The sequence below is a fragment of the Eupeodes corollae genome, chromosome 2 (assembly GCF_945859685.1).
Source record: "Eupeodes corollae chromosome 2, idEupCoro1.1, whole genome shotgun sequence".
Classification (NCBI taxonomy): domain Eukaryota; kingdom Metazoa; phylum Arthropoda; class Insecta; order Diptera; family Syrphidae; genus Eupeodes; species Eupeodes corollae.
This window is the reverse complement of record NC_079148.1, coordinates 154,857,204-155,433,919: the sequence shown is the minus strand read 5'-3', so window position 1 is coordinate 155,433,919 and position 576,716 is coordinate 154,857,204. Positions and strand designations below refer to the sequence as shown.

The 576,716-nt window shown below is 32.8% G+C and overlaps 13 protein-coding genes across 24 annotated transcripts in view; 3 read left to right on the top strand and 10 right to left on the bottom strand.

Moving 5' to 3' along the window:
* The window catches only part of LOC129947601 (protein lin-28 homolog), a 13,001-nt gene extending 5,945 nt beyond the window's left edge, over positions 1-7,056 (bottom strand). Inside the window, exon 1 of the mRNA XM_056058231.1 lies at positions 6,396-7,056. Coding sequence (XP_055914206.1) covers positions 6,396-6,537 — 142 coding nt within the window. The 5' untranslated portion in view covers positions 6,538-7,056. The remainder of the gene's footprint in view (positions 1-6,395) is intronic.
* A 23,536-nt stretch (positions 7,057-30,592) lies between these two features.
* On the bottom strand, positions 30,593-65,146 carry LOC129944282 (uncharacterized). Of its 2 annotated transcripts, XM_056053620.1 has the most exons (6): positions 64,574-65,146; positions 36,906-37,343; positions 36,726-36,842; positions 36,492-36,530; positions 33,918-36,336; positions 30,593-33,801 (listed from the first exon to the last, which is right to left on the bottom strand). In XM_056053620.1, exons 2-6 carry the CDS (start codon positions 37,164-37,166, stop codon positions 33,107-33,109), a joined length of 3,531 nt encoding a protein of 1,176 aa, XP_055909595.1. In that variant the 5' UTR covers positions 37,167-37,343; positions 64,574-65,146; the 3' UTR covers positions 30,593-33,106. The 2 variants fall into 2 exon arrangements, with proteins under 2 accessions (XP_055909595.1, XP_055909596.1); XM_056053621.1 differs by lacking the exon at positions 36,492-36,530.
* Positions 65,147-161,001: 95,855 nt separating this feature from the next.
* On the bottom strand, positions 161,002-176,302 carry LOC129947317 (dual specificity protein phosphatase 18-like). Its single transcript, XM_056057837.1, has 2 exons — positions 175,855-176,302; positions 161,002-161,892 (listed from the first exon to the last, which is right to left on the bottom strand). The coding sequence occupies exons 1-2, from the start codon at positions 176,004-176,006 to the stop codon at positions 161,316-161,318; spliced, it is 729 nt and encodes a 242-aa protein (XP_055913812.1). The 5' UTR covers positions 176,007-176,302; the 3' UTR covers positions 161,002-161,315.
* A 16,109-nt stretch (positions 176,303-192,411) lies between these two features.
* Positions 192,412-201,176, bottom strand: LOC129946137 (sialin). Of its 5 annotated transcripts, none has more exons than XM_056056198.1 (7): positions 200,728-201,176; positions 196,891-197,005; positions 194,110-194,410; positions 193,509-194,049; positions 193,027-193,303; positions 192,848-192,968; positions 192,412-192,784 (listed from the first exon to the last, which is right to left on the bottom strand). In XM_056056198.1, the coding sequence occupies exons 2-7, from the start codon at positions 196,953-196,955 to the stop codon at positions 192,572-192,574; spliced, it is 1,518 nt and encodes a 505-aa protein (XP_055912173.1). In that variant the 5' UTR covers positions 196,956-197,005; positions 200,728-201,176; the 3' UTR covers positions 192,412-192,571. The 5 variants fall into 5 exon arrangements, with proteins under 5 accessions (XP_055912173.1, XP_055912170.1, XP_055912172.1 ...); XM_056056195.1 differs by having other exon boundaries at positions 194,110-194,413; positions 200,728-201,173; XM_056056197.1 differs by lacking the exon at positions 200,728-201,176 and adding an exon at positions 199,189-199,218 and having other exon boundaries at positions 194,110-194,413.
* A 1,044-nt stretch (positions 201,177-202,220) lies between these two features.
* LOC129948462 (dynein regulatory complex subunit 2) lies at positions 202,221-204,035 on the top strand. Its single transcript, XM_056059472.1, has 5 exons — positions 202,221-202,474; positions 202,546-202,798; positions 202,858-203,480; positions 203,549-203,743; positions 203,822-204,035. The coding sequence occupies exons 1-5, from the start codon at positions 202,334-202,336 to the stop codon at positions 204,017-204,019; spliced, it is 1,410 nt and encodes a 469-aa protein (XP_055915447.1). The 5' UTR covers positions 202,221-202,333; the 3' UTR covers positions 204,020-204,035.
* On the bottom strand, positions 204,029-206,105 carry LOC129948463 (uncharacterized). The gene is made up of 3 exons (XM_056059473.1): positions 205,787-206,105; positions 204,392-204,590; positions 204,029-204,327 (listed from the first exon to the last, which is right to left on the bottom strand). Exons 1-3 carry the CDS (start codon positions 206,030-206,032, stop codon positions 204,056-204,058), a joined length of 717 nt encoding a protein of 238 aa, XP_055915448.1. The 5' UTR covers positions 206,033-206,105; the 3' UTR covers positions 204,029-204,055.
* A 7,563-nt stretch (positions 206,106-213,668) lies between these two features.
* On the top strand, positions 213,669-421,530 carry LOC129944101 (uncharacterized). Of its 3 annotated transcripts, XM_056053291.1 has the most exons (10): positions 213,671-214,490; positions 253,213-253,247; positions 323,486-323,528; positions 339,924-340,495; positions 384,158-384,353; positions 416,300-416,558; positions 416,625-416,827; positions 416,890-417,114; positions 417,875-418,026; positions 418,093-421,530. In XM_056053291.1, exons 4-10 carry the CDS (start codon positions 340,361-340,363, stop codon positions 419,980-419,982), a joined length of 3,060 nt encoding a protein of 1,019 aa, XP_055909266.1. In that variant the 5' UTR covers positions 213,671-214,490; positions 253,213-253,247; positions 323,486-323,528; positions 339,924-340,360; the 3' UTR covers positions 419,983-421,530. The 3 variants fall into 3 exon arrangements, with proteins under 3 accessions (XP_055909264.1, XP_055909266.1, XP_055909265.1); XM_056053289.1 differs by having other exon boundaries at positions 213,669-214,490; positions 417,875-421,530; XM_056053290.1 differs by lacking the exons at positions 213,671-214,490; positions 253,213-253,247 and adding an exon at positions 254,577-254,595 and having other exon boundaries at positions 417,875-421,530.
* Positions 289,021-290,838, bottom strand: LOC129944102 (uncharacterized). Its single transcript, XM_056053292.1, has one exon. The coding sequence runs from the start codon at positions 290,774-290,776 to the stop codon at positions 289,082-289,084; it is 1,695 nt and encodes a 564-aa protein (XP_055909267.1). The 5' UTR covers positions 290,777-290,838; the 3' UTR covers positions 289,021-289,081.
* LOC129944104 (uncharacterized) lies at positions 291,123-293,372 on the bottom strand. The gene has a single exon (XM_056053293.1). It carries the CDS (start codon positions 293,357-293,359, stop codon positions 291,680-291,682), a length of 1,680 nt encoding a protein of 559 aa, XP_055909268.1. The 5' UTR covers positions 293,360-293,372; the 3' UTR covers positions 291,123-291,679.
* Positions 421,531-423,401: 1,871 nt separating the features above from the next.
* On the top strand, positions 423,402-425,535 carry LOC129947799 (uracil phosphoribosyltransferase homolog). 3 transcript variants are annotated; one of them, XM_056058497.1, is made up of 4 exons: positions 423,402-423,860; positions 423,938-424,298; positions 424,367-424,538; positions 424,966-425,535. In XM_056058497.1, the coding sequence occupies exons 1-4, from the start codon at positions 423,745-423,747 to the stop codon at positions 424,986-424,988; spliced, it is 672 nt and encodes a 223-aa protein (XP_055914472.1). In that variant the 5' UTR covers positions 423,402-423,744; the 3' UTR covers positions 424,989-425,535. The 3 variants fall into 3 exon arrangements, with proteins under 3 accessions (XP_055914472.1, XP_055914473.1, XP_055914474.1); XM_056058498.1 differs by lacking the exon at positions 424,966-425,535 and adding an exon at positions 424,628-424,949 and having other exon boundaries at positions 423,404-423,860; XM_056058499.1 differs by lacking the exon at positions 424,966-425,535 and having other exon boundaries at positions 423,414-423,860; positions 424,367-424,949.
* Positions 425,536-426,344: 809 nt separating this feature from the next.
* Positions 426,345-427,445, bottom strand: LOC129947725 (uncharacterized protein C13G5.2-like). Of its 3 annotated transcripts, none has more exons than XM_056058386.1 (4): positions 427,355-427,445; positions 426,903-427,299; positions 426,665-426,848; positions 426,345-426,576 (listed from the first exon to the last, which is right to left on the bottom strand). In XM_056058386.1, exons 2-4 carry the CDS (start codon positions 427,182-427,184, stop codon positions 426,413-426,415), a joined length of 630 nt encoding a protein of 209 aa, XP_055914361.1. In that variant the 5' UTR covers positions 427,185-427,299; positions 427,355-427,445; the 3' UTR covers positions 426,345-426,412. The 3 variants fall into 3 exon arrangements, with proteins under 3 accessions (XP_055914361.1, XP_055914363.1, XP_055914362.1); XM_056058388.1 differs by having other exon boundaries at positions 426,903-427,296; XM_056058387.1 differs by having other exon boundaries at positions 426,903-427,274.
* A 3,643-nt stretch (positions 427,446-431,088) lies between these two features.
* On the bottom strand, positions 431,089-432,206 carry LOC129945821 (mitotic spindle assembly checkpoint protein MAD2A). Its single transcript, XM_056055751.1, has 3 exons — positions 431,981-432,206; positions 431,765-431,911; positions 431,089-431,710 (listed from the first exon to the last, which is right to left on the bottom strand). Exons 1-3 carry the CDS (start codon positions 432,054-432,056, stop codon positions 431,310-431,312), a joined length of 624 nt encoding a protein of 207 aa, XP_055911726.1. The 5' UTR covers positions 432,057-432,206; the 3' UTR covers positions 431,089-431,309.
* A 784-nt stretch (positions 432,207-432,990) lies between these two features.
* LOC129944712 (protein vein) lies at positions 432,991-524,785 on the bottom strand. Its single transcript, XM_056054348.1, has 6 exons — positions 520,791-524,785; positions 450,739-450,910; positions 446,176-446,300; positions 444,165-444,285; positions 438,973-439,034; positions 432,991-434,609 (listed from the first exon to the last, which is right to left on the bottom strand). Exons 1-6 carry the CDS (start codon positions 522,340-522,342, stop codon positions 434,416-434,418), a joined length of 2,226 nt encoding a protein of 741 aa, XP_055910323.1. The 5' UTR covers positions 522,343-524,785; the 3' UTR covers positions 432,991-434,415.
* Between the last annotated feature and the right edge of the window lie 51,931 nt (positions 524,786-576,716).

Genomic DNA, 576,716 nt, shown 5'->3' with positions numbered 1-576,716 from the left:
CTCGTACACATTTTTCTTACCAGCACAAGATGATGAATGTTTTTGTGGTCTTGCTTGATTATACAAATATATCCCCTAAATCCAATAAGAACCAACCCCAAACTACATTTTCTTTGGTACATTGTCTTGTCTTTTTCTTTACCACCATGTAACATTACAAAAGTGGTCTTGTAAACGACCTTAATCAAGCAGAAACGAAAAACCGGATCAAAAAAAAAAACTCAAAACAAAAAAATTTTTCCAAAAAGGTATAAGAAAAGATTCTCATCAAGGTTTTGATGATAGGCAAGTTGAGAGTTGAAAGTTGAGAGGAGTATAATGTGTGCTTTCTTTTTGTCATTAACAACTCAAGTGTAACATTATTATTATGACTATGGGCAACTATGGGCAATGTTTTGAATTTGTCTTTCATTTCAAAACTACATCGCATTTTAATTATCTCTAAAATAATATACATAGAAAGATTCCCTTTGGAATATTTCACGCCGCATTATATTTCAATATTTTCCCATACTGAACAACAAAACACAAAATAATTGTAAATCGAACTAAATTAAGTACGCATAAATACATAGATTGGGTTTTTATTTTTCTGTTGGGAACCCCAATTAACTATAGCATAGCGCATTTTTATACGAGTATTCAATGAAATTTGAGAAGAACAAGTTTTGTTCCCTTTTTTTCGTTGTTGTGGCGTCATTGACCCAATGGAACTTTACAAAGTATTAGGAACACTATAAGAGACAGAGATGGTACATAAAACTTACTTGTAGATAAAATAGTAAACGCATTCGACTTAAAAGTGAGTTTTAGAGCTTGAAAAGTAAAATGAAATTAAAAAGTGTTTCATCAGGAACTTTAAAAAAAATTTATTTAAAAAAATTTTCAAATTCGGGGAAAATAAAATTGGAAATCAGAAAACTTAATTTGTGTTTGGGTTATGAATATGCTAATAATGATTGAACACAGTGCGACCAATTAGGAAAGAAGGTTAGGATTAGAAAGAAGAAACCGATGCACATTGGTTTTGAATGTCTGCACATTGTAATGAGTGGGAAATATTGAGTCAGGTAAAGCATTCCACATTCATGTAGTGCGGCTTAAGAAAGAATCTCTGTACCAACAGTACGTCCAAAATTGGGCTGCAGGGTAAACTGATGGGCCTTCCTAGCAGTACGGATATTAAATTGTTTAAAGGGAGAAATGCAACTGACTATTTCGATAGAGCATCGTTTGTAAAAATAACGATAAAACAATGATAGGCATGAGACCTTAAGGCGGTGTTCAAGAGAAGCAAATGTCTCTCTTTTTTTAATTCTATCCAGAAGACTCAAGTACGTTATTGGGGCTCCAGCCCAAATATGGGAGATTATAGCGAGATCAGAAGGGGTAAAAACTTCTTGCATCGACGCTTGCTATAAGCTTACTACTTTCTGAAAATTCTGAAGTGTAAAAAAAACCTAAACATTTTTGACGATATCAAATATGTGATCACTCCAAAACAAGGGGTTTGTGATGCACATACCTAGGACTGATAGTTCTTCAATCGATGCAAGTACCACCCATGGATAGTGGCATTTGGGGAGGGTTACGCTTTTGTGACAGTAGACAGCATTGAGTTTTCAAAGCATTATTCTACACTGTTTTTGATTCCCCATTGGACAATGCTGTCAAGGTCAGAATTCAATGAGCTTAACATACGCTGCCGTTAGTAGTCCATATCCGAAGAAGAAGGATGAGAATATAAAAACGAATATGTCATCAGGGAAACAATTTAGTGGTTTAGAAGTTTCAGACAAAACATCATTTATGAATATAAGGAAGAGATTCGGAGATAAAACGGAGCCCTGGGGCACACCAGCGTTTATTTTGTGGATATTAGATTTGTACCCGTCCAATACTACTTGAATGAAAGGTCTGAAAGATAATTTCTAACATAACAAAGAAGAGATTCACCAATAAAAAAAAAACATGCATTTTCGATAAAAGAGCTTGATGCCAAATACTATCAAATGCCTTTGAAATATCAAGTGCAATAATCTTACTTTCTCCAAAACGATGTAAAGTCACTTTGGGAATGTCAGTGAAATTTTTAAAAATATTGCTACTGCTCTATTTTTGAAGCCTAAAACAAAAGAAATGTATATTATAAAATGTGTCTCTCTTTAACCATCGCTGTTCACTAAATAAAACAATCATATACTACACATGTTTTCTTAGATCAACATTTGAATTGATATAGAAAACCTCTTTTTTCGGAGACTTCATACCCAAGTGTTATCTTCGTTCACATGTCAGCTAAAAAATTTTATGAATGGGAATCGGAATTTACAATGATTTGTAGGAGTATTATTGTATTTTTTTTTTCATTTATTTTTTTCAAACCCAAAGAAAGTACACGCAACAAGACAACGCATTTTTATCTATATCTATATATGGTCTTTGAGTATGATTTAACTATTGAAGTAGTTGTTGTTGTTTTTATCTTTTTCTTCTGTTTTTGGGTATAGGTATACCTTCCTTCTATTATCTTTTCGTCTCGGTAATTTGAAAGATATCTTTGAAATTTGACAAACTTTACCGTTATATTATCTGAATTTGTTTTTATTCTCTTCCTAGTTATAATAAAGGTTTTGTTTTTTTTTTTTGAGACTTGTATCTCACAATTTTTAGAGTTCATGGTTTTTTATTTGAGAGATTAAAGTCTTGAAAATTGTAATAAACTTATTGTTTTTTCTTGTGAATATTTTATTTTGATGAAACATATGAAAAAATGAAGCTTTAAGTATGTATTTAAAATATGTTCTACCTCAAAATGATAGAAGAATGTCCAAAACCCTCCTTAAATTTGAGTTTGTTTGCAATTTGTGCTACCGATTATTTTGAATTTTGAAAATCAAGAATTTCTTTTTAACAGTATATTTATTTATTTTATTCGTCTTTCAAGTTACAATACTTTATGGAGACTACATTAAAATCAAACATTATATTTACAAATTAACAGTGGTAAAAACATGGTGTTATAACAAATTCAATACATCTTTCTTAATATCTAATCTATTTTTATTAAAATCAATTACAAACTCAAATTCGTTAAAAGCAATACAAGAAGCACGTATTGGATTATGTTTCGCATAATTTGTGATATGAAAAGGAACATGTAGAGAATTACCATTTCTAGGACGCAAATTCCGAGATTGAACATACAAAAAGGGATACAAAAAGAGTTTTTAAAGTATAAGGATCTTCGAATGACCTAGAAGTTCTTGAAACAAATCATAACACAGCGTTAGATTTTGAAATGACACTATCAATTCATATTGGAGTCAAAACTCACACCAAGATTCTTTTGATTTGTTAACCTCACTAAGAACTGATTCTCAATTTTGAAATCAAAACATATCGGATCATGATGAAACAACACTTGGTAGGTAATATTATCAATATCCAATTGAATTTTACTAGCATCTGATGAAGAACTTACAGAACTAATAATCTTGAGATCATCAGCATATAAAAGACATCTAAAACTTTTAATACAATTCGGTAAATCATTTTAAATAAAATGAAAAGTAGTGGACCAAGATGACTACCTTGTGGTACACCGGAAAAATTTTGTATTTCATTGGAAAGAACATCACCAATTACAACATATTGTCGTCGTCCAACCAAAAAACTTCTGATCCATTTTAGGAGATTCAAGTGGAAGCCAAGCAATTCAAGTTTTTTCAAGAGAATATTACGTTGTACCCGATCAAACACCTTGGAAAAATCGGTGTAGATTACATCCACTTGAGTAAGATTTTCTAAACAAACAAGACAGTCATTTATAGAACTAACACTCATAAGGTCATGCTGATGCAGGGAAATATGGTTTTGAACCAAACTATAAAGTTTAATTTTAACAATTGCTTCAAATAATTTGGGAATCAGCTGAAGCTTAGCAATAGGTCTATAATTTATCGATCCAGATTTACGTGAGTTATCAGAGAATGTTTCCGTGTATCTAAAAATAATCCTTGTTTCAAAGACAAATTAAAAATAAAGTGGGTTTTTAAGGTTATATTTACAAAATTTCAAAACTAAAGGTGGAATATTGTCAGGTGCATCAGAGAAACTGTTATCAAGCGACAATAAAGCATTTAGTACACCAACTTTCGATAAAGAAGGGTCACCAACATTAATGTTAGAATTGAAACTAAGTGTTTCAATATAATCTGAACTCAAATCAGAAAAGTTCGATTTTAAAAATAAAGCAAAGTTATATCTGCTAAATATTCAGAAAAAATACCATTGTAAGAAATACTGAACTTTTAATAGTATCTTGTAAAGACTTAAATTTGTTACAATGCGGTGGTAAATTTTTGTTGAAAGGATAAAAAAAAAACACTAATTGAGTCTTTCAGTTTTACTAGGACTTTTGGAGTAGTTAATGTTTTTGTTTTGATTGACTACTTCTTTAACTTTTCGATCCCTCCTTCAAATTTTCTCCATTTTTTTTGTCAATCTTAGTATTGTAATGACTTTAATCAATAAAGAATCAAAGCGGTCAGTTTTAAGGAAATAAAAGCACGGTTATTGTTTTTTGTTCAAAAATATTTTTCTTCAGATAAGTATCTAAGAGGCAAATGTAATTTTGACCTTTGCAGTTTAATTTTTGTGTCATAAAAAGTCGGCAAAATTCTACATTTGATAGTTTTTTTCTTTATATTTAACGACTTGAGTATTTAGATCATAATATTTGTATATACATTTTTTAATAATTATTGCATTTTTAATTATTATTAAAGTGCGTTTTTTTTATGGTTTATATTTTCAAAAATATTTTTTTTTTAAAAATTCAAGGCCATATTTCTAATGGCCTTCAATTGATAAGTGTCCTGCTTGGAGTTTAAGACTTTTTTTTTATAAGATTCTTTCAATTTTGAGGAAGTTGTAACCCAAATTGACTTTAAATTTTTACTGAATAATCTACGTTGACAAGGGATACAAATTGACGATGTTGAATTAAAACAAACGATCATTTTAGAGGTAGTGAAAAAGATTTGTTTGTATAAAGACATCATATTTTATATCGAACAGGAAACACTTTCATTTCAACAATATTTATTTAAGTTATCAGTTCGACCCATCTTCTTTTTTTGGGCAGAAGTCGTTTCTACACAAATTTCTGTGACAATTTGACAAATTTTGGAGTTAACACTTAATATACTATAAATATATTACGAAAAGTTCATGACCATTCTTTGCGTACTTTTCTATCAAAAAATGTCCACATAAATTTCCTCCTAGTATATTTCCTTAACCAAGTATTACTCACAGTTCTTAGTACTTTGTTTTCATTTGATATCGTTATAATGAATAAAAGCATCACTACCTTCACTATTTGCGGTTCATCTATTTTTAAGAATTAACCGGATCTTTTCAGTATTCGTAATATTGGGATGATTTGAAAGGTTGTAAGGAGCAGAAAAATAAAGATATTGCGACATTATATAAAAAGTCCCATGCGAAGAATTTTACTTAGGATTTACGAACTTAAATGCAAAAAACAATTACATCACTTTATCCTTCTTCAACATACACCCTCCCCCCAACATTTTTCGCTAGGTTTTAGGAAATATTAGAGACTTAAAAATAAAAACCTCTACAAACATAAAGCTTTATCAGAATTTTTTCGAAGAATTCTATATTCAATCCTCCTGGACTAATATTCGATGAGCATACTTTTTAAAAACACATTTTTGTAACATAATTATAAACTTTGTAAAAAATAAACAATAAATAGAAAGTAACACAAATCTATGGAAAATATTTATACATTTGTTTGTCATACACAAATTGAGACTTAAAATAAACTTTCAAGTCTGAAATAGTCAATCCCATTATTTGAAAACTGTTTTATTAATTTTAAATAAACCTTACTTACTTCTTAACATGTCTACTATTTTTGAAGAGTTGAGATTCATAATATTTTTGAATAATAATATTTAAAAAAAATGCTTTTTTCACTATTGTTTCAAAAAATTTAAATAATAAGATATTTACGAGAAAATTATTTCATTCACCATTCACGAAAAAAAGTTGAAATCACATTGAAGTCAAGTTTCGCCATTTTAATTTACCAACCGCTAGTTGTAATGATTCGTGAGGGAGGGTGGTTTCTTCCCAAAAGTTAGCACAATCAGATATTTTCAGAAAAATAAGGGTAGGTCGTAGAAAAACAAACTAAAAAAACAACAACACCCAATAAAAAACACTGATTTTGCAAAAACCTACACTCGAAGAATGCATCTACGCATTTGAATTTGATTGGTTCATATAGAATCTGATCAAAGACTTCACATAAAAGATTAATTATTAAATTAATCTTCTTCGAATGAAAAAGAAATCACCTTTTATATTGCTATCCTTAAATAATGCATCAATTTCGTCCACATCCTCTCTGTAACTCCTGTCACGTTGTTGTGACGATCCACCATCATCATCTCCAGGTACTTGTTTATCACCTGTGTTACTTGAACTTGGTGATGACATATTAAACAACTTTACTTGAATATTTTTTCGTTTTCTTATTTCTACTTTGTTTCCTTTTCGTAGTCCCTTTGGGATGTTTATCTTCTTCTTCTTCTTCTTGATATAAAATTTGTCAACAAGACGACATTATCCTTTTGTCTATTTTTCTAACATTTTTTTCTTTCACAATCCGGACACAAAACACACTTTTCCTTTATGGAATTTTATGGAAGGTATCAAAAACGCACTTTGTCTAGTTTTTGAAATTGACAAAATAATAAAGGAAAAAACTGAAACAGAAACAAAATATTGAATCCTTATTCGAAATGCGCGTAACAACACAACAACTGCTCTGTACTGTACTGAATTACAACACTGACACACATCCACTGCTCGGCGTTTGCAATGATCAGGCCCTAGAATCTATCAATGCCATCGGCCATCGGCACTGCGGAGCGGATAGACGAGCGAGAACTACGACCGACCTGCCCTTTGTTTTGAAATATGCGGTTCTCCGGATGTGAGAGTTTTCGATATGAAAGTGTATTACTGAAGGTCCTAGTAGCAGTATCTGGTAGATATTGGTATACCTATGAGGGTTCGTTCGAGTCTCGAGTTGATACGCTCTCACAGTTCTTTTGACTATTTTCTAGCATTTTTGTCTATGTCTTTTCTGCTTCGTAGATATTAGATAGCCATCAAGGATAGGAAAGCAAAGAAACAAAACGAAAACGAACAACGTTAGAAAAACAAACTTCGATCGTCTTCTCTTTTCGACTCTACTAGTGTTTAAGATAGCGTGGTTCGAGAAGTAGACCCTATGAAGAAGGTTGTTTTCTTGTTTTTTGTTTTTCTTCGTCTCTTGTCAAACGCACGTATAGCCCTTATCTAATGAACCCTTTCTTCGGCTGTGCCACTCTCATGTCACACATTTTCATTTTCTTCTAATGCGTTTCACAAAGCAAAAGAAGAAAAGAAAATAGAAGTTAGACTCTACCATGACCTGAAATGAAAATATTGAAGCAGTATACGACTTGGATCAAAGAAAAATGCGTAGCATTTTGGAAAATTCTTCGAATTCCATGTGTGTGTTTTTTTTATTTTTGTGTTTTCTTATTCTTCATTGCATCTTCTTTTTTCGGCTTCGACTTGCCACTGAAATGCAGACGGATTGCATCAGGTTTTCAATTTATTTAACTATCAACTCTGGGCTAGTCGACTGTGGGAAATGTGTAAACAGTTTTTTTTTTTACTGAGTTGACAAATTTTCCACTACATTTCTTCTATCTTCGAGCAAGTGTTAGACACAATAATGCGTAGTTTGTTTTGGACGTTGTTGTTGTTTGTGTTTTGCATTTGAAAAAAAATTTGAACACAAAATAGTTGGTATTGATGACGAAAAGATATCGCTTTGAAACCATAAACAAATTTATTGATAAGATGAATTTTTACTTTCGTTATTGTTTTTTTTTTTCAAGGAAATGGTTTAATGTCTTTGAGGTTATGATAAATTTGTTTTAAAATTTTTAATATCTGCAAAAGAAAGAAAAATTTGAAGAGAAGATATTGTGGTTATAGTTTACTTTTCAACCCTCTTAATGAAATAGGTCAATTTTGTCGAATTGATCGAATGTCGAATCTGGCCTTTAAATTTCACATCTGGACATTTAAGAATCACATAAGCTTTTAAGGCTTAATTAAAACAACGTTTCCTTTAACAATAAATTGTATTATGATTTTGCATACTACAAATCTTTGTCTTCTAGACACTTTTTAAATCATTTTATTATCGCTCTTAGTTTTCGTAATCTTTCATTAGTTATGAGATGGGTTTTTGGTCATCATTGAACTTTTTATAAAGTTTTGAAAAATCTTGAATGTAGGTACTTACTTACTTACATGCTTGAAATACTTCAACATCCTTTAAAAATAATTCCGATTTAAGTGCTGATTCCAAATCCAAACTCCGATTTAAGCTATAAGTGCTCACACTCAGAAATACAGGTTTTCAACATTGTGTTTGTATATGTTTTTTTTTCAATACCTTTCAAAAAATTCATACTAAGATCATCAATTTTATTTATACCGTTTTGGATTTTTCTGCAAAGAACCGTTTAAGAACTAATGGTCCAGCATTCTTTTAAGGTTTATATATTGCAGGTGCAGTGTTACTAATAATTCAATTTTTTTTTTAAAATAAGTAAAAGATTGTAAATTTGGAAAATCATTACTTATTTTATTGCAAAAAAAAAACAAGTAGCCTCAAAAAACCTGCTACAAGATTTTTTCGAATTATAAAAGCTTGTATCTCAAAGACCTTATGTAATACATTTATTAACTTCCCATAGAAAGTTATTGTAATGTGTCAGGTTTATCAAATCGAAAATTTTGAAATTTCTCGCCGTTTTAAGGTCCCTAGAGTCGAAATAAAATATTGTTAGAAAGATGTCTGTGCGTGCATGTGTACGTACGTTCGTTCGTCCGTACGTCTGTAGGTTCGCTACGAGTTTTTCGTTGTCCATAGCTCAAGAACCAGAAGAGATATCGACTTCAAATAAATTTTGTTATACAGACAAAAAAGCAGAAAAATGCGATTTTTTAAGAGCTTGATAACTTTAAAAAAAAAAAAAACGCATACAATTTGCAAAATCTCATCGATTCTTTATTTGAAACGTTAGATTGGTCCATGAAATTTACTTTTTGAAGATAATTTCATTTAAATGTTGACCGCGGCTGCGTCTTAGGTGGTCCATTCGGAAAGTCCAATTTTGGGTAACTTTTTCGAGCATTTCGGCCGGAATAGCCCGAATTTCTTCGGAAATGTTGTCTTCCAAAGCTGGAATAGTTGCTGGCTTATTTGTGTAGACTTTAGACTTGACCCACAAAAAATAGTCTAAAGGCGTCAAATCGCATGATATTGGTGGCCAACCATTCATCCTTGAGATGAATTGTTCTTCGAAGTTTTCCCTCAAAATGGCCATAGAATCGCGAGATGTGTGGCATGTAGCGCCATCTTGTTGAAACCATATGTCAACCAAGTTCAGTTCTTCCATTTTTGGCAACAAAAAGTTTGTTAGCATTGAACGATAGCGATCGCCATTCACCGTAACGTTGCGTCCAACAGCATCTTTAAAAAATACGGTCCAATGATTCCACCAGCGTACAAACCACACCAAACAGTGCATTTTTCGGGATGCATGGGCAGTTCTTGAACGGCTTCTGGTTGCTCTTCACTCCAAATGCGGCAATTTTGCATATTTACGTAGCTATTCAACCAGAAATGATCCTCATCGCTGAACAAAATTTGTCGATAAAAAAGCGGAAATACATTTCGAACCGAACACTGATTTTGGTAATAAAATTCAATGATTTGCAAGCGTTGCTCGTTAGTAAGTCCATTCATGATGAAATGTCAAAGCATACTGAGCATCTTTCTCTTTGACACCATGTCTGAAATCCCGCGTGATCTGTCAAATACTAATGCATGAAAATCCTAACCTCAAAAAAATCACCCTTTATATTGTAATGTGATACCAAACAAATATTAAAAAAAAACAATTAACAGTTTTTTTTATAAATTAAAAAAAAATTGTCACCTCGAAGATTTTGTGAATACATAATGTTTTTATCTCCAAAACAATTTTGTACAACGAAAAATAACGTTTTTAACTTCTGCTAAAATTTTGTGAAAAATCGAATTCATAGTTTTTTTTATAAAAAATACAAACCTAAAAAAAGCAATACTAAAACTTGGTAAAAATTAACTTTCGACTCAAAAAGCTTTTCAAAAATTAAAAATATTGTCTTCAAACTTTTTTATTTCACAGAAACTATTGTTTTCGATATTCAGTATTTTTTTTTAAAACACAACGGTTCATTTTTTCATTTAAAAATAAAATCTAGAAAAAATAGTACGCAAATTTGGTAAAATTTATTGTTCGGTTCTTGATATCTTGTAAAATTACTAAAATTGGTAAGCATTTGTTTTCGACTAAAAATCTATTTAACAAAACTAGATTTTCAAACTTACTATTTCTTGATATGAAAAATAATGTTGGTAAATTTAATAACTGACAACTTTTTTAACCCAACACGGAAACCCTTCCAAATTTTAAGCAAAACAAATCCACAGACGGGATATGAAGTTATCAGTGTGGGTCGCATACCAGACTCTTTTTTTGTAGACGGATTTAAACTAAAGTAACCTAAAACCTTAACAAAGTACATGCTGTCGTCCAGAAATGACTCACAACACCGAGACGTCTCGGTCAAAACGTCACAATCGACAGACATAACTTTAAGATAGTTAAGGACTTTGTCTAACTAGGCTCCGCTATTAACGCAGAAAATAACACCAGCACTAAGATCAAACGAAGAATAACTCTTGCTAACCGCTGTTTCTTTGGGCTAAGAATGTAATTGAGATACCAAAGTATCGCGCTATATAAGACCCTCATCATCCCGTGATGCTATACGGTGCAGAAGCATGGACTATGACAAAAGCGGATTAAAGCACCTAAAGTCGTTTTGAGAGAAAAGTTCTTCGTGTGATCTACGGTCCCGTATGCATAGAAATGGAGTGGAGGAGATTATTGAACGTCGAGCTGTACGGGCTGTACAGTGACGTACACTTAGTCAGAAGGATAGAAGTCCAACAACTAAGATGGATGGGTCACGTAGAGCGCATGGAAAACAATGCTCCGGCCCGGAAAGTCTTCGAATCCACACCAACAAGACAGCGCAGTAGAAAAAGACCGCGGATCAGGTGGCACCACAAGTGAAAAGCGACCTCACCCAACTTGGGGCGTGCAACTGTAGACATCTAGCTAGGGACCGAGCTAGATTCAGAAGTTTGTTGGGTGAGGACTTAGTTCACACAGGACTGTAGCGCCACCTTAAGTAAGTAGGTAAACCAAATGCCTTAGAAAAAGTATAAGTTAAAGTTTGAAGTCAATATGTTCCTTTGTTTTCGAGATATTTACGTCAAAAACAATTATTTACAAATAAATAAATAAATTAAATGGCGCAACAGTCCGTAAAGAACCAGGATCTATTGACTTAAAACTCTCAACCATTCTTGTGTGCTGGTAATTGCAGGGATGGAGGAGATCTATAGTTTATATGCCGAATCCGAACGGCTTATTTGACAAAGTACTTTTTCATGACAAAAATTACCCTTGGAGAATGTGTCAATTCCTCGCAAGAGGCAGTACCCGTAAATAAAAACTTTAGTTGGCACAAACAGGGATCGAACCCAATACCTCTCATAATTTTTTACTAGTCTTAGTTATTTTTGTACATTTTCGATTTTGCATACAAAAAATAACTTGAAGTCAACAAAAATACTCTGCATATGATAAAATAAGTTTGATTTCAATATCTGTTTGTATTCCCGAGGTATTTTGGTCGAGAGACATTTTTTACCAATTCATAGCAGCATTTTTGAATATTGTTATGTCTTATAATACAAAATTTTAATTGGATTTTTCTAAGAAAATATCTTTATGTTAACAACAATATTTGGCCTTCGTTTATTTTTGAGATATTCGAGTTGAAAATCAATTGTTACCAATTTACTGTGAGCTGTATTTGTCCAAAAAAATGTACAAAATGTCAAAAACAATGTTAAGATAAAATTAACTTAAAGATAATATCTTCAATTTTTGGTAAGATATTCAAGTCAAAAATCAATTTTTACCAGCTTTTAGTAGTATTTTGTTAAAGTTTTTATTTTTCATAAATTAATACAATATCAAGTTTTTTTTAAACAAAAATCAAAGCTACTTCAATTTCTGTCGGTTTTTAAGAACTTAATAATATTCAGCACATAAAGACTATTCAAGCTTAAGCCAAAAATAAATAAATTTAGAAATTGGTCTTAAAATACTTTCAAAACTATTAAAATTCGAATAAAATGAGCAACTTTTGTACTAAATTCAAAAAAAGTATATATTGAAGGTTGTTCCAAATAATTTATACTTTTAAAAATGATACGAAAAATGTCATTTTTAAGACTAAAAGGAATTCTTAAATTGGTTTAAAAATTAAAATAATGGAAATCGTTTGAACGTTAAAGAAGACAAAAAAAATCGCTTTAATTTTTAGAAACAAACTTAAGATTTTAAGTGAGAAGTTACAGTAAAACACTGCAACCTTTTACTTTCGATTTGCACCGAAACTCGGAAATCCCTTAATGTCAGTGTCCAATATTAAATGTCAATGTCGTCGTTACACATTCCATTCAATGCAAATTGCCACTTGAATTGTCACAAATAAAGGAGACGTCAATCAAATGTCCAAAATTCGGACAATTATCATGGGTTGGTTGTTTGACAGGCATACAATTAGGGCCACATGCAAATTAAATATTTTTCGCTTTTGTTAAACAACTATCAGTTTTTTTTTTGGTACTATTTTTCTTGAGAGGATTATCTCACAGTTGCGTAGATACTCTATGAATGTATCGAAATATAGGACGAAAAAAAATCCCCCCCTCTATCCTATAATATACAGAAATTCTGCATACAGTATCAATCCATCAATGAATAAAAAGTGAGAGGATTTTCTTTTTATCGATAGAGGTCATCGCAGCTGGACAGCACATGCGGGGTTTTAAATCCAAAAAAAAAAAATAACAAAAAGACATAAATTGGCACGAGCTCCCTCGCGCAACCATCGATTTTTCGGAGGATTATTTTTATCCGTATCAACAAAGATTTTGCTATTCACAAAAATAGAGGCCTATATCTATTTATAGTATGTGCATACAAAATAAAAATACCCAAACAATGTGAACTCGGACTGCACCATATTCTGTTATAAGTACAACATCCGGCTTTGTTCAACAAAAAATTGTTCAATGAAAATGAAAATGAAAGGAAGCTAGTTATCGATTGTGAACGAAGATACTATGTCCTCTATGATGAAGATTCTTCTAGCACTCTCCTTTTTTTTGTCTATGGGATGACCTCTCTGATCCTTCTAAATTGATGCATTTTCTGAAGTTATACACGGTCCTTGGCAACATGCGGTCGTGTGATATTATGAGGCTTGATGATGCTGGGCAAGCTGGTGCCCTAAGCATACTAAACAGGAGTGTGTCTTATTAATGTCTATCTTAAAAGTAAAATAATTAAGATTGAAAAACATAGTTAACAGGTTTTTTAAAATTTGTCACTTGCAGACTTACAGATTTCATTTAACTGCGCCTTCAAAAAAGCTAAAAATATTATATTTTTACAATTCCACCGGAACTTAAGAGTGGAAATTTGGTTTAAGAAACAAAAATTAAATGAATACAATCGTGAAATTTGTTGCTTATTAAACTGCTCTAAAAAAAAGGTATTTAATTAATTTCTAGTGAGTGCATAGATGCTATTTACCTATGGCTGTGATGATGATTTTTAGGTAATTAACAAAGTAAATTTTTGCTTTTCTGTTATTTTCTGACCAAATTTAGGATAACTCAAAATTTTGCTACGACCGAAATACTTTTTATTTTTTCGAAACAACCCTTTAAATTAAGTTAACATTTTTGACTTATTGAAATAATTGCACGTTTCGTTATAACATGGTTATATGATGGTTAGTGCGTTCGATTGTCGCCGATTCTCTTCAGCATTTACAGCAGCGATCTGATAGGTAGCCTAAGACCTCTTTCACACGAGACGGTTTCGTCCGTACTGTTGAAATCCGTACGGTTTTTATCCGTGAGACATTGATAGTAAACTAATAAAATTAACATGCTCAAAAGCAGGACAATAACTTTTAGCATGGGAAGTTTTACTACCACTAGATCGGTGAATCGAGGCATCCCCCAAGGTGGAGTCCTCTCGCCTCTTTTATTTAACATGGTAGTAAACAACCTACTTACATCATTGGAAGCAGAGGGTTTCAGGGTGATTGCCTACGCTGAGGACGTTGCAATATCTGTATCTGGGAAGCACCCCCAACTTCTCTCGGAACTCCTACAAAATGCTTTAAATAGGCTAACAAAATGGGCTAAGTAATGTGGCTTGGACGTCAATCCACATAAAACAGAATTAGAACTCTTTTCGAGAAGACATAAAATTCCTCAGGTTAGCCTACCCAAGATTAAAGGAATACCATTAAGCTTTTCCGACCAAGCTAAATATTTAGACCTCATTTAAGACAAAAAATAAATTGGAAGGCAAATATTGATGAAAGAGTAGAAAAGGCTACTTTAGCGCTTTTTACTTGTAAAAAGGCCATAGTATCAAAATGGGGCTTCTCCCTAAAAATAACCCACTGGCTATACACTTCGGTAATCAGACCGATACTCACTTATGAAGCTGTCGTATGGTGGACCGCACTGGACAAGATGATAAATGTAAATAAGCTCATTAAAGTCCAGCGGTCAGCAGGTATGTGCGTCACAGGAGCACTTCGCTCAACACCAACCGTAGCACTGGAAGTGCTTTTAAACCTAACACCTCTCGACGTCTTCTCCAAAATGGTGGCAGCCAACTCATGAGTGAGGCTTAGGGCCACCTCTCAATGGAACAGTAACAATACTGGACATACTACTATTCTAGACAGTTTCAGATCTATTTCAGATCGCTTAGACTTTACCAACCCAAAAATTGTATTCGGTAAAAGCTTCCATGTGTCCATCCCTTCAAGATCCTCCTGGGAAGAAGAGAGACCCCTGGAAGACGATGCGGTACACTTCTATACAGACGGTTCAAAGACTGTGTTGAAAGTGGTATCTATTCGGAACAACTGAATATTAGGCTATCCTATAGACTTCTAAATCAATGTAGTGTATTCCAAGTAGAAGTAATGGCGATTAAAGAAGCACTATCCTGGCTCAAAGAAAACGTTATATCTTGCAAGGATATACGAATCCTGTCGGTGTCGATGAGCTCGCCAAAACGGAACACTTCTGCCTAATGTTAGACAAAAACATAACATAGGAACACCACTTGCTACATGCAATCTCAATCAACAAATGCTAGATGGTCACAGAGTACCACCTGTCAGCAACCAAGCAAATATGGCCAAGGATAGACATAAAACTGTCAAAAGGCTTGATATCCCTGAAAAGACAAAGTATAAGTTCTTCAATTGGAGTAATAACAGGAAACTGCCGAATAGGAAGACATGCTCTGAGGATAGGGGTCTACACAAATGACTTTTGTAGAAGTTGGATGGACGAGGAGGAAGAGGAAACACTGCAACACCTTCTATGTACATATCCAGCACTCTCCATTAGAAGGAACAACTTTCTCGGTAATCTTCTTCGATAATACCAGTGAACTTGCAACGATTGACACAAAACGTCTCTCTAACTTTATTAAAAGTACAAAATGGTTTGTTTAAGTTCATTACTCTCCCATGAGTAACCTCATAAGTGGTATCACAATGGACCCTTGAGGTCTACGTGCGTCAATGGCATCTGGACAGCCACTCCAACCTAACCTAACCTAATAAAATTAGGTTAAGCTTTCACACTGGACGGAGACGTTTTTTTTCGTACGGACGATTTAAAACAGCCATCTCTACGACTGAAATATATAGCGACTGTGCCGTCGCCGTCTTGTCAGTGGCGTACGTGACTACGCGAACGCATTCACAAAAGACGATTTTTATTCGTCTACCGTCCATTTTTGTAGTCACTTGTGCTAAAGAAAAATATCTTAAATATAATTAAGCGCAGACGATTCACGGAGAAAATACGTTACGTGTGAAAACTAAGTCCGTACGGAAAAAATCGTACGGATTTTAACCGTCCGGAAAAAAATCGTACGGATTTTAACCGTACGGAAAAAAATCGTCCGGATTTTAAACGTAGGGACGAAATCGTCTTGTGTGAAAGAGGTCTAAAAAAGGCATTTGCGTACAGAACGTAATTGAAACGTAATTTCGACAAGATTCAGCGATATTGCGATGAATGGAAATTTAAAACAAATGTGAAGAAGTTCTGTTCCGGACTCATTTGGCTAGGGCGACAAGGGATACGTGCAAGAGTTGGCGCTAGACGGTCATCGTTCATCTTCACGGGCAGCCATTAGCGAGCAAAAGTGTAATGAAGTATCTCGGTATCTGGTTAGATCAGTATTTATATTTCGACAGACATATCAATGCTGCTCTGACCAGGGCCAGTGGAGACATTCTGACGAAACGACTGTTTTACAGCAGTCAGCTTGGCCCCAGAGTGAAGGTAATTTTGCTACATAGCCCTCATCCGGCTGATGATCGTTAAGGTTTTTCCTTTAGGTGTTCAAGCGGCAGTGTTTACGACGCTGTACCGGTTTTTATCGAACAGCCGAAACTTCTTACGTTCAATATTATTCCAACAAGTTCCTATACAACGGGGCTCGAATCAACAGAATTGATAATTTCGTGATAAACTCGTTAGAGGTCACATTGCAACAGCTATGTCTTCGACCAACAATTTAATTTTCGGGGCGTTCTATCCCAATGAAGAGTATCTTGAGAGTGCACGCTTGAGCGGCTTCATTCCTTTCCTTAGACAAATGTGGTCTGATACAGGATAGATTGGTAGTTCCTCTGATCTACCACGTGAGTTGAAGAACCTTGGATAGGCGACTCCTGTACAATCGGGACGTCATGGCACAAAGCGCAGCAGAGTTCCTTCGGTTTCGTAGGGCTGTTTCCGAACGGGATTGAATTGATAGGGTGAAACAGGAGAACCAGTTTTAGTAGCTTTAATTAGCACTTAATAGTGGGTAGTTGGGATGTTTTTTGAAGCCTTCACCGGCTTACATACTTGTTATATAGTTTTAGGGCGAGGAATTGACAAATTCTCCAAGAGTAATTCTTGAAAAGTGCTTTCTCAAATTAGCCGTTGAGATTCGGCTTAAAACTGTAGGTCCCCTCCATCTCTGACAACAGTACTCGCATACAGGAATGGTTGAGAGTTGTAAGTCTCTAGGCCCTATTACTCAAAGGACTGTTGCACCACCTATTTTATTAATTTATTATCATAGAATATTTTCAAGTGTAGAGTTTCTAAAAATAGTGTACAATACCTTATTTTTAAAAACTCTTTATTTTAAAATGATGTAATTGGTCTAAAAATCAAAATCGCTTTGATAATGCAAAAAAAGTGCTTACTATTTGAGCCTCCAAACTATTTACAACATTTTGATACAAGGAATTTATTGTCCTACCGAGTTTTGATAAAACAATAACGAATATTTTTCGTACAGACTCTTGTAATACAGAATTTTTACATACAGTATTTAAAATACAGTAAACTTTTTATTTATAAGAACATTTTTATTGATAATTTTTAATATTTCAGGTTAATAATTATCAAAATAGCGTAAAGATAAGAATTTACTTTAGTTTAATTAACTCCTGATTATAGGAATTGAAATGACAAAAAAGATCTAAAGGTTAAGCATTTTTAAAAGGCTTCGAAATACAAAAAACTTTCGTATATTTAACTCTTTTTTTTTTCTTACAGACGTACTGTTTCTCTAAGTCTTTTATTTTAATACTCTTTCAACAACCAAATTTATACAAATTGTTGCAACAAAGGAAATATACCATTTACATTCCATATCAATGTCGTCAAATGATTGGTTGATCTTTCCCATTGGTTGGTTAAAAAACCATCCTCTTCTAAAAAAAACACTAAAAAACTTCCCTAAAACATCACTAAAAAACACCACCCCTCATCGATTTCCCTACTATTTCGTTTAAATATCGACGAGTCACAAAAATGTATTTCTCATAAATTTAACACAAAAGAATTCAATTCTTTGACTCAACCCCTGTTTCAATTTCGTTCTAGTTTTGCCTCGTGCTACCCTTCAAAATCATACAAAAACGCACCCCAACATTATTTGCAATGACCACACTAAACCACACCACCACCGTTTTGCTCTATTTTTTTTTCGTTAACATGAGTTATAGAATTCTATTCAAATTCAAACAAACAAAATCCTCAAATTTCAACCAACAAAAGGGAAAGTTTTTCTACAAAAATAAAATATAATATATAATAACCAAAAACTAAGCATTATTTTCACTAAAACCTAAAACTACACATAACTGGACGTCTGTGAATTGTTATAAGAATGTATAGGGTGCATTTGTTATGCGTGAAAGTGAGAACTGAGAACCAACCCCTGTGAGACAAGCAATTCGTGTCAGAGCATCTTGCACGAAATTTGATTGATTTATATGTGGGTTGATTTTGCAAATCTGACAAATGGTAATAGATGACTTAAAATACAAAAACTAAAAACCAATTTTGGTTTTGGTATGACAGAAACAATATCATTTTTTTTTCAAAAATTAAAATTTGATCTAAACTAGACATGGAGATGGAGAACCTTAGGAGCAAAACATTTGAATATAAAAGCTAAGGGTACAAGCATCGATTTGAGATTGTATGACCATAAAGTCAGACAGTATTTTCTTATTAAAGAAATTTATTTTAAAAATGAGAAAAACATCAAAATATTTATGAAATTATTAGAAATTGTCATAGCATAGCTTAGACACAAACCGGAATCTGAATTCGCCCCGGAAGACATCACTATCTTCTATAGAAACCTTTTTCTTCTCTTAAGCGCCATCTAGTTATTCGTAGTTAATTCAAGACCAGCAAGGATGAGATAAGGAAAATAAAGAGTTTTCCAGTTTTAAAATTGAATAAAACAAGTTGTAAAGTACACGAGTTATCAGTAGGGATTAATGTTCATTTGAGTTTGAGAGTGATATAAATGACATAATGTGTGAAATATAACTTCGTTAAAATAACAGTCACGGATTCGCTAATGGAACACATTCGAAAGGTCCTGTTTTTGATAAATTAGGCTCATAAATCAGGCTGAATATAACCGATGGTTTGCGGCATATTATATAGACCTGCGACCTAAGTGTTGAAATTGAAAATTAAATATACGTGTTTTGTTCGCTTTTAATAGTTTGCTATGTAACTTGAATTATTAACAAAACAAGTAATGGACCGATGGAGCTGCTACACGCAGGAGGCACGGAACAATTTAAGTCAATTTAATTGATCTCAGAGGGTGACCGGTGGTGGAAAATCTCCTGAGGAACCTTCTGAGATTGATTATAAAATTGCTGAACAAAATTGCCATTCCGCTCTAGATTTTATCGAAGATACGAGTACCTTAGAATTTGATTGTGATGCAATATGGCTTAATGATTAAGATGACAAGTAGAATATTTTTTCGATATTATTTGCCTTTTAAAGAATTTTTTTGTATTCCAGAGAAAACATACCATCCCCATCAAATCCACCAGAACCTGAAACGAAAAACAGCCCTCCTCTTCACACCTAAAACTATTTATATGTTAAACCCAAAAAAAAAGAGGCTGAGATGCGACCCACACTGATAACTTCCCATCCCGTCTGTCGATTTGTCTTGCTTAAAAGTTTGTCTATATGTACTCGTATCAATTATTACCAAATTTGTGTACTATTTTTTGTAGATTTTATTTTTTATGAAAAAACGGACTGTTGGATTTGTATATAAAATTACTGAATATTGAAAACAATATTTTCTGTGAAATAAAATAAGTTTGAAGCCAATATTTTTAATTTTTGAAAAGCTATTTGAGCCGAAGGTAAATTTTTTCCAAGTTTTAGTATTGTTTTTTTAGGGTTTTATTTTTTTTTTTTTAAACTGCCAATTCGAATTTTTTAAAAAATATACCAAATGTTGAAAACATTATTTCTTATATTTCATTTAAATCATTTTTTACCAACTTTTGTCCATTTTGTTTTCGGTTTTTAATTTTTTGTAAAAAAACTGTCAATTCGATTTTTCTCAAAATTTTACTGAATGTTGAAAACAATATTTCATATAAGATAAAATAAGATTGAAGCCCAAATTTCAAGTTTTTAAAAAGATATTTGAATCGATTTTCAATTTTTACCAATTTTGAGTAATGTTTTTTTTTTTAGATTTTTATTTTTTATAAAAAAAACTGTCAATTGGATTTTTTTCAAAATTTTATCAGATGTCAAAAACATTATTCTTTGTTGCACAAAATTGTTTTGGAGATGAAATCATATTTAAGTCTTAAGATTTTGGAGGTGACAATTTTTTTTTTTCAGTTTTTTTTCGATTTATAAAAAACCGTTAAATGGAATTTTTCAAAAAAAATATATTTGTTTGGTATCACATTACAGTTTATTACATAAAATTTAATTCAAGTCTCTAGCGTTTTTGGTTCGTAAGATGTTTAGGGTTAACCAAAATTTTCACCTTTTTTCAAACTGCTATGGTAAAAAAAACACCCACGCAATTGTCTTGAGAGCCCTTTCGGCATCTTTTTGCCTTATTATCTGTATAACAAAATTTATTTGAAGTTGATATCTCTTCTGGTTCTTGAGCTATGTAGGACGAAAAAACGTCGCGAACGTACGGACGTACAAACGTACGTACACACGCACACACAGACATCTTTCTAAAAATCTTTTATTTCGACTCTAGGGACCTTGAAACGTCGAGAAATGTCAAAATTTTCAATTTGACAAATCGGACCCATTACAATAACTTCCTAGGGGAAGTTAAAAAGCGCGCAAATGTCTGACTTTGGGAACATCTGAAGATCCCGGGTACCAACATCTTTCTGGTAAGATCCTGCAGCAAGATATCTCAACCCCGTCAATAAAATTAGCTCACTTGAAATTGCACCAACTCTGTTGGTAGCCGAGGCGATGTCTTCACGCAAAAGATCAACAATGAATCTGGCAGTTGTCTTATCAAATCTTGAATTTATTTGTCTAAAAAAAAAACATTTGCCTGTAGTGCCGATAAAATTCTGCATCGTCACATTTTGAGAATGGTTCAATTTGGTTTTTATAAACTTTTTTCTTCCATGCTTCGGCCACATCTTCCATGATATTTAAATCTTCTATTATTTTAATCGTCCGAATCCATTTCAAAACTTAATTTTCATCAAATATTTTTGTTTATGTTTGCAAATTTTTCTTACGCCAATTCAATGCTGTCTTGTTGACATAGAATGTAGTAGATATTGTAATAGAAGGCTATTTAGTAAAAGACGTGTTTATTTTGGTTATTTGTATAAAAAAGTAGCCACAATATATTTTTGTTTTATTCTTTTGGAAATGTGTTCCCAATTTCATTCACTTTGATATTGTAATAAGATCTTTGTTCAATTCTTTTAAATACTGTATGGGTTTCAGTCATTCTACCTCAAGTTCTTCTGCATTAACATCTCTATGGTATTTTTTTTGAAAACTGTTCGTGAGAATTTTGCAACTCCACTGAAGTCAAATATTGCAATCGACAAAATAAGCCAAACAATGCATTCATTTCTTGATAGCAATTGGATCGTATTTTTAATCGGAAAGTAATAGTGTTAATAATTGAAAAAAGTTGATATTTTAAGCTGGACGGAGGGTGCAGGACCATCAAAATATATTGCATTTTTAATTTAGCATCCGGATTCTGAATTTTGGCACACGCTTCAAATTTATCAAAATTCTCCTTTAAATCATAGTGAACAAAGCAAATTGACAGCAACGTCAATCGTTATTGTTTCATTTTGAAAGCTCTTGCTAGTTTTAATATTGTGTTCCTAATTGGTGTTAAAATGAGGAACTCCAATTTTGACCTTTTCTTGGCGCTTCGCTTTTTGTTCGAGAACTTGCTTTGGTTCTCTAGAGATAGATGTCAAGGCTTCAGTAATTTGCTTATAACCATGATGGAGCGCGTTGACTGTATAAGCTCGTGCAGACCATCATGTCTTAGAAAGGCTTTTAAGAACGCTATGTTCTATGAACAAAATTTGTATATTTGTTGAACCACTTTAAAGAAACTTGTTGCCTCCTGCACACAACCAGCTGCATGAAGGCCTACTAAGTTAGGACTAACTTAGGTACTAAGGTAGCAGATTCGCACTTCTCCTTTAATCTTGCTTGCAAACTAGAATATTCTCCCGACATATTAGACGCATTATCAAAGCTTTGTCCTCTTCAACCCTCTTTTAAAATATTATGATTTCAGAAATGTCAAGATTGTATCAGCCAAATATTCAGAATTATGCTCTTGAATAGGTATACATTTTAATAACCTTTCGGTTGGAACACAATTTTTAACATACCGAATTGCAAAAGTCAACTAGTCGATATAAGAAGGGCGGGTGTACTGTCAACACTTAGGGAAAAATATTTTACTGATCCAATTTCACCTAAAATTTGCATTAGGACTTGTTTTCCCATTATATCAACGAATTCGTTTCAAATATTTGCAGATAAAGAGGCGGTTTATACCTTTCTTGAGTTCCTTTTTAAATGATCTATGATGAATGAATCAAATTCACCTAAAAGTTCCAGGCATCCCAAAGAATGTCCAATTGAAACAAAATTGTTCTATCCGACTCATCGTGGAACAACTCATCATTTCGGAACTCATCATGTGTTTGTTTATGGAGTGAGTTGAAAAGTCAACATGTGTGCAGAACGAAAGCAGAGCTGTTAAAATAATGTTGATAGCGTGAGCAGGTGTATGATTAAAGATTCATGTTGCCAGAGGTTTAAGATGTTAAGGAGGAAAAGTTCAACGGAACGGAGAGTAAAATGAAACTTGTTTTTCTGTTACTGTCTACTAACCTTATTTTGTTTTCTATATAATTCTTGTATAGGTTCATTAATTTTGACTTGGTTGATTTGGGGGCCAAATAATTGCGGGGTCCTGGGCCCTGGCCCACCGGGCACATGCCTATAGACTCCACTGAGTGTGTAGGCAATTCAAGTCAACAGTAACCTAACTTAAAGTACCTAACAACAAAAAAGGAGCTAGCACAGTAGCGCTTTCTTAAGATCTTATTTAAAATATATTAAGTTCTTCAGGTTTTTAAAGAACGTTATTTCGATATCTGATTATATCCATAGTCGTTTGAGATTTGAACACAGTTTTGTCTAATGGATTATTCTAATTCAGAGTAATCGAGTTTTTCTGAAATCTGCTTCAGTTTTAAAGATATTATTGGTTTAATTTGTTGTCAACATTTAAGTTTATAAAGTTTAAAGGGAAGCTCGTCTTTTTGACACAAAAACAAAAGCTTTAAGCACTTAAGTTTAAAATTTCCTTAAAAACACATAATTTTTGTAAGAGTAATAAATTATTTATTTTTCTTTCATCATTGAATATTTTTTGTTGTTAATCATAAATATGCAAAATAAAAACACAAAAAATTGTCCATCAAATTATTTTCATGCGCATTTAAGTACATTGTTTTTTTTTGTATTATTTTAATGTGATTTATGTATATTTTGTTTTTAAAATTATTTTGTTAATTTTTGAAGAGAAAAGTAAAACAAAACAACAAAATGCACATTTAATTTTTGAACAACATATTTAACTTACTCAAAATTTTGTTATTAATAATTTGTTGTTATTTTTCTTTAAGAATAAATAAAGTAATATAAAAAATAAATTACATTTATTTTAAGATTTATTATATTTAATAATATGTTTTTTTTTTTATTTTAAATTTAATTTATCACTGTTTAGGGTTGGAAAAGGGGGATTATCCATACATACATTACATTATACATACACAATATTGAAGTGAAATATATATATTTATATTAAACAAATAATCAATTTATTAATGCATCATCTCATAATAAATATAAATATTATAAACAAAACTCAAATTGAGTATTATATTAAACAATAAATATAATCGCACCGTAAGTTCCAGAGTAATAGAGATTTTGTTTTGTTTTATTTATTTATATTGTTTTTATTTGTATTCTTTAAAATATTTATATAAATAGTAGCTTAAATTTAAGAAGTTTGATTTTTAAGTACAGGTAATTAAATTCATTTATTATTCATATTGTTTTTTTTGTTTTGTTTAAAAATTTCCAATTGGGAATTAATATTTGTTTTTTATTTTTATTTATAAAATTTCAATTATATTTCGATATATAATATAATATAATTAAATTTAAAGAAGTTTTAAATTTAATTGGATTTACTTCTAATTCATAATTTTATAATTTTTTGGAATTGGTTTTAGAAGTACGTATTTTTGTGTTTTTATTTGTTTTACTTTCGTTTTGTTTTATAACAAATAAAAAATCCAATTTAATTTGTTCTTATTTTTTTCAATAATATTATGAATTTATAACTTACAATCTAAAAAGCAGTCATTTATTTCTCCTTAATAGTTATTAGTTTTTCAATTTACATGTTTGTGTGTGGTGTGGTGAATATATGAATATTTTAATATATTGTTTAGGATAAACATTTAAATTACAATAAAACAATAATAATAATTTTATTGAAGAAGTTTTAATCATTTTTGTATATTTTGTTACAACTATATGAAATAATTTCAAACAAAAATTGAAGAAAGAAAATGTTTGTTAATCAATTTAAAAACGTACTTCAACTACTTCGGCTCAGCTAAGAGCGAAACGGAACTTCTTAAACTTTAATTAAATTAATTAATTTAAAAATTTAGTAAAAATAAAAACAATAAAATAATTTGTTTTAAAACAGATTAACACAAACAATTTTCAAAAGTTTTTAAATGAATCCATTAAAACTTAATGAACGCTTTTTCTTTAAAATATGTATGTTGTCAAGAAGGGCTGAAATAAATAATAGGCTGATTTTCAAGAAAAAAAGGGTTTGTTCGTCAAAATAATTGGATGAATTATTTAAATTAATTTGATTTCAATAGATTTTATCACAGTATTATATTTTTTTAAATATAATAGCTCTTGGAAAGCCATTAACACAAGAAGAGCGAGGGCGTGCGGCTGTGTATAGGGAGCACGGGAAAATGACAAGGCAAATCGGAGCTATTCTTGAAAGAAGTAAAACCGTTATAGCAAACTACTTAAATCTGCGAGAAAATTACGGAGTTAAGCGAAGTACAGGTAGGAAACCAAAATGTACACCTCGAGATACTCGTAAAATTAGACGTCTCGCTGTTAATAAATCGATAAGTCCATCTCAAATTGTAAGCATTTTGGATCTTAATGTGTCAGCAAGGCTAGTGCAACAAATATTACCCTTGAATACTTTAAAAGAATCCAGAAACCAAAACTTACATCGCGTCACAGGGCGAACAGATTGTGTTTTGCCGAGAAGTATCAACTTGGGACGAAGAATGGTGTTAAGTGTTTTTTTCTGACAAGAAAAAATTTAATTTAGATAGCCCAGACGGCTTGCAGAAATATTGGCATGATAAGAAAGCTGAAAGGCAGCAGAGGCATGCTCGCAATTTTTGAGGGGACATGTTAATGGTTTGGGACCTTGGAAAGTCACCTTATTGCTTCATTTATACAAAAATGAACAGCCAAAAGTATACACAGTTCTTAGAATATAGTGTAGTAAATCTTGGCGATGAAATATTTGGTACAGAATATACTTTTCAACAGGATAACGTGGCTATCCAAGTATCCAAGTTTACCAAAGAATTTACTAAAGCCCGAAATATCCCATTATTAGACTAGCCAGCGTGCAGTCCGGATTTAAATCCCATTGAGAACTTTTGGACAATCTTATCAAGGAACGTATTTAAAAATGGACGCCAATTTGAAACCGTTGAAGACCATCAAAGAAGAATGGGCAAAAATCGACATTAATCATATATGATCCTTGATCAATTCAATGCCAAGACGTATTTAAGATGTTATTAACGGCAAGGGATCAAGCACCAAGTATTAAATGTTGATTTGACAAGATACTTGTTCACAAATAAGTCCAAATGAAATTTGTCCTTATCATTATTTCTTTCTGATTAAATTTAAAAAACAAATTAAAACTATTGAAAAAGCTTTAATTTAAAAAAGACAAAAGAAACTGTATATTTTGTTACTAATTTAATAAAAGTAAAATTTGTTTTTTTTTTTTGAAATCTTATATTAAATATGAAAATTAACAAAGTTCGTCTTGTCCTTATCATTTTTACGTACAGTGCATACGATAAAACCTTACATTAGGCTTTTTGAGGCTATATGTAAATAAATAAACCAGGGCCTTGTGACTTACAACTTTCAACCAATCCTGTGTGCGAGTACTGTTGTCAGGAATGGAAGGGACCTAAAATTTTAGGCCGAATCCGAACGGCTAATTTGAGAAATCACTTTTTCATGACAAGAATTACTCTTAAAGGATTTGTCAATTCCTCGCAAGAGGCAGTACCCGCGAAAATTATTTTTTTCTTAAATTAAGGTGGCACAGGCGGGGATTGAACCCAAGACCCCTTGCATGACAGTCCAACGCACTAACCATCATGCCACGGGTACTTATTTTAATTATTTTTCAAAAAATCTTAATTGTTATAAGTCTTAACCCGCCATACGTTAACCTTAACCTTAAAAGGACGTTGAAGCATTTACGCTTAAACTGTTCTTAACAGAAAAAAAAAACTTAAAATGGCATTAAAGCAATTTCTGGTCTTAAATCAATTTTTTGGAATATATTGAAAAAATATTAAAATAGAGTTGAAAGCGAGTTTTTCAGTTTGGGCACATATAACTATAATCATAGTTTGGATTCAGAATCTGTTATAAAAATTGACACTTAAACAAATTATGTATACAAAATCGTAAAGGAATTACTTTCAAGGCTTTTCAAATCTTCAGATGAAGAGCCACAATGGATTTTAAATTCAATACAAAATTACGAAAACTAAATGAGAGACTAAAATGATTTTAAATGTATTTAGAAGATGAGGATTTTTACTTTGTAAAGTCATCATACAATTTCTTGTTAAGGGATTAGTTGTGTTTTAAATTATCCTTAAAAATGACTGTTCTTAAGATATTCGAGTCAAAATTAATTTTCAACCACTTTAATGTATTATGTATTTTTTTTTTTGAAAGTCTGTCAATTTAATTTTCTAAAAACAACTAGAAATTTCGAAAAAAAAATAATGTTTTGCTCGTAAATTTATGATATCATTTATCTAATTACCATAGGAAGTTATTGTAATGGGTCCGATTTTTCAAATTGAAATTTTTGACATTTCTCGTCGTTTCAAGGTCCTTAGAGTAGTAATAAAAGATTTTCAGAAGGATTTCTGTGCGTGCGTGTGTACGCACGTCCGTACGTCTATACGTTCGCAAAATTGTTTTCGTTGTCCATAGCTCAAGAACCAGAAGAGATATCAACTTCAAATAAATTTTGTTATACAGACAAAAAAGCAAAAAAATGCAGAGAGGGCTCTCAAGTAAATTGCGTTTGTGGTTTTTTTACCATAGCATTTTTAAAAAAGGGGCTGGGATGCGACCCACACTGATAGCTTCCCATCCCATCTGTCGATTTGTCTTGCTTAAAAGTTTGTCTATATGTACTCGTATCAATTTTTACCAAATTTGCGTACTATTTTTGTAGATTTTATTTTTTATGAAAAAACGGACTGTTGGATTTTTATATAAAAATTACTGAATATCAAAACCAATATTTTTTGAAAGACAAAATAAGTTCGAAGCCAATATTACAAATTTTTGAAAAGATATTTGAGTCGAAAATCAATTTTTACCAACTTTTATACATTTTTTTTTAGGTTTTTATTCATTGTAAAAAAAACTGTCAATTCGATTTTTCTCAATATTGTATTAGATGTCAAAAACATTATTCTTCGTTGCACAAAATTGTTTTGGAGATCAAATCATATTTTAGTCAAAAATTTTGGGGGTGACAAATTTTTTTTCAGATTTTTTGATTTATACAAAAAAACCGTTAAATGGATTTTTTTCAAAAAATATATTTCTTTGATATCACGTTACAATATATTATATTAAATTTAATTCAAGGCTCTAGCGTTTTCGGTTAGATATTTAGGGTTAACCAAAATTTTAATCTTTTTTTCAAACTGCTATGGTAAAAAAAAACACCCACACAATTTTCTTGCGAGCTCTTTCCGCATCTTTCTGCCTTATTATCTGTATAACAAAATTTATTTAAAATCGATATCTCTTCTGGTTCTTGAGCTATGGGCGACGAAAAAAAACGTCGTCAACGTACGGACATACGAACGTACGTACAGGCGCACACACAAACATCTTTCTAAAAATCTTCTATTTTGACTCTAGGAACCTTGAAACTTCGAGAAATGTCAAAATTTTCAATTTGACAAATCGGACCCATTACAATAAGTTAAAAAGGTGGGCATTTTGTTTAACAATTTTGTACAACGAAAAATAACGTTTTTAACTTCTGGTAAAATTTTGTGAAAAATCGAATTGACAGTTTTTTTTACAAAAAATAAAACCTAAAAAAACATTACTCAAAGTTGGTAAGAATTGATTTCCGATTCAAATATCTTTTTAAACTTCTTTTATCTTTTAAAAAATATCGTCTTCAACATTCAGAAAAAAATTTTGAGATAAATCAAATTGACAATTTGTTTACAAAAAATAAAACTTAAAAGAAAATTTAACATAAGTTGGTAAAAATTGATTATCGATTTAAATATCTTTTCAAAACTTTTGAGATATTGGCTTTCAACTTCTTTTATCTTTTAAAAAATATTGTTGTTAACACTCAGTAAAATTTTGAGGAACATCTATTTTTTTACAAAAATAAATACCTAACAGAAAAAACAATACTGAAACTTGGTAAAAATTTACTTACGACTCAAAAAGCTTTTAAATATTAAAAAATATTGGTTTCAAACTTGTTTTATTTCACAAAAAAATATAGTTTTCGATATTCACTAGTTTTTTTTTTGTAAAAATCCAACAGTCCGTTTTTTTCATAAAAATATAAAATCTATAAAAAATAGTACGTAAAAATTGATGTTCGGTTCTTGGTATATTTTAAATTAATTTCATTCATCTAATTTGTAAAAATTTAAGAAATTGGGTAAAAATAAATGTTCGACTAAAAATCGATTTAACGAACCTAGATTCTTAAACTAAACTATTACTTTCTATAAACAATATTGTTGGTAATTTTAAAACTTGTAAGAATAATTCAACTAGCAACAACAAAAACAAGAAAACCTAGAAAGGTTTTCAAGCAAGACAAATCGACAAGATGGGAAGTTATCAGTGTGGGTCGAATCCCAGCCTCTTTTTTCATAATACATACAGAATTGAATTTTATTTCTTTCCTCATTTTTCATGTACATATGTTAAAAAAGTTTAGAAGTTAATATTTCAATACCAGTGCAAAGTTTAAAAAAAAATTGAATTCCCGCAAATAAAAAATCAAATCTTAATTAAGCAAAATATTGTTCTGCAAAAGTATTTTCAACCTTAGAAGTCAAAAAAGGACAAAAAAAATCCAGTAAATGCGATATTCTAAATTATTATTAAGGATACAAATCATAATAGAATAGCAGGCTTGTAAAATGTATGCAATCTTTTGGAAGTGCAATATTTTGGACTTCAATATAAAGATTGCATTCATTGAATTCACCTAAAGACTATCACTTCGAATTTTGCAATTACCAATCATTTCACCTTAAAAAGAATGCAATCATTTTGTCTCCAAATAGTTAACTGCAAACAATTGATTGGAATCATTGGTGCATTTTTAGCATTCACTTGAAGTCTCTGCGTTCTTTTCAAGTCTTTGCATTCACTAAAGGTCTTTGCACTCTTAATAAATAATGTAACACTTTTTAAATCTTTGACTGACTCCGAAAATTGATATGTTACTTGTTAAATTTCGCTTAAGAACGCAAGGACTCCAAGAATAATGCAAATACTTCAAGAAGAATGCAAATACTTCAAGAAGAATACAAAGACTTCAAGTCAATGAAGAACATGCATCAAGTATCAAATGATTGCAATCAATTGATAAGAGAACAAATTATTACAGTCTTTTAATGTGAAATAATTGGTGATTGCAAAATTTTAAGTCTCAACCTTGAGGAACGATCAATGAATCCAATCATTTAATTGAATTCAATTAATGATTTATAATGATTGCATACCCAAAAGATTGCGTTCTCTCACAGAACAAGTCAAATAGTTTGTCCTCAACTGAAAAACTGCATTTAAGAATAAGAAAGTGCATCAAACCCAAATCCTCTGATCAACTCAATTAAATAAAAAATCAAAGCAAAACCAAATAAATATAAAAAAAAACAAATGAAATTAATTTAATATAATTTTTATTTTCGTCTTCTTCATTTTCTTTCTTCTTTTGCATTTTTAATTCTCATCTTAAAAAACTAATTCTTTTACTAAAACTTAAAAAAATAATTATATGTTTTTAGGCCATTTAAAAATAATAATAAAATGTAAAACTTAAATTACAAAATTATATAATAGTAAAAATAAATACACAAAATTTTAATTGAATTGAAATTTTGTTTATGAATATTAATACTATTATAATAGAATATACATGCACATTCACATTTATACATAAAACATTTATTGATATTGCATGTGTGTTTTTGTTTTTGTGTTTATTTTTAATTCATTATTAAATCTCCAACTATATAATTTTTTCTTATTCATTTATTTGTTTATAAATATTGATAATTAGGTATGTACGTAACTAATCAGCCTCATAAATAAGCTTAAAATTTAATTATTGTTAATTTTTTTTGTTATTTTTTCAATTTCATAATTTTTTTTCTCTATTTTTATTAATTTGTCTTTATGTAAAAAAATAAAAATTGTATTAATTCATTTTTGTTTAGGTTGTTTAAATATGTATAGTTAATTTTTTTTTTCGTATAGTTGTTTTTTTTTACAATTTTAATCAATTTCTTTTTAGAATTATTTACATAAAGAGAATCTAGTTCATGAAATGAATTTTGACTTCAAAGAAATAACAAATAAAATTTATCGGTGGGATTAACTTTTTTTTTCTTTATAAATTAAAGCATAAATAATTTAGTTCGAATTAAGGAAAAACAAAAATAATAATAATCAATTGGAATAGTTTTAATCCACAACCGATATTGTTTTTTTTTTAAATTAGAACAAATTAAAAAAAAAGAGGTTTAGAAAACGTAGTTCCGGTTAAACAATTGCCAATTACTGATTTAAATATTGTTAATGAATGATTGTGATATATACTCTTTTTGTTGTAATTTTTAAATGTGTTTGGTTTTTGTATATTTATAGTAATGGTCGTTAAGGGGTTTTTCCTTATTTAAAAATGTACAATAATAAAATTCTTAATTTAGGTTTCTGTTGATTTTTAGACTTAGGCTAATATTTTGTTTTATTTTTCTTTTGTTGTATTTGTTAATATGTAGAAAAATTGTTTATTACCTGCTTTATTTGGCCACTGTACGTTAACAATAAATTTTTTGTTTTAAATTGTAAGTTTTGTTGTATAATGTTGATCATTTTATTTTTATTTGTTAATTTGTATGTTTTTTGTTGATTATTGAAAATGTTGTATTTTGTTTTTTGTGTGTGTGGATATTGCTGTATCAATTCACATGCATGATGATTACTATTTTATTATTATTTAACTATTTTTTTATTTTTTGGAAAAAAGAAAAAGATTCTAACTGCATTTTTAATTATTATTTTTGTTTTTTTTTTTTCATTTTAAAGATAAAAACGCATAAATTTAATGTTTACTAATACGTCGTACAAATAGAAACAGGTCAAAAGCACCGATCTTCAGCTAAGTTTTTGTTTTGTATTTAAATGTTAATTGTAAGCCTAGTATAATTAATTTTATGTTTTTTTTGTTTTGTTTTATGTACAATTGCATTTTACATACATATATATCGTGTTTTGTTTTGAATTAAATTTAAAATTAATAAATATAGCTTTTTAGAGATATCATATAATAGGAATATTACAAGTCAATATATAAATTCTTGAAAATTGTATTTTTCTCTTTTTTGTTTATAGATAATTTTCTTCTCTTATACGTTTGGATTAAAAAAATGATAAATAAATTTGATAAAAAAAAACACGGAAAGTAATATTATGTACAGGGATATCAATAAATGTTTTTTTTACAATAATTTTGTAGGTTTAAAATTTATTTTTAAACAATTTTATTTAATTTTCTTTTGAAAACAAATGTAATAAATGTGAACAAAATAAGGCAACTTTTTCGTCTTAATTATTGGGACTTTTTAAATTTTTTGTTAAGGTACATTTTGCTAAAATGTTGGTTTTAAGATTTAGATAATAATACTTTGCTTTCTTGTTATTTTTTTCTAAGAATAAAAGTGAACACAAGGAGAGGTTTGTTTTTTGTTTTGTTGAGGGAGAAAAAAAGGGTATGAAATAAATTTTTGAGTAAAAGCTACAAATAATAAGGGTTTGCCAATTTTTAATGAGATCGAAATTTTGATTATAAGATCAAGGATTTTTATATATTTTTTTGTTTTTTAATTTGTGCTACACTTTCACTCAACTAATCTCAATTAAATACACAAAAAAAACTCAATTGTTTTGAATGCTCATCATACACATCTGTCAATCAATTTATTTATAAACCTATGAATGTACTTTTTGTTTAAATGTCTATTATTTACAACTTAAAAACTACGTATGTTAAGGGATGTTTTGTTTTGTTTCTTTTGTATTTATGCATGTTCCTCAAGCCCTACTTTCATTGCATCATTTTCTGCTCAATCACTTAAGAAACATTAGAAATGCTTAGAATCATTGTTTATAAACATTTTATGTACACTCGATGATCATTGGTTGATTGGATTCGATCACGGTTGGCCGAGATTCTTGCGACTGTGAGTGCGGATGTGAGTGCTGGTGCTGGTGGCTTGTTGCTACCACATATTGGTCACTGGGATTCGTTGTGGCATTATTGGTTTGTACGACGTGTGTCATGATATTTGGACCCTTTTGCATGGAAGCCTTGATGGCTTGATGTTGCTGTTGCTGTTGATGTTGGGGATGGGGCTGTTGTTGTTGTTGTTGGTGATGTTGCAGGTGTATGTGATGTTGATGCTGTTGGTGGTGCTGATGTGAATGATTGTGTTGCTGCAGATGGGCTGCTGTTGTCAGCAACATTGTTGCAGGAGGTAAGAGCTGTTGCTGCGGTGGTGATTGTTGATGGTGAGCATTGGGATTGGTGAGCATCACTACCTGCTGCTGTTGCTGAATTGTCAGATGTTGCTGGGAATGTTGCTGGTGGTGGAGGGGCTGATGCTGGTTTTGTTGGGCTGAGGGGGATGAGATTTGGTGATGTACCTGCTGGTGGTGGTTGCTTGATGGTGATTGTGCGTGAATTGTGATCAGTCGTGGCGGTGAGTGATGCCCGATGTGCCTCAGGTGTGGATGAGTGTGGGCATGGATTTGTTGCTGGAGTTCATATGCCTCACGAGAATCAGGTTCAGGGAGGTCTTTATCACTTGGTCCTAAGAAAAAAAATAAGTGAAAATTATTGCTTTCGTCTTATAGGGGAATATTTTGGGATATTTTAAATATTGTAGTTAAGAAATAAAATAAAAATGAAAAACAAAAAAACACATACCTAAACATTCTGAAGTAGCTGCTGCCGCCATTGCCAGCTCTTCTTCCAGATTATTTGGCTTACAACTGGTCGTCTTCCAGTGTGTCCTCAAGCCCGATGCACTTATGTACTTCTTATCACATCCCTGGCATACGTACGGCCTGTCGTTTGTATGCAAACGTTTGTGTAATTTTAAATGCACGAACTGGGTAAATTTCTGTGGACACAAATCACATGCGTATGGTTTTTGTCCACTGTGCAGTCTTAAGTGTGTCTTTAAGTTCGATGTTGATGAAAATCGTTTCTTGCAAATGTCACACTGATGTGGTTTCTCGCCCGTATGCACTAGATGGTGCTTTTGGAGGTGTGCCAGCTGGGTGAATGACTTCGTGCAGACATTGCACTTAAATGGTCGTTCACCTGAATGTGTGCGAAGATGGACTTTGAGATTGGAAAGTTGGCCGAAAGTTTTGCAGCAAACATTGCATTCGTAGTGCATTTTTCCGTCTTTCTTTTTGAGCGGGTACGGCAGTGATCGGTAGCCACGAGATCCCAAGGAGTTTGGACTCAAAGGGCTTCCACTACGAGGGCACGAGTTTCCGTCCGGGCTTAAGCTACTGGGTGGAGATATGCGGAGGGGAGACAGTCTTTGAAGAGGAGCGAGTGGTTGCATGTGGGGATGGGTGAGCATTTGAGTGCTGTTCTGGAGAAGATGCAGATTTGGTGTGGAGCCACCATGCATACTCCGATCGAATGGACTGTTGCTGTGTGGTGGCGAGTACGTTGAAGTTGGGGCATGCGATATAACATTGGTTCCGTTCGAGGTGGTATAGGTGGAGTAAGTGTTGTATGGTGGTGTCTGGTGGCCGTCTTGATAGGTTTGCGTCGTGGAGTACACGATATTTGGTGGTTGGGGACTTTCACTCTTCAGACCACTTCTCGACGATGAAGACATAACAATATCTGTGTCGTGGATGTGCTGCGGAGGCTGTGCAAGATTCGAGCTAGAATCCGGACTCACGGCATTTCCGTAGCGATGGGATTTTTTGTACGAGTAAGCCATCTCAGTTGGTGAAGTGGGCGGTGGTGTTGCATTGGGCTGTCGACGTGATGATTGGTCAATACTGCTACAACTCGTGGCGGCAGTTCTGTTGCCCGTTAGAATATTCTCCAGAATACTTGAGCTTGGTGGGGTGAATCGCATGTAGGCCTGTGGAGGCGGCGATGAAGTCTCAGCCTCGTAGTAGGGCTTGTTTAGAGGAACAATAGTGTGCGGCTCTTGGGTGCCTTCCAGCACAATCACTGTACTTGTGGCCGGTGTCGATGTGGTTGTCGAGGCTTGCACCCTCTTTACAAGCTCTTCATCCATTGGGGCAGTTGTGAGTGTGGTCAAGACCATTTCTTCATCTGCTGACGATGTCGTTGTTGTCACTCCGGTGACAGTGCTGTCCTTATCAAATTCAGTCTTAATGCATTTGTTGTTTTTGAACTCATACTTAAGGGGCAACTTCACTTTGAACTTGCGGTACTCGTTCTTATCACAATCGTTGAGTTTTTGTGTGATTACAGTCTCTTTGGGTTCGATGGCTTTCTTCGAGCAATCCAACACGTAGTTGTGCTCGCTTTCCTCGCTGTCGCTAGAATCTTCAGGCGGTGTAAGTCCATCCTCGTGATACTCATTGCTGTGATAGCCCTCATCCGATCTCACCGAACGCACTGACCCATCATTCGGAATGAGTAGTTGGTGCTCGTATGGGACTTCACTTTTGTGAGAGATCGGCGATTGGACGTCTTTGTCCTTTCCACTTCCATAATCACTAACCGATGGCGAACGATCACGCACAATTACTTGAATACGGTTCTGATCTGGCTCGGGCTTTAAATGCAGCACACTCTGATGGCTATTGGTGTGTCGGAGATGTGGTTGCTGCTGCTGCTGTTGCTGTAGCTGCTGTTGCTGGGTATTGGTTTGCTGATTATGGTTATGGTGTGAACTGTTTGCAGTCGAAGTGATCGGTGGTGATGGACTCGGCGTGAGGGAGCTTCGTCTCGACGGAATATGTAAGCCCATTACGTAGGTTATGTGGTTGTAGGCAACCTCTGGGGGAATTTCCGGGGCCTGCATACAAGTGTAAGTTTTCTTTGTCGCTATCGCCGTTGAATCCTCTGGTTCCTCCTCCTTACTCTGGCAAATGGTGTAAGTTACTCGCTCAGGGTCAACATCATAGCCCAACCGTTTGGCAAAATCCTTGCAATACCACACCATGAGCTCCTCATTGGGCATAATATCGCGAATGGTGTAGAAATAGATGTTATCCTGATGCTGGCAAGCTACCAAATTCATAACCGAAAGGCTATAAGCTGAGGCAACATAACGCATCCAGTTCGATTGTGATCGATCCGAACCGTCAAGGTAGTAGAAATCGTCATCTTTAAAGATCTGTGGATTATAAATGTAGACTTTGAGTATTTTAAGTCGAAAAATAGAAAGCGTAAAAGCATACAAGCAGAGGAGTTAAATTTTTAGTTCTTAGTTTTTTTCTTTTTAATTTTTAGAGACAAATCTACAGCAAAGAAAAATATTAATAAATATACCTTGATGTTTCCATAGGTAACATGACACTGTCCCTGCACCTGGAGTATTTACATGAAATGGAAGATTTGTTTAATGGAAGAAGCGCACACCAATGAGTTTTGTTATTTTTTGTTTGTTTTTGTTTAATGAAGGAAAGGAAGTTGCATTAAATAAGTAACCAGCTTTAAGTTTAATAATTTAATATGTACATTGTACACTGGTACAGCTTAACTAAGAAAATAAAACGGACTTACCCGCCAGAAATATCTTGCGGCATTCTTATCGTTGGGATAGTTTGGAGTTGGAACGCCATCAAATGGCCCAAATCTTGTACCACGTGGTATAACACCGGTGCTCCATACTCCTTCAGTCTAAAAATAAATATAAATTTTTTATCATATATGGTATGGAGAAAAAAAATTTTAAAGCCTTACCTTAACATTTGGCGTTGATAACACCATCGATGGCCTTAAGGTCAAACTCCTTGGCAGAGTTTTGTCCGCCCTATTTGGTACACCTCGTTCACATTGTCCATCAGGCACAATATAAACCGCCAACCGCTCAAAATCTTCCTCCTTCATGCGCGTCACATCGTAATCCTGCGAGCCGTCCGGCGAGGGGCTTCGGCTACTGCTAGGTGGACATATTGTGGTTGTTAGTTGTTGCGCTGATGTGGTGTCCATTATATTGTTCATATTTTTCTATTGTTTATTTTAAACTAAACTATTTTTTGTTGGTTTTTCTATCGCTGTTGGTTATTGGTAAGATGGTTGGATTGTGTGGTAGATAAGAGCATTTGCACGAGTGTCCTGTTTTTGTTTTGTATTTATGAAATTTCAAACTGTAGGACAGCATTCATTTTGTAAAATATTCTGAAAATAAAATAAAATACAAACAAAATAAGTACAAATTTCGTTCGTTCGATATTTAAGATTATGCAATGAGTTTTGACTGAAAAAAGCAGCACACTACGCAAGTTCGGCGTTAAAAGTCAAAGGCGAAGGTAAAATCATCGAAGACAACACAAAAAAAAAATGCGAAATAAGAATGTCACCCTCTTTATTTATATATAAAGTATATCATATAGGTATGTTTGTATATTTAGAGAAAGCAAAAAGTTGGACCGCACTATTGACACACATAATTACATTAAGCCAAGGTTAGGTATATCCGCCACCTGCTTGCCACATATTCTTCTTATAAAACCTGAGGTTAGAAAAGAATTCACTTTTACTTTAGGCACAAGGTTTATTATAGCAACCAACCCCTTCCGCATTTCGACCGAAAAATCGCCGACAAATCAAAGCACTAATGCTCTACCCCAACTGCTCTATAATAGTTCTGAATATTCAATAAGTACATAGAATTTTTCTTACATACATAAATATATACTTTCTATTTGTTGCCATTTTTAATTTTCTTGATTGCTTCGTACATATTTACACACTTTTACACTTTTCTTCAGAAATAAAAAATTAACAAAAAAAAAACGTCCAGCTTTTGGATTTTATTTGCATGTATTTAATTTCTGTTGTTTTTGTTGTTGTTTCTGTGAGTGTGTGAGTAAATATTTCAATGGCGTCGTGTAGTTCAAGACTACAACTTAAACGACGTCGACTCGGTCAGACGCCCTCAATGGAGGTCTCGTTCATGGATTTGGTTTTGAATCTATAAGCTACAAAACTTCCCCCTATACCGCATACATACATAAACCGATACCGACGAACCTCCGACAATCTTCGGCGCGCGCTTAAATTATAGAAAAAAAAAAATAAATCCAGCCGCCTTGAGCCAAATAAAAAGAGTACAAAAAATCCGGCATTTTTTGATATCTCAATTTTTATTTTAAAAAATTCACTTTTCCTAGATTTTTACCTTAATTTTTGATTTTAGTTTCATTCTTTTTCTTTCGATAAAAAATCACTCCAAAAAATGTTACTCATACGCCACCGATATCCATAATTTTTTTTTTATTTTCGCAAATTTAACAACTATTTTTTAAATTTACTTATTCTTTATTTTATCAACAATTTATTCCTATCGAGCAAGATGATTTTTTGTATATTCTTTTATTTAATTCTTAACGCTCTTTAGCACACTCGTCGACAACGACAACCCTTTCTGATGCATTCTGAGATGCACTGTGTGATCGGTGGCAACCGATTTTCCAACTTACATACCGCCCAAGTTTGAGGACCCAAAACATTCTCTCTCTCGCCAAGCAAATAAGAAACAATTGTATCAAATAAAATAAGTTTACAAAAAAAAAGATACAAAATACCATACCTAACTTCAACACTGACATCGAATTTCCACTACTGACCCAAATCTACAAACGCCGCCGTGCCGTGCCGTGCTGTTGCAGCGCGCACAGAGAGCGCAGTAGAGGAAGCCGAGCCAGCAGTAGAAAATCGAAAACAGTTTCTAACATTGTGCAATAATATTTCCTCAAATACATGCTCAGTTTTCATAAAATTCATTTTCACTTGCAATTGCAATTATATGCAATATGCGAAGAAAATAAGCTTTTTGCGAAAAATAAAAGTTCCCTTCTATACGTCTACCCTTGCTGCCTTGTTAGTGTATCTATCCCGGTTCGGTGGCAATTTTGAAGAGCGCAAAAAGCTTTCCAGATTCACTCACTAAGACACTCACCGGAGTGCCTAGAATATTAAGCGTTTTATAACTGAGAGCAGACAATTGTAAAAATATTGTGCAAGGTAAACACCAACACATCCGCAAAGGCACACGGAAGAGACTCCTTAGAACTTTTCTGCACACTATATAAGCTTCATCCCTCCATGCTGCTGACTATTATCATCAAAGTTTGTGGGGTAGATGCAATAGAGGGGGTTGGTTGGGGGTGGCTTTTTGATGATGATGTGTTTGGTGGTGGTGGTGTTGCTTTCACATGTAGTGCTCACATTTAAAATTGAAATCGAAATTTTTTCCACTTTCACCCCCATTTGACTGCCTTTGCATTTGGACTCCCTCTTACCAACCCCCTCAATCTCTCTTCCTCATTCCCATCTTCCATCCCGCGCCACCGCCAATCCGTCCTTCGACGTTGGTCTATCTTCTTTTTAACTCTCGGCAGTGTGTGAGTTCTATTTTTGTGCATTTTGTGAGAGTTTTGTAGACGAGACAGAACCTTTAACGACTACGATAACGACGACGGGTATTTTAGGGGTAGAAGAGATGAAGCGGTGTGTATTTAGCGAGGGGGTAGTGATTTTGTTTTTGCTTAACCTTAAAATCAATTTCAAAATGGTCGATATGAGAAGAAACGCGGGCACCTTTTAGCTTCCGTATCTGTGCATTGTGCATTGTATAGTAGATGTATACCTATTTATATATTCGATTTGGTCTTAAAATATCAGAGCTATAAGTGTTTTGTCCTTGAAGTGTGTAATTTTGTTTTTAAGGAAATTACAAATAAATATCTAAATAGGATACAAAGTTTTTCAAAATAAAAAAAAGAAACAAAAGAAAGCAACGCAATAAAATCGTACTTTATACCTTAGGACCCTCTCAAGCTTCGATTCATAAAAATGTCGATGAATTGGTTTTATTTTTTGAAGAGACAGCTTTTAAAGGATGAAAATAGATACGAAAAACTTTGAATTTTAAATCAGAGAAGAAAATGATAGGTAATTAAGACATCCAACTCAAAAATCAGAGAAAAATGTTGCACATACGCCCCCGACACCTTTTTTATTTATTAATTTATTATAATGTCCGGACTAAATTTATATTTTAAAATCTTGAATGTAAACAACTGAAAAAAACAATTTTAATTAAATTTCAAGCTAAAGTTAAATACAAATATTGAAAAGTCCAAAAATTAGAATTCAAATAAAATTATTCTTTAAAAATAATAACTAGGGAGAAAAGTAAATGAATTTTTTTTTAAACGTTCTATTTTAAATAGAGTTCGTTTTAACGGCTTATATTTTATATGTTTCGTTAAAACCTTAAGTCTATCAAATTTGAACCTATTCTGAACCATTTTGAGCGTCTTTATTTTGTTTAAATTAAATAAAGTTTAATAAATGAAAACAAACTCAGTCACACGAAAATTAGGAAGTATATAAATAGGCCTTGGCATTCATGTAAATTTGTAAGCCTTCGAAACACCCTTGAAATGACCCCTATACATCAGTTAATACTTACTTTAAAAATGTTTAAAAAAAGTCCTTTATTTTTGATAAATAAAGACGTTGCATAGCACTCAACTTTTTCAATAGGAAGCTCTTGTAAAAAAAATTAAAAAATAGTAGTTATCGAAAATTCAAAACAAGAGAAGAATTAGAACGACACTTAAATCACACACATTACTAGGTTAAAGCTTAAAGTTAAAAATTGCAATTTCATTTGCAAATTAATGTGTGTTTTTGTTTTTCTCGAAAACCCCGAATAACTTTCGATTTTTTGAAAATGTATAAATTAAAAAAGAAAATTTTCTTTTCGTCAAGTTAAATAGTGAAAACGGTGGCAGCAGCAAGAAGAACAAAACAAAAAAAAAACAACAGCTCTATAATACATCTGACACCACTCTTACTTCGTTAGAATATACTCGCATAGTTCGCATAAAAATGCCACCTATTTGCTGGGGCGTTGCAGCAACAAAAGCACTCTTAACAACAACAAAAAAATGAATAAATATACAAACTAAATAAATACAAAAAATATTCATATACTTTATGTATGTACGTTAAATTTATAATTTACCTAAAGCAAAAGCTAAAATGTGTGTGTGAAGTAGGAAGTGTATTATTCTTCAAGGATATTTCATGTTTGATTAGACAGTGCAGTTTTGTTGGTATGTGCAACATGTTGCCAGAAATAAATAAGACTTTTTTGTTGATATTTCAATTTGCCACACAGAAAATGTTTGCAATCAGGAAAAGAAGATAGAATTTTAGTTATTTCTTCAATTAATACCGGGGGCATGCCCCGTAGCTCCCCTTTTTGCCCCATTTGATGTCTTTGATGGTTCTTAATATTACATAAGTCAAAAACTCAGACAGAGACGCATACTTAAGTTGATCGAGATCGACATATAAATCTAAGGTCGCTTAAGCCTCAACAACAACCCTTAGCTTAGAAAATGAAATTTTATTTTGAAACATAAGGAAGTGTTTTTAATTTCACATTTATTCGTGTTTTTCTTTCTTTATTTTCTAATTTCTTTAAGTGACTGCACACTGCGCTGTAGAGATGTTCACATTTTGTGGCTTTGACGAGTTGCAAAACTATTTTATTATACGCATCACATGTTGGTTGCATATATTATAGAATAATTATATTGTTGTATATATGGGAAGCTTATCAAAAGAAAAATACGGGTGGTGTGTGGCAGAATTGTGGTTAAATGTTGTATTTAATTAAAAATTGTGTGCACTTGGACTTGGCACGCATTCTATTTTATTTTGTTATTTTTAGAATAAACGTTTCTATAGTTTTGTTTGTTTTGTAATTATATTTTTAAATTATGTAGCAGATGATTCTTTTGATTTTAGTTTTATTTTTAAAACTGTATTAAGATGTCTTTTTTCAATGATACATTTTATTTCCGGGTTCTACGAGGGAAAAAACATGAATGAGTTTTTGAAACTTTTTGTTTTTTGGTAAATTTTGGGTTCATTTTATTAGATTAGCAAATAATATGCCTAGAGATTCTTTTCTTAACTGCACATCAAGAATGTGGAATGCCTTACACCACGTTTTTTTCCCTACTATGTTCATATGAGAAACTTCAACCATGTCTCTTCTCAAATCCTTTTATTTGTTCGTCTCAAGAACTTTGTTTTAATATGTTTAGAGTGGAAATATGTTAAATTTTTAGGGTATTAAATCATCTATAAATCTACACTTTGTATTTTTGTAAGTAACAAATAAACTCAAAAATTACTGGACCGATTTTAATAATTCTTTTTTCATTAGAAACCTACATTATCACTGAGTAACAAATGCTATATTTAGTACTAGCAGCCCGTCCCGGCTTTGCACGGGTAGACATAAATAAGAACAACTCTAATATTCTCCACACTGCTTCAGATGTACTTATGTACCAGCCGTGCAAATAATGTTTGTCCCATAGACAAACATTTTCTATAGTTTGTATGTAGTACTTTCTGAAGTAAGATCTTCTGAAAATTAACACGTTTTGTTGCCACCTACAAATACCGCAGAAAACGTAGTACAGAGATAAGCATACTATTTTTTTTTCTAATGGAGTCATTCATGGTTATTTAAATAGCATGCTTATAAATAGGTTAAATATCTGTACGTATTTATGTCTACCCGTGCGAAGCCGGGAGGGGGCGCTAGTTATATATACAAAAGAAGATGAACATAAATATATGATATGGTTATGAAATCCTCTCAAAAATATCGAAAATCAAAAGGATCTTGCAGAACAATCCTCAGAGTAAAGAAATGAGAATCTTTCATCAAGAGCTTATTTCATACAATAGTAAAATAAGCTTAAATACTTAGGTCTTATCAATACCCGGAAAAATAAAAACAAACAATAAATAAATGCGATTATTTACATCTGCTTAATTTAATTAATTTCACCTACGCATCATGCAATGTGAGAAATCATTGAACAAAAAACATAATAAAACTATACGGAAAAGAAAATGTTTTATAGTTAATAATAATATTTGATTAGAATATCATCATAACCTTGAATATTCTTTTTTTTTTAGCTGCATCAAATGCAATTACAACTATATACACATTTGAACCAACTTAAATTGGTATTAATGTGAACAAAATAAACACTTTAAACAATTTATTTAATTATTATATACATATATACAAATATGACTGATTAAATATCTACAAAACGAGTGAAATTTAATATTTGTTTTTCTATTTTTATGGTTGACAATAAAAGTTAGTCAAACCAATAAAAATAAAAAGTTTTTTGTTGTTGTTGCTGTGTAACTGATAAGGGAGATGTTTGTATGTGTGTGAATATTTTATACTCTTGGAATCAAGTTTGTGTTTAGAATGCATCGAATGTTGCATATTGCACTTAAGAATATAATGATAGGAAAAGTATTGAGTTTCTGTATAGTTAAGTTTTCATAATTACTTCCCTTCTCTATCTTTCTCTCTGTCTAGCTCAAATCACAAATAAACCCCCTATAATAGCACTTCTACTGATAAGGGGATGGGGGAAATAAATTTCTAATGTCGTCACATATATTAAAATTGAAACAACTCATAAAAAGAAACAGTAGATTCCGCTTAAATACGTTGAGAAGCATACACACTTTAAACTTTGCAGTTTACACTTTATAGATAATCGAGAATTTAATGTAAAAATTAACATAAATCCTGGTGTAGAAACTCACTAAGTTCTTTCACCGAAGAGTTGTAATTTTAGTGTAAAATGTTTTCTAATTGGAACTAGATAGGCGAAGACAAGTTACGGGAGTAAAATTTACCCACGGGTGTAAAATTTACCTACGTGGATGAAATTTACTTACATTGGTAAAATTTAACCACGGAATTGAAATTTACTGACTGAATTAAAAAAAACCATTTACCATTACCGTGAGTAAAATGTACTCACGGTAAAGTAAAAAGAATTAAAGTTATTACTTGATTACAAGTACTATTCAATAAGTGGATTTGACTGTAAAATAATAAATGATATATTTGCTGATACTAAAAAAAGAGAACCTTCAAATATTATTATGATATATTATTTTCTGACTAATTTCAATTCCTCTTCCCTGTTGATGTACAATGTTCATTTGTAGTATTTTATTTTTTTATTGAATGCGTTTTCTGTGGCTGCTTCTAAGCTGTTTTCACTAGATTTGTTTTTTATTTTTTTATTTACATTTAAAAATATAAACGTACATTATGCATACTACAGTATAATTGCTTGGCATGCATTTGAGAATCTAGTGAGGAGAGAGCCAAGAAGACTACGACGACACGACGCAATAAGTAAGTAAAGAATATATATTGTAAAATGCACATTTTCTAATCGACAAAACACTAAGCAAATTAACGTCAAACGATTAAGTGATGATGATGTCCTTGAACTGATAAAATTAAGTTCAACAAAAGAATTTTAATAAACTTTATTTCTGTAAAATAGTGTAGTATAATAATACGAAGAAGTCTGAAAAGTGATGGAAGGAATAGGAAACATATACTTTGATTCATTTTGAGTGACAAATGAAATAGAAATTTTTAGGCTTTTCTTTTCATTTGTTTTGAAAGTTTAAAACATTTAGTTTTGAAAACCGTCAAACTAGCTATTTTCTTCTAAATTTAATAGCTTATTTTTGCAATCATTTATGACGATAAATCAATTGACTTTATTTGAGTCTCTCTTATTTTGAAATATTGTCTACTGCCCCAAAATCAACAGCTGAGATGATATCAGAAATTAGTAATTTTTAAATTATTTGTTCTTCAAAAGGAGATGGTAATAGTTTGCTCTATCTTGAATTGAATCCCAATCGGAAAATCTTACGATAACCGAAAAAAACTATTGCTGAATACGCTCGTAGGAGAAAATCTCATACAATTTTCGGGATTAGTAAAAGTTTCCGATTATAATAGATTTCGTAAAAGGCTTGAGTATTTTTATTTTATTAACTTCCCATAGGAAGTTATTGGAATGGGTCCGATTTGTCAAATTGAAAATTTTGACGTTTCAAGGTCCTAAGAGTCGAAATAAAAGATTGTGCGTGCGTGTGTACGTACGTTCGTACGTCCGTACGTTCGCAACGTTTTTTTCGTTGTCCATAGCTCAAGAACCAGAAGAGATATCGATTTCAAATAAATTTTGTTATACAGATAATAACGCAGAGAGATGCAGAAAGGGCTCTCAAGAAAATTGCGTGGGTGGTTTTTTTACCATAGCAGTTTGAAAAAAATTTGAAAATTATGGTTAACCCTAAATATCTTACGAACCAAAAACGCTAGAGACTTGAATTAATTTTTATATAATATAGTGTAACGTGGTATCAATGAAGTATATTTTTTGAAAAAAATCCATTTAACGGTTTTTTTATAAATCAAAAAAAAAACTGAAAAAAAAATTGTCACCTCCAAAATTTTACGACTAAAATATGATTTCATCTCCAAAACAATTTTGAGCAATGAAAAATAATGTTTTTGACATCTGATAAAATTTTGAGAAAAATCAAATTGACAGTTTTTTTTATAAAAAATAAAAACCTAAAAAAAAATTAATAAAAGTTGTTAAAAATTGATTTTGGACTCAAATATCTTTTTAAACCTTTGAGATATTAACTTGAATTTACTTTTGTCTTTCAAAAAATATTGTTGTCAACATTCAGTAAAATTTTGAAAAAATCGAATTGATAATTTTTGTACAAAAAATTAAAAACGGAAAAATAAAATTAACAAAAGTTGGTAAAAAATTATTTTCGACTCAAATATCTTTTCAAAAATTTGAGATAATAGCTTCTTACTAATTTTTACTTATAAGAAATATTGTTTTTGACATTCAAAAAAATTTTGAAAAAAATCGAATTGACAGTTTTTTACAAAAAATAAAACTCTTAAAAAACAATACTAAAACTTGGTAAAAATTAACTTTCGACTCGAATAGCTTTTCAAAAATTAAAAATATTGGCTTCAAACTTATTTTATTTCACAGAAAACATTGTTTTCGATATTCAGTTACTTTTATATAAAAATCCAGTCCGTTTTTTCATAAATAATAAAATCTACAAAAAATAGTACGCAAATTTGGTAAAATTGATACGAGTACATATAGACAAACTTTTAAGCAAGACAAATCGACAGACGGGATGGGAAGTTATCAGTGTAGGTCGCATCCCAGCCTCTTTTTTGAAATATTTTCTACTGCCCCAAAATCAACAGCTGTGATGATATCAGAAAACAGTATTTTTAAAATTATTTTTTCTTCAAAAAGGAGACGGTAATAGTTCGTTCGGTATCATGGAATCCATCATAATCGGAAAATCTTACGATAACCGAAAAAAACTATTACCGAATACGTTCGTAGTGGAAAATCTCATACAATTTTTCGGGATTCGGTAAAGTTTCCGATTGCAATAGAATTCGTAAAAGGCCTGAGAATTTTTATTTTATTTTACATTCCAATAAATAGTATATATTTATTTAATTGTGTCTGTAATACAAAAATATAGGTGGGCGATCTATGTACTGAAAAGTCAATACCTAAGAATAATTTATTTCCACGATCTTTGCTATCATCTTTGCTTATTAATTAAAGATCATTACGAACGTGTATTTCCATCTATCATCAATTAACTATAAAAAAATGTATGAAATGTGCTTTTATAAATGATTTACAATATCAGTTGAAGGACAATAGGTTAATTTTAATAATATAATTTGATTTTATTATTGAAGTTATCCAACGCAATTATTATTTTCTGTTTGAAAATTTGAGATTGAAGAAATAAGAGAAAAAAAAGCTAAAAATATAAATATGACTTAAAAACAAATTTTAAAACAGACTTTAACAAAAAATTCCCTGACAAAGTTCTAAAATCAATTTAACCCTCGATCTGTTAATTGTCGGTTTGTCTTTAAAATTCACTTTTAAAAATTTTCAAAACTCGAGCTTTTCTTTCCTAATTATACTTTTCTTAGAATTTGGTGTACATTTTTTATTGAGTTTTAAGGACTTTAATCTCGTTTTAAAATTTGATGACTTGAAATTTAATAAAACAATATCATAAGATCGTTGAATAATTTCTTAATAGTAAGTCGAGATCTAGGGTTATGATTTACTCTCAAATTTGGATGTCTAAAATTCAAAATTCTAATTTCTGAAATAAGACAAGTTTTGGAGGCTAGAACTTTGTCAGGAAATTGCTGCATTTTCTTACTCATATTTAAAACCCATTGTTCCCACCCTTCACTTGGGGGTTGAGTCTGGTTATCTAAGTCTGAAAATGTCCACTACATTTAACTCAGTATATACATATACAATTCCGTCAGATTTCCATGAGTCTAAAACTTCAGAGGTTGTCTGTCATAAATTTGAAGGTAACTTGAATTTGGAGACGGATAAATGCATACTACCCTAACAATTTGCATTAAATGAAAAAATACAAACAAAACTAAAGACCAGTCAAGGCCAATATTCACTCACCCCATCATGAACATTGCACATTGCAATAAACAAAATATATTAAAAAAAAAACAGCAGAAATATCATCAAAAAGCAACAACTATTCATCCGTAAAGATAAAACTTTCATTTCTATTTTGCATATTTTGTAAGCTTTTTTATTTAAAAGTTTTTTTTTTTTGTGATTGAGAGATATCATAGATAGATATAAAATGTGTTAAGAGAGTGAAATGTGTGTTGGTTGGATCTCGCCCTTGAGGGAGAGAAGTTTTTCAAAAAATAAAAACATAACAACAACAAAAATAATATGGAAACCCTCTATGCACTTTTTTCCAAAGAGGAAAAGAGAGCCGTGGAAAAAGCTTTGCCACACGCGTGCAACAAGACTAATTAAAAAACAAAAAAAAGAAATACAAAAATGCATCTGCTTTACGATAGGAAGTATCTATATGAGGGTTATTTAGAATTTAAATTGTTGTTTATTGCAATCGATGCGATATAATGATGGTCGAGGGTAAAAAGGTGAAGAAGGTGGTGCAGCAAAGCTAAGGGATGATGAGGGGCTGAAGCCCAAGCAACCGACGACGCCTCGAACCAAAAGTCAGACGGGCTTTATTGTGTGGCAAATGTGTGTTAACTATGCCCATGTGTGTCATGAATGCAAATAAAGATTCACTGCCGGTTGGTACTCGTATATTGCGTGCAAAGTGATAAACATTGAACATGCACACAATGAGTTGAGATATTTATTCAGTTCGTGTACTGTAATAATTCAAATGCGATTTATGAAGATACAAACTGATTTATTTGTTTATATTATTTTTAAAATTTAAAGTCTCAGACAAATTAAAATTATGAACATTTTCTTAAACAACTGTTTTCTTATTTTTAAATAGGGTTTTTTTTTCAAAATATTATGTTTTGAAATGGTAAAGTCGTACTAGAATTTTTGAAAATTGGTTCCCATAGTTTAAATCTAGGTGTACTTGACTATAAAGCTGAAGAGTTTTGTTTGCTTGTTTGTTTGTTTGAACGCACTTATCTCAGAAACTACTGGTCCGATTTGAAAATTTCTGTCAGTGTTACATAGCCCAGCAGGAATGTAGAATGTGTCAAAATCTAAACTCAGAGCTCTGGGGATGTCCATCAGTTCAATTTCAGATGTACTGTCAAGTATAAAGATTTTGTTTTTTAAGCAGCACATCAAGAATGTGAATGAATGTGTGTTATAATGTGTTTTTACACATGTTTTTTTAAGGGTGGAAATAACCTCTTGAATAAGTCTTAATTTTTTAAAAAGGTGATATCAGGTTAGGTTAAAATGGCCATGATGGAAACGGACACACTTATGCCAGTTTAATGGTCCATTCTTATACCACATGAATCTTGAGGATTCCTCCTAAGCTCAATGGAACCAGTTTGAGTCCCTTACGAAACGCGACAGGCTGATTATGCTGATATGCCTTAGATCGTTTAGATCGTCAAAGAAAAATTCTCCTAGGTAATTCTTGGTTTTGAGCTAGCGCAGGGCAGGTACGGGGAAGGTGAAGAACTGTTCCCTCCTCTTCCTCGTCCTGTTGATACCATGGTTATTTTAATTAGGAATTGATTTTCCTTGTTCGGATAAGGGATTGGTTTGGGTTGAGTCCATTTTGGACTAATTCAGTCAGTCACCGATTTATTTGGATAGGTTTTTGACCAAAATAATACACTCACTGTATGAAAATAGTGCTTAAAAATGCTAAAGGTCTATAATTTCAAAAGGGCATTAATATATTGCAATTTACCAAATAGTTTTTATAGCATTTTTTAAATGTATTCATTATGAAGGGAAATAGTTTTAAAAATTATGATTCGTATTCTCATTTGTTTTTTAAATAATATCCATTTCCATTAAAACGAATATTTACATACATTTTGGTGTACACTTCCACGTCTATTATAAAACGACAATAAAAACAATACAAAAAAATATCGCTTTCGCTTATAACGATTATAATATTTTTTTCCAGCTGTGACCTTGAATATTTTATTTTATTTTGTTCACATATTGTTTTATTTTCTATTTGAATTTAAACAAACCAACTATGGGGGGGTTGGAAAATGGAGAATCTGCCTCACATGTCGGGGAATAATACAGACCTAAAACAATACAATAAATAATTAAAAACAAAACTTTTACAACCAACTGGACGACAGTAACAACATCAACTATAAAATTACTGTGGGGTGGGATTGTGATTTGATGATATACTCAAACCTATAAGTATGCCTGTCATGCATGCAGGAATTAAGTTTCATGTGAGAGGAGCGCATATTTTTCAATACAATAAATTCTGTTAAGAGGGATGGGAAACTGGTGGTGAGGGTGGGGGAGAAGGGGATGTTAAGGTGTTGTGATCAGTGATGCTGGTGGATTATTACCTAACATGTCGGAATATAGTAACGTGACCAGTGCAGTTCAGTTGTGAAACTCAATATACAGATGTTAGACTATGGCATTTTATTAGCATCATTTAAATATCGCTCTCTCTTTATCTCTTCATCCCCTTATCGTCATCTCTCAATTTGATAACCAAAATTCAAATCGAAATATTTATAAATAAAACCTCACACCTTTTCAATAAGTTACTATTGGTAAAGTGCATATAAATACATAGATACATATATCTAGAGTATGGTTGATGATTGTGAGGATAATGATGATGACATACGCCTGAGCAGGTTTCGTTGCACTTTAACCTTGAATTGTGTGGCGCATGTCTAAGAGCAGCTACCTACATTGTCATCACTTCTGCTTGTCAATGTGTGTTGCAGTGGCAAAAGACGACTCGACTGTTGCAACAGAGAGTCATGAGCATAGCAGAGTGTATTGAAAATGATCGTATCCCTGTGTTAGTTTTGGTGTGCGGAAGTTTCCCTTTTGTGGAACGGGTGACGAAGGTGAGGGTTGCAAGTTTATTAGGTAGATATTGCAACAAAAATAAAAGACAAAGAAAAAACAAAAATCAGACAGTACAAAAAAAAACAACACAATAAACGAACCTTAAAGGGGAGGAAGGATAAAAGCTCTCAAAACGTATCCGTGTTTGTGTATTTTTCACCCACGCATACCGCACATCACACAAACTAAGTATAAAATAGTTTCCATTGTTTTAGAAAATTTTGTGGACATCCGAAGAAGAAAATGTATACGAACGACTTCATGAGGGGTTGATTTGGAATTTTCTCTTTCTGCGGCGCATAATGCGCTTTCATCATTACTTTCGCTTCTTAGCCGAATCCGGCTGTGGTAGAACCGGCCAGCCGGTGAGGGTAGTTTTGGTTTGGTTTGGTAAGTTCTCAGTCAAGACGCAAATTATTCTATATTCGATAACTTGAAAGAGCCATGAGGGTTTTTAACGTATGTTTAAAGGTATATACCGTCGTTGTTGAGAATGGGTTATTTGGGGTCAGTTTCGATGCAAACTTCAATGTGCCTGGATGTTCTAAGAGGGTATGATAAATTCACATTACTGAGCTTTTGATAAAATTTGAGCTTTTCATAGATTTAATGGTTATATTTATAGCTTAATGTAGACAAATCTTTTAAAAATTTTATCATTGTAGTTTTGAAATAAGAAACCATGGGCAAAATAATATAATTTCCAACTTTGTATGACAACAAATCTTTCAAAGTTCAAAACGTTCCTAATCAAAAAAATTTTAAAAAATTAGATGATTTCAGTTTACCTTTTATTTGTTTAAACAAATAGAGATAACAATTCAACTAAACAAATATAAAAAGTCAACAAAATTGCGCAGTGAAAGTCATTATAATTTTTAATGAAATTAGGTATATTCCCTACATGGGTTCAGTCAGTCAGGTCTTATCAGCCCTTGTGTCGTTTAGCAAATGTGATGATGAGGGCTGATAAGGGTTATATATATTTTTTAATTGTATTGATTATGACATCAGTTGTAAGTAAATAATGCACTTTTTCAAGGCTATACTATAAATTTTGTTTGTTTTTTTATTTATATGATTTTTATTTTGTTTGTTTTCAAAGCTTATTTCAAATAAAAAGAGCTTTTTTCCATTTGAAAGTAGGTGTAGAGAACACATATGTGTCTAATGTAATGTGATTTGACGGTATTTTAAATTGTCGTTTTTGTTGTATCTTTTTTTGGAAAAGCTTTCAAGTCAAACGATAGATATTGAAAGTGTATCGAAACTAAAAGCTTGACAAATTTGTATATTGTTGTTTTTAAAAATAACTACGAGTTCAATGCACTGTGATTTTGCTATTTTTGTTCTATTGTAGTTTTAAAATTTGTAAACTATACACCTTAAAGTAGCAAATTAAAAATAATTCAAATGATCTATTTTTGAAGAGTTTTCAAAACCCCAAAGAATAGAAAGAAGGTATCTATTTTAATAAAAATGAAAGGTTGACGTAGCTACCAGAAAAACACAAAAAATGTTCACTTACAAAAACACTACAAGAAAAAATTCTTAACGAATAAAAACCTTTAGTTTTTGGGGTGTAAAAACCATTTTACTGGAAACAAGCAAGCATCAAAATTGGTCAATCCAAATTACTATTTTAAGTCAAGAAAAACAAAATATTTTGATATAAAAGTGCCTGTTGGCACTTCAAAACATTACCATACTAAAATTATATCTGATTGAAGATGTAAATTTAATTTAAATGACATTTTTAAAATTATTAAAAATTTTAAACTATAGTTGTCAAGTTGTATCCAAATATCTTAAAATATGACGAAAACCTTATTAGGGATACAAAGAACCATTTTGGCCAGTTGTAAACATAAATATGTGGATTGAGTTGAATAAACATCCTTTCGGAATTTTTAAAACTCTTAAAGCAAAAAAAACTTCCAATATTTGATCATAGTTATAACCTTAAGAACTTTCAAATAGGACTCCCCTCTCTTTGCCAACAAATCTCATAAATAACTAGGAACGAAACGTTAAAACAGCTAAAAAATTAATTCCAATTCAAGACAAAAATTGTTAAGAAAACGTCGAAGTTGTTCGACTCAAGTCTGGAAAAGGTCATTAACCTCCAACAATAATCCCCTCTGTTAAGCATGCCTAAAAATATGTTGTCATTCATAAGAAACCCAAGAACTATTCATTAACCCCAAAAACATATAAAAACACCTGCATTTTCTAATCCCCCTTTTTATTATTTCCCTGCGAATTCACAAAAAAAAATTGAAAATAATTCACGAACAAAAACAAAAATTGAAAAAAAACCAAACACTTTCAACTCACTTCAGCGTAGCATAGGTCAGTATCCACCCCAAAACAATATTTAAAAAAAATGTGAAAAAGTCACACGTCATTATACCTACACCACAACCCTTTTTGCTATGCCATTTCTTCTTTGAATGTATTTTATATTCATCCAGTTGGATTTCAAAACTCATTCATTATAATATTTAAATTCCCAAAAACAAAATACAAAAAAAAAATACTGTTTCAAAGTAAGGAGAATAAAAAAACGCCCACTTATGCAATAAATATAATAATTTACATAATTTACTTGCACAGGGTATTATAAGAGGCGCATAAATAAATCACCACATAAGAAAGAAACGTTTCCAATTATTTGCGTCGCGGCGTCTACTCCATCCCTGATAGTTAGCAAAAATTTCACAAACAACACAAGACAAAAAAAAAAAAACAAGCCCAGACACAATGGAAACAATTTTGGGGTAGGCCATGATTATGGATGACGACGATGATGATGTTGGCCTAAAGATATACCTCCAAACAAAAAAGAATCCAAACGATGACGACGATGACGACAGCGACAACGAGAACGACGACGACAACGATAACTACGACAAACGGAAAGCCTCGGCCATTGAACTTTTAGGTCGGCTGGTTATAAAACTGACTGCCTGACTGATTGTCTACCATTCGCACACATTAGCACAAAAATATGGTCCTTAATAGTCTGCTAAACCCTTTTTTGCCTCTTCTTATGCTTCTGACTCTGACTCTGATCCTGCCTGTCCTGTGGCTGGAGGATTTCCATGTCGATGTCGGTGTCAGTGTGTGTGGTTCTTTTTCTGCCTTGTGCCTTCTGCTTCTACAATCTACACAGCTGAGTTTTGCTGTTGGTAATGTTGCTGTTGTGCCTTCAAGCTACTGTGCCTACGCCTTGCTTCAATTCAGTCAGACAGGGCGGCTTAACTAACTACGAGTATATGCACGAGAGAATCGAATCGGGAATAGGTATAGAAAAATGGTCGAACAACTTCGCCGTCGTCGTACCGTCATCTCCACACCATACTACAAAACACCGAGTCTGCCGCTCCCGTTCTATCCCGTCATCCTCATCGCCATTGCCTTTAGTCGCAGTCGTCGCGGGTCGTTCACAGAAAGGCCAAAGCCCTTTGCAGAACAAGAGAAATTTCACTTTTCATTTTTTGTACGTTCCCTCTAGCCCGAACGACCCCCTTTCCAACCCTTCACCCAAGCCCGAGCCGCCTAACATAAATCCTGCAAGAAATCCATCCCCATTCAAAGTTTGTATTTGTGAGCGAGTGGTGAGTATTTTACACAAAATACACTATAAAGGGTGGCACCCTTCGGGTGTATTGGTGTTTTGCCAGAGCCGAGGTTAATGAACTCTGTGCATCGGCAAGGATGTGTACAGATTCGATTCTATCTATCATGGGCGAGAGCACGCATGATAAAACTTTAGCAAAATTCTTAACATAAAAATATACATAAACTTTTTCTATTTCTTTCCATAGGTTAGAATTTTTAATTTTAGTTTAAATTAATTAAAAACAAACAAAAAACTCACTAACCAATAATATTTTTTTGGGGTTTTTAACACTAAACAAAACTCACTTCAAACGCGATTTGAAAAAATTCACAGTCCTGAATAAATTGCGAAAGTACGATAGATATTTTACTAACTTTTTCCTTATTAACAGCATGTTTTTTTTTGTTTGTTTAAACTTATATTTATTATAAAATTATGGGTTTTTGTTGGTTATTCAGTCTTTTCGTTTTCGAAGTTGTATAAATAGTTTATTTTTTTTTTTGTATTAAGAGATGAAAAATTATATTTATTTAAATTTATAAAAGCTACAGAGCAAAATAGGAAGCGCAGTCGACGCCATGACCTGCCTTACACGATACCATCCCGGGATAGGACTAAAACCGATAAAGCAGCAGAAACAGAAAAGGACAGGGCACTCGGTACTCGGCACGGCACACGAACAAGGAATATGATTCGTTATGCACTGAGTACTGTTACTGCTACTGCACTCATACAAAAATGCGATATACTCGTGCATCGATATAGGGAGAGGGTTGTAGTGTATTTGTGTGGCGACGAACGACGACGACGACGTCGACGTCAACGATGATGACGATGAATAAGAATATATTGCAAAAGCTCTTTTTTCGGCTCAACGTTGTGTGTTTGCAAGGATTATTTTAAAAAATTGTTTTTGTTTTAAATTGTTGATTTTTGTTGTTGCTGTTTTATGCCCTAACGAAACGAGTCCTTGTACGGAGAGAAATTACACTCATATGTGCAGAGTTGTGGGATTTCACATGCGACCGTTCAGTTTGTTGTTGTCTTGTTCTTCGTCCTCGTCCTTTTTGTCGTTGTCGTACTCTTCTTCGTCCTCGTTGTCTTTATCGTCCTTATCTTCAGCATTGTCCTTCGTATTTGTTGTTGATTTTGGTTTGTGTCTGCAATATAATATGAACGGAACGAGCGAGGTCAACAACCGGATAAAAAAGAAGAACTATAGCCCTACAACAACAACAAACACAATAAAACAACAACAACAACATAATGTGTAGGTATAGAGCATAAAAATTGCAATCGAAAGCGCCATCGCAAATGTTGTTCCTTTTTTACAAAAAAAAAAAGGCAGGCCTGATGCATGTAGGAGAGCTCCCTGTTATAGCGTTGTTATTGTTTTTGGTGGATTTTGTTGTTGTTGCATTTACGAAACGGCTGAGCTAGTGACTAGAAATATAAAATTAAAAAGCCCCCATCACCACCGGAGCCGGAGGGCGTCACGGTCGGTCGGTCGGTCGTTCGGTGGTTTGTTCTGCGAAACGAAGTACGAATACGAGTACGAGAATTTCTCCCTTTCCCTACCGTGATGTTGATGTCGATGTCGTTGAGTATGTTGACAATGAATCTCTGGTGTAAGTAGAGTGGGGTGGGCAAGGACGATGCTGATTCTGAGTCTTTTTTTTCTGTTTCTCTCCTGCCTCAACATGAGCTTCAACTTCAACCCTTATGCACAATCGCCATGACCACAGACAAGAGAAAACGAAATGTGCAAAAGTTTTTCGCCCTTTTTTTCATCTCCGCCGCCGTCAAGCTTCTGGCGGAGGGTGGCATGACGGAAGGAATACAAATTATTTTACTGAATAAGGGTGCATGGTGGAGGGCTGCCTCGTTCCACATTGATGCAGAGAGAGGGTATAATACCACAGTAGAAAGTTTTGTTTTTGTGCTTCATTTGTAGGATGTAGATGCAGACAGAGGGAAAGGGTGTGTAGTTTGTTGGTCGGAATTGGTGTAGCAGTGCACGTAAATCACTTTAATTGCTGAGACGTGGAGATGGTGTATGAATAGAAAGGGGAGCTTTTTGCATTTCATCATCAGTCACAACCCCAGCCAGCCTTCTAGCCAAATCGTCAGCCAGCCAGCAACCCTGCCACCCAGCTATAAAGTGTACAACTTGTTGGTAGGAAAGCGAATGAACGTCCTTGGGTGTGAATGACCCTTTATGCTGGGCGATGATGGGTTTAACTATAAAAGTTTTCTCTACTTGTGTTTGTGTTGGTATCTTTATTTTTCTGGTTGTGTGTGGGTTTTCTGAAGAAGTGGCGAGAATGTTGCCAGCATTTTGTTGGGTGCGTTGCACTTTTGTAATTCGGTAGACAGGAAAAATGTATGTTTTTTTTTTGTAGGTTTTCTCGTTGTTTTTTAAAGAGGGGTTGGGAGGAGACGGAAAATTTGTTTGTTTCTTAGCTTGTTTCTTGTTTTAAAGGTTTGAATTCATTCTTTTATAAAGCAACGTATACCTACCAACACAAGGTAGGTATGCCTAGACCTACCCTACCCACAACCAAGGTTTAGAATATTTTGAAACATTTTTACTCTCGCTTCTACCGCTGACAAAAATTAAGTGATATATTGATTTTTTTTGTAGGTGGAAACATTGAAGAAGGTGTTTGCTAAAAAAGAACTAATTAAGTTTTAAAAGTTTTTTATTTAAGGGCTAAGGAGAAGTTTAAAGAAATATAAATAGAATTTTGCCAAAAGTGACGCATTTCAAAATTGAAAATTTTCCAAATTCTTTAGAAAATTGTTAATAACAAATTAACTTTAAATTTATTATTAAAAATCCTACTAACGTCGATGAAACATGTATTTTTAAAGAATTTTTGCTAATTTCAATTTTATTCTATTCAAACGCGTTTGAAGTTTTGAATACTACAAAATCAGAAGTAATTTTAAAATATTTTTAATAATAAAATTAATTCTCCAATGTTTTTCAAAGCCATAATCATTTTTAAAAATATTGTCCAGGCCCAAGGGGACCATTCTAAACTGAAAAAGGACAGCGACTTTTCAAATAGTCTAGGATGCCCTTAAAGCATTGGAAAGTAAGAAAGTGAGACACCTTAGTAAAGTTTGTAAACATATTGTTTAAACAATGCGTCCATTTTTTACTTTATTACTTATCAAAATGTTTATAAACATCAATATTTTCTTGCTCAATTTACTACTCATCAACATCAACATGTTTATAAACATCAAATAATCAAGTTTACTCAAAAAGAAAAACATTTTTTTTTAGACAAATGTCCACACACATGCATTAAACGGGCCTCATAAGTGGTTTATACCTATACCTTGATTCTAGGAGTGGAAACATTAAAAATTCAACGCACGTTCTTAACATATTTTCGATTAATCCGTTACTTCTTTGAAATACACACATCAAAGTACCTACAACACAACATTTTTCGGCCCGCATGTGAAAAGAGCTTTTGCATTGAAAACATCTATTATTAAATTTTGTTCCCACTCGTGTTGAAGTCATAGTCAATTATGTGTGTTCCTGTTCAGTCACCCAATGCAGCCAAGTGATGGCCAAAAACAATAAAGCCATTTTACCAATTGAAGTACAGTGAAGTGCAGTGCAGTGTAGCGCAGCGAACCTCACACAAAAACCCTGACATTCGACAATGAGATTCAAGATTGTACCTATATTGAATGACACCGTCATTGGTGTCAGATATGGCTTTTTATGTATGTATGTATGTGTTTTGTTTCTCTTTTGTGCTCATTGATGTCGCTCTTGTCGCCATCGTTCGGTCATTCGGTTCGGTTGGTCAAAGACTTTGTTTCCGCGTGTTCATCGACGATGGCACCAGATTGGTATGGTCACCCCTGAAGATGTGCATACAATTGCGCGTTGCATTCAACACTTGTCGTGTGGTATAGAAGCAGCAGCGCTTGAGTAGGTCGGTCATTCACCTTTTCTTCGTTTGAATACAAAATTGAGTGAGATTTCCATCATCATAAGTCCAATCGAATGATTGAGTTTTTTTTGTATTCAATATTTACTCATTTCACTCTTATCACTTGAGGAACGATCTTTTAATTAAAAATTCCACTCACACTCACTTCAATAGGTTTCTGCGTTTCATACACATTGCATACCAGCATTATTTACCGTTAAAATAACACAAAAGAGGGACACAACACAACAACACAGAAAAAGAATATTAAAAAAAAGAACAAGGAACTTGTGAGCTGTGTTAAAAGGCAATCCGAAAGGTCTTAATGACATACAACGCAACGTTATGCAAATAAAATTTATTACACACATGACAATGTTCCTTCTTTTTCTTTGCGTTGTTGCACTGCACCGTTTGGTTGCAATTCTTTTTTCTTCTTTCTTTATGTCATTCCTTGTCAACACAAAGTGGGTAAAAGGAAACATAGACAAAATTAAAATAAGAAGAAAAAAATAAAAAAGAATAGAATTGATGACACAATATTGATTCGGTCATCATCATCAACGTTATTGTTTGATATCGTCGGTGATTTGATCTTTTAAAAGATTTGTTCGATTCTATTTTTTGATTACAATAGAAAATGAGCACATACAAAAAAAAGAATATACGTGAAAAAAAACAACACAAAATATTGGATAAGGGTATTAAAAATATAGAAGAACAGGTATTGTTGTTATAATACCTATGAGGTCATTGCACCTCGGTCTTTAGAGCCTCTTTAACGAGAGTGAGCGAGGAATGAAATAAAAACATGATTTTGTTGAATATAAAGTAAGAGACCATTGCTATAAACCTGTGAAATGATAAATGGTTATTTGATTTGTTTTTTGAAGATTTGAAGGGGAATCGAATTTCATTATGTTGAATTAACGGCATCAAATTGATCTTAAGGTCGAGTGTTTTGTTCGATATTGTTGAGATTATTTAAAAAGAAATGATCTTGCCTTTGAAGTCTGTAATGGTTTTGGATAGTTTTCAAATAATGAAACACAGTTGAAGAGGAGTTAAAATACTATAAACAGATTAAGTGCTAATCTTTCTGCGTGGGTAAAGACTTTTTATAACGAGAGCTTTAGAATTCTGCAGATTTGCTAAAGTGTGATTATTGAGTGTCTTACCTGGTTTGGGACAAGATATTGCATTTCTTTTATCTTGAAAAGATTCGATGTTATAAAGGCCGCAATTTGGCTATATTTTGACACTTGACAAGTTTTTTTTTGTAAAAATGGCACCAGTTTGAAGTTATGCTGAAAATATTCCTTACTGTTTTATTCCTCAAACAGATGATCTCAATTTGCCTCTTATAGACTAAGGAGCGTATTACTACCCCTTAAGGTGTTTAAACAATTTACGACTTGTATTGGATAGGATTTAGGAACTTTTTGAGCGTTTGAATATCAGAATAGAAGCGAAAAACAGAGTTGTATGAAGAATTTCACATTCTTGATGTGCGGCTGAAAAAGGAATCTCAATACTCAATGAATAGAGTACCTAAAGTAATAACGAGATTTATTAAACGTAATTTCTCTCAATAAACAAATTCCAATAGAATGATCTAAGAAAAAAACTCGTCTGTTAATAATTTTTATCAAAAAAATAAATTCCAAACCAATTCATCAAGTTTTTCACAAATTTATTTCCTTAAATGTGAATTTAACTCATTTATGAACCATTGCCTCATCATCACAGCAGTAAAATACCCAAAATGAAGAAGCTAAAGAACAAACGAAAAGTTCATTGCTACAGTTCAAGGTTAAGAGTATCACAATTGAAGAGTTGGAGAAAAACGGGTAAAACGAAGAATGATACCTGTCATACAAACACACTCAAAAATGTATTGACTCAAAACACAGAAAAAATTGTATCCATAAAGTTTACAAACAAACATTAAATTCTCTTCGATTATTACCATCAGGGTATTCTTTGGATCATCATCCAAGCTATCCCGTCATCTGCCTATAGAAAATAATTATGTAAGCCTCCAAGAATGTTTTGAATCAACGCCTTCTTTTGTTTTTTTGTTTGTATTATTTTAACGCAGAACAGATCAATTAGTTTTAAAAATCAAAGAACAACAAACGAAATTTAAAATTTATTCAAATTTCTATAAAACGTCTTTGTTTAGAAACATGAATTATGTGCCCAAAAGTTTGATGGATTGGCTTACATTATATGAACTCTTCTTTAATGTTTGTTGTGCGTTTTATGGTGTGGTGTGATTTTGTTGTGTACAAAAGTCGATAGAATATAACTTGTTGTTCAAGGTGGGATAAAAGGGTTTTTATTTTTTAAAGGAAACTTCCAAAACAAGACGAATAAGAAAACAAGAGTGAAACAGACAGTTTTTATAATCCACATACTATATTATATAGAAGATACAAACAAACTTCAAAAAAGGCAAAGGGAAGAAGAGAACGAACAATCGAATAACACGCGCGCGCATATTCTATAGTTGAACGCCCTTTTCACGGCAAGTGATTCCTTATTCCAAGTTTCAACTTCTTGGGCATAGATGTTTGTTGTTGTAATTGTTTGGTCTTGATTGTTGTATATACATACTTATAACTCAGCTGAGTTGAGCTGAGCTAAGCTGAGACCTGTGCGAGAGCAAGAGCCTTTTTAGAACTGGTTTCCCTTCATTCCAACTTCGACGAAGACTACGACGACGGTATACGAGTATGTTTATAAGAATAAACCAGCCTGGCGCGCATCTCTCTAACTCTAACAACCATCAAACTTATAACTGCTGGGGCTGGCTGTTGTCTTAAAGCAGACTCAACCTCTGCTGGCATGGCAAGGCATTAGCCTGGCTTGTTCTTCTTCTTGTTCTTGTTCTTGTGCGCGCCATCACCATCACCATGATCATCATCATGATCATTTCAGTTGGGAAGAAATTCAAACGAAAATGAAACCATTTCATGGCAAAGGCTAATGCACTTTTAAGATGGGGTTCTTGGGCCGGGCTTGGGCTTATACACGAGAGTACTATACTTAGCCCACAGGATTGTCGTATATGTTAGAAAAGCGACCAAGAGAGACGTTCATTGAACTTTCAATCAAGGCGACTGCAACGATGACGATGATGATGACGACGAAGACAACGACTAAGACGATGACGATGGACGCACCTGGATGACTTTTTGCGCTCTGTTCTTTGAGAGAGTATTTGTGTTTGGGATTTTCTAGTCCGGCATATTTCTTAAGAGCTGAGCTGGTCAATGACTATCCTTGCGCCATCACCATCGTCGCCATCGCCATAGCCATCTCCAACCACACTCAAACAGCAACCAGATAAAGAAGAGTGCAAGTGAATTTCTATATACGTATTGTGTTTTTGGCTGATGCACGAAGGGGTTATGATTGCTGGGTTGATATTCCTCGCGTCATATAGTTTAAGCCTGTTTCAGGTTGTTTCAGGGCGATGCGATGGTACAATTAAACGCTTCTTATGGTTGAGCAATTTTCAATCTCTAAGAAGTACTGATGGTGTTTTGTGTTTGTTATTTATTAATTTGCCCCGTGCTCTCAGTGGTCTTAAGGCAAATGACCTTAGAATATTATTGTGGACATTGTAAGATACTTGTTGATTTAAAATAACTCCGGTGAGAGCACGCCTCTCAGAAGTGAAGTGGCAATTTATAACAAAAAAAGAAACCTAATCGCCATTTTTTCATTTGGCTTCTTACCATCAAGATACATTGACCCCTGCCTTGAAAAAACGACATGAAAGGATCAGGCTCGTCTGGAAGAAGAGTATCTATATGGGCGACTTAGATATTACTAAGTGATATGATGGGATATTTTTTTTGAATGTGCTCTTTCCTCTGAAAAGGTTCTACCAAGATGCTTTGTGATAAAAATTGATAATGGTCTAATAGAAAATTATTTTGATCCGCATCATGATACGATTCTATTGGTTCTTGACCAGGAGGCAACAAACTCGCCCCCCAAGAGTGTGGTAGTGGCAGTAAAATTTTCATTTTCATTTCAAGGTGTTTTTTGTACTAGATTTTGCAGAGGAGACCATAGAAGAAGGAATAGACGCAAAGATTGTGTTCGTTTTTTCTTTTGTATGTATACCTTATAAAAAGTTCGTTATTTTGTATGCTATAAAATGCTTCTTTTATGGTCGAAAGGCGTTTATTGCGATCATCATTATCATCTTTGTATGGCAACTGGTCAACAACCTTGTCATATATATCTTGTTTATTTATTCTATTCTGCGAGTATGTATGTTTAAATGTATCTCCCTGGGGAGATAGTGAAATTAATTGTTGGCAGTTGGATTATAATGAATTTGATGTGGCTGATAGTTTGCAGCTCCATCAGAATATAATTTGCTTAATCATTTTGCCTTTGAGCTTTTTTTCTTTTTTTGGCCAAGCCAGTTAGGTAAGATGATTTTAATTGGATTGAGTAATCACCACATAACTATTTCCATACATTATGAAAGATTTCTTAAATAGAGATGATGTGATGGTGGTCTATTCTTTAATTTTATTTTATGTTTTTTTCTTAAATTTTGCCACAATTAAGTGATTAAAAAAATATGTTTTCCAGAAAGAAAAAGATGGAGATCAAGACATTAAACAACGATCTTTGATACCGAAATATTTCATTTGATATTTTATTGAAATTTAAATAAAGCCACAAAAGTTCTAAGATCAGCTCTTTTGTTTTAAATAATGATTTGAATAAAATTTAAAGTAGATTTCTAGATATCAAGATAATTAATTGTGTTTCGGGAAAAGAAATAAAGATAGAAATGAGTATTGAAAATATTACAATTATTAGACTAAAAAGCTGTGACAGTCAAGAAAATGCCGTCGGGAGTTTGAAAATTCTTAAAACACAAACTTTTTGAATAGAAATTCTTCCTTAAAATAAGGAAAATTTGTTAACATTTTATAGTATCTAGCTAATTTTTACGGAAATTAAACGAAAACTAACACTTTGTAACTAATTACCTATTTACAATTTTAGAACAGCCTAAGCACTATAAATTGTACAAAGTATTAAATTATATCTAAAAACGAACCCTCTCACGATATTTTATCTTCCATTATGTAACTGCAATTAAAAATGACTACCACAATTAAACTCAAAAACAACCCAGCAACATAACATTATCATCGCAAAAAACAAGCTTATTTGCTACAAAGTAAGAACAAAACAATAATAATTATTCTAAATTACGTAATGTAGTGTGCTTTGTGGTGATCTCGGTTTTAAATAACCTTGATGATTTTTTTTTTGTTCACACCTCATCCCACCCCACTCTCGTAATAAATAAATAAAAATAAATACTATACGTCTACTTTTTGATTTATTAATTTTTGTGTTAAAAATCAAAAGTTTCCAAAAATAAAAAACCTATGTCATTGACACATCAAAGATTCATACTAATTTCGTTCAATTGCCAATACATTAATCACACAACAAAAAAAAAAGAATAATTACATTTTTTTCCATAAACGACGTAGAACTTTAACTATATTCATAAATTATATTCAGCCTTGATATTGAAATTGAATTCCGAGCTTAGAGTGACGTAAACGTTGTGAGAGTTAAACAAAAAAAAACTCAAAGTGACTCAACCAAAAAGGTGCTGTGAGAGAGAAGTCATCAAAAGTCAAAGTCAAGGACTTTATACAAAATAAAAGCTTTTGATTAACAAAACAATTCAAACAATAACAATAAATAAAATAAGGTGTAATGTCTATCTATCCATGTACAACCAAATGCTTATAAATTCAATTTTAAACTATTGACAAGTGGTGATGGTAAACTTAAAAGAAAAAAAAACTATTTCGAGCTTTTAACAACTATCAGAACGTTAAGATTTCGTTGGAATATCATGCCTAACAGGTGCCTATGTTAAGTAATATAATGTTGAAATTGATGCGCAATTTCTGTAATTTATTATATCTCTGTTAGCAGGGTTTAAATTTATGCATCCGAGAATTTTATAAGAGCTTTGGAATGATCCTTTAATTTTATTTCAAGGTGAAACCTTATCATGATTTTTTCATTGCACGAAATGCATTTGTGCAAATAATTAAAATTTAGAATAATTAAAACTTAATCTATTCTGATTCTTCCTATAAAATGTCAACAAGAAAAAAAGTTTGCCGCTCAACTCTTTTGTTTGGAATTTATAATTTCCTTAAAATCAATGTAAAATACAAAAAAATTCATTTTCTTCCTCTTTTAAAATAAATATACAATATACTTTAATTATATTGTACTATAGTAAAAAAAAAATAAAAATAAGTATCACTCCTTTTTCCAGTCCAAACAAATATATGAAAAACAAAAATAAAAGTTTGCACCTCAACTCTTTCGTTTCAAGTTAGTTTATACCCTCTCTTGACTTACCTTTTGCAGACATTGTGGTGGCGTTTTCAATTCTTATGTAATCCTTTTTCAGTTAATCCAATCATTTTGTAAAGTTCCATTAACAGTTAATCCTTTATCTGATAGCTGATGCGATACTGCTCCGGTGATTTTTTATAATTCACTTAAGAACTTTTATTATCACTTAATTTTCTAATTCATGGGTATTTTATTTTTGAATTATATTTGTCTCACTTCTCATAATTATTTTGTAATACACAGTTCACTCAAAAATATTTCAAAATTGACCGGGTGGTTCTATATTGGTGGGCTTAGTACCTCTTTTTTTTTCTTTGAATATAAATAAACAGTATCTTATGCTTTAGATATCCAAATCCGTGTCCTTAATTTTATCCAGTCTTAAAATGTATTCTTTTCCGATTAGAAGTATTCTCCGCGTGTGTTTTCAATTTTAGTCAACAACAAATAATTTCGTCCAAAATAAGGCAAAGTTTAAAATATTAAAAAAATAAAATTCAATTGGTGGTCATATAAAATATTTATAAGCGAAAAATTGTTAGAATTTTATTCCGTCTATGTCGTGTTGTTGCTTACGGAAAACTGATTCACGGATGATTCTCAATTCCCAGTCCAGACTCATTGCTGTCGATTCGAGCGTATCATATCATCCAAAACCTCAAGCAGAAGAGTCAAAAGAATATTTTCAATATATGTGCGTTTTAACACGCACACATACACAACTTAAGTTAGAACCAGAAATAATAAGAGACTTTTTCTGAATTCACCTTCATCAGTTCTTCGTTTGTATATACAAAAGAATGAAAAGAGAAACAGGTAAAAATGACGATTACACTCAAATACCAACAAACAAAATGTTCTTATTCTAATGTAAGACGGAAGCAAAAATAAAGAGAGCATCTACCTGTTCGTTTAATGTTATGATGATAATGTTGATGTTGATGAATTTACCTGTTGATTAAATTTCATATAAATAAGAGAATCCAAGCATATATTAATGCTTCTCTTGACACTTTGTCTAGAAGCAAGGAATTAGTAGATCTTATCTATATACCAGTGTGGGTATATGTCGCGCAAAATTTTATATCAAATGAATGTTGAAATGAAAACTATTAGAACTCTTTTCTTTTTCTTTCTTTCTTTCTTTCTTTCTTTTATTTTTTTAGTTTTGAAAGAGAAAAATTGAATAACGGTAGTTTTGCAAAAACTCTCTAAGTGTGAGTTGTAAAAACTCAAATACTCGTACCATTGCAAAACCGAAAGAAGATAGTAATTATTGTATTCTTGATAAACCATTGTCTCTGAGGAGATACTCAAGAAATTTCAATCCTTATTGCAACTTTTTAAAGATGCATTCAAAGCATAAGAATTGTAATTGTGTTCATAAGTTTTCTTAAATTCTTAAATTCACCACCGTTTCATCCACTGATGAAAAAAACAAACAAAATCAAAAGAATACAAGAAATAAAAAACAAAAGTAACAACAAAATCAAAGAGAGATATATGAGCAAGATTTTATTTGGTAGGTCAATGACTTTATGAAGAAAAAAAGAACGGCGAGCGCGCAAAGAGTTGGATGGCTTATATTGAGCTGATGGTGGTGCATAATGGCGCTCACAGCTCAACATCAACTCAGATATGGGTTCAATGGCTTCTTTTCTTGTATATATCTGCTTTTCCCAAAAAACATACAGAACAATATTTTGGATTCACTCAGTTTGTTGACTTCTTGTGCTTTTGTTAGTTAATGGTTAAGTTGAATATTTTATAGTGACACTATTAATTAAAATTAAGAATAGGATAATTTATTGAATTCGATTAGGCTTTGTTAGTTAAATCATCTAACAAGGAGACAAATTGCTTTTTAATTTTAATGAAATTTAGAATGATTGAGGGGTGGCTGAAAGTTAAGGAATTTTTATTTCGGAATTTATTCATGGAAAAGTTGTTTTTTTGTTACTTTTTTTTAGTTTAAAAATCTAAACTTATACAAGTAAGGAAACATATTTAAGGTCATATGAGCAACTCGTTTATAGTCTGGTTTACAATATCATAGAATTTACTTTTCAAGTATGATTTCCAACATATGACTTGAAGTTACAGAGTTCAATGGATAAGTCTAATTGTTCACAATTTTTTGCAATAAATCTGGCTTATGAATGTTTGAATATTGATTTAGAATGCTTCAAAGTTGTTGGTTTAATAGGTTTGATATAACGCTTGCCATAAGAACAGATGATGGCACCAAATGGTGATTGTAGTTTCTCAAAAATTAAAAGCTCAGTATTTTTTTTAGCCTTAAATTGAGATTTTTTGAATGTTGTTTTTAACTCACTGGGATATAGAAAATCAAAAAGTGGTTCTTATTGATATTTTTCTTTTTTGACAGGGGGAAATCTTCAAAAGACACTTGGCAGTATTCGAAACCAAGTAGTGTGAAACTTTTAACCACTAAAACCTCCCCTTCATCAGGACCAATCTTGAAGGATCGACTTCCGATTTTTCTTTCTTAACTTTGTTCAATCACTTTGGGGGGAGTTTAAACTTTTAATACTATCCCATGTTTTTTTTAGACCATAAGCTCTTGAGGCTTGGTTCTTCTTCATCTCCGAACATGGTTTCTTATATTCAAGAGGGACTCCATTTCAGAATTAGTATGACTTTGCAGTCTCTGGTTGTGCGATACAGCGAATTTTTAACAACTTCTGTAACCATTTCTATTTGTAAGTTACGATGTAGATCGGTATTTTTTATGTACCAAGGTGCATTAACTATTCCACGAAGGACTTTGTTCCAAACAGGCTTTCGTACCTGATTATACAGCATTATTTTGTTTTGGATTGATAAATCAGAGTTGTTACCAAGTAACCAGTACATTTTTCTATATTTCAAGTTTAGTTCTTCTCTTTTCTTTTTGATGTGCTCTTTCCACTTCAGCTTTGCATCCGAAGTCATTCCAAGGTGTTTGGCCGTATTGGCGTAAGGTACAGCTTGATTATTAATGATTATTGGAATATTGTGAAGATTTTGTTTCATTGAGTTTGATACGCCATTTTTCGGTCCAAGCTATCAGTGTCGACAGCATTTTGTAGTTTTACTGCTGCCTTAGAGACACATTTGTCGGGTACCAAAATTGCGGTATCATCTGAAAAAAAAGCCATTATGGTGTGATTACCAACTGGAATATCCCTTGTGTATAGTAAATACAGGGTGGGACCTAGGACACTTCCTTGTGGTACACCGGCTTCTATTTTTTCAATTCCGAGTATTCTTGATCGTACCTTACTCTAAACAACCGGTCTGAGATGTACGACTTTAACATTTAAAAGAACTGAGTGGGAAGATCCCTTTGCAGTTTGTACTCAAGTCCCTCATGCTAAACCTTGTCAAAAGCTTGAGCAACATCTAAGAAAATAGCTGAACATACTTGTTTTTCTTCTAATGTTTTTTCTACTACATCCGATATTCTATGAAGTTGGTCTATCGTGGAATGTTTATTTCTAAAGCCAAAAGGATGGTTTGGGATTAACCTTCTTTCTTCCATGATTTTACTAAGTCTCTTCAGAAGCAGTTTTTCAAAAACTTTCGCCATAATTGGTATAATCGATATTGGTCTGTAAGCCGTCACTTCTGTTCAGCAATTTTCCAATGGTGTAGGACATACCGGTGCTTAAGGCATGCATTTATTATATATTGGAGTTTTATGAAGGCTTTAAATGGCATTTCTTTCATAACCTGAGCAGTAATTAGATCGTAACCTCTTGATTTTTTATTTGGTAGTTGATGTTAGCACATACTATTTATTTCTTTAAGTCTTACAATTGGTATTTCACTTTCATCTATCTTATCAACAAACCTTAAGCTATTTTGAGCCGTGTTTGATTAGTATGGCTTAAAAACGTTCAGCGAAAAGGTTAGCTTTTTCTTTCGGGTTACCGATCCATTTCCCATCTTGAGTTTTTAAGGTCGAGTTTTGTAACTGCGGTCTTTTCAGGCAGTTGGCTTAGCGAAAAATCGGTTGAAGCATCAGTCGTTAAATTCCTAAGGAATGTATTAAGTGAATCATTTTTGAATTTGTAAATTTGTTTTTTAAGATTGTTAAACGTTGTTTAATCATCTGAAAATCTAGTATTTTGGCATTTTCTTCGAGCTCTTCTTTTCTCTATTATCAACTCTCTTTTCTCTTAAGGATATTTTATTTCATTCTATCTTTTATTAGAAAATGTTGGAGTACTTTCTTCAGCCGCCTGTTGCATATCAGCAATAAATTGTTCCACTTAATGGTCAATTTGCTGGATTGTATCCATTGGAGATCTTAAATTTATAAAACTTAACTTATTGTCAAGCTTTGGACTACTTTTTTCGAGTACTTCCGATTCACTTAGTGATAGAATCACTGGAGTATAATCTAATGACTGATCATAATTACCTTCTACACCAATGTGATTTCGTTTGATTCCTTTAGCTACGAAAAAGTCAATAACGTCTGGTATTTTGTTAGTTAGAATAGAATTTGCAATTTTATGTATGGCCTGCTTGGAAAAGTCTTTTGCCTTTTGTTGATATAAGTCTTAAGCCCCAATGGGTGTGTTCCGCATTGAAATCTCCACCAACAATAAAGTGATACCCAAGAAGATTAAAAAGATCTGTATAGTTATCTTCTGTCGGGAAGCGCCTTCGTGGGCCATTCGAGAAATGAGTTTCGGACACCAGGCAAATATCGATATGTTCTAGATCTAAAAAGATTTTTAATTCGGATGAATGGTGTATAAGACCGTTTGAATTCCATGTAGTGATTTTAAGTATTCTTTCCATCATTGTTTTTTAAGAGCCACTTTTTTGCTTAGCTGTTTGACATTCAAATCCTGTTTATCAATTCTTTGAAGAATAAGTTGTAGCATTTCTGTAATGGAAGTCTCTTCATTCTTCCGCACATTTTTAACAATCTTTGAATAGGCTTTATTTTCATCGCTTTTACTTTGAACAGTCTTTGGGTTTGTCTCTAGCAGATGTATTTTTGCTTCTGAACTCTTGGGATTTTTTGGCAACTGTGCAGCCTCTATAGCTTGCCGGGTGATTACCCTGGCAGTTCACACATTTTGTTTTCTGATCTTTGCTCTCTTATTGCTTATTGATTTTTATTATTTTACATTTAACGAAGTTTTAAACCTACTTTATTCTCTTTAAGATAACATAAGTGGGACAATGTAGATATTTTTCATAAAATAATACAACGTTTTAATAAGCTTCAACTTCTAAAATGAAGTCTATGGAACTGGAAAAGAATGATAAATTCTTGTAAAAACTAGTCTCTACGAAATTTTTGGTATAACCTAGAGTCGTAGGTTGGGCTGAGAAGAAGACGATACCGAGACGATACTTAGTTATACGAGACTGAGACCGATACCAAAACGACTGAAATTTTTAATCGATTTAGTCGATCTTTTTGGAAAAAAAAACAAAAATGCATTTGGTTCGATTTGTAAAATGAAATTTTTGAACTTATTTGAGACAAAATTAAATATGTGTTTGTCAAATTATTCCATATCAGGATAACAAACACTTTCAAATTCCATTAAAGGATGACTTCAATCGATGTCCAAGAATAGTTTACTGTATGTCTTCTAAGCCATTACCTGTCAAAAGTAATTTTCGACTTACCTCATTAACGGAGTTTACATTTAAAAATAGACATAGACAATAATAGTTTACTGCATGTCTACTAAGCCATTACCTGTCAAAAGTAATTTTCGACTCATTGACGGAGTTTACATTTAAGAATAGACATAGACAAAGCAAACGAGACTAAGTTAAACAAGGCTGAGATTGAGATCGAGACTAGATCGAGGCAAGATCGCGACGAGACCGAAACCGAGATCAGGATGAGACTCAGTTATACAAGAACGAAACCAATACCGATTTTGACAAAGATGAAAGTAGCGAACGTTTTTTTTTAATGTGGTGTTGAAAATACTTCTATGTATTTTTGACAATATCTTCAGATTACAGAAATGACATTCAATGCTTCTCTTTTTCAACTTTTCAATGTCAGGCGCCTCCAAAGTGTCGGAAATACACTTTTTCAATTTTGTAATGAAACTATTGGGCGAACATTTCTGTTTCACCAAACGTACCCAAGTATAACAAAAACTCCTGCAAAAATGTGGCCAAAGTGCAAAATTGAAGTTTTCAAATGTAAGTTTCTGTATTTAATTTTTCTAAAAATTGCATTTCTTTAATTAGTGAACTGACTATAAGAATGCCATCAGAATATATTTTCTCGATTTTAGTAAGTTCTTTTCCATCAAAATATTTACACCCAAACTTCTTTCCAAGAACATCAAACATCCATCTTGATAGGAATGCAGGGCGAATTAAGTAGGAGGAAATATGTACATTTTAAAACAGTTAAAATATTTTTTTCAAATTATCTTAAAATCCCCCACTCCTATATTAGAAAAGTTAACCCATATTATTCTATTAATAAATTAATAATCACTTGTCAATGAATCATTGAACCACAACCATTAAACAACTTAACGAGGAAAAAAGAACCCAGAAGAAAGTTTTTTAAGCAAACAAACAAACAACAAATAACAATCTCGAACAATACCTACGTCCAAATACAATTAGCAAATGCAAAATAACCCGTTGTGTCAGTAGCAGCTTAAAGAGCTAAGCACTTTGCTGCTGCCTTATAGCAATTTCGACATCCATCAAAATGAGTTCAATGGTAATGAGTGTATCGCTATAAACACTTGTACAAACAACATGTCTTCCTGTTGCTGCCAATGATGGCCGATCGATGGTTCTGGTTCTGCTGCGAAGTCTTCTAAGAACCAAATCAGAAGATGAAGACACACAAGAAGAAAGAATTTCTACTCTTGGAAGCCATCTATTTATCCAAACCCAAAGCCAACACTCTCACTGGAGCAAATAACGCCCCAAGGGACACCCCACTCAATTTTTCGCTGACAGTTAGTTTTGAGTTGAACTATCAACCCACACACAAAATATTGAAGACAAATTATTCTGATGTGCGTTCAATTGAAGAATTATATTTTTACTTCGACGAGCTGTCAATCAAATTGCGCCGTTTAAGGTGAGCATTCGAAAGTTATTTCGCGTTTTGGCCATTCAACTCACCTATATTGTGAATATGCCCGCCATTTCCAACGACGACAAAAGACGAAAGACAAACGTTAGCGAAGACGTCACATCCGTTGGCTTCCGCTTCGGTCGCTTGTATCGTTGGTATGTTGTTGTCTTTATCGATGGCCGATGTCACCCTGTGGATAATTTAACCACACCGCTGCTGTTGCACTCAGCGCTGTCCATCATTTGGGATTAAGTTGATTTTATAAGCTGCCGAAGTGCCTGAAAAGTGTGTGCGCAGTCATAACTGGATATGAAATAAACATACATAATAATTTCATTCATAGACGCATGCATTGAAGAAATAGTGCGTAACGCATATTAAGGAGCTAATTGCATTGCATTGAGTCGCCCACTATCATATCGCCACAACAATAAACGGACGCCCTTTGCCGTTCAACTATGACTACGACGACGGCTTCATTTACGTGACACACGAAGATGTGTTACGTCGGTCGTCGGATCGGGCTTGGCTGACACGCATAAATTTAGTTTACCGTTTTTTTTAAAATATGAAACAAATAAAAAAAAACTTTAACTACTTGCACTTACCTAGTGGTGTTTTATTGCAATTGAATAAAATGTATGTCTATGCATCGTCAAGTGTTGCATTGGAGTAGAAAAATGTATACAAGGCACAAAAATAAAGTATGACTGAATACTTTTTATAGAAAAATTAATTTAAAGTTAACATTAGAAGAAATAATGCAACGAAATTACTTATTCTTTGCCAGAATAGGAAGTGGAGTATATTATATTTTTTGTCTTTATACAAAGTCATCAGAAATTTTTCTACCAATATGATGTTGAATTTGCTAACTGAGGAATTGATGTTTTGACTTAACACAAGTATCAGTTAAATAAAAAAAGTATTGATTTAACTTCATAATTAATTAACTTCATAAAAAAATAATGAAAAACGTTTCGAAACAATCAAAAATGTTTCGAAATAATCAAAACCGTTTCACTGTTTTTGATTTATGAGCCCTTGATGTAAGTAAAGAAAAAAAACGTGTTATTAATATTTACTTTTGTCCTCCTTTAAGGGGATATGTTAAACCTATGGTGTACTCCAGGGCGTATACGCACTTTTTTAATTTCTACTCAGATGAGGTTCTGCATCACACTTAATGCATGAAAGCTTATAAAAAACCTATGTAAGGCTTTATAGTATTTCATAATAAAAAAAAACTTGATAATAATTTCAATTTACTGATACCATTCTTAAGTCAAAACATCGATTCCTCGTTTAGCAAGTTTTTCATCAAATTTACAAAAAATTATTCCTGTAGAAATGTTATACTCTCATTTTACAATTGTGTATCATACTTGCAACACCTCCTTGGCAACAATCTATGATGATATGCATCATTATGCTACTTACCAAAAGATTGCATATGCGGAAGATCTGAGGAAAACGTCCCCGTCGTCGTCAGGTAAAATTCCACAACAAAAAAGAAGCTGCCTACTGACTGTTTCTGACTGACAGCTAAGCAAACGAACAAGGTAGTCAACAAGCGAATATACAAATGCTCAGCAGCCGATCCGACACTGAAAGGTTATTTGCGGATATTGAACTAGTTACCTAGTGCTAGCAGAGAGCGCGTAATAACCACACAAAGTCGAGGTTCGAGGAGCCACGAAACAACAACAAAATGAACAACACAAAAATGCTGATTCCAAGACAGCGACGTCAAGTTAACAAAAATACCATCGTCATCGTCATCGTCTTGGCCTTAAAGATTGGCTATACCAGAGAGCCATCAGAGCTCTACGATTGAGTGGGCTTTTTGCAAAGGCTGCAAAAAGATGGTCTTCGAGAGCGACTCTTGAGTATAGTAAAGTTTTGTTTGGTATGTTCGTTTTGGAAACAAATCAATTTTACTATCCCCCAAGAAAATCTACTTCAATTTTTCATTGCTGTTTGGCCCCCAAGTTGAATATCTATACTCGAGGCCAGAAATTACTATGATTACGTATATTTTGTGATGAATGCCATCATCATGGCTGCATCGACTCTATATTCGACGCCACTATAGTCCACGACCATCACACTGTTGGCCATCATCGTCACCGTGACTTCGGCCTCTATATACCTACCTTTAGGTATATCCACTTAGTAGGATACTTCTTTGGTGGAGGAACAATTTCCACGAATTGAAACAAAAATATATTTACAATGTTTTTCTTTTTTTTTGGTTTTTCAATTTCTCTTGATGGCGATGCCATTCAAAATCACTTTTGCAACAAAATAGAAAAATAAAAGTTAAACAAAACAAATTGGCAAACAGCATTCTTAGAACAACGACTCGTGCAGAATTTCAATTAGAACAAATGCGCGAGGTGAGCTCTATGTGCCATTTCGTTTTTTTTTTTTTTTGATTTTTTGCGACAAAACAACAAAAAGATCATCCAAACTGTGTTATTAGGGCTTTCTGGGGAAAAAAATAATCATAATTTTATTTGCATTATAACTGGACAAATGCGACTTGCGAATGCGATATCTCTGACCTTTATCTCAAGCGCAAGTTATTTGGTTATAGTTTATAGTTATCTTGTGGGTTATTTGGAATAAAATGGTAAAATATTTTGAAAATGTTCTTACAACAGTTTAATAAAAAGTAGCTTGGTAAATATTCGAGGAACTTTGCTAATTTCTAAATGAAGATTTTTAAGCAGACATCCATCAAAAACTTTACATTAGATTTACATTTTTATAAACTGTGACTAACATTTCCGTATGCATTCGTTTTAAAGATTTACTAACATTTTGCAAGTGAAAAATGCACTCGATCTCATTAAATGCTGACAGGGACCAGTTCGACCATTTTGTAGAATAAGGTTCAATATTTTTGAAGAATTAATGAATAATAGACAAAATAAACAATTTTGTAATGTTGTACAATTGGTTTCGAAAAAAAAATATTGACGTGAAATTTAAAACATTCTTTTGTTAATGCCTTAAAATTTATTGGTAAGTACCACCAACCAGTAACCATTCAAAATTGTTCTTTTTATGGTTTTGTTAATTAAATTAATTTTTAATTTAATCAAAATCAGTACACTAAAAAGTCTTAATAATGACATTTTGTAAAAAAAAAGAAACCTTGTCAATGTTTACTTTGGACTTTTAAATCTTCTGGCAACTTACCATTGCATTATACGTTTATGATTTAGTGCCAAATGTTCCCAAGTCTGTTTTTTTTTTGAACTTGACACGGTGCTTCACGATGACCAAATTCTAACCATTTTTGTGTATTCTCTAATTCTTGGAAATGTCAAAAGATAACAACTTCTAGTAGCGGCCTTTTCTTAATGAAACCTCCTATTGGAAAAACATATCAAGACCCATTAAACACAAGAATTCTTTGTACAAATTGGTATATCTCAATTGAATTGTAATAAATCAAAAGTCAAATTAGTTTTAAACCGAAGACTCACTTTTATAAAGGACTATGCACGCTTTTATAACCAATTTATATTATACTGACTTAATTATTTTCAGTCAATATGACACATATTACTTTGTTAGTATGGCTGCAATTAACAGCAAAAATTTTGACAAAATTTGAAAAGAAATAACTTTATTATAAAAAAATCTGATCAAGTCCACTACCTTAAAAGAACTACTTAGCTCTTATTTGAAATGAATTTTTTGATTTGAATTTATGGATTTCATTGTCATTTCTAAAAGCAATAAACAATAAATTATGTTACAATTGAACATAAAGGGTGTTTTTTTAAGACGCGTGGTTTTCAAGAAGAATTAAATCGCATAAATATTTCACGTCAAAAGATCGAGCTATCTATTGTCGGAAGAAAAAATTATGTTTTTTTTTGGAAAAACAAATTTATTTTGCTATTTAAATATTTTTTGATTTTGTTTACTTCACTTTATCTTTTGAAATAAAGTGTTTCTACCCGCAAACTATTTAAAATTTGTTATGTATTACAGACAACTTGTCAACATCGAATATTAGTAATGTGTTGTCCGACGATATTAACAAAATTTGCAATAACTTTCCGACGTTTTTTTAAATCAAATTTAATCGATCTCAAATTAGAATATACCAGCACAATAAATTCAGACAGTGGTTGATCTTGGTAATTTGCAGTTTTCTATAAACAATGTCTTACAATTACTTTTATCGCTTGAAAATACTTTTTCTATTTCACCAGACAATATTCCATCAATTCTTTTAAGAACTTATGATAATATACTTGCTACTCCACTTTTTATATTATTTAACCTTTCCTTAAGTCATGGTGAGTTCTTAGATGAATGGAAATGCTCTAAAATATCTCCGTTTCATAAATCAGGTATTAAAAGTTCGGTTGAAAATTACAGACTAATTACAAAACTACGGTTAATTCCTAAGGTCTTCGAAGCTGTAATAAAAAACAAATTGTGAAATCTTATTCAGAAAGATATTTCAGTTTACCAAACTTTCCAATGTTTGTTTATCAGAGATAGAAATGCGTTCTGAAGTCGACGCTATTTAAATTGTTTTTTCATAGGCCTTTGATCGAGTTCAACATAGTATTCTCTAAAACTTAGATATATATGGATATAACTCTCAGCTCCTAATGATAAAGATTTATTTACTACGTACAAAACAGATGTTGAAAATTTCGGGTGTTCACCTTGGACCACTTCTTTTCATAATTTGTGTTAACAAATTACCATTATATCTTACTTTTTATAAATGCCTACTATTTGTAGACAATTTGAAAAAATTAACTTTCTTTAATTGATTTAAATAATTTTATTAAATGGTTTAATATCAATGGGCTATATTTTAACAATACGAAATGTAATATTGTGACATGTCGAAAACGACATTTTAAAATGATTTGATTACCATACAGATCTAGGCGTGATCTTCGATTCTAAGATGAATCTTCAAATCGCATAGAAAATGCGATCTCAAAAGCAAACTCTATACCAGGGTTTGTTATTCGAAATTCAAAAGATTTCAAAGACCCCTATACATTGAAAGCTCTTAGAATAGCATTTAGAATATTGTACTGTAATATGAAGCCCCTTTACGGGGGCGTATAGCATCTCAAGAACTAATGGAACGATTTCAAAATTCTTCTCTTTCTGTGCAAGCTCTTGACAATGATCAAATTGATGATGATTTTTTATGATCAAAAACGTATTTTTCTTTTGATTTTTAATAAAATACTAATTTTGTGTTTACAAAACTCGGTATTTCAGAAAGTCGAAAAACATTTTTATTTATAAGCTCTTTATTTTGTGCTTATACCAAAAATATTATCATTATAGACAAAATTTAAAATGATTTTCGAAAAAATAGGTTAATCTAGATTTTTTGACGAATTAAATGGCATTTAAATTTTTGAGAAAAACTTATTTTGCAAGTACATTTTTAAATCTTAAAATATAGGAAATATTTTTAAACAGACTTTTTGGAAAAATTATCAAGTTTTAGCGACCCAGTCGTGCGTGTCATTTCTTTCATTATTGGTTTTCTGTTGCATACAAAAAATCTTAAAAAAATAAACAAATCTACTTTTGAAGTGAATTTGCTTTGGATGCTTTAGAACTGAGATTCAAACACGAATTTCAATAACACAAATGTCCCAAAAAAATCAAGTGACACTTTTGTTAAATTAATAGTGAAATAATAAACCTTTTATATCTACTGATATAAAAGTTTTTAAACATATAATTTGTGAGTACTACAAAACTTTTCTTCTCAACTTATTTGTTTACTTATGTCACTATGTACTTAAATGCAACTATTTCCTTAATTTCAAGAACCAAACCTTTTTGTCTCTACAATTTTTAAGTTTTGTTGACGCCTTTATAAGATCAAAATACGAGTAAGCAGATTAATAACGATAGTGATAAGAGTCTAAATTTCTGAACATTGCAATGACAGGGAAAGATAGAGCGTGGCACACCAGCGTTTATTTTATGAGTTTCAGGCTTGAATCCATCTAAAACAACTTGTATTGAACGGTTCGAAAGAAAATTTTTAATAAAACAAAGAAGAGATTCGTCAATACCAAAAGCACGCATTTTCAATAAAAGAGCAAGATGCCAGACTTTATCAAATGCTTTTGAAATATCACGTGCAATAATCTTACTTTCTTTAAAACGATGTAAAGATTTGTTCCACTGTTCAGTGAGATCAGCGTTTCCATGACCTTAGAAAGAAGTGACTTTAGTGCTATCGGTCGGTAATTTGTGGGAGAAGAAGATTCGCCATTTTTTGGGATTGGCTGAACAAATGCAGTTTTCCAACTACTAGGAACGGGCCCAGAAAAATAGGATAGATGGAAAAGCTTACGCAGTGGTTTTGCTAGCGTGGAAGAACACCTATTCAGAATAATATCGGGGATACCATCTGAGCCAGCGGATTTATGAATGTTGAGATCTTTAAGAACTCTCGCCACAGTTCGAGTACGAAAAAAAAATTGGTCACATAGAATCATCTATTCATTCAAGAACTGGGGGAGTCATGACACTATCTGGTAAGGTGGAATTTTTGGCGAACAGCCTTGCAAATAAGTTGGCTTTATCAATAGAGCTAACTAAAGGAGTGTCATTGACAACAAGCGTAGGAACCGAGGAAGAGGAAGAATTCCTCATGTTTTTTACAAATGACCAACAATTCTTACTGCCTTAGGGACATTGCAGTATTTTTCCGGTTTTCCTCAGTTGGGTTGGCTTTAAAACACCGGAAGCTCACCTCTTTCTCCTTGATAACCTCTTTGCAGCTCGAATCAAACCATGATTTAACCTTGGGTTTAATACTTTTAACCCTATTCGGGATAAACGTTTCCATTACCAGATGAATCATACTAGAAATTATTGAGACCGTCCCAGTTGGCTTTCTCGTACTGCCAAACGGTTCTCTTTGGAGCTCTTAGCAGATATTAGCAGATATGACACTGTGGGCCGATATGCCTAGAGGCGTCAATACACTGATTGTGTACTTATCAGGATCAGAAGTGAGAAACAATTCAAGTGTATTTTCTGCTCGGCCGTTAACATCTGATATGCGAGTAGGCTCATTTATAAGCTGAGTAAGATGGTTAAACTCAGCAAAAATCTCAGCACACATTCCTTCGGGCGTTGTCTTTCCCGAATGGCGAAATGTGTTTTGTTTTAGGAAAAAAGAAACGTTTCAAAACAATTTCCTGCATTTCTGCGCGAAATGCACCAAAAAACCTCTAAGCTAGAGGGTTAGAAAACGGTTGGAATCTTGGAATGCTTTCATATGAGTCATATGAGAGACCATACCTTGCTGGACAACAGTGTTCTAAATAGATTGATAACTAAAGGTGGCATTTTAGCAATTATTAAATTTTGTTAGCATCCTTTACAAAACATTAAAGAACATTTTTTAAGCGGTGAGTAAAAACTCATCTAAATGTGTGATGAAAAGTCTGGATCCAACCTTAACACACGAATAAATACATAAATATAAAAAAGTAATTTGCATGTAATTTTATTTATTTGAAAATTTTCTGTTTAGGGCATTCATTAAGACCAAATTTTAGCATTTTTGTTGTAAATAATTCTTGATATTGATTATTAACTACATCAATCTTTTTATTTTTCCAGCTACTCAATAATATCGAAGTGAATAAAACTCTGAAGTCCATATGTTTTTAAGAACTGAAAACTGATGAAACTTTTTTAAGATGAAATTACTTTAAGAAATCAAACAACTTAAATTCGACAATCTATCGTGGTAAGTTTGATATCTTATATTTTTAATTTAAATAAGTATTTCTTTTAGATAAAGTATTGGTAGTCTATGCATTTGTCCTAAATATCTGGACACTTCCCGGTCGGGATCCTATAATGAATCCCTCCTCTTCTTGTCGCCTCAAATCACTTCTAACTCTATCTCTGGTACCATATAATTTTTCCAACTCAAGCTGACCTCCATAATTTACATAATCCATAGCATTTGTCGACATTAAATTAAAAAGAAAAAGAAATGATTTATCTATCTACCACCCATACCATAAGATAGACTATGCCAAACAAAAGAGTTCAAAAGCAACAAACTTGTTTATAGAGTATAGACATTTGTTTGCTCATAAAAGCAGCAATTTTTTCGCAGTCTCATTTTGTTTATGGCAAAAGTTTAAATGGACAAAAAAATGATTTTATTCATTGATTAGATAACAGTTAAGTTTTCGAATAACCTATTTATAGAATATATACATTATTTTATTGTGCATCTATTCATATATTCGTATATATTATACAAAAATGAGTTCTTTTTCCATTGAGATCATTGAACTTGAATAGAGGCGAATGCTAATAAATCGCTTTTAATTTCTTATAATCGTATTACTCGCGCATACAAGTTGTATCGAATTGATTTGTATTCAATTTGATTCGTTTCTATTTTATTTTGTACACTGTTGGTTTGATAGAAGAAAATAATAGAAGTGCCAATAATGTTGATGATGATGATGTTGGTGGCAAAATAAAGTCGAGGAAACAGAAGTGACAAACCATCAACATCAACTTGACGAAGGTGAAATTTATTAACAATTTTATTTTTTCTTCTTTCTCTATTTATTTTTCTTTCTTTTTAAGCTGAAGTTGTGCTTCTTTATATTTTCTAGCTGTTTGCTTCTAACTTCGTCTATTACTGTCATTTTGCCAGTTATTTTTCATTTCTATAATTTCTAGAATTTTAGTATATAGCTATTACCAAGTCTTTCTCTTCTTATTAACCAACTGAGTTGGTTTTGGTTTTGGTCTTGGTAAAGTTGGTAAAATGCTCTTGAAAGAGTGGTTTTCTTCTTCGTCTTGCCGCTTCGTCGTTGTCTTCTTTGATTCTTCTGCATTTGGGGCCAACTTCTGGTATTCTGTAAGTTCGACTGTCTGAATGCTGGTGTGTATATAGCTTGTTATTCGATTCTGAAATTAGGTTAGGAGCGTTGAACTCTGATGGTTATAATAAACTTGAAATGGTATTATATTGCTGATGGAAAAGATAGACTAAGTCTTAAGTAGTTATTTCTGATGGTAAGGGTAGATTTGGAACTTTTAAAACATCAATAATAAAAGTATTTTAAAGAAAAATATATTTTTGTGCAAAATTGTTAAATAAAAACGATGACCATTAAAAATGAAATTGAAGTTTCCGCAGCGGTCAATGGCTTAACATACATTGCACCGCTCTTTTCTTTATGATGATCTCTTTATGTTGTATGTGTAGCTGGGTACTTACTCTTTGGTTGACAATATTATTAACTGCTCACTTACACTGACTGAAGATGACGATGGACTTGGGTAGACCGGCACGCCGAGGCGGTGGTGGGTGGCGCACTGCAACGACAACGACGGTCTCAACAGGTTGTTAAAAATTGTAGTATGAGTGTTGTAACACTCACACTAACAGCGGTGGTGTAATCAAATCGATCCAAAGCAACCAACCGCACATTCTCTTCCGGCAACCACTTGGTCGACATTCATCATCAATGAATGGGCTATGGCTATCGTTAGCTGCTATTGCTGGTGCTGTTGGTGTTCCTGCTGCTGGGGTTGGTAGACCGGCACTACTTTGTCTGATGCTTGATGCTCTTGGACTTGGTGTGCTTCGCGACCAAGAACTTGAAACAATAGCTTATTACTTGTTGTCGCCCCCATCATCGCAGTTTCATGATTAGGTATTGTTGGAGTCGTGCAGTGATGCTGAACTATTTTGTTTTGTATTTATATTAAATGTCGAGGATAGTATTTTGTAGGTGCTTGAAATGTAATTAAATATATAAATTTTGACATGCATAGTTGCATCAAATGGAATTACATAATAATTACTAGTAACTGAAAGGAATTAAAATTTTGTGTTGAAATAAATCATGGTTAATGTGCTTTTTAAATTCTAAAAATATATTTGGATTACATTTTAGTGAATTTAAAAACTGTTATTGATATTTTATGCTACAAATTCCGAGGTCAAGTCTTGAATTTAAAAAAAAATTAAATTGACAAAACTTAGAGGTAGAGCACATTAATGGTTCTAAAATAACCTTTTAGTATTTTTTTTGAAAATGTTTCAAAAATGTTTAGTGTTTTGATCTTAAGGGCATATCGTTGAACTAAAAATGTTTTATTTCACTTGCGAGCTTAAAAATTGTCAATATTTACTTTCCTAACGTTATGCTAGGAATACCACAAGTTAATGATTGGAGAGGTTATATGCCCCTATTTATTCTGTTTCTTGCTTAATGGACCTTCAACATCAATCTGTTAAAAAATGGACCCCGAAAAGTATGGGTTTCTGAAAAAAATATTCAGGAACAATTTTGAATAGAAAATATAAATCGTATAGCGTTTTCTATATCCTATGAATTGAAATAAAGAGATTATTTTTTGAAGATAAGGCAAATTTTTATCTAAGGAACTCCGAAAAGTACAAAGGTAGTCAATAAATTGAAGCTTAAGTGTTTTTTTTCTAGAGGTTTATTCATGATGTGTGGTGTTTTGTGTAGGTTTTTTTTATTTTTGGCAAAACGAAACCATCTATAGGGTTTTTCTAACAATGTTTTCAAGAAGTGAAAACAAGAAGGTTTTTAAGATAAAATAAGTTTGAAGTAGATGTTGATGATATTTGTTTCCAAGATATTTGAGTCAAAAATTATTGTTTCCCAATTTTAAGTGGGTATTTTTTTAAAGTTCTAAACTTTTGTAAGAAAACTGTCGTTTCGATTTAGTAACAAAATTTCCTAGATATGAAAAACGTTTGATAAATACATTTTGGGGGGTGAAAATAATTGGATGGTTTTTTAATTTCCCAAAGGAAGTTATTGTAATGGGTCTGATTTGTCAAATTGAAAATTTTAACATTTCTTGACGTTTCAAGGTCCCTAGAGTCGAAATAAAAGACTTTTAGAAAGATGTCTGTGCGTGCGTGTCTACGTCAAAAGAGATATCTACATCAAATAAATTTTTTTGTACAGACAATAAGGCAGAAAGATTCATTAAGGGCTTTCAAGAAAATTTTGTGAGGTTTTTTTTTACCATAGCAGTTTAAAATGAGGTGAACATTTTGGTTAACCCTAAATATCTTACGAACCAAAAATGCTAGAGACTTGAATTTAATTTTAAAAAATATATTGTAATTTTATACCAAACAAGTATATTTTTTGAAAAACATCCAATTAAATTTTTTTGTAAATCGAAAAAAACTGAAAAAATATCCCACCTCGAAAATTTTACGAATACAAAATGATTTTATCTCCAAAAGAATTTTGTGCAACGAAAAATAACGTTTTTAACTAACTTAAGGTAGCGCTACAGTCCTGTGTAAACTAGGGCCTCACCCAACAAACTTCTCTATCTAGCTCGGTCTCTAGCTATAGATGTCTCCAGTTTCACGCTCCAAGCTGGGTAAGGTCACCTTTCACTCGTGTGCACCACCTTATCCGCAGTCTCCCTCTACTGCGCTGTCCTGTATGTGTGGATTCGATGACTTTCCGGGCCGGAGCATTGGTTTCCATGCGCTCTACGTGACCCAGCCATCTTAGTCGTTGGACTTTTACTCTTCTGGCTAAGTCTACGTCGCTGCGTTTACAGCAGAGCCTAGTTAGACGAAGTCCTTGACTACCTCAAAGTTACGTCTGTCGATGGTTACGTTTTCACCATGACGTCGGTGTTTTATGTCCCATCTTGACGACATCATGTACTTTGTTTTGCCCTCATTTGCCCTGTCTCAATACTCACAAACGTCCCATTGACATCACGCCGAGTTCTTCCGATTATGTCAATGTCATCAGCATATGCTAGTAATTGGACAGACTTTTGAAAGATAGTGCCTCTAGTGTTGACGTGTGAGCTCTGCACTATTCTTTCAAGCACGATGCTACAAAAATCACATGACAGCGCATCACCTTGTCTAAAACCTTTTTTGTCATCGAAAGGTTCTGTTATTTTTTTTTTCGAATCTTTATGGAGCAGCGTGAATTATCCATGGTCGTCCTGCACAAACGGACAAGGCAAGGGATGGCAAAACTAGACATGGTTCCATACAGCTCGTCCCTGTAGATACTGTCATATGCGGCCTTGAAATCGATGAAAAAATGGTGGGTGTCGATTTGGTGTTCTTGCGTTTTTTCCAGGATCTGCCGTAAAGTAAATATTTGATCAACTGTGGACTTTCCTGGTCTAATACCACACTGATAAGGACCTATCAGGTTGTTGACGACGGGCATTAAACGTTCACATATTACGGCAGAGAAGATTTTATAGGCGATGTTAAGTAGACTGCTTACCCTATAGTTGGTATAGTTTAGAGGGTCTTCTCATTTCAGGATCATGCAAACAATATTAAGGTTTCATTCATTGGGCATGCTTTCTTCCGACCATATCTTATAGATTAGTTGGTGCATGCTCCTAACCAACTTATCTCCAGCTGCTTTAAAGAGCTCTGCATTCAAGCCATTTGCTTCAGCGGCTTTGTTAGACTCCAGCTTAGATATGGCAATCTTTACTTCGTCTAAGTCGGGAGGACGGAATTGTTGGCTTTCGTCGTCTATGTTGAATGGATCATCCTGCCTGACAGGGGAATTCAGTTTGTCGTCGTTGGAATACAGTCTGTTTTTAACATCTGCTATAATTTTGATAAAAATCGAATTGAGAGTTTTTTTTTATCAAAAATAAAAACATATAAAAAACATTACTCAAACTTGGTAAAAATTGGATTTCGCCTTAAATATCTTTTTAAAAATTTAAGATTATGGCTTCCAACTAAGTTTAACTTATAAGAAATATTGTTTTCAACATTCTTAAAATTTTTGAGAAAAATTGAATTGACAGTTTTGTTACAAAATAAATAAAAACCTAAACAAAAAAAATTAATAAAAGTTGGTAAAAATTGGTTTTCGACTCAAACGTCTTTTCAAAAATTAAAAACATTTTTTTCGACATTCAGTGAATTTTTAATAAAAATCCAACAGTCAGTTTTTTTCATACAAAATAAACTCTACAAAAAACAGTACGAACATTTGGTAAAAATGATGTTCGGTTCTCGATATAACGTGAACAATTATTGATTTACGTCATTCATCTAATTTGTATTTGTTTAAATACATTTTTTTTAGAAATGCTATTGAAATTCGTAAAAATTGGTTAATGACTAAAAAATCTCGTTAATAAAAATGGATTTTTAAATCAAACGATGTACAGTTATTATTTTTTTATTTTTTTTAGAATAATTCAATTGATACATTTTTTAACCTCTTTTTGTTGAATTGTTAAGAAATTGACGTTGACTTTAGTCCTATCAATTTAGTGTGTCGTCATAATTTACAATATGGAATTTGAAAAAATCTGACAGCGGTTTGTATTTATGAGAAATTGAGTAGGTACTGACCAAATTACGTACTTTTTTTAAGTTTGTATTGAAAGTCCATTTAGCAAATTTTGATGTTATTTTCTCAAATACAAAATTTATTTATATTCGATGCCTTTCTTGGTTCTTGAGATATAGTTGACGAAAGGAGGTATCCTGGACGTACAGATACATAAACGTACTGCAAATACAGATATATCTTTAAAAATATAGATTCTAGGGAGTTTGATAAACGTTAAAATGTTCAGTTTACAAAATGTAACCGATTGCAATATTTTAATACGGGATGCTCTTAATAAATCTTCAATCCAAAAAAATTCAATCATATTTTAATAATTCAAAATGCAGTTTCCTCTCCCATTCATTTTTATTTCTATATTCATTTCCTTATTTCGAAAGACTTTCCAAACCATTCAAATGACAATTTATTGAATGGTCCAAAATTGTTGGCCATATGTTATGACCCTCCAAAAAGATACTTTTCATAAATTTTATTTCTTAATTTCTAAAAATGATCTTCAAAACTAAAAACTATCTATTTGAAGAGGAACCACTCTCAAAAAAACTATTTCTTCACGACTTTGTCGGTTGAATCGTTTCCTGTTGCCGCTGATTTTAATGCTGTCGCTGCCGCTACCCTTTCACACCATTACGTAGTCCTTTTAACGGTATCCACACCATATGCCGTATTCCACAATGACGACTTCAAATCTTCATTTCTTTGTAGTAATATTCTAATCCTTTTCCCAGACTCTTCTTACGCCTTTTCCCGTTTTGTATACACCAGATCTTCCAATAGAACGTGTGATAGCTAAACAAGGAAGCGATCAATTGAGAGAATCTAAGATGAAGTAAGAAAACAGACAATAATAAAAAAAAGGATAAAACTCCTTTCACCTGACTTCCATACCTGCTGATGATGAGAGCTACCTGTGAACTAATGATTGAATAACGTGATTAAGGATCAAATGAATTTCAAAAAAACTTAAAAAATTATGAACATCAATCAGACAACGATGAGACTAGATGAGGGGGATAAAGTTGTATAACAAGGATGTAAGTGGATTCACAGTTGATTTGTATTTCTCATGGATTCTTTAGCTGTTTTGAATCCTTTCTTATTATTTTTTCCTGTTTAATACCGCGGAAAGGGTTCCATATGCTGTTGCTACTGAACTGATGCTCCTGTATATTTTGAAATTTGAATTTCTCGAAAATTATACTCTTTGTGTATTGCGACAATCTTATGAGAGGATATAAAAAAAAAAACGAGAAATAGAAAGGAAAGGATCTAACGGTTGTGAGAGACAGATTTTAATAATTACCTTATTACATTCAAATATACCAGACTTATTGCATAAAGGTATAGGAACCTATTTGTTAGTTTTAATGTTGGAGGGTATATTTTTGATTAGAATCACAGCTGTGAGTGAAGGAAGAAATTATTATTTTTGTGATCGAAAAAGAAAGAAAGGCTTTATGAAACATATGTGCGGATGCGAGTAAAGAAAGGATTCAAACGGGATCTTGTACCTAGTATACCATATTGTTTAATTTTTTTCCGATCGAATGTATGCATCTTATTAACTGACATCTAACTTATGACATCAAAAAAGAACCGTTTCGTTGTTCGATAGCATTTTTTCTGAAATAGGACCTGAAAAATATACCAGATGGAGGAGGATGGAATCGAATTTGGTCCAGTTTCTTCTAAAACTCGTGTCTATACAATTTTTGGGTTTGAAACTTTGAAAATTAATTCACTTTTAACGATATTTTTACTGTAATTTATTTAAAAAATGATAACTTCCCGATCGTCGAAAAATTGAGCATGAATATTTTTGAAAGAAATCATCTTTTGTTTTACATACCTTAAAAATGTTGTTTTTTTTTCAGGAACAGAGATCACGGTAAATATGAAATCGAACATCTGCCAAAAACACTTTTCTAAGCCACATAAGACTTTTATTTGAGCTTGTAATATCAATCAATCAAAATTATTCCTTAACCTACATCTGGTTTTTGTATCTTGTTGTTTTTCTTATCCTTTTGAAGGATCATTAAAACTCAATTACACAAATTGACATATTGAACCTTGTCTTGTGCCACACCTCTCATTCATCTCAAAAGAAGAGTTAAACAAATTCTTGTAGTCAATTTTGCCCATGTTTCTACATAAACGATACTAAATTTTTTAGAAAGTGTCCAATATGTGTTTCTAGCTAATTTTACAAATCCTTAGAAAAGACATTTTCAAAACAAAAGAACGAAAATACAATTTCTGTTATGATGAAAATGAAAACATCATTTATCATTCTTTGTATGTACATCACACAATCTCGAATAAGATTTGCGAATTTACGGAATGTCCTTTTTTGAAATTTCTCTTTTTTTGTGTGCAAAAATGTTGTTCTTAGAAAAATATCAACAGGCACGCACGATGCCAAAATTTTGGATGATGAATGGCTCTAAAAAATATGTAAGTACACATAACAAAAAAAAACAACAACGACAACCTTTTTCAATGCATAAATTAACCGCAAGACAGGTATAACAAACCCCTAAAAAGGACGAAAGTCAAGGACCGAGTTTGCTGATTTTTTTTTTGTAAGTCTTGTCGTCTTCGGGTGGTATTTTTACAGTTGTAAAAATGTTTGACAAAGATTTTTATGATTTATTATAACTTCGGTGAAAAGTAAAAAAAAAAAAACTATGACCTCCAGTTTATGTTGCATACCATATAATTAGGACTATAACGGAATCGAAATGAAACCAAGGATAAGGATATGCTTTCTTAGCAATTATTTCTTGCATCATAGCAGAGCAGCATCAGCGTTATGTTTTATTGCACCGTGTTTAATTTTTTATGAGTTATAAGTATTTATGTCTTCGCTCAAAAAAAGGAAGGAAGAAAAAGAACAAAAAAGAAAATACATCTGTATAATCTGCAAAATCTAACGGCATTACATCTCAACATTACGCAACACTTTTAACAATGACGCCTTTAACGTTGACCCATATCCTTGAGCGCTCTAAGAACTGCGAGTATCTGCAATAGCATCTGGATTGTGTAACTTCATCTTAAAATTATCCTTTCCGCGTTACTCTTATTATTTTGGCACCCAATCTTATAATATGATCATTTGATAGTCGCATTTAAGGATCATGTTACGCAACTCGAAAGGAAAAGAATAAGGTAAAGATTGAATACAAAACTGAAATGGTATAAGGTAAAGGGCGTAATGAAGATCCATCTCGCGGATCTCCCTCAAGTAGTAAATGAAAAGGTGCGTCTAGTGTAGATCTGTGTCTGTATCCTGTAACAGAGATTAAGATCTAAGGATTGCAGTTTGCAGTTAAAAAAGGTACGCATAACTGTTTCGTTCGCGATGAAGATGAAGATGAGAAACAACGACGACGACGATGATGACGTTTGGGCGTTATTTTATTGTTAGACGAAAAAATCTGTATCCCTGTCGCAGGATTTCGTGGATTTCTCACCTTTGTCAGATGAGGGAGATTATACTGTGAATCACTGTAAGAGGGATGTTTTATAGCGTAAGTAGCAATTTTGGATGTAATTTGCTGCGGTTTACTGTTAGTGGCAGAAAAAGTGCATATTATGCGGGAGTTTATTTTTTACCTATTTTAATGTATCATTTGAGAAGTTCTTTGTTCAAGAATGTGTTTTGTTTAGTAAAAAATTATATGGGTGCATGTGGATTTCCTGTTAACGGATTTTTCTTTATTCAGTCGCCTTTTTTATGAAGGCTCATATTTGAATTACATTTTTCATAAGCAACTTTGTAAAACTTCGCTTGTGTGTCCTTTACAATTATTATTTTTTTAAATGAACCAAACTGTCAAAGAAAGATGAGAGCGTCTTAGGATGCTTCGAGAGAAAAATTCTTCGGGTGAGTTTTGGTGCCGTATGCATAGATGGAGAATGGAGGAGAAGATATAACGACGAACTGTACGGATTGTACAGCGACACTGACCTACTTAACAGAATTAAAGTCCAACGGCTTAGATGGCTAGGTCATGTGGAGCGGATGGACATCAACGCTCCAGCCCGGAAGGTCTTCGAATCCAATCCCGAGGGACGGCGCAGTAGAGGAAGACTGCGACTCAGGTGGCGCACCCAGGTGGGAGAGGACCTTAACCAACTTGTCGTGCGAAACTGGACACAGCTAGCTAGGGACCGAGCTGGCTGAAGACGCTTGTTGGTTGAGGCCCAGGTCCGCCCCGGACTGTAGCGCCACCTTAAGTAAGTAAGTAAGTAAACTGTTATTAGTGAACTTTAAAAATTTACAATCAATAATTGAATTTTTAGCTGATTTTTTTCCATTTTTTCGGGACGTTAAATTTAACTAGGGTGGAATTTTTGTAAAGAAAATTGTCAATGATGTTGAAATTATCGAGATGCCTGGAATTAAAATATTTTTTCTTTTTCTATTCCAGTCATGATTAAAGCTTTTATAATATTTCGTCCTAGGTAAGTAATCTGTAGCCGTGTAACTTTTGTGCGTCAAACCTGCATTAACAGGACTGGAACACTAACTTTCAATCTCAACTTGTTAGAAAGCAGCCCTGAGAATTCCAAAGAATTAAGAAACTCTATGTGGTATGATGTTACTTGCTCCGTGTCCAAAGCGTTGTCTTCTGAGAAATACTCGACGATATCTCCCTCCACGTCCGACATAATTTGTGCGTTTATCTGGCTAACTATCCCATTAGTTGAAGCTAAAAATGCCCTCTCACACAACCACTCCCAATTGCCAATATTTAAATGCAGGTTTGGGTAGATATTACTTTTTAAGTCATCCGTGCTAAGGACAATTTGAAAGAATTCATGAATCAACTAAATCGAGCCATTACAGTCTGTTGGCATACAATCGTCTCCGATTTTCAAAAGAGCAGTGGCATATTGTCCAGCTTGAGAATCATTGTGTAGGTGTACTCGCATATTCGTAGTCAGACAGAACTTTTTTACATGTACCCATAACACAGGTGCTTTCAAACAGGCCTTTATTTCATCTGCCGGTGTACCTCTAGTAATTACCGGCAGGGTCTGTCTAAAGTCGATAGCTAAGAGAAGCACCATTCCTTCCATAATAACCCGGTTGTTCTTGATATCTTTCAGTATACGATCTTGTGCTTGAACTGATTCTTTGTGGGATATTGTACTTTCATCCCAAACCAAAAATGTACACTGCTGCAACATTCTTCCACGCTTACTACTTTTGCTTATATGACATACCTACTGGTGTTTCCTCATGAGCTAAGTTCAACGGCAGTTTCAGAACAGAGTGCGCTGTCTGTCCACCACTAAGCGGAGTAGCTGCTATTCCTGAGAAAGCTACTGCTAAAGCAAATCCATTGTTTTCCCGAATTTAAGCTAACAATAGATTCAAAAGAAAAGTTCCTAAAAATAGAAAACTACCTTCTTCGCTGGAAACTTTGTGTATAACTGTGTCAAAATCTATTTTTTGTTCAGAATTTTAGAATGGAGCACCCTCTGTTGTTCTCTGCTCTAGAGCGACAGTATCATAATTTAATTCTTGAACTAAATCACTGCTCACTTCCCCAATTCTCTGTGGTCTAGTCATCCCAAATTCAAACAGACCTTTTTTGTGGAACTTGGTGGGAGCCAAAGTTTGCGTCTAACGTTGAGGGCTTGAGGCACGTGAGGCTCGAAGGCCACGTTAATATACGTGTATTATAAGTTTAACATGTTCGAGAACATATTTCATAAAGGATGAGAATGCGTTGTTTTTCCGTAATACCCATGGAAATGCGTTGTTTTCCCTAGGTAAAAAATAACTCATGTCCTTTTTTAAGTCTCAAACTATCTCCTTACCATATTTCACTTAAATTTTTTTAGTAGTTTAGGCGTAAAAGCGATCGGCCCACCTAAATTTTCCCAAGGGAATGCGTTATTTTCCCTTGGTAAAAACTAGTCTATGTTCTTTCTCGGGTATCAAAATATCTCCAAGCCAAATTTCATGCAAATTGGTTCAGTAGTTTAGGCGTGATTGAGTAACAGACAGACATACAGAGTTACTTTCGCATTTATAATATCATAGTATGGATATAGAACTTTAAGTTGGCAACAATATTTAACTTGCAGCTGATATATTATAAGTTCGCTTTGGTGTTTCATGAATAGACTGATGCCGCCCTAATAACACTTCCAAATTTTGGAAAATTTAATTGAAGGAAATTTTTGAAAACAGCAAAGTTTCACATTACGGATCTGTGGATTGGCCTCCAAGACCGTGCGATTCAATGCCTCAACTATTTACCATGTGAATATGAAGGTGATAGTGTTAGCCTATAATAATCAAAATCACTTAGACGACAGTGTTATTGACTTGACACGATTAAAAATGTAGAAAAAGTATTCGAAAATGCGACCTTAAGTTTAGACTACTATCTGAGTCAGCTGAAGAGGTTGTTTACCAGAAATAATATTTGAATTTTAATCCCAGAAGATTACATTAAAGATAAAGTAAATTTCATGGTAATCTTAAAAGTCACCTTTGTTTTATTGCATTTCAAAGTACTATTTCTTTTAAAAACCCAAATTTTGAAATCGGTAGCTTCATGGGTCTGTGAAATATTCGGGAACAACCAAAGTTGACTAATACTTCAAAAACAATTCAAATTAAACAAAAACACCTGCTTCATGTTTTTAAAACTGCTCTCTTTGTTTTTTAATTCCAATATCTGTTAACAACATTTTTGAAATCAAGTTCTTTATCTTTCTTGATTTTTTAAAATATGGCCGAGGAAAAACTAAAATACAAGCTTTGAAATATGTCAAAAATGTTCAATTTAACAATTGGAACAGATTACAACAACTTCCAATGTAAAGTTATCAAAAAGTTCCAAATTAAATAATTTTAGCTGTGAAACCAAAAATGCTATAGACCAAAGCTCATTTAAAATAGAATGGCTGAGATTCATTCATTCATTGACCCCAACTCATCTGTTTAGGTTGAACTTTAACGACACAATAGAATCAAAAACCGTTACGCACCAGCCAGCGTCGCACATACCACTCTGATGCTCTACAGCTCTGCAGCGAAACATAGACAAGACATTTAATTAAATCAACACTCTCATGATCGAGTTCAAAAACCCCAAAATGCTATAAATTTCACTAGACCCAAAAAAACAATGAAAATCAAGTTGATGACGAAGCTTCAATTCATATTACGGCTCTTATGTATGTATATTCAAGAGCAGTCTGAAGCTGAACCTGAAAATTCTAAGCTAGACTTCTCTAACCAATATTTCGGTTAAATTTTGTTGCGTCACGAATTTTTTTTTTCCATTTTCAAAAATCTTAAATCAAAGTTACTCTCCCTCTCTCTTCGTGAAATTACAACACAACGCCAACACCGAAAAAAAAGAGAGTTTAAAAATTTTGATTTTATTTTCGACACAAAAATTCTCTTTCTTTAATTTTTACCTGTATTCGTTTTTGGGAAAGAAGATACAAAAAATTAATTCAAAATTTTAAACTCGAATCACTCTTTTTTTTTTGAAATGTTGTTCGTTTTCTTTCATTTTTGGGAAGCCATGCCCCAAACTGATTCACTCTTTGGGAAAGTTATTTCGGGCTTGACGCATTCTCTGCGCGAGCTAAAAGAGGAAACCATGAAGATATTTTGGAACATTGGAACTGCCGGCCGAAAAAGCAGTTTAACAGTTATACAATTTCGCTTGTGAGTAGTATGAACACTTTTAATTTTGTTACCTGGTATAGTATCTAGGGTCACTCAACTCTCCGGTCGATGGCCTGAGTCCGGTTAAATATTCGAAGCACATTGGTCAGTGTTGATGATGACGATGATATTAATGACACAGGTGATTTTGTTAGTGTGTGTGTGTGTTTTTTTTCGGTGAAGGGAACTCTGATTTTTTGAGATTTAAAAAATGCATTATGATGTTTGAGAATGACCACTTGGTGTTTTGTCATCGCATCATCACTTGATATTGACCTAAGCATCACAAATCTCAAGCGTGATTGGTGTACCGGATTAATACAAAATGCCATTGAATGTGACGGGTGACGTGAGCTTTGACTTGAAGTGAGATGGAAAACTGAAAGTAGTTAGGTTAGGTACGTTCTTGTTTTATTCAACTTCTGGGATAGGATTATTGACCTTTCATGAAGTGCACTTCATATGGGACAAGCCCTCGCGGTAAGAGAATTTTTGATTTATTTATAAGAATCTTACGTCATTTGAAGATATTTTTATGATTCAGAAAAGTTAATATTTTTAAAACGATTTGAAATAAGTTCGATGGCTATAAATAGATAGATTTTTGAACACAACAATCGAGGCGTGCTTGGGGATTTTAAAAATAACTTTATTTAGTGATACTTGGGAATGGTTTTGAAAGCAGTAAAATATAAAATATTTCCACATAAAATAGTGCACGGTCGAGTCTTTTTAATGTTTTAATTTCTTTAAGAAGAACTTTTAAGTTTTGTTGTTTTAGCTATGCGAGAACTATAGATGGTTGTTATAAATGGTTTGACAGCTGAGAACTTCAAACTCTAATTACATTTTTCTTCAGGAATTCATCATAAATTTACAAAACAACAATGCTTGGAAATTGTGGAATTTTAATTTAAATTCAAAATCTGTTTGCGAAATTCATGGAGCCCTTCGTCAATCCTTCGAATATTAAGTGATTAGATTTCAATAATCAAACACTTAACGAATTACCATAAAATTTCATTGAAATTGATTGTTTGGTTCCATAATTTCTTTCGAAATTAGGAAGAAGCTAAGGGGCTACATTCCAACAAGACGACATTGAAGCTGTTGGCTACCGCAAATTTTGTAGGAAAAATGCATTTTATAAAACTGGAAAATTAGGAAAAATGCCATGGAGTTGCAGAGGTCGATGGAATATCCATGTCAATAGTTTACATATGCGTTCATAGAGCTTGTACTACTGCTATCAGTTCATTTTTCGGTAAAGTAAAATTAAATTGCTTTCCCATAAGATTAATTTGTGCATCATGTGTCAAAGAATAGGACAAAGTTGACCAATATTTTACTAAAACTGTTGGAAATCATATTTCAATCTTAATCCCAGTTGAACGACCAGTTCAAAAACTAGTGATCTCCAATATTTTGTCTAAGTCGATGCAAAGCATACAAAATAATTTTTATAATTTTACCACAAATACCAAATTGAACTGCCTTAGAGTTGACAAAAGTGATGAAATATCTAACTCAACAGTTTTAATATGCGTTTATAGAGCTTGTAACACTGTTATTAGTTCGTTTTTCGAAAATTTTGTATGTAAACTAAGGTCTTTATCGATGAGGAGCCCTCAAAAAATTTATAACTAGATTGTTGTTCCATTAAATAGTTCTTTATCGATGAGGAGCCCTCAAAAAATTTAGAACTAAATTGTTGTTCCATTTCCTTAATTTTTACATCATGTGTTAAAGAAAAGAAAGACTTTCATCTTTTTATCTCAATAATTTCAGCACAAATTTGTACTAAAATTGTTATAAGTCACATGTTTATATTAATCCCGGTTGAACGACCAATTTAAAAACTACTGATCTATAGTATTTTGTTTGTTCAATTTTGTCGGCCTTTATCACAAGTTTGTCAAATAAGAACTGAATTACAAATTTGTTCAAGCAGAAAGTAAATGATCTTTTTCGATAACTTTGGATTTATGCGTGTTAATTTACGTTTGTATAAATTCATATTATAAATTGTTTTGGAAATTTGTTAATTAATATTTTTAGGAAAATAGATTTAAAAAAAAAAGAAAAAGGTGGAAAATCTTCGTCGATAATTCAAAGCATGGTCACCGAGAAACGGATCCGTTCATTACACCAAACATTTGTTCTCTAGAGAGGGAACTATGCTAAAAATAGAGCCTTCGAATTTCTTGTAATATCGGACAAATAGTTATGAAATGGTAAATATCGTCACGCTCATTTCTGTTACAATAATTGCAAAGGAGAGGTCGATCTGACCTATGCGGAATATAATTTAAGTTCAATATTTCAACCCTTGCTCTGAAAATTGTACCTTTAGCTGTCGCAGAAAGTCTATTATTGAAATAATTTAACACATTAGTATTTAAAGAGTGGCTTAAATTTTTATATATTTCCCTTGTTGACGACGATGATGCTCTATTTAAATGTTGAAGATTTACATTTTCATCAACTTTTTTACGATAACATTCGAAAAGATATCTTGCCAGTTATCTTTGTTAAACTCAATCAGTTCAAGAGAAACATTATGCAATCGGGTAAGTTGAGTCCATTCCTTAAATAGTGGTGCTTCTGTTTGCAAAAAAAACCTTCATGCTAGGTGTCTAAAGATTCGAACTTGGTTTACTCATTACTCTTGTTAGAAAATCGACATGCAATTTCAAATTGTTAATATAAATCGGCGCAATTCCAGACTCAACATGAATTGCATAGAATGGAGTCGAATTAGGTAATCGAAATAATCTTTTGAAAATGAGACGTTGTATCAACTCAAATTCTTCAAAATAGGTGTGACCAAAAACTTGAATACCGTAACCAAGCAAATGTCAATGGTTGCTTGGAAAACTCGGTATTTAGATCCTAAGTCTATGTTTTTGTTTGAGAAAAAAGCTGGTCACATTATGTTGAGAGCTACTTTAGCTGCTTTACTCTTACGCTGATCATGTTTATTGAAGCTACCTTTAGCAGACATCAACACTCCCAGATATTTAAATTCCTGTACTATTTCAATAGGTTGGTTGTTAAGGAACCACCTTTCTTCTCTCAACCTTCTACAACTCCGTGCCTCAATTACCATTATCTTTGTTTTCTCTGAGTTAATTTTAAGGTTTCAGATATTGTAGTACTTTTGGACCCTTTTGAATTGTAGGTGGAGAGAAGATGGGTTATTCGCTAGCATAACCAAGTCATCCACGTAAAGAAGCACTTTTATACGAATATCAGAAAAACAAACTCCACCGGGTAAATTATCTGAAATATCATCAATATAGAGGGCAAATAAGATTGGGCTGAGGATACATCATTGGTTAACACCTTCAGTCGTTTGAAACCAATTTGAAACCTCAGCCCCATCACAAACTGTAGCATAAGTCCTACATACAAATTTTTCGTAAATATTAAAAAATGTTCTAGATATACCAAGTGAGGCCATTTTGTAAATGAGAGCTTGCGATTGACGGTATCAAATGCAGCATTTGAGTCGATAAAACAAATATACAAATTCTTTTCTTTTGGATAAATTTGTTAACAATACTTGATGAAGCAAAACCAGCTTTAAACATACTTAAGCGATTGTTTGACTCTACCCAATTGGTAAGTCTTTTGTATGGGATTCTAGCAAATACTTTTCTAATGAAATTTAAAATTGAAATTCCTCTGTAATTCTCAGGTAAGCTAGCATCATTTTTCTTAAATATTGAAAATATAACAGCTTTATTAAAGTTCGTGGGAATGTAAGCGGAATCGTATAAGCTGTTGTAAAAGGAAGAAGATATTGCTTGTATTTTAAAGATACAAATTGTATTATAGAGAAATACGACACGTGTTCAAATAATATTTTATATATATTATACCCTTTAGATTTTATGAAATACAACGTTTTTCTAACATTGCTTCAACATCAAATTTGCTTAAAAGAAAGCATCAAGAAGTAGTGTCGAAAACACATTTGCCTTCTGCGCTATATTTTAGAATTTATGTGAGTGAATAAAAGGATTCATATTCACATTGGGAAAAACTTCGTCATACTTGTTTTACCTAAACCCTAATTTTAACCCTTTCTCTTTTCAAACTGAACAAATTATTGCAGTATGTTACTTTCTAATAATTCCTTAATTTGAACTTTCCTTTTATTTTTCAACGAAAATCCTTACATGTTTGTTTCGTTGGTATCAATGTTTGATTTAACTTTTTAGATAAAATCAGCCTAAAATTTAAACCAAACACAAAATTATACCAGATTAAATGGTGATATTAAAATATGGCACACGATTTAGAAGATTAGGGATTGCCGCAAAGGATTCAAAAAATCTGCTTTTAACCCAAAAATTCATTCTTATTATCTTAAAATCAGTAGAACCTCTAATAACTTTATCCTGCTTCCCTTGAATATAAAAACAATAAAGACCTAAATATGAGTTTGTCCTTGCTCTCGAAAGCAAATTATCCTTTTTAAATTTGGTGACCAAAATTGGAACACTTTCCAATCCTATTTTACAATCAGCAATAAAGTTAAGTAGCAAAAATATATGTACTATAAAACGAAAGAGTTTTAGTTTTATGACAGGATAATATAAAGCAAAAAGGTGTACCATCCCTTAGATATACAATTTATTGTTTATAACCAGGTAGCATGATAGACATCATAAGAAAGGGTTAAAACAAGAGTCATAATATGATTCGTTGTACAAAAGGTATAACATGGAATTTTTATTAACTACTGTCACTTGTCAATGGACGCTCTGAATGCACAAAGCCAATTTGCACGAGGACAGTAAAATAAATATTCAAATTTACTATTTTTGCCTGAATAGTGTCTACCTCTTTATATTTTTGAAATTCCTTAGAATTTCTTTTGTCTTTAATTTCGGAAATGCATATTCATAAAAGATAAATGATGTTAAGAAATGGTTTCTTTTGTCTTTTCCTTCAAACACAATGCAGAATTTTGAAATATGTTTGTTTTTCTTTGAAGAATGTGTATAAGGGAGTGTTTAGGGACTTAGATGCGCTTCCTTAGGAAAGGGTATGGATTTTTAAAAATTGTTATTTTAATATCCATGGTGGGCTTAAAATGTTGTATTTATGAAATAAGCAACTGTTATTTTAGGCATTTGATTTTATTTTTTTTCGGAAACCTCACCCAAATGCATGATTTTCAAAAATTGGAATTTCCGTAAAATATGAACACATCACCAAAGATTGTGAATCGTGCATCCTTAAAGATGCTAAATGTTGTTCTCTTTTATTATTTCAGTGGTTGTTTTTGAAAATATTTGTATCTTGGAGTGTTTGAAAATAAAAACAGAGGCTAAGGAGGGTCAAACAAGAATCCCTATGTTATCAACTATAAGGTAAACCTTTTAGAATCTGGCAAAGATTAGAATGTTAGGTTTTTCACTTTCAATCAATGTTGATAGAAAAGTTCAAGTTTTATCTGTCTTCCAAAATAGAGTAAATTCAAATTCAAGAAATTCTTGGGGTATTTGATTTAAATTTTAATATTGTAAATATCGTCAAACTTTCAGTATCCCAAATTAATTAATTAGAAATTATAACAAATTCGTGTGAATTATTTTTTAAAAGTAATTCATTGATGCAATTGTTGTCCTTAAACCTTGTATTTTGTTAAAAGTTAGTGATTTTCGATTAGGATTTTCACACAATTTATATCTATTTTTCAATTTTTAAATACAAAATTAAAATGAAAGGAAACTACTATTTATTATTCCTTGAATCTTGAGTCATGTATTTTCTCACTCTCTTTTATTTAAAACTTTTTTTTTTAAACTTCTCAACCAAATAAAAAAAACACTCTCTTCAGAGTCAATAACCCTAAAAGCTAAGAATATTTTAACTAACTTGCTACTATATTATTCTTGATCGTGTGCAATCTTTTCATTTATGTATTCTTTCTTTTCCGGACTTTCCCGAAAACAAAAAAACCAAAAAAGAAAGATTAAATTTTTGTTTTTGTTTTGGTCTTAACCAAAAGTTCATTGGCACGCACTATAGGTCTATGGCCCTCTGCTCTATACCAAGTTCGTTTTGAAAGCAAAGAAGTCATCAACCTTTTTTTTTCTTATAACATCTACATCATCTTCAAGAAGCTTATTTTAATTTAAGAACCAAAATTGGTAGGTATACATATCATTACTAAAACAATTAGTTTCCCTAGATTTTGTTTTTTATTGTTGGTGAGTTTTGTATAGTTTTGTTTTTTAAGGTTTATTTTTTCCTGAGTTTATTGACTGGGATTTTGTTTTTCTTTATTTTGGTAAAATTAATGTGATAATTATGAAAAATGAGAGGACTATAAATTATTAAGAAAAAAGAAGAGAAAAGTGATCACAAGAAGCATGAAAACAATACACTATGAATAAAATTCTGGTGAAAAGATTTATAGTCAAAACGAAATACTACTTATTTTGGAAGAATCTTCCCAATTTCAAATGTTGGGGTTTTGTTTTCCGGTGGAGTGAAATAAGTTACGTCAGTCATGTATAGTTTTATATTTAATTTATGTACATTTCTAAGTCTTTTAAGAAAGTAAGTAGAAGAAAAATGGTAGAAAATTCTCCGAATGCAGTCACTAAGTCCACACTTAATTTACCAAAATGTTTAAATAAAGTTGTGGTTAAACTCTAGCTTAGGATAAGTCGTTGTTATTATTTTCCTTACTTGGAGCCAATTCGATTGAAGATCTTTTGAGTTTTTGAGTCTTTGAAGACATTTGAGAGGAAATAAACAAGTGAAGTTAAGTTTTATATCATTTTTTGAAAAAGCCACTTCGGTATAAGAAAAGAGGTATACTTTTTAGTACGAAAATAAGTTAAGTGATTAAAAGAATTCAAGTGACTGTTTTAGAAAGACAGCAATGAAATTACTCACTATTTTTAAAATTAAGTCAAATAACTTTAAAATTTCATATTTTTCGATTATTTAATAATTAAAGTTGTTTTAGAAGTCTTAAAAATAAATCTTTATCAATTAAAAAAATACCGAAATTCGACCATAAAGCCGCTATTTTTGTTATTAAAAAAAGAATTATTTCAAAGGGAGGTATAAGCAAATTTATTCGATGAACTTGCCCACGCTTGTAAAAAATTTCTTAAACAATTCTTTAAGCCACCCTAACAAGACAACCGCTTATTGTGGCATTTTCAGAAGTGTTTGCAAAAGTCGAATTTTACTCGATGATCCATGATGAAAATAGTTAATAGTCGAAAGAGGAGAGGTCTGAAAAATAAGAGGAATGAGGTAGCACTTCCCAGTTGAGTGTCTCCAAATAGTTTTCAACCATTTTTGACATAAAAATGGTACGTCGTTGTTCGGACGACTTTATTGATAAATCCATCGCTTTTGATCAGTTAGGGCTAGCAATGGTGTTTGTTCGCAACATTGTCAACCTTAATGGGCCACAACTGCTGTCTTACAACGAAACGAATACTTGTTCCCCGCTTCTGCTAAAGCAGTGAATTCACAAAGATTAAGATTAATTGGCTTCATGTTATAAAATTGTTTAAACAGTTCAACCGTAATACTCGCGCTTTTAGAAATGCTCGTCAATATACCCTCGAGCACAAATTCGGTCGTACTGTCATGTACAGAGATTCGTTCTTTAGCCGTACTACGAGGATGTGAAATGCCTTACAACACTCTGTTTTTCCCATTCATTGCAATATTCAGGAATTCAAAACCAATGTTCACCAACAACTCCTTTCAACCCTTTCTCCTCTTCCTAGTGTGAGAACTGTGTCTTTACATAATAAGGGTAGTAATATCATCCTTAAGTGTGAGCTTATTATAAAGCACTGCTTGATTTCAATGGTAGGTCATTGCACTAATTTTTCAATATTATATTTTGTACTTAAGCTGTGTGCTAAGATATCTAATAACCCCTACAAATTTGAGTTAGGAATTAGTGTTATTAAATCTAACCCTTAACTTAGGATTGGTTTTGAAAATTAGTACTTTACTTATAACATGACTTTAAAATTAATGTACCTCTTAAGGTTTTTGAGATACAACCTTTTAAAATTGGAAAAATAACCTTTTATTAGGCTTTTCTGAGGCTGTAAAAATTCAAGAAGTGTTTTTGTTTTGTCAATAATTAAAGAATTGGGTGGCGCAACAGTCCATTAAAAACAAAGGTCTAGTGACTTAAAAGTCTCAACCATTCCCTTGTGCGAGGACAGTTGTCAGGGATGGAGGAGACCACTACAGTTTAAAGCCGAATTCGAACGACTAATTCAAGAAAGCACTTTTTTGTGACGAGAATTACTGTTGGAGCATTTGTCAATTCCTCGTAAGGAGCAGTACAAGTGAAAAAATTTAGATGGCATTGGCAGGGATCGAACCCAACACCTCTGGCATGACAGTCAAACGAATTTTTTTTAAATTCATTTTTATTAATTTCAAGACAAAAATTCATAAAACTAGCCTAGTTAACCATAACTTAAAAAAAACTTACTGGTCCTTCTAAGTAAAACAAAAATACTTGATTTTTATGCCTTTCGTCCCTAGAACAATTTTCTGTAATTTATTTTATTTAACTCTAAGCAAATCTAACTATCTAACATTTTTTGTTTTTCATTTTTATTTTTTTATTTTTTTTATGATTTTTGTATGCAACCATTCCTATTAAGAAGAACCAAGTCTTATGAGCTAATGGTCTAAAAAAAACATGAGAAAGTATTAAAAGTTTAAACTTCCCCCAAAGTGATTGTACAAAGTTAAGAAAGAAAAATCGGAAGTGAAGAGGTGGTTTTAGTGGTTAAGAGACCCACACTACTTGGTGTAGAATACTGCCAAGTGTCTTTTGAAGATTTCCTCCTTTCAAAAAAAAAAAAAACATTCCTATTCTACTTAAAACTAAACCCTAAAACTATAAACAAGTATGTAAGCCGGCCAAGGCTTAAAACCTAATCCCGACTACCCACTATCAAGTGCCGATTGAAGCCACCAAAACTTAAGTTCTACTGCTTCACCCTATCAGTTCGGTGCCGTTTGGACACAGCCCTACTGAACGTGCCATAACGTCCTGATTGTACACGAGTCTCCTTTCACCGGTTCGTCGTCTGACGTGGTTAATTAGCGGATCCGCCAATCTATCCTCTATCACACCGCATCAATCTTAAAAGAAATGCATCTGGTGGAATGAAGCCGCTCAAGCTTGCACTCTCAAAATACTCGTCGTTCGGATAGAATGCCACAAATAACTCTTACAATGTGACCTCCAACGAGTGTTAACACGAAATTGTCAATTCTGTTGATTCGAGCCCCGTTGTAGAGGACCTATGCCACTGCCGCTCCAACACCCGAAACTTGTCCATCTATGGAAAGTGTCAACGTTGAACCACACAAGATAACCATAAACGATAATCGGCCAGATTAGAGCCATGTCACAAATAACCTCCACTCTGGGGTCAAGCCGACTGCTGTAAGACATCCGTTTCGTCAGAGCGAAGGCTCTTTTGGCCCTGGTCAGATCAGCATTTATATGTCTTCCGAAGTATAAGCAAATAGTTCAACGCACTAACAATCATGCCACAGGTACTATAAACATCAATAAAATACGTAGTGATTTTCCAAATCATCCGTTTAAAAAATGTAATTATTTATTTTTCAAAAAATCGAAATCATACAATAATATTAAAAAACGTCGAAGTAAGTATTCTTAACAGAAAAACGGTATAAACGCAATTTTTGATGCAGTCTTTAGGATTTTCAATATATTGAACAAATTATATAAATAGTGTTGAAAATGGTTACTTCAGATTTTGAGCAAAAATAGCTGCGCACTCGGAATCAGGCCTAAGAATTAACTCTAAAACGAATTATTCGAAATAATAAGTTAATTACATTTAAGATTTTTCAAAACTTCAGACGCATTCATTCAAGGCCCATAAGTTATCTCATAACTTATGAGATTTAACACGAAAACTAAGTGAGATACTAAAATGATTTAAAAGGCATCTCGATGATATAGATTGTACGACCATACACTTTGTTAATAGTTGATACTTTGTGTTTTAACTTAGCCTTGTTTAATTTTTGGTTGTCTTAAGCACTTTCAAAATACCATATTTTTAAAACATGATGTAGTAGGAAAATTTAAAGGCACACTAGAGATAAAACGCAATTTTGTCGACAAGTCTAAAGTTAGTCATTTTTACTTTTAATTCGTCACACTAACTTGACCAATTTTAATTCAATTAATACATTTTTTTCAGTTATGTAATTTGTTTCAAATAACTTATCAATCGGGAATACCCAATTTGTTTACGTCAGTAAGAAGCTTTAACTTCGAATAGAAAGTATTTAAGTAGAAAAATTTGCGTTATGACTAACTCATTCATTGTTTTGTTTTTATTTTTAAAGGCATTCTTATTTGTTGATCCCAAATAAACAAAATTTTGTTTACTAGTTCAGAGCTGTTAGTTTTCTTGAATTTTATCAATTAATATACTATTTTTATAAATTTTATTAATACACCTACATCTAACCTATGCAAATATTTCTACTGAATTTTCTATAAATAGTCTTTTCTTTGCATAACTCTCAATGTCAATTCTGAACTCGGTGCGGTGCGTGGTGCCATTAACCTTTACAAAAACTTAAATCTCTTAAAAAGGCATAAATTATTTAAATATACTCTCTCTCTAAGAACCGTACAAAAATAAAAAAATTTAGTTAAAAGCAAAAACCCATCAGAGTATCATCCCATCCAAACATCAGTCTTCCAGTTCGTTGAGGAAATATATGTATGTTGACTAAAGCTTATACTGACGGTATAGTAACTCTTTTATTGTCATCTCTTTCCATTTTCTTCAAAAATTTAAAATTTAAAAAGAAATAGTTTAAAATCTTCCAAGAGTAAAATCTTGGAGTTCAGTGAACTTGGTTTTGGTGCGAAACATAAAAATGACAACTTGTAAGAAAAATAAACAACAACAACAAAATAAGTACAAGAGGAATAACCAAAAGAACATCCACACATATCGTGAGTTTAAGTTGACCGCCCGCCTGCCATATCGCCACCGCCTCTGCCACCGCCACTTTAATGTAACAGTCACTGGAATTGTCATGTAGTCGAGCTGAATACTAATTAATGATGACGATGATATCTCTGTGGTTCGAGTGGATTGGAAGTGGACTTGAAGTGTTAAGTTAAATAAATAGGTCACAAGCTCAGAACGTACCCACTACATAATGTATAAGCAAACACACGGATTATGTTTTTGTGTCTTATTTTTTTTGTATATAATATTTATATACGTTCTTAAAATATGTGTTTACCATACGATTGTTCTGGAAGACGTGAAATTGTAAAACCCCGCAATCAAATTTGAGTCATCGAAATTACTATACCCACAAAATTTAGTTTAACGAAGAATTGAATGCAACGTCATAAATATCTTTGAATTAAATAAAAAGCGCCATTTATTTTTCTTCATATTTTGTTGTTTAAACTATGGCAACCATTTAGTAAAATTGTTAAGTTATTTTATTAAAGAGTTATTATAATGATTCTGCCAGCTTTAGACGATTTAACCTTTTACGATCAATAAACATTTTACTTGAGTTAAAATTTTTAGACGTATGAATTGATAAAATTTCAAAATTCTTCAGATTCTTTTTTTTGACGAACTGTCAATGTTGAGGTGGACAATTTTTAATAGAAGATATTGAGCCATTTGGCAGTTTTTAAAATTTTTTTTTTTTAAATATTCTAACTAGAGGAATATTAAACCCTGAAAATATACGGCAGTGAAAATTAAAACTCTTAACTCATGATAACTACAAACTATGTGAGCTTAGATTTTTGAAGATACTAAAGTTCTATCGAGTTTTCCTTTATATCAGATTTCTATGATTTAAAAAAACGAATTCAAATTTAGATAAGAAAATCAATTTAAAAAGGACTTCAATTAGTTTAATGACATAAGTTTACAATTATTCTGAGAAAATTATATACAAATTTAATTATTTAAAATAAGTTATGAAATATTTAAGAATTGAAATGTTTAAAAGACTCAACAAAAAAGTAATACCACAGGTCAACATTACATTTGTGTCTGATATGTGACTGTGCACAGTTTTGATAGGTGTTTATTAAATACTCGTATGAGGGAAAACCCTCTGTTTAAAAAAACCCGTGTTTTTTAACATTCTATAAATAGTAAAGTAGAAATTTCCCAAAAAAAAAAACATCGGCAGTAGCCAGATTTTTGTATTTAACAATTGGTACAACTGAAAGAAGATCTGTCAGAATAATAATGAAAAAAAAAACACACAAATAAAAGAAATGTTTGTGAAAATCAAAAGTTAAAATCAACTTCAGCAACAAAAAACAACGTAAAACTAATAAAACGGAAAATTTTCAAGAAGAAATAGTAACAAAACATGGAGAAATTGAGGTTTTACAAAAATAGTTCATTTAACAATTGTAGCTTTGATATAAAATAAAAACTTCAAGAAGGGGGTTTGTTCGTAGACTACTGCATTAACATGTGGTATTGAAGCGAGCTTGAAGCTCGTCATTTTTGAAAGTGCTGTCAAACTTAATCATTTTTAAAGCTTCTTGTGCGGTGGAAACACCAAAAAGATTTATTAAATCTAAACTGAAATAAACCTTTAGTGAAAACATAGCAATACTTAATAATCTTTTCTTTTCTTGCAAAATAAGCCCAGTTAGTCCATTTTCATTAACAATACTAAATATTATCAACAGTAACAGATTGATTTTTTTCGGCAATGGAAAACACATTATTCCTAACGCACAACTACTCAACGAACACTTCCATCAAAACACGAATGCAATATCAATCGTACCAACTTTTGAGAACGAAATCACATAAGATCCATTCGAGACTCGTATAAATGTCAAAAACCGATCCGTAGTAAGATTCTACTTTAATAACTTTTATCGGTAGTATTCATACTACGGTTATTGTTTTTGTTATTTGTGCGAGATCCTATTAACTATTGATAGATTTTAAAAAATAATTACTATCTAACTCTGTGTATCTACATATCTTTTTATGTAGCAAAAATTCTGAACTTTTTTGACAAAATTGTAGAGCTAAAATTTGTCAAAATTGTTGTCTTAAAAGTTTTTTTTTTATTACGGACCTCACTCTATAAAGGTGTTTTTATATACAAAATATACAAAATAATTAAATTGTTCTATTGAAATTTCAAAGCCAGTATTGCTGCTGTCAATACCACAAAGGCAAAATTTAGGGAGGTTTTTCAATTATGTCGTTTGGAGTTTTAGGTCTTTTGTAAAAAAAAGTTATTTGGAACTTTTCTAAAAAAATGACAACTAGTTAACAATACAATACAATACATGTTTTTTCCCGACATTTTTTTTACACACAACTTATTGAAATTTCTTGTTAATTTCCCATAGGAAACTATTGAAATGGGTCCGATTTGTCAAATTGAAAATTTTGACATTTCTCGATGTTTCAAAGTCCCTAGAGTCAAAATAAAAGATTTTTAGAAAGATGTCTGTGCGTGTTTGTATACGTACGTTCGTACGTCCGTAGCTCAAGAACCAGAAGAGATATCGATTTCAAATAAATAAAGGGCTCTCAAGAAAATTGTATGGGTGGTTTTTTTACCATAGCAGTTTGAAAAAAGGTAAAAATTTTGGTTAACGCTAAATATCTTACGAATCAAAAACGTTAGCGACTTGAATTAAATTTTATATAATATATTGTAACGTGATATCAAAGCAGTATATTTTTTGAAAAAATCCATTTAACGGTTTTTTTATAAATCAAAAAAACTGAAAAAAAAGTTTCACCTCCAAAATTTTACGACTAAAATATGATTTCATCTTCAAAACAATTTTGTGCAACGAAAAATAATGTTTTTGACATCTGCTAAAATTTTGAGAAAAATTGAATTGACAGTTTTCTTATATAAAATAAAAATCTGAAAAGAACATTACTCAAAGCTGGTAAAAATTGAATATCAATTCAAATACCTTTTCAAAAACTTGAAATTTAGGCTTCAAGCTTATTTTATCTTATAAGAAATATTGTTTTCAACATTCTGAAAAATGTTGAGAAAATTTGAACAGACAGTTTTTTTACACAAAATAAAAACCTTTAAAAAATCTTAATAAAAGTTGGTAAAAAATGATTTTCCACTTAAATATCTTTTCAAAACTTTGAGATATTTTCTTTAATTTACTTTTATCTTTCAAATAATATTGTTCTCAACATCCAGTAAATTAAAAAAAAAAAATTGAATTGACAATTTTCTTACAAAAAATTAAAAACCGAAAAAAAATTAACAGAATTTGGTAAAAAATGATTTTCGACTGAAATATCTTTTCAAAAATTTGAGATACAAGCTTCAACTTAATTTTATCTAATAAGAAATATTGTTTTCAGCATTGAATACAATTTTTAAAAAAAATCGAATATCCAGTTTTTTTACAAAAAATAAAACCCTAAAATAATGTATAAAAGTTGGTAAAAATTAATTTTTGACTCAAATATCTTTTCAAAACTTTGAAATATTATCTTCAAACTAATTTAATCTTATAAATAATTATTTTCAACATTCGATAAAATTTTGAAAAAAATCGAATTGCCAGTTTTTTTTACAAAAAATAAAGTACATAATACATAAAGTTCTTTTCTCGAATTTCTAATTTAAATGATTCTTTTCTTCTTCAAAATGATCTAAATTCATTTGTTGATTGGTGCAAGTCAAATGATCTGTTGTTAAATGTTGACAAGTGTGCTTGTATGGCCTACAATAGAACTTTGTTAAATATTATTCCAAACTATTCATTAAATAATTTTCCGTTACAAGTTGTTCAAAAGTTCAAAGACTTGGGCGTTGTATTTGATTTTAAATTGAAATTTAACTTACATATTAATTATATTGTATCCAAAGCAAATTCTTTACTTGGATTCATCAAAAGAAACTCATTGGAATTTAAGGACCCTTACACCATTAAATCTTTATACTGCAGTATTGTGCGTCCTGATCTTGAATATAATTGTGTTTTTTGGAGCTCTACAACTGATTTTAATAAAAAGAGAATTGAAAATGTTCAAAAAAAATTTCTCAGATTTGCTCTTCGAAATATTTTTGAAAACAATATAGAAGGTTTCCATCATTCTTATAATTCGAAATGTCTATTACTTGTAATACAAACTCTTGATTCGAGAAGAAAAATGTATAGTGTCATGTTTATTCGTGATATTTTTACTTCAACCATTGATTGTGAGAGTTTGCTTAACTGCTTGCATCTGTATGCTCCTTCAATTTCCTTAAGAGCCAGACCGCTTTTGTCAATTGATTCCCAACAACGTGAACCGATTTCCGCATGTTGCAATTTATTTAATATGTTTTATTCTAGTTTGGATATATCAATGTCCAGAAACTTATTTAAAAGTCGATTGTTAACTTTAATTAATTAAATTTTTTTTTCCAATTTTTAATTTTATATATAATATGTAATATTATGTATTTATAAACTGTATTGTATTATACATGTACTTAAATTGAAATCTGTTGAATGTAAATTCGTAGATTGGTTACTTAAATAAACAATAAAACAATATCTAAAAAAAAAAAACAATAGTAAAATTGGTAAAAATTTACTTTCGATTCAAACAGCTTTAAAAATATTTGCTTTAAACTAATTTTATTTCACAGAAAATATTGTTTTCGATATTAATAATTTTTATATAAAAATCCAACAGTTTGTTTTTTCATAAAAAATAAAATCTACAAAAATAGTACGCAAATTTGGTAAAAATTGATACGCGTACAATAGTACATATAGACAAACTTTTTTAAGCAAAACAAATTGACAGACGCGATGGGAAGTTATCAGTGTGGGTCGCATCCCAGCCTCTTTTTTTTTTTTAGGATTAAATTAGTTCGAAGTAAATTCTTTTGTCGTTTCGAAGATATGTGAAATCAATTTTTACCAACTTTTAAAGGTGTTTTCTAGGTTTTTATTTTTTGTGAGAAACTTTTAATTTGATTCTTCTCAAAATTTTGCCAGATGTCCAAAATGTTATTCATTCAAATATACAAATATTTTGAACATATTATAATTTTTTGTTCGCAAAATCTTCAACCCAATTTTGTACTTTTTTTTGTCTTTCTGAAAACCCCCCTGATTTAGATTCTAGAAACCTTGCAGATAAATGTCAAAATATTTAATTCGACAAAGTGGACCGAATAGATTAATTAGGAAAATTAAAAATTAACTAAAAAAATTTCAATATTTTGATTTATTTCTATTAAAAGCCAAAAAAATGCTACTAAAAACATAAAAATCCTAAACTTTGATTTATTGTTGGTATATTTTAGACATTTAAAATTATAACTTGAATATCTATAAAGGATTTTATTTCCCTGTTTTAAAACTTAAAACTTGCATAAAGTCTTAAAAACTAAATAAAATTGTTTTCTACTGCTGCGAGTATTTAGTACCTTATTAATTTATTGATAAATAGGTACATGATTTAAAAATTAAAATTTTTAGTTGTGAGAAAGAATGCATAATTTGTCAGTACCTTTCTTTGCCATTTCTTTTTTCTTTAATTTGTTTGTTTACATTCTTTCTCTCAACAACAAAAATAACGAATCAATTCTTGCGAAAAAAAACACAACAAACTTACTAAAAAGGTCAAAGCACTCCAGAAAAGAACTTACCCAACCCGCTTGAACGCTATAGGGACTGTTCTGGTCTGTTCTGCAAAAAGAGAATGAGAAAAATACCTCCAAAAGAAACTTTCACCAAATTATCTTTTGTTGCAAAAAGAACGAAAATAACAACAATTAACATTAAAAATGAAAAGAAAAAAACTAAGAAAACAACAACGAAGAATACAATAATTGTTTAAGAAACCTTCAGAAGCTTCAAAAAGTCATAATTTTGCACAGTGCTGATGTATATTTTAATTGGCCAAGCAAACAAGCAAAGCTATAAGAAGAGTAAAAACAAATTCAAGTTCAAGCCACAATGCGTCTTCTATAGAACTCAGATCTCAGAGTTCATCGACCGTGCGGACATAAAAAGATCATAATTCTATTTTTCAGCAAACAAATTTATGGATGGAAAACCCCCCTTTTAAATTTCGATTGCGCGAAATTTGAGGTAGGCACAGGAGCATGAGGACATGGACACAATAAATATGTCTCTAGAGTTATTCCCAACCTACAAGAAGGCAAAGAACAATTTCCAGGAAGTGGAAATACTCGTAAAAGATAGAGCAGGGAGCAGGGACACCAGCCGCCACCCACACGGAAGTCAATGTTGCGATGCAAGGAAATATGAACCCCAGTGGGCGCGGAAAATTGTGGGAGGTGAATTTTACCTTTCGATATAAATGAAATGATGAATAAACAACAACAAAAATATGGAAAACAGAAGAATGTAGAAATAGAATCACAAAACTCCAGAACAACGACGACGAATGGTGACGGTAGTGGCGGCGGCAGCAACCAACAGCGCAGCACTCGAAGAGAACCATCCAGAACTCTCGTAAGTCTTAACAAAACATACTGATAACGAAAAACGAAGAACATGAAAGACAAAGTGGATGACGAAGAAGAAGAGAGATGGTTCATCGAACCTTCGGCGGGAATCTAGGCTAAATGTTCCTGAGTTGCAATGAAAACGAAAAGTACCGCAAGTTTACCGCTATACACGTTCAGAACCTTCGTTCGATCTTTGACTCCCCGCAAATGTATTTTACACAGCACACACTTACCAACAACGATTTGTTCTCTTCGTCGTCTTTTGCTTCTTAGCCAGGCCTGGCCAAGTTGAAGTCAGGCCAACTCAGAACTTATTCAATGTGGGTTTTTTTTCTTACTTGAAGAGCTTGTATAAGAATAACTAAGAACTATAAGAAGTGTCTTCTGAGGCTCGTTTCATTTACACGACGAACTTGCAACTTGCGACCAGGCGCATTACCTTACCTTATTTTATCGATCGATCGTGGTTTGGAGATTTATATTCTAGCAACGAATCGGAGTGTTGGTTATATGCCCGACTCTATCAGTATGGTAAGTCGGTTTCGGTTTAGTCTTTGGTTACATGGGTCTTGCAAGAGGCTCTTAAAGTCTTTAAGCAGAGCAACCTGAAAATGACCCCAAGACTATTTATTTTACTTTTGGTAATGTTTTCGTAGCTATACATATATAGGATTTGAAATGAAAACAAATCGAGGATCACGATCTTTGATCTTAAAGTTATTTTTATTTTAAATACCTCTTTAAGGGTCTAATTAATGATTTATTGTGTTCTGGCTCAATCACCTATTCATGTCAGTGAACACAGGATTTCTAAGTAAAGTTAATGTGGTGTTGTATAATATTTTCCTTCCACTTAAGTTAAACTCTGATACCAAGATTTGGGAAGGAAAACACATCAAATATTTTGTTTTCATTTTAAGCTCTTTTTTAGCTGGACTTCACGAATTCTATCGTTTTTTCAAAAACAATTCTGTAGGAAAATATTCAGTTGTTTTCTACCAGTTTCAAAAAATTTACCAGTTAGTTTCTGTGCTTTTAGAAATGCACATCTGACCTGAGCCCAATTCGGGAAGTACTGTAAAGTAGAGAGAGTTTTTTAAGTCGTACTACACGAATGTGAAATGCCGTAATCAACTCAACTTTCTTTCTCACTCGACTTTCTGCACTAGTTCTTCGTTTGACAGTTTGACAGTATATTTATATACAGATTTAAATTTTTATGCAGACACATAGCTTAAGGACCTTCTTACATAAATGTAAGCATAAAGACATATCAAGAAGTATAGTTTTTTAAATCTTATGCATGATCATTGATCATTATAAATTATTATTTGAAAAAAGTAAAACAGATTTTGTTTTAAAATTTGAAATGTGTCCACAGCAAAGGAACATTCCAGGAAACATTCCTTAAAATCTTTTTTGAAATGTTTTTTAAACAAATTGGAAACATTTAAAAAAAATATGAAAAAATGCTTTTGCTTCATTTCAAAAACGTTTCTGGTTAGTATTTTTAGTGTGAACGAGTTGCAAAAACATTTCTGAAATGTTCTTTGTCTATGTTTTTTAAAAATTTTTTTCTGGCTCATCTGGTTCATAATTTATGTTTTTAAAAATTTGAGACAAAACACATACACATACAAAAGCAATCGCACTTTAAACTGTAGTCGTTTAAACTTAAAAAGCACATCACTCGGAATCATTGGGATGCGCGGTATAAGAACATCTTCTCCTTTATACTTTCCTTTGAGTATAGTTGCTTCTATCACGCCGATTAGTAATTTTTTTTATCGCTAACCGTGTACCGTTGCAATGGTGGTGGAGCGTTACACGATAGAACAACGTGTCTTCCTTATTAAAGAATATTTTAAAAATATTGAAAGCTTGGCGGCTGCAGTTCGAAAATGTCATACAAAATATGGTCGGATTAGTGTTTTAACTTCGTCAATTGTGAAGAGATTAATTGAAAAATTCATGGAGACTGGGTACGTTGGAGACGCCAAACACACTGGTCGTTCAAAAACAAGCCGTTCAAATGTGAATGTCGAAGCAGTGCGTGAGAGTGTTGCTGACAATCCAGGAACCTCAATTCGACGTCGTGGATAAGAATTGCAAATTTCAAGAACCTCTCTACAGCGTATACTCACCAAAGATCTGTGTCTTCATGCTTACAAAATTCAACTAACACAACAATTGAAGCCTAATGACCATGGACAGAGAAGAGAGTTCGTTGAATTGATTATTGAACATCAACAAATGGACCCTGATTTTTCGAGCAAAATCATCCTAAGCGATGAAGCACATTTACATCTTGATGGCTTTGTCAATCGCCAAAATTGCCACATTTGGGGTTCGGAAAACCCACCTGTGATTGTCGAAAAACAAATGCATCCACAACGCGTGACTGTATGGTGTGGATTTTGGGCTGGAGGCATAATTGCGCCATATTTTTTTTGAAAATGATGCTGGTCAAGCAGTGACTGTTACTGGTGCTCAATATCGCGACATGATTACACAGTTCTTTCTGATAAAATTGGATGATTTTGATGTGTCCAATATGTGGTTTCAGCAAGACGGTGCCACATGTCATACAGCCCGTGAAATAATTCACTTACTGCATGAGACATTTCCAGGTCGTGTACTCTCTCGTTTCGGTGATCAAAATTGGCCTCCTAGATCGTGTGATGTAACACCATTAGACTTCTTTTTCAGCCAATATAGCCCGTTCGCTCAACCAATCATGGTTTCTGTTATTTTGAGAAACATCTGGAAACACCTTCTGAATAAGTTCCACTTTTGATTGCGTTAACTGACGAAAACTTTCAGGAAAGTTAATGCAGCCAATCAACATGTCTATAGGAAATTTGCCATTACCAATGTCAATGAATTGTTTAGAGAATATGTTTCCAGATTGATCATTTTGCAACTCGACACGCATATTCTTACTTAAATGAAGTACTTTGACATGTTTCCACAAATTGGAGGACTTTAGACATGCATTAATTTCATCAGCTGGCGTTGATCGTAAGATCAGTGGCAAAGTTTGAAGAAAATCTCCTGAAGTCATGAAGTCATTGCATCACCAAATCTGTTATTATTGCTCCGTAGATCTTTTAAGGTTCTTTCTAAAGCCTCCAAAGATTTTTAATATGCCATCGTGCTTTCATTTAAAAACACCAATTTTCCATTGTAAAATTCTTCGAAATGTTGCAGGTTGAAGTTTCAGTGCTTTGCATATTCAATTGCAATTTTAGTGGTGAATGGGCGGTTCAAGTGGCAAGTACAATTTTATATTGTGAACGAATTGTTGCTAATATTAATGAAATCAATTGTTATAGTGTTGGATATGTGTCAAAAAGTGTATGGAATCTGTTCCTATTTCTGAAACCAATGAGTACAATGGCTCTGGTGGTGGATCCAATGGTGTCATTTTGACTTTACCATTTGCGCAACACAATCAATTAGCTTCGATTTTGTATTTCAATGCCTTACAGTGTGAGAAAACCGAGTTCATAACAACACATTGGTAGTTACTGTAGTCAATTGACACATAGTAACTGGAAGCAGCTTGATTCAAACTTGATTGATCATTAGAATGTCGCGCTCGCTTCTTTCAAGTTCAATTTGGTCTTCCCGTGCAGTACAATTAGATCGGTAATTAGCTTATTTTGTAGCAGTTTGTGTTGTTCTACCTAAATTGCTTCGTCTTATAGGAGACATATCAAATATAATTTACTTTTTTACTAAACACTTACTTAACAAACAGTAACACACTGCACAAAACACGATATACGGATTTATTTCAGCCGTTTATCAGTTGACAAAAGCAAACTCAGTAGATAAGGTAACAGAAGATCTAAGAAAAACAAAAGCAAATCTGCATCAAAACTTTTTCCTTCTTTTTTTTCTCGCCGTAAAAACCATCCTTGAACTTAAACGAACATTTTAAAAAAAGAATTGGCCACATTGGTTCAGGCATTGTTGAGTTATGCGGTAACCAACACATTTTGCGATTCATTTTTATATATAAGAAGATAACTTACGCACTTAAATAATATTTCAAAAAGATGTCTTTAGTCTGAAACAAACCTTAAGAACCTAAATTCATTCAGCTTTCTTTCAAAAGTATAAAGTTTACTTCCATTCCAAGTGTCAACAATCAATTGATGAGCTTTGAACTTCTTATAATAAAACCACTTTTATTTGATAATAAATTATGATAATTTTTCCTATATTCACAACAGTCTGGAAAGTTTTTAGCTATCAAAACTCTTGTCAATTGATTAGGAAAATATTAAATATTGTCAGTTGTCAATTATCAATTTCATACGAAAAAATATGAAGAATCAAAACAAAGCAATTGAAAAAATACCTTCATAAGATCATTGTCTCTTTTCTTCTCCATGAAGAAATATATAGAAACAATGTTGTAAATACATGTCTCCAATAAAAACCAACTTTATACATTGTTTTCTAAGTAGGACTTATCAGACTATAGGCTAGCTATTCAACGAAAACCAAATAAACACACTCCTTCTTTATTCTGAACTCTCAAATTCTCACTCTGACGTTTCGAGCATATCTATACAATAATAAAAAAAGCAACAAAAACAAATTGAGTTCAACGTCAAGTGGAAAATTTAATTTTCTTTTACGCAGAAGTTGCAATTTTCTTTTGCAACTATACCGTTCCTCCGTTGTCTATCGTCCCTTTCTATCGAATATGCGAAAATTTCTTCTATTTTATTCTACCAACTTAACACTCACACTCGTTCACTTTGACTATATAACCTAACACAAACACATGCACACATGCTCGCTCATCACAGCCGCCGGGCCGCCGCAGCGCAGTCAGAATTCTAAGAAATTCATAAAGAAATGCATTGCAGTTGCAGTGCACAACTTGTTCCGCTTTCCAATGCATTTTGCAATTTCTTTTCAAACCTCTCTTCTGCTGTGCATCATTTTTTGGTTTAGGATTCAGGCTTAAAGTTCGTCCAAAAGCTTTGTTACTTTCTGGAAGATTTTGGCCTGAAAATAAAAACAAACAAAAAACTAGCAAATTATTAAATATATTTACATTCGGGAATATTCTGGACCTCCTCGTCTTAAACTTGTTCACCATCAGATCACCAAAACCTGCCCACACAAATAACAAAAATCTGATCAGAAGTTATTGGCGATCTGCACAAGATCGTTTTGATCGGCTGCCATCCCATAACTACCTCTCGAGCAACCAAAGTGGCTACAACTTCAAAAGCAGCAACAACAACGTTGACGACAACGACGAGCGACGACGACGACGACTACGACGACGTCAACGTTTCCTCCAGTTAACCTCCATTGAGGTTGAGATCGTTGTACTGTTGCGTTTTCTATTACGAAACTTGGCCTGAATGTGGGCCAATGACCGAGCTTGAAACGCAAGCGCAAAAGTCATGGCTGAAGCCGAACCCGAAGCAGCGCGCCGCAATCAAGAAAACATGTTTTATGATCGTTGGCCGCACTCCACGATCGAACGAAAAGCTTAAAGTCGACGACGACTGCAAAGACTGCGACGACGACAACAAAAACAGCAACAAAGACGACTTTACGTCTTAACTTGATGTGATGGTGGGTTGGTGGCAAAAAGTGGAAAGTTGCCGCACCGGTGAAATGGTTATTGTCGCTTGCTTGTGCTGATTGGAAGTGTGATTTTTGTATAGCTCACGATCTTTTTTTCTAACTTTGTACTACCAAAGTCACCAATATCAACAACAACTGCGATTCGCAAATTCTATTTATCTATGTTGGGAAGATAGGAGAAGTGTTTTGTTTGTTTGATTATTTTCTTGGTAAGAAAATGGAATGAGGAAATCAAAACGGTTAAAGAAGCCATTTAAGCAGATGTATTGAAATTGAAAATATTAGCGGTTGTAATATTTATGGTCTACAAAACAAATATTTAATCGATAGAATTTCTTACTAAGTTGGAATTTTTAAACTCGCAAAGTTAAAAATCTCCTAATATTGGACATACCTATATTTTAAAAACTTTAAATTTTCTGTTTTCAAATCTTCTGAAAATAGTTAATATTGGAACCAATAAATTTCAGTTATATAACATTTCGAAAAAATAGAATAATGATCACTAAATTCATTGAAATAATTTTAATTTTAAATTTTTTGTTGAAAATACATATTTCAAATGAAAAATGATCGAACTTTTCAAATGTAGTTGAAAGACTTTAACAGACCTGCTCTTTTTAACGTGACTCTCATTCTAGATTCTTCTTAAGAAGGGCAACTCAATTTTATAATTTATATTATTTAGAAAAAAATCTACTTAAAATTTCGATCTCACTTCCCATCCCTTCGAAAAACTGTAGCGTAATAAATATCACGTGAAATATGCACAACTTATTTTGACTGTCGTGCTAATGCAAAATCATGTCAATTTTACAAAATAAAAATAATGACATTTGACAGAACTTAGAATTGAAATTTGTGACATTTATAGGAAATCAGTAGATGGACCTGATATTAAAAGAGGGGTTTGCAATTTTAACTTGAAAACTTTTATTTTTTGAATAAAACGCAAACCATTGGAGATATTTTGAAAAGGGTCCGCAATCTAACGTTTTTTTTTCTTGTTTAACTAGTGCTTATTTCGTGAATGGTAACACTTAGCTCATGTCCGATTTGACAGATAATTAGTTTCATTCATCCCCTGAAAGAATATGGTTGTGTATACGTTGGGAACAACGCTTATAGAAGATGCCGATTTTGCCAAAAAAATCATCTTTTCATTCTCATCTTGGCGGGTATGTAAACAATCATAATTGTCGCATTTAGGGCACAGAGAACCCGCACGCATTCATTGGAAAGCCGGTACACCCAAAACGAGAAACTGGTGTGGATTTTTGGTACAGACACATAATTGGGACATTTTTCTTCGAAAACGAACGAATGGCCTTTATCGGGTTATGATGAACGAATTTTTGTTTAAAAAAAATGAAGAGGAGGATATTGGCAACATTTGGTTTCAACAGGACAGCGCTACGTGCCAAAGCTACACTTGATTTTTTATAGCATTTTCAAAAAAAAAAGAAGTAATATGGACGACTCTATACTTAATATCGCCTTGAAGTACAATCAAAACATTTATACGTATGAATGAAACTTGACTTTATTCATAAGGTCACAGCGACCAAGATTGGAGCGACATTGGTAGATTCGTTCGAATTATTAACTTTCCATTGGAAGTTATTGTAATAGGTCCTAATTCTCAAATTGAAAATTTTGTCTTTTCTCGACGTTTTTAAGTCCCTAAGGTCGAAATAGAAGATTTTTAGAAAGATGTGCATGCGTGTGTACGTACGTTCGTACGTCCGTACGTCCGTGACGTTTTTTTTCGCCATAGCTCAAGAACCAGAAGAGATATCGATTTCAAATAAATTTTGTCATTAAGGTAATAAGGCAGAAAGATGCAGAAAGGGCTCTCAAGAAAATTACGTGGGTGTTTTTTTTTACCATAGCAGTTTGAAAAATAGGTGAACATTTTGGTTAACCCTAAATATCTTAGGAACCATTTTTTTATAATATATTGTAAGGTGATATCAAAGAAGTAGATTTTTTGAAAAAAAAATCCATTAAACGGTTTTTTTATAAATCAAAATAACTAAAAAAAAATTTATTTCATCTCAAAAACAATTTTGTGCGACGAAAAATAATGTTTTTGACATCTGACACAGTTTAGAGAAAAACAGAATTGACAGTTTTTTTTAGAAAAAATAAAACCGAAAAAAGGTAACAAAAGTTGGTAAAAAATGATTTTTGACTCAAATATCTTTTCAAACATTTGGAATAATAGCTTGCAACTAATTTTTACTTATGAGAAATATTGTTTTCAACATTAGGACACATTTTGAGAAAAATCGAATTGATAGTTTTTTTTACAAAAAATAAAACTCTAAAAAAAACAATACTAAAACTTATTAAAAATTTACTTTCGACTCAAATAGATTTTTTAAAATAAAAAATATTGGCTTCAAACTTATTTTCTTTCACAGAAAATATTGTTTTCAATATTCAGTAATTTTTATATAAAAATCCAACAGTCCGTTTTTTCATAAAAAATAAAATCTACAAAGCAATACAAATCGACAGACGGGATGGGAAGTTATCAGTGGGGGTCGCATCCCACCCTCTTATTTTTCAATGAATTAACTACTCTTTTTCTTGAAGATACACGCTTATTAAATTGATTGTAAGGCTTGCTGTGTGGCTTCTACCCCCATTCATAATTTTGCACAAATCAATATTTTCTAGTTCGAAATAACAAAAAATCGATGATCAATGATAACGCTGGCCATTCGAAGCAACGTTACGATCGTTATCGTCGACGAAAAAATAGGAGCTTGTCGCTGGCATCAAACCGCACAAAGCAGTTATATTTTGTGCGTTTTTACGAAACCATATAGGCAGATAAATAAAGCGTGATTTTTTTTCTTCTTTCTTCAGTTTGGTCTATAATTTAACCATGAATCTTCTAACAAACTTACAGCGCTTGAAAATTATTGAGTTTTCATTGTTGGACATTAAACCACCAACACGCTTGGGTAGAGTGTGAACTTAAGAAAATATCGTAGATGTATTGGCCAGTGTTGATGATGACCATCAATTATCAATTCGTCGCCGTTCGCAGCAATTGGGCCACTGTTACTCAACAACGTGGAAGGATTGCGGAAGCATTTAGGTGTAAAGCCTTTCAAAATACAGCTGGTGCAAGAATTGAAGCCGAACGAACTACTGCAATGTAAAATTTTTGGTGAATGGGTTCTTGGAAAGTTGGCTGAAGATCTACTTTTTTACCGAAAAATTGTGGCAAGCTACGAAGCTCATTTTTGGCTCAATGGGTACGTAAGCAGAATTGTTGATTTTGAAGTGAGTATCCGCCAGAAGCATTGCAAGAGCTACCATACCAAAAAGTCATAGTTTGGTAGGGTTTATGGGCTGTTTGCATCATTGAACCGTTCTAACTGTGAATGGTGAATGCAAGAACGTGACTTGCACGACATGTGGTTTCAACAAGACGGTGACACATGCCACAGCGAGTTCGGTAAACATTTTATTTCACGTTCTGGACCTTTAGACTACTTTTTGTAGGGCTATGTTAAAGACCATGTTTAAACAGACAAACCCGCTTCAATTGACGCATTGGAATACAAAATTGAAGCATTTATCCTTGATATACCGGCCGAAATGTTAGAAAGAGTGTGAACTATTTGAGCAGCAGTCAATGGCAGCATTTGCATGTAATAATCTTCAAATATTAAATTATATGGACCGTACTATCGATTGAAATAGAGATTTCACCATTTTTTTAGAATTGTATGTATTTTTTTGAAAAACTTTTCTATGGCTTTTAAAAATCAACCTTTAATTAATGATATGGTTTCTTTGCCTCAAAAATTTAATCTGGACGGCAGCAATATTTCCAACACTTCGACCGACCTCATAAAGTCTCACTAACAATGCAACATCATACATCACATCATTAGACTTAAATTTGTGCCCTTAACAAAATCTTCTCAACTAAACCGAGAATAACGGCGGAAAATTCGAATAAATGCTGTTAAAGTTGTGGTCACCAACTAAGAATTTCGGTAGAAATTTATTTACAATTTTCAGACGTTGCTCGTCCGTTAACCGTTATATACTAAAAATGTAGAGCTTACTAAAGATATTTTGACAAAGATATTTTGACGATTAGTAAAATGTTCTGTTCACAACTTAAAATCAAAGTTGTCATGTCAAATATTGAAAACCCCGATATTTACATTTTCCGAGGTTGCAAAGCCGTCATTTTGAAATAAACTGCTTTTCTGCCATCTTGATTTAATTTGTAGTCTTCTAAAAAAAAAATCCCCCGTATATGATGTAACACTTACTAAATCTTGCTCCAAAAACCTTTTCCTTATAAATTTGTAACCAATCGGTTCTATATCATCATATCCACTCTATTTGCCATTATCTACGAATACGTAAAGCAAATCAATTTAACTCATGTTATCTAATGTCCCCCAGTGAAACACTCAACTTGAACTTACCCCAAATGCAGTTTCCGTTGTCGTCGGTTTCATCAAGATCAAGTTTTCTATTAGAAACATGCTTTGCTTAAGCTTTTTTTCATATTTTCCAACCTCTAACCACAACCTCAAAAAATATTTAAAATTGCATTGCATTTATTAAAAAAGCCTCAAAACGTGTGTGCAGTGCATAATGCAATACACACAGACCTACAAAAAACCCCTCCAATTTTTCAAAGCCTATTAAACTTTTACTCAAAAGCTTTCGTTTCCACCACAGAAAAAAAGAAAGAGGAAAAACTAGAGCGCAACTGCATTTATAATAATAATTGTCAACTGCACTGCACTAATGCAACGCGAATGCCTCCGCTCCATCATCATCGTAGTAGTTGTAGTCGTGTCGGCCAAAGTCAGGGCTTTTCTGTATGGGGCCAAAGTCAAGGCGCACGGTAATGAAATAAAAACGCTCTTCTAAGCGACGAATGATCATGCAATAGGCAAACGATAAACGAAACGACGACGCAAAGACCTTCACACACATAACCGCACTGAATGCAATTTTATTTCCTGGTTTTTCATTGTATGGGTGGTTGTAAGACAACAAAAATTAAGAGAGAATGCATTTTGCAGCGAACTTGTGCAATTTTTCTCTTTCGATTCGATTGATTGAGTAAATTACTGCAAAAAGTTAATTTCTGCATAAAGAGCGCAGAAATTCTTGCCTTAAGAGTACTTGAAATTTTTTAAAGAGTCGATCAAAATTGAAAATTATGCCGATTGCAGGAGGTCAATGGACTTCTTAAGTGGTTTTCGTCTTCCGCAATTCGTTTTTTTGTTGTTGGTGTTGTGTTTTTGCAACAAGTTCGCTTGTGTTTGTGTTAAGCATTTTGCTTAAGGTATTTGACATAAATGCAACTCTCTCTTTTGAGGCGAGTTGCTTTGATGCATTTTATTTGCAGTTAAATAGCATGATGATGGGATTGCGATGGCTGAGCGTTGAAGTTGAAGATGAAGCTGAAGCTGATGGCAATATACATAACTATGGTCGTTTTCAGTTTGGATCTTTATGTAGAATGTAGGTAGGTATAATGACGTTTTTAGCTTAATGTGTAAAGCAATGTGCTGCGAATTATGTTGTTTTGAATTTGTTTAGACGTATAGTTGAATGTTATTTTAGATTACGAAACATTTATGGTTTTGAATGAGGAACAATTTGTAGGTTCTGGTTTGAGGACTTACCAATTGGTTCGAGGGCGAGCTATTTATGTGGGTGGTAAATTGTTGATGGATTAATTTGCATTGAAATCGTTTTGACGAAGGCATTTTTTCTATACAAGAAAATAGGAGTGTTGATTATATTCTTTTAAAACGTTTTTTTAATTCTTTTAAAAGTTATTTAAATTCTTACCAAGAATGCGTTGAAGGGGAAACAATTTTTAAGGAAATTGATGAGTACATTAAACGAATTTTTCTTGATTAAAGCAACTTTAAAAAAAGAGGCTAGGATGCGACTCCTAATTCAATGGATAACTTTGAAAATAGTAACTCTGTTTGCAGCAATAGTTAAAATTGTCACTTAACTAAATATAAAACCTACCCAATGAGTAATTGAAGTTTCGTTGCTTTTGTCGAGATGTTTGGTACGTTAAATCAACTTAATATATCTTTTTTTTTATTCTCAACTGATATTTTTGTTTTAATTTTATTTAAAGTTAACAAAAATATTATGTACACGATGAAATAAGTTCGTGGAGTCAAAAATTGGCATTTTTAAATTTTTTAGTTATTAGTTTTTAATAAAAAAAATACAGTCATTTTATTTAAACAGTTTAAGATTAAATAAGCTCCAAGTCAAATTACAGTAGATGCATTTTATAAACTTCCCATAGGAAGGTATTGTAATGGGTCCGATTTGTCGAATTGAAAATTTTAAAATTCTCGACGTTTCAAGGTCTCAACTGTTGAAACAAAACATTTTTAGGAAGATGCCTGTGCATGCGTGTGTACGTACGTTCGCGACGTTTTTCGTCGTCCATAGCTCAAAAACCAGTAGAGATATCAACCTTTGCTTTACGTATCAAATTTTTTTATACAGATAATATTGCTGAAAGATTCAGAAAGAGCTCTCAAAAAAATTGCGTGGTTTTTTTACCATAGCAGTTTAAAAAAAGCTAGAACCAATAACGCTAGAGAACTGAATTAAATTGTTTTTATAATATATTGTAACATGGTACCAAATAATTATATTTTTGGATAAATATCCAATTAACGTTTTATTTATAAAAAAAAAGTGAAACAAAAATTGACAAAAAAACGATTTCATCTCCAAAACAATTTTGTGCAACGAAGAATAACGTTTTCACCAACTGGTAAAATTTTGAGTCAAATATAATAGACAGTTTTTTTTTATAAAAAATAAAAACCTTAAAAAACATCACCCAAAGTTGGTAAAAATTGAATTTCAATTCAAGTACCTTTTCAAAAACTTGAGATTATGGCTTTAAACTTCTTTTATATTATAAGAAATATTGTTTTCAACATTCGGTTAAGTTTTGACGAAAAGCGAATTGACAGTTTTTATAAAAAAAAAAATTAAAAACTTATAAGAAAATTTATAACAAAACTTGGTAAAAATTGATTTTCGACACATCTTTTCAAAAATTTGAGAATATGGCTTCCAACTAATTTTAACTTATAAGAAATATTGTTTTCTACATTTGAACAAATTTTGAGAAAAATCGAATTAACAGATTTCTTACACAAAATAAAAATCTAAAAAAAATATAATAAAAGTTGTTAAAAATATACTTTCGATTCAAATAGCTTTTCAAAAATTAAAAATATTGTATTCAAACTTTTTTAATTTCACAGAAAATATTGTTTTCAGTAGTTTTTTTATAAATATACCACAATCCGTTTATTTCATAAAAAATAAAATCTGCAAAAAAATTTTAGTAAAAATTGATGTTCCGTTCTTGATATCTCTCAAATTAATTTCATTCATCCAGCAATTTGGATTTTGGATTGAAATTGGTAAAAATTTGATTTGATTTTCAAACTAAACTGTTCCTTTATATGAAAAATATTGTTGGTAATTTTAAAATTTTTAAGAAAAATTTAACTGACAACTTTTTCAACCAAACACGAAAACCTAAAACTTTTAAGCAAGACAAATCGACAGACGGGATGAAATGTTATCAGTGTGGTTCGCGTCCCAGCTTCTTTTTTTCCACAAGTTGCCAAAAACGTTATTAACTTCCCATAGGAAGTTATTGTAATGGGTAAGATTTGTCGAATTGAAATTTTTGACATTTCTCGACGTTTCAAGGTCCCAACAGTCGAAATAAAAAATGTTTTAAAAAGATGTCTGTGACTGCGTGTGTACGTACGTTCGTACATCCTTACGTTAGCGACGGTTTTTTTGTCGTGCATAGCTCAAGAACCAGAAGAGATATCGACTTCAAATAACTTTTGTTATACAGAAAATATTGCAGAAAAATACAGAAAATACTTTCAAGAAAATTGCGTGGGTTGTTTTTTTACCAAAGCAGTTTTAAAAAAAGTGAACATTTTGGATAACCCTAAATATCTCACGAACCAATGACGCTAGAGACTTGAATTAAATTTTACAAAAAAATTTAGTATTGTACCGTAATACCAAACCAGTATATTTTGGAAACAGTCTAATTAACGGTTATTTTTTATAAATCAAAAAACTGAAGAATAAAATGTGATAGCGAAAATTCTACGAATACAAAATGAATTTATCTATTAAACAATTTTGTGCAACGAAAAATAACGTTTTTAACATTTTAAGAAAAATTGAATTGATAGTTTTTTTTATAAAAAATAAAAACACAAAAAAACATTAATCAAAGTTGTCAAAAATTGAATTTAGACTCGAATATCTTTTCAAAACTTTGAGATTATGGCTTCGAACTTATTCAAAACTAATAAAAAATATTGTTTTCAACATTATGCAATATTTTGAGAAAAATCGAATGGACACTTTTTTTTACATAAAATAAAAACCTAAACAAAAATTAATAAAACTTGGTACAAATTGATTATCGACTCAAATATCTTTTTAAAAATTTAACATTATGGCTTCCACCTAATTTTCAATTTTAAGACATATTGTTTTCTACATTTGGACAATTTTTGATTAATGACTCAACATCTCTTCAAAACTTTGAGATATTGGCTTTGAACTGCTTTTATCTTTCAAGAAATATTGTTTTCAACATTCAATACAATTTTGAGAAAAATCGAATCGACAGATTTAAAAAAAAAAAAAATAGAAACCTAAAAAAGAAACAATACTAAAACTTGGGAAAAATTTACTTTCGGCTCAAATAGCTTTTCAATAATTGAAAATATTGTATTCAAACTTTTATTTATTTCACAGAAAATATTGTTATCAATATTCAGTAGTTTTTTTTATAAATATCTATCAATCCGTTTTTTTCGTAAAAAAAATGAAATCTTCAAAAAATAGTCCGCAAATTTGGTAAAAAGTGATGTTCGGTTCTTGATATTATTCCTCAAATTAGTTTCATTCATCCAATTTGCTATTGAAGTTGGTTAAAATTTGTTTTCGACTAAAAATCTAGATTTTCAAACTAAACTATTTCTTTATATGAAAAATATTGTTGGTAATTTTAAAATTTTTAAGGGTAATTAAAGTGACAATTTTTTTAACCCAACACGAAAACCTACAAACTTTCAAGCAAGGCAAATCGACAGCAGGATAAGAAGATATCAGAAATTGGCAAATATTTTTCGTCCATTTTTGTAGATATTCTTTAATTAATGCCAATTGGGCATGAGTTAATATGTATAGTATTTAATTTTAACTGAAGTCAAAAGCGTTATTAGTTCGTGAGATATTTGGGCTCAACCAAATTGTTCACTTCTTTTTTTTTAATGTGTAAAGTAAAAATACTTACCACTGAATGCTTTTCACTTAACATAAGAAGTTTTTATACACATTCCGATTTGTCGAATATAAAATTTAGACTTTTTCTCTACTACTCACTAAAACATAGATACATAAAAGGTTTTAAGGTATACGTTCGTTAGTTAGTACGTTAATTCGTCCGTACCTTTTTACTAAGCTTATATTTCAAGAACCGTCTAAGATATTGACTTAAAATAATACCACCAACAGGAGCAAAATTAAACTGCCATAGCAATTTAATAAAAATATAACATTTTTGCTGACCATAAATATTTCGCGAACCAATAACTCTAGCGACTTTTATTAAACTTTATATTATATAATGTGACGTGATGATTAACAGTATAATATTGAAATTAAAAAGAAAAACATTACTAAAAGTTGTCAAAAATTTTAGATAGTGGCTTTAAACTAATTTCCTATTAAAGAAAAACATTTTTTTTACATTTAGTAAAATTTTTACAAAATTCCAACAATCACTTCTTAAAAAAATCCAATCGATATTTTACATTATAAAAATTAAAACTTAAAAAAAAAACACTACAAAGATTTTTTTAAATTAGTTTTTGACTAAAAATCTCCAGAACAAATACAGGTATTGAAATAAAACTTATTTTATCATATTAATTTTAAACTTACTTTTATTTTGTTTAACTTTTGGTAAATTTGACAGAAAGTTATTACTGTGGGTCACACCCAGCCTCTTCTTGAATTTTTTTCCTAAAGTTTTATTTATTTTAAAAGAATCCACAGTAAAATAAATTGTTCCTTCTATTATAAAAGAAATATTTATTTTCCAAAAATTAATTTTATTTTAAAATGTCAACGTCTTAAGCTTTCGAAAAATGTTTTCTGTGCAAGACATTTTTTTTACATAAATTTAAAAATTTTATTAAAACATAATAATAGTTTTTAATTTACAATGAAAAGAAATTATTCAAACTCAGTAGAAAAGGGGAAAATAAATCTTTTTTTTAATTTTTCAAAATAGCAATTTACACCTACAAGGTGTGGAAACAAATCAGCAAAACAATACAAATTTCATGTCATTGTTCCCAATATTTCGGCTTATTTTTACAAAATTAGGTTGAAATCAATTTTGTTTGTCCCACGATTTCCCTTTGCATTGCTCCATTTATGGTTGAGCAGTCACCAATTATGACCTCTCCAGCTGGTCTAGTTGATGATAGTTAAAGGTACCAACTTAGTTGGGTATTGGTACCAACCTATTTCATGACGATTTTTGTTTTTTTTAGAAGATCTCGCAGGTCTATTCGAATGCGCTAGCTGCTCGTTAGCACTTTTATAGCATCCTTCCATCAAATAATTTCTTACATTGGGTTAGACTCCGCAGCAAAGACTCTCCAAAAATGAAGTGCTGTGGAATTGTATTGTAGATGCAACAATTTCCCGGAAAACCCACGGTGAAAATCCACAATTACCCCAAGAACCCTAGGGACCTCAAGACCAGCATCGATATATAATATAATAAGTGTATACATAGTTAGAATACATCCAAAATATAATAATATAATGATAGGAGACATACGCTGAGCTCTGCTCAGTTGAGCCAATTATAAACGGTTCTTCAGACTTCACCTACATTATTTTCTATCGCACGAAAAACAGTTACGCCACAAAACTTAAATATACACAAAACCACCGGGCGCCTTCTTAGACCAATGCGGCGGCGGATTGGAGGCAATACAATGTGTGTCGGTTGAGGGATAAGGGGGGTTTCACAGAAGAAAGGGGCAAAGCATCAGTATAGGCTGCAGAATTCCAAATGCAGTTATGTGCATGGAAAACGCTTGTAAGTCACCTTTGCTTCAAGTCTCTTTTCACACGGCCGCACAATGCTTCTATTTCTTTTTCGACCCTCTCACTTCCATCTCCCTCTCTCTCTCTATCTCAGTCTACTTCTATTGCTGCCCATCTAATTCATATCAAAGACACTTTACGGTACTTTGAGCATATAATGTGCTAAAATTTCCCCGCTCATCGCCTGCGCGCACAATGCTTTTCTTCTATACTATTCTGCACAGAGATCGCCTTTCTTTTTCGCTTTTCCAGGAAAAAATAGCGCACACTACTCCTCGTGCATAACAAAAACTCCGTTCAACGGGTTTTCATTGAAATCGTCTTTCCAATGCTGCACTGCACTTCGCTGCACCGCACCACCCACCGCTCCATTCTCAGCCACCCCTTCTGCGAGAAAGCACACTAATGACGAAGAAGAAATTCTTTCTCCTGTCGTTATCATCGTCATTATCATCTTGTGAAAGAAGGAAAGAAAGAAAGACCACGAAGAAATGCAAAAAGTCCACGAAGAACCAGCAGTATACTGCAATGCAGCAAGCAGCAGAAGTTGCGAATGTAAGTTACTTGCGGTCATTGGCTTTGCTGTATGCCACTAGTTGCCTGTTGCCAATTTCCAGAGTGCTGTGTTCTCTGTTGCCAATGCAACATTTTGCTTTTTAACAAAACTTATCTTCAACTTCAACAACTAAGAGTTGCAGTCGCTGCTTAAGCGCTAAGCTCAAGCGCATATAACATCAGATGCATTTTCTAAGGTGATCCGAGGCCATTGGTCTGGTTTTGCGCAGTCATTCGTTGCTGAAGTTCTGTTGCTTCTTCTTCTTCTTATGCTTCTTCATTTTCTTTGTACATATATTCCTTTGATAGAGGCTTAGTGCAAGTATAGATTATGGCTGCATGCTAAAGAAATGATTTCTTTGTTAAGAGTTTAAGACTCTCTTATAGCGAGCGATCAATCACTTTTGCAGCAAAAATAAAAATTTTGCTGGCGAATGTTGTCTCATACTAGTTTTCTAATGGCTGCTTTTTCGTAGAATTTGATTGATTAGTCCAACGGGTTTTAAAACGCATTCATATACATATTTACTAGGTACAGACAAAGATGGCGGAAATTGCAACAACCTAGCGAAGAGAGGGAAGGGTAGTCGTTTATTTGTTCGTAATATAATTTTATTTAATGGTCTTGAAGTTAAGTTAAAGAACAGAAAATTTAAATTCTACCAAAAGTAGTAACCTAACCTACTAAAAGATATTCAAGACTTAAAAGTTCCGTATAGACACTTAATTTTATACATTTAAACAAACATTAAAATTTAATGGTGCAACATTTTTATAACTTAAGAAAATTTTAGAACCTTGCTAATATTGTTGACATTTTACTAAAAGTTAACTCACAAAAGGTCTGCTCAAACTTTTAAATAGTAATAATTACTTTTTCTAAATACGTTGTGATTTTTGAGTTCTTGACATTTATTACAAATTTTCTTTTGCGAATTCTCTTTTTGAGTTATGAAGAATGCATAATTTTTTTTAATACTATAAAGAACCACGATGGAGGATTGGTTCATTTGGCACATTTTCATTAAGTGTTTTTTCGCCAATAGTGATTCTTACACGGTTACAGTTTGAGACCTTCGTCAACTATTAAACAGATGCTGCTCTTCTCATTACTGGTGTAAGGAAATTCCTTTAGTGTTTCAAGAGAAGCCTCTTCAATAACCGAAGCGTCATCGGACCTTATTTTTATAGAAAGGTGTTAAATTAATTCGTGATGTCAGAATTTTTTTGAAAGAGAAGGACGAAAATGGGTTTCGCAAGATCAGTGCAACGTGTCGGACTTCAGCCGAAAACATGGATTGTTAAAGCAAAATGTTTGGTAACCCACTTACTTTGCGTATCACGGAAATCGTATGGCCATTACGGTAACTTTTCTTTATCCATGTCCGACTTTTGAAGTCCAAAAGTATTTGAATCTAAGCCGCAAATCTAAGCCCGAAAGACTTCAAATAAATCTAAATTTGATTTAAAAAAAAAATTGCTTCTGCTTATTTTCACCGCTTCAGGAATTGTTTCCTTAACTCAATAAGAGATGGCGCTATAATTTTTTTTTTTAATTCTTTCCGTTTTTTGACGTACTTTGTAGTTTTCAAACCTTTCCGTTTCTCTGACGGATTTTGTAGTTTTCAAACGGATACAATATTAGAATAGCTCATAAATTGCTAAATAATTGAAAATAAGTTACCAGTGAAAATGGTTAGACCTTAGCAATAGGCTGCTTAAATTCAACAGCCAATAACTTTTGAAAAAATGGATCTATAGGCATTTTATTTAAAGTTGGAATTTACTTTTTGGGTGATCTAGCAGAGGTTGTATGATTTCTTAGATCTCTAAAATCTCGACATAATAAATTGTTCTGTTGTTCTTTTTTTATGTTTAAACAATTTGTGTCTTTTTTTTAGCGATTTGATAATTTCTTCCAATTTTGAAAAGATTTTTCAAAAATATTTACTAGGTTAGGTTAAAGTGGCTGTCCAAGATGAAAACGGACACACTTAGGCCAGTTTAATGATACCACATGAATCTTGAGGCTTCCTCCTCCTTAGCTCAATGGAACCTGTTTGAGTTCTTTACGAAACGCGAGAGGCTGATTATGCGGATATAATTAAGATCGTTTAGATCGTTAAAGAAGAATTCTCCTAGGTAATTCCGTCGTTTTGAGCCAGAGAAGGGCATGTTCAGCTAAGATGAAGGATTGTTTCCTCCTCTTCCTCGAAGCTTATATGCGATCTGCTTGGAGATAGCAAGCACCTTAAACGTTTTAAATCCAGTGTTGGCCAGATGTTTTGTGTGACCTAATACGAGGTAATGTTGTTCCACCTGGTGCCTACCCTCCTCACAGCGTCTTGTATTAGCAACAGTTTACAAGTAGCAATTGGTATGCCAATATGTGCCAAACGTGGTAGGATGGGCTGCACTGTACCGTTCCTGGTGAGTTCATGTGCCTTCTAGTTACCTGGAATGTCTCTATGGCCCGGCAACCAGCAAAGGTGAATATTAAACTGTTTTTCCATCTCCATTAGAGATGATCGATAGTTAAAGACTGTTATAGAGTTTGTAGAGACAGAGTCCAGAGGTCTTATAGCGGCCTGACTATCTGAGAAAATACGGATATCAGATGTTGATATCACGTTTTCTTTCAGCCAGGACAAGACTGTTTTTATCGCCAAAAGTTCAACCTGGAACACGCTACAAAGATTGGGAAGGCGGAATGATCGACTAAGTTTCAGTCGTTTAGAGTACGCACCTCCCCTTCTTTTGTTTTTGGACCATCTGTATAAAAATGGATTTACCCATCTTCCAGGAAGGTCTTATCCTCAAAGAAAGATCTGGGAGGTATAGAAATCTCGAAATTTTTGTCGAATTGCAGTTGGAGGATGGTGTAGTCTGTGTGCTTTGGAATGGATTCTAAATGCCTAAGAATTACGGAGTGGCCAATGTTGTTGTTGATTGCGACCAAACTTTGAGGCATATAGCAGAGCTTGCAGCTATTTGTTTGCTTAATATGTCAAGAGGTGTTAGAGGTAGTATAAGGTGTCCAGTGCCGCAGATGGGGTGTTTCGACACGATCCGCTTATAGGCAAGTTGGACGTTGGACTTTATTTAATTTATCTCTGTTTAAACATTTCTCTAAAGCAGACCACCATACTGCAACACCGTACATTAAAATCGTTCTGATTACCGATGTGTATAGCCAATGCTTGATTCTGGGTTGTAAACTCCATTTATTACCAATAGCTTTTTTGCAAGAAAAGAGATCTACAGTAGCTTTTTTTACTCTTTCCTGTACGTTACGTTTCCAATTTAGTTTTTTATCTAAGACAAGACCCAGGTATTTGGCCTCGTCTGAGAATTTTAATTGGAGTCCACACCGATCAGCCCAAAGTATTAGTCTGTCAAAGGCATTTTGTTCTTTTAAGGTGTTCTTTTAAGGTGTTAAGATGCTTACCTGAAACTGCTATAGCGAAGTCGTCCGCATAGCCTATCACTCTGAAACCCTCTGCATCCAGACTAGTTAGGGTTTTATTTACTACTAGGTTCCAGAGGAGAGGGGATAGAACACAGCCTTGCAGTGTCCCTCTATTAACGAATCGTCTGCTAGAAGAGTTGCCCAGTTTTGCATTAAATGAATTAAGTCCCGAAGCGAACTCTCTATATTTAGAGATGTTAAGGCAGATGTGATTACAGATGTGTCCACGTTGTTCAAGGCAACTTCAATGTCAAGGAAAGCAACCATAGTGAACTCTTTATGGTGATAGGAATATTCGACAGTGCGTACTAAGGTGTGTAACGCTGTTTTCAAAATATTTTTTTTATTCAAATATCATGACAATCTTTGGATATATTTTTAATGTTTGTATTTTCAAATTGCTTTAAATTTAATTGTTCTTTTTATTTTGAACTTATTGAGTTATAATTTTTCAAAATTTAATAGAAGATTTTCTTATTTTGTTAGAATTCTAGGAGTTGAATGAATGATACTTATAATATTTTGAAACAAGTTTTTTGAAAAATTGGAATTTACTCACAAGAACATAGAATTGGCTTCAAACGGCCAATCAAAAAGTTACACTGATTCTCTTTAAAGATTCAAACCAATGATAGTTAAAACTATGCCCTAAGATATCAGTAAAATTTAAGACTTGATGTAGAACCCTTAAATAAAAAAATGAATTAAGTCTTTTATTTCTAAAAATTTATTTCAATTTATTTGTAGAAGATTAACAATCAATAACTTGAAAACATTTTTTATTTTCTTATTCACAAACATTTTTTTGTTGACTTAAAAAGCCGTTGTTTTAAAAAAAAAAAAACCAAATCTATACAATTCTAATAAAAAATCTCAAAAACTAGAACCAGTATTGAAATTACCAATCCAACTGCCAAACAAATCCAAGCAAACTGCAAATCATTTATGGTCAGTGAAATTCTCTCTACATCATCAACATCTGTGTAGATTTCATCTCCAAGATTCATCGTACGTGCCTGGTAAAACACATCTGAGTCCCACTTCTCCATCAATCCCGTCTGTGCTATTTCAATGATGAAATCATCCAGAATTTCCTTATATATAGAATGATTTGGTAGCAGAAATCCAGTTGGAAAGCTGTTGAGGAACTCCTTAGCCTGCCGAAATAAACTCTTTCTGAATAACGATTGAAAGCCGATATAAAATTTACATCGATCTTCTTCAACGACAAAAGTTAAGCTTGTTTCACGCATAGAAATAAATCGAGGGACTATCTGTGAAAGCTCAGTTGGTAGGATTATCTTTTCCAATTCTTCTGGATGATTTTTATTTTTTAAGCTTTCCCAATGTGAAGCTAAAGTCATGACGGTAATATTTTTATCCACCAGATCTTGGATAGAATCATATTGTTTGATTTAAATGTAAACTGTCAGAAACGATTGAAAAAATGATGAAAACAGTTTTCCAATTATTATAAATGCGAACAATAGAACTGCAAAGTTAAAACGGTAGCTGGAAGTTATTGGTCTTTCAGTGGGAAGATTGAGTAACATTAAGTAGACATCACTAAAACAAGACCAAATATTTATTTCTGCCATATTTAGAAGTCGAAGAATGATTTTGACAGATGTGAGAAGAACAACTGAAATTCCAATACAAAGCCATGAGGTTGGTGTAAATGGTTTCAGAAAGTAATCTTTTGGAGACACAAAGCCATTACGAGGTACCATTAGAACCAAATTTTCAATTTTGACTGGATAACTAATGTCAAGGTCGTTTTGTGGAATAAACGTATGCATACTTATATTAATTTCGTTACTTAAAGTCTTATTTATTCCTTCCTTAATGAAATGTTTCCATCCGTAGGGAGGTGATTCTTTTAAGGTTGCATTATGCCTCTTCAAGAAATGCACAAATAATTGACCATATCGTCCACCAATACGTTTTTCCCCATTTCCAATTGTATACGAAAAAGTTCTTGGAAATTCTTTTCTTATAATCGTCCGAAACGGATAGCCATTTAGATCTCTCAAAGCATCAGGAAGATATTGGTTGTTTTCAAAAATGTGTTGAATTGGATTTTCGGCAAAAGGAAGATATGCATAGGATTCTGTGTTTCCAACTATTCCAAAGATTCTCGTAAACTTGCGTTTGAAAAAGAAGACGAAATATTCAATTAAAACATCGAGAGTTTTGGTTAAGATCACTACAAACTTTCTAACTTTAAGTTTGGAGATAACTCTCTTTAAAATTTTCATATGATTGCTGTTTTTGTCAGGAACTTGAAAAACAATTAAAGCATTGTTAAACTGTCTAGGTTCTTCGTTGGAATCAGTGTTAAAAATTGAAAGTGGTATAAATATTTCTGTTTTCATAAAATCGATCAAAAGTTCTCCCTCAATTCCGATGAAATAAACATTTTCTGCATCACTTTTATAATAAATTTGGAGAATGAGTTCCCGAACTTTATTTCCATTTATAAGACACTTTGTGCAAGTGAGTATTATTAATATAATTATATTTAAATTTTTCATTTTGTGTTGTGTGCTACTAAATTGAAATTTACAACCGGACTGCAAATTTGTAAGTTTTTTACAATTGAGTTCGAAGTGTCGAAAAACTGTTTTAAAGTTTATCTTGATGAAAGTAAATGGTAATTTTTTAAAATCAATCAGTAAAATAAGTAAGTCCTTAAGTTTTCTGAATAGAGAGGCATTAAAATAAAATATGTGCATGTTTTGTTGGGTTCAGAAGTAAACTTAATTTATTAATTTTTTAAATCATGGAAATGGTCATAAAATAGAGATCGGATTAATGAAATTAAATTAAATTAAAATTTGTTTATTTTAGTTTCCAGAAAAACTATACATTGATTCGAAAATTGTGTTCATAAATCTGAATTTGGGGCCGAGCTTAATTTAGGCGTTCTTTACATTATACTTCAAAAAAGCTACTGTAGCTCTCTTTTCTTGCCAAAAATCTATTGATAATAAATGGGGCTTACAACCCAGAATCAAGCATTGGCTATACACATCGGGAATCAGAGCAATTTTAGTGTACGGTGTTGCAGTATGGTGGATCGCTTTATAGAGAAAGATATAAACCGGGATAAATTAAATGAAGTCCAACGTTCAGCTTGCCTAACCGGATCGCTTCGCACGACCCCATCTGCGGCACTGGACACCTTACTCTACCTAACACCTTTTGTTATATTAAGCTCTGCGAAGCTCAAAACTTTATAGAAGGGGACTTACAACAACATTGGCCAATCCGTAATTCTTAGGTATTCAGAATCAATTCCAAAGCACAAAGACTGCAATTCGACAGAAAATTCGAGAATTCTGGGAGGATAGAACATTCTTGGAAGATGGGTCAATCCATTTTTATACAGATGGTTCAAAAAAAAGAAGGTGCGTACTATAAACGACTGAAACAAATTCTTCCATTTCGCCTTCCCAATCATTGTAGCGTGTTCCAGGCGGAACTTTTGGCGATAAAAGAAATCTTGTCCTTACTTAAAGAAAACGTGATATCAACATCTGATATTTTCTCAGGCGGCTATAAGACCTCTGGAATCTGTCTCTACAAAATCTATAACAGTCTTTAACTATCGATGGCACAACAGTTTAATATTGACCTTTGCTTAGTGCCGGGCCATAGAGACATTCCAGGTAACTGGAAAGCAGATGAACTCACCAGGAACGGTACAGTGCAGCCCATACTACCACGTTTGGCACGTACTGGCATACCAATTGCTACTTGTTAACTGTTGATAATGCTAGACGCTGTGAGGAGGGCAGGCACCAGGTGAAACAACTTCACCACTTATCTGCTCACAAAAAACATCTTTCCAACACTGGATTTAAAACGTTCAAGGTGCTTGCTATCTCTAAGCAGATCGCATATAAGCTCGATAATAGGTGTTTTAACCGGACACTGTCTAACATTAAAGCACGCCACGCATCTAGGCGTATTCTCAAATATCTTTTGCAGAAGCTGTATGGACGAGGAAGAGGAGGAAATAGTTCTTCATCTTCTCTGTACATGCCCTGCTTTGGCTCAAAAACTCAAGAATTACCTAGGAGTATTCTTCTTTAACGATCTAAACGATCTACTTGAGCTGGCCATCAAGATCGTGTGATTTGACCCCTAAAAAATATTTTTTCGGGCTTTGCAAATAATCCGGTCTATGCAATTACCCCGTAAACTACACCGGCAATCAAAGACAATATGATATCGGTCAAGTTTAGCCTGATTTGTGCTCTAAAGTCACGAAACTTGGCCTTTTTAATACGCTCCAGCCAAACTGTGATTCAAGCGTTAAGTAATGTTGACGAATTTCCAAACTTTACTGTCAAAACATATACAACATCAAAACTTCTCATAAAGCAAAAAAAACGTCCTTTAAAAACAATAAACAAAATTTACAATTCGTGCAAAAGCTTGAATTCGCTGTTAGCCTAAGAAATAAATGTGGTAGTAACCTCCAGGAAACAAACCTTAAGATAACAACCTTTTTCCAATTTGCGTCCACCCAGAAATAAATTTAAAAAAAATCGAAATCAACAATTAGCATCAATTACTCTCACATATTCATCGATCAATTTGTCTTCTCAAAATCGGGGACAATGACCGCCAGGCAAGTGAACGAGTTTGAGCTTTGGTTACACTTATACTCTCTATTATATGCGAGCATCGAAAACAAAAATCAAAAATTGAATCTGAAAAAAATCTCACACGCACTTCGAGGCATCCATATAATCTTCCGGGCAGGCAATACACCTGATGATGACTCCAGAAAAGAACCGTCATCATCATAAAAGTAAGATACTTTTGCCTCCGAGCGTAATCCGACCGTACCCAAAAGCGACGAAGACGACTACGACTACGACGACGACGTCGAAGACCGTCTTGAGTCTCACTCTCGATCGATGGCATGAAGCATGAATGGCCATTGCACTGTGCACAGAAACTGACTCAGGTAATCTCGCTGATCATCCTCCTCCACCGCCACTATTCTTCCTCCTGCGCGAGACAGCCATTCAATATAATGAAACGACGACCTACAGAAAAAGGAGAAATTAATTGCTTCTTAGCGCAAAAAAATAATATAATGTAAGTACGGCACTAACATAGATAAGGCCGCGGGCGGCAGTGGCGGTTGCAGTGACGAAGACGTCGCTCGTCGTTGTTGTTTGAGACGTGACGTGGATGTTTGTGCAAAAAAGAAGAAAAGTAGATCCACAGCGGCGATAGAAATCGAGATCACATTTGCTTTACGCGAAACTTAAACATCAGCCTTAGCCTCATATACCTATCTATCGGCAATGAAGTCGAAAATATTTGACAAACAAGTAGCTTCGATAATAGTTTCCATCCATCACTCATTAAATTATAAGAACCTACATGATCATAGCGAATCTTTTAACTAAAAGCCCTAAATCTCACTCTGTGGTCGACTTAAGGTCCAAATCAGGTAAGGTCTGTTTCGGATTATGGATTTAGAAGGTAAATGAAGGAAGAATCAGGGCGCTTGTGGGAGGAAGATCACTTCTTTTCTTGACGTTTGGTGCCAAAGCTGTTATACTCCGACTTCGATGGATTAATAAAGAGATTTTGATGAATGACAGGAGTGTTTGTTTATGGTGACAAGACGCAGACGTTATATAGAAGCAAACATTTCGCTTTCGATGTTTCATCGGAAAATTGGTACACGAATTGATGTTGAAGAAAGTCTCAACTTGCGAGCACTTGCGATTGCCACTTCTGCTTCCATTCGCAGTCACACATTCAGCTTATAAGTTTGAATTATTTATCTTATACATATTTTGCTACAGAGAGTGAGTTTTATCTTTTATGTCAGCCAACAGCCAACCAAACTAACTTAGCTAAAGCAACGAAAGGCTTTTTAAATATGGAACAAAAATATTTTCGAAATCATATTCTCACTTTTTATTTGTGTTTTTTTTTTTTGTTGTTGTTGTATTATTTTACTTCGATGCAATGGCGGACGATAGTGATGGTGATGTGATAAAGTGAGTCATGTAACATATTAGCAATGGACTGATGGTAATTTTTATATCGAAAGGACGAGTATAATACGAGGTCCGAAATGAGATGACTCAGAATCAGAGATATTAAGTTGACGTTTATTATTATTTTTAGTGGGTACTTTAAATAATTCAGTGCAGTGGTTGTTGGCAAAAAAAATTACAACCAGGAAGTTAAAGAATATTGATTAAGAAATAACTGATAATTTTTAAGGAACAAACAGAACAGTGGAGTCATTAGCAGTCTTTAGACATTGAGTTACCAAATGAATCTCATTTTAAGGACGGTTAAAATAAATTATAAGTTCATTTTATCAAAATTACAATTTTATGGCATAGTAAAAAATTCATCTAGTTTCCAAAAAATTACAGAAATTTAGAACCCCACCAACGTTACTTCCCAGTTTTAGAAATGATTCGACGCATAGCTATTACTCAGAAAGAAGTTTTTGATAACAATTCGATAGCTTATTTCTTGGATGCCTCATTTAATGGCGAATGAAAAGATTGACTTGACTATATTTCCCACATTTATAAAGTAAATTTTGAAGCCAAAATCCACAAATATCACAGGTCCTTACAATTTCTCCAACGGTGCAAAAATTTTCATCAGGCTCACATATTTTGGCAGGTTATCCTAAAACATGCTTAAGTATTTTAAATATTATCCAAAAAAGAGCTTAGAAAATGAGGTGATAGAATTATAAACGAAACATTTACATAACTCGAACATCAGCCGCAATGTTTCATGCCATTTGTTGTTTTAATAAGACATTTTTAGAAACAATGTTCTGACGAATTAGCCAGTTGTATTCCCCCTCAAAGAATTCAGCGGTAATACTCGCACTTCCAGGAATGCTCATCAGTTTGCCGTTGAGCTCAATTTCGGACATGTAGAGGTACGTTTTTCAAACACTAATCGAGATGTGAAATGCTTTACCAAAATCTGTTTTTCCCTCGCATTTTAATATTCAAAATTTCAAGACTAATGTGCACCAGTATCTCCTCTTAAATCCTTCCATATTTTTCTAACATTCGCAGTGTGTTTAAACTTTAAATATATTAAGGATATTTATAAGCCCTTGAGTGCCTGTTCAAGGTTTGATAAGTCCTGGTACAATTTTAGAATATACCTATAAAATTCACTAAAAAGTTTTCAAAAATCGAATCGTGCTTTTTGGGTGCTTTTTGGCTACTTTAGAAGATTCGACTGTTTTAGGTCCACAGTCTGTGACATTTCTGATTAATATGCTTTGGCAGTGCATCATGAATCGTTTGACACTAGAAAAACAGTTCGAAATTGTCGAAATGTACTTTGAAGTATATAACTCCCTTGAAGAAGTTCAAGGAGTTATATACTTCGTCCGAAATACTCGTATGTTATTTATAGATGAAACTCTTTTTTGACTAATAAGCACGATTGCAGTTTATCTACCGATAACAATCCTTGTCATAAACGGATTAGCGGTCTCTTAAAATTGTCTGTTTCGTGCTGTTTAACTTGAGCGAAATGATCGGTCCTTATTCGAAACAAGTATAATGAATAAAACTGACTGATTTTGATAATCAATCAAATTATTACCGAACACTTTTTTTCTTCTAGCATAAAACAGTGAAACGTGACTTAACCATAAATTTATTATAAAATCAATTTGGTGACAACTTTATTTTCATTTCATGATACGATTTTTGCACAAAATGCCTGTGAATTAAATTAAGGGCCATTGTGCTTCAAACTACAATATTCTAGGACTGACCAATCTTCTCAAAACAGGGTAACGTTAAAATGTAAGATATTAAGAAAATTTACACTAAGTTTGAAGGCTTTACAGCTTTAAGATGGTACACCAAAAGCTTACTTCAGTTTAAGTCTGCTTGAAAAAAACTACGAACCACAATATTCAATTTATTCAAACAAACTTGAATTACCCCACAAATCGTGGCTCACAGTTCCTGTGAATTTATTTTTCCGAACTCAAAGAAAAATTAAAATAAATCGATTGGAAAATCCTGATTCTTGACAATCCTAAGAATTCCATTTTGACATAAGTTCCAATAGGAAATAGATCTCTGGCATAACCCAAATGTCATCTGTCCATGTCCAGTCCATATGCATACAATTGTCAAACAACTTTCCCTCACCAGTATTTTTCAAAGTTAGGCCCTCTTATGAGAAGAGGACACCCCATCTACAAAATACTCGTAATAAGTTTTTATTTATTTTTGTTTTTATATATTTTCTGTGCCAAATGCGTGCCGATTATAAACGTCAATGTAGACGTCAAATGTCAATGTCTCAATCTTTTTGTCATTGACAATAGCACATTGCCTATGCAACTTTTTTCAAAGGAAAAGACTTAAACTCCAGAATTTTAAACAAACAAGTTGTACAGTATTGTGTGTACTATGAGTCGTATAGTCGTATTTGTCATTTCTTCTTCTTTCCTTTGTAGTTGTTTTTGTTTTGGTTTTTGTTGTTGTTTTGGTTGTTGTTGTTCACTTTAAAGTTCTTTTGAAGCTCCTTCTCGTCATCGTCATTAATAGTTAACAGCAAAAATTGTGAAAGTCATAGGAGGCACTAATCCTGCGCACCTGTAACCTTACCTTAGTTATACCTATGAATGTTATTGCTTCAAGAACACAGTCATGAATTCTAATTCTAGGTAAATTGAGGAACGTTTAACAACAACTGACTGACGATGACGGTAAATTATAAAGAAACTTACGACCGACGACGATGAGAAGACTAGGTGTCTTTGTTGACGTAGGTTAGGTATAAAATTTGTGTCTGCGTGTTCAGCAGTGTTGCCACTTTATACAAATTAGTCAAACTTGTTTTCCATATGATTTTTCTCAAAATTTTACCTGATATCAAAAACGATATTCTTCGTTGAACAAAATTGTTTACGAGATAAAACCATTTTTAGTTCGTAAAATTTTCGAGATGACTCATTTTTATTTTCAGTTTTTTTTTTTTTTTGATTTATAAATAGACCGTTGGTTTTTTTGCTTACGTTATTAAGTCATGAGATATTTAGGGTAAGCCACAATGTCCAACTTTCTTTAAACTGATAAGGTAAAAAAAAACACCCGCGCAATTTTCTTGAGAGCCCTTTCCACATATTTCTGTACTATTTATGTGTATAACAAAATTTATGTTGAGTCGATATCTCCTCTGGTTCTTGAGCTATGGACAACGGAAAAAACCTTGTATACGTACGGACTTACGAACGTACGTACACACGCACGCACAGCCATCTTTCCAAAAATCTTTTATTTCTACTCTAGGGACCTTGAAACGCCGAGAAATGTCAAAATTTTCAATTCAACAAAACGGACGCATTACAATTACTTCCTGTGGGAAGTTAAATATTATTTCAGCCCTTTTGAAGACGTCAACATACAAGTTCAAAGCAAAAACTAATCATAAAATATTATTAGTGTCAAGTTAATATAGTTAATCTCATAAAATGTTGCATTCCAAGTTTTTCTTTATTTCAGAACAAATTTGGTACGCAAAAACAGGATATAGTGAGCCAACTTTATATATACATATGTTAGAAATATGCTGTGATAGTCTTTGTTTTACAATCAAACGTAAAGAATTAAACAATTTTGTTATACCTTATTTTATCAAAACTTTAACGCACGCAGTGGAAGCTATAAAAAGTCACAAAAAAATCCGATTTGTGAACATTTTCTATTGTTGCTTTGTTTTTATTAGTTTTAGCGTGATGTTATATAGTCTTAGTCACCCTAAAGCTTCGCAAGGAGATGAGGTTGGTCAGATTCCTTCTCCATTTTGGAAACGAAGTTAACTCGACACTTCCTTAGCAATTCATATAAAAAACAATGCACCGGATGAAGAATTAAAAGGACTTCACAGTCAGATGATCGCTGAAAAAAGCCGATCGTATTTTCTATACAGACGGTTCGTTTAAGGATCTTAACTTCCTTATGCAGTAGTGGAATCAGAATCAAATAAAAGTTCAAAAATAATCTGCCAAGGACTTCTTCCCGATAACTCTGGAAGTTATATTTCACAACTTACTGCAATTTTGAAATGCTTATCTTTTACCAAGGATCTATCTGGAAAATAATAATAAAAAAAACTCTAGCTTACTTAACGGCTTTAAAAGTGATTTCAATAAATGCCAATACTTAGAAAACATGAGAAGTCTCTTATAATCTTCCAAAGATACTTGGTTGACTTAGGTACCTGGACATGTAGGTATCAAGGGCAACCAAGGTGCTGTCACCACAGCTAAGGAAACTTTCAACTTACCATTAACAACTGAAGTACCAAAATCATCCCATTTAATTAAAAAAATATAAGAAGCACAATTAGAGAAACGGGTAGCCACTTTGTGAGAAAGAAGTCAAACTTTCTTGCCAATGTATAAAAATCACCACAAGCGCACTCCCTATAGTAAAAACCTTACAAGACAAAACTGCATTAAATTTCTCAGTATCAAGCTGGGAAGAACACTTTTCACCAGTAGGCATTATTACAGCAGGGAAACTATAGAGAAATGCAATTTTTGTAACGTCAAATTGTCAGTATGGCATTGTCTAATTACATGTTCTGCATCAACAATATTTACAGACGCCAACGGTTCTTCAAGCAGAGAACAACAACTTGGGGAACTACTAGATCCTGCCAACCCTGAATCTTTAAGATATATTAAATTAGCAACAACACCTCATCATGAACTAAAAAACGACTTCAAATGGCATAGTCGCCCTGAATTCTTCCTAAGTAAATAATTTATAAATTAATTTGTAATTGTTTAGAATAAATAAATAAATAAATAAGTTATATTACACAGAAAAAATTGTTTAATCGGACCTGTAGTTCCTGAAACGAATGCGTTCAAACAAGCAAACAAGCAAACTTTTCAAATTTATAATATTAGTATAGATCTCAAAATAAAGAATAAGCTGATTTGAAATATCAATTAATAAATTGAAACAAATTAAAGTGGTAACACTTCTTTCGAATGGCAGTGTGGGTCTTAATACTGTGGCATAATAAAAAGAACGCCCAAGCTCTTATAATTCTGCAGATTCGATGGAGTTAAGAAAAATGCATTGTAAAATCGCATTAAGTTCTAATACATACAATTGATATTTTTGTAATATATGCCCAAGTAAACTTAAATTTAAAACATAAACAATGTTTACAATATTCACATTAGAATTGTCAATGAAAAAAAAAACAGAAATAAGTATTTAGCACATTTAATATTAAATTTAAGACATTATGCTTCACATTTCTTAAACATAAATAAAAATATAAGTAGTAAAACGTATACAAATATTAATTTCAAAAAAATTGTTACTTTCAGAAAAAATGGAATACAAATGAAAACTGTACACTTTTCTACTGTAGGTAGTTGTCAGTTGATAGTTGATAAATATCAGTTTTTTGTCAGTAACTTTATTTATTAAGGATTTTTATAATCTTGTATTGATAATTTCAAGTTTTACTGTTATTAAAAGCTGTCTTAAAAATTATTAACTATTATTAACACCCTCATCATATTTCTATTTAAATTATAAACTATCAATTAAAAGAGTACTCATTGGCAGAGTGCAATTGTTAACTCAAAAACCAGACCTTATTTGTGGGAATTCTTTCGTTTTATTGCCACTATTAAGCTTGTATATCTATTTACTGTGAATGTGCTAACAAATGACCCCTGCTACCAATCACAGGACACATTGTCAAGGATAAATTGCATTTTAAAGCCATACAACAAATAGAATGTCATTGCTGTTTGTGATTTGACCGCACATACATATGCCTCCTATTCAAGTTCATGTTCAATGTTCATGTTCTAGCAACAACCGAACGACGACAACGACTACGATCATAGCTAACTATTATATCTACCCTACGTCTTGTCGTGTACTTCAAAAAAAGACCACATACTCAACATACAACTTAACCACCAATGCATAACCTAACCTGGAAGAAGCTTCAGCTCCAAAGGTACATTATAATCGAATGCATCGAGGAAAGTTGCAAAGCAAATAAAAAGAAAAGAAAGAACCAACAAATAAGAAGGAAAAAATAAATCTCTGGCTATAAAGCAAACGAACTGGCTAAAACCAGGAAGACATTCGCCGCTGCATAACATAACATCTTACTATACCATCCACAAAAGTGTGCCAATAAACTCTGACGACCGAGTGAACGGAGGAGCGCGTTCGTTTCGCGTTAAGAGTGAAAAAACCCCTTTGCCAGAAGAATCAAGTCCAAAACATTGTATGCCCATGCAGCCACAGTGCAATCGAAGAAGTTCTTCAGTTTTTCTTTGTTGATTTGTAATTAATGTAATTTAAGAAATGGAATTAACATCTTAATAAGAAATTACATATCTTATACATTAAATTAACAGAAATTTGATACACTGAGTTAAGCTTAAAATAAGTTCCCATGTTATTTCTTTAATTTCTTTAAAAGGGTTATAAGTTCATAAAAATAGTTTAACTACTTTCGAAAGGGGCATCAAAAAAATTAAAATCATAAAAATTTAATTTGTTCTAAATTGCATACATTTAATGTTAAACTTCAATTCATAAAATATTGAAAATATTAAATATGTTCATATATATTTTCACAGTTACTTCTAAATTGCTAGATTTTCTGGGGAAAAATAAAAAAATATACAGGGCGTATACTTACTATTTACAATTTTTAAAGATTTTTAGAAAGATGTCTGTGCGTACGTTCGTTCCGTCGTCAATAGCTCAAGAACCAGAAGAGATATTGACTTCAAATAAATTTTGTTATGCAGATAATAATGCAGAAAGATGCAGATTTGGCTGTTAAGAAAACTGCGTGTGTAGTTCTTTACCATAGCTGGACTTCAATTCTTGAAAGACTTTGAGAGTGTGAATAGAAAAAAAAATGTTGGTGATTTCGGACCTTGACCGAGTTAAATAAAAAAAAGGATTGAGACAAATATAAAAATTGTGTATTGTCGTGATAATAAAAAACAAGAAGGAAAAATTAAATTACAAAAAGGAAAAAAAAGAAAAAAAAGATAAAGTTAGGGATCGTAGAGGAAAAACTTGAACAGAAAAATATAAGTAGAAATTTAATTTTGGTGTTAATCGTTTTAATTCTTTTGTTTCACTCTCAAATTTTATTTGTGGGAATTAAGACCTTAACGGTCCATTGTCCATACAATTTTCACCTACTTTCGAAAAGATCCTGAGTTTTTATCCTGCTTTGGAAAGGTTTTTCGTGCTTATTGAAATAAATAAATTCGTCGCAAAAGATAGCCATTTTGTTCTTTTTTCTGTTTTCTTTTATATTAGTTTTACTGTTTCGAAAGTGGTTCTTTGCATTGTATCTTTTTTTTATGTCAGGAACAAAAAATAAATTACTGGCGCCCTTTTTCTTACGAAACGTAAGAACGCCCCTGTGGCAATTCCTAATTAAGGCAAAATTTTCGTTATCAACGTGATGTTACATCCTCACGCAACTTAATCAATCGATTCATCGATAATCGCTAATTGCTGAACACACCCCTCACTGAGCTCGTCGTGGTGGCAGCACTTAATTGCTGCTTGTTGCAATTTTTTGCCTCGTCGCCTATTCGCAGCTATTGTTTGACAGTTCGGCATAATTTACACATTTGTATTTCATGTATTTCGCGTGTTTAAATTGATTAAGTGGTTTTCTTTTGTCTGTTTTCATTTTTTTTTTAATTTCGTTTTAATTTTTTTTAAATATAAACATAATTCTCGGTGATAAATAAAAAAAAATAAAAAAATACAAGAAATATTTTTTTCAACATTCTGTAAAATTTTAAGAAAAATCGCATCGATAGTTTTTCTTACAAAAATTAAAACTTAAAAGAAAATTTAACAAAAGTTGGTAAAAATTTACTTTGAAATTATGGCTTCCAAGTAATTTTAACTTATAAGAAATATTGTTTTCAACATTCCGAAAAATTTTGAGAAAAATATAATTTACAGTTTTTTTTACAAAAAATTAAAATCTAACAAAAAAAGTTAATAAAACTTGGTAATAATTAACTTTCGACTCAAATATATTTTCCAAAATATTGTCTTAAAACTTTTTTTATTTCACAGAAAATATTGTTTTCGATATTCAGAAGTTTTTTTTCATAAAAAACAGTCCGTTTTTTCATAAAAATATAAAATAAAATCTACAAAAAATAGTACTCAAATTTGGTAAAAATTGATGTTCGGTTCTTGATGTCTCTTAAATTAATTTCGTTCATCCAATTTGTAAAAATTTAAGAAATGCTACTAAAATTGGTAAGAAATTCTTTTCGACTAAAAATTTATTTAACAAAACTAGATTTTCAAACTAAACCATTTGTTCATGTGAAAAGTATTGTTGGTAATTTTAAAATTTTTAAGAATTATTTAACTAACATCTTTTTTAACCCAAAACGAAAAACTAAATTTTTTTAAGCAAGACAAATCGACAGATGAGTGTTGAAGTTATCAGTGTGGGTAGCATCCCAACCTCTTTTTTTTGTTTTGGTAGGTTTTCAAGTTTTGGGAAAAGAGTTGTCATTTGGATTATTCTAAAAAAAATAGATAAAAGTTCTTGAAAGTGCTTATTTCACACAAGATAATGAATCAATACATACCTCACGGCAACAAAAGCCTTGATTTATTGGCACAATAATTTAACAAAGTGATGCTTTAGCACTTTAATTGGCTAGAAATGCACTATTTTATTATATTTTCAATAAAGTTGTTTCAGTAAATAGGTCTGATGACAAATATTTTCAAACTTCGAAAAAAACTGCTGTTTTCCAAGAAAACTTTGTTTTTGCGGTTTTTCCAAGTTTGATGTGCTCAGGTTTATTATTATTAAATTATCAATTTTTTTCATTTGTATTGCACAAAATAAAATAAAAATCTTTCAGTTCGTATTTTTATTTATTATTTTCCCCAAATATGAAAAATATTTACCAAAAAAAAATGCTTACTTTTTTTAAATTTGAATTTCTACCACATTTTTTCAGTCGCCTTACTTTATCCCTTCAAAAAAATTGATTGTTCAATATTTCTTCTATTTTTCTGACAATTTGAGGAAAAACAATATAATTCAGATACCCAAAATTATAAAATCCATTCACCTTCAACTTTTTCCTGGCAAAAGATTCAATATTTTGTGTTCACCTAGGAACTGATGAACAGGGGCAGCCATTTCTTCTATTTACATCTCTACGAACTGCGACATATTCTATCGCATTTAATTCACCTGTTGACCTAATTCAAGTGCGTCACTCCCGGAATGAAAAACAACTAAAACAACAACAAACCAAAAAATAGAATAAATAAAATTCATGGAATGTGCATCAGATGCAAACACAAACTAATGATTTTGCACGCTACAATATTCTGTGGCGCTTATCCATCACAAAAATGCAAAATTTTAGCCGCATTTGAATCTTTTTCCCATTTTGTTTTCTGTTTTTCCTGCCCCAACACACACCAAACGAATATGTAATGGTTGCATTTGGTAAACTAAAAATTATTTGTGCCTATTGTATGGTTGCAGTTGCATAGCCTAATCTCGTAAATTACCCCACAATGTTGCCAAAAACACCCACAGACCTCTTGTATTTAGAAGATCTTCAACTGCTTAAAGTTCTAACCATGTTCTAACCGTCATCAACTAAGAACCACCACCTTTTTCTTACATTTTTATTTTTCACTGACTCGCCGGGAACATGGAACATTATCTACCGTTATCTCACATTCCCCCCGTTACACCATACCTCCCTCAACCGTTCTGTAGCGTTGCAGATCCATGCATCTAAAGTTAACTGTTTTTCCAGGTGAAAAATCTGTGGACAAGAAAATAAGTAAAATGAGAGAAAATCACACCGCGCGATCACTGATCAGCAAAATGACGATGAGGCAGGGGGTGGATAGCGACGTTTGGTACATATGGCTTGAGAGATGGAGTGACATGCAACGTGAAAAAGACTTTCCTACATGTCGGTCGACCAATGACGCTAACGACAACGACATCAACGACGGACGAAGAAATGGTCGGTGTGGCGCAGCGGCGGCGTGGCGGCAGCGGTGCTCGCAGTGACGGAGCTATTGCAGTAAAGTCAAGAATATATATGGGCGAAAAGTGGGTGAATGTACAGTAAACAGTGTTTGGGTTTTCCATTTCCTCATTTCTCCGTTAACTGCGGCAATTCTTTTTGCAGAAAATGCAGCGAAAACTGCATCAACATCAACAAACTCTCCTGTTGGATGTGGAATCAGTGAGCGTCAGCGTTGCCAAATGGTTAAGATTAAGTGTGTTGGAATTTTTGATTGAGTACCTAAGTTTTTTTGCAGAAATGATGCTTCAATTTTGTACAAGTTCCTTATAAGCACCATTTTCTCTCTTGCAAAGGATTTGAAAGACCTTCGATCACATTTTGTGTAAATAGCGTGAAAACTCCTGAAAATTTGGTGACTTGTTAATATTTTTAGTTTTCAAAATATCTTATTTTTTAATTCTTTATTTTAGGAGCATTTAAAATGTAAGTTCCTTAAAGTCGTGAAAAGTGCAACTTTTCAATAAATCTTCTTCAGAAAATAGTCTCGTTTGTGGCAATACTATGCATTTTCTTGTTGTTGTTTTTTTTTAAAGTTCTTTATGCTCGCGCGTGCTATTCACCGTTCTCTGTTGCATAACTTTCATCATCAACATTAATAAGATCGACGACGCGGACGGCGACGATGCTAGAGCGGAGAAGATCATGAGCGGTATGTATGGTAGTGGTAGTTGACTGCCAGTATTGATCTTGATGATGGTATTGGCCTGGCCTGGTAGGCTACAGAGTTCATTCGCCTTTTGCACTCCATTCTCTTCTTGATAATGATGATGATGGTGGAGTCTTTTCAACTCTGGTTCATGTTATACTCACAGTTGGATTAAAGCCTTTCTTTTTCTTTTTCTTCTTTTATTTTTATTCTTTTGTTCTATAATTCTGTGGTTGGTTTTTGGTTCTATGTTCTGAGAAGATAGATTTGATAGTAACGATGTTGATGATGGTAAACATTTCTTTGTTCGATTTTATGTTCAATTTAAGTCTCAATTGTTTGTGGTTATAAAATGCAGAGTTTTGAAGTTAAACAAAGTCTATAACTTTTTTGTCTAATATTTAGAAAAAAAAAATTAAAAGATATTATCTGACATGTTTTTTTAATAGTATCTAGTAAATAAAATTCTTATAAGCTTCCTTCAAGAAGTTATCGTAACCGCTCCGATTTTTTTAATCCCTAAAATATAAATCAAATGTTTTTAAAATTAAGTAAAATCTTTTTGGAAGTCTGTCTCATTGTTAGTTTTTTTATAAAAAATAAAAATCTTAAAAAAAATACTACACAAAATTGGAAAATACTGATGTTAGGTTCAATACCTCGAGAATAAATTAATGTATTGACTTCAACATAATTTCAGCTTTTTTAATGTTTTGTAACGTACGATAACGTTCTTAAAAAATCGAATCGGAATTTATTTTTAAAATGAATACAAATTTTTAAAAATGTCTGATCACATTTATCAAAAAATTGATTTACAACTAAAATATCTCTTTTTGTTATATAACTCCTAAACCTTTCGACCGCAGTGGCTTAAAAACTGAGAAATGTATCAGGATCAGACTGATTTTTTGAACTAAAACAAATATATACGGTGAATGTCTTAAGAAGGGTTCAAAAGCTTACAAACCTTTTTTTCAACGATATTAATTTTTTCTTAATAGCTTGATAATTTAAAGTTTCTTCAATTCGGAAGAAATATTAACATAGTTTGACATTCTGCCAAACCATAGACAACAACTATCGAAATTTCTTTGAATCTTATTTATAAGTCTTGAAGATTTTATCCTAGACTCTAGAATCTCATGAGTCCAAAAAACACAATGCAAAAACATGGAAAATCAATAAAAACTCATACAAAATGTTAAGCTTGCAAGTAAGGTGACCGAAATATCAGTGTTGCTTTAATAGTTTCAGCGAAGATAGAATAATTGTAAATATAAAATTCTGTAAAAATATCCTTCTTAAAGCCTAGTACGCTGCTGATGCGAAACGAAATTTTTCGGTGGTCTCCAAGTGTAGAGCGAAATTAAAACGAAAACCACAACGGAAAAATATTTGTGTAGAGTTCTGTCAGCTGTGGAAAACAAAAAACAAAAACACCGAAAGTCACGAGTAAACAATTTTCAATTTTGATTTGTAAACAATTTTTTCCAATAAATAAATTAAACGTCAAAATTTCGCAAGCAATTAATATACCGGGCAATTAAATTGAGAACGAAAAGAGTGGAGAATTGTACTAAAAAATCTAGTACAGCTATCCACTAAAATGACACATTTCGTTGTTCAGCAGCGTACTGAAAAACGAAAAGCACAGCGAAATTTTTCGTTTATGATTTCGTCATGTCATTTTTGTATGGGAAATTTCGTTTCGCATCAGCAGCGTACTAGGCTTAAATCCGAAAAAATTGACAGGTTGAATTTTAAATAAAAGATTAACCATTAATACACCTGGGCGCATAGATAATTATGTGTTTGTTTATTGTTTCACAAAAGTGTACCATATTTTTTCAGTAAAACCGAAACAGACAATTAAGATGTCGAAAAACCTCTTAGAATTGACACAACATTATTAAATTATCCTATGAATAAAGTCATTATACTTTTTCTTAAACACTTTTTGCTAAAAATCTCTAGATCTTTATGCTAGAAAAACCTTGAACAATTATGTAAATTACAAAAGCTGTGTCAAATGTCAAATGTTATCGGATTGCATACAACTATCACAACAGTAATCGAAATCTTCTTACTCACCATCGTCAGTAAGATCAACATTTCGAAGAACATATTAATGACAATACCATCGTCATAGTGGTTCCATCGTCACCACCATACCAAGAGTTGAATGAACTTCTTTTATGCCATCGTCATCGAGCAAAATGATTATTCGCCAATTTATTGAATGTAAGTACCTACGCCCGCTGCAAAGTTGTCGTTCTGTTGTCGTCGTTGGTCCGATTGAAACTTTCGAATTCCCAATTAATTTCAAGGAATGAGTGTGGCTGTTCTTGTACTTCTTTTGAGCTCCACCAATTCGAAGCTAAGAAAAAGACCATCGCTACCCGGTTCCAATTCCAAAGAAACAAATAAACATAAAACCTTTTTCTCCATGGTTAATGGTGATATAACATATTAAGCAAGAGAGCTTTAACCTTTGCTGCCATCCGAAAAGAATAAAAGAAAAGAGAATCCAATCATTGTTCTCTTTAATCCAAATATTTACTCACTCACACATTAAAAAAAAAAGAATTTGGGGATTTTTGGCAGGTTTCAGGTGTCCAATTTGCTCTTAATAGGTTAAAAAAGTGAAATGCTCTCTGTCGATCAGCAGAGAATTGTATTTTACATGCTGCCGGCAGCGGCCATACCATTTTTGGAAGTCAATCACCTTTCATTTCATACTCGGATACAAAGAGTTTCATTTTCCATCATCGCGCGCATAATGGAGTTGGAGTTGTAGATGAAGATGAAAGAAAGAGGAGTGCGTTAAAATTGAGTATATACATAGTTTTGGGGCACTATAGAGCCACAGAGTCAAGCAGCCTTGAGATTCATTTACACAGATACATAATTCAGAGGCAAGCACTGGGTCAATGATCGCGCAGAGGTATTTGCACCTTCTTTCAGTATCTTATTTTTTCGGCTTTGATGGTTTGATAAAATAGAATTCTTATTTATTGTGTACACCTAACTATACGCTTTACAATTTTGAACCGATCCATCATAATTTCTGACAGAATACATGTGTTTTTTGTTGTAAGAATCTAAAGAAATAAGTCGGAAAGATTAGATTATGTTGAACTAGACGAAATAATGGGTTTATGTGGTCATCATAGGTGAGGTGGTTCTCAAATCAAACACTTGAACGAAAATTACTAGTATTTGATTGGAATTTAATTGCTTGTTTAGGACTTGAAGGATAATTGGTGAATTGGGGGCCTCTATTAATTATACGTATCCAACAATAATAGGTTTACAATTCTAAAAGGCATTTGATGCTTTACATAGCACCAGTAAAGCATTGATGTAGGCAAGACCTAAATAGCTAAAGTTGTTACTAAAAGCCACATACTCATAATTCAAAAATAAAGATTGAATATCAATATTGGATAGTCCAATAATTCGATATCTACCAGACTTATATACATCCAAAGCTTGAGTATAACTCCCATGTCAAGAATCGTGCCCCTGCAACATACTTAAGACTTTTTGACAGTATTGGTTGTTGAGCATTTAAATTGATTGTTGATAATGTCTTAATTTGCTCATTTACGTCGCTTAGATATCGTCGTAAAGCTTCTTTAATCACCCTTTTTACCGCCGATATTTTAATTGTGTATGCTCTAGAATAATAGTTTCCCTTAAGCAGTTCAATTTCAATACTCGTGCTTCTAAGAATGTTTGTCAGCATATCCTCGAGTTCAACTTCGATCGCACTGTCAAGTACAGAAATACGTCTTTTAGCCATACTAAATATTGAATTGATTACTAAATTCAATCTTTTCCAGTCATTGCAATATTCAGGGAATTCATAACGAATTTTCTGAGACTCCTATTGGCTTCTCATCCAGACGCATTTAAGAAGGATGAGAGTAAGGGAAGCTGCAAGTATGATCAGATCATACTTGAATGTTATTATAAGAAATCCAGTATTTTGGAAAACCCATTTTAAATAATTTTCAGTTTTTGAAACTTGGAATTGGAGTTGAAAAACGTTTTTAAGAATACTAAATGTGATAGATGTTCTTGAGAGATTGGGACAGTCTTTAACCTTCTACCAGAAATCTACTCACACAAATAGTATGTTTATGAAAATTGGTTAAAATTTTTGAGTCCAAGAGGAGTTACACTCAAGAATTATAGATTCAAAAACGAGATTACTTTCAGAATAATCTTATACAACGAAGATTTTGTCCTTGGTAACATTTTCAAAAAAAATGTATGTAGCTTAAGAAACTGACAAACTTTTTAAAACTTGATACAAATTGATTTTCAGCTCAATCCTTACAAAAAAAAAAAAAGTAACGAGTATTAATTTGAAACTCATTACAGTTTATACAATATATTTATAAAGGGCTATTTAATTTTTGTATGAAGATTAAAAAGGGGGTTTTAAAAAAAGACATTGATAAAGACCGAACTTAAAGAACAAACAATATGGAAGATGAAAACTCACTTATTCAGACCTCAAAAATTAAATTGAAGTTTTTTTAAATAAAATATATATGTAAAAGCGCAATTATTCGGAAGGTAGATATTAAAGATCTGCTAAGCCTTCAAATCTTCCGAATATGAGGTTGGCTGTTGTGCTTTGTTAATTTTTATTATGAACTTTGCGTTACTTATACACTAAATTTGTTGACGGTTTTTTGACACCTTATTTTTTTTTTTAACTCGACGTGATGATTTCGGAAAGTGATAATAGTGAAAAATGCGTGTAAGACTTGGAAGAGTGTCAAAGTTTTTAGTTTTACTTTCTTAGATCATGAAATCTTATAGAACAGTTTTTTGATACATCACATCGTGGATGGACGAATTCATCACTGTTGAAACCAGCACCGAAAATATATATATTTTTGATTGCTTTAATGTTGGTATTCAAGTTAAGTTGCTGGATATCGGATAAAAGCCGCTAATTTATACTAAAATATTTAATATAAAAAGTACAACATGTTGCTGGTTTCCAATTATGTATTTTATGAACTTAAACAACAAAAGGCTCCTAAATGATTGAATTTAATGTTTAATAAATCAAATGAAATAATTTAGTTTTAAAATCTAGTTTTGTTAAATAGATTTTTAGTCGAAAACAAATTTATACCAATTTAAGTAGCATTTATTAAATTTTAGTTAACGTTGACAACAATAGTTTTTAAAAGATAAAATAAGTTTAAAGCCAATATTTCAAAGTTTTGAGTCGAAATCAATTTGTAGCAAGTTTTATTAATTTTTGTTTACGTTTTATTTTTTTTTTTAAATTGTCAATTCGATTTTTGTCAAAATATTTTCTAATGTTGAAAACAATATTTTTTATAAGTTAAAATGAGGTCGAAGCCATAATCTTAAATTTTAAAAAAGATATTTGTGTCGAAAATCAACTTTTACCAACTTTTGTTAAATTTTCTTTAGTTTTTATTTTTTGTAAGAAAACTGTCAATTCGATTTTTCTCAAAATGTTAATGAATCTTGACCACAATATTTCTAAGATAAAATAAGTCTAAAGTCATAATATCAAGTTTTTGAAAAGATATTTCAATCGAAATTCAATTTTTACTAACTTTGAATAATGTTTCTTCATGTTTTTATTTTTATTTCAAAAACTGTCAATTGGATTTTTCTCAAAATTTTACCAAATGTCAAAAACGTTATTTTTCGTTTAAATTGGTTTGGAGATGAAATTATTTTTTATTTGTAAAATTTTGGAGGAGGCTCATTTTTTTCAGATTTTTTTGATTTATAAATAAAAACCGTTAATTGCATTTTTTCCAAAAATATACTGGTTTGGTATCAAGTTAAAATATATAATATAAAATTTAATTCAAGTCTCTAGCGTTTTTAGTTCGTGAGATATTTAAGGTTAACCAAAATGTTCACCTTTTTAAACTGCTATGGTAAAAAAACCACCTACGCTATTTTCTTGAAAACCCTTTCTGCATCTTTCTGTATTATTATCCGTATAACAAAATTTATTTGAACTCGATATCTCTTCTGGTTCTTGAGCTATGAACGACGAAAAAACCGTTGTACACACGCGCGCACAGACATCTTTCTAAAAATCTTTTATTTAGACTCTAGGGACCTTGAAACATTGATAAATGTCAAAATTTTCAATTCGACAAATCGAACCCATTACAATAACTCCCTATGGAAAGTTGAAAATAAGGTCAAGTCTGTTTGATTTCATCATTTACAAGTCAACGTTTTTGTAATAATTGATCTTGATAGTTTGTTAAAACATTTTTAGGTAACCGAGTCTTATAAACAGGAATCCTGCCAAAAATTGTTCTTGGCAAGGAGATACCAGTGCCATTTTTTTTTTAAGTTTTTAAATATTATAATAGGAGACAAAAACAGAGTTGGATAAATCATCCCTATTCTTTATGTGTGGTTAAATTAGAACCCCCATACTTCACATTATTTCGGAAACAGAGGTCAAGAGTAAACTGATGACTATTCCTAGAAGTGCGAGTTTTTAACCTAAATTTGTTTAGTTGAGGGGGGAGGGTTTGGTAATGCAGTTGACTTATTAGAAGGAATATTTTAAAACCAGCGATAAAACAACAAAAGACATGAAACATTGATGTTCGAGCTATGTAAAAGTTTTTATTTTCGTTCTATCACTTATAATTTTTAAAGATCTTTTTAAGATTCTGTCCAAAAGACTTGAACTTGGCATCTGCCCAAATATAAGAGGGTTTGTAAATTATATCCAAATAAAAATGGGTGCAAAATTTCTTGCTTAATTTGTCTTGTCAAATAATGCGGAAAAAAGCATGACGAACGTAAAGAGTATTTTGAAAGTTTTTACTTTGGACACACATTTTGAAATTTCGTCTTGTTCTTAAAAAATGCTTTGAAAATCATAAAAATGTGCTAATATCAATATTTATTTTTTAACGGACAAGTTGGAAAGGTATAATGTTATAGGACATCATAATGCGTCGCCTCCAAAATGCCCAATTTAAAAAAAAAAAAAAACAAAATAGTGAAACAACATTTAAAAACCTATTTCATAGCAATTTGTGTTTAATTTTTTTCTTTCATAAAGAAAACAAAATGATTGCTTCAGAGCTTCTAAACTTCTCACATATGAATTACCCTGTCAAATACAACTCAATTCTGTTCATTTAGAAATATCTGAAATCTCTAACAAGTCATACATCATCTATACCCATTTTGATGTTCTAATTGATTTTCAAATAATATTTTATACCTTTATTGCGTTCTGTTTGTGCGTTCCTTTCGAACTAGACCATAAATCAAACAAAACAAAAAGTGACTGTGAAATATTATAACAAAACCATAATAGAAAAGGTTCAATGAACATTTTTTCATTATTCAAGGTTAAAAATCCAAAAAATTAAAAAAAAGCTTCGGCAATCTTCACAAAACTTTGCCAAAAGAATCTTTCACAAAACTAAACAAAAAAATTCACTTATTATGGACATAGTTATAAATTACATCATCACGCACAACACCGCCAAAATCAAACAAAGTTCGACTGATGATGGCGTGTCTATTATTAAAAGAACAATTATAATTTATTGATTGTATATGAAATTGATGAGCTTTAGAATCAAATGATACGTTCTAAACTCTAGCTCTTCCCTTAAAGTTTAGAAAAAACTTTACCCATATGAACATGTTAGCAGGCGAGTGTTTTTTTAGCCATCCTAGTAAAGTCCATGTTGGGAATTCTAAAAGTCGATACCCCCATTAGCGATAGCGAGTCATGATGGTTGGCTCGTAGCTATTTCAAGGGGTAACATCATCTAATTGCTGCTTGCGCGTGGTCATGGTCATCGCCCCTTCCCTTTTTTATCAGAATAAAAAAAAAATCTTCCTTTCTTTAAATTCTGCTGGTGATGATATCCAAGCCCAACTATAGCAAGCTTGCTTTTCGTCATATCTCGAATGTAATGAAGAGTGATTTAGTAGTATAGATATTCTATTCGTGTTAAAACTCTCGTTCTCAGTTTAGCTTTTAATATAGAAACCCCTAAAATATTCTATTCTAGCAAAGAGTTGCTGGTGCTTGGGCTGGAGGAGGCCATTGGCCTTTTCCCAAGAATTAGCATAATGGAAATTAAGTTTTTTACTTTTTTTTATTTTCGTTGAGTAAGCGTAGCGTGAATTTAGAAAAAGTGATGATAATGGTAATAGGTTTGGTATGAAGGCTTTTGCGATGAGAGTGAATTTGAATTTTTCGCTTAAATAGATGTTTTGAGTGGGTCAATGTCCGGTGTTATAGTTTGTATATACTTTTTTTTCTTTTTTTGATAGTTAGGTATGTGAATTATGATATCTACATTTTAGTGGTAATTTACATAAGTATTATGTGCGGGTGTTAAGACCATCAGAAATCTTAGCTAAAAATAAAAATTTGAATTTCTTTTGTGATATGTCGTCGACCTAACTAAATTTTTATTTTAATGATTTGGAATAACGAAATTCCAAAAATGTATAAAACGATAAAGCATTAAAATAGATTTGTTGGTTTCTCGTATTTTATAAACCTTTAAATAAAGATTTCCTGATGTTCCTCAATACTCCCTTTTCCCAACTTATCGTGTCACTCTCAGAAGAAAATCATAGGTTTGGGTGAAAATACTGTGTGGGTACGAGTATATTTATAATTGAGTTTGTTACAATCTGTGTTATTAAATTGTGTATGATAAAAATACTGTATTGTAGAAATATTAGAGGACAAAATTCTGTACTTAAAAACAAATTGTTAATGGACCAGTTCTGTATTTTAAGATTCTGTAAATAGGCTTTAAAAGAGACCTATTAACAGCATTTTGAAGAACAGAATTTTTTGAAAACAACATTTTTTTTAATAAGATGTCATACAAAATTTTCAGGGACTATGCTTTCTGATCCTTAAAAGTTATTAGTGTCTAAGTGTTAAGTTACTCTTTTTCATGATTTTTTAAGGATACAGTATTTTATAATAAGAATTTTAAGTAATGGAATTATGACATAAACAGTGGTTCCTAAGACAACAATATTGGAACCACACACAATCTCACAAAGTTTTGAAAAACGTTAATTCGACAAGCTCATAAACATTTTAAAAATTCTTGTTTTAAGTTACGAGACATCTTAAAATAAATTATTCCAAAAATTATTCTTTTTTGGATCCTAATAACTTGAAAGCTACATAATACATATAGTCTAAAAAGTCACCGTAAACCAGTATTCTTTTTGTTGATTCTGGGATTTATTATAACAATATAATACAAAAAACACAAAATCACAATTTCTTAATCTTAGGTAAAAAGGTGAAGGTGGAAAAAACTTTTTTTCAGTGTTATTATTTTTTCAAAAAAAAATTAAAATTAGGCTGCTGTACGGAGACTTTTTGGATTATGTGTATCTCATCGGATAACAATTGTCGACAAAAACTGTTTTAATTTCTGCCTCACAAAGAAAGCAATAGTTTTTTAAAGTATGAATATGTCTAGTAGTCGAATCGTGCCTTTAAATTTTTGCATCACATCAAGTTTCCAAATATGTCATTCTAAAAATGATAAGGACAACCAAACCCGAGTTTTTAAAGCTAAGTCAAGACACAACATACAGTTGTGTTCATAAAAATAGCAGTGCTAGTCACATTTTATTAGTTTGTCAATTATTTAAATAACGAAAATTCGTATACAAAAAATTATCATGTTATTTGATCTAACGGTCTTCCGTTTTCATATTAGAGACTTTTAGCTTAAAGTTATACTCTACTTGTCTTTCAAACTCTCTGGATATAGAGTGTTCATAAAAATAGCAGTGGTTTTGATTTTACAATTAAAAAGTGTTAAAAATTCAATTTTTTTTATTTTTCTGTAAGTAAATGTTTTAATATGTAAAGTTTTAAGTATTTGTAACATATTAGCATATAGAAAATTAATAAATAATAGCTCAATAGTAAACAATGGGAAAAACCTACTAAAATATTCAAGACATCCAAGGCTGCTCAGCAAAAATAGTCAGTAACGACTTAAAATGGCAAAATAAACCGAAAACGCTAGGCCCAAAAATGATGACTATTGAAAGAACTGAGAGAAAATCCTCCATAAGCTCTAGGAAAATAAGAAATGGATTTCAACTGCTTGTTTACGCTGTCACCATACGAAGACGTCTTTTATAAGCAAAGTTACCAGCCCGAAATACACGCAAGGCACCATTCTTGACGAAAAGGTATGTGGTAAATAGAATGGAGTTTGTTAAAGCGCATAGAAATTGGGCAAAGGAGAAATGGAGGAAAGTTCTGTGAAGCAATGAAAGCAAAGTCGTCCTTTTTGGATCCAAGGGTCGTCGAGAATATGTGAAAAGACCCTAAAATGCAGCATACTATCCACAATACACTATAAAAACAGTGAATCATGGTGGAGGAAAAATTATGATATGGGCTTGCTTTTGATATTACGGGGTCGGGCCTATTTATCCCATGGGGGTATAAGGGATGCAACCGAGTATGTGAAAGTTCTCGATGAGGTTATTTTTTCCTATTCTGAAGAGGAAATGCCGTTGGTTTGGGTATAGCAACAAGTCTATGACCCAAAGCATACGTCAAAAAAGGCAAAGCCATGGTTTGCGCAGAAGAAGTTATCCGTTATGGAGTGGCCCGCTCAATCTCCCGACCTTAACCCCATCGCAGATTTGTGTGGGGATTTTTTATAAAAACTTTGGACGTCATTCTTCTTAGAGTCAATTTTAAGTACCTACTTATTCCGGAAATGGGCTCAAACCAAAAATACCCATTTCTAAAATTATTTTTATATTTGTATTAATATATTCCACATCCTTGATGCTATAACCTACGTCTTCTAATTTATAATACGTCCACAAATTGTGTTTATATCGTGTTGAAATTTTCTGTTAAGAACAGTTTTACCGTAAATTTTTCACAGCGTTCCTTTAAGATTGATGTGTAGCAGATGAAGACTTGCAACTAATAAGGATTTTTTCGAAAAATAAGTAAGATACCTTTTACTGAAAAAAAAAACACTTTACAAATGTACATATCCTCAAAACGCCTAATACAAGAAATGCCAACCGCAGGAACAGTGGGTTAGAGTGATGTATCGCTATAAATGACGATAAAAAAACATGTGTTGCAATTTGCGACGATTATTTATGGCTTGCTAAAAATGCGATACAAAATTTACCAGACGTTAAAAAAACATCTTACATTTTATGCAATTCAAAAATACTCATTCTTTGACCTGAACATTCTTCGGTTATCAAAAGATATTAAAAACAAGCTAGAATATTTCGAAAAATAAGTCAATTTGGTTGTCTTTACCTTTTTGGAATCTTTTGAAAAAAATCTATTACTATTTAAAATTGTTCAACCAAACTGAAGGAATTTAAGTGAAGAGCTTAGTGATTCAGATTTGATTATCAAAAATGCAATTATCAGTCTTAGCTGTGTCCACCCATGGTATTGAAAACCACTTTTGTATGCTCCCAGTGCACATTGGTCTTAAAGAAAAAAAAACGAGTTGGGAAAAGCATTACCATTCTTGATGTGCGGTTGAAAAAAATCTCCTTGCTTGACGAAATATAAGAGTTAAAATATTATGGCAAAGGTGTTCATTCTATGAACAACTTCAATTTTCATGGTTTATTAATGCAATAATAATTTGCTGACGAAAATATCTGGAAAATTTTTGAAAAATTGTTAAATGTTCAGGGTAATAAGCCACAACAACTAATTACAATTATTAACACGTTTTGGTATAACCTAAGTTATTTGAAATATTAGTCTTTTCGATTTTCGTTAAATTATTCTGATTTCACAATAATTATAATTTTGTTCTAGAAGAAAGCACCAAAGGTTATTTTAATTGAATTATTTAAAATGTATTACCCTAAAAAGTATGTAATTATGTGTATCCATTTTCACAATCGTTTAGAGCCTAATTGTATGCAATATTTTTAATGATCTTCAACCAAATACATGAGCCAAAATTAGACAAAAACCATTACCACCGGAAATGGAGGAAAATTAATAGGTGACAAGATTGGCTGCTGTTTTGTTATTGAAAAATATGAACATTTACAGTCAAGTCTCGATTTAATGAACTGATTGATCTTAAAGATATGCCAACAAAAATATTAAAAATCATTTTTGGCAAACATAACTCAGGCCAACAAGGTCATTTGTGTGACTATCATGAAACTTTATATGGCCTTCTAATGGCTATCTTTATAACTTTTTGACTTGATATGGCTTATAAATATGTTTTGTTTTTATATAAATTTGAAACTCAACAAAATGAATTTTTAGAAAATCTATCAGAACGCACACTTTTTGGTTATTACGACCTAAAAAAGGCAGCAAAATAGCACTTATTCACATACTTCAAAAAACATTTTTTGTAAATGATATACTCGGCATTATATTATCAAGAGTTATTATATTAATTTTATGTTGCCTAAGCGCAATATAATTTCTTTCACTCATACATATTTGCTATATTTTTTTGAAAATTTGTTGAATAGTCAGGTAATGGAACTTATTCTTTGTTCATTTTTTAAACATCACGTTTTTTTATAACATAACCCTAAAAAAATTCTTGATGTGTTTGTTTTGTTGCGTCCAATAGCTTAGATGTTTCCAAAAAATAATTTCCAAAGTCCAGAACATCAATAAAATTAAAATTTTAAAATCAGTGACATAACAACTCTGAAACGTTAATTTTAATTTGTTCTTGAAGTTAAAGACTTCATTTTGGACACTTCAAAAAAATTAGTTAATACAATCTTTTAATAATACAATCTTTTAACGCTCTTGAACAAAATTATATCAATATTCCAAAAACTGAATAAATTGAAACAACTTGAATCCTTAATATTTTAATAAAAACAAAAATTTAAATTTCATTATATTTTATTTTTTTTATTCTCTAATTTAGTCGAAAAAATATATTTTTAAATAAATTTATTACTAACATTATCAAATAATTATTTTCTAATGGAAATATATAAATATTCATCACATTGATACACATCATGCACAAAACTTCATGCTGCATCTTTTTTACTTAATCCAATCATTCATTTTTACCAAACATTGAACTACGAGCTAAGGGAATTTAATTTAGAGATCCTAGGGGTTTTTGTTTTTTTTTCTGTCAAATTTCCTTACTTAAAAAAACCTTAAATATAAAAAATGTCCTAAATTCTAAAACCCTAACGCCTTTTAAATGTACGATGTCTTTGATAGAATTCCTCCATAGCTCTGTACTCAGGCTCATAAACATCAGGAACCTCACGATCCAATGATTCAACGTAAATCATTTTCACCGAACAACTGCCTCGAAGCTCCTCTTCGTATTGCCTCAATTGTTGGAAGAATCCACTGTTTGGTCGGATTTGTGGACGGATGGCCTTGACGTGATAATATGCTTCCCGAAGTGTCATTCCTCGATGTTTCATAAGATATGCCAGGCAAAGAGATGCTGACCGACTCACACCAGCCACACAGTGAACCACTGATTTCCCACCTAACTGATGGACTTCTTCGATCATATCAGCAACTTCGTCAAAATGACACTTGAGGTCAATTTCTGGTCTATCCAAGGCATTTATGCGGAGATACATGGGCTTGGTATCGGACAGAGGTGTATCAGGCAGTTCAGGAGCTACATTGACAATGAATTTTATATCGAGTTTGTCCAGAATGTTTGGTAAGGCTACTCCAGCTCCGCAGAGATACAGGGTTGGCAGTAGTTCGGATATTCCAGGAAATGGCGTCTGCTGAATTTGTCTGTAAAAAAACAAAAAAAAATTTAAAAGGATTTGATTTATGTTGTGCAAAAAAGTGTTAAATTTTCCATTTTTTCTACGTTCTATATTTTTTTGCCTGGGCGCCATTCTCAAAATAACACATTATTTGTTAAAATTTGTTTTGAAAAAGAAATTGCCATCATGTGATGATTTAAAAAATATCTAAATTTGTCATAAACGTTTCAACCACCTGAGTTCTCATAAAATTACCCACAACCATTCCTACACTTCCTACGCACATTTTTAGTTCAAGAAAACAAAAATCCAAACCAAAATTTAGTTTAAGAAAACAACTAAAACCAAGACAAATATGATGTCACTCATGAAAACAAAGCAGTTTGTCATTCTGACAGAAAAAAAAACTTTGTTTTTATTTTTGAAAAAATAAAATACTGAAATCAAGTTAATCACGTATTCGTTTTTTGATTGGACGTCCGAAAACATAACCAAATCAGTGGCGTATTTTATGCAGTCACTGATTTTTGTGTTTTTTCATTTTCTAATTATAGGTGAAGATTGAAGATTAAAAATAAATACATACATAATTTTGGTTTATTAATAGAGAAATTAAATTTGTTAATACATAATCGCATCTTGTGGTTAAGTTCTTTGCTCGTGTATAGAAAACGAAGCACATTGACATTGAACGCAGCCAAGAGTTCAAATTTTTGACAATTATACTTTTAATGCTTTTAAACGATATATTTTTTCGTAGATTTATGGCTCATTAAAATTAAAGAAATAAATTATACAATTTAATTTGTTTTGTATTTACCTCGTTTTAAAAATAATTTTAATTTAATAGGTAAAAGAAAATTCCAAAATAGAAATGTCATCCTTTCAAAGAATGCGCTTTTCTTTTTTGAACTGAATTTTAAAAGTGAATACATTTTATTGATTTCATTAGGTGTTTATTAAGATGATGCCATCTTGTCGTTTTTGAAAATGTCCTTCCATTTATTTTTCACAAGTATATTTTAATATATTTTCTTTGTTTTATTTTTGGAACAGATGCGAGGTAGTCGATGGAAATATTCATGATACGGCGCCACTGTGGCGCAAAGGTGATAATTTGGACCATGTTTTGAATTATTTTCGGCATTTTGACAAGGAAAATTCTGGTTGTCTCATGATTTAAAAAAACAGCTTTAATGCATTTCTTTAGCCTTATTAAATGTAGTGTATTCAAACCCTTTAACGGTTTTTTGTGTTAACTTTAAGGAAATACTAGATCTTAGTTAAGGTTTCCACTAATTTCTGCACCAATTTTTAACACATTAGAGTTCTAATGTATGTAAATATCAGTTGTGTGACACATTTTAATTAATTTTAGGCCACTAAACTCGAGGCAAACAGATTGTCTTAAAATTAATACAAATTAGAAAGCCTGTGGTGAAGTGGTTTAGAATGTTCAAATCATTATTAGGAGTTTTTCTAATAAGTCCGTTTTATAAAGTTAAACAATTTTGACATTTATCGTTATTTTAAAGTGTGTAAATCTTGATCTTTGGGTTCTAGAGATATGTCTATAAGTGTCTGAATGTCTCTTTGTCAAGTTTATCTCAAGAACCAGAAAAGATGACAACATCGAGATTTCATAATTAAAAATAAAAGCTTTAAATACGGATAAATATTGATTTTTTACTTAAATATTTAAAAAAAGTAACTGTATTGAAACATAATAAACCTAAGACGAAATATTATTGATAGCGTTTTATCAATTTTTTAGAAAAACAGAACAGACAGTTTTTTACTTTACATTAAAACATCTTGTACTCCAGATTTTTATCAAACAAGACATTTCGACGATAGAAAAAACAAAAAAGGTGGACCCGGGGGTTTCGTTTGTCTATTCCACCCCTACAGCCTAAAAAATTGTGTAATTTCGATTAGGTTCAAAACTTGAAAATTAAGGATATTGTTAAGCGTTGTTTAACATTTCTTCAAGCTATTTTTTGCGAATTTTTTCATAAATGGCCTGGGAGATTTTTATGAAATTTTCTTTGACCTTTTTTTTCCTAACCTGGCTTTTTCTTTCTCCCATGGAACCGTTATTTCATTTTGAAATTCTCTAAGAAACAAATGACATGATTTGAATATTTTTCTCTGGTAAAGGTTTTATTTTGTCTTGATCTTAAAAACCTGCAATTTTTAAGTACATTTAATTAGTAAGCCTATTTTTTTAATTATCATTACAAGTAATGAAAATGTAGAATATATCAATTACAATTACGTGAAATGAAAAAATGGTAAATTGTTTACTAAATGAAATTGAAAATAATTATGGAGAGAAATAAAAGACACGTCTTAATTCTCGTGAATGATTATTTCGACACCATAATTATTTTCATTGGTCCTTCGAGCCGGATTAAATTTTGAAGTTCTTAAAAAAACTCATCAAGCATTCTGTAATATAATTCTTCCACTTCTTCATTGTTGTATTTTGAGAGCTTGTTGGTATAGACATTTTCCATCTCTTCAAATAAGATTTCTAGATATCTTATTTTGGCTGAATCCACTGCTCTCAGTCCTTGAAGATTGTCGATATCTCTTTTAAGGATATTTTTTGTGATTAGCATCTTATTTTTTATGGAGCTTTTAAAACTTTTTTAAAAGTTCCTCGCATTTAGCGTTTCTCATCGGTACGTCCGACAAGTTGTCGGATGTATGATGGACCTTATCCGAAATTTTCATAAAGTGATTTCCATGGTGTTTTTTTAAAGACCTTTTGAAGTTTTTTCGTTGGAGGTGTTTTTCTTTCGGTCGCCAAGTTAACCTAGCTGTGCCTCTACTCACAACTTGTTCATCACTTTTTTTTATTTTATAATTTGAAGGCACTCAAGGGGTTATTAGTACCCTTTATATGTTTATATTTAAACACAGTGCGAGCATTAGGAAAATAGGGAAGGATTTAAAAAGGAGATACCGGTGCACATTGGTCTTAAAGTTCTGAACATCAAAATGGAAGGGAAAAACAGAGTTGGCTAAAGCATTCCACATTAAGAAAGAATCTCTATACTTGACAGTACGCCCGAAATTGAGCTCAAGGGTAAACTGATGAGCATTCCTGGAAGTGCGAGTATTACGGCTGAATCGTTTAAGGGGTGGTGGATAAAACAACAAAAGGCATGAAACATTGCCGCGGTGTTCTAGTGATGTTAATGTTTCAATTTCATCATTTTTAAAGCCCTTTTTGTATTCTATCCAAGAGATTTAAACTTGTTTTGGGGGCACCTGCCCAGATATTCGAATTATATTCAAGCTTTGGACGGATGAACGCTTTGTAAATTACAGCCAGATCAGAAGGGGTGAAAAATTTCTTGCACCGTCGGAGAAATCCTAAGCACCTGGCAGCATTTTTGGCAATATGAAATATATGATCGTTCCATTAAAGGTGATCTGTGATACACATACCAAGTACTGACAGTTCATTAGTTTCTTAGATGCAAGTGTCACTCATAGATAGAGGCATCGGGGGTATGTTACGCTTTAACGACAGGAGACAGCATTGAGTTTTCGAAGCATTAAATTCTACACGGTTCTTGATTTCCCATTGTATAATGCTGTCAAGATCAGAATTTAATGAGCTTATCATACGCTGCCGTTTAAATTCCACATCCGAAGGACAAGGATGTGAATCTATAAACGAGTATGAGAAGCTGAGGGTACTGTCGTCGGCGAAACAGGTTAATTGATTAGTAATGGCAGACATAAGATCATTTATGAATATAAGAAAGAGTGTCGGAGACAAAACGGAGCCCTGGGGAACACCAGCATTTATTTTATGAATTTCAGACTTGTAACCATCCAATACAACTTGTATTGAACGGTTAGAAAGGTAATTTCTAATCCAACGAAGAAGAGATTCATCAATACCAAAAGCACGCATTTTCGATAAGAGAGCTTGGAGCCAAACCCTATCAAATGCTTTTGAAATATCAAGTGCAATAATCTTACTTTCTCCAAAACGATGTAAAGATTTTTTCCACTGTTCGGTGAGATGAACCATGAGATTACCAGTGGACCTATTGCTACGAAAACCATACTGTCGGTCATTAAGAAATGCTATTTTCCATCCGCTCGGAAAGAGACCTGTAGAGTAGGAAAGATGGAAATGTTTACGCAGTGGTTTTGCCAGCGATGAAGAACACCTCTTCAGAACAATTGGGGAGATACTATCCGGGCCAGTGGATTTGTGTATGTCAAGGTCTTTCAGTACTCTTGCAACTGCACGAGTGCGAAAGAAGATTCATTCCATTGAATCATTTACGCTCTCAAGAACAGGAGGATTCATGACACTTTCCAGTAGCGTTGAATTAACAGCAAACTGTGCTGCAAGCAAATTGGCTTTATCAATCGAGCTTACATAGGGAGTGTCATTGTGGACGAGCGTTGGAACCGAGGATGACGTGGTGTTTCGTACGTTTTTTACAAATGACCAGATATTTTTACAACCTTTGGGACATTGTAGTATTTTTTGCCTTAATTTCTGATCATGCAAAAATTTGGTTTGACGAATATGACCATTACATGTCTTTCTAGCTTGTTTGAACTTATTCCGGTTTTCCTCAGTCTAGTTGGCTTTGTAACAACGGAAACTTACATCTCTGATCCTAATAACCTCTTTACAGCTCGAATCAAACCATGAGTTCTCTTTGGGTTTGATAGATTTTACCCTGTTCGGAAAAAAATTTCTTATTCCGCAAAGAATTAAATTTGTAACCATATCTGCGCTGGAATCCACTTCACTATCAAGGAAGAATAGTGACCAGTTAAAGTTCCTGAAGAATTCATTGAGACCGTCCCAGTTGGCTTTCTGAACATACCTTCTCTCTGGTGTTGACTGACCAGAATAACGAAGCCACTTACAGCTCTTTTTAACTATGCTCCGAATTTATTCGAAGATTTCTGAATTTATATAAATTCACAGCAAAGTTTTGTTTTTCTAACATTGTTAAGCCACGTTTTCACTTGTCAGTATTTTAGCTCTGACAACACTATTAATCAATTATTGGCTTGTTTCTAAGTTTCTTACCACTGCACTGGTGGGGGAAAACTCAAAAACAATTAATTACCAATTTGAATCTTTTCAAAGAAAAATTGAGTGAATTAACTTTTTTTTTTTAATTTTAATGTCATTTACATTTTTAAAGAGAGGTGAAAGGAAATTCTAAATATTGACTATAAAATTATGTTACTACATACAAAGTTCTGTTATTAAAATTTAGTATGATTTGAAAACTCAATTTCAAAATAAATTCCAGGCATTTACAACAAGCAAGAAAATGCCTATCCACATATATTTTTTGCACGGAAGAAAATTTGTATATCATATTGAAGAATTTTCAAAAATGTCCTAACACATCATGAGTGCTATAAATATAAAAATAAAGGGGACCGATACAAATATTTATTCCAAGTTTTCATCCAGATGTCCAGGAATCTCTTTTAACTTATTACTCATTTTTCGTTTGTGTTTATAAATTCTTCTTAGGTGACTAACGCAGCACGATAAACAACACCGTGCCACTCAACATGACGCAAGAGGCAACAATTCCAATTTCCAAATATCCCCACTTTCCCCATGTTTTATTGTTCCCGACTCGAGTATCAAAAGAATTTCCAGCTTCTCAGTCCATATAAATATCTAAAAAAAATCTATTCATCCATCTGAGTAAGAATTTTCAATTCATAAATATTTATAAATCTTTCGATACACTCTTCCCATTTTCAAATACATTTTCATTTTTTGAATTTGCAAAAAAAATATATTCCAAAAAAAAACTATTTTCTAAATTGAATGCACTTTCAAAGAGATTTTCACATTTTCCAAATGAAATATCTATAAGCATCACATCTATCTCAGATGAGTGACAATTATTTCTTAGTGGGCAATAATAAAATTTAAGCTCCGTCATATCTTCACTTTATGATGTTGAAATTTATTTTCTTATTCTAAATAAATTTGATTTCTACCACGACGAGTCGACGGTGTTACCGCTTTAAATATGGATGAGGAAGATTTTGGTATGTACGATGATTTTTGAATTTATTTGTAAGGAAGGAGGTGGTGTATTTTATAATAATATAGTAAAGAATTTGATGGCAATGATCCAAGTTAATCATCATCACTTTCGCTAGACCGAAGAACCATAATTCCTCAGTACAGGAAAATACAACAACTACAACAAAAATGACATGGAAATAAATCTCATTGGAGCGGGACACTCATCGCATAAGAACGACCAACTTAGAAAACTACGACGACACGAACGACGACGACGAGAGACGCATGGTAAAAATTGTATACAATTTTTGATGTTTTATAAAAGCATTTCAAATTTATTCTAACATTCTAACACCGAGAAATGAAATATTAACGTAAACAAAAAATATAGTTTATTATTAAACTTTGAATATTTAAGATTTTTAAATTTAAGTGAGATCTTCTGCGGTTCCGCTTATTATGGTTTTATATGATGAGGAGACGATGAGAGATTATGCGTTTTATTGCTCCATTATTGCCTAGGGGAGGACAATGGGGGTTGTTTTTTCTTAATTTATTGAAATTTTTATCAAAAAATATATTTATGTAGACTTTTGAAGGATTTCTTGAAGAACTGAAAAAAATACATATGAAATTCTGACAGTTGAAAAATGCTACTATTTCAAAAAAATACTTAATTTGTCTACAAATTTCAAACTTTATTATTTATTTTCCTCAGTGTTTTCAAAAATATCACCTTACCACATCGATGTTTCAAAAATATTGACAATTGGCTTAAATCATGTCATTTTTCGAAGCAACCATTATAAATTATTCATCACTTGATCAAATGCCATTTAGCATTCTTAAAACAAAAATTAAATAACAAAAATTAAAACAAATGCCAAAATGTCAAGTTTTTCGATACTTGAGTTTTTGGTGAAATCAAAACAATTTTTTTTTGAAAAAAAGAAACAATTATTTTCATGACCATCACTTGCCAAAGAATAATAAATAATTATTATTTTGTCTGAATGTTAAGTCCAAGGAGAAAGTGGCAAAATCCTTGAGTGACAATAACAAGAATTTGACATTTTGAAATTGATTGATGATCAAAAAACACGCTTTCAAAAATATAAAAAAAATCATCAACAGTCAGCACTTATTAAGCAATATTTATGAATGGCTTGTTTCACCTTTGTTTCTTTGATTTCGATAAAGACGGAGATGTATTGTAGCCTTGAGTATTTTCAAAAATAAAAAAAAAAAATATTTCAACACAATTTGTTGTTAAATTTTTTGAAAAATTCTTTTCATATTTTTACTCAGGTATGTGTATGGAAATAATTTTTTTTTTGTGAACACAAAAGATTTTTCCGCCATCTCACGAGTGTCCTTGAATAAATAAATTGTTAACACTCAAAAATAGTATTTTGAAAAACAAAATTTTACGTGTGTTTTGCATTTCCCGAATTGTGTTTTTCATCACTTTTACGGAACAAAATTAAACATTTGGTATTTAAATTTACATTTTGTCTGCTAATGTCTAAAGAAATGTTTTCTTTGATGCACAATAAGGTAGATATTAATAAATAATAAACTTAAAAGACTGCCAAAAGCAATTAACAAATAAAAACAGGTATTTGAAATGCATTTGGTGTCTTGTTTTTGTTCTTGAAATAAAATTAATCTATATTTGGATAGACACTTGTATACATCTTTCATGTTTGAAATTAAACAATATGCTTGTTTTTAAATGTAAATAATTTTAATTAAAACGTTTTGTTTTTTGGATCAAAATTTATCTTTTCAAATGAGACAACGTTTTTTAGACGATATGAAGATGATATGAATTTCATAATTATTTAAATCCTATTTTAAGTCGTATATATTTGTATATTAAAAAAGATAATAAATACGTGTTTGCTGCATAATATTTTATATTTATATTTAGTAAATAAAATAATAAACACAATGGTATCAAATTTTTAACATGTGTCAAATCTATTTCATTAATTTTTTAAAATTTTGTTTAATTTTCATATTTTATTGAAATGTATAGTTTTAATAATAATTTAAATTTAAAAGAATGATTTATCTTTACCTAACTTTTAAAAACAATAAGATTCTGAAAAAATGTTTAAAAATTGAAATAAATTTTAAAACTGAAAAGAAAAATTTCAACAAGTGAATAATGATATTTACAAAAAATTTTCTAAAACATTCATTATACTAAAAAATATGAGATTGATTTATTTAATTCTATTAAAACATTAATTAAAAAGTTCTAAATTTATTATACTCTTCTCATCAGTTTTTGAATTTTAAAAATAAACATAAAATAAATAGTTTAAAAAGAAATATGAACCATAACAAATTCATAAGGAAGAAAACATAAATTCACTTTTTATTTATTTCCCAGGTTAATATCCACATAATTCCTATTGCGAAATTTCCTTATTGTTTTATTTACTTTTTTTTGAAAATTTGTTGACCTCATAAATATTTTTTTTATTCGTCAAACCTTGGAAGTAGATAATATTCTAGTCCGCCCCCTAAAAATTATTTGCGTTTTTATGTTTTTTTTTTAAGTATGAATCGACTTCAGGACTTCACATCAAACAAAATAAGTCACCTTCAAAAAATTAATAATTACGTCGTAGTAAAACAAAGTAAAATATTTAAAAACAAAAATTAATTTATGTTTTTTTCCTTTGTTTTTGTTTTTCTCATTTTTTTTTTTAATTTTCAAAAATGTAAAAAATTCTCAAGGAACAATAAATTGAAATTTTTTGATTAATTTCTTAATTTATTTTTGTTAAAGTTTTGTTTACATTACAAAATAAGAGAAGAGAAGTTATTTTTAGAATTTTCAAACGTCTGGCGCCAAAAACAGCAAAAACTATATGAAACATTAAGAAATCATTTTTTTCTTTTTCTCATTTGAAAATATCAACAACTTAAATTTGACGTAGAAACGTACAAAAATGTTTTTCGAACGTTTTCCGTTTGGCATTAGGAACAAAAGGAAGGAAAAACACGAAAACAAAAATTTCATTCAAGAAAACGTAAAAATAATTAAATTTGTTTATTCAACAAAATTCCTTAGATGGACTTTTGAGTATGAAAAGATTGATAGTAAGGTTGGAAAATGGAAATATGGTATAACAATGTTTTTGAATTCTTAAAAGGTGTTGCAATTCCAATATGAATAAATTGAACATGAATTTAGTGTTGTTTTTGTTGGCCTATTAAAAATGTAGGTCTTTAATACTCCTCCAAGTGGGTGGGTGGGTGCAGGCTCAAGGCACCCTCTTCAAATAGACTTTTAAATGGAAATTCACAAAAAATAAACAACCAAAAAGTTTTTATTAGTTGAGGTTTGTCATTTGTGATGCAATTCACGGGGCAGAATTCTTAGACGCCTGCTGTGCCTGTTTTGCCTGTGCCTCCCTCAACGCCAACGCAACGTCTAGGAATGCAAGCTATGCCCACAGCAAAGTATGGTTGCCGGGCTGATGCGATTTTTATTTTATTATGAGTCAACATTTTTCTGATTCTGATGTTTAAAATAATTTAATTTGTTTTTCTTTCCAAGAAATTTCAATTTTCTTGGTTACCTGAGAATTTTGTTAGTTATACCCAATAATTAACAAATAATTGAAAAATTGGAACTGGTTTTAGTAGAAATTAAGAACAACTTTTATAGAGCCCCTGAAACCGTAGAAACCTTATAACTGCCAACTATACCTACCTCAATCAAGCCGCATTTTTGTTTTTGAAATACTATACCCGGGACACAGTTTATCAAACAATACCTATTCAATTTCACACTCAGTGACGTGACACTTAACCAACCCCATTAAATTAAAAAAAACTAGTATTGATGCCAATTTATTATTGTATCTTTTAAAAACAGTCTATACTGCTTAACTGATACGCCAACAAAATCTTTGATATTAAATGTTTAAAAACAATGGCACAATATGTTTAAAATTGAAGTTTTTTGTTGTAAAGATTTCGTCATTTTCAAAGTCAAACATTTACTAGTAAAATCTAGTTATTTTAATTATTCGTTTGTTTTTTAAAAAACTAAAACTTTTGGTAATTAATTCGAACTTTCATTTCAAATACAAGCAATTTGTATTTAACCTTTTTTCCATTACAATTACACATATTTGTAATTGTAAAATTGAAAATAAATAAATTGGGTGGTTCAACAGTCCGTTGTAAGCCAGGGCTTAGTGACTTACAACTCGCAACCATTCCTGCGTGCGAGTACTTGTTGTCAGGAATGGAAGAGACCCACAATTTTAGGGCGTATTCGAACGGCTTATTTGAGAAAGCACTTTTTCATGACAAGAATTACTCTTGAAGGAATTGTCAATTCCTCGCAAGAGGCAGTACCAGCGAAAATTAATTTTTTAAATTAAGGTGGCATAGGCAGGGATTGAACCCAAGATCCCTTGCATGACAACGCACTAGCCATCATGTCACGGGTACTACCAAAAATTGTAAAATTATACTATTCAATTAATTGTAATTGTACAAATATACATTTCAATTACGTATTATTCGACTTGAAAAAATGCACTTAATAACTACATGTTTTTGAGTATTTTAATGTATGTTTTTTTAGTTATTGAGGTCTAAGTATTTTTAAATAACAATCAAAGTAATTGATGTCTCAATTATTTTATGAAATATAAGCAACACACACATTAAAGAACTAAGCATTTCAAGAAATTGTTTAAAAATCGCGTGAATTATAAGATAACATTGAATTACATTTTTGTGTATTGATAACAGGAAAGGGTTTTTTGATATTACTTTTATTTTCTATTATGTTAATCTAATTAAATTTCAAGTTATGGACGATTAAAACACGTGATCAAAAATTTAAATTCTTCAATTATTTTTTAAAGTATCTTATATAAATAGGAAAAGTATTTGGAGATTGTGAATTTCCAATTTGAGTTTTTTTTTAAACTTTCTTTTCCCAACTCTTTTAGAAATGATGGATCTGAATACGACCAAACAGCGATAGCTCAGAAATAAACAAGGCAAACCCAAAACTGGTTAAGAAACTAAGAATTTAAAATGCCGAAAATTTTCAAAAGTCATGTGGATTTAAAAAAATAGTAATAAAGATATTCAAACGTAAAATAGATATTTCTAGTTAATCTTTTAAAATTTGAACAAAATGTAAGTAAAGTAAATTTTGTTGATTATAAGTTAAACATTTGAAAAAAAAAATACTAAAGAGGGTTTTACTGTAGTATCTAATTTTATATTAACCTCAATTTGGATTCCAATTTCAATACAATATGTGCATTGTTTTTCTTTTGAAATTTCATCACCCTAAGCAATATAATGTTGTGGTCAGTAATTATAGAAAAGTCATCACATGGCTATAGGCTTTATGTTCTAACATTAGTTTATTTAACCCACTACTCTATCTATATTATGTCATCCTCATTTCAAATGCTTTAATTAACTAAAGACAAACTAATTTAAAACTTTATTGAAAATTGAATTAAAAATAAACAAACAAACAAAAAAAAAGAAATAAAATTAAATATACCACAAGTTTGAATATATGTATATTCGCGTGCCTGGCGCCATTCACCTGGGTTTGACATTATATATTGACGTAAGGAATAACCTTGAAATATCATATCTAACCACTATGTACATTCTTAACCTAGATAACTTATAATATAAATAAGTCTATTCGAAAGAGTTCATATCATATTAACTGCAATTGTATAGCTCTTGTGTTTTTTTTAGAATAATGTTCTTAAAATCGATTAACTGAGTTGTAAATATCTTGAAATAAAAACTAATAGCACACATAAAAAAAGATTAAACTAAGGCAGGGCTTGAAATGTCCAGTCCGGTAGTTTTAATGTGATTCTCTTGGTCAAATGAGAATTGGAGTAGTAGGAGTGTTATTTACATAATTGTTACTATTTGTGGTCGGTAATTTTAGGGTTGCAAAAGTTTTATGAATAAGTTGTTGTTTTTTGTCAGGAAAAGAAAATAAATTAGTTCTGGAGGTGTGCCAACACAATTTATTTTAACCTTTGCCCAAAAAAAAAAGAAGTTATAGGATAAAACAGACAAAGAAAAGATGAGTAAAGGGTGTTTTCTTAGATGCATGAGAAGTTTGACAGTTGAGAATGTCAAACTATGTTGACACTAGGGTTTATTAAGGTTTTTAAATTCATTATTAAGAGTCATAAAAATACTTCAAATTGTTTAAATTAACTTTGAAAAACTCAGCTAAACATCACACAAAATCAGTTTGGTGACATTATTTCAAAAACTAAGCCACCTTTGTTCGTACTCTTTTACGCCATAGGGAAAGATTTTTGGAAACATCAGTAAAACATTGAATTGACCGACATTCCAGAAAATAAATGTGCTGATACTATCTATTAGGTTATAATAATTTAAAATTCATTCCAACAATATTTGTGACTTGTAAGGGATGTTTTTTTTTTAGGTTTGGAACTTAAAGTTAGCAACACTTTTTTAATAGGCTGCCATTTTGCCAGCTGTCAAATGATATAGTTTTAGTTAAGTTTGGAATTTTATAAATATAGATTGACGCCTAAACAACGTTTTAAAAGTTTGTTAATTTATTTTGAAAATCAAGGTTCTATGTTTCCAATTTTTTTAGCGATGAAGCTTAACTTTGGCCTAATAAATACGTCAATTAACAAGGTTTGACGTGTTTGGAGTGATGATAATCCTCAAGTGTCTATTAAAGTGCCTTTACATTCATTTGGTGTGCTTTATTAGTTGTTGGAATAATTGGTCCGTACTTCTTTAAAACCGATGTTGTCCAGAACGTTAAAATCAATACATGATTACTAACTTTTTCTTTCACCAATTGAACAACCATGATGTCAAAGATCGTTTTCAACAAGATGATTGCCGCGCAATACTCACAAAGCAGTTCATTTATTGAAGGAAACGTTTGGTAAAAATGCAAAGATTCAAAGTTTACGGACCTGTAAATTGACCTTTAAGATCGTCCAATTAAACACAGCTTGATTATATTCTTTGAGGATATTTGTAGTGGCTATTCTACATCGATAGGGCCGTAACGATTGACCACTTGGAGGAAAGCATTCCACGAGTTATTTTCATAAGACCGTCACATGGCAGAAGATCATCTTTCCAAGAAAGTAAATTTCGGTTCAATTTAAATTATCATACTTTTATTAATTGCAAAGTTCAATACTTCTAAAAAACACCCTTCTATTACTTTAAACACTTTTCGAGCTCTTAATAAAACACCCACAATATCTTTGTATATGTACAGTATAGATAGCAACAATAAATCTATCTATCAAAAGTTTAATTTACTTTTCAACGAATTTCTTATCAGCACAAGATTGATTTTGGGCAATTCAAGATAAACCTAGAGAAACGTTTAAATAGTGATTTTGTATTGGAGAAATGAGCTATTAGCAATTATAGAAAGCTTTTAAACAACAATTTTACTGTGAAAATTATCATCATCATGATTATTTTACTTCTGTAGGTGTTCTGATAGCAGATATTTTTCTTAAATCCAATTATATTTGCCTAAGTTTGTTTTTTACAACTGACTGAATAGTCTAATTTTTTACATTTATTGTATGTCATTGTACTTTGATTAATTCTTCACCCCGTTTAGCAAATTTAAATAATAAAATAACTATCGATTTATATGTAAGCCAAATCACTATCAAAATTTAGCTTTGATACTTAGATGTTTTTAAACTTTCGTCATTTCGAAGATACAACATTCAAAAATCATATAATTATTTAAACGTGTTTTTTCTCCAACTTCAATTTTATATTTAATCCTTCAACTATTAAACATCTTGCACTTCCATTGTTATTTACAATTATAAATTACAGAATAAAATAATTGTAATCTTAAAGATTAATGATAATTACCTTTGAATACAATCCTTCTTCTCGACATCATGATTTCCTCCTAATATATCTTGAATTTCTGTAGATTTTCCTTTTTCCGGATTTTCACCTACGCAAATTTCTTCCGAAAGATTACCGCCACCACCAACACCGCCACTGACTAGCACTTTCATGTTTTCTTTTCTTTTTTAATATATTTTTGCTATAAATTTATTTCAAAAAGTTCTAAAATAAGATTTTTGTGTAAATTCTTTGAATTCCAAATCTTCGCACTAATTTTCTTCTTTTTTTGTTGTATTTTTGTTTTGTTTATTTCTCGTTGAAAATTTGAAAAATTGTTGTTTTTACCGAATTTAAATTTAAAAAATAAAATTTGTATCATTCGACTTTTCAGCTTAGCGTCTACCTTTCGACTGAAACAAGAGGCTAACGTTGTGTAGCTTGCAACCAACCATCCATCGGTCAATTTGATATTGCTTAGCGCCAAGATACATAAAAGACTCTGGTGAGGAACAAACAACAAAAAAGTAGGTACACGATGTTCAACAACAACAAAAAAGTGAGTGTTTCTTTTCCATTTTCCGATGTCGATCCAATGGATTCAAATTGAAAAACAGAGTAAAAAAGATACAAAACTGAGATTTTTCTTGTGTTTTTTTTGGAACACACCGGTAGCGGTGTGTCGTGGGGGTTGCGCCATATGAATTTTAAGAATTCCAATAAATAGAAGGAAAAGTGTTAGGAAGGGCTGATGGTGGATGGTGGGGTTGTTGGGGTGATTATTTTTGTTTTCTTTATTTTGTGGTATTGAATGTGGGAAAGTGGAATAAACAGGTGGATGTCAACTTAAAACGATACTTTTTAACATTCCATTAAAAAAATCAATTTATTTCATGTGGTTTCTTGCATACAATGTAGTTATATTTCAATTTCATAATAGTCTGTAATTTTAAAATATTGAAAACATTCCAAACAATGATGAGTTTTTTTTTAATGACAACCTTGGGAAAATGCGGCATCGATATTACATATGTTTTTAGATGAAGAAAATTGTTTTTTCGGGTGTTTTCCTTGTTTTTTTAAATGATTTTAGCAGTTATTTTCCAAAGTCAGAATAAAGTTTGGTAACAACCATAATAAAATTCCAGAAAAATTATATATTAACATCAAACAAAGGTTCATTACAAGCATAGTTTACCCTATGTTCCTTTTCTCGGAGTAAGCAACGTTCTCTTATTTGACGCGAGGGAGCATACAAATCTATTAACGATAAAAGGAAAGGACATTTGATATTATGCGACAAAATGTAACTTATAAACATTACTGAAAACATTACAGAAAACATTTTCCTTCTATTTTCAAGTGACTGAGTTCCAAGAAGTTTACATCTAGTCGATTACGACGGGATTTTGATGTTCCAACATAATTTCTGAATTATAAACCTTGTACATTTTTTTTGGATCATTTCAATTCTATTTGAATAAATATTGTAGTAAGGATTCCAAATCACACAACAGTATTCTAAATTTGATCTAACATAGGAGTTAAATAGAGTTAAATAGAGATTTAAGAACAAAAGGATCCTTGAAGTCTTTTGAATTACGTTTAATAAAACCTAGCATTTAATTGGATTTTGCTATAATATATTCTATATGCTTGCTAAAGTTTAGTTTTGAATCAAACACTACACCAAGGTCCTTTTTCTCCAAAACTCTTTCAAGAACAAAGTTATTAACTTTGTAATCAAAAGAAATTTTCGAAAATTTGTCGACAAAATGAAAAAATTTGACATTTATTAACGTTCAAGAATAATTGGTTAGTTGTACACCATTCTGTTAACTTTTGGAGATCATTTTGCAAAAGAATACAATCATTTAAAGAATGTATGCGTCTGAAAAACTTTAAATCATCTGCAAATAAAAGTGTACTAGAATTTAAAAAGATATCAGCTAGGTCGTTGAAGAATATTAAAAAAAGAAGGGGACCAAAATGGCTTCCTTGCGGGACACCCGAGGTAACAATAATTTGACTAGAGAGCAATTGATCAATACAATCGAATTGTACACGAGCCCTTAGATATGACTCCAACCATTTCAACATATTTATGGAAAAACAAATTGTTTCAGCTTTTCAATCAAAATAGTGTGACTAACTCTATCAAAAGCCTTCGCAAATTCAGTATAGATAACATCAATTTGGTAGCCTTCTTTGAGTTTATTTAAAACGAAATTGGAAAAGATAGAAAGATTAGTGGTAGTGGATCTTCCTGCAATAAAGCCATGTTGAAAAGGTGAAATATGCTCCTTAAGGAGAAATGTCCACTTTTCACATATAATTTTCTCCAAGAGTTTCGGTATACTTGATAATTTACAAATAGGACGGTAGTTATTTACTTCCTGTTTAGGACCATTTTTATGCATTGGAGAAAGAAATGATTTTGTCCACACTGAAAGAAATTCACCTTTCCCAAGAGAGGCATTGAAAATGAAATAAAGGGGCTTAGATGAAGCAAGTGAACATTTCTTCTAAATAATTGGTGGAATTTCATCAGGGCCTTGCTTGCAATCGTTATTTAAATTCAAAAGACCTTCTTTGATTTTCGAAATATTAATTTCTAATTGTCCTATGTCAACCTTAGAACTATGATTAGATAATTCAGCTATTTTTAATGGATCTGAACTAGATTAACCGATAACCCGAAATTTTTTTGAGTTGAGGCAAATTGTAGCTCGTCAAAATCTGCACAAAAAGATCAGGACACAACTGTGGAAAATATTAGCGTGTATCGAAAAATCGAATAAAATCATATGAATGAAAATTGTTTTTTGATTGTATTATGCCTGGAAAAATATTTTCATTAGAAAACCAATTTCAGCACTGTCTAGATTTGTTTCTTTTTTTCCTGGACTAAAATTATGATAAAGAAACTTCCTTCCAAAACATGTTCCTGACTCTGATTTGATTTATGATTTGTTTTTTGAACACTATTTGGCCTTATTAACTTTACAAAGGAAGTTATTATATTGGTTCCGATTTGTCAAATTAAACATTTTGACATTGCTCGGCGTTTCAAGGTCCCTAGCTCAAGAACCAAAGAAAACAGATAATGTTGCAGAAAGGGCTACTAAGAAAATTGCTTGGTGGTTTTTTTACCATAACAGTTTAAAGAAAAGGTAAACAATTTGGTTAACCCTAAATATTTCACGAACCAATAACGCTAGAGACTTGAATTAAATTTTATATTATATATTGTAACGTTATACTAAACAAATATATTTTTGGAAAAATACAATTGACGGTTTTTTAAGAATCAAAAATACTGGAAAAAAAATGTTGTGCAACGAAGAATAATGTTTTTAAAAAAATCGAATTGACAGTTTAAAAAAAAAAAAAAAAGCTACAAAAAACAAAAAACATAACTCAACAAATTAAATTACGACTCAAATATCTTTTCAATAACTTAAGAATTTGGATTTTTACTTATTTTATCTTATGAGAAATATTGTTTTCAAAATTCGGAAACATTTTGAGAAAAATCAAATCGAAAGTTTTTTTACAAAAAAAAAATACCTAAAACAACTTTCAAAACTTAACGTAATAAGCTTTAAACTATTTTTATTTTTTTTAATATTGTTGTCAAAATTCAGTATCATTTTGAGAAAAATAGAATTGAAAACTTTTTAACAAGAAATAAATACCTACAAAAAATTAATAAAAGTTATTAGAAATGGATATTCGACTCAAATATCTTTTCAAAAATTTAAGATAAAGACTTCAAATTAATTTTATCTTATAAAAAACATTGTTTTGTCTCGTGGATAATAAAAAACATTGGCTTCTAATTATCTTCATTTATACAATTTGTATTTGTTTATATTAAAAATAACACTTTTAGAATAGCTATTAACATTGGTAAACATTGTTTTTCAAATACAAATCTCGTTAGCCAAAATAGTTTTTTAAATCAAACTCTTTTACCTTTTTTTTTTAACAAAACACGAAAACCTACAAACCTTTTAAGCAAGACAAATCGACAAATGGGATATGAAGTTGTAGTGTGGGTAGCATCCTAGCCTCTCTTTTTAAATATATGATGATATGCAGAATCTATTTGTTCAGGCTCAGAGTTCTGAGAATTAAAAACAGAAGTTGAGATTGATCATTTAATCAAACAAAATCATTAGTCAAACAAAAATCCCGAAACGCATTACTTTCTTGACGTTGCCTTGTTTTGTTAAGGTCTAAACTTGGGTTGCGGAACAGCTATGAACGATTTTATAATTTCCTGTTGACTCAGCTAGAGTAAGAATACTTTATAAAAATTCAGTCATTGTAATTTCTGAGACTACCAATTTACAGTCTCAACATTGAAGGAGCTTTAGTTTATTTGAATAAGATACACTTTTTTTCTCAAATGAAATAGCGTTCTAGCGTTCCATACGATTCAAAATAATGCGATTTGAGGCTGAGATTTTGCTAACCACCCAATTTACTAATTTGTATAATAATTAAAATTAAAATTTCTCGAAAACCACCACAGTGTTACGTTTAAATTCCAAAATAGGAGAGAAAACACATTCGTGATGTTCGGCTGAAAAAAAAATCTATAGTCAATTCCATTGGTCAATTGATGAGTATTCCTAAAAGTTCCAGTGTTCCAGAAAAAAGCAAAATGAGAGCGAAAACAAATTCCTGGTGTGCGGGTTACGGAAGATTTTTTTTTGAGTTAAATGCAACTTTTATATTTCGACAGAAAATTGCTTATAAAAACATCGTCAAAACTACGAAAGACATAAGACAGTGCGTTGATGCTCCAGAAATGTACAGTTAATTAAATTCTAACCCATTGATCTCTTTTTTACAAGGTCTAAACAGAAAATAATGTTGAAATTTTTCACTCTAGATCAAAAATTATGTACTTGACCAATAATGTCTAACCAATGCCCCCAAATATAAAACACATTTCTGACCCACTTTCCAATTCAAATTTACTCCCATTTTTCTATTTTTTTTTTGTTGAGATTATATTAATTTTCAAAACTAAATCCAAATATATCTTCTTGTTTGTACAAAATTGTGTCTGATGTATGTGTTGCATAAAATAAGCTTCAATAATCCTAACTAGCTAATTGCTCATAATTGTAATTTATATATGCGGAGTTCTTGTGAAACTGTTTGGCGCCAAAAACATCTGCGCTTTTCTATTAGACTAAACGAGAATGTAGTCTATAATTCTGGAAATATACTACAACATATTATTCAAACGGAACTATATACATATTTATGAGTTTTTGAAATTCTTTGATGCATCATTAGAAAACATTACGGAGCTAAAATTTGTGAAAAGATTTTCCTTGGATGTAGGTTTGTATGAAAAATGTTTACATAAATTAAATTTATGACACTAAGTATGTACTAAGAGGCTTGTTTAAATGGTTTTAATGATCTTAGAAAATATTTTCTAATTATTGAATTAAGAAGATAAAGTATTTATTAACATTAATAGAGTGATTTTTAATTGAGATCAAATTTAAAGATTCGTAGCGATGGGAAAAAACGTAAAATGGATAATGTGATGATGACTAGTAGAAACTGAAAACTTTAATTCTTTTGTTTTTGTAGCGAAAATTTAGTTTTTAGTTCCAGCAGTCTCATTTTGAATTTCCAGACTATATTTAATTAAAAATATAAGTAATATTTTAAAGTTCTTACTTAAAAGAAAACATGTGTAATGGTTCAAAATTCAAAAATTTTTAACAATCTTTTAAAAAAAAATCGCAGAATCAACTATTTAATGATTTTCAAAATATTAATCTATTCAATGTAGAAATATTTCAAAATCATTAAATTATTATGACAAACGATGCATCTAAGCAAACACACCTTTAAAGTGACGGATCTGGAAAAAAAAACAAAGCGAACAAACCTTAACCTCGGGAACAGGCCTAATATTTTAAAATTTCAGAACTTTCGGTATTTTTTTAAAATACACTCAGTTGAAAATCATTATTGGCTGAAGGGAAGTTTCGGTACTACTATAATAAAACGGATTGAATTTACAAAAATATCAAACAACTTACTGTTTATAACTTATAGCCTAAAATATTTTTCAAAATATTTCAAAATGTATTAGCTTTTTTTACTCCAAAAATTTTAAATCTTTTCTTATGATAATAAAATACTGTTCCTTTTTGTAAAAAAAAACTGTTTAACTGAACACATCTATGAAGTGAGAGTTCGTAAAAAAACCTACATCTGGAGAACAGATTTAATAATCTTCAGTGTCAGAAACTCAAAAATCACAATTACTTGAAAAATAACTAAAAAGATGTGTTTTTGTAAAACTTTCAGAGATTGTAAAATTCTAAAATTGAAAAATTAAAACAAATCACAAAAAAGTCATCGCAAAAATATTTAACTTCACTGTGATGAAATTGACAGGTTTTCAACATTTTTTGATATTTTTAGAAAAACGTGCCCACCTTTGAACACGAGTAAAAACGAACAAACAATTTTGTTTGTCTTGTTTTTCAAAAAAAAAAGTACATATTTACTTTGCGTTAAGTTCGCGGACCAGACAGAGCTATCAATAGAAACTAATTATTTTGTTTAACAATTTTTCGGTTTAAAATTCCTTTGCACAAAGTAATTATTTATTTTTGAAATAGACCAAAAAACGACGACGCAAGTAGGTGTTTAGCATAAAATAAATATTTACAAATTATGTTTGCGCTGTTTTTTGTTTTTTTTTTCTTTTAAGCAAATATAGGCGCTTGGAATTTAAAGAATTCCTAAAAAAGTTCCCTGGGAATCAGCTATATTTAGGTTATTTTACAGAACTGTTTCAGTTTACCTATTTCAAAAACCCTACTTATCATCATCTTATTTCAAATAGATGGCGCCTTGTTGATTTGTCACTTTTGCAATATCGCAGAGCCAATGCCCCAGACAACAATCTATAAAACTCCGGATAGTTTGCCAGATTCCAAAGCCATCCTGCCACATTCGTTATTAATTTCATTGCACGAAATTAATCAGAAAATGCATTAGAGTAGAACAACAGACGAGCGACGCACGATGCGATACAGCAGAATTCCGAAGCATGGAATTCACTTTTGAGATGGGGACGACGCACGATGAAAACGCACAAAGCCACCGACCGGGACGCCAAGGTACTTTGCTGTGCTGCTGCTGTTGATGGCCTCTATTTCTGGACACATTCATATGTTGTGTGTGTTGCAAACACTTTTATTTCTTTCTTCAACCAAAAACAGTCGAATATTCCTTGAGGCACCATCACATCTCACTCAAGACCTCTCGGATCGTATATAGAATCTTTTATATGAATGGCACACTGCAGACTTTCACCGCCCCTATACAATTTTGATAATAAACACAGTCCACAACTTGAATATGGAAAGGAGGTGGTTGAAGTGGGGTAAGGAGAATTCTCAATGAGGTTTATTGGCTCATAAATTTCGGGCAACTTCCTCGGTATTAAATTCCTTACCAAGTGAATCTTTTTTCTTCTTTTTTGTGACGACGTTTTTGAGTTAATGATACTTTATATCTTAATGGGCATTGGACAAGACTCTTACAAAGTCTCATGCTAATTTCAGATCAAAACTATTTCATTCCATTTCTATCTCCCTCCAGCTACCCCTCTTCTACAGATGCTGATGCCGAAAAATTAGGAATTTTCCCACTTTTATTAAGGAATTTTTGTGTTGTAACTTTTTGGCCAGTTGCCCAATATGAAAAATTCACACAAAAATCGAGATTAATTGCACATTTTTGGAATTCTTGAAAGTCATGTTGGAAATGGTCGATTGCGGGTGAATGGAGGGAAAAAGGTGAATATTTTGCGTTCTATAATGACGACGACGACGCACGGTGGGAAGGTAGATTGCTTTGTCGGCTGCAGGCCGAATGTTTATTTTCTTAAAAAACAAACAGCACAAAAATAAAACTGAGTCGAATTTTACACCAAAACGCTGAACAAATTAGTGAAAAATTCCTTCGGTCCGATAGCAATACTTGAAGCATTTGGTTCTTGTAAATTTATGAATTTATCATCGTGTCTGTTTCTTTCTGTAAGTAATTCTTGTAAAAACAAAAAAGGATAATCGGGTTGAGGGGCCTTTGGTATTTGAGATGGATGGAAGATTAGAAATCTGATTAAATTTATGTTGAAAGTGTTTAAGATTCTGAACAGAAATAATATTTATTTTCAATACATCAAACATATAAAAATTAGTACAATTTGATAACGGTAAAATAAACTAACCATTGAAAAACAAAGTATTAAATCTCAACTTTCAATACCCCCACTAGATTTTTATACCAATGAGAGTACAACAATTGTTATGTTTTGTAGCAGGGAGTACTTTGGATAGGCATCTTTTCAGTTTTCAAATATTCTACTTTTAATTTATTATATTCTATAAGATCTCGAATGAAATGATGCCCTATATGGATGTGCTTTGGACGTGCGTGATAAACGTTGTTTTTAGATATGTTTATTGCACTCTTCTTATCGCATTGCAATATTAGTTCTTGATTCCAATTAATTAGTTCTCGTAATAAAGATTGAAGTCAAAGTAATTCTTGAGATGTTGTGGCTAGGGCCTTATACTTAGACTCTGTGATGGAGAGAGCGACAGTAGGTTGTTTCTTTGCATGCCAAGAAATAGGTCCTAATTGGTATTTAAAGAGATAACCTGTAGTTGATTTTCTGTCATCTGAGTCACTAGCCCAGTCAGCATCCGAAAATCATTCTAAACATCCTTCAATTTCTCGAGTGTATTCTAGCTTGTAATTTATTGCTCCTTTTATATAGCGGAAAGTCTTCGAATCCGCACCCACAGGACAGCGCAGTAGAGGAAGACCGCGGATCAGGTGGCGCGCACAAGTGGAAGGTGACCTCACCCAACTTGGAGCGCGAAACTGGAGACATCTAGCTAGGGACCGAGCTAGATGGAGAAGTTTGTTGGGTGAGGCCCTAGTTCACACAGGACTGTAGCGCCACCTTAAGTAAGTAAGTATATAGCGGAAAAGTCGTTTAACAGCTATCCAATGAGATTTTGAAGGATCATTATTAAATCTTGATAAAGGCAACACTGCAAAGGATCTTTTGCTGCACATAAATAGCTTCTTTATATGGAACGGTTTTCATGTAATCAGTTTCGTGTTTGCTTTGTTGATGTGTTTCTTTTATAAGCTTTTGGTTGATATCTAAGGGTGTTAATACCGGATTACAATCCTTCATGTTAAATCTTTTGAGAATATTCTTTTAGTATGTCCGTTGGTCTATCCATAACTTTCCCTTTTCTCGATCGCGAGTTATTTGCATAACAAGCACAAATTTAGCTTCTCCAAAATATTTCATCTCGAATGAGTTAAAAAAAATTTCTTTGATAATTCTTTTTTCATCTTTGTTATTTGTAATAAACAGTATGTAGTCTACGTAAATAGCGAAGAAAGTTTTATCTGTGCTGTTTGTCTTGTAATAAATACTCGGATCGGTTTTTGATGGTTTAAGTCCAATTTTCTTTAAAGTTTCATCCAATTTCTTATTCCAAACTCTGCTAGCTTGTTTAAGACCGTACAGTGATTTCTTGAGTACTAATACTATATTTTGAACATTATCAAAACCTTCAGGGAGATTCAAGTAAATTTCTTCGTTAAGTTCACTTTGCAGGAAAGCTGCAACAACATCCATTTGATCGATATCCAAATCATATCGTACAGCCAAGCTTAAAAGTACCCTTATGGACGTGTACCTTACGACGGGAGAAAATATTTCTTGATAATCGATCCCTTGATGTTGCGAATACCCCTTTACGACCAATCTAGCTTTATTTTTTCCAACATTACCACTTGCATCTTTTTTGTCTTAAATGTCCATTTGAAATATGGTAAAGAAACTATTTCAAAAGTGCCATTTTTAAAAAGAGCTGTATATTCATCGTTCATTGCTTTTTTCCAATCAGACATGTGTTCGCTCTTCATTGCCTCATCGACTGTCTTTGGATCTTCATCATCGTTGCTGGCCTCGTACGATAGATAACCGTATCTTTCAGGTTGATTTCTTATTCTGGTAGATTATCTTATTCCTCTCTCAGATGTGATTCCTTCTGAAGATTCTTCAACAATGAAATCTTATTTCGATTGGTATTTAATTGTTTGAATTCACTGATGGAATTTCGTCTTCATTCCCCACTGCATCATATCCTGTAAAAATAGCGCAATAAAATGTATCGTTTCTTTTACCATCTTTTGGAAAAATTTGCTCATGGAAAACTGCGTCTCGACTTATTATGACTTCTTTTTTCTTAACGTCATAGATCCGATAAAAATTACTTCTTTTCCTTTGGCATCGAGTTTCTTCCGCTTTTCTTTAGGAATGTGAATAACTGCTTGACAACCAAAACGTTAAGAACCTGCAGATTCACTCTTCTTCCACTCCAGAGTTCTTCAGGTGTTTTTTCTTTTGTACCTTTGCATGGTGTTCTGTTCGTTAAATAAACTGCCGTGTTTGCAGTTTCAGCACAAAAACGTTTGTGTAAACCAGACTCGATGCGAAGACAACGCTCTTTTTCGATTATGGTTCTATTCATTCTTTCTGATAACCCACTTTGTTGTGGAGAAAATGGAACCGTTGTTTGATGTTGAATGTCTGCATCTGCTAGAATCTTCTTCATCTAAAAAATTGCAATATTCCTTTCCATTGTCGCTTTTAATGGCCTTTATTTTGTTACCAGTCTGATTTTCTACAAAATTTTTGACCTCAAGGAACTTTTCCTCTACCTCATTCTTGCTTTTAATGAAAAACGCAAAGACTTTTCTTGAAAAATCATCAATGAATAGAAGCATGCACTCTGAACCTCCAATTGATTTTTGTTCAATCGGACCACAAAGATCTGTGTGTACTAGTTCTAATATTGATTCTGCTCCAGTACCAATTGAGTTAAACCATTTTGCCATTTTACGTTTGATACATGTGATGCAATTGAGTTTTGAACTATAGCAATCAATATTCTGCACCACTTTCGCAATCATAGCTTGTGTGGTTTCAATACTTGAATGTCCAACACGCTTGTGCCAAAGTTCAAAGTGTGAAGCTACATTTTTTGTAACATATGGGTTGGGTTGTCTGTTGAGTCGGAACCTCTTTGGTCTTTCACTAAACATCCATTCTTGGAAAAAATCATTGTAAAATCCTTCTGAACAATTTTCGAGACAGATAAAAGATTAATGCATAAGTCAGGAACGTGAAGGACTTCTAAAAATTCAACCTCACTTTCTTTGAATTTTCCAATAGATAACTTCATATCGACTTTGGACTTGCATTTTTGATTTATTTGCAACAGAGTTAAGATTTTCCATCTTACATGTGAGCTGACGCTACCGAGTAGAAATACCATTCTTCTTTGTCAAGAGCCGTGACAGAAAAACATCCTAACATCGCATTCTTCTTTTCTTAATGGTTCTTATTCTTTTTTGGACATTTAGCAGCAATATGGCCAAATTCGTTGCATTTGTAACATTAAGGACCCTTAAAGTTCTTATTCCCAAAGTTTTTCTTGTTCTTGCCAACACAAGCAGTATCTTGACTTGCATCAAAATTAACGTCTTGAAGAAGTTTGGTTTAATACTGTCTCCTGTAATAAGAATCCCAAAGCTTTGGATTCCCATTATCATTGGCTTGTATTCTTCGGGAGAACCAGCTAAAAGCATTGATCCTATCAATTTTTCATCTAGGTTAAGTATTTAAAACATCGTTAACGTACGCATCTACGGTAGAAAAATCTTTCAATTTTGTAGAACAAAACTTTTGGATGAGCCCAACTCTCCTCACAAGACCAGAATCTTGAAAAATTTTCTGAAGAGAATTCCAAATCTCCTTAACGCTTTTGCTATGTCTTATATGGGGATAAATGGATCTTTCAACAAGCAATATAAGCTCCAATTTTACTTTTAAGAGCTTCGTTGCATCCTTCTCCGTCTCACTACCATCAGAAACAGCATTTGGATATAAGCATCAACGGAAAATTTCCAGTCTTCGAAGTTTTCGCTTCCCCGAAGCTTTTCAATACTGAATTTAATTTCAGACATCTTTTCTCAATACATTTATTTATTATTTTGTATTTAGAACGTGATAAGGCCCATAACCTGATGTTTTAAGATTCTGAACAGTAATAATATTTATTTTCAATACATCAAACATATAAAAATTAGTACAATTCGATAATGATAAAATAAACTAAGTATTTAAAAACAAAGTATCCAATCTCACTTTCAACAAAAATCAATAGTAATTTCAGCAAGACTTTATTAACATTATATTTCAGTCCGACCCAAGTTTTAACTAATTTAAAGAAGTATTTTGTGCAGTTTGCTACTTTTGTGAAAAAAAGAGTTGGAAAATTAATGTGTTACTAATTTTAACAAAAGTTATGAAATTTTAATTTTTGTAGATTTTATTTTGTTGCTATTATTTTTCTAAAGGTATCATTATTTGGTTGTTTTTTAAATTTCTCAGTTGACAAATTATTTTCTCCATAATTTCAACTCTGGATCAGAGAAAACTACGAAACGAACTATAGTAGATTCGAGTAATCAATTCAAAACTTTGACATTCCTCGATATTTTAAGATTCCTAGAATCTAAATCTATTGTTTTTAGAGAGGTATTACCATTCCATTGTAGAGGTACCTAATTTCGCCTGTTAGGGACTGTGCATCATCGTTTCACTCGTACATCGCTGCTGTAAGTAAAACTGTTGCCGAACACAAAAATGTGTGCTAGAATGATTCCTCGTAGTTGTCAGTAATTAGGACTTAAGGCTCATCATGGCGTGTTTTGTATTTGGATCTACCACTACATCCATTTTAAGTCCAGCTCACACAACAATTGAAGCCAGCTAACCATTCAAAACGTCGTCGTAGATACGTCAAATGGGTGATTGAACAACAGGCGGTGGACGGCAATTTTTCGAACAATTTTCTTCAGTGAGTAAGCACGTTTCTCGCTCGGTGGGTTTTTCAATTAACAAAATTTTCGTATTTTTGATTCTGAGATTCAGCAAGTAATTATGCAAAGGTCACTTCATCCACAAAAAATCACTGTTTATTGCGTTCTTGGTCCGGAGGTGTGATTTGATATTAATTCCTTGAAAACGACGGTAGAACGACTGTCATCGTCAATTCGGAGCAGTATGCTTATAATACAACCGACGTTTTCTTTCCTGCTATTGAAGAATACGACTTGGAGAATATGTGGTTCCAACAGACAGTGCCACATGACACACAGCTCGAGCGAACGTGGCTTTATTACAAGAAACATTTTCTGGAGGCTTCACGAAATATCGTGTAACTTTCGTCAAGTTATGGCTGAAATACCACCCCATACGTATCAAAAAGTGGTCGAAAATTACCTAAAAAGAATCTATGCTTGCAAATATTCGCATAATTTCAACATTTTAACGTTACTAATAAAAAGGAAATATCATGAAAACAAATATTTTACTTACTTACTTACTTACTCTCTAAAAGGGTTCCATTTATACTCTAGCAACCTTAGAAATGTCTAAATTGTCATTTAGACCAAATACAATAACTTTAAATATACTATACAAAAGTTTTGAATTAAATTTGAAAAATATTTTTGCAGTTAATGTAACACTCAAAAACCCACCGCAAAGAAAAATGAGTCATTACACTTTGTTGTTCCTTCTTCCAATCTCTTAGCGCAGATGCGTCAAACAAAGCTAATATATAAAACAAATATACATATCTTCGTCTTGACTCTTTAACGCATTCTAAGCCAATTGCATTCTATGACTACGACTACATTGTTTTTGAGGTACATATCTAAATATAAATAACAAAAACCACCTGTATAAACACACATTAAAAATATATTTTTACATTTTTATTTTATTTAAGAGCGCACTTTAGTTTCACTGCCAAAAATCACACAACCATATGCCAAACTATTTTTACGGCTTCTTTGTTTAAATTCCCATTACCCAATTACTTTATTTTACATCTAAATTATATTTTATTGAGGTTTTGTTCGATTCAATTTGATTGTTGAAGGACAACGCCGCCGAAGAATAAAATCCCAAAATAAAGTTAATCGATTTTAAATTATCTTAAAATGTTTAATAGACTTGTATAATGTTTAAGATACTAAATTCTTCAATGTAAAATATTGGGAAACCAACATTTTGGCGAGACGATTAGGTTTTTATAGAAATAGATTGGTTTGGATTTTGTAGATATTTGTAAATTGTCATGTAAACCATTAAAAATTTAAGATGCAATATATTTTTATATTAAATCTCTCAGAATAGATCATTGAACTTTTCGATAAAAATAGTAAATAAACAATTTTAAAATAATGTTAAATATTTTATGGAAGGTGATACACAATTTTATTTTATTTAATTTCTGTTGTATCCGTCTCTGATGTGAGAGAAAAACACCTCAGAAATTATGATGACAATTTAATCGGGCTATTTTTTTTGTGTTTGTGGTGTTCTTGATTATTATTTTAAAAAATAGGTCAAATCGATGAAGACTTGGGCTGGCTGAATGGAATGCGAAAATTGAAAATTTAACATCACAACGAATATTGCGACGAACTATTTGAGGAAATTTTTGATTCTGTTTATTTTTATAAAAGTCATTTAAAACAAAAAAAGCTAAAAGTTTTAAAAACAGATACTATGCGGAACTAAATGAAGCTGTTTTTGAATTTTGATTGTGTTTTTGTTAAAAATAAAACAGCATTGATGAGTCACAAGAAAAAGTGTAAAATAGTGTGTCGATATGATACTGTTTTTTTTCTGAAGAAGAAAAATAAAGAAAGTTTTCTTAGAGTTTGACTTCAAAATCAATATATATATCTCTCTAGTTTTTTAAGACTAAACCTTTTAAAACTAGAAACGAAATCTTAGGCTTCTTAAATTAGGATACGTTGATTCATAAAGTAGTTCTTTTTTAAACAAAATTTTGTGATGATTTTCAAAATTTATAATCCATAGACTCAATATTAACTTTAAAACGCATTTTTAACAACTATGGAAGCATAATATTTAAGTATTTCAAAAATTCATAATTCGTCTTATATTTAAAGAGAATATCCGAATACTTAGTCAAATGCTTAAAAATTTGACCTGTATCTAAAAGACAAGGACTTTTATGTTGCAAATGATTTTAGTTTAGAAAAATGTTGTATTTTACTGCAGTCCTTAAAACACTATTTTATCTTTTTGAATTTTAAAGGAGGTATATTTAAATAATCTAACCTTATAGAAAAGCCATACTATTCAAATTGAGAACAACTAAATACCTTAATGAAATGTGTAATGAAAAAACCAGTGTTGGTTAAATTATGTCCTTAAAATGAGTATAACCGGTTGCTGTATTTTACTTTATAAATAAATGTTTAATGTAACTTGAATGTATTTTTTTATATTTATCTGTTAAACCGTCAATTTAAAGGATTTTGCGAAGGAAATTATTATTTAATTTTTTTAAACACATATGAGCAATACTAAACAAAATAACCAACATTAAAAAAATATTATTTACAATCTTCTTAAATTCTTACAATGCAACAGAATTTTTAATTTAAAATAATTTTAAAGGAAGATTTCTTGACACTTCTAATTTTAAAGCAGATTCACAAATGCATACAAAGACTTGCCCTACAAATCTTTAAATTTACAATTTGTTGAAAATCTTAACTTTAACTATAATAGAAATATAATAATACTGGGAAAATAATATGTAATATGACTTATCGAAAAAACGAACCATTCCTTTTGATAAACTGGTTTCCCGGTATGTAGAAGAGATGGTTTGTGTATTTGAACCAACTTATCGAATACACGAACCATTACTTTTGATAAACTGGTTTCCCGGTATTTCTATTTGTTGGGATGAGTTCTTTTTTAAGCTTTAAGCGGTCTTAAAATTAGCTAAAAAAGGGATGAACAGAATGAAATGTTTTTTTTTTTTGGTATAAGCCCATACTTAACGAACACCTCAAATCGGAAAAAAATATTTGTATCAAGAAATATGCACTGGTTATCGAAGATGATGGGTTCCTATTGCATTTTTAAAGGAGTCGGAATGCGGTATGTATTTTAGCACTGTCTGCTAACTTTATAAAAAGCAACAAAAACTGAGAATCACTTTAGAAAGTTTGACTCACATAGTTAATATTGCACTTTGAAACAATATTTTCTTGCGTGTATTCTATACATTTAAGAGCTACACAAAAACTACGTACACAAATTAAACTTGTAGCCTTTCAACACATTTGTTTTGTTAATTTTATCATTGTAAAAAAATTCAATACAATACATAACCTTGGCATATTTTAATGGCATTTTGATGGATTTTTATCACCACCTTTGAAAAAATCTGTGTGCAATTTTAGCATTTTCATATTTCACAATCCGTATGGCTTCACATTTTTTCAAGAAAAAAAAGCTGTTTATTCAGATGGAACATTGAATCCATTTCAAGATTTGCAAATTATTGTATTGTATGGGGCGAAATATATATTTTATTTTTTTATTATTTGTATTGCACTTTTGGGCTTAAATAAACTTTTAACAACATAACATACTCGTATAAGGAATTAAATGTGAATTATCATTAATCTAACCTATCACAAAGGAATTTTTAATACATCTACATAAATAATATTGGCAAGTTTATTATTCTTTTAATTCTACAGCCTCGTTTGTATAACCACCAACTACCGGTTGTTCTGCCCTTAGAACTGCTCTAGCTTCAGCTTCAGCTGCAAGCTGTTCGGGAGTTTTGGCCCAATCTTGAAGTTCTCCAGAGGCAAATAACCAATAAATAACACAGCCTACGCAGTATATTCCTGCAGATATGAAGAAAACTATACGCCATTCATCAGTGCTCTAAAACAATGAAAAAAACATTTAGAAATATTTGGAGGCCTCTCGAAATATAGAAAATCAAACCTGTTCCTGAACTATATATCCTGTAAGCAGGGGACTAACAATTCCTGGAATTGTAGCTATAGTGTTTCCGATTCCCATCAAAACACTGGCGTGTTGTGGAGCAATATCCAAGTGATTAACTCTGAAATAAGAAAACAAAATTGATAAACAGCCTAATCGTTCGAATTCGAAGAACTTACGCAAATCCAGACCAAGCAAAAGCTCCTAGTCCAACAGCTATGGTTATATAGACAACACTCCACAAAGGATCCGGGAAGTAGGCTGTCAAAATCATAAAGACGGTTTGTGCAAGGAAAGCACCACAATTGAAGTAGCGACGAACTTGAGTTGTAGTCAGATAGCCTTTGACTTGCACCCAGTCTGCGAGGTATCCTGAAACACCGAGCAAAATGCCCATAGCCAGATATGGAACAGCAGAGAGGAATCCAGTCTTATCCAAATTGAAATTAAGAGCATCTAAGAAAGCAAAAATATAGTAAATTATTATAAACTAAAAAACTCTATCACTACATTAGTAAAATTAAAAAAAAAGGTCAATATGGCGTATGTGTAACATTTTTTTGTTAGATTTGTCTTTCGTGTGCTTTCAATAAATGGAATTTCTTTTGCTTTTTTATACCTAGTGTTGACATATTTTAAATAAACTACAAGCCTAACTCACCCCTTAAGAAAGTCGGTAACTGAGTTAACAACGTGTAGAATCCCCAATTCTCTGAAAAATGCGAAGCTATTATAGCGTACACTGGTGGCGATTTGAAAATCTCTTTCCAAGGATGTTTGACGTTAGTTCGACCAACAGTTCCAAGTTTCTTCTCAATAAACTCTCTTTCCTCCATCGAGCAGTGTGGATCCTTTTCGGGACCTTCTTTGACAATTATCACCCACAAAACAAACCAAATGCACCCAATCGTCCCGAAAATATAGAACACACTCTCCCAACCGTATTTTGTGGCAAATATACCAGACAGTGGCATTGCAACAACGGTGCCAGCATAATTGCCAGCAAAGGCTATTGAAGCCATTCGAGATCTTTCCAAAGGTGGTGACCAACGGGACCAAACTGCATGGATGCATGGGAACGTTACACCCTCAAAGATTCCTTCAACGATTCTCACAGCAAGGAACATCCCAAGACTGTGTGACGCAGCTAAAGGTGTGAGCAATGTCAAAATCGCTGTGCTTCCAATGCCAATTCCAAATACCTGATTTTGAAAAGAATCATTTTTAGATTTTTCTTCAAGGATTGTAAAACTTATTCTTACTAGATTTCCTCCAATGCGTCCTCCAATCAAACCACCCAAAAACTGTGTCAGAATGTATCCATAGAAGAATGAACTTAGTATCAAACCCTTCTGTTTTGAATCCCAAGGAAAATCTTGTTCATAGTAAATCGAACCATCTTCAGCGGTCATCGTTCGATTTTCTGTCATGGCTACAATCGCAACACTCAAATTCACACGCAACGAGTAGACATTGAAGAATCCAAAAAATGCCATCAGGACAACGATGTAACGACGTTTCCTCCAAAACTTCCATGTTAACGGTTCAGTTTCCTCAATGTTGCTGCTGTAATTAAATGCAAGGCAAAAAATAAAAATAATAATAAAAATGAAAACAAGAAAAACTCATTTATGTAAATTAAGAAATCGATTGAAAGCGAATGTAATCATAATGGATTGTTTTGAATAAGTCCCAAGCTCTCAAGGTCTAGCCAGGCTAGGTAGTGTGCCGGTGAACTGTCGTCGTCGTCGTACCGTTCGATTGCAAAGCAGCAAAGACTCTCACTTTTGTTTAAGATCAATGAGCTGAACGCTATTTTGATACGGAAACAGGTTATTTATCTTTTTTCAGGTATTTGCTTGGAAAAAGGTGTCGTGTAAACAAGAAAGAAAAAATGCATGTGGAACAAAAAAATAAAAGACTGAATTATAAAATGTATGGTGAATTTCGAACAACTTTTTCATTCTATGTTTTATCCCAGGGTTAGAAATACTTGCAAGTTGTAGGAGTGGTATATAGCAGAAACAAGTAAGGTAATAGCTAGTGAGTTTTTGTTTCTGCACGTGGTGGTAGAATGGTTAGCAAAAGCTCGAAGACTGATAATTTTTGTAACCAGGGTTGGATTAAGTATAATAGAAGTTTCAAGGTATTTTAAAATTGAACCATCATCATAGAAACCTGTAGAATCTTTTGCAGGAGATCAAAGTAAAGAAATTGGGAAATATTCTAAAGACATTTTTTTTAATGAATCTTTGCGTATAAACTTACTAAACTTAAAATCAATAAATAAACTTTAAAAAATTTCCAAACCCATAAAGCCCCTAATTTTCTGACATTTCAAATCGATAGTTCCGTTCCATATTTATATTTGTTTGGTTAAAAATAAAAAAATTGGGTGGCGCAACAGTCTGCTTTGAGAACTTGGGCCTATTGACTGACAACTCTCAACCATTCCTGTGTGCGAGTACTGTTGTCAGGAATGGAAGGACCTACAGTTTTAAGCCGAATCCGAACGGCAAATTTGAGAAAGCACTTTTCATGACAAGGATTACTCTTGGAGAATTTGTCAATTCCTCGCAAGAGGCAGTACCCGTGAAAAAAACATTGAGTTTCATAGGCAGGGATCGAACCCACGACCTCTTACATGACAGTCCAACGCACTAACCATCATGCCACGGGTTGTTTGGTTAGGAGGTCAATATCCCAAAAATCGAAACCCGAAAACACAAAACCCTAAAAACCTATTAATTAAATAAAATGTGACCTCTTAAGTTCTATCATGTTAATTTAATAGTTCCGTTCCCTCGACTAATGTTAAAGTCCCTACATCCAAAATCCAGTACATACAAAATCCCGAAAGCCCAAAATCTCGAAATCTTATAAACCTGAAAATCCACAAACCAGAAAAGCAAGAATCCCAAAAATCTCGAATTCGTTTCCCGAAATAAATCCTCTTAAGGAAATCTTCTATTTTATTTACTAGATTTTGGATTTTCGGACTTTTTGATATTCGGAATTATAGTTGTTCTGAATTCAAAATTTCAGGAATATGTCCTTGTGCCTTATTTTATTTATTTAAAATATAGTCCGGTATTAAAAAAAAATTGTTATTACATATTTATATTTGACAGGTGATAAAATATAAATTATAAAAATTGCTTACTAGGCCCATTCAAGACAAATTCTACCCTGAAAAAAAGTATGAATCAAAGCTTATTCCTTCCTATAACTAAATATACTACAAAAAAAACTGGAAACTTGTTAAATTGTTGAGATACATTTTGTTCTTTAAATTACTTAAGCCTGTTAATGCAACACAAAAGAACAATCAAGTCAAGGTTTCTTTATATGGAAATAAAACAAAATATTGAATAGTGAAATTAAAATACTCATTCGAAGGCAAAGATTTTAAAATATACTCGTAAATCTTTAATAATAAGTTTTTTAAAAATTTTGAAAAAAGAATAGTATTTTTGGAACCGGAACCTTGAGTCATTCGACTAAAACTTATTTAATTTTTATTGTATTTTTTTTGGCTTTATCAAAAGAAAAATATAAGATTGATCTACTGACGTAATGTTTATTAAAAATCGACGAAAATTTTATTTGATACCTAAATAAAACTTCAAAATAACAATGAAATCAGTTTACTAAAGGTTAGACATGTGTTTCCTATCTGATTTTGTTTATGAAGTTTTAAAATGAAAATTTTGTAATCGACTAAACATTATTCTTAGTAAGACTAAGTCATAATTGTTATTAAAATAAATTTCCAACAAACAAAGAGTCTTTCCTTAAGAACTTGTATGACATTATTTTGAATTGTTTACTATATAAGTTCCCATGGAACAATAGATAATTAAGAAAACACTTCTCTACAAAACTAAAATTCCTCCCTTTAGGGTTCCTTAAATCAAGAAAAGTCTTATGTCTACGATCAGAGTAAAATATTAGTTCTTAAAATGCATTTTTGAAGATCTAGAAGAAGGACTTAATAAGGACATTTTAGTTTTAAAAATAAACATAGATAAATAAGTACTCACCTGTCAATAGCTTTCGACTCGAACTGACGGCCACTCTGTTTTTCTTTGTCATACACTACTGTCATCTTGATTAATGTTGGCTTTCAGTCAAATAATTTGCACGTCAAAACATTCCCTAAAAAAATAAATAATATTCAGTGCTTTCAAAAAAAACGTTTCAGAATTTAACTTTATTCAAATTTAAGTCGAATAAAAACGTGGACAAATTTCATAAGATGGGATTAAGGGACCATTTTTAGAGAATTTTGAAAGCTGTTATTTATCTGACTTTAATTATTTGATTATTTTTAACAATCAATCAAAATGTGGAACTCTGGAAACAAATTTTCCAATGATTTCAATTCTACTTTATCTTTGAAAATAAGGTTTGATAAAGGGTAATCTTTAAAAACACGTATTTCGAAGTAAAAACAACCAATTAAGTTTGTATGATTAAAAATTCATTAAAAATAAACTAGACTCTTTTGATTTTAATAAATAAATACGAATATTCACATGAATCTTAAAAAGGAAATTGAAATACCCCAACCCCCCCTCTTCTAACACAGTTCTGACTTTCAATTTTAGTATATGTTACTATAGTTATCAGAGTCAAATAAAGATAAATACCAAAATAGCTTAGTATTTACGCTCATCTTTCATGTTTATCAAATTAAATTTATAAACTTATACGAGCCCTTTATTGTTATACTACAATATTAAATGTTTCGAACGAAAATTCAAGTTCAACATTTAATTTGATAAATAATATTAGTAAATGGAATAGAATAGAAGTACTCACAATAAGTTTTGTTTAACGAGTTCTCTGTCAATAGTTTTGTGTGTTTATTTTTTACATTGACAATAGAATTGAAAACAAAATTAGTATCCACATGCAAACATCCAATAAAGATGCAAATTTAATCTCTTTTAAACTGCGATTATATTTATCGTAATTCATGAAAATAATTGCTTTTATGCTGTAGAGGAAATTGTTTTGATGAAGAAATTATTTTAATTGCAAAAGACGTATTTGATTCAAAAACAAAAAAAGCAAGAACTTTTAAAAAATATGTTCTTGGAGCTAATTTTGTAATCAAAACACGTTCATGGAGAGTTCAAATACCTTATGAATGTATGATAAAGTCTATGATTCAGGCGAAACTTTTCTCCCAAAACCAATTTGAATTTCTTACTAACAAGTGGACAAAAGATATTTGTCAAAACTTCAGTATTACGTAACACTGGGGAGATCATCAAAAAGATTTCTCATTTATTTTGAACGTTATCATCCGGGAAAATGTAATTAAATTAAATGAATTCCAATTTAGCTCCCAACATCTCAGTGATGATGAAACCAACAACCTTGTAAGCCAATCAATAAGTTCTATAAACACACAAATTGTTAAACATATTGTTTCCAATCTTTAATCAAAGAAGTCTGTTGGACTAGACAAAATCAAAAACGAATTTATTAAAATGCTACCCAAGGCTGGGCTTGTATTTTTGGTCTTTTTGGTCAATGCATGTTTAAAAACACAATATTTTCCCAAGCTTTGAAAAATAGCTAAGGTTATACCTATTTCAAAGCCTGGTTGAGTAGTCTCAGCAAAATTTTGCAAAAGAATTTAAAAGAAAAAATATTAGAAATTTCTGATCAATTGAACATTATTCCTAATGAACAATTTGAGTTTAGAAAATTTCACAGTACTTCTCACCAAGTATTTCGAGTATGCCAATATGTGAAAAAAAATCGTTTGCTTGGCAAATCAACTGGTCTCATTTTACTAGACATAGAAAAAGCTTTTGATACTGTGTGGCACGATGGAATGGTCCATAAACTAGTTTGCTTAGGCTTGTTACCATGTTGAACATGGTGTTCCACAAGGATCTGTAAGGCCATTTCTTTACAATATCTATACATCCGACATTCCCAAGCTTCCTGAATGACAATTAGCTATTTTTGCTGATGATACTGGTATTTTTTCATCGCATGAATTTGTTTCCATTTATTTCAGACAAATTTGTATAATATTAAAAAACTATGTTAAGGCACACTTTACCTGAACACTTTTATTTCATATTGAAGGTTTTTTTTTGTACTTTTCTCCAAATATTTATATCATCATACAATTCTTAATTTTAATAATATAAATACTGATTCAGTAGAAAGATGTAATGTATCTATCTTATATCAAATCTCTGTATATGTAAACTGTGCGACAGCCTAGCAAATGTAATTCAAATACGAAAATAAAAAATCTATCTATCCAATTCCAATTTAGCGGAACGACAACTTTATATATTTATGGTACTTACTTTTAATTACTTAAAAAGAATTTCACAAGTCTTAAAAATTAAAAAAAAACTTCTCAACAATACTGTTTTGAAAGTTTTGCATCCTAAAAAATAAATCAATGTCAAGCTAAGATTGATACCTTTAGTCAAGTGTTTTCCAACTAGAGGTTTTATTTTGAATATCTCATTATTTGAGCATCTGTGACTTTTGAAATTATCGGCTTTTAACGTTTTGCCATTAAAAACTAGGTCAATACTTAAAATGAAACAATAAAAGCCACAATAACGTATTGAAAGAGCTAAAATTCACTTCCCAAATAGTTAATACTTTGCGGTCAAAGCTTTCAAAAGTAATGTACTCTTTGATCGCCGTTGAAGCATTTTTTCGGCTAACAAGGTCTGCCAGCAAGTGAACTGAAGAAGTTCATGGAATAGAACCCAGGCTTATCTATTTTTGATCAATTTTTGGAAAAAGACAGTGTTTTGTATAAAGACTAAGACTTTTACGGGGAATGGATTTCGCTAAGAAGCTATGATTAGTGATTCGAAGATATTGACATGAAAAACGTTTATTATCAACAAAACGATAATTCTTGCACAAAAATTATCCAATAACAATTTTAGCAGAGAATTTTTCTGATCGTGTTATTTTTCAAAGATGTGAACACAATTGAACTCCGAAATCTTGTCATTTAACACCTTTAGACTTTTATTGAGCCACATGAAAGAGCTATACCACAATTGATTTAAACCCATTGGAAACCATGAAATATCGTGAAGTTATCGTGATAATTCAGCTGCAAATCTGAGAATTAAATAGAGAAAAGATTGAAGATTGCAACTATAGCCTGATTGCTGCCATTTTGCTGATATCATTTTCCATTGTCAAAATGGTTTTTTCTCTTACTGATATTAAGAACATTGTATCAATTCCAAAAACGCACTTTATGTTGAAATAATTTTTAACGTCCTTATTTCTTTTCTGTGTTCCATTAAACTTTGATTGAAGTGAATCATCAAGAAAATTGACTGAAACGTTTACACTAGTATTCTTTCTTATTAAAAAAACGAAACTATTAATTTTTTAGTAAATTTTTTGTAAAAACTTCCACAACTATGCATATTCACATACGATCAGTACGTCAATCATTAATTTTACTATCTAGGCTGATGAGATCACAAAGTACAAATTTTTTAAAACATTTTTTTTAAGAGGCAACGCAAAAACGTGAACACTAGTTTTTATTAGTAATAATGTCACATGTCAAACATTTGTGTTTTTTTATTTTCATTTAAGTGTGAAAAATCAGCAAAGTGGTGTGTGGTAGCCGGTTTTCACGGACAGAAAGACATTTTACCAAGAGTTATGAAGTGTTAACCTACGTTAAGGTCTTTATTTCTGCACTTAGTCTTATATTTTTAATTTTTAATGGACTATAAAATCCTTTAAGGACAGTGACCCAAAACTCACAGTGACATAAAACAAGAATGTACCACGACAACAGTTTCATTTCATCAGAAACAAATTTTCATTTAAAAACAAGAAATAAATTATAAAACCTTTTTTGTATAGAAACAATATTTTATCCAAAAACCAGTTGTGGTTTTTTCTCTGCTGGCAGAATTCGTATTAATCCAAACTTTTAACGAATATTTTTATATTTTCAATTAACAAATTTGGTTAATCTTTTGTTTTGTTTTGCAAAATTTCTTTTTTATTTTTTTCTTAAGAGAAGATATGAAGTATTGATTGCACTTTCACTTCGAACACACAAGAAAAATAACCATAAGACTCAGTAGTTAACCAACATTCACTTTATAAAAGACGTGTTTCTAATGAGACTTGCGACTTTCCATTGTGATAACTTTGCGAAGCGCGATTACAACTGTGCGACGCACTTATCAAGACTCAACTGAGCTCCAGGTGAGCTGAGAAGTGAGATTTCGGTATAGCCGTAGCCGTAGTCGTATAGCCGTAGGTAAGACAGTCCGGGTTTCATTATAGCCCACCTAAAGTCTGACAGTGAGAATATTGAAAACGAACAAGTTGGGGGAGAAAATAACTGTTTATATGCCATACACAGACATGCACTAAAAAAACAGTAAACAAGTTACTGATTTTATTGGAATAGCTTCCAAAAAGCCTCATTCTCATTTAAGCGAACAAAGCCTGCGTGTTCATAATATGATAGGCTTCTATGAGTCTTTAGACATTCTTAACTTATTAAAGGGGGTGATTTCGTCGTCTTTGGGACAGTAGGGTAGGTATACTATAAAATGTTATCTTGCCATAATAATAACAAATCGTAAAACGTGTTCTTGCTTTGAGGTTTCTTAATAAGTTCATCGAGATTAAAGTCTATGGCTTGAGAGAGAAAAAATATTATTCGAATTGAGTTATTGTCAATCGGGAAAAGTAAACGATCTACAAGAAACGAGGTTAATATATTGGGTTGTCAAAAATGTGTGTTAATTAACTTAATTTTTAACTAAATATTAAGATTGTGGCAAGAGGTTTCTTTCTTAGTATGTACTCTTATGATTATCTTCGCTTATTTATAGGACCTATAGTGCCTTGAGATTTTTTTGGTAAGTGATGTATTAATGTACGTTAACTTTATGTGCATAATTATATTGTTTTTGAGATAACTATTATATCAGTTTGTTTATCAAAATAAAAAAATTATTGATGCAATAAAAACGTTCGTCAGATAAAAGACCACACATTTTTTGGAATTAGCAAAAGAAAAAAATGTTAAAAACATGATAAATTTTGACTATTTTGCATCATATAACTTATGTCAATCAAACCTCTCACAGCTTATATTTAAAGCTGTTAATGTTGAAAGAGATATTTTTACCCTTTAATTATTTCCTCGTAGACTTCTGTAAAAATTGAAATACTGCATTCAAAAATATGGCACATTATTTCATCCTTTTAAGTGAAGGTGCGTGCAAGCTTTGATTAAAGACGAGGTTATGAGTGAAGTATGTAATACTTAAGGTCAATTAAAATGTTGTAATAACAACAACTGTGTTAAAAAGGTTTTATAAAATAAACATTTTTATTGACAGACAGATTTAATTTTTCTCTCAGAATATATTTCAAGAATTTATGTGACTTCTTATATTTCTATAATCAAATTTTCGAACAATATTTTTGATCATGGGTGATAACGTGGATGAACCAACTACCGTCACAGAAGCTGCTACCACTAAAAAGAAGAAAAAACCCAAGATGAGTAAAGAAGAAAAAAAACGCCTTAGGCTTCTAGCAGCTGTGAATCTTAAAAAACGTTTAATGAAAGTTGGTTTTTTAAAAGTTCATACCCGAAAATTTTGAATTTGGTTATTTGTTGGGTTGGGTTATTTTTTCAGGAACAACTTATTCGAGAATTAGAGATGACAAAAAAGTCCATGAAACTTGTAAAAATTGAGTGGGAGAAAATATGCAGTGATATAAAAGTCGAAGAGTTTCGTGAAGAAATCAAAAAATTGAGTGCAAAAACCGAACAAATTTTAGAAAAGAAAGATGAAAAAATTGAAATGTTGATCAAAAATATCGATGAAACACAGGAAATGCATTTGAGGAGTTTTAGTCAGCATCTAGACCAACTTGAGTATTTGACAGGTAAGTTCAATCATTAACCTTCAAAATAATTTGTCCATAAGTATGCAATTCTATTAAAGACACCCATCAAACACTTCGTGAAACAGCAGCAGAACTCTACAACCATCAAGCTTCAGACTTAATTCAAGAATTCTTTGACGAACTTAGTATCATGCAAGAAGTTCCAAAGAAAATCAAACTAAACAATGAAAATATCATACACAATAAAAACAATATATGGAAAAAAAGACTAAAGGAAAACCATGAACTCTTTATTGAACGAAAATTTGAAGAAACATCCGTTGAAATAGAAAATCGTTATATTATTCGTGATGGAATTGTAAAAAAGATGAATCTTTTGCACAAACAATTATTGAATTTTATGAAAGAACTACAAGGCAATTTGACAGATGTTCGAAAAACAGAAAATTACTTAAATTTTATGCAAAGACAGAGAAATTATGTCGTTCAAACGGACAAACTTAACGAAATGGAACGTGTATGTCTAAAAACAATTGCACAATTACGTCAGGAACTATTGCATATCGAATCAGAATTAAATCGAAAAATGTGTGAATTAAAAGCGGAGCGCGATCATTGTTTAAAACTTAAATCGAATATCAAGGCTTCCATTGAAAGTGACAGGAAGTTGATATATGGAAAGATGCTTAAATCTTCCAATGAGTGTTATAAACTGAAAAAGGTAGAAAAAGACCAATAAATCAGCATTTTTTTAACTATACCAAAAGATGTAAATAATACAATTTTTAGAAACTTAAAGAATTTGTTAAGCAAGGAGAACTTTTATTAAGTTTGGCAGCTTGTTGTCGAAAATATCAGACAGAAAAGGAAAAAGTTATTCCATTTCAAGCATCTAACGAAGACTTAGTAACAACCCAAGAACTTGAACAAGAAAGGCAGAAAATGAATGTGGACATTGCCAAGCTCTTGGATGTATCAGAGGAGGTATCTTCATGTTATTTTACTTAAAATATTAAAGATTTTGAAGCAGAAGGTCTGCATATACATATTCTTCTTTTGCAGGAACTTTCCGGAAAAATTAATATGTTCACAAATTTCTGGCGTCGTTGTTCAGATGTCAAATTCCATAATCTGCTTTTGGAGAAAGAGAAACTCAAACTTACTGAAGAAAATGAAAAATATCGTAATATCATTCGTTCCATGAATAAATCTGAAAATGTTGAAGATATTTTAGAAGCTCTCAAAGTAAAACAATTATAAATTCACAAGATTTTTGTTTTACTTATTTTTTAATCACTATACAAAGTTCCAAACATCAAAAGAAACAATTTTGTAAAATGAAACTGACCAATCTCCAGGAACTCTTGGAGTATAATTTCGGAAAAATCTCATATAAATCTCAGAAAATATAACTCTGTGTTTAGCGGGTATTACATCTGGTGGAACATTCATTTGTCTTTCAAGTTGATCAAGAGTTCTACTAATAACTTGACGCTCTTCGGAGTTTTGAAAATCCTTTGTGTTTCGCATTCCCACAAATAACATATCAATAAAACAATTTTTATTGTCTTAAATGTAAAAAAAAAACAGTAACAAAAATCTGAAAACTTCTCAAAGATTTTATAAACTTACTTCCTTTTTTGAAGAAGACAACGTGTACAGGAACTGCTCGATGAATGTCTTCAAATCTGAAGTGCAGAAGTTTAATGCGAGCATCGTTTTTGGAAAAATTCATATCATTTGTAATTTGCTCATATCCAATGGGTGTTGTAAAATGTCCGATACTAAGTTGGTCTTGCTTACGAATGAAGTCTGTCATTACAGATGCTGCCTATAATTATTGAAAAATGGAAATTCAAAATTTACAGAATACGTTAAACATTTGTTTAAAAATACAAGCAACACAAACTATTGCATAGTTGTAGGGCGACACTTCCGTCATTATACCAATTACAGGTAAAGCTTCGAGCTTATAGCTTTCTGGTATACATATTATGAAAGCTTTTCCTTTACATCAAAGACTTAAACCCAAATACTTTCCCATCTTAAGAGACTTCAAAACGGTACAACCTACTTAACAGAACTGGAAAACAATGAAAACCATACAAATAACTTTTAAGAATTCTGAAAATTGAAGTTGGACGGAAATATTGCTGATTAAAAAATAAAATCAAAAAATCTTAAATTTTGTCTTCTAATACAAAACTTTTGTATTCAAAAGTTGTGGCAGTTTAATCACAGAAATGTGAAGTTTTACTCATGAAGTTTTGATGGAAACAGCGTTCCTTAAGCTTATCCTGGTATTAAGTTAAAAATGTTTAGATAATTTTGAAAAATCGGACATTTTTGGAGAGATTAACACCTTGTAGTAATCGTAAGTAGGGAAATATAACACTTGGCGAAAAGGTTTTGTTATTGTTAAAATGGCTTTAATTCAAATCCGACTTAATTACGCCAGGTTTTTGAGATATTACATTTCAAAAATCTGAAAAAACATATGTAGTAAAGGTGTTTTCAGGCTATCTATATTCATGTTTTTTTTTCATTGAAGTTCTTGATAGTTTTCCAAATTTCTATCTTCAATATTCAAATAAAATATTTATTGTATTAAAAATCTTCATAACTCGTTAAATTTGACAAATTAACATACAAATTAATGTTATTAACGGGTATTTTCAAAATTTCATAAAATAGTTAAGACCTAACTTTCGGTTTCAAAATAAGCTCTACAGACTTACTGCAAGACTCATTCTCAAAAAAAAACAGAGCGCGTTAAATTCAAGATATCTCAAAACTTCATATAAAGTGAAATAAAAACCCATAAAAAATCAGAATTTGAGCGACATGTTGAATTTTAACTTAAAAGCACCGAACATTTTTTAAGGATGGTATTTTCATCTCAAAATATAATTATGTTTGCATCAAAATATCTAAGGTAATGAGAATATGGTGGAACGTGATCTTAGTATTGGAATTTCAAAATTTCTTAAAACTTTTTACCTGAAAGTAGTAAACGCTTATACCAACCTGTTTGGTTCCTTTGCAAAACTCATTTAAATCGAATTCTCGATCCCACAGAAGACGCATTCGAGCAAGTTGAAATCGCGTCCAAAGAAACGTCAACGGATTATGCACATAAAAAATCTTGGGAATGGTTTTTGAAAAATTTCCACCTCCATTTTGACCTTTCACACAAAATTTTTTGGACAGAACAAAGGATTTTTGTAATAATTTTCGAGTTAAACAATAATTTTGATACTTTACTGCCAACATTACTAATTTAATTTTTTTATGTATTGTTTATATATTTTTTATATGTCAAAATGGTGTAGAAATTTAAAAGGATAACGCCTTAATAAATTTAAAAATACACAAGGTAATCGAGCGTGTAGGAGTATTCAGCCGTACCGTAGTTGGTTTTCAATTCTGATGCGAAGCGATGAACAAAGCAATGGAACACTCTGACTCCATCTATACTCGTCGTCGTTGTGGAACCTTTAAGAACAAGTTAACTGTTGCCCACATTCTGGAGGGTCCAAGTTCTTCTCCTTATTTGAGTTCCTTTATTTGTTGTTTTTTTTTTAAATGTGCCTTTTTTGTTCTGATCACTGCTTTTGTTACCTTTATGTGGCTTAGTTCCTTTTTTAAGCATCTTTTTGTTTGTGTTTTGTGGACGCATCAGAAGTAATGTCCGTTCGGTCTTTCGTTGGCGGCAGTGGCGGCGGCGCAAACACAGACAGACGATTCCCTTGATTATTCCACCAAATTAGAAAACTTGTGTTGTGGTTCAAGCATTCCACATCGTTCGCTTGAATGAATGTTCAATATTCCCTCGGAGCCCATCGCCATCGTCATCAGAGTTCTGGGACCGGGGCTGGGAGACTGAATCTTCTTTGCGCCGAGGATGAAAAAAGATCTCTGAGCTAAGAACACGACATCGAACTTTCCTCCTCCTGCAGCTAAACAAAGATCCATCCATTTGTATGAAAATCGCTAAAGTTCGATGGGGCATGGTTTCGGATGTCCCGGATGACGACGATGATGATGATGCTGAAGCTAAAGCTGATGATGGTAGGTTTTAGGTGTGCTATGGCCGACGGCGATTTTTGTGATCGCACCGTTCGCGTTTGCTCTATTCTCATCTCTTCCTTTTTTTTCAGTACGAATATATTCGGATTTCGGATCACTTCGAATTTATTGGGAGAATTGGTCCTTCTAGATCCCATAGGGCAAGGAGTCAGAGAAGGGAGAGATCAGCAAGCGATCTGCGGATCCTGTGAATCTGCTATGAAGGAATTTTGCGCGTCGATGTCTGTCTGGGACTTTTAATGCATCGATGGATTTTTGTCGTGGTTCTTGGTTGTTACTTGTTACAGTCGTTCTGGCTGTATGTAGGTACATCATCGTATATCGACGCGAGTTGTGTTTTGTAGGTCTCGCAGTTCTCAGGTTCAGGAATCTTTTTGTTTATCGCGCGCCCGCCGCCGCCGCCGCAAGGGTTCTTGGGTTCTGATGTGCATTCTATTTTTGTAACTTTGATGTAGGAATATAGGAGTACTCTGATCCAGAGCCAGGCAATTTGACATGGTAAAAAATAAAATATCTGGTGTGTGTGGTCTTTGGTCTTCGAAGGCTTTAGGCGACATTTTACAGTGCAAGTCGTTGTGTAGTTTCATATATTGAATGCATTTTGTCATGTAAATTTTAAAAGAGAAACAAAAAAGGAAAACTAAAAAAAAAACTTCACTTAACATTCGCAAGGTGTTATGCGGCATTGAGATCTCTTATCAAAGGAGACTCACTCTTTCGACAAGTACAGCCGAGTAGGTTTAGCTTCAGCGATTGGCATTATTCAAGATTCTCTGTCCATATCGATTAAAACGTGATATGGGGCATAATTTTTATTCTTATGTAGGTACCAGCCCGGCATAAAAGTAGGTAACTTTAGTTCATCATGATGTAAGAGTTTGATAGACATTTCAAAAGTTTGAGAGGTTTCATAAAAACATTAAACATGATGACAAAAAAAAAGCAATCAAAAGTGCATTCAAAATAAATATACCATTCTCGTTTTATGCAATACGCTAAGATTGCACGTATTTTTATATTTTTAAAAAACAACTGAAAAACTGCCTGACATAAAATATTCTTTTCAACTTTTTACATGGTAATACAATGTTTAAAGTGCGTTCAAGAAAACACTCATGTCTTACGAAGACCGCAAGAAATAGCAAAAAGTAGGGGATATAGCTTCCAAATATTGTACAACTGAAATAGCTTACTTTAACTTAAGCTAATGTGTCATACTGTGTCTTATGAGTCTAAAGCTGTTTTAAACTTAAACTTGTCTTGATAATATACATATGTATATCTTTAATCGACAGATACTGTTTTGGTTAATAAAATATTAATGCAATATTTTACCATTTTCCAAAGTCTTAAGGTGTCTAAAATCTAAATCCTGTACGTTCGGGATGCCTTTTTTGTCGTTCATATCACAAGAATCATGAGAGATATTACATTCAATTAAATTTTGTATTCCAGATTCTTAGTTAATAAGAAAACTTTAGAACTAAAGATTTAATTTTTTTGTTTATTTTGCAAAAAGATAAGTTAAGTGGTCTTTAAAAAAAGACTAACGCAAATCTGCTCAAAAGTTTAGTTTTTAGTTTGAACTCTATCGAACCAATGATAAGGTCTTAGGGACGAGAACATACACACTGATAGATGGAATCGCCCGAAACTTTCATTTTAGAGTCATGTGATGATTAATTCAAATGTTTAAAAAAAAAATTAAAGTTTATTTTCAGAACAAGTAAAGACATCGACTTAAAGCTTCCCTTGGAACGAGTAAGACAAAAGAAGACTACCGACAAAATAAAACAATTTAGTTATGAGTGTTGAGAATAAATATTAATAACAAATTATTATAGACAATTTAAAACATTAAGTTTTAAAGCTAAATTTAGAAAAAATAACAAACATCTTTTTACATTTTAAGTACTTACTTTCCAAAAAGGTTTTAATATTTTACTTTATTGTCTAACATTTTTCACCAATGACTTCAATAGTAAAAAAGGGGATGGGATGCAACTCACACTAATAACTCTCCATAAGTACAAGTCTGTCGATTTTAAGAAAATATAAGATAAACTAGTTATAAGTCAATAGCTTTCACATAATACAATACAAAAATATCTTTAAAGCTTACAATTATTTTTGATGTAATGTCAATTTTTCCGCAAAATTTCCAAGGTGACAATTTTTTTTTATTTATAATTAGCGTACATTTAAAGGGTCTTTTATACCTTTAATATGCCAAAGACACAGTTTGAGCATTAGGAAAAGAAGGAAGGGTTGGATAGGAGGTGTACATTGATTTTGAATTTCTGAACAAAGATAGTACGGCTAAAAAATTAATCTCTGTACTTCATAATACGGCCGAAGTTGGGCTTAAGGGTAAACTGATGGGCATTCCTAGAAGCGCTGGTATTACGGTTAAATTGTTTAAGGGGAAAAATGCAACTGGCTATTTCACTAGAGCACAGTCCGTTAAAACAACGGTAAAAAAGCGTGAGACAAGAAACTTTACCACGATGTTCGAGTTCGATTGATGTAATCGAGTTGATGATGTTCATGTCACCAATCAATTTCAATGTTCTTCTTTGTATACAGTCCAAGAGGCTTAAATAAATTACTGGAGCACCAGCCCAGAGATGAGAGTTGTATTCAAGTTTTTTATGCATTCGTCTCAAAAAACCTAAACTTGGTGACATCGCGTATGTGAACGCTTCACACAAGGTGGCTGCTTATGCATATTCCAAGGATGTCTAGATTTTCGGTTCTTTTGATGCAAGTGCCACTCGGAGTTTAATGAGCTAATGATATTTTGTAGTTACAGTTCCACATCCGTAGAGAAGGGTTGTGAGTCTGGAAACGAATATGAAAAGCTAAGAGTGCAACCGTCAGCGAAACAATGTATTGGATTAGAGGTAGCAGATCACATGAGGAATAGAGTTGGAGACAAAACGGTGCCCTGGGGCACATCAGCATTTATTTTATGGGTTTCAGACTTGAATCCGTCCAAAACAACTTGAATTGAGCGGTTCGAAAGAAAATTTCTAATAAAACAAAGAAGAGATTCGTCAATACCAAAAGCACGCATTTTCGATAAAAGAGTAAGATGCCAGACTTTATCAAATGCTTTTGAAATGTAAAGATTTGTTCCACTGTTCGGTGAGATGAACCATAAGATTACCAGTGGACCTATTGCTACGAAAGCCGTAGCGCCGGTCATTAAGAAGCTTCGAAAACGTTCCATGACCTTAGAAAGAAAAGACGTTAGTGCTATCGCTTGATAATTTGCAGGGGAAGAAGATTCGCTTTTTTTGGGATTGTCTGAACAAATGCAGTTTTTCATCTACTCACATCGAGCCCAGAAGAATAGAATAGTTGGAAAAGCTTTGATATATATAGAAACCGTTAATTGAATTTTAATATAATTCATTGCAATTTTTTAATAGTCCTTTCTGTTTTTTTTGGTAAAGTCGATATCTCTCACAATTTTTGAAATATGGCCCACGGAAAACGGTTCCCGAAATTATAGATGTTCAGATACACACACAGACATCTCTCTAAAAACTGATTAGTGATTAATATTCTAGCTACCTTGAAAAATGTCAATTCGACAAAGTTAAAACTAAATATGCACAAGATGAAGGTAATTCTATAGATTTCTGCATCACACTAAATTCCAAAAAACTGCTTGTTTCTTTCTTCCACAAAAGGTACATTTTTATTTCATTACTCTCATTTCCATTTAGTAGTGCTTTAAAAGTTAAACGATATGTAAAGGATGAGAATCTCACTCAGGATACTTTTATTATTGAATTAAGCCCTCTTAAACTCCTTAATTTAAATTCCATTAAACATATAAGCATAACAACAATTTCCAATCATCATAGTCAAAAGAGGATAATTTCAAAATATCATCTTTTGCATGGTACTTTATGTAAGTAAGTACCTATGAAGTACTTTGTCTATATGAATCTTTTATCTGGAAAGCTGTTTGCATTTGCAGACGGAAAATTGAAATTCTCTCATTCAACATTATGATAAATTGGTTAATATTTTGAGAGAGAGAGAGAGAGAATTGTCTACTCTTTCTCTTTTCCATGAAAATTTCCAATGATGGAAAAGCGGATTTATGCTTTCTTCGCAAATCGCAACAACTTACCACCGGAGCACCATCACCAACCACCAATTCCAAATCCAAGTCCATCTCCAACATCATCCAGAAAGAAAATAGAAAAACAAACAAACGTGCAGAACCCGAAACGTTCTTTACGCAAACAAATCACATGGACCATAAGAACAACAACAAAAAAAAAGGTCAAAACGACTCCGACTCCGACTCCGATTCCGACTCCCGTCACAATTCATATAAAAGCAAAAACAAAACCAGTGAAAAAGGCAACAAGAAAAACGTTCCCCAACTCCCAACAAAACTGAAATCCCGATTTCAGAGTTCTGATAAATTGGCCAAAGTGGCTGTTATGTGGTGGCGGCACTATTTACTGCACATGTTTCACAGAACAAACCTGGTCTCCACATCCACGGTCCAGCATCAACAGCACCACCAGGAACAGAAGTTCTTCGTTCTTCGCTCGTTTGGCTTAATAGAACGGTCTTCGTTGTCGTCGTCGTAGTCGGTTAGAACGTTTATGGACTCGGAGGTGTATGGAAAGTGAGGGAACCGCACAAAAATGCAGATCGGAACGGGTTTTTGGCGAAGATCAAGTTCTCTCTAACTGATGCCATGGCAGGAGGGGGATACGTCGCGGTTGGCGGTGGCGAGAACGACAAACGAGTAGAATACCCATACTTCCCCAAACAGCAAGTCAAAGTGGTTTTTGGTTTTAGTTTTGGTTTAGGTGTTTTGGGATATCGAACTTAGATTCATGCTGCGCATGCACAGCACACTCGTGGGGTACTATGGTTCACCCCAAAGTGCTGGACAATGGATGCTGGACAGATACTTTGTCTTTCTTTGGATTGAAATTGTTCTATGGCGAGGAAACGCAAAGCGGGACCACGACAAAGGCAGTCGTTGTTTGGGCACGATTCATTATTCCTGAATGGTTGAATCAACTTTAAGTCGCAGGAAAAGGTATTACATAAATGCTGCGAAATCCCAAAAAATTCGCGCATGAAAGGAAGAACTGGAAAGAACTGGTTGACTGGTCAGGTCGGGGGATGGGATGCCCCAGCCAAGCCAGCCGCTGCAGCTCAGGTTCGTGGTCCATCTTTATCCACTTTATACTATAAACCATACGTATATGTACATGCTCGGAAGGAGATTAATGTGCGAAAAATTATTGGAAATGAGCGGCGCGGCGCGCAACACGAATCGCGGATAATGTGTCTTCTCTTTGTGATGGTTTTTGGTAACATATTTTAGTTTCTTCTTTTTTTATTCTTGAATTAAATTTATATTTTATTCGTATACTTGTGCATTTACTGAAGCGTCATCATCGTCTTTATAAACCTTCAGCATCCAAAAAGAGATATGAGTTAATTTTAGCATCTCCTGCACACATTTATGAATGTCTTTCTTTCATGTGCAAGTGTGGTTGACGTCTGTCACTTGAAATTATTAAATAATTTGAAACAAAGGCGGTCTAGAGAAAAAAAAATGAATTAATGTTATATGATACTTTTGATGTTAAATGGACAAGAACGGTCCATTGGTATTGTTTTTTTTTCTCTTGTGGTCGTTGAGGTTCTTTAACCTAAAAGCCGTATTTTTTCATAACCAACTTACTTTTGAATCTGAAAATTGTATTCACATGCTTTGCAGTCGTAATTAAAATTGAACTCGAGGATTATGCAGGTCTAACTTGAAATGACAATTAAAAAAAATAATTTTTATTATAATCTGGCAGGTTTATGTAAACCTTTTAACAAGCTCCATAAACTAGCAACATTTACCTTTAAAAAATGAATAAAAATAAATAAAAAGTTTGACGATAACAATGTTTGTTACTTGGCAAACAGAAGTAAAAATCTACAAAATCAAGACATGAAAACACTTTTTCTTCGTATTCCAAGAGTGATCTTATCTTCCTATCGTTATCTTTTGATTGCCTTGTTTATTTGACTTTTCCGTGACTTAAACAACAATGTTTACTATGATTTTTTTGGCTTTTCAACCAATTTTAATAAATGGCGCCCAACGCCAGACTCTAGAACTATTTTGCTTACAGTGTCTAAATTTTCTCAGCATTCTGTTGATGACAGCTTTAAAAAGTAATTTATATTTAACATTTTTCTTAACTCGTCATACATACAAATCTGCATACCTCTTTGCACCCCCTCCACGTCTGCAACGAGTTTTCCTTTACAAGAGAACCAAGAGTTTTAAATTTAATCTCTAAATAAATACTATATTTCCATTTCCAAAAATTCCAGCTGATTTTCGCACTAAGACTCACCTGGATTCCAATCAGCTGCTTTGCTGCAACATCACACCACAACAAGGCAAGTCCACCACACACCATACTTCATAAAACTACAATGGACCGGCAAAATATTCATGTGCAGTGCATACATTACACACCGTACGGTGAATCATTTCCAGCATCATTTCCAATGAGCGCAGCAGTCTTATTTTTATTTACACTTTGCTCTCCAAACTCCACCCCCGCAATACCCAAACAACCCACCACAACAACAACACAACTCACCCTGGCCTGGTAGACGCATTGCAGAACTGCAAAGTAAACTCACGTCACGACACTGCCACAGCACTCACGAGTAATTTTCCAATTTTCCATTCCATGAATGAATGGAACGAATCGTGTTGGTTTGGTAGTGTGTACTGTGTTGACTGTCGGCAGAGTGGTGTAGCCGTGTAGCACAAGCATAGACTCAAGACTGTCTGTGGTTTGCTTGCACATTGACATTACTCCAACGTCCAACTCCAGTGACTCTCGCAGTCTAATTGGAAATGTTCAGTTTACTTTTGGCTTTCAATCGGTATAGTAGAGCCGCGTCGTGGATAGCTGTATTTTTCCCAATTTGGGTTGTGGTTATTTTGTTTTCTTAAAAAAATTTATTCAAGTGTGTGCTCTGTTTTGATTTTTGAAAAATACGAGTATATAAAAATATTAACCTCGTTGCGGTGTGTCCGGTGTTATTCCTACTTGAGTGGGGGTTGACACTTCACCAAGTAAATAAATACGTCAACACTCTCAAACCCGCATTTTTGCTTAGATAAAATATTTCGGGGGTGATTTTCCGTCTAAATTTTTGAATAATATTAGCCCAAAATAGATATTTTTTCTCAATCTCAATCTTAAAAAAAGATATCAACCTGTTTCGTGAAAATAAAGGAAGAGAATATAAAAATAAAATTATAAATTAAAAAAAGAAAAGTGAAACCATTTTTTTATGACTTCACTGTGAATGTGTCCCCACGAATAAAAATAGTGTGTCACAATTACGATTCCCTGTATTTTGATAAAAAATAATTATTCAAATAATTTGTGTTAAACTTACTAATTTTATTGTCTTCTTTTTGTTTTCTGTTCGTGTTAGAAAATTTAATGCGAAACATTTTCAACTTGTTTTGCACAAATTACAAATTAACGGAATTTATGTCAACTTGAAGTTTTTTAAACTCCAGCACTCGCACTCGTCTTATAGTGACTGGGCGACTTATTGAAAAAAAGTAAGTCTGTTTTCCTTTAAAACCAGTTGGGAATTTTATTTTTCATTTTTATTGTTGTTGTTTTGGTTTATTTTGATGTAAATATTAAAAAAGGAAAATAAGTAATGCATGAAATATACTTGTTTTACTGCAGTCAGAAAAACACACTGTCATCAGCGAATTTTTGCGGAGAACATATACAAAATGACAGTTGTAAGTTGACGTATGTAGGTAGTAATACGGTAAATAATGTATGTTTGGTTCAATGAAAATATGTAGAAGGACACGAGAGGCTTAAAGATTGACCTCTAAGTAAAAAGAATAAAAAGATATTGGAAAATTTAATAAGAATCTTTAGGGTTTTGGGAAAAGATAAGCAAAAACAAATGTATCACTTATCTGCGGTACAATCCGCTTAAGTTGTCTCATATTTATCTGTTGCTCTTGTCAGTCTTTTTGCTCAACAATCTTTGTTTGCTTTGTTTGTTATTGCTTTTAAATATTTTTTAACCTAAGTGACATACCACGCCCTCTTACGAGTTTTGTTTAACCCTAGAAAGATAATCTACGTCTGCGGGACGTATGGCGCGGGGAAAAATTGTTATATCTTTTCAATTATAAGCCGTATTACACTTGTTTTTTATGTTTGCTCAGGACTAGGTCAGAGCTTGCATGGTGCATCTTAAAATTCACGCTGAAGATGCATTAGGGCCAGTAATGACTATGTAATACGTCTGGGAGACGTATGATTATCTTTTATGAAACTTTTGTGCACTGAACAAAAGTATATGGGGAAAAAACTTTTTTTCTCAAAAATTACTAAAAATATTTTTTATAGTTAGCTTACCCCTCAATGAACTAATTTACCAAATATTAAGACTCAAAGTCAACTCAAAGGTTTCTTTAAAAAATAAATAATTTTGTTCGTTCTGTTTTCAAAGGTGGTTCAGATTTTTTATAAATTTTGATCAAATTTTACTTCTTTTGTACTTAATTATTGATTCATTTTACTTAAAATAACCCAAATAAAATTAACTAAAATACAAAATAATGATGAAAAATCAATGCTCATCTTTAAACGCGCTTAATAAGTGCCATATACGTCTCTGAGACGTATGATTATCTTTCACGCACTAAAAAATATGATTATCTTTCTAGGGTTAAAAAAAAAGTAAATGAATAAGCTTTTACATTTGTGCATAGATTTTGGCTTGAGAATTATGAAAATTGTAACCAAAATGCGTTTATGGTCTTAAAAATCCACTTCAACCGACCGGAATCTATTTTCAATGGTCTTAGTCGGGTAGCTATTTCAACACTTGCAGATATTTTAATTTACAAATATTAATAAATGGCAAACAAATAGTGTGACTGCAAATTTTTAAAATACGACATGTTTCCATGAACGTCCTGATTTTCTAGAAATACATAGTTTTTATTTTCAGACGTACTTTCACGTATAGGGATTCTTTATTTAAGGTACACGCCAAGAATGTGGAAAATATGTGTTAATTCGTATTATTGTGTTCAAAATGCGCAAAATATAAAAAACACATCAACCAAAAAATACTATCAGTAAAATTTGAGTAAGCTGAACTCATACGCACTTTAAAGTAATAGGAATTCTTTTCCTTCCAGCCTAGTTACTTGTCTCCAGTCTCCTATTTCAAGAGTTCTTAAGCTCTAAAGCTTACAACTAATTTACCATTGTATATCATTTATATTTTTACTGCATAATTAATTTACATCAGCAAATTTTTCTATGATTTTCTTTGCTTTTCAAATAATTTTACTAAATGGCGCCCAACGCCAGACTCTTTAAAAAAGAGTTATTTCCAATACCGAAATATCTCATTGTTGATGTGCATTTTGCAAAAAACTTTTATAAAAATTAAACATAGTGAGAGGATTTATTAGGAGTTCACAGAGCTCAGTATTATCTTTCACATTCTTGATGTGCGGTTGAAAAAGAATATAACGCAATTGTCTAATGTGTGTACTTTAGAATGATATTTTGGAATATTAAATTGTGAATATATTGAATCGCAGTAAATTGTTTTGAGATTTCATACAATTTTTCAATTCAGGAATACAGGAAGTCAGTATTTTTTGCAAGATTACTAAAATTTTGCACTTACTCAAAGTTATCATTTTGAACAATATTCACATATTTTTATATGAAATCAGAGGAAAAAATTGGTGATCTCAGTAAGCTCAAACATTTTTATGAGAGTCCCGAGAAGTAAAAGCCCTTAAATTAACGGTTGTCAATATACTTCCTTATATATGTCAAAAACTTCAACACTGCCGTATAAATCATATTCTACCCTATCCCAGAATGAATAAGAAATTTTACAAAAAATAAAACTAGGTACTCAAAGAAATAAAAAATAAATAAATTAAACAGGTTGGTTATTATTATTACTTATTATTATTTGTATTTTTTTTGTTGTTGTTGTTGTTTTTACTTCTTGTGCTTTTGCTGTCGACAAGCGAAGAGGAGGAACGTCGTCGCGACGTAAGTACAGCAGCACGAAACTCACCTGTTTAATAAAGAAAACTCACCGTTGTTGCACCGGAATCAAATACATGATGCTGGGATGACGGACACGGACAACAGACAACAGACAACAGACACATGTGTACATACGCAATTCACAAACACAAACATATCTGTTGTCAAGAAAAATAAAAAGAATTAACTAAAAAGAAAGAAAATACGGTGTGATTTTTTTGTTCCAACGCATCGCCCTCGGGAAAAATAAACCTGAAATACGAGTGTACTCAGCTCATCTCTCACCAGGCTTACACCACACTTCGTCTTCTTCTTCCGACTTCGACTTCGAACCCGACTCCCAATCTGAATCTGAATCCGAGTACCGCAGTCCGTAGGTTAAGATGAGTTCCCTGGTTTCTTCACTCCTCCGTTGCAAAGAACGCACTTCGCAAACAGAAAGCAGCACTATCATCGTCTTCGTCGTCGTCGTTGTCGTCATTACAACTCAAGGCATCATCCACCATCACGACACACACCGCACCGGCTCGGCCGCGCAAACGTACTAAAAATCTACAAGATTTTTCTTATTTGTTTCTTCGTTTGTTTGTTTGTTTGTTTAGAGAGATGCATCTAGTATCTGTATCTTTTAGGTAGACCTTGTCAACTTTACGTTTCAACGTCGTCATCATCGTCATCGACATCAACGACATCGTCTTCGTCGACGTCAACGTAGCATGGAAACTAGGTAAGTGTTACACACTAAAACCCTAGACCACCACGACCAACCATATCTGGCGTACTGACTGACTGACTGACAGACAGAAAGATAGAGATACACAGAGACAATAATATAGATTCCCATCCCGTCAGTCGTCATCTTCAATGGATACAAGATGGGATACAAAAATTGGACAAGATGATGAAGACGATCATCGTTGCCTCAGATCAGATCGGAAGTCAATAGTTTGTTGGTTCTAGATACTCGCACATGTATCTGTCTTCAGAGCTGTGTCAATAAAAATGATAACTAGATAGAATGACAGACTGATGGCGGGATGGTGGTTTAATATACCAAAGCCAATGATGATGATTATATGATGAGATGAGATTATATGCTTCTCATTGTGCCATCTCTTCTATAGGTGATGGGATCGGGATTGGGATCGGGATGTGATGTTTTGACTTTGCCTTTGCCAGTGCCTTTGCGTGCATGATCTAGGTGCCATCAGTTGAGCTTCTTCAGGAGGGCACACCACAACTCCTCAGTATTGAATTTGATTGGATATTGCAGAGCGAAATACACATCATCATCATCATCAATATTAAGATGCATAACATAACATCAGAGCTGAGACCATCATAAGGGAGCAAAGTGCAATAATTCTTATGATGGATTTATTTGCATGTTCCATGTGATTCATTAGGAGACGGAAGTACTTAGAGCCATTTTTGCTGTGATGGAGTCATGAATTCTAGACCAGAACAGATCAGAGAGCTATGTGTTAGTTGGAGATGGAGATGGAAATGTAGACGACGACGAGCTAAATGGACGTAATTAGGGGAAATATTTCAAAAGTTATACCAATTCATTATTTTTTTCTACATTTTTAAATTTGTTTGTGGCAAAATAAGTTTTTAATGGCTTGTTTTTGTTTTTGCTTTTTTAAGAGTGCGGGTGATACTGCGCAAAAGATGATGTTATGATGCTGGAGTGAGTGATTAATAGGGCTTTAGTGTGGCACGATCATTTCCGAGAGTACCTATAGTACCATATAACATCTTCTTTGATATTTATACAATTTAATCTTATTTGATTTATTGGAACACAGTTTGGATAAACTTATAATTTAGCTTAGGTGTTTTTAATTAATAAGACTTACTATAGGCTTAATGCTTATACAAGTATTACGTTTTTAGTTGGACCTTGTATTTTTAGATAGATAAATGCTTCCGGAAAGTCTCGATGATAGTAGATACAATAATCGTATACGAAAAATTACCTGAGCTGATTTTAACATCAAATTCAATATGATTCAACAATGTAAACGAGTCTTATTGGAGGAAATCAGAAATAAAGCTTACCCAATGATATTTTGAAGGGCTTTTCAGTTGAAGAATAAGCCTAATAACAAAAAAAAAATTCTATTTAAAACACCGGTAAATCATACATAATTTGTTACTAACAACTAAACTTACGGGACAATATTGTGTGGTTTAAAAAACATTAATAATATCACAAAAGCCTGCTTGAGGTTGTATATAACAGTTTAATAGTTATCAATTTTCAAAATATTAACTTTATCAAAATTAGTATTGCTAACTAGTAATCAACTTATTCCTTTTATTTAAAAACGGTGCAACTGAAGACGCCTTAACAATGGCAGTCCGTCAAAAAAAAAAAAAAAAAACAATCCGTTGTCTTACTCACTTCCTTAAGGTGGCGCTACAGTCCTGTGTGAACTAGGGCCTCACCCAACAACCTTCTCCATCTAGCTCGGTCCCTAGATAGATGTGTCCAGTTTCGCGCTCCAAGTTTGGTGAGGTCAGTTTCCACGTGTGTGCGCCAACTGATCCGCGGTCTTTCTCTACTGCGCTGTCCTGTGGGTGTGGATCCGGAGACTTTCCAGGTCGTAGCATTGGATAGACTTTTGAACGACGTGTGAGCTATACACTATTCTTTCAAGAACGATGTTAAACAAATCGCATGACAGCGCATCACCTTGTCTAAAACCTTTTTTGACATCAAAAGGTTCTATTAAGTTGTTTTCAATCTTTATGGAGCAGCGTGAATACCCCATGGTCTTCCTGTACAAACGAACGATGTTGGCAGGGATGCTAAAACTAGACATGGCTCTATACAGCTCGTCCCTGTAGATGCTGTCATATGCGGCCTTGAATCGATGAAAAGATGGTGGGTGTCGATTTGGTGTTCTTGCGTTTTTTCCAGGATCTGCCGTAATGTAAAGATTTGATCGACTGTGGTCGATCTGGTCTAAAACCACACTGATAAGGACCTATCAGGTTGACGATGGGCTTTAGACGTTCACATATTACGGCAGAGAAGATTTTATAGGCGACGTTAAGTAGACTGATTCCTCTTCAGAATCGGCCAAACAATATCAATCCGTAATCTATTGATTTTAGAAGCTCAAAAGACAGTAGAATTGTTTGTGATGTAAAAGTTATTTTTTAGGGGTATAGAACTTTGAAATGGAATAAAATAAAGATGAGTTTTCAAAACTGGCGCCAACATAGTATAATAAATCCAATTTTCAGTGACATTTGTAGGCGTATATTCAAGGCGTATATTCAATTGATGTACGAAAAAGTGGCCTCCAATTTGTACATTTGGGGCTGTATGTCTTTGATAGGTTCACGAACTCCATCTTTTAAGTTTTAAAAAGATTTTGGAAAGTTGACATACAACTTTTTATAACATGGCTTTAAAGAAAAGTCCAGAAATTAACAAATCACAAAATTTTGGTAACTAATTGTGATTGCCTTCTCGTAAAAAACATGGTCAAAAAACTTTTCTTTTCCAATTTCAGTTTGCTCTTCAATCACTTATCGTCCTTTTTTAACTACGTTTCTATTTTTCAAATGACAAAAGATATACGCTTTAAAAGAGACAGATGCTCAAATAGTTGGTTATTGAAAATGAAACCTCTTATTGGAAACACCAACAAATTTTAACATCACAAGTCATGTATGTACGGATTTCCTAAACTTTTAAGCTCAAACTATTATTATCACATTAACATGAATCAGAATTCTTAAACCTTACTTTAATTATTTATACAAATTCTGTCCAAAATTAAAAATTTTCATATTCATTGATTTATTCAAAGAATACAAACAAAAATATTGAACTTTTCTACTGATTCTTTCATCTTCAAATAACCAAACAACCATGAAAAAGGAATATTTTTCAAGTTTTGTTTGAAGTACAGATGTCCTATCCGTCCTTCTCACGGTCCCCATTGCATTTCAATTCTATTCAAAAATATTTCTGGATCCATAAGTAGGTAAGGTAGATAGATACAATATGAGGTATGGATCTATGGTATACCTATGTTTGCAACTCTGTTTAAAATGTGTTTCCTTTGATAGATATTTTTGTTTGAGGAAGGATTTTCCTGATGAGCAAACATTTTCAATGCCGCAACATGTCTGTCAAAAAACACCATCGTGAGCAAATTTGTGTTTGTGTTCCAAAGTAAATAAACGAGGTCCTTCCTCGTGTACGTGGTCGTCGTTGGACGTCCAGCATCCACTCTTGTAGAATATTATGATAGAAGTTATTTTTTTTTTTTTCATACCTTCTCGAGGAGGGAAATTAATTTGAAATCTACTAATATTCTAAAAATATATTTTACTAAAGTATACGTTGCATGTTTCCTTAACCGCCCTTGACACACACCCCACAAACTTAAATCAAACTAAAGCACCTTTACGTATATCGTTGTCATCTCCTTGAATGGAATCGTTCAACAGTAATGTTAACGTCCAGCATAGTCATCAACTTATTTGCCATCTGAATTAGAGGGGTGTGAGGTGTACTTTTTTGCAGTTCCAACCCTTATTTCTTCAAGTCGATAAATAATTCGCTATGCTATGCCCCTTATGCCCTAGACATCATCGCTGTCGTCTTCATCTTTGAACATGAGTGAACTCAATTTTAGTTTCTAGTTTTTCTTAAAAAAAAAAACACCACGCATAGACATCATCTCATATTTCCCCTTAGGTTTTTCTATTCTACGACTTTTACGCTCTTACGACACACACGGTAGAAAACTACACTTAAATTGATGACCTATGTGCGCATTTTATGTCATAATTAGGTTGATTTAGCTTTCATCAAAAACACATACATTGATCTACTTTTATTTTCAGACATCCTGTCACCTCCAAATCGAGACATAAAGACTTTATACAGCTTCGAAAAAAAAGACGGAATTCTTCAATTAGATTCCATTCAAGCACGAGTGAGTAAGGTTTTTTTTCGTCCGTTCGTCTTCGTCAGCTTCAGCTTCAGCGTCGGCGTCGTTATATTGTGCCCCACCTGATGCTGATGTTTTGTCTGCATTGCAATTAAGAACAGCAAAAAAATAGAATACAGAAATTCTGAAGACCTCCCTGTCTATGGAATGAGTGAAAAACCGCCGACATCGTTATCATCTTTTGCTGTCATGTCATTTCCTATGTACACCTCGACGACTTTTCCTATAGTTCGTCTGATAGTTGTTTTTGTTTGGATAAGAGGAAAAATGATGATAGAAAATTTAATTTTATTTGAAATGTTCTACCTTCGGGCTTTGAGAAAGTTTCTATCATGATGGTAAAAGTCAAAATGTCTGGGTTGGAGCTTTTTTGTTATTGTAGTTGGTCTTCTTTAAAAAGGGTTTGCCACACATTTGCATATACACGGAAGACGACACTTATATTAAGTAAAAGTATATATTCAGAACATTTTTCAGTCATGAATATTCATTTGAGTTCAAAATGCCAATTATTGGAAATTTAACAGAATAAAATCTTTAGTGATCCAATTAGCTTTATGTCGCTTTCAACATGAGTTTTGGAAATAAAAGTAAATTTGATACATTTCCAATTAACTTGCTTTTACACAAGACTGATTTTTGTTCGGAATATGTTGACCAATCGGTTATATATTAAGATAAGATAAAACAATTTACCTTATTTTTGAAAAACAAAACTTTACAACGTACCAAAAATTTGAATTATTAAAAAGTTTTAGCCAAACCATTTCAGAAATTGATTTAAACGGTAGAAGAGTAAAGTCTAATAATCCAAAATTTTCGCTAACTTATTTAAAAAATTGAGGCTTATACTATAGCAAAATATTGGCAGTATTTTAATAGAACCTGACACTCAAAACAAAAAAAACTGGTACCGGTGGCCAAATTTCCCGCTAAATTTATCCAGAAAAAGCGGATTTAGATTCTTTAAAATTTGCCATAAAATTCTCTTAAATTTTTCGAAAAATTCCTAGTAAAATACACCAGATTTCTGGTAAAACATTTAGGAAGATTTTTTTCCTGGTAAAAATTATACCGGGAATAAACACAGTATTTTGGTAGAACATACCAACAATCTTTTTTTCCTGGTAAAATGTTTCCCAGTATTCCTGGTACCAGAATTCTGGTAAAATATACCAGGAATATTTTTTTCCTGGTAAAAATTTAGCAGAATTCTAGTAGAATATACCAAGATTTTGTTTTTCCTGGTAAAAATGCACCAGAATTCTGGTAGAATAACCAAGATTTTTTTTTACTCAAAATATAGCTAAATTCTGGTAGAATATTATGCTCTTCCCGCCATATTATGGTAAGCGCCTTATGAAATTAAGCATATATTTAATTGCGTTCTTCGTACTAAAAAAAACGCATGAGATATAGGTAATATTCCTATAAGAAAACATTCACACCAACATCGCCCCCAATATGTCCAAGAAAAAAAGGAACACAAATTTTTTCTAAGCTAAATTATCGGAAGCGCCATGTAGTTTCCTATTATTTGCGGAATGGGCTTGATAGGTATACTGTACTAAAATTTGATGGTAAAACGTTCTAGAAGACTGGTTTATATCTACGGGGAAAATATATACTAGACATTAAAATTCCTAGTTTTATTTACCAGAAAAAAAGGATAATTCTTAAACTCAAAGAATTTTTGGTATTATGTACTAGAAGATTGGGTTTTCTACCAGAAAAGAAATTTCCTGGTTCTATTTAGCAAATTCCAGATAATATTCATTTTACCAGAAACAAGGAAGCACGCTGATAACATTAACCAGAAAATTTTTTTGTACAAATTTTACCAGAGAAACCAGATTTCTCGTAAATAAAACCAGATTTCTTTTTACCAGGAAATTTGGAGTTTTTACCACGAAATCTGGAGTATTTTACATTTTTTCTACCAGAAAATCTGGTTAAACAAATTTTCTCCTGATACTTCTAAGATTCCACCAGATTTCTGGATTTTTCATGAAATCTGGAGTTATTTACCACGAAATCTGGAATATTATATCAGTTTTTCTGGTATTTTTTACCAGATTTTGCCTACCAGGAAAATTTTGTTGCTATTTTTACTGAGTTTTTTAGGGAACAGAGAAATCCTCAAAAAATAATAAATTTCATTCTTGAAATGTTCTTCCTAAACTAGCTGTGTAGTTTTGGCATACAATTATATTTTCCTATTATTTTTACCACCAAGCGGAATTGACATAAAATGATGTAACGTCAAAATGATTTTTGCGGATTGAGTTCAATTAATAAATTCACAGTCGGTTTGTTTTGAAGTGACACATTTTGACATTCAATCATTTTGTCTCGATCCTACTCATTTTTTCACTTTCTTGTGCTTTTTAAACTTCACTTTCTTGTGCTCTTTAAACTTAACTATTATGAGACGTCAAAACAAATCACCATCGTGAACACCTTCATTGACACTATGTCAATCGTAAAAGTCAATTATAGTGTGTAACATCATAGCGACCGATTTAATATTTTATAAATGACAATTTTGCTATCATGGTTGTAAACATTTATTTTCTTAGAGATATTTTTCTTATCATTCTTTCAATCGCAAATGAAAGGTGTACTGTCAACAACTTCGAGGAAGATTCAAGCAATTATTGGAACAATGTGAAATTGTTTATAATTGGCTTTGAACAAAAAACATACAATAAAATAATACCTGAGATCACAACTTTTATTATTGCTCTACAAATAAGGAAAACCCACCTATATATACAATATACAATACAATAAAGTTGTAAAAGCTTAATCATCAAAGAGAAACATAATAATTTTCCTAATAATTAAACCATTGTAGGTAATTGTAAAAGTTTCACTTATTTTATATTGTACTCTGTTTATGATCGCAAAAATAAAAAAAAAACTAGATCTTTTTTTTCACAATAACCATAGCGGATTAAAAAATTAACAATATTGTGTGTCTTCTTCAAATGGAAGTTCCCATGAAATTTTTTTGTTCACTATCACCCATTGCCATAAACAGAAAGTAAATAATTTAGCTTCCGTTTCTTGCATTAATTCAAGACTCGTACAGCAACAAATAAAAAGAAGGTGTATCTTACTTGTTTTGATGATAAAAGTGTGAGATACAAAACTTTTTAAATAATTACTATTGCAAACTACTTTTACTTGCTCTAATTTTTGTTTTTATTATTGGAAGGTATTGTTTGTATATAAACTTTTACTTTGGAGTGCTCAAAACATAAAAATTAATCATTTGCATATTTTTAAATTGGTTTAAAGAAATGTATGGGAATGACGTTTTCATGCTGCAAAAGATGAATAATTCAAGTCACAAGAGATTGTTATTTTTGTATTGATTTAATTTAATTTTATTTTTAGCCAAATATCAATCATCAATAAAATATTCAGTTCTTAAAATATGGGTTTTTAAAATACAAGCTATTGTTAAGGCCCTAATCAGTTTTACTAACTAATAATTCACTTAAAAATGGTCAATATGAACAAAATAATGATACCTTAATCTGGGGAACATCACTATCAATAATTAGAAAAGTCAAAAGTAAGTCATCAGTATTAAGAAAATTATTAAAAGTTAAAGCAGAAATTTGTGATTTAAACTTTTGTAAAATTCCAAGACATTGCTAAATTTAAAAATTTGTCTGTGTTTTAAGCTGAGTAGCCTACGAAAATGTATAGGTTTTGAATGATACTGAATTGTTAACCGTTTTGGGAGAAACATTTAAATTTTGTTCGATAAATTATTGGGAACATTTTTGATATTGTGAAAGTTTAACTTAATTCATTTAAAAAATAGATTTTGTAGTATCAGGTGTTTTTAAGGAGCCTTATAAATTATACGGGAATGCATTTTTTATTATTTTAATCTAGTAAATTGTCTTGTGGAATGTGGGTAAGTGCGTAATAATGTCATGCTAGAAGTATTGAGTTCTATCGTTTTTGTCACGGGTACTGCCTCTTGGGAAGAACTGATAAATGCTCCAAGACTCATTCTTGACATGAAATAGTGATTTCTCGTTCGGATTCGGCTTAAAACTGTAGGTCCCCACTATCCCCGACAACACTTCTCGCACACAGGAATTATTGAGTGTTGAAATTCACTATTTTCTAGTTCTCAAGGGACTCTTGCTCCACCTAATTTATTTATTTTTAGCTCTTGAACTGAACTTTAAATTCCCTTAAACATTTTTTGTATATTTATATGTATCTAATAAAATTCTTAGTTTTATTGATTGTTTTTTTTAAGGACCTTGGAAACTTTAAAAAAATGTACAAAACAGAAATTTTGTTATTGTGATTTTTTTTTATTATTATTACTGATATACCCAATTTTTCTCCTCTTATTGGGATACATTTGAATGTATAAATTTTAAAATTTTGTAATTACAATTTAGCAGCCCTGCTGTGTTATATTTTCAACATGTCTTGCGACAAGGTATATTTTTAGATACATGAAAACATTCTCAGATTACTCATCTGCATAAATCTGGATCTAAGGGATCTGTGGAAAATTATAGACCTATTGCTAAACTAGTTTATTCCAAAAGTATTTGAAGCAATTGTTAAAAATAAACTGTATAATTTAGTTAAAAATCATATTTCTCAACATCAGCATGGCTTTATGAGTGCAACGACAGCAAACAATTTATCAATATTTACGAATTATTGTCTTTTTTGTTTAGAAAATCGCTTGCAATTCGACGATATTCTTTTGAAAAAACTTGAGCTGACTCTTCTCTCCTTGACTGGATTAAAAGTTATTTGGTTGGACGTAGTCAATATGTTCAAATTGGTGATGTTTTATCAAATAAAATGATACACTTTTCAGGTGCTCCTCAAGGCAGCCGCCTTGGGCCACTTCTTTTTATTCTTTTTATTAATGATTTGCTAAATTATATTTCCTATGCAAAGAATCTCTTATATGCCGATGATCTCAAGATTTTTAGCTGTGTAAAATCTCCATTAGATGCCAGTAAAATTCAAACTGATATTGACTGCATTGTTAACTGGTGTGCATGGTTTATATTTCAATATTAAAAAATGCAGGGTTGTTACATTTTTTAAGATACTAGATCCATTAAGTTTCAATTAAAAAATTAATAATCATCTATTACAAAGGTTAGCAAGACAAAAAGATCTTGGAGTTATCTTTGACCATAAAATGAGTTATTTGCTTCATATTGACCACATTTTTTCTAGAGCTAACGCGATGTTGGGTTTTATATCTAGAAGTTCTAAGTCTTTTAAAGATCCATATACTCTAAAAACTCTTTATTTATCCCTTGTCGGACCTTTGCTGGAGTATTGTTGCATTATATGGAATCCCTTTACTCAATCAAGTATCCTTAGGATTGAAAAAGGTCAGAAAAGATTTACCAAATTCGCCTTACGTAAGGTTTTTCGAAACTCAGATATTCCATCTTATGAGACCAGGTGTAAAAATGTTTAATATTTACGTACCTTCTCGTAGTTTGCGACCTAGAGATGGACATTTTTTAAATGTTCCTTTTCATAGTACAAATTATGCCAAACACAACCCAATTACTGATTGCTGTATTGCTTTTAATGAATTTGATTTTTTAATTGATTTTAATAATAGTAGGTTAGATATTAACAGAAATGTATTAAATTTATTATAAACTGTATTATTTTAAGTTAATTATATTGAACTCATATGTAATAAATTCATATTATTACTTGATTTAAATGTAGTCTCTATAAAGTCATGTTACTTGAAAGACGAAAATAAATAAATATATAGCGACAGCTTGTATATTGGTTTCCAATACTTAAAGAATTACTGGTTTGAAGGCATAAGGCTTTAATTTGGCAACGCTATTTTAACTTGAGGCTATTTTGTCACTTGTAAAATGATTTATTTTTAGTTTGGTTTAGCGTTTTAACATTAACAAAGCTTCTAAATTGAACAAATTTAGAAATACGTATGACACACTCAAATGTTACGTTTCTTAGTCTTGAAATTCACTTTTGATTCAATGGATATGTCAATTATCTAAAATGCCGTTTTTGAAATGATGATAATTCTTAAGTGTATTTTGAGCCACAAGCCATAAGATTCCCAAAAACTGAGTGTTTTTTGGGCTTTTTGGGTTGGTGGAATAATTGGTAAGTATTACAGTTACAGTCACCGCTACAGAGTAGTAGTTACTCATTTTTTCGTTAATCAATAGAACAGCCATGATATGCAGAAGCTTTGTTTCCAACATGCCAAAATGTATACCTATAGTGAAGCAAACGTTTCGTAACCTCTTTCAGTTTTACCTCATGGAACCTTGTATTATCCTCCAAGATCGTGTGATTTAGCACAACTTAACTATTTTTTTTTGAAGGAATATGCAAAGCCGCTAGTAGTCTAAGTCGATTTGTCCGAAACGATTAAATAATTGGAGGACAACATTTTCACGTTATTTTCAGTCAATATAAGTCATTTTCAAATGTTAGAAAATGTCATCGAAAATTGGACGGGATTAAACTACAAACAGGCCAGCCTTGAAATCATAATAAAATCATATTTAGACTATAATATATCAGAAATTTATCTTTCGAAAGTAAATTGCATGTTAATTTAAAAAAAAGTCAATCTATTTAAAAGTCCTATACCTCTCACCCTTTAAAATTTAAATTGAAGGCTTCAAATCATTGGTATTTGAACATTGATTTCTCATCAAGAATTTAATTTAAGGAACATGTTTTTCCAATTTTTAAGGTTAAGCTTAAGCTTTATAAACAAAAACATATTTTAAATTTCATGTAAACTCTTCTTCAATTAATTTAAAATTTGTATCCGGAATCAAATCCAAACAAATCAAAAGATATTAAAACGTCACATTCAAGTCCATATTATCCAAACTTTATTTTTATTACTCATCGTTTGTACTTTTTGCAGTCACCTTAATGTCATATGGATTTCAGATTTACATAATTTTATGATGATATCGTCATTATCAATATACGAAGGTACTTAAAACAATATTACATGGTATTTTTTTTAAAACTCTTTCCGACTTCACGCTGCTTCCGCCAGCAGACATTTTTCAGGTAGACAAAAATTTTGCCAAAATGGACAGACAATCAAAATTTAAAACAAAAATGAAGAAAGAAGAGCCAAAGAAACATGAATTAAAATGCTATAAGAAAAAATAAGTTAATTATACACAACTGCAATTGAGGTTTCTGGTTTTATTATTAAAATAAAAAAAATATTAAGTAATTTTAGTCAAGGCATTAAAAATAAGATACACAACACATAAGTTGACATGGAATGAGAATCTGTGGAGTGTGGACTCCATCATCAGAGTAAAGTTAAATTACGTAAGCAAAGAAATAAAAACAAAATATAAACATTGCATGTAATGACCATGATGGTAATAACTAATTAACTTGGCTTTTTTCTTTTTTTTTATTTTATATAGAAATGCTTTCAATTTAATGAGAAGATAAATAAAACGATAAACGATTGTTTTTGAAAGGGGCGAGAATTCCGTTGCCAAATTTAATTTTAAATTATTTCCAATTTTAATAAAATTTTATAAATACATGAAACTTAATTCCGTGATCATTTTTGATAAAATTACTTCATATATGATAAATTTGGAAAAACGTTAATTAATAAAGAAGATGTGTTAATCATTGTTTATATAAATGGTTTTTTTTTAACACCACCAATCCCATTTCTTGGTTATTTGAAAGCAATTATTTGAAGAACAAAGATCTAAGCACGATTACCAAACAATTGTCGGTAATTTAAAATTTTGGACTTGACCTTGTACTTGTGTAATTTCCGTGTTGTTAATTTGTGTTACTTAAGTAAGTTTATTCTAAGAAACTCTAAAAAGAATTATATTTACATTTTCAGCTTTTTTTTTAATGTTTAACTTTGTGGTGCGGTATTAAAAACCACTTAGACCATGAGATGCTATATACTAATTATATTTACGTGTACTTGCAAAGTCAATTTTTTAATGGATTTTAAAATGTGCGTACACAAAACTAACACACAAAAAAACACACATTGACTTTTAAACTTGACCAAGCTTCTAGGACGGATATAGACATAGGGTGGTTCGAAATAAGTTAAGTAAAGTAAACAGTTTCATGTTTGTCTTCTATGGCCTATAATTCTTTATCTTTAGGAAACAAACAAATGTTTATTGTCTTAAGATCAGGGTTCCTTTGACGAACGGATTTAGCTTACATTTTTTTTTAAATTCTGTATTCGTAAATTTGTTACATTTACGACTGGGTTTTCGACTCTGTTCATACAAATATGTACTTTTTTTTGTATTTACATAGACGATTATAAGCTTAAGCTTATTTTCATAAGCTTTTAAAAATGTATAACTTTAAGTTTTGGGCAAATATCACTACCTTGTGTGTTAAGAACTTAAAAGGCTATGTCGTCATTTATTTTGTTGGCTCATTTTTGAAGGTTAAACAACAAAATCAAAAAACTATACTTAGCAAAAAAAAAAGTACTATTTTTGTGTCACTATCCTAAAGTAATGAGATTACTTATTGTTATCTTAAAATACCATGTTTTTCTTCTACAAACTCTCTTTCAAAAAATAAAAAAAAAGAAAACATTATCTACCTCAAAAACGTTTTAGAAAAAGTTTTTTTTTTATTTTCAAAACAGTCCACTACTCCTAACTGTGTTATTTTAATATTTATTGTTAAACTTACTTGTCGTGTTTTCGACATTCTGTTCCAAAAATAAACCAATTACCGGGCGTTTAAGTTCTTGAAAAATCGTTTAAAAGACACGGTGGCGTATGAAAAGCATGTTTTTGTTAAATATAGGAAATAAAAGAATTGTTTATAAGAAATTAATTTTTCATTGTTTACAGTTCTGGCTTTTTGGCAGTTATACTTTTAAGGAATTACACATCACTTATCTGCATTCAAATTTATTTAGAATAGGTCACATTTACTTAGGAATAAAAGCTCAAACAAACACAAAGATGAACAAAGTTTCTGCCAATTATAAGAAAAAAAGTATTAATTTACAATTAAATATTTTTTGGGACAAATATGTAATTTCTTGAGTCAATTTAAGTCAAAAGCTTAAGAGCTCTGTCTATCAATGGGTTTGTCAAAGAATATCGGTTTGTCTTTCTGCATTAAGATATGTAGCACAGTCTTAAAACAAACGGAGGTAGAATTGACGTTTTTGCAAAACACTTGCCTTTGGTAATTTTGTTACTACTTGTTTGGTCATTTTAATGATTAGATAAGATTAAACATTTTATTTCTTAAAATCCAAATAAATACAATAAGAAAGAAAAGAAATAAGTGACAGAAATATTTTTATAAAAAATAGAGTTATTGCCACTCTAAAAAAAAATTTACATTTATTAATTAAAATGGGTGGGGTGTCCCTTAAAAGAAAATTTAAAAAAGAAAGTTAAAATATTATAAATTTATGTAATGCATACAGAAATTAAATTAAATTGAAGTTAAACATTTCAAGAAAATATCAGGTAGATCCATTCACAAAAAATTCAATACTTTCATTATCAAGACTTAGGAGCCAATATTTAACTTGTTTAATAAATAACAAATGAGAAGTTTTCATCCTGATAGAATGGGGGAGTCTATTAAATATTCGACATGAGGAAACATTATAAAAATTTCTAAATGCAGTTGTTCGATAAACCGGTAAAGAAACTTGGTTTACAACATTTCTACGTAAAATATAATTATCAATTATTCAAAATTAAGATTACCTGATCTCTTAAAGAAAATTTTAAGAACTTTAAAACAATACATATGTCTCACTGAAAGAATTTTCAAATCAATTGTGGAAAACTAAGGTACAGGCGAGGCTTACCACATATTTTCTTCAAAACACTTTTTTGCAAAACTAATGAAGGTTGTATTTTATTATAATATGAACCTCCCCAACAAGAAATTCCATATTCTAGTTTCGAATGAAAAATGCCCTACTAAATTTTAAGTAGCAGTTTCGAAGAGCAAACTTTACGCAAAAATGGCACTCTTAGAGGGTGCACCGAAAATGTTGTCTAAGATTCTCTGTGTGGCTATAAAAACTAATTCTAGAATCAATTATTAATCCCAAATACTTGAATTCATTAACTATTTCTAATTTAAAGCGTTGATCACTACAGCTCATGGAATCCGTAAATGTTATGAAAGTAACCATAGGATTACAGGTGCAGCTAAAAAGCTTGAATTTTGGACACTCAGTAGCATGGAAAAAGAGATCAGCATCAACAATCTTTTGGCCAGATAAACTGAAAGATATTATCTTGGTTTTAGAACTAATTATCAATTTGTGCTCTGCAAACCAGATTCTTAACAAGCTGAAATCCCAATTTATAACCGATATAAGATTCAGGCAACTATCTGTACCATACGAAAAAACAATATCATCTGCAAAGGCTGTCAGAGAACCCTTAAAAGGCAAACCAAATGAAGAATTAATGTATACCAAAAAAAGTATTGGTCCTAAAACCGAACCTTGTGGAACTCCCAAATCGAATGTCTTTATATCGCTCCCAGTACCATCAAATTTCACTTTTTGGGCTCTTAAATTTAAATGAGATCTTAACAAATACTTAAAAATACAAATACTTTAAAAGCTTACAATCAAGGTATTTTTGATACCCTTATAATCTCAGGACACAGTGTGAGCATTATGAAAGGGAGAGAGTGTTTGAAAGGAGGTATGGGTGCACAATTTTATTGAATTTCTCAAAATTATAATGACTGGGAAAGCCAGAGTGTGTTGACAGTACGACCGAAATTGGTCTCGAGTATGTTTGAATTTCTCGAATGGAGAAAACCCCGTTAAAATTACGGTAAAAAGGGGTAAGAAAAGAAACTTAACGATAGTGTTCAATCGGCATATATGATTCAACGATGATATCGAATAGACTTAAGTAAGGGGCTTACATCCCGAGCTCAGAAATGGGAATTATACTCAAGCTTTTTACGTTTATAACTCCTTTAGATAACAGTGAGATCAGAAGGGGTAATGAACTTCAAGGATTGACTTAAGAAACTCAAACATCTTGCAGAGTTTTTAACGATATTGCCAAAGAAGTGATTGGAGATATACATACATTTAAAAAATTTCGACGTGTTCAGTCTGCTTGATGAAAGTGCCACTCTAGAATGTTTTAGAAATATAAGGCAGCACTAAGTTTTCGATTTTTGATTCACCATTTAACAATAAGGATAGAAATTAATGAGTTTACCATATTGTTAAAGATTCACTGCCGAAGAGTAGGGTTGTGAGTTTATTAACGAATATAAAAGGCTGAAGCTATCGGAGATAGAATATAGCCCTGTGGCACACCAGCATGTATTTTGTGTTTCTCAGATTTGATTTTATCCAATACTACTTGTATTTAACAGTCTAAAAGGAAGTTTCTAATCTATAAAAAGAGGCTTCGTCAAAAGTCGAGTTTTCACCATTCTTTGATAAGTCTTCTAAACTTTGCAAATAACTTGAATTTGTTGTTGTTGACTTTTATAAGCTTTAATAAGCAGTCATTATAGTATTTTGACACTTAATGTAATTAAGCTGACGACAGCCGTATACCTTTCGTATTTCTACTAAAGTCTTACAGTTTTACACTCGGATGATTAATTCATCCTATTTTGCATATTGTATATGACAATGAAGAAATTGTTGGCTGTTGTAAAAAGTCTTAACAAGGATTTCATATGTCGTCTGATAATAACTGATTATATTTTTACAAAAAATTATAAGTTTGAAGCAGTTTTAAGATATTTGGACAATTTGTTTAGTGAAATATTCGACAGTATTGTAAGAACTGACAATCCTTTAAAAATTCTTCTCTTCGAAAGCATACAAGTAAGCTACAAAGTTTAAGTTACTTTCGATAACAAACCAATTTAAAATTGATACTTAAATTTCTGTTTCTCGATAACATCGTTAAACGACAATATTCTTGGCAACTTATTATAAATACCTCGTCATATTTTTTTTTAGTTTGCCTTCCAATCGTCAAATGTCTTGCTGATAAATTGGCCCTTAAAAATTAACCAAAATTGCCATCTGATTATTTTGGATCTTTTTTTTATCCATAACTATTTCAAAAATTATTTTCAGCCCAGCCCAATCCATTTTTAAATCTATAATCATAAAAAAAGGTTAAAACAAATAACAATTTACCAATTACAGTTAACTGGTAGTTAATAACAGGTTCCAAATAATTGGAAATATATAAATACGAGAAAGAAACAAACCTCCCAGGAGATTCAAAAGTGCTCCAATTATTTTTTTTCTTTTTGTATTTCCATTTTTAATCAAAGTTTATTCTTGATTAGTTTGAGTTTAGCAACAACAAAAAAGAAATGTTTTAATCAAAATTAAGTGCATTTAATTTTATACCCTGTGATGGAATTTTGTATTAATTTTTTTTCTCTGGACTTTTTGTTGATTTTTTATACGTCGTTGTCGTTAGCAACTTTATTTGATTTTCAGTTGATGACGATTTGTATTTTCTGTCACTCACTATAAATATCGCGCTTGAATAAACTTAGCAATATTGCAAGTTGCATAATAAAAGAAAAACAGTGAATTATCGCTGACCGATACAAAAATAACAATCTCTATGATACTGTTCAGCTCAGTTCAATAGGCGAAGTGGGAAAATGGTGTCAATGCAGCTGGGTAAATATTTTTGCAGCAAATTATCTGTCGACCGACGCACCGACGCTACGACGAAGACACGACGCCAACTACGTATTATAACAGTTTGTTGCAATAAAAAATGTTGATTCTAACGGTTGAAGGGATATAAGTACGTATGATGTTTTATTGGTAAAAGTGCATGGCTAATGAGTTTGCGTTTCTGTATTAAACGAGATACAAAAGACCAGAGGCTATAATAACGTCTTTATACACGTACATATGTTGATACATCAAGTGCTGTTACGTCAATAGTCATTATCATTAAGACTTGTCCTGGTTAATGACTTTTGTACCTGTAGCATTGCTAAAAGGTAGTTTACATAATAATATTGTTTGATTAATAATGTAAGTTTAATATCTCTTCTCGTGAATGTTGTCGCTCTTTCAGTAATGTTCGTCATAAAAATTGACATAAAACAAATTTTTGCAGCAGTTCACCACAAATTAGGCAATCTTCAAAACAAGAACTTGATTTTTGCATCTGCATAAATACAATTTTATGTTTCAAAGACTTAACTTCTGCAATAAATGACGAATGTAATAACTTTGAATAAATGTTAATATTTGTAAGGTTTGCTCCGTGAATTTAAAATCATACCAATTCAAGCCATAAAATTCATATTTTAAACAAGTTTCTGCCTCAAATGTCATTGAAAACATTTTTTTAAAGAAATACAAAACTTTCAAGAAAATATCTCGCTGCACAGCCCACACAGCTCGTCGGTACATCTTCTCCTCCACTCCCCTTCGATGCATACGGGACCGTAGATCACACGAACAACTTTTCTCTCGAAACGACCCAAGCTGCTTTTATCCGCTTTTGTCATAGTCTATGCTTCTGCACCGTTCAGCAGGTCGGGGATGATGAGGGTCTTATATAGCGACACTTTGATGCTTCGATAAAGGACTTTGTTACTCAATTGCTTTCTTAGCTCAAGGAAACAGCGGTTAGCAAGAGTTATTATTCGTTTGCTCTCAGCACTGGTTTTGTTTTCTGCATTTACAGCGGAGCCTAGGTATACGAAGTCCTTGACTACCTCAAAGTTACGTCTGTCTATGGTGACGTTCGACCAAGACGTCGGTGTTGTTGGTCCTTTCTTGACAACAGCTTATACTTTGTTTTGCCCCCATTAACCTTTAAACCCATTTTTGCTGCCTCTGCCTCAATACTCACAAAAGTCCAAGTTCAAAAAAGTGAATTCGCCTTGATCGTCTTGCACAAACTGAAGAGTTTGGCAGGGATGCCAAAACTAAACGTGGCTCTATATAGCTCGTCCCTGTAGACGATGTCATATGCGGACTTGAAATCGATGAAAGATAGTGGGTGTCGATTTGGTGTTCTTAGCATTTTTCCAGGATCTAATGTAATGTGAATATTTGATCGACTGTGGACTTTCCAGGACCTATCAGGTTGTTGACGATGGGCTTTAAACGTTCACATATTACGGCAGAGAAGATTTTGTAAATGATGTTAAGTAGACTGATTCCTCCATAGTTGATGCAGTTAAGAGGATCTCCTTTTTTCAGGATTGGGCAAACAATACTGAGGTTCCATTCATCGGACATGCTTTCTTCCGACCATATTTTTAAGATAAGTTGGTGCGTCCTCCTACTCAACTTATCTCCTGCTTCTTTAAAGAGATCGGCATTCAAGCCATCCGCTCCAGCGGCTTTGTTAGACTTCAGCTTAGATATGGCAATCTTTACTTCGTCTAAGTCGGAAGGACGGGATTGTTGGCTTTCGTTGTCTATGTTGAATGGATCATCCTGCCTGACAGCGGAATTCGGTTTGTCATCGCCGTTATACAGTCTGCAATAGTGGTCCTTCCATATACTCAGCATTGACTGCGATGCAACTATGATGTTTCCACTTTCGTCTTTGCAGCCTTCGGTTTCAGGTTAATGTACTTGAGAATTTCGTTTCACATGTTCATAGAACTTCCGAACTTCATTCCTGCTTTTAAACCTCTCAATATCTTCGACCGCACGCTTCTCATGCTCTCTCTTTTTCCTTCTAAAAAGTCGGTGTTCCTTTCGCCTCTTCTACGCATGAGCAGCTCTAGTCCTTTTATGCACAAGAGTTTTAGAAAACGCTATAACTCCTAATGCTTAATTGTAATGGTCTTCAAGCTTTGAATATTAAAATGCGAGTAAAAAACAGAGTCAGCTTAGACATTTTAAGTTCTTGATGTGCGGCTAAAAACAGAATCTCCATACCAAAAATGTTGGTGTAAATATTCAATCGAAGGCTTTTTTTGAGGTTGAATATTTGCTGCTAAATTAATGTCACCAAATCATAATTAAAAACTTCTTAAAAAGATGTAACCACATATGCGTGAAAAGCTCTGATCTTAACATCACCGACTAAAAAATGCCCCATTTCACACAACAAACTGGGATACATTTCAAGCTATTGAACCGCAACAAAATTCAAAATCAAAAGCCACATTAATATCGCAAAAGAATTCTACTTATTTTCAAAATCAACTTCAATTTATGGTTTTCATTAAAAAATATTCCAGAAACCATCATTTATACCTACTTTTTTCATTATTCTTCTATTCTTCCACTACAATGGTTATTTTTTTAATTTATTTCCATCCTTATCACAGAATCAAAGAATAAGGAATCCATTTCATGTGCAATTAATTACTTTCTTTTCTCAACTTGAAGTGATGATTATTTTCTTTATTGTTTATATTTTATGTGACAGAAGAGAAATATTAAAAAATATGTATTTTTTAAAGAATTTCTGTATAAATTAATGGTGCTACATAGGTTTATCTTTAGAAAGATGATTTGTGTACTTCATATAGAGTCAGAGCACTACTGCTCTCATTTACGTCAAGCAGTCAATGGAAAATGTGATGCCTTTCTAGGTAGGTAGGTAGGTAGGTAGGTTTACTATAGAAAACATGTCACCTACCAACCCTCTTTACACCCCCTTTTGAATCTTGACTATAAAAATACAAAAAAAAACACAGATCATGTTGCCTCCTTTATGTACATATGCTCCAGTTGCAACCTCGCGTCACCACACCATATAAACTCAAAGTACCTACTACACTACACATACTATACCTACTATGAAAAAGCAAAGTAAAACTTAACGAACCATAAGCTTAAAGTGGCAGTCGACAGTGGCAGTGGCATGACATGACATCAAAGCATATTACAGAGCCAGCATAGAACGAACACACTTTGTTGCAAGCTTCCAAAGTTGAAATGAATTACACTTAATGCTTGTTACATTTTTTGTTTTGTTGTTGTTGTTTTGCTGTGACTTGCCTTGCAAAAGACGACGACGACGACTACGACGACAACGGAGTTGACGGATGAACGACGACGAGAACGTAGCTTCTTCCAGTTTATTGACTCATATGTTGAGTGTTGCTAGAACAACCGCCTCCTGATGATGCCCTTTTTCTTTTTAATATACCAAAACTAATTTCACATTGATTTTGATTAAGTTGAAGTCCGGACTTTTGCCGCGTGCCGGAAGTCTGGGCAGCAAAGAACACACACACAGAAAGATATAAAATAAAAGTGAAAACGAAGTTATTTGGAAATTTTCAAAAAACGGAGAAAATTTGAAGATCTTGTTGAAAAGATGAAGAAGAAATTCCAATAAATTAAATTTAAGAGCTAAATTTATATTCTACTTGGTCCAATTTCTACAAAATGACTATGGGCCTAGAGAGAGGTCATAAAACCATAGTTACATCGCCACCGCCATCCACCACCACCAACAATTAAAACATAATTTGTATCTTCAGTGATCAAGCTATAAGATCTCACTCTCTTACAGAGCAGAGATATAGATACCAGGCCATCAGCAGCAACGCCAGCTCCACCGTCATCGCCACCGCCGCCGCCGTGCCGCCGGAGGTGACGGAGATGTGGTGGCTGGACTTCTGAATCTTTGCTTAAAAAAGCGTGAAAGGCGAACAACCTGTCATTATCTTCCACCGCCATCCACCATCACCTCCACCGCTATCATGACTTTTTATTTGTGCGGTCTTGACTTGAAGCTTATGTAATTATTCTCAGTTCGATTTAGTTATGCCACGGAAGCGAAGCCGAAGTAAACCTTCACTAAAATTAAACGCAAAAACCGTCTTAGCTGTTGTTGTTTTAGTCCCGGAAAATATGGCAAGTGCATTTATCGTCGTCGTCGTAGGTTGGTTACACGAGTATAATATCTAGGGCTTGACTTTGGGAGACACTTTGTTGCAAGTCACTCGCCCGGTACTGCATTACTGGTGACGCGACGTAGTCATCTTAATAGAGTCATGGTCATTATCTAAAATAATTTAAATAATTTTCTCTGTTTTTTTAGTTAAAACTGACATGTCTTCAAAAAGGTTGGGTTTTGGGGTTAATGTCTGGCGATTATGATCTGCACGGTCTCAAAAAAAATAAAGGTGCTGGACGTGAAAGAATGAGAAGTTTGTCTCGGTTTGATGTACTCTTTAAATGGAATCTTAGCGCATCGCTTAAAAAATTTAGGCCAATAGCCCAAGAAGAATTATCATAACTGTTTTTCAAAAAAATGTCATTCAATCATTTAACGGGACAACACTTTTCGTGGGCTTGAAGGGGAATATTTTAATGACTGTTTAATTGTTTAAGACAATGTTCAAAGGTTCCTCAATGAACAACATTTTCTAAAATCATGAATCATGAATCACTTATCACAAAACAAACAAATTCTTCTATAGGCCTTGCTTTGTTAAGTCTTGAACGTTCACAGCTCTTGCACTTCAAAAATAATATATGGCGTCAAACTTAGTTAGTCTTTGTTAACGACCTTTGAAAGGTGTGTTTCATTACTTTCCAAATGAGTAGAGATAATAAATTTTTAAGGTTTATTGTTAATATTTTATGTACTGTGAAAATTGCATTTGAAACTATTCAAATAATAAACGCGTACCTATTTCGAATCTTATTTCAACACCTTTTGTGTCTTAATGTGTGTAAGTAACCTCGTTATCAAGGATAGAATAAGAAATGCATATAACAAATATATTTTCAACTAAGTAAAATTAAATTTTTATTGCCTAATTCATTCTTTAACATCATTTTTAAAAACTATCACAACACCTAATTCAACAATAGCAACATTATTTAAACTCATACATTTTAATTTTGCTTAATAAATTTTGGCAAGGCCTCTTCAGTCATTCATAGTTTTAGCACAAAACATTTTGGACTTGAATTTATTGATGAAATTACTTATTTAATATATTTTTGAAATAATAATTTTTCCCAGAAGAAAAATACAATTTGCTTTTTACCGAACTGTCAATTAAAAAATTGTCACATTTTGACTTTCGACAGTTGAAAACTTTGCCATTACTAAAAATAGAATAATAAAAACTTCATTAACAAATTAAAAAAAAATTCACTCACAAAATAGTGGACATTTGGAAGTCACATTCATTAAAACTAAAGGACTTTAGAGTTGTCATGAAGCACCTTCTCGGTAGGCGATATACGCACTAATTGATTTACAAATTTGAGCTTATCATACAAAGTTAGTCTATAGAACAATTGAGAATATTGATACTGTAGCCCGAACAGTGTTAACGAAAATCTGGTTTTGCCTATTATTCACTGGTCTTTAAAACTTTCCGGAAACGCAATACACTCTATTTTACCTAAAGACTTTAGTTTCAATACGTTTAAAGTTCAGTTAACACAAGAACTCATTGCCATCTGGATGGAAATTGTTAAAAAAAATTCTTCAGTGAAGACGCCATTTTTCAAACTATTAACCAAAATTAGTTATATTATCAACTTGTGAGTGTTTTATTAGAATTTTGGTCTTACTTAGGTTCCACTTTTAGCTATCATTGAAAATGTTTGAATGGAAATTTCACTGATCGATTGGACAAAATTCTATTGTACAATTTTTTTCGTGAATTTGTTTTTATGTTATTTTTTCTGTCAAAAAACGGAACCGAATTGTTGCACTGATAAGTGTTTAAATGTTGCACAACTATAATGTCAGATTTAAGCTGGAACACATTTTTTAGCTACAAGGTGTTAGAAATTTTAAATTATTGCTCAAACCAAAAACTCGAATGATTGAAGAAGAAGCCTTAATAGTTCTTCTAAATATTAAAATAGAATCCGTGAAGTTATCACAGGACAAACAGACATGAATTGGTCATGGAAAGTTTCTTTAAAAGGGAAATTTTTAAAAATCATATCTAAAACTCAAAATTTCAAGTTTAAATTTTTGGCATAAACGCCACGGAAATACCTGCTCACTCCTTGCCATTTTAAAAAATTTAGTACGTGCAAGACGCAACCTAAATTACTCGTTGATCTTGTTAAGAATCAGTTCGGTTAACTCATAATCGGCTTTCTCCACGACTTGTTCCAAAAAAATAATAAGAAACGATCACTTGGAAATATTACATATAGATACATCGTTTACATATTTTTACGAACATTTGTATGTACATAAAAAAACCAAAGAAACATTTCAAATCTAGGTTATCAAGACAACTTGGGCACAGGAATAACCCACGATGCAAAGTAATTTGTTAACATCCAAGTGAAGTTTGCCGCAACAGCACTAAATCAACGCAACCATCTCGTGGGTAATATGTTTTATCTGCAAAACTTCAAAAAATAAGAAGAATAAAAACAACAACACACATTTCCGCACTTGTTCATTATTCGCATCTTGTCCATGATGTAGCATTTACACTACATACATATAAAAGACTCCATCAACACTCATACTAACTACGAGGGTATAAGCCAACAATAAGTTGCATTCTTATGCCTGCCAAAAGTTTAGTTTTATTATATTTTTTTCATTTTCAATTTAAATTTGCATTTTGCGGAATAAAGATTGTTATCAACATCGCATACAAAAATTGTATAAGATGGTGAATGCGTTTTCGTGTATCTGATCTCAAAACAAACTCTGGATATGGATCCAAGAATACAAAACAACAAGAAAAAAAGAAGTTGGATGCAATTTAGCGTAAATTGGAGTACTGAAGGGTTTCGTCCAACTTAACCTGCAACAAAAATAACCATCAACAATAATGAAATAAACATGTGCATGCGAATGCATTGTGCAACATTTTTTCATCTTAAAAGTCCATAAGGAAGTTCGGATATAATCTTTGAAAAGATTTGTTTCTCAATTTCTTATGGTTGTGACTTTATTTGGGTCAGTCTCTGTCAGATCAATTGATTTATTGTATGAATTTGCCTTATTGTTGACCCTTTTTTTGTTGTTTCGAGTGCGATTGAAATACAAGAAGGAATTACTTAATGTTGACAACAATTTGAGGTTAATTGAAGTGTATCGTTGTCTTTTTATGGGATAAAGTTCAATGGTTTGTTTTATTTTATAGTTGGAATGGGATCTACGATGCTGGCTTGAAAGTATTGCGATACATATCATCCTTATTTCGGAGCAAACCAAGATTTGATATAAATTATATTCAAGTTGTTCAAATAAAATAGATAGAACCACTCAACCTAGGCGACATAGATCAACAGTTCCGCCTGCCCGACCTCGAAGAAGTGAAGATGGCTTTATCGAAACTGAAGTCAAACAAAGATGCTGGAGCTGACGGCTTCGCTACTGAACTATTCAAAGGAGCAGACGATGACTTGGTAGGGAGCATGCACCAACTAATCTGCAAAATATGGTCGGAAGAAAGCATGCCCGATGAGTGGAATCTCAGCACAGTGTGCCCGATACATAAGAAAGGAGACCCTCTAAACTGCGCCAACTGCAGAGGCATCAGTCTCCTTAACATTGCGTATAAGATCCTCTCTTCCGTATTATGTGAACGTCTGAAGCCATTCGTCAACAACCTGATTGGTCCTTATCAGTGTGGCTCTAGACCAGAAAAATCCACTTTCGACCAAATATTTACACTACGGCAGATCTTGGAAAAAACCCAGGAGCTTCAAATCGATACCCACCATCTCTTTATCGATTTTAAAGCCGCGTATGACAGCACCTATAGGGAAGAGCTCTACCGAGCAATTTCTAGTTTTGGCATCCCTGTCAAACTTATCCGTTTGTGCAGAATGACGATGGAAAATGCACGCTGCTCTATCAAGGTCGCAAAAGATCTTACCGATTCATTTGATGTCAAAAAAGGTCTTAGAAAAGAATTGTCCAAAACTCAACCGTAAACACTAAAGGCAAAATCTTCCAAAGGTCCATCCATTTTCTCGAACAGGCAGATGATATTGACATAATTAGAAGATCAAAACGTGATGTCAATGGAGCGTTTTTGAGCATTGCGACGGAAGCGAAGAAGATGGGTTTAGTGGTCAGTGAAGGCTAGACCAAGTACATTGAACAACGATGGCTTGGATAAAAAGTCACCATAGACAGCTATAACTTCAAGGTAGTTAAGAACTTTGTCTACCTAGGTACCGATATAAACACAGACAACGACACCAGCGCTGAAATCAAACGAATAATAAATCTTGCAAGTCGCTGCTTCTTTGGACTAAGAAGGCAATTGAGTAGTAAAGTCCTCTCTCGAGCATCTAAAATCACCATCTATAAAAAATTCTTTATCCCGGTATGCATTTATGGTGCTGAAGCCTGAACCCTGTCAAAGAAAGATGAGAGCGTCTTAGGATGCTTCGATAGAAAAATTCTACGGGTTATTTTTGGTCCCGTATGCATAGATGGAGAATGGAGGAGAAGATATAACGAGGAACTGTACGGGTTGTACAGCGAAACTGACCTAATTAACAGAATTTAAGTCCAACGGCTTAGATTAAGAGCGAATGGACATCAACGCTCCAGCCCGGAAAGTTTTCGAATACAATCCCGAGGTACGGCTCAGTAGAGGAAGACTGCGACTCAGGTGGCGCACCCAGGTGGGAGAGGACCTCAACCAACTTAGCGTGCAAAACTGAAGACAGCTAACAAGGGAACGAGCTGGCTGGAGACGCATGTTGGTTGAGGCCCAGGTCTACCCCAACTGTAGCGCCATCTTAAGTAAGTAAGTAAGTTCAAATAAAGTTCTTCTGAGGAAGTTCTTTTTCTTTTGATACTAAAATGGAATTTAAAAAAGGTAGTAATATTACAAAATTTCAGTATCATCAGTTTTGTTATGGGTTGAATTTTTAAAGCTTATGATATTGAGAACTATAAATAATAACACAAGACAAAAGTATTGCTATTGGCAATAAAATGGCCGAATTTCTCTATAAACTTCAAGATAAGATTTTTTCCAAAGTAAATTTCCACGTTTTAAAACCTTCGATGATAAATTTTCAAATCTTGCTGAACAGAAACGTCGAACTATAGACTTCACTTATTATGCAGTTCAAAGAACCCTAAGGAAGCATTTCACGCTTCCAAATTTCTAAATAATAAGAAAAATGTTGTCATGTGAGCAAAACTTGCCTGAACTTGAGCTGAAGTGAATAGCTCGAAAAATCATTTTTAAAATGTTCTGTACATTTGTCCAGGATTTAAAATAATGATGGCTTTGATCTATGGTATATTTTTATATACATATTTTATTTTTCCTTAAAAGCCACACCTTCTTCTTTATTATAAACTTCTTTAATTTGTTTCTAAGTACCACCAAACACAAGTTGTCATGTTGTGAAAGTTTAAAACAAAAGTGTGTAACAGATTTGAAACATATGTTTGCTCATCGCTCCATAAGGCACTCAAACCAACGCCAAATAGAGTAAAAATATTGTAAAATCAAAAAGTATCAAAAGCGATATACGACATCCGTTCTATCTAGAACATCATGTATCAAGTGTTTCATATTTCACATCATGAAACTTGATCTTAGAATCAAACTTTAAGCATGGAAACGCCAGCAACCATCAGTGAACAAACACAAACTACAAAAGTGTAACATGCAACTATACATTAAAGCTGATCTTCAAAAGGCTTAGGCTTAGACTTATGGATCGGTTCGGAGCATATAGAAACCCTCATTCATCAACAAGTTATATACAAATATACGTGTATCTAGATACACCTGTGTTTTGTGAGGCTTAAGCCCTCTGATTCAATACGACACCATGTGAACCTTTCCTATTACAACTCACATCACTCAGGGTGTTGACATCTTTTGTGTAGATTGCGGACATTAAGACCTTGGAACAGACGAACTACGTTAATTTTTGAATGATTAGCGCGAAATTAAATATCACCCAAGTTTGACCGTTAGGTAAGCCGAGGTGTCAGAGTACCTCACACCCATTATACCGCACCCTACTACACATAGGGGCTTCTCATAATTAGCCCGCTGCTGTAGCGCTACTCTAGGAGCAACTTTTTAATTTCTGAAAACATAAAGTCGAGGGAAAAAATGACTGCGCAACCGATATGACACTTCATATACTAATTGGAGCGCATCGGGTTCTGGAGGGTTTGAGACGTGTGCGAGTTGGTATCTGCTGAAACAAGAGCGTTATGTGTACAAAGTCGGGAAAATATTTTTTTCTTCCTCCTTCACCTCCACCTTCATCACCACTGGCACCACATCATCAGCTTTTATATTGCTTAAGGTGTTGAAATTTTAGGACCCCAATCTGGAAGTCATGGAGTATTAAAAAAGGTATTTGCGGCCTACGCGAATTTTTTGCTTCACTTTGACGGCTCAACCGGCGATGTGTGGTATTCGTGTTTCGAGCTGGGGCCAGAGATATAGGTACATTGGTTTTTTCATATGCAAATTTGTGTCCAATTGGGTCTTTTCATTTTGCACAACAATATACTTTATGCAACTTAAGCTGGGGGAATTCAAGTGGCTTTTCTGCTGATACAAGATATGTGCGGCTGGCTGGATAGATTGGATATGCGCTATGCACCTCAACCCCAAGTAACTTTATTTGAGCGAGTGTAGGAAGGAACGGGTTCTCTTTTTCGAAGCAAAATTCCTCCGGTTCGCAAAAATACGGGCCGTGCTGAAAGGGAAAAGAATAAGTCAATCCACATAATGCAAGTGGCTTGACGTGGCTTGGCGTGGTGCGGTGGCTTGTTGTCTTATCTCTGAAGGCCTGCAAATGGTTGTGGAGACTTAAGAAAAAATACAATATATTGAAAATATTAGAGCGAGGAAAAACATAATTTCAATCGATCTGGCAAAGTGCGCAGGTACAATTTCGAAAGAATTATTCTATTGCAAAAATGCAACTACTGAAGTTTTGAAGTTGGTCAATGATGTGGAATGGTATGTTGCATATAGAGTTGTGCAGTAGTTGCAGTGGCAAATTTATTATATTTGTTTGAATAATTCATTCATTGTTGAACTGAAAATTGTTGACCAAGTGAGACAAATGAGATTGGTCTCTGTTGGGCAGAATGATTGAATAATTTTATTGGCAACATGAAAGAAACACAAACAAAAAACGGGTTAAACATTTTTATGCGAGATCAAAGATCAGATATTTTGAGAAATTGAAAGTGATTTTTAAGTTCTTTTTTTTGTATGTGTCTTTGCTCTGAAGCCCACTTGAATTGTTAAATGTTGTTCTTGACCGAATAGACTAGTTTTACATCTGGCGTTTCAAGGTGTTGTGTTTTGATATTGCAGAATTTGAAGTCTTAAAAGATTTTGTGGATTTTATTGTTTAAGGATCTTGCTCAGTGCAAGCGTTACGTGAAAAGGTAAGGCTGTAAGATTGAAAGGTTTGAATATTAAAAGTTGAAAGAAAAAACAAGTTCGGTAAGGAAAACTACATTCTTGAGGTACGTCTGAATAAAGAATCTCAATGCCTGAAACAAAATCGAAATCTAGGGTTAATTCATTGGTATTTCTGAAAATGCAAGTATTAAATTTGGATTTTTTAAGGAAGGAAGTGAAATTGGATATTTCAAAAAACATAGTTAGGTAAAATTTCGGTAAGACAGCGAAAGATATGAATCATTGGGGCAGTACAGTTCTTTAGACTATCATTTTCAAAGCTCTCTTTCGGATTCTGGCCAACAGACTTAAAATTTGCTGTTGAAATTCCACATCTGAAGGACAAGGGTGTTATTATATAAACGAACACGAAAAGCAGAGGTTACTGTCATTAGCGAAACAATTCAATGGATTAGAAGTTGCAGACTAGAGGTCGTTTATGAAAAAGAGTTGGAGATAAAGCGGAGCCCTGAGGAACACCAGATTTAATTCAGTTCCTTGAAACCATCCAATACGCGGTTAGAAGGGTTTGAAAGGTACTTTAATTTCAACGGAGACGATGAGATAATTTTCTGAGTTAACTCATTTTCAAGACAACATTTGCATGTAAACTTCTGTGTCTTATGATTTGTTTATTTTGGTCAAGCTCTGTTTCATTAAAGAATAGCTTAGTGAAATCATGTTCTAATTCGAGAAATATCAGGAAAATATTCCATTTAAGGTTTCTTAATAAGAAGTCAATTGGTAGTCTTTATGTCTGAATTCTCTAGACAGTCAAACTATATCAATTATTGTGATATAACTTTAGTAGATATCAAGTTTTTACCCAACGTTATTGTGTCTCATAAGAAGTGTTAAAATTACGTTAAACTTAATTGCTACTTATTTTAAAATATACGTACCACAACGCGAACTTAATCAAAAACACTCTAAATGAACCCGGATGTGCAACAAAAACCCAAAACCAATACGACTCGGTTTTAATGAAACACGTCATAGACATAGATCACAATATGTAATACCCCCCTATACGTTCGGGTATATTTCAACCCTCTTTTTCACTTATACTCATAGCAAATACGACAACTCACATCAATTCAGTTGTCTATATTATAAACTCTATAACGGGGAAAACATTCTGACTTATCCATCGATCACTGATCGTAATGTTTTCACTTCTGTCTCACCAACAACAACAACAACAAAAACCTATTTGACGTAACCTAAGCTTTCTGTAGAAGTAAAAAACGAACTTAAATAAAAAAGTAGATAGATATTTATCAACGCAAACACTCTACACTCATCCCGATCTTGCAACAAACCTATTAACTATAAATACACAGTTCTTCTCTCTTATGCGACTACAACGCCATCTCATCTTCTATATCTTCGGTTTTCCAATGAGGGTCTTTAAAATGTGATGTGATGTGCAGTGGTTGTGTTTCAATCCTCCATTCAGTGGTGCTGTGGTGGTTAGCTCCTGGCTGGTAATGCCTAGGAACCGCAGACTAGCTTACGTATACCTACGAGACGACGACGCACAGTTTTCATACATTTGACGTTTGTCAATACTTCTGCCCGATTACGGTGACATTTCTTTTCCGCTTTCTCCTTCAACCAACTACGACGCATGGTTTCATTGCATACCTCCTCTTCAAGTCATCATCATTGAGTTGATTTTATTCTTTTGTTGGACTTTTTGTTCGGGAAAATGCATTTCCTTGTCTTGATGGCTATAAGACGCGCGTTAACTCAAACTCAACGCGTCTATGTCCGTCTCCAGTTCCAGTCTACATCTCCACTCACTACATCTAGTCTGCGCCTCCAAACTTCAATACCTTCTGTTTTAAGCTGGCTTTTGCTTTCATTGTAGGTACAAGGTAGGTACTACACTCGCGTAGTAGTCGTCGTCGTCGTAGCGTTGTTGGTCTTCCTGCAGCTTATACCACCAAGTAATTTCTTGAAACGTGTAGGTTTTCCTATTGGCACGCAATTTGTCCGTTATGTGTACACTTACCGTGTCACTGAAGTGGCTATAGCACTTAAGAACTCGATCGCCATGCCTTTGTAGACTTTTAATCATTTCGTAGGTACACAAGACTCTTACACAGTCCAGTGCTGTATCTGCGTGATGTCCGCGTTAGGTATAGGTACACACAACACAGGTGCCTTAAATTCGTCGTATACAATTGACTACACAGGGACACAAGAAGAGATAGGAAGGGTAGTAATATATTTAATGCAGCAGAGACCAGAGATGTTGCAACGCAGTCAAATAGAGTGTCAGTGACATGGTTCGAATTTCAGATCTGATGATGTGTACCTTCCTCAAAACCTATAGCAGGTATACGTCTATATCGATCAGAAGGGGGTAGGAAGGTTGGTTGAATTTGATACGAATGGCTGCCGTTACGTTACAGAATTTTTATGTTTAACATTATGTGCAACGGTAATAAGTTCACGTTAAAGTATGACATTAATTTATTTTTTTATTGCGTTAAGTAAGCGTGGGAGAGATTTTATAAATTGTTGCTAACTTCTACTTTAATGACTTTCTGAGATTTTATATGCACACCGTTTATTAGCACGCTAAAAGTAAGTTGAAAAAAAAGAAGAAACTTGAACACCTGGCCATAATACCTCAACGCTCAATTATTTTTCAAAAAAGATCTTAACACACAAACAAAATGCAAAAAATATAAAAAGTACCTGTCTCAATATTTTAAGCATATTTTTTGTCAAGTCGCTAAAAGACTGACAGCTATATTAAGTGTGTCAAAGTATAAATTGATAATTGATAAGTTTCAAAGCCTAATTAACATCCTAGATGTTAATTGCCAATAGCATAGATAGTAGAAAATATTCCAGACAAGACTTTGAACAAAAATTTTTTAGAAGACCAAATTGTCAAGTATCTTATAAAAATTGACACTCGGGTAAAAGCTGTTAAAAAATAAAAGGAGAGATAATGAAAAGTTTTTCTAAAAACTTTCAAATAAAAATTTTTGAAGTACAGATTTAAATATTTATCAAATATCAATTGAAATTAGACACTCTCAAAAAAGCAGTGAATCAAATAGAATCAAGAACTCAAAATATACAAAAAATATTCGGAGCTCGCTAGAAATTCTTTTTGGATTGAATTGGATAAAAAACATTTCAGCCAGAAATGTTGGTGTTTTAAATGAAGAAGATCGACAAATTAGTCGAAAAAGTCAAAAATAAGAAAGTTCTTCAGAATTTTTTTTCAAAGAAACATTTACAGAATTTTTGGTATTTTTTAGAAAAAAAAATCTTCTTTAATGTCTTCTTGTGAATGTTTTATAAAATTAGTCACAAATTTTGACATTTTAAAGAATAAAACCCAAAGAGTTTAGTAAAAAAAAATATAAAATAAGAAAAATTGTTTTTTTTTTTTCCAGAAACATTTTTAAAAGTTGTTTGATTTTTTTTTACTTTTGCAAAAAGTCTTATAGCACAATTGTCGAGGGTTTGTTTGAGGTTCAAAAACTATTTAAAGTTGAAAAATTACCGATAGTCCACAATTCAAATTTTCAGTAGTAAAACATTGTTTAGTTTTTTGAGAAAGAAAAGAGCAAATGAAGCTTCATCTATGAGACTAAATTATCATTGACGATGAATTTCCGTCATTAATAAACTTCCAATATTTATGACGCATAAGTGGCAAAAAAGAAAAAGACACACTGTATAATTAGCAAACATTATTTTTGCATCTCGATTACAAATTGCTTTGAAAATTACTAACCAAAGGTATCATAAAGTTCAGAAAGTCTTGTTGAAAAATTATGTAACATTTTCCACCTTAATTTCCAACAATCCATTCCAATTTGATGAGTACCTTAAAGTTTCTTTAAAAAAATAATGAATGTACTTAGGACGAAGAGTCTCCTCTTCTGTTTTTTTTTTTGAGATTTGTATATTTTTATTTCACCGCACAATATATACTTTCACTTTCATCGTTCGTTTCATAAATTAGGATCTTGTCTATTCGAAGTAATTTATTTGTTTATTGTTTAATATAATAGCGAACGTCGAATGAGACACTTTAACTTGGCATTTAAAATGCATATCGACGTGAGACGTCGTCGTCAAAGACTCCAACTCTCGAAGCAATATGTCGTGTGGACTGTCGTCAGCTTTGAATGTTACTTTGTTGCACGTTAAACATCATTTCCCATGGGTACTAAAAGGAGTCACTGTTAATGCTTCATTTGTCAGGACTGCGGTACATTTAAGGATTTATTGAGTTATTCCACTTAAAGTCTTTTGAATAAATCTCTTTCGGCTTTGATGGTCGCCAACACATCTTTCAAAACTTCTTCAACTCGTCGTCGTTAATCTGATCGAGTTGACAATGCCCCGCAATATCACGGATGTCAAGATTACAATTTAACAAATTACTGACGTGTTCTCTCTTCCATTGAAAAAGTAAACCATCCAGGAGTGACTTTAATAAATGACCTGTTAATCGTGTAGGTGGTCGAATTGTTGACTTGTTTGGACTTAATCTTCAAGACCGGTACTAATTTGAAATTCTTTTTTGTTAAACATTCTTTGGTCTGATTAATTTGATTTGTCACATTATAACAATCAATTTACCAGTAAAGAGTATGTTTCAAAAACAAAATCAAACAGACACCTAACGCCCCCTTTCATTTATATTCCAGTAAACCAATAATTAGGTTAATTGGATTAAACGGTTTGTAGTATGTTATTTCTACCGCACCACCCCTAAAGATTATTTAGTCTTGCACATACCTACGAGTTTAAAAACGAAACATATTGACGATTAAATGTTGGACTAGCTTAAAGTTTATGCTCAAATGCTTGCATGCAAACGGTTTATATGGATTATTGCATGTGTGGAATATTGTTTTTACATCGATTTTATTTAATTTATAGCTATTATGTTTTTGCTTCCATTTCAGCTTGAAATAGGTATAATGCCAATCGGATTTGTTTTTATAGGGTTCCATTCAATTGTTGGTTCATATACATAATGTCATGTGATCTTTTTAAGCTACAAGTTTTTGTTGATATGAAAAAAGGTGTAAAAGGTTGAAAATTTGCATGTGTTGTAAGTGTTTCGAACTGAATATTTTTTTCCGACTCTAGGAAACTCAGGAAATAAAACAAAATATTAGAACGTTGGATATTTGTCAAACTTCAATTATTGTCAAATACTGCCTTATCTCTCGTAACCTATTTGTTAACTTTTGGTAACATTTTTCAACTTTTCACTTATTTTAGCTGAATTTTTTAAACTTGTTTTAATCTCAGTTTGAACTTCCAGATTAAATTCTAGCTTTTTAGACTTTTCAAGGACCATTGATATTTACAGAATCATTCTTTCATTACTTTAGCAGAACTAATTCCCTAAAAATGATGTAGGTCAAAAATAAGTAAAGTTTATGAAACTAAAATGGAATTTGCTTTTATTTAAAATCTTAAATGTAAAAAAAAAATTACATTTAAAAAAAGTTTCCAAAATGCCCAAAAATGAATAACTTAGCCTCCCAATTATGAGCTGGCCACAAGACAAGAAGAATACTCGGAAAAGAGACTTAGACAAGATTTAATATTTTGGGGCAGAAATAAATCAATGTTTTCATCGGTATGTTAAAACTGCTGATAAAGTTATTTTTAGGAATATTATAAACTTTTGCAGATTTAAGTCTTATTTTAAGAAAGTTCGAATAACGTCTGAATGAGATGGATGGTTCGTTATCCACATTAAAGCCATAAACTTTAACATAAATCATTTTCCTCCAAATTTAACAACAGTGTTATTATTCCAACGCGTTACTTAGCTTATTCAATCATTCACATTTTGTCAGACTTAATTGTTCTGATTAGTCTTGAAATAGGGTTTTCTATAACTTAAATATGCCAAAGATTCAGTGTGGGCATTAGGAAAAGAGAGAGGGGTTAAGAAGGAGATGTTGGTTTACATTGATTTGAATTCTTGAATATTCTACATTCGTGTTGTACAACTAAAGAACGAATCTCTGTGCTTTATAGCTGACCGCATTGGTGGATTGATGAACCTTTTCTAGAAGCTCGAGAATTACGGTTAAGTTTTGTAAGGAAGGAATGCAATTAGCATTAGAGAACGAACCTTTAAAATAACGTTAGTAAAGGTTAGGACAAGAAAAATTTGCTAAGATTATCGGGTAACTTAATTGAGTTAATGATGTCATTGTCACTAATCATTTTCAAGCTCTTCTTTGAACACTATCCAACAGTCTTGTGTAAGTTTGTTACTGACTTAAGAATATTTGCTTATTGACGAAGCCAATCAAACAAAAATTAGCTCCAATAATTTAAATGGTAAAATTGATTTTTTGCTTTATACTAAGCCAACAATTCTTTTGTTTTTTCATTCTAAATTTCCATAATTTGAAAGCTTTTTTAAAGGGTTAAACGATTCATGATTACTTGCCAAACCTTACAGAAACAGAAATGATAAAACAGTTTGACCGTTAAATCATAGACTTGTTTTGTATCAGCTTAATAAAACACGTTAAGCTATATAACAAAACCAAGATGTGAGACTATATAAATCATACAATTCAGGAGTAAATACATTAGCCCAATAAGATACCAAAACTAGCTAAATACGTTCCTCTTTAAAAGTCTGTGAATCCGAAAAATTGTGTTTTTACTTCAGTTTAAAGTCTTGTGATTAACCATTGCATGATTAATTATTATCTAAGTAGTCAAGCTTCATATATTTAACGTTTTTTCATTAACACATACAAATTGCCAACAAATTAAGAAAATGGTTAATATCAATATAATTTTCTTCTTCTCGTTTCAGATAAAAGTCGTGTGGATCCTAAACATCAAAGAAAGGTAAGTGTGATGTCTTGTCTACCTCTTACATATAAAAGCTCTTTAAAATCCTAGATTCCTCTTGTAAAAATGTCTTATTTTGTATACATCTTCTTTGAAAATCCTCGCAGAACTTATTGAAACATGCGTGCACTTGAATCTTCTTCTTAAGTACTCGCACTGTAAAACATAAAACGCACCCATAAAATAATAAAAAGCAGAACTGACTCCACCTCCTTTGGAGATCTTCAAAAGGGTAATCATCAGCTTCTCGCAGTTCATTGTCTGAAATAATGCGAAAGTTATTTCTTTTTTCATTCCTCTCAGTTTTGATGCTTATAAGAACAATCATCACTCTCAAATATAAAAAACATCATTCAATTTTGAAATAACACTTTGCACGCCACCGTACCGCCCATTAAAAAGAAGAGAATACGAACTTTTAACACAGAAATCGGAATTAACGACTATACGTGGATTTTTTAAACTGAAAGAGGGAGACTCCTCTGAATCTGTCCATCCGAAGTGTTGAAGTCGCGTCGTTGTCATCATCGTCACCACACTGCTGCTGTCGTCGTTGTTGTCAACGCCACTGCAGATATAAAGACTCCTTTATTTTACTCCTATATCCCGGTTTTCATCCAGATTCAGTAGGGACAAGGAGAGTCACCTTTTTTGCCGTATTTGCTTTATGCGGTTTTAGCGGTTTGGAGTTTATTCTTTTTTCTGCCACCATAAAACGGTAGCTATTTCTTTTTGTCTTCTTTTAAAGCCTTAAACTAACCCAACCAACTCAAGAGACAGAGAGGGGTTAGGGATAAAGAAAGGTGGTGGAGGTTTGCGGCAAAGTGAAATTACGTCTTGTGGTCGATTAAACGAGGCGAGCTTCTTGTAGCAGATATTATTAAAATTCCGCAAATACGCCGAATGACTAAGAAACAATAGCAACAAAAATAAAAGAAAAACATAATCCAATTGGTATATCTTACAAATTGTCTAACAGCAGATCAAACAAATGAAAAAGATACTCACCATTTTTAAGGCATAGATAGATATAGATAGGTTGGGTGTATAGGTATCTTTTTTGTCTACCTATCTAATTAGTATTATGGGTGGTTGTGAGTCTTTTTGGTTGTCGTGTTATTGTTGGTAAGAGAGACACACACAAAAAACAATCTTAACAATTTGGTTCAAAAAATAGTTCAACTGTGCTCCATTCTCCATTCCATAGATAGCGCAGTTAGTTAAGGCATCAGCAATTTCACACTCATTAGCTTGATGTAACCTCTATTCCATTCCAGCTTCATTCAGCAGTCGAGTCGTGGCTAATTTGTTGCGGTAGGCTGTCTTAAAGCAGTTAAAGTGGAAGGTACGTGGAAAAAGGTTTGCAGACTTAGCGATAGTTGCTGATTTTTTCTGTTACATAAAAATTCTGTCGTAAGTGATGGAAATCTTGATCTTTTTGTTTTATTTTTGATTTATGATATTTTTTTGATACGTAGATAAAAAAAGTATCGTGCACAAAATTGTATTTCTGTGTTGCAGATTATGAAGAAGCTTTTAAAGTTAAATAATTCATTTTGTAATTTGATCAAACTTTTTTATTGCCGATTAAATTTTTAGAAAATTTGAGAAATAAATATTTAAAACCACTTAGTGTATTCATTTGCTTTTTTAAACAACTTTAAGGTTTATTATAGAAAAGAATATCGCTTATTATATAAAATCTGATAACCGAAATAAGTTTAGAGTGTGAGATTACTTTTTGAGGATTAAATTCACTCTTCTTACACTAAGCTCAGAAGTTTGGTTTGAGCTCACTGGCGTAAAATTAAAGAAAAAATACAAATTTAGGGGACTAAATATTTTTAAATAGTTTTAAACATTCCCAGATTTTTCGAATTGGATCTGTTGAAATGTCTTAGCGTTTCAAGGTCCCTAAAATCGAAATCATAAGTTTTTAGGGAGAAGTAGGTTCTAAATACCTTTTTTCTTTTCCAATATCTCAACAATAAGCAAAGATATCAAGATGTGCACAATTTGTCTTGAGTAAATCAGTTTATTAGTTTTTTAATGTTTTCAATTTAAAAAAAGTGATGAATTTGGTTGAAAATACAAATCGCTAGAACCAATTTTACAATAAATGTAAATATATTGTGCCCTGATACCAAATTGGTATAAATTCGTAAAAAATCAACTTAGTGTTGTTTTATAAATAACATTCAATTTAGAAAAATGAATTGGTCACCTTTAATATAAAGTTTTTGTCATATGTTAATTTTTTTTATTAAAATCGATGTAAATTTCTAAAAAAAATACTAGATTAAGTTTGTAAAAATTGATTTATATAATTGAAGGGCTTCAAGTTTTTAACATACATTATACATTTCTACAAAAAATTTAATTGAAAGTGTATTTTAAAAAATATAAATATAAACAATTATAACTTTCGTATAGAAATAGTTATTGAAATAAAAGTATATTCAAAATATTATTATTAATTTTTAATCGCAATATTTTTTTAAAGATAAATCCAATTGAGTTAAAATAAACCTACAAAATCAAGTAAAAACTAATGAAAAAGGGTTTCGACTGAAGTATCTTGAGAACAAAGAAAGATATTAACTATAACCTTTTCTATCATAAACTAAACGTTTGAAGACATTTAGAAATACGTATATGGCTCTTTCAAAGAAATTCAAATGAATTGCTTCAAAAAATCAAAAACATTTGAATCGACTCTTTAGAGGAACAAAGACGACATAGTCGTTTAAAAGCGTTGGTGTGATGGTTAGTGCGTAGTGCTGTCATCATCTAGAGATTTAAGTTTCAATTCCTGTCTGTACCACCTTATGTTTTTGTTTCACGTGTGCTGTCTTCAGGGGGAGGGGGGTATTGGCTAATCTTCAATGGTTAAATCTTGTCAAGAAAAGTGCTTTCTCAATTTTGCCACTCGGATTCGATATTGAGAAATGTAGGTCCCCTCCATCGCTGAAATGACTCGAACTGAGTTCTCCGTTGCGCCATCTTATTAACTTCTCATAGGAAGTAATTGTAATGGTTTCAATTTGTCAAATTGAACATTTTGACATTTTTAGACGTTTCAAGGTCCCTAGAGTCGAAATAAATGACTTTTAGAAAGATGTCTGTGCATCCGTGCGTGTGTACGTACAATCGGCCTTTTTTTGCCGTTCATAGCTCAAGAACCAGAGGAGATAAAGACTTCAAATAAATTGTGTTACAAAGAAAATAAGACAGAAAGATGCAGAAAGGGCTTTCAAGAAAATTCCGTGGGTGTTTTATTTACCATAGCAGTTTAAGAACATTTTGGTTAACCATAAATATCTTACGAATCAAAAACGCTTGAGACTTGAATTAAATTTTATATAATATATTGTAATGTGATACTAAAATACATATTTTTCGAAACAAATTAAGGGTTTTCTATAAATCAAAAAAAATGAAAAAAAAAATCTGTCACCTCGAAAACTTTACGAATACAAAATGATTTTATCTCCAAAACAATTTTGTGCAACGAAAAATAACGTTTTTAACATTTTGAGAAAAATGGAATTGACAGTTTTTTATTTATACAAAATTAAAACCTGAAACAAACATTACTCAAAGTTGGTAAGAATTTGAATATCTATTCAAAAATTTGAGATTATGGTTTTAATTAATTTTAACTTATAAGAAATACTGTTTTCAACATTCACAAACATTTTGAGATAAATCGAATTGATAGTTTTCTTACACAAAATAAAATTTAACAAAAGTTGGTAAAAATTGCTTTTCGGCTCAACTCTCTTTACAAAACTTTAAGATATCGGCTTTAAACTACTTTTTTCTTTTAAAAAATATTGTCATCAACATTCAGTAATATTTAAAACAAATATAATTGACAGTTTTTTACAAAAAAAAAAAAAAAACAATAATAAAAGTTAGTTAAAAATTACTTTCGACTCAAAAATCTTTTCAAAAATTAAAAATATTGTCTTCGAACTTTTTTATTTAACAGAAAATATTGTTTTCGATATTCAGTAGGTTTTTTTTATAAAAACGTAACAGTCCGTTTTTTTCATAACAAAAAAAACTACAATAAATAATATGCAAATTTGGTAAAAATTGATGTTCGGTTCTTGATACCTCTAAAATTAATTTCATTCATCCAATTTGTAAGAAATTAAGAAATGCTACTAACATTGGAAAAAATTTGTTTTCGACTAAAACTCTATTTAGCAAAACTAGATTTTCAAACTAAACTATTTCTTTATATGAAAAATATTGTCGGTAATTTTAAAATTTTTAAGAATAATTTAACTGGCAACTTTTTGAACCCAACACGAAAAGCTACAAACTTTTAAAAAAGACAAAAATGGACAGACAGGATGGGAACTTATCAGTGTGGGTCGCATTCCAGCCTCTTTTTTATTATTTTTAACAATACAACTTACTTAAAATGCATTTAAACATTTTTCTTAACCGTTAAAAAAGTTTTGCCGTTTACACTTAAGATTTGAATTGACCAGTTCTATGAGGCTTACACTAATGTGGTTCATAAAACATTGTATTAAATTAATTTTTTTTTTGTCATTCTTATAAAGTAAAACTTAGTTTTTGTTTTTATTTAGCAACAAAATAAACATACACTTCATTCAAGTTATTTATAAATAAGTCAATCACAAGATACTTACGCACATTGATAATTCCTATGTTTTTTCTTCTCATATTTCAATCCAATCATATTTAAATTATTTCAACATTTATGATTTATTCCTACCCTAAACACATAATCCCCCTCAATTACAAAATAAGTGCACTTCAAGTAAATGAGCTACCACACAAAAGATCTAATAAATTAAATCTATAATATTATGAACTTCTCAATCCTCAGCAAAGATTATATGAAAATTTATGAGATCTCAAAGACTTTTCATATAAATTAATTTATGATTTTAATTCAAAAAAGAGATTCGTAGTAATTTAATGAAACCGTATTATTAGTTTCATGACAATTGAACACTTTCAAGGATAAACAGAGGAAACTTTTTGATAGTTTACGTTTTTTTGTCAAAATATTTCCAAAAACTTCATTGACTACAGATTGCGGAAACTATCAGATCTGTTTAAGATTTACACAAAATTCATTCTGTAGTGTAAACAAAAATCAAAAAAGTAAGTATACGCCACAGAACACACTTTTAAAACTAAACTGCCAATTGAGAAAAAAAACAACATTCCTTATGTATTTTTGAGCTACGTTTAAAAACATCAAATTGAAATGAATTTCCTACTTTTTGTAAAAATAAATAAACAGTGAAATGGCAGAATGAGTATTTAAGTTGCCAATGATAATAAATTATTATGCAGTAAGAAAACTGAGAGAATAATATACTTTTTCGCCCCCATGATGTCTCGCTCGCTATCGCATAACTAATTTCATATCACTCCCTCATTAAATGTCTTCACTTTTCCACTATACATACACTCAGGTTATTGAAAGTTCCATATGCAAAAACCTAAATGTTCAACCTCTATTATAACTCTTCTTGTCAAATCGTCGTCAAACACACATCGCATCGACTGTGCTCTACTTTTTTTCAAAAAACATTTGCATATGACCTATTTAACCCTTTATCGGTTGTTATACCTTACAGTGTAGTGAATCCAATGTTTTTGTTTCCCAAGCACCTAAACGTGTTAGTCTTCCGTTGAAAATTGTTCGTTTTTAGAATAAAAGTGCATTACGAAAAATTTAACTGCTTCGATAGGCAAAACAACGTTCGTGTATATTGAATTACTGCATCACTGTCACTGTCATTCATGTCATATCAAAGCATAGAACTGTGTCAGTATGACAACTCAAAATTAAAATAAAATAAACCACAAACACAAAATTCAAACTGAGTTTGAACTAAAAAACAGAGTTCAATTTTTCACTGTAGGTTGATACCTTTAGAACTTTGCTTTGATTTAAGTTTGTTTACAAGTGAAACTGATGAGGTAAGAATAAACACAACAACATGTACTCAAAAAGGTAAACTTCATTCTAACATAGATTCCGAGACGTATTGACAATGAAATTAGAAACAGTTTATGGTTCCTTGAGCTGCCTTAACATTGGCTATGGTTAAGTTATGTTTTCCAAATGTGTTTTAATACGAATCCAAATCAAATCGAGTTGAATCAAAACAATGACTAACTATCAGATTGACACAACAGAATATGATTAAATTGGTTTCCTTGTCTTCCTTCCTGAAACTCCAAAGATGGCATATGCTTGATGTCAAACATACGCAATATAGGAAGTAGTTATAGAAATTCATCATATTTTTAAGTTAAGTTAAGTGGGAAGGTAGGTCTATTCACAATGCAACAGAATCTGCTGATGTACACCTGTTGATTTGGTTTTTCAATAAAAAGAAGAAATAAATTGCAAGAATACAAAAGTTTACACAAATCATCTTCGTACTGGTCTTTTTATATTACGAACGTACACAGTGGCAACGGGTTCAAGTACTTTGTGCTTCATGTAAATTCTAAACATGTTCATGTGCAACCAGCTGGGCTTATGGTTGCCAAGGTTTCTTGGTTTTTTTACACAATAGAAATGCACAGAATTTCTAGAACTTTTAAGAGAACAGTGTCCTCTTTAGTCAAGAAACATTTTTCTAACGCAGGAACACAGAATCAAATTAGTCAAACTTAATTGTTAAAACTCTTATTTCAAAACTAATAAAGGTTGAATTCGATAAATTTGTATGGTTTGACAGTTGTAAATTGTATTGACAGTTCTGTTAAGTAAGTTTTGACAATGAATCCTAAATCATTTAACACAAGAAGAACAACGCTTCCAAGTTGTCAAAAGTGTTCATAAAGCCTTTCGTCCAATTTTTGATATTTGATGATAAAGGCCATTGCTGTTTAAATGGTTGCGTCAATATTCAAAATTACAGTATACATCGAGAAGATAAACGTCAAGCTATTGAAGAGTCACAATTGCATCCATTAAAATTACTTCTTTGATGTGATTTACACTCTACTGTTGGTATCATCGGTTCTTATTTCTTTTAAATTCTTTTGAAAAATTCTCAAGAACCATGGCAACTCTGTATTTATTGTTTATTGAACGCACGCGTGTCATGGTTGGCGTCGTTGTCGTCCTCGTCTTCTTTACTGTCGTCGTTGTTGTTCCTAGTTCCCAGCAACTTTATTTTTATGATCATCCTCCTCACCATAAACACGGCTTCATCGTCATCGACACTGTTTGTGCTTCAGAGTGTCACTGCTGCTGCATTGCAATGCAAGCCAAATGCAATCTGAATGTAAATCGAATGCACATCACACAAGGTACAATCAAATTGCATAATTGAATTTGGAAGAGGGTGTTGAAAAATTCATCACTCCAACAATTACATTGGTCGGATCAGAGAGGTATATGGGAAGAGGAGAACCCACTGCTTCGACGAGACTCCAGGTTTTCATTTTCGTTTTCCATTTCGATTAGCATCGACTTTGATTGCTGTTTGAATCTCAATCAATTGATTGATTCAAATTCGTATTTGTATTTAGATTCCAATTCGGATTCTATATTTATACCATTTTCAAACCTATGAGTGACTACGAGTGGATGTGATGATGAGGATGATAGGTGGGAAATTAATTACTTTGTCGGTGTTGCTTCTACCTTTGACTGCTGTTGGTGCTTATTGCCTGGTTTATTGCGATGCAATTAGATGATGGCGTCTATGCAGTCTTCACTTATTCGTGTTACCTACGCAGGAAATGATATCATCAATTGGGATGAAATTGGCCTGCCTTTGTGTTCTTTCGACTTGATATGGAGTTAAATGTGTAACGAATTTGCATATTTGAAGAGCTTCTCACTTTTTAGATGATATTTCCAAATATTGGTTGGAATTATTTTTCAAATATTAACATTTGACATTAGTGGGAGAGTTTTAACGATAAAGGGTTATTAGATAGTTCGAAATAAAGAAATTAAGACATAGCTTAGGCATATTTATTTGAAGTCATATGAAAAACAACACCGTAATAAACTTTTACCCAAAAAACAATTTTTTTGATAAATTTCGAAAACATTTACATTTCTTGCAGATTATGTAGAATTATTTATTGTATGCAAAAACTAAATTAATAGTTTAACAATCAATCAGGATCAAAAAACAAACGAAAATTTGACTTCTTCGACATGTTTGAATTTTCGATTAGTTATCATTGTGAAGTGAAAACAAAAGTACACATTTTTCCTTTATCCATTATTTCTTTCATATTGGATTTTAAAATAAAAATTTCAAGCAATCAAGCAATACCCTAATTTTTCCTATCGAAGAAAATTGTTGGAAAATTTAAAGTTTCTGCCAAAATTTAAGGCACGATATTAGCATCATTAATTAGTTAATTTGAATAACCAATTGCTGTACATCTACAATACTTTTGTTTGGCATGCTATTAATTCATAAGTGAAATCTCAGTTTGATTAAACACTAAATTTACAAATTAAATTTAAAATAGAAGATCGTGATGTTAATTAGTGAAATAATCAGTTGCTTGATATTTCGAAATAGCAAATTTGCAAGAAGAAAATAGCTTTGATTTAGCTTCACTGATACAACTCGCGACAAATAAACAAATCCTACAAGATTAATCCTTGAGCCATTGAAATAGAAATGAAAATGCTTGGAATCACTCACAAACAGTTATGGTCAAGAATTTTAAGTCGCCATAGGCCCTGGAAAATGGGTAATATCGAAATTTATCAACTTTTAAATTTCGTTCCACAAACCTAAAGTTTCTAAATAAAATCACATTAAATTATTTTTTACTTAGGTTTAAGGACAAAATATAAGAATTGGTTCCATTTATTTCCCTTTAAAAATTGCATTCTAAAGTCCATAGCTCTTTGTTAACCTCCGACATTGTTTTCAACACAAAACCACTAAGGAAGGAATCATCAATTATGTAATTTTGAACAATAAAAGTCCTTTCCTTTTATTTCCTTTCTTTCTTATGCAATTCTCAAATTTACTTATAAACTGTAGGAAAATGGATTAATGAAGAAAGAAGATAAAGAGTCATCATTGTGAATAGATTCCCTTTGGGGGTTCTTTTGTCTTATCTTTCCTTCTTCAAGCAGAAGGATTTCAGTAAGTTTTGATATTATATATTGTTTTTTATTTCAAATGAAATGAAATAAGGGCTAACAAACAAAATAATGATTGGTCAGGTTTTTGAAAAGTAATGAGGTTTTGAAACTATGCTTTAAAAGGTAGATCAACATTTAATCTTCATTCCTTCCAAAACATACAAAGATATGATTGCAAAGTCCTTTAAATATACTAAAAAACCTGCATTTTCACTAACTAAAAACAAAAAGAAAATGAATACATCCTTTTCTTGACGTATCCCTGATGGACTACAGCAAGCTTGTGAGTTGCATAAATTCCATTGAATTCCTCGCATGGTTAGGTTAGGTTAAAAAAAGAAGAAAAAACAACATTTTTTACCCAACCACTACCGACATCGTCATCGTCGTTGTTGGCTGTTGAAGCCCTTTTTCCCGGTTTTGTTATCATCAGATCGAGGAATACATTTAAAGGGAATTTAGGTTAATTGAAGTCATTCATCGATCAATATTATGGATTATTACTACGGACTGCATTAATGGCATGGTTTCGAGTTTCATAACACTTTGCTTTAAGGGTTTACCTAAGGACCTACATCAGTCAATGCAATTAACTTCCCGAAAATTCACATGAAAACATGCCTTTATATAAAAGCTCCTTCCTTAAGGATTCAATTATAATTTTGATTCTGACCCAATTATATAATGTACAGTACACATAGGTGAAGGTGACGTCTTAAGTGATGTACAATGCGCACAATTAGGTCATTATTTTAGTTTAAATATAGTCTTTTGGAAAGTGCTTTATACATATACATGCAATCTATAAATAATTATTATTTGATTTGTTGCTTTTGTATTATATTAAAACTTCTCCTCCTTGAGACACTTTTAAAAGTTTTCTGTTTTCTTCCGTTTCGTTTATTTTCGAGCCTCAAGTTGTCTGCTGCAGGTAGTTGGAAAAAAAGATAGCATCATAGATTTATATAAACTTATTATAATAAAATGAAGACATTGAACACATGATGGCCTTAGGCCAAACGTGCTTTTAAATCTTAGCCTAGCTAAGCTATGTGTCTCTTTGGGGAGATGTATAAGGAATTTTTTTAGTAAGAGAAAAAAAAATTATTTTATTTTCGTGACAGCCACAGCAGCTCTAGAAACGTTATTGACAAATCTATTATAGCCAGAGGCTGACTGCATCGATATAATTAAAATTTCCAAGGCGATAGAGAAAATTTGATATTTATTCCATGATCTCAATTTTACAAGTGAAATTTTCGCTCTCAATTTCAATTAAATGCACAATTATGACACAAAATGTAGATGAAATGTTTTTTCTTTGAAAAATGTCAAAACAACTTCGAGAAAAAATAACACAAAAATATCAATCTTGCGAAAAAAAGAACTACAAGGAAACTGGAGACAGTTGAATTATGTTCGAAACTTAAAAATTCTCTTAAGTTCCTATATTAACTTCGGCTGTTCTTTATCTCCGCTTAGTGAATTTTGCATTTATTTGAAATCATCTACAGAGTGAACTAAAATTTTGAACAAAACTGAAATGAATGTTTTTAGTTTATGTATTACAACTATAATGACTTTATACGTGGAAGGTATCAAGTGATTTTTTATAAATTCAGTCGTTTCGAACTTCGATATTGGTCAACAAAATTGAATATTTTTTTCAATCTCACAAACAAAGCAAAACTTTTTGAAGAATAACGTTAACCTGAATTCGAATTACACCTTAAAATTTGTATATCACATCAGGTTTTAAATATATGCCGCTTAAAAAAATTCTAATAATAAATTGTATGATCATTTTGCAAAGTACAAATCTTGGACTTCTTTTTAGATATAGTTTCAAAAACGATATATAGAAATCAAAAACGATAGATATCAACTGATATTTGATAAATATTGGAAATCTGTTAAAAAAAAAAACTTGATTTTAATAATTAAACAACTTTGAACTGATAAATCAAAATTTTCTTGATATTCTTAATATTAAAGAAGGGTTCCATAAAATGATTGTTTTAACAAAAGGCTTCTTTATCTTGTTTATATAATAAAATAGAAAGAAGAACACTAAAAACGAGTATTAAACAATTGATAACTAACTATCACTTTAACTGAACCATCATCACTTAAATCAGCTAATTTCTGAAATATTTTACTTTGATCTTCATCAATTTCCAATTGATAAATGAAATTGATACTTGCAACAAAACTGATAGTCATTTGATCACACGGTTTTTTATCATTTTCATAGATTAAATTAGAAACCCCAACAGTGGAAACGACTAGTGAAAAATGATTGACAATCAACATTCAGTTTAGTTAATTCGACCTCTGGATCATTATCAACTATCAAAGCTATCATCCCTTAATTTCTCCAATATTTCACTTTGAACTTTACCAACTATCAGTTGATAAATAAAATTGATTCTTGCAAGAAAACTGATATTCTCGCAATGCTTTTTTCTTTTTCGTGGTGGTATTTGAGTTCGGTTGCTAAGCAACTATTAATTGATAAATCTTCTTTCGAGTGATATAGGAGTGCTTCCATATTTGCATGAATATTGGAAAATTATGGACATTCCTCAATTTGTTTCAATACAAATCCAGCCATGTTTTTGTATGTTTGCCTCAGAACCAATGACATTATCCATCACGACTTTGTGTACACCTAAAACCATTTTCCCATGAAGTTCTAGAGTTATACAGAAAAAAAGCTCAATATTACTCTGTCTCATAAATCTTAACCTCTCTTGGGATTATAAAAGATATTCCAAAACGATAATTCTAAAAAATTCACATGTAATTAGACATCATAGAGGTAGGCAAGAAGGCAGGCAAAACCATTCACATTCATTCAATTTCAAAACTTCACAACTTCAACTTCAACTCGAGAAAGAACAAGAGGTTCTTTTTGCAGAAAACAGATTCACAAAGATTATACAAAAGTCATAAAGGTAAAAAGAAATAAAACTTCTATCTAGTTACTTGCAGAAATGCAGAGGTCTAAGTTTGCTCAATAAATCAGTCTTCTTCTTGCTGCAGCAGTTATTGCATGTGTGTCAACAATAAATTAAATAAATTGAAGGTATTGTGAAATAGCAGGTTGCATTGCATTGATTTACAACAACAACAGAAAGCATCATAGTTCATTCAAATCCATGGGAAACTATATTAAGATTCATTCGAGTTGGTATTTTTTGAAGTACCCCAATCCCAATCCCAAGCCTTATAGCTCATGTCACATCTTAAATAAGACATATTTTTGTTTCTAAATTAATTTTGTCATCATCTCAAAAGGGCTTAAGTGCCAAATGACCCAAAAACTACAAAATAAACAAAACGTATTTTTTTCTGATGCACCCGCTTATTAGTGTCAAGTCACAAAAAGAGGCACAACCAAAACAATCCAGACACCAAAATAAGTCGCTTGACATTTTGGCCTTCTTTTTGAAATCTCAAAGAACAAAAAAAGTTGTATTCTTTTTCGTCTCTTTTCAAGATATCACACATAAGTTCGTTGAAATGTGCACTTTGTTCGGTGGTTCTGGTTCTGGTTCAGATTTCGGAATTGTTGCTGCCACATCCGGAGCTTGACACCATCATCACCATTGCATCGTCTAAAAATATTTTCAAATAGATACGAGAAGGGCAATGAAATTCAAATACCCAGAGGTACAATATTAATTGGGGTATATCTTCAGCTTCTTCTTTGGCTTCTGCTTCAAATTCCGATGTGGGTGGTTGGTGAGGAACTCGACATTCTAAATGCATGGCTAATAAGTTGCAAGTTCTATTCTCGGATTCCGATACTGATTCCGAGGAGAATCTTAATTTATTGGTGACATGGCTGCAGCTAGAAGAGATTTGTAAATCGGTGCAACGATGATTTATTCGCTAACATTTTATGAGAGTTCGAGACTCTGAAGTGGTTCTTAGCCATAAGACTGGCGGCCTCGACATCGACTACAGCCTCGTCATCATTGCATCTTAAAGTATCATAGGCCAGGGGCAGGGGAACCAGAGCAGAGACGCGACGACTTCTATTAAGTGCAAGAGTGAATGGTAAGCCATTAAACAATTTGGAACGCGCGGTTTTTAAATATCAAAATTGGTGCTGCTGATGGCGTTAAGGTCGTAAAATTTGTAATGGAAACGGATCTGGATGGAAATTAATAAAGACATCTTTTTCGACACGCAGTTGTTGTTATATTATGAGGTTTCTTTAATTAATGGTGAATTCGTTAGCCTCTTCTAAAAGGCTATTGACTATTAAGATCCAGGGGAGTTTTTTTTTGTTTTTTAATTCCTCTTATCGTATTCGAAGAATGGAAGTCGTGTTCTGGAATTTCTTTCTCGTTTAGTTTTTACAAGTTGCGCAATTCTGATGTTTTTTTTCATTTAAAAACTATATATTTTTGTTTTTGAAAAATATGTGTAATGTCTGGCAGATATTTGTTTTTAGATTGAAGACGACGCCAGACATTCTTTTGATTATGAGTGGAAATAGATGAACATATTTTATTTTTTTGGACACTTTGTGAGGTGAAATTAATTTCAAAGTGCGTTGATGAAGTTGAGTAAGGGGAAAATTTAGAGAACTTTAAAAAAATATACGAGTTTTTTGCAATTCTTAAAAGATTTATGAACAATGTATTGAGTAAAAAATGTTTTAACAGGAAGTTTTTGTGATTTAGAACTTAGCCAAATGATGAATTTGACAAAATTGTGTAATTTTTTGAAAAATTGTGTTAATGACTGACAGCTTTTTTTTGTTTGTTTTTGTTGGTTAAGTGGTGGAGACATTTTTGAATTGTTGAGTAAATTACAGCAGAGGGCTTGTGTCACATAATATAGAATAATAATATGAATTGTTGTTTTTTTGAAAAATGCGAAATAAAAATTTATTTTATTATAGACATAAACAAGCTTTTAAGATTTTAACATACCTTTTGTTTATGTGAAATCGTATTTTAATTTTTTTTAATAATTTATATAAATGAATTTTACGAAAAGAATTTGACCGAATTTACAGGTCATTAAAAATGTAATAAAAACAAATGAAAAGAATTCACAATTTTCGTTATTTTCAACATAAGTGTGGCATTTATAGTACCGTTTTGTTTTTTTTTTTTGAAAAAAAAAATTGTCGAATGCATTTTTCTTAATGTTAACAAAAATATTTTGTAAAATCTGAAATGATTTTGAAGTTTAAACCTTCATTTCTTCTTAAAAAATTTGAGTCGTAAATCAAATTTCAAAAAGAGGCTGTTTTTTCTAAAACTTTAACAAAATATTAATGACATTATTTTGTTGAAGATAAAATAAATTTTAAGTCAATATAATTCTCTGTGTTTGTAATACTTTTGTCGAAACTAATTTTTACCAATTTTTAGATTTGCAGGGTTTCATGTTTTATAAAAAAGGTGTCAAATGATTTTTCCTAAAGAAAATAGCATATGATAAAATACGTTTTGGTCCATTATCTGTTTTAGTTACCGAGATTTTTAGTCGAAGACCAATTTTTACCAATTTTAGTAACATTATTCGAAAGCCTTAATTTCCTTATAATCTTTTCTCCACTGTCTTTTGGATTCTTTTAAAAATTAGTTTCAAAATAATATCTTTAGTTTTTGAAAATATTTGCGTCGAAAATGAATTTTTACTAACTTTTAGTTATTATTTTTTATTTTTTGTAAAAAAAAAACATTTCGATTTTTCTCAAAATTCTATTGGATGTGAAAAACACCAAATATTTTTTTTCTTCCACTTCCTTCGACTTCTCTAACATCGTAATGTCATGTTTGATTCAAATCTCGAGTTCGAATTTTTAACGAATTCAAAACTTGCCAAATAGTTCATATGTATATGACGCAAGTAAAGAACCACCCAGTCAAATTTTTTTAAGTCTTTTAGGCATTTTCTTAAGTTATTTAAGCTTCAAAATTTCGAGAAATGTCAAAATGTTCAATTCGAAAAATTAGACCGATTTTAATAAAATTTTCAATAAAAAAAAAACAATGTTGAAAAATATAATGCAATTGAATCTTGTAATTTCCGTAAGCCTTCTTCCTGAACTTCTTCAATAAATACCTTAAAATGGAAAATTAAGAACTTCGCAAACAGATTTATGTATTTCAAAGTAATTTTCCATTAATTGGAAAGCATTGTTCTGGTGTTAAACGACTTTGATAAACCCGCAAACCTTACTTAACAGCTGTCAAATTATAGTTAACAACCATCTCAACTTCTCATGCAGATAAAAAAACAATCTGTAATTTCGTTATATTTTCAAAATATCGATCCCTTTCTTCCAATTTATCGTAAGTGCCAAAATGAATTAGATATATCGTAAACGACAAATCAAAAGCTTACTGTTGGTCTTTCAAACCACTTATATCCTAAGTATTGGAAATTATTAAATATGCTTAAACTAGTCTTCTAGGCTTCATTAGTTACTAGCAAACTTTAAAAATTGAGTTTTCTTTTTTATTGAAAAAGGCTCAATATTAAGACTTGAATCAAAGTGCGATCAAATCAGTGAATTTTTTGTTTCCTAAAAGAAAAAAAAGATTAACAAGACTATTTCTTTCCTTATTTCTAGAGACATTTCTAGTCTATTCATACTTTATAAATACCAGTCTTAAAATCTTACGCAATGAAAAGTGCCATATAACTTCAAAAGTTCAAAATCTTTTGCACTCTCGAAAGCTAAGACATTCGAGATCTTTATAACATAAAATAAATGAGTTAACATTTTTGTATTTATTATAAATATTAATTTTCTTAGAATTCAATTGAATTTTTGTTGACAAACGCCTTCGGAGGTTTACTTACCAATTCAACCTCCAATATAATGATATCATTCATAAAAATTCCCTTCTCAATTGAACGCGAAACCAAATTCAATGAAATTCTGTACATGTACCTAAATCTTTGTGGGCAACTCCATACTCCCCCAGGTGTCTGCTAGATTGTCCCCCTTTTGTGATTTTTTTTGATTTGATTGCTTTGCTGCATCGAGATCGAGACCTCAACGACACTGACCACAATATCCACGAACAACTTTCAATTGAATTCATTAATAAATCATTTCACCTGATTTATTTGCCAGTCTAGTTACGATTTTTTTCATTTTTGCGGATTTTATATATTTTTTCTTTTGGCTTCTTTTTATCGCACAATCCAACTTCCTTTCGATATCGATAAGAGGAATGTGCCATGGACAGACGTCGTCGTTGTCGTCGTCGTTGGACAGTAGCTACTTTTAAGCCTTCCAACTTCCAAGACCGGTAGATAGATAGATACCTACTCATATTGGACACTTGGACGACAGTCCACCACAGTTTTGAAGAAAAAATAAAACAAGAAGAAATAGAAGAAACATGCCAATTGTCGCCTAGGAGTCTCTTATTGCTACCTGCCCGGCCACAGTCACAGTGGCAGTGGCACTGCTGCTGCTCTGATTGCATGACAATTCTTCTCACCTTGTTCAAAACGTTTTCATTTCTTTTCATTTTTAAGTGTCCGTCCGAGTTTATCTGCACAAATCACTTATAAATTGAATTCAAAAAGCAAAAAACGACATCATCTTAATTAATTCGAACGAGAAAATTATTTACAATCGAAAAACGAATTGTGATTTCTAATTAAGTGCAACAACAAAACCAACAACAAACAAAATGAGACTGAAGAAATGAAAAGACTCGCATAGTGTAGGTAACATCAAACAGAAAACTGATAAAGTAATTTTCAATTTCCTTTTGTTGGATGAAATTGCCACTTTTATAGTTGTTACCAATTTAACTTTATTTAGTCTAACTAACTAAATGCCGACAAAAATAATTTACTCGTATCTCTTGGATTGGATTTAGAAATTTGTTCGAAATGACAATTCACCAGAGTGCCACTTGCTTTTACGGTGGATTGGGGAAACGAGTGTGAGACTGTTGATAGAAATCACTCTTTCTGACGAATTTTATGGGTTTTCCATGAAAATCTGGTCTTAAAGGCTAACATCTCAAGTTTATAGTGCAAAATTGGTTTGGACTTTTCTGTTTTTTTTAGAAATAGTCAAGAAGATTCCTAAATTCTCAGAAGATCATTATTTGCTAGAACAATCGTTCTCTACGACTTTTGAGTTCTTTTTGTTCAAGGCCTTTATAGAGTTATTCGTCCAATACTACATAATTATGTAATATTCCAACTTCACACTTAACTAAGTTCTATGTTGTATTTAAACAGTCAAAACAACCAAAATATTTCCACATGGGTGTTTAACAGTTTATTGAAAATGTAAATTTAAGCTTATTTTTTCATCATTTAACACCCCAAGCATAAAATAAACGTACAATGTGTTATGAGTAATACTAGAAAACTTTTACATAAACAAAATATACATAATAATATGTGAACAACCCTTTGGCCTTCGTTTTTAAGCCACGTGTGAAGACTATACACAAAAATTAAACGAAGGTGAAATAATAATAACAGAGTAGGGTAAAATAATAATAGCCGGGGCGTTCGAAACAGCATTTCCGGAATATTTGCAAGCGACCTAGTGCAAAATTTTATCTGATTTTAAGAAAATTTATTCAAATAAAATAATACAATACTATTTAAAAAAAAAAAGAACCATAAATGGGGTTAAAGTTAAAGAAGTATTTATGAAGTATAACGTGTCCGGTATCCAGTGTTGCCAATAGTATAGAATTATGCGCTTTTTAGGCATTTTTTTTCGGCCAACAAGTTTTTGAGGTCAATAAATCTGTGATTCGGATTTCTAATGTTATAATTTTAACAATTTTAACTTACATTAATTCAAAGAATTGTTGGCTATTTTTAATATTTTTGATAACTAAGTGAAGAGTTTTTATTCAAAGTCAGTTTGACTTTAAAATTGAACAAAGCAAGCATAAATCAGGCTAAATTTGACCTATGGCATCGCTTATTTTGTCTTTGAAGGCCGCTGTTATTTTCGGCTTATTCGCATAGGCTTGTGACTTTAGAAAGGCCCAAAAAAAAAAGTCAAAAAGGTTACTTAACACGGCGCAAGATACCAATGCTATAGTATTCGCCGTTGACGGTGGTGGAAAGCATCATTTTTGAAGAAGTTCGGACCGATGACGACATCTGACAAAACCTACACCTAACTTTATTTGGATGCATTGGTACCTCGTGAAACTCGCTAGGATTGGAGTCGTCCAATTTTGAAATTTTGATTATTTTAGTAAGCATTCATCCAAAAATGAGCCTCATTGCTAACGATGATTTTTCGACCAAAATAAAGATCAATTTCCAAATTTTCAAAATTCAATCATCGAGCACACGACTCTGCGTGTAAGGTTGTTTTGTCGCAGCTTTTATTACAAATGAATTTTGTTTGGATGTAGACTCAAATCACGACTATGTTGTGATCTTCAACATGCTAATTTTTTGGAAAAGATGAGGAACGGATTCTTCTGCTTACTTTCACGAACAGAGCTGATTTTTTGGCAGATCTTGCGTTTCATTAACCTGCGGGTGTTGGCTGATTGTTCACTGAGCCAGTAGACTCGAATCTGTCCACTAAACGGTGAGTAGTCTCCTTGATGATTTTTTTTAGTGGTTAAAAGAAAAAGATACTTTGACGAAAAAAAACTATATGGTCGCCATGAGCTGTCAACATCAATATTGGGAAACACTTGAGAACTTGAAAAATTTTTTAAACTTAAAATAAATCACTTCACAAATCACTAAAAAACACCATTTAGAAACGCAAATTTAACCTCTGTCTATTTAGGCTTAAGCTCGGTAGACAAACAAAAAATATCAAATACAAATCTATCATTCCCTAAAACCAAAAGTTATTTTTGTCTCTGCACGAATTACTCAAAATTTCAACTCTGTCTGTCTGAACCCTGCAGTGCCGGCCGGCGGCGGGTGAAGTTAAAACAAAAGCACCTTTCATCTCTGATCTTCTCTTTTTCCTTGCTAATAGTTTATCATCTTTTTTTCCAAATCAAAATACACCAAGTCTTTCGTTTAAAAAATATAGTAGAAAAAACTGAATTATGTCACTACTTTCATCATTACCGGAAACGTGCCATAACTTCACTTTATTTACAAACACCACGTAAAGAGTCTCTGAATGAAAATTAGCATCTGAAAACCTCCAACTCTCCATCAACTTCTATTTTAACTTCAGCTTTAGCTGCTAAATATCTAAAAACACTACCGAGTATGACTCCATTCGGTTGGAACACTTAACGTCTATCTCTTAGCGTCAGCGTCTTAGCAGAGCGACGTTCAATGAAGCTTCTTCTTCTTTTTCTTTACACACAAGAAACCGCAAAAACCGTTTATTTTCATCTTTTCTAGCTGTTTACAATTTCATTAATAGCTCGAGTGCGGTGCGGGCCTCTTTAGCACATTTATTGTACTACTTCGAAAAAATGATTAAAAATAAAACAAAAAGTGTGTTTTCTCGTTTTGTATTTTATTTGTTTTTATTTTTCTGTGGTGTTGTTTTTTTGTTTAATTTTTTGTTATTGTTATTTATTTTGCGGCTCAACCAGAGATCATGACGAAATGATCAAACCACATAAGGCAGATTGTTTTCGCGGTTACCCCGCATTGCATTGCAGCAGTAGAAGCACCAGAAGCTCCACCGGAATGAGGACGAGAAGTAGCAGATCTCTTAGGGGGCAATGCGCCCCTCCTAATCAAATAATCGCACCAAAGTGATTGACTCCATATTAACTAGGGTTGTTTACCTAGATTGTAGATGCTCTGGCGTCTATACGGAAACTGGAATTTGTATCTGCTATTCTTCTATCATGCTTATAATGACGTACTCGTAGAAAGTAAAACTCAATTTTAATTGTGTATCTTTGAATCTTTGAGTAAATGTATCTGTAAGATTAAACAAAACTTAAACATGTTGCGTGGATGGGTCGTAGATAGATACTCTTCGAACATTTTGCTGAAGTGGGTTACTAAGACATATTTTCATATGAAGGCCCGTTTGCGTCAAGACATCGAAATTTCAACAGCTGAATTTTTGTGTATCTCCAACTTTTTATACACTACCTCGCAGTTTCGATTCTCACTCGAGAAGGAAGATCAATAGTTTTAAAACTTTTTTTAAGAATGTGGGTTCAGTGGATTATTGAGATAAATCTTTGACCCGCAGAAAGATATCATTCGGTTGGATTTTAATTAAAAGCAGGGTTATGCATCACGCAAATGAAATTATACACTCATTAGATGCGATTAGTTGGTGTTGCAAGTTCTTTTTCTTTTATGGACTGGACATAGACAGATACCAGCTGAAGCATGATGTTAACTAGAAATCGATTTACAATTGTTGATTTACACACAAGAGAGAAGTTACAATAAAATATTATATCTCGAGGCATAGAATGAAAAGAATTGAAATGAAGTTTGAATAGCAATAAAAAGTAAATTAGAGCAAGATCTTTGTTTAAGGTATGACAAAAGTGCTGATGCTTTGTAGAATGACCTTGATTGGGATTTAATTTACTATATGCACTTCTTTGTAATATGACTAAGTTGGTAAGACTTGTGATACCCATACAAAGGATATATAAATAAGATTCTATGTATATTGGAAAAATCGAAAGCTGAATTTCCCAAAAAGTAAATTGAGTTCACGACTAATTAACCAATAATAAGAGTGAAGTTGTAATTTGAAAAAAAAAACATAGAATTTCTTAAGTTTTTTTGATACTAATCAACATTTTTCTTAGTTTTTGGGGGACTGACAATTTTATGGCAAAAACTGATTGGCTAAGATCTATTCTATTTGATGATTTGATAATTCAAAGAGGCGGTTGTTACCATTCGATGTTAGGAAACATTTATTTCGGAAAGACTGCATTCCGACAATATGTTTTTTTATTTAATACTTTTTTAACTTTTTTTATCAACCTACACCCAACCCCACTCTCTTCTAAATTGTATTACTTGTTGATGTTGTAAAGATTTTGGTCTTATTTATATCTAAGCTTACGAGCTTAATAACTTCTACCTTGACTTTTGTTACTTGATGGCGAATATTAATTTGACAAAAAATAAACCTATAAAAAGTTACTGTTGAACGAGTTATACAACTAATAACAATTAAAACAATAACTTAATTTAACGTTAAGTAATAGAAAAATCCATTTGACTTCAGATGCTCTGACCTTTTAGTTAATAGGCCTGTTCACCAGATTTAGGCTTTTTTGGTTTGGATTTTTGTTTGTCACGAACTGTCACTGTTCAGACATGTTCAGTTGCTACGGTTTTGATAAGAGTTTAGCGGTTCATATGAATACAATTGTATTTTTGTCAAAGTTTAATTTTTCAGAGACAGGGACAGGGACCTACATACATTTAAATTAAATGAACTGATTGATAACTAGTAAATTGCTTAGTATTGGATGTTTTTGTAGCTGCATCAGAAGTTTCTATGGTTATAAACACGTCTGTGCAATAGGGTTTTCCAATTTATCACGAACCCTTAAACATCAGAACAAGACTTTGAAATTGTGTCCATTCATCTTACTTACTTACTTAAGGTGGCGTTACAGTCCTGTGTGAACTAGGGCCTCGTCCAACAAACTCCTCCATCTAGATCGGCCCCTAAATAGATGTCTCCGGTTTCACTTCTACTTGTGCGGGCCAAATGATTTGCGGTCTTTCTCCACTGCACTGTCCTGTGGGTGTGATGCGAAGGCTTTCCTTGCGGAGCATTGGTTTCCATGCACTCTACGTGACCCAGCCATCTTAGTCGTTGGACTTTTACCCTTCTAGCTAAGTCTACGTCGCTGTAGAGTCCGTACAGTTCATCATCGTTCCATCTTCTCCTCCAATAACCTTTGATGTACATGGGACCGTAGATCGCACGAAGAACTTTTCTCTCGAAACGACCCGCTTTTCAACCGCTTTTGTCATAGTCCATGCTTCTGCACCGTATAACAGGATGTGGATGATAAGGGTCTTATATAGCTACACTTTCCATTCTATTCATCTATCGAAACCAATTTTCAAGCCATTAAGACATCATCAGTATCATCACTCTTTTTGTCTTGACAAATGATAAAAGAGCTACCGATACGGTGAAACGTCAGCGTTATCAAAAATTATGCTCACTAACTTTTTGTTGCGTTGTGTTACGAAAGTTCTCAAGCTCTTAAAAAAGAAAACGATATTATAAAAATTGATGCTTCAGAACTTGATAAATCCTTGAAAGTTTAAGCAATCCTAAAATCTTTCGTAAATATTTAATGAGAAAATGGAAATTTTATGTGTTATGTCAAACAACGTTTATCATCTTAACGTATTGCTCAATGCAAATTGAAGTAGTATAATCAAAAATAGTGATACAGAAAATGTATCGTTACTTTCAATTTCCCCTGTTAAAAGGTAAGGAACCTTCGATAGTAGTCAATAAGATATCATTTCTTTGTCTTTCTATATTAATTAAAGTTCGCCTTGAATTAAAGCTTGTTCGACCTAAAAACAAAAAAAAAAGACGAAAGACAAAACACATTTTTGTATTTCTGTATTTCTAGTATAACAAATTGGAGACACACTTCTTATATTGTTTTGTCTCAAATACCTGCTATGCAATTCATGATGTCGAAAGAATTTATATTTATTTAACAAGAACCAACATTACAAGAGCGATTATGATTTTCCTATTGGCCCAATTTCTTTGATATTCCGATACCGATGCCGAAACCAGGTCGTGTTCATTTTGTTAGCAAGTTAAGGTATACCTATAGTATAGTTCAACAATAATCTTGTTTTGACTTATAGATAGGCACCTAAAAGTTTGTAGAAACAACATAAACAGATACTTGTGATAGGTAATGCTCAAGAAGAACAAATATTTATTATTCATTGCTTCATTTTATATTTCTTCGTCTTCTAAAAGGTATCACAACAGTTTGCTATAAACAAGTCGTAAAAAAAAGTAAGCCGATTCGATGGGATGTGGATCGAAGGCATCGTATACAGAAATGAAAATATATCTCGGTACTTGAGATTTAAGTCTTGAACGAATAAAAAGCTTACGAAATAAAAAGACTGTGATGTGCTTACCTACCCCACTTTTTTTTATTTCGATACGGATGTGAGTCAAACAACTGTCAGAGGAACGTCACGATATGTCATAAATTAACGCGCTACATCGCTGAAATATGTTTTGTTTTTTTTTTCTCTGTTTAATTTGTATAAATAATTTTTGATTAATATTAATTAATCAGCAGCAATTACTTTGCAGTGGAAAAAAGAACCTTTGTTATGAATCTTTCTCACTATAAAAGTATAAGACGTCGACGTCGTCGGCGGGCTACGCTGCTGAGAGCAATGAACTACAGCGATAACAATGATGATGATTCGTCTTCCATGTATACCATCACTTGTCTTGAGAATTCGTCATTGCCAGACAATCTGTAAGGAAAAGAATAAATTATTCGCACGCGATGTTGGTTTTCAATTTATCTGTCTTCGTGGTGTTTTTTCTTTTTTTTAAGTTTAGGTAAATTGTAGTTTTGTTTCTGTCTTCAAGGCGATCAATATCTCGCTTGAAGTGCTTCCAATGTTTTTCTTTTAAATCGACCGGCAACTAAACCCAAAGCGACGTCGAAGACGATGACGGTCATCCAAAAGTCGAAGAACTTAACAAAAGCTCGATTGTGTCTCGTGTGACAGTAAACACGCCTTTTTCGAAACCAAATAAACACTCAGGTGACACTCTCATTACCTAGACCTAATATTACTCACATACAGTTTCAATATACCTTCAAGACTTTGTTAGTTTAGCCTCTTTATGCTGTTGCTATATTATAGTGTTGTAGTTTAATTCAAGGTGAGGTCGAACAACGAACAACGATGTCAACGATTCCAAACTGGGTTGTCAGTTGTTTTTGAAATGGCTGGGGCTATTTTTAAAATAAGAAAAACTATTGTTGTCTTCTACACAAAACGAAACAAAATAAATATCCAATTTTAGACAGCAGCTTCCGTTTAACAACTTATTGTAATTTAGGCGTAGAATTATTATCGGACGATAATTACAGGCATTTATAAGATATTGCCAAAAAAAGTGAAATCCAAATTGCAAGAGTTCGCTTTCAACTTGAGATTTTTGTTTATAATAATAATAAATTCTTTTTAATGAAATTAAGCTTCTCAGGTGGGTTGATGTTGCTTTGATTGATTAGTCTGCAAGGCCTGAAGACATAGTTAGATTGTTTTTTTTTTCTTTTGTTGTTTTTTGAAGAGAAAGCCAAAAATTAGACTGTCCATCTTACTTATATTTATCGCATGTCTGAAATACTATACTATACTTTCGACACGCACAAAAGCTTGGATGTTTTATAAGAATAATGTAAATCATAGAAATGGGTGTTTTTTGTTTCTTTATTGCCAATTTTATAGTTTATAAAAATTTGTTCATTATAAGCTTTTTATTTGTCGAAAGGATTAGAAAATTGGCAATGATGTACCTATGTAACTCCCTAATTTATGAGTAGTGAAAGTGATAGTTGGGAGGTGGAGATGAGTAATTGGTTGGGAAAAGAAATGATATACCTGCTACCTTAATTATGAACAATTTTGCACCAACTTTAATGCGATAAATGCTTGGATTCCATCCGCCTTAATTATTTAATTGATTTAATATTCAATTCAAGTGAAGAAATTTATAGGTATTTTATTTTCTTACATCATTTCTGAATCATGATAAGTAATGATCAATTATGGTCTTAAGATAATTGTATTTCTTGAATTATAAAACGGAATTCGAATTTTTGAATTTCTGAGCTGAAATTTAAGTACAGGTATTTTGCTTCTTTAATTTCAAGTTGGTGGTGAATATAATTCGTTGTGCGTTTGAAGTGCTTAAAGCCTGCAAGATAGCGAGATTATACATATGCAAAATGTTTAAAGTAACTTATTCTCACAATACTTGAAATTTTTTTATTTCAAATCCTGAGTTAAGGATTTTCAAAAACACACCGAGAAAAATGCAACCTAGGTAGTGAGAGTTTTAATAGCCCTCAAAGAGGTTGAACATTACTTGCTTTCTGTTTTAGATTAATTCTTAAAGAATATGTTCATTTCCAAAATTGTACAAAAGTTTGTCACACAAAACTTTGTGAATTAGACCTCGTTTTTGTGTTCCAATTGATGAAATAGATAATAGGAACATATCTATACAAAATTTAATTAAGACATTTGTATTTCTTTCATGTCTTCAGCTTTCATTTTTCATGCAAATAATAGAAATGAAGACATTCACTCTAAAAACATTTACCTACCTGTCTCACCTGCTGCTAAACTAATCACTTTCCATACATTAAACGAGAGCAATTGAAATGAATTTAAATTTGTCACATTCACCACCGTCCGGTCCGTCCGTCCCTCGTGCACTAAAGTAAAAAATAAGAAAAATATCTAAAAGAACAACAACATGCCCCATAGTTGGTTCGGAATTATCTATGGACTAGATCTAGTCCAATTTTAATTGCAATTGAAGACAACTAGCTAACAACTGCTCTCAATCTCAAGTCGTCGAAGTTGTCGCCACCACAACATTCCGTTCGCACACCACCCACATATCGCTTGGACGCCGGCCGCCGCACCGTGGTCTCCTCCGGACTACCAACAAGAAAAAAAAAATAACGCCACCACAAGAATTTATGTGTCGCGTATCTCGGTTGGCGCCCACATTCGCACGCTATAGATATATAAAATACACCTTGGAACGCATCGTCAATGATTCAGTTCCCTCCCGTATCTATCTTCCACTTAGAGCGCAGCCCCTGTTTTGTTTTTATTTTATTTTTTTCAAGAACCAAGCGGAAACATTTCGACAAAAATGCAATAAATTAGATCCGCCACCACCATCCTAAAAATCCAACTGCTATGATGGTCGATAGCGGGCGGCGGCGGCGGCGGCCTGCGATGCAGTGGTATTTGAAGAAGGAGGTGGAGGAAAGTACATGTCCAAAGATGCAGGTCTCACGATCCGTTCATGATAACTCCACTCTAACTATTGTGGAACTAGATACTTTGACTTCAACCTTATTCCATGTTCCATGTTATTAGGCAAGGTGCAGAGTTGCATGCAGCATAACCAACTGAACCAACTATTGTACTTATACCTCCTTGCGAATCGAATTGCATGGAAATTGCTGCAAGTACTCTACGTTCGTTCTTCGTAATAAAGTGATCAGACATTATTTGGCTCAGAATCCACTTGTCGGATTTGGTTCGTTGGTCCGTCCGTCTGTCTGTTTGGTTTTTGGTTTTGGTTTTTCTGATGAAGTTCTGGAGTAGGAGTCTACCAATTCAAATCAGCTTTATAAAATGAGGGGGAAGACTAAGGAAACAAAGACGAGCCATTAATTTGCTTCTGCAAACGTAGATTCGACCTTTTCGATGATAACTATAGTCTGTCTTTCTGTCAGTAGTTGGTTTGGTCGTTCCACAGTCGGGATAAGTGGTCTAAATGTGAAATGTTATAGGTAATAGGTGGATTTTTATTGCACAAATATATTTGATTAAGTTCGGAATTGGCTTGGAATAAGTTTGGATTTCCCACACAAATATTTTTGGGTGGAGATTTACTATAAATGAGCTACGCAAAACCTAAGTATTCAACATTTGATCTATTTCGCTATTATTTAATTGCTTAAAAGCTTGAACTTATTTTAAATTTAATGTATTGTAATTTGAGATTAACTTATAGAAAATGTAATACAATTTGTTTAAATGAACATTTAAGCACAACACTGACTTTAATAGATATTTAGGAGCTATCAATTTCAAATGTCTGGCATTTCATAATCAAAAATACACATTTTTCAACTATTCATTCAAGAAATATGAAAGAATTGAAAAAAAAAGAACTTACTGTCCCGAAAATACATTGTAATGGTTTTGGATACTTGAATTTATGCATCAAATGTATCAGTTTTGGGAACTTGGAATTTAATGGAGTATTATTCAAAAAGTTGTAAAAATGAATGTATTTTTGTGACAGTTTTAGTTTTGAGTAAGAGATCATTAATTTGTGAAGAACTACAGAAATCTTAAAAAAGCAAACATTTTAAACCCAATTCTTTAAAAATTCTACTGGCAGAAAGTTCTGAACAATTTATTAAAATGTTAAAGTGATTCTAGAGATTAACTGATTTGATTTTTCTAATTTAGTAGCATTTTAAAATTTACTTTGATTTTGTTTTGATAATTTTCTGGTACTTAAAGAATTATTAGTTTATAAGAAAAAAAGAAGAATTAAAAAGGTTTTGCCGATGCAAATCAATTTCAAAATGAAAGGGGAAGACAGAGTTGGCTAAAGCATTCTACATGACTCTCTATGCTTTAAAGTATTTCCAAAATTGATTTCAAGGGTAAACTGGAAGTGCGGTTCTTACGTCTAAATTGTTTGAAATTTTACAGAGTATTGTTTGTACAAATTTCACGGAATAAAAAGGTATTGGTAAATGTTCTATCGCTAATCGTTTTCAAAGCCCACACTGTAGTAAAAATTCTAAGCACCTGCCCAAATATTGGAGTTTAAGTTCAAGTTTTTTTTTTCTTTAACTGTTGGAAAAATCTTAAGCACCTATAGCAGAATTTTTGGGTACCTCGAATATGTGATAATTCCATAAACGGTGATAAGTGATACACATAAGCACACCCATTTTAAAATGTTCGGAACTTAGTCGTAGATTCCCTTCAAATATAATTCCAAAAATAATTCCAAATTGAAAACCCAATTACGCTGTCGTTAATTTGTAGTAAATAAATAACGAGCAACACAAATTTACAAATTCACAACAATAACTAATTTTCTAAAATTTTAAAGTGTTTGTGCAAAATTGATGGACACTTTAAAATCGTCATTCAAAATTTATAAAATACCATTACAAAATTAAGAATAACTTGATCTAAGACTCAAGTTATAAAAAAGATAAATTTCTCATGTCATTTTAAAAAAATATTTTAAGATGCATGTTCCTAAATATAAATTGTTAATTATTTGATCCAATAACTATTTTTATTTTCATTATGTTACCTCATGTTGATTTTAATTTTTGTCTCTGTTTATTTCTCTTTCCAGGTAAATTTATTTACAAAAAAAAAAAAAAAGGACGTAAGTAGAAAAATCATTTTCAGACAAAATACATGCATACGAAAATGTATGTATAAATAATTAAATATCAATGAGGTAAAAAAAAAATATATGAGACACTGGCTGGCTGGTTTGGTCAACGTGACGCCTTTTTTTCATAAGATATATTAATATTGTATCTTTAGGATTCTGTCAGTTATGTGTCATATAAAATTATATTATAAATCTGTATCTCGCCATGGGTTGCATTTATTAGCTTCTGAGTCTGACACAATTCTGTCATGACGTTATATTGTGCAATAAAGGTGACACATTTAACTCAGCTTTCAACAACAGCACTAATTTATATTTATTTAAAAAGAATACTAATAATTTTTGGAAAACAAATTTGATTTAATTTGAATTTGTTGGCAAAATTCAGATATTGAGTTCTTGGTGTTGAATAAATAATTGCAACGAACTTACATTTGCTGTTATTTGTTTTTTGTGCTGAAATACACATGAAGATTCACACTTCAAGAAACATTAGAAGTTTTATTTTAAATTAGACTTTTTAATATTTTAAAGAATATTTTTGCTACAAATCTTTTTGGAATTATGCTGATTTAATATTAAATTTTATTGAATTCAGGTCAGGAAACAGATCTTAGCTACTGATTTCAATTTGGCTTACGTAACCTTTTTAACAATAAGTGGATTTTATGATAAAAAAAATTGATTCATCATAAGCTTTTTATATTCAAGCTAAATTAAATGATTCAAAACTGTGTAATCTTTTAAAAACCATACCTTTAAAAATTGAACTAGTATTCGCAAAACTTAGAAATTGTTTGAAAGTTCTCCATCGATGAAATTTGTTTATGAACGAAGGACTTTATCCAATCCCATTTTCAAACTTAAAATAAATGACTGTTAGAATTTAATGCTGCAAAGTGGTAATTTTCACACGCAAACTTAAAAATTAATCTTTTAATAACTTTCTACTAAGGAATAAAGGAACGGTGGAACTTCTCAGTTCAATAAAAGTGTTTCCGTCTTTACACAATCTTACTTTGTTTTTTTTTTTTTTGTTGTATTATTTGCTTTTTTAAAAAGCACCTCATGTTGATAGCTTTGCGTGTTTAGAAAATGAAGCAGTAATTTCAATATTCTTAGGATCCGTCTAGACGTCATTTAGTACAATAAAAGAAACACGTCAAACTGCATGTGGGCAGCATAAACAGAAACAAAAGATTTACCAACAAGGACCATCGACCCTGGGATCTGAGCCATGAGAAAGATGATATCACTTCGTGTAAGGTTTCGGTTTCACCATGACCAGAGACAAACATCATATATACAAAGTCGCGAAATTTAATTGAACAAGCTAAGATTGTTTATTTTTCGGATTCTTCTCACCCAAAAGAAACGCCGCCACTGCCGCCACCTCGCACGCTGATCTGCGGATTAATTTCGCTTTTTTTGTTGTTGACTTGATGTTAGTCCCGTCGCGTCGTCATTGAGAGTCGTGGAAGAGATAATAAGTTGCACTCTCTTGAAGTTGAAATTCCATTAAATGTTTTTTTTTTTTTTAGTGAGGTATCTTGCTGAGAAGGTTTCACATTGATCTTTTTTTTAAGTTTTTATCTCATGTATTTCGTCTTAGGAATCCTTTCAATGGCTTGAGGGATCCATTAAATTCAAGGTGATATATGCTTAAATAGAGAAGAAAACTTGACCAAGGGGTCAATATTCATAATTCACACGGAATTTCTTTTGTTGAAATTTGAAGTTCTCAAAAAAAACAAAGCGTGATTTGTTTGACCGTCATCATTTCAAACCCATACAAAAAATGAATTATAAAATAACCAAATTATCAATCAAGGCCAAAGGCAGAAAGTCAAACAAAAATTAAGAAAGGGGATTAAACGGATTAAAATATGCGATAGTCAATAAAGTAACCCAACAAACCCAACACGAGATATGAGGTAATATAAAAATTAAGAAGGTGTCTATGTTTTTTTAGGTCCATTGTTTAAGCTATGAGAGTCAACCTAAGCTTCATACCTCATTTGTAAGCCTCATTTGTCGATAGGTTTATTTATTTTTTAAGGTGAATTGAAGAAGGCACAAATCCAATGATTAGAGTTGCACGTCTGATCGTTTTCAGTGTCGCTGAGTTGAAGCCGCAATGTAGATTTCTTTACCTTGTGCTTGTTGTCGATCATGTTCGACTTTTACTGTATGCGATGTCAGTACTCTTGGAACCTACTCAATGATTTATTTTTTCTAATTATGGATGAATTGTTTAATAGGAAAAACTTTGGCAAAAACCTTTATTTTTGGTTTAATTGAATATGAAGCTTCAAGTTTGTTTGTTTTAGTTGATTTTGGCAATATATTTATTTGGTTAGTTTCATAGAAACATTCATCCCTTGAAAGAAAAAAAACAACAAAAAGAATATACTCTTATTAATTCAAATGCCGTCTTACAATTTTTTGAACACAAATGTTAAAAAACCCAATTTATAAAACGCAACATACTTCTTTAAAATAAATTGTATGATGATTTTAAATGACTCAAACTTTCATCTTCATTTATCAAAATATAATTCTCCATTGTATTAATTTTTAAAGACAAAGTTAAAAATTGAAATAGGTTTTGAGTCCTTCTTTGTAATTTTATAAATCAAGTTTTGAAAAAAATATGGTGTATAAAAACTCTTTCAACGTGATGTAGTTGTAACATAATGCCTAAAAAAAAGTAATAGTAATAAGTCATCAGTAAGAACAAAAAGAATTTAAGCGAAAATTAAATTTAATGAAATCACGTTCGGCGCCATTTTGTTATCTACATACTTACTGATCATAGTCTAGTTTTTCTTCTCATTAGTTATGAAATGACACTTGAGTCTTCATTTAAATCTATTTAAAAATTTGAGAAACGTTTATGATAAAATTTTCGGTATTGGTTTTGAATCCAAGCTTCAAATTAACTAATCAGCTAGAGTTTTTAAAAATATACACATTTTCATTTTAATTTTTCAATAAATGTATTTCTTAAACTTGTTTAGCCAAGAGATTTGTTATAAACACACAAATATTCTGTCAAAGCGTTTTGCTTTTCCGGTCAGTTAAAAACCTTTAGAGCACAAATAGTTGTGTGTTACTTTATGTGTTATTTATCTTCAGGCTATTAATTTATGAAGGTTTTTTTTTGAAAAACTTATAAAATAATATCTGAACTGAATATTGAAGAAAAGGATCATAAATTTTGGAAAATTATCACGAAATTTAATTGGAAAAACAAACTGCCTCAAAAAGCTTTATATGTACTTTCTTTGTTGCAAATTTTTAAAGTGTTTTTTTTTTTAAACCTGACGTAATATAAGTTGGATTCAGCCTAAACCCATCAAACCCTTCGAAAAAGCGATTATTGAAATACTATATTGGGTTGAGGGATATCATTCAAATCGCAATATTCGCCAAGAGTCACTATTTTAGCAAGCTGTCATTATTTTTTAACCAAGGTCACTGATCCGATGTATTGCCGTATAATTGATGAGTTACTGAGCTGCATAGCTAAAATATCGATCTAAAGGCTTTCGAAGTAACTGATCAGCAAGTACAAAGACATTGTGGCCTCTGTCACCAGATCTTATACGTTACGATTTCTTTCATGGGGATACCTTAAAGCAGAGCCTTACAATAACAATCCCTGGATAACTTAGGCTTTGTAGAAAAATATTCGCCATGAAATTCAAAGCATTCTCTAGAGCTTTGCGTTAGCGTTATCATAAATGTAAAAGTTCGACTGCAAGAGTGCTTTAAAATTAACGATCATCATTTAAAAAACATCGTTTTTAAAGAACAAAATCCTCATTCTTCAATCAAATATGATCTACCTAGAGTTCTCTTTTATTAAATTTTAAAGTTGAAAATATTCCGTTGCACAACTTTTTCAATTTAAAGGAAATGGAATCGCAATACTTTTTTCAAACACAAATAAAATTAGACTCATTTTGTTCTTTACGAAATATGTCAGTAAATCTCCAATTTTCTGAGATTTCTATCTTAATCAAAAACAATCAATATTTTTAATTTCTACAAAATTATTTACTTCCAAATTGTGAGTCAGTTTCAAATATAAAATCATCGATGAAGTCGTAAATAATGTTCATTCATAAAAAAACTTATCAAACAAGTTATATGTACCTCAAACTCTCAACAGGTTAGCTTTTTTTATGCATTAGAAAAAAGTCTTTCCAGCCATTATAATTATTGTAATTACTCAGTCTGATGTCCAAGTTGATAGTTAAGTAGGTAGGTAGACGTTTTATTGAAAATTATTTATCTATTATATTTTTAAACAAGTCACTTTACCTATATAATGAGTTCGCACCGGCTTCGACATAAGCACCGCACCACCACTGACCGGTACAAACCTCTGAAACGTTTTGTGTGACTATTGTGATGATGACGGTGTGATTGACTTGAAGACAAAAGTTATAACTAATAGAAAAGACCTCATTATTTTGTTCAGTAAATCTTACCTAGGTATTATTTTTGAATTATTTTCTTTATGCAATTTTTGTTTAAGTCTTCTAACTCAAACGACTCGGACAACAGACCCCCCTATACCTGTATGAACCTCAACAAAATTTCTCTCAAGACATTCCCACGATGATTTTTGTACTATTATTAGTTGTTGTTGTTGTTTTTTTTTAAGTGACCGAGCTTTATTTGTTGTCGTCTGAGGCACGGCTTTATGATGTCTCTTAAAAAGCTAATAACAATCATTTGGTTGCTGACCGCTTTGTCATACTAATAACTTAATAACAGTAATATTGTTTATTATTAGTGTAACTATACTTATTTACTTTTCTAGGACGTCTATAGAGACTGCAGCAGTCTACATATGCTATATCCATAACTTAAATGTTGAAATATGCATCTAGAAAAGTTTAAGATATTAATGTTAATTTTTGAAATTGTTTCTTAAATAACCTCAAAGAATTTGGCAATTTCCACAATTCAGAAGGTGTTTTGAAGTTAAATGTCAACACGCTTTGTCATTCTTAACTGTCAAATCGCAGACAACAACCATCTAAACTTTGATTTAGCAAAACTTACTTTTGGCTCTTGTTTTTAAACTTTATATTTTTTCTTAAAAACATGATCTTGATTCTTAAACACAAAATCCAAAATAAAAATATCTCAAAAACCACCTTCAATGACATTTTATACTTTGTATATCATCAAATCTCAGACATCATATCCCGAAACCACAAAATATGGCCACTTTAGCTCATTCACCTTAAAATTCCAGAATTGCATCCAAAAATAGACATCAAAAGTTGTAAATAACTCTTTATATCGAGTTTTATGTATTTAGATGGATATTATACAATTGTTTATTTGTGTGTAAGAACGCCCCTCTTTGGCTAGGCCATCAGACGATAAGTCGCTTTTAATTAGCCTCATATGATCTATTAATTATGAACACGCAACATCATTCAATGTTGAATTTATATGCCTGTGAAACAAAACTCTTATAGGGTGTTCAATAAATAAAAATAATGCTATAATGCTTAAAAACAAAATACGCAACCTGTTGCTTAAAACGTATTAGGAAACAGCTTTAATAAATATCGACTAAACATCAAGAATTAATGGATTTTATAAAGACAGATTTCGAAAGGAGGTTAAATGTTTAGTTCGAATTCTGGTTTCCACACATTTACACGACTTGTAAGGAATTTTGACGTTTCCACTGAACTGTCGAATGTATTTGAATCCATTTCCTATCTTTAAATTTAAATTTGTTCAACTGGATACATTCAGTTTAAGCTTCTCCCATTCCAACTCTTATGCGGAGATTTTTATTGAAATTTCTACTCCAATCGATTTCTTTGAGTAACTCGATTCTAGCCACCCTGTATGCAATTCCTTTATATCGTTTAAAAAGTTAAACTAGGCTTCTGTCAAACCGCTACTGATGAGCTGCTGGCTGGTGCAGCGGGTGAAGATTGACCATTCGTTTTTACGATTCGATCGTACACCTATGGTCTCCCTCATTACTTTGTGTCGTGTCGTATGTCGTTAAAGCCAAAATGGACCCAACCAAAGCCTCTTGTTCCACAGAAGAGACGTAGAGCTCTTGAAGCTTGTTATTTAGTTTGGTTACATTTTCTTAAAAGTAGCGTAGCTGCATAGTTGTGGGTATTTCTGTTATTCTATTCGCATTCGCATTTTGCGATGTGATTATGATGCTATTTCACACTCGGTTTCACGGATTGAATTTTGCGCCAGCACATCTCAGCTCAGCGATGTCAACCGCAAGGAAAGTGAAATTTATAGTTGGCTTAGCCATATTAAGCAGGGAACTCTATGTTCACTGTATACAAAGTACCAAGTAGCTTTCGTTATCACTTCTAGGTCACACACTTCCATGGAAAAATAACATCATAGCTGGTTTTCAGGAACCGTGAACATATTGGAATTTGTGATTCGCGGTGTTGGAAAAGTCTAAAGACTAAAACTATATAAAATCGGTGATGTTTTGATTGTTCACCATGAATACAATATTGTGACTGAAAGAGTGAAGTCTCAAGTCTCTTTGAAGCTGATGATAATGATGGAAATGGTGTCTCTATACTCAATAAGATGGTTGTTTTGTGGTGCCTTGGGAATTTTAACCAATATGGTTTTATAATAATGTCTTTCTCGAGTCTTCATTCGTCTACTTCATAGTCATATGTGAATAGAAGTAAAGAAAGTTGTTTAAATATCACCGAGGAGATAAATACTGTCAGTCCTCAAGTCGAGAGTAATTAGTTATAGTAGGCTATGTCGATGTGATTGCCTACTCAAATCATTGATTAACCGACTTTAAACAAGTTCACAGAAATAAGTTGATAAGTTGTCTTCTCAACACAACATGGGTGTTGATAAAATAAAAAAAAATATTAAAAATTGAGAAATTATTGAAGCTCAAAGATAAATATGTTATTTTTATTATAAAAAGCGATCCACTAAATTTATATTACGGAATATGTCAGTGTTGATTGTATGATTCCGTAATTTTTGAGAACACTATAAACTCAGTTCTTCGAAAATATCAGAAGCAGTGTCTAACGTTACTAGAAGCGATAAGTCTTCTACTTCCAGTCAATTTTCTTGTTCTGTTGTTGAAATAATTCTGAAACTCTGTTAACTGTATTTCTTCTCATACCGGGAAATCTTTACTTCTGAGAAAAATGTCGTGTTTGGCTCCTTAAGAAATGTAAAACAATTTTAAAACATAGGAATTAACTTCTAAAAGTTTTTCAAAATAAAAACTAATAAATTTCTTCGAAAATAAATCCATTTTGAAACAACATATTCCAAACAAAAATGACAAAACGAAATATTTTTTTATATTTATTAAATATATTTTTTTTTATTTGATGAAACAACATTTTAAAATTAAAAAGAAATGCTTTTGTAAATAAAACACCATTTCTAACGCACTTCGTTTAATTTTTTGAAAATACTTCCACCCGACTACATCAAACTCAAAAACAACTAATTATTTTATTTTCCAGCAGTTCTTTGACGATAAAACCACAAAAATTCACCAATAAAAATCAATGTTGATATTGACAATCCAATTGTCAAACTAATCCAAGCAAATTGCAAAGTATGCACTGTCAATTTAATATTTCCAAAACCAGTTTTATTGTTTTTGTCTTTTCTCATTCGAAAACCAGCGGCGCTTGTTTGAAAAATTATATCCGAATCCCATTTTTTAGTTAGACCAGTTTGTTTGATTTCAATTATAAAATTATTTAAAATTTCCTTAAACGGAGAATGAAAGGGAAGCAAATATCCAGTGTAATCGACTTTTAAGTATTCACGAGCAATTCGAAATAAACACTTTTCATAAAATGAATGAAAAGCTATAAAAAATTGACATCTGTCTTCTTCCGAAATAAAGGCATAGCTGGTGTTTCGCATAGAGTTCATCTGAGTAACGAATTCCAAATGAGGAGTTGGCCTGATGATTTTTCTTAACTCCTCGGGGAAAGAATTATTCTGAATGATGTTCCATCTAAAACTTGACACCATTACGAGAATATTGTTCTTTGCTAGGTCTTTAATAGTATCGAACTGTTTGATTTTTATGAAAACTGTCAAAAATGATTGAAAATAAGTATCATAAAATATTCCAATGATAAATGCAAATAACAACACAAAACAGTAAAAACGATAGTTTGAAGAAGGTGTTGGTGCAGGCAAATTCAACAGCATTAAATAAATTACACAAAAACTCGACCAAACGTCTACCCTTGAACTTGATAGTGAATCAAGGGTGATCTTAACAATTATCATCAAGATAACTGATAGACAAATGCACAACCACACCCCAGCTGTAAAAGGCCTCCAGAAGTATTGATTCGGTGAAAGAAGGCCATTGTAGGGAACCATTATAACTAGCTTGTTCAATGTAACCGGATAACTAAAGTCCAGGTTTTTTTGCTGAAAATATGGGTTTGTGCTTATATCTATCTCCTGATTTATTGTGGCATTTACCATAGCTTCTATATTGGGATTTCTCGAATTACCAATACATATTTCCTTAAATGTTGCGTTGTGCCTCCTCAAGAATTGCAGAAATATTTGACCAAACCGTCCACCAATGCTTTCTTGTCCATTACTACTTGGATACCAAAAACTTCTTGGTGATTCAAACTGGATTGTTGTTCGAACAACAAATCCATTAAGATCCTTCAACGCATCCGGAAGATTATCTTCTTCGGAAAGTTCTTGCACTTGATTATCAGCAAACGGTAGAAATGCATAAGATGAGCTGTTCGAAAGCATTCCAAAGATTCTTGTGAAGTTTCTTTCAGCAAAAAAATAAAAGTATTCATTCAAACTATTAAAGGTACTGGCAGATATTAAAACAAACTTCCGTACTAGAAGGCTGTGAATTAAGTTGTTTAACATTTTCCAATAAGCATGGTTATTCTCAGGAACAAGAAAAACAATAAACGCATTGTTACACTGTCTAAAGTTTCCACTGAAACTATCGTCAAAAAACGATATTGGTATGTCGACTTCAGTTTTCACAAAGTCAGATAAAAAATCTTCATCTGTTCCAATGAAAAACACATCCGCTGAATCAGTCCTTTTATAGATCTTCACAATAAATTCTCGAAGTTTAGTGTTTTTAGCAAGGGCTGTCAATAAGAGCCAAACTACTAGCACGAATGGGGACCGAAACATTTTTTCTGTCTGATAAAATAGAAGAGCAAAGCAAGACTGCCAATTTATTTATCGCATGCATTTTTATGAAATTTCCATTAATATACGGTTTGAATAAAGTATTGATTTTTAAATAACTTGATGTTTTTATTTTTTAAAATACCTCAAACAAATATTAAATACGTGCAAACAGGTTATTATAGCTTTTAAATTATATAAAAACAAAATTAAAAACATCTTTTTGAAAAAAAAAATGGCTGGTAGTCAAACCATTTATTTAGCTAAAATTAATTCAAAGCATAAAGTAAAAGCTAGACATTAAGAAACTATTGGAATTAATCGATAAATATATAATATATAATTCTTGTATTATTTTATTTTTGAATAACACCGCTTTATGTTTTTTTATTGAACCGCTTCCAGCTTTATCGTCTTAAATTCGTATTATGCTATTTAAAGTGATAAAGCATCTTGTTTCACTCCCTTATATTCCAAAATATCAATTAGAAACATTATTAGCTGGATAGAAATCTTGTAAACATTAAACTTCTTCTTACCGCTCGTCCAAAAAGTATTTATTCTGGTGGATGTAGGAATTTAAGTCTCTGTGGTTTTGTCAAAGATTTGCTGAACAATTTATTAATCATTTCAATTGACTTTCATAAGCTTATTGAACTTATGGATTATAATTAAAAACCGATGGTCTTATAATTTAACATAAGAAAATTTTTCAGCAAAATTCGTACAAAAACAATCGAACCCGTTTTTTAATAAACGACATTAAGTTTATACTTTTGGTTTAATACTGAGTATTACTTCTGCATATGATTGCTCATGCATTTCTGTATACACTAGCTAATGTCTTCTTACAAACGTACAATTGAAAGTTCAATAAAAAATGTGAGTTAATATTTATCGCTTTCGTCAAATATTACGTCGATAGACAGCAAATTCACCAAAAAACACAAGTGTAGAAATCGTCAATCCAACTGTTAAACTATTCCAAGCAAATTCCAAATGATGCACTGTCAATGGAACATTACGATCTTCTTTGTTTTTATCAATTTTCGTTTTAAAACCCACTGCTTTTTTTGTTTGCCAAATTGCATCCGAATCCCATTTTTGAGTTAGACCAGTTTGTTTGATTTCAATTATAAAATTATTTAAAATTTCCTTGAAGGGGAAATTAAAGGGAAGCAAATATCCAGTGTGAACGATTGATAAAGTTTCACGAGCAATTCGAAATGAGTTTTGTTTATGAGGTTCTTGAAAAGCTATCAAAATGTTACATATGTCTTCTTCCGTGACAAAGGCATAGTTCGTGTTTTGCATAGAGATAATCTTAGAAAGAAATTCTGGCGGTGAAATCGGTCTGATGATTTTTATTAACTCTTCTGGGATAGAATTATTCTTAATGTTGTTCCATCTAAAACTTGACACCATTACGAGAATATTGTTCTTTGCCAGGTCTTGAATAGTATCGAACTGTTTGATTTTTATGAAAACTGTCAAAAATGATTGAAAATAAGTATCATAAAATATTCCAATGATAAATGCAAATAACAACACAAAACAGTAAAAACGATAGTTTGAAGAAGGTGTTGGTGCAGGCAAATTCAACAGCATTAAATAAATTACACAAAAACTCGACCAAACGTCTACCCTTGAACTTGATAGTGAATCAAGGATGATCTTAGCAATTATCATCAAGATAACCGATAGCCAAATACACAACCACACTCCAGCTGTAAAAGGCCTCCAGAAGTATTGATTCGGTGGAAGGAAGCCATTGTATGGGACCAATAAAACTAACCTGTTCAATGTAACCGGATAACTAAAGTCCAGGTTTTTTTGTTGGAAATATGGGTTTGTGCTTAAATCTATCTCCTGGTTTATTGTGGCATTTACCACAGCTTCTATATTGAGACTTCTTGAATTACCAATACATATTTCCTTAAATGTTCCATTATGTCTCTTCAAGAATTGCAGAAATATTTGACCAAACCGTCCACCAATACTTTCTTGTCCATTACTACTTGGATACCAAAAACTTCTTGGTGATTCAAACTGGATTGTTGTTCGAAGAACGAATCCATTAAGATCCTTCAACGCATCCGGCAGATTATCTTCTTCGGAAAGTTCTTGCACTTGATTATCAGCAAACGGTAGAAATGCATAAGATGAGCTGTTCGAAAGCATTCCAAAGATTCTTGTGAAGTTTCTTTCAGCAAAAAAATAAAAGTATTCATTCAAACTATTAAAGGTACTGGCGATTATTAAAGCAAACTTCCGTACTGGAAGGCTGTGAATTAAGTTGTTTAACATTTTCCAATAAGCATCGTTATTCTCTGGAACAAGAAAAACAATAAACGCATTGTTACACTGTCTAAAGTTTCCACTGAAACTATCGTCAAAAAACGATATTGGTATGTTGACTTCAATTTTCACAAAGTCTGATAAGAAATCTTCATGTGTTCCAATAAAAAACACATCCGCTGAATCAGTCCTTTTATAGATCTTCACGATAAATTCTCGAAGTTTAGTGTTTTTAGCAAGGACTGTCAATAAGAGCCAAACTACTAGCACGAATGGGGACCGAAACATTTTTTCTGTCTGATAAAATAGAAGAGCAAAGCAAGACTGCCAATTTATTTATCGCATGCATTTTTATGAAATTTCCATTAATATGCATTTTAAATAAAGTATTGATTTTTAAATAATGTTTTTATTTATATAAGTACTTCAAACAAATATAAATACGTGCAAGTAGGTAATTATAGCTTTTAAATTATATAAAAACAAAATTGAAACTGCTTTTTGAAAAAAGTGGCTTTTAGTCAAACCATTTATTAAGCTAAAATTAGTTCAAAGCATAAAGTAAAAGGTGTATCACCCGTAGCATGATGGTTAGTGCGTTGGACTGTCATGCCAAAAGTCTTATATTCGTTCCCTGCCAGTGAAACCTAAAGTTTTTATTAACTGGTACTGCCTCTTGCAAGGAATTGACAAATGCTCCAAGAGTAATACTTGACATGAAAACTGCTTTCTCAAATTAGCCGTTCGGATTCGGCTTACGAAGGAAGTGAAATAAGATATCGAAATTACCTTTCCATTAATTCTCCAACTACCTAGATTGCCAAAAGCTTAGTGGTTTAAAAACATTGATATTTATTTTCAAGCACAGCAGGTTTTACCCAAAATTTTAATATTGACTTTAGCATTTGACTTTATAAGAAATTCGCGTGATCACGTGTTCTTACTTTGCTCATTTTACACTCTAAAAGAGGCCCCACCTTCTAAATCAGGATACAAATTTCATTATTTGCTTTGCGAATTAAATTTCAATTAAGTCATAATAAAAATATTCATTAACAAATTTATAAACATAAAAGCACACTAACAAGTGATAATTTCTTAAAATAGCAAAACACTACAATATTAAGAGTGCTCATGAATTAAGAGGAGACGTTTTGTCATTAAGAGGTTCTTCACATGAGCATTATTTAAGCTCCAATGTTGGATCATTTTAAGAAAAGAATCAAAATCAAATTAGATTTCAATATTCATATCCGGGATGAAAACTTAAGAATAAAAATAAAACAAAAAAAAAATTAAAAATTAAATGATGGAACCTCAAGGGCATAAAAGATTGGGCTTGAAAACTGTAAGAAGAAGAGAGAACTTTTGCAAGTTAAAATACCAAAATTAACTTAATCGAGATTAAATTTTGGTTTTGTTTTTGACGTAAAGTGATTTTAAATTACCGCAGTTACCACTTTTGGGTTACGAGTACGTTTTTGAGGAAAACGATTTGAGTAGTGACTAATTTTTATATTTTTAAAAGATAATTTTGAAGTTTAATCTTGTGTTTTGTTTTTGAGCAAATCATATTCATCAGAAAGTGACCTTGTGTCAAATAATGATACGTTTTGTTTAAACAAAAGAGCTAAAAATACATAGCTTCATTAAATAAAGAACAATACACAACAGCTGTTTGCTTGTTTTTCTTTTTTTCTGTTCTAATTTATGAATCCGGATTAACTTAAACAGCCTTAAATTATCAATGGGTATCTTCATATCTTCAAGCCCACACGCAACTATCTTGAATAACAATCATTTTCTTTGATAGTAATTTATTGCGGAAATGCCCTGTCTTGCTGCTGGTTCAAGAAAAGACCATTTTCTACAAATTGACACAATTTCTTCCAATGAAAGTGAAAAGAATAGAAGATTTTTCTTTCATTTGATTAAGAAGTTAAAATTTGAATTTGAAGAGAATCTTATGTGGGATGCAGCCTAAATCTTTTGATGGTTCTAAATGTAAATGTTCAACCACCCGCAAAAGAAACAACTTTAGATTTTTTTTTTAATTCTGCAATTTGGACTTTTTCCTAGGGCCTCTGATAAAAATGCATTGCTTTGTTATTTTAAATTCATTCGATATTCTATAGAAACGTCTAACAAAAGAATGCACATTTGAATGAATGTTTTTGATATGCAAATTGTGCGGTATCTGCGCAGTGAACCATGATGACGTCTCCTTTTATGATATTTAAATTTATTGGTGAAGTTTTAATAAAACCATACGTAAATGAAAAAGAATATTACGTGGGTTTGATTAGACATATATTTTTGGATTATCAATTGAAAGAAAAAAAAAAAGAAAGAGAGTAGAAGATCCAAAATGGGTTAGCCAAAAATTATTGAGGTTATACTTTTATTTTCAATTAAAGAGAAAAGTTCTAAATTTAAAACCTATGATAGATATGATATAATTTTACCTTAGTACGAAGCAGTAAGTTGCACAAATGAATATTTATAGGATCAGATCAATTCTATGAAAAAGAATCTCTCATTTTCGCCTTTGAAATGTTGTTTTAACTAATTATCAGACACTTGCTCGATCTTATAATTCGTCAAATCAGTCAGTTCTATGACTACTGCTATCAATGGTCATATAAAAGCCAAATATCTCTAAATTAAAAATTGACTGTTTACATAGTTTTCAACTTTTGTCAACAATCTAACAATTTCAGGATCTAAAATAATAAATCGATTTTTCGTGGATTTTTTAAAATACCCCTTTTCAACATAATTCTTATATTTTTTCAATTTATTACCAAAACTTAGTGTTGTACAGATCTGTTAAAAAAATAAACATTCAAACCATTTTCCGTTTTCTGTTGAAAACTATTTTATATATGATTAAGCACCCGTAGTTTAGTACCCGAAGCATGATGGTTAGTGCGTTGGACTGTCATGCCGGAGGTCTTGGATTCGATCCCTGCCTATAGTTTAGTAAAGTTTCTTTCACGGGTACTGCCTCTTGCGAGGAAACATTTTTAGAAAGATATTTGTGCGTACGTCCGTATGTTTGTGATCTCAAAAATGATTTTATGCAACAAAAAATAACATTTTTAACACCTGGTAAAATTTTGAGAAAAATAAAAACCTTAAAACAACATTACTCAAAGTTGGTCAAAATTGCATTTTGACTCTTTTAAAAAATATTGTTTTCAATGTTCAGTAAAATTTTTGCGAAAAATCCAATTGACAGTCACAGAAAATAAAATCATAAAAAAAAATAATACTCAAATAGCTTTTCAAAAATTTAAAATATTGTCTTTAAATTTTTTTTATTTCACAGAACATTATTCTTTTGATATTCAGCTGTTTTTTATTGTTAAATCCAACAGTCCGTTGTTCATAAAAAAATAACATCTACAAAAAATAGTACGCAAATTTATAAAAAATTGATTTTCGGTAGTTGATATCTCTCAATTATATTCATTCATCCAATTTGTAAATATTTAAAAAATGCTACTAAAATTGGTAAAAATGTTCTACTAATTGGAAACATAGTTTTTTTTTCAATTTTAGAAAGTATAGTGCTTACTTGACAGTCATGAGTTTCTGACATTTAAATTTAAGGATCCTTTGTGTGTTTGATTTGTCAATGTCAATTTTTCTCCGATTCAGTGTGAATATTGTAGCATTTTACTAATTTTGAAAAGTTTAAAATCTGCAAAGAGGTTTTATATTATTTAATGTTAAGTTAAGATTGTTAAAAATTGTACACCATTGGTTCTAAAAGAAATATAAAATACTTTAAAACTGAAATAAATAATTTGACAGCACTTTTACTGTTCGCATCACAAAATCAGTTTATCATGAGTTGATTTATTTCATGTTGCAATTTCATGCTATGAACTTCCGTATCCAAAATAATTGTTGAACTTGACATTCACGGTTTATCAATTATTCAAAACTTTAAACAAAAGATGTAGAGTACAAAAAATCTAAATTTAAAATAAATGAATTCACGCGACAATGCATTTATTTACTTGTGTGTCATGCTGAGCCGTATAGCGAAAATGCCTTAGACTAGAAAAGTTCTCACGACTTTTTATATACATACATGGTAACGACTCCACTCAGGGATGACGAATAAAAAATGGAAAAACTGGCCATGACACTGGCAACTATAATAATTATTCAATAAACCACACAACAATAGCAACTCTTATTGAATAAAGTCGTATTTTGTATACAATTTATTTAAAGTCACAATAATTTTTCAAATGTGTCAACTAGGTAACATTTTTATAGGCATATTTATACAAACAAATTATTACAATCAATTCTATGATAATGGTTTGAAAATTAAAATCATAACACATACAGTTCCCGAGAGGTGCTCATAAAAACAACTTAAGTTAGTGTCCAGAGACCAAAAGGCACTCCACACACCAGAAGTGGGTAATAAAAACCAACTTTTTACGACCCTTGGCTTCCAAAAGGGGAACAATAAAAAGATTCGAAAATAATACAAAGTGATAGGTGCCTTTTGTGTTGTTGTTGAAGTTTGGAAAATATGTAGTTTTTTAACGAGTCTTTGTTTTTGCATTGGATTTTGAGTTCAAGGATCTCTTGTTTAGAGCCTTACTATGGAAATAATTCGACTTGCCCTTGAGACTTGGTTTGCAATTTATGTACTCCAAGTATCATTACATAAAGATATTGTTATGGTAACTTGTTGACTAAGGCGTGTGAAGTATTTTTATCATTTTATTATATCAAAGAACCAGAAGAGCAGAAATATAAAAACAATAATCGAGCAATCATCAGAGCCATAAAGTGTATTATGGCTCCCATTTAAACATCACTCACTATAAAATTTATCATACGAGGAAATCCAACGAATTTTAAAATCTAATAAAATTCTTTTTTTTTTACAACAATAACTTTAACGCTTGAGGGGAATTTCGTTGCACTTGCAAGCTTGAAAACTACTCTGCTGCGTGATAGTTTTCGCATATCTCATTCTTTTACATTGAATAACTTTTATTAGATTAATTAACACTTTCGTTACGCTTGCAGTTCGTTTTGTTAAGTTTGTTGTTAGCGCGAGTCTAGAAACTCGTATAGTACTCGTAGTATAAAAGTTGCGTAATCACATTCGTTTTCATTTTTTCACTTTGATGATTCTTATGAGTTTTTAAAAAAGAAAAACCATAGCCACCAGTCAAAAAACCCTACAGAGATTATAAATTTTCCAAGAAATTTTGTTGGTGTTTCAAGAGAAGAGCACGAGTAGATTACCGGAAGTAGTTTTGTTATGTTATTTTTTTGGTGCAAGTGGTGAAAATAATGAAAAAATAAAAATAAAAACATAACTTTAAAGTGAATATATTAGTGTTTAAATTTTGGAGGAAAATAACATCCAAAGTGGAAATACCCCCTTTTTGCAAAAGTCAATTTTTATTTCTACTGACACCATTTTTAGAACTGTTGTTTACGACTATATCATGTCACGTTGTAATAATTGTTAAATAGTTAGTTAGTTCGAAAAATCCAAGGACCGAATATCGAACAGATGTGATCTTAATTCCAATTTTCTTAAAAAATGGCAGAATTTTTGTGATTAGCCTTTTTGCAACGTTAAATAAGAAAAACAACACGTCTGTTCTTAAACCTAAGTCTAATAGTTTTGCTAGCATATATTTCAAATAATTTTAGAACAAACAGAAATTGATTGAAGAGTAAGCTTGAGGTAGCACACTCCCCTCAAGAAATGTGCCTTAACGTCCTTAATGTGATTTAAAGTGCTTCGTTTATTTTATTTAAGCGCTAAGACAACGTTACGGCCCAAATGTGTGACCGAGTCATCGGAAACTAGATCAATCGAATTTACCGCTGCAAACGTGCCACAGTAGGAACGAAGTCAAGTTCCATTCAAAAATATTTTGATTGTATCTCAAATCGAAAGTAAAGTTTGACTAATATCTCAAATGCTTTTTATTTTATTAAAAAAAAAAGTTATCAAGTCCTTATTAGAAAACCTGATACTACCAAAAACGCCACACTTAAATTGTTAACCATCCCAAGAATCTTGAAAAAAGCTTTTTGTAATTGCTCAAATGAAATTTTCGCTTATTGGAAATAAATTGACATTTAAAGGGCTCCAAACGGCAGCCTCCTTTTTGATTGTTCTTTTTACTCTAAGGGACTAACAAAAAATGATCAATGAAGCCATAATTTAGGCCCAGTGACTTGTGAGATTTTTAGTTTTAAAAATATCTGGACAATTACAAAAAAAATTAAATTCTTTCTCAATTTTTGTTCAGAAGCTCTTAATACTAGAAATTCAATGCTTCCATTTTTCACCATTTTTAAGAAATTAGAAAACATTCCCAAAATGTTTCCATTTTCTTTGTTTCGGATTGCTTCGTGTTGTGAAAAACAAAACCTGCTACAGGGATGTAAGTTCCAAAATAATACTAGTTTGTGATATTTTTGTAATTTCGCAAAATTCTGACATGAAAATAAGTTTTTAATTTTTATAATTTAAGCAAATCGCTCACGAAAAAAATAAGTCTAATTCTCCTAAGTGAGAGTTTTCAAAATGAAATTGTATTTTTGGTTTATTGTTTGATCTTATTCCTTAAGTATCGGATGCATTTCTCAATTAATTTTTCCCATAGAAAGAAATAGTTAGATAAGTCTACGACTTCCCAAGTATTATAATGAATAGCAACATAAAAGACCCCAAATGTTTTACTACCGTTTTTAAGTCAATATATCAACCATTATCTTAATCAACTCAAAACAATCTTAATGATTTGTTATCAAATTAAATTAGCATTTTATTTACTTACCACCCATCATGATCAATAAATTTTATAAATCAACTCTAATTTAAATTTGTTGTTATAGCAACGCACAACTTTATGTGTGGTATAAGTCATATAAAAGAAAAAAAAATAAATGTCTCAGGTATCATAATAAAATTATATAAAATGCATTAAGTCAAATTGACAGCACTTTCTCCCTTTATAATCATTTGTATACTTAAAAATCAAAACAGAAAAAAAGACACACAAATAAAAACTATCTCAAGGGTCATTCAAACAAATGGCCACAAGTTTTAAATATCTAAGTTTGTTGCTTGAACTTCTAGAGCGAGGCTATCAAAACTCACTTTCTTCGAGGGCTACATTACGTTTACGTACCATTGCACCAAATTATTTTTTTTTTAATTTTCAAGACTTCAAGACTTCCCATGGGGTCTCATTTCGAATGTCCACACACAATACAAAAATACTGCTCCACAAATCTACATGCATCCATCCACTTAAAATGTGCCTTTGATTATTTATCTAATAGCTATTTAAAGAGCTTAGGCATTATTTACATCGGCAGTCATTTATTTGGAGGGCATTACTGCATCTCAACGGTTTCGGCGTTCGGCCACTTTGTGGCCAAATTGAAATTGAAAGTAAAGTTAAGGTCGCTATTGTTTCATGGAGTCCAACAACCAAACCTCCAAACATACAAAAAAAGAAGTGGACAGTGCCCAGATGAAGTATTGCCTACGCTGTACGACTCGACGAACGGCCAGAGCCTGAAGGTTTAATCTCGGAAAAGGTTCGAAACGGAAGGGGAGAGGAATGGAGCCGGAGCTTTGAAAAGCCGCTGTTCAGCTCTGTCAGTGTTATGGTCGTCGCACGTAGCGTCGCGTCGTGTCGTCGTCGCATAGTCGCATTAAAAACAAAGCAAATAAACTGCGCTGTTGCTGTTGCGTTGTCTTTTCTGTGGACTTAAGTGCGTTTGCGAGAAAGTTGCATGCGGTGGTATTATTCGGCAATTACTATGATGATTATAATTTATCTAGATACAAAGGTAACTTGTCGCTGAGGCCTCTTAATGTCCTCATACACTTCACATACACGCTGGGCATTCACTGAACAGTAAAAAACAAAGCAAACAACGCGCAAAAGCATATGAGCTTATAGCTACTATGTATATCCGGAAGATGGCGCAAATGAAATTGATTGCAATGTATATAAGAGAGAGAGATTTCAAGTTAATTATTGGTATTAATATTTTTTCAAGGTGCTAAGATATGATGATTTAAACCAGCAGCACTGGCAGCTAAAGGCATACCATAAGATTTGCAGGTACAGTACCATCATGCCAGCATGTTCCTCAGATGACAGCTCATAAATAAGCGATTACATACTCTTGGCATGGAGATGGGGAATGACCACGTTTTTGAGCCTCTCGTTAATCCTCTTAATGAGAATCTTTCGAAAGTATTTCATAGCTGAATAAATAATTTTGAAAGTTTTCCCTTACCGTGCGAGATGACCAACGGTCAACTTCAAAATTGATATCTTTGTTTTAAAATTTTGTTTTATTGAAAGTAAAAATTTGAAAAAACTTAATTTCAATGGGCCCTAAAATTGAAAGTGAAGATACGACTTAGTGTGTCTGGAGCTTAAACTGTGTTATAACTTTTGGTTATTCCTTTAGATTGATTCTTTAATCCAATATTTAAATGTGACCCACCTTAAAACGACTGTTTCAAATTTTAAAGGGTTTAATAAATTGATTAACTAATCTGTTTCGTAAAGTTGTTAGCAGCTATGAACTTTTGCTTAGTCAAGCCTCATAAATAACAATAGGAACAAAATTTGTTAATTGCTATTGAAGTTGAGTATCGTGGAAACTTTATTAGGAATGAACATCTTTAAATTTAGATGGAATGTGGATGATTTTACTTAAGTCGCAGATAACACGAGTGAAACTTAAAACATGGTCACATGCAATTTTCGGAGAAGATTGGTAGTAGGAATGCCAACAAATTTTTGTAAGACACACGATATTTTGTATTAGAAATTGGGGCAACATCTTAATATTTGTTGCGTTTTCTAAAAAGGTTTAAAGATGTGTCTCCCATAGAACCATATTTGGGGGAATGAATGGTTACTTTTCGCAACTATTTTCAACATTGATGTCAACTACAAGTAATTTGTAACTGAACTAATTGAACATTCTAATTACTTGTAATTGTAATTGAAAAAATGCTTTTACGAATTACTTGTTATTGGAAATTGTAATGAGTTTATTCAATTACGTGATGGCTAAAGTTTGTATTTCTTGATTTCTTTATGGGTACATTTTTTTTCAAAACAATAATTAAGGATCTTAGAAAAAGTTCGTCAATGTTAGAAAATGCTAGTGTATCAGCAATTCTAGAAATGGTTAAATCTTCATACATTTACTGGAAATTGGCTCTTCTGAAATCAAAATTATATAAGCAATCAAAGGAATTACTGTGATCAGTGAGGTGATTACTTAAGTCAAAAAAAATGTCCAAAGGGGGTTGATATTTATCAATATTACTAATTCCTGATCTAGATTCAGAACAACAGTAATAAAAGCATCAGAAGAAAAGACTAAATCGAGAATTCGATTTTTTGAGTTTTTAATACAGCATGTTTGCTGTAAGTCAGTAAGAAAGACTTTATCGAGAGGAGATAGTTCCATTTGTAAAGAAGAAGGAGAGGCTTCAAGGCAGGAGTTGTCTTCGGATAGAATCCAGTCAATGTGTGGTAAATTAAAATCACCTAGAAGTAAAATATAGTCTAATGATAAGGAAAGATCGTTATAAACAGACTCCAAACTTTTTGGAGGAATTTAAATGTTAACTTAAGTTTAAAATTTAACTTTAAAATATGAACATTTCATTGCTTGTCTAAGAATCTAAATTGCGCACAACTTAACAACGCTGGAATTTACTATAAGCTGCTGTTTATAGCGAGGAGGCCGCTTTTTGCACTAAAATTGTTGCAACCGTTTGTCCATTTTTCCTTTTATTTATTAGCAATAAAAAAAACTACGTATTGTTGCCAAGACTTAGTGTAAGAACTACATTCTTGAACAACCCTGTCAATAAATTATTAATTATTCAACTGCCTCTGCCGACAGAGATTTTATTGGAGTACTTTCATGTTTTCAATTTTATGGCATTGACTTAAAAAACAATTTCCTGTTCTCAAAAAATAAAAACAAACAAAGTTGTTAGCAAATTGAATATTAATTAATTTTTGACTGCATAATCTCCCCATATCCCAAGAGATGTAAGCTTTTCAATAATAAATATTTTTCTGTGGGTTAAACTTTGTATTGTTCTTTCTCTTTAAAATCCAATTAAACTCACATTTTAGAAAACCCCACATTAAGTCTAAACACTTAATCATCATACACACATCAAGAACAACCCATAAACAATACTTTGGCAAAGCAAAAATTAAATTACCTTCCCACAGTCATTTTTCATATCTCCACCTGAATATCGGTCAATTAACGAAGTTAATAGCTTTGTAAGGCTAACAAGCATTGAATGCTTATACCAACTCCAACCTCAACCAACCTCACATCGAATAAGGCTAACAAAACCGCATGCAATTGCAGCAACATAAAAACATCAAAAACAAAATCACTGCATTAACTAGAAAATATGATCTCATACCTAACTCCATTATAATACTAAAAATTTGCCAGCTTATGGTGTGTATACAGTTATTCGGCCTTGTAGGTCGAGTGCAGTGGAATTACACTCTGTCCAGGTTCAACTCCATCGCCATCGATCGGAGTTTGAGTGTGACGTTCCTCATTTATTCCACTATAATCCAGTAGCAATAAAGCAATGATAGGTACACACGGTACACGTTACACGTTACACGGTACAACATAGCGACTCTCGTGCTGGTCATTTTAATTTTCAATTAACCACAACTTACCACCTACAGGTGTGAGCTGAGCCTTATACAGAATTTGTCCGTAAAGCACCACCACACCATCTACCATATTAACTCCGTAAACACCCGCACTCAAGCGTCGCTCGCTTGTTGTTGAACGTCGAGCTTGTTTATTTGCTTGAGTTCACAGCCACAGCCGCTGTCGTTACCGCTGACGATGCCGCTGGGCGGTTTTATTATTGAACTGCCATTAGTTTTATTTGGCAGAGATTTTTTATGCTGTGGTCGGTTTTTGTTTGCTTCTTGCTTCGACACCCAACCCAGTTCCATTCCAGTCTGGGCGACCAAAAAAATAAATAATGAGTGCGGCAAAAAGCCTCTGAAGAAGGTGGCAATTTTCCGGTTGGCCGGCGCGGACTTATGGCTGGAGTGTGGCCAATTCGGCTCCGAATTGTGGTGAGCATTACAAACATTGCCAGAAGCGGTATTTCCAAAGGAAGAAGAACATAAAAATCCATAGATTTCATGAGCTTAGCACTTTTCAATATCAAGATTCCAATTTGTTTTGTTCTGACGATGTTTTTGAAAATCTCTTGAACCATGACCTTTGGTTTGTATTTTCGGTCGTCGGTCATGGCTGAAACTTAATACTCGATTCGGTGTCGTGTTCAGTTGCCAAACTTCCTCTCCCAGTGCCAAAACAAAAAGTTTCATAATCCGCAGTTGTTGGCACTCAAAAAGCTCGCATATCAAATAACCAAACGAAACAAAACGAACAATTGCCATCAAAGAACAGCCCCCGCATCTTCTCGGATGTGATTGGATTACAAAATTACCTGTGATTATTGACAGCCCCGGCGGATTTGATGGCGAGACGAAGCCAAAAGTGATTGCAGTTATTATGTACACAAAAAGGTACTTACAATCAAATAAATGTAAACAGAACCTAAAATTATCATCGTTGTCGTCGTCGGCAATGAGGTGCTGTTCGATGTATGATGTTTGATGTCGATATGGACGTGCGTGGGTGGTATAAGGCAATGATTGTTAATTTATAAGAAAACAAAAAGTAGGTCAGGTGGGCAACGCACGAATGTGGGCCAATTATTCGAAGGAGGAATTCAAGTGCGCGGTGCTTTGGAGGTTCGTTCGTCTCTTCGGAATGCGTCAATCCAGCCAACGAGCCACCCTCGCTTTAAGTGAAAGTGGATGGCGCACAATTGGTATAACCTTGAAAGTTTAGTAAAATATACCTTCTTTGTTTTTACTTGTGTTTATTGTATTTTGTTTTTTTAGGGAGAGTGGGTGTGTTATAAGTTTTAAAAGTTTCAAGGTAGGTGTTATGTAGGTAATGATGAGTTCTGTCTTTGATTGGATTATAAACTAACACGAGCAATTTAACATCAAAACGTTTGAAAAGTTCAAAAACACCAGGTTTAGTTATACTTCACCATTTTTATATTTTGCAAAAAGACTTAAGCTTATGGAGAATTAGGTCACATGGAGTGAATTAATTTGAGCAATATTTAACATTCATGCAATTTTAAATTTTAGTCAGTCTTTGGCAATAGCTTTGAAATTTGATTTTAAAGTCTAAGATTCAATATATATTTAAAATTTGAAGGATCCTAACCATTTCACAAACCGTTTTATTTCTTAAATATGCATCAATGTATTAAAGCCATTTTAAACTTTGAAACCTTAACTAATAACGAACAATTTGTTTTAAAAAGAATACAATCTCTTATGAATTAAATATAAAGATTGCATTCATTGAATTCATCTTAAAATTGTGACTTTGAAAATGCCAATCGTTGACTTTAAAAAAAATGTAATCAATCAATTGAAATCAATTGCCACTTCACGCATTCTTCACTCAAGTAAAATTTCATTACACTTCTAAAATTTTGATAATAATTTCTTTATTACGAATATTGTATGGGTCACTCTAAAATCTTTTCATAAATTGTCGTTGTGTATGTAAATATTTGAATAGGTTGTCAGGAATTTTTAAATTATGATAATAAAGTAAAGGGTTTTGAAATTATACTCCAGAAAACTAAAATGCACCACTGGGTCGCACGAACTTGCTCCTGTATGCATAGATTCTGTTTAAAAAAGTACCACCCTTGGTAAATAAGTTTGTCTTCAAATATTTACTAAATGCCATTTGATTTGTCAAAAAAACATCAATTTTTCAATTTGTTTGTTTTCAAAATCGTTAGACCGGTTTTATTTAAATTAAGTTTTTTAAAATATTTTTGTTATGAAGTTGTTAAGTGATTGAATAGAAATTTAGTCTGGACGAATTATCATCAAATATATTATTGGGTTAACATGACTCCCTTTTTTGGCTCTTATACGGAACTAATTTTAAGAAATAATTGACACCTTATTTATTAAAATTAGTTCCAATTTTCCGTAGACTATGCGAAATGCATTTTATTGAATATTAATTTATAATTTGTTGAAAAAAACTTAACTTTTTATTATAATTAAAATACGAAATACTCTTAAAATGGTTTGTGTATTTGAATGAACTTATCGAATACACACTATTTTTTGTCGGTAAGCTAGTTTCATCCCAAGACACAACTCGTCCTAGGACAACTCATCCCGGAAATGAAAAATACTTGCAAACATACTTAACGAAAACTACTGTTTATGTATTCAACTAGTTCGTTCAAAGCCTTTTCCCTTGGATAAGTTTATTTTAATTTCATATTAGAAGAACCAGGATGCAAAACAAATTATCTGAAGATAAGAAAGAGGCAAAACATGTATGTTTAAATTTTAAAGCGATCGCCTATTATTTGTGTACTTAGGTAGTTGAAAAAGTGATACTAATAGAAAATATATATTTGCTTCCTGGCACATTTCTTTAACTTGTACTAAGTATTTATTCTCTTATATAGGCGAAGGCATGTAAAATATGTGCAAAGCAACCTTATTCTTAGAGAATAATATTTAAAAATCATGTATACAAAGTTACCAATGGAATACTTCTTGAAAGACACAGACACAAAATAGATTGTTTATTAAACATATAATATTCGTTTATCCCATGTAGTGGAGCTACACGGCCATCGTTGGTACTTACAATAGTTATGCATTATAAATGCATTAATTCGGATAAAAGATAGGAATGTAATCAAAATTTTGTAAAAATTATGCGCTCTTTCGGGCTCATTCATAGTGAGATGGGAGCGGCCTACAATAATGCCAGAAAAAAAGTTGTCCTTCAAAAATTTAAATGTCATTTTATAAATCAAAAAATTCTTGATTTTTCAATTTTTTGCAAATCGTTAGAGCGATTTTTTTTAAATTAATTTTGTATATATACATTTTTTAAACATTTTTGTGGCTAAGCTATTGGGTCATTTCACACCATGCTGCAACAGGTGATAACGAACAATTCCCTCCTGACTTAAAAAGCTCAAACACTCCTAAGTCCGCTTTGTATAGTGAAACAGAGAGAAGCTATGATTTTATGTAAATTATCAAAGGCTTGCTAAGAACAGTTGTCAGATCTTGATTGACTTGTAATACGATCGATAGATTTGTTCGCTAAAAGTCTTACAACTTGTTATCTGATCCAGATTGTTATCTGATTTGATTTCCCAATCGCTTAAAAGATTTACTATGCGTGAATGACAATTAAAAATTGTCAGCAATCACTGTTTAAGACATCTAACAACCTCTTTTCTTCTTATAAAGACTTTTTTTCTAACATTATTGAAAAAATTGTTAGTTTACACGATTATAAAAGTTTTGGGTCAATTTTTGTATTGACAGTTTTGACAATCGCCAGAACTTATATAGCTTTAATTTTGAATGGTTGAAAGTTCCCAGGCTTAGAATGAATCAACTTTTCTCTCATAGAAGTTCTTAGCAACTATTAGCATACAATTTTCTGCATCTGTGCAAAACTCTAAATCTTAACCAATAAAATTTGTCCTAATGTTTGACTTCCTAAAGTGCTTAAGCTTCTGTAAGCGCATATTACTAACACGTTTATTTATTTTATTTCAAACTTGAATGTTAATAGTTTGTAGTTCACGTTTTTATACAACTTAAAGTTAAATTAAAATAATCTGACCGGTCTTACAACAATAAGGAAGCATTATTCCGCATTTAATCTAGAAAAGCTTAAACAAAACATTATTTATGCTAATAGCATTATTTCAAAGGAACCGTAGATAAAGAAACAAGACAGAGATACGGACATTGTTTGCCTTTTATAAGTTTGTTATAAATCAAAACTAACCGACAATTGAGTCTTGAGTGACTTTTGGTATTCGTGAGGACAGTTAAGTGCACTTGTCGTCGTTGGTCGTCCACTACTGTAGCTCGTACAACTTTATCTGCACTTGTCTCATACTTTTTGTCTTCAACTACTGCACGATTTTTATTTTGCATTTTTACATTTTATTTATTTTTAGATGAGAATTTGTATTGTTTATAAAAATGAGAATGAAAGTAAGTCAAGACGCAATTATGCAATCCAATGCCATGACAACAAGTACCTAGTAAATAGTAGAGATCGTGATTTTGGTGTCGAAAGAATAAGAAGAATTTACTTTTAATGTCACTAAAGTGGTGGTTTAAGTGACATTTGACCAAGTTAACTTAATAATAAACTGTCAGAATTAACAAGTGGTTATAAATGAAATGTTATTGTTTGTTTAATGAACCATGAGATCAGCAATTAACTTTTTTCTTAGAAGAAACAAACTGAATTATATGACTTGAAGGACGTGGGACGAACGTCGTCATACAAATCGTATTAAGTACTTGGACAAAAAATTGACATCATGCTTCATTTATAAATATTGATTGATTTGTATTCTTTAATAATTTTAGACTTATGATATCATGATTGTCTTTAAGCTAGTGGGCTTAAGGTTGATTTTTGCCACTTGTGTTTGGCAAGGTTGTTGGTATCCCACAAATGAGCAAGAATTATAACACTAATTACCTTTGACGTTATTCAAAAGTCAATATGTCTTTGAAAACAATTTTTAGAAATTAAAGATACTTGACAAAAATATTTAAGCTTAACGAAATTCGTGTTTTTTAATCCCGTAAAATTGGGATTTCACCTGGAAATTTCTAAATTTTGATTTTCTAAAATGCATATTTTTGATCTTCTATAAGTTACGACGCAGACACGATATTTAAAAAGACTTTTTTAAACAATGTTTAGAAAGAGAAAAATAAGGTTTACACGAGTTTCCAACTTACTTTCTCTAATCAGAGGTTAAACCCTTTTATGATTCATTTTACTGGACTATTGTGGCATGTGTGGGAGGCTCATAAAGACTGGACACATTTATAGTCCCACTTTTGTTTTCACTTTTGAAGTGTTTACATTATAAAAACGCATAGGTGCAGCTTCAAAAGCCTTCTGTAAACTATAGGTGGTCTACTATATGAGGTTCAATAGAATCTTTTGATCTTCTTTTTTTTAAATGACCAGGTTTATAGTTCTTATTAAAATAAAAAGGGTGTTTCAAAAGACATTTAAATCACTTTTACTATAAAAAAAATTCATGTGGGCAATTTTACAACCAACAAATTCCAAGTTGAACTTTAAAATTCTTATACCTTTGTAAATAAGCTCCTGAGTAAATATTTTATATGCGAAAGCCATATTTTATGAATAGATCCATAATAATAAAGAATGAAGACCTCAACCAACCAAACAGAATGTAGTTGGTATGAAGTTCGCACCATGAATCATTTTCATTCATTAAATTCATCTTCATCTTTTCCACAACCACGCACACGCATAGTAAAGCCATAAATATTTGTAGAACATATCTTCAAACAACACACACATCGAGCACAAAAGCTAAAGCCCCGGCCCGATTATGGAGGTCATGATACCTACCATCATCTCTCTGAAGATATCAATGGTCACAATCATACAATACACAACATTCAAGAGACCATAGGTAAGGAACAAAGCAGATTCCAGGTCTCAAAGAATCTAATGGAGCCATCAAAAAAGCCACACACTGAGGAACATAATAATATGTACATAGTTAGATATAAAAGTCACTATAATAGATACGCAGTCAGCCATTCGATGATGTGTTCTGGAAAGTGTTTACTTTCGCTGCATGTTTGTTCCTGGATATAAATGTCTTTGATTAATATTCAACTCTTTTTTCCACAAAGATTTGTTAGATTTTCGTGGGTTACTGGTTTTCTACACACTGAATTGCTGCTACTTTCTGCCTGCCGTATGCTGCCTTCTGCTTTTGTTGTTGAAAAGAAGAAGAAACCCGATTCAAATGAGCACACATCAGTCAGTCAGTCAGTCAGTTTATTTGATGCAGATCACGAGAACTCAAAACAGCAGGTGGAAAGTTGGTTTTAAGTTTCATTCATCATCATTTGGGGGAGCTCATTAGTAAAACTTCAAATAATAAAGATACATTTTTTAGATACAAACGAGGAATATCTATTCAAAATGAACAAAAAGATATATTATTCTATTGATTCGGACCTTATGACGATGTGTTAAAAGATATGTTAACCTTTTGTTATAGCAACGCCTTTATCGACAAGATTTTTTTAATAAATGAATACTGTGTACTTATTTGAAGTTATTATTCATTATGTGGTTAAATTTAAATTTAATTATGTAGATTTTGGCGATGACTATGCAAGAGTTTAACTCTAGACTCGCTCATATTGATCTTTTTTTTGTTAATCAAATTCTAGATTGGAAAAGTGGACCAATTTCAATACAAACATTCTTTAGGTTAAACATTAGCTAAAATTATCGATAATTAATACAAAACTGTTGATTAATACTTTTAAAAAAATTTATTTTTAAAAAATGCTTCTAAAAACACATTCTTTGCTTATATTTATATCATTTTCAATAATTGAAAATATGAATCGAAAATTTTCCTTTCTTGTATTTGACTTCTTCGGAGGAGTTTTTATTAAGTATTGATAAATCAAAATTCAATGATTTTTAGAAAACTTTTAGAAATATTTCAATTTATTTTGTTTTCAAGAGAGACTGAAAGAAGCTTGTTGTTAGGATCAGACCATTGTAGCCCTCTTAAGGCAAAACGTTTGAAGGTTCGTTGGATACTCAAGAGAAGAGCAAACTACAACGTGTTATATAGAGCAAACATTTGTGACACGGGATCCTGCAATTCTTTAAAACTACGTTTATCAAATCCTTACATAGCTGGGTTTACTCACGATCGAATAAATAAATTCCGTGACATCAAGATTAGAATTGATAGCAAATCTAACAGCAAGTACGTTTTTTAGAGAATCTCATTGCCTGATAATCAATCTTTCTTAATATACGTTTACAGTAGAGCAAATCCGTTTAGAGAATGTATACTTTTAAAGATTTTCATATCATCCACATACATTATGATGTTACTGTTACTGTACATCGTTAATAACTAAGATAAAGAGTAGTGGTTCTAAAGGACAACCCTGTTGAACTTCTGATTTGTCGATGAATGACTTCTAATTTTAAATTAATATGACCTTTTTTGAAAGTATGTAAACAGAAATATATTTTGCGGAAGCGTTAGGGAACAAAATCAATTGCTCCAAATTCAATGTGAACATATCATGAGAAAGTTAGTCAAAAGCTTAAAAATAATCAGTGTAAATAAATTACGAAAGAATTATTGGGTATTGGAGGAATTATGTAGAAATGCAAGAACATTAATAATTGTTCATCATTTTCGCACAGAACAGTGTTGTTGATAACATAAAATGGCCTTGCACTTGAAATTCTAACTATCAAAAACAACTTGTTCAAAAGGTTTGGGAACACACGATAGTTTAAAGAGTTTTAAGTAACTTATGTCAGAGATTTATACCATGCAGACAAATTCTTTTTAAGAGATTTCGTACGCTATCCAAAAATAAATTATTAGATCATAATGTTCTGAGATATAAAAATTCTATGGAATCATTATAAAACATTATTTTCCATTCAAGTTTTATTGAACTACTAATCCCATTTTGAAATCAAATAAATATCACCATTAGGCTTTTTCAGGTCAGGAAAACCCCATATCCCATAATATGTGAGGTAATCATTAATAATTCTAATCTTGTTAATAATTATAAAAGCCGGATACACACTAAGCTATTAATCCCTTTAACGGATACGACAAGTCAAGTGTTATCATAATTCTATAAATCTTCAATAAAGAATAAGTAACAGAAATAAAGAATAAAGATTTTTGCTATTTATAAAAACTGATATAAATTATTTCTTTTCATTTTTTCTTTTTTGATTCCATCTGCTTCGAGAGGGTTTAACGATAAAAGAGGATTTAATTATCTCGACAATGACATTAAGAACACTTTATGAAAATAAATATCATTTTTAAGATTAATTTATTGATTTATATTTTTCTGTTTTTCACCCACGATGGTGGTGCCTCTGGTGCTAGCAGAAATAATAAAATCAATCACAAAACAATAAACTTAAACGAATAAAGAACTTATGAACACACAACCAATGTAATCAAAAGTGTTTTACAGGTGAATAAACAATGAAAAGTTTACATTGTGTACCTGTAAAATTATTACCGTGCCGTATGAATACAAATAATATAATTAATCAATTTGTAGTCCGATAGCTTAATGCAGTTTAAATTTAGATTAGTGAACTTAAACACTAGCCATTCAATGGTTAAGTGGTTATTTATGCTGCTCATACTTTGTTGTAATAATGTGCAATTAATAGCAAACAGTATTGCCCGGTTAAATACTTATTCAATTACTTCAAGCTTAAAAATTAAAACTAAGACTTCATTGTTAAAAATTAACAGCATTCATCTTAAGTATTTCTAATAATAAAAATTATCAGTAAACGTAAAATTTCACGACAATCACATCTGACAATTTCTAATGTCACGTCATAGGACAACGGCCGAAAATGACGATTCTCGTAAGACTGTCACACAAAATTGTAAGTTCACACGATGTTAGCAAATTTTTGACAATTTTCCTATTGAAAAGTCTGACAATCATCTGTACTTAACTTTAATGTATTCTACGATCTCAAAACATTGAATCAAAATCGAATAAACGGACAACATTTAGAAGCCTCCCCTTTTAACCGGGAACTACTGTTTTATACTTCTTACACTATGGAAATTATGGGTATGAACATCGGATAAATGTAATGCCATAAATGGGTAATTTATGGATACTTAATTATAATTGATTTACCTCACTTAGACTGAAATGAGTAATAGTGGATTGAACATTGAACAGTGAGGGCATCCCTCATAACGATTTGTATCTCTTAAAGTTGGTGTCCTTGATTACTTTACATTTGTTTAAATGTAAATGTTTTTTTGCTGCGTAATCAAATGTTAAGTAAATTTGTCTATAAAATCATTTAGTTTAAGAAAAAAGAAACCTGTTTGAAGCTACAAACGTTTAAACATTGAAAGAATAATAAATAAAATGCAAATTTTTCTAGTGAGTTAGTTCAAATGTGATCAGTCTCATTTCTAGGCTGATTATTTTTCTTTTTAAAAGATGTTGAGAAAAAAATAAGATCAAACGTTCACACGCTTAGAACGTTAATTTGTTTTTATAATTAACGGTGAATCAGATATAATCTTGTTTTGCATTTAATGGCCTTTTAGATAAAATTGTTGTTAAATCAAAAATGGCATGTTTTATAGCAAAGGCAATAAAACAACTAAAGAGTAGTTTTGGATTTCAAAATTAAGTCACTTTTTAAATTTATAACATAGACATTACATCATATGTTGTTTTGTTCTTAAAAAAATAAGTGTTTGATTTATAAAAACTTACTCACTTATTTGGATTTATTCAATATTTAAAAGGAGCGATTACCAAATCTTATAAAACAATGCTTTGCAATAAAAGGTTTTATTGACGATGATGGTTGTGGCATCATAACCTTTTTTCAAAATTTCCATAACCAATTCCCCAACTAGTTAATGTTTAATTTTTGCTCAAAGCATTTGTTTTGGAATGCAGTTATTTAGTTCCTATTAATAAAAAAAAAACCTATAACATTTGAATTTTTGATCCGTCTTTGAACCTATTGAAATTTTAAAAATAATTGTACAGTTTTGATCATCAAATTCTTGAAAAAATTTTTAAACAAAATATTGATTCAAAAACTAGCTTTCTATTGGAAGAAGATTATTTGAGGAAATAAAATGTAAACAAGATTTAATAACAATCTTTTCTGCAATTTTTGAGACAATTCGAATTTTGGATTTTTGACCGAAATATTTGTATCAAAAAAATAAGATCAACTCGAATGTGCTTAAAACCTGTATTTATGAGTTTGAAATCAATTTCCCCTAAAGCCTACATCATTGGTTCGGCTTGACGGAATAGCAGGAGCCATTTTTTTCGACTTTGTTATTTCATGTTTGGTTACAACCTCAAGTTCGTTATTTTGCTCGAATTTAATACTTCTTTAAGGGGCCAGTTATAGCTATCATTTAAATCAATCCGGGCATTTTATAAAAGTACATATCTCTGATTGTTTCGTTTTTCTTAGAAATTAATATTATATACTGATCGATACTTTCGCTTAAACTATATTTTTCTATTTTCCTGACGGTAATTAGTTTTCCTGAATTGCTGATATTTTGTACAAAAGTGAAACAAATCGTTCCACTAATTTGTGATTTCACAATATTCCAATGGCGGATTTCGGTTGAATATCAATCAGGACATTTATTTCAATGATAGAAATTTTCAATAATCGCTATAAACGACTTGTCGAAGCAACTGTAAAGATTGATTTTAATGATAAAAACCAATGATAGCTTTAACTAACCCCTAAGTCGCAAGCAGAAGAGTCTGGAAGATATTTGTGGACAATCGTCTTCTTCGAAAAGTAATAAGGTCAATTTTGTGTTGAAAAATTGAGATTCTTTCGTTGCTTAAATGACACTTAAAAATTTTTTAATTCTTGTTAATGATAAACATCGTCCTCCACATCAAAAGCTTCCAATTCTATCAATTAGAATCATTAATCATAGCTCGAAAAGTTGCATAAGCCTTATTTCCGAATAAGTAAGATTAAAACAGTGAGAATAACATGATGTAGAGGCATTTGTTTAAAACAAAACATCAGCTTTTAAACTTGAAATTTAAAAATGGCTGTCATAACCATGAAGGGTATTTTTCGATAAAAATTTGGATTTCAAGGACCCATTCGGCATGACGGTGCTAGTTATTGACTTCTACAGTTCTTCATCTGTAAAAACGAGAAAAATTAAGTCAAGTCTTTTTAAAACATACGATACACAATTTCATGTTTTTCCAACTATTGCTTGCCGAGTTTCTTCTTTACGACAAGATGCACGATCCAAAAGTTGCTTTACCATTACTTTTACAAATTAAGTCTTTAATATGTTATAACTGTAATGAAATTAAGCAATTGCAATGCCTTCTTTAAGCATTTATCATTCCATTTTAAGTAATTATGTAGTTTTTACATGTCAAACGTCAAAAGGCGAAAGCTTTAAAGTTAAAGCTGAGACCAAATGGATAAACATTTCAATTGAAACCTTTTATTTGCCTTTATTCTATTCGAAGATAATTTTGTCTCAAATAAAATAATGTCTGTAAAATATAAGAAAATATCTTACCGTTTCTTAAAGTGTTGCGGATAACAGATACTCTATAACAAATAGAAGACTAATGAACTGCTACTAATTAAAAATCAAAAAAATAAATTAAAACAATTTCCATAAACTTATTTTGGAAAATATTCACAAAGATATGTCTCAATAATTCACTTTCATTTATTTAAGTTGTGACCTAAGTTCAAAGAAAATCAAAAAAACTTCTTTCGTTTTTATTCCAATTAATCCCATAAAATTCACAATAATTTAAAAGATTAAAATAAGTATGAAAATATTTAACTTTTACTTCTCACTCTCACGAAATGTCAAACAAGTTAGATCTTAAAATTTATTTCAAAATTGATCTATTGTTTTTTTTTTGGGTGATGGAACTTTATTGTTATGTCAATTTTACATTCAGAGGGAATCTCTTTCGTTATAACGTCTTGTTACAATTAATTTGACATTAACATAACTGTATAATTAAATATGGGAACACTCAAACTTTTTCGCACAAGATTGCTGCTACTCTATAATAATAATAGTAAGCTGCTCCCATTTATATTCATGTATAGCCCACCTAAATCATATTATTTCCCACGACCTATGAAAACTCATGCGGTATGTTTAGTCTTCAGTCTAAAGATCAACAAACCAAAGACTTGAAGCTTTTAACTTAAAACAAAAAAAGTGGGAGTTGTCTGGTAACACACTTATTCGCCATTCAATATGGACCTAGGTCTTGTAGCTAAATTAGAATCTCAGCTATAACGGATGGACGCTACCAACGGACGGCTATGAATCACCTGTAAATATGTTAATATAATTTACATCTATGAACACATCTACTCATTATCTAAGTGAATAACTTTTTAAGATTTCCATTGGGATTTGGAAAAGCGTGAGCTTGCTATTTATAGAGCAGCAACAAGCCAATTCAAGTCCTCCTCCTTCTCCCTCGACTTCTCTTCTCTTAGTGATAGCTAAAAAACTAATTCCAAAAGCCAGTTCAAGCTCCTATTAGGGGTGATCAATTTGAAATGTCATTCACTGACGTTTAAATAATGTTATACTCGTACTGCGAGTGGTGGCGCGACGACCAACCGACGGCCATGTTGGATAGAATGGACGTTAGTGCGCTCTTTATGGAAATGTTTTGTGGTTGCGCAAATATTCTGTTTTGAGTTTTTGTTTTTTTAATTTGGCAATACCTGTGCATTTAATAGTGAGTGCTGATGTTGAGTATAATAAATCTCTTGAGATATTTTGCAATTAAATTGTATCGTAATTGTTAACTAATTTATAGCTGTCAGTATAGGAGTTTGAAACATTGGAAAATTCACTTCATTTCAATTCTTTACAATGTTTTTTCTTCTGAAAGTTAATTTTCATAATGTTAACCCTTTTTTTAATAAATTCCAATTTATTTTGATAACTTCCATTTCTTATTCAATGAACAGAATCATTTTACTCAAATGTATCGCAATAAAATGGTGTTTTTGTTGCGATTTATTTTAAGTGTTTACTTTCGTTTTGAGTACTGTGAGTATGATTACCTCATGACACAACCAAAAATGTCGCGTGCTGTTTTTTTATTTTTATTCAGTTACAAAACTGAAGGTTGTTTGTTATATCGACACTTTTACTCCCACTTTTTCTCTTGCTACTTCGGTTTTTCGTGATCGATCATCATTCCTTAGATGGTAATGTCATTCGATCGATCGATTGTTTTTTTGATATTCAATGATGATGATAAACGCGATCCAAGTCGATATACTCGTCTATATACGTAAGTATGAATTGAAGTAGCAAATCATGTCAATTAAAACAGAAACAGAAGTGACAATTGATATATCGAACAGTTCCGGGTGTGTCAGTCAATTAGTTGGATTACAAAATGGGGTTTAGATGATGCTGATGATGATGACGAGAGAAGACGAATCGAAGGATGCTAATTTCTGCTTATACAAATGCGGAAGAAACACTTGGGATATTTTTGTAAACATGGGACTATAACCTAATGCCTCATATTTTGTGCAAATTAGCAGCCTATTTGTTTATGAACGAATGTCGTTTGCTTATTAGATGACTCACTGTTACTTTATTGAGTTCAATCAAAGCTAGATGCATAGAAAAAGTAAGTTGAAAAGAGATTTCGAGTATCTTAGAAATTTGTTCAAAATCTCAGGAAAATTATTAATAATTAAGCTTTATTTTATTTTAATTGATATCTTAATCAAGATTTTAGAAAAGCTCATTATTCGAAATCTGGTATTGATGTTAATCTAATAATATGGGCGAAATAGTGTTATTTAGGGATTTACAAATGTAATTGAACTGATATTTTTTTGAAACTATGTTAATTCATAAAGTAGTTTTTTTTCCCATAAATTTCATGAGGTTTTTTCAATCTTTTATTGATGTCGGCAACATTCAGTTTAAATATTGAAATTATTTTAAATAGTTTTCAAAAATCATCATACATTTTTAAATTTCAACTGTAACTCAAAAAACTCACAAAAACTATAAACCATAATGCTTAAACTATTTTTAATTTTTAAAAATCGCAAAACTATTTAAAAGTTATTTTAGTTTTTGTAATAATCTGTGTCTAGAAGCCTTTTTTAGAACTTTAAAACAAAGTTTTTGAAGTACCTTATTGTAAAAACATAAAAATAATGATTAACACCATATTTTTGAAAATTTGAGCAGATAGCCAAAATCAAAGTCCATTTTCGTAATAAGCAATAGAAATAAAATTTCAAAAAAGAATTTTTCAAAACTATGAGTTTTAAATTCAAAATTTCTTAAATTTTTAATAAGGGACACATAAACTAATGAGAATTTTAAGAAACTCAGTAAAATAAAATATATTGTTAAGTGATGTGTTGCGTTTTAACTTAGACAGTTAGACTGTTTTTGGTTGTCTTTAACATTTGTATAATGCCATATTTTAAAAACCTGATGTGATATAAAAATTTGAAGTTGATTTTCAAATTCAGGACAACTCAATTATTTGAAAAACTATTGTTTTGCTTGGTATAAAGAAATTGTTCAGAGTATTTTGAGCATTTTAAAATAAAACATTTTTCAAAAGAAAGTAAAATTTTAAGGATACTACATTTTTTTTGGTGAAGAGTTTTAGAATATATTTTACTGAAATGGAGGAAAACTGTTTTTATGCATCATTTCGGTATATTTTGAAATTTAGAATTTAAGAAAAAGCACCACTATGACCGAAAGATATCGAAGAGTTTTTTTAGCATTTTAAAGCTTAAAATATCAACAACATTTTGAAAAACGTCACATACGAACGGATGGTTGATATGAGCTAATTTTAATTTTTTTAAATGTTTGACTTAAAAAATGGGTAGGGCTTCGAAAACCAAAATCCCGAAATAAAAAAATCCCCAAAAATTATAGAAAATGAAAAGTTTGGGCAAATTTTGATCATCAATTTTGTATCACAAAACTACGAATCAACCTTTTAATGAAAGTCTCAATTTGTATAATACTGAAAGAAACAAAGTTTTGAATATATAATTTAGATGCATTTAGTTTCTTAAAAGTGGAGAATGTTTACTTCAAGGAAATATTCTATTATTTTCGGGATTTTAGTCTTTCTGGAATATGGGTTTAGTGATCTTGAAATTTGAAAGTGAAGGTTTAAAAATCGTGCTGGAGCATAGAAAATTTTGGATACTGTTAAATTTGTTGTGAGAAAAAGAGTTAAGTATTGCGATTACAGTCAGTAAATTGCAAGATAGAAGTTGAATTACTCTAAAATGTGTTGCTCTACTGTTTTCAATGCATTTAAATAAATCACATTAAACTTTGAAATTTCCGTTTTTTAGAATTTATTTGAAAGCGTTAAATTAGGGCTAGGCAAAATTTACCGGGCCTGCTAGTATGATATAGAAATTAGATTTATTTTGAACTTAAGTTAAAAACATTTTTTTTTATTTTCAGATGTAATATTTGTGTGGTTGTGAAATACGCTTGTTCCCTGTTCCCTGTTATACAATTGTAACGAATACATAAAATAATTAATTCCATATCTGTTCTTATTTCCTTCAGTACACTGCACTCTTTTTTACCTTAGTTTGAAATTAATTGAATAAAAATAATGACAATATACTACTGCCAATAACACCACCCCAACAAAATCATATATGGCGCTCCTTACGCGCCACCATTTCAGACATAAAGTCAACTTTCTAATCAGTCTAAAGGTTCCGTCGTCGTCTTTTCCATTGCCATTACCACCGCCACTGTTACCGCTGCCGTAGCGTCGCTTCGCTAAACCGCCACTAAATTTACAATTGTCTATTTTAGCCTACCTCCATACAGACACCGCCACGCCACCACCACCGCTACCGTCACTTACATGCTATATGCTGCTTAAAAGAATGGAGTGTTGTTACTTACAACAGCTAACCGTGCAACTATAGGCACCTTTTGACAAGGTGTAAAAATGCTCGCGCACATCCCGTCCATATTTATGTTCGCAGTTCGATGATTAATGAACCTTTAAAGTGCCAAATATGTCTCGCAAACATCATGTTCGCCAACTAACAAACCATTGTATCCGTTCGGATCGGATGTTGGGCTGGTTTTTAGATGAAATGGCAAAAAGGCTCGCAATTCAACAACAACAATAACAACAACAACAACAAAAAGAAAAACAATAATAATGAAAAAACAACTTAAACAACAACAACAAATAATAGTTATAGTATCTTATGCCAGAGGAGGAGGTATCTTCCCAGGAGATCACCACTGTTGTTTCAGTTTCTGTTTCTGTTTGTTTTGTGGTTGGCTTTAGCTTTAGCTTTGGCTTTGAAGTTGTTGTTTGTTGGTAAGGTAGGTCTATAGGTCTATATATTGTCATCTCTCGGTATGGCCAGCGGCGGCGCGGTGGTGGAGTTGGATCCCAAAGTGCAGTTTCGATCGAAAGTGCGCTGTGCCACTCTTCGCCATTTACGGTCTTACAAGCCGCTTAAGAGAAAAACTTTCTTCCATTGCGCTGCCTTTTCTTAAAACAGCCATACCTCGTCCTCATCTCGAGCCTCACTGCCACAGCAACCCATCGCATATAGAGAGGAGTAACTCCTCAAAGACTGCCACAGCCATAACCATATCTAAAGCCAATTGAATTAGGTTGGCTTGCATGTGCGAGATATGCCCAATAGATAGACTTACTTTTGTTTACAGATACAACTGCTTGCATGTAAGTGCTTTGCAGTGGCTAAACGAGATTTCTGGCATTTTCTATAAATATGCTCCTCAAATCTTCATCCTCATCCTCATCGTCGTTGTCTTCTTCGTTGTTGCTGCTCGTTGAGTCTTCGTTGATACTCCGATTCCGAGCTCCAAGCTCCGATGCCCCAAAGTGGTTCTAATGGTTTTGTTTTTCTACAATATTTTAGCAAAAATAGTAAAATAGATAGATATTTATTTTGTGTATAGCCATAGCCATAGTCAAGCCAAGGGTCTTGATGTGGAACTCTTGTAAGTTAAGTATCTGAGTCTGAGATTGCTGCAAGGAAAGTGGGTTGTGTTGTTGTGGTATTTTGTTGATGATGTTCGCGATGTCAAAGTTCAACATGTTTTGTGTAGGTGGTTGGTGGTTATTTTTAGTGTCGCTTTTTTTGTTGTTACATAGATTTGCAGTGGCTCAACGAAGCAGGAACCTCAAAAAAAAAACAAAGTACTTGGGTCTGTTTAAAGTTTGGTTAGATTGTTAATAGTACCAAAAGGCACTATGTACCTATAATGCTCCCGAATGGACTCCGATGGCAGAAATGTCACACCACAGCGAGCGACTACAACGAACACAACGGGCGCTAGATATTTTGTGTGGCGAAATGATTTATTGCGAAAAGTTTTCTGTCACGAAAAGAAAATATATAATAAAAGTCAACCTCATTTTTGTCAACTGTTTTTGTGTTTTGTTGTTGTTTTTAGAAATTCAGAAAATTTTCTATTATTTTTTAGTTGGTTATGTTGATCTCCGACTTGAAAGGGATATGCATTTGAGATAAAAGATGGACATTTTTCAATAATCTGTTAGTATTTCTAAGAACTAGCTGAGTTATTTGACTATTAGAAAAGGTGTAAGGAAGGATTTTATGCTTAGACTTCTCACAATGGAAAAAAATCAAGTTAAAACAAAATATTATGTGAATATAAAGAACAAGGCTAAACAGTAACTGTTTGTGAAAAAAGAACGGACCTATTAATTTTAAATTTCATAAATTCAGAAGTATGGACTTAGTTAAGTTTTAGAAAAATTACTGTTGAGAACTAGGTCCTAGTGACTTACAACTCTCAACCATTCCTATATGCGAGTTATGTTGCCAGGAATGGAGGGGACCTACAGTTTTATCCAAATCCAAATCCGGTGAACGGTGAAAGCACTTTTCATTACAAGAATTACTCTTGGAGGACTTGTCAATTCTTTGTCAAAGGCCAAGGCAGGTACTGAACCCAAGACGTCTGGCATGACAGTCCTACGGACTTACCATCACACCTCGAGTACTACAGGACTTAATCAATTATTAAATTCTAAAGTAAACATTTTCTGAGTTTAGCTGTAACGTTCTTTTTTAACATTTTACTTACTCCTTTAAAATCTTAGGTTAGATTAGGTTACATTGGCTGAGTAGTACACATTTAAGCCAGTTTAATGGCCCATTGTGATACCACATGAATCTTGAGGCTATTTTCAAAGCTCAATAAAACCATTTTGAGTCTCTTACAAAACGTGTGAGGCTGATTATGTTAATATGATTGAAATCGTTTGGATCGTTATAGAAGAATTCTCCTAGGTAACTTTTTCGTTTTTGAGCTAGAGCAGGGCATGTACAGAGGAGGTGAAGAACTGTTTCCAACTCTTCTTTATCCATATAGTTCATATGTCCTACAATTTCCTAAAATCTCTCTATGGCAAAGCACTTAGGAAAGGTGAATTTTAAACTGTTATGCCATCTCAACTAGAGATGATCGACAATTATGGACTGTTAAAGAGCTTGTTAAGACAGAGATTTCATAGAGGCCTGGTTATCTGAGAAAATACGAATATCAGACGTTGATATAACGTTTTCTTTAACCCAGGACAAGACTTCTTTTATCGCCAAAAGTTACGCCTGGAACACGCTACAATGGTTGGGAAGGAGGAATAAAAGACTTAATTCCAGTCGTTCAGCGAACACACCTCCACCAACTCTTTCTTTTGTTTTTGATCCATCTTTAAAGTCTTGCGCCAGTATTTTTTTAATTTAATTACATACTAAAAGTTATGTAATATTTTAATAAATTTTAATATTAGACACAAATAACAACTTATAAGTTGGGATTTCCCATATCTTGTCATCATTAAATCTACAAAGCTAACCTGCTAATTTTTATTTTAGTTGTGTTTTTTTTATTTTTTTGTAATCACATCGCTGAGCACAAGGTAGCATCAAATCTATCCGTCATTACCCCTGTGATATATGTTTAGCTGCTGCTATTACTGAAGACTTAACTACATATATGATCTAAAAGTTAACTTTTTCGCAGTATTATACTTCATAATAGATATGATGAAAATGCATATAGCAAAAATTCATCAACAAAAAAAAAAAATAGTAAACAAAACTTGACATATTATTGTTCGAAATCCTTCTACCGGAACATTCACATGTCCAGAGTCCAGACATACTCGTACTTTACTCTTCGTATATATTTTGTATGATGATGCTAACTTTTTATAAAATGATGCTAATGTTATAATGAATATATGAAACCATATATAATATAGATACATGTTGAAAAGAAGACTATATTGTGTGTGTTTTTTAATGGATGAGAGCAGAAAACATTCATATATGTATCGCAACTTTATGTACTATAGAGATTATTTATGATTAAGTTTTTGCATTGAAATTTAAAATATGCTTTTAAATGAATTAAATTCTCAATTTTTTGTTGTTTTTATCACTTAATACTTCATTTTTGCAACAAAAACATAAACATATAAATAACAAAATTGAAATCTTCTATAATTTCAGATTAGAACTGAATCTTTGGAAAGCCAACGCGATGTGAAAAATGGTAAGTGTACATATTTTTATTGATTTATAATAAGTACAATTTCTACTTAGGTATTGGTAAATAAAATAAAACTAAAACCAAGTTTTAAACGCAAGTGGTACGAAATATATACAGTGTTTCAAAATTTGGTGTTTAAAAAATTGTGTACGATTGATATTATGTATGAAACTACTTGCGCATGATGTGGTATTTTAATGTCAAATTCTTATTTAAAAATAATAAAGCCTCAAACATTTTGTTTTCAGATAGTTCCGTTTTTTAAAGTATCCAATATTTTATGTAGTACCCGTGGCATAATGGATAGGGCGTTTGAATATCATGCCATAGGTCTTGGGCTCGATCCCTGCCTATGCTATCTTAAGTTTTTTTTCACGGGTACTGACTCTTGCGATAAATTGACAAATTCTCCAAGAGTAATTCTTGTCATGAAAAGTGCTTTCTTAAATAAGCCGTTCGGATTCGGCTTAAAACTGTAAGTCCCCACTATCCCTGGCAACAGTACTCGCACACTGAAATGGTTGAGAGTTGTAAGTCACTATGTTCTCAACGGACTGTGCGCCACCCAATAAATTTATTTAGTTTTATTTTATAAAGCTCAGACAAATAATAAAGCAAAATATAGTAAAAAGTTAGAAATTTGTTACGAATATAAAAATAAGCTGCATCACATGCAGGTCTAGTTATACACAATTTAAATGAATGGTTAGAAAAAATAACATATTCAAGATTTTTTAAATTCTACGTTCTTCCAAAAATATTACTTTGAAAATTCTGTAATTTGAAATTCCGTTAGTAAACGGAAGAGAAGAATCGTTTAGGGAAGACAAATTACATTATAAAAAAGATATTCCAATATTTATATTCATAAATTTGCTGATTTTGTCAATTTTTTCTTGCAACTAACCCAGGTTTTCGACCTTAAGCTGTGATAGCAACATTATCAAAAATTTTGTATGGTTAGGCGATTTTTTTTTACCATCAGTACTCTTTTCTTATTTTCCAATACGGTTTTCTAAATGTTTCTTTTCTAAAATTTTAACAATTAAATTTTAATAATAATAAATTCTCCACTTTCACTCAATAAGGTTATTAAAAATTGTGTCATTCTTAGTAGAAATGCTTGAAGTTTGTAATAAAATTGTTTTATTTACCTTGAATTTGTCGGTAAAAAAGCAAAGAGCACCACAAAAAGAAACATGAACACTATTCATAAAAGAAGGGTTTTTTCAAATCCCACAGAAAAGTCCTAAGTTTTCTTACCGCTATATTGACAACATTAAATTTGGATCGAAAAAACTTATATAAAGAGCAAATATTACTTGACATTGGTTTTCTTCATTGAAACAAATAATTTATAAGGATCATTGAAAATTTCTTTCATTAAATAAAATGTATTTTTGAAAAAAAACCTGTCATTCGAATTTTATATCTTAAATTTAAATAAAAATTGGTCAAACGGATCAATTCGATTTTGATAAATAAAATTGCCAATAAAAATTCGTCAACAAAAAAGAAAAATTCATTTTAAGAAAGAAAAAAAAAACAAATTGTGCAATATTACACAATATTTTCAATATTTGAATTTCAAAAAATGTTCCTTATATGATTTCCAATCGATCAGTATATAGTTTGTAATTTAAATCAAAAGGAAACACAGTAAAACATCAATTAAAACATTTTTCCGTATTTATTTCAATGATAGTTATTAATTGGAAAAAAATTTATTTTTTCTGCAGAAAAAGTTTTCTAAACCCTGATATTTTACCACCTTTTTTCTCCAAATCTATCAATTGTACGAACAAAAACAATATTATCTTTTTTTTTTTTAAAAAAACTTTAGTTTTAGAGTAATTTAAAAACAAATTTTATGACCCCCTTTTGCACCACATTTAATTTTTTGTTTCGGCTCAAGATAAGAACACTTTTGAAAGAATGTTGAGAACGTACAAATAAAACCCTCCACTAAAATTCAACTTTGTCTGAATTTTTCCGACGTGAATATCAAATTTGTTAGTATTATTTAGCGATCAAGTCACCAAGAATTATTACTACTGGATTTAAGGACAGTTTTCCTTCTAATCAAATGACAAAGTTCAAAATCAAAATGGGGTGGCGCAACAGTCCGTTGTGAACCAGGGCCTAGTGGCTTACAACTCTCAACCATTCCTGTGTGCGAGTACTGTTGTCAGGAATGGAAGGGACCTACAATTTTAGGCCGAATCCGAACGGCTAGTTTTTGAGAAAGCACTTTTTCATGACAAGAATTACTCTTGAAGGATTTGTCAATTCCTCGCAAGAGGCAGTACCCGCGAAAATTAATTTTTTAAAATTAAGGTGGCACAGGCAGGGATTGAACCCAAGACCCCTTGCATGACAGTCCAACGCACTAACCATCATGCCACGGGTACTAAAAATGACAAAGTTACTGTACTAAAAATTTGGACTTCAGAATTTTGGTATTACAATATTTTGTAAGTGTTTTGACTTTTCGACCAAAGTTAGACTTTTTTTACTGAAGTCATAAATCAATATTAGTACAATGAACTCAAAAACTCTAGATTTTTTTCATTGAAGTTTTTAATGTGAAAAATATGACAAAATTTAATAATAACTATCACACCTTCTGCTCAATATTATTGCAATTTATTCACGGAATGTGGTGAGTTAATCAAACTTCATCTTAAAACCTTCACAAAAAAAATTTGCACCAATAATTACTTGTGATGCATTATTTCATTATGAAGCTGTTTACAATAAAACCCGCTTTAGGATAAGATGGGGTACATTTGATTTTATGATGTGTAAACTTTAAAAAGAAAATCTTGGATAGCAAACGAAGCTATCTTAACTCTACTTTGAATAACAAGTGCTTATGATATTTCTAAATTGTTGGTGGAATTTTTGACCACCGGCATATGTAAAAAGTTAGTGAATTACAATTTAATTATTTTTTATTATAAGATAATATTATGGAACTACTTAAAATGTAATATTTTGAAGACCTTTCGGTCGGGTTTCTCAACGCAAGAACATATATTCCTCTGACAAGTATTGCCAGGGGATCGATTAAGCAGAAAAAAAAATTATATGCTTGTTTGTGGATTTTAAAGCAGCCTTTGATTAGGTAAATATAAATGCCCTGATGTACAAATTGTCATTCTTATGAATTTCACGTACATTCTTAATGTTTTATTTGAACTTTCTTGCCTCATCTACTGCATCAGTGTGGGACGGAACTAAATCCCCGAATGGTTTTCAACAACATCAGGTGTCCCCCAATTGTGTTTATTAAGCATTTGTGATGTACTTCTGGGTGGAATACTCTTTGCCGGTATACAAATTATGCAATATCTGTAGAGTCTGGTATAACACCTCTATACATTACAAACCTTAAAAACAACTCAGACTACATATTGAAAGTTAAGCAGAGGGATGAAAGAAGCCTTCACGAATCCTTTATGACAAGGCTTATGCAAACAAATGCCTCCCCGTTTAAGAAATGGAACCAGATAACTTATTCAAATTTCAGTAATCTACTCTTTTTGGCATCCAATTTGAATCAATGGAACACCATGTTCAATGATCTTACCGCCAGAACTGATGATCTTCAGTGAATATCTTTCAAGAAGTTTAAAGACATTATTAAGAAATTTGTATAGAAACCTGAACCACCAAATAACATCACAAGCTAATTATTTCAGTAACGAGTTTTCTTCTGGGGCTATTTATTACATATTTAGAGCCCGAGTGGAAATACTGAATCTTAACTCTATGTCGCATCGAACTTATCTTCCACAAATCTGTAACCGGAGAACCAGAAGACATCACACACTTCTTTGCATCGTGTCCTCTACTCTAAGAGTTTCGACGGCAGTATTTCGAACTGAGTTTTCTCCCCCCAACTCGGTTCTATGAAATCCTTAATGGAGACTTTAGACGTTCAACTGTCTATAGATACTGCAAACATGCTCTAAATTACCGCAATAGTTTTTCATAACTATACAACCAGTTATTGCAACTGAAGGTTCAAACAAAGTTTCCTAATTACTATTTTATGTTTCAAATCATGTAAAAATTGATATATTTTTGTATTTTAAAATCATCTCAAAATTTTTGAGTTGATACTTGATGCTTTAACAAACTATTATTTCTGTTTTTTATATAATTAGTTGAACTTGTGCTTATTATTTTAGTTTTAGGTCCCAAATGTGCCACAGTTTCCCCTAAAATTATGAAGTCTGATAATAAAGCACAATTAAATTAAATTGTCTCCATTTTAAAGTTGTTATGTAAAATATTTGTGTCTATTTGAGCCAACTATTTTCCAAGTACCTAAACCATAACCATCCGCAACCACAAACATACCAAAAAAAAAACAATAAAACTAAAATTTCCTTATATACACTTTTCTCATCATGTTTCGTACAAATTGGTCCCCTTAATTGCTTGTCTGCACTTTCAAAAAACATTTCATTCACAATCGATGTGACATGCAATAAGATTGCACCAAATGAAGGTGCAACAATGCCTTTAAATGTCACAGCAAGCCAGGCAGAGTGAAAACCCATATGAAAACATTCCACAAATGCCATTGTTTGACTCCTTTTTCAAACTACAGTCAGGCACAATGTTCATTTTTATTTGGATATGAAAAGAAATCACAACATAAAAGTATCATTACAAGCGAATCAAAAAAAAAAACAGAAAACTAAGAAAAGGTCGGACTTTTACATCAAAATCGGTCTAACAATAACCTCCTCTCTTTTCTGACACCGGGAGAGGGTGTACAAAACAAACAACAACAACATCACCATTTCTGTTTTCAGGTGAGCTGTTTGTGGTTCAGCAATAAAAGTGATGGTAATAAAGCCCACCTACCCCTCATCAGACCCCACCATTTTTTTCACTTTTGTTCAAATCACCTTTGATGAGGTGCAATTAAAATTTGTTTCCACCTTCACTCGGCTCTTCATGGAAATTCAAGAAAACAATGGCAAAACAATGGAGCGCGTTCGAAAATCGAAAAACTCCAAAAAGTTACTTTGTTTCGAGCTCAAGACAACCACAAAAACAAACGATGACGCCAAAATTATGAGCCTCCGAAGCAATGTGCAGTGCAGCACCTTCAGCAACAGGTGGGATGAAAAACATTGTGGCATTGCAAATCTCGAAAGGTTCCTCCGGTTACGATGATACACCGACGACGAAGACGACGAGCTATGAAGATGGTAGAGTGATGTGGGAAGATGTTTTCGACCCCACCCTCGTTTTGTTAAACTTAATTTTTTTGTTTCGTTTGGTGTTCATCTGGATTTCTTCTGCCTTTGCAGATGAAGAGGATGCTAATGCACCAGAAGATGAAGACTTTCAAGGCTACACCTTAACAGAGTGCAGCAGTCTTGGGATGCTGCTGCTGAAGCTAATGCTACTGCCTCGGCTGAGCTGCAGTTGATGATGATGTTTTGGAACTGCGCTACGAGCACCCGATGTTATAATATGGAAGTTGGCTGTTATATGTTGAGCTTGAGACTTCATTTCACTCTTTTGTGAATGACTTAATTATATACATTGGGATGAGGAGTTGTTTAATAAATAATTTACTGCTGCTGGTTAAATGTGTCTTGGCAAATGTGATTGAATGTAAAATTAATGGATTTTGCTGTGAGAACTGACAGCAAGATGAGGTGTAAATTATGTTCACTCTTGTGATGGAAGGCAAATGAGTTTTGTGGTTGTACATACAAAATTGTACAATGACTTTTGGATAAAGACTTTAAAATTTTTTTAAAAGTTTGTTGTTTACATTATTAACGTGCAATTTAGTTTTGTGTCTTATTTTTGGAAGCATTTAAATTGTTAAATGGTTAACTTGTAACTTTTAGGGAACTGTTTTTATGGTAACATTTTGAATTAATGATATGGGTCCTCGAAATAGAAATACATAAATATGCTTACAAATATGAGACATAAGACTTAAAGATAAGACCCAATATATTAGTTTAAAAATGTTGGACTGTTTTTGTCATTTTTAGATTTAAAAATTTTGTTATACTCTTAAAATATAAAAGTTCTTCTCCATCCAAATCAGAACCTTTTATCCGAGTCTTTTAGCCTTGAACAATTATTCATATCTTTTTCTTATAAAAGTTTTCCACTGATAAAATACGAGATAACCATATTTAAATCCAAGTTTGACATGAACAATAATTGCTAAAATGGCATTCACAATATCTTTCAGTTAAAACAACAAAATAGAGTGACCCTTAATTGAACATCGAAGATATGTTAACTAAAATGAGATTGCAGAAATGTATCAAACATCAAAAAATCTATAATAAGTCGCAGTCCAAAAATGATTTATTATTCAGTTTTTAAAGGCATCATTTTTTAAAGTGAAAAACAAAGATCGAAAAATTTGCTGAACGTTTTCATTTTTTATTGATATTTTACCTTCAGCATATTTGTACCACAAGAATGATAATATTCAGGTTGAGGTCAAAATACTATACTAACTTTTATTTCAGGGTATGTCAGAAGCTTTTATCGATTTTTTTTTTAAACATAGCCCTTTTGCAAAAAAAAGTAAATACAAGTTTTCAACAAATTTTTAAATTCACTTTTTCAAATTTTTGTCAGCTAAACGAAGTTCATCAGAGCGAAAAACCAGCTTAGACGAAAGAATAAATATTGTATTCTGCCGCCCTCTTAAGTAGGTTTCACTGTACCTGCGCTACGTTAAATAACCTCAACCAAAATGTAATTTCAATACTCCCTTATGATTAAGAATAGTCAGCCTTCTGACCAATTTGAAACGTCAAAAGTCATAGCTGATTGGAAAAAATAGGAAGAAACGCATAAAATTAAAATATTGTAACTGGTACTTAAAAATTACCATGATTAAAGTAAAAACCAAAAACCGGACCAAACTAAGTAGTTTCCCATATTTTATATGCACCACTCTTCTCTAAACAACATACAGCCCTATAACTTGGCTCCTTCTTCTCCAGATGCTATCTCGATTACTATGCGCATAGAAGAGTCAAATTAAAAACGCACATTCCACGCCACCGCATTTCGACATCCAACCATCGACCATCATCGGAACAGACCAAGACCAAAACCAAGACCAAGACCATACGTTCCAAAATAATTAACTAGCAATAACAAAACCAGCATGATGGAGCAACAAGTCCAAACAAAATATTAATATTATGCCTGAGCATTTGTTGCATCCACCATACACCACGTTCCGCCCAAAGCCTCTCTGCCTGTCCATCGTTCATCATTAGCCATAAATAAGATTTAACTGGTCGTATATATATACAATACACCAAAGGCTAATGGAACCATCATCAATCGTCCTAGCTAATATTGAAATAGCAAACAACTTTACGAGCGTCATTAAGTGCCAAACCCAAACTCATTAGCGCTGGAATGTTGTCCGTTTATTCAATAGCTTCAAGGATCGTATGCATATGCTCAGCTCACTGTTCGCTGCGCTCCTCAGCTGCTGTTGCTGGAGCTAAAGTTGGATCTGGTCATGGTACTGCTACATAGTCACACAGAGCACAGAGCCATCTATTTCCTTCCTTCTAATCGCCTCGCCAGATAGCTCTGTCAGTACCATGTTCCAAATAAATTAACCAACCGAGCCTCTAACAAGTACGGATCATAAAACTGGATTATATGGTGTATGCGGACAGACGGACAGACATACCGACCAAAAAGCGTATAATTCCCGAAGCTGCGGGTGGACTTGGAAGTGGACGTGGACATGAATGTGGACGGACGACGAGGAACTCGCAGCCCTGTTTGTTGGCTCCACAGACAGAGCCAGATGCAAAGCCAGGCCATGTAACGACATCTTATTATTTCCATTCGACGTGTCTGTCATTCGAAAACGAGTGAAGAGCGGATTTCAATTTCAATTTCAATTGTGCCGCACATCATGAGCGAACGCGGAAAGTCCGCGTAAAGTGGATTATTGTGGACATAGGAAAGTTTCGCTTCTCGTTAAGAGTCCAACTTTGAGTACACTCATTAAAAAAGCATGCCTGATGCATGCTGGCTGTCACGCTACCCCGCTCCGCTGCCGCCTCTGGTCGCTCCAGGGTCTTAGTGGGTGCCCACAGCCCATCAGTACCATCAGGCATGTGTAAACATATTTGCCTGAAAAATCCACTTTCGATTGTCTCTTTAAAGCTTACATCTGTCTTCGCGAATGCGCATGGCTGCACTTGCGCACTGCCAAAGCTCGCATCATTCCTAAGCTGATTACTTTCCAGTCTTCAATTTTTATTGACACATTTCTTCATCACCTGTTTCACTGTTGCTGTTGTTGTTATTAATTAATTATTTGTACGCAAAGCCATCAGCAGATTGTGTAAATTGATAAGCTGCAGTGGTTTATTTCCGCAAGCCACAGGGGTGGGCATTTGGACCACATCTATTAATTTAATGTTTTAACATGAAAAATGTATGATACCGAGAAGTTTATTGTTTTTTTAGGATGATATTCTTTTATAGCAAACGTGCTTTAGGTGCTAAAATGTACACCTGAGGCACCTCCTGCACCCCAACTACCGCGCTGTGTACCACCGGCCGCCTCATCAAAGTAAACGATCCGGATAACGAAGAGTACGTTCGGTCGTCTAGCGAGCGATGTGTGTACGAGGTTTTGGAATTGAAATTTATTTACCAATTTTATTCGCCCATGCTCGCTTCGGCACTCGCGTTGAAAACACATAGATTAATGTGAGATTTGATTTTGTGTGCACTCTGAGTGCATACCGCGCGTTGCACTGAGAAGGTTAATATAAATCGAGTGTTACGGTTAAATAGATTTAATGGCGTGCAATTTGGTTACACTTTAAGTTATTGGCCATTTATATGCTCTTTCGTCTATGTTGTTGCAGTTGCAACATCAGCAGCGTAGATACCTTTAGCCAGTTAGAAAAACCGCAGAAATTAGAAATGTATGCCGATGAGATGTTTTATAGAAGAGCGATATAAACGTTTGTTAGGAGCCTGTTTTAATGGGTTGGGCTTTGTCTGTATCCTCTCCATTGAAATTGATTTTTGTTTAAATTCAACAATTGATATATGCGTTTCTGGGGGAATTGGTGAATGTTTAGATTGATTTTTTAAATTTTATTTTCATGATAAAAAAGGACACTAGATGTGTTTTGTGTGTGCAGAGAATCAAATGGAAATATAATATGAGCTAAAAGCTCTAATGTAGTACTTCAAGTTATGAAAAAGTATTCAATGTTTATAAAACATTTTTATGCTAACATATAAGTCAGCAGGATATTTAGGCTTTAAATCTATTCAATACAAATATCTGAAACGTATCAAACTTAATTTGTTTGGTTACGAAATAGTATGCAAATAAGAGGATTTAAAAAAAGAGAACTTAGCTTGATTAAAGGGAGAGAAAAACTACTTGTATAGCCTCGGGAAAACCAAACATCTTGTTGAATTCCTGGCTAAATCAAAATTCGAAGAACAGGGTTGTGTATTAAAAAACGAACATAAAATTGAAGTCAGCGAATGAGGTCAGTATATAAGAAGCTTCAAGTAATAAAATATAGAAAAAGTACCCGACACAAAACAGAACCCTAAATGACGGCATTTATTTGGTGAGTAGATGAAAAGTTTCAGGCAGCATATCATTTATAATAATGCAGGAGAAATGATAGAGCCCTATGGCACCTCAATTATTGTATGGTTTTCAGACTTTACAACCCGGTCACGAAAGGAGAAAGAAAAAATGTATCAAATAAGATAAGAAAATCTTAAATTGAAATTTGAAACTACTAAATTGAACACCACTCTTAAATCCAAACTCTTTAAACATCCACTTTCTCATACAAAATTAACAGCATTCTATTTGTTTATGGCCTTCCAGAAATTAAATCCAACTTAGTAGTGAAGTTGAAAATAAATAAGTTCCATCTCACAGAAAAAAAGAAGCATTTTAACGACTTTGTAAAGGCCCCCGAATGAACCAGGATCTTAGTACCGAAAATAGTATATACGATGCAATTAAATCGAACTATTTTACTTGCTTTGTACCATAAAATGTCTAAACAACACAAAAATGTCCATCATTTTGGCCATTGCTAATTTGACTCAAACATTCAGTTCTCTTCAATTTAATTTAATTTCCCTCCATAATAGTTCTTCAACTGCACATAACTGCAGCTCAAATTATATTTATTTAAACGGTTTTTCATTGCCTTTTAACTACCTATACCTTACATCGTAAACCTGACCTATCAAGTCGTATAATTATATGTATAGTCGACGAATTGCGAATATAGAGTTTAACTTTTACTTATTCACAAAACGTTATACAGTACACACGAAACATCCAAACATTTATCACCATAATTCCGTTCATCTGAAAAGTACATTTATTTGCCAAATGTGCCTATCAATTTGACCAAAATAAGACAGACGTCCATGAGATAGCCTGCGATAGCTCATGGCATGGCTCATGGCATATACCTAGGCAAAAGAGACTCCATCACATACGTGGTTCCCAAATGCAGCAGTAATATGCCCATCAGGCAGCTTCGCTGTGGGCCTTTTACCACACTAAAGAGGTATAGATGACACTGAACATTCATCTTGACCAAAAGTGGCAAAGAATTTCGCGCACGAATCCGGACGAAATAGCCAAACTTTTAAATTGAAAAACTTCAAAACAGCCACCGCCATCGCGTATATGACACGCGGTCAGTCGAGCCGTCGCGTAGCATTCGTATGTGGTCCGTCGCGTCGCATCGTCGCCGCTGGTGCCGTCATTGTCAGTTATAGTCGTATGGGAAAATATACATAATTTCCGAATACCCGTTCCGAACGCCTTTCGCCATTTTTTAAATGATAAAACACGAAGGAAGGAAGGATTTCCATTTAATTTTTGTTTATTTTGCTTAATGATATTATTGGTATTTAATTTCCCTAAGTCATGATTTTACCAACGTACAACATAATCCGGGGAAATTGTAGCTTTTCACTTTAATTTACGCATAAAAACTGATTTATGCTACATGTGGATTGTGTTAACGTTTGCAATTTATTTTATGCGATAGTTTGTGTGGAAAAAGGCCTTGAAACAAGCAGCAAACTTTTCAAAATCTAATGAGATAGTTGATATTTTCTTCTTATTTCTACCACTGCACTGCACAAGCCACAGTTTATGCCAAACGTGCAATCAAAAATAAAAAACAACAGAAGAGGTGTAATTTGTCGATGATTTTATTTGTCTTATTGTAATTTTTGAAGACGAGTTTCTTGTGCACATCAAGCCAAGCGAAGTTCACGTCTTCGTGGCGCGTTGTCGTTGCCGTTGTCGTGAGGTAAATATCATTGATTATGGAAAGAGTTTCATAATTTTATAATCACGGGTAATAAATTTATTTGATTAGATTCTAAAAGGCAATCAATATATTGACTATGGACAAATATGCTTATAAATAAACTAAGACTTCTTTAACGTTTGTTTTTTTTTGTCAGCTTCTTAGGGGTTGCTTGGGAACGTGTAAGAAAGGCCTGGTAACTGATTGTGGGTGGTGTCAGGTGTTGATTATGAATTTGTTGCGTAAGCTCCGGGTAGTTGGTTATAGCCATCAATGAACACCTTTGAAAAGAAGCCATTGATTGCTTTTTGACGGTGGCGTGGCGGTAGACTTTGGGGAGCTTAGTGAAGCAATATATTAACATTTTTGAAATCATAAAAATTAATTTAAGTGCTTAAAAAAAGTCAGTTTTTAAAGTGCTGTCTTAGTCCTAAGAAGTCAGTGGCAGTTGAAATAGTCTAGTTTTCTGTTGCAAAATGTTAAGTGGTTTCTAGTTTTTAAATTAAAAAAAAACTTTATCAGCTGATTTAACATAAAGCATTTATTTCATATTCCTGACATTACTCGCACAGGACTGGTTGAGAGTTGTAAGTCACTAAGCCCTAGTTCTCAACGGACTGTTGCGCCAACCCAATTTATTTATTACAATTATTGCATAGGCACTTCTAAAGCCATCTTTACAAAACTATCATCAAAGCGGTACTGAATTGATAAAACATTTCAATTTAAAAAAAAATCTTAATATTAGTGAGGTATGCAGCTTCAATCCCTTACAAAATAATTGATAGAAGAAACATCCATCGATACAAATATTTTTATGAGACGCCACGAAAAATACATTTTTGTCCACCAATTTTCAAAAATCTTGCAAACTGTAGTCTGCTTTTGAATGAAAAGCTCATACAAGTTTTAACGTTAAGAAGAATCTTCTCTAAAATCTTTTAAACTTTTTTTTAGCTTGTTTATTTTTTTTTTTTTCTAATAAATCCTTTAAAAAAAAAACAAATTTTAGAGTTCAAAAACAATTTTTAAATATTTTTACTGATTTTTGGTTTTATTAAGCTGTATTTTTTAACATTTATGCAGCAATTTTTATTTTTTTCACGAAATATTAATTTTAAATAAAAGAGCTGAGCTCCGAACTTGAAATACAAACAAATCCAAATGGTTCATCGAGCTCTGTGTTTTTGCAACAATGTATTGATTTTAATGTTATGTTGAATATAAATATATATTATTCGATATGTGTTAAGCGTTCATTGTCGTTCATACTCGGGATTTCACAGTACAAATATTCAAAACCTACAAAGCTTAACATTCTTTTGTTTGAAAACAGAAAATACTTCCCACTGATCTCGCTCCTCCTCTCAATTAAGAATGAAACAATCCATTGACTTCATTGGAATAGAAATTGTTTTATATACGTAGATATATATGTCTACCCTGGTCTGGTTAAAAATCACAAAAAAAAAGTGTATTTCCTATAATTGCACCCGCAATGCAACAATTATGGAATAGAAAGAAAAGCACTGACTGGCAGCAACCAAAACAACATCTTTAAACATTCTCCTCTATATTAAAAAAGAAAAATAGAAAAAACTAAGCCATGCAACATCCGCAGCATCATTACTTTCGAAACTCACGGAAACCGAAAGCATCCTCGCTCGTTGCGAATGGGAAGCAAGTTGAATTGCAGTCATTCAGAGTTATAGAGCTTAGATATCGTATAGATGTATATTTTATCTACGTCTCTATATATTTATCTAGGGAGTGGAATAAATCTGAAATGGAAATTAATTGTTGGCAGATTGTTTGGGAGTTTTGGTTTTTTGTTTTGTTTTATTTCTTTATTGCAGCGTGAACCTTCATTCAAACCAAGAAAACAAAACAATTCAATCTCATTGCGAGTTGCAAAAGCAAACAAAAAAATCATGTAATCCAAAGATAGGAATTCAAATTAGCCATTTCTGCCACACCACCAGACAATGAGAGAAATTTGTTGTTTCGTTGTTTTTGTTGTTCCAATAAGTTGCAGCCTTTCGTTCCCAGTTCATGCATCATATGCTTTGAGCCTAAGAGAGGGACTGTATTGCTCCTAAGAGCTTAAAGATACTTTCTTCGCTACAAATTTAAACAGTCAAACAATGCATGCTGTTTGACAGGTGAACCTCTGTGTGACTCTAATCTGCCGTGTTTGTGTCTTAATTTAAAATTCAGGAAAATCTAGTGACGTGCAACATGAAACCCTGCCACTGTTATCGGTCGAAGTCCGTCGTCGTCGTCGCTGTCGGTGGTACAATACAGGTGCGTGTTGCAGGTTACACGTACAAAAACAACACACATTAGTTCCGGGAAAAAGGGTAAGCTGTGTAAATATCACGACCGTCACGCACAAAAGATATCGATAAAGTAAAAAGATTAATCCCCAAGGGCTCAGCCCAGGTATCATAAGCAACAAATGAGCTCCAATTAACACTCTTTATGATGGCCGATCGATTTTCTGATAAATTTAATATTAATTAATCAAAAATTACCTTCTTGTAGGTCTGCCAGGTTTCTGTCAGCACAAGCAGGGCTTTTTTTGTTTTTGTTGAGTTAAGAACGATGATGTCACTTTTGTATAGATTCAATATAAACCATGCCACACGCCTTGAGGTCGAAAAACTTTCAATGATGCTGCGATAACTTATGTTAATTTATTTATTTTTTTTCTTAACTTTGTATATTTAAACAATATACCAGAACGGTTTTCCGCTTTCAGCTTTATTGGCTCCTGTGCTATATTTTTATTTTTAACATTGAAGATCTTTGATTTAGAGCAAAATTTGAATTTACTGTTTTGGACTTTATCCAATTGTTAATTGATGATGACAATAAGGAATTTCGGTTTTACCATACAATTTTATGAGACTTAAACGTGGAATACATTTTTATATAAAGTTGCTGTGATTTAAAAAGAATTACTTAACATAACAGTTGTTTTGGTTATAGCTTTATTTTTATTGTTAGTAAGGTTGGTCATAAATATTTAATTGCAAAATAAGATGAAACAATCGAGTGAACTTTGTGGTAGATGGATGCTTTTTATTACGGCCTTCGGATAAATTATTTGGTATACTTTTGTATTTTTTGCTGTGTGATATTGGGGTTTGGAGAAGGTTAAGTTAATTGATTAATTATTATGGTGGTTTTAGTGTTTTTTCCATTGTTATCTTTCGAATATAAACTCTTTTAAAAAATGAAAATGAAAGTAAAAACATATTTCAGTTATTTTATTGAAACATTAAGAAGATAATATGAAGTGATATGATAACGGACCTAAGATTGGAAATTGAACTCTTGAGTGAACTTTGGGTGATATTTCGGGTGTTGTGACTGTGGCTGTAAAACATCAAAAACGTACAAAATCATATCTTTCAAGGTCAACGTTTTGGATTAACACTGCATTTTAAAACTTAATACATTATAAGTGGAAACTCATATCAAAAACAACAAACCACGAATCGAAAATCTGAATATCGCTAGTTAAATTTCTTCAACTGATAAAAAATCAATTGAAAAATTCAAAAGAGCAACTTTATCATCCATTATTTCAAACACTTTTGTTTGTCAAACACAGGCCAGTGTTAAACAATGCGTGGAATATTAATGTTAAAAGTCATCTTTCCCTATTTTTTCAATTTTGTTCAGCAATTCGAAAATTTCACCTTTCGTGTAAAGTTCCATTTTTAGCTAACATAAAAAGCTGCCAACTGTCAAAATGTTTTATTTTTTAACGCTGGTGAACAATTCAACTCAGAAGTTAGTTTTGGCACATCTAAACTTGATACTATATCATTAAATTGTTAAAATGCTTTGATGTGCGTGTAAAAAACTGACAACAAAAACAATTAAATATCATTCCACAAAAATTGCAACACATTGTCTTTCAGCTTAAACTATCTCTGTACCGATTAACTTCTAAAATTCATTTGTTTTAATGGAATAACAGTCTTATAAATAATGTTATTCCAAAGCACAATTTGAAGGCCATAAAATAATATCACCTTCTCCCGAAATTTGAAACCTTAAATTATCTTAGTGAATGTTGAATCGCTCCAAGCCAACTCTTTTCAATCTTTCCTTTACAAATCTTGAAATTCCATTCATAAAAAGGTAGCCATTAAATTACTATTTACCTTCTTACACAAAATACAAAAATTATTCTCACCTACATCTTGATAGAGAAATATAATTGTTCATTGAACCCAATTCTTAGAGTTGCAATGACCTTAAGTGCATATTTATTAAGAAAAGTCTAAAACCCACTTATTATCTTTTTTATGATCACTGTTTTTTATTCTTTGTTTTTTTTTATGAATACCAAAACCAAAGTGAATTTCAAAGAAAAACGTCTCTAAGAGTGATGTCAAGTCCAAAATTACTCTTTGAAAGTAAAGTAACACCCTATCCGGTCATTAGTGACCCATTATTTAAGAATAGAATGAGAAAAATATGCAAATTACTTCTTCCCATCGCCATCGCCATAGCCATCATCATAGCTGTGGAGCGAAGAATCTTCTTCAAAAATTTAACTTGGCTTTACCTTTGTCCGCATGCGGCTAATCTTAGTTTTTTGCAAAGTCACGAAAAGTCTCCAAAGAAACAAACAAAAGAAACCACTACTCATTTATCTCTCCACTATCGAATTTCAAACCAACAAATAAAAAATCTTATTTCATAGACCTCTCTAAGACACTTTGCTTCAACTGTTAAGTTGAAAGCTTTTTAGCTTTGTCTATATACATATAGAGCTGGTTAAGTCAGCTCAAAGAAGAAGACGGACAAGAAAAAAGATTAAAAACAGGGGGCGGGTGGATGCCGCCAGAATGCCGGTGTTGATCGTGAATTTGTTGAACTTTTTCGCGCCACTCTTTTGTATGTGTATACTTATATTTTATTGTGTATCTTTGAGATACTTTTTACATATATTTTTATTCTTAACACCAAACCGACCTTTTTCTCATTTGGACTTCTTTTTGGCTTTCAGATACGCGGTGAAGATGATGGCACAAGCAACGTAAAAACATCGAGCGGACGTTAACCGGTTGATCTGAGCAAATTTTTATATTAATATACATAATAATTTTGTTTTTCTTGTGTAAATTAATAAATTTATAAATTCCCCTCTCGCACGATCAATATTAATTAAAATTCTTGTGAAGTGATTTAAATTGTATTTTAGCTGAAAAAAAAAATAAAATTCGTTGTTCGTTATCGATGGAAAAAATACCAATAAATTCCCAAAAAATGGATGCGATCAAATGATATGAATTAAATGGTAAAAAAGAAAAAGAAAAGCTCAGTCCCGCCGCAGTGAGAAAAGTGAGCCGGATAGTGTTTAAAGTGTTTGGTTTCAAAAAAATTCAAAAGAATTCCTGCGAAATTACCGCTATCGAGCAAACAGGATTATTTCAGCTCAACAAAATGGGAACCAAATCACCGGGAGCTCCGCAACGATGCCGGCTCATATTACAACAATGTCTGGCAATTCAGCTGAGTAAGCCGGGTCACACACCAGAGGACTTTTGGATGTACGATTCTGGATATATGATTTTCCAGGTAAGTTTTTAACATACAAGACATTTAATATACATTAATATGAACGCCTTTCCAAAGGAAACAACAAAATAAGATTAACCTTATTCGGTTGAGTTAAAACCAAAAAGTATAAAAGAAGTTTGTCTTTAGTGTAGGCGAAGATAAATATTAATTTGGAGAAATTTCATCGCTTCCATTTTCATTAATTGACATCTTTATTTTTAAAACGAATTTAATGATCCATTATATGACCCACGAAAATTATGTAATTTTTGCATGGAGCCTTTTAAGGAAAATCGGTCTTTAACTTCGTTTTTCTTTTTTGGTGGTATTACGTGCAAAAGATAATTGTAGGTACATCCGGAATATTGACTGAAAGTCAATTCAACCTACTTGTTTTTTAAAGAATAAGTAATTATTATTGTCGTTATTTCATCTAATTTGTGAAGGTAAAAATTTAAAGGAGACTTAGGAAACAAATTGCGTTATTAAAAAAATTTAAACTGCTTGTTTTTTTTTTAATACAATTTTAGCAATTTTAGACGATGATCTTTTTCAAATCTTAAAAAATTAAAATCAATAATTAAATAAGCACTATCCATAAGACTTTTAATAAGCTTCGTTTAAGCTTACCAAGTCTCTATTAAATAAAACAACTAAGTTAAAAATATGACTCAATGTTAGATTTATTATTGAATTCGTCTAGATTTTTTCCTTGCCATATAATAATCAAGCCCTAAAAGCTTTCTTAACCCTATAGGCATGTGTTCATTTTTCCATTTGTATAAACTAATAAAAGGTTTGATATTATAAATAAATACATAATACATTCACATAAAATTTTAGTGGTTTGATGGACAAATGAGGTTGACAAATATATATAAATGTATAAGCTTTTAAAATAAGTTGTAGAATACATCAACAAAATGTTAATTTTTATGGGAATATGCTAATTTATTTTTAGCAATAAACCAAACCAAATTCAAAATTTTATTTTTGGTAAGACGAAGCTGACGTATTATTTTTAATGAAGGAAATTGTGTGTTAATAGTTAAAAGCTACTGTTTGACGAAAATTTTAATAATTAAATTGGATTTGTCGCAAAAAACATAAAACACATTTTTTGACATTGCATTTTTTGAAAATACCTGTTCAATCTTTGTACAACATTAATTTTATGCAAATATTGATCCACATAAGCTCCAAATTTACGTTGTTCTTCTTTGGGTTTTTAACCTTAATTGTTTGTGTTTTTTTCTAGAAGTGGAACAGACAAAAATTCAAGGGCTAAAATCCAACCTAGTAAAACTTGATAAGTCTTCAAAACTTGATTTTAAAAATATTTAGAACATAGAATTTTCTTTACATCTAATAACATCTATAAAACTTGGTTTTAAAAATCATTTTTGAATTATAGAAATTTTAGATCTCGGTTAAGTGGAACTGAGATCTTGTTGTTTCTGTAGCACCTCATAGTCAATAACTTCAAATTCTGACTTTTTACAAGTAAAATTTAAAATATCGATCAGTCTTTATTAAACATTTATTTATAATGTATGGGTTACACAAAATTCACTTTTGGATTTAGTTTTCAATCATTTTGAACTCATTTTTGAGGTTTTTTAATTGACTTTCTGTCTTGGATTCGAACCCTATTCAACTAAGCAGTAATCTTTACAATATATTAAAATTAATGTTCATCTCTGCAGAAAGTGTGGATAGAATCTCATTTGATGCTATCAATTTGTATGATAAGGAAAATTATATAGACAACGTATCCAGAAACGTTTCAAAAATTATTGTCGAATTGAAAAGTGCAACAATATAAATAATAAAAAAGAGGCTGAGATGCTACCCACACTGATAACTTCCCATCCCTTCAGTCGATTTTTCTTGCTTAAAAGCTTGTATGGTTGGGTAAAGAAAGTAGTTAGTTGAATTATTTATTTAAAATTACCAATAATATTTTTTATATAAAAAAAATAGCTTAGTTTGAAAATCTACTTTTGTTACATAGATTTTTAGTAAAAAAACAAATTTTTACCAATTTAAGTAGCATTTCTTAAATTGGATGAATGAAATTAATTTTAGAGATATTAAGAACCGAACATACATTTTTGACAAATTTGCGAACTATTTTTTGTAGATTTTATTTTCTAATGAAAAAAAAACGGATTGTTGGATATTTATAAAAAAAACTACTGAATATCGAAAACAATATTTTCTGCGAATTAAAAAAAGGTTTGAAAACAATATTTTTAATTTTTGAAAACCTATTTGAGTCGAAAGTAAATTTTTACCAAGTTTTAGTATTCTTTTTTTTAGGGTTTTTATTTTCTGTAAAAAAACTATCAATTCGATTTTTCTCAAAATTTGTATGAAGGTTTAAAACAATATTTCTTATAAGTAAAAATTACTTGGAAGCCATAATCTCAAATTTTAGAAAACATATTTAGTCGAAAATCAATTTTTACCAAGTTTTTATTTCTTGTAAAAAAATGTCAATTCGATTTTTCTCAAAATTTAACTGAATATTTTTAACAATAGTTTTTAAAAGATAAAAGTAGTTTAAAGCCAATATCTAAAAGTTTTGAAAAGATATTTCAGTTGAAAATCAATTTTTAGGAATTTGTATTAATTTTTTGTTTAGGTTTTTATTTTTTGTAAAAAAAAATATTAATTAGATTTTTCTCAAAATTTTACGAAATGTTGAAAACAATATTTCTTATAAGATACAATTAGTTGGAAGCCCCAATCTCACATCTTTCTGCCTATAACAAAATATTTTTTAAGTCGATATCTCTTACGGTTCTTGAGCTATAAACGACGAAAAAACGTCGCGAACGTACGGATGTATGGACGTACGAACGTACGTGCACACGGACGCACAAACGTCTTTCTAAAAACCTTTTATTTAGATTCTAGGGACCTTGAAACGTCGAGAAAGGTAAAAATGTTCATTTTGACAAATCGGTCCCATTACAATAACTTCCTATAGGAAGTTAACAAAATTTAATGTCTTTTGAAAGGATTGAACAAGTATTTTCTATTAATTCTTCCGTTGCGAATGTTCTTACAAAAAATTTGATATTTTATAAATTTTATAAAAAGATATACTGTGGCCTACGTATGCTCATCTTACATTGCGAATTTTCTCATCAGTGAACAATGATAAATAAGCCCGAGCTTTGTGGCGCTGTGTAGACGTAGTGTTAAGCTTGATATGAAAAGAAATCTTGGATAGTATGAGGCCTTAAGTTTGAATCGTTATCATGCTGAAAAATACTTAGAATTTCTATGGATTTAATTTTTGTTTGTGCAAACTTAAGTGTCTTGGCCATTATTAACTCTTTTATAATATGATTTTAACCTTTGACGTGAAAAATATCTATGAACGTTTGCAAAACAGTCCATAACTTCTCTTATTTTTTGGGAAATTATTTTTCTTTCTAAAAATGTATATTATTGCTCATTAAATTCTCCTTTGATATGAAATTTACTCCAAAATCAAGTTTAATCTACGAGTAGAAATCAGGAGTAAAAATATTTCAAAACCAAGTTCTGATGTTCTAGACTGCTAGTTCCATCTCAAACTGAAATATAAATTGGAGCTCTCTTGCTTTAAAACTTGATAAAGAAATGAGTTAGAATTCAACCAAGTTCTATTCTTTCCATAAAACGAGACTTAGACATTAGAAATTTGTCGAAGAATTGGCAGTAGAAATCTCACAGAAAATAGAAGCTTAGAATTCATTTGGTTTTTCTCATAAACAAAATCTTTTCACAAGAAAATGTTTCTCAAAATCATATTACCAAAACTATAATGAGTTAAAATTAATTAAAACGAAGAAACGTCGTAAAGAAGGTGGACACACAAATAAAAGTGGTACACTCAGGCGTATACACACTTGTTGTAATTTTTTTTAAACATTTTGTTTAAGAAATGCATTCTGTTGTTTACATTAAATCTTAAAGTTTCGTCTGATATGTTTTCGTTAAAAAGAACTCCTTGAGGAGAAGATCGAATCTGATTTCTAGAAGACTAAAGTGAATTTAGTAATTTATAAATAATTTTCACTATTTTTCTATGACTTTTTATTGCAGCAAATCCAGAATATTTTACCTGCAAAGACAAAAGAATCCACAGCGTTTTTCCGTTTATTAAACAATAAGCTACGTCCTTTTATTTCAAACGTTTCTGATGCCATTGAAAAACACTCAGATTATTAAAGTGAGGACGGTATCTTCTCGCTCATCCATCAAATTAAATCTTTTTTTACTAAAACGACAAAAACACCCAAAACATATTCAAGCACTCAGCTGTAAAATTGAAAAACAATTTTCTTTAAGCTTCTTTCGATACGATGAATACCAAAAAGAAAAATATACAAAATTTAAAATTATGATAAATCATGTGCCAGTGAACATATCCTGCATAACAACGAACTACACTACAAAAAGAACATCACACGTACATTTACGGCTCTTTTTTGAACTTTCTTATCTTTTCAACCGACGACGCGCGACGTGGCGGAGTGCAAGAATCTCATACTCCTTTTTCGGAGGTTAAAATTGCATTCCGGAAATGTCGGAGACGACGAAGACGATCACGACGACGACGATGCACATACAAATGCTGCGATTCTCGTGTATGTCTAGTCTTTGTGACGCCCTTGATTCAATAAATCCTGCAATAGTTTTTTGTATTTGGTGCTACAATTTTCCAAAAGGGTTATATACCATGTGTTCATTCTATACAAAAAGGGAGAACTTAGAAAAAAGTTAACACTGCAATTGGCATCTGACTTAAGAATTCCAAATGCATTGTGTAAAGTATTTATAAATTGCAGTTTTGTAGAACCCCATTTTTTGTGTTTCCGATACTTTCCACCCTCTTATATGTTTCAACACAAATTATATCCTTTTTTGGAGATTTAAATCAAAAACAAAAACAAAACGCGTGAATGTTTATTTTTTAAATTTAATCCCAAATTACACTTATTATCAGTTTCGTGCATCATAATAAACTAAATGCATATAGATATTGTATCTTTTATATGTGAAATGTATTATTTGGTTAAAAAGGGGTGTTGTTTGTTTGTTATAAATTTTCTACTCCAAAAACAAGGGGATCTTAAAAGTAATATCTCAAATAATCTCTCTCCAAGCTTTAGCTACTACAATACAAAAGCTTGTTAGAGTATAAATAATCCTAAAAGCAATATCAAAATTGAGCCTTTGGCTAAGTCTAGACTTTGGCATTGTGCTCGTGTCCGTATATCGCATATATAATAGAGAAAAGATACCTTCCTGATATAGCTTAATATATTTTGCTAAAGGTTATATCCATATATTGAGAGAGGGTTTTGTAAAATTCGACTTTTTTACAACCAACATTCCTGTAACATGGGGTTGAGAGTCTTTGGTATTTTTGGTAGAATTTATTTTTTTGAATATGGTACAAAAGCATTGTCCTGTTAGGTTTCATTAAAAAGAAATATAAACGTTTATTTATGGAGAGAGTTAAAGTTTTTTTTTTTGTATAGCACATCCTTCCGATTTTTAAACAATGTATAGAATTTATATCATAAATATTCAACAAAAGCTCTTTGAAACATGGACACTCTAAACCCTGTTAAATACACTTTTTTTCGAACATGTTTTTAACAAAAGATTTTAAAATATTGGTGGAAAACTACATTTAAATTTGTTTATTCTTTCATGAGTAGCAATTGCATAATTTTATAAAGTTAAAATAATTTATGACAGTTTTTGGAGCTTAAAAAAGTCGAATTTTAAATTTAACCACCTCTAGAACTTGTTGTAAAAAGAAAAATTATAATCTAATATGAAGTTTGTTTTTAAGTAAAAAATTAAGACTGATGTGTTAAGCCTTTGTCTAAAAATATTGACAAAAATCGATTTGTTATACTATTTTACAAAATTTCAATACTTCGTCCAAGTGTTTAAACATTGCTTTATGTTTCAAATAATTCTCTGCTTATATTTTTCTATTTAGGACGTTGCAAATGATATTCTTTATAGTGTTTTAAATATCTTCGAAAATCATGCATTTCATAACTGAAGTTTGTGTTGTTTTCTGTCAAAATGTTCGTGATGTTAAATAAAGCGTTTTCGAAGGTTTTCTTTTAGAAAAATATCCAAATGCCAAAAATATAATTCTTCGTTGCATACAATTAATTTGAAAGTAAGATAACTTTAATCGTAATAATACTGTCAGAGTACAGAGATTCCTTCTTTAGCCGTACTACACGAATGTGGAAAGCTTCCAGAAAATAAGATACATTCTAATGAAAAATTGCAAAGTGAAACTTTTTTATTAATTAATACATATTTTCTGCTAAAACATCGGCTTTAAATTTATATTTTCACCAAAGTTATTTGAACTAAAGAAGCCCACACGCTAAGAAGATCCATATTTTTATATAAGAAAATTAATTCAACAATTAAGAAAAAGAAAAATGCAAACTTGAGAATTTACTTATTGTTTATTTCTTCCTCCAAACAAAAGTGAAAATATGCATATATCACTTTTTAAGTTGACAGTTAAATTAATTAAACTCTCATCTACACCTGTCATCAGTATATCCATAATTATTATTAATGAATACTAATTATTATTAACTAGTCACAAATTTGTTAACTTAAAGATAATACTGATTTAATTAATCAGCTTTTACAGATAGTCTCCCATCAGCTTTATACTTTATTTGGTGGAACAATAGCAAAAACAAATTTTCCCATTTAGATGGTAACCCAAATTTAAAGCGGACCACATAAGATGGAATAATAAAATGCAGCTTCACATAAATCACTCAATCGGAATAAATTGCGACCAATTTGCATGTTATGTTCGATTTCGATCTCTCCGGTGCGATAACTAAGCTTTGTTTTATGTTCAAGACGGTAGTGGGTTAGTCTGAAGAAATTGAAAGATCCGGAAATGCAGCTGCTGCTGGCTTGGTCAAAATAGATATACAATGCGTCTACACTGAGATACGCATGTCTTATGCTTTGGATACAGCAGTTGTCAAGTCTCTTGAAAATAATGTTCTTTTGAAGTCAGAAAACGAAACACTTAGAGTTTCAACATATCACACAGCTTTTGATTGTCAGGCTTTCTGAATGTCTGTCACGTAAGGTTTTTATGTTTTATCAGGATTGATCTAGAGACACACAAGTTTGTCAAACAATAACCTCAAGGCTCTGCTGACAGAGCTGCAACAAATCAACAGTTAGTATGAAAAATAAAAGAAAAACCAAAAAAACATCAAGGAATCCCATGACACAGAATATCTTTTTCTTGAGAAACATTTGATATGCAAATACCTTTAAAACAATTTATCTAAATTTGCATTTTTTATAAACTCGTAGTGTTTCTGCGAATTGACACTGAAACCTTGATTTGTCTTCTCAGATATAAATAATGGCATTTCTAAACAAAGGCAAATTCTTCTGATATTTTTGTTGTTTCAGATTTAAAGCTCAGCGGATATTGTTCAGGTTTCTAATTTCTTTTTGTAAAAATACAAATTTTACGTTGAACTTGGTGTTCCAATATCAAATCAAATACAAAAAAAAACTTATAGGAATGGAATTTAGAGAGGACTAATAAATTTAGAAAGGAGTTTTTATTTTCTCGATTTCTAGTATCATTTATTTTAATTTTTCAGGTTAGTATGTTAATTTTTTAAGACAGAGAATTAAAATTGTTAACTTGTTTAGTAGTAGAACGCTGAACATAATAAGAACGCTTTTGTTGCTAGTTTGACAAGATTATAAAAAGTTTAAGAAGAGAAACCTTAATCAAAATCAGAAATGTCACCCTTTTTATGTTTTTGTTTGCTAAATTTAATTCAAAACCGAACTTTAATCATCATTTTGATAATGATCCTAATAAATTGGCAATCAAAGATTTGTTTAAGAAACAAATGGAGAGAAACAAGGTCAACCGTAGAATTTACCGCATCACATTTTTAATTCTGTCAATTTGAAGAAATAAGCAGGAAATCAATAGAATCAACATTTTATATGTTAGATCATTTTGAATTTTAGATCATTAAACTCAGATTAGTGTTTTTATTTTTAGCAAACACACGCTTTTTGTTTCTTGTTCAAAACCGGTAGTGGTGTCATTTTGTTCTTAGAGACATGAATAAATTATTATTAATTATCATAGAATTACACATTCTGTTTAGATGGTGTTACTTTTTAAAGAGGTATTGGATTTAAATTTACAATAATTCAGAAGGTGTGTATGGCTGATGTCACATTTTTTAGCACCCATTGGGCGTTCAAAATCGTTTCGATTTGTTATATTGAAAATTTTGACATTTCTCGGCCATAACATAACTTTGAATTTTTTGAAAAAAGCTTGTCTCTAGACCTAGCAAGATGTTTTGTGAATAAGTAACGCTTTACAAATTTAGGATATTTTCTATAGTTTCGTCAAAATCGTACCAACAGTTTTGAAAAACACTACTTTTGTGAAATCGCGTTTAAAGATAAATGTTACAATTAAACACGACTGGCAGAACTTTGTTTGTGGCTCGATATCTCGTTAAATTTTTTAATGAAAAAAAAACTTACTTTTACAGCAATGTTTTGTTTAGAATCACGTAGTTCTTAAATCAATGTCTTTTTTATGCTTGAGAAATTCGAGTCGGGGAAATCAGTTTTAAGCGAATTCGTGAAATTTGTATGTTTTCTAAAATTGTCAATTGGATAAAATTAATTGGAAGCCTAATTGCTTCCAAGATATTCAATTTAGAAATAAATTTTTGGAAACTTTTAGTAGTACTTTTTTTAGTTTGTCTCACATGAATTTTTCTTAAAATTTTACCAGATGTCAAAACGTTATTTTTCGATGAAAGTGATAAAGTCTTTTGTATGCAAAATATTCTAGATGACAAATATATTTTCCAGCTTTTTGATTTATAAATAAACGTGATTTAAATTGTGTCCGGATTTATACCAATTTGGGATCACATCACAATGTACCATATACATTTAAATTGGAGCCGCTAGCTTTATTGGTTCTAAACATATTCTTGGCAACGAAATTTTTCATTTTTTTTTCCAAAATTGCTAAGAGAACAGAACCTAATGTGTTCCTTTTCCTTTCGCATCTTTTGATGTAAATCGAAATTTATTTAATATCTATGAAGGTTCTTGGGATTTTTCCGATACAAAGGTATTCCAAAAACATACGTGCACACTCAAAGTCAGGCATCATTCTAAAAATCTTTAATTTAGATTATAGGGACCTTAAAACGTCAAGAAATATCAAAATTTTCAATTCGGCAAAAACAATAAATACATACATTTAGAAAAAATCATTTGACAGTTTTCTTTAAAAAATCATAGAACACTTTAGTTTCCAGCCAAACTACGGCACTACAGCCTATTTACAGGAACAATCTTAGCCGGTTCTACTTCTAAATCTTGTCGAATGATAACTCCTAATAGAATGGAAGTAAAAGACGGAAATAAAACATCTAAAAATATACCCTCAGGAGGCGTGGTACCCGCCCACTTCTACTGGGTATGTTATCATTTACAAGGAACACTACTGGTGCTTGTATATTGATGACATTTAACAGGGTGTTAGGAATCCATGTGTATGGAAAGACAAATATAAATATTTTAAGAAATTACAATCAGGAGTCGTGGTATCCACCAACTTTCTTAAATACAATTTAAATACGAAAAAAATTCTTCTATGACGGCAGGATTAGAGAGAATAATTGTTATAAAAATTGGTGTGACTGTTAAGCTATGCAGAAATATAGACGTAAGCCTACGTTTGGATAGTGGGTCCATTGGAATCCTTTTAAAGGTTTTGTGGGATGGAAATGATAACTATTAAACTCAGCCATAAAACAACTAATTCAGTAACATTTTTTTGTCATTATTAGAAAGATGCTTCGATATTAACTTTTCCAAAAATAAATTCATATTAAACCTTAGAATATTTATACTTGGCGAATTTTTAGATGTCATTACTTTTCGAGGTGGAGTTATTTTTTTGTGCAGCTGCAGTTGGCTACTTTTTCAACATTTATGTTTTTGTTGTGATTATATTTTAACCATAAATGTAACACTAAATTAGTTTAACGTCACCAATGTCTTGATAAATTGACAGATTAAAATGCAATAGTGATTACATACATTTCGAAGTTCCTTAAATCACAATATGGCTTTGTAACAAATTAAATACATTTTTAAAGGGGAATTTATCACTGTGAGTCTCATCCCAGCCTATTCTATTGTGAATTTTAAAACATGCAATTTGGTTTTCATTACTGACAAAATTTAGACAATGTGAAATTTACATCGTTAGTATATTATAAATTTATGATTTTAACATTGCACATAAAATTCAGAACGGGTATGGTAAAATCTCTCGGGTGAATATAATGTGACAGTAAATAGTCATTAAAACACGTTAAATTAAAATTACAACTCGAAATGAAGCGGAATCCATGTCTCCTTTCCAGAGAAAAATTCCTAAAAAAAAAACATAAATACAATAAAATATCCAACAATCCAAATCCGCATATTTACTCGAATATTCTATTTATATACGACGACAACAATACCGGGTTCATTTAATTATCCAGAATTTATTTGCAATTAAAATTCACACAGCGTTTTGTGTCAGTTTTATTTGCCTCGTTGGGTTGTCATGTCTGGCTCTGAGTCTCTGGAAATGGACCCGAACCTGGACTGGACGGACATTATGTTGGACAATGTTGTTGTTTGCCGCCACAAAAACAAAATTAATTGAAATGCATTTCATGCCAAACCAACACACATAGTGTCTGTCTGCACTTTTTGTCCAAAGTTGTTGCCGACGACAGCCCCTCTCTTTTCTGGTCCCAAATTTCAATTTATACCTGATGATGGTGAATGAGAATACCTGCAGAGTTTTAAGCGATTTACAGAAACTCGATAAATTGAATCAAAATTTAATTTAATTTTAACTCGGCAAATAATACTATCATCATCAAAACCTGCACCTCACTCTTGTTTGCATCAACTTTACTCTCCTATAGTCGTATATTGGAGCCCCAAACATAGGTACATAAGTTGAGTGATAATGGAGCCAAGACAGTAATTGCAGCTATCATGGAGTATCGTGTTTTGACTGTCAAGTAGACAGCTCCGGCTTGGTGGTATATATCAGGGTAATCAATCATTGCATAGACTTCCCACCCGCCTGATTCGTTGCGTCCTAGTCTCAGCTCGAGTACACAACGCGGCGCGCATAAGGTAATTACTTCCACAGAAGACTCAGGCAGCGCAGTACTTAAAAAAAGAATCTGGAAGTACTTAATCCGATTATGTTGCTGGGGAGACATAAAGCACATCTAATTGAGTTGTAAATTCAAAACGAAGAACCAAGTTCAAGGGATTACTCCTAAGATAAATAATGGCAATTCTTGAAGTATAAGTCTATAGATAAAGTTGTATGGGTTTCATTATTGAAAAAAGCCGCCATTGCCACCGCGCCGTTCGATAAAGACGGCTTCCGTTGACTTTTTAATTCTCATTGGTTTTGGCTTACATTTGTTATTTTTGTAAATTAATTTATTCTTTGTTTTTGGTTCGGTATCTTTGGCAAAAATCAATAGTTTTAATTTGTATACAACTTCATTTTTCTATCGCAATCTTAAGTACAAAACATAATTGATCAGGTGTATATTGGGTATAAGATTGACCAATTCAAAAGACCTGCACCCCAAAGTTCAGCTTTTAAATTTATTGAGAAAATTAAGTTTTGAATGGAAAACGTTTGAAGCGGAATTTCATTAAATCTTCTATGAAAATATGACTTATATAAATGAAAGAGTTGGGATTTTCTCGAGATCCATATTATGAAGTTTAGATTCTACTGCCTTTGGCTTTGATGAATTAAACGTCTACTTTCATTTATTTATAAAAACGTTAAAATGAAACACCGTTCGGAACTTTATTGGTCAACTCTGTTAATTTCACCCAAAATATATTTAACTCTGAAAAATTTAATTTCATTTTTCACCCTACAGTTTTTGTTAACTTTTAATTATTTTATTAAAACAGTAATACATTTTATTTAAGTGTACATAAACTTTAAAATTATATGACTGCAATTTTTCTATATTGATAGTCATTACCTCTTTTTCCCTAAAAGCTGATAGATTTTCCATAAATATTAATTTGTAAGCTAAAATTTTGTTGGAAATTAAGTTTTTTTTCGAGACTGTTCGGAATCTTAGTTCGGAATCAATGCAAAATGTCTGGTGAAACGGATATTATCAGGAGAACCAAATTTTTTCCGGTGAAATATTTTATAGGTGAAACTCACAATAAGTGTAAATAAACTGATCGGCTTAAAAAGGAATAAGTACTTTACTTCTGACAGAAGTTCTTTGAAGAATGAACATGTACAGGGTTTGACAGTTGAGAATGTCCGACTGGTATTTAGATTTCTGCTCAGTTAGGTTACATCTTAATTGTGGTAATGTATTTTAAAAATAAATCGATTAACGAAGTAAATATTAGAGCACTACGTCAAAGCTGATTTCTAATCAAATGGCTTAGTCACTAAGGAAAGCTAATCCGCAAGCCAGTACGGATTACCACTAAAATCATTTATATTAATTGTTTATTGGGGTGTATACGTTGGCGCATCATCAATTCTTATTTCTTTTCGAAGAAGATGCTGTTACGGTGGAAGGAAAGGGCTTTCGAGAAAAGCTTATAATTAAGTTATCCTGTTAGCTCGTGTGTGCGACTCATTGCTTCTCGTTTACGTTTCATGGGGGTATGTTACGTCATTGGCTTATGCTGGCTTACGCTCCTGGTTAGCATTGAAATAAAAATTCAAAGGAAAAGTAGTACAAATTTGGAAGGATAGTTGAACCACACGATTTTCAACACTTCTCCAAAAACTTTGAAAATGCTCTGATATATATCAAATAGCACATGATAAAAAAGTAAGCAAGTCTTATTAGACAAAAATTGTCAGCTTTTAACTTGTTTTGGAACAATTCTCTTCCAAGTAATGTTGCCAAGTACCAATCCTGCTCTCTTCATTATGACAATCGAACCACATCACTTAAACACTACTTTAAGCAAGTAATCTTTGTCCATGGAAACGTGCAAGAAAAAAGTCGACACAAACAACCGTTCATAGCACTCTATACTGCCTGGTGGACAAAGTGACATGCACTTTGGTAAACTCTAGTTGCCGCCACCACCAATAACAGCAACAAAATAAAACACCACCATTATTGGCAAAGACGACCGAAGACACGGACGACTATGACGACGATGACTACGACTACGACGACTACAACGACAACGGCGAGGAGGACAAAAATAAAGGAGCAGGCCCATACCGCTCAAGAAAAATCGAAAAAAAGTTAAATAAAATAGAAAAATCAACTAACGCTCAAACAAACAGTAATAAAACGTGCAAAATTCTCAGTTTATAATACCAGGAAGCATGCCATATAGTCACGCTAACAAATTGAATCCGTTCCAAAGCAAATGGAATGTCTTTCTTGCAGTTTGTTTCGCAGATCCCAACACCAACACTCAGCCACCCCACCGCGCCGTCACGTCTTAGCCTTCGTCTTCGTCATTATCAACCAGCAGCAGCACCAGCAGACAAACAATGTGAGGTTGCACTTTGGTTTCCATCCTTCTCCATATACCTTACCTATACCTAACCAACAGTGAATCCATCCAGCGGAATGTGAGATACAGTCATTTAGACCTCATGAAGACGAATAATCCTCTCATTTAAGTAAGGCCCAAGAGTAATTTATCAATGAAACAATTCATAATCAGTCTGTGAAGATCTTTGTTTTGCACCCATAACAACCTATGTATACACTCAATGTACTCGAAGATGCATCTTTTGGATGGATACGAGTGCATCTATAGGTACTACGCGAAGATTAACCGCATGGCATAGTGTAAATTACAAACTGAAAACTTCCATTCTTGGATTGATTAATTATACTACTATAGTTGCCGTTAGCAATATGTTTAGGAATCTGTGGCCGAACGAATTGCAAATGGCAACCGAGGAAATAAAAAAAAAACGTTCAATTGTGAAAGATACTCTTGGTTGGATGACAAGATAAATCGACGAGCGACGGTAGCACCATCTTCTCCGTCAGTAAATGAAAAACAAAACTCAAGACAATAGGAAGTTTGATAAATAAACTAAACACCTTAACATGACACTAATTAGCGACAATGAGCTAAAAGAATTTTCTATACCAACATAGCTATCTCTTTGGTATAGATACTTATTTGCATGGGATACCAGAGGGTTGACATCATGGGCCACTTTTAGTTCTTTCTGAATTCAAATTGATACGAAACGACTTTTATACAATGTTAAAAAATAAACTCTACCCTAAACCTTGACTTGAGTTGTTATGCAAAATGCCAGTCAATATGAGATCATTCGACACTGAAAACGCATATCATAAGTCGCTTTTAACAAACAGTCTACAAAGTCAACCACCTTTATCAAGTCAAGTCAGCCCGCAGCCGGTCGGCGGCGGTCGGCGGTCTATAATGGTGGACAGGTTTGTTTCTCATATTATATATTTAAAAATAATGCAAAACAAAACAAACATGAGAAAGCAAAAAACACTTAAAAAACGTAGATATCTCAAGACAGACAAAAATAACCAAGAGAAGTCTCAGAATACGAGATAAAAATAAAAACTATGAATTACTTAACGTACGTATGTGCATAAACTTGTTGTTTAACAACCTTATAAGAGTTTCCTATACTATCACTATATTGAGCTTGCTTTTGAAGCCCGACTGCCTTCCTTGCCTTAAGCCTATGACCCGTTGAAATGTACCTATATGCTTTCGGCAAAGAACTGATACTGAAGACGATGAAATGGCATGCGGCGAGTTGTGTGTAGATAGGGTAATAATATATCTTAATGAGTTTTTACCTCAGATGTGCGTTCTTCTTTTTTTTGCTTCTGCGTTGTCATTAGCGATATGATCAAGGCTATACTGTTGTCTGGACTTCAATTATATAGCCTGGTCAAATTGCGACATTTTAAAAACATAAAATTCTTACGACTATGACTTAGACTACGGCTCAGAAAACTATAGATAAAGATGTAAAATCTCTTTGACAATCTCATACAAATTCTATATGTAAGGTAGACAATCAAGTTCACTGATCTTAATCTACCTTATTTAATGTTGTTTCTTAATTTAAGCGCCTTCAGGTGAAGACTGATAAATTTAATGATAAGATAAAAGATAAACAGAGATATACATAATTGAGTTTGCATTTTTATTGTTTTGCTATCTCTTGTTTAAAGGTTTTTAATGTCAACAAAAGATATGATAATATGAGGCTTTCAGTTAAAAAAAAGTAAAGAAACTCAAATACATTTTCAGGAATGTGAAGACTGTACTAGTATCTCTGGACTCAACATTTTAAACGGCTTAGTGAAATGTTTGAAACCTTCTTTATAGTTACTAAAATAAAAAGACAACTATGCCAGCTTTTACTGATCCTACCATCCTTCTGTCTCTTCAAATTTTACCAAAAGTTGGAATAACAAAATGGCTTCTTTGACTTTCACTAATTTACCAAATCCATAGTGACTTTTGATTTTCTGAGGTTTCAAATCATAGCGGACTGTTCGAACGGTTCCCACATTTAGGTTTGTTTGATTTGATTTTTTCACGAACTGTCAATTTTACTTTTTAGGTGTGTTCGGATGAAAGATATTCAATTAAATGGAACTAATATTCTACTAGTTAGTAAAGTATTTAACACCATTTTCATTCAAACTAAAATGATGACATAATAACAAATGTTACCACCTAAAAACAAATATAATACTTTAAATACACTAAAAAACTAAGTTGTGGGCAACTTAAGTTGACTGTAATTGTCCGGAGTTGGTTCAAATTCTTAGTAACCACTTAATCGTTCTCCATTGATTAGTAGGCAAATTTTAAGAATTTATAATTTAAGAAAATATCAGGAATATAATTTATTGATTTTTATTTTCGTGATTTCCATTTTCTAAATAAAATTTTAATAAAATAAGAACTAAATAAAAGGGATTTGTTCGTAGACTACGGTCTTAGAAAAATGGTTCTTCTCGTGCAACAGAGCGTTTTAGTTTATAAACTGTAGGATTTTTTGTTGATAACGACCTTTTTCGAAGGACTTAAGGGGCGCTATTTAGGTTTTGTTGTGAATGGTTGTGGAGCAAGAGGCCATACGGAGTCTTCGCAAAGTTTTTTAGGACAAACAATATTAGAGAAAAGTTGATATTTCACCTGATTGTAAAAACACACAAGAAGTAATTAAATTATCAAAAATAAATTTAAATACTTTAAAATAAAATTTGTTGAAATATCACTATTCGTGTGTGACGGAAGTCATATTGCTCTGTAAGTCTGACACTAATCTGACATCAAGTGTCAAACGTAGTAACCAACGTCTAAAAATAAAAAGTTCGAAAATAACTTTCGATATTTGAATAAAAGTCAAATCGATATCCGAAGCAGGATTTCACCTGAACTTTTATCGGCAGTGATTCTACTGCGGATGTTGTATTTGTTATTGCTACAAATTTCTACTTTACTACTGATGGCTTCTCCAAAAAAAACACGGTCTATGCATTAAAATTTATAAAAAAAACAAACAAATCAAATCAGTAAAAGAAAATGAAAGGCAAATAAGAACAGCAGAAGCTATTTAAAAAAAAAAAAACTATATTAAGTTGCTTCTGTGGCGCTCTCCCATAAGTTCGTTAGTGAGCGATAGACCCTATCAAGGGTTAATTTCATGATGAAGTTGTTATTGTAGTATTTTGAACATAACATTTTTCGAAAATCTCGGTACTAAATTTGTTCAATTTTCTTTAAAACTTAAAAAAAAAAGTATGCCCACAATTTGCTGTTGAAGTTCTATAAGATCTTAAAGAGAATTCTATGAATTTAAAATTTTAGTTAAATTTATTATGTAAATTAATTTTCCCTTAGTTTTTGTTAACTTTAATCCTGTCACTTGCATGGTTCTTTCGCAAATAAATTTAAATTCAGAAGCACATAAATAAATATGCATTTCGATAGGCAGAACTCAAATATTATGCTGCACCTGCAACTGTCGTTCGTCGCTTCGGAGTGTTGAGTCATAATTCAAAAGTTAATGGTCAACTTAATCCAATACTAGCCCGACTCATACCCCGCACTGCCAAATGAAATATTTATGCAAAATCACAAACTAAAGGGTCCTTTCTGAAGCAAAACAGGGTGTTCAAGTTTTAGTACCGTTTAAAAAATGCAGATTGTGAAGGAAAGCATTTTAAGTAAGTAGGATTTTATTTTGATTGAAAAAGTTTCATCAAAATAAACGTTTGTAAATGCTCAGGGCTCTAAAATCTCCAAATTAATTGAGATAAAAAAATTTCGAACAAACTTTTATATTGGCAACAAAAGGCTGAGCAACGCAATTCTGCTAAAGAACAGAATTTATGCAACCGGAAATTGTAGAACAACTTCCGCCGGGTAATTAATAAATGTTTCCCACTTAGAGTTATAACTTAAATAAACTGAAAACACCCTTTTTTGATTCCATGCAACACTCCATTGCGTCGTGGCTCGTCCTTTTGATCAAACAATGAAATGTGCAAATTTCCAAATGAATTATTTTGCCTGCATTGACAGCATAAACAAAATTCACTTGCTTTGGCCTATGCCGTTGTTATATGTATGTTCGTCCTGTCCACAATACTTTGCCCTAAGATAACACAGCATCCTGATAGTCCTGTGTTTTTGTTCGTTGACAGAGGCAGAAGAAAGGTTTGGAAATTAAATTCCATAATTTGCAAACAATCCTTTATATATGAAACAGAAAGAGAAGGACTAACCACGTAGCCGTGGTAAACTTAAACTGGTTGGCGCAAAATAGATGTTTCGCATAGATTTCATAGCAAGGACCATCAACTCGTTTGTAGTCCTCTTTGCATTCAAAAATGCTTCTTCAAAGTTATGTGTCCTTGTTGATTTTTATTTTTTTGGCAAGCAACAAATTTCGCAAAAAAGGGTTGGGTTCTTCTTTTCCTTTCTATTGTTGCTCTGTCAAAAACAGATTTTTGGGGATGTTTCCAAGGATGTTTCAACTTACCACCTCCCTCTCTTGATCGCTTCCACCAGCATATGTACTATATACAAACTAAAGGAGAATGTCGACCACTATACCGTATTGTTTCGCTCAAAAAGTCCGCCGCCAAAAAAAGGATGTTGTTTTTGTTTTTGTTCGCATCCTTTATGTTTGAGGTAAAATGCGAAATCAATAAATCAACCCTGTTGTGGGATAAACGGTTTTTTGTGCTGTTTTTTGTTTTTAATTGCAGACACTCGGGCGCTGCTGCTGATGCTGTTTGTCTCTATATATGTAACTGGTCAGGGGGATGTTCATTAGGGTGATATATTGATGATGGGGTTGAGAATGCGAGTGGGAGTTGAACACTCCTGCCTGCAAATCACACAACGACATCTGTCCGTTGGGAAAACTTCAGCTGAACACGACAATGCGCACGTAATTTTTTCGTTTAAAGTGAACGCTAGATAAATATTATGACCAGTTTGGGAAAAGGACCATTTTCACTATGATACCCATCACACGCAGAGGAGATATGTACATAGTTAACTTAAAGCACCCAAAATGTACAATAAAATTAAACTTTACTATTATTACTTCATCTTGGGTCATTGCATGCATTGCATGCACTTGGAACGATATAGTTGAGGGTGAAAGCGAAGCGGTGTATTATGGGAAAACAAACCATAAAAGGAATTTTCTCTAATCGTAAGGGGGTGTGCATGGATTGTTCAAATGAAATAAGATACTTTCTTCCAAAGGATAAGGGATCCTTTAGTTTATTTTCAGGTTTGGTTTTGCTGTGGATATGGGGATGAAACATTATCTATTGGGTTTTGATATCCAAAAATACATAGATACGTATCTTTTGCCACTTACATATGAATGCTGTGCATCGTGTCATGTCCTTTTCATTTTAAGGATGAAGACATGTTATTGATGGATTTGTGACAGGGGGATGTTTGGTTTCGAGAGGAAATGTGTTGGGAAACATAACACATTTCCAAAGTGATGTTGAATCAAGCAGTGTCTGAATTATTTTTATTTATTTATTTTTATGAACTGGTGAAAGTATTTTTAGAGAACATTACACAAAGTGGTAAAATATGCTTTGAAGTTTAATACTCCTATGTTTTGGAATACTCTAGTTATGGGGTCTTATGTAAACGATAAATTCACTGAGTTTCGGTTTTAAAACAAATAGATACAAAATTGCAAACCCCATTAGAATAGAGTGAAACATATGTTTGGCATTTAAGAAGGAGGAAGTGTTTTCAAAACGCTCAATATTTGTTCAATTAAGTTTTAATGTCTAGATTCTTAAAATGATATGAGTTTTGTGAAAACGAACCCTGAAGTTAATTTAAATTTCAGAAAATATGTCCAGGAAAGTAATAATCGACCTGTAGACATATGGACTTAAAAAACGGATTAAACTTCAATATATTGACAGCATACTTAGGTATACATATTTTTAATAGCAGTACTATTTTTAATAGCAGCCATTTTGTTAGCTGTCAATTTTAATTTGGTTCGGCATTTCAGCATGATTCGAATGAGGCATAAACAACGCTTGTAAATTGGGAAGCTTTATTTTGGAGGTTATAGTTCTGTTCGAAATGCGTGACGCCAGAATTTGGGTTGCATGGATGAGACAATAAACAAAACCGTCAATGAGTGCTTGGAATATTTAGTCCGCTAATAAAATTTGTTCTTTAAAAATGACTTTGGCCGGAACGCTTCTAACTTTTTCATTCATCAAATGAACAACCATGATGTGCAAAAGCTGTGATTTCAACAATACATATCATACAGCTAGTAGGATAATTGAATTATTAAAGAAAATCCTTGGTAGTCGCATAGGTTCACCTTACGGAGCCGTGAATTCTCTCCAAGATCGTGCGCTTTCAAGCCGCTTGACTATTTTCTGTGAAGATATGTGAAGTAGCCAATAACTCCGAATCGACCAATAGGAGGAAAATATTCAGCACGTTATTGCCGATATATAGGCACAAATGTTGGAAAAAGTCTTCGAAAAATCTACATCCAGATTAAACTACATTCAAGTCAACCGTGGTTTTAATATGTCAGGAATCATAATCAAACTATTATGCCAGGAAATTATCATTAGAAACACGTAAACTTCATGACTTTTTAATAAAATCATCTTTGGATTATTTCATTTTAAAGTTCTATACCTTTCAAAATCACCCTTAACATAGTTTTTTAGAATCTTGCATTTTTGCAACACTTTTTTGAATTTCTTAAAAATTGTTCTACGGGGGAAATCGAAAAAATCAACTACATTTTGCTGTGAAAAACTTAACAAATAATTCACTTCTTTGAGAAAAATATCGGAGACAAATCCCGAAAAAATGTTTCGAAAAAGCCTTCCAAATAGTGTAAATTCCATTTCATTTCATAAGTTTTCGGTTACAAACTAATACCTCGGTAGAGCCAAACATTCTTTTTTCTTTTTGAAATGATTATTTGAAATACATCTTTAATAAAGAACACTTCAAAAACACTAAAAAATCCCACTCACAGAAAATCTTTGCAAAGTGTTGTGTTTTCCTATTTTATTCTTAACCCACAAAAAAACCTAGCTTCAGGGGAAGCCAAATTCTCATGACATAAGGACCTATAGAAGTCCAAAATGAAACCATTCTAACAAAAACTATGCCATTGAACGAATATATAGAGAGACGAACCACTTTTTTTGGCAAAGGACAATGCTCCTGCACTTTGAACTCATAAAATAAAAATATCATGTCCAGTGCAGTGCCAAATTTCATCCACTCCTCTATAGAAAACAGTCAACGTTCATCCGCTCATTCAAAACTGATTTAGCCTCAGGAGAGGGTGACGTTGTTTATGTAGGTCTCTAAGTCCTTCTATAGAAATATTTGCCTTCTGCCCAAACCTCTTCCAGCCTTACCGTAAATTTTGACTGAATATATTCTTTTCTAATATATCAAAAGATTTTGGGGAGTTTTTGTACTATTCATTTGTAATATAATGAAAATTTCTAATCTCTAATGATGAGTATGAGAAAAACATATAGCATAGTAATGAATATGTTACTTCAAGGACTCACAGGACCCTTCTTTTATTAAGAGAGAGGAAAAGTAATTAAAATGTTCAATTTTCTATAAATAAACTAAGGGTTATATCGTTGTTTGTCGTCCCTCATAATCTTCATCTTTATTCGATGAAAATTAAAAACCTTGAGGAAACAATGCAATCAACACAATTTCCTCGAATTGTTAATCGAAACATGCAACATACATATAAACAAATAAACACACGCCCATATTTTAGCAAATATTTTCCAATTTTGCGACTCTCTCAACAAACTAGAAGTAGACACTCTCTGACACTCGGAAATTGGATTTCTGTTTGCACCATATCACAAATAGTGCATAGTGGCGAAACACTATCCCCAGCAATGTATACACAAGCGTCGACGGCAAGCTACGCGACGGTGACGCCCGGGCCTTAACGCCTGACATCAACTTGTCAACAAGGAAAACAAGCCGAACACCACAAGCAAAGCACCAGTAGTGGCATCAGTATGGCAGGCAGGCAGGCAGGCAGGCATATGGAAAATGGATTTTCAGTTCATAATAATCTACAAACTATATACGAGTATACGAAATATCGTTTAATCCGCCATGATGAATTCTGGGTTGAACTCTTCCTTAAAATTTGCAATCTCGTTACTGTACTGTGCATGTATTGTATGCTGTATGCATCAGTCATAGACGGAAGTGGGAATTATTATCAATGTCAGCTTGATTTAGAGTTGTAACAGTCTTGAGGTCAAGAAGTGATTCAATATGATGTTAAGCAAATAATAATTACAAAATATGCTGCAAAATCATTGAAAAACTGACTTGAAGAAAATATATTGATATCAATAACAAGTCTGTAGACTTTAACAGAAATACTGTTCGAAATTATTTTTGTCAAGAAAATTCTTCAGGCTTCTTTAAAATATAGTCATTCTTCTTACATTTCTGTTCAGTAAGATTTGCCAAATTATCACGACTGTTTAACGCCAGTAAAATGCTTCCAAATTGTCAAAATTTACTTTGAAACAAAAAAATTAGTGAAAGAATTTCATAGCGTATTCTTAAATTTTTTTCTGAATCAATTTCATAGGCAACAAGCAAAGCTATAATATATGGAACAAAGACAACCCTCAAATCATTAAGGACTAACCATTTTCAGTAAGTGTTCCTTTAATGTCAGTTTTCCTTTAATGATCAATTCTAACTTCAAATGATATTATTCCAATTAGGAAATTAATGTCCAACGCTACAAATTTTTAACAGAAGCTAAAACCAACCTGTCAAAAAAATTCCAGTGATTGGTTTTAATGATGAACAGCTATAGCTGGTACCTAAGTTTGACTTAACCCTTTTAAATTGGTTCGAAATAAGTCGCTTGAAAGGGAAATAAAGTTCCAATTTAACGCAGTTCCATTAGGTGCACCAAAGTTGTAGATATCGCAAGTACACTCAGCGTCGTTGCAACAAATTGTTGGCACTTTTTGTGTTGCTAATAAGCAAAGTCGACTGTTAATGTGACACCTGGTTTGACTGCACCAATCGATATTCCCAGATCCAAGTTGCTAAGATTGATTTCTTTTCTTGTTTGACATAGTTTTCATCGTCTTCATCCTCAGCACTGTCATAAACACCATCAGTGTCACAGCCACTGCCACTATTCATCATCAGATAAACTCCACTTCTGTCGACGAGTTGTGAACTATTTTACAACAAAGTTGTTTTCAAGCCGCGACTTCGAATGATAAACAAAATAAAAAGATTGCAATCGATTAGTTCTTTTATCCCCCAACAATCCCCTCCCCCTCACCCCTTCAATTAAACAATATAAATTGATGTGAAGGAACTCGAACGTGAGACTGAAGTTGGCATAATAAAATAAAATGTTCGATTAGTAAACATATCGTCACAATAGACGATTTCAATCGCTTTCAATAGAGCTTAGGAGGTACATAGCTGAAGTTGACTCAATTCTCAACTATTTAGGCCTCTCAGGCTTGTACGAGTACTTCGTGAATTTAAATTATTGTTGACACTCGCAAAGTCACAAAAGTCGCAATGTTTTGCAATACCCCTTATCCATAGCCGATAGTAACCTTTTCGTGTACAATAGCACAGCTTTTTTTCTGTTTGTGGTCTGACCTGGTGATCTTAAATCAATCATAAAACGAAAGCCGCAGCAGACCAAGTTGTAGCTTTAGTACATTTTTTTTGTTGTTTGTAACAAAACTCCTGGATGCTGATACCACAACAAAGTTCCACAGTACTTCATATTGTATGGTATAAAATGCTGTCGTAGTCGATATCTCTAATGAAGTTTTTTCAAAACCTCCTTTTTTTGTTCCTATTTTTGTTTTGTCTAGCAAGTAAACGACTTCCGTCTTCGGGTGAGCAGAGCACCAAGCACAAGGAAAGTGCAACTGCCACCACACTCTCGGTTTGTCGTTTGGTCGGTGGGTCGATCAGGCAGGGCGTTTGGTCGGTTTGTCGGTCGGTAATGGCGGTGCGGTGTAGCTTGGCATGGCGGTGGTAGTGTTCAGTGTGCATGGTAATACAACTTGAAATTAATTGGATTTGACAGGCACAGAGATTAATTGTCCTGTGTACCGCCATCAAGTGGTAGATACATGTACTGTATATCGCTGAATGTAAAGTACATTATACCATTGTACGGACAACAGATACCTACCTATTTGGCATGGGCCGCCATGGATTAGTTGCGGGCCCTTGTTAGCTTAAATTATTGAGTACATCGATGAAACATAAATACATATAGCAAGCTATGGTATATATGTATATTGTGCGACTTGGTCAGCTATAAGTCTCTTATAAACCTTACCTATAGTCTCTTTTTATGTGACCAGTGAAAACTTGTGTAAGTTACATGTTAAGTGGCGCCAAGTAGGAGTGGTTTATAGAGGTGAGAAGAAAGATTAAATTTTCTTTGTGTCAAATAATTTAGATAAGTCTTTAAAGAATTGATTTAGACATGCATGAGCTTAATTTTTTTTTAAAAAAGCTTTAAGTCGATTGTAGAATGACAAATAATGAAGCAGAAACACAGATATCAGACAGGGAATCATTTTTGAATTTCGCAATACGTTACAAACTAAGATTTTAACGTGAGAATGTAAATTTTGAATATGCTCTCAGCATTAAACTAAATCTACAGCTTTTAAAAAATATATCGTTAAGTTTGTTTGAATTGTATTCGTAATCGGTTTGACTTGGAAATGAACAACAAGAATTTAATTTTGAAAGAAAACACAAGAAGATTCCTGAAATAATTGATGTACCCAATACAAAAGTTTTTTGTTTTTTGTCAAATTGACACAAAGAACTTGATCAACTGACCTTTCTCATTTGTTGTTAAACTTAATTACGAAATTCACTGGATGAACTACATTGTCGATTTCTAAAACTACCTTATCATTTTTGAACTTGCTTATCGACGCTGCTGTCAGTTTCTTATATATTAACCAATCAACGCTGCTGCCAGTTTATGGCATCTTAACGTCATATAATTTAATAAACAATGAAAAACAGAAGAAAGAGTTATAAAGTTAAATAATTTAATTTATTTATATTTATTAATTTTAAAAATTAACAAAAATGAATTCCATTTCTTTTCGACCTTCTTGATTTGTCTCGACGCACATTGCAGATTTTAGAATTTGTATGAAAAGCAAAAGTGTTGCTACTCCACACAAGTTGAACTTAAAACGTCGGTGGTGTAGTTGGTACATGTTACCGACATTCGATCAACTTTTTTTCGTCGGATTCGATAATAGCTAAGTTTGTAAATTAATTGAAATTGTCATTTTACCTCTTGAATTCTGATGATTAAAATTTTAAATTTTAAATGGGCAAACTAACAAATTTCTAATCTTTAGTGATACCTTTAAGCGTTAAGAACATATTTATTAAAGAAATTACACAAATATACAAAAACGTGGAATCAAAACACCATTCTGTCAAAACAACAAATCGACATCCGTCAAATCAGTCAAAAATGATAAAGCATTTCAATGGATTCATTTCATCATTATTGTAAATCAACTTACTTTGATTTCTTAATCTTGAATTTTTACATAAAGAACTTGAGAATAAAGGAAAAACAAACCATTTTAAAAATGAAAACCGATAAGAAACTAAAGATTGTTCAATAGTTACATCGTTTAGATACATCTACACTCGTTTGTGTTCATACTTTAAATCCTTGTGGCTCTTTTGCTCTTTCAGAGCAATTACGTGCTTCATCGAGTTATTTCTCATCACTCCTATTTTATTCCTATATGTAGTCCTAGGCCACAAGGATTCATTTATCATGTGGACTTATACAAACTTCAAGCCATAAACATTGTGTTCTCTTTTAGTGAAAGATTGAAGGCAACAAAATACAGATTGGTTCTTCGTACCAATTAATCATTCAGTCAACGTTCCTCTAGAATATCTCAATCAAAGGGCCTTTCTTTAGGTTTTTATTTGATGCGTCTTAAAATAGATTTTCACTTTTAATTTACCAATAAAAATTATAATACAAAAATAAAAATGTTATCCTAGAGTGAGGACCGAACAGTGGGACAAGCGATGAAGAATTATTGAAAGATTTACAAAAAAAATGTTATTGACCATTTTTAAGCGATATCCAAAAAATTGGACTGAAATACTCAATTTTGTTCAAATTTGTCCAGATGTTTAAGATATTCCATATTTTCTTGAATGTTTTAAAGTAGATAATCAAATTGTTCACTTAACGTCGCTCTGTGTATTGTGCGGCGCATTACAATTAGTGAAGACCTAAGACGAGATTCCCTTTCAGCTCTAGATAAGCTTATTGTTGATTGAATTATGCACTTTTATTAGAACGCTGTGCTCTTTTGAAAACCCACGTCGTCGTGGTTCGCTCGTCACTGTCGTTGAATGACTTCAAAATGATGACAAGTCTTTCTCAACTGAAGAGTTTTATTTATTCACTTTGCAAAAATGTTTACTTTGAGAAGATTCAGGTCATAACATTTAATTGCCTCAAATTGTTTGTTGTTCTATTTTTATAGTATTTTTATTTTGTTTAAACAAAAATGCGGATTCCTCCATTTATGGACAGAGCATTCCCTATAGAAATACTACGCCACGAATTCTATTCCGGGTTCATTGATATTTGTTCACGATTGAGGGCTTTTTCACAGGAAAAAGATTTATTTTTAGTTGATCCCTGATAATACTCTTCCGTTTCCACTCCACCGCTGGCTGCAACCGCTCCATTTTTCTTCGAGTCAGTCGGTGGGTGGGTTGGTAAAAAAAAGGAAAGAATTCTGATCACACGCACATTCTCCTTAAAAAGAAATGTTCACTACAATATTCAACCCCTGCAGGACTGAATGTTCGTTTCTCTCTCACTAGACTCCCTTCCTAAGGCATCTTTTTGGTGTGGATAATCCTTTGCAGGGGTGAAAAATTGAACATGTGGAAGGCATTTCCTGTGCGTTTAACTCTATAAGGATATTTTTGAACTCCCTGCTTCATCAAAAACTATAGGAGAAACTTTTCTTCGAAATGCATTATGTTCTAAAATGGATTGTTAATAATGTTTCATGGGCTTTAAGAGAGGTGTAGCTTTAGGGTTATCGTGAATTGGATTTTTCTCTGGAGACACAGGCAGAATATTACCTATATTTTTTTCTCATTCTGTGACAAATTGAAGCCATCCCGCCAAAACGCCACAGCCCTATGAGATGAATCAGTATATATGGGAAATCCATTTGACTAAATGCGGTTGAAGCGTTCAAGTGTAAATATCAATCTTACAAGGGGAGGCATAAATTGAGTAAATCGGAGTAGCTGATGTGACTCACGAAAAAATTTAGCTAAACACAACCTCTTTTTACGGTTTCATCTGTTCAACTTCGAATATAAATTTTATTGCCCCCTCGAGCGGAATAAAGTGATGGGTGGCTGTGGAATCACCTATGACTACACATTGCTTCTATTTTTGGCATTCGGGGGAGCTTGAAATTGACAATCCAGCTCGTTGAATGTCTCAATTTTGTCAATAACTTGAGTTTATGTGATTTTTATGAAAATGTGGATAAATATAGAACTGATTTAAACACTTTCTTTGTAGGAAGGAGTAAAGTTTCAGGAAATATTGGATTAAGGTAATTTTTAAACGAACTAATGAAATTTGGAACTTTTTGGTCTTTGAGCGATTTTTCTATGTCAGAGAAAACCATAGACCAATTAAAAATTAGACGACCGAACTTTTCAAACACTATTACAGGAATTTGCTGACAAAAAATCCAATCCGCTCTTTAAATTTGAAAAAATTTGCCAAAGCGATAATCGTCATCATCATGCAAAAGTTCCCTCGTAAACCCTCACCACCTCGCTCATTAAGTTCAAAAGACTCTACTATTTGTTTGATTGATTGGTGGTAAAACATAAAAACTTAATACCACCAAAGCAACATTGTATCTGAATCGACACATTTAATAACACAGTGGCATCGTATTCGGCTCCGACTTGGGGTCCACAAATCACACATTACACCGTTACTGATAGGGTATTCAATTGCAATGTTTAACGCCATTATAATGTGCTTATTTTCGCTTTTGAACGTGCGATTTAATGGCTCCCCGATCATAGCTACCTCTCTTTTGGGCTGGGGTTTGGTTTTGGGTCTTTCAGTCTTTGTTGGTATGCTCGACTCTAAAGTCCTCAATGCTCAAAGCTCGACCACGCCAAGTGCATGAGAATTAGTGTAAATGAACATCGTTTTGGTATTGCTCTGATGCAGATGAACTGCAGCGGCAGCCTGAGCGTTAGCGTTAGCACTCCAGCAACACTACCTTGACTATAAAGTCTGGTGTCTGGTCTGGTATGGTTGGTGTGTTGCACAAGTTGCAACATTAAAAACAGACAAAAAAATGGTAAAACCGCTGCAGTGGCAGGCTGCGGCCAACCAATAAATCATGTAGAATGCAAATGGTGCACAACCTGAAGCTGCAGAATGCAATGCCACTACTCCACAACACTGAACCAGCCCCAGTCGTACCACCACTGGAGTCGTTTTGCTGCTGTCGTAATCGTCGTTGTGGACAGTTTGGCATTTTCTATATAGCCCCCATCAGTTTTGGCCCCACAGAAAATATATAATATTGCACAAACCGGGTGTTTTCTACTGCACGGCCGACGCTGCAGCATACAACAATTGGAATTTTTTAAATATTCTTTTTAAGTTGCATTTTCGTTTCTTAGGTTGGTATACTTTTGTTTTGAATGGCGGGGAGGAACTGACAAATTATTACCTAAGTAAATGGGATTAATATATTTTTTCTTTTCTGGGGAGGTTGATGCTGTGTTTAGACTTCAACTGTAACCGAATGGGACTAATTGGTTGACTGCCATTAAAGAGATTCTGGTGTCCGTAATTATTTTATGGAGGTACATACCTATAAAAGTACTGCTGTGCAACATTGTAATATGATAGGGTAAACGTAGTAGCTGGTTGTAAAACACCATAAATATTAGGGTGGTCATTTCATTTTTAATTTTTAATTCACCTATTTCTTAAACAATAAATAATTTTTCTGGAACAAGAACTTATTAGTTTATAATATGAGCAACACAAATTGTTTCCATAATTCCTCGAAAAAAAGTTTATTAATACTTAACTTTAGTTTCGAAATGAAATGATAATTTCACGCATTTTATTCGAATGTGTTCCATTTATAAACCCGTGAAACAATATTTATAAACTCAACAAAATGGTATAGGAATGAGAAATTTTTAAGCTGCATGAGAAGTTTCAATTTTTGACTCCTGTGGTTTAAAAGTTGAGAATGTCAAACTGTTTAGCAATTTATCATAACCGTTTAACACCAGAAGAATGCTTCCAATCAGATTGCGATGTTCTTAGACCACTTCATCATTCCTGGTTTAATTACTTCGTCAATAAACAAAATTGCCATCGATTTGGTGACAATTTTAATTCCAGAAGTACGCTAATTATAAGCTTCCTTTTTACTCTCGATTACTTTTTATGGGACTATTTTCAGTCATTGGTAGTACCCGTGGCGTGATGATTAGTGTGTAGATTGTAGAACTGCCATGTCAGAGGTCTTGGGTTCAATCCTTGAATGTGCCATTTGAAATTTTTTTCAGGGGTACTGCCTCTTGTAAGGAATTGACACATCCTATAAGATTATTTGTCACGAAAAGTCCTTCTTAAATTAACCGTTCAGATTCGCTTTAAACTGTAAGTCCCCTCGATACATGACAACATTACTCGCACACGGGAATGGTAGAGAGTTGTATAAGTCACAAAGCCTTAGTTCTCAACGGAATGTTGCGCCATCTATTGTATTTTATGTTAAGTCATTGATGTACAACGACAAACAAGCTCTCCAAGCATTGGAAGCTATACGTCCACATTTTTTGGAAAAATTAGTTAAATATTGGACCCATAGAATAGACTTTGAAACCTGCAGTCTCCGCTAAAATATACCAAAAATCGTATATAAAAATAAATGTAAAGAAATTATCTGCAAGATTATAATAGTAAACAATATATTCCAATAACGTTTTCTGCCTTTTTGTATAATTTAAAGTTTGACAGATCTCTTCCATTAATCAGCATCTTCACTTATTCAATCTTAATCAAAGTTCCGTAATGTTCAAAACTTCGCCATTAGATTTGTTTCTGTACAATTATTTAAAGAAAAAGAATTTTTTAATATAATTTTTTTTTAATTGTGTTACGAACCGATTGGATTTTTTTCTATCATTTACAACTTTAGGACAACTTTACATTAATTTAATCTGCTTCTATTATTAAAAACAAATTAAATTGAAACCTTTGGAAGGGTCAGGGTGTACTCAACAGAAATTGTCAGCAATTATTATTCGTTTGCTGTACAAAAGTAAACTCCTCTTAATCGTCTGCAATCCATGACACTGTTATTGTTAATAGTATCGTAGATCATAAAATATTGAAAATTAAAACCAACCGACTTTAGACTTTCCACCTCTTGACTGACTTTACTAACCTCGATCAAAGAAACTTCTCGTATAGAAACTTCACCAAAACAAACAAACACACACAATACAAAACTAAGGTCAAGCCGTGTATACAGCATTTCATCCCGAACAGGCCAAAGTAATTTACTTGCGGTTTTATACGAATCTTATGTTTTTCCATTTAAACTTAGGTATACTTTGCAGCACGGGCTTACAATTATACAACTTAATGTTTCCCGGCCGGCGCATTTAGCAATGCCACATAATTATTCCTCTAACATTTATTTACTGTGAGACTTGTTACAATAAAATGCTTGTACATTGCAACTTGCAACTGTTGGTTTGTTGCACTTTTTGAGCCCATCTATATACACGCTATAGCTTTTCTCAAGAGGTTCTGGAAATAGTCTGTTTTGGCTCGCAGTAGTAGATGCGGAACGCGCCATGCGTGTTTTATGTGGTTTCTTAATGTGTTACTTTATGTAGATGTACCTACTTATAGCTTGTCAAATGAAGATTTGTTAGCTGATTATGAAACTTGTGTTTTTTGCGGTAACCAGATATCCTCCAGAATTTAGCATTTGTAATATATTCAGATTTCAGATTCTTAGAAGATACGGAGTCAAGATAAAGTTGGGTAGGGGAGAGTGGGGCTTAAAGTAACAGGGGTAAGAAGTAACAGCTAAAAAAAATAGGGTTCCCCTTAAAATTAAGAATCGCGTGAAGGAGAAAAATGTGCATCCTTTCCATATCTATCAGCGTCACTACTACAATTGTCAATTGGACGTCAACGAGAGAAGTTCTGTGTGTGGTCCCAAAAAACAGCAGGTTTCTAACTTTTTTTTTTGTTTGTATTTTTGGACTTCCTGTTCACACAGAAGAGATAGCATTGTGGTTGTTTTTTTAAAGATCCATCATAGTTTTTGTTGTTTTTGTATGTATATCTTATATATGTGTGATATTCGGTTTTTTGTATATTAATTTCTTTGTGCGAAATTTCATGGTGAGGCAAGTTGTAACGTTTTTGCGGGGTAAATAGTAACATGTTAAAACTTACCCCTCGATTCTTCTTTTACTGATCGTTGTGATCGCTCAAGATGCCTGGATGCGAAATAACTCTGGAAAGCAATGACAGTGCATGATATTCCGTCAATCGTAAGCAAAGCTCTGCCCCTAGCCCTGAATACAAACATACAAAATGGATTTAAGAAGACTGGAATCGTTCCCCTGAACGAACACATTTTTCAGGATCATGATTTCTTGTCGGCGTTTTGTAACTGATCGGCCAAATCCAACAGAATCTGATAACACACTTCCTTGTGTGGAACAACAAGCTGAAACAGGAGGAGCCATTTACGAGGAGCAACCTGACCAAACATTACCTGCAGTGGCACAGTCTTCAGTTACTGAACCTGTTTTATCATTGGACCCTGTTCCGATACCTACATGTTCACCGGGACCATCCGGATTCGAACTACAAATAAATAATTTTCCACCCGAGCATATAAGGCCTTTTCCAAAGGCAGGGGAGCGAAAAAAAATATAACTCGTATGGTTAGAAAAACGGCAATTTTGACGGATATACCCGAGAAAGCAGCCATTTTGGAGGAAAGAAACAAAGTTCTGGCCAAAAAAGAACCAAGAACGCAGCTAAAAAGGGGCCTAGGAAAAAACAAAAATAAGGTATTAGCCTCTTCATTAGGAGATGATGATGACCAACAAAGTTTGTATCTCGTTTATTGTGGGGCATTTTCTGAAAGCTTGCCAGGGGAAAATTGCCCCCACCAAGTGTGTAAAAAGATCTCTTCGTGTATACGTATGCCTCAACTATGACACGGATAAAGATTCTTCTTCCTAGTCCTATATTTTTTGATGAATGAATTGTGATTTTTTATTTTTTTGTTTTGAATTTATTTTTTTTTAATTAAAACTGGGGATGTTTTTTTACAAAACATATTTAAAAAATATATTTTCCTTAGCATAAGTTTTATTTAATTGAATTAAAAGTTATATTTTTTTTTATCAGATTTTAATAAAATAATAATGTTCATTAAAAATATTTCTTAGTTTTTTATAATTCGTGTTACAACTTACCCCTACTTATGTTACAACTAGCCCCATGTGGGGGTAAGTTGAAACAACACGTTATTTTTTTTTCAATGTAATATCTTGACATCTTTCGAGCATACTTTGTTTAAATTTGTGTCTGGATCTTGTAGCTGAAACATTGTTTTTAAATTTAAAAAAGTTTTGGCAGACTTATTTTCAAAATATTAGGATCTACAGAGGTTTTCGTATAAAGTGTTACTTTAAGCCCCACTCTCCCCTACGTTGTGAAATGCTGATGGTAAAGAATTTTTGTTTATGGGTTCTGATTTAGCTAAGAACTTAATAACGAGAAACTGGCTTAGTGTGTGCCTCTGTGGATATAGTTAGGGGTATATGTAGGTGCATTTCGAAGTGTAACATCGTAATTATAAAAGACTATATGGTAGCTTTACTACTATAAGATTTTAAGCCACGAACATATGGCTATAAAATGTAGTGATTTTCATTGATTATAGGCTTCTTATGAAAAGATATCGAAATCAAACTTTTTTCATCATATTAAAAATATAGTTTTTAATTTTTTACAAATAACCACATTAATAACTTTTTTTTAAGCGAAAGTGAAAAGCTGCAACAGCAAATCAAAACCGAAAAAATGTGTTTTGACCCTAGTATCTTGAGAATAATGAATGATGTTGACTTCATACGTTTTGTAAGTTATCAAAAACGTCACGTCATACTCGTAGACTGATTTTAAAGTCAGATTCAAACTAACGCTATTATAAGAACTATTTTCAAAGTATAATTTAATTGCCAGTATTGCAGGACCTTGCTGAACATCCATTTTTTGAAAATAGAAGAATTTTCTGGTAGAAACTCACGCTGTTTATAACACTTAAAATTTTAAAGACTTTCTCAAAAAATTAAATTTCCGGAAATTTGGTCAGACACGAATTATGGGATTCTATTTTTTCTCCAAAACGAATGCAATTTAAAGTATTGTAAAAGTAATCAGCAATTTAGTCCACTGGACATACAAATGGAAGCACGACTAAAAGAGTGTAGACTTTTAAGAGCTTTGACTCAACACTTAAAAAAAATACTGTTTCTGAACACTGAGAGATAATTTGATATTATTTCTTAAATGGAGTTTAGGGTCTATGAGAGACTTCCCAAGAAAATTCAAGACAAAAAAATTGCAATTAGATTTAATAATTCTGCACAACTATGTTCAGTAAGGTGAAATGAACCGGACCAGGTTACGATATGAAATCCACCAATCGAAAGTGAAACCTTTCCTGGCTTCTATAGCGTATGGACTAAAGTAGATACGTATATATCTACGACTCCCAGTCTTAATGGGCACGTAAAGGTATGAGCTTCAGCTAAAGACCATGAGTATGAGTTGAACGTGGCATGATGCATGCATAGCTGCATGTGCTCACTATTGGAATTCATATTAGCTAAACATCTAACTCTAACTAATAGGCACACCACACTCACAAAATCTCTGTATGATGGCGATACAGCACGCTTGCTACTGCTGCAGCAACTGCACTGCAACCCCATCAGGCTTCGGAGCCAAATTAATTTCCACTTATGGGCATTATTACACTAAATCATGCCGCAAAAAGCGGCTACATCGTATTGGTATCGGATATTGGTATCGCCAATGCGGTAGCTGCGATGCACATAAAAAGGAGACAACTCAAATGGGGATCTTTTTTTCTGACATCTAATGCCACTTTTTGTGGGCTATCTCTGCTATCCAGTTCAGCAGTGGCAATCGAAGTCCATTGGTTTCCGTTTTTAAGTCTGCCGGCAAAAAGAAAAGTCGAATATGTTGCACTATATGACTATACGTGAATAGCTTCCTGAAAGGCTTAGAAGAAAGAAATCCAGCATCAGCTCCACACATAAGAGGGAAACCTTAACCTTATAGTTTAGCAAAAGACTTACCATTAAGACTCGGGTTGGAAATCGTTTATAACAGAAGAGACACACACTTGAGCCGCCACCAATGGAATATGCATAAATTAATCCGCAGAGAAATTACTCCTTCAGTGCAGTGAAAAATAATGAACGAAAAATACTTCCAAACGTAAACATTTTCTATTTTCATTGCAAGTGGCCATAATTCCAATGATGCTTATAATGCGCACAGCAATAGTTTACATCGGTAAACCCATTGATTAGAGGAACTTTGTGCTTGAAACGTGCTTCCATATGGCTAAGGTGAGTTAAAGACTCGTGATAAACGTCTCGAGTTAAGCAAAAGTTGTGCCAATGCGACCGACGTCGCTGCTGTACCGTTTTGCATGCCAAACGAGCCCACAGATGCAGCGGCATCGTCATCATCATCATCATCCTAAAGGCTTATCCACACATACCGCAATACACTACCTGCCGCTTTTAAGCTCCGGAACAAGTTGAAGACTTCAATTTGCTTAATAAATTGCGGACTTTTGTGTGAACCTGCTATTAGTATTATGCAAGCGAAAAGCCTTTTGCATATGAGGCTACAGCAAGAGAGGAGTACCTTACCTACCTTATAACCATATAACAAAAGAGCACACTATATGGTCATAATGATCATCCTAAAGTTTGCTTACTTATGATGCCAGTTTGGTAATAATTTCTCTTCTTAAATTATAGGTTTTTAAAAATCAGTGGAAATGCGATTTGTTTTTTGAGTGTAAAGAAAATAGTGAAGAGAAAGAGGAAGCTAATTGAAGATTGAAATTTGTTCTCCGCATGATATCAAAAAGTTCTGGAACGGCTATCGCAATCTTTTTGGTTATGAGCAAAGGAAGTTTTTAACCAGAAAACTGAAATAGAACCTTATCAACACTCAATAATTCCTATTGAAATTAGAAATTGAATAACTCTTTGAAAAATAAATTAGCTAATGCATAAGCTTGTAGAGAACCAGAGTCTAGTGACTTACAACTGTCAAGCAATGTGCGAATTATGACAGTGATGTTTAAGATGAATCCAAACCATTAACTCAAGGAAGCACTTCTTGTCAAGACAAGAATACGCTTTGACGATTTGTCAATTCTTCACGAGGAGTAATGCCCGTAAAAACAAAAAGTCACATTAAGGCACTTAACTCAGATCTATTACTTGACAGTCCTACAAGCCAACCATCAATGCAATGACTTGAGTTTTGAAAATCACATTCTTAACCTCGGATGAGTTGTTTATTCCTCGCAGTGAAAAAAGCTGATAATGAAGCCGTACTATTACTTTTAACGGGTGTAATTTTTAGAGCTACAGTACTTTAAGTTGGCAACACTATTTGAACAGGCGGCCATTTTGTCAGCTGTCAAGTGATTTATATGAATTTTAATTTTTTTTAACGTGAATCGACTGCCTTCAATTTGAAAAACCATGGTGTGTTTAATAATTTGTAACTGCATAGTTTCATGTTAAGGACCTGTGCATTGGACTTCAAGATCTTGACTATTTTCTTTGGAGATATGTGAGGTCACTAGGAAGGTATCATTTTTCACTTAATTACCGATGTACGGCCAAAAATGGTGAGAGGGAAAAAAATATTAAAATATTGAGATAATTAAATCCACATTCATTATGTGCAGCTAAAGACAGAATCTCGTCACCAAAAGTATGTCCGAAATTGATGTCATAAGCAAACTTATTAGATTTTTATAACTTCAAATATTCTTTTCTAAGATGTTGTCCAAAAAACCTATCTAAGCTAAATACTTAGACGACGGACGTTGAGAAGCCCAAAAGCTACTCAGAATAGCCTTCTGGCCCAACTGTTAGAAAAAGAAGAAAATGTGTGAATGAAGAACTTACCACTTTTTCAACACCAGGACCAGGCACTATTAACTCGACTAACAATTAAAAAAAATGAAAATGTATTCGTACATAATTCCAGAAAACTAATTTTGTAGCTTTAGAATTCCGAAGAAATCTTAATGGCTCACTTCATTTTACGCACTTCGATTTTCTTTTACTTTTGTTCAAATGATAAAATGAGTAATGGACAGAAGAAAATGTTCACAGTCTCCATCGACACATGCTATTTGACTCCCAGAACCATAATATTGTATTGATTGTATTTTGTGGGATATTTTTATGACTACGTCTAGTCGGCATGTCAATGGCGAAGACCAAGACCAAGGCGATGAATTTCTAGAACAATGAATAGCTCTTCAAAGTCAACAAGATGTTACTATGAGTAAAATGAAATTATTCGAAGAGCAGCACCATATTGCAACCCATCAATATTCGCTTATAACCGCACACAAAACAATTTTGCACCCTCGAGATGTGCGTCTTCGTCGTGGTCGGACGTCAGTCGGTAGGAGACAACGACGACGACGACGCTCACTACACAATACCTTATAGCTAGACTTTACCTAGAACATACAAGACGAGCATAAAGAACAAGCCAATCACTCATCCCTTTAAGTGCGCCTTGAGCGGCTGACGCCGGCGCCAGTATGATTTCACTGTCGTATATCATTTTTCACATGAACCCTGCGATAGCTTCCTTGCCATGCCACAAAGCGACAGCCCCGGGGAAGCCATGATGTGAGTTATGGGCATATGTGCCTTCAAGCGCCCAAAGTAACAAAATCTATATAAGCAACAAATAAAAAACAGAACAAAAACTGCAGTCTTTTCGATACCGGGTACGAGTTACATACGCTACGCAGTTTGCACTTCTTTAGCATAGAGCGATTGGTGCTGCTACGGGTGCTATGGTGCTACCCACGTCGTGATCGTACATCACATCACACTGTCAAGCGGCAGCACAGAACAGCACAACTTTGTCTCAGTACGGAACTGAAGAACAGAAAACATTACCAAGCTAACAAGTCAAGCACCCATTAACATTCCACTGGGCGAGGCGAGGAGGAGCCGGATAAGTCACAACAAATCTTATGCGTCTGGCAAAAAAGATTTAAATGTGCAAAAATTCCACAGAGGACTCTGCCCGAGCTCGTTGTCTAAATTGAAGTCACTCCTTTATTGGCATGTGTCACTCTTATGTCTACACAAACAGTGGTTATTGAGGAAGTGTCAGAGTGGATCCATATGGACGGACGAACGCCGGACGGTAGGCATATTCTGCCCACATCATCGCATTGACAGGGCGACATGCGAACTGATGATGAGAAACTGGATGAGTGATTAGTGCTTTTTTGTCCGATGCACAGATTGGACGCAACGTACGGACGACAACGACGCATTGGACGATGATAATGTGGTTTGTTTGATCACATCAAAAGATGCTTGCAGCTGAAGACAAAAACGCGTTGACTGATGCATGCGGCAATATGCTAATTAGGTGCATCGAAATGTGTGGAGTGCTGGTGGTCACGGCAATCATCTTTTTATTCATTCTTCTTAGCGAACGCAGCGCCAGCGGTAGAAACAGCCGGTGTATGCGATGATGCAGTCACTTGACAAGAGATAAGTGTGAGACCATCAGTTTTCGCTATACAGTGTCAATTGGCTTTAAGCCCAAGACCCGATGAAACGAATAAAGCTTGCGGAAGTCAGCCGCTTAAACTGAGACTCACTTACTTCCCAAGAGAAATAAAAACAAAGATCTTTGAAGAATTTCCTGGTCGGCCATCTCGCGTTGTCGTCGTCGTCGTCGCGCAGATTGTCGATGAGATTATTCAAGATGGCTCAAGAGGTCAGAGAGTTGCAGCTATACCTATTCGCTGCGCAATGCATGCGAAAGTGGAATGCAAATAAATATTGAACAGAGCTATAAAAATTAGATATTGACTGAAAAAAGTTTGGAAGCAGGAGAAATATGGAAGAAGTCTTAAATGCAAAGGTAATTTTTTTAGAATTCTATACGGTGTTCATTAAAAAAGGGAAAGTTTCATGGAATAATTAAAGTGTTCATGATTTTCAAATGAATTCAAAAAGAATAAACTGCATTTAATTTGAATTTCGCTAAGAAAATAACCCTCTTCTATAAACTTCCAATACCTCATAGAGGTAGGCATTTAAATCCGTAATAACATATTTTGAACTAGGACAATATGCTTACATACAAATCGCCGCCTCCGCCGTACCGCCACCATGATAGTCTTCATCTTTTATAAATCTTAAAATAGCACCTCAAGCGGATATTAAAGTCATATTCCCAGCCGGACCGTACCGGACGTTCCTTCATGCGAAAGCCATTTTCGCATAAGCCCCGCGCATAGCCAATCATCAACTGCATTTCCATTGAAACCACCATTGCACGACTTAGGCCCAGATCCCATCTCAAACTGGTGTCCATTTTTTCTTGGTAACTCCTCCAACCGTCCAACGTCCAACGTCTAACATCCAACGGGCGAGACATGGTTATGGGCTTATCACGTATCGCCCCAAAATGCATATCCATCGATACGCTAATAATATTTAGTTTTATTTTATGCTTATTTGGATCTAGTGAAACAAACTTGCTGGGTTCGGAAGAGGAAAGGTGGATGGGGTAAGGAACCAAGGAATACGATATACGTTCTCACTATCATGAACTAGTCATCATCGTTGTCGTCGGAACGGCAATAATGCGCCATCCTTAATCCACCTTCAAGCCCATTTGTACATAATATACACACAGAGGCTATGGGCTAATAGTTTGCTGAATATGCATTTTTTCTTCTTATAAAAATGAAGCATCTAACTCTCTGGAGGAAATATGTGTCCAAACAAGTACCTATATAAGTCTAGGTATACTTTGGTTGTATATAACAAGAAGCCTATGAGTGAAATTTCCATTTTGACGTTATAACTAAACCAAACGAAGTCAAGATATTGTACAATGTTCATAGGTCGTCGTCTTCACCATCACTGCACGCTGCTGCCGGGACCGACCGGGATCTATTAAACTTATTGATTTCTTTGTTAGCGATGAATCTTATCATTTCGTGGCGCTTGTGGTGCTAACGCCTCATAGCAAGACACGATGTGCAATGAGGTCCATCCAAAAGCTGGATAAACGGATGGATGACATAGAAAATTTAAATTAACTCTCTTCCTTTGATTTCTTAGGGTTGCCAAATAGATAGATTTTATTTAAGACTGCCTTTAGTTCGTTTTAGGACAATTTTCTTAATGGTAACATAATTATACTTTTCTTGTATCTATTGTAATACTATGTATTTGGTGGGAAGAAAATCTTAACCAGCTAAAAAATTACCATGTACCGATAAACTGCTAGTGGAGAGTTATTGTTTCCAAGATTTTCCTAAGGCCACCCGCCGACGAAAACACATTTCTTCAATTAAGTCAATTGTCTGAATGTTATAGTTCAGCAAATCGATTTTAAAACGGGTAAACGGATAATTATTCCAAATTATTTAGAGAAGTCTCCTCTGATTTTACTTACCAATAACTCAGAACAGAAAATTGACGTTTGAGTTATAATCATGCATTTCGTTATTGATTCTTTTATTATTTTTCTTTGATACTAACCTGTACGAGTAAATTTTTTTTAATTATCAATTTTCCTACAATGAAATAGTCTCCAAGCAGCAGATATTTCACTTAGGAGATATATTTACACTATGCTGTCAAAACCTATAAGAAAAATACTCATTTTTTAACAAAACTTGGTGAATTTTTTAAATTATTCAACACCATACAAAATCCTCCACTTAGTTTTTCCGGCTGCACAAAAAACACGATATCTCGATTATATCTACGAGCAATACAAAAATATTTCTATTTATTTGCACAACCTTAAGTATTTCGTGGAGATCTGTATACTAAGCTTAATTGAATTTCAAAAAAAAAACATAAAAACTCAAGTCTCAATCAAAAATGGCGCAAATGCAAAACTTCCACTAACTGAGTTGAAAACATTCCCGCTAAGTCTTCGTCGTTAATTAAAGTTTTTTTTTGTTATTTTTCATTCATAAGCTAAGATACTTTTCCACATGAATAATACTGCGCTAAACAAAATTGGAGACTTTTCAATGTGTCAAGACACTTCACTTACCTAAGATTAAATCGTCTCTTAAGGATTTATATAATTTTGTCAACTTCCACATTTTTTGAATTTGCATCACTAGCGGGAAAAATTGTTTGGAGAGTTTAAAGCTTCCCAAATAACTGCCTTTCAGATTTTCTGTCCTTCAATAAGCTCTGGCAACTCCGTTTGACTTTTGCATTTTCTGTATGGCTCAATTTCAGATACTCGACTCTTCCATTTCAACAGAAGAAAAAGATCAATCCTTGTCCTGGTTTTAGTCCCACGCAGAGTTCTAGTATATATTTCAAATGCGAATAGTACCTAAGTCCCTGAGTGTACGATTGTTACCACTTTTATTTTGTTCGGTTATTCGGTTCGGTATTGGGCATTAATTTTTTTAACGACATAAGTTATGCACTGCTTTCACTTTTCCTTGTGCGGCTACAAGCAAAAGAGTTTGTCGCTCATCAGCTTTGTATTAAATGCAAGTTTTAAAAGGCTTTCATAGGGTCCACGAAAATCATAGAGTACCAGTACCGGTATATATTTATGCCCAAGCGATATTTTGCCTTATCGCAATTAAAAGCTGATCTGGAAGTCGTGCTGCATACATCCCAAAACTCAAAGCATAGGCGAGAATGTAGATGATGACTTTTTATCTTAAATGGTCTGAGAGGGTGGCAAAAAGAACCTAAAAGGCTGCTCTATGGCTCGTTGATGGTAAGTACATAGGTAGGTATAGCCTAGCTATGAGCATCATATAAGCAGACGGCGAAAACGACAACAAGAAAATCGTACGTATACATTTTCTCTCATGTTTCAAGTTTCAATTAACCCAGCTTTTCCAATACTATAGCCACTCGCCCATGTCCCAAAAACAGAAAGTACTGAGTTTTTGTTTGCTGCTTCTATTTTTTTTCTTGGTAATTCGAAACAAAGGAAGCAACGTTGATTTTGTGTATTTTGGTGTTGGCTCTGGTTGGTGGCATCCTCTGGAAAGGACTTCGTATCTATATATTTAAGTTCGTTTGGTTTCCTTGTCGTTGACTTTAGAACTTTTGGTAATAATTTGGCTTACGGTGTTTTGGCTGTTTGCCCAAAAAAGACCCAACCACAGTGTTCTGTTTCTCGATGGCTGAAAGACTTTGTTGAAATGCTTTGTTTTTTGTGTCTACCATCTTTTAAATTAGTTGAAAATCAATGGAGTTTGAAAAGCGGATTAAAAGATGCGTCTTCGTTTTAATGTTGTTGGGAATTCTTGTTAGGTAAGAGTAAGGAGAAACCTATTGGTGTGGAATAGAAGTTTATTGCAGACATGTACGAGTATTGTAAAGGTATAAAACTTATAGAACATAGTTTTGTCTTCCTGTGATCACCTATTTTTATGGTTTATTTATTGGCAACTCATTTAAGAACAAATCAACCAAACTGTGGTGTCTACCTATAGCAAAAGACTTATATAATTTTTACTCCTTCTCTTTTATTTACCTCGAATAGGGTTTGACCATTTTTCAAAACTTTATTTGTATTAAAGATTAAAAAAACAGTTTTATAAGAATTGTTAGACTCGGGAAATAAAAGGAACAGGTTTTTCAAAAGCAAACTTGATGAGAAATGTTGTCATTGAAAAAAACAATCAATCAACAAATTTTAAACATAAAATTTAAAGATTTAAGAAAAGGAGTAAAATCAAAAACGTCTCGAAGTTCTGCTTCTACACAATCATGTTTTTCAAATTCAGAAAAAAATGTAATTGTGCAGCTTATTGCGATCTTTAAGAACTCTTTCTTAAGCCAGGAGTATAAGAAACCGAATCATAAAAACTAGTTTCTAAAGAAATGAAATTATAAAAACTTGAAAAACATATGATTAAGGTCTTAGGGCACCCTAGAATTTTCGAAAAATGGCCTTTAAAGACCTCATTTCTTCTTCGAATTTTAGTATTGAAGGTTATTCACGTGAAGAATATTCACGATTTTTTTACTTATTTACACACTTTAGGTGGCGCTACAGTCCGGGGCGGACCCGGGCCTCCACCAACATGCGTCTCCAGCCAGCTTGGTCCCTAGTTTCACACGCCAAGTTGGTTGAGGTCTTCACCCACCTGCTTGCGCCACCTGAGTGCGGTCTTCCTCTACTATGCCATCCCTTGGGATTCGGTTCGAAAACCTTCGGTGCTGGAGCGTTGATGTCCATTCGCTCTACATGACCTAGCCACCTAGGCCGTTGGACTTTATTCTATAAACTAGGTCACTGTCGCTGTACAGTTCGTCGTTATATCTTCTCCTACATTCTCCATTATGCATACGCGACCAAAAATCAACCGAAGAATTTGTCTCTTGTAGCATATTAAGACGCTCTTATCTTTCTTCGACAGGGTCCAGGCCTCAGCGCCATAAATTAGAACCGGGATTGTGAGTGTCTTATAAATGCTGATTTTAGATGCTCGAGAGAGGACTTTATTTCTCAATTGCCTTTTAAGTCTAAAGAAGCAGTGATTTGCAAGAGTTATTCTCCGTTTGATTTCAGCGCCGGTGTCGGTGTCTGTGTTTATGGCGGTGCTTAGGTAGACAAAGTCCTTAACTACTTCGAAGTTAAAGCTGTCCATGGTGACGTTTTCTCCAAAACGTCGTTGTTCAATGTCCTTCTTTGATGACAGCATATACTTGGTCTTGCCCTCATTGACCGCTAAACCCATCTTCTTCGCTTCCGTCGCAATGCTCAAAAACGCTCCACTGACATCACGCTTTGATCATCCCAATATGTCAATATCATCTGCGTATCCAATTTCTCGGATGGGGCTTCAGAAGACTCACGATTTTCTACAACGTTATTTTAATACTGCATTTTTAAGCTGGCCAGGCTTATAACTTAGATATTGTTCAACCGATGTTTTGAAAAATACTTTGTATTTGAAAGTGTGTAGAATATTGTTATATTGCTTTGTTAATTTGTTACGAAAAATAATCAGTCGATATTTTAGTTAAGTTTTGCATTTCCAGCTTTGAAGTGCACCAAAATCAATACATGGAAAAAATGTATAATAAAAATAATTTGTTGCCGTATTATTGTTAAAAAATTATATCGTTTTAAAAAATGATTGCAAGCAGTCACTGTTGTGTTTCTGTAACCTCGATTTATTTTATTTTTGGACTCTTTTAGGGAGAAGGGGCTTGTAAGGCTTTAAAAACTACGCTAAAATAAAATCCTGCTACCGAACCCAACTCAGGAAAATCTTTGATTGGAAAATAAAATCAAAGTAATTTATTATCTAAACATTTTTATCTCCTCAAAATTTGTCAATTTTTGATTTGAAAAATCTCATAAGAGTGATTTTAGCTATAAACCTTATCTATACAAACCATGATTAAAGTTTAATTTTGTATCTATTTTTTTATTTTCAGAACTTTCTAGCAGCGAACGCCCAATGCTGGTGGAATGCCCCCTTAACAGCTGCCACACGTGCTCTCAAATACGCTGGCCATGTTGCACCCGGTATGCTTCTGGTCACAGCTGAACCTTGTGCTCTGGAGGTACTCCGTGGTGCATATGCACGTAGCGTGCTCAAACCCCCGGCGACTTATGTCATCTGTTCGGTCGGTAAGTTAAATCACAAAAATCTCAAACGCCTTATTTGACTTTAAATTTGATTAAGTTGTAACTTTTACTCTCTGTCTTTTGATGTTTCTTTCAATTCTGCACAAGGGACGGAGTAATGTTACTCCACTTTTATGGATGACGAATGATTTGATTGCGATATTTTCCAATCTTTGATTATCATCATTCTGGAAAAATTCACTTTAATTGGACGACTGACGACGCTACACTACGCGACGCGACGAGACTAACAACGACGTCGAAACGCGACGCTCAGCAATAAGAAATGATTGTGTGTCAATAAATTCGTCAAAGTCGGCCTAAAGGTAGCTCGTGTGTGTGTGGATTCACGTTCACACGCCACCAACACTTAATGTCGGTACTCTGTGCACTTATGCTCCAAATCCTAAGCCAAATCCAAATCCGGAGATGCTTGATGAGTACTCTGCGCGCACAGTGCACACACCACTTATGATCCTGAAGAAGAAATATTTAAGCTTTAACTTTCCTTCATCAATTTTTCATATCTTTGGGTGATTTGGAATTATGTTTTGTTTTCTATTTTTTCATCCAATCAATCGGAAAATTGTATCGCAAAGATATGTTTCTATGAGATTTCGACGAGCATACGTATGAACGAATAAGGAAAATGTTAATAATAATCACGCCTTGAGGTGACAATAATTTTCCATTTCGGTCTCCTTTTTCTAATGGTTATTTTTGTTTGGATCTTCGATCATTCAATGTGGCAGCAACTGAACCGTGCGGCGCGATTCGGTGGTGTGGCAGCGCCTAAGAGTATTGGCACATTCGATTTACGGATGGATTTATGATTTTTAATTGAACATGCAACGCCTCAAGTGCCAAACTCGTATCGTAATCAACTTGCAAAAGGATTAATGAATCTGTCCATTGAAGTGAGATCTGAAAAGTGAGAAGTTCGTGAGCTCTCCAACTGCCAATTGTAGCATTCAGCATTCCTTCCATACAGCTCAACTAAAAGCTGTTACATTGAGTTATTTACTACTTTGGGAGAGGCTGGCTGAAAGAAAGTCGTTTGATATCTTATGTGATTATCGATTACTTGAGTGATTTATATGTACAACAATGTACAATGTACTGTTATGTTAGAAAAGAAGGACCCACCCGCAATGTGTACATAGGACAGAGGTGGGAAAAGCTAGGGCGAGTAAATGCATAAATGTTTAAAGATATGTTTTAAGATAGATAAGAAGATAGTTTCCGAAAGATTCCTTTCTATACAATATATAGGGTGTTTTGTCAGCTGTATGAGAAGTTTTTATGGTTGTTGTCTATGGTCTGACAGTTGAGAATGTCAAAGTGTTTTTGACAATTCATCATGAATCATTTAACATAAAAAAAGTCTTAGAAATAACGGAAATTCTTTGAAAAAATAGATTTGTTGGCGAAGTTAATAGAGCACTTCTTCCATTTATGACGTTTAGTGATGAAGCTCATTTTTGGTTGAATAATTTTGACAGCAAACGAAATTGTCGTCGTACAAAATACGAAGACAATCCTCAAGCCATCTTATAATCTATTGGTGATTCTAAGATGGCTTGAGAATTCAATTAAAAATGATTGTTGATTGATGCATTTACAAACTGGTAGAAATATTGGTCCTTATTTCTTTGAAAATGAGTGAGCAGCTGTCAGATTAAAATAGTACAGAATTTATTTCAAGAATACTTCTGTTTTGTATTATTGTTTAAAGTTATTGAGCTTCTAAGTAGACAATCAATGTATGAATATAATTTGAGTTATCTTAAAAATTAGCATTCAATTTGAAGATTACAACGTCTTCTAAAAGTGTATCAATTCTTATTAAGATTTCAAAAATTTAGAACTTTTGAAAGATAAGGTATGTTTCTAAAACTCATCACTTCTAAATAAATATTCATGTTGATTTCGAAAATTATAATCACTTTGTTTTATTTGTTCATTGAACATTTTTTAAACAATTATTTCTTACCAACAAAAGCCCCCCATTATGCTCAGCTCATTTCAAACGAAATGTCTTTCTTGAATGGTATCCACTTTGACAAGTCTGTCCAATATTAATTTAACACTTTTCATTGTATTAGAGTTTACTTTGTTTCGTTTTTTTTTCTATTTAATTTAATTTTCTTTTATTAATAGAAAATAATTACTGATGTTGGTTGAGGCACACTTTTAATCGATTAATTTATTTTGTTTGTTTGCTTGAGTCACATTTAATTTTTAATTGATCTCAAACGATATCCATGGAACAATGAAAAGCAATGCTTTATTGTATCTTTTTTTGTTGTTGTATCATAATTTAATTAATTAAATGGGTTATGTTTGTTTTGATACTAAATAATGAATTATTTCTTTTTATGTTGCGATACAATATTGATTAATTGATGCGGTGAACAACAAATAATAGATTGAAATAAAATTGGAACTTAATAAATAGGTATGTTGAGACAGTTTTAAACTGGAACAATTATTGTTAAAGTTTTATCTTCATTTCTTGGTGGGGTTAAATTTAAAATTCTTCCAAGATCAGACGATTTAACGCCGCTTGACTATTTTTTGAGGAAAGTCGCTACTCTACGCCGATAGTCCCGAAATGATTGACAACATCCACTGCGTTTTTGCCAATATACAGCTACAAATGTAGGAAAAAGTATTTCGTTTAAAATTTGTTTTTTTTTTCGTATACGATCAGCTTGCAGCTTAGGTCTATCTCTAAGATGACTATTAGGTCTTTAAATTTGTTAGTGTATTCTAAATAAAGCATTTGGATGAAGTTGGGGGTAAGTGGCATTTGTAACGAGATAAAAAGACTCAAAATTTATTGTTTATAACTTTTTTTGTTTTCCAATCTCAGAAATTGTTGATAAACAAACAAGACAAGACAAATAATAGCAATTTTAGCAATGAGACTTTTAAGTCTTCGATAAACAGAAAAACGAAAAAATGCCACTTACTCCCTTCTTCATCAAAACAGAAAAACCTTAGTTCTTTACAAAATTTTAACTTGAGAAAAATCCTAGGTAAACTTAAAGTCGTAGTTTAAAACTGAAATTACCACCAAAAGTGTACAAACAAACCACAACATTTTCCTGTTGAATTGATGATGTGTCTTAACGGCGGTGGCCTCAACATGCAAATCAATAAATACGTGGTCTCGTCTAACTCTATACACCTACATAGTGCCTATGCCAAAAGAAGGAAATCAATTTCTTTCCATCTTTCTTCATGAACTCCTAAAGGCCATGATGCCTCTGGCATGGGCATTGGGCATCGTAAGCATTATAGGGCTGAATCTTTGGCCAGCTGGGAATATGATTGAAAAAGCGCTTAACATCCGATTATTGCCACCTATTATATCTGGTATCTCTTTTCATAGGAACAGGGCAAACATCAGAAAGAGTTACAACGTCGCGTCGTCCTCACGTCTTCGATAATGTAGACTGGACGTTCGTTGGCTGCTGTTGATGTTACTGTTGCCCTCACTACACTGCATTGGTGCAATTTGCATACAGCATAGAGTGTAAATGCCAAAGACCGCGCGCTTGATCTCTCACCAATTCGAATCGAATTAAAGCAATCAATAACGGGGCATAACAATTATTGCTTGGTTGAACTGGACGCAGCACAGCTTCCAGCTAAGAGGAATGTGCACTGTACAGTGCTTGATTTTCGTGAGCGACCATTTGTATAGGTACTAGGCACTCGCTTAGTCAGTGCAGCAGGAAGCCCATGAGGGAAATTTACGTCTTTCAAATAAAAAAAAACAAGAAAACCTTTTAGCAGTAGGTCGGTCGTTGTATCATGTGATCGGCTTTTGTGTGAGGCATCAAAGTTATCACTGATTGAAGGCTTTAGAGTGAAGCTCTATCATTCCAAAAACAGGCGGAAGGCGAAAACGAAATTTTGAAGATTCAAAGTTGCAAATAAAAAACAAAATAAAAACTCACTACAAAACAAAGTTTTGTTTCGGACTTTAATTTGAAAAAGATGACGTTTCACAAGTTCATTACATAAAATACGCTAAGGTTGAGACACTTAAGGCTGAGTCTAGTTGTTGTTGCAAGACGCCCATTTAGGGTTTTCACGAGTTTGATTTACACGTCTTTGAACTCGACTTGTCTTAGCATCGTTTCTTACTATTTTGGGAAAAGACGATTGAGTTGATTGTGAATAAGATTGGTGTCCAGTGAGATTTGATAAATTTGAGTATTCCATAGAAGGGTCGGTATAGTTTCTAAACGGTGGCGTTTGTGCACCTCTTTTTGGCGTCGACGCTAATGCTGGATTTGGATGAAAAGAATATCTTTCCTCTGAATCATTTAATTGATGATTATCAACTTCGGATCTATTTAAGATAAAAGTGCCATTTGAAAAAGTTCTATTCGTTGGTAAGTTAGAAAAATCATCTTCGAAATTTGTATCGAAACCATCATCTTTCACGTCGTACGTTTGGTTTTGGTTTTGAATTGACTTTTGAGACAACATATTGCAACCTTGAGGTTTCTCATTTATATTGTATGTTTCATTGGGGCTGCGTGATTGCTCATATGCCCTTAAAACTTGACCACAAGCACCCTTTCTGGGAACACATTGTTCACGTCCTTCAAAACCAATGTTATTTCTGTTTCTTGAAAGTGGAGTTTGCGAATAAGATGATCGGTTTTCTGGACTTGAAATATTATATGTTTGAACATTTTCAGGATATCTGCAGGTTGTCATAGGTGAAGAAAACGTTATATTACGTCTGCAAGCGTTTGTTTGTCCATCATTAGGTTTCTGAGGTACAAAACGTCTCACATTTCCACATTTGCCAGTTTTTCTCAAGGAACTCTCATAAAATTCTCTTATTGAAGGACAAGTATCATAATAAGTTCCATTGGAAATTGTGTTTGTATTTCTATTGGAAGGACTAGTATCAAAAGATCGCCCTCCGCCTCCATTACCACAGGTATTAAATGTCTGACATCTTGAAAATGAAGGTGCTGAACTTTCTTGGATGTCTTTACTGCGATTGGCATAAGATCTTTCTCTTGATGTATTTGAATTGATAAGTTGGCATTGATTTTCATATAAACCTTCGATTTCTTCTGCTGCTTGTGCCAATATATCCCACACATCACGATCTAAAGTCCCACCACCTTGAATTCGAAGAACTTCATTGGCATTTGATCTGTCAAATGAGTTTAGAGGTTTTTCAAATTTTTGATCATCGAACAATGAATTGGATTCTGATGGAGGGTTACTTATGCTTTGGATTTCGTCTTCTGAATTTTTAGATACACGATTTTTTACTTCGGTTTTTGGCATTTTTTATTTTTATTTTCAAATTAAATTTAGACAACTAATAAATTAACAAAATAAGTTTTATATATTTTTTATGTTGATTTGTTGTGAATGGCATATTATATTTTATCTTATTTTATAAATATTTCAGTTATAATTGTTTAAAGATATTCCATTTGCACATATTTCTGGCTGCGGTCCTGGAAATTCTGTCCCAAAAACAGTAGCATACCTTTTAGTGATTCAAAACTAGAATGATGGTCGAAAACAATAAACCTTAAAGCCTTCTCAAAAATCTTTAAAGAGTGTTTAAAAATATAAACGTTGAAAATGATTGCCTATTTACTTTAAAATCAAACCCTCATATTTGGTATCAAATGTGCATATATTTCAAGAATTGTTTACTGAGATTTATTTGAAGCCATTAAAATGCCGAACTTGAAAGTGATGAAAACATTTAAGAATTTTAATTTATTTAAAGCTGCTTACGCCTTCAACCAAAGTCAGACAATTGTCAAGAGGGTTATTGCAAAATGTTTACAAATTCTTGTTGCAAGCCAAACTGAATCGTGTGCTGGAGGTCTAAGAATTCTACTAAACCTTCAATCAAAAACACATTTCCTGAATGTTTTTATTGGTAATACGCCTGCAGTTTTATTGCTTGATGATGAATGATGAATTGCAAACCCCACGACAGCACAATAATCATCATCTCACATATTTACGATGTTGATGATCGATTTTACGATTTGTTTTTTTTTTAAGTTCCTATATCTGAAAGTCTATACAGACAAGGCTACATAACTGCAATTCAACGTACATATATGATTCCCTTGAGCCAGCACTGCACCAGATGGTGTCCTCTAAAGAAACAGGAAGTCAGTCCATGCGAGTGGTGCACCTTAAGAAATGTTTATACCTTCACTCTCGACATCATCAGTACTTGACTCTAGTTTTGTAGATACGAATCACAGCCTTGGGACTTGCAACAAATTTCAACTGCGCAAAGATCGTTACCCTGACAAAATAATTGATAATATTTCCATTGATTTAATGTCATGACTTGACTACGGAATGGCGATTGCAATTGCGATGGCGCATCATCAGAGCGCTTATGAAATTTTCCTTCTTTCGAATGTCATTCCAATGGAAGCAAGCGCCTAGGCGATGACATACGTGTGAGAGCCGTTCGCTAAGAAATGTGGAAAACGCTTCTGCTGCAAGCGCTGTCAATCAGCGCGAGTCGCTCGCTGCAAAGAAGAAGATTTGCATATTTGTCGAAAGGATCAAGATGGACATAAATCAAAGATTTTTCCTTCAATTTTATCTCTGACGATTGTTTTTTCTGATGATGTTCGATGTTTTCTTCTTTTATAAGGTTTTCCAACAATTTGCATATTTATGCCACAAAAGGAGTTGGCTTATGCTTCGGGAGTTGGTTTTGCAGCAGCAGCACCAGCTACTCGTATATAAATAAGCTTCACCACTTGTTGACGCGCTGTTTTACTGCACATTCGTAATTTGATGCCATGCGACCGATCCGATCTGAACCGACGATGAAGAAATTATACCTCTAGGTGCACTACCCGCCGCTGCTTGAAGATGGTAATTTATTGAGGTTTCGAAGAAGCTAGTTAAAGAAACTCTATGACTCTGACTCTGACTATGACTAGAGCTCCAATCAGCAATGGCGCGGCGTGATGAGCTTTATTGCCCAAGACCAAAAGAGTGTTTAGTAAGTGTTGATTATTATTTGGTTTCTCCAGTAGTTAACACTAATTGGTAATTTGTTAGTGATGAAGCAAATGTTTCTGATGTCGCCTTGGTCTTTGAGTGTCTTTTCGCGATGGTTAAAATGAAGGCAGTCATTTTTAAAAACACCTTGCTTAAACTTTAAGCAAATGCTGTGCTGTCTATTGGAAATAATTATTGTAAGTTTTGTGGTTTTACACGTAATGAGGGGGATAAATTGTATTGTTTGTAAGTTTCATAATTCATTTTCGTTGTTTTTGTGGAAACTGGAATAGGAGGAGTAGAATGTAATGGATCTTCTTGTAATTAACATAGTACAAAAATTAGTAAGTTTACTTGCTGGAAATGGATCAGTGTAATCTTCGACGTACTTAAAAAGGAAAAGGAATAGGAATGAGGAGTTCCGTTAATTCTGCAGTGAAGTGCATCACAGTTCACGACTCAATAGCTCCTAAGGCTTTTTTTTAGAAATGGAATAAAACAAGGATGATTTTTTTGACATGAAATTGACATGAAATGTATTTTATTTGAAAGATAATCTTATGAAATTATAATTTAAACATGATTCTAATGTATAGGTCAAATTCTTGAAGAACTTTTCAAAATTGTGGCCGTACATATCCATTAACGTTTTAGGCTTATCGGTTGCGTAGACATAGCGACCTTACATATATGTATATGCCCCTTCAGTAAATAGTCAAGCGGCTGACAGTAGGACATGCGTCACCGTCTTGTCGAAAACACAGCTTTTTGTTGTTCAATTAATGAACGAAAAAGGCAACATAAACTGTAATGTTCTGGTCAACTTCGTTTTTAAAGAAGTAAGTTCTAATTATTCCGCCAACCTTAAAAGCATACCAAACAGTCAGTTTCTAGGGATCGAGCGGTGTCTCAACACTCACTTGAGGATTATCATCAATTCAAGTACGACAGTTTTGTCTATTGGCGTATGCATTCAACTAAAAGTAAGAGATATAATATTTGTTTGTGTTTAAAATGTGAAATCTCAAAAACATGACTTGATAAAGTCTTTTAGAAGTCAGATTGGGAATTAGACCACCAAAAATTGTCGCTAAAATATAATTTAATAACTAATTCAAGCTTACAAATGAATGATCAAAAAATTAAGCTTAGTAATTAAAACCTGGGTCATTTGAGCTTTTAGAAACAATTGTCACTTTTTCTGCACCAAAACTACTGATTTTAACTCGTACTATTGTACATTTTATGAAACACAAATATTACAAGAATTAGTCAAATTTAAAGTTTGAATTTTAAGAACAAGTAAGAACAAGTCCTTGCCTTAGAATTTTTTGTTGTAAAGATACATAAAGTTCCTCTTGCTTATTTTCTGACAAGGTCAAGTTGATTCCTTGTTTCATTCTGTGACTATTTAAATATCATTATTTTTCATTCTTAAAATGTCATTTCGTGATAACATCTACACCAAAGCACAATGACCTGAATTCATGAATAAAGAAAAAAACTCATTAAGCTCATTAAAAATAAAAAAGTTAAACATACTTTACCCTGAGAATTATCTATAGACGAGTCTAAAATTTTCCAACAATTTTCCCAAAATAAATAGTTTTGGTTTTGGCTATCTCAGAAACATCTCAAGCGGAAAGAAACTTTTAGTAATTTACAATGGAATAAAAGACCAACTTAATAGTTAAGAACAAGAACCATCAAAGATCTAATAAAATAAAAAAAAAAAACATTATATACAAAATGAGTCATGGTTAGTTGACTCTTCAGTTCTGAATGAAACACCCACCTGACACCAAAAAACAGCTCTGAGAATTCCCGTTCTAAAGATCAAATCCATAAAATAGAAGACGTTCCTGTATGAGAATAGGTTAAATAGGTTAACCACACGCGAAGTTATATCATCTGCAGAGCAATCAGACCGCGTTGCTTATTTGATGTGGAACTGACTCAAATACAAAGACATTTCGCAGAAATTTCCAGGAAGGAACTAAAATCATAGGAGGTCCTAGTTCCTAGTTATTGAAGCAGAGGAGATCCTATTGTGGTGAAATAATTTATTGGAAAGCCATTTTAATTGCTTTAAAGAAGAAAAAAAGTGGTAAAAATTATGTCTGCGTACACCTGCTTCGATTTTTGTTTGCGTGATGCTAAACATCACCTGATGCAAACCTCTAAGCCAAATGAATTTAAATATTAACCTGCCTAAACCGACAGTCTTCTTAATTAATGCGGTGTGGGCGACTCTCTATAAACAACGACGCACCGTACAGTAAATGCATGTATGAGCAACTTTCTATCTAAAGCCACAACTCCGGACTTCAACTATCAAAACAGATTTCTATGCTTCGGCTTGGCTAGTGTCGTCGAACGTCGTCGTCGTTGTCGTCGTCCATTTGACCATATATCTCAGATTGGTCTGCCAAAATACCATTCAATTATACGGTGCCAGTGCAGCCCCATCGCCATCGTCCGCGACCGCTTTGGGGTATGCTCCAGCTTCTTTGGTTTAATTTGTTCACTGATTTAACACAAAAGTGTAAGGGGTCTTCATTTTTACACTTTTCATTCAACTATGGACGTCTATGGATGCCAAATTTAAATATTGCATCGGATCGGAGTTTATAGTTGCAATTCCAGTGTCTGAAAGACACACGCCAAGATTTATACCTCCAAGAGGTGTACCTATTTTCTGGTAGACATGGAGTAAGCATTAACTAAGTAAACACCATATAAACGCGCACATTGAGCAGCTCCTCTCTGTTCGGTTCGTCTATGAAACTATGATGACGACGACTGCGACGGATTCAGGTGTAATACGAGATTTTATCTGGAGTTTCTGATCTTGAATTAAAATTATATGTAAATGCACCGAAAGACTTTTTGTCTTCGTTTTGTTTATGAAGAGTCAGTAAAAAAAGCTGAAGATTTGGTTCAGCTATTTTGTGGAGTTGTGAACTTATTTATCTGAGGACAATAGTTAATTTAGAGCTGGTACGAGTTATATGCTGAAATGTTATCTTGAAAATGTTGAACTTTGAAACATTGAATCGATCGTTTTATTTAGAGTAAGAGTATAGCGATCTTTTGCCACACGAGAGGAAGTCAAATTGTAGGAAGTGAAATACATACATTTTTAGAGTATTTATGGTGACTTAAAGTTATTTACATCTCTTGCATAGACATCCCAAAAAAAGAGGAGGCTAGACGAATTATGGACATAATTTAAGTTGCATGCAACTTAGTTGAAAAGATCGGAACAAAAACTTTTTACTAAACTGCGAACAAATTTAAAACATTTTCAAAAAAAATTTGCAAAGTTGTATTTTATGATCTCCATCCTCGATTCTGCAAAAATCGCCTTAAAAGCCATCATCAAGTCGATGAAGGCAACATTATTGTTGCAGTTATAAATTGAAAATTTGTATGAAATATTTTAGTCAGAATCAAAACGCATCATATTTTGTATTACTATAATTCAGATTGAAATTAGAAGCTAAAGATGATTTTCAAAAAATCAGTCAAGTGCTATTTCAAAAAAAAGTCACCTGATGGTATCAATATGATGGTTTTTTCTCAAGATATTCGAGTAAAAAAAAATGTTTGAAACTTTCTTGTAATAAACATCACTTCATTGATATTTTCAAAAATTGTTTCCAAATGCTAATAATAATAGTTTATGCCAAATGTAACGATTACAATGTTTTTTTTTGTTGAGATATCGGAGTCAAAAACAAGTTATTTTAATAGTATTTTATGCTCCAAGAACAATGTGAGTTGAATTTAACTAAAAATGTTACCAGATGTAAGAAACATCTTTCCAGTATTTTTAGTTCTTGGAATTTTTCTTTTAAAAAAACTATGTCAAAAAATGCTGGGATAGTACACAAAATGATAATAACTCAAATTTTCACTTAAAGAACCTCGAATAATATGACTTCTTAATTGAAGTTTATGCAGTTTTCTGTTAAGAAATTTTTAAGCTGTTAAATCAATTTGGTAGTAGTTTTTAGTAGGACTTCATTTTATGTAAAAAAAACGCTCTCATTGGATTTCTAGGATTTTTTTTTAAATGAAATAAGTCCTGTTTAGTTAAGTATGTTTTTGCTTCCAAGGCAATAAAGTTTAAAATCATGTTTTACTATTTTTAAATTGTCAACTCGATTTTTCTAGAAACTACATAAATGTCAAATGCATTATTTTTTGTTCTTCTATGTAAATGCAGCAAGCTTGAGACTTAGTTTGGAACCTTGTAATACTCACGTGGCATAAACATGTTTAAATGCGATTTAATTTATTTATTTTAGTTTATTGATTTCTTATATGTTTTAAATATATTTAGACGTAAGTTATTGCTGTTTCCATCATTCAATTAATCAATCGCTTTTAATTATTTCATAAGTTCTTTTGTAAAATATTCTCAAAGACGGAATTCGAAAAACTAATTGATAGTAAATTCCTCCGCTAGAACGATTAAAACTAAATTTGTGTATTTTTCCCTTTTCTGCCCTTAATCAATTTTTAGAGCGACTCTTTTATGTTCATTTAATTGCCAAACAAAATTACCCAAAATAGCCTCCCTTTTGCCTACATCTTTCTTTGACTGACTATTTTCTCATTGAGACGTTTTTTGAAAAGAAAAACCTATGAAAATACCTTGCATCCAAATGTATGTACATAGTTTTCAAATTCTTAACTCAAATTTGTATCAATCTTTCAAAACATGCGTTTTCGTCCTTTCGAAAATAAACAAACCGCAGCCATTCAGAGTAATTGGTTGTTCTCGTCTCCATCTGTCGCAGAATCATAGCTATAAAATTATGTATTATATCTGCAACATTGTTGCAATATTGCACTTAAAACAAACATACCTAATTGAATGTCAGAATTTTAAAACATTATGATCTGGGAGTATCGGGGAGTGTTAGCAATAATATAATTAACAAGGTGATGCCAAAAAGATTCAGTGACACGAAAGATTCTTGTTCGCTGTTTGTGTTTTATTTTTTAGTTTTTTGGCAAATTTAATAAATCCTAAAAAAGCAAGTAACCACAAAATGTTAGAAATATGACATGATTTTACTAAACTGCCAACTTTCATGTTAAAATATTAAAATCGTGTCAAACACATTTGCTGGGCGATGACTGTGAGTTTAATAAAACTTGACATTCTCTCGTCCGCCGCTCACACTTACTTCATCACGGATAAAATGGCAATGGGATGAAAAAACGCCTCATTCGTTTCGTTTCTTGGTCTCTTCGAAATTGATCTTGGTTTCTTAGGATCTTGTTTTTTTAATTTGGCTTTGGAATATTTTTCTATATGTTTGCTAACGATTATTTTATGAGTACCATCTACTTAATCACTCGATGCCCATCATATCGTTGTAGCCCTCGCCGCTGCCGCCGCCACCACTGAGTCACACGGATATGGAATATGGCAAAAGGTTTCGGCGGCTTGATGGTGGTTACAGAGTTGGAGAATTCTGTGAGACATCCAAACGACACGACGGACTCGAACTCAACACTCAACAGTCGACAACCATCAGACGGTGCGAAGATATACTTGGCAATCAGCTCGCCCAAGGAAGCATGACATTCGATTGGGCGGTTGGCGGGCGGTTGCTACGCGGTAGGACGAGCGGTCGGTGGGTAGATTTATAACGACTTTCAGTGTCGCTGTCGGTAGAGGATGAGGATGAGGGCATAGAGTATGCTCGTCCATAGGTAGGTATAGAAATGGGAACCTCTATAGTACTCAAGAGTAAAGCGCGCTCGATTATGTTCGAGAGACCTTTGACTTTGAAGAACTTTTTTGGTGAAGCGGAACAGTCCTTGGATTGTGTTTTCTTTTCTATTTTTCTCTGCTTGCTTTTCATAGGTATATGGAAAATAAGGTGAAAAGTACGGCAACGGAAAAACTACGACGCGATATTCGTTATTATACCTAAAGCTCTTATGACTGCGTTGAGCAGCGCACTATATCTGCTCTAGAGAACAATTTTTTTAAATGACGGAAGCAATTAACAAAGTCGTAGTGTTGATGTCAATTGCACCACACTCCAGGCCATTCGTGGGCTATTCATTTTTGGATTACTAAAAAAGAGTGCTAGAAATTAGTTTCTTTTTATTTTTGTGCGGCAAGGAGACAATAATTACTATTTTTCATTTATATAGAGATTTTGATATTTTTGTCGTGAATAGAAAATTATTTACATCAATAAGTTTTAATGGGCTTGAGAATTGGAGAGCCACAATTTTTCTCAGTTTTTCTTATTCGTCTCTTTGTCTGTCGGTTTGAGAATATATTTTAATTAATAATTGAACTCTAAGGAAACCATCAACTTACAAAAGTCCAGAGTAAAAAAAAAAATTAAATCAAACTTAACATATTTTAAAATATTTCCGTGAATTATTTTAAAATTGACAAACAAAATTGAAACACTTATTTTAGCCATAACTATAATTTAAAAAAAATGGTTTGTTTTTGTTTCATACTGTTCTCTAAGACCTACATAACAATAATGCCTTAAAGTCAGTCTACAAATGTTGGTGTTTCTCAAAAGTGAATTTTTAAACAGGCCGAACTAATAACTCAGACAATTTTCAACACATTCGATTTGAAGACATTTTGGAAAACACAGTCTTTTTGAAAGTTCGTAGGATCTATTTAAATCGCTCAGTTTATTTGCTTTTAATATTTATATGATAATTTTTAAGCAAGTAAGACTTTTCCTTAAGACGTCATTTGACCAAAAATCAATCTATAGAAAAAATACGTTTCTGTAATCTTGGTTTATTTTTTAGTATTTGTAAAAAAATACACAAAAAGACTATTTTTTCAGTCCCAATGATCGTCTAATTATGGTCCTAAAAAGCCCTAAGCATGTAAGTAGCGAAAAAGTTTACTCAAAGTGAAAGATTTGGAACTTATTTATACTTTTTCTCATATTCATTATCCAGAGCTCATTTTCAAGGTTATTAAGATCATAACAAAAAATATTTGAGTATTATCAAAAACAAGAAAAACTAATTGAGAACAACACAAAAAGTCGTAGTTTTCCCGATTTCTTCGAAAGAATTAACTTAGCGCGGCTATGACTTAAGCACAAAATGAAGTCCAAACACCGTTAATAGAATATTTAGTATGGACTTCGAGATGGTTTTCTTCTATCGTAGCAACCAATTGCAACGTTTCAATGCGTTTTAATGGCTGTAATTCAATTTCGGCTTCATAATTGCTCTATCACGTACATTTTGTAAAATATCTAAAATCTCTTAAAACTCAAAAACAAACCTACATATGTACATATGTAAGTGTTGTTGAGGCTATCCTTATGGTTTTCCAAATCTTTAAACACTTTCTTTAATATTCACTTGAAGTTTTTATAATATTTCATTCCAAAAACTTAAGAAAGTTGTTAGATTTTATATTCCTGACAAAAATATTAATTTAACATTGAACCAATTATGATAAAAAGGTTTTCAACAGGCAAAAGGCAGAACGGTTTGAAAGTTATATTTATTTTTGACGAATCGGTCCTCTTAACGAAGCTATTTTTTTTTAATATATTCCAAGCACATAAAAATAATGTTAAAAATAGGTATTTTTAAATTTGAACATATGTATACAAATTAATCCCAAAATGTATTTTTCAAAACAACCCAAGCCTTTAATATAATTTTCAAAATTTCATAAAGAGTTAGAAACTAAGCAAATTACTAAAATGATTCAAACTGTGTCTAGATAAAAAATTAATGTATAAAGAAATATTGTAGTGTTTTTACTAATACTTAATAACAACGTTTTTGAAAGTGTAAAAAAATCGAATGTGGTAGGTTGAGATTAGGTGAGATTTAAGTTTAGGATTCCTTTAAAAAAGTTATTGTTTTGTTTGTTTCACAGAAAAAATCAAATTTTGTCAACAATGTAATGAATGTTGCTAAAGCATTTTAGCATTTCAATTTCGATACCACTTTAAGAGTCCAGTTGTAGCTGTAATTACTATTTTTTACTGTGTTTGCAATTGAGTAAAAATGCAAATTATGTTTGTGAATCACTCGAAATTTTGTTTTCAAAAACAAAGTTTATTATTTTTTAGTAAATATGATTATTTCTGTTTTCCTAATGGACATTAATTTTTCTAAACAGCTGATTCTTTTTCATCAAAAACTGAATCAAAACATTTTACTGCTTTCTTTCTCAAATGTAAATATTTGGTTTAATGACAGAAAATTTCAATGATCACTATATTCGAACTGTCAAAAAATAAAATTATTGGTTTTAATAATCAAAATCAATGCTAACTTTTACTACTTGCTAAAACTTGGTTTTATTATTGCTCCTGTTGCGAAGATCAACTATCAAACGATTGTTTTTTTTATAGAATTTGTCAATTATTTGAAATACCTTGCAAAGAAAATTATTTAGAAAATGAATATATGTAGTTATAAGCAAATCAAATGCAATTGAACTCCTTTTTGACCAAGATGAAGAGTTAAATGGAACTGTTTAAGTGGAAATGGATACATTTCTAGAAGCCTATCGGAGCCATCATCTTTCATCTTTTTAATGTTACAATTTAGATTGATCTCTCTGCCATTTTTCTAAAGTTTGTTTTAGAGTTTGTTCTATGGAGAACCTAAGTTCTGAAATTTGCTCTGAAGAACGTAAGCTATTAATATTTTCCCGTTTTGTATAAGCTATAGCTTTGAAACAAAATTCTTTGGCGAGTACAGTGTTCCCTTCTAGTAACTAGACCAATCAGTTTTGGTATTTGTCGATTACTTTTTTGTGACTCCTTTTAAAACAAATATTTACCAATAATTGTATACCTTACTTAATTATTTCAAAATTTACTCAAACTCTTGTATTATGTTTTTTTATTTTTATAGGTTAGGTTAGGCCAACGTGGCTGCGGATTTAGAATCCACACGGTTAGGCCGAAAGAAAATGCCCATTGTGATATGAATCTAGAGAATTTTATTGCTATAACAAACTCATGAGAAATTTACTCATGTAAATTTACAACTGATAAAAAATTGAAAATTGGGTCAGAAATTCTAGGAATTGATAGTCAGAATACCAACTAATAAAATTGATTGAAATATGTATATATCAATTATTGATTGATAGTTGGTCTTGTTGACCGTTTTTCTCCAAATCCTAAAAATTTAAAAATGACATAATCTTATATGGAACTCTTTCTCAAAGCTCACATTTGTCTGTTTTTTGAATACACATCCAAGAAAAACCATCTAGAAAAACTCTCTCGAAAGGAAAAAAATCTTTCTCAATCTTCACTTTGTGCAACATTCCGATTATTTGAAACAAAAAACCCACCAAACAAAACCAACAAACTGTCTAACTATTGCAACATTGAAACAACAAAATAAAACGCTGCTGCTAAGACTCATTAAAGTCATTTTTCAGGAAAACAAATCATTTGGTAGCAAGAAAGCAATCAATCAGCTGCAATTGGTAGCTCAATTATGCATCTCATTGATCTCGCATATATCACGATTTCATTTCTTCTCCAATCATCATCATCATCATCATCATCTTCCTCCGAAGAAATTAAGATGATGATACTTTCGATGATGATGATGACGATTATGTTCATCCAAATCCAATCCAAGGAAAATGCTTTCCCGCTCCTTTCCTAAACTCATATAAGCACTGTCGCATAACAAATGATATTGTTGTTGATTGGTAAGTAATCAAAAGCGAACAACAAAGGGAGTCTTCGTTTGGATTTGGATTTGGATTCAGATTCCGCCAAAGCTAAATAAATGCGGTAGAAAAAACAGTTCACCCAAGACACGATCAATCACTTTTGCTGGTCGAAGTCGAAGTCGAAGTCGAACAGCTAGCACATCAGTTCCAGAAAAGAAAGAAGAAATCCATCAGCGAAAGAGCCCGGTCTCCGAGTCCGTCTCCGTCTCTGTGTCTATGGATGGAACTGCATGGTGATGTTGATTCTGGCGGTGAGCTAGTAGTTGCTAGCTATGTTGGGAATGGGATGTGCGCTGCGCAGTGCACTCTTCGTCAAAAGGTGATTAATGCTCTTATCGCTTCTCCGCGCAATATCTTTGTGGGCTATGTTAAGGAAGGCAGATATAGATCACGTCTTGGAAAAGGTATTTTCGCTGACTGGCTAATGGTAGTAGGATGGTTGTTGATGCAACTGCAACTGGAACTGCAACCAGTAGCACACGATCGTGATGGAAATGGAGAATGAAAACGAAAATAAAAATTCACTTTTGCAACAACGGATTTTTGCGTGCCGCTTCCATGCCTCCTCTTGCTCGAAATACATAGAAAAAACATAGGCTGATGCGATGATGATGGCGCAGGATAAATGGATAAATCTGTTTCACCAATGTGACAAGCGCATCGAGTCATGTTGCTCCATTGGGGGACATAACTTTGTGCGACATTGCATTGAAATTGTACGATCTTATAGAAAGAGTAAAAGTGGCTTCTCCTTCGCCTGCCTTAGACCTGGCGACTACGCTGCGCCAGCAGCATCAGCACCGCCAGCTTAAGATGGGTCATTTCACATTCGATGCAATCAAATCGTGATTAAACCGTTTGTTTTGATTATGTTAGCTTTGGGGGTTATCTGCATAAGAATCGATTTTATTTCTCTGTCATGTCGAATTAATTATAAGACGTGCCACACATAAAAATCTATTGCGAGAAAAGGACTCAAAAGGTCAACCAAAGGGTTGATAGTTCGTCTATATGGCAGTTCAAAAAAGCCTTCCATAGTTTAATCGATGATGGCGATGACTCTTTGCACGACATTTTTTCGAAAATTTGTTGTGCTGGACTTCTTCTTCACCTTCCAATACTATTTTGAAAATGGCATATAATTCCTATAAACTATAAAGAAGGAGTTGAATCACGTTTCTTAATTTGTTGAAAAGTTGTGTTCGAGTAAATAAGGAAGTTGTAGTTAGTTTTTTTTTATCGCTAACTGTGACTTATTTGGAACCATTTTGGTCAGAGTTCAATGGAAGAAATCGCTGTTAACAGAGCCACCTTAAATATTTTTTTTTAAATATATATTTAAAAGATATTCGAGGCGTTCGAATCTAATTTAGGGAAATCTAGAGTAGAACATTCAGTATTGGATACAAAATTCTGTATGATAAAAAATATGTACTTCAAAATTCGGCTTGGTCAAAACTCTGTATTCAAAAACGCTGTAAATAACCTGATTTTAATTTAGAACACTTGAGCCCATGTACATCATTTTTAAAATGAAATATTTTTTGAAATAAAGTACTATAACAATTTTTATTAAAGCGCCAGTTATAGCTATCATTGGTTTTCATTATTACAATTTTTTTAAAAGATTTAAAAGTGATTAAAAAAGTCAAATTTGTCATATTTAATTTAAAAATGAAGCTAATAAGTCTACTAAAAAAAAATTTATTATTTAATCCAGACCTTTACTTTTGGTTTTTCAATAATAAACACGTTTTCAACAAACGCCTGATTGTTGATTTTACATATTCATTCCATTGAAAGTGTTCCATTTTCTTTGCATTTCCACCTGTCAGTTTTTCTTTCCACAATCAATTCTAAGGCGCCATTTATAGCTATCATTGGTTTCCATCATTGAAAACAAAAATTTGGAATTTCTTTGGCTGGTTGTTTATAGCTATCATTAAAAATTTCTGGCATTGAAAATAATTTCCTGATTGAAATCCACCAAAAAATGTTTACTGATAGAAATCTGTCATTTTAATTGTATAAAATTGGAACACAAATCAGTGAAACGATTCGTTTCGATGATAGCTATAACTGGCCCCTAATCTCCTTAATGATGAAAAGCAATGATAGCTTTAACTGGCCCCTAAGTCTGCCATGCAAAATATATATAATTTGTGTTATTTAAAAAAAAATGTCAGTTTTCAAGTATTTCGTATTCAAGTATTTTGGCTTTTTGATTTTTCTTTTAAATAGCGGTTTTGTAAATTTTTATAAAAAATCAAATTTTATTGATTTCTGAATTGAATTCAGCATTTTATTATACAGAGCTCTACTTATATAATTTGTTTACAGTGTTTTGAAATATAGAATTGAAGACATACAGAATTTTGATCATAAGGAATTCTGCAAAAACCAGTTCTCTTCTAGGAACACTTAAACACCGATTATGAATGAAATAAACATTTGTAGCTACATATATGAGGTTTAAGAGAGGAAATGGTTGACGAAACGGGGTACACTAGGTTTAATCTAAACGCGGAAAAAGAAATATTTTTAGCAGGTATTAAGGCTTTCTGAAGTCATCTTCCCAACATAAGTGTGTGTCTCGTATAGCTTAAACCTTACGTAAATACCTATATTTGACTTCCTCCAACAAACCACGCTAATTTTTTAGCTATACAATCAAAACACAATAATCAATAAGGCCCATACTGCAAAGGACTATTATTAAAAATCTATATAGCTGATAAGGAGCTGTTAAAAACCCACCATACTAATTGCACGGCGGTGGCGGCGGCCGGCGTCGCCTCAGTGTTGGAGTGGCCATAAGCTCCAAAGAAAAAACTAACAAAACAAAAAGGAAGTGTCTACCACATTACCACAGCAACTACGGCAAACTCAGCGTTATCATGATTGCCATGGATATGCAATCGAATCGTCTAAATTGGAAGTGTGTCTTGAGTCTGGATTATAGTCTTATACAAAGTCTGCCGCCAGCCAGTTCTTCTTCTGAATCGGAGTTAGGAGTACTATATGATTGTTCAAAATACCGACTGCGGCACGGCACGGTATCGGGATTAGAAGAGAGTGTTTGCACTTGCAAATTGATTTCTCCTCCCACAAGTGGCTCACTCTCTCCCACTTTCTTTATCTCGATTATTAGCGTTTTGGTATTATTAAAACAATCGTATAATTAATCTAAATGTTGTTTCCTATTACAAAGTTGCTTCGGTTCAGGTATACTCGTATGGGATCCACGGAGAACTGCTAACGAGCAAAACTCTTGAAAAGATACCCATCTTTTCTTTGGCGCTGCACTACGCTACGCTGCCATGTTGCAGGCAGGCAGCCTTGCGATGATGGTAGACAAATATGATGCGTGTATCTGTTTCTGTATACAAAAAGATACAAAAATAGAAACATGCCTGCAACATTCGATATGATATCATTTTTGTTCGCTGATTGTTGCTTTGGAGATTCTTTTATAGGACGTCCCAACTATTGAATAAATGGAACATTCATTATAAAGTGTGTTTTTATGTTTTTAATTTTTAGCTGAAACAAGGATTTCATTTATCTACATCGCACTTTCACCAAAAATTGGAGTAAAGAAAAAAGGGAAATTAACAAAATATTCATTCAAGGTGAAGTGGATAATGGAATTCCTTAGCATGTGGAGTCGGAATTCTTTGAGCTGTTGCTTTTGCGTGGATAACTTGTCAGATTTTTTGGCAGGTGGGTTTTGAAGAATGTTTATGTAACAAATTTAATGTAAGTTGCGTTGGTATATGACTTGATTATGCCATTTATGCCGTAACATGATATGTGAAAGGTTTGAATGAGGGAATATGCAATTATAATACCATCAGAAGATCGTGTTTCCTTGAAGAATGCAAACTGGAATGGGTAAGCTTAAAGCTCAATCATTATGACTTTATCATTATTGTTCAGTTCTGTGAATTTTCGGGAATTACAAAATGACAGATCAAGTTCTTAGGGCTGACACTTCCTGAGATTTTTGTACCTTGGAGTAAGGTCCAGGTTAGAGACTAAATAGTATTAAAGATATGCAAAATTTGCTAAACTTATTTTTTTTAATAAGGTTTTGGTGAGAATTGGACACTTTCATTTGTACTTTAAAGCAACAATTTCGATAACTGACAGATTAAGGAGATTGTTTACCGCATGAAGAGCTTCTATGATTGGTTTCTATAGTTTGAAAGTTGAAAATGTTAAAGTATGTTGATATTTCTACTATACAAAGATGTTGAAATTTAATTTGAACAAAATAAATCTGTTTGCGAAGTTTATATAGCATTTTTTCCAAAGAATTGTGTTTAGTAATGAAGCTTCTAGATAATTAAATCGTTTTGACAATAAGTAAAATTTCCATGAAAAATGTTTCGAAGTGTGACAACTTGTTTCCAATTGTCGTGAAATTAAATTCAAAGTTTTCAAGTCCATATTAGAAAACCTAATATTTCTGTGAACACAGAATCGTCAAAGTGCTAGCTGATAAGACCTGACAACAATCTGTAGCCCTGAGCTTTTAATATTGGATTCTTAAGTTAAATAAGATGAGACAAAACGCACCCAAAAACCTGACACAAACGTAGAAGAAAAGTTCTCATAAGTTGAATCTTCATAATGAACAATCTAAACATAATTTTTAAACTAAACCACAATAAAAACCTTTTAAAGAAACCGTTATATTTGTTCCTCCTCAAATAAGTTATCTCAATTGGACTAATCAAGCTCAACACCAGCGAAGTGTTCTTGTTTATGCTTATTTAAAATGACCATATTTCAAGCTGCTGGCTGGCCTAGTTTTCATTTACCAAGCGGTTCCATTGTAAAAAGTTAGCGTTAACGTCTATTGAGTAGGAAGATATCTTTATAGAAACAAACATGACATATATGTATGTATTTTCGTTAAAATCAAAACCAATGCCATAAACTGAAGAACCATAAGTCAATTTCAGCTTTGAGGTTGAAAGCCATTAACACAAATCGGCGAGTCGATCGTTTTTCAAAATTTGCCAGCGATTAATCAATTGCTATATTTTTCTTTAACTTCTTTTCTATACATTATGGGTAAAGAAATTTAAAGTCTTAGCATGAGATGGTGGATGGTGCGGAGCTGAATCGTATTCGTGGGAGTTGTGAAAAATCAACGCCATCACCACAAAGGTCTGGGTCAAGCGCGAACGCGAATGCGCCTTAGAGGAGGCATTACATACATTATATACACTTTAGCGCGAAAATACAATCATTTATATTTTATTTGTTTAAACTTTTGTGTTTGAATCGATGAAGGATCACGTTGTATCTTCAAGCTTAAGGGCATTAATTTGAAGATCTATAAGGAGGCGGATCTGCTGACACAGAACTTGTATGATGAGTAATGAAACACTATAAATATTTTGTTATTCAAGGGAATACTTGTTGAGTTTGTTTGCTGTCAAAAATGTACAATTTTTGTGCGAACGAAGAAGGTTCTTAAAAGAGGTCCCCTTTAATGATTCAGGAATAATTGAAATTCTGGATTTTTTGAAAGTTCTTTTACATTAAATACAATTGTCAAACAAGGTAAACAAGGTTTTGTAATAGGTAATTTTCCGAAGATTTTTAGTGGCTCAAGTTCAAAACCGCCTTTGAAATTCGAAACAAAAATGTGTGATAGTTTTCCAAAATATCGCTAAGCAAGTTATCACTAAACAAAGTTTGCACTATGATTTTTAAAATAACTTTTAGCAAGTTGGAACCGATGTTTAGGGATCAGCCAAATGTTGAAATAATAAACCACACTTAAAATAAAAGTTCAAATATCTGTGAGTTAAAAAAAAAACATAATTTACATATCTCTTGTCTCACCTCAATACAAAAAAACACCGTTTTTTATGAATTTTTGAAGTGTTTTAAAGAGATATTAAAAAAAACTTGGTCCGTCGGAAAAATTGTAGAAAATTCGAATTCAGTACAATAAATCGCTTGGAAAAATATTATTTATGTGTTGCATTTTTACACTTGCTTATATTAAATTAGAGTATCGTTTGAATTCCTTTTTAAATTGTTTGACTGGAGCACTACAACTTCTCATAGTTACTGATAGGGGGAACAATAATAGTAGGGTTGTAGGTTTAAAACGGCTATCGAAGGCATGACGTAGCACTTTAATAATGCATTTATCTCATCACGCCTTAGGAACTTATTCACTGTACCTTATTTTTAAAATTTCAAGGTTTTTAAAAGTGGTTTTGATACTTCAAATACCTTTGAAAAGTGTTCTATTTAAAAGCCCCATAAACTCATTCATGTTTGACATGAATCACAATCAAGAAATATAGTTCAAATTGTTACGTAAAATACTGGGTTAAACATGTACCCTTTTATTTCTCAAGAATTTAACATAACTCATTGCATTATTATTTATGGTAAGTCTAATACAAATCAACGAAAAAGCCATAACACGCTAACCTTCTTCCCAGAAATTCATGATGTACCTATTAAAACACATACTCATTACGAGCATGCAAAATGTATTCCCGGACAATAGATTCGCCCTTGTGCTCGTATACTCGTATCTAGCCATAGAGAGATTGAAAAACATTTCAAACACGCTGTAATCATTAACACCAGAGCTTTGTATACATTGTTACGGGTCGGTATGGTAGACTGGTGTGGTCGTTGAAATCACCATAAAAACAAAACGATTTCAAAAACTTTAATTAGATACGAAACAAAAATCAACAACTTCTCAACCAAACTGATACCAAACCTGAGTAATTATCTTACAAAACAAGACATTTTATGTTTGGTTGTTGCTCTGTGCTCGGCTGACAAATTTTATCGCTTGTCACTTAATTATTGCTGGGGAATAGAAAGGATCTGAGGCTCTTGTGGACTGAAGAAAAGACTGTATCAGCGTAAGCATATATAAAACACTAGGGGTATCACGGATTGGTACATAATAAAGATCATGACAACATCAGAGGAAGAGGAGGAAACACACAGTCTCTTCAGATTGAAATTCAGAATGCAGTCTAATCAACTCGTTAAATGCTAAATGGTGGAAACGTGGCTTAACTGTTGGTGTGGCTTGTGAGAAAATCCATTTTTTCCATTGCTGGTGCTAATTTAAATGATTTTGAAACATCTACGAGAACGTAGTTAGTTGTTGTTTTATTTAGCGTTGGAAGAAGTTGTAAGTTCATATCTTTTGCATGGTGGCAATATTAACTGATAAACTTGTGAGGTTGATTATTTTAAAGCTATTAGATAATTTTTCAAAATCATTGATTTCAAATCTTATTTTAATGAATAGGTACAAATTTTATAGTTTTAATAAGTATACATATTTGAAAACGGGATTTAAGAAGTTATGCCACCAGACATTGTTATTAAACAGATTTAAGGAAATCATTCCACATTCTTGTTGTGCGACTGTAAAATGAATATCTATACTTGATTATTTCCGAAACTAAGTTCAGTAGTATTTGCTACTATAATTTGCTAGATGATTCCATGACATTTCTTTTCAACTTTACATTTGATTACCTCGTTATAATATAAAGTGAATATTGGCTTTTAATGTTCCGAAAATTGCGGTTTTTTCGGCACCAATTAATAACTTAACATAATTTGACTTATGGCGAACATTTACAAATAAATATGGTTTATCCCTAAATAGGCAAAGTGCTCCATGAACTTCAGGACCATATTTATGTGTGTCTAAGCCAATTCCTACAATTTGGAAGAGTTGTCTTGTCTTTAAAGGGTTCATGATGAATTGTCAAACTACATTGAACTGACAATACAGTTTGATATTCTCAACTTTTAAACAATAGAAAAGATCGTCGAAAATACTCATATAACTTTAGAAAAAAACACCCTATACTATTTTAAACACTTGAAAGCGTTTTCTTAGGCATTTTTTTTTTTCAAGAAAGAATGCAACAATGGTTTTCAAAGTATTAGATCTACATAATTGAGAGGATAAGAACTCTTAGGAACACCATCTTCAAAATGCCTGAATATTTTTGAATAATCGAACTCCTTTTATTTTCGTTTTTCATTCTGATAAAAGAAGAAACAAAAACGAAAACAAAAACAAAAACAAGAATAGTATGCACAATCTTCACCCCCTGAAAATGCAATCCCACTCGTACTTTCAGTGTCATTGGCTTGCAAAATAAAGAAAATCAAAAATCCTTAATCACCACATTCCAAGAAGAAGTATTCACTCTACGCTGCCAATGGCTGCCATCGACATTATATTGAAACAGCACCATAACAACGGAAAGTCTTTAAAAGAATTTCATTCAACTTCTAAAAACAGAACTTGTACATAGCCATTTTCTTACACTTGACACCCAAACCTAACCAAAGCTAAAAGTGCTCTTCTCATTTGCCATTCCTCTGGCTTGAGATGGATGCGCTGGAAGTTCAAAACCAGTGCTGAGGCTACAATTCCCGTTCCAAAGCAAGAATGCTCGTTTCTGCTTTTTCCTCTTCTATATGTAATCATCGCTTAATGGCGTGAGAGTGACGCGGAAAAAAGAAGAAACGGGTGTAGGAAAATATTTTTGAAGCAACTTCAGCACCAGCACCCCATAACCAAGAACAACAACATGGCCAAGCCAGATCAAGCCGTAGTCGTAGTCGAAGTTGAAGCTATCCATTCTCCTCAAGGAAAGAAAAATCAATCATTTTGGTTTATTTTCTTTTTGTTTTGGTTGGTTTACTAGGAAACTCATGCCAGAGATAGAATCACTCTCCTGCTCCAGCCATGAAAAGAACCAACCAAACCAATGTCAATGGCAAGTGGAAGACTGTGGATGGACGGGACGTCCGGTTTATGGATGGCAATCGTGTACTCCACTATACGAGTAACTGTAAAACAAAGAAGAAAACATCACCATGGCCAGTTGTTGTTCCACCATTTATGGGATACGGAAGTGCTTTGATTTTCACTCGGCCGGCGGGGACTGGGACCTAGTCCAATGGGCTATGTGAGAACTGAGAGAGTTGCGGTTCAAGGTTTCAAGTAGACATTCTGGTATTTCCAACGTCATAACAAGTTCCGTTGGAATGATAGGATATTGTATATGGATGAAGTTGTAACGTATAGTCATAATTTAAGCGTTGGATTGTTGGAGTCTTTTTGAAATACGATATGATAAGTGCAAGAAAGCTTTGAAACTTTTTTCTGACCAAAGGTGTCTGTTCTAGCAGATAAAGTTTTTGTCGACATAGACGCGACGCGATGCGATAGGGATGCTGATGACGGTGAACACAACTGACGGATAAATTCCCATTTCCGCAGAAAATCCGATTATGAATTCAGCAAAACTTTTTACATTTCACTTAGCTGGATTTTAAAAATGCATGAGGTGACAATGGGATGATGATGATGCTGGTGATCTCTTTGGTGGTAATGGCTTACAACAAAAGCACATGAATTCAATTAATTTTGTCCATCTCTTATCTGTGGAGAATATGGATTTTCGCAACATCATACATACGTCATGTTGACATACATAATAATTTTGTATTTTATTTTCACCAGTCTTAGCTTAGCTAAACAAAAACATTCATCTTTTGTATAGTAGATTATATTTACTCAGACATATTCAGCTGACTGCACGTACTTGAAGAATCTTTCAAGAATGTTTAAGGATATTTAAGGAGTAGACTGACTGTGTGCCTGTCCTGTGCGTGACATAAATGACGATAGAATTCAACTTGAAAATACTTAATGCTGCGATTGCGATTTTTTTTTTGTTGAAAACTTTTCATTTAAATTGAAAATTGAGACTTATGTATCCATAAAGTTTGGCTTTATTTTTGAAGTTAAGTAGACTGTTATGAAAAATGTTTTGACGCAAACTTTTGACAGAAAAAATAACTTCTATATTTGATTAACAAAAGGCTTTATGTTGAAGAAGTTCGCAGGAACAACGTCTGACACTGCATTGCAGAGAAACTTATCTAAAAATGCAAATTGCATTGTTTTTTTTTAAACAAACAAATTAATGTAGCTTGAAATAAATTTTAAACAAGTATCTTATCGTTAAGAATTTCAATCGAATGGAATGTTTTCCAATAAGAGGTTCCATTTTTTATAAATATTTAAAAAGAACTAGTTTTTCCTTAAGGATATCAAATCATATTTATTTCTTGTAATAGTATATTTTACTATAAAGTGCAAGCAACACTAATTGCGTCTTTAACAGGTCGAAACAGACATCCACTTCATACAAAAAAAAAAACAACACCAAATAGATTCATATCGATACTTATTAAAATAGTGTCTGAAATAAAAATGGATCGCATTGTGAAGATAATTCGCAATGAAAATATGGATCCAAGAGATGTCGTTTTCGTTGATCGACCTGCGTTGAGTTCTTATTTGTGTAAGCTGGACTTTAAAAACATTGAAACCATTTGTAAGATCCCTAATTTATGAACGACGTGGAATCAAAAAACCAACACCATGGTAAACAGAACCACAGTTTTGCTAACTTTGACTTTGGAAATTTGTCACCATTTTTGTAGTGAATTTAATTTATTTTCAGTGCGTTGTTGAAGCGTGTATTATTCCATTTTTATTAAGAGTGTAGTTTTTACTTATCAAATACCAAAAGATGACATCTTCAAAAGTGACAACTGCCAAAATAGTGGGATGTTTAAAATGAAACTTCTTATTGGAAAAAGTACGTATACGCCTTAGTATACAATTGTGGATTTATTTGTCTTTATTTTTGTGTATATATGAATAACACCTCAATTTTTCATGTTTTAAAATTTTGGTTTAAATTTGAGTAATTAAGTTTAAATTTTCTTCTCACTTTTTAAATGCGATACATTTGCTTATGAGATGAGAATAGCATATCTCATGCAAAATGTGTCGGAAATTGATATCCCTCGGGTGGATACATTTTATTCGCAACCAACAATTATCAATTGGAATTCATAAACGATGCTGTTACATAGATGTTTACTTGTGTAATGTGTACCATATTGGTTGCAGTGCCAAGGAAGTCTATGATTTCCTCAAAATTTCGTTTTTGATATTTACCCAACAATTTGTTCTTCATGTACGTACATATAATCAAGGTCCAGATCGTGTTGTGCAAATTGTTCACAAATCAAAAAACAAGGAAACTTATAACAGCATCTAGCATCAGGATCAGGAAAACCAATCGCAAAACGCCTACAATACTACAACTCAAATATTTATGACACTTGTTGGCTTGATGGTCTAACTATTCATTCATCCATAGTTGTTGTAGTTGTTGCTGTTGTTTTTATTTCTAAAGTAAAAGTTTACAAAAACAGCAACAGGCGGCGGAGGCGGGCGGCACAGTGTAGCGAACGAAGAAAGATTGAGATTCCCATTTTTGTATGACTTAATTTAAAAAGTGCCTCAACACAACACACTATGAGGCTGGATGCTGGCTGACGCTGAAGTCGACCCATAGACGCGACGATGATCTACGAATGAAATCAAATCGTTACAACGTGCCTCTATTTTCATTAGGTGTAGCAAGAGAGTTTGAATATGTACATTTACTACTCGTGTAGTCGTAGGTATATCGCTATAATGGAAGACATCATCCAAAGCAACATTTTTCCCGACCTCCAATGATGATGGATGCATATTGCATGCTGGTGCCATAGATACTCGACGAACAAATATTCCCATCACGTCTTATGTCAAGAGATCGATGATCGATCAATCATAATTTTACTATCGCGAACCTCGCGTTCGCGTTAGCGTTCGCGTATCATGTACATATTATGGTATCGCCTATCGATCGGCATCAATTACCAAAACAAGTTGAGAATGATGGTGAACTCGGGGTTGTTCAATAGTAAAATGTTTACGAGTCTTGAGTCTGGTCATGGTTCATGCTTTTTCTAGGAAGCGTAGATAATTTACATTTTTTTTTGTTCAAAGATCATTCATGCAACATTCCGAATGCCGATCATGGTCGACCTCTTTTATCCACCAGAAGTTTATGGCAACAAATATTGTAAATGAGGATGCAACATACCAAAACTAAAACGGATGGTTATTTTAAGTTGATAGTTTTTCACAAGCAGACGGAAGCCACACATTGACCAATTATGTCAAAAAACTCTCTTTTGCATTGTACCAGCAGAGTTGTATAAAGTTGAAGCCGCACTGGGTCATCGATCGGTTTATGATCGTGTGAAATTCCTCTTTTGATATTGATGCTAACGCTGAATTTAGATAATGGTAAAACATTCGCTAACTTAATTGATTATTTTCGGTTTCGGGTCAATGGCTTAAGAAGTTATAATTATGTGAGAAAGCCCTAAATTATTCTCCAAGTTATCATTTAATTTTTCATTATAAAATCAAAAAACAAGTAATTTAGGTATGGATTTTTATTTGTGGGTCATTTAAATTCACTTCCATCTTCAACAGCATTTTATAACTTTTGATCCATGTTAACCTGTCCTAATTGCGAGAAAATAAATACAAACTTAGAAAACTCATACAAAAATACTTAAATATATGCCAATTTATCTAAATACAATTTTCCAAATTTTGCTCACTTCGAATGTCATTTTTCAGCAAGGTTAAAAGTTTTCTATCGTGGCTTTGACACTAGAGTGGTGAATAATATGAGGTGAAAAACATCCTCTGTTTCAATTTGGCGTTTCTTAAGACACAAACACAAATTGACAGATTTATCAAAATATGGCTCCCGAAATTTCCTTCAGCTAAAATGCCATTTGTGTTTTTCGTTAAATTAATTCTCTTGTGGTTTTGACACGTGCGTGGTGAATAAAATCGGATATTAAAACCTGCTGTTTAAATTTAACGTTTCTTGTAATGGAGGAAAAAATATATTTTGAGGGGAATCAAGTCGATGTTCTTTTTAAATAAAACAACTTGTAACGCATTTGACCAATCAAAACTGTAAATATGACTCCACTTCCAACCAAATTTCAAAGATAGAAAATTTGACGGCATTAATAAATAACACAATACACAAGAAACATTTTCCTCATTTAATTTCACCTACAATTGTCTTCGATTTTTCTAAAAAATGCATTATTAGGAAAAAAAAAAGAAAGAAAACCTTTGGAAATTAGAAAAGACATTTCGATCTCCATAAGGCTTTTAAAAGGCCTCTCAACGATAGCAAATTAAATGAAAATTATTTCATTGTACACCTGATGCTGTACTTTTAAATAGTGATTAAAAGCTTTGAACCATAATTTGAGGTCAAAATGTCAATACTTTATCGTGTGATCGTTAAGCGATCGTTTCTGTCATGAATCCAATACTGACTGCAACTAAATCGCCTTAAAGCTGACCATCAAGCTGAACACGAACAAATTTCAATTAATTGAATTTATTTGACACTTGAACCAGGAAAACCGTGTTGACGTTCATTAGCACGATATCCGTCAACCTTGTGAGGGGTTTTGTTAATTGAATTTATTTAGTGTGGTTTTTTGCCTGAGCGCTTACAAGTGCTTAAAAAAACCAACTTATGTATTTTATCAGACCACAAAAAGTCTCTTCATCTTCTTTTAAAGTTTCCTCGACATAAACTATTTATCATAACTTTGTTTAAGTCGTTTGACTTTGTGAATGCCATCTCTTTAAATTTTACCCCAGCAATATTAGAAGATCAACCTTAACCTGCAGGGCGCATAACATTTGCACGAACGGCACAGTAAAACGGTCTTTTTAAGTACATACACCACGACTTGAATTTCCCGAGACTTTATAGGAGTAAGAGTTGAGGCAGGCCAACAACCATCAAAATCCATTCAAGCGTTCAAATGAAGCGTAGAGCTGCAGCATTTGTTGCGCGTGAGCAGGGCTTTCCCTGGTGATCGCAAGTTTCAAGCTGTGTGGATTGATTATGAGGTGCCGGTGTTGCCGATTCACTGATTATAGTGATTTCATAAACAAGTGGTACAGTCGTTGAAGATGGAGTGGAGACTTAGTGCGAAGGATTTCATTCGATTGAAATGTTACATTTATTTGATATGGTTCAATAGCAACTTTTTTGTTGTTGTTGTTACAGTCACTTCACTATGCAGATAAGTAAATCTTTATCCTCAAGGCTAAACTATTTGGTAGGTAATTTAAAAGATCAAGTAGATACTTAAGATAATCGCATAAACTTGGAGCAGAGGTTTGTCACAGAACTTTCAAGCGAAAGTTATAAGTTTCATGAAGAAATTTTTTTTGTAAATTCTTATGAATAAACAAGAAAAGCCTTGATATTTCTTTATTTTGGATTAGGTATTGTAACGAAGCGTTACACTTTTCCTCCTCTATCGGCCCTCTAACCAAAGACAGTCAAAAGTTAATTAAACCGAGGCAGTGAACGCTTTATTCCGCTGTCTACTTCTTCTAAGTCTACGACACAACACAAGGTACTTGGACAATCGTAGCGTCGTAGTTATAGCTCTGCTTGCCATTCTCTTAACTCTTATAATGAGTTAAAAAAATGTCATTCAGAGAATGAAATGTCAACAGAATATTAGTCTCGTTTATCAACAAGATCTAAAATCATCACCTTAGTCAAGATCTCTTTTTAAACAAACATCTTAGCATCAGGCAGTAAACATACCTGCCTTGCGGTGCACTGACCACAGCAATGAATTTAACAATCATGCTTATGGAATTCCATCTAAAAGACACTCAAATAACTTTTGCCTTTTATCAAATCCACCACCAAGTCGAAGTGATCTTTCCATATTCACTTCATCTATACCAAGCCAAACCAAACATAGGTCCAAAAGCTTTTTTTAGATAAAGCAACCACTTTGCCACTACGACACATACAGCTTGAATGCCACACGCATTTTAAAGTAGAAAGATCATTCCAAACCAATGTAATATCAAACAAACCATTTTGAGAGGAATTCAACCTCCTCGGTCCACATAAGGGTTAGATTACAAGAACTTGCCCCTGTTGTTGTTGCTTTTGTTGTTATTGTTGTTAAAAAAAATCCATTGATTAACCATTTTTGGCGTAGCTTCTCCTTCTCTTGAATTAGTTGTTAATTATTCCAGAAATAGAGAGAGTATATTATGAATCTTGCTATGACCAAAAACTTATTTATTGTTGTTGTATTTTTTTATTTCGCCGCATCTAAAACGTCTTTACTTCTATTTCAGGTGACATCGATGACTGCATCGTTACACCGACAGTTCAAGGACAATTTACACCATTGCCTGAGGCATTATGTGATGTGATAATGGACCTCACCGCGGAGGGACATTCAGCCACAATTGAAAATATTCGAACGAAACTTGGCCTGCGATTTCCTCACATGACCTCGCCAGCAACTGAGGTTATTTATGATACATTGGCACAACTAATGCAGGAGCAAAAGATCTATCAAACATCGAAAGGATATTTCATATTCACACCTGAGTAAGTCCTGGGTCTCTGAGGATGTTCTTATTCACTTGATAATTACATTTTGTTTGTATTTTTTAGACGAAGAAGAAGTCGATCGAGGCCGCGAAATCACCGAACTTATCAAGAATTTGATGAAGATGAAGAGCCTCATGAGCCTCGAACTATGCTCATGACAAACTCTGAGGCACTTCATTCGTTTTATGGTGAAATATCGACTGAACGAGATGGAGATTTGACGCATCAATGTATACAAACGAATTTAGCCGATGTTATATGTGGAGGTTTGTTCGTTGTTGAAAATTTTATTTACATCATTTGCTCATGTAAATGTTTTGTTTTTAAGGTAATCCCAATGACAAAATCCTATACCCACGGGCAGCGAAGCGGCGAAGTGCATCATTTCCAACGCCACGCAGCTTAGAAAGAAGACATAGCTTACGACTATTTGGCTCTTCAAAGAGATTACAACGTTGCGCGTCGACAAGAAGCCTATCGAAAACATACGCACAAACTTTAGCCACAGACAGCAGCAGCTCGGAATATCAAAGCACAGATTCGTCATCACCAAGTAAGTTGGGAATGTCTTACCTTTACCGATAACATTAATAGGTTTGAATTTCTAAAAACGGGTTAAATTTAAAATCAGAATCAACACTCCAAATACTCACTTCTCGGCTTTTTTTAGTCCTTTCAAATGCATTCTCAACTCAACAATATTTTCTTAAGCTAGCTATGTTCATTGAAGTGTATTCAAAGTTAGATTCTAAAGCCTAGTACATACTTCCTCGTGAAGTGAACGTTCGCCAGTGGAGAAAGTGAACTTTTGACATTGCTCACTGGTACACACTTGTGAGTACACGTTGTGAACAAATGTCAAAGCTTCACCAACAGTTCCCGTACATTTTGCACGTGAATTGCCCGTGAACGAAAACTCTCCACTTTGTTCTCCACTCTGCTTCACGAGCAAGTTCACGGGTGAACCAAAAACAGAAATTTGTATGGGTTCACGAGATGGTTCACAAGTATGTACTAGGCTTAATTGAGAAAAACTAAATTTTGTTTCGTCTCAAAATGTTTAATTGGGGAGAACTCCGCTTTTTACGCACGTTATTCACAGTTAATGGTGTCTGTTCTTCGAACTGTCAAAACATTGGTGTCTTTCGAACGAGACGTCGCACTTTCGTGAAAATGAAAGAGTAGTCATTCAATGTGATGTTTCCCTGAAAAACCTTGTTTTTGTTTCGTAGAGTTTCTTAAACTTTGATTAACAAAAAGCTTACACAAATTCTATCAATCCACGTTTATTTTCATTTCTATTTTTTTCACAGAAAAAGGATCTCTTCTATCTCGATTGTTTCGTCGCAGCGGTAGAACAAAACAGCGACAAATCGAAACATATTCAGCGCAGTTTCCACCAGCTGAGTGGTTCAATTCAAGAGCTGTTCACTTGCACAGCATTGGCACTCAAACTGCTGATCATGTAAGTAACATGATATTCACCTCTATTTTTAAGCACTATACCGTTTTGAAAATTTCCACTTCACAGGATATTCCAGTTTCACACACTCTCTCCAATTCAACCTTTTACGATGGCTCAGAGCTGAGCCAACGATCATCAACCTTACCCAGACGTCATCGAAGACATATGTCCAGTGAGTCAACTTTTGTGATATCTTCACGTGACTGTTCGCCAATTCGCCGTCGCTCACCAGTTTATTGCAGTAGCAGTTTGCCCCGGTCTACACAATCGATACCTGCAACAGCGTCAAGCAAAACCACACCCAATCGTTTGTCATCGTCACAGCTTCAGGCACCACCTGTGCAGATGTCGTCAACGCCGGTACAACCGAGTGTACCACCTGCATCCAATAACCCAACAAAATCAACAACAAAGTCCGTTTTAGGGAAGTACATATTTGAGAAGACCCCGTCACATAAACGGCTTGATAACCCACTAGCAGTCGACAACAAAGCGACATACCGGAGTGTTCAGAGTGGCCCATCGAGTTTGGAGAGTGGAAAGGCATCTTCAATGTTCACCACATCGGGCCCGTCGAGCATCGATAGCGGAAAAGTTTCATTCAGCAAAACAAGTGGCCATTCTAGTCTTGACTCGCAAATATCAACGAATACCATGCAGCAGCATGGATCACCATCACGTTCGATACTTGTGTTGAACGGGTCACCGCGAGGAACTCCTCGACATCAGGCAATGAAAGCTCGTGCGGAGCAAAACCAGCGCAATCGCTCCTCCACCCCTTCCAGGATCCTCGAAGAGATAACATCACATCCTAATACAAGAATTCCGGGCAAGTCTCAATCGATATCCACCTCGAATTCCAATAACTCCATTACCCTTCAAGTGACAACCTCCAATGGAAGCCAGAGTAGTATTCCCAGCACAAAGATCTTCGTGCAAAACTCTCCAGTACGAAGTGTAATCACTTTGGAGAATGGAAAACTAATGGAGAATTCCAATGTGTTTATCATCAACAACGAAACAACCACCAATGAAAAGGGTGAAATATTGAGAAAGACCCTTTCGAAGCAGCACCATGCTGCTGGAGCGGCATCCTCCGCTGCGCATCTGAAAAAAGAAAGCTCGATCAGTGAGACTGACATCAATTCAGAGACTTGCGATTCAATTTCTTTTATCAGCGAAACGTCCCCAGATCCCGGCGAAGAACTGGACGATGTCAATTGCAAGTACACTAAAAATGTTAACAATGATGCAACAATGAACAACAGTCGCAAGCTGTGCCTGCAGCTTCCTCAAAATGGCTCCTCGAGCATTGTCTATAAGAACGTTTTGAAAAATGATGCTTCAAATCCAACCTCTCCCACAGACAACAGCGCCGCAGCTGCAGCCGTAGCCGCATCAAAGCAGGACTTTGAAATCGCTGGCTCTGTGGGCAATTTACGCAGTTGCTTTGAGAAAAACACCAAAGGGTCACAAAACAAGCTCAACTCAAACTGCGACCTAAAGAATCTGCGCTTCGAGTCCGCTGGAAACTTGAATCTTCAAAAGGGCGGAAACCTGCTCAATTCAAACCCGGCTATCAATAGTGATTCCTTGGCGCACATTCTTCATAAAAGCATTATCGCCGTTGGCAGTGAACCCAATCTGGCCATTAAAAATTGCGATCAGAGATTCAAGACGAACTGCGATAAATCCGTCGAAAAGGAGTCATTGCTCGACAGGCGTTTCAGTTTATCGAAAGAAAGTACCGCCGAGGAATTGTACAACTTTCCAAGTCTTACCGACCTTAGCTTTAATTTTACGTCACTAGCAGCGCAAAAAATTCTACAAGGTGTTAGCCTAAACAGCATCGATACGCTTGTAGAGTTAAACATGGCCGCCAATAATAAGGAAAAACAAAAGCAGCAGAATAACCAACCCACGCCAGTTGCATGCACAGATTATGGGATGGTTTAGGAAAAAATTAAATAATAAATACTGAGAAGAGATATGAATTAATGCTTTTGGAATAACTCAAGACACAACGCAAGACTTAATCAGTGGCCATTTGCGGTGCATTACGGTTTTCTTTTACTTGTTCGAAGCAAAAAACTATCTTAGTCATCATTATGCTGAAAACGTTTTACAAATATTTCCATACTAAACAATGCGGATGAATTTATAATTAAAAAAATACTTGAAACAGATCTTTTCGGAGCCCAGTTAAACTTGAGATATAAAATAAATGTTGGTTCTAAAAAAAAATCAACAACTTACCTTTAAACACTGTAAGCCTGTTTAATATCAGAAAACATCTCAAATTAAGCATGAAAACGAAATTAAATCTATTTCGTTTAATTGGGTTTCGATTGCACTCATCATTTAGAATATTCATCAATTGTTAAAAGTTGAACAAGTAATTTTATTAAGATCATAATATGATATCCGTGCAGCTGGCCAATTTTCTGGTCAAGTCTCCAAAAACTTACAGCGGTACTTTTGACAGATAACTAAGATTACGATTTATTAAACGTCAATTGTAGGGAGATGATACCTTCCATCTATAATCGTGCATGTTCCCATCACTGTCAACTGTCAAAAGTAAAAAAATCACTAAGGTCATCCGCATTTTTAAAGCATAAACTTAACAATATTGAAATTATTTCAAATATATTTAAGAATTGCAATCGTCCTGCAACAATTATGATAAAAAAGTATCAAATGAGCTTCAAAATAGACTTTAAAACAATTTTTATGCCACGAAGAGCATTTTTGAACTAAATATTATACAATTTCCTAAATTATTAGGCTAAAACAAACCCAAAGCAAATAATATAATGACAATACACAAAATACATACCTAAAATACTTGTCTTTAAAAAACAAATCAAGCAGAAGCATATTTTCGTCTTTACTTTTTTTATTTGTTAATTAATTGTGCGTAAAGGTTTGATTTTATTCTAATTCCAAAACAAAAACAAAAAATCTAAATTCTTAATTTTTGTATTAATTTATGTTTTTAAGTGCCAAATTGACCGTAAATTTAACTAACAAGCATAATAAATTATTATTGAACTGCTTCTCAAACTGTTTGTTGTACTTCTTTTGTACGAATTATGTTGTTTTAATTTTGTATTTTATACTTGTAATATATTTATATTTTTTTTAATTTTAAGCCGTAAAACTACATATATTGTTTGTACATTGAAATAAAAGTAAAATTTACAGAAAAAAGTCGGTTTTCAACTAATAATGTAGACAACACACACAAAACAAGAACAGTGAAAATCTGGTAAATTATTTTTTGTTTTTTGTTTTTTTTTTTTTTTTTTTATTTTAATTTTAAATTAAAGCTAAAAATAGTTTCAGTAAATAATCAAAACTTATGGAATACATGTACATGAATCAAGTTAGGTTAACATTTGTAATTATTTTTTATCAACATTATAATCTATTATATACGAACTAAACAAGGCCTTATAGCTTGTGGAAAAATAAAACGAAATAAATAAAATTAAAAATAAATATTGTTGTTGGCATTTATTTTAAAAGCTTAAATCCATCAATACAACTTAAATGCACTGTGTATTTAAAGCATGTCTTTTAATTTTAATGTGACATTGGTAGCACTGCTGTTTGACACCTGTCAAACTCGGTTTTAATATAAAGTTCCAAACCAGGCGTTTTTCTTGATTTGTATATGAAACACACTGGACAACTGAAACGTCAATAGTTTAAGATTTTGGTATCTATTTCTTTCATATTACACGAAACAAACGTGAAGTCATCCACACTAAGCTTTCAACTCCATTAGCTCAGCCATTACGTTACGTTACAGTAAGCTAATGGAAGCGTTACTGTTGCTGTTGTTGTTGTTGTTGTAAGGTCTATGTTAAGATCATTACTTGGTCCGATATGTGACTCCGCCAAGAAGTTTACTTAATGGCTGAATCACAAACACGCTTCAGCTTCGGCTTCGCCTGACGTTTACGAGTTCAGCCATAGGAATTCAATGCATGCTATCACAATGAAGCTTCGACCTCACGTTTCGTTTGACAATCGTAAGGAAAAGAACGTAATGTAACGTAATGTGACTCCAAACGGAAGCTCTAGTTCAATTATCTGAACATTTGCTTTGTCTGACAGCTCATCAGCTGTAAAAAAATGTCAACAAACAAAATATTTGCTCTTTGGAGGGATGAAATAATAGAAATGTCATTCAAAGCAACCTCGAAGCAGGCCTAACGTAACGCAGACGAAGCCGAAGCTGAAGCGTGTATGTGTTTCAGCCATAAGTTATCTGCTCTTTTGATTACCTTAACGATCGACGCGACACGTGAGCTAAGCGGCTTCCAATAATATTTTAAATTGAATCTTAAGCAGCTTAGAAATATGCAATATAAAATTGTGCTCAAAGCACTCCTCGCTCAAGTCGCTAAGAAGTATCCAATAAAAAATGTTCAAAAGTTAAATCAATGTACACAATGTAACCACCCACAGCTTTCCAAAGCAAAAGATCTTCATTGCCTTGAAGCAGATAAAACATGAAAATTCATTATCGTTGACAATTTTTGTCAAGTATATATACCGCTTTAATTTGCTTCAAAATTGTATGGGTGTACAATTCACCATTTAGATAACTTCAACAAAAGATAGAATTGAACAGCTCATGCTTCAAAATCGTACATTTGCACCGCTTTCTGTAATTTTTTGGATGAATTCAAATGCCAATTAGAAACTTTTCAACCATAGTAACAATTTCAAAAAATTGTTTCGAATCCATACGCAACTCATAAATCGGATTCTGTAGTCATCATAAATACATAAAAACAAACTTCTTTCTTTGTAAACTTTTATTTTTAAATTAATATGAAAGCCTTATTAATTTAAAACCGTTACCAGCTGTTTCAGATTATGACATTCCAAAATTCACCTCTATGTGGTGAGTTTTGTTATGACATTTGCTGTGAGGATACTTTGTTTATTCAGAAGGTTTAGTAATTCCACACGGTCCAGAGAATCGGGCCATACGAACGCGGCAAATGTATTAAAAAAATGTGATGCCAAAACATTTTACTATCGATACAATAGAAAAAAAAACAAATCTTTACTGCCATAATTTTTTCTATTTACGTTCAAGTCTGTATTATCTTGATGTGGCATGCTTAAAACAACAAAAGATGCTAAATTGATGATGAAATTATGATAGGGGTAGACTTAATTGATAAGATAATATACTTACCCAGTGGCCACAAGGGCAAATTCATAATTAAGGTTTATTTTAAATTTAAACTTATTAGTCATACAAAATTGTTAAAAGCTTATAGCTTCAAAAATCAAAGCAAGTCAATTATTTTAAAATACTTGATATTGAATATTGACTTTTCCCATCATCAATAAAATAGCAAAAAAAATAAGTTTCATAAATCTGTTTGTGAAATTAAAAAATTCCACCAATACATTTTAATTTCCCAATCGAAATCGTCATCACACACATTTTCGATTTCAATAAATTATTGATTCCTTGTGGAGTCGCCCTTAAGAACTCCCGGCAAGACAGCTGCTGCAAATGCAAATGTCATAAAATTTGACACATGAAATGAACTCGTGCATTTTATTCCTGTGAAGAAAATAAAATACCTACCAAGTTGTTATTTTACTTTGTTATTCGCTATCGCCATCGTTGTTAACAGAAATTAAGTCAATCAAAGTAACTCGAAACTCAAAATAGCTGACAAAATGTGCAACGGTGCAAGTAGCTCAGCGTCGGAGGACGAGAGTGAATATGGCACCAATCTGAAGATACTGCCACGCAATCCGCAAGTCGCCGAATTGCAGACCATCATTAGAGACAAGTTAGTTTTAGTTTTCTGTCTTTTTTATTTGTCACAAAATAAAATAAATTATTGTCCACATGATACTATAATTTCAGGAACACATCCCGGAGCGATTTTAAATTCTATGCTGACCGATTGATTCGTCTGGTCATTGAGGAGAGCCTCAACCAATTGCCATACTCTGATTGTTCGGTAGAAACTCCTACCGGTGCCGTCTATGAAGGACTAAAATATCGATCTGGCAATTGTGGAGTGTCGATTATTCGGTCTGGTGAAGCCATGGAACAGGGACTCCGTGATTGCTGCCGTTCAATACGAATCGGAAAGATTCTAGTGGAATCCGATGCCGAGACTCACGTTGCTAGAGTTGTTTATGCTAGATTTCCGGATGACATTGCCCGAAGACAAGTGCTGTTGATGTATCCTATCATGTCGACAGGAAATACTGTCCTCCAGGTAAATAGTTATTCAATTGTGATTATAATTTTGTTTGTTACTACCTAATTTGTAACCGTAAATTCTAGGCTGTGAATGTCCTCAAGGAGCACGGTGTACCAGAGGACTGCATAATCCTCTCGAATCTCTTTTGCACACCAGTGGCAGCTAAAACAGTAGTGACTGCATTTCCCGAAATGAAAATCCTCACATCAGAACTCCATGCAGTTGCTCCCAATCATTTTGGCCAAAAATACTTCGGTACTGATTGAATTTAACTACTTCCTACAGTTATTCACTGCATCCTACACAACAAAATTTACATATTTATTATTATCTTCTTTCTCTAGAAAATGTCCTTTGATTTCCGCTATCAGATATCTTGAAAAATGTACTTAACCTCTAAACAAGCCTTTCTCTTACTCTGTCGTCTGTCGTCTGTTCTGACTCTCCATTAATCATATCGACCGAAACTCTTGGTATTCTTGGATTAAATTGGTTTCTTTGTTTACCCGTTCTTCTCTGTTTTCTTTTTATTTTAGATTGCTTTTGATTTGTACTTGAGGCGTTATTTATGTTACTAACTGAATTTGTATTTATAAGATTTATAAAATGTGTGCTTGTTTAGTAAATGAAAATATAAATATTTTTTAATAAATAAAATAAAAAGTATTTGTTTCGATTTTAGTTCTTCAATCAATGTGGCTGTGACTCATCAACTAAGCTTTTGCCAAGTTATGGCTGTCCTTGTTCATCCAATTCCTCGTTCCAGCATTAGCTTTCGTTTTTTCAAGGCAAAGATGACCCCATATTCCTCACCAATTTTATCATTTTCACTCAGAAATAAGAAAATTTTATATTCATTTAAAACTTATTTTCTCCAGAATAAGAATTTAAAATTTTACTTTATTGATTTCTTGAGTCAGACATACAAATTATGCTTTATCTGGTAACGCCTGGATTCCGAAGCGTGAACTGTCGAATTAAGATTTCCGAAAGGTTGATGTACCAGGCGAACATGCTTACCAATAAGGCACTCCCACTAATATTCTTTGTTTTGCTGCGCATTATCATCATAACAACATTTGTAGTTGTGCTTTAATATATTTATATTTTTCATGTTTTAGCTTATTTTCTACTCTCAAACGTGTTAAAATATTGCAACAAATTGAAGTTAAGGGGCGTGGTCAATCATTTAGTAGTGTTGGAGATTATTTTCACATAAATGTAGTTGAAATAAAGAGGAAAAAGAAATAAACGGTGACCCAACGCACGATATTATTCGCAAGTGACACTTAAACGTCAATTTTATTTGTCCAAATTTCTTGACATTTCTGTGTTTTAATTTTTAACAATTTAAATGCTGTAGATGAAGGTACAAAATTAAGCACTAATAGGCAGGTTCAGGCAACATAAGGGACTTCATTCTATGAACTTAAATTTTGACCAAGGCAACTAATTAGTTTTCCAAGCGTCATGAATTTCAAATTCAGAACTTTACTTCACAAACCTCTTCTTCAAGCTCATAGTACAAAAACTACCAAAATCATTATTGTCTACAAAACACTCCTCAGGGAAGCTACAAGTCCATTTCGTTCTGTATTTGGTATTGTAAATAATTATTACTTATTTCTTTTTCAAATTTATAACATTAAATGAAATTGTGCAGAAAATAAACAAATTATAGAGTAGTAAAGCTCAGCTATCACTTGAATGAAAAAAACTTGATCAGTTGTCATTTTGACATAAGTTGACTTGACTTGATAGTTAGGGAGATTTTTCTTGACTAACTTTCCAATAAAGGTGCCTTAATTGGAAGGCATTTTTTGGCAGCTGGCCAATTAGATACTAGAAACTTGCCTTACTTTCAAGTCCCTTATGTCGCCTAAACCTCTCCAATTTCTCTTTTGAACTTTCTTTTGCTGTAAGGGTTACATGAGAACAAAATTAATTACTTGGTGCCTCTTGCGATTATTCTCGTACGTGTGCCATTGGAGACTTTTTGGTGATTTGAAGTATGGAAATAGCTAAATCCAGATGGACAATCCCGAAGAAACAAAACTTAAATGGAAATAGGCGTTCATTTTTATTAATTTAAATTAGAATCAAGACAAAATCAAATACAAATGCAACACTTATAATTTAGATTTTAATTTTTGGTCACTCCAATAATTCTGAAAATAGAAAGCAGCTACTTTTCTTCCATATCCCACGCCCAGATAACCCAAACCAACGGCTCCTACCAGAGGTCCAACACCGGGTAGGAGGAATGACCCAACTGTTTGTCCAACAAGAGCACCTAGAATTATTTAAAAAAAAAAAAAACATCATAACTTACAAATCTTCATAATCATTATCAGAATTGTACAAAACTTAGCCCAACGTACCAGTAAATCCTCCAACATATTGACCGGTCTTATCAGCAGCACACTCAGCGGTATTTTCCATTGTTCCATTGCCATTTTGGTGGTCCCTGTAGATTGCTTGGCATAATTGAATTCCATCATATATTATGGTTGCATAACAAAGCCAATCTAAAGCCTTGGCTATATATGCCCCCCCTTGAGCCACCTGTAAAGAGTACCAGCATTTAATGAGTGACGTAACTAATTGGAATAAACTTACGGTAATCGATCCTGGTGGAAGTTTTAAATGAGGATCCTGAATGCCTGTATATTTATGCCTGATATTGATGTGCGGGAAAGGGGCTCCTTTATGCGGATTGTCAAATCGAAGTAACCAATTGTTGGTATTATTACCTTTATCTATTCTTCGCATAACATTCACTGCAGTTGTTTTCAAATGACTAACTTGCAAAGTATATTTGTAGCCTTCCATCAATTTGAAGATAAGCGTTGATTTCAAAATAGAATCGAAGCCTTCGTTTGCTTTTCTATCATTTGCCATTGTCAATCAATATAATGAACCAAGATCTTCTCCCAAAGTAGGACGTGTAATTTTCCCTCTTTACTGTTTCAAGGTGTTGGATCTTCCGTCCTAAAAGTGCAATAAAATGTTGCTACTATAAAATTTAGATTTTTTTATTATCTTATCTTATTTCAACATCAGGTACATACAAATGTAGTATAGGCGTTTTATTAACTTTGACGAATTATTTGTTTGAAAATGCAAATGGTTAAGTTGAAAATGTGCAAGACTGCAAGAAACAGGAAACTACACTTACACTGAACTGATTTGAATACATACTGAGCACTAAACTAAGTTAACAATACAAGAAAGCAAATGGCGGAATGCAACACAGCCTGAGCCAATTGATATGAAAGTCCAAGTACAACAAAAAGGGGATTCCCCATATAATTTTCCTGGAGTAGGCCATAGAGGAAATATATTATAATGTAATATAATAATATATTTCCTCTATGGAGTAGGCTGTGCAGCATAGACACACCATCTATATATGGTGTGTCTATGCTGTGCAGTGTTGCCGCTGACCTTCCCACTTGTCAGAGAGATTCTTGAAGATTACCAAAAAGTAATTCGAGCGGAAGCATTTTGAAGTCGTAGGTACAAACTTTTTGGAGGAAGAAAAAAAAACTACCACCTATAGTTCTTTTTTTACTTGCAATGGCTTGATGAATTGACAAATCCTCCATGAGTAATTCTTGTCATGAAAAAACCTTTATCAAATTAACAGCGGGATTTTGTTTATCACAAGCACATGCTTCCAATAAAAATCAAAAGATTTATTGTCAACATGGAAACACTGCATTTTGTTTGTCTCTGTCCGATTACGAAAAGTTTACGATGTACCAGGCGACCATGCTCACCAACAAGGCACTCAGATTTATTATTTCGTTTCACATTTCATCATAAAAATATGAACTGTAGGTGTAGTTGTGCACTAAATACATGCATATATGTTTAATATTTATGGAAAGTAGGCGTGGTCACTCATTTAGTACTGTTAGGAAATATATTGTCATATTTGTTTTGGAATAAAAAAGAAAAAGGAATTGAATAATGGCAAAAAGCAAAAAAGGGTGGCCTAACCATAACGCACAATATTATACGCAAGTGACACTTTAACGTCAATTTTGTTTGTCATAATTTATTTGACACTCATGTGTTTCAATCTTTGACACTGATTAGGCAATGTATATAGATAGGGTAGGGTTACACAATGGGGAAGCACGTAAAGATTATTAAAGTGTTTTATGAAGATGAGCGTTCTAATCAAAATGGGAGTTTTTGGAGGTGCTACATTTTATGGTGCTACTGTTTTATGAAGATGAGCGTTCTAATCAAAATGGGAGTTTTTGGAGGTGCTACATTTGGACAAATAACAATCCAAGAGTGATTGTTGAAACGCCGATGCCTCCGGGAAGAGTGATTGTTTTAATATTTTAAAAGAAAAATTGTACACAAATGCGTCGAGAAAAATTAAAGTGATAATGTATAATGTACTGTACTTCAGCGCCGCTGTTTTGATCCATAATTATCAAAAATCTTTCTATAATAACAAAAACAAACGTATAAATTGTTTTCTAAAAAACCTTTGCTTTTTCGTTTAAACACCCTTTATACAGAAGAATATATATAAACAATGAGCAAGAAGCACTATTTTTTGTTTTGTTCATGAAGAAGTTACAGCAAAATAGAAAAGTAGAAAGAACCTACACACACACATTCAAAAAACTCAAACATAATTACTGCAATTTGGTTTCTCAGCTCAGAGCCATAGAAATAAATCTAGCAGGCTACGAAGCAGGTATACTTTGCTAAATGCCAGACAAGGACACAGTTCCAAAACGATCGCAACGCCACTCCCACTATGGTTCATTGGGAACGGATTTGTGACTTATACAAAACAGCAAATAAAATACTTACATAGCAGCGTAGACTTACAAGGAGAACCTATAAATGAATCTGTCCACCCTCCCTCATTAATTGGTATTGGTAGAGGGCAGAAATGCAAATAAAGGAAATGGTGGGAATAAAGATCGTGTGCAAGAATAAGAATAACTAAACGCTTCTTGGGCGATGCACCTGCTTTTAAACATGTTCGCCTGGTAACTCAAAGGAATTTTTCTATTAATTCGAGTTTATTTACATTGAGTTGTTTACCATAAACCAAAAATGTGTCTCTTGTCTCGGAAAGAGGAAGAGGAAGAGGAGGAAAGGTGATCGTAGAATAAAGAAACTTCAATATTTTTTGCGGCGTATGGATTTTTAAAGGGTGATTTCACTACAACCAAAGATGTTACATACAACAAAAAGGTTTTCGGAGAACAATCTTTGGTTGTTTATTTTTTGTTATAGAAATATCTATGACAATTATTATCCGTGGACCAAATCAGCTTCGGTGGCGACATTTTCAATGAAGCTGACGTATAGTATAGTTGTAGTTAATGTACTACCTTACATTATTCCTTTGCGCTTAAATTACTCTCGACGTTTTCCTTATTTGCCCAAATGTAGCACCTCCAAAAACTCCCATTTTGATTAGAACGCTCATCTTCATAAAACACTTTACCTACCTACCCTATCTATATACATTGCCTAATCAGTGTCAAAGATTGAAACACATGAGTGTCAAATAAATTATGACAAACAAAATTGACGTTAAAGTGTCACTTGCATATAATATTGTGCGTTATGGTTGGGCCACCCTTTTTTGCTTTTTGCCATTATTCAATTCCTTTTTCTTCTTTATTCCAAAACAAATATGACAATATATTTCCTAACAGTACTAAATGAGTGACCACGCCTACTTTCCATAAATATTAAACATATATGCATGTATTTAGTGCACAACTACACCTACAGTTCATATTTTTATGATGAAATGTGAAACGAAATAATAAATCTGAGTGCCTTGTTGGTGAGCATGGTCGCCTGGTACATCGTAAACTTTTCGTAATCGGACAGAGACAAACAAAATGCAGTGTTTCCATGTTGACAATAAATCTTTTGATTTTTATTGGAAGCATGTGCTTGTGATAAACAAAATCCCGCTGTTAATTTGATAAAGGTTTTTTCATGACAAGAATTACTCATGGAGGATTTGTCAATTCATCAAGCCATTGCAAGTAAAAAAAGAACTATAGGTGGTAGTTTTTTTTTCTTCCTCCAAAAAGTTTGTACCTACGACTTCAAAATGCTTCCGCTCGAATTACTTTTTGGTAATCTTCAAGAATCTCTCTGACAAGTGGGAAGGTCAGCGGCAACACTGCACAGCATAGACACACCATATATAGATGGACTACAAAAAAGGCAATGGAACAATGGAAAATATCGCTGAGTGTGTTGCTGAAAAGACCGGTCAATATGTTGGAGGATTTACTGGTACGTTGGGCTAAGTTTTGTACAATTCTGATAATGATTATGAAGATTTGTAAGTTATTTTTTTTTTTAATAATTTTAGGTGCTCTTGTTGGATCGTTCCTCCTACCCAGTGTTGGACCTCTGCTAGGAGCATTTGCTTTGGGTTATCCGGGCATGAAATTGGGAAGAGTTGCAGCTTCCTTTTTTCAGAGTGACCAAAAATTAAAATCTAAATAATAAGTGCTGCATTTGTATTTGATTTTGTCTTGATTCTAATTTAAAAATAAACTTATTTGCATTTTTATTTTATGTTTATTGGTCACAAATTTTCAAATGCATATGCAGTCGGTTGAGTTTAAGAAGTAACTGTGTTTTCGTTGTAAAGGGAAAAGTGTACCCACGTAAACGCTGGAATATACAGACTGAAGTTTCTTAAAACAGCTCCTAAAATAACTGGATCAAATGAAGCGGAATGGACCTCCGTGTGGGGCAGGTGCATACAATTTTTAATATCAAAAAATGGAAATCGCAAACACATTATAATAATTTATTTAATAATTTTAAAACAGACAAAAAGACTCAACGACTGCTTTTTGTTTCTGTCATTATTTGGTTTCATTCAACTAATATACTCGTTTTTCTCTCTGCTTTATCCAAGGAGCGAGAAGTCGGATGTTAGAGGATCAACCAGAAGACAAGGGTCAAAATTTAGCAGTCATAAAATCGTAGGCACTTTTTCACATGACTTCACGACATTTTGTAGTTGACAACAGTGTCGACCTTGTGCAAGCCCGTAGAAAACGATCGCAATTGAACTGCCTGGGAATTTTGTATGAAAACAGCTCCGGTTTCATCCCAACTCTCTGGAATATCACAGTTTTGGAGTGTATGTATCATCACGTCGAATGTGCAAATGCAGTCGAGCAGAGGAAGGTAGCTAACAGTGGCTGAAATCTGGCGCATCACATCGCGGATTTCCTGCTGGATGCGTTTCGTCTCTTTGCTGGAGGTTAGTTTCATTGGATCCGAGGTATCGCCGTCGCCCAGTTCTGCTTGCAACTTAAAGTCCCAGCATTCGAGCACTTCTTTGGTGTGTGCATTTGTGATGACCATGGAGATTTTACTGACCATGTTCCTTGAAAGCCATTCTTAAGGAGATGATTAATATTTCAATTCTACTCTACGCTTTAAGTATTATGTACCTTCAGTTTGGACAAGAATATTCTTCAGGAATTCTTCGATTTTGGGATCGGTGGACATTAGAATTGGAACGCCATATTGTTGGGTGTTGATAAAAGTCTCTGGTGGGTAGATGCCCCGTTGGAATAGAATCGAATTGATGCCGTATTCTGAAACAAAAGAAAAAGGCGCACTCTGCACACAAGCCGGCTCAGCTCAATGGAACAAACAAAACTTACTCAAGTATTCAGCTATGATTTGAGCAGACCCCTTCAGAGTAATGCAGTTTTTAGTTGCTTGCGCTGTACTATTCATACTTGGAAATGAATCTTTTATTCTTGAATTAATTAATTAAATAAGTGAGATTAAAAGAGAATTGTTTCTTTTTGGCGACCGTTAAATTTTACTTTTTTATTCACTTTTTTGTGTGTGTTGCTTTTTTTTGTTTGACAAGTTTGACGTTTATTGTAAGAATTGTCCCTCTAGGTTTGGAAATGGGAACTATTTCAGCCGCCATTTATTGGAAAAAGCTGCATTATTTTTAAGGCCTTGCTAACACTGATGTTTTTAAATAAATATAAGGGGATGTTAAATTGTGAGATTTTATTTTTGTTTGTAAATCGTCTAAGCGGTGTCATTCGCAATAACATAAAATGCAATAATGTTATGTGTTTAATTTACCAAAAGAGAGTTCGCATTCTAATATGTTTTTGGCAAACGAGGTGCTATAAACTTGAATTAGAAAATGTGAATGTTATGGGGCCAGTTACTATAATTGAAATTAATCCGCTTAAATGTTTGAGTGTATACTTACTGTATTACCTTTGAAACAAAAATCAAAACATTAAAAAACACTGCAGATACTTTATTTTTTTCAAAGAAACAATTGCATCATAATGTTTTGCTATATATTTTTCCAATGATACAAGTTTTCAATTAATGTTAAAACCACTAGGAACAAACTGATTCCTCATTTAAACAGATTGTCAAATATGGTCTATTTGAAACAAAATATTTTAATACCTCATTTTTTTATTTGAGTTGATGTTTGTAGTAGGTCTGCATCGGTCTAAATTTAATGTGAAAATGCTGTTTCACATCATGTCCGACGTATGTGACACTAACGCTGACTAATTCATTGATCTGCATTGTTTCATAAAACCCAAAGTTAAAAGAGTACACAACAAATAGTTTATTTTTAGTTCCTATAATTTGCTATAAAGCCATGACACGATTTAATCATACCCATTTGTCCTTCAAAGTTAATTTTTATTTGTTAACAAAATTAATCTTAAATCTAATTAAATTTTGAAACTCTCATTATATTTTGTATGTTACCTTTATTTCTTGATAATAAATACATAAGCTCTAAATCCGATTTCCTATAATCTGAATTTAAATTCTTCTATTTCTATCCATCTAATATGATTTCAACAATGTTTTCGACTAACATTTCTATTAATGTGAATCTAAAAGTCTCCAATTCATTTTCCAAGACAAATTCAGTTTGAAGTATTATTTGGCGGAACAAATTTTACATTCGGCACAACAATACGTGAGCATTTCTAAGGTTTCTGTCAATGTGAATCCAAAAGTCTTCAGTTAATTATTCAAGACAAATTCAATTAAAGTATTATTTGGCGGAACAAATTTGACATACGGTCCAACAATCGTAATACTTCAATATTTCTAACTCCAAAATTAGAGATTAAAATAGACTTTTTATTCAATCTAAAGCAAAATAGCTTAAGGTTGGTTGTCTATTTTTTGATAGTCGTTTTGAATATATTGCTCTATCTCTAACTTTATGTATAAAATTGACAGAGACAGCAATTGTCAAAAGGAGGACTTAACTTGATCAAGAGATCAAGCGACAAAGTAAAGGTCCTTTATACTAGGCTTAGGAAAACAAATTAGTTGATTAATTTATCCCTTGAAACTACAAAAGAAAATAGTTTATAAAATAAATAAGAGATAGGAATTTCGGTTAATAATAAAATGCGTCAATAGTGCTATGTTTTACTGACAGTAGTACATCAGAATAAACCAAAAGCTAGCTTAACAAATGCTTTTAATTGTTTAAAAAGACATTTTTGTTTTATTTTTATTTTTATGCTTGAATTTAAAGCCTTAGCGTTATATTATATTTCTTTTTTGTTTTGCTTAGGTATTTTATTTTCAACAAAATATATAAACATTTACCTAAAAAAGAAAACATTGTACTGGTATAACAATTTAGAAACAAAGATATATATCGCCTTAACTTACTTAACATTCGAACTTGGAAGTCCATTTTGTTTTGCAATGTATTTTATTTATTAAATTATTTTATACTTTAATTGATCTTAAAATTAATAAAAAAAAAGTTAAAATTAAATGTTTCTATTTAAATAAAAACAATTATTTTATACATAAAGAACAAGATAAATGTCATGTAAGTTTAAAACATTTAAATAAAAATTAAATGTTTGATGTGTTCTATCGAAAAATATATATTACATCTTTGGTATCTATTTTGTTTATAAATATATGTATTTTATATTATATCTAATTAAGTACGATTATTAACATATATTTATTCTTTTTTAAGTTTTAGTATTTTGTTTTTGTTTTTTTACATGGAATTCGTTAAATTAACTGCATTCGATAAATAAATTTAATTTTTTTGTTAACTTTAAGTTAGTTTATTAAAAAAAAATTGATCATTCGATAGTGGATTATAAAAATCGTCGTCTTCATCTTCATCTTCATGATTATCTTCATTATCGTCTTCGTTAATTTCGTCGGAATCGTTGCTGGCAATGTCATCGTCGAAAGAATTCGGGTCATCCGCCATGAAACCGTCAGCATTAAATTGTGTCCTTGGAACTAAAAAATACAAAATATATAAGAAATTAAATTTATAACTTTTCATTATAATATGAATAATTTTAAATTTTAATTTTAGAAAAACCCATTTTTCTTTTTTTTTATTGTATGTTTACGCGAAGCAATATAATTTATTTGCTTGTTTTTGTCTACTTTTTGAAGCAACCTTCATTGTTAGAATCTGTGCAGTTTACGCATAAAAGCGGATTACAATACTTTTAAATAACAACTTCACTTCTTTTGATTTGTAAGTTTAAATCTTTATTCTAAAATGTTTCAATTACATAGAATAAACGCATTTTTAAAGATTCCGAACATAGGTTTTAAAAGATATATTTTTTTAAAGCAAATTAACTATAATAAAGTCCCATTTTTTTAAGTCTATGCACTGTCTTGCAGTCTTTTTACATTCACTTGAAGACTTTGGCATATAGAATACAAAAACTGTAAACGAATGCAATGAATTCAATTGAGTTTATAGATTTATTCAAGTTAATGGAAATGAATGCATACGTGAAGATCAAATGATTGCAATCAATTGATTGCAGAAAATCTTTTTAAAGGTCAAATGATGGGTGATTGCAAGAGTCCCATTCTCTAGATGAATCAAAAGAATGAAAACAAATTCATAAAAGATTGCATTCGCAAAAGATTGCATTCACAAAAGATTGCATTCTTTTACAAGGCTGATGAGTGCATATTTTGTTATATGTCACTTCATCGAAAAACCTTTTAAAGGATTCGAGTACCAACATGAAGGATTTTCTTATTTTGGATCCTTACTTCTATCGAAAAATCTGATTCAATATGAATAAAGTTGTTCACGGTGAATTTTGAAATTCAAAAAATTTAAAATTTTTTAATTTTCAAAAAAATCTTCACAAGTAAGACTTCGAAAAAAAATGAATAAAGAATAATTTCCAACACAAAATTTGTATAAGCTTTGTAGAATTGAAAAGAAGAAGCAGAGTAAATTTAATTCTGATTGAAATTTGATATTTTCAAAACATTAAGATTACATAACGTAGCCTTGAAGAATTGTTGCTATCATTGAAGGCTTCAACTTATGTCAATTTTATATACTCGTCGTTTGAAAAAAAAACAGACCAATCAGTAAATAAAACTTACTACTCTAAGCTATTTGTTTATTATTATTGTTATTATCACCCCTTGCCACCAAATTAAATATACCAAAAGTTTAATGTAAGATCTTTAATAAATATACGGTACGATTATTTCATGCAACTCAAAGTTAGTACTTAAAGATTTCAATTTTAACAACAACAAAAAATAGTTAAATAAATAAAACAAACCATACAAATTAAAGTGAACAAACAAATTAATTTATTTTGCAAGCATTATAAATTATTTTACACAAACAAAAAAGTATAATATACTTTTCTACAAGTATTTTTTTTTATTTTATGTAAATAATTTTAGTAATAGGTAAAAATAGGTAAATAAAACTCAACTTTTTAGTTAATTTCAAAAATAAATTTTAGTTTAGTTCTAAGTTTAGCACTGTTAATTTCAAATTGCAAATATTAATCAGGAAATAAAATATAAGGACACATAGTTATTTTTCTTTTTTTGTTTTTGTTTTTTTTTTTCTCTCAATATTTTGACAGTTAATGTGTTTTTTATTTTGTTTTAAGATCTTAAACTTTTTATTGTTTTTTTTTTTTATATAAATGCATTATTTGTAAGCTACAGCAGCAAGACGTCTCACAACATATATTATTTATTAACATTTATTCATTTGCATGTCAGTAAACAAATTTAAAAAAAAAATAAAAATTAGGACAAATTATTCGCATTATCTATTCGAGTGCAAAGTTATAAATTAAAAAAACAGAAAAATAGGGAAAAATTAAATTCAAATTATGTGTCAATGATATTTAAAATAGTAAATTGTTTTATATTTTATTTCATGACTCCCATTCAATAGCATGGTTTTGAATATTAAAACTTGACACAGTACTTTGATTACAATATACAAATCAGAGTTGTTAATGTTATTAAAAAAAAATAAAATAAATAAATATCTAATTATTATTATTATTAAACTAAAACATTTAAAATTTGAATATAAATAAATATAAATTAAATCAGTCTTACCTCAAAAACATCGTATTTGTTATGTAAATTAATTGAATATTGAACATAAAGCGTAAACAAATTTGATCGATCAGCAAGCAACAAAATTTTAGAAGATGAGTAGAAAATAAGTACAAAATAATTAAAAATAAAATAAAAATAAATTTAAATTCAAATATACAATTTTTATTTGATGTTTTTCATTTTCATTTTTGTATTTCGTGTTTTGTTTGATTTCTTTTTGATTGATTATTCAATTCTTTGAATTTATGTCTCGGCTTACAAATTAAATAGGTAACTACAATACAAAAAATATTTAAATTTAAATATAATTTACACATAAATTAAATAAATATAAATAGTTTGTGGTTTCTTTCAGTTAATTTTTTTATCATACAAATTAAAATAGTAGTATGTAATAATTAACAGCAGTAATTTTGATGAATAAATATTTGTTTTGTTTTTGTTTAAGTACAATAAAATTAATTTTAATTAAATAAGTTTGAATTTTTTATTTGGTATGAAGTTGGTGTATTTTTTTCTTTATTTCTTTCTTACAATTTAGTTTATTATTATATATTTTGTTTTTGTTTTAAACTTTCTTAAGTTATTTTATTCAAAATGATAAAAAGAATGTGTAATTTATTTTATTTAATATTTATATAATAATATATTGTATATATATTGTGAGGCGATTCGTCTAATGTTTTTATTTTTGTTGTTTTATTTTAATTTTTATTTAAAATTTTATTTACAAGTGATTTTTGAGAAATTCAATATAAAATAATATAAATTATCATTTATTAAAAAGAAAAATACTGTCATTTTTTGTTTCGTTTTTTTTTTTTTTTTTAAATTAATTTTAATCTTTGATTGATAGAAAAAAGTATCAATTTTCTTCCAGTCCTTATAAAAACGATGAAGAAGATAGAAGGAGAAGGGACATGAGTCTTGAGGGTTAAGTGGTGAGGATATAAGGGAAAAGGGAGGGTTATTATATAAATGAAAAACTATGAGGGAAATTATTAAATAATTTAACAAAATTCAACAACCATTTTCCAAAACTAAATTTCCGTATTTTAGTTATTTAATTAATAGTATTAAAAATATTTTTTAAACAAAATTAAATTTCTCTTTCGCTATATATACATTATTAAAAACAAATGAGATAAGGTATCTAATTGCTAAAGGAGAGAGAGAGAGAGTGACTGTTGGATGACTGTTTTGTTGAAAACTGCAAAATAATTATAATTTAAATTTAAGAAAACAAAATTCAGCTTCACGATTTTTGTCCTTTAACGATTTTTCTTTTTTTTTTAAATAAAAAAAAATAAATAATCAGTTAAAAAAAAGAAAAGGATAGTGTGTGTGAGAGAGAGAGAGAGAAAAGAAAAGAGAAAGATAAAGAGGGACAGTGCATGGGAGGCTTATTTTGTTTGCATCTAGTATATAAGAGAGATAAAAAGAGTTAAATTGAAGCCTCGAACGCGAACGTGAAGCCTTTTTTTAATTTTTTGTTTAAATTAATCTTCTAAATAAAAATATTTCTTCATTGGAAATAATTCTTAAAAAATTAAATATTATAGACAAAAAAATCATAAAGCAAAAACTTATATATTTTGGAACAACATAAGGCAAAAATAAACTTTCTATAGCACCTTTGTTTAAAAAGTAAACGATTTCTGTTTGCGTAGGCGGATGATTTTAGGCTACAATTTGGTGTGTTTTTTTTAGTTTTAATTTACTCGTTTTCTTCTTTATTAATGGAATGTGTTTAAAATATATTTAAATATTTTTAATTATTTTTTTTTCATATAAAAATAAATTTAAAAGTAAATTTATCAAGGATTAGATTTAAGAAAATAAAAATATTATAAAGTTACTCGTATAATGCAATTTAATTTAAAGCCAATATTTTTTGTTTTGTTTTTAGAAAACTTTGATTTGGTTTTATTTTATAGTTATTTTTTTATTTTTAAATTAATAAATGGAATTTGTACTGTTAATTCGGGGGTATTTGTTAACTTAAAATGAGTTGAGCTCTTTTTGGATTCTAGTTGCACACTAATTTCTATTTATTATTTTTTTTGTTTGTGTTTTGTTTGCTTTTGGTGAAAGTACTGGACTTAATAAATTCTGTAATTTCTTAATCGGTTCTATAACTTTAATGTTTGGAAACAATCGATGCTATAGAATAGCCTATTTTAGCAGTAATAACTTCCTAAATACTTTTTGTCGCCACATTCTTGCTCATTGCTGTACGTACTGGGTGGCATGTTGTTGACTTCCTTACGATCGCAGCGCTCTCCGATGAAACCTTCAGGGCAACTATAAGAAATACAAATTTTAACGGTAATTAAAATTTAGTTTATTTTAAATGATACAAATATATTTGAAAACCACATAACTAAAAGCATCCCTTGATAATTATATTTTTTAAAAAGATTAGGATGCCCTGAATTCGAATATCGCCTTTATATTTTTGTTTCACATCAAGATTGCATTTCATAAGTTTCTGTATCACATTAGGATTTTATTTTAAAAATGTTAGAGACAACCGAACAGGTTTTTTTATGGTTAGGTAAAACACAACAAATCCCTTAAAAATAAATCGCATAACGATATTGCAAATTATAAATCTTTATTTTCTAAAGGGTTTTCTATAAATAAGGTTTAATTGGACTAATGGCATCTCTTCTGCGCTAGACAACCCAGCCATGAAACCGCTCGCTCGTGTAGCACGTAGCGCCTTCCTTTTGGAACCATAAGTCTTGGGATTACAAGAAGTTGGTGATCATCGACTTTTAGGGATCGCAGTTGACAGTGATAGCCGCTTCTAGCCTAAAATCCACACCTAATCGTAACTTTATTTAGATTCATAGGCACCTCGTTGCGTCATCAATACTGCTTGTTCAAGATCCCATTCCTACAAAAATTTGGCCCCACGGCTTAATATGATTTTGTTTGACCAAATTATGGTTTCAGCTTCTAGGTAATTGTTAGGATTATTGTGTTTTGTTGACGTACGGTTGTTTCTTGATTGTCTGGCCGACAAATGTTAAATAGTCGACTTGAAAGAAAGACCCTATACCACATAAAAACGCTCAAAAAAGAACACACACTTTGATAACAAAGTTTTATCATTTTCAAGTGTTGCTTGACGTTGTAACTTGTCATGATGATTTTAAGTGGTTGATCGAAAGAAGATATTTGGACAGACAGTAAAATAAACAATATGCCCACCATGGGTTGTCAAAATAAGATTTTTTTCGAATTATAAAAAGTTGTATCTCAAAAACTTGACGTCATAGGTTGATTTTGAAGTTAGATTCGAACCAAAGCCATCAAAAGCCTTAGAAAGTATAACTTTTGATCGCAACCTAAATTACCTTGTTGCACATTGTATTCAAAAGCTGTTTAAAGCTGGTAAAAATAATAAATTTAAAAACACTAAAACTGAAACCTAATACGAAAAACAAAATATGTTTTCCCCTAAAATTTAGTTACTAGATGTCTATTTACATCTTTCTTATCCTTATCACATTACAGAATTCAAATCGATTTGAAGACCGACGACGATGTATCGTTTTTAAGATCAACAAACCCGCATTTTGAAAAACACCATAAACAGAACCCTGATGAGCGCCATCAGGCATTATAAGCCGTAGGAATAATTTGTTTTTTTTTTTTTTTGGAAGGAAGAGGAAAACAAAATGCTATGTAATAGGGATGCAACATGTGTCCCTCAGGATTATTATTTTATGTATTTCCTCGTAAGTCCCATGAAAACTCGGTTGTCACTAAAATCTTGTACATGTCGATGACTGACTGAGTGACTGGAACTGCAATACAAGAGGCAACACCACAAGGCAATCATTATTTTATTCTTTTCTCAATTTGTTGTTTTCAACATCTGCACTAAATGATCTGTGTTTTTTAAATTGAGTGATAATATTTGTGTCGTCTTCCAAGAGCGCCTTTCAGAACTTGCTGTCTTGAAGTTGAAAAAATCATCAAAATTCAGGGATGTAGTCAAACAATATTATTAACCGCAATTCGCAACTTAAATATTGAACTAAAAATCATACATTGTAGGAATATTTTTTCAAAACTCGAAAATTACTTGCAACAAAAGATTAAAACAAACAAAATTGGAAATTCCCCGGTTTTTAAACATTTTAATTTTTTGATATTTTCTTTGTGATTGTTTATTTTTTCCCCTATCGATGGTTTGCTTTCGCATCATGTCTTGTTTATTCGAGAAGAGTTTTCATTTTTAAGGAAAATTGTGGAAATTTCGTTGCACCCACTTAGAGGCAAGTGCGATGAATGCGGGTGTGTCGGTCGGTCTGTCTGTCGGGTGGTTGGTGTATTTCCGCGGGAGAAGATCTTTTCCCAATCATGTTTTGGAATTGTTTTTGTTGTTGTTGTTGAATCATTTTATTTTGAGGGGCAATTAATAGTTGGCTCTGGTTTCTAAGAAAAAAATATTGACTCGAAATAGTAAACAATATCCTATTTTTGAAAATAGGAAACTATAACATTTACGACGTATGGATTAGGTTTTTGGTCTATTTTTGGGATATAAACGAGTAAATGTTTGACTCATAAGGGGATTTTTACAACACGGTGACATTGTATGATTGAGATTATGTTTTGAATTCATGTTTTAGTAAAATTTAACGAGAAATTTAGGCCAAAATCAGTTTTAAAGGTTCGATTTATTTATGCAAATTTTCGAAGATGTGTGTTTTTTGTTTAGATAAAAAAGATAAATAGCTTAAAAGAAGTTCATTCAATGTGTAAATAACCTTTCTCAAAAAAGCCATTTACTGGATAGAGGAGAGTTCACAGCTTCAAAAGTGATAGCTGCCCAGATGCCGGGCTAATAAAACTCATGTTGGAAAATCCTTTATACGAAAAAAAATTCTGATTATATATCAAGTTGCATTTTATCATCATTTTTTAAAAATTAACAAAAAAATTATTTACATTTTGCCAGGAGTTCAAAAAAGTTTAAAAATTGGAGTTTCTATAATAAATAATTTAAAGCATTCAATGTAATGTCAAACATTTTACCAATAATGTAAGGAGAGACTTTGACACAAACGTTAATGAACGGGTTTTGTTTTGAACGCTCTTTTTTTTTGACAAACAAATATTTGACAGCTCGATTATGTGAGAGATTAGACGTTTTCACATATTGGTGATTTTTTAATACGGGAACCCTTCCTGAGCCAAGTCGAAATCGGAACAGGAAACCGAAGAAAATGCAAGTCTTTGTTTTAAACGCTGTTCTTTTGAATAGAAAAAAAAACAAAATATTTGACAAGTAAGATGTGTTCATCTATCGGTGATATTTTTAAACGGAAAAAATAAAAAAGAAAGCAAACAAAATATTAAAAAAGTTCTTACAAACTTTTATAGCCAAAGCTCTTAAAGATAATATATTTGTCATATTTCTGAACACGCCTAACTCTAAGAAAGTTACAATGGGGCGTTTGAACTTTGATATGTCATATAATTAAGTATTTGGCCAGTTTATATTTTTAAGATATCGGAGATTTCCTCAGAAATATAAAAAAAATTGTCACTTATGTTGTGGGTAATCTGAGAAGAAGAAAAGATTTTATATGATTCGGGTTTTCAACAAAAAAAGGTAACAATGAATAGTGATCTTAGACAAATAAACTAGCCAATTCGTCAAAAAAATTATTTATTAATCTATTCGATTTTGAGATACCTAATTTCAAAAACAGTCAAAACATTATTCTGGTTATGGTGGGAGGAATCCTTTTCGTGATGATTTGACTTAATATTTAAGCATTAAAATTGTAGTTAAAAAAACATAAATTAGTTCATATAAATTGTTAGTAGCATTCATATGTAAATGTCTATTTTCTGAAACCTATTTAATTTTTTATAAAGAAAATGTTTTGATTTTTAATTTCACTCACTTGAATCACAGTTCTTATTCATAACTACGTGTAAGTTTTATTTTTTTCAATAGGAAGTCATATTTTTCATATTTTAAGATGATTCAATATTGTAATAGGTATATCCATATTCCCAAAACTCAAAACTAACGTACTATAAACAATATAGTTTTCTCAAGAACTCAAATGACAGCTATCATCCTACGACTATGAGTCTATTTTGTATATCAACTTGAAACTGATAAATCAATTTTAAGCCATGCGCCTTAGAAGCAACGCATTTTAACTTAAAAAATAAGTGACGGCGCACTTGTACCGCGTAGCGTCGTAGCTCGTGTCGGTCGATCGGTCGATAATGTAGATGGTTTGTTTTACTTCTTATTTTTCGGGTAAGGATACACGTGCTCTATGTCTTTCAGCAAATGCATTAATTAAAACCGAAAAAAGAAAGAAATAAGAAGTATTAAACAGAAGAGTAAATAAAAACAAAAATACGTACCATCGACTCATCAGGAAGGTCGGGGATAGGTAGGCACATGGAGGGATTGAAAAGAATGATTGCACCCCATGCGCCATGCCCGAAAGATTTTTATTTTTGAACGAAGGAAGGAAGGAATGAAGGTAGGTATATAGGTACCTTTAAAATTTCGTCTAAAATTTTGGGCATGTTTTATTTGATTATTTTTCTTAACATTGAAAAATTGAGTGTTAAATTGTGATTTTTTAATACAACACCATTTGTCAAAAACAAAAGAGAAACATTGAAGTAATTGATACAAAAAATGTTTCCAATTTTATTTAAGTTGCAGGATAGAAGACGTTAATTGTTCTTTATAAAATAAATTTTTAGACTCATACAGTAGACGTCCAGTATACCGAATAAACGTACAAGGTAATTTCTCATACGTATAACGTTCGTTGTATCAATAAACTTTTCATTTAAGAGATGTTATAATATTATTTTATTACTAGAAAATAATTGTACTGCAGAAAGTCCACATTATTTTGATATAAAGGGCGTTTTTTTAAGAGAGGTATAAAACTTTGAATTGGAATAAAGCAAAGACGTTATTTTTAATTGCCATTATTCGACATTATAATTTAAATACGATTTTTGGTTCATCTCGGACGTAATCTTATCTGGAGTATCAATTTCGATGAGTTTTTCCGTCAATTGGGCGTAAATCGACAGAAACGGGTGAATGCTATCCTCCAAAAGGTCAATCGTTTTTTTTCGGATATAAGTTTTTTTGGAAGTGATGTGGTGTCTCAACATGCAATTTACGCTTGTCATCATTCAAAATAAGACAGTTTTGGTTACCGACGTATATCCATTTAATTAAAAGAAAATTTCACGTGATACGTATTTCGAAACTTGCGCAGTTTTGAAGCATTGTTCATGTTGATTTGATAGCTGACAAAATGGCCACCATCGCCAGTTAAAATAGTATTGCCAACTTAAAGTCATATATATCTCTATTACAAACGAAAAACTTGTTATGTTGACATAAATAAAACTTACACGCATGAGTAGGAACCAATTTCCTTGAAAAACATGCAAGTGCCTCCGTTGAAACAAAACTCATATGCATCTTCTGGACACTTTCCACCGGACAGCTGCGTGGGTGTATTATATCGTGGCACTGTAAAGAAAAAAGGAAAATAGATGTACTTTATTTTTTAATAATTCTCACTATTTTCTTTATCAAATATTCAGAACATTGTTTATTCATTTAAGGTGAATACAGAATATTGACAAATCTCTTAGTAAATACAAAATAAAATTGTCTCAAATCTCTAAATGTGACAATATTTATTAGAAACGTCACTGCCAGCCATTGCTTAAGACTTCCGGCAGTTGGTGAAAATTTTCCCTCCGTCAACCGTGTTTGGTTAATGGCAGCTCAATGACAGATATAATTGTCAGACTATTGACAGATCTCACCATCGTCTGTACATAGGTTTATAAAGAGAGGCATATCAAATGGCTATTGAAATAATTATCGGATCTACATGTTTGTTAACAATTTTTCAATAAGCTCAATCACGAGTTTCACTTGGAAAGATTTGGTTTCGCGTTTGTACTACTGCCAGTTTCACCATTTTGAAGTTGATTAATTTTAAAGTTACTTTGCTTGTTAGTTAAATCTCTTTAATGGGGTTTTCTATGGGTAAATTCAGATTTTCTTGCAAAATTGATTTTTTTCTTGACGCATGGAACTCGATTGGAATTTTTTTATTGTCATTGTATTAGTATAACTTCGTGTTCGTGTTATTCAGTATTCAAAGGTTTACTAATACCCAGGTAAACGTTTTGAAAAAAAAATTTTGGTATTGGTGCAAAGAAATGTTAATCTGCTGTAAAATCTAGATCTGTAGATTTGATCTTACATCAAAAATAAACCAATTTACTTGCCCCATGGAATTCAGATCTAGATGAAGAATAAATTGATTTATTTTACCCATGGAAAATCCCATAAGACTGAAATTTTGGTTAAGTTTTTTTTTGTTAGGTTTTTGAAATCATGTATTTCTAATTTTGAAGTGAAATAATACAAATTAAAATAAAATATTTCGGTTAAAAAGAGATTTATTTGGTTTTGAAATAACAATGGCTGATTATAGCAGTGCTATGCAATGATTTGTGTTTAATTATAATCTTATTCAAAAACAACCTTAAAATTGGATTACTCAGACTCAAAAATATTTCATTTCGAATTCATTACATACAAGTTCAAAAATTAGCATTATTGCATTATTTACATGCATTGTTTTTCATTTATTTAAAAAATTCCAATAAATAAATAAATTGTTTTACTCCCACGCTATATAAACAAAATAACATATTTTGAATCGGTGTATGTCTTTTGGTTGAATCAATTTGAATAAATATCATCAATATGCAAATTAAAAATCGTAAATTTTGTGTGTGAATATTTGTCACTTAGTTTTCAAATTTCATTTTGTGACATTTTGTTCGATGTGCATCATCGATAAAAATTCTGACTCATTGTCATTTTATTTATGGTATATTTATATTTGAAAAAAAGAGGCCACTGGGAGTATAGGTAATTTATCAATTAAGTTAATTAAATGACGATTCGAGACAAGCATCACGTGAAATTAAAACAAAATATAAAAATGGATTAAAGAATAAAAACAAGAGTGTTTTTTATCATTATATTCGTTATCATTTAATTAATTGAATCACGCCTAATTAAATCATTATTATTTTTTAAAGCTGTTATGAATGAGAGACAGTAAAGAATGCGTTACATAAAAAGGTGCATATAAGAAATGCAAATGCGGCAAATTTAGCAAGCCTGGCTGGTCGCACGCACTCGCTCGTTTAAATTAGACCTGTTTGTTTTTATATTCTCCTACAGTTCTTTGATGAATATAATCATTGCCATATTTTATTTTCTTTACTTGCATACAAATGCTTGCATCAATATAGTTTACATAGTTAAAGCACATAATTCATAAATATATTTATAAAATGATTGATTTATTTTAAATAAAAATTCACTTACTGGGATAAGCCTTTATCACTAAACTTCTCTTCTCCAGATTTTGATTAACCTTGTTCTTCGCTCGGCATTCGTATGTCCCAGCATCTGAACTATTAAAAGATCTTATAATCAGTTCCGATCTCCTCCTGTTGAGATGAAAAATAGGAACAAAATTAAGTACAATACAAAAAACTTAAAACAAAATTACAAAAAACTGGAAAAGAAATTTTCAAAATACTACGAAAAAAAGAAAAATTTCCAAAATTTGAAATAAAGTCATGAATATTTATAAATAAAAATTGACATTTTGATCAGTTTATGACCAAAAAAAACTCTTTCTTCTATAAAGGGTGTTTTTTAAGAGGTATACAACTGTAAGATGGCAACAACATTTCAACTTGCTGCCATTTTTTCAGTTGTTTTAAGTTTGGCTTTTCGTTTCATAGCGTATATAGGCTCACACCCGAACAACGCTTCTAAATTGTGCTTCCAAGATGTGTCTTTATAATATAATGCTGTCCAGAACGTTACAGTCAAAGGTGCCTGCTATGGCGCTATAGAGCAATAATTAAGAGGCTTTCAAAAGCATACAATATTATAAATCACCAATTATTTGACCTTATTTGACCAATTATTTTATCTTCAATCAATTGATTGCAATCATGCGAGACTTCATTTATTCATCACTTGAAGTCTTTATATTCACTTGAAGTTCTTGCCGTTCTCAAGTGAATGCAAAGATTTCAAAGAATACAAAAACTTCCAAAGAATACAAAGACTTTAAGTGAAGACAAAAAATGTTAGTGAATGTACAAAATGCATGAAGTCAAACTATTGGAGAAAAAATATTGCAGTCTTATTAAGGTGAAATGATTGAAATTTAAAGTTAAAAACTTAAAGGGAATTTAATGAATGCAATCTTTGTATTGAAGTAAGTATTTAAAGATTACAATCTTAAAAGATTGCAAACCCGATATTTAAGGCCACAAATGTTGAAAATAATCATCGGAAGGCAGACGAGGCAGTCATATGCCAGAAATCATCTTTAAATTGTATCTCAGAAGACCGTCTTTTGAATGTAGTAATTTTGATTTCATTTTATAAAATATTTTAAAGTTCCATACGTTTAAAAAAACACCCTTTTTTTAATTTTTGGATAAGAAATATTAAGCAAATATAAATTAATAAATAAAATTTATTAATTAGTCAACCAACTTGACTGATGGATTTTCACAGGTTTTTAGACAAAAATGGTTGGACAATATTTAGGCTTTAATTAATGGTTTTTTAATTTGTTAAACCATGATGATGATTACGCATCTGTTAAGTGTATAAAGAAGAAAAAAAAACTTCATAAAGTTGTATCTCCAATCTTTGATTATAACTTCCATCTTCGATTGATTTGATAAGATAGTTTTCTTCAGATAATATAATTGTTCACAGTTAATATAGGTTTAATTTGGAAAATTTTATTCAAAACTTTCGCTTATGGTTTTAATTTATGCAGGTATCTTTTTAATAGGCATACTTAAAATTTGGAAATATTTGCCTTTTAAATTTGTTTTGGTTTTGGTTTTTGGGAAAGATTTGTCATAAAGATGCATTAATTCCGGTTATATGGTTTTGGTTTTTGGATTTGTGTATACGAAATACGATTTAGAGACTATATGCATTAGTATATTAAATTCGAAAAGGAACATGGTTTTTCACTTTTAGTTTAAACGCAATTTACACACTTACAATAGATTGAATTGATCTAAATTTTATTAAAATTGAAAACAGAATCACAAGAATAAATTAGTTAAACTAAAAGTTATTCAAAAAAACTATTTTTACAAATCTTAGTCTTTAATTGGTTATTAGTTTGATATTGGTTTGTTCAGAAATTCACAATCTCTCAAATTGTATTTTGTTATAAAGATAGCAGTCCGAGAATTTAATTTTTTGTGAAAATAGTTGAAAATTGTATACGAAAAAGGGTGTTTTTTGTAATTGACATGATAATTGTTTGGTTTGAAAGTTGAGAATGTCAAATTATTTTGACTTCGTATAAAGTCTTCGTCAAAACTCAAAAGTTGAAAATATGGAGTGACGACAATTCTCAAACTTTTTATGGGGATATATTAAGTCATTGATTTATGCCGAAAAACTAGCAACTTTTGAAACATTGAACCATAATATTCAACCAACCAGATTCATTGAAAAAGGGACGGTTTTAAAATAGCACCATTTATGTATGTATTTATTTTTCAAATGACCTATCATTTAACTATTTTTAGATTACCTTTTTAATTAATAATTATAATTATTACATAATAAATAATTATTTTTTGTTTAAAATTATTCAGGCTGGGATGCGACCTACACTGATAACTTCTCACCCCGTTTGTCGATTTGTCTTGCTTAAAAGTTTGAAAGGTTGGGTTAAAAAAGTTGTTAATTGAATTATTCTTAAAAATTTTAAAATTACCAACAATATTTTTTATATAAAGAAATGGTTTGGTTTTGAAAATCTAGTTTCGTTTCGTTAAATAGATTTTTAGCGGAAAAAAATTTTTTACCAATTTAAGACGCATTTCCTACATTTTTACAAAATTTATGAATGAAATAAATTTGAGGCTTATCAAGAACCGAACATCAATTTTTACCAAATTTGTGTACTAGGTATTTCTTGTAGATTTTAGTTTTTTATGAAAAAAAGGCATGTTGGATTTTTATAAAAAAAAACTACTGAATATCGAAAACAATATTTTCTGTGAAATAAAAAAGTTTGAAGACAATATTTTTAATTTTTGAAAAGCTATTTGAGTCGAAAGTAAATTTTTACCATGTTTTGGTATTGTTTTTTTGTTAGGTTTTTATTTTTTGTAAAAAACTGTCAATTCGATTTTTCTCAAAATCTTACCAGATGTTAAAAACGTTATTTTTCGTTGCACAGAATTTTTTTTGAGATAAGATCATTTTGTATTCGTAAAATTTTCGAGGTGACAAAGATTTTTTTTTCAGTTTTTTGATTTATAAAAAAAACATTTCGTTGCATTTTTAAAAAAAAATATATTTGTTTGGTATTACGTTACAATTTATTATATTAATTTTAATTGAAGTCTCTAGCGTTTTGGTTCATGAGATATTTAGGGTTAACCAAATTGTTCACTTTTTTTTTAAACTGCTATGGTTAAAAAACCACCCACGCAATTTACTGGAGAGCCCTTTCTGCATTATTATCTGTATAACAAAATTTACTTGAAGTCCTTATCTCTTCTGGTTCCTGAGATATGGACAATGAAAAAAACATCGCGAACGTACGACCGCACGAGCATACATACGTACACATGCACGCACGAACATCTTTCTAACAATCTTTTATTTCGACTTTAAGAACCTTGAAACGTCGAGAAATGTCAAAATTTTCAATTTGAAAAATCGGACCCATTACAATAACTTCCTATGGGAAGGTAATAATTATTTTTTGTTTAAAATTATTTAGTGCTAATAAACATATGTTTTAATTGGAAACTCATTGACATATAGTTACCTGTTTTTGAGATATTAAATTTAAGGAAAAATTAGACATTTTTGATGAAATACTTTTAAGAAAAAAAATCATTTAAGTCTTTTTTTGAGCTCGAAATTTCTATTTTTTACCAAAACAATTGAACAATGGTGACTCTTTTTTCGGACTTAAGAAAAATAAAAAATAATGCTTCAAACCTTAATTTCCAAGTTTAAACTCAAACAACTCAATAAATTATGCAGACAGACGGACGAAATCGTCGGCCTCACTTTTCGACTTTTCTATCATTCGAATTTAATACTTGGCAAGTATACCAAATCCTTATAACGGCTGTTTTTTCTAACGTGTGGTTTTCAATCTGTGAATACCTTTTTCGAAGGTGGTCTTTTTGACAGCTGTCAGATCAGTTTTATTTGCATTTTATAATGAATAAACTTTAATTCTTGAAAAACATTTGCAAGTCGTGCAAATTTATTACCAAATAATGGTTCGATCAATTTATTAAAAGATAGCGTGCTTCCAAAATGGGGTTATGTATGAAGTCTCTTATCTATGCTGGATCATCAGGAGACGATCGATGTCTTGAAAGAAAATATTCGGCGGTTGATTGTTGACAAACGAACCCAATTGCTGCAAAAAGTGGTCAAAAATTGAGTTTCTCGGCTTTGCGGCCACTTTTCTCAAGTCTTTTTTAAAATATAATGAAAAGCCCTTTATACCAAAGATAAATTCTTGGCCATAAAATTAAATAATTTTGTTTCTAGCAAAACACCTTTTATGGACTGGTCGAATGAAATACCTTGGTGGGAAACTACCAACTGCGGTAGACATATGCCGAAAATCATATTTACAAAATAATACCAATTTAATTCGAACAATATTTCTTTAAATTTGTAAAGCTCTTCACGTTTAGCTAAACGAATAACACACTTAATTTTGTATTCAAGGTTTTTCTTCTAAGTATATTGATGATTCTGGGATTGTTAAAATAAAATTTCAGTTCAAAACACCATTAACTGAAATTTTGCAAAAAAAAAAATTTAAAAAATTTAAACTAAATGACAACTTACTTATAATGAATGAATTGATACAGTCTCCTATTTCGATTTATCGATTTGTGGTCCTTAAACCATGTGACCTTTGGCGGGGGCTGTCCTTGCACTTTGCACACAATTCGCAATTCCTTGCCATTTTCCACAGTTTGATTGCTGGCTGTTATTGACTTTATCGATGCGAGCTGTGCTGTAAAAAAATTAGAATATAAACAATGAATTGTTTTTTTGTTTAACTAAAATAGAAAATATGTTTATACAAATTTCAAAGAAACATAAAATAAGTAAACTAAAACATGAACAAAATTTCCAAAATTAAAAAAAAAAAAACATTTGCTACTTTTTTGCAATAAACAAATTAGAGAGACACGTTGGCTATAAACAAATTGAAAATATCCGAAGACGAAGAAGAAATATATTTGAAACACAAAACCAATTTTGAAAATCAAAATCCAAAAACAAAAATAACAATATTTCAAAACCGAAAAACAAGAGACGATAGAGACGCACACTGACAGTGCACCTGAGGTAAACGTAAACGAATTTGGAATGATGCCAAACATCCTTTTTTTTGCATAGCACATTCGACAAGTATTATGTGTTTCATTTTTAATATAAATGGTTACAGATACGCTCCAAGGACTTTTTCTAAAAATACGAAATAAGAAAAAATCAAAAAAAAAAGAATATATGGAAAAATATACGTATTCGCATTCAAAAGACTTTTTGCTACAAAGAGTCAATAAACTCATAAGTTCGATTCCAATTATATTCTGACATGGCGCAGTGAGTCACTGTATATGTAGATTTGTTGTGCGATATTGTTATATACATACATTATGTGTGTAGGTATAAATTCATATATTCATAGCTTAGAGCAATTGCAGAGCAGCCAAACTGACGGATTATTATGCAAAATGAGACTCCTTCCGGGTGCCATTGCCACCATTGCTGCCGGTCCGCTCCACTCCGCCCACCGCCGCCGCTGCCGCGTTACTGGCACTGTTGATGACAAAGATGGCATAGGAGCAGCCGCCACCGCCGCCGCCGGAATGAGATGATGATGATGATGCGGCGACATATTTTCTTTGGATTTGCACCAAGGTGACGTTGGCTGTTGTTTCTATGGGCAGAATGTGAATGAAATGCTATTACGGTATTATAATTCTTTAAGTGGTTGTCATGAGCGGGATACTTAATTCGCAGACACGGCACTAAATGACTTGGCACATGGACGTATTTTTAGATATTTTCGTAGAAATTTATAGAGAAGCGCGATAGACAAGAGACTCTATTAATAAATTAGTTTTTAAGTTCGTACACCAATAAAAAAATATATTACTACCAATTTACAAAAGTAAGGAATTAGTTACACTGAAATTTTCTTAATTCTTTGTCAAAAATTTAAATTTCTCACTAATAAAATAATTGTATTTTTCGACATTTTTGTTAGGTTGGTATAATTTTACAAAAACTATTCTGAAAAAATGTCAAGAACTAAAAATATTGAACACAAGACGTGTATGTGCCACATATGAAAAGGGTGTTTTTTTTAAATAGTATATAACTTTAAAATGGAATAAAAAAAGTTGATTTTTCAAAATTGACATGAAATAAAAATGTACTTTCATAATTCGAAAATAAATAAAATCACTTCACAGATGACAAAATGGCCACCAGTTAAAACTATAGTGACAACTTAAAGTCCTAAGTAAGGTTGAGAATTACTTACATCTTAAAACAACAGGCTGCGTGCGGCGCTGCATAAAAGGACGAGAGCTGCTCATGAGCTCTATGAGCAGAAGAGGCGAGAGGAACGCCGACTTCTCACAAGGAAAAAGAGAGGGCATGAGAAGCGTGCGGTCGAAGATGTTGAGAGGTTTAAAAGCAGGAATGAAGTTCGAAAGTTTTATGAACAGGTGAATAAACCTAGAACCGAAGGCTGCAAAGACGAATTTGGAAACATCATAGTGGAACCGCAGTCAATGATGAAGATATGGAAGTACAAATTCTGCATAACGGCGACGACGAACTGAATTCCGCTGTCAGGCAGGATGATCCATTAACATAGACGACGAAAGCCAACAATCCCGATTTCCCGACTTAGACGAAGTAAAGATTGCCATATCTAGGCTGATGTCTAATAAAGCCGCTGGAGCGGATGGCTTGAATACCGAGCTCTTTAAAGCAGCTGGAGATAAGTTGGTTAGGAGCATGTACCAACTTATCTGTAAGATATGGTCGGAAGAAAGCATGCCCGAAGAATGGAACCTCAGTATTGTTTGGCCGATCCTGAAAAAAGGAGACCATCTAAACTGCACCAACTATAAAGGAATCAGTCTACTTAATATCGCCTATAAAATCTTCTCTGGCGTAATATGTGAACGTCTAAAGCCCATTGTCAACAACCTGATAGGTCCTTATCAGTGTGGTTTTAGACCGGGAAAGTCCACAGTTGATCAAATATTTACATTACGGCAGATCCTGGAAAAAACCCAAGAACACCAAATCGACACCCACCATCTTTTCATCGATTTCAAGGCTGATTTCAAGGTTGTTGAACTTGTTAAGGGGGAATATAGGTGACTATTTCACTATTATCATACACCGTTGAAATAACAGTAAAAAAGTTAAGGCAAGAAACATTACAATGATGTTATACACTTATTGTTTAAGGAAGTGTCGGGACGTATAAATAAATCTCTCCACAATATTTCACCCTTTTCGAAATTTTTTCGAAGTGAATATCGAATTTTCAGAATGGTCATAAGGAAATGAAAACTTGTATTCGAAACACTATAAAACTTCGCTTTGAAAATATCAGCTCTTGAGCTCTATTGCCAAAAATTTGTATCCTGAAAAAAATATAATTTCAAAACAAATCATGTCTACATAATGTTTCTTCATTTTTCAATGCAAAAGGGCAACTTCTTGTGTTCCTATGTGCTCGCGAGAGACATAAATGCACTCACATATGTGTAAGATTTCAAAAATAGCATTTTTGACATAAGAAACAATATTTGAAATTGATTATGATTAAATTGTACCATGCTCTTTACTTTTATAAATTTTGTGAATAATGAATTTTGAGCATTTGCCAACAAATACTTATATGCGCTAGAACTATGAAAATGCCCTTAGCGCGGCCGCCATCACTATCGCCATCGCCATGTTTACAAAATAACTTACCCAATAAAACAAAGAAAAGAAAAAAAAAACTGTTAATAAAGTGTGTTTGTATACATTTAATTTATTTGACAATTCTTCGTCACACCTCATACTGAACGGGACGGGACCGCCTACATAATGTATCATAGCTTGAATTCCAAAAATATAATAAATTCTAATAGACGTCCAATAGTGTCACTTAAATTAATCCATAAGTTTTAATAATTGAGTTAGAGCTAAATTTTTTTCATTTGATTAAACTTTAAAGAAAATCATTTGGACATCAAACTAATATTTTATATTACGGCAAATTTCAAGAATAAAACATTCACAGGTGAATATTATATCGAAATTTATGTGTACCTAATTTCTTTTTTATAAAATAAGCATCAGTCGAAATTTTGTATTTGTAAATTTATTATTTAAAAGAATACAAAGTTTATATTAAACAAAATAAAGAATTAAGTTTATTGGTCTAGTGGATTTATTTATTGAATTCAAAAAAACCAAACGTATTCTTAAGTTGAAATTAATTCTTTATTTTTCAATGCGTCATTATTGGGTCGAGAAAAATAAGAATTAAAAAAAAAAACAAATTTAAAAAACATACAAAACCAGGGATGTTAAGAAGACCTTTTTTCTTTTATTTTTTTAAAGAGTGATAATAGAAGGCTTGCATGGCCAAGCAATCGAGAGAATGAAAAAAAGCTTGTTTCCATTCAGTCTAAGATTTGTTTGGGGTATTTTTAGAAGATTGTATTGTCATCTAACTAGATGAGATCGGGTGTTTGTTTTTTAAATGGACACTTATTTGATAGCTCATTTTTATATTTTAACAATAACAACAAGTTGTTGGCAAATTAGGGAATGTCTAATTTTGACAATTTTGACTAGAAGATTGATATGAACTAATGTATACTCTTTTTTTTCGAAAATTTGATGCTTATATTGGTCACGAATTTTTAGTGTAGTTCTCAAGATTCCAAAACTAAAAACCTATTTCTGAATTCGTTTTCGATCTTGCAAATAACTTTATTAATTTTAAATGACACGATTTCAAACTGTTTTTGGAATGAAAAGTAATACAAATTTAGTTATAAAGGTGAAAAGTTTGCTTGTTTGTTTGTTTGAACTCTTTAATCTTAGAACCTACTTGTCGGATTTGAGAAATTATTTCAGTGTCAATTTATAGGTTACATAACATCAATCTAAGACTAATATGAACGGGGCACTTATAAAGAATAACACTAAAACAATTTTGCTCTTTTAAATTTTTTTTTTGCAAGCCGCAAAAGGCAACGTTTTAATTTTTTAATGTTCTTAACAGTTTTGTTTTTGAAAGTAAAAACCAACTTCTTTTTTTTTGTCAATTTCAACATTATCCAATCAAAATTTAGAAGGAACCTAAAATAAAAGATCATTCTCTTTTGGGTTTTTGTTTTTAAACCAATAATTTTTAACATTTGCCTTCTGAACACACCTTCTTTTTCAACATTGAACAACTTTGTAGATTTTGAGATGGTTTTGACAGAAACGTCAATCAGCTAAGATTGTAGACTTATTTCCTCAAATGTATAGAGAGACGCTTTTGTCTGTCCGCAAATACAAAAGAAAAACTTATATTTACAACAGGACGAGGGCACCTTGCCACATCGAAACCAGAATCAACTTTTTTTAAAGCAAAGATCTCAGGACGCTTTGTCTAAAAAAAAAATAGTATTTTGGATTTTACGATGAAAAGGAGTTATTTAAAAAGTATAGTTTATGCCAGGAACACGATGAACATTGACGAACACAAAATACTAAACGATTAACAGCTCTAAAATACAAAGATGTGAATTCACAATAGAATTTGAAAAGCAAAGGCTACTGCCTTCAGCGAAAAAAATTAGTGAATTAGAAGTTTCATAAAGAAGAGCTTACAAATAAAAATAAGGAAGAGTGTCGGAGACAATACGGAGCTCTGTGGCACTCAAGAGTTGATTTTAGGGATATCAGTTTTGAACACGTCCAATACTACCTGATTGTATTGAACGAAATTCATCGATACCAACTGCAGACTTTTTCGATAAGAGAGCTTGATGCCAAATTCTATCAAACATTTTAAAATACCAAGTCTAATTTACTCTAAAACAATGTAGAAATTTGTTCAATGGGACCACCAGTGAACCTTTTCCAACGAAAGCCATACTACCGGTCAAGCTTTTGCTCTTTATAAAAGGCTGAATTCAGCTAAACCGACTTGAAAAAGCTGAATTTTAAAAAACAGAATAATTACTCTCCCAGGTTTTTTGAAGCCTCATATTACGAAACACTAACCACGTAATTAGTTAATAGCCTTGATTATAATTCAATAGTTTTTGAAACAGAAATATTGATGAAGGAAAGAAAAAAAAATAAGACTTTGAAAAGTAAATTCAAGAAGTAAAATGCAAGAAGAAAATAAGAGACACAAATTGATTCACTTACAGATCACAAATCATTGAGCTATTTCTCACTCATGCTTGGCAAGCGGATCACATAGGAATCCTGATGTAAATAAAATTATATTGACACATTTATATTACTTTTACGTGTAATTAAGATAACAAATTAATAGAAATAAACTTCCTATTTAAAAAAAAAGAGGTATTATTTTAAACTTAGTGTTGAATAAAAAAATTCAAAATTGTTGATTATTTTGAAAACAAATTGTTAATGATTTGCCTCTGCCACTGAAATGAGAAAAGCGGGAAAAATTAAAGTTCCTCTCAGTGCACAACATATATCTTAGCAACGGGTTATCCATTTTGCGGTTTCAAAAGTATAGGGCTGGAATTCGACATCTGTCAAACCGAGTTGTTAAACCAATTTTCATTTACGAAAATGGATCGCTTGGTTATCACGGAACGCATACAAATTTTAAAAAAAACCTATTTCAAAAATGGTGATTCTGCCACAGCCACATATCGTGATAGTGCTTACATAATCGTCTAACTACGCAAGCAATTCGTAAAATTGGGAAGAAGTTTCAAGACAAAAAAAAAGGAAAGACAAAAAGTCAATGGTTGGTGCGCTCTTTGGTCCGGAGATGTGATTCTCGACGTGGCGATATCAACTGGTCACCAAGATCATGCGATTTGACACCGCTGAACTTTTTTGTGAGGATACGTGAAAGACCGAGTTTATGCAGATTAACCTTTAACTCTTGAGCACTTAAGAACCAACATATCGTCACGATATGGGGTACCGCCCAATAAGTATCAAAAAGTAGTCGAAAATTACTTCAAAAGATCCGATGCTTTGCAACAATTCACGTTGTGGTCGTTTAAATGATGTAGTGTTTTTAAAATATCATGAAAACAAATATTTTATATTTGTTTACTTTCGAAGCCGCAAAATGGATAACCCTGTATCTTTATCTATTTTTTGTCGCGTGAAATTGTACTAAAATTATTCGCTTTATTTTTCTAATCTGTTTTTCTTATATTAACATAGCAAGATATTTAAGATAGTCTATTCGTCGACACCGCCGGCCGCAGCCGCCCGTCTGACTTTGAGAGGAGCAGAGTGTGCTAAATTAAGTTTCACGAGTTCTTTTTAATTGCGTTTAAGATACTTTTTTTTTGAACATATTTTTTTAATTTATTTAGAAATTTTATGAGTCACTTCTTTTCTCCTTCATTATGTGTAGCAGCAACAGCAGCAGCAGCAAGAGCCGTAGCGTTTTGTTTTTCATATATTTATTTATTTCTTAAACGTACACTAATTTTTCTTTTCAAGTCCTTTTGTCATTTTGACTGATTTTTTTGCGAATTCAAAAAATAAAAATTAGAGGAATTAACTTGGTTTTGAAATTAATGTGACTTTTAGTGGAAACATTAGTATTTTATTTTGAGTTTTCTTGATTTCATAAATTTAGATACGCTGATGAATCACATTTCCTATTTTTGTATTGAATATGTTTTTATTATTGTTTTATTATTTTTTCTTGTTGTTGGTATGTCAAAGATTGCATACAATTTTTATTTGTGTTTTAACAAAGACGATAATTTTATATTGCAATGCTTCAATAAGTAGCCTATCATGCATGAAATTACTTAGCAGATTTGTAAGAAGATCTGTGGTCATGAGTGCGTTCAATTGTCTTAAAAAAAGGGGGAATTTATCATTGGGAATGTTGTTAACATCATTTTGGCTGTGAACAAAAACTGGAAACAAATATTCCATAAATTGAAGAAAAAAGATACACATACGCCATAGTGTCTCATTTCAATTGTACAATGAAAAGGATGGGAACTATTACTTATATGAAGTCAAAATAAATATTCTAGTATGCATTTTTTGGGATTTGAGATTCACCATATCGAAAACATTTAAATGTCTAGTTGAAAACACTTATTACAGAATCTTTCAATGGTTCACGGAAATAGACTTTTTGCAAATAATATCAGGAGATTATAGAAACAAGGTTTTATTTTACATTACAACAATTTTTTTGAAGTGATTTATTTCAAAATAACCGTTGGCGCTTTGCAGGTTTTTGGCGATGAGACGTCTCCTTTTTAAAAGGAACCACAGCCAAATAACAGCTCCTGTAACACTGGTTCAAAATATTATGTTTTTTATCTGACACACAAACCAAACAAAATACTTTTTAAAAGGAATTTTTTGTCCTCAATATGAATCTCACTTCAAAATGTCTATATTAGGTCAAGTTTTTGAAATATTCCTTTCTTAAAATGACAAAAACAGAAATACATAATATTCTGTTTTAAGATGATTGTTCAAAGCTAAGAAATGTAGTACATTGAAAATTCTAGTTTTTATTAAATATTTTTCGTAAATTCTTAACTGTCTTTATCTGAATTTTTGAAAAATCTTGAAGTTTTTCCCTCATGGCTTTGAAAAATACGTTTTACGCTAAACTTTTGGTGCTGAGGACAAATCTCAAGTCAGTTTTTAGATATATATATATTTGCTCAGAAGAACTCTTTTTCAATATATGTATTTCAAAAACTTAGACACAGTTTTGAGTGGTAGAAAATGGGGAATATTTAATGGCCTTATTTAATAAAATGAACGATTTTAAATTAATTTGTTATATAAAAGTTAAAAAAATAATATATTTTTGTCTTTTGTTGATACCACTTTCGATGATCTAGTTTTCAAAACTTTCGTTTTCAACCTTGTAAAATCAAAATACTAACATTGATAGTGATTCTAGGAAAATCAAACTTTATAGCTTTTTACGTAACACAACATTAAAAACCTCAAAAGAAAACAATAATTACTATTTTATGGGTCTTAAAAATGAAAAACAATTAATTTAAAAATACAAAAATATAATAGCCTAGAGAAAGTGACAGGTATAAGTATTAAGTAAGAAATCTCGATAAATATTTGAATTCTAAAGAACACAAAAATGATAAATTCATATAAAACATAATTAAATATTAAATAAAGGCGATTTATTTGTATTTTCTAGCATTGGACATTAATTTTGTTTTTTAAACTTGCATTGCAAATTTATTAACAAAATTAAATCACTGAATTAATAGTCGTTTTAAAATGATTTAGAAAATAAAATTGTCGTTACAGATCATCAACAATATCCATTAATTAACAATAAAACAACTAAAAAGCACCATAAAAATGTACAGAAATAAATATATAATTTTTTAAGATACCTTTAAATCATAAATTTTTAATGTGAAATAAAAATCTAAATAAACGACAAAAATTAAAAAAAAAACTTTTTTGTGGTATAATTATGTTTCGTGGAAAAATACAACCTTTGCAGCATTTTAAATTTTTTTTTGTGTCACCCGCGCACCATCAAGTTCTAAAATCTTGGAGCAAAATGTCATCAGAGGGGAACTATACAAGTCTACAGATGATGGAGGCCAACTGCGTTGGCAGCAACAACAGAAACATAATCATCATCATCATCTTCAAAATCATCAAATCATCATTAATGAGTATGACCTATATATTTCTTGGAGAAGTGATGACAAAAATAGATGTCAATACCTTTAGACTTTGGCAAACGATATTTAATGCTTTTCGACGCGTTTATCTGTCAAGATGCAAAAGACGGTGTTTCAGTTTCAATTTTGGAGGACACATTTTAATAATTATTGTGCGTAGCACACACAGTTCAGGTGGATTTTAAAATAATAATAATCCATTCAAATTGTCAGAGGTAGTGTGAAGAGATATGATTTTAATAAAGATAATAATAATTCCCATTTGAAATATTAAGTATAGTTTTATTGAGAGAATTAATTTTAATGATTGATGATGACGAGTGGTATCGAGGCCACACGCATTTTTTCTTTCAGTTTGCGATCTTTCAAATTTTCCTTCGAATTTTGTGCTGAATCATTGAGAAGATTTTTGAAGGATGATGAATTCGATTGTGATTCTATTTTTTCATTTAAATTAACCCCAATAATTGAAGTCTTTAACAGGATTTTCCAATAGAAAGTTTCATTTTGACCTCTAAGAAAAAACGAGTATTTTAAAAAAAAATATGGCTGGATGTCTGTCACTTTAATAACAGCGAAATGCTCACCACAGGTACGACTTATTCTTGGTAAATAACCGAGCAACGTTTGTAAATTATAAAATTTTTCTACCGAAAATCGGAGTCGGTGATCGTGACTTTAAAAGCTTTTACTCAATTCGGTCGTAATTCTCGTCCGAGTAGACATCAGGCAAAATGAACTTATTTATTTTCTCGAAACCTTACAAATTGTGTCTTTAAGGGAAGTCAATTTATCGTAACAGTTGGGCTAACCTCATATTCGAATATTTAAGGTCCGATCAGTCCAAAGAGTGACACCCTTAGAAACAATAGTTTTTGAAATGTTTGGTCCTTAAATAAGTTATTCTGTTTATTAACGTATCCTGTACCGAGGTCAAAAAGAGGCCGTATAATTGAATGTTGCCTACTTATTTCTTTTGTCTTTGAAAATTCACATAATTTTTATGCACCAAAGATACGAGAGGTTGCTGGTAATCTTCCCACTTGAGTTCTTGTGTAAGTTAAGCCTTAAAGGCCTTAAGACCTCCGTTTTATAGCAAAATACGGTGTAACGATGTTTGTGAAATTTAAAATTTCAAACATTAACTACAGGAATTGGCAATTAAGGTATCTATCAACACAACCAGCTATAGTAGCTAAATTGTCAGTTGTTAATGAGTGATGCACTCGGTTTTGATTCTTCACATCACTAACATGTCTCCCCAGTTAAAATAAGTCCACCAGTTGAACTCTATTGCCGAAGGAGAACTGTATAGTGAAGTTTCTTCATGACGACCCAAAAGTTCTTTGGATTTTTTTGATGAATTTTATCAATTGTCAAAGCGATGGTTCTATTTTTAGTAATGATACAGTTTTAAGAGTGACAGCTGCCTAAATAGCGGGCTATTCAAAATTAAACCTCTTTTTCCTGCATGTTTACAATTTTAATCTTAAAATTCACCGGAATCAAAGAGATCTTAAATGTTAAAAACAATTTCTTCTTTAATTAATTTTAAATGCGTGTCTGCAATTTTCAAACAAACATTTAGAACGAACCGCCAAAGGAAATGTACCTAAGGTCATAAAAAGATTTATTAGACCATAAATACTTAAGTTAAATTTGTATTTTTATATAGAAATTCCAAAAAACTTAATGCCAAGCCTTTTTCAAATCAAATCTTAATACAAAACAAAATTATGTTCCTAAAACTTAATAAATTTCTAAAACACGCATGTGATTAGGTATATTTTTGAATGTTTTATGTTGAATTTGTTTTGAAATTGTTTTATTTTATTTTTATTTTTTTTTAATAAAGAATCAAAAAATATTCATGAGAAAAATATGTATAAGCTAAAAAGTAAGGAATGGCGGTACGGTGGGAGGTGAGGAACGGACAGTGCCAGAGTAGACCTCTTTACCACCCACTCAAATTCATTTGCCACTACTATTTTTATTGATATTCTAATTTAAAAGTATCTGATGATGAGCACGAGGGAACTAATCGTAACTTTAGTGCCCACGATAACGAAGACGACAATGAAGACCGACGCGATGGGACGTAGTCCACCATAAGATTATATACCACCATCTCAAGTACATAGATATAGAAATTCTCTTAAGACGATTCATCCAAATCAGCTGATGAAATGCGTTTATTTTTTGATTCTTTGGTGTTTCATCTTTTTGATCTCTTACATACCTCCCCATTTGAATTTATATACAATTCCTGCCCCTAAAACTTAAGTTCCCTTGGCTAGCCTCAAGGTTATCAATTCGCCAGTCACACGATACACGATTTAATAGTTTTTGAACTCCCAAAGTGTATCAATACAAAATAGAAATACAAAAATGATGCTAAAAGTAAAATTCTAATTCTAGAATTCGCATGAATCATACTGCGAATCACATTGTATCTATATATTATATCTTTTGTTGATTTGGTTTGGTTTTGGTTTGGCTAGGGTTGAGGATGATGACTGATCGATCGCACAAAGTGGACGATAATATCTCTCTCAACGAAATTGTTCTTCTTATAAAATTAAATAAAATAAAAAAAGAAATTTATGCTTAAAAAATAAACAGACACATGGTGGACGGTGCGGCCGCGGCGGCGGTGGCGCGGGAGTTGTGGAGTATTTTTAACCTGATTTATTCAAAGATATTATAAAATAAAGAACAAAAAACAAATAGATAAAAATGACTATAGACGACCTTCGATTTTGCACGTTATCAAGAGCAAATGAGGTATTTTTGTTTTGTTGTTTTTTGGTGGCTAAATACTTTACACTAATTTATAATAATTTAAATTGAAAGTCTTTGCTTTGGATCGATTGGAGTGAAACTTCAACTTCAAGTTTAACTTCATCGATATTTGTTTTCGTGTGGTGTGGTAGCAAGTCATTACTCGTAAAGTGCAAGATAAAGTATTTGGCCTTCGTGTTATAAGCTTCTATTTCAACTTATGAATATAATTTACCTCGACGACTTGTAGAGTGCTTTATGGTTTTTATTCTGTTTCTCACGCCCGGATTGTATTTCAGTTGAGTGTATTAACTGATTTATCAGCTTTAAATGAGATACAAATAACTGCATTAAATATTGAATCTTGTTAAATTTAAGACCAACAAATGTAGCGTCAAGCCCTAGAGTAAAATAGTTTGAGGAATTAAGACTCTTCACTATATCATTATTATTTCCTCTGAACCATTTAAAGGAAATCAAACATTCCCTATTGGACCCATCTACATACAAATAGTTGTCAATTTTGAAGCTGTCGTCTTTTGGCTCATTTGAAGTTATTGCCTTTTTTTGTCGAATTGAAAATGTTCAAAGTTCTTGAAGCTTCAAGGTCTCTAGAGTGTATACAAACATTTTTAGGGAGATGTCTGTGTGTTAACTTGGCAAAAATTAAAGATATTGGTTTAAAGGTGAATAAATATTTTTTAAAACATTGGCTAAAGTATTTGTTAAAATTTTTAGAAAAATGTAAAATCCATACACAATTCTGCACAAAACTCGACTCGAATATCTCGAGAATAAATAAAGGTATTGACTTCAAAACTATTGAATTCTAATCAAAATATTTTTGTTAACATAAGGTTCTCTTAGAAAAATTTAATCACCATGTTTGTATCTATGCTAATATTATAAAACAGAAGAGCTTGTTTGTTTGTTTGTTTGTTTGAACACGCTAATGTCAGGAACTACTGGTCTGATTTAAAAAATTCTTTCATTGTTAGATAGCCCATTTATTGAGAAAAGCTATAGACTATAATAACATTACGTTAAGACTTCTTCGAGTGAAGTATTAATAAAGAATGTTTCAAGATCGGCAACATCATATATCTATCTTTTAACGTGACTCACTTTAAGCATTTTTTTGCTGCGAACCAAATTTGTTTCCAAATAAAGCGTGAAAGTATCAGTTAGTAATAAATAAAAATCTCCAAAAAGTGCTACTAAAAATGGCTTTTTGACAAAAATATCTCGAGAACAAAACCAGATAGTGAAATCAAACGTATTTTATCACTTACAAAATATTTTTAGTAACTCTTAATTTTTATAGAAAAATCCAAATGACAAATTTCATAAATAAATTAGGTGGCGCAACAGTCTATGAAGAACCAGGGCCTAGTGACTTACAACTCTCAACCATTCCTGTGTGCGAGTAATGTCAATTCCTCGCAAGAGGCAGTACCCGTGAAAAAAGTTAGGTGGCACAGGCAGGGATTGAACCCAAGACCCCTTGCTGACAGTCCAACGCACTAACCATCACGCTACGTTTACTACTCACAAATTTAATGGTGGTATTATTTCTCGAAGAGCTGTTTACAATTAGTAACCGAGATCTTCTAATTTATAACTTCTAGACTATTTTCTTTGAGGTTAAGTCAAATAAATATGGAATTTTTAAAGGTTATGAAGGAAATATGAAAGTGCAACCGTAGATGGCGGCTTACATTTTGATACGAATATTGCGTATATCAACTATCAATGGATACATGTTGAAATTCATTTTTTTAGAACTTAATTTATTTACATTATGCATTCTGCTGTTATTTAGAAGAGACTGGTTTATTACCAATTAGCAAACCTCTTATCATTTGAGTCGTTTAATTTCCAGCTTTGATATTATCAATAATTGTAGAAATCAACTTTTCGGTCTGCTTCACTATTTCTTTCAAGCTTGCGTTAAGCTATTAAAATTCTATAAGAAACTTATTGAACTAATAAAATTATAAAAAAATTTTTTATCAATGGACGATGACGTGAAAAATTCGGATGCGATGTATATTTTGCTCAAAAGTGTCAGAATTCAGATTTAAAATACTTCCGGACTAAGGTATTTTGAACAACAAACTATTTGATAATCAAAACAGAAATACAAACATTTTCATAGCATAATTTAAATGGATGCTTCTCGAAATTCTGTGTAATACACATCGATTAATGCTTCTTTTTATTATAAGATAGTTCAAATAAAATATAAAGTTTAATTATAAAACATTCTTCGTGGGTAACGTTTATAAGAGGAGTACGTATCGTATCTCACATTCGATGATGATCATGAAAACATTTTAATCAAAACTGAATTTTCACCCGAATGCGCTCACCTCATATCCAAACCAATTGCAAATCAAATTAATCATGGTTTAACGACGACGATGAAGAACGATGCGACGCAAGGCGACCGACGACTAAGCAACTGAGATGAAGTCAACGTTGCGCGGGAACTTGCGTTTTTAAAAGTCCCACCAACACGAAAATTAATTTTCCACCTCGCAAACGTTAACGCATTCGTGTGTCTGTCTGTCTGTCTGTGTGTTCATTTTGTTATATCCACGGAGTCACAAACGACGCGACGCGACGTCGAGCGATCAGAGTAAGTTATATAGGTACACGCAAGACAAGACACAACCCCACCTCAATAATTCGATCGCTTATCGCTTTGGCCGAGGCTTTATTTATTTCACTTATTTTATAGCAGGATCTTTCGGAGTTTCTTGTGCCTGATGACGATGACGATGGTGAGGCGCTATGGGCTAACATCATTACAACCAGGAACCAGGTGGTAGGAGGGGCAAAAGAAAAGAGACCAAGGGCAATATCAACCACCAGCACCATCTACCATCAGCAGTACAGTATTACCAGCACCGCACCGAGAGAAGCGGACGCGTTGCGATCGATTAAAATGTTAAGTGATTGCAACATGATTCACAGTTATTAAATGAACCTAAGAGCTAGCCAGGCGAATGGTAGTGCGTTGCTCGCGGTCGTACTTCCCAAAAATGTAAAATAAACAAATGCAAGACTCGTCCTGGAAAGTGGCCCGTCATACCATGCCATTGCATTGGTACGAGAGAGGTCTGGTGATGATGATGATGGGAACTTCGAGCATGTAGTCCCAATCCAAATCCTAAGTACGGCTAAAGCGGCTCGGCTTCTTTTGGCACCGCGGCAGGCACACACAATGCTTATGGCTTATAGTGCCTACTCTGGCCCACATTATCTGAATTCAAGATCACCGAACCACTGCCGCCACTGCCGCCGTTAAGCCGTCACATTTACCTTAGGCCAACTTTTAGAGCCTATCTTTTGAACACCGTCCTCTCGCGGTAAACTCTCTGGTCTCTGGTGCTGCTGCAGTCAGCCTGCGGCACAGTGAAGCTGGGTGTGCGGCCAAGCCAGGCCATTCCAGCTTGTAACAGGCTGCTACAGGTTTATATGCCCCTTTTTGCGTCTTTTTGTGCTGTGTGCTGTGGGCTGTGGGGTCTGGGAGAGTGCGCACGAGCACTGCATCTGGTTAGCTGAAATTATAATGGCCTTTCTCGAGGAATGCGCATTGCAGCGCCAATTATGTGTCACCAATCATAAAGTTCCCACAGTATACTTTTCGTTCGTTGGCCCCGTCCGGGCTGGACGCGTGATGGTGATGGTAATAGTGGCGGTAGCGGTGGCGGTGGCAGAACGGCCGTCGTTCGTCGTTTTAGTCGTCGTCGTCTTGCTGAAGTGTGGTTTTGTGCGGTGGCGTGCAGATTTAAAGCTTGGCTTGCTTAAGAAGGGGGCAACCTGGTTTGGGATTTCGTTTTTATATATACATAAGTAATTTTTGTTTTGTCTTATGGAAGCAGTATGTGAGAGTCATGGCATAGCAAGAGCACAGGATACGTGTAGGATGATGGAGGTGCAGTTACAGCTTTGATGTTTGCCATTGGCAATCAGGGAGGTTATAATATCATCTGTTTTAAAACATGTGCTGTTCATACTTGTATACGCGCATAAAACATTACAAAAAAAGTTTTTATTCAAAATGTTGGTAGAAATAGTTGAAGAATCAAATAACGATTTAGTTCAAAAAATATTGAAATTTTCAGTAAGTACTAACGTCACTTTTTTTTATCTAAGGCCAGAACTGCAAGACTTAATAGTCTAAGGGACAAAGAAGTCATTTAATGCACCCATAACTAACTTCTTCGGGATCATCGAGAGTGCTTGATACTAGCACTAATTTTGAAATAGGATAAACGTTTTTTATTTTTGGATCATTTCGTTCAAATCTTTCGAAAACTCTCTGTTGTGTCAGATGAAGAAAAAGAGATTTATTGTTGACAGCTGGGGGTTAAAAAACTGTACTAGAAGATGACAGTTATGTTATACAAAAAAATATTGTACTAGATTATAAATATTATTATATTATGTGTCAGTCGGTCCGAAGGTTGTGTAGAAAAAATTGTAGTAGATGATGACAGTTCGGTGATACAAAAATATTGTATTCGATGATAATTAAGTCTTGTTTTTGTCTAAAGGTGGTGTACGCAAAATTTGGTACAACATCGTCTAGTTACTAGATGATTACATCTTGAGCTTGTCTAAAGGTGGTGTAGAAACAATTGGTTACAGCTTCGTTTAAATGTAACCGAAAAATTGTACTAGATGAGGGCAGTTTGGTAATAAAAAATATTTATTGTATTAGATGATAATTAAATCTTGCGTTTGTCTAAAGATGGTTTAAAAAAAAAAGAGCAAAGCATCGTCTAATTACGACGAAAAATTTTAATATGTTACGGCAGTTCGATGATAAAAATATTGTACCTACTAAATGACAGTTAAACCAATTTATCATTTACGTCAGTGCAAATTTGGAAAGTGAAACACCCGTCTACTGAGTTTAATGCACGTTGCCTTGCATTACGTTTCGCATTATGCACGCGCATATAACATATACGAATCCCATGCCCAGACCAGGCCAGACAAACAGACAAACGGACAAACAGACGAACTGTTCGACTTGTCCGAGATTTTTAGAGAAAAGAGTTTCAGAAACAAAACCAAAACCAAAACAAAAACGAAAAGAAAAACAAAAACTAAAACTTGAACCAACAACATATAAACAACACCGCTGTACCGTGAGAACTTTTCTCAGATCAACACTCCACAGTGCAACCAGTACCTACCTAACCTAACTGCAATGCAATGCAACCAGGCTGCAGCAGCTGACTACTCACTGACCATGGCACTCAACAGTGCACATTTATTTACCTATTTACTGGCAACTGCAACAACTGGCATGGCATCGATCGGCTGTGGCACTAGCACTACACTACCGACTACCCCGCGTCGCGTCCGTCGGTCGCTGATATTGCAGCCAAAGTGAAGCCATTTTGCTTTCTTTTTGTGTTTTTGGTGGAAACGGAGTCAACGGAGGAGTGCACAGTTAGTACTCGTAAGTTTGGAGGAGCTGCTGCTGCCGCTGCCTCTGAAGCTGGAGCTGCCACTGCTGCCTGTTAGGCTGGCTGGTTGTTTGGTTGGTTTGTGGCTGAGGTTTGTTTACGTTGTTTGTTTGTTATGGCGGTGGCGTCGGTGGAAGCATCAGCAGCAGCAGCAGCAATAGCAACAACAGCAGTCATAGCTAGTGTTGTCGTTGTCGGCATGGCTAAGAGCAGCAACTATGAGCATGACACACGGTATCAGTGGAGGAGATCACATGGTGGTCCTGGGAGAATATTTTCCCTTTCACTTTGTGCTCAAAACTTGGCGACCGTTTTCGTTGTTGTTGTTGTTGTTATTATTTTATTGAACAGTATACAAAATAAGCTTTTAAATGATAAAAAGAAAAACAAGTTAACAAAAATCTACTGCTGCTGCTGCTGCTTCAACCCGGAACGACCACGACATCAGCATCAGCATCAGCAACGGCAATGTCGGCAACGACGAGCGACGGATACGGCAGCGATGGCGATGGCGCGATGACGATGAATTGTTATGTGCTGGCGGTGATGGTGGCGCTGTTATCTGTTAATTTTTTTGGAATTGATTTATGTGACTTCAAGTGTCGGATGGTTTTCGTTTTTATTTTTGGTTTCGATGAATTGTCTTACGGCTTTTAAAGTTAAATAAATATTTATGGATTTCTAATTTCTGACAGTTGTAGTCATTATCAGTAGGTATGTGGTGTTATATTTTGATGATGATGATTTTGATTGCCTTTGCGTATGCTACTCGTATACATTATAAGATGATATCTTCGTGTGAAATTACACAAGTTGATAAAGTATAGGCCATAGATGGCAGGGTTATACCTTTGTCGATATATTAGGAAATCTTATCTCATTTTGATACAAATTTATGTAATTTTAAAAATCTTAAAATTTGTCACGCTCGTTATACTTAGGCATATAAATCAGTTCAATTAGGAACTGATTTTTAAAATTTAAATTAAAAAGACCTAATTTATGCGGCACAATTAGTTTGACAGTCTTTTGTGTTATGGAAAAAATATATGATTGGCTTTTTTTGGTTCTAAGTAGACCAACGTTTAAGGCCAGTTTCATTCAAATAATTTTGGCAAATGACAACAAGCAATAGATATTTGATAAACATCAAATCAAAAGAAAAGTATTTTGATGAGAAGAAGATGCATTTTTATCATTAAAAAGTTGCTCAAATAAAATAGTGAAACACAGTTTTTGATTTCAGTACTTATTTTACAAAACATCTGTTTAAGTGTGCCAAAATGAGGTTTAAAAAAATAATCATTCTTGGTAAATGCGTCAATTATCAATTGATAAATATCAGTATAATCCTTATCTGCCCAATCGATAAGAGACTGTAATGAATATGTAGGAAAGACGTAGACCACAATAAAAAAAGATTAATTTTTGTTTTAAATAATATTTTAAAAGAACGAATTTCAGCATTTATCAACTATCAGTTGATATTTGACACTCGCACCAAGGATGAATTTTTTACGTTAGTTTAAGGATTTTCTTTTTAACTAGAATCCCCAGAATGATAAATTTAACCTAGAATGATGTTTAAGAAATAAATTACCCTTCTTTGAAGTTCAATCAATCAATTCAATTTAATAAAATTGATAATATTTTTAGACTCTTGTGAATATCAATAAAATGTGTAATAGACAATTATAAATATATATTGAATGAAGCTTTTAAAGAATATTTATCAGCTTTCAATTGATATTTGACAATTGAAAAAGGGATCAATTTCAAATATTTTCACAGTTTAATCCAGAATTTTCTTTTACGTTGATAGTTTTGCTATAGAATAAGCAAACAATAATCACTTGTTTTTCAAGTGTCAATTTATGAATTGATAAATATCTATTTAAAAAGATAAAGCCAATTGATAAGAGTTTTGATAATTGATAACGTCTCAGACCATTGTGAATATTAAGGAATTGTCAAGTAAACAATTGAAACAAGTTTTGAAAAAAAGAATTTCAATATCAATTAACTATCAATTAGTATTTAACTTTTAACATTTCGGTGAGTATCAACTAATTCCACAGTTTACTCTGCAAAAAGTTCTCTTTTTCCAGACACTCTAGATGGATAACTATGTTTTAGAATAAGGTTTAAAAATATTCCCTTGTTTTTTAAGCATTAATTGATAAATATAAATTTGAAAAGAAAAAGCTTTCATAATTTAAAACATCTCAGACAATGGTCGATATTAAGGAAATGTTTAGTTAGAAATTAAAATAAGTTTTAAAAGAACAAATTTCAATATTTATCAACTATCAATTGAAAATTGACACTCGCAATAAGAGAACGTCAGATTTTCAATTCAATATGTTTGATGAAAAAAATGCTCAAATGTCGAATTGCAATATTCATAAATTATCAATTGGTATTTGATACTCGCGAAATGGGTTATTATCAATTATGTCCACCGTCTTCGTCGTCGTTTACCCCCGAATTTTCTGTACTGTCAGAATCTCAAGATTGACAAGTATTTTTAGAGTTTTAACAGTTTTCCACATGAGAAGCGATTATTTGAAATTTTTTTTATTAATGTATGAATATGAAAAAACATATGTATCTTGTCTGCAGTGAACAAAACAAAAAGTGAGCTTTGGCTGCAAGTCAAGCATTAAATTTATTTTTATTACACTCTACAATAATTAATTGATGTTCTATTTTTTAACATAGGTATACACATTGTGACGCCACAATTTTATCGAGCGTGAAATTGAAGCGCCGAAATAATGACCAATTTGAACTAACAATAAATTGGGGCCATAAGGCCTTGAACATGTGAAGCATTAGTAACAAAAAAAAAAACAACTAGCGATTGATTTATATTGATAAGTTGTTGTGTGTTAATTTGTGGTCTTTAAACTTTCTGACACAAAGACTGAGACTGACCGAAACGATTGACACGATATCAGTCTTTTCTTAATTTTAATGAGATAATTTTGTACGCCTCCCTATTTTCTTGATTTAGAAGAATAATGCGCTGCGCTCTCGCGGTTATAAACGTCATTCATTTTTTTAAAAATGCGCAAATTCATTGCAATAGCGTTTGCTGATGATCATGATGATGATGTTGATAATGATGGCAGGCAGGAAGCCAGGTATATGAGCAGCGTAAGCGTTCTTATAATATTATGCATGTGGAGTTGAATTAAGTTGAGTTGAGGAGTATTTCTGGAAATATCTTGATTTGCGCTGAATGATAAACATTCGGTTAAATTAATTGAAATAAATGTATCTTTTCCTCTCCTTTTGCAGATGCAGAGCAGAATAAAAATAAAACCTGAGAATTACATCAATCAACTGAATAAGAAAAATTTACAATTTAAATTCTATGAGAATCAAGACCTCTGTTAAAAAGCAGAGCAAACAAAATAGCAATTGCTTTTAGATTGTATGTTTTGAGAGTAAGTACTTTGCGTGCCAAGGCACTGATTTTCTGTCCTATTTTCTTGTTGTTGCTGTTTTTGTAAAAATTCATTGGTAAAATGGTAATATGGAGTTGGATTGTTGTAAGTGTAAAAAGTCTGAGGCTATTCCTCCTCCTGGTCGGGTTTTGTTGTAATCTTCATCTCATTATTTGTTATAACGTCGTCGTCGTTGGGATATATTAATTAAATCAAGAATGAATGTGCATTCAGCGTGTACGCTATAAGAACAAAACTAGACATTCATGCGAAAAGAAAAAGCAGGAGATCGACCTCCTCGTGCTAAAGATAGAGATACGGAAAATAGAATTCCGAAAATGCCAACACCTTCATCAGAGAGTGATACACCGGCATCATCGGCGGCGGCAATGCAGTCGACGGAAGACAGACGATGGACGGTATTTCAAAATGTATAGCAACTTTTTTTTATTTTGTTTTTGTGTTGTTGTTATTTTTATATCTTTAGATACATACATACAAGTTTCCTTCTTCATTCTGTACACCTTGGCTAGGCCAGTCTTAGAGCTATACTAGCCTAGCCAATCAGTAGACACAACCAGATGGTTAGTTAGAGTGTAAATAGTGGAGAATTAGCATTTAGTTATTTCACCTATTTTGATTGTAAAGTTGTGCAGCATTATTGCAAACGCAACAAAAACCCAAAGCTGATACGATACGGTGTATAGATACATTTTGAATACCTTGATACATAGGAGAGGCGGATGGTATTTATTTTTATTTTGAATGTTCTGGCAAGATACCCATCTAAAAATCTGTAACAGATACACAGGTGGCATGGCCATGTGTGCATTATAAATTATAGTTGAACTTTTAAATATATTTTGATTTTATACCAACATTGAATTAAATTATGCAATTTGGCCTTTGTTTTTGGTGTGGGAAGAAGGTTTTGTTTTTCACAGGTAACTCGAAAATGATTTCAAACAAAAATATGTAAAACTTTGAAGGCCTCTTTAAATTGATATCAAAGACATTTTCTTTTTTTTGTGACACTATAAATAATATTGGAATTGTGTAAATTTTAATAAAGTGTTGAGAAATTTATGTTAATTTCTTAAAATAAAAAAATACCAACGTTGTGCTGTAAGATAAGAAAAATGTTGGAACGAATTGGCTCCCAAGCGTCAGCCTAAGGTACTCTGCAGTTATTTTTTTTTATTAAATATAATATAGGTTAACAAGTTTCTTGTTATTTTGAAGTATATTACTTAAAAACCTAGTTATTAAGTTCTAGATTGAATCAGAATATATTTACTGCTAAGCAAAGGTAGGGCTGGCCACGAGAGGAGACCCACTGTTAACTCAGGTTTAACGAATTTTTGGCAGTGGCGGCCATATTGTTTCTTTAAATTTCTGTCAAAATATCTCCTTTTTCTCCAAATTATCATGGAAAGTTACAGCGTGAAGCAAAATGTGCAACACGGTTGCTATAGGTCGATGATCACCAACTTTTTTTGGCCTGAATTGGACGACAAGGATACTGAAGATGTATATGATTTCAAGAAGATGGTCACAGAGCTCAAGACACAATAGATGTTTTGCGCGAGCCACCAAGATCGTAAGTCTCTTATACTTTTTTTTTGTGGGGCTCTCAAGCCACTGCAGCCCACAAAGACAACATAATCTATGGCATGGGTGAAATTCAGCCCGATCAATGCGCTAAGATTACCGAAGACTGGACCTTTCGAATGCGCATCACCCAACGAAGCCGCGGCTGCCATTTAAACGATGTTATAATTCGGAAAAAATGTCATTAATAGGGCTCAATTAAAAATTAAACCTTATTGATATCTCATATACAATATGTTTTATTTAATTTTAGAAAGTTATAATTTTTTTAGTACAGAATTTGGAATTACAATATTTATAAAAAGTATTTTGTTCAAAACAGGTCACAATTTAATCAGAAAATCAACCTACCAGAAACATAACCTAAAATCGGCTATTTCCTCACAGATGGCGTTAGTGCGAATATGAGGTACTATGGACTTAAAGTTTGCTAATATTAAACACAACATTATGTAAGTTAAATCCATTTTTCATTGCATTTCCCTTTCGAGCAAAAAAATAAGCTGATACGGCAAGGAGCAAGAAAAACAGCTTAAAAAGTTTGGAGACGTTAAACTCTGTAAAATTGTTAAGGCCCATAGCTTAGTCAGATTACGAACAAAGACATGAAAATCTGACTACTCTTCACAACAACGCATCATCGCATCATTGTTAAAAATGGACCAAAACTATTGGGAAACACGCAACTGGAAAATGCTATCCTGCTTATTCTTTAGACATTCCTCTTTCCAACTACCACCTCTTTCTGACAATGGCTCACAAAACGTCCGAACATTTTTTGATGAGCCCTTTTGGACGAAATAAAAGGAGTTTTTGTTTTTGTGTGGTACCCGTGGCATGATGGTTAGTGCGTTGGACTGTCATGCTAGAGGTCTTGGGTTCGATCCCTGCCTATGCCATCTAAAAGTCTTTTCACGGGTACTGCCTCTTGCGAGGAATTGACAAATTCTCCAAGAGTAACTATTGTCATGAAAAAGTGCTTTCTCAAAATTAGCCGTTCGGAGTCGGCATATAACTGTAGGTCCCCTCCATTCCTGACAACATTACTCGCACACAGGAATGGTTGAGAGTTGTAAGTCACTAGGCCTTGGTTCTCAACGGACTGTCGCGCCACCCAATTTATTTATTTTTAGTCCACAAATTTCTTGAGAGACCTAAAATATGTGTATCTGACCAGGGAACGTACCTAAAAAAATATTGCTTTTTTTATTAAGAAAACGTGGTTTAATATGGAGAAAAAAACCACTTTTCTGTAAAATTCAGTTCAGTTCAATTCCTTAAGTTTCGTTGCACAATTCATTTCAGTCACTTGAATATTTGAATTTGACATTTGAATGAAAAATTAAGAAACAAGTATCTTAAAAAGTTAAACCAAAAATTCTAAAGCAATTCAATTAGAAAAATAAACTGCGTGACCGGGACCGAACTAATATTGTAAAAAATTTAACTATTATCATTTTGACAAGTATCAATTTTTCGTTGGGTTTTTGACATTAGATTATTTTTGTTGGATCTGTTCTAGTGGGACCTTATAGTCTGGCGCGAGTTTCGTTAGGATTTTCGATGTCAAACAGTTTGTGAACCCAGGAATGGATGAAGTTAAATTTAATATTTTATGAATTGTGCGTTTAGTCTTCGTCTACTTAAAACCATTTCAAACTCATTTTGTGCATTTTTTGTTCAATTCAAGTCCAATTAAATTTGTATTTATTTTATATGAAAGAAATGTCAAATGGAACTATCTTGTTAACATCAATCTTTTTATTTTATTTTTGTTTTTTCTTTACAATTTGTTTTGTCTTAATTAAAACAAACTGCAGACATTTCTGATATAGCAATAAAAATGTAAACACCTCCTTGACAAACGAACATTACTAATGAGGTTTTTGCGAGTTTGTCATGGAATCGAAGTCTCGAGATAATCTTTGTGAGATTTTTGTTGTTAAAATTTTTGTAGTCATGTTAAATTTCTGCTTAAACAAGAACCCAACAACTAATAATGGGTACGTGTGATTACTGCTTAACTTAGCAATAATTGTAATTTGTTAATTATGTTTAACGAACTAAAACGCGGCCGTATAACCGCCGTGTTGTTTTTGTTGTTGTTCATATCATAAGAGTGCATTCAGTTGTCATTAGTTTAAACAAAACGAAATAAAAGAAGTCTTTTTACTTAAGATTTTTGTTTTGGTCTATAGCGTGGAATTATTTGATGAGGGGAAGGCATGGGTATAGCTAGGTAGATAAATATCTTTTGGCTGTGGGTGGATGATTTAATTATTATTTGCTTGAAACTTTGGTTTATAACTTAATGATAATTGTTATGTTCTTTTGTCTAGTTTTTGAACACACTCACACAAAAAAAAAACAATAACAATAAAAGAACTAAATTGGTTAGTTAAGGGGTAGTGACTGGCGCTATTAAGGAAAGGGTAGGGGGGAGAGAAAGAGATGGCTTCTGATTAATTAGTCTTGGGACAATTCAGTTGATGGTTGCAGGGTCTACAAGTATTGTTGGTTGTCAAAAAGCTTTCTTTTTTGTTTTCTTTGTGATATGTTGTAAAAAAATGTACAATAAAAAAAACGACCTTTAATGATGAAATTTAATGGCAGACGATTTATTTTTAGAATTTGTAGAAAATGCGGGTGCATTTTATTTTAAAAATTAACCCTTTTCGAATATCAGACTTTTTTTAACACTTAATACAGAAATAATTTGGGATCCTGGTTCTTATGTAGGTCGATTTCAGAACACATTAAAAAATAGTTTTCACAATGGTAGGTATATGGTTATTTGATGTAATAGAGGGTAAGGTAGTGTGGACTGTACTTAAAAAAAAGAGACATTATCAATTAACAATTATAAACAAACATAAGGAAAAAAGAGATAGCTGTAACAGACTTTGATGACTTGATCTACATTGCTTTCTTTTTGCTGAGAAAACTATTCGTTTTATTAACAACTAGCGGCACGTCCCGGCTTCGCACGGGTAGACATAATAATAGATATTTATGTTTTAAGCATGCTAATTAAAACGACAATGAATCACTAAATTAGAAAACAATTGTATGCTTATCTTAAAGCCTATCGGTACACTACATTAGCTGTGGTATTTGTAGGTGGCAGCAAATCGAACTGATTTTTAGGATATCCTACTCGAGAAAGTACTCCCGGTGGGAAAAGCACTCTTTCCTTAAGTCGATACTAACTATGGAAAAAGTTTGTCTCTGGGATTTATTTATTGTTAGGGCAAAGGATATTTTTAAAGGGAACTGTAACATTTTAAACGATATGGGCAAATCAGTTGGTATCATCGGGATCAGTGGAACATGTGCGAGCTGACTGGCCGTGGGACCCGTAATGATAGTTGCTGCAATCACATTATCTCTTAATTCTTTGATCAATAGTCTTGTACCATTACACACATTGGGAGGGCTTACATTTCTTAAAAGTATAGATAATAGGCGTACCTATTTTTAATTTTAGTTCATGAGGTGGCAAGTCAACAGAATTGAGGGAATTTACAAATTCCTGTGGGTAGTGCACTGTACACGGTGTCAACGGATTTGTAACATTTAAAATCCACCTTCGGTTGGTTTTAATAGGAATTTCTAAACATTTCTGTAGTAATCTACTACTAAATATAGCCTATGTTACTCAGTGAGAATGTAGCTTTCTAATGAGGACAGAACTATTAAAATCGGTCCAGTACTTTTTGAGTTTATCCGTTACATACAAATCTTTCCGCTTTATAATAGTGCAGATGACTATGGTGATTATGTTAAGTTTGGTTTGGCATGTCAAAAATTTAGGCCACAGGTCAAACAAGCAGGATCTGTAGTTTCAATGAGACAGCAGCAACTCAACATGTCACACAGCTCGTTTGGTAACCGAATAATTTCACGTTACGGGCCCGTAAATTGACAGCTTGACTATTTTCGGTGTTGATAGGTGAGGTCGCTCATCTTCACCAATAAACGCAAAACGATTTACCACGATGACAACATTCGACTCATTATACGGCCACAAATGTTGAAAAAGTTATAGTAAAATGGACCTCTAGATTGAATTTCGTCTGACCTAGTCGTGGAGGTCATATGCCAGAAATCCTATTTAAATTATAATGCCAGAACAATATCTTTAAAAAAAAGTAAATTTCATGTCAATTTTAATCTTTTGCGAAGCGTGTAGTAAAAAATTCTCTTTTGCATTGGAACACTTCTTTACAGTGACAGTTCATGTACAAAATAAACAAATCAAACAATTCTTAATCAGATGAATGGAACTGTTAATTTTAAATGTCAAAAACTCAGATGTCAAATGAATCTAGCAAATTAATCTAAAAGAAGCCATTTTGTGATTTTCAAATTAGTAAAATTTTAAGAGATGTAGAATGATGTTATTTAAAATTAGAAAGATCATCGATTTAGATTGAATTATTTGTTTAGCTGTGAGATTTTTAAAAGAAGCCTTGTAATTTAAAGATTACAAGACTTGTGTTAAAATTCTTAAATCACCTTTTATACCTAATCTGTAAATATTTTTATGAATCACAGTATTATTTTACTATCTTTTTAATCTTCTTCAAATACAATAATAATTACAACTTATCTTCTTAAATAAATTCAAATAATAATGTGTGCAGTTTAATTAAACGACGATGCGACGATATGTACATCTTATAAATTTCTCAAGTGATAGTGATTTATTAGTTCCCGCATTATCACCTTTTATTCCATATTAACATTCTTCTTCCTGTATTTATGACTATTCCCTTAACCTGTAAAAATTCCATGACAATGGTAATTTTGCAAACAATTTTACAATTTTTTTTTTCTTACTATGAGGTGGCAAATTTTTGACAGCAAAAATAATCAAAATCGTTCGTATCCATTTTTCCGACATTAGATCCTTTCAAGTTAAAGCTGTGAGACATTGAGGTGAACAAATTAAGATCTCATCTTCTTTAAATTAATAAATATTTTTCATTGTGATTCACAATAATAATTAAGTTCTCAAAAGTCCTCTTAGTCGGGCATTCATTTCAACATTAAATTTGCACTCGATCACGGATTTTATTTTTGGCAACGAATACTTTACAAAATAAAAAAAAAAAAAAACAAAAATAAAACGATGAGGGTTCTTATTAATTTCATTCATTTATCCGGGACGTGTATAAATAAAAATATAAATGAAATGTGCAACTACCACAGAAATTATATACGAGTATAATTATTATTTCTACAAACGAAACAATAACACTCAACTCAATATTGATGGCGATGGGGTGTGTATCATCAGTGTGTTGCAAGTCATCGTCAAAATTAATATTGCAGCACTTCCATTTTTTGAGCAACCATCATCAAAGAGGGAAGAAAAATTAATTCGATGATCAATCAGAATTAATTTACAGTAAGAACTCTCACAACCGGTTGCTCATGCAAGTACTTGCGTAAAAGGACATAAATATCGTAAGATCCTATAAGTTCAACATTAAACTCTACAAAAGGAATGGGAGAAAGCGAAATTTTGGGGTAGTTCAAGTATTGGAAGCTAACGCTTCCAATCTCAGAACATCACTTCGATGGAATTGAATGTCCTATACTTTTAATTTTAAAATCCTGTATTAATATTTTTGTTTTGAAAATTTGTTGCAGATCGTTACACCCCTTATCAGATACTTTGTGAAAAACCCTCCTTTCCCCTTTACCCTCCTTCGACGAATTCAAGGTCACATAAGCTTCATAAGACTTGTGAGTACAACAAACTTATTGTTTATTTAAACCAACAAAAAAACCAAACGTAAATATACAAAATCTTTGTCTTATTTCTTAAAATACTTTGTAGGTATGTATATGTACAAAAAGATTAAATATAAATTAAATGTTAATACCTTTTATGTGACAAACCACTCAACTTCATTGTTATGCAAACAGGGTTGCACTACTTACCCAAAGATGGGATTAACTAATGATCTGCCTCTGCCAGATATCTACTGGCAAAATTATAGTGGCCTGCATCAGCACTGCGCTGCTCTGCGCTGGCGGCTGGATTCTGGCGGTTAGCAGTTCGAAGTCGGCGATGGCGGTGGCGGTGGTGGCGGCACCATCAACAAACCAACAAGCCAAACAATTTTTCCAAGTATACATATGAACTAGTGAATACTGAAGCTGATGGTGTATGTGGTTTTTGATTTGTGGGTTTTCTCGCAGGCTATGCGCGATTCTTATCTGCGTGAGAGATGGAGATATGAAATGTGAGGTTCAGGTTGGTTTTTGCGAAATTAAATGCATTCCAATTGAATTCTTTTTAATTGAATAGTGATTTATAGTAATAGAATGTCGATTTGGGGTTATTTACGAGTACATATTTGGTACCGCGCGACCGAGCGTCCGACCGTGCGTCGTCGACTACGGTGTGTTTCTTTTTGTTTTTAGTTTGAAGGTGGTTAATATTTTTATATTTATATTAACTTGTTTTATATAATCAAACGATTAAAGGAGTATTTTTTTTTTGAGTAAGATGGCTAAATACTAACGATTAAGTCAATTCAAATATGATTGATGACTTTGGTCAACTTTTGGAAAGTTGGTAATATTACTTTTGTATCAAAAGAATTCAACAGCAAATTAGAAATGCCAAATGTTTAAAAGAAATAAAGTTTTATAATCACTTTTAATAAATTGGAGCCATTTAAAGTGAATTCAAATCCTATCCTACATTAGAATTGATTGCTTGCAAAAATCAGCTGATCATATAGAAATACCACCACTTAACTTCTTAGTTGGCGCCCAACTTGGAATGTTTTAATTTGCTGAATTTATTTAAAGACTTTGAATGTAATTTCTTAACACAAACATAAAGAAACTGATGACATTGAAACTTTTCTAACAGAAATATGTGGTGCTGGTGTTAACTGGTGCCCAACGTGGGATTTTTTTATTGAATTTACTGGAATTTCTTTAAATTTATTAACGGTCATTTTTTACATCAAGCATAAAGCTACTGTTTACTATGAAAACTCAGAAATAAGTTTGGGAATTGGGAGTAAAAATTAAATTTTTGTTTAAATGGCGCCCAATTCGGGATGTTTTACTGAATCTCTTAAAAGATTTTTAGTATAGATTGTTCTTTCAGGTATAAACCAACTAATCAACACAAAAACTCTAGCAGAAAAATAATTTTGTAAAATGGGGAGAAATAAAAAAAAGGTTGTAAATTGGCGCCCAACGTCGGATTTTGTATTTGTTGAATTTTTTGAAATTATTTAAATGTAATTTTGTTCACACAAGCAAAAATTATCTGATCATTACGAAAACCACCTCACAGAAAAGAATCAAAATAAATATGAGATCTGAGAGACAAAAACCTTCTTAACTGGTGCCTAATTTGGGATTTTCTATTTGCTGATTTTTTAAAAATAAATAAATAAATAAAAGTTATTCACAACAACAAAAATGAAAATTTACATTACAGCACATTACATACTACTCAGCACATACATAAGTGTACAGAGTAGAGAACACAGCACCTTGAGCGACTAGACTATGTAAAGTGATAACAACACAAGACATTATACAAGACAGAAGAGAAAGAACAACAGACAGAAAGAACACACGACTACAGTACGCGGTAGGTTTCGAGAAATTTCCAACGATTATTCAAAAAAAATGTGTGGATTGTGAGAAAAAAAAAAAATTTTAATAACTGGCGCCCAACATTATATTTCTGGTTGGTTTACTGAATTTCTTTAAATAATTTTAATTTTATTTTTTGCATACGAGCATAAACACACTCACAGAACTAATTTAAAAAAGTTTGAAATTTGGGTGAAAACACAAAAAGTTTCTTAACTGACGCCCGCCCAACAATAATAATGACAATAATTAAATAAATTAAATTCAATTTTCTTAAGCAAACTTAAATCAAATAATGACTTCAAAAACTCCTTCTCCAGAAAATTCAAAATAAACTGAGAAAATTGAGAGAAAAACAAAAAAAATCTTAACTGGCGCCCAACTCAGGATTATTTAATTTATTGTAATTTTGTTCACAGAATTATAAAAGATTCTTAAACACATCAAATCAAATATGGAAACACAATTATTTATTACAAACTTTAGAAAACTCTTCAAGCTTATTCAACAAAAACAACTACTGACAACTACGATAGCAAAAAACCTACCTATTTATATCGATAGTTATACGTCAAATAAACTATCTCGTTAGTTAAATTTTAGCATTAAAACATCGACTTTTGTTTTCAAAGTAGCTTCACATGATGAATATCTTCTTCTCCCGACAAAGGAATATCACCTTTTCTAGGATTTCATTAAGTCAATAACGAAATAACAATATGAGGTATTTCTATCCTTAAATGGCGCCCAACTAATGCCCAACTATGCCTAAATACGCCATATTTAAGTACAAAATCTCCATAAAATTTACCTCTGTATATCTTCTTGAAAGCTATTTTACGTATAATTAACAATCATAGTCAAGCAGTGTCATTTTTAAAAGTTGATAAATCTTCCCATAGGTATTTGCGCGCATTGTTTCTATAGCCCACACGCACTTAAATAAATGGGGAGTATGCGTTCAGGCGGTCAAGCGTCGTTGGTATTGCTCGGCTGTCGACCCATATAGCCCCGTCTGGTCCCGGGCTGGGGAGAACAATTAAAATAAACTACATTGGTCATCATCTCCTCCTTCCCATCATCACATTGACAGCGCAACATAATAGTCGTCGACAGCAACATCGTCATCATCAGCGTCATCGTCATCTGATCCTGATGCTGATGCTGCTGTCACAACCGCTGCGCTACCGTGCCGACAATGTGAGATGATGATGAGATGACAATTGTTGTGGTGGTCTTAGCAAATGTTCAGTTTACGACCAGAAGCAGAATCAACGCGCAACGCGGGCTTATTACTGATTTGTTTTTGTATTTTTGTATATTTTTGTTCTTCATATATTCCTGTCTCTTGTTTTTCTGCATTTGTTTTTATTTATTTCTTTATTATTTTATTTATACTTTTTAGTTTTATGGAGTTTGCAATTTTCATCCCAAATTTGGAATTGTAGAAAGCTATTTGCCTCAATCTCTTTTAGATTATCATTTGTTATTATTTACTACGACTGCTCTTTGTTTTATTTACAACAATTTTTATTTATGCAGCAGCAACATCAGCATCAGAAGCAGCAGCAGCGTCAGCGGCACCACAACTACTACCAATAGTACGTCGCTCGCGTCGTAGCTGGTCGCTGTCGTCGACGACGGGCTATTAGTTGGCATAGCTTTATTGGGAACATGAAACCGGAGCCATTGCCGAAACCGAAACAGCCAACAGCTAGCAGCCAGCAGACTTGGGCTCTGATGGCGCGCAGGTAAAACGTTAAACCCGCTGCTTTTGCTTTGTACCTTGGCTTGGATGCACTTATAGAGAGAAAGAGACTTAACAGACAGACCTGAAGCTGTTGCTTGTGCTACCGCCGCCGCTGCAGCTCGCTAGTGGTGGTTCTGCTGCATGCTGCATGCCGTTGCTTTAGTTTGAAGTGTTTCTTATGCTGGAAGCTGGAGGAACCTAGTAGTATCTCGTAGGTGAAGAGATTTCGATATAAATAGATAGATCAAGTGCCTCTGGCATCTCTCTGAATATATGTACTTGAAGTTGGTTTGGTCAACTTGCTGATTGCACCGCGCCGCGCCGTGAGAGTTAATGTAACACTGTGCGAACGCGTTGGACTTAACAATAACAACAACAACAACAAGTTGGTGGCTTTGTTAGTGCTTTGAAATGTGGTCTTTTCGGAATAGCTTTTGAATTACCACATTTGGCATGTCTTTAGTTGGTCATGGTTGCATCCTGAAAGTATCTCTTATGTTTTGCCGGTGTTACTGTATACTATATAACTTAAGATAAAGAAGAAGCTGAAGAAAAGGAGGATAGGAAATCATATGGGAAAAATGTGATCAGGTTGCTTTTAGTATAATTTGTTGTTTTAGTTTTCGTTATGAGAAATTTAATTTTCTTTGATTCTGTTCTATTTGGTCGAAATGATATATAGAACTGCCAAATGCATTTTTCCATAGTAAGCCAAAATTAAAAAGTGTCTTCAATTCAAATTCCTACCTACGACACTTTAGAAAATGCGTTGTTAGAATGGCTTTGTTTAAAGAAATAATTGAGGAAGTTTGGTAGTTTTGTCGCAGAGACAAAGGTGGAAACTAAGAAGATATTAAATATTAGTGTCCTCGTCCTGAATCATGCGTGAAAAAGTTTGTATTTTATCTACTTTAAATACACCTGTCATAAGTGAAGTTCAAGACATCATTCTGCTTTTTTTTTACTCTGAAATTATGATCCTATGGGACTTAATCGAGAACGACATTTTTAACAAATGAAATTAATTAAAGTTCGTGTCAATAAAAAATAAATAATTTTCAGAAATCTTAAAAAAAACATCCTTTATAAGCCTACAAGCAATAGCACATTTTTACTAATCATAATTTGGCGGAAAAGGCTAAAATTTCTAAAAAAAATTTGTAAGAAAAATTGAGGTTGTAACTTATGATAAAAATAAATAAATTGGGTAGCGCAACAGTCCGTTGGGAACTAAGGCCTAGAGACTTAAAACTCTCAATTATGGAGGGGACCTACAATTTAAAGCCAAATCCGAACGGATAATTTGAGAAAGCACTTTAAATGACAAGAATTACTCTTGGAGAATTAGTCAATTCCTCGCAACAGGCATTACCCGTGAAAAAAAAACTTTAGATGGCATAGGCAGGGATCGAACCCAAGACCTCTGGCACAAACCATCACGCCACGGGTACTACAATTTAATACAAATTCCAATTTTATGGCACATCATTCCACATTCCCGCAGTACGACTAAAAAACTAATCTCTGTACCTTGCTACAGCCAAAGTTGAGCTCAAGGGAGCCTTTTAAAAGCTCTTCATATTTTCTAAGAACATTAAGTAACATTCTGACCATCGGTCTAGAAATGGAAGTTAAACTCGAGGGAGACACAAAACTTGTCGTCTCAGAAAACCCAAACATTGAAACCCACTCGATTTCTTATTCCCAAATTTACAATGCTACTTTGGTCAGAGTTTGTTAAGTTTAACAAATTAAGTCGTTGCAGTCCTACATCCAAAGAATAGCGATGTGAGGCTAAGAACGATATTTAATAAAAAATAAGAAAAAATGTCGAACTGAAAACAGAGCCATGGGGTACACTTGCATGTAGAACTTTGTAGTTTTCAGACTTCTTATTCTACAAAAGAAGAAATCGTATAAATTGAAGGCATGCATTTTATTATGAGGACCTAACACCAAAACCTATCCAAAGCTTCTAAAATACCGGGCCCAATAATCTTAATTTCTCTAAAACGATGTAAAGATTTATTCACTGTTGGTGAGATGAACATTGGATCACCATGGGTATGGGTTGGAAAAGTCTGATTTCCATCAACTCGGAACTAGCTCTGAAGCAGTGTTTTTTCCATCATAGAACATAGCGGGGATACCATCCGGCACTCCGGATTTATGAGTGTTCGAAGACTGAAAGTGACGTCTTCTATTTTTATGATCATTTCAAAAGGCCAACGAAGATGTTGCTCAATTTGAACTTCAAAGTTCACTATTTTAAATCTTGAATTTCAAGAACTTTCATTTTAAATAGACAATTTCTTTGTTAACACATTTTATTATTCTAATTGCTCAACATAGTTAAACTCTACATTCTATAGCCAAACCAAAAAGTAGAAAGACAACTTGAAAATACGTCATTCAAAAAACAAACAACGTCATTAAAGGTCCAGCAGAAAGGCTTCATACTCGTAAATGTAATTGTTGAACATCAAAAAGCTGCACGTTTCTTTGAATTTCGTCAACCCAAATTGTTCTTTTGTGATGGAGCCCAAAAAACAAAATAAATGTGACCCGTTTTCAAGAAGAATATCTAAAGTTTGTATTCCCATAGTGAGTTTTTATTGTTGTCATTTTAGAAGCAATAATAAACTAATCACCGTAATAAACTTGTAATGACTTAAAATGCGTACATTTATTTTATTACAGATAACTACATAATTTTATACACAGAATTATATAGGCCTAACCACTTAAAGCTTGGTTTAAATTGAGCTATTAGGATCTTAACGCACGGACAGTCAAATCTCAAAAAAAAAAACCAGAGATCGGTAGGTTGTGATAAAGTAAAGTTTATGAGGGCACTGGTAGAATAAGACGTCATGTGAATCTTTTTTAGGGCGCAGCTTTTTTTCGTCTACGTCAACGAAGAACAACACAAGCTTGAAGCGCTATATTTTGAGATGATTTGCAAATTTGTATGAGAAGCATACATATGTATGACAGTTTTTAATGAATTAAAGTTTATAAACAACTGACAGGAATGTCATTAAGGTACAACTTCAGGAAATGTGGGAGTCCATTTAATGAGATCTTTCATAGAATAACAATTAATTAATTGCCAATAAATGCAACTTACATATTTTAACTTGACAATATTCTTCGATTAGGTATCTTGTGAATTAAAAAGTTATATTTCGTTACATCCAATATTGTTAGTAGGTATAGCCTTCGATAGCCCCTATCGATTTATAACCATATTTAGTCATCAACCCGGATTTCGTCATCACGCAGGTGATTTAAAGCAGGGAGGAAACTAATAAAAAGATGATGTCAAAACAAGGTGTGGTAAGTAGAGCATTTGATTGAAGGTAATTTCAAAGATCGAGGAATTCACCAGCACTTGTAAGAAAAATAAACAACTAACATTATTTTGTCTAGACGACGCATTTGTTGTCAGTTTACAGATTTTCAAATCCAATTACTAAATAGAATGATGTCAGGAGAGTGCCTTTTGTTTCTAATTTATTTGTCAATTATACATGTAAATTAAACGGCTTTTAACATTCGATGAGCTATTAATTATTTAAAGACAGAGGTAAGATCGAAGTATATGGAGGTTATATGCAAACTGGTAACTGTGGCGCATGTGGAACATAAACAATATGTTTTTTTTTTAGATGGTTTCAACTATGAAATGGAATAAAGCAAAGACGACTTTAATTTAATTTATTTACAATTATAATTTAAGTATGATTTCTCACAAATAATTTTGATAACTGAAAGTTCTTTAGCTCTAAAAAAACCACCTTTTACAAAATGGTCACTATGGCGTATGTGGAACAATTTTTCGTGCAAACAATTGTGATCTTTTGATCTTAAATCAGATATGATTCCATGTTTTTATTTATTTTTATAAATCTTAAATATTTGTATGTTTTTTTTCGTGTTCTATTTGAAGATCATTCTTCCTGTTTCAACACTAATAAACCGTGGGAGGATATTTAAAAATACTTTTAAGTTTTTGTTTTATATTCCTCAGTGGGTAATAACTCGGTCATTATAAGAACGCAATTTCAATTCGATATAGAATCTATGGAGTGGAATACAAATATTAATATGAATTTGGCGCCAGAGGTTTTGAAAAAATAAAAGAAATTGTTTTCCCTTAATTCTCGGAAGTCCCGCTGGTTTCTAATATAAAACTTTATTTCGCAGTCAGAATGAATGACGTCTAGATAGGCGCGGTGTGGTATTTGGCATGTTTTTATTTATAAGATATTAAAAAGGTTTCTTTTTCTTCAAATTGGCACTAAAATTGGAAAATTGGAAACAATTTCAATACTTTCTTCACTTAAATTTGTAGAAACCACTCAAATGACGCGTTGAATGATTCAATGGACGAGCTAACCGCTAACTCTCCACTTATACTCTTTTTTTTTTTGTTGAATGGCAGGCATATCGTCAGAGAATTGATTTTAAGATGAGATCTCTGATCATTTACTTCAAGGAAAGAACCACCAGAAAAAAAAGAAAACTAATTGCCTGCCGATGAGAGATTAATATGATCGTTTAAGTTTCACCCCCTGCGCAATAACTATAACGAGCTTTCTTTTCCCATCAAGATCAAAGGGGGCTTGCAACAAAGTTTAAAATGATATGAACCTGAGTGGGTGGCGGGAGGCTGGTGTATTTTACAGGCTTTTTTTTCATAACTAAAAAAACGATGGACACCCACGTTAAGACGGAGTTGCCATATTGATGTTAGAATTGAGTAGTTTCAAAAATTAATATTACCACTCAATATATGAGTGAAACTCTGGGCCCACAGTAAACAGATGTTACACGGAAAAATATTGATAAATCTGTCATGATGAAGATGAAGAAGATCCGAACCGAACCGAAAAGGTGAGGGTGAGAGATGGTGAATGTTTTTGGAACAAACACACGCCACAGGTTACACAATCTTGTGTAGGTATATAGAAGAATCTTTGATCTGCCCTTAGCAGCTTCTGGTGTTGTAGGTATGTAGTTCTACCGCATGGCGCCGTCATCGTCGTCGTCAGCAGTTGTTGCCTTAAAGAAAATGAAGATGTGGTCTCTTTTCGGTATGGCACGAGGAAGAAAAATCAACAACAACAACAAAAATTCTTATATAGCACAAGTTGTGGAAAACTAAGAAAATAAACATGACTATCGAGGAAAGAAAAATATACTGAAAGCGAAATCTATACACATCAACATCATCTACAGGGAGTGCCCGCGGTATACTCGTAGTCCGCCCGTAGCCCACCGCACTGCCACCGTTTAATCTGTCTGCTACTGCTTAAAGAGGACGCGTCACGCACCAAAGACCAAAAATCTATCTCACGAACAACTTGAAAGAAATATATACGCTCCTTGTCGGTTTTTTTGGTCGTGGTCGTCAGTGTTCCCGATGTCTATGAAGACTCGTTAACATGGTGCACAATGGTTTAGGTGACAGGAAAAAAGTTCAATTGAACAAAAAGTTAACAATTTTCGAATAAATGAATGATTTTTTGAAGTTTTGTGGGTGACTGTCTGCCAAAAGTTTTTGAACTTCAATTATAATTATGGCATCAAGAATTAAAATTCTATTAATTTAAATTTGTATAAAAATGATTCAAAACTTTTTAAAGCTAAAGTCCATTCTTTTGTCAAGTGGGTGTGCCATTTATTTTACCTTGTTTATGAGATTGATTTTAGTCTATTTTTTCCATACAACTCGAACCACTGTATTCCTATATCAATGGCTTCTATTTCTTCTTCACGCTTACACCAAACTATTTAAACCACAGGCCCATCATAGACGACCGACCGACCGACGACGCACGCGGACGATTCATATATGTGAACTCCTAAAATACTAAAAATATCAAAAAACATAAATTAGATGAAAAATATTTCGTCATGTCCTATGGGGAGACGGATGTCAAAATATGTGTACGCACCGCGGCTAGATGCTTGTTCATCAGAGGGAGCGATATTTGGTGTCCTATTAATAGCTCTCGCGCGACTTTCTTCTTGGCGCGATATAAATATTTTTGTTTTGGAATATTATATTCATATCTTTCTTAACGTATAGAACATATTTTTTTTTCTTTTAACTGGAGGTTGGAAAAAGAAGAAAACAAAATGGAAAGGGGAGATGGGAATTTGATTTTTTGGGACATTTTTTTAGTTTTTGGTTTTTGAAAGAACCGCTGATGTATTAAGAAAATAAGGGACGACTGAACTACTGTAACCTACAAACTGAAACAGTATTGATCATCGGGCCAATAACACTTAAAAATTACAGACACTTGGCACTTACTTTAAAGGTAACTTTTATTTGGATTTCTTTCCAAAATGTGGCAACTCTTTTAGATTCAATATTTTTTTTACAGAAAATTGGAGTTGAAATAAGCACTTTTACGTTCTGAACAATAAAACTACAAAATGATTATGTTATACACTCTTTCTCTATCAAAACCTCTACAAAACACGATTGGGCTTCCTGGGCGTATACGCACTTTTTTAATTATATTTTTTCTAGGAAATTGTGGCAAGAGTCTCTTTCGTGCAGATTTTCTTTTTGGTATTAAAAAAAGATATTAATTTACATGGATTTTCATAGAGACCGCTTAGGACCTCCTACTTTTTATTCATAAAGTCCTTTATCTTCGCATTTTTCCACTCAAAATATTTAACTAATTTCCAAATTAAATTCTCAACTATGCAAAGACCTTAAGGGCAATTGCGACTATCGCATACAAATTGCAGAGCCACTAATTTTCCATTACCGGAAGCTTAAACAAAATAAATCCTTCTGATAAATTTTACCTCCTCCTGCTGATTTTTTCTCTCTCTCTTTTTCTTATGTTTATTTTTGTATTTTTAAACTCGTTACATAATTGGAATACCTAAACATCCCCTGAAGGCTTCTTTCTTAATGCTCTCGTTGGACGATCGATGACGATGAATTTCAATCGAAGATCATATCCATAAAAGTCCACCTGTTCGAGAAGGTTGCTTTGAAAGTTTCTTCATCATTCTTTGCGGAGAAGATCGTCGCAAAGATCGAGCATGCAGCGCTTAATCGATCTTGCTCGTTGATTTGCATGCAATCGATGGGTGATGGTAAAAATAGTATAAGAAGGTACCTATATAGTGCGAGGTGAGTTGGAATTTATTGATGAGCGCAGATCAGCAGCATGCCAAACAGAAAATCTCCCCGACCCACTACACCCCGGGGTTACCACTACTTGAACTCAGGAATTCAGAGGAATGTTATTCCTGGAAAGTTCTTTTAGCCTTCGCGCACCAGATTTCTGCGGACTCTCTAGTTTTGTTTTTGTCCAGAGAGGTGGACATCCAGGAGTTGTTCTGATGGTTATCGCCTGGAGGCAAAATTGTTGTCCACCGTGTACACATAGAAGATGATCACGCAAGTCTGATAGCATAATAAAGGTACTATAGTCAGCGGGAGAGTGACGATGAAGGTTTCGTTTGCGAAGGCGATCGATGCATGGTACATGGCGGCACTCGAGGAGCAACACAACCATCACCAATATAATTTTAATAATTACTTTGAGTAAGAGTATACTGCAATGACGATCAACGGAAGCAGGATCAGGGAGTCTGGAGGGAATTACTCTCGACCACCAGAACTGTTCATATATACAGTGTGCGGAACGCTATACTCTAAATATGAGTAAATGGCTATAGTGCATGTGCATATTCGGGCCACCCAGGGGTTTATTAGTTTGTTTTTATTTAAAAGAAGCTGGTTTTATATATTTTTATTTAGAATTTTATACTTGGATTTGAATCCAAATTTTGACACTTCGCAAACTTATCGTAAGAACGTCGGCGTCGTAACTTGATTGTTATGAAATGTCAAACGCATAGTAACGTGTGTTTGTCACTTGACAGCTGTCAAATTAAGAATCGGTGTTACTTATTCGATATTATTTTCAAAGCATTACAAAAAACTACAATATGGGTCGAAGCACATATGGTGTTTCAAAAAATGTGTCAATTTATCGTCCATAACGCTATTTTGTTGGCAAAATTGTATCTACGGTACAATTTGAATATTCCAATAAATCGAAATCAATAAATTTCTCTTCTCCATCAACGCTGTCAACATTGATGCCAAAAAAAATTAAATTTCCTCACAAAAAAAATTTGCAAAACCGTGCAAATAATTTTATTTTTGTATCTAAAAAGTTTATTTTATGTTTATTTGTTTGCTGATTTTTGCTTGTTCTGCTCGTAATTCACACGTACGGGAACGCATGTTTCTCATTATACTTTCCTTTTAAAATCAAAACATTCGCGGAGAAGACGAAGACAAAAAAAACAGTCTCACCAACGACAACGACGATGAGGATGACCAAGACACGCGCCTTAAAGTTGTCGTGCTGACCATACGGCACTACATGACCGACCGACATGTGATATTATATCGACGCTATGGTCTTTTCGACAAACATAGAATTGACGATCGGATGATGATTTATCATAAGAATATTATGTGGATAGTACATTGCTCTGATCTGTTTATGCTTTGGGGATTCGATGTAGCGCGTGAAATCAATTTCGAAGATGAAAGTGAAAGCTTCTTTTTATAATTTTTTGCAAAAACGCGAAATAATCAGTTTTTTTATGGCACATTAGCATTAGATGTGACTTGGTTGTCAGATTTTGTGGTGATTCCAACATTCTGATAAGCAATAAACAAAATAAAGGTGGATACACACTACTGCATTTCCTCTCTGACACCTAAAGCATGAACACACAGTTCAGTTTACGAATATAGATTTTAGACACAAGTGTCATTGTGACATTTGACAGTTGACGTGACATTTTTAAACTCATTTTTACATATTTCGTAACAAAACGTCATCTAGGTAATTGAATGTTGGCCTTTTGAGTGCGTTAAAACAAAAAATAATTAACACACAAAATTTTGTCATACTGCGACTGACCTTAAAACAAAAATATGAGACTTGTTGTCCTGATTTATGATTAAATGAAACAATCATAAAAATAAACCTATGATATGAGTAGGTACATAAATAAATACAAAATTTTAGTGTACGTGCTACTTAGCAAAAAATCGTCACCCATTTTAAAATGACCACACCAATGACATATCAATGATCATCTCTTATCCACGTATCCGTTTGTTCCACTTTATGGACCTGAATTTTCAATTAACTTAACCCACAGAGACACAGAGAATAGTGATATTCGCATTTAAACCTCCGCGCGCCGGCCGCCGCTGCCGCCGCCGATGTAACATTTATACAGTACTATGAGTTGTGTACACGTTCGTCTGTCAGATATTGTCTGTGTGATGAGATTATATCATACACGACGACGACGCGGGACGAGTGCGCTGAGCTACGCGCGCTGTGCCGTGGCGCGCAGTGCCATATGGTGGCGCGATTTATTTATTGCAAGGTGAAATTTTTCATGATCTATACGCTGCGCTGCATTGCCTACTGCATTGCACTGCAATGGAAAAATTTCACTTTATCGGAATATTCAAGGTAAAAAATACAAAGTAGTTGCGATGTTGTAAAATGATCAAAAATTACAGTTACTTTGCTTTTTAATCATAAACAAATATTATGTTAACATCGGGCTTCTATCAATCTTATAGCTGATCGATCACTTGCACAATGCACAAGCGGCGCACATCCCATCCACCCAAAACGAAAATTGCACTCACGTTTTACGTTTTACGTCGCGTCGTTGGTCGTCCGTCGTCCGCGCGCCGTTTTAAGATGAATGCATAGCACAGTGACAAACGAGGGTGAAACATGGGAAAATGAAAATGAATGCGCTATGAATACCCTATCCATACGGTATACGCAGCCAGCCAACTGCATTGCCGATGTTAATGTCGACGTCGATTCTCATGCCGAAGCTGATGCTGGTGCCGTACCGTAACGTAAGGTACGGATGACCTTCATTGAAACGCGTTTTAGCCCCAGACACCACACAGCGCAACGCTGCGCTAAGCTCGCACAGGAGCATTTCACATCTCTAACAGTATCTCTATCTGGTATAAGTTGGTTGTATGAGTTACTACGTCTTCTTGTCGCCGCCAACTGGAGCTCAACAAAACCATACAACTAACTAAAGAGATCGTTTAGATTTCACTCAGGGTTGCCATTTGACTTGAACAAAAACATTTTACTATTTTCCTCATGTTTTAAAAATAAAAAGGAAAAGCAACCTGAATTCTATGTTTATTGCGATGTTTATGCGATATTTTTAAATAAAAGAAGACAACTCGTGAGTTATTTGTTTGTTGACGCTGAAGCGTCCAAAAGATTACCAAGTCACTTTATTAATCCGATCGAGGAAGGTGGATCTCTGATTATATCAAGAAAAGATCAGTCCACTATCGGACTGCAGTTTTGACGCATTCAAAGTTTTTTTTTTGTACCGCTGCGTCAGAGAAGATAGTAAATACTTGTTACGATTTAGATAATGTTCTTCACTTTAACTTAATTCAAGTGGCAACCCTGATTATTACTATATATACTTGTTAAACGCTATTCTCAAACCAAACAAGCTGCACGCTGCTGCTGCAAGCAATACTCGTGTATACCTAAGCAGCAAGTACTGCAAAGGCACCAGTAAAGAAATAATATCTTTACTCTGCCACCAACCAAGTAACAAGCTATCAACCGGTAATTGTGTGGCGGTTGGGTTTTATTACCCCAGCTGCTCAGGCTGATACTTAGGCTAGTGCATTAAAAGTATCTGATGTAAGAAATCATGACATAAGCGCAAAAGACGGTTCTGCATGAGAGATGCATGTATTCAAGGTGTCAGATTAATGCAAAAGTGGTGACCAAAACAAACGACGCGACGACTACAACGATGGGCGATCTAGGCATGGAAGTTGTTTGGGCTTTGATATGCACTTGGAATACCTATACAACATTTTTTCCTCCAGATTCTCTCCCATATGACCATGATGAGCATTGGGCATCCTTAAGAACGCCCAGGACAGCATCGCAACGCAATGCAATACAACGAACAGGACAGGAGTATTCTCCAAGCAATGCCAAGAATGTTGCAGAAAATTTCCCATGGCGCGTAATTAGCATATGTTAACTTCATCTTATCCATACCAACCCGATACCCCCTTTCCCAAATTATAAAAGGAGTCAGACACACGGCAATGGTAAAGTGGAATTCCAATGGAGTTACACGGTGTCTAGATGCAGTATCACATGTCGCCAAATAAAACGAAAATAAAAACCAAACATACGACGAAGCCCCCAAAACAAGATCTTTATCATTTTGATTATTGATTACGCTGCCATTAGAGTGCAGGGTAATGTTTGCTGTAGCCCTGGGTGATCTTACATGGTTTGATCACACGGCCGGCGGAATGTAATTTAAAGAATAAAAAAAGAAATAAAATAATCGAAATCGTAAAATCCATACACATGTGTATAAACGACAAACGAATGATATCAAAGAGTTGAAGCTGAGTGAATTTTTTCAGCTCGCTCTGAAAAGAAAATCGGGCTACATTTTCATATGGTGAGAATGGGAAACGGTTGTGAGTAATGTTGCGTTTTGCTGATAGGTTTTTTTTCGAATTTACATACAGCCAGTTTATAGCGTCTAGCCAATAATTGAAGTGATTCTCAAAAAATAACGTTGAGAATTTATAAAATGCAATTTAAATGTCACGTTTTACGAGTGCCAATTATCAATTGATAGTTAATAAATATTGACATTCAGAATCTGAAAACCTCATCTATAAAGAACGTTACACGTTTTCCAATTTTCAGAATAGATAAGTTATTGTCAATTACTAAAACTTTTATCAATGAAGTTTAAATTTTAATGAAAAATCAATTGATATTTGATACTGGCAAAGGTGTGATTGAGTTTCTTGTTCTGATTCTATCTGGTTTCCTTAAAGTAGTTCTCGAACAGATCTAAAGTGAAAAATAAATCGTTTATAAAGTGTACGTTAATTATGACAGTTTTGCTTACAAGACTTTTTTTAGTTGGTATTTGGCAGCACTGTTGATTCACAGTTTTGAGTGCCGTCAAATAAGACCATCCGAAATTTATTTATTTTTGATATTTAAACTAAATCACTAAAAACAAATCGAAATAATGCTCAAGGTTTAGTATATTTTTGACAGTTTGACATCAATCAATTATATATATATATTTTATATATTTTATATATTATATATATTATATTTTGTTAAATAGTATTTGGCAGCATTGTATATCGATAGGTAACAGTTTGAGCAAATACTGAAAAGAGTTTTGATTGTTGCTCTCTAAAGAATTTAAACTCTGGACTGTCAAAGTAATTAGAAAAATTGCAAATAACGTTTAAGTTTTCTGTCGACATAAATAAATAAAGGATGTCTCTTAATCTTTGAACTAAGCGCCATTTAATAGTTCAGTGCTGCCAACGGAAAAAAAGTTTAAATATTCGACAGCTGACAGTTCGAGGTTAACAAAATACAACGCTTTTTAGTGCTGATTAAAATGTTAAAGTGGAGACTTTTTGGCCAATATAAGCTATTTCAGTGATGAAACGCATTCTCAAATTGGAGGCTTTCTTAAACGTCTAAATTATCGAAATAAGGTTCACAAAAACAACAGAAGTTATTGTTGGGAAACAAATTAATTCACACTGTGTAATTTTGTAGTGTGATGAATTTTTGTCTGGAAGCATTATTGGATCATAATTACCTTGAAACAAAAAATGGTATTCGATAACAAATTAAAGGTTGTTTTTTCGTACAAGTGTACATATTTTCGTTGGCAAAATTTTTTTAACTGGCGCCCATTTTTTGTCAATTGTTCAATGATTTATATTTAATTTGGTTTGGTATTTTAACATTTAAAGCCCCAGAATCACGTAGCAAGGTGTAGATTCAGTGAATGGGACCATGAATGACGATAATCCTGAAGTGCATATTGAGACATAAAACTTAGCTTTCGAATAAAGTAAATTTCGTATCAATTGAAAAAAATCATTTTTGTTTTATTCTACATCAAAGTTCTTCACCTCTAAATAAAACACCCTATGCAAACCAATTGTCATTCTTTTAAATTCTTAAAGGTTTCTGTCAAGTATGCAAAAATTTAACAAAACATAAAATTGTTCACGTGACAAATGTATAATATTGGACTATCTGCACCTTTGTTTCCAATTGCAAAAATAAACAAAATTTGATAAGACGCGTTGAAAAAAAGTTCCAGGACAGGACACCATAGGTATTCAGTCTTACTCAGCTTTTAGTCACTTTTAAAACCCGTTATATACATTTAATTTAAAACAACACACCCACTAATATCCCATTAGATATACCATAAACTTGATATTTCAATAATTGAAACAAAATAATAAAATATTTAAAATCTTAAATACCATCGAAGCCTAGAAATTCTAAGCACATGATTCATATTCATATAAATAACTAATCTTCATTATCAAAACGCAATTTAAAGATACAATAAACAAAATTTTATAAACATCCCAAAATAAAAATAACTCGTAGCTTATTTAATTTAATGAATTTCCAATCAAATTTTCCAAATGGCAAACTGGCAGCTAATTTCGTAATTTGTAATCATGGAATCTGTCATCGTAAATTAACAAACACCCCCGAAAATGGAACAGTCAATAACTTACGAAGCACGTTTTCTCACTTGCCAGTTTCTTGCAAGTTGCCAGTTGCCAGTACTGTAGCCTTTCCATCAGAATGTTGCACTCATGGTGCACAAATTTAGTTGCAATGCAATTTAATGGCAATGGGACTTAGGCTCAGGCTCAGAGTCTCGGAAAGTCAGAGTCACTTCTCACTGCCCTCTGTCTTGCAATGCTTGCTTTTTTTTGGCCAAAATGTTTGTTGCTTCAACTGCCAATGCCACAAAACCATTTGCAACCAGCAGCGGCAGCAGCAGCAGCAATCCAAGATAATTCAGTTTGCGTCAAGTTGTATCTGCGCGCACAGCACAAAGTTCCCATGGATGTTTTTGCATGATGGACGTTTTTCAGGTCTTTGTTTTGTTTGTTTGTTTGGTTGCTTTTTGTATTTTTTGTCTCATGGCGGATTCTTTGAATTGAAACAAATTTTAAGTCATGACAGACTCGACCGCGGCGCTGAAGTTGAGATACATGTTTATATGCATAAGCTCCCAAATAAGTATTTAAATGTGAATTATGTTTCGAGGCCTTTTGTGTTGTTGTTAGTGTCTTGCTTGGTATCGACGAGTGTGAAGCCGGCTCTATGGCGTCTAGTATGCATTAAGCCTAAAATGCTAGCAATTTGCCGCAATGCATAGCGCACTTTGTCCATTGTTATTGAAGTTTGCGTGATATTGCGACTGAGCTGCGGTCAAAACGCAGTGAATAAAATGTACGCTGAGAAAATTCACACACTCAACTTGTCAGGTACAACTTACGACTTTACGAGTACTACGAGTATACCTCGCATGCTGTGACTTGTCTATGTCCAGGTCCACGCAGTCGCAGACGCAGACTTATAGAGTGTGTGACTTACGCGGTCTTAACTAGATTTGCATGTTAAGACGTCAGTCAGAGTCAGCACATAGTCAGTTATTAAACACTTTTTCTTTCTTTTTAGATATTTTGTTATATGTTGGGGAATATGGTTAAGTGACTTGGAGAAGTGTCTTGACTTTAAGTTGGGGATTGAGCGAGCTATACTATACTTGTACACAGTGCCGGCGCAACGGCAAACGGCATTAGCATTGACAATCAGTATGTCTTGAATGCCAAAGTAATGTATGTCTTGATTGGTATAGTAGCTAGAAAATTGAGTGATTAAACGTGTAACGATAGAGTGTAAATATAATGAATTGGGTCATTTGTTTTTTTTTTTTACTGGTTTGAAAAATTAAAAATGAAGGCTGAAATACTAGTACTCATTTATATAATTTGACCAATTGTCATAACAGGAATAATTAATAAATCATAAGGAAGTAAGGTTTAGACATTTTGTATGAGAACCTATGTAACCATAATTTTGAAAGAGTGACTGGTTCCAACATATTTGTATTGACTTAAGTGACACTTAATCTCACACACACAGGAGTAAGATCATACTAAAATTGACAAATATGTCAGTTAAAAAAATAGATCTGTTAGTTAAAAATGTGTCAGATGTCTTACAATCGTGTAACTTTGACGTTTCAGGAACGTCATTTTCAGCACTTGTTAGACGATGACGTTTGAAACTATCGATGAATTTGTTCAACAGATCTGGCAATTGCTCTCAATTTTCACTGCCGCATACAATAAAACTTTTTCGTTGAAGCAAAAACAAATAACCTGTCATCGACATTTTAGGATCTGTCAAAATGTTTTAGTAGACAATTTTAAATTGAAAGATACTTGGTCATCTGATTGATTGGTATTTTCAGGGAATTCATCATCTAATTGTGATCTCTTACAATCGTCTATATTTAGCTTTGACAGCCGCTGTCAAACGGTTTGTGAAAAGAAATTTTTAATTTGCATCACTTGTCAAAAAATTTTCAAATTAATAGGTACAAGTCAAAAAATTGCTTCAAATGTCTTAAAACCAATTTTTTGTGAATATATGTATTGCTAGAAAAGTCATTATATTATTATTATATCAGGTGACATTTTAAATGTCACATGTCATTGCTTAAACCATTCAATTGTTGGTAGCATTACTTATAAAAATAATACATTTTCTGTCTAGCCTTTAAATCTGTTCATTAAAAGACTTTGAGACAGAATCCCACCTGATTGAAAGCTGTTTTCAAAGTAATGACTGATTTAAGGACTTTGTAAGTGAATATGACATGTATTTAGCTTAAGTTTGACAGCTATCGAGCGATTTGTGAAAACATTGTTTTAAAGACACTTAATCTAGACTCACAAGTGACAAGTGTCTCTTGTCAAAAAATTGGATATATCTTTTTCAAAATCACAAATTACGACCCAATTGTCCTGCAATTTTGTGAAAATGCTGCTAGAAGACACCGTCAGCGTTTAGCAGTTGACATTTCCAATTTTTAGAAGTCATTCTTTAGATTTTTGACAATTACTGTCATTTCTCATTTTTGTTTATATTAGTAGACATTTATTGCAATATATTATAGATATTTTGTAGAGACGTAAACTCGAATCATGTGACAGTGATAAAATCTACCATCAAACGTGTGAACAGATATGTAATTTTCCATTGACAGGTGCTTGGCTACTGTCTGTGGATCGACAGATTTTTTATTAGAGAACTGAAGCTTAAGTTTGGCAGACACAAACTAAGAATACTTAAGAAATGACAATTAATTTATATAGATCAATTTTGAAAGGATTTTTAGTTATAGAAATACTTTTTCAACCGCACATCAAGAATGTAAAATATTTTCTCTCCCATTTATATATCCAAAACGTGCACTGGAATCTTGTCCCTTTGTAAAGGGTAGTAATAACACTTAAATTGCGTGTGAATTATAAAAAAGAAAGGGAAAGTCTTTACTTAAATTTTGTATTGAAAGAAAAGCCAAATATTGAACTACACTTATTTAAACAATACAAGACTAGAGTTTAACTAAACAAATAATATGTTTTCAGATAAAAAGTATTGTTATTTGACCTCAAATTTACTCCAGGAAGCAAAACAAGTTAGTTTAAAACACTCAAAAGAAAGCGCACCCGTCTTCGTCCCCGTCTTCTCCGTCATCGGTGTCTTCTTCGTCCGTCGCGTCCCCTACTGCCGTATAGCCATATGAAAATAATAAAAACGAATGTCTCTAGAAATCATGTGTACAATATGGAGCTATTTAACCAGACCTAGCCTCCAGTTATGTACCCGATTGTCGGACAGTCAATCACCCCGTGTGCCGTTGTAGTTCTCGTTGTTGTCGTCCGTCGTCGCCCGTCATCCGTCGTCGTCGTAGTCGAGGCTCATCGCTCGTCGTTGTCAGCGTCACACATTCAGACTTTTATATTTTCGCAGCAATTAACAATAAACAATCGAGTCCATTGATTCCAATATACAGCATCTCATCATCAGCACCATCGCCATCACATATCTTTCCAAACCCAGAAAGCACGGGCTTTGAGTATCGTACTCGATCGAGTGCTGTATATTTATGTCGTCAATAAACATACAAACGTAATATACATACATAGGTACACCGAGTAAAGTGTAAATACAAAAAACAAAAATTACTATAATACAAAAAGAGAAGCATCAACATTCAAAAACCCCACCCCCTCAATTACAACGCTCGTCAAAATACGGATCAAATAAATCGACATGTTAGCCGAGCCGCTTCACAACTTGCAACTTGCAGCACGTCTGCCAAAGTCATTAATAAGTTAACACTTTTCAATTCACTTCACTATATGAGTGTACATACCGCACCGACCGACCGACCGTACAGCACCACCATGAAGCGTTTATGATGATCTCAATTTTACCGTCCGTATCGAATTGGATCGGATGGGATCGGAAGCTGTGTGAAAAATGAAAATCCCTGAAATTGAAATATTCTTACGACCAATGAATAATTGACTTATCAGTGTTGCCAACGCTTCCAAGAAAAAATGATGTAAAATTCAAAATCAAATATTGGAATATTAATTGAAGCTTCTTGAAAATAGAAATAAGACTTTTTAATGACGTACAATTATTTATCACGCCGGAAGATTATTAAATTCACAAAACCTGGATTTGTGGCACTATGGTTTCTTTTTTTCAAAAGAATTGAGACAAATGCATTCTGTTTTCACTGCGGTTTCAATAATTTGAACACGACACTTATTGATATTTCATTTTATGAGAATATCAATTTTCAAAAAAAAATGTACGTTCAAAAAAGTTATCAAAAGTCTTACACCTTCATTATTGAGTTCTTGAAAACATTTATTACGGCAAAACTATTTAGATCAGGGTTTTTTAATTTTTGATTCATTCAAAATAAGTTTAAACCAAAATATTCAAATGTTAATTTGTTTGACATTGATCGGTCCGTGCTACGAAAATTAGACAATTCTTAGCCCAAAGTCACTGTCAGATGATTCGAAGTTACGTCTGCAAAGAAGATTTATTATGAAAATGAATATGAATGAAAATTACAAATGACAGCAAATGTCATCTGACAGTTCCAAGTGTCAAAAACAGATCAAGCTTTAAAAAAAACTCAATAATATGAGATTGAGAGTTATAACATGTCTGAACAGTAAAAACACATTGCTTTTCAAGTTCAATACAGTGCAGTATTATAATTTTCACCGTGAGTTAACTTTTAAGTATCTCCCCCAGTAAGAATTAGACCTCAATTATTGGCAGCCATGGAAACTATTCGACCTAAGAAAGACACCTATCAAATCATTTTAAAAATCTGCCGAGAAAATCAAATAAAATTTGAAATCCCTCGTTTCGATTCTTGGCCGTAATATACATATAACAAGTATATTTTGCGCCGTCTTGTTATTTCTGCAACATGATACTTCAAATAAACATTTTGCTAATGAGGATATATTCTTTAATTTTGGGGTGGTGATGGTTTGGGATAAGGAGGATTTTTGAACTTTTAGAAGATTTTTCATTTTCCACGAAGTTTCCAGAAAAAACACAAAAATTATTGACGTATTTTTTCTCATATTTCTCGAAGAACTAATCGGATTGTCGATGCCAATGCCGGTGTTGTTGCCAAAGCCGATGATGCCGCGAGGTATAGGTAAAAGTGACAAATTGCAATCTAATGGAATTACACTAACTTGGACTTTTTGCTTCCTATATTTCCATTGTAAAAAAGGTTCCTACTCAACTATGTGCACCTCTCTAGTAGAATGTAAGGCTTTGTTTATGCTTTTTGTTTTGCTGTGGCGGACATTATATTCATCAAAGTTGAAGTTGAATGCATTGTGTTGCATGCAACAAAACCGTCACTGATGGTATTATGGAGAATGCAAATCGTTACCGGTATAGAAGGCAGCAGCGTATTATAGGAAGCATATAGAAGCATGTGAAATAGAAATTGAGACGTGAGAAAGGTTTCGCTTAAGGTTAGAGAAATTAAAATTAAAACACAGCCAGCGAGAGAAAACCGTCCCGGTATACTTCTTTTATAAGTTCAGTTTGAACCAGTTGAATACTACCAACCAGGTTAGTGACTCTTTTGTTGATGGTGTTGTTTTTTGTTGGAAAAAGAACAAAGGTACTTAAGTAATACAGAATCAGAAATGGAAGAAACATCAAGAAATTAACTCGTAATAACATTAACAGCTTTTTTATTTTGTTGACAAATAAAAAATATTATACAAAACTTGGATGAAGTAAGAAAAACAAGTTACATTGACGTTACTTTGAGAACTATGAGTGATTCAAGGTCAAGAAATGGAGGTCTGAATTCTGGGGTGCTATTGTTACAACTAAGGTAATGTTATTTTGTTTCGATTGAAGAAGTTGTCACTTTTATAAACGGTTTTTATAAATTATATGAACTTTTTTCTTTTGTTTCACGTAAATCTTTATATCAAGCTTTCAAAACAGTTACGCATATTATTTTATATCAAAACAAGGTTTGAAGGAGTTTCAAGTTTCAAATTTTCTAGAAGTCAATCGAATGCAAAAATATCTTCAAATAATTATTTTTGTATTGGCACTAAAAAACAACTTAAGACTCGAAACCATTTAAAACATAATATGAGCAGCGTGCTAAATTCAAACAAAATTACTTCTTCCACTAGATTTAATCTTGGACAGCTGTCACTTTTGAAGTAGTCATTTTTAAAATTTGACAAGTAAAAGTTGTGCCATTACTTTAAATTGAACGTTGCGCCTTTCTACAACACATTTAAGTTACATTTGTTTTCAAAAATGGTGAAAATGGTGCATTTTTCTTTTTAAATTTTGACTAGATCTTGAACTTTCAAACAAAAATTCAAAAATTGTGTTTATTTTTGACCCCAGAACCTTGAGAGCATCAATAATGCGAAAAACTTAAGAGCTTTCGAGATCTTCAAAAGTATCTTCTCGTTTGAAAGCAGTGAAACTGGTGGAGAAATTTGAGCTGTTGGGACAAGTTAAACTGATGTGAAGAATCGAAACCGTGCGCATTGATCGAGTACAAATGAAAAGTGGAAATATTGCTGATGCAGCTAGTACCGTTGACAAAAACCTAGGTTTGTTGATTTTACACCATTTTGTATTAAGGCTCAGGGTTTTATAATTCAGTAAACACAAAAATTCAAGCAGTTAAAGCACCACCAACTTAGTGTCATTACTGATTGGATCCCTAAAATGCATCAAGACTAAACGTTTTTTCAGCGAAAAATCGGCTTGAGTCCTGAGTAAGTAGAATTCTTTCATGTAGGTTTCGAAAAATCCAGGAAGCGTTTTTGAAAAGACTGCGGTTTTTGGGCTGACGATGTGATTGAAATTCAACAATAATTATTAGAAAATAAGACTGGAAACGAAAACAACGAAATAATCGAAATTCCGAAGAAATGTGTTCTGATCGTGTTATTTCTCGAAGAGGTAATCGCAATAGGTCTCCGAAATCATATGATTTTACATCTTTAGACTTTTTTCTTTGAGTTCACGTTCAAAATAAGATCTATACTAATGGCTCTACAATCGTTTAAGATGATTATCTTGAATCATGATGAATCGGCCACGAAAAACTTTATGAAAACGTTCTGCAACCGTAGCACTAACGGCCACTAGGTTGATATCGTTTTCTATAAAAATGTTCCTTACAACGATATAAAAATTTATTGATGTGTCTTGAAAATGCTCATTTTTGTAAATATTAAACTGAAACCTCTTATTGCAAACGTATTACTAGTTGCATTATCTACAGTCTTACTCAGGTAAGCTTTACGCCTAATCATAACGTAAAGTTCATAATTAGCAAGTTACAAACCTTTCCATGAAAATTCGTGTGTTTTTCCAAAAAAAACGACATTACTCAAAATTCTAAGTAAATTCATGCTTAAAGAAGACGAAGCGGTCCGTCATCGTCACCGCACGCCAGTCACACCACCCGAACACCCAACCACCACACCTCGACGACGACGCGTCATTCACTATGATGAAGACCACTCTATATCAACGGAGGGAAAAGATAAAAAGAAATTCGAATCCCACCGTCATTCAGTGAAAATTGAAAAACTGAAAAATGAGCAAAAGATATGCTTCGTTTTCAATTATTTACACACCCTCAAAGTCTAAGAAAAGCACGAGTATAGTGAAAGATTCTTGCAAAAACAGAAAAATTATTAATTTTTTTTCAAGATGTCTGGTGGCCCATTTCGACCAAAAACCGCCGCCGCCACCAGACGCATCAGGTGAGAATATACATCATCCAAAATTCTGATGAGGTGTTGGTTTGTCATTAATTTTTCTTTTTGAAATGTTTCCAAAAAATTATCTCAACCCAGTAAACATGAAAAATAGCTTTTTCTACTTTATTACCGCACAAAATGTATACAAAATAATTTTAATGTCAACAATGTTGCGGCTATGCGCCTGACATAGGTTTATTTTGAGTTTTTGAAGTACCTGTCATATACTCGTATATGTTTTCGTATTCAAATCATTTTTTCGAATTGATTGCATAATACTAACATAATTGATCTTTTTCATGTCTTCAAGGATTGTATTTTAATTTTGGGACAGAACACAAAACTAATTACAGAAAAATCAGATGTGGGTTTACATACGCGAGTGACATTGGAATGCAAACCACACACATTTTTTAAAATGCACTTCACATACTTCGTGCATTCTAAACTATCTATCAAGTGCGATCGCAGAAAAATATATATTCAACGATTTATTTGATCATATTTGGCTAATCGACGTAAAGCAATCTTTGGAGCTTGTTTCTAAATTCAACGCCCTCATTTTCCAGAGATAGCTAAAGCAGGAGGTGGACATGGACAATGTATCAGTTGTTGGCTATCAGCGCCATATAATAGATGTGTGATCGGTAATCAAGATTTTTGTTGCCTTCCAATTTAGTCAATAATTAAATTGATAGATTGGTAAGATTTTTGTTTGTAGTTAAGAGACGCAATTTATCTTCAGGAATGTTAAGACATCATTAAGAAAATAAAAAGTAAAACTTATGTAGAAGGATTTTTTCTTGGAAGAAATATTAAAGGTTCATGATTTTTTCAAGATCCAGATGATCCAGCTATTTGTAAAGTTTTGCACATTCGTGTAGCACGGCTAAGAAATAATCTATTTACATAATAGAATGATAATTTGGAAGCGTTGTTTAGGCAAATGTCTTTTCGTGTTGAAACGCCAAACCAAATTAATATGTCATCACTTCACAGCTGCCGAAATGGACGCAGTTAAAATAGTGCTAACAATTTAAACTTCCATACCTAAAAAAAATACAGTTTATTTTTCCAGGCGCAAGTTACGTTTCATAGAAAGAAACTAAATCAAAGAGTGAGGCAAACTTTAAAGGTTCTTAAAGTGCCTTAGGAAACTCAAACATACTGCTGCCTTTTTGGAGATATCGCGTTTATGATCGTTCGCTAAGAGGTTGTTGCTGATTTTGTTTGTTTTTTTATTCCTGATAAGTAATCAATGTCTTTGAAGTTATTGTGCTCGTCGTACATTGCTGTTAAAGATCTACATCAAAGGCGCAGGCAGGCGAAACAAGACACGAATATATGTTGTGAAGTTTTAGACAGAATATACTTAATGAAAAAAAGAAAGAGTGTCGGTAACAAGACAGAGCCCTGCGGCACACTAGCGTTTATTTTTTTAATTTCCTATTTGAATACATTCAATACCACTTGTATTGAATGATCTGAAAAAGGGAATAATCAAAACAGAAGCCCGTAATTTTTGATAAAAGAGTCTGACGGCAAACCCTTGTAAAGATGATGTGTAAAGGTTATAGGGCTCATGGTATCTCATTATTTTTAATGGACGAAGTAAAAATAAATATTCTTAAATATGATGTGGCAAAATTTTGAAATAATTCGTAAGTTTTCGTAAGGATTAACTTTGTTTAAGAAACTTAAAATATGTAAATGGCGCCCAACCAACGACATTTTAACTAAAGCTTAACTTTTAATTAGCATTTATAACTTTATAAGCAAATGTTATGATGAGAAAATACAAAAATGGCAACCAAATGCAATAACAATATCATAAAGAGTAAATTATGGTTTGTCGTCTTCTAGAAACTGTATTGATTAACGCTCTCTAATATTTTACCCCAGCGATTAGTACGAGTGCTAGAGCCTATAGAAGTTTAGAACTTACTGTAGATACAAATAAATGGCAAAACTTCATCAACGTTTAAAAGTATTAAAAAAAAACTAGTTATATGCACGTTGGTTAAAACACTTATGTACAATGTATTAAAGATAGACAGAAGCATTATGGAGCAGGTAGAGGTATATATTATTGTGTACTTACATAATGCACATATAGAACGCCTATATCTGGGAAAAGCTGATCTTTATAATATCTAACTAATGTATTAGCGGAGCACTTGGACAGATGGGCTGTGAAGTACATATAAGCAGCAAGTATACGGCCTGATTATATCGCATCGCATCGCGGAAAAAAAGAAGGCTCCTTTTTCCTGAATTCACCAGTTTCTAAACAAAAAAATAAATATCTTTTCATGACGTTGACGATATAAGACATTTTTTTGTTTTGTCTGAAGCTCAACGATGATTCTTATGATGCTGATGATGATGATGATGCCCTGAAAATGCATCTAGATACGAATATAGTCAAGCAAAAAGCATCCATATTATATAAAACAGGGTGCTTACACTTGATGCAGATGCAAAAGATCAGTGTTCATGAATCATGATTATAATTATGATGTTTGATGCACGAGATGGGACAACTGCCTGTCGAGATTGTTGTAAGCGATAAAATGTGTTTTGCTTCAAGCTATCGCAGAATATTAATTTGTTTTACAAAATATTATTTAATGCAATGGAATGTGTTTGATTCAAGAGTTTACATATATGCAATGTGATGTGAATATGTAGTTGCTTCTATATAAAGTGAGTTAAAAAATATTGAGTAATGTTGACTTAGATTTAAATGGAAGCAAATGAGTTTCAGAAATATAGAGCTATAAACGTTCATCAATTGAAATGACTTATGGGGTGAAATAATATAATGGTTGTAAGTGAAGTGACGCCTCGTAAATTGGAACCGTTTGAGCAATTTATCGAAAAAGTTTAAGTTTATGATATCAATATGTTGTGGAAATTATAGATTACTTTCATGATTTTAACCTGGACGGGAGTTGTTTAAACGAATAGTTTTGTCTTCGAAGAAATACGTTGAGGAAGATTTTGTGTTTGGCCCTAGAACATAAAATATCCTTTCAACTTTTTCTCTGATGATCGTTTTAAATTAAGTCGGAATTCGACTTCTTCTTCTTTTACTTGTTCACGAATTTAAATACTGTGTTTACACTCTTATCAGTTTCCTGAAAAATAAAAGAACAATGCCAAAGTTGTTCCAACCCCAAAAACTTTCTAAACCCAAAACTCATTTTATCATGTTTGTAGAAGGCATTCTAAAAAACATTACAAGAAAGTCTGGACAAAAGCAATAGCATTTCAATAAGGCCATCAGATTTTCAAAAAAAAAACATAGTTGTAAATCAGCTGAGTTAAAATTAACGTCTGATTTGAGAAAATGAATCGTAACACCCTCCATTTAATCTGTTCTTATAAACAAAATCGCTCATTGCAACAGAACTTGAAATTGTGTCATCTAATTCTTGTCAACACTGGTGTCCCACAAGGAACTGTTTTTGGACCTCTTCTTTTCTGAATCTTCAAAAATGATCTCCTAGATGTTCTTGGAAATTTTAATGTGCATATTTATGTAGATGATGTAATGACTAATTTATCTAGAAGAATTGGGTTGTTAGAAGACGTGTAACACGTATAAAAAAGGACAGTTACATATTCTGGGGTGAGCCGATTTAATAAAATAATATTGAACCCGTTGAAATCATTTATGCAACAAATAGAAAAATGAAGTCCAGGGGCTTTAAACAAATTTTTCAATTGATAAAAATGAACTGGTTGTACATAAGTTGATAAAAACAATGGCGCATAATTTTAAACGATTAAGTAAAATATTAAATTCATTTTTAGCAACTTATAAGGCTAAAAAGATGATTTATCTAGTTTTAAACGATTTTATCTTCTTACTATCTCTTAACAATATTTGCTAAAGGTAAAATCACGGAATCGCTACTTCAGCTTTTAGAAATTTGGCAAATCCATGTGACATCTGTATAATTATTACAATAAGAGCAGTGGATAGAATGATCAAGTCAACAGTTGGGAATTCCAATTAATAGGTCCGTTTAAGAGGAGTTGCTTTGTTTATTTTCACGAACTGTCACTTTTTTTTGACAGGTGATCGCTTTTTACACAAAAGGCAATAATAATTTTGATAGGCTTAAAATTTTGAACTTTCTTAGTAAACCCTTAGCATCTTTAATCTTTAGCGCCAAGGGCTTTAAATTGTTGTACGGATTATTAAAAGTAATTAGAACTTTACAAGGTAGCAGTTTACTAGCTTTTCTTAAATATTTTCGTTTCTAAAGTAATACATGTCTTAAAAGTGACAGTTCTTGAAGAAATAAAAAGCAAAGTTAAATAACTTTGACCTGAGAAATTTAAAACTATTATTTTTCAAATCTGTCAGTGATACTTTAAAGATGAACAAATAATGTCGGTGGTGCAGTGCATGACGAATTTGGTAACAACAAAAGCTCGGAAAATTAGCCGAATGCTGAAACAGGGATGTAGATTTTAAAAGAGACTTCAATTTATTTATGATATTTGACACAAAAAATGCACCTTTTATTCAAATGTTTTTAAATTTTGATAGCTTCTCACTCAATGGTTTTGGTTTGCTGATTCGATTTTGAGACTATAGATGATTTGTTATTTAGAACGTTTCTTTATCTTAATGAGAAGTTTGTGGTCTATGACAGTTGAGAATAACAAACAGTCATGAAACATTGTTAATAAAATAAATCTATCGACAAATTTCTTAGCACTTTGTCCATTTTACGGACTTTTCAAACGTTTTAAGAGAATATTCAAGCCATTTATTGGAATTAAATATATTAGAACTTGTATTTGCGGTGTCAATATTCCGAAAGTCATATTTTGAAGATAAATGCTGTAAAATAATCTTACAGATTATAGTAATAAATTTAACTCGTGTAAAGTTCTGTAGTAGAAACAAAATTGTCAGCAACAGTCAACGGCATCTCTCTTCAAACGTCATCTGCCACTGCTGAAATGACGTTTCCCTTAACATTATAACACAAAATTGTAAGTTCACACGATTTTAAGAAATTTGAGAAAATTTCAGAACTGACACATTAGTGATCAATTTTAATTTCATTTAAATTTAAGAGCCTTTTAACTAATTCACCATTTAATTCTTGTTTAAGTTTCTCCATTAAAGGTTGATTTAGCTGATTTCCTACTGTCAGACTTGAGGTCATTTCGGCCTTCTATATGCAAGGCAATTGTCCAATTCTATGTCTAAAAACCCATGCAAAGACATTAAGACACCAATTGAAAAAGAAAAAAGAATCACTCGAAAATGGTAGGTAAATGGTTATGTTTTATAGTTTGGCTACAGGTTGATTTAAAGTCTCCTTTTAACATCTGGATAACATGTGTGGCTATACATGTTTGTTAATTCTTTTAATGTTGGGAAAAAACGTGCCACTGACTTGTAATTTTTAAAGGCACGTAATTTTATTTTATTTTATTAAAACTTTATTTTTTTTTAAGTTTGGTTATTGTTGGCGTTGTCGGCAGCAATTTAAAGGTCAGGTAGAGTATAGTGGGCGCGTGGGAATGTTTATTGTTGAATTTTGTGCGCCATTGCAGGGCGACTTGAAACCAGATACAGAATAAAAAAAAACTTCTTCGGAGACCGAGAATATTGTATTTAATTGGAGGTGTTTTTCTTTTGGGAATGGCTTTTCAACAGGTTTAGATCTTATGGTAGGTATATGATGTTGATCTCTTTATGAAAAGTAACAAGCCGCAGGATGTTTATGATCGATCACGCCTCCGGAACACATTTTTATGGTGAAGAAACGTGTTGGTCACAAAAGATCTAAGTCAGTTACAGGTTACACGGGAAATTCCCAGTTGGAGAAGTGGTGTTGTTTTTGAAGAGAGTGTTATTTAGAAGTTTCGTGCTTGAAGAATGATAACTTTGTATGAGTCCTTTAGACAAAGATGTCGGAACAAGGATAATTATTATTTCGTTATGAAAAAGATCTTTTCATGGGTAGTCAATGAAAACTAATGTTAAAAGTGAGCACGGAGAGTTTTTAAAGTTCTGGATTATGAAATTGTAGGAAATTTAAAAAATACGATTATTTCAACAAAAAAAAGAACATCAAATAAGTGCATATATATTTAAAATTAGTAATCGTCTGCAAACAAAAAGAAGTACGCAAAAGTACAATATAATTCATTTGCATAAAATATACGTTTTCGAGTTCAAAAATAGCCCATCATCATCACAACACAGAATCCAGCCAGCAAGAGCGAATAGATTACCTCAGCCAACAAAAGCAACCATCAGAATCAGCATCATCTATCCAGATCCAGAGATCCAGTCAAACCATCAGCCAACCAGCAAAACGAAGGAAAATAGTCCAATGTTTCGAAAATGCTTTAATGTTTTCGTTTTTTAAATTAATTTTTTTTGTCTGACTGGAAAATACACATACATTGAGTTTTCATCTTGGCCATTTTCGAAAGACTGCCTACAGCCAGCAGCGTTCAGCCGACATCAACTTCGTATAAAGTGACAAAGAAAACGACGAAGAAACCATAAGTCGAAAGCATTTTTAATCGTTTCTTTTTGTATCATCTGTCGTCTAGTCATTCTTAAGACGTTTAATTTTTATTTTTTCACATCTCGCTCGGTGAAATTGTATTTTTTTTTATTTATATACGCGTTTTGAACGTGGATCTTTTTGGTTTTGGGAAATTTTCCAGCAAGCAAACATGCAAAAAAGAAAAACCGTCCATTCGAATGATGTGTTCTCGAAATACAATATTCTTGGAAGTACTGAAAGAGTTAGTAAACTGAATCCGCCTTATAGTAAACGCTTGCTGATGCTGCTGAAAAAGACTTGGAACGCATCGAGTTTTTGTACATATTTTGAAGCAAATCGAATCCGTTCTATACCTGAAATAGATACACGCGAACAAATTTAGAACTCACGTTTTGTGTATCGTTGGTTGTTGCGTTGCGCGAGGAGTAGTAAGGTATATATCGTCAAAGGAACAGACGCAGCGGGCTTTGCTCTGTGAAGAGCTGCCAAATGTGCGCTATAGAAGATGATAATGGTGCTCAGATGCTGATTGCTATATACTTTTGTCTAGAAGATGCTTTTGCAACTACTGTTGATTATGTGGATCTATAAGTTTGAAGTGTATTATGATATGATTGGAAAGAGTTCAGCAGTCTTCACTCTGTCAGACTGAATGGAATTCATAAGAGGTTCATATATGATTTGTTAAAAATTGTTTTTGAAATTACTCGTAAATATCAACAGATAAAAATAGATGTGCATATTTTATCACGAATAAGAAGAGCAATCGAACCATCAAAGAAGTCAATTAGAGGTCCATCTTGATGGAGAAAGTTTTGTGTGCCAGTACATAATTTGACATCTGTCAGGTGGTTTTGAATGATGTTTAATGTGTCAATATTGTTTTTAATAACAAAACTTTACAAAAATTTACAATTGTCAGGTAAATCATTACGAAGTTCAAATTAACAATGAAGTTTGTATTTATAACACCTACCCACATTTGACAGCTGTCAGATAAATTTAAGAGAAGTTGTAAGTGTTAATGGGTTCGTACCATTTCGTGTGGGTTGAATTATCCTGGAAAGAAAATAAACGTTCATCTATTCTGTTTTAGATCAGTTGTTCTTTTAAACGTTAAACACTAACAAAAAAATATCCACATACTCTGAAATTAAACAAACCCAATGCTTTTTATAATGACAGCACCTCAATACATTTGGCAGCTGTCAGATGAGTTGTTCTCAACACAGTTGAATTGTAAACGAACACAAACATTGATCATACTTTTTGGTGAAGTGAGCGATCCTCATTAGAAATAGTGGAATTTGCCATATTTTGGCGGTGTAGACTTGTGAACTTTTGACGTTTGCCACCTAAACATTCGTAAACGAAAACTCTCCATTTTTTTCTACAAAGACGCCAAGACTTCTAGAGCAGTTTCGAGAGTAAACAAAAATGCAAGTTTGTAGAATCGACGACACAAATCATGACAAGTTGTTTTAAACATAAACACACCAAATAGAAGTCTTAAAATGCTTACTTTAACATCTAAAATGTTGGTTAAGTGGGATCATACTTATTAGTTTAGAAGAGATTTAAGCAGTTGTGGGGATATTAATTAAGAATTCTTGAAAATTGGGCTCAAATATAATTATAAGATTATTTCTTAAACAAATAAAAAAATAAATTGGGTGGCGCAACAATCCGTTGAGAACTAGGGCCTATTGACTTACAACTCTCAACCATTCCTGTGTGCGAGTAATGTTGTCAGGAATGGAGGGAACCTACAGTTTATATGCCGAATCCGAACGGCTTATTTGAGAAAGCATTTTTTCATGACAAGAGTTACTCTTGGAGAGTTTGTCAATTCCTCGCAAGAGGCAGTACCCGTGAAAAGACTTTAGATGACATAGGCAGGTATCTAACCCAAGACCTCTGGCATGACAGTCCAACGCACTAACCATCATGCTACGGGTACTAGATTAGATTATTACTTAAGATTAATTAAAATCAACACTTAGCTTTCTACCACTTTTCAATCAGTTTAATCTTTTGGTGGTTTCAGAAGTTTTCGAGATACAACTTATGATTGTCAAGTATACACTTCTTTTGAAAGATTCTCTTTTTACATCAAAATTCTTGAATATTGGGTCCAAATTTAATTCAAAAACACATTTGTAAATACTGACTAAAACATTTATTATTTGACATTAAGGAGCAATTCATCCAGCTTTCAACCACTTTTCAACCGGTTCAATCTTCTCGTGTTTTGTTCTTATTTTCGATAAGTCATAAATCAATGCCCAATTTTACAATAATCATCAATCTATTTTAAATTGTTTAAACAAAATTTTCCTAAGTATTTATTATTGTTCTTCTAAAATGCAATTCTACCAAAATTTTCATCTGATTCATTATTCTCAAAAACCACATGAATCCGTGCGTAGGTTGGACGATTGGGAGTCGGATTGATCTTTTTGGTCGACCACCTTCTTTGGTTTTTAGTTGATGATGATTTTATAGATACATAATAATTCTGTACACATATTATAAGAGTAGTAATCAAAGGTCAATCGAAAAGGAGATGAAATTGAAAAATACCGCACATAAATTTATTCATTCTCGAAATCGCGGGTGTGTGGAATAAATTATTTCGGTCTGGTGAGTACTATCGGAGCGTGAAGTTAGCGAAATCGAAACAAAAATGTACCTACCTATGAAAACAGAAACAAAAAGAGAAGAAGAAGAAGAAAAGCCTCTATTTTACTTAAAAGTGCTTTTACAATACATTGGTAGCCAAAATAATAGGAACACATCTTAATTTTTGTATTTAGCAGTTGTGTTTAGGAAAACCTTAATATTTAACTCCTTACAATTTTGTTAATTAAAAAAAAAAGTAATATTAGTTGGTGAGATTTAAGAGTCTCTTTACTTGCAGGCTTGATAACAAAATGGCTACAAAATTAAGAACAATCGTTTTAAACTTCAAAAAACAATAAATTTCGAAAAGAAATGCAAATCTATTTTGTTTGTTGGTTTCGAAATTTTTATTGAGAGGTTGTGCTTCACATTTCAGTGAAAGTTATTTATAAATTCGAATTGTGAGAGTTTTTTTAAAAATTTGCATTATTTTCAAAAGGCTTATGTCAACTATTTTTAATTTTGTGCTCAATGGAACGGTTCTCGGTAATTGAAAAAAAAAAGCATTAGAAAAGAAAAATTTTGTTCTTTGATGTCAGAACTACCAAAAATTAGACTCTTACCAATTATAACTATTTGATGAGATTTTTTATCAAGTGTTCCTATTATTTTGGCTTTAGGTGTAGGTATGTTCCGTGATGTGTATACAATAGACTTTACAAGAGTGCACATATATTCACATACGTAAAGTATGTATATTTTATTTCTTTTTATTCATAACACAATAAATTAAAACCAAAAAAAAAGAATTAAAAGAAAAATGCGTTTTTACATTTTGTAATTTTGTCCATCTTTTTCTCGTTGTGGTTCTGTTGTTGGTTCATTGTAAAACATTATCACAACGTAAGGATCTTATAAGCGTTTCTGGCCTTCAAACCTATTCTTTTGATTTTTGTTGTTTTAGTTGAAACATAAAAAGTAATTCTGCATGAATTACAACAACAACAACAACAAAAATCTGGGTTTGTTTTTATTTTTATTTTCATTTATTGTAGTTTTTCTTTCTTATTCTCATTCTAATTGCATATTAATTAAGGAAGTGCAGGGTGATCAAATTAAACAATTCATTTTATTATTCACCTCTCTTATGAGACCATAGACTATGAGTGCTTTTTCTATACCTATTGTATAGAAATATTTATATTTTTAATGTAGGGACAAAGTAGCTTGCTACATTTTCTTAATTATGTACAAATTATGAAGGGAATATAATTTTACTAAATATTTATGGCTTAAACTTTAATAACTCAACGTTTAAAATTATTTAGGTTGTTTTTAGGGTTAAAAAAGTGTATTTCTTAGTACTTTGTCTTCTAGTAAATATATATTTGACTCGTTGGTATTTATTAGGTGACTTCTAATTAGTTTTATTTGAATCATTTGAACGAAATAGCAGTGGAGATAACATTTATGCTCAAATTAAAGAAAAGTGGTCCAAAAGCGTATCCTTGTGGTTCACCGATTATCTTAGCTAATTGAGCTTGATTCTGACAAAAACTGCTTACCACAACTTAATGATATTGGATATTATGATTGTTCAAGAGAGTTATTGCTCCGTTTTAGAGAGAGGAGGAGGGTAGTGTCCGGGAAGATTTGTATTAAAGAAACTATAAACTATGTTCTGTCGAAAGAATGTATTTTTCATCATTAGAATATTGGGTTCAGGTATTGTTTTTGTAAGGGAAAATATCAAAATCCACGCTAAATTTTGCTTTTGTTCTGCTGATAGCAGCAATACCAATTTTTACTTAAAAAAAACTTACCGAAATGAAGGCATACAATTGAGACATTTTTAAAATCTAGTATTTGTGTTACAATTTTACAAAAGAGATATGTTATATATACTGAATCAAACAACGCTTTTTTCACCAAAATTAACACTTGATTATTAATTTTCTTTTAAGGGAAAGAATATATCGAAAAAGTCCCTTCTGGCTAAAAAAGCTTACTTCTTTACAAACAAATTAGTTTTAATCAAATGAAATTTTTTAAACCTATTAACGTTTAAAATCAGACTCCCTTCTTCTGTTGGTCTTAGTTATTGGAAATTAGAAATCAATTAGCATTTCGAAAAAAAATCAGGACTTATATGCAGCCAGCGAGTAAGCGGCTTGTAGATTGGCCTCACTTTTGCTTTTTGAAGGAGCCATTTAACCAGAAATGAGCTTAATCAATAAACACAATATTTCTGTAAAAGTGCTCTACGAACTTTGCGAACAGAATTTTCTATTCAAAAGTAAATAAGTTCCACTTTTGAAGCTTTCTTCTGGCGTTAAATATTTGATGATAAAATGACCAAAAATAAAATGAACAGAAATGTCAAAACAGTTTGACATTCTCAACTTTCAACCAATTGTTAAGAACTTAGAAACTTGTCATGCAGCTAAAATTAATCGAAAAGACAGTTTTTTTTATACAAAAAATAAGCAATAATTTATTTCCGACTCGAATATCTTAGCAACATTGGCTTCAAGCAAATTTTCTTTATACAAAAACATTATTTTATAGATTTGGTTAAATTTTAGAAAAATCTAATTGACGAACAAAAAATTGGTTTTTGACTCAAATTAATATGTACATAATTTCGAAAAGAGCTCATCTCAGAAAATTTAAAATGTTTAGGATTTGAAAAAAGTGGTTATTCTTCAAACTAGTGCATACATTTTATTTTGTGAATGCACAGGCGAATACGTTTATAGTAGAATTAATACTAGAGATGTTCTGTTTTCAATTTTAATGGGTGTAGACAAGCATTTACGTCACATTGGTATAAAAAACGTATTTGACAAAAAATCCGACATGTGCCCTTTTTGAATTTGCATATTCAAATATTTCGAAGATAAATGAAGCTATTGACGTCAACATTATTTTAATTACAAAATTTTTATAAGCAACAAAAACCTTCAAAAAATGAGTTAAAATGGGTTTTCGACAAAAACCCTCGGAAAGAAAAGAAAATATAAAAACAAATATACTTTATGATATTCTAAATATTGCTATTAACTTTTAGTTATTTTTTAGAAAATGTCAATTAACAACTTTTTTTCAACGAAAAGCTTGAAAACGAATTTAAATGGTTTTGAACTCAAGTATTTCACTATCTTATACGATATTAAAAAAAAAAAAAAATGAAAGAAGCACGAATGGGAACTTAGGAATAAAAAGCATAACAAACTAAACTTAAGAATCTTTAAAGCCTATCCATTCAAGAATTACTCATTTAGTAAACAAATAATTGCATCTCACTGCGTCATCTACTGAAATGCACCATCATACTCATTTTGCTTTGAAATATGGTCACACTTTAATCTAATGAAGTAATAAAAAGTATAACAAAACAATAAAACAAAAAAAAGGAAAACAATTTAAACAATTTAATTTATCTCTCTGTTCCGACCCAAATAATTTGAACTCATAAAAATTATAAAACCACAAACTTGGCGTTCCCACACTTAAGCCATCATTTATGCCTTTCTATTATCTCTTGAATTGAATGTTTTATAAGCCCTCACTTCACTATCGTTGTTGCGTTCTGCTTATGCGTCTGCATCCATAGCGCCTCCACCACGCACCGACCGCATTGCTATCTCTTTAATTGTCAATAATATTCAACAAATCAATAAACGTCAAATCAAATGCATCTCAATCCATCCAATTCGACGTTCATTTCATCTGCCATATTGATGCTGATGTTGATGCTGAAGCTGAAGCTGATTCCACTTGCTTTTGTAGCTTCTGTCTTATTCTTGGCTGATGCTGGGATAGCGATAGATCGATGGATGGATGGAACGATGGATTGGATGGATGTGTGTGCCCCCTTAAATGATTGCACGCTGCTGTCCATGTCCATGTCCATGTCCATGTCCAATATGCCTAAAGCCCAATGCCCATATGTTGTTGCTCATCTCAACTCAGGTCAGCCTCAAACCTTCTTCCATTCGTCTTAGTCCGCAAATGCAGTAAGAAAAATTGGAAGTCGATGGAGACAGGCAAGCGGCACGGTGGAACGCAAGTTTTTCTACGTTTTTATAACAAGAAGCGTTCGTTCTTTTACCCAAACGAAAGAAGAAGAAATTGATTGCCACTTGAACTGCACTGGCCGCAGTGTTAATGTGTGGCAAATTGATCGCTTATGTTTTCATTTTCGATAAATTTCAACATACTCGCGTAACATCGCGCATCAAAAGCGTTTTATTATTATTTTTCTTTTTTTTTCATTTTCATTCTTATTTAATTTTATTTATTTATTTTGAGTCCGATATTTGTGGTTGGTTTTGGTTATAGAATACGACCAACAACAACAATAACAAAAACTATGACTGTACGACCGACAACGACGAATACGACGACGACGCTTTATGCTTGATGATGGCTGAAAGGTGACGGAGACGAACACGGAGACAACGGAGGCGGGCAGTTGCGGCTGTGGCACAAATGTGTTAGCCAAGTGGCGCTTTGCCATGATAGATAAGACAAGCGTTCATTCATAGTTTCGATTGGAGTAGGTTTTTTCCGCATAGAGAATGACCGTTTTACGTCAATTCACATATCAAGGGTGTGTACTGTATTGAATAGATGTATGTTCTCTGGTGGTGCACTATGCGTACAAGGATGCGGTATACGGCACGATACGGTGATGAGGGTGTGGGTGGTTTTTTTTTGTTTAGTGCGTTCTACGTTGTGACATTCTATATCTGTGTTTTTCTAAGTTCACTTTGTTTTTCAATTATTTCAAATTGATGTTATAATTTTTTCTTAGGTTGGTTTAAAATATGGATGGAAAATAAGGGTGCCCTTAAGTGATTAGGGTATGTAAGGACATCAGGGTATTATTGAGTGTTTTCTTTTAAGTTATTTACCTTTTTATAGTGAAAATTGGTCACACTATCTTAAATTTGTTCGGTGCAACGCAAATTTTAAGTTTATCAATTTTGTAAAATCATAAGTTTGTGAAAAATGTTGGTGCATAAAAGACTTTAATCAATTCCGGGTAGTTAAATTAGCTTCTATTTTCTAATATTTTTCTTCTTAGCAACAAACAAATATTTGACAGACTCGACGAGAACCTCTCCTTAACCACTTCGAAATAAACATTTCGATAAAAACACATTACATACACGACAATAGTAGCGTTTTAAGTAGAATTTTGACAGACACAAACTGAGGGCACTCTAAAATGTTAGAAGGATAGTATCAGATAATTCAAAACCCAATCCAATTATAAAGAAAGCCAATTAAAGTTCGATCTTGATTTGAGAAAAAAGAAAAAGTGTTTAGAATACAATTCAAAAGTGTCAATGCTGTTTCTAGTGACAGTACCAAACTAAGTTTGACAGCTGTCAGGTGAATTTTTATGAAGATCAATATGTCAATGCTATTGTTAATAATAACACCTACCTACTATTTGACAGCTGTCAGGCTAACTGAAGTTTAAAGTGTCAATGACAGCGTTAAATCTCTTGTGGGTTAGGATTTCAAATTTTAAATTCAAAAAGTTATTGAAAATCCTGTTTTTGTAATATCGATTTATTTTCCAGTATCTCTGGCTAAAAATTCCTAAACATCGTAGGGCTTTAATTTCATACAAAAATCGATTATTTTTTTTTTTAAATATCGATATCGTAAGTATCATAATTTTGGACACACCTTATTTTAAAGTCTCAATGACGTTTTGATACGTCATGTTCCATATGAGAGTATCTCCAATATTTCATTAGAAGCAAGTTATAGTTTTCATAACTTTTAATCATTGAAATCAATTATTGACATTTTTTGACATGTCGCTCACAGCAATTAATGAAAATTTCTAACATTTTGAAAATGTGTCTGATTGGAGCCAAGCCAAATGTGATTATATAATTAGAAATCTGATGTTCATTAAAAAAGAATTTTATCATTGGAAAAATCAAAATTAAATAAAATATAACTTCTATGAGTTAAAGAAAGCATTTTTTCTTTACAAATTTTACAACTCATAAGCATCATTTCAAAACTTAACATAACAAAAACTAAATTTCTGAATCGCTTTTAAAAATCTTAAAAAAAATGTTGAATGTTCTAATTTTCAATTTTATACCAGTGTTTTAAAATAATGATTAATTTTAGCAATTATTTTCAATTACAAGTAATTAGAAAGAAATATACATTTCAATTACTTGTAATTGTAGTTACAACCAAGGTAATGGATTTATTTCTTTGTTTATTAAATCCAAATATAATATTTGGAGTATTTCAAGAAATTATCTTTTAAAATCGCATATCGCGTAAAACGTAACTGACGAAACTTATATTTAATTATATTTTTCTGAAAAGATTACTGGAAAAAGCCATTATTACTTTTTAATCATTATTTTTTATTTATTTACATTTATGTAATTCAATTAAAAGTAATTGATGCCTTTCGATTCATTCCATTTAATTCACAATTGAAGTTTTTCAATTCAATTTTAAAGTAATTGAAAAAGTGTGTGGAGGATTTTTTGATGATGATATAGAACAGTGTTCTATATCTATCTATCTATCAATCTATTAGAAAAAATGGTCTCCTTTAAGAATATCTTAGTCCCACAATACCACGGAACCTTAATGGCTGAATCATAAACACGCTTCAGCTTCGGCTTCACCTGACGTTTACGAGTTCAGCCATAGGAATTCGATGCATGTTATCACAATGGAGCTTCGACCTCACGTTTCGTTTGACAATCGTAAGGAAAAGAACGTAATGTGACTCAAAACGGAAGATCTAGTTCAATTATCTGAACATTTGCTTTGTCTGACAGCTCAAAAGCTTTAAAAAAATGTCAACAAACAAAATATTTGTTCTTTGGAGGGATGAAATAATAGAAATGTCATTGAATGCAACCTCGGAGCAACGGAGACGAAGCCGAAAATGAAGCGGGATTGTGAATCAGCCGTAAGCATTGCACCTTAAGTATAAGCTTCTCTCTGAGAACTCCTTTTTAAAATGAACTACTCTTTTGGCACCAGAATTATTAGAAGCTTTGAATGTATATTTATACGTTTTTAGGCCTTTTCAACAGTTGTACATTGAGGCGAATGCAATTTTGTTACAAGAGTCATCTTCTTTAAATTTATGTAAAAGAGGCCTAATTTTAATTTACGGCCTAAAATTAAGCTATTAAAAAGAAGACATTATTATTTTTAAAAATTCTACCAGAAATCACTTAAGCAAGAAGCTTTCTAAACAAATACTTAATAATCATTAAATTATAATCAAAACTGTGTAAAAGTCGTAAAAAACAAAGCTACAAAATCATTTCCTAAACTTTTATATTGATGAAGTTGTTGTTTTGAACTGTTGTGAGACATTTTAAACAAGGTCGTGAGAATATAATTAAAACAAGAAAACCAATCGCCATACAAATTTGCAAAAGTCTCGTGATGAAAAGCCTACAATTTATAAGATTGCTTGATCTCCTGATGATTTGCAGTAATAAAATAAAAATTATGATTGCAATAAAAAAAAGATAAAAACTTTTTACGATATCAGGTGATGTAAGAATTAGCAAGTTTATGCTACCGATCACCTTCATACAAATTGACACATCAACGAAAAAAAATATTATACTACAGATTTTTATAGAATTTTTCAACTCACCATATTTATCGCTCACAGCTTTTTTAACCGCCTGAATAACGTGCTGTGTCTTTCGAATTGGTTGGCCCAAAATTGTGAAATTACTCGAATCGATTTGCCGCACAAACATCACATAGATCCGTCCCTGTTCTAGTTCATCGCCGCGAACTAGACCGCGCGGCCGCAAGAACTCCCGATAGATGTCGCATTCGGCGCTCGAATTACGATACGCGAATTTCAGCCGTAGATACTTCTGCAGCCGAAATCCGATTTGCTTCTTGAAGACCTCCTTCACTTCGACGGTGGCCGAGAAGTTCGCTCGACGATCACGAGTCATCGAGATGATTTTGCCTTCGAAGACGGTCGGAGCTTCGAAAGCTAGCTGCGCGGGATCTCGAGCTGAACAATAGCGACGCGGTCGTTTGCGATTGTTGTTGTGATGATAATTGTTATTGTTGTTATTGTTACTGTTACCGTTGTTGTTATTGTTGTTTCTGTTGTGATGATGTTTTTTGTGTTTGTTATTGTAGTTCGAGTAGCTCCCGATAGGTGCGCTTCGAAGGTACCCAAGCGGCACCCCGGAAGTTGCGGAATCCCGTCGACTGCGAGCCGCCAGCATCATTGTCCGGTTGCGGGCTTGTTGCCGCAACAGAAGTCGCCGTCTCCGATGCTGATCGAACTCCATCACTGCTGGTGGCGAGGATTCCGGAGGCACATGATAGGCTGTGATTGCGTATCGCTGCACTGTCGAATGGTGTGGCAAAAGGGTATAGGGAACTACAGGACTTTGACTGGGACTGGGACTAAGACTGTGGCTGATGGGAATCTGAGTCTGCGTCTGACTGTCTGTCGTCGTAAACGACTCCGGCAGCGGTAGTGGCACCGACTTTGACCCCACCCGGACTGGACTGTGGTAATTCGCATTTGGTTGAGTGTTGGTATGTCTTCTTAATTTATTGCTTCTCCTACTATTTCTACTACTAAAGTCGTATGCATTCTTAGTTAAACTATTTGACGCATAGGAGTTAAAATTTATTTGACTATTTGCATTTGGAACATTGTGGTTTTTGATGTGATTATTGTGGATGCTATCTGTGGCTGCGGCTACGGCGGCGGTGGCTTCGTTAACAGGAGCTCTAGCTCTGGCATTGTGATTTCTTAAATCACTAAATACTGCTAACGGATGATTATTATTATTATTATTATTATTTTTATAACTATTAGTATTTAAAATATTGTTATTTTTATTGCTTATGATGCTACTACTTAGATTACTACTGCTGTCGATGTTTGAATTAAATTGAAATTGTTGTCTATTGCTATTACTGGGGCTGCTGCTGCTGGTGCTTGAGCTCAGTCTGTCCATCATCAGCCACCAGTTATAGCCGGTGCTATCTGTTGGAATCGCAGGTATCCGCAACGCTGGATCTCTCGTCTTTGTATTTATTGGCAGATGCATGGTTGTAGCATTTGGGCAGTAGATTATTAAGAGTAGCATTGTGACTATAGCCGACAGCCACAAATAGGACATGTGATACTTTAGACTCCATTTGCGCAATTCTCGCGCATACATGGCGTCCCGTGTGAAGCCACCCCCCGTTTCAAAGTTAAAATACAAAGAGTCCACGGTTTTATCTTCTATTTTTTTTTTTTCAACTAAATATTCTGTTTGCGTGTCCCAAAACCAATTGGTTTTTGAACTTATTTTGATTTACTTTTTTAATTAAAATTGTTTTTTAGTTTGAGGTTTTTCTGTCTCGGTGTAATCCTTTTAACAAGCTGTGACCTTGTGCCACTTTGTGATGTCTCCTAGAGGGCGCTCCAAATGTATATCACGGGTGTGTGTAAATTGTCGCAGAATATAATTGGAATCGTGCCGATAGATGATCTTCATTGTTACAATTTAACAATTTTTATGAAAATAAAAATTTGTTTCTTAATCAGTTTTTTTTTTTTTTAAAAGAGTGTTTTCTGTTGTTTTTTTTTTAATTGAAATTTTGACAGTTGATTAGTCTTCGCTTGAATGACATTTTTCTTTTTTCAAGGGAGGTTTAATAATTGAAAATTTTTTAAAGATTGTTTTTTTGTTTGATGCACTAGAACTTTTTTTTCGAAAAGGTGTTTTTAAGCATTTCTTTTAAGGGGTTTCGAATTGTATTTTGGGGTTTTTGACCTATTTCAACACACTAAAAACTTGTGGTCTTAAAAATACTTAATCAAAAACCGTTTTTTTTTTAAATAGTTTTGATAGTTTTTGAGTTGTTTTTTCAAAAATTTTTGATGGGTTTTTGCTTTTTAATAATACGGACAGTCCATGGGGAAAGAATGAAACACTTTTTGCTCTATTTTCGGTTTTCGAAACACACAGTTTTATTGATGCACTTTTGAATGAAAAAACGATGGATTTTTTTTTAGAATTTTCTTCACAACTTTTCAAAAACAAATTGAAATTGGTATTTTTCTTTTTCAAATTTTTCTTCACTTTATCACTTGAGATGATTTTCTTTTTCAGATTTTTTTTGAATTCGTTAAGAAAAAATAAATTATTCTTATCTTCTCTCACACGCGATGGGAAAGATCTGTAAATCGACGGCGGAAAAAATTAAGTACTCGATGCGCGGATGCGTTTGAGTTTGCGTTTGCGTTGAGCGAGCGCGTATTTCGTTACTATAAGAGAAGTCGTTTGTTTTTCAAAAAAAAAAAAAAGAATTTTTAAAAAAAGAAAGAAGAAGAAAATCTTTCGCTCTATCGCTATCTCTTTCTTACATCTATTCTAAGTACACACAGAAGATGTAAATGCTGCCTCATAGATATATCTACTTCTTCTTGATGATGGGTGATGCGCGCGGTACAATTTTTACAATTTTTGTGTTGTATTTTGTTGTTGTTTTTGTTTTGGGGCTGCTACTGTCTGTTGGTTACCGTAGCTGCTGCTCCGGCGGATTGCTACTATTTGACTATACGTCTTGGACTCTTTGCCAGACACACTCGTTTTCTAAATTTAGCCGGGAGTAATTATAAATCGACAAAAAACGACGATGACTACGACTACGAAAACGACGAACGGCGGAGACGGTAAAGTAGTATAGAAAACTCAACACGACGACGACTGATTCGACTATATGTGAGAACTCTGCTCTGCTGAAAATGAGAAAAGCACCGTTCGTTGATTTTCAATCTAATTATTTTTTGTTTGGTTTTTTTAATGATAAAAAGTCAAAGAAGTACTTTTTAATGAAAAATTAATGCGTTCGGTTTTTTGAGTTTTGAATATTTTTTTTAATTTTTTTTTTTCAAAATTATTGTTTTTTTGTATTTCGTCGATTTTTCAAAGAACAGAAAAAGAAGACTCAGATTCAGACGTTCGTAAATTTCAAAAATTTTAAATTTTAAAATTAAAAATATAAAAATATATTTTATTTCGCTCGTCTATTCGTCTGCGATATAAATTTTGTGTTGTTGTTTTTTAGGTTTTTTGGGGGGTTTTTGGGGAGAGAGATAAATAAATAAATAGAACGACCGTCGGGTGTTTATTCTATTGGATGATTTAGAATTTGAATTAGAACTAGAGAATAAAAAGGTGACAGTGTCAGCTTCTTTATCTTAGTTGCTGCTTCTGATGATGGAGTATCCGAATGTGATTGTTTGAATGTAGACACACAAAATTTGCCAGTAGACTTATCTTACTTTGAAAGTCTATACTCGTAGAGCTCGTATCTAGATTCTAGATACTTGTCATAGTCTCATAAATATTTCTTGGGTTATCAGTTTCTTTTTTTTGTTTTAAATATTTTTGAAGACAATTTTTTCTAACCGAATTTTCAAAATATACAAATTTTCAAACAAATGTTCTTCTTCGTTGAAAATGGATTCGTTTCACGAGTGACGAGAATTATATACTTTTTGACGGATGCGATGAGATGCCTTTTCTAGCCGACGACAACGACGACGACGACGAAACAACGATGATGGAGAGCAACCAACATGCGACCAGAACGATTGACGTTTATAAACTAAATTGTGAAATTATATACAGTCATTTCAAGTATCTCAGGCCTCAGCTTGAAGAGGAATCCCATCGAACCTGCAAGCAGTATCACTTCATACAACAGAGCGGTTCGAATGCGACAACAGAGGATGTAAGGGCAGCAAAAGATAAAGATACTTTTGTTTTTAGTTGGAAGTTTGAAGTTGAAATACCGGCATTAGAGGAACTAGAAGATACTTTTTGGGGGAAGTTTGGATTTGGATGGGAATGGGGATTGGAATGTTTTTTTTTTTGTTTTGTTATGAGATTTTGATTCACCGTGATATCGTGAGACAGCTCTAGGACAGGTTGTGTTTATAGTTGGAAGTTGGATGGGGTGTCGAAAAACTGAACGGTATGAGTTCGATTGAGACTGAGAGTGTGCTACATCAGAAATACTCTTGGATTTTGAATACCATAATAAACATAGTTGCGCAGTGCGTACTCGTTTCGTTCTCGTATATTTTTATTTTTATGTCTTTGCGTTTGCGGTCTCGTATTTGAATTCGACTTCGAGTACGATTTCGACTGTCACTGTTCGAGTACGATTTCGACTGTCACTGTCATATGAGAATTTTTTGAAAAAACTGCGGATGCATTGTTGTTGGTTGTGCATGATCGCGCACGTCGCGTTTGAGTTTGCGTTCGCATCGCGTTTCGCGTTGTATCTTTTTGTTCTGTAGATACTCTATCTCTATATACACACATCTATGCTGTGTTGTTGTTTTTTGAAGTTTAAGTTGAATTTGAATTGTTGAAAAAGGAGGGTGCTTTTTTGATTAGAGGGACTATTGATTTTTGTTCGTCTGTTTGAATCTGTTGTTTCGCTATTAAGTGAATATCTAATTTGGGTTGTAGAGTGTTGGGTATGGAATAAAAGATTTGTCATTGTGGCGTTTGTAAGTGGGAATTATGTAGATAATATCTATCACCTTTTGAATGATCGTAATCCAATTAACGTTTAGAATGGACAATTAGCGGATAAAGTAGTTGTTTGGGCTTTAGAACACTTAAAAAGAGGTGAGGAGTGGTAATTGAAAAAGATAGATAGATAAATAGATATTTTTGTTTTCTGGGTTAGGTTAAAATATTTTTGTATTGCTATTAATTACACTGGTGGAGGGCAAAATTAAGTGTTCTTTTCTTTTCAATTAAACAAAAGAGATAAGTTTTTCTATCACATTAATCTTTTTAAATTCGAAAGAGTTTTGCATATTTCACAAACTGTATGTGTTAGACTCAGACGATTGATTTGAATTTTTCTGGTAAAAACCGTCTAAGCATAGATTATCAAAATTTTCTCTACGATTTTTGAAAGACAGGTGAAATCTTATACAGATGAATTTCAAAAATATACGTTTTTAATAGTATTTTAAAAACTTAATGTTAAATGCAACCTTTTCTGATAAAACCGTTTTAGCATGAATGGTCGAAATTTTCTATAAGACTTATGCTTGAGACTAATCCTATAAAGGTTTTTCAAAAACCGTAACTATAAAAAATAAATGTTTAAGAAAAGGGTCATGGATTTGGAAAACAATTAACAAAACAATTATTTATGTATATTTTATATTTAATTTGAATAAAGAAAGAATATTTGATCTTTAAAGTAAAAAAGATTTCTTATAAGAATTTAAGTTTTACGGAAACGAAACCGTGTCTTATGCTTTGCAAAATTGGTATACAGAAAGTTTCAGATATTCAATTGATTTTTATTTCATTGTTAAGAAAAAGGTATTGCATTATTATTAAACGATATCAGCCAAATTGCCACCATGGCTTTAATTATAGAACAGTTCTATTCTAATAAATAAAACTTTTCCTGACCAAATCACACATTTATGTGCTCTATATTATCGCGAAAAGTCAACTTTAACTAATTAACTTTAAAGTCTGAAACCGATTGTATCAAATGTGACAAGTCTTCTAACATTACTTTTCATTGCCTCCTTGTGAAAATTAAGGTACATCACTGAAGATGATCTATGAAAACCTGGATCATTTCGATTTCATTTCATGAGCTTAACTTTAAAAACCCTTAGAGTTTAGACATTATTTGGAATAAATAACTCCAAGGATTAATGAAAAATCGACAAAACTGTGTTTTCGACAGCACAGCAGTAATATTCTCATTTGTTTTTGAGCTATGCAAACAGTTATGAAGTTTTCACATTACTAAGTTGCGCTTTAAGACGATAACCCAAATGTTCTTTAGTGTTGAGGACTGTAACTTTAACATATTCACCAATTCTAAAGCCTAGTTAAAGTGTATATTGTTCCATTTTAAGTAATATTGTTTTGTCATTTCAAAATATGACAGCTGCACGTGCACGAACAGCGGGCTCAAAATTACAACTCTTATTGGAGACGTTTTTTCGTGAACTTTTAAATTCAAAAATATTAATGGCAACCCAAAAGTTGTTCTTACAAAATCCGGAGAGTGCAATTTTAACCAACTTTAAAAACATGTAGTACATTTTTAACTACATAATACAAAACGCCGTTAAAAGGCTAAAATACTTTTAGCAAATCATATGTTTTTTGTATATAATGACGCTTACATTGGGCTTCAAATATTTTAACTATTAGGGGCTACAATTATATCTATTTTTGATTCCTATCATTGAAACTAATCATTGGATTTTTTGACAGGCTGTTAGCGATCATTTAAAGTTTCTATCATTGGAATTGCTTTCAATAGAAACACAAATCAGTAAAACGAGTTGTTTCATATTTTGACAGAAAAGAATCAACTGTCTAGGAAAAAAGAAAAAAACATTTTTAGCATTAATCTTTCATATAAAAGAAAAAAAGACTTTTCCTGATTGATTTCAATGATAGCTGGTTTCTTAAACTCACTTTCAGTAAAAGCTTTGGCAGTCTTCATAGTTTTAAAACTTACATATTTAAAAATGTAAAGAAAAATACTAAGATCAACATACGTCGATTTAACTTCGAAATTGTTAAGAACCTTTAAATAATGCCCGTATTTTAATAAATGATGGCTGTGGGAATGGGAGTAATTAATCCGTGGACAAAAATGACAACCAAATCACCAACCGCACATAAACAAAGAATAAGAACAATTTTAAATTGTCAATTGTTTTAAAAAAAAAAACCTACTTAAAGCCTAATGGTCAAGAAGGCCTGTGTTTTTTGTTTTCTATTTCTATTTAAAGAAATAAACTTTTACGTTTTGATTGTTGTCATTACGGCGCGCCAGCCGAAGAGTGCGGACAGACTTGAGCAAGCTTTCCTACTTATAAACACTTTTATAATGCTCAAGCCTATGAGCATTTTACAGGTGAACCATTGTTGACAGTTGTCCACCTGAGCTGAGTTATTGTTTACCATCATCAGGTAACCGAAAAGTAAATAACCATGGGAAAATGCCTTCTCGAATTTGGTTTTGGAAATTATCATTAGAATAGAAATGGTCAGTAGCTATAAGACTACGACCTACGATGAGGTTGACGATGGTGATGGTGATGGCGTTGATGATGACGATGGACAACGGGCCTCGGAGACAACGACACCATGAAGGTGATGGGAAAAAAATAGTCATCTGATTTTTAGAGAGTGGGGGGTCAAAAAGATGACGGGAATTTTATTTCGGTGGTCAAGCGCTGCTGAGGTTCTGCTGGTGGCTTTGGGTGATGGTGATGTTGATGGCGATGACGATGGCGATGGCGGGCCATCAACTTATCACAGATCGGGTTAATGTTGTTACATTTTCTCGCTGATTGGTATCTCCCGCTGTCGCTGCGCTGCTTCTGCTGCTGCTTGCTGTTTGGATGAAGCTATATAACTTCGGTCCGGAGCAGTGGCACTTCTTGTGTCTTGGGCATTGTTAATCCATGGGAGAGTGTCATCGTGAAGTGGCCACTTATCTTTTTTAGATGTGTTTTTTTTTTTTCTTCTTGTCTTCTCTTCAGGGTATACGACTTAAGTCGGCTATTTTGAGGTTTACGAGTATGTTGTTTGCTGGAAGGCAACTTGATGTCTTGTGCTAATCAAACTAAACTTGAAGTAGGTAGGTTTACAAAATATAAACAACCAGAGTCATGTCTGGTTTAATGTAAATCTCTATATGCGTATGTTTGAACTATGAAGCTTGTTTTATTAGATCGACAACGAAGACAACGATGGCGGAGAACAAAATTTAGATTTATGAGAGTTTTGTTTATGACAATTTAATGAAGCTTTATCAAAAATTATGAGTTTGCTTAAAGACTTTGTCTTTATGTACATACAAATAAACGTATAGGCAGTCGTGAATGTTTAGCAAAAAAGAAGTTTTATGTAATTTTTATGTCATGGCACACTAAGTAACAATTTTTCAATTATAGTTTCATGGAATATATTCTAGAAATAAAATGTTGTACATGCAACTAATTCAAAATATAAAAACGGTAATACAAAAAATAAATAAATGCGACAAGACACTCTAAAGGCCTTCGATAACCGTTTGATTTCCTAAAAATCTAATTTTAATTTTGTAAAAAGTCCCTGTTTCTGTAATCTCGAATTTGTTTTGTAATACTTCTGAAAATTGGTCCGAAAAATTATATTTTATCCAACCTCTCGGCCTTAAGGCCTTAATGAACCAAATTTTAGTAACCTACACCTCCCAATCATTTTTGTGTAAGTATTTGCTATTTCAAGAATGAAGGGGGCTTATAAGTTAAATTGGAACCTCATGACTTTGGCTTATAGTTAGATTTTTGACACGAAAGACCAACACGCTAATCGCCACGGAAATAAAATGCGTTATAAGTTTGCAAATATAAAATTATATTCCTCTTAACGTATCCCGAAATATTTACTTAATTGAAGGGAGCACTTCCTTGAAGACATAATCCCATATCAAAACTGGGTCAGAAGTGCATTTTATTTTTATTCAAAAACCAGATGTTTTCAATCAGTGCACAATTAATAGCAAATTGAAAATTATACTCAACTCCGAATAAGTGAGTTCGTGGTGCTCACATTGCGGTCTATAATTTTGAAAGAGATATTTCTCAGTTTTGTATAAGTTCTTTGTTATGTAGGTCATTGTATTTTATTTATTTGTTTTATAACTGAAATACTGTTAGAAGTCATATTTTTGACTTAGGAGTTTGTTACTTCGGATGGTTTTTGCGGTAAGAAAAAAATACTCCCAGGAAGAATTACTAAAATTGGCATTTAACCAATTTCCAGTGTATTCTAAAAATTGTATTAGTACCAACATCAAAGTTAACTAAGTTTTGAAGCTCTAAGACAAAACAACAATTAAATACCGGTCCTTTATAAATGTTCTCCTTACTTTTTAAAAGCTTGTATAAAAGAATGCATTTATTTGTTTTAATTTTTTTTAAGGGCTTAAGTTGTCCTGAATTCGAATCTTGCTTTAAATATTTTCTAGGGTGGGGCGTGGTTACTTCCTTATCTTAAACTCTCGCAACTCAGCGGCTATTAATAGTAGAACGTTGGTTTATGGCTTGTTCAAAAGCACGTTATCTAAGGTTTTCGTTATGACTAGTTCATCGTCAACAATGCAGTGGACAAAGCAAGAGCGCGCGTTCGCCAGGAGGTCTACTTTTTTTCAGCCGTTCGATCATCGCAATTCAGCGTGCTTTCAGAAACTATTGCAATATTGCACCTGCAGGTCGTTTGCTTTAGGGATTTTTAGTTGCACAGTGAGACGAATTCTTCGTGAGGAACTTAATTTTCACCCATATTTCAGGATGTGTGAACAAACAAAACATCCGATATTGAAGCCCCACTAACCCGAGAGAACTTCATGTGCAATATCCAGAATCGGCATTATTGGCCATGGTTCTTTGAAGAGAACTAAAGAGCAGTTCCTGTCAATTCTGAATGTTATGTCTGAATGTAGGTTAAGTGTGGTTTCAACAGGATGGCACCACAGCTCACACGGCAGGGAGGTCAATGAATATTTTACGTGAACACTTCCCTTAACGGCTCATCTCTCTTAGAGGCAATTTTCAGTAACCAGCACCATCGCTAGATTTAGCCCCATTCGATTTTTTCCGCTATCTTAAATCGATGGTATTCACTGATCGTTCAAAAACCCTTCGTCATCTTAAAAATAATATTCGTGCTGCTATCGCCGACATAAGCACAGATATGCTGGAAAAAGTGGAAAACAATTTCAAATTTCGACTGTCTAAGTGCATTGATGAGAATGGTGGCCACCTTCAAGATGTCGTTTTTAAAAACAAACAAAATAAAACTTTAAATGCGCTTCTCTACACAGAAAAAAATAATTAAATCAATACTGCCAATACTTTTTGTGAAATGATTTTTTAAATAAGGAAGTAACCACGCCCCACCCTGTATATTATAAGGTTTTTAAAATATGCCCCTTGAAATATTAAAAATACCCGTTTTTAGCATTATTTGTATATTTTTCAATACATTTAACACTAGATATGAGTGAATTGTTAAGAAGACGAAGACAAAAATAACTTGTAAACCTTTTTCTATTAAAAGCCATTCACCAATAAAACGTTAAGCGTTTTTATATTTCAAGTTATAAATATTTTGGAAAACTATCGCAAATTTTATTGAAAAAAGCTGCTTCCTGAACTTGGATAGCCTCAAAGTAATATCTCGACCTTGAATTATCGTCACCGAAATTCATTGGTCATTGTGCAAATTGATTTCCTGGAACAAACCCTTTTTGGAAGATTGCAATCTTTAAACGAAAGTCTTTTAAATTTGTGTACAACTCTAATTTATATATGAATTGCATGCATATGTTTTCTGGCGAAATAAGTGTTTATTTGACATAAATCTGATATTCGTAATGTTGCTACAGTTGATCTGTTACTTAAAGGAATTCAAGAAGATTCATCCAAAATCATTTAAATGAAAATTAGGTGTTTTAAAGCAACTTTAGAGGCTCTTCGGTTAAAAGGTTATGAATTTCAATAAGAAAAATTCATTTTTCGGATGTGGCCAACAATGACATTTGAATGAGAGTTGATTCTTCTGTCATTGCCATTTCTAGTGGAACATTTTGAGCTGTCAAATTTGCATTTCAATTTAGTTTTGATTGATGTACATCAGCTGTAAAAATAAGTATAATTTGGGCAAATCGATATTTCAATTAAGAATAATTCCAAATTTGAGGAAAAAACATTACAAAAATATTTTTAACACTCTTTTTACAAGTTAAAAAATGACTTTGTGACAGATGTGATTAAAAAATAAATTGATTTGTTCTACCAATCGAAAATATCATAAGTAAAAAATTAGTAGTACCGAATTTTATAATTTGTTATAAGTTCTAGTACAATCCTTTTGAAGTATTTAGACCTGTTTGTCGTCAAATTTAAACGTCAAATAGTCTTTTCTTTGGACGAAGTTTATAGGCAACGAGTGGGTTGGTATTTTATAAAGTTGAATTATTTTTATTATATAAATTACCGTTATGAAGTCCATATCCTATGAACTTCCTCTGTATTTACAATTGTAAGTATTCTTATCGACATTTATGTTATAAAGAAATCAATTTTATAAAAGTCAAATTTCGAGCATGATGATACATGTCTCTTTTTAATGGTTCAACGTTGTTCACCATTATACACCACATTCTCTTCACACCAAACCTAATGTTGACACTTCACGTCATTTGTAAACACAAATATATACTAACATCTCATATTTCCTTCAACACACACAAATTCAAAAAAAAACCTACAATTTCGTATTGTCTCGTCATCTGAAACTTGGTAGATGTCGTTGTTGTTCTACAACAATGATAACAGCTGACATCAGAATTGAAAACGGAATCGGAATCGGAAGCCACTATCGCTTCCTTTAAATAAAAAAGAAATGCCTTATGTCTTTCTGTCTGCCTCTGCAGAAGTTTATATCCCTGTCCAAATAACAGGGGAAGTTATTCCCTCTTGTTGTTTTTATTTGTATTCATAAAAAAATAAATAAAAAGAAGAAACAAAAATTATTGGCAAAGGGGACGCGACGATTGTGGACTGAAGCGTCTGACAGTGGCCTGCAGCCTGCTAATGGATGATCAGAGATTCAACATTCAACACACTAATTTAATTTTAATTATTTACGATTATTGTGCATTTTGTTTTTCATTGGATATTTTTTTTAAACTTATTTGTCTTTAAAACAGAGCTTGTTGATTTGTTTTGGTGATGTCCCTGATGTGGATTCTCTTTATAGAGTCACATAGTCTCAGAAGTCAAGACACTTGGCATATTATTTTGTTCAAAGTTTCAAGTACTTACGTTACACATGACACTCTCTTTCTCTCTGTGTAAACACTAATAATTCGGAGTCATCATCAGGTTCGTTGTGGTGAAGGTTTTTTTTTTTTACCATCCTCATAATCGTCATCGCCAGCCAATGTGACGTGACCATTGGTCTGACACAAGTGCATACAATTAAGAGGTGCCAGGAGATGAAATTAATTAGGTTCCTTGGCTAAATGTCAAAAATATAAGTAACGGCATAAAAACGTATCTGATATAAAATATACTAGAAAATACTGCAGGAGTATTCAACCTAGGTTTTGTTTCAGAAATGCGGGGACCTACAATTTTTTGCCAATTTTAAAAGCAAAAGTGAACAAATTCCAACTTCCTTGGCAACTCTGAATGAAAATGATGTTGCCAATGATTCTTATTTATTATTATGTTAAGTTGAGACGAGTAGCTAAATCTCAAGGTTTACTTCCCTTAGGTGAAATTAAGCTTGTTTGTACAGGAATACCACAGGTGCAACTCCACACCGCGCATGTAAAAATAAAAGGAACGGAAGGAAGGCTTAAACAAGTATCTTTGTCATCATTACGCTACAGTATAGAAGTCGGTAACACAGTTTTGATGTGATAGTCATCATACCCCGATGTTACCCTCGCACTCGCTTTCGACTTTATCCTAGCAGACAGAAGCATGTGAGATTCCAGAGTGAAGAAGCGTTGTCTCTGCCGCCACGCACCGACGATGTGATGACCCTTTTACAATTTGAAGACTGTGCGAAGCGAACTTGGTCTGGTAACTGTTCAGGTTTTCTTACATAGAGAGAGAGAGATAGAACTTTATGTTAACCCTTGTGATAAAACAAGACAGACCTTCATGATCTTCACGCGTGGGTGAACTTTGCGGCCGTACTGACATCCACCACCTTACCATGTGGTTAACATTGTGGTTTCAAATTGTTAAACCTTTTTCTTAAGCCCTTTTTACCTTTATAACCAAAAAGACAGCAACTCAAAAAAACAGAAAAGGAGGGTGACGAGTAATTACTTGGATTTAACCCATTTTGAAGCAAAGGAAGTATTGTATGTAGGTAAGGTACTTATGGTGGAAGAGGACGGTGTGTCCATAAATATTATTATTTTCAAAAAAAAAAACTTAACGCAGTGATGCATCTTAAAGGTTGGTCAACCAGGTTTTGTGTGTGATAATTATACAGTTCAGTTGATAATCAACTAGGCATGAATGAAAAATTATGCTAAGTTGACGACGCATTTTTGTTAAGATTACTAATTTTTACTTAGTTTAGGTCTTGACTTGTCTTTTTTTTTGTTTTGTTCAAAATAAGAAAGTATATAGTAGATAATGAGTGGGGAGTTCTTTATTTTCAATTTGAGGATTTAAATAGTAATTTAGAAAATAAAAAAGAAAAACTGTTCGAAAATTAAGACACATGTAGAAAGAAATAGGGACAGAAATAAAACACTTACATATTTCACGCAGAACAAGGTTTTTTAGTGTGTGAACTGTTTGGAAATTGAAATGATGCCTAAATCTACAGTTTTTTTTACAAACCAAAACATATTTTAAATAAAAAAGGATACTTATTCGACTTTTCGTAAAATTAAGTGAGTTTAATCCTCCCTATTTCACCATTTTTTTAATCCTTTGCTACCAATTAAAGAACTTACCTTTTTATTGAAAATTATGCATCTAAGCACGTGTAAGTTAAACAATGACAGTTTGTGAAAAAGAACAAAACAAACAAACCTCAATCTGCGAAATGAGAGCGGGAACGGAGCGAATCATTTGAAATGTCAAAAAGTCATCACTAGTCATGTGGTCGAACAGTTAAGGAAGCCATTTTATTCTATTAACTTTAACTATCAAAAGATAAAGGGATAGAAAAAAGTAAAATGCTAGGATCGTTTAAGGTTCGCTTCTTAGCGAGTAAATTTCTATAAACTTGTGTTTTATTAGAGTTATAGAACTTAAAGTTGGCAACACTTATTTAGCTAGCAGCCATTTTATCAGCTGTCAAGTGATTTCTTTTAAGTTGGTTTGACATTTCAAAATTAATTGAATGAAGCCTTAAGAACGGTTTTACATTGAGCAAATTTATTCTGAAAATCATAGTTCTGTTCGAAATACGAATCGAGCGAATTCGCCAATAAAAAAATGGAGCATTTGGAGTGTCATAATCAATAAGTGTATATTGAGACACTGTTGCATTTATAAGAATTGATTGTATGGTGTATTTTTTCGGTTGGTGGAATAATTTAAAAACCAAGATGGTGGCAAAAAATGTTAGACAGCTAGTGCCACGATTGATTTATTGATGAATATATAGTGCGATTCAACGTAACCCCTTATAGTTATTACTCTACACAGCTGATAAGATCTGGTTTAAGCATTACATTTATATGACATTGCCACAACAAGTACACAAATTAACTGCAAATCAACTATACATAATCTGTGAATCTGAACACTACTAAACAGTGACAGCTCATTTGAAAAAAAAAAAACATAAACAAACAAACCTAATTGTGGGGAACAAACGGATTTATTAATTTGAAATGTCAGAAAATCAGATGTCATATAGATTTAGCAAATTCGTAAGAAGTCATTTTGTGGCTTTAAATTTATGAAACTTTTACTTAACATTTACGATGTTAGAAATCGTTTCAAATCACCCGAAACTTCTGTTAAGCTCAATAACCTTCTAAACCGTCTTTGATATTTTACTCAGTCGTTAAAAAAATACTTTGTGCCAACATCTTTTGATCTTAATATTGTTCCCAAAATCCACTATTTGATATTTTTTAAATCATTTTATAACCATTCCCATTTAAAACTTTCCACTCTTCAACCATATCCAAAAATAAACACATAACCAAAATGAATACTTCTTAAGAAAGTCTCCAAGCATTTTAAACCCCCAGAGACAATCATTATATCAAAAGAAACGTTTCCATTACAATTTGGATGAGGACAATGATTATGGGAACGGATTGGTATTCCCATCAGTTTAAATAACTATACCTATTCGTATATGCTCAGCTCAGTGTATCCCCATAAGCATCAAAAGACAATTGAAAAGGGCTCTTGCATCATGACCATCATCATCATGGAACTTGTGCAACCACCCACAGAAGCTTAAGCATCTTTCATGATAATGATGATCGTCATCATCATCGTCGTCATTCCAAATCAATTTCTGGCATTTAAAATCCAAGGCAACTCTCTTCGATATTTTGTCCAAGCATCACAGTCCAGGACAACTTTAAGTCCAACCGAGCCATATAGCTATGGCGTAGCGTTTTATACCTAAAACCAAGTCTTTCTATAAACTTTGAGGAGTTTATTCCATATTGACGGTGTCTCCAGAGAGTTTATATGGCAGGCCACAAGCAGCACAAGGCAGCAAAACAGCAATTGTCACACGCACGCACGCACGATATGAAAAATCCACGTCCAAGCGAAACTAAAAATGCAGTCAATCTTAGCGAACTCCATAAATATTGGCCAAAGTCGCTGTCGCAGTCCAGGAGTACGTATATAGTAGCGAAATGATGTTTCAAGTGATGACAGTGATGACGATGGGAAAACAATCGATAGTCCCATGGCCCATGGAACAGGCCAAGGCACCAGCCATCAAGCACCAAACAAAAGTCACCATAACTTGACTTGACAATATACGAAGACAAAACAAAACGGTTCTGAACTTCAAGAATGTCAGTCCTTGCCAAATCGAGCAGATGATTTTATTTGGTTAAGGTCCCGGCCTGGCCTATGGTCTTGCCTATAGAACATCGGAGAACTCTATAGAGCACAGTGCATCAGAATGCACATGCACATCAGAAGTACACAACTTCATAGTTGATTGCATCTCTTCAGGCCTTCGCGCGCCGCGCCCGCCGTCCTCGGAGCTCCGGGCTCCAGGCTCCGACCATCCTCCATTGTATCGTCCGGAGTATCATTATCAACGTGTACCTAATCTAGGCCGTAGAGGAATCAAACGAGACAGATAGGTGCCTAGGCACGACAAGGCGGGTGGCGACGACGACGACGACGAACGGCAGCGACTACGAGGAACCCGTTTCCGTTTGTGGTTGTTGGTTGAAGACTATGATGATGCTTGTAATCGCAATCGCAGTCGCAAGCAGCCAGCAACAGCTGAGTGAATCTGGATAGATGGTAGATGGATGACCGCATTGCTGAGCTGACAGTCAGACAAGCTGGCTGGCAATATATGCGAGCACCAAATGGGTTCTGGTTCTGGAATTTTAAAGACTTCTTCTCTCCGCCGATTAATTGAAGAGGCCCCCGATTTGTCGCCATTTATGCTGTAGCTGTTTGGTTGTTCGGTCGATCTATGATGTTGTAAATGGTAGTGGACGTGGACGAGTTTTTGCTCCATCAAACCGGCCTTGAGAGTGCAAACTGGCAAAAGCCGTTTGCTTTTTGCTTTTTGCCCGATAGCAATGCGGCTATGGTTATGGCTATTCTTATGGCTATGGCTATAACGATGGCGACGAAGAAGACGACGATGGCAGACAGCGCGACGTCATGCGGACACAGCTCTCTTGCGTATAGAACAGAACTAAGTGTAGGTACTCTTACTCGTACTCGTACAGAAACTTGTTACTTGTTGTGATGCAAAGGCTAAATAATATATACACGACGAACAAACGGCGACATTTTGTACGGAAGCAGTGCAGTCGCAGTTGCAGTTGCAGTCGAGTCGAGTCGGTAAGGTGGTGCGGTGGCAAAGCGGCGCAGCGGTGGTGGTGGCGCGCTGAAATTACTGCATCCAATTTGGGAGAACTTGCAATTAATCAGAATGCACGGCGGGGTCGCAGAAATTACTATTCCCTTCCGAAAATGAAAATGAAGCTCACGGAACAATCTGGATGGAATCTGTTGGCTCGCTTGGACGCTTTTGCGCTTCCTTTTTGCCACCGACCAGCGACCACCAAATGAGAATTCATTTCATTGTTTTGTTTCTGCATACACAATATTCAGATAGAATATATAGAAAAACCGTCAAACCCCAACCGTCAAGCAACAGCGTCAGTGTTAGCGTCAATGACAGCGACAGAGCTAACATCAGGGACAGACAAAATGCCTGACGACACGGAGAGCCAAGTTGGAGTCGGTCGGAGTATCGGAACTCGGAATGATGTTGCTTTGACTTTAATTTAAATGTGTGTTTGAGGGAGCGGAAATCTTCTTCTTTTTTTTGTTTTTGATCAATTTTATGTTGTTTTATAGTAACGTCAGTATTTTTACATCGCGTCGATTCCGAAGTCAAAGTCGATGCAAAGTTTTGTGGTTGTGGAAATTGCCCCTCTAACCAGAAGTTGTTATATTTTGGTTTTTATTTTTTCATTTATAGTTTTAATTTTGTTTTTACTACTCTTTGGCTGCAACAGCAGCAGCGCAAGTATCCGCATACGAAATTCCTTTCGTTCTGGTCTCTTGAACACCGCCGCACAAAAGTTAATAAGTCATTCTTCAACATTCATCTCCACCTTTTTTGTTATAGGAAGGTACTTCTGGTCTGTCCTATAGCCTGATGTGATGTCTTGGCCAACTCTGGGATACTTTCGGTTTGTTCGGATGCTTCTTCTTTCCATCCACCAGTTTTACTATACTTAGTGTGTCTCGTCGTAGTTAGGTACATTTAGTACGGACTCCAGTCTATGGAAAAATATGGCTTGGACTACTTTACAAATAGACTTTGGATTCGGTTTAAGGTTTTTTCCGACAACAACAACAACACTTGTTCGAAATGAAAAACGACCGACGTCTTCTTTTGGCCGTCTTCATCGTAGTCATTGTTGTCGTCGTTTCGTTTCGTTGCAATGCATTGCAAAAGCGGACGCACTTGCAGTGGGATGTTTCAATCTTGAATTAAGATCTTAGTTAATGTCGATGCCAAACGCCGAAGGCATGTCATTGTTGTTAAGTTCAACGAAATCAGTGAAACATTGGGGGAGTCAAGTATGCTTTCCGGCTAGCTACCAATTCATTCCCACAACTTTAATAGCATAGGTTGAGTCATATGTGTTTTTTAAATTGTCTGTTTTTACAAAGGGAATAAGGCAATGGATGATGGTGATTACAGAATGGGTTAAGGCCAAAAGGTTGTGGTTAACAGTGTTTTTCCACATGCAACAAGTTTTAAGGCGCCACAGTAGTGCATCTATAATACAATAATACCTGCCGATAGCTTTCGAATTTCCCTTATCATCAGATATCATTCATTAATTGACATTCTCAAAACGTGACGTTCTTCTAAAAATTTCCTCAAACCCTCTTCCTCAAGCAAGCACTAAAAAAGCTTCAATACTGATATGGGGAATCACCATTGCAATCATTTCTATTTCTTGAAAACACTTTCTTATCGAAACCTCATGGCGAATTGATAGCGAAAGGTATAATCGTATAGGAGTGGTGTTTAACAATTCTTGATAAAAACAATGAAATTCTAAAAATAGGCAGAAACAGTTCTAGCGGAAACTATCGGCTTATCTTAACAATCTTGCAAAAAACTTTATCTTTGATTTGACATTCTGATTAAAAATTTAAACATATACAAATTGGTTACAGTGTAGTGTTGCAAAATAAATAAAATTGTTTAACTATGCGTAAATGTTTTTTTTTCTAAAAATAAAATACTTAAAAAACTGTATTTTTATTTGTTGTTCAATAAAATTACGACCAAAATACGAGAACAATAAAATATAATGAACTTAAATGATATAACGGTAGCAAGATTAATTGATTGGGCTTCAAAAAATGTCTAGATGTTTTTCCCTTGATTTCGTAGTTGACAACGCTGGCATTTGACACCTGTCAAACTAAACTGTCATTTGAAATGTCATCAACAATCGAACAACACGTTAAAATTATTAAAACTAACTAAAACACCGTTGATTCAACACTTTTAACGCACTATGTGATATTTATGGTCTTCATAATCGACGGACAGCTAACGATGTCTTCTAAGGTTTAAGTCAAGCGGCTTACGATGTCTTTTATGGTCAAGCTCGGGCTGCTTACGATGTTTTCTGATCGATAGTGAAAAGGTGTCATTGGACCGTATTTATTCGAAGACGGAACGAAATGGTCAAATCACTATCGATTTTTTTCGGTCGGCGTTTGAAGATCATGACCAATAATGGCTCGAAGGATATCTAATTATTCCTGAACGAAAATGAGCAAAGATATCGCCCGAAATGTACCGCGAAAAATTACTTTTTACTTAAAAAGAATCTTATGCTACGAATATTCCCGAGTCGGCATATGACCCCCAAAACAAAATTCTACGGGCGCCTATGCTTTTTTTTTATCTTTTAACAATCATTTTCGACAGTTTCATCTCGATTATTTTTTTGGCAAATAAAATCTATAACAACATGATTCAGAAATCGGAAATTTCCAAGAAATTTCAATCAGTGTGAAATGTTAAAGGAAAATATCAGCTCAGCGCATCGAACCAAACCAAACCAGACCAGACGAGACGAGAGATACAAGCAAACACCGCAAATAAAACCTAATGGAAACACTTAATCATTTGGCAACTGATCTGCGAATCAGCGAGAGGCGCCTTTAATCTGAAGCATAAATCTATCAGGTGTGATGCCCCCCACTGGGCCAAACCACTACCATACATACAATAACCGGAAACCAAAGACCGTGATCCGACTTAAAACTATGCAAGGCAGCCCTAATGGAATTCCTTATGATGCCTTGCTGCTGCAGGCCGGCTAAAAAGTTGCTGTAGTCACCGCCGTCGCCGCAGCCACCGCCAGAGAAGAAAAGAAAAACAAATCCCAAAACACTTTCAAAACAAAGTCGAGAAATCATCCTCGTAAACTGGCCAATAAAACTGTCAGTGCGCCTCACAAAACCGAAATAAGATTCTCGATCAAGATGGGGTCGCTGATAAAAAAGAAACTCTTTATTTTTTCATTTTTTGGTTAAATACCAAAATACCAAAACCTAATCTGGAAGGCGTTTGTTTTCGACTTCACACATGAATCACATGTCTCCTTTCGCGCACCCTATAAGAGTATAACATCTCGCACCAAAGCTTGTCGTCAGCAGCGGTAGTGGCGGCTGTTCTTTGGCTCCAAGTTCATCGCCGAAACCGCACCGATCAACGACGCGACGCCACCGCACCGCACCGGGCCGGCCGGCCAACCGGACTGAACAAGAACCCCCAATAACATCGCACGAAAAATTCAATCAAATTAAAAACTGGCGTCTACCATTTTATCATCGCCTTATCAGATCTTAAAATCGTATAATAAGATCTTTGTCACATCCTTAAGTATCTTATGTGGTCCATATATCAATGGAATTTGTGATGCTGTGTGAAAGAGTGTTGTGCCAGTTTTCTGTCCCGCCGCAGTTCAAAAAATTAACATAGTGCAACGCAAAATAAAATACCTCTGATTCTGACTCTGACGCTACCTTTGCCTCTAACCCTCCCAACAAATCTGAAGAAAAAAAAAAACATTTCCCTGTCAATTTTATAAATTAATTGGCTCTTCGGAATTTTGAAATGGGGCAACCTCCCATGGAAAGATAGAAATCGGCGGCAAACTTAACAGACCCGAATCCTGGGTGCAACACGATCAGCCTGGAACCTGGAACACGAGATCGCAGAACCGTAAGGAATTAAAAAATGTCCTTATATCGAACGAATGTCCATCCACTAACGTAGGAGGTATATAGGAGGAAGGAAAGGCAAAGGGAAGAGGACTACATTTTGCGGTTGTTAGGTGTTAATGAAATCATTTTTGGCCACCCAATCCTTCGAGGTTACCCGACGTAATCAGGCACGCACACCGCCCCGCCGCCGCCCTTTCTATACTGTCTGTTGTTGTTGTTGTTGTTGATATTGTTGCGCACCGGTAGAATAAACCTTGAGATTGGGATCGGAATCGGGATGTGATGTAGATGGAGAACATAATCTTTTGGAAATCAGTCCCGTTTACAGTCCTTCTGTTACCGTTCCCGTCTGACGTTTTCCCTCACATAATTAGTTAAATTGGTGGTGATGCGGCTGGAGCGGTCAATGCAGAGCGGCGGCGCGGCGCAGCGGTTCAATAAAGTGTTTTATCGATTGTAAATGATTTCCTAGAATTCTGATCTCCGTCGTTGTTTTCGTCGTCATTGTCGTGGTTTTCGTTGTTGTAGTCTCTTTGAGAGTCCCAACGTACAAGATATTTCGGCGCTCCGTTGTCTTTTTATGTCCTTTATTAAATTGTTTCCTTTTTTGTTTTTATTTTTAATTTGGAAGCATTTTCGGTTTGCTTTCTTCTCTGTATTTTGGGGACACTGTTTTGTTATTCAAACTTAGAAAATATTTTTGTAATTACTTTATTTATTTCGGAGTGTGCTTTTTTTTGGGCTACTATTTGTTTGTAGACATTTGTTGGAAATTACAACCCTTAAATTTAAGATTTAGTACTTGGCTAATGCATTCTAAAGTAAATAAATAAACTAGGTGGCGCAACAGTCCGTTGAGAACTAGGGCCTAGTGACTTACAACTCTCAACCATTCCTGTGTGCGAGGACTATTATCAGGGAAGGAGGGGACCTACAGTTTTAAGTCGAATCCGAACGGCTAATTTGAGACACTTTTCAGGTCGAGAATAATCTGTCCGTCTAACGGTCGTAGGTCTTGTTTCACTTCTATTAAAATTTTAATGCCAGAAATCACTTGACATTTATTTAGGCAAACAGAAAAATATTTTGGATGTAAGGAACTTTCATTTGGCCACACTATTCTAACCGGCGGCCATTTTTTCAGCTGTCAAGTGATTTATTTTAAGTTTGGTGTGACATTTCAAAATGATACAGATTGACGCCTGATGAACACAGCTTTTAAATTGCTCAAATTTTTTTTTAAAAGTCATGGTTCTGTTCGAAATACGTATATTTCCGTACTTGAAGAAATGAGAGTATTTTAAGAAACCGTAACATCCACAACATTATGGGAAGAGCCTTCTCTAATATCGAATCTGAGGCGAATGGGTCTTGACAAAATGAAGTATTTACTGTCGTCAATTAGAATCGATTCGCACCGTAGACTTGGTCAAAACGTGACAGTTGATAGGTATAACTTCGAGGTGGTAAACGAATTTGTTTATTTGGGCACTGCTGTTAATTCTGCAAATGACATCATCGCGGAGATCAAACGTAGAACTACTCTTGCTAATCGCTGTTTCTTTGGCCTAAGCAGGCAATTGACGAATAAGGCCCTATTCCGAAGTAATAAAGGTTTGTGTCGACAGGCAAAGTAACATCTGGCGGAGAAGATATAATCATAAGTTATATGAGCTATACACAGACTTGTCACTGGTAAAAAAAACTGCGTGTTCAACGTTTAAGATGGCTAGGGCATGTCGAGCGAATGAACATCGAAGGTCCAGCCCGTGAGGTATTCAACGCCAAGCCTGAGGCAAAAAGAAGCAGAAGCAGGCCTCACCTCCGGTGCAGTGATCAAGTTGAGGCCGATGCACGTTAACTTGGTATTGGAGGCAACAAGCTAGAGATCGAGAAAGGTGGTGAAAGTTATTACTTCAAAGTTCTTTGTCTCTAAAAAAAACACACTTTATTTAAAATTGTACTAGTTGAACGGGCAGACGTTGTTCCATTTCATTTAAGTTTCGGTTGTGCTTTTTATGTATGAACAAACTCATCGGAGAAAATTCAGAAACAAAGTAGTTTTGTTTCCAAAATTAAATAAAATATTGACTTACACGCCCCAGTGAACCATTTTCTTTAAATTTAAAACTAGATTCTAAAAAGCCAATTGGCTATAATTTCTAAACAAACTAAATTTCTCTTCTTACAAAGAAAAAGAATTTCAAAACTCAGTTTTTTTGTACCCTAATTGCAGTATCAATATTTATTTCCACTCTCGCTTTGCTACATCAAAATTTTCCTCTCGTCCTTTCAAGTCCTTTTTGAAGTTGAAAACAAAATTATTTTCGTTTAACCTTCCTTTGTGAGAGATTCGTATAACTTCTTTTTATATTTGCAACATTTTCGAGGGTGTCCAAAATTGGACAACACCAATGTGTATTATGCCACAAAATTTATTCTGTAAAGCCAAACATATCCTCGATTCGATGTGTGTCTCAGGTCTGACTCTGACTCCTCCGTTTAGAAAAGACCAATCCAATGACTTGCACTGAAGCTGTAACATTGTATAATCTGTCTCATAAGACCGTATAGTAGGTACTGGGTATGGGTTTCGGTACAGTGGCGGCATTCTTTTTCGACTCCAAAAAGGGTCCCAGGTTATTGAAGTTATTGTTTCTTTTCGAAGCTGAGGAGGAGCTGCAGAGGAGCCAGCAGCAAAAACATTGATGGTATATAGTATGGAGTTAACCAAGTTTTGCAATGGAATGCGGACAGGCGACACATAATACCTTATGCCAAAAGGTGTTGGAGATTGTCTTTAAAAGCGGCGCTTCATTGCTTCATCGCAAAGATGGAATGTGAATTCAGGACAAGACAACGAATACAAAAAAATGAGCCAGACAATCGATTTTTTGTATTTTGTTGGTTTGGAATAATTCAGCGAGAGCAGGACCTTATATTCAACATCACAGGCTCTATCAAGTCTTTTCAAACGAAGCAAACAAAAAAAAAAAAAAAAACAAAAACCTTTACGAAATTCCAGCGAGTGCACAGAAAGAATTCTCATTTGGAATTGAAAGGTTGAGAGGTTTGTTGCAATATGATTTTGGTTTGAATTTTAAAGAACTGAAGACATTTTTTCCAACACCCACGATAAAAATTGAATTTTTGAAAACCAAGAAGACTTTGGTGCAAAGGTTTTGAACTTTGTATTTAATTGTATAAGAAATATTCTAAATTGGAGACAATATAGGACTTGACATTTTGTTAAAATAAGGTTCCAAATTATGCTTGAGGTTGAATATGAATATCTTTCAATAATTTTATCCTCATTCCTTTAAGTAGTTAAGCTACCTATAAACAAGTCCTTCGGTGATTTGATATTGCAACAAATCCGCATGAAACCTAAATAATAGAAACATCTCTCATCTTATCTGAAACCCAAAAAAGCCATAAACAGACATAATTCGGATAAAAATCCTAGATACAAATAATTGTGCCTAATAGGATTTTAAGTGCACTGCACAAATCCATAAATTCACAAAACTCTATTTAGCTACCACCTCCGGTGCAAATTTAACGTCAAAGGAGGACAAACATCACGTCAGTAAATTTACAAGGTTGCAAGTTGTATCTTCAAATGCAATGCAAAAACAAAATGTCAAAAGGTATAAGATAGTGAATGAACCTCAAAATCCATGACCTCACAGGGAGTAAGCGTATCTTTTTTCCCTTCGGCTGATGTACGCACACAATATCTGGAATCAGGAATCTGGAAGTGCTAATACGTTCCGGTGATTAGTTTTCATTGAAGAATTTCCTCCCATTTTATTTTTATGAATGAATGAATCAATTGAAAGGAGACTTTACCTGTGTCCCTAAAATCTCTCACGGTACAGTTTTTTGTTGATGTTTTGAGGAAGGTTAATTGAATATATGGAATTTGGTTTTTGGTTTTTGGTCTCAGCAGCAGTTTAAGAAGAGTTACTTTCAAAGGTACGGTACCTGTTTTTCTTTTAACATTGTTTTTTTAGAGATCTAGATGTTTGTTTTCCGGTTCTTAATTGAAATGTTTTTATTTCCGACTTGTTTTATTTTTCTGTTTTCTAAGGCAGATGACTGGTTAGAATTATGTAAGCAAATATTTCTGAAACTTAATTTCAAACATATACAAATGTGTAGTTTTTTTTTTAAATATTACAGCAAACGAAAGAAGCAAGAGTTTTGGTTGAATACGCTTTAAAAGGTTTTATAAAGGTGTTTTTGTAACTCCATGAGAAATTTAATTGGTTACTGTCTTTGGTTTGACAGTTGGAAATGTCAAACTAAGTTTACATTTCTGTTCAGTGAGATTTTGCAATGAACTTAAGTGTCGGATCACCGCTTCATATATTGCCAGTATAATGTACTTAAGTACTTAATTGGTACAAAGAAGTACTTGACTTGTACTTTTAAGTTTGACACTGAAAGTTAACTGTCATTTGTGATTTTGTTTTGCAGTATTTTGTACGTTTTGCTAACTTCATGTCAATTTAGCAGAACACCCCCAGAAATCGCTTTTAAAGTTGAAATTCAGCCTAAGAAAAAGGTAAATATGTTTTTACTTTGCGTCATAATAAAATACAGACTTTAGAACATGAAGTTTTGAACTTCAACCACAAAAACTTTGATAAAAACAAAATTTACACTGAATTGTGTCAATACACAATCTACCCCTTACTCCCCAAAGCTTGCATTATCATTGTTTTTTTGTTTTTTAGTTTTTATTTTTAAAAATTTGAATTGGAAATCAAGGGAAAACATTGGCACGGACTTTTCTGCAGCCTCAGCAGCGCAGCGCCAGTAAAAGCAAATATCATTCTCCTTGGACAATATGTGATGTGTGCGCGCATCCTTTGAAGGTGGAATAATAACCTGCACGAGTATGCTGATGCACTTCTTTTTAACATGGAGCGCATTCCAACGCCACCACCATCCAGCATCAACGTTCCCACCACCTTCACCGCTTACGAAAAGTGTCTTTACTCCTCATAGTATTCTTTTTACATACGTCGCAGATTCATTCGAAGCGCAGGGTAGGGCAGGGCAGCGCCTTCACTAAATTCAATTCCAATTCCAACTACAAATCCAACTCCGCCACCTCGCTGAGGCAGGAGAACATTGAGTTCGAGTCCGACAGCGACAGCTAAGAGAAAACAACACATATCGCAGGGACCAGTGCTTCTCTCAATTTTATTGGGCATTGATACGACACACCATTGATCTTATCTCTAACATCTTGACGCCATACATCCACCTCCAGTGACCAAAGCCCAAGTCCAAGTCCAAGTCTAGACCCAAAGAAGGGCTGTGAGATTCCGACGCAGAGTGCAGACACTTTACCTTTGGTTTTGCTGCTGTTGGTGTTACTGCCGTCCAGCCACTGCGCTGCCGCAGGATGGGCTTATGGTGTATGATGGCGGGGCTGCAGCATTTGTCTTGTGTCTCTTGGAATTTTTGCGCTTTTTCGCCTTTCTCATGTAAATGATTTTTATGGGAATCCTTTGAGACGATGGATTATTATAATGTTGGCATCAGAGTGCGGTCCAGCAAACAAAAACAACACGAAAAATAAAAACTGGACGAGAACATAAGCTGCCAGAAGAGTTCTCACGTACTCCACTCTGATATGCATTTGACCATTGTCTTCATGTAGGGTTACTGCCAACCAAAGCCAAGATGTCTCTGCTTCAATTCCATACCCGCAAAAGCCCGAACTGGACTAAATTCAAAAAAAGGACTCCCTTCTTCTTCGTGCTCCTTTTGTCCGATTCAAATTCGGAGGGTTTTTTGCAAGCGATTCTGCTTGTTTTTTTGTTTTGCTTCACGGGATGCATTTGTGGAGCGTTTTTGGAGGCTGACCTCCAGTCTCTTGTTATTGTGTTCAATTTGGTAATTTATAGGTGTCAATAAATTCCTTCTCGCGCAGACGATCGCCCTGTTTTTGTTCCTGTCCCTGTCAAAGTCCCATGGGTTCCTTTTTTCTCGTACCTATTTCATTTTGGCATTTGGCGGCATTTTGAATTCGACCAAAGTAAATTAGAATTTTTGAATTCTGTTTGTAATTTTTTAGGTTTTCTGCTTTTTTTAAGCCATTAACCAAGGGTACTGACCGAAGATTTTGGGAATTTTTCGGATTGCATTCTGTTTTACCCAAAAATCAAAAGAAACAAAAACTTAAATAACAAGAAACTTTTTTGCACCATGGGGATAGTTGTGATCAGAGTTTACGGCTGATCATATTTTACGCTGTGATTTCGAACTTTAGGTTGCAGAATTTTTCTGTAGATAATTCTAATGACAGTCATTAATTAGATGTTTTATGGTATAATCGGTGTATTTTTATTTCTTAGGAAGATTCAGATAAACTGAGAAGCATTCTGGATTATCGAATTGAGATATAAATCAAAATTAAGTTGGCGGTGGGAAGTTCTTAGAATTTTTAAAAGAGCAATCGCATTTCAATCCCTCCCATTCCCATGGAAATGAAAACATTGTATAAGCATTTTTAACCAAAAGCCTTTATGTTTAACAGTGTCTTTATTGCTTACTATGTTAATATGTTAATGTTTTTTAATGAACAAAAACGATTCTTTTTAGAAAACCAGAAAACAATTTACCTTTTGGAAAGAATTGAGGGTTTAATTCATGAAAAGCCGATAGGCAGCAAAAAGAGCGACAAGAGGAAATAACAAGTTTTACTATTTTCAAAATTAGATAATCTTTTGAAAATAAATTCGAAAGTATTAGATTTTTGTGGAGATTTTTATTTATATTTCCTTAACACTTACTATAATAAGTCTAGAGAAAAACATATTAGGTTGTGTGAAGGTTCTCAAGTACAGTTTTTTGAAAGTTATTAAAAACTAAAGGTTCTTGAAAAAAAAAAAATACAAATTGGAGCTCATCTCATTCTACACAAAAACGTTGTTAACACATTTTTTCGTCAAGCTGATAGATTTGGATTTAAAAGAGGTCAGAAAATATTGTGGTGTGGGTCCAAACTTCATACTTTTCTTCTCAAGATGGGGGAAATAAAACTTGAATTCCTTTTGTAGTATCTCAAATACTCGCACCTTTGATTTTGTTTGTCACCCCTGAGCAAATAGGTCAAGTACTGTTTAATGTTAAAACATTTGTTGTGCTCAAGGTTGATTTTGACAGCTTTCGTATTGTCTGTTTTATTAACTGCAAAACCTTTTTTAATTATTTACTAAAGAAAATTCATCAATTCATTATTAGTCTATCATCGAGCGACACGTGCAAAGTGTATAGGGAGAATCCGAAGCAGTCGCAGACGATAACATGGAGAATTTTGAGTCGTGATTGTGGCTTAAAACCATACAAAATCTAGCTGACCCAGAAGCTGAAAACAAACGACTACCGCAGCCTCTCGTCGTGCGTTCGCTTATTGGATTTTGAATCTGTTTGAAGTTGCCCCAATTTTGGTCGAAAAATCATCTTTAGCGATGACTCCCGTTTTTGATAAATGGATGTATAAATGATAAACTTACAAAAAGCAATGGTCGTCGCGACACAACGGCATGCAACATATTCATATTTCATTGAATTTCGGCATTGTACCATATTAATTTTAAGTCAGCATTCATTTAATTGAAAATAGTTCAGTAAGCATTTATTTTGTATACATTTATTATATATTATAAATTTATTATTTATTATATATTATAAACTCACTTGCTATTAAAACCGCAACCTACCAGTTTGTTATTTTTTACTTCCCTCCATCAGTGGTGAGGAATTTTTAATTTGCGAATGGTCAACTTTACATTGGTCCTTCGAGCCGGATCGAGCATAAAGAAGAATTTTGTTGTTGAGTTTGATTTGTTGAAGTTGATGTTTAAATTGAGTCAACGTTTTGTCACAGATAGTGAATAATCAAAATTGGTCTGGATTTTGGCCTGGAAATGTTGATCTCATACACAACTTGTGTTAATCAGTTTTAAAATCAACCCGCCCGTAATGGAAAACCCTTTACAACGTTTTAAAGACTTAATTTCGTGCTTAAGTATTTGAAATCTTATTCAAGTACTGTTACCAGGGTAGAAGAGTAAACCAGATTATTGAAGAAGTCCGATACACAATCCTAACTAATTCGAAAACAATACGACAATACTCGCATATTTTTGTTTTAAGGAAATATGCACTTGTTTAATCAATGACAAGTTCTAAATGAAATCCAATCCATTTGAGAAGCTATTACCACCATTAGGTGTCATTAAAATCATTCGCGGTCTCCCAAAATGTAGCACATTTGCGGCTTGGCCAGTCAATGTCATTCTCTCTGTCACTGGCATTCTGCACCGCCATAGCAATCGCCATATCGACTTCGTCATTCCAACCAACCAACCGGTAACCTTTTTACTACTCATTTCGGAGTGTTAATTGGCATCGCTTCGTACGAGTTTTGTGCGGGATTGGTCGTTAATCGATTGAATGATAAGGAAGAGCGGGGGCGGAGAAGGTGTCTGGTGGTGTGGCATACGAAGGAGCTATACGCAACCCGCAACCGAATTAAGTGTTGTTCGCCACGATACTTAAAGATATCTTTCATTTGTCGCGCTGCATATATTGCGACGAAGACGACAACCGACACGATGACATTGGCATCATCAGCAACGGCAGCGGCTGCGACTGCGGCAGCAAATGAATTTTAATTAGAAATTTATCGTGAACATTTAACTTAATGCGTGTTTATTGTTTATTAGTGTGAGGATAAAGACGATGACAAGGTATATTTTCGTTCCATAAGTCGTGTCGGCATAAAAACACAAAACCCCAACGAAAAATGGAGCTGTCGTCCATAATATTTAAAAATATAATAATGAAGAGTTTATATAGAAATAAGATTGTGATTTTGGTGATATTGGAATGGATGGGGGAATATAATTAATATATATACAAATGACTTGTCGATATTCAGAACAAAAGAATTGAAGCGATAAATGTTGTCCAAATGAACCTTCTTTTTAATCATTGTAAGCTTTTTTTTGAAACCTACCACAAAAAAGAAGAAACGCTAAAAAAATAGTTGGTTTATAAGAAATATTTATATATTTAGCATACCAATGGCAATGAAACGAGACAAGCGGATAAAAGTCCTTCCCGGAATAAGTTAGCAGTACATTGGCTCATCATTAACTTAAGCTACGTTTACATCTAGTCCTGAGAACAGCTTCAAGTGCGACTATTTGTAAATTTACGTTGAAATGAAAAGAGCTTGACCCAACTCAATGGTATTCTATTCGGGTCGAATAGCTGGTTTGACAGATTCCTCGTGTCATGTCTACAAATTGACAGTTGATAATGTCAAAATGAGTTGACAGTTCTATTTAATTTATAATTAATATTTTAACGCCAGAACAACGCATCCAAAATGTAGAAATTGCAAAATTCATAGAACATTTCGTTCATTTTTAGAAGTTTGCTGATTGTTCACTAAATTTTTGAACTCGAATGTGGCCACCACACGTTGAATAGTTGAATTAGAAGGACTACTATGTACCCCATAAAAAGTGCGCAACTTTGCTTCTAGAGAACACCCATTTTGATTATAAAGTTTTACCATTTGCATGTGTTGCTCTTTGCAAAATCAGTGCATCAAAATGTAAATTGCAATGATGATTTGCCTTTCGTGACTGATTCAAAAAAGATATTTTGACAGAAAGTAAAGGGAGCAATATGGCCGCCACAAGTTGTCAAAATCAACACGTCCATATTGAATAGCCTTTTTTAATTAATTAAGCTCAAGCTTCTGAAAAAATACTCAGCATTTATAGTTTTTTTTAAATTTTGTTCTTGAAATGAAATTCTACGGGAGTCATCAAATGTCATTTTAAATCAAATGCCGAAAAAACGGGGTCGAAAGTTCAACCATATTTCTACTCCATCGAGCTGTCGGTTATTTTTGTAAACTTAGTATTAATGTGTAACATCTTTTGGAATGTCATCGCGTATCTAAGATGAAAAGTCGAAAAAGTCAGAAATTCATATGGAACAAATTTGACAAGTTTGCTAGATTAATTTGACATAAGACTCGCGGGACTTTATTTAAACTTATCTATAAGAAGGTAAAACAAAATCTTCAAAAATGCGGATTAACCCTAACAGAAGTGAAAAAACACCTTTTAACCCTCAATTAACAAAGAAGAAGAACTCTAATCGGATTGTAGTGTACCAAACCAAAAAGCATATCTTAATAGAAATTGAAACCCTCTCTGTTACTAAACAGTCTTGCCAATTGACTGATCACAAACAAAAGCAACCAAACGAATAAAACAAAACAAGAACAACCAAATATCATTCTTTAACTTAAACTCCAAAGTTACACCCATCATAGTCCGTATAGCCGTGCCGCTGACAAGAGATCTAATCAAACACACCAGATTCAGATTTGGTCGACCTTCATCAAACATCCACGGCCGCGTCCGCGTCCGCATCCCCACGATATTGGATTTCATTCAAATTGCTGATCACTCATCGCTGATGATGATGACCGTCTCGTTCGGTAGTCAAAGTCAAGTCGCAGAATCAACATCCAACTGCCCCTTGTGGAGGCCCATATCGATTGGGCATGGAAGATATAGGCTACAGCAGCACCAGGAGGAACAGCAACAGCAGCACCCATCAGCTACCTTCAGTTCTACTTCTATCTCCTCCCAGCTTATATAGTAGACGTAGTTTTTGTGTGTTCTTCTGTTTCGTTGATCGGTTTTCGTGTAATTCTATGCTGATGATCTTGTTTCTACTGCCTACTGACGTGCGATGTCTTAATAAGTCAACGCCGCCGCGCCGCGCTGAACCGACTTGGGTCTGTTAGGTTTCTATCCAGGCAACCAGGCCGCCAAGTAACGCAACTTTTATCGAATAATGTGCGCCATGGTCAGATGGGCACCACAAAGAACCAACGATCAAAGAAAAATGATAAATGAAGTCAGTGGCACAAGGGACAAGATTGTGCGAGACAAGGAGTTTTATAAGGAAGATCATTCTAATGAGGCTTAAATTTCGGTTGATTGGTAGCTAGCAGCTAGGAGCTATACCTATAGCAGGGATCGGTAAGTTACTCCTTTATTTAATTTAATTTCGTTTTGCTCGTTCTTTATTTTGTCTGCCCTATAAAAAAGACTATAAGATAGGCATTTTGGGCGGGCGTAAATGTCTCATAAGCAGATCAAGTGGAACGTTTGGGTTTGTTCGATTGGATTTAGTTTTCGGTGAGATAATTTGTTTAGACGGTGCGGTAACTTTTATGATACGATTATAACGGTAAAAATCGTAAAACTATTTGATTTTGTTTAAAGTCCGATGATTTTTTCGAGTGAGATGCGCAAAATAAAAAAGAAGAAATGACAAGGTATGCAAAATTTGATAGTTTTTTTTCGGAATAGAGTGTTAATCAAGTAGTTATGGAAGATTGCTGAAAAGCAAAGAATTTGTGTGTTTCCATAAACTTCCAAAACCTGCGTTAATAAAATCGTATTTCCGCTTTGTTGCATTTATGAACACACCAATTCTGCAGAACGTATTCGTTTACGTCTGAATGTTCATAAACGTCAGACTTAAATCAAAAATGGCCGCTGCAATTTTTGATATCCGAGGCATCATATGGACTTTCTCATCCTTTTGAATGATATTTTTTATTGAACTGAATTCTTTTATTAGAGAATTAAATTCTTCTTCCCTTCAAAAAAATAAATTTAATTGCAAGCTAGAAAAGTACTGAAAAATACCAATCTAAACTTTCCCACACCTTCTACAGTCAAAAAAATGTGGATGCACAATTTGCCCGGCGCTGATGTCATTTCTGAAGCTTATAAAATATATCTGAAGCAAATTATCTGCGTTTGCTCGATTCCAAATCTGACTTTAGGTAGACGTTTGTGAAAACACACTTTACTATTTATTCCCATCGATTTTGAGTGAATGGCGCAAAATTTGAAACAAATCTAATAAAATTTCGAAGTAAGTAAGTTACTAAGATTATCAAGATTTTGCCAGTTTCAAACGTTTTAAGCATCTTACATCTCGAAACACAAAATAGCAGTCTTTACCTTAAGTAATTTATTCAATTTATTTAAATCCTTTTGCCTTCTGAGTTTCTGACAGTCAAACTTAAATGTTCGTTCATAGATTTAGGTTTGTTCGCTTTGTTTTTTTTTTTTATGAACTGTCATTATTTTGCCAAGTGAACAAAGGCTTTAAACTTTGAAAAAGATAGTAAATGGTTTGATAGTTAGAAAATGCTTACTTATACAATGCATAGTTCATTCCAATAGATTGAAAAAGGAATTTTACACTGCTTTAATATTGTACTTAAAAAAGGACAACATTAGGCTCAAGAACCGCCATTTTGAGATTCAAGAAAAATACCGAAATCAAACATATTTACGCTGCTTTTTTGACAGAACAAAAAAGAATTCTCTAGGTGGAACCGAAGCTACAGTCACTCTAGCTGTCAAAAGGACATTTATGCTTTGTCCCAACAACGCTTTTGTATAGAATTCCATTGAACTTCGTAACAATCCATTTGTATACTTTTACCAATTTGGAAATAGACTTTAATAGACCGGGACGGGATCGCTTTCTTGACAAGCTAGTATTTTACGAGCTTAGTTCAGACGAATCTAGGCTCTGACAATATATGTATGTATGTACACAGCAATCAGAAATGCCTCTCAGTGAAAAATTGTTTGTTCACAAAGTTGACTGATTTTGTTCCAATTCCATTCTAAGAATAGCTGAATTTATTTTACACCAGTATCGAAGATTTACATATATGTATATGATAATAAAGAAACTATCAGTAATTGTCAGAAACCTTACAAAATGACATTTGAATTAAACTTCGATACATCAACAATGGCTGACAATGACATTTTTGTCAATAATTGTCACACAAAATTGTAAGTTCACACGAAGACATTTGAAATAATTTTTTGTTGATAACATAATTGAGTTTGATGTGAAAATCACAGTAGGTCTTTTTTATAGTTATTCGTAATTAAAGGCTCCAGAATTTTGTATCGAATCCAATACTTTCCCCATTAGTTTAAGTACAAACGTCATATGCATAACATTCTTCCACAAAACATTCCGAAATGAAAGATCGTGTGATGCACGTACTTTCACAGTTTCCCACGGCTTTGTTTGTCAACAATTTTGTTCACTTCACCAGTTCATACACTCTGTGCGCAAAATTTAGTTGCAGAAGACACGTTGCGTTGTTTGTTGCGTGGTTATGTGCTCAGCTTGCACGTAATAAGCGAGTTTTTGCTCATACTATAAACAAAAGTGCACTATGGTGCGTGGATGCAAGGTGAATCCTTTTAAAGTGACGACAAAAAGATTCTGCTTCCAGATAAAGAAACAAAAATGAAACAGACAACTATAAATGGGAGGCAAGGTTGCTGACTGATTTATTGAAACTGGGGGCCTTTTCGATTCAGTTGTCATATTTTACTTGATCCACATAATTTCAATATGGCCGCCGGATTGACATTTTATTTCAGACGTTTTGACGTTTCAAAACGTCATCTAATTGACAACATAATATTTCACTTAAATATTTCTCTAACCCTTATGGAAAGGTACGTTTGACAAATTTGAATCTTTCTTTCAAGATCAATTTCAAACAGGATTGTAAATAATTATATTATACCGTAAGAAGACAAACAACAACAGCAACAAAAACTCATACAAGGTTTTTAAATAGATTTGTCAGTCAAATTTATCACCTAAGTAAGAGTTATACAAAATCCCTGACAGGAAATAAAATTACGCATCTAACATTCAAAAAGGAACCAAATAGGAAAAAGAGAGATAGAAAATGGTTAAGACAGAGAGATCAATAAGGAAGACGAAGGAACAACACACACACAAAAAAAAAAAACAATTTCTAAATTAGGGAAGATGCAGGCGGCCTGGCCCCGGCCGGAAGAAACGATCACAAACAAATAGAAAAATTAATTCCTGCAAGCATATTCCCTAAGGATAAGGATGACGATGAGGACACGAGCAGAATGTTCGTCTGATGCAGACTTGGGTTATATTTTTCTTGCTCATTGAATAACCGAATAACCAACAACGTCGTCGTGGTCCTTTTTTTCTGTCATCCTTCCCTCATTGTTCCCCCAAATTAAGGTTCCATTATTGTATTACCTGAAGTTAATAGAAGAGAGATTCTCGTTTCTCTGTTATATGTTATAGGGATTGTGTGACAATGGGCACACGTAAAACTAAAAGAAGAAGAAAAAACAAATGGAATTAAGAAGCCAGCAAATTGTACTGTCAAACCTTTAAAATATATGTAGAAAAACTCAGGACTCTTGTCTTGGATTAAGACAGAGGTCCTTAGTGTTAAGTGATAGTGTTAGACTGATGCCAACAAACTGGGGAGGAAATAAAAAAATTATGTACAAAGTAGAAAAGAAATCCTGTGTCCTGTGTGAGTGGGATAAACGAAATTATGAACAAAAATACGGGAGCAGATGTTTATAAGACGAGTTTTGCGTGTGTGTGTGTAATGTCTTGAGCCAAGCTAAATAATAATACATTTTGTTGTTTGTTTGTTTAATTTTTTCTTAGGAGTGATTTTGATGTAAATTTTTCAAAAACGAACCTAAGTTAAATAGGGATTAGATTTTGATTGTGCAAAACTTGCGTTGAATATTTATACGGAAATACACATAAAAGGAATCACTTTACCAAATTGGTTTATAAGTCAATGACTTTGGTCCAGTTCTGTTCTGTTTGATTTTGTGACCAGGTGTTTTTTTCGGGTACGGAAGACAACTTTTTCTATACAAAATTGAAATATTCATAGACACGTGCTACTTTTTTTCCGGCAGTCAGATGGTTATATTTTTAACATCCTAACAAATGTCAAAGAGTGTTGAGGGGTTACGGCACCTTTAAGGTTGAACAAAAAATGTTCTTTATAAGAATTTGTTTTTCAAAAAATACTACAAAATAAAAGGTGTCATATCAGTGATTTGTTTCAATGGTGTCCTTGAAGCATTTTATAATTCTCTTTTTTGTAAGTATCAACATCGAGACTAACAGCTCCTTAAATTTTATAATCGAAGGATGTAATGAATTTTTTTGATTGATGAATTTAATAACTGCTTCAAAAGTAAGAAGGATTTTAAAGATCTATTGACTTTTGTCCAAAAGACTCATTTTTAGAGTGAAAAGGGAAACATTTTCCTACAAATAGTCTTAACATTTTTAATATGAAATTAACTTTAAAATATAAAAAATACTACGTACTTCCAAAAAGATATTTTTTAAAATACTGTATTTAAAGTTTAAAATTAATCGGTTCAAAAATGCCTTAGGGAGTGTGGCAAACCTTAAAAAATGGAGTATTGAGACAAACGTGTTGAAGTCTCGAGTATTAGCAAATCAGGAATAATTTCGAAATTCCTTCAATACTTAAATAAAACCAAATATTAATATGTTTTCTTTTTTTATAATTTGGCATGTTGAAATTTAATTACAACGATTTTTCGACATTTCTTGGGTGGCCTAACCTCTGATAAGGTTTCAAAATGTGAGAGTTGAGTTGAATGGTTCATTAAATCACTTAAGATATGAAAAAATAAATGTCACTTAAAAATGTGCATTTAAATTAACGGAGATGACGTAAAAATTTTCCGGGAAGTGTAAAAATCCTAAACCTTACTCTGATCCAGGGTAAAATTTTGAGTCCTTGAAAGGATTTTCGAGTTGATGAATCACGAAAATTCTTTCCTGATTTCTCAAATAATCATCATCGCAAAAACTTGATTTTAAAATTCTATGACACAGAAGGAAGCCAATTACTCACCATCATCATTATCATTTCTCTATCCTTTTATGTTACCTTTATATCCAAAACCTAAAAACCCAATCTAATCCATGTGCCACCTATATCTTTCATCCGAATCACATCTATTAATTATGTGCGTATCCTTTCATCCTGTGTTAATGTTCACCGAGCCGATCGGGAATACGGGAATTCTCTCTCCGTCGTCGCCGAAGTCAAAGTGAATTTCATGCATTTCAACAACTTTCCCAAAACATCCTGTGCGACCATCCGATAAACAAACTGTTAACATTTCAATAATATTTTTGATCCTGATGAGAAAGCAGCAAGAGGATAAAATTGAAGTTGAAATAATGAGAGTGAGAGAGAGAAAAAAAAAACAAAAATTATAACTGAACCGAAGGCCTTTGAAGGGAAGAAGGAAGAAAAACAAAATATATACAATTCGGGCAGATGGTCATAAATTATTGAAATGTCAAAATAAAAGAACCGCCTACATCAATGGTCAATTACTGTCAGACTGGCGCACACATACCTATACGCATAAACGCACACAATTCAATACAAAAACCTAACATATGTATAGCTTCTTGGTTTTGGGATCAGGGTTGCCATGTTCTGAACTAGATTAATAGCTCATTCCATATAAAAATATAAGTAGGCCAAAAGTAGCTCAATTAATAGCCTAATGTTAGTAAATTAATAATTTTTATTTAAACGAAGATGTGATTAATCTGTTTATTGGTTATGTTTGATCATAGTTTAAGAAAGAAAAATATCTTTCCAATACTACATTTAAAACATTTATTAAGGAGAAGAAAAATAAAGGCCAAGATTAGATTTGGGCGGGCTATTTGTAGCCCGTTTATGATTGAGATGCCAAACCATTTTTTTTTTTAAAGATAGCCCAGTTTTAGTTCCAGTTTAATTAATAGCCCAACCTGGCAGTCCTGTTTGGGACTTCTTTAACTTCCTTTTGCTGACCCGATGGAAATGGTTTTGCTTCTTTCCTCTCTCTCTTGCTGTTGCTATGAATTAACGAGTTCGACCTTTTTTTTAGTAGTTGTCCTGTGGAGGTTATTTTGTGTCTGCAGCTTTCTGACCATTACAAATGAGGTTCAATTTATTTTGTATTCTACTTTTTGTTGTCCTATACAATAAATTAGTATTCCCATAGTTGATTGTCCTTGGAATTATTATTTTTTCCTATGTTTGTTATTTTGTTTTTAAAGTTCATGTAGCATGCTCAATTGCTCAGACGTAAATCAAAAAATTTGTTTTGCGAGTTAAAGAATATTGAAACGAATTCCATAATGTACGTCGTCGTGGAATAATAATTTTGAAGGAATAATTTTGGACGTGTTTTATTGGGTCAAGATCAATTCTATAAATCAATCTACACGAGCAATGAACGAAAGAGTTTGCCCACAATGATGTTTACGTAATACACTAGTTAAATAAGTTTGCATAAACGTCTTTTCAATCTACTTGGATAAATGCGTCGTTATTTTAAACTTTATTCTTTTGTTATAAACATTTTTTGACAGATTATTCTTGTGAAAGATAAGACGTGTTCGTGTTTCTGTATTATTTTGAGAAACCCTCCCGAAAATTGATATCAGAGCCAATATGTCATCATATGAATCATATTTCTGAACATTTCTAATAATTATAAACGTCACAATGACATTTCAATGAGTTGTTATTGGTTTTCCATTCGATCTAGTCTTAACATAATGTTATATAGAGAGAGCCTTATTCAATAAATTGTCTATCGAATAATGAAATAATTATTCAAATCGGACGAGTTGTTCTTGAGATTTGCGCGTTCAAACAAAAAAACAGGCAAACAAACAAACTATTCAGATTTATAACATTGGAATAGATTTCGCAAAAGGATCTTAAAGCTGAAAGACCATCAAGCGCTTAAGATGGTTAAAACCTTAAGGCGAATGTCTTAGAAATTAATGGTCGACGAAATAGTGTTTCGGAAAAGTGGGGTTTTCTCTTCAGCGGGTTAAGTTAAACTGTACTCGTATTAGTTATTCATATTCGGTCTATTCAAAATAATTCCATAAGGGGCTCAACTAATTGGTCAGCAATGAATTTTTTTTACCATGAGTTCGTAAGCAAGAGGAAGTGTTCAAGCCCACTGACAACTTTTTTGTATATACCCAACCTGATTTAAAAACAATAAATTTGTTAATGTTAATCATTAAATAAGCAATAAATTGATAATGTAAATCATTAAAATTCCATGTTGATTTCTCATAAAACTTGATAAAAAGTAATTCAAATTACATACAATTTATTCGAATAATGATCATTAAGAATCATTATCATAAAAATGAATTTTAAAAGATATACATTCTCACACCTTCCACTTTCTACAGGACCGAAGAAAAAAAGAAACAAACTTACCATCACAGCATCAGCAGCAGAAACAACAGAAACCCGACAGGATCTAAGATCCACAATTTTCATCCATCCTATGCCAATGCCCAAAGACCATCAAGAGTGATGTGTGCGATGTGGGTGAGCTGCTCACCCAACGTCCAGCCCTCCCATCTCTCTTTTGAAATGGACTTCAAATATGATATCAATAAAATTCAAGAGGAACTTCACTTCACTCTGGCTTTATACGAGAAACGAGACATGGGGAGGATGCCAAACCACAACAGAGACCGATCGACAGACCTCGACAGTCCAAGATCAAAGTATAAAACAAATCGAAGAAAACAAGAATCCAGACAAAAATCCAAAAAACCAATCGGAACTCTGTCTGCACGTCCAACGTCCAGCGTCTTGGCTTAGGAGCTGCACTGATTCTGTGGCAAGGCAAATAACAAGCGTCTGGTTTAGTGTCGTTATATTTGTTGGTGTACTACACATGATCAGAGGCTGCCGTGGATTTATTTTTATGACCCATCGTTAAGACGACCTGATGAGATTTTATGTTTATTGATTAAGATATCATACAATGGAGATATTGTTTCTTTTTGTTTGTATCTTTACTTGAGTTTCCATTCGTTGAAGATATGGATGTGATACTGTGGATCATTTCATACAGCAACAACGATTTTGCAATGTTCACGCCGCCACCCGCCGCCGCCGCGCAGTTGCCATCACCGTTGGTTTAAAATTATATTATGGATTTACTCATTTACGATAATCAAAACTACTTTTTTTAAAGGATTGGGTTGTAGTTGATTGATTAAAAGACTGATAATGATGATACGATAAGTAAGTAATGGCTTATGACCAATGGATTGCATTTGCAAAGGAGTAAAAGTGAATTGTTTTCAAATCGAAATTGTAAGTTTGAATTACAAAAAATGATTCCACGAAAAATACCGGAACATAAAATAATCAAAAAAGTTCAGAGAGTAAGAAAAACATTCAAAAAATGATCCAAAACAAAAGAGCTGAGGTTCGAACGTTTTCATGGTTGTTTTCAAAAATATAACAATGTTTCTCAAAGTTTTGGTCGTTTATCCCTGGTCGTATGTGTTTAATTCTGAGGAGCTATAATTTATGTATGTAGGCCCTTAGAGAATATAGCATATTTTTCACTTTATGGCTAAAATTTGATCTTATTTAAGCATGGACTAAGGATTATCTTTTTTTATTGATAAGTTTTAAGCGATAGAAAAACGTTTTCGAAGGGGAAAGTCATTTGGCTTAGGTTTAATTATAAAAATGGTGGAAATAATCTAGTTCCTTAAAGATTTCGAAACGAATTTATACAGATAATTCTAAAGGTTTGAAATAGTTTTGAAGTCCAGATCCATATCCCTGAATAAGTTTGTCATTTTTTGCATGACATCATCCCACCCAAAAAAAAACTTAAACCAGTTCAGTCAAAACTATCCTTCGACCTTTCCCAATTTATTCTCACAGTTCCACAGTTAAAATCAAAAGAAGGAAAACCAAAACAAGTACCTACATATTCCCAAAATCATACCAATCCCACGGTAATTATTTGAATCTTTTTTGTTTTCCTTTTTGTTTGGTTGTCCAAAAAGAGATTCACTTTATCAGATCCAACTCATCTTTTGCTGGGCCAACAATTTCGTAAACAATTTTCTCCTCATATCTATACAAACGAGTATAATGTATTATATATGTACTTACCTTCATTTTGTGGTTATTGTTGTTGTTTTTTTGGGAATATGTCCGATTACGACAGACGTTTAGCCTCGAACTTATTTACTGTGCACATGAATAGATTCCGACAAGATTCTGAAAACGGAGAAACTCCTTATCGTACATTTATATACATATGATGTCACCCCCAAGCCTTATCCCACTTCTGGTTAGTTCGTCCGCGAATTTTTCAACTTTGGGAAAAAATATAAACGAAAATGATTGGGAAATCAAAAAATTAAGTATAAATAAATACGAAACCTGCTGGAGACGAAAATTTTCCACTGATGCGGATCACACACGAAATTCGAAATTCTTTGGCAATCGACGACTCGACGATGAAGCAAGAGTCCAAATTCAGCGCATGCATCCGGAGACAGTAGGGCTACACTGCACTGCACTATCGCAGAGCTGAAGCTGGACAATCGGGCCAAAAGAGATGAACGACTTATAAAGTCACAACTTCATCTGATATAAATGACTTCTGTGTGGTCTGGTAAAAAATTAAGACAACTTCGGTGGCGCGGCGCGGCTTGCCCTTTCCGCATGCTTAAATGTGGCGCTCTCTGCTGCCGCTCTGCTGCTGCTGTTGTTGTTGCAGCTTCACACGGGTGGTACCTTTATTGCGTCCATCGTTTACTCGTATTTGTGACCGAAAAAGGGTTCTCCATTGTTTGGAGCATTTTGTTGTTGATCTTATTAGTGCTTCTTTTCTTCTTTTCAATTCGGTTTCATCCACGAGCTGGATGGCGCGGCGATCTAAATTTAATTAATATCTGAAAGAAAATTGAGGTAAACATTGAGTTTCCATCGTAAAAACTTAGATTCTAGAAATTGAATTAAATATTCGATTTGATTTTACTCATCAACTTTTATTTTACTTTAATTTATTTGATTTTAGCTCAAAAAAACTTCTTATCATCATAACTTTTCGAGAATTTAAACCATAACAAGCATTTCAAGTAGGATTATCTTTTTACGCTTGTCTAGACCCCTAACTTCTACAAAGCATTCTAATTATCAATTTTTATGGTCGGTCTTTGTTGAGTTTTACGATTTTTCTGTCTAGTACGTGTTTCTCAGGTTCCCTCGAAAGAATACTTAACTTTGGTATAATTTAGTTTCCACCTTGCAACCAGGATTCAAAGACGTAGACCCTAACTACACCATCAGCATCAGCATCTTCCACCCAACATCAAAAGACCGTAATGCCTCTTTGGAAATTATACACTTTGTCTGATGGTGCAATTGGTCCGTCTGCCTATCTCATATTCGTCTGGTTGTCTGTTAGTTTAAGCGTTGAAAGTACACACACCTTGTGCAACATGAGTTTGAGTTCGCAAACAGCTTTGGCTCAGATCAGACGCGTGCGAGCAAATATTTAACATGACCCCTGTTCCTGATGTTTTTTATGTTTTTGTTTGTTTGTTTTATGTGGATGATGTGAATATGGAGGTTCTTGGTTCTTCTGCTTCAGCTGGTCGAATGATTGGCAGTACCTTCTGCGGCGCACCACACAGTCTCAAAACGGAGCTTGGAAAAGTTTACATAACACAAAAGAACAAAAGAAGCGCCTTTAACAACAAACAATAATACAACACAACTACTTCATGTTGCGGATCCGGATCCTTGGTGTCTACTGTGTACTTTACGCGCAGCAATGTGCATTTGTTTTGCCAGACTGTCATAGGAAAACATCGAGGTAGCTGCAAGGCTGGATAGAGCATCAAAGCGACGAAGCTACGGAAAGATGAATCCTCTCTATAGTCCAGACAACGTAGAAGAACTACGACGACGACGATGCAAGTCGATGTTGACAGTCAGTGGTGTTGCTCTGGTATGGTGCAATTGATGCTCAAGCTGTGCTAATAGAGTGTTAAGTATAAAGACACAGGCTCATTTCATGGCAGATTGTGTAGACTTAAGAGCGTCCGCTGAGGTGGAGATATGTATTTTCTTTGTTGTTGCGGTTTAGCACCTTTGGTTTTGAAAATTAACTAATCCTGAATCGGCACCTTTTTTTTAAAACAAACCGTCTTTCCAATATGTAATTGCTCTGTTAGAAAAACAATATTTGAATTAGCAATGTGATCTCAAATTTGTTTTAGGAATGAGTCATTTTAAACCCAGAATCCGTGTTGGCTGAACACTAATTTTGATATAGGAGAGGAGAGACATCAGCTATATCAATCAATTTTTAGGTTAATCAAAACGTTTTTGATTCATAAGGCAAGACAAATTTGTTTCATGATTGATATTTTTTCGACGTGTGTCGAGAGAAAATATAGCTCTAAAAACAATAACATGATTTAATTCCTGAAAAACAAAGTTTTGGATTTCTTACTTTTCCTTTGTGTTCTGTTTTTGTTTTAATTCAGAGTTTGATTTTTTTAAAACAAAATTGTTTTATCAGTTTTGTGTTTACATGCGGTGTTAAAAAGAGTTCTATGCACGCTTTGACCTTTGTAAACCAGATTGGACTGCACTCGGGAAGCGGTGCCGAGCCAAGTCGAGTCGAAATTAAGGACTAAAAACCTGCATCGCAGAGTTGGTTTGATATATACTCCGGGGCTCTGTGTTTTAATATTTTGTCTCTTAATTGCTGTTGCTATTGCATTATTTATTTTCCAGAAATAAATTTCCCTCAATGACAACCAAAATTAGGAATTATTTGTTTTCGGGAAAGAAAATAATAGGGAAATTTGGTTGTCTTTTTATTGGATTTTTGTTTGAGGGAAATTTATTTCTGGAGCATCATTTAGGTTCTCGTAGTTAGAGAGAAGGAAACATATTGATACATTTCGAGAAAAAAGGAAATTTTGAGGAGTTTCAACAAATGTGGTGGAAACTATTTCAACCGAAACCCTATTTTTCTTGCTCGGAACTCTTATTGCATTTTGAAAAACTTACTTAGCTATGTAAATTTCGAAACATATAAAGGAAAAGTGAAATGAATGGGTAAAATTGTATGTTTCTGGTGAACATCATTGTTTAAGCGGATTTGGTCAAGCTTAACACGGGATATTCGATTCGGTGTGTTTTCGGATTCACTTGAAGCGAACTTCGACTTAATAAATCTCTATATGCGGCAAGTTGAAATTGACTTGACTCGACTGCATTTAGGAAGGAGATTTCAAACAAAATTTAGAAGACTTGTCTTGAGACCGTGTATTTTTATATGTTAACTGAAATCACGAAAAAAAGGTGACAAAATTCGACAGTATTTCAATATGATCTCAATTGTGCTTGTAAACCATTGTCCAATCAATGGTCAGATTCAAAGAATATATTAGGAATTCCTTAAACTTTTCTCAGAATGTTTCCACTTCAAACACTGGAATTTAAAATGAAACACACAAATTTCCCTTGAAATTATTTGGTTTGTGAAAACAACAACTGACAGGAAAATTTGGAATGTCATTTCTTTAATTTGACATTTTTATATGCGTCGTGAATTTCCCTCAAGCTAAAATTTAACGCGATGAGAACGGGTAAAATTTGTTAGCACATCTTTTTTCAGAAAAAAATTCAACCGAAACATTTTTGCTTCCCTCGAGTTCTAAAAGCCAATATGACTTTAACTTAAACGTATTATAAATTAGATATCGACCAGCTATTTCAATCTTGACAGCCATAAAAAACACAGTAGACCAAAAGTTAAGAGAAAATTTTCCTGGTAACAAACTTTTCATGTGAAACTTAAACTTGGACTAAATATGTTCTTGATTTAAAGCGAAGCAAAAATATTTAATCGGATCTGTTTTTGGAACTGCGTCGAGTTGAAATAAGTTTGACATGACTCGTATCAAAATTGAATTGATTTTAATTTTTAAATTATAATGAAGTGGATGCTAAGAAATTATACCCAAGCGTCAAATATCATTTCAACAGCATTTTAACTTAACTCAACCCAAATCTGATCCGAGCTCTGAACTCAAATACCAAAAAACCTGGTTGAATAAAAAACAGCACATAAAGAGTTATTTATTTGCAGAAAGGCAAATATACATATTCATGGTTGAAAGGGGAAACTCAAATTTGATACAGTTTGATCTCGTATTTACACTCATTGACTTTTTTTAGTACACGTGCCTGTTTCGCTAATTTAAACAGACATTTTCTCAAAAACAAATAACAAACAACAACATCTGAATAGTTTCCTATCTCAACCAAATACATTCATGACTTTTGGATTGAATATAGTTGAATGGTTTACTAACGGTAATGTAATCAGAAGTCACAAAAGCCTATAACTGTACAAGCTTTAAATTATAATTTTTTTCTTATATTCCAAGAAAAGATTAAAGGAAATAATTTAAGGAAGGTATTGCTAAAACTTATTGATAACTGAAAAAGAGAACATCATTTCTTTTCTCTCACGACGAACTTTATTTTTATTTTTTTAAATAAAAAACATCCTGGAGCCTGACGGAGTGAATATTTATCCTTTTCTCCACGATCTACGACGACGTTACGATACGGAGTAAGAATCAAAAACAAAATAAAAGAAATCACTATTACTTAAAGCTGGCATGTGAAAATTTATTTTTCTTCTGGGAGTATACTCGTACCCACCATCAGACTCGCCCGCGTTTTTTTTTCCTAAATATCTCAGGATCCAAAAACAAAGCTATCAAAAGCTACAAACCACCCATAATAGTTTATCCATTTTTGTTTTCTTTCTTTGCTTTCGAAGTTTTATCAGTTTTATTCTTTTGTTTTCTTGTTTTTTTTCTTCTATCAAAACCTTTCTATGCTTCCTCCTCCTCCTCCTTCTCTTCAATCTGATTTTAACGGGATGATAAGTATTTTTTGGCGCCACATTTCTTTACAGCAACACAAGCGTCAAGACGGCGGCTTCTTCGTCCTTTTGTGTGTATGAACAGATTTATAACTTTCTCGTCCTTTTTTTTTTGTTGTTGTTGTCGCGGTTGTCGATGTCCTTCTCGTTGTCGTTGTAGTCGTCCCTCCGGATAGAGTGCATAAATTCGAAGCTGGCGTAAAAGTTCCCGAAGGAAGACATCGAGAAAAGGACGATTATTTGGTTTGTTGAGCATTTTGTTGAAAAGGGACATAGGAGCTAGAAAAATAGGATATAAACTAAAAGAAGAAGAAAAGTTATGTCTATGTGTATCCTTTGAAAAATCATAAATATTCGCTGTGGGAATTTTTGCTGCTGCTGTTGGTTTGGTTTGGTTCTTTGCTTCCTGACATTGACGACTATTTGGAAAAAAAAGGGCACACACCCAGATTGCATCATCACTTTGAACCACATATATCCAGTTCCATCAACATGCCCCTGAAGGAAGCTGATGCGGAGGCGCTGAAAGTTTGTTTGTGGTCTTTCTATGCTTCTATACTTAATCTCGTGTCATGTCGTCTGGCTGGCTTTGGGGTTCATGGCAAGAATTTATTTACTAAGTAAAGATTTAAGTGTTTTTATTCCTTGTGTCGGTTCGGTGGAGGAGGAGGTCTTTGAACTTTTATAGAACTTACTTGGTTAATGTTTGATCTCGTTTATAATGTGGGTTCATTATAAAACCCACAAAATGTTGGCTTGCGGCCATTTGGCGATATTCTTGGGTTTTATTGTTTTTAATTAAAGAATCCAGAACACTAAATGACAGTGGGCAGAATAGTAGTGCATCTAATAAAGTTTTGGCTTAGAATTATTGGTAAGGTCCTGAAGATTGTGTGTTAGCTAGGTCATTGACAGGAGTTACCATTGATGAAAGCTGTAACTAAAGTATTTGACTTTTGATAAACTGATGCATTTAATACTGAGATTATCGGAGTTGGGATGAAATGAGTACACCATTTCAATTAATTTAAAATGTTATTGAAAAATTTGAATTACTAATTACATTTAATTGAATCTTTTAAATAATAATTGAAAGCAAAGGTAATGATCAGAGGGCAGCAATGATTGAATTTTCCAGTTGTACGGATGTACAAAGAATTCATGTTTTATTAAAATAACAAAAAACAAACATAACTTGGAGTTGTGAAAACATCATGTTCCACATTCCACATTACAAAAGGGTCATAAAAATGACTTTCAAATTAAGCTAAGGATACAATAAAGAAATCGTTAAACAAAGAGGTTATGTTCTTTTTTAATTTTCTATGCTTTTTTGGCGATTTATATATATACTTTAACTTATTCAATTGCAAAATTATTAAATTTATCTGGAATCATTGGTCCTTCGAGCCGGATTTGCAGATTTCCCATGTTTAGGGATAGACAACAGACTAATGCTGGGCAGAGACAGAGGCCCGTATAAACATTTACGAGTCAGGTAGGTTCATGAGAGGTAGGATCAGTTCCTCTTCTAGAATGATAATGAGACATATTTCTGCACTGAAATATTCATACATTGTATTGTTTTTATTACACAAAAATCTAATTAATTATTATTTTCTTCAGTTAAATTTTAATATTACAAAATAATGTTCCCTCATGAAAATGAACAAACAATTACAATTTTTAAAAAAATGTAATTTGTGCATTATTTCAATTACAATTAGAAGTAATTTTTCAATTACAATTGCAATTAATCAAAATCTGTTTGTTTTTCAATGACAATTACTTTTAATTAGATCAATTACACATTAGTCGTAATTGAAATGAAATTTCAAATCAGCAACGAAAAGTGAAAATTTCCCAACTTAGGAAAATATTAAGGGGGATGGCAGCAATTTAAAAAATAAAAATATATTTCCGAACGTATTAAAAACTATAAACCATAGTATGTTTTATTATCTACAAGTCTTTTTGTCACTTTTATCAAAAACATAAATAAGTTCCAAACTTTTTTCAAAAAACAACAACAAATCCCCTGATTTCTTTGGCAACAATATCAAGGCCTCATTGGTAAATGAATCATAACGTAATCAGCATCAAGACTTCCCAAAAGATGTCGGCACGACCGCACACTGTTATTATTGGCCACAAATTTTACAACCTCACTCTGATTAGATTTTATAGCCATGTTTGCTGCCAGGTTTTTGATTCAACCCGATCATCTTTTTGTCGAGGGACTGGCGGGCCGGCTGGGCAGGCGGCTGGCCAAAGATCAGAGCATCATCAGAAGCCAAAGGATTGGGGCTATAGCTTAATGTGGATATGTAAAAATAACAGGCATCATAATAACACATCACAATCACCAAAGTGATGCAACTTTTCGTTGATATGTTAGCTGATGATGATGGTGCTGAACGAATGGGGGGTGACCAGCTCGGAGGCAGTTTGGCAAAATTTTAAATCACCCAGCGGCTTCATCACATCCAGATTGCCTCAATTGGCACCAATTTAAAAGGTACACAGACGATTTTCGGAATGATGCGGCACACAACAAAGTTCCTTCCTCACAAGAAGGCGGAGTAAAAAAAAAAACAGAAAAAGATGCGGCCAGCCAATTTACAAAATTCGCCCAGATGCCCCATGGGATTGTTGCGTCCGCATCCGCGTTTGTCGCGTCGTCCTCATCGTTGTTCGGATGTGGAGAAGAGATTAAACAGGATTAACCGACTGTAATTTAAAACGCCTTCATTTGGCGAAGTCTGATGCTTGAAGGTGGATAACAAGACATCAGGTGGTGAGAGTGCCTCAAGATAGTGATAAGAGAATTGAATAAAACATATTAACCTATCTATAATTTCTTAAGATCTGAAGTTTTGATTTGTTTATAATAACTCCGAATATCAAGTTGAGCTCTGCTTTAGCTTAGTTCAGATCAACACCTCATCATCCACAAAATAAACTAAAATTTATAACCACAACAGAGGTTGGAAAATGCCATTCGAAAAGACCATAAGCAAGCGCCTTATAATTATCAATTAATAAATGAGAAAGAATACCGGCGGCGGCGGCAGCAGCGCAGAAAAGTTAATTGGGGTTTAATTCAGTCGCTGAAATGGTCGTTATTAAAAACATTATAAAATTCTAAAAACCCGAACCGAAAGCAAAGGAACACAAAGTGGTTTAAAAAACTCCTTTTCCACCCAAGAAGATGGCTTTCGTTAATTTTTATTTTAAGAACTGCAAGATTGTCAGATAAGTTAGTTCTCTGACACAAGTCAAAGTCTTATTAAAATTTCAATTTCAGATAGGTTGTTTACTGATTCAATTTTTTGCTGCGCAACATAAACAATGACATCTGACAACTTTAAACGTCAACTGACAGTTGCTGATGTTTCTGGCAGAATTATCAAACAAAATTTGGGCATGTATCAGCTAATAAGTTTCTCTAAAAAGTCATTGAAAATATATGTAAGTTGGCAACCCTGATTGTTTCTTTTTTTTAGGACCACTTTAACACTTTCTGACAGTTGACATATTAACAGAAAACAAGTCTCAAAAAAGTGTGAATTGAATCGTGTTTTGTTTTATGGGATGGTGTGAAAATCATCTAGTTTTCACTAATTGGCAGCCGCAAATTAATCTCATTTATTATTTTTTTGACAGCTGTCATTAGCTTTTTTCAACTTGGTAAACCTTATAAGTTTTTTTTTTGTACTCAGAACTCAAAAATTCTAACTTTCCTTTAGCCAAGCTCACTCAGTAAAAGTTTCCATTGCCGAAAAGTTTCAAAACTGTTTAAGTTGTCAAAATATTATAACGTATCAACTAACACACAAAATAACTTAACTTTTGTGTGTAAAGTCATGGAATATATGTATAAACTATAAGAACTCTTCAAAGCAAATTATATATTCGAAAGCATGTGATGTGCGCGGAGTTCCCAAAGGACTTCTTCACAAGCTGCATCATGCACCAACCAAAAATGGTCACTCAGTCCCGCAATTTTGGTGTCCCAAAGCCGCTTCAGAAGTTCCCTTTTATGGAATGATTAAATGCCACTATTACCAACATTATCCCCAAAAAGAGTGAAATGGTTTATTAGCAAGTCTACAGAGTACGGCGCGGCGCGGCGTGCCGGCCCCGTTGCCGCTCCTCGCATCGTTGTCGGTTCATGTGAACCTATTCTGGAAAAACTCAAGACACACTAGCCAACAGAGCTGAGATCTTAAAGAGTCTACAATTACTACAATGCGGGCGGTAGTCGAGTAGTCATACATATATAAACATACATATACAAGTTGAATATAATTTCACTTTTGATGGGTCCCCCATAAGAATGTACAATCTGGCAGTCAGTGGAGTGCACCCTCCTCCCCCATTTGGCGATGTCCTTAATTTATTCAGCACAACGAGACTTAACAATGACGCAAGGAACGAGGATGGATGGGAATGGAAATGGAAAAGGGCTCTGGCTATACATATATGTTCCATGCACGTCTACTAACCGAACTCGAACCGACCGACATACACACAAACTACAAAATGTGTATAGAGCTATAAAAATCTCGTGTGTAAATTCGGGAAATCTGGAGTTCTCATGATTGGGCACATTTAAGGGGCTTGAGAATGTCTTTTATCCCCCTTTACTTATGTCCGTTGGATATCTGCCATGAACCGAAGCCGAACTCGAGGTAAGTACACAGCATAACAGCAACAGAAACAGCAACCTGGTATATAAAGAAGACGATGATGATGATGATGATGACGAAGACCAAGTCAACGAGGACAACAACGAAGTGATCATATTCCTGTAAGGAATAATTTCCAGGCTGCCCTGGAGCGAATACTTTGATCTTGCGGAATTTCGCGGATGGTTAGCTAACCCAATTAAAAAGTTAGATTTTTGATGCTGCTGATCTGTGGTGTGCTTGGCTCTTGGGCTGCTGGGCTAAGATGAGATGAGTTAAGTTAAGGTAAAGTAAGGTGAACCGAGAAGTGGAGTATGGGGGTCGAATGCCGGTGATCTTGCTGTTGTTTCTGATGCTGATGCTGAAGCTGGTGTGAGCCTGGCAGAATGAGGTTTGGTGTTGGGATGAATTCGCTGAGAGGTGGACAAGGAATGCGTACCACACATGGCGATATTTGATTGGAATTGATTTTTTTTTTTTACTCTTTAGTTGGCTATCTCTCTCTTTCTTTCTTTTGCTCTTCGTCTTTGGATTTTGTAGAGCATTTGCATAAGAATCCCATATAAGAAATTGGGCCCCTCCGCGTTTGGTATAGGTCTGAATCTGAAGGCACCAAAGCATTTTTATAATTAAATTTATATAAGAATGAAGAAGGAATGTGCGGCCACTCAGGAGTTTTTGGTTTTGTATTTTAATTTGTTTATCGAGCTTCTTGTCGGACAGTAAAAACCATTTTAGGTTTTGTTTCAAACTTTGACTTGGAGCTTCTTCAAAATAGGTGTGAATAAGTTCTTAAGCAATACGTTATTGTCAGGTACTTACGTTAAGTACTAAGTAACCTGTTTCCGGGTTCTTAAAGTAAAAACCATCTACATATATAGCTAAACAAAAATCTACGCGAGAAGACGGAATCCGTCAAATACATTGAGAGCAATTTAAATCCTTTTGTATATTGTAAACTTATGTTGAATTCTACTTTTGTTAATAAAGACAATAACCGAATTAAATAGACAATAACCAAAATAAATTAATCTCAAAAATCTCTAGAACAACGGGTCCAACAAGTGCCAAATCCGTTAAGAGCGTTCAAGGTCTTTTGTTTAAAACAATGAATTTTTCTTTCGTTAAATAAAAAAACACTCATAATATTGTCGTATCTAACACCAAAATATTATCAAAACCACAAAAAAGCGGCCTACAGAAAGGAGTCCGTCAAATGCGTTAAAAATTGTTCAAAGCTTTTGGTCTAAAACAGTGATTTCTATTTTTGTTAAAAAGAAAAAAGCATTATACTGTCGGATCCAACATGATCATAAAGCTTAAAAAAGAGTGATAAACGGACGAGTCCGTCAAATGCGTTGAATCCGTCAAATAAGTTAAAGGCTTTCAAGTCTTTCGTTTATAACAATAAGTTCAAAATTATTTTCTCTAAACACAAAAATTAAAAAAATATCTATCATATCGTCAGATTCCAATGCCATTGTTGTTTTCATTTTTCCCAGGATGCTGCATAAATTTTGATTGAATTATCAACTCTTTGACGTTAGGCAAAAGCGATTTAAGTCAGAAATTCACTCAGACTCGATGTACTTAAGACCTCAATATTCAAACGAAATTTTTGTTCATCTTATTGACTAAATAAATGGTATTAATAGCAGTTCTTCTAGATTCAAGTCGTAAGTATTAAACAAAACACCCAAAAAAGCTGTTACGCCACATTAGAAACCTTAAATGTAATTTTTTATTTAAGACCTTTAACCTAACGCTAAAGAACTTAAACTCGTAGGTTGACAAAAAGGAAGATCTTAGTTTGACCTTAAGAGTTCGCATAAGAATCCAAGATTGTCGACTTGAAGTCCCTTACGATAACTCGTTTTTTTTAAATTTAGATGAATTTTGCCTAGAGACTTAATCACTCATCTGTACATTTCAGCTTACCTATGAGTTGAATGTAAACGACAATACATAATGACTTGTATGCGTTGAACTGGCTTTGGCCATGAGACAAAATTTTCCAAGCTTTTCCGATATTAATCTACAAGAGCTTTCAATGCAGCAGGCTGCAATAATCAGTGTTAGGTATGAATTTCAGGCTGTCTATCAGTCTATATTTTATTGAGAACGACATTGGCTAGATCATGAACCTCATTGGTGACTGTTATAGGTTAATCATTAAGAGATCATAATCCTATAAAAAGCGTTCAATACATAGTGAGTAAGATGCGTCAAGTTTGATTCGACACAAAAAGAAATATAATAATATAAAACTGTACTATTTCGTCTAGTATAATTTCTGAAAAGGAAATCAATGATTTTTATCTAATATAGAATCACCTCAAACAAAATTTAAGTTCCAGGACCCAAAAATGAGCTATGCTAGAAATAGCAACATTACGGATAACTTGTGCCCTGAACGCTTGAGTTTCGAAATCTGATACGCCATTTCTTGAGTTTTTTTTTTAAGTTCTAGAACTCCTATTTACAAATTTGTTTGTCTTATTCAGTTGGGCTCTTGAGAACTTCGCACGGGTTTCGTAATTTCAAACTAACTTGTAGAAGACATTTTGTCGAGGACCTCATAAATCGTAGCCTTTAAATCCTCACAATATATTCGTTAATTTCCAAGTTAACTGTTGATAATTTACTATATTTCGATTGCTATCCCTTCCAAAAATATAAAGAAATATTTCTGTGTTTTACTGCCGACAAAATCAAAAAACCAAAAATAATAATAAACAAAAATAATGTGAAAGTAGAAATCGTCACTTTATACAAAATTGCCGAAACAAGCTCATTACTTATTCTCAGCTAACCGCATTAAATTTACCACAGAGACTCGAACCCTTTGCACTTTCTCACGAGGAGTCCGCCGCTCTGCGTCGTCGTGGAAAAAAGATCACCTAACCAAACCGAAAATCCAAAAACAAAAAATTAAGTTGGAAAGATCATTCCGCAGCGCCTGTAATTTCCATAAATAAAACCAAAGATCCCAACCCAACCAAGAAACGTCAGGAAAAGAACAAGTCGCAAGTTGAAGAAAATAAAATTACAAAAAATAATATGCATTCCATTTTTTTGTGGACCCTACTAAAGGAAACGCCGACTAACAAGATCCCATTTATTTAAATTGCATTGGCCACAGAATTGGACCGTGCTCTGCGCACCAGCAACAGCACCACCACCAGATCCAAGCTACAGCTCCAACACCAGCACCTTCACCGCTACCGCTACCAAGCTGCTCGACCATCATCACTTTTGTCTTTGACGATCGTAATTAATGCAGCACAGCCAGCGCAGCGCACCGTACCGCAGCGAGACAGTGGGAAAGTACGAAAAAAGCGCTTGCGACCTGTGATCCGAACGCAAAAGATACCAACAAAAAGAATCAGCAACCAAAACAACTGAGACATTGCCCAAAAGTTGGGAAACAAGGCGCTAAAGCTCTGTGCATCCTCGCGCATTGCACGCATCAAAGACCAATTTCGAATTCAAATAAATCATCGCAGGAAATTTGATTTTCCCTCAGCCGCTTCATCCTCCTGAGAGAGAGGGAGTCTGTCCGAAAAACGACGAAACACAATTTCTCGCCGACGCGTCGACGACACGACGAACGTAAAATCCAACACATACAAAAAAAGAATATGAATCCCAAGGACCACAAATCACAATCCTCTTTCACAGATCAACAGTTCTGTCGGTCTTGCCGCTGCCGTTGCCGTTGTTGCTGCTCCCGCTGCCACTGCCAATGCCACTGGAGCATCTGATTGAATGAAGTGCGCGGCATAATCGATAATCATACACTTTGACCAGGCGTCAACCGCAGGAACCGCAATAATTTATCTCAATTTTGTGTCGGTTCCAGGTTCCAGGTTACAAGTTCCCGTCCCGTGCGAAGTACGAAGAGTCGTCTCGTCGCGGTCGGGCGAGAGTCAATAAGATGAACATTTGAGCGCTGTGCTGCTCTTAGCTGGGATCATCACTTTTTGAGCGGGATGGAGTGATCCTCAGAGGTGCGAATGGTGCAATTGATGCCCAGACGCCGGCCATCGTCATCGTCGTCGCCCAATAACCAAAGCCACCACCACCGACTGTAACCTTGTTGTTGTTGCTGCTGTCCATTCCGTCTGCACAAAAATTGGTCTCACAATTTTGTGCTAAATCATCGGGGAATGGCTTTACAACAATAACAAAAAAAAGCAAAGTAAAAATGAAATCACTTATTGTGTCCTTTGTTTGTGGCATGTCTGAGGTTTTGTTGTTGTTCTTCTTACCGCCCGTCATCGTCTGTCTGGGCTCCGAAGTTTAAAGAGGTTAATGTTGGTGTTATGGGTCCTGAACTGATCGTGCTAAATAGGTTCAACTAGTCGCGATCGATGATGACGGGAAGAACAACTTTAATAGAAACCTTCAAAAGGCTTAAATCCTTCATCCATAAGCTATAAGTTTTAGTTAAATTTGCTTTTTAAGACGTTATAACGGTTTAAGTATTGATACTATCAATTTGCTGTTTTTCAACTCAGTTCTGTTCAAAGATTTTTAGTGCGTAGTTCCCGGTTTCAATCAATGATCGAGACATTCAAAAGTCATTTTTGGATCTGAGAAGGAAATGGTGTTTCTTTTTTTAATTTGACTAGAAGACTATGTTCCCTAGATTCCAAATAAAAAAATGGTTGTCAAATGAAAGTCATTAGGTAAATTTTGCTGCTCCACCTTTAACCTTTTTCTCGTAGTGTCTACGAATCTCTTCGAAACGTTGAGCATATTACTCTACAATTTATTTGTCTGTAGGTTTGTTAGATCTATCTAATGGTTTTTTATTTAGAAGGCATACAACTTTAAGTTGGCAACACTATTTTAATAGGATGACACTTTGTCAGCTGTCAAGTTGTCTATTTTTGACGTATGAAATGATACGATAACCATGAGCTTTGATTTTAAACAAGACGGCGCACAGTGGGTTCCCTTCATACTAAGCAGTGCTCAAAATTCAGTATCCTATTTTAAATCTTCACTACTGTTAAATATTGATACTCACTGCTATAGCAATTGAATTTAGTAAATAATATGTTTAAATAAAAAAGTATTCACATCAATTTTTTTAAGTTTTTGAGTATTTTACTTCTACGATATACTTTGAAATCTTTGTTCCTAGCCTCCTGAGCTTCTTTACTTAACTGTCCGATTGGAAGTAGGGCATGGGTTATTATTTCACTTCCATGGATAAGGATTTTATGAACACTTGTGCTCATGTTATACTAGGGAGGGATATAGTTACGGTGACTATCCGTTCATTAGTATAATGAACAGTTCATTATTTGAAGAAAATGTTCATTATGAATTATTGTGTCTCGGAAAACATAAAAATGTTCATTATTTTAAAAATTGTTTTATGACTTTTTTCTTTAAGAAAAGCCTAACCATGAAAACCATTAAATGTTTGATAAAAACGTACCCTTACTTATCCTTAGTCACAAAAGCTTAACTTTGACCATCTGATTAAGAGAACT

Bases quoted from the DNA above. Each gene is read 5' to 3' on its own strand.
- LOC129944282 (XM_056053620.1), bottom strand. From the start codon at position 37,166: ATGAACAATATAATGGACACCACATCAGCGCAACAACTAACAACCACA. The intron at 36,843-36,905 runs GTAAGGCTTTAA...ATTTATTTTTAG, and splicing joins TATCAACGCCAAATGTTAAG to ACTGAAGGAGTATGGAGCAC. The intron at 36,531-36,725 runs GTAAGTCCGTTT...TAAATACTCCAG, and splicing joins CCGCAAGATATTTCTGGCGG to GTGCAGGGACAGTGTCATGT.
- LOC129947317 (XM_056057837.1), bottom strand. From the start codon at position 176,006: ATGAAAGTGCTAGTCAGTGGCGGTGTTGGTGGTGGCGGTAATCTTTCG. The intron at 161,893-175,854 runs GTAATTATCATT...GTTTTTTTACAG, and splicing joins AAGAAGGATTGTATTCAAAG to ACAAATTCAGCAGACGCCAT.
- LOC129946137 (XM_056056195.1), bottom strand. From the start codon at position 196,955: ATGACAGTAGTGTATGACAAAGAAAAACAGAGTGGCCGTCAGTTCGAG. The intron at 194,414-196,890 runs GTGAGTACTTAT...ATTTAATTACAG, and splicing joins GAGTCGAAAGCTATTGACAG to CAGCAACATTGAGGAAACTG. The intron at 192,969-193,026 runs GTAAGTTCTTCG...TTCTTATTTCAG, and splicing joins TTTGCTTGGTCTGGATTTGC to AGTTAATCACTTGGATATTG.
- LOC129948462 (XM_056059472.1), top strand. From the start codon at position 202,334: ATGGGTGATAACGTGGATGAACCAACTACCGTCACAGAAGCTGCTACC. The intron at 202,799-202,857 runs GTAAGTTCAATC...ATTCTATTAAAG, and splicing joins CCAACTTGAGTATTTGACAG to ACACCCATCAAACACTTCGT. The intron at 203,744-203,821 runs GTATCTTCATGT...CTTCTTTTGCAG, and splicing joins TCTTGGATGTATCAGAGGAG to GAACTTTCCGGAAAAATTAA.
- LOC129948463 (XM_056059473.1), bottom strand. From the start codon at position 206,032: ATGTTGGCAGTAAAGTATCAAAATTATTGTTTAACTCGAAAATTATTA. The intron at 204,591-205,786 runs GTTGGTATAAGC...CAATAATTATAG, and splicing joins TTTGCAAAGGAACCAAACAG to GCAGCATCTGTAATGACAGA. The intron at 204,328-204,391 runs GTAAGTTTATAA...TTTACATTTAAG, and splicing joins TGTCTTCTTCAAAAAAGGAA to ACAATAAAAATTGTTTTATT.
- LOC129944102 (XM_056053292.1), bottom strand. From the start codon at position 290,776: ATGTTTCGGTCCCCATTCGTGCTAGTAGTTTGGCTCTTATTGACAGCC.
- LOC129944104 (XM_056053293.1), bottom strand. From the start codon at position 293,359: ATGTTTCGGTCCCCATTCGTGCTAGTAGTTTGGCTCTTATTGACAGTC.
- LOC129944101 (XM_056053289.1), top strand. From the start codon at position 340,361: ATGGGAACCAAATCACCGGGAGCTCCGCAACGATGCCGGCTCATATTA. The intron at 416,559-416,624 runs GTAAGTCCTGGG...TGTATTTTTTAG, and splicing joins TATTTCATATTCACACCTGA to ACGAAGAAGAAGTCGATCGA. The intron at 416,828-416,889 runs GTTTGTTCGTTG...TTTGTTTTTAAG, and splicing joins AGCCGATGTTATATGTGGAG to GTAATCCCAATGACAAAATC.
- LOC129947799 (XM_056058497.1), top strand. From the start codon at position 423,745: ATGTGCAACGGTGCAAGTAGCTCAGCGTCGGAGGACGAGAGTGAATAT. The intron at 423,861-423,937 runs GTTAGTTTTAGT...CTATAATTTCAG, and splicing joins CAGACCATCATTAGAGACAA to GAACACATCCCGGAGCGATT. The intron at 424,539-424,965 runs GTACTGATTGAA...TTTCGATTTTAG, and splicing joins TTTTGGCCAAAAATACTTCG to TTCTTCAATCAATGTGGCTG.
- LOC129947725 (XM_056058386.1), bottom strand. From the start codon at position 427,184: ATGGCAAATGATAGAAAAGCAAACGAAGGCTTCGATTCTATTTTGAAA. The intron at 426,849-426,902 runs GTAAGTTTATTC...TACTCTTTACAG, and splicing joins TTCCACCAGGATCGATTACC to GTGGCTCAAGGGGGGGCATA. The intron at 426,577-426,664 runs GTACGTTGGGCT...AAATAATTCTAG, and splicing joins ATATGTTGGAGGATTTACTG to GTGCTCTTGTTGGACAAACA.
- LOC129945821 (XM_056055751.1), bottom strand. From the start codon at position 432,056: ATGAATAGTACAGCGCAAGCAACTAAAAACTGCATTACTCTGAAGGGG. The intron at 431,912-431,980 runs GTAAGTTTTGTT...CTTTTGTTTCAG, and splicing joins AATCATAGCTGAATACTTGA to AATACGGCATCAATTCGATT. The intron at 431,711-431,764 runs GTACATAATACT...CATCTCCTTAAG, and splicing joins TATTCTTGTCCAAACTGAAG to AATGGCTTTCAAGGAACATG.
- LOC129944712 (XM_056054348.1), bottom strand. From the start codon at position 522,342: ATGTATGCGCGAGAATTGCGCAAATGGAGTCTAAAGTATCACATGTCC. The intron at 450,911-520,790 runs GTGAGTTGAAAA...ATTTTTTTACAG, and splicing joins AGCTGTGAGCGATAAATATG to CACAGCTCGCATCGATAAAG. The intron at 434,610-438,972 runs GTACGTACAGCA...TGTATTTTTTAG, and splicing joins AGTCAACAACATGCCACCCA to TTCCAAGGACACAATTTAAT.